The sequence below is a fragment of the Hyperoodon ampullatus genome (genome assembly GCF_949752795.1).
Source record: "Hyperoodon ampullatus genome assembly, chromosome: 11".
Taxonomy (NCBI): Eukaryota; Metazoa; Chordata; class Mammalia; order Artiodactyla; family Ziphiidae; genus Hyperoodon; species Hyperoodon ampullatus.
Genome location: NC_136924.1, coordinates 93,683,667 through 94,260,382, shown reverse-complemented (window position 1 = coordinate 94,260,382; position 576,716 = coordinate 93,683,667). Strand labels below are relative to the sequence as shown.

General features: G+C 43.7%; 2 protein-coding genes across 4 annotated transcripts; both read left to right on the top strand.

Annotated features, from left to right (window-relative positions):
* Positions 1 to 125,155: 125,155 nt before the first annotated feature.
* On the top strand, positions 125,156 to 372,901 carry ETV6 (ETS variant transcription factor 6; the record flags this gene model as incomplete). Of its 2 annotated transcripts, none has more annotated exons than XM_079715626.1 (8): positions 125,156 to 125,262; positions 228,311 to 228,440; positions 322,592 to 322,756; positions 336,147 to 336,281; positions 352,524 to 353,069; positions 365,037 to 365,179; positions 367,337 to 367,437; positions 371,630 to 372,901. In XM_079715626.1, the coding sequence occupies 8 exons, from the start codon at positions 125,230 to 125,232 to the stop codon at positions 371,733 to 371,735; spliced, it is 1,359 nt and encodes a 452-aa protein (XP_079571752.1). In that variant the 3' UTR covers positions 371,736 to 372,901. The 2 variants fall into 2 exon arrangements, with proteins under 2 accessions (XP_079571752.1, XP_079571753.1); XM_079715627.1 differs by having other exon boundaries at positions 125,230 to 125,262; positions 228,314 to 228,440.
* A 172,615-nt stretch (positions 372,902 to 545,516) lies between these two features.
* BCL2L14 (BCL2 like 14) lies at positions 545,517 to 560,317 on the top strand (the record flags this gene model as incomplete). Of its 2 annotated transcripts, none has more annotated exons than XM_079715717.1 (5): positions 545,517 to 545,925; positions 550,244 to 550,405; positions 552,395 to 552,465; positions 555,393 to 555,659; positions 559,946 to 560,317. In XM_079715717.1, the coding sequence occupies 5 exons, from the start codon at positions 545,517 to 545,519 to the stop codon at positions 559,982 to 559,984; spliced, it is 948 nt and encodes a 315-aa protein (XP_079571843.1). In that variant the 3' UTR covers positions 559,985 to 560,317. The 2 variants fall into 2 exon arrangements, with proteins under 2 accessions (XP_079571843.1, XP_079571842.1); XM_079715716.1 differs by having other exon boundaries at positions 550,244 to 550,417.
* Positions 560,318 to 576,716: the final 16,399 nt, after the last annotated feature.

Sequence of the window (576,716 nt, the reverse complement as noted above, 5' to 3'; positions counted from 1 at the left end):
TTTTTGAAAAAAACTGTTATATCAACAGCTGACTAAATGTTACTGAGTGCACACTGTGCCTGTGGATTAAGCACTGTAGTTAGGAAATACAAACCCATGGCTCCATTTTTTTAATATATTAGTTTCAAGTGTACAACATAGTGATTCAGTACTTTATACACTGTGATATGATCATCACTATGAGTCTAGTTACCATCTGTCACCGTGCAAAGTCATTACAATATTATTGACTATTCCTTATGCTGTACATTACATCCCTGTGACTGACTTATTATATAACTGGAAGTTTGTTCCTCTTAAGCCCCTTCACCTATTTCACTCATCCCCCTCATTGCCCTCCCCTCTGGCAACTATCACTTTGTTCTCTGTATCTATGAGTCTTTTTTCTGTTTTGTTACATTTGTTAATTTGTTTTTTTAGATTCCACATGTAAGTGAAATCATATTTCTCTGTCTGACTTATTTCACTTAGCATAATATCCCCTAGGTCCATCCACATTTTCACAAAGGCAAGATTTTTTTCATGGCGGAGTAATAATATATATATCACATCTTCTTTATCCACTAATCTAGCAGTGGAAACCTAGGCTTCTTCCATATCTTGGCTACTGTGAATAATGCTGCAGTGAACCCTGGGGTCCATATACCTTTCTGAACTAGTGTTTTTGTTCTTTCCTGATAAATACCCAAAAGTAGAATTGCTGGATCATATGGCAATTCTATTTTTAATTTTTTGAGGAACCTCCATACTGTTTTCCATAGTGGCTGCACTGTTTACATTCCCACTAACAAGGGTTCCCTTTTCTCTACATCCTCACCAACACTTGTTATTTCTTGTCTTTTTGATGTTAGCCATTCTGACAGATGTGAAGTGACATTGGGGTTTGATTTGCATTTCCCTGAGGATTAGTGATGTTGAGCATTTTTTCATGTGCCTGTTGACTGTGGCTCCTGATATACCATGCATCCATTGTTTCATAGATCTCTCCTAGGAAACACTGGCAGGGTTTTTAAATATATATATTTAAATGAATTCAACAGGTATGTTTCCTCAAATACTCAAAGACCCCACCCATCCTCTGAAGGTAGTTCTGTCTTAAAAAAAACCTGAAGAATTTCCTAATGAAGCAGAGGCTTGAATCCAAATCTTCTATTCTGTTGGTTTTCATACTAATTAGGTAAACTTCAACTAAAAATCAAAGAAAAAAGAAACTGTTCTTTAAAGTGTAAACTTTGAGTCTGCATGCATTCTTTAGAAGAAAATGAGGTAATGCCCTGACAACAACACACATCCAACTTCATTGTCTGAAGGAAGCACAGAATCACCAGGACATCGTGTCAAAGTGCAGATGCTGATTCTGTGGGATTAGGATGGAGCCTGAGGTGCTGCATTTTAACAAACTCTACATTTTGAGTAGCAAAACCCTAGACAACACATGAATGCTCAGGTTTATGTATATTGACAAATGCTGGCTCCCCTCAATCACCAATAAAACAAATTGTTAATGAGGCAAAGTTGAGTTGCTTGCTCACCACCATAAAGGTGCAGCAGCTCAAAGCCAGGGGGCAGGGTTGAGATATTTATGACATTCTGGGGTTTGGTTTAAGATGAGTCTCTCAATGCGAAGACTAGATTAGGATTTGGTAAAGATTATGATACAATAACAAAGATTGGTGGACAGCAAGGGTTTGGAAGAGTCTCGGGGAGTAAACAGCTGTTTGATGTCACCTACTGGAAAGTTGAAGAGTCTGATTTTGCAACTTTTATCTTCCTGGGCCAGAGTTTCCTAGCATAGCAAAGACTTGGTGAAGACAATAATAGATAGTACACAGTACATAGTACATAGTAAATAATACAAATAGTGAAGCCTTACTGGTAGTAAGCTGTGCGGGTGTAGATGGTTTCGGTTTCTAACAGGTGCACTTGGTGTATGATGATAGCACTGTATCCGGGGTTTCCTGCAGGGAGCCAGGCTGGGAGTAAAGGAAGCCAGGAGGGGCTCAATGAGCGAGAAGGGCTTTTACGGCAGAGAGCGCCACCTGCTGGCTCATGTGAGTTTTTGAAAACAATCTAGGAGTGCAGTGGTTGGTTTTAATAGAATGACTAGGCTGCCACCTACTGATTTATTTTTAAACTTTTCAAATGTTTTACAGAAAGTTTACTTTCAGGTAAGACATGTATATCAAGCACCAACTATATAAAAGATGCTAGAAATAGAAAAATAGGTAACACAATATGGGGAAGGCAGTCATGAAGACAGGTGAGCACACAGAAGAGATCCTGGTGAGGTTAAGAAGAGTGCAGTGTGCAGCCCAAAGGACAGTTGGCAGTCAAATAGGGGTGACCAGTGTAGGGGGCAGTTAAGAAAGCTTTATGGAGGCAAGGAACGCCAAGGCATCTCTTGAATGAAAATCGATGAGCAAGTATGAGGAGGGGCTAGGAGTCCTAAGCAGAAGGAGGTGCAGACACTGCCTGCCATGTGATTAGTATGGCTGAACTGGGAAGTGTAGAGACAGGACCAAGAGAGAAAGCCGGGGAAGGAGCCTGGGCCAGATCCTGGAAGGCTTCACATGCCACACTTTGGAGGTTGTCCTGCCGGAAATGACTGAAGAACCCCGACGGGTATTAAGCAGGGAAAATGCAGGATAAGACCACTGTTTACAAATACAACACAGGCAGCGGTGCCTTTTCTTTAGAAGAAAATGAAATTGGAATTCAGTGCATCAATTTGGAATTTTGATTTTTGTTTCAAGTCACATAAACTTGTTCTGTTCACTTAAATGAAAAGGGAGAATTTATTGGAAGGCTATCACGAGTTCACCAAATTATCAAGAGGCTGGAAGAGCCGGCTTGGAAACCACAGGAGCAAAGGCAGTTTGGAGGAGGCACAGTCGTCGTCTCGGAGTTGGACCAGTTTGACCAAGAAGATTCGGTGGCAGTAGGACATCGCTGTCACTGCCGACCTGAATTAGCCCCCTTCACCCCAGTGGAAACACAGGATGGTCAGCCCTCCACCATCTGCCCACGTCTTGGTTGCTAGGTCGCAGCGAGGGTTAACTGGCCTCTTAGACTGCAACAACAGAGTATTAATCAGGGGATCTGTTTGGCTGAAATAACAAAGACCAAATCTAACGATGACTTAAAGAAGGCTGACGTTTCTTTCTCCTTCATGTAAAGGTCCATGTTGGTTTCTCTGTGAAGCCAGCACTGGCCCAACCTCCCTCTGTGTTTTTACTTTGTAGTCCTTCGCACATAGCTTCCGTTTCGTGGTCCGAGATAGCTGCTCCAGTTCCCCCCCCATCACCTTTCCATTCCCACTGCAGGAGGAAGGGGGAAAATGAGATGACATGCTCTTTCTTTTCAGAGCACAACACAGAAGTTGTGTATCTCACTTCTACTTATAAGCCATTGCCAGAACTTGGTGACATAGCCACATCTAGTTGCAGGAAAAGCTGACAAATGTCATCAGGATTCTGTGTGGCCACATGGTCAGTAATTCCCAAAACAGGAAGAAAGGAGCTAGATTGTGGAAAGGTCAAAATGTAAAAGTCAGATGTCCGGTACAGACAGGTAGATGAGGTGGAAGGGCATATATTAATCACCTGTGTAAGATACAGTTAGAACCAGGAACCAGGAGATGTAACTGAAGGTGAGGGCAAATGTTTTAACATATGAAGGATTAGATTCTTTAGGATTTGGAAACTGACTGAATGTAGGGGAAAAAGAACAGGAGGAGCAACAGATGCATCTCAGTTTTCTAACTAACTCTGAGGACGGTGTTGATCTTTGAACCATCACTCAAATAATGGCTATAACAGGAAGTATACATACTACATTAGGGTCTGTGTGACATCCCAGCAGAGATGCCAATAGTTGATCAGCCTTATGGTTCTTGACCCAAGAGAGATGAATGTGATAATTATCAGTATATTGGTAGTAGTTGAAGCTGTGGAAGAGAATTACATCACCAGGGGAAATCATGAAGCTTGAGACTAAAAGATGGCTAGGGACTTCCCTAGTGGTCTAGTGGTTAAGAATCCACCTTTCAATGCAGGGGACACGGGTTCAATCCCTGGTTGGGGAACTAAGATCCCACGTGCCACAGGGCAACTAAACCCATGCGCCACAACTAGAGAGGCTATGTGCTGCAACTACAGAGCCCGCACGCTCTGGAGCCCATGCACCACAACTAGAGAGAAGCCCACGTGCCACAACTAAGAGCCCGCACGCTGCAGTGAAAGATCCCGCATGCCACAATTAAAACCCAACGCAGCCAAAAATAAATAATTAATTTAAAAATATTTTTTAATAAAAAAATAAAAGATGGCTAAAGATAAAGCCTTAAATTAACCTATGAGCACAGATCCAAAATTAACCAAACTTATTAACCAACCCCAGAGCTACAAGGAAAGCTATCAAATCACAGTGCCCATGACAACAGCTAGATGAGGCACCTTCCAGTACACCCCTGCCTCCTAACCCATCTTTTGTAAGCTAAAACATTTAACAATCACTCACTGGATAGAAATCCAAAACGTTCTCTAAATGATGCCTGGCATGAGTGCATGAGCAGAGTAGATTATCATGGACATAAAGCAATTCAAGGGGACACTGGGGAGCCTGCTTCAGGCCATTTTTTTTCCACTGACGTGACAAACCGTTCTTAACTAGAAACTTCTTTGTATTAATAAGTATTTCCTTCTTTGGGGGGCCCAACTCTTTTTACTGAAGTATAGCTGATTTCCAATGTGTTAGTTTCAGGTGTACAGCAAAGTCATTCAGTTATATATACATATATATTCTTTTTCAGATTCTTTTCCAGTATAGGTTCTTATACGATACTGCATATAGTAGGATTATAAGATACGCAATGTAGTTGTTTATCTATTTTGTATACAGTCGTGTGTATCTATTGATCCCAATCTCCTAATTTATCCCTCCCCCTATTTCCCTTTGGGAACCGTAACTTTGTTTTCAATGTCTGTGAATATCTGTTTTGTAAATAAGTTCATTTGTATCATTTTGTTTAGATTCTACATATAAGTGATATGACATTTTTCTTTCTCTGTCTCACTTCACTTAGTATGATAATCTCCAGGTCCACCCATGTTGCTGCAAATGGCATCATTTCATTCTTTTTTATGGCTGAGTAATATTCCATTGTATATATATATATACCACATCTTCTTTATCCAGTCCTCTGTCAATGGCCACTTAGGTTTCTTTCATGTCATGGCTACTGTAAACAGCACTGCTATGAAGTGGGGAGCCCACCTTCTTAGAGGAATATCCCATGAAGCTCCAGTATTTCAGTGGGTGTGTTCTCCAAATCCTTTTCCTATCTGAGAGGAAAGGAAGAGAGAGCCCTGAAGAAGAGATGAGTGTTATAGATAAAGGCTGTCCTTTAAGAATTCACTGCCTTACAATTTGCAGTTTATTCAGCTACTTCTCTCTAATATTCTCTGTGGAATCTGAAAAACTTGTATACAGTGGTCACCACAGCAAACTGGATCAATTTTGCTTCATAAATATATAGTCAGCAACATGTGGGGTCCTCATAAATTTCACCATCATGAAGGTTGTTCAACAGGTCAGAGTCCTTTGTGTGAGTAAAATAAACTGTTCTCATTTTTTAATCCCAGATATCCAGCCCGGGAGTATTACTCATCTTTTCTCCCTGCTTCCTTTTCCTCACCATGTAAAATTATAGCTGTGGTCTCAGTGAAACACTGTAGGCAGACATGAATAGGTTTTAGCCTATTCATAAAGAATAATTAGCACATAAATTAACTGTCCCAGTAATGTTTTTGGGAGAATACAGAACTTCTGTGCTCTGATCCACTTTATTCATTATTATTATTTTTTTATTTGTTTGTGCTGGGTCTTAGTTGCAGCTCATGGGCTCCTTACTTGCAGCTTGTGGGCTCCTTAGTTGCAGCTTGTGGGCTCCTTAGTTGCGGCATGCAAACTCTTAGTTGCGGCATGCATGTGAGATCTACTTCCCTGACCAGGGATTGAACCTGGGCCCCCTGCATTGGGAGCACGGAGTCTTAACCACTGCGCCACCAGGGAAGTCCCTATTCATTAATTTTTAAAGTCAGGTTTATTGAATTATAATTTCTATATAGTAACATTTACCTTTTTAAAATGTACAGATTGATGAGCTCTGACACGTGAATACAGTTGTTTAATCACCATCACAATTAAGATATAGAAAAATTTTATCACCCCAAAGAGTTCCCTTGTCTTCAAAGTCAGTCCCCACCACCCATTCCCAGCTGCTGTCTCCCATTAATCTGATTTCTGTTTTTATGGTTTTGCCTTTTCCAGAATGTCATAAGAATGGAATCACATCATACTTAGTTTCTGTGTCTGACTGTTTTCACTTAACGAAATGTGCTTGAGATTTATTCACGTTGTTGCAGGGATCTGTAGATGTTCTTTTTTATTACTGAGTAGTGTGCCACTGTATGGATGTACAAGTTGTTTATTCTTTGATCAGTTGATGGACATTTAGATTGTTCTGGGTTTGAGGCTATTATGAATGAATCTGCTATAAACATTTTCGTGGGAGCCTTGAGATACATCTATGTTTTATCTCCCCTGGGAGTAGGATTGATATGAACAGCTTTATGCTTAACTTAAAGTGACGACAAAACTGTTTTCCAAAGTAGCTCTACCATTTTGTATTCTCCCCAGAAATTCATAAGAGCTCCAGTTTCTCCACTTCCTCAACAGCACTTGGTATTGTCCTCTTAATTTCAGATACTGTAGTGAGTGACTCATTAAGTGAGTATGTAGTGGTATCCCCTTGTGGCTTTAACTTTTATTTCCTTGGTGACTAATAATGTTGAGTATCTTTTCATGTACTTGTTTATCACCTTTAAGTGTCTGTTCAAATTTTTTCCCCATTTTTTAATTGATTGTCTTATTAAGTTGTAAGAGTTCTTCATATATTCTGGATAGTAGCCCTTTTTTTTCAGATATGGGTTTTACAAATATTTTCTCTTGATCTCTAACTTACCTTTTCATTGTCTCAAAGTTTTTTTATTTTGATAAAGTCTAACTTATCTTATCTTTTTTTCTTTTGTAGTTCATGTTTTTTGTATCCTATTTAAGAATTTAAAGAAAGACTTAAATTCCTTGTGTTTGTTGTTAAATAAAATAAAGCTATAGTAATGAATAGAGTATAATATTGACATGAATGTAAAAATATAGATCAGTGGAACAAAATAAAGTCCATTTGATTTTTGCTGTTATCACACCTAGAATATTAATACTTGCTTAGTCTCATTAAGTAGTCAGTGTTCACATTTCTCCGATTTCTTAAAATAGCTTTTCCACTTGTTTGTTTGAATTGTGATCAAAATAAGACCCAAACTTTATGATGAATTGACCTATCTCCTAAGTCTCTCTTTATCTATAGCCCCCCTTTCATCTGTTTTTTCTTGCTTTTTTATTTTAATTGAAGAAACTGATTGTTTGTTCTGTAGAATTCCCCCACAGTCCAGATTTTGCTGAGCTGTATACCGGAAAGACCATTTAATGCATTCTTCTGTTCCATTTCCTGTGAACTGGTAGTTATATCCAGGGGCTTGATTAGATTCCTGGCCAATTTCTTTTTTTTTTTTTTTTTTAATTTATTTATTTATTTTGCTTTATAACAAATTTAATCAGTTATACATATACATATGTTCCCATATCCCCTCCCTTTTGCGTCTCTCTCCCACCCTCCCTATCCCACCCCTCCAGGCGGTAACAAAGCACCGAGCTGATCTCCCTGTGCTATGCGGCTGCTTCCCTCTAGCTATCTACCTTACGTTTGTTAGTGTATATATGTCCATGCCACTCTTTCACTTTGTCACAGCTTACCCTTCCCCCTCCCCATATCCTCAAGTCCATTCTCTAGTAGGTCTGTGTCTTTATTCCTGTCTTACCCCTATGTTCTTCATGACATTTTTTTTTCTTAAATTCCATATATATGTGTCAGCATACAGTATTTGTCTTTCTCTTTCTGACTTACTTCACTCTGTATGACAGACTCTAGGTCCATCCACCTCATTACAAATAGCTCAATTTCATTTCTTTTTATAGCTGAGTAATATTCCATTGTATATATGTGCCACATCTTCTTTACCCATTCATCCGATGATGGACACTTAGGTTGTTTCCATCTCCGGGCTATTGTAAATAGGGCTGCTATAAACATTTTGGTACATGTCTCTTTCTGAATTATGGTTTTCTCAGGGTATATGCCCAGTAGTGGGATTGCTGGGTCATATGGTAGTTCTATTTGTAGTTTTTTAAGGAACCTCCATACCGTTCTCCATAGTGGCTGTACCAATTCACATTCCCACCAGCAGTGCAAGAGTGTTCCCTTTTTTCCACACCCTCTCCAGCATTTATTGTTTCTAGATTTTTTGATGATGGCCATTCTGACTGGTGTGAGATGATATCTCATTGTAGTTTTGATTTGCATTTCTCTAATGAGTAAAGACGTTGAGCATCCTTTCATGTGTTTGTTGGCAGCCTGTATATCTTCTGTGGAGAAATGTCTATTTAGGTCTTCTGCCCATTTTTGGATTGGGCTGTTTGTTTTTTTGTTATTGAGCTGCATGAGCTGCTTATAAATTTTGGGATTAATCCTTTGTCAGTTGCTTCATTTGCAAATATTTTCTCCCATTCTGAGGGTTGTCTTTTGGTCTTGTTTATGGTTTCCTTTGCTGTGCAAAAGCTTTGAAGTTTCATTAGGTCCCATGTGTTTATTTTTGTCTTTATTTCCGTTTCTCTAGGAGGTGGGTCAAAAAGGATCTTGCTGTGATTTATGTCATAGAGTGTTCTGCCTATGTTTTCCTCTAAGAGTTTGATAGTGTCTGGCCTTACATTTAGGTCTTTAATCCATTTTGAGCTTATTTTTGTGTATGGTGTTAGGGAGTGATCTAATCTCATACTTTTACATGTCCCTATCCAGTTGTCCCAGCACCACTTATTGAAGAGACTGTCCTTTCTCCACTGTACATTCCTGCCTCCTTTATCAAAGATAAGCTGACCATATGTCCGTGGGTTTACCTCTGGGCTTTCTATCCTGTTCCATTGATCTATCTTTCTGTTTTTGTGCCAGTACCATACTGTCTTGATTACTGTAGCTTTGTAGTATAGTCTGAAGTCAGGGAGCCTGATTCCTCCAGCTCCATTTTTCGTTCTCAAGATTGCCTTGGCTATTCGGGGTCTTTTGTGTTTCCATACAAATTGTGAAATTTTTTGCTCTAGTTCTGTGAAAAATGCCAGTGGTAGTTTGATAGGGATTGCATTGAATCTGTAGATTGCTTTGGGTAGTAGAATCATTTTCACAATGTTGATTCTTCCAATCCAAGAACATGGTACATCTCTCCATCTATTTGTATCATCTTTAATTTCTTTCATCAGTGTCTTATAATTTTCTGCATACAGGTCTTTTGTCTCCTTAGGTAGGTTTATTCCTAGATATTTTATTCTTTTTGTTGCAATGGTAAATGGGAGTGTTTCCTTGATTTCACTTTCAAATTTTTCATCATTAGTATATAGGAATGCCAGAGATTTCTGTGGGTTAATTTTGTATCCTGCAACTTTACCAAATTCATTGATTAGCTCTAGTAGTTTTCTGGTAGCATCTTTAGGATTCTCTATGTATAGTATCATGTCATCTGCAAACAGGGACAGCTTTACTTCTTCTTTTCCGATTTGGATTCCTTTTATTTCCTTTTCTTCTCTGATTGCTGTGGCTAAAACTTCCAAAACTATGTTGAATAAGAGTGGTGAGAGTGGGCAACCTTGTCTTGTTCCTGATCTTAGTGGAAATGGTTTCAGTTTTTCACCATTGAGGACGATGCTGGCTGTGGGTTTGTCATATATGGCCTTTATTATGTTGAGGAAAGTTCCCTCTATGCCTACTTTCTGCAGGGTTTTTATCATAAATGGGTGTTGAATTTTGTCGAAAGCATTCTCTGCATCTATTGAGATGATCATATGGTTTTTCTCCTTCAATTTGTTAATATGGTGTATCACGTTGATTGATTTGCGTATATTGAAGAATCCTTGCATTCCTGGAATAAACCCCACTTGATCATGGTGTATGATCCTTTTAATGTGCTGTTGCATTCTGTTTGCTAGTATTTTGTTGAGGATTTTTGCATCTATGTTCATCAGTGATATTGGCCTGTAGTTTTCTTTCTTTGTGACATCCTTGTCTGGTTTTGGTATCAGGGTGATGGTGGCCTCGTAGAATGAGTTTGGGAGTGTTCCTCCCTCTGCTATATTTTGGAAGACTTTGAGAAGGATAGGTGTTAGCTCTTCTCTAAATGCTTGATAGAATTTGCCTGTGAAGCCATCTGGTCCTGGGCTTTTGTTTGTTGGAAGATTTTTTATCACAGTTTCAATTTCAGTGCTTGTGATTGGTCTGTTCATATTTTCTATTTCTTCCTGATTCAGTCTTGGCAGGTTGTGCATTTCTAAGAATTTGTCCATTTCTTCCAGGTTGTCCATTTTATTGGCATAGAGTTGCTTAAGGTAATCTCTCATGATCTTTTGTATTTCTGCAGTGTCAGTTGTTACTTCTCCTTTTTCATTTCTAATTCTATTGATTTGAGTCTTCTCCCTTTTTTTCTTGATGAGTCTGGCTAATGGTTTATCAATTTTGTTTATCTTCTCAAAGAACCAGCTTTTAGTTTTATTGATCTTTGCTATCGTTTCCTTCATTTCTTTTTCATTTATTTCTGATCTGATTTTTATGATTTCTTTCCTTCTGCTAACTTTGGGATGTTTTTGTTCTTCTTTCTCTAATTGCTTTAGGTGCAAGGTTAGGTTGTTTATTCGAGATGTTTCCTGTTTCTTAAGGTGGGATTGTATTGCTATAAACTTCCCTCTTAGAACTGCTTTTGCTGCATCCCATAGGTTTTGGGTCGTCGTGTCTCCATTGTCATTTGTTTCTAGGTATTTTTTAATTTCCTCTTTGATTTCTTCAGTGATCACTTCGTTATTAAGTAGTGTATTGTTTAGCCTCCATGTGTTTGTATTTTTTACAGCTCTTTTCCTGTAATTGATATCTAGTCTCATAGCATTGTGGTCGGAAAAGATACTTGATACAATTTCAATTTTCTTAAATTTACCAAGGCTTGATTTGTGACCCAAGATATGATCTATCCTGGAGAATGTTCCATGAGCACTTGAGAAAAATGTGTATTCTGTTGTTTTTGGATGGAATGTCCTATAAATGTCAATTAAGTCCATCTTGTTTAATGTATCATTTAAAGCTTGTGTTTCCTTATTTATTTTCATTTTGGATGATCTGTCCATTGGTGAAAGTGGGGTGTTAAAGTCCCCTACTATGATTGTGTTACTGTCGATTTCTCCTTTTATGGCTGTTAGTATTTGCCTTATGTATTGAGGTGCTCCTATGTTTGGTGCATAAATATTTACAATTGTTATATCTTCTTCTTGGATCGACCCCTTGATCATTATGTAGTGTCCTTCTTTGTCTCTTCTAGTAGTCTTTATTTTAAAGTCTATTTTGTCTGATATGAGAATTGCTACTCCAGCTTTGTTTTGGTTTCCATTTGCATGGAATATCTTTTTCCATCCCCTCACTTTCAGTCTGTATGTGTCCCTAGGTCTGAAGTGGGTCTCTTGTAGACAGCATATATATGGGTCTTGTTTTTGTATCCATTCAGCCAATCTGTGTCTTTTGGTGGGAGCATTTAGTCCATTTACATTTAAGGTAATTATCGATATGTATGTTCCTATTCCCATTTTCTTAATTGTTTTCGGTTCGTTATTGTATGTCTTTTCCTTCTCTTGTGTTTCTTGCCTAGAGAAGTTCCTTTAGCATTTGTTGTAAAGCTGGTTTGGTGGTGCTGAACTCTCTCAGCTTTTGCTTGTCTGTAAACGTTTTAATTTCTCCATCAAATCTGAATGAGATCCTTGCTGGGTAGTGTAGTCTTGGTTGCAGGTTTTTCTCCTTCATCACTTTAATTATGTCCTGCCACTCCCTTCTGGCTTGTAGAGTTTCTGCTGAGAGATCAGCTGTTATCCTGATGGGGATTCCCTTGTGTGTTACTTGTTGTTTTTGCCTTGCTGCTTTTAATATGATTTCTTTGTGTTTAACTTTTGACAGTTTGATTAATATGTGTCTTGGCGTATTTCTCCTTGGATTTATTCTGTATGGGACTCTCTGTGCCTCCTGGACTTGATTAACTATTTCCTTTCCCATATTAGGGAAGTTTTCAACTATAATCTCTTCAAATATTTTCTCAGTCCCTTTCTTTTTCTCTTCTTCTTCTGGAACCCCTATAATTCGAATGTTGGTGCGTTTAATGTTGTCCCAGAGGTCTCTGAGACTGTCCTCTGTTCTTTTCATTCTTTTTTCTTTATTTTGCTCTGCAGCAGTTATTTCCACTATTTTATCTTCCACCTCACTTGTCCGTTCTTCTGCCTCAGTTATTCTGCTATTGATCCCATCTAGAGTATTTTTTATTTCATTTATTGTGTTTTTAATCGATGCTTGATTCATCTTTAGTTCTTCTAGGTCCTTTTTAACTCTTTCTTGCATTTTGTCTATTCTATTTCCAAGATTTTGGATCTGGGAAATAGAATCTTGGATCATCTTTACCATCATTATTCTGAATTCTTTTTCAGGTAGACTGCCTATTACCTCTTCATTTGTTAGGTCTGGTGGGTTTTTATCTTGCTCCTTCTCCTGCTGTGTGTTTTTCTGTCTTCTCATTTTGCTTATGTTACTGTGTTTGGGGTCTCCTTTTTGCAGGCTGCAGGTTCGTAGTTCCCGTTGTTTTTGGTGTCTGTCCCCAGTGGCTAAGGTTGGTTTAGTGGGTTGTGTAGGCTTCCTGGTGGAGGGGACTAGTGCCTGTGTTCTGGTGGATGAGGCTGGATCTTGTCTTTCTGGTGGGCAGGTCCACGTCTGGTGGTGTGTTTTGGGGTGTCTGCGGACTTTTTATGATTTTAGGCCGCCTCTCTGCTAATGAGTGGCGTTGTGTTCCTGTCTTGCTAGTTGTTTGGCATAGGGTGTCCAGCACTGTAGCTTGCTGGTCGTTGAGTGAAGCTGGGTGCTGGTGTTGAGATGGAGATCTCTGGAAGATTTTCGCCGTTTGATATTATGTGGAGCTGGGAGGTCTCTTGTGGACCAGTGTCCTGAGGTTGGCTCTCCCACCTCAGAGGCACAGCACTGACTCCTGGCTCCTCAATTTGGGATGATTTGTTGTCTATTCATGTATTCCACAGATGCAGGGTACATCAAGTCGATTGTGGAGCTTTAATCCGCTGCTTCTGAGGCTGCTGGGAGAGGTTTCCCTTTCTCTTCTTTGTTCTCACAGCTCCTGGGTCTCAGCTTTGGATTTGGCCCCGCCTCTGCGTGTAGGTCGCCGGAGGGTGTCTGTTCTTCGCTCAGACAGGACAGGGTTAAAGGAGCAGCCTCTTCGGGGACTCTGGCTCACTCAGGCCGGGCGGGAGGGAGGGGCACGGAGTGCGGGGCGAGCCTGCAGCGGCAGAGGTCGGCGTGACGTTGCACCAGCCCGAGGCGCGCCGTGCGTTCCCCCAGGGAAGCCGCCCCTGGATCCCGGGACCCCGGCAGTGGCGGGCTGCACAGGCTCCCGGAAGGGCGGTGTGGACAGTGACCTGCGTTCGCACACAGGCTTCTTGGCGGCGGCAGCAGCAGCCCCAGCGTCCTACGCCCGTCACTGGGCTCCGCGCTTTCAGTCGTGACTCGCGCCCGTCTGTGGAGCCCCTTTAAGCAGCGCTCTTAATCCCCTCTCCTCGTGCACCAGGAAACCAAGAGGGAAGAAAAAGTCTCTTGCCTCTTCGGCAGCTCCAGAGTTTTCCCGGACTCCCTTCCGGCTAGCTGTGGCACATTAGCCCCCTTCAGGCTGAGTTCTCGCCGCCAGCCCCAGTCCTCTCCCTGCGCTCTGACCGAAGCCCGAGCCTCAGCTTCCAGCGCCGCCCGCCCCAGCGGGCGAGCAGACAAGGCTCTCGGGCTGGTGAGTGCCGCTCGGCACCGATCCTCTGTGTGGGAATTTCTCCGCTTTGCCCTACCCAGGTATGTGGGGAGTTTCTTGCCTTTTGGGAGGTCTGGGGTCTTCTGCCAGCGTTCAGTAGGTGTTCTGTAGGAGTTGTTGCACGTGTAGCTGTATTTCTGGTGTATCCGTGGGGAGGAAGGTGATCTCCGCGTCTTACTCTTCCGCCATCTTACCCGGAAGTCCTCTCTTTTGTTTTTTAAGACTACACCGTAGGTAGTGGTGTGTTCTGCTTCAGGAGGCACTTCATGTCTGATTTGCTCTCTGTTTTGGTGTTACCAGTCATTGAGAACCATGACCTGGGTACACTTTCATGCCAGTTCCTTCATTGTGCTTGCTCACTAGACTGTCACGCAGTTATGAGCACCTACCATATAGGTGGGAGTTGGAGATGTGGAAATAGGTAATGCAGGGATTGGCCCAGAAGTAGTTTGCAATCAGCTGGCGAGCAACCTAGGGTGGGAGACACAGGAAAGCTAAGGGTTGAAATTGAAGAATCTCAATGTAATTTGAAACCACGGATGGAGGGGATCACTAGCAGTCTTCACCTGGCCACTCATTAGCACAAGAAAGCCTTTGACATTATTTCATGTTCATGATGTTTTACAATAAGTCAACAGAGCAAACAAACACCAAATGAGCCACTAAAACATCTCAGCTCCATATAGTTTGGTTGCAATATGGCTTAGCAGAAGGATGTGAAGAAAAGATAGGAACATTTTAGCAGGCAGCAAACTCGATATTGTCAATAATCAACAACATTTTACCTCCCATACCCTTCTCCTGCCCCAACAGCTAATGTAATCCTAGGCTATCTTAGCAGAATTACCATGTCTAGACTCTAAAAGATAATGGTTCTGCTCTATTCTGCACTGGTCAAGCTATTCCATGAGAACTACAAGAGGAAGGTGTACAAAGAATCATACAATCTGAGGAGAGAAAGAGGAATAGAGGCTGGACATGAAATAATTGAGGAATCGTCAGAAAGGCTAGGGACGCCGACCTTGGAGAAGAGTTGGTGGCAGTAGCTCGGCATCATCCAGCATTTCAAGGGCTCCCATGTTGAAGGTGGACACAGCCTCCCCCAGAGCACAAACAGACAAAGGGGGGAATTGCAGAAAAGAACAATCTGAGCTGGCCAAAGTGTGAAGGGATGGTACAGGGATAACAATTTCCCGTCAATTGACAGGCACGTCGCAGAGGGGATCAAAGCATCAAATTTCGTGTTTGATCTGTCTCCTCTAGTTCTCCAGTTTTAAGACTGTGAGTTTGAAGCAGCCAGAGCCTCAATCATTTTTTTTGTTTGCCCCTGACTGATTTACTACTGAAATTCCCACCCCAGTTGTTACAATTTTACTTCAATCTCCTCAATCAGCCAGTCTGATCCCTCCCTGATACTCAACAGATGACAGTGCTGTCTTTTTCTTTTAATTGAGATATAATTGACTTATAACATTATATTAGTTCTAGGTGTACAAACAGTGATCCGATATACGTGTGTATCATGAAATGATCACCACAATAAGTCTAGTTAACATCCAGCACCACACACAGTTACACGTTTTTTTTCTTGTGATGAGAACTTTTAAGATTTACTCTCTCAGAAACTTTCAAATATACAATACACTATTATTAGCTATAGACACCATGCTGTACATTATATACCCAGGACTTGTTTATTTTACAACTGGAAGTTTGTACCTTTTGACCCCCTCCACCCGTTTTACCCGCCCCCTACCACCCTCGCCTGGCAAGCACCTATCTGTTCTCTGTTTCTATGAGTTGTTTTCTTAGATTCCACATGTAAGTGAGACCGTACAGTATTTGTTCCTGTCTGATATATCTCACTTAGCATAATGCCCTCAAGGTCCAGCCATTTTGTTGCAAGCGGCAGGACATCCACCACTACCTTCTTTTTTGACCACATGCACCTTCCAGCTCCAAGTCCCTGGAAGTCCCTCCCTTCCACCTCAAACCTTCCCCATGTGTTTCCCCATATTTTCCTTCCTTTTTAAGAACAAAATCTTCCTCTTTCCTCTCTTCAGCCCCCTGTAATCTGCTTTTCACATATTCCTACTCTATTAAAAATGCTCTGCAAAAAGTTCACTCTTGACTTTCCTAATCATCTGGAAGTTATTCAGCTAAAGTAGAACCTTTGTAGCCCTTGAAGCACAGGGAAAGTAAGTGATGAGCACTGAGACAAGAGAAAGAAGAGACAGACAGAGGCCCGGTCCATGGCTTCAAAGTGAAGTCCATTGGCCACTTGAATCAAACATCTGGGGGCTTGAGAAAAATATACAGCCTTAGGCCCCATTCCAGACCAATGTATCTAAAACTTGGGGACTGGGGCTTATAAATCAGTATTTTAATTATATATTTTTGTTGATAATTACACAGAAAATCTGAGAAGCACTGGGCTACATCATAAAGATTTAGCCAGTGGGTGCCCATTCAAGCTGGCTTCATGTTCTTTTGCCATTTTATCATTGTTTGTTGTTTTTATTGTCTTTTGTTTGAATACTTCCTTGTTTGGGGGCACAACAAGGTGTTCTCCGCTCATCTTGTACTTTCTCTACCCAGCCTGACTTGGAGTAGGCTTCAAGGAGTCCTGGTGTCTTTTACTGGAAAATGGCCTTTAGAAGTGAAGATCTGGACATCAGATGGACTCATTGCTACTGGGCTGTTACTGCTCTCAGGCCTTTTCAGTGGACAGAGCTAAGGAACACACACACACACAATACACATATGCACAAAATCATACACACAATCACATTTACATCTATGTCTATACCTATCTATCTATCTACCTATCTATCTGTTTGTCTACCTGTGTATCTACATATTAAAAAACATGAATTGACTGATCCCAACCTAACACCATGGATCACTGGAATCATTCTAGTTTCCTCTTTTTGTGTGTAATTTCCATCTCAGGCAGTGAAAAACCTGGCTTCTAGTATATTTACCTATTTGACCAGTGTATGTAACTTTTCTCCCATCTTTGCTGCCAATTCCTCCCCCCTCCAGCCCTGAGCCTGCATTCTAGGCCATCCTCCCTTAGGGTGTCTTCCTTAACCTGCCTTGTGGGCTTGGACACCCCACATCAGGCCACACTCCTGCACCACATGACCAGGCTTCACCTGGTTCAGGCTCAGAAACCCAACTGGGCCACTGAAGTACGCACCTCCTCCCACACTGCAGGTGGTTTAGGACCGAATTTTTTAGGAAGGGATGAGAAAGGAAGGTGAGGAGAAGTGAGAAGAAGGATAAAAAGAGAGGAAATGGGAAAAGAAATAGGAAGGAGACATAAAACATTGAATAGGGAAGCAAAATAGATGAGAGTGGGTTAGAAACACCAGTTAGGAATCTTACATTACAAGTCGGGGATGATGACAGTTTTATAGGAGTGTGACAGTGAGATGGAGAGAAGTGGGTCAATATGAGAGATATTTAGGAGGTAAGAGGGATAGAATTTGATGATAGATTAAATACAAGAGGAGAGGGCAGACAGCAGAAGCAAGAAGAACTACAATTCTGCAGGCTGTGGAACAAAAACCACATTCACAGAAAGACAAAATGAAAAGGCAGAGGACTATGTACCAGATGAAGGAACAAGATAATAACCCAAGAAAAACAACTAAATGAAGTGGAGATAGGCAGCATTCCAGAAAAGGAATTCAGAATAATGATAGTGAAGATGACCCAGGACCTTGGAAAACGAATGGAGGCAGAGATAGAGAAGATGCAACAAATGTTTAACAAAGACCTAGAAAAATTAAAGAACAAACACCTAGAAAAATTAAAGAGCAAACAAACAGAGATGAACAATACAATAACTGAAATGAAAACCACACTAGAAGGAATCAGTAGCAGAATAACTGAGGCAGAAGAACAGATAAGTGACCTAGAAGACAGAATGGTGGAATTTACTGCCACGGAACAGAATAAAGAAAGAAAAATGAAAAGAAATGAAGACTGCCTAAGAGACCTCTGGGACAACATTAAAAGCAACAACATTCTCATTATAGGTATCCCAGAAGGAGAAGAGAGAGAGAAAGGACCCGAGGAAATACTTGAAGAGATTATAGTTGAAAACTTCCCTATCATGGGAAAAGAAATAGCCACCCAATTTCAGGAAGCACAGAGAGTCCCAGGCAGGATAAACCCAAGGAGAAACACGCTGAGACACATAGTAATCAAACTGACAAAAATCAAAGAAAAATTATTAAAAGCAACAAAGGAAAAATGACAAATAACATACAAGGGAACTCCCATAAGGTTAACATCTGATTTCTCAGCAGACACTCTACAGGCCAGAAGTGGGTGGCATGATATATTTAAACTGATGAAAGGGAAGAACCTACAACCAAGATTACTCTACTCAGCAAGGATTGCTTTCAGATTCGACGGAGAAATCAAAAGCTTTACAGACAAGCAAAAGCTAAGAGAATTCAGCACTACCAAACCAGCTCTACAACAAATGCTAAAGGAACTTCTCTAAATGGGAAACACAAGGGGGGGGAAGGACCTGCAAAAACAAACCCAAAACATTAAGAAAATGGTAACAGGAACATACATATTGATAATTACCTTAAATGTGAATGGATTAAATGCTCCAACCAAAAGACACAGTCTCACTGAATGGATACAAAAACAAGGCCCATATATATGCTGTCTACAAGAGACCCACTTCAGACCTAGGGACTGAAATGAGGGGATGGAAAAAGATATTCCATGCAAATGGAAATCAGATGACAGCTGGAGTAGCAATACTCATGTCAGATAAAATAGGCTTTAAAATAAAGAATGTTACAAGAGAAAAGGAAAGACACTACATAATGATCAAGGGATGAGTCCAAGAAGAAGATATAACAATTATAAATATATATGCACCCAACATAGGAGCACCTGAATATATAAGGCAAATGCTAACAGCTATAAAAGAGGAAATCGACAGTAATACAATAATAGTGGGGGACTTTAACACCTCACTTACACCAATGGACAGATCATCCAAACAAAAAATTAATAAGGAAACACAAGCTTTAAATGACACAATAGACCAGACAGATTTAATTGATATTTATAGGACATTCCATCTGAAAACAGCAGATTACAGTTTCTTCTCAAGTGCGCATGGAACATTCTCCAGGATAGATCACATCTTGGGTCACAAATCAAGCCTCAGTAAATTTAAGAAAATTGAAATCATATCAAGCATCTTTTCCGACCACAATGCTATGAGATTAGAAATCAATTACAGGGAAAAAAATGTAAAAAACAAAATACATGGAGGCTAAACAGTACGTTACTAAATAACCAAGAGATCACTGAAGAAATCAAAGGGGAAATCAAAAAATACCTAGAGACAAATGACAACGAAAACACAATGATCCAAAACCAATGGAATGCTGCAAAAGCAGTCCTAAGAGGAAAGTTTATAGCAATACAATCCTACCTCAAGAAACAAGAAAAATCTCAAATAAACAATCTAACCTTACACCTAAAGGAACTAGAGAAAGAAGAACAAACAAAACCCAAAGTTAGTAGAAGGAAAGAAATCATAAATATCAGAGCAGAAATAATTAAAATAAATACAAAGAAAACAATAACAAGGATCAATAAAACTAAAAGCTGGTTCTTTGAGAAGATAAACAAAATTGATAAACATTTAGCCAGACTCATCATGAAAAAGAGGGAGAGGACTCAAATCAATCAAATTAGAAATGGAAAAGGAGAAGTTAACAACGGACACTGCAGAAATACAAAGCATCATAAGAGACTACTACAAGCAATTCTATGCCAATAAAATGGACAACCTGGAAGAAATGGACAAATTCTTAGAAAGGTATAACCTTCCAAGGCTGAACCGGAAAGAAACAGAAAATATGAACAGACCAATCACAAATAATGAAATTGAAACTGTGATTAAAAATCTTCCAGATTTCCCAAACAAAAGTCCAGGACCAGATGGCATCACAGGTGAATTCTATCAAACATTTAGAGAAGAGCTAACACCCATCCTTCTCAAACTCTTCCAAAAAATTGCAGAGGAAGGAACACTCCCAAACTCATTCTATGAGGCCACCATCATCCTGATACCAAAACCAGACAGAGATACTACAAAAAAAGAAAATTACAGACCAATATCACTAATGAATATAGATGCAAAAATCCTCAACAAAATACTAGCAAACAGAATCCAACAAATTAAAAGGATCATACACCATGATCAAGTGGGATTTATCCCAGTGATACAAGGATTGTTCAATATATGCAAATAAATCAGTATGATACACCATATTAACAAATTGAAGAATAAAAACCATATGATTATCTCAATAGATGCAGAGAAAGCTTTTGACAAAATTCAACACCCATTTATTATAAAAACTCTCCAGAAAGTGGGCATAGAGGGAAACTACCTCAACATAATAAAAGTCATATATGACAAACCCATGGCAAACATCATTCTCAATGGTGAAAAACTGAAAGCATTTCCTCTAAGATCAGGAACAAGACAAGGATGTCCACTCTCGCCACTATTTTTTTTTATATGAGAACAGTTTATTCATTGAAGGAATAGTGAATGATAAGGAAGCATGATGACAGTTTGATAGTTCCAAGAATGCCTTTCAATTCTCCAAACGTTAAGATCTATGAAGTATCACTTTGCTGTACACTGGAAACTAACACAACATTGCAAATCAACTATATTTCAATAAAAAAAATATGGAGTAAGATTGATATAACCAAACGGAAACAAAACCAGCAAACAAACGTTTGTGTGTTTTGTTTTAGAAGATCCTAAATTTTCAATTTCCAATCTTATGACAGATGATTGTGAAACACAGTAAATAACAAAGAAATTCAGATGAAGGAGCGATTGGGTGACTGGCTTACGGGAGAGGTAACTAGAAGTGGACTCAAGCTGGTAGGTTTGGGATAAATGGAATCAAGGTGTGTTTCAGGATGTGCACTAAACTAGTTTAGTTGAAGTTGGAGTCACCAGACACTCTCACCACTGTTACTTAACATAATTTTGGAAGTCCTAGCCATGGCAATCAGAGAAGAAAAAGAAATAAAAGGAATACAAATTGGAAAAGAAGAAGTAAAACTGTCACTGTTTGAAGATGACATGATACCATTCATAGAGAATCCTAAAGATGCCACCAGAAAACTTCTGGAGCTAATCAATGAATTTGGTAAAGTTGCAGGATACAAAATTAATGCACAGAAATCTCTTGCATTCCTATACACTAACAATGAAAGATCAGAAAGAGAAATTTAGGAAACAATCCCATTCACCATTGCAGCAAAAAGAATAAAATACCTAGGAATAAACATACCTAAGGAGGTAAAAGACTTGTACTCAGAAAACTATAAGACACTGATGAAAGTAATCAAAGATGACACAAACGGATGGAGAGACATAGCATGTTCTTGGGTTGGAAGAATCAATATTGTGAAAGTGACTCTACTACCCAAAGCAATCTACAGATTCAGTGCAATCCCTATCAAATTACCAATGGCATTTTTTACAGAACTAGAACAAAAAATGTTAAAATTTGTATGGAGACACAAAAGACCCCGAATAGCCAAAGCAATCTTGAGGGGAAAAAAACGGAGCTGGAGGCTCCCTGACTTCAGACTATACTACAAAGCTACAGTAATCAAGACAGTATGGTACTGGCACAAAAACAGAAATATAGATCGGTGGAACAGGATAGAAGGCCCAGAGATAAACCCATGCACATATGGTCACCTTACCTTTGATAAAGGAGGCAAGAATATACAATGGAGAAAAGATAGCCTCTTCAATAAGTGGTGTTGGGAAAACTGGACAGCTATAGGTAAAAGAGTGAAATTAGAACACTCCCTAACACCGTACACAAAAATAAACTGAAAATGGATTAAAGACCTAAATGTAAGACCAGACACTATAAAACTCTTAGAGGAAAACATAGGCAGAACACTCTTTAACATAAATCACAGCAAAATCTTTTTTGATCCACCTCCTAGAGTAATGGAAATAAAAATAAACAAATGGGACCTAATGAAACTTAAACACTTTTGCATGGCAAAGGAAACTATAAACAAGATGAAAAGACAACCCTCAGAATGGGAGAAAATATTTTCAAATGAATCAATGGACGAAGGATTAATCTCCAAAATATATAAACAGCTCATGCAGCTCAATATTAAAAAAACAAACAACCCAATCCAAAAATGGGCAGAAGACCTAAATAGACATTTCTCCAAAGAAGACGTACAGATGGCCAAGAGGCACATGAAAAGCTGCTCAACATCACTAATTATTAGAGAAATGTAAATTAAAACTAAGTGAGGTATCACCTCACACCAGTTAGAATGGGCATCATCAGAAAATCTACAAACAACAAATGCTGGGGAGGGTGTGGAGAAAAGGGAACCCTCTTTCACTGTTGGTGGGAATGTAACTTGATACAGCCACTATGGAGAACAGTATGGAGGTTCCTTAAAAAACTAAAAATAGAACTACCATACCACCCAGCAATCCCACTACTGGGCATATATCTGGATAAAACCATAATTCGAAAAGATACATGCACCCCGATGTTCATTGCAGGACTATTTACAACAGCCAGGACATGGAAGTAACCGAAACGTCCATCAACAGAGGAATGGATAAAGAAGATGTGGCACATATATACAATGGAATATTACTCAGCCATGAAAAGGAATGAAATTGGATCATTTGTAGAGACATGGATGGACCTAGAGACTGTCATACAGAGTGAAATAAATCAGAAAGAGAAAAATATCATATATTAACGCATATATGTGGAATCTAGAAAAATGGTACAGATGAACCAGTTTGCAAGGCAGAAATAGAGACACAGATGTAGAGAACAAATGTATTGACACCAAGGGGGGAAAGTGGGACAGGGTGGTGGTGGTGGGATGAATTGGGAGATTGGGATTGACATATATACACTAATATGGATAGCTAATAAAAACCTGCTGTATAAAAAATAAATAAAATAAAATTCAAAAAATAAATAAATGAATACAAGGGGCAAGGGAAAGGGAGAGATTTGTGTTAAGGATGAGTCCAAGGTCTCTGACTTCATAATTGTGTAGATAATGATGCCATTGCTGGGAAGAACCCTGGAAGAGGATCAAATGCTGCATATCTACACATTTGTACTTATATAGCCTTACATATCTGCCTTTTCTTATAGTTATTTATGTGCATGTAAGATTTTGAAATCAAAGCTTTTCAGAGATTGGCAAACTAAGGACCACAGGACAAATGAAGCATTTTTGTACGGCCTACAGGGTTTTTACATTTTTAAGCATTGTTAAGGGAAAAAAAGACATAAACGAAGATGGATATGCAACAAAGACTGTATGGGGCCTGCAAAATCTAAAATATTTACTCTCTGGCCCTTTATTGGAAAAGTGTGTGGACCTCTGCTTTACACAGTTCATCTTGCTTTATGAGATAATGAATACATGTTTATAAAATTAAATTTTATACTTAAAGCATTCTCCAAGGAATTTAAACTTATAAAGTAAAAATAATAAAGCATTTATGAAGCTTATGAAGCATAAGTTTCATACATAGAAAAATAGAGAAATAAAAGTGCATATTTTGAAACTTCAGATAAAATGGAGAATTTCCTGTTGACTTAGTCAATGAAAATTCATGGGGAAGAAAAATTTGTAAGAACTTGAAAGTTCACCTTGGGTGATCTAACTGAAAGAATCTAAGCAATCTTGAATTCTTGTGGCAAAATGAACATTTTGGGGGAAAGAACATTTGGGGGAAAGAAAACTTTCCCAGTTTTCTTGAAAAATTGTATGCTGTGAATGATAAATGATATTCTCCTAAACATCAAGTGTTATTGCTCATAAATTTCTCAGGTTCACCATTACTTCCATTTATGATAACTAGAGAAAAATACTCTTTGAACTGAATGTTAGTAGTTGAGCAGATAATGGCTCAACAGTTTAGTAAATGTGAAGCCATATTCCATTATCTTGCTAACGATTATAGTTGCATTTGTACAGAACCCAGTAATTTCTCCATGTAAAAACAATTGCTTCACCTCTTCAACAGACCCCCACCAGAGTTTACATTGTGCCATGTTCTGTCATCTTTACCTAGAATTAGGGCTTGGATATTTTTGCCGTTGATTTCCTTTGGTAATTAACTTCATTTTTCTAGTTTTCTTAAGAGGCAGGGTTACAGGAATTGCCACGTAAATGAATATGCAATTTGGTAATTTGAGCTTAGCCAGGGACACTGTGTTTTTAGGAGGACAGCAGCCAAGTTGATCTGTTTACATACGGGTGGTTATAAGCAAAACATGTTAGTCATGGAGAAGAAAGGGAAGAAAAGGGAGAAAAAAGGCAGAGACCCTGCCCTGTCCCTTCCATCCAAGGACTTTGACTTTAAACACTCAGTTTAACGGAGGCTTCCTTTATGAGGCATTTCCTTACCCCTCTGCCGTCTGTCTGTGAAGTTAGAATTATTACTTCTTTTCTTATACCCCATCCCATCATACCCAGTTCATGTGTCTATTCTATAACGATTCCAGGCAATTGGTTTACATGTCCGCTTCTATCTGCCAGACTGTAAACTCCTTGGGGAAAGGACTGTACCTCATCTGCCTTTCTGGTCCCCTTGCCAAATACGGTGCTGACTACAGAGCATTTTCCACAAACCTTTGTAGATGAGTAAATAACATGAATGATTTGGAGTTCTTGGTAAATGGCAGTGTCTTGTGAGAGTGGAGTCTTCTAGGACAAGAGAGAATAAAGAGAAATAAGGGTGCTGGGTATTGGAGGTCCTAGGACTCAACCCTCTTCCCTGATGGTTTCTCACTATAGAGAGAACATATCCAAGGCTCACTAGCCAAATGGAGATAGTAGCAGAGATGGCTTTCTATTCCCAATATCCATTCTCACCTCCTTCCAAGGTAATGGAATCCTCAGTTTTTTGCCTGGATCCATGGCCACCCAGAAGGGAGTCTACAATGCCCAGCCTCCCTTGCAGTTGGGTGTGGTCATGTGACCAATGTCTGGCCAATGGGGTGCAGCACAGTGTGGCAGTTCCCAAGCCTCTTCCTGGTTTTCCCTCCTCATTATATGGCTTGGATCAACAGGGTGAGAGCTACAGCCTGGGGATGGTGGGGCAAGTAGGCCAAGGAGCTTGAGGTGCTGAGGACTTCCTGGCTCAGAGCTGCCACAAGAGCCTTAGACCCTAGCAATACAGGGCTCAGTATTGATAGTCTAAAGAGCTTAATCTCCTGCAGGGATTCCAATAAACTGACTTAAAAACAAACAAGGCAGAGCCGTAAGGACTTCCGCCTCTTCTCCAACCCAGACCTAGGCTTCAGGATTCACTGAGTAAAGCTGGGTCTGCAATGTTCATTATGAGGAAACTTTCCCAGCTTTCTAGAAGAACAATAGGAGAGAAAGTTGGGGGGTGGGGGGAGTAGAGAGAGAGGAAAGAGAGAAGACGAAACAGAGAGACTGAAAATAATAATGATTAACATTAGGCCTCTCCCCCCTCCCCCAACATGAGAGCCGAATGCAAAGAAGAGAAAGCTGAGACTCTCACCCCAACTGAGGAAAACTGCAAAATGTTAGAGCTCGAAGGGACAATAAAGAATAGGGAGGCCAATTCTGTCATTTTACAGATGAAGTGAGGTCTGGGGAGAATAAACTACTTTATTCAGATCACACAGTTATAAGAATCAAAGTCAATAGTGGATCCTAAGACACTAATTACTGTTCTATAGTGTGTTTTCTTGTTAATCACGGATTGTTAAAGGTGGAAGAATGCTTAGTCCAACCTTCTCATTTTAAAAGTGAGGAAAGATGTATGGAGAGAGGACAAATAATTTGCCCATGGTCACTTAGCTAGCTTTTTACTAACTCAAGCTTTTCTTCCCGAGTCTTTGCATACATGTACAACAAGTGTTGGATAATCTCAATGATCAATCCAGAGTAAATGTGCATATGCAGGGGAGCAGTGGAGTAAGAAACAGAAAATATCAAAACACCCTCAATTGATGTGGGTCCATGAACAGTTAACAGTTTTGAACATCTAGCACTTTTCTTCATTCTCTAACTAGCAGCCAAAGTTATTTTGCAAAACTATGTCTCCAAGTCCCCAAGAGGGATATATGTGTAATTATGTTTTAAATTTGCAAATGTTTTGTCTTTGAACTCCTAAATGGTAGCAGCATTAATCTTTGTCTTTAAACTGCTCTGTTAAGTTAGTTATGGTATGTTTTCTACATACCTCCCTCTCTTTCTGTGACTACACAGAACTTCTGTGAACAGGTCACATGGCCCCTACAACTGAATCCTTCAAGGAACTATCAGTTTCCCTTTGAAAATAACATTGGCTTTCAACCTTGATGGAAACGGGGGAGAAGGAACCGAGATCAAGGAGAAATTAATTTGGAAAGGATGAAGCTATCCTAACTCTGTGAATAAAATACACATGAAAGTTTCAGTCACGGTGTAGGGGCACAAGGGGGAGTCACAGAGTCCCCAGAAGGGCGCTCGTAGGAGAGGTGGCCGAAGGGGCACGCGGGAGTGAGACGGGGTGTGGGTGGCACCAGGATGCTAAAGGGTATTGTGGGAAGTGCTGGGGACAAGGCCACGTTGTGACTCGGGGTCTGCCCTTACTGGGAAGAAGCCTGGGGTGTGTTTACCTGGTGGCTGTCCTCTGTCCGAGCAGTACCCGTTGATGCCCTTGCAAACATTCCCATTTGCCCACTTCATTCTTAATGAGGCCAAATTGGTCATGCAGCTCACAGAAAAGGAGCATGTCTGTAGCTCTAGACACAGTCACAAACTCATTGTATTTTGCACAGGAAGCTCAGCACTGACACTCAAATGTCATGCTCTGAAGGTCAACTCCGAGCACACAGAAGCAGGCTAGGAACACAGACAGCTGAGCTGAGCACTCGCACCTAAAACAGGAAAGCCATACAGTGGTTTCCCTGTACCCGGAGCAGGGACAGAGGCAGGCTGGACACACCAGCCTCGGCCCTGGGCAGACTGCCCTTTGGAAAGAAAAGCAGTCCCTCCAGACTTTCCTGTTGGAAGTAAGGCCTGGGATTGAGGAGAGTAAAGGAGGTCGAAGGAAGCCTTCCTGCTGCAGCCAAACTAAACCAGGCTGAGCCCTGAGATCGTTTACCCCGCCATGTGCCTTTTTCTCCAGGCACCAGGGAGCGCTCATAATCCCCCAGCATGCCTCTCTGATCCCAAAGTAGTCCCTTTGCCTGGAGCATCCTTGTCCATCCCACCCACACCCACACAAATCAGCAGTAAAGAATTTGAATGGATTTAGAGATCATGTGCTCCAACCCCTTCTATCTACCCATGGAAGTCCACTTCAAACACCACCTCCTCCATAAAGACTTTGTGGTCCCTCTGTCTCTGAATACATTGGCACTTTGGCGCTCCCTTATGGTATCCATCACATGCTGTCTTGTGTTAGAGTTATTCCTGCGCATATTTTTCATACTCACTACAGAGACATGTTGAAAACTACAAATCTTTTTTTTTTATGGTAGATTTATGTTTTTATGCAGATTCACTTTTTTTTAATTTATTTTTGTCTGCGTTGGGTCTTCGTTGCTGCATGCGGGCTTTCTCTAGTTGCGGTGAGCGGGGGCTACTCTTTTGTTATGGTGTGCGGGCTTCTCATTGTGGTGGCTTCTCTTGTTGCGGAGCACGGGCTCTAGGCACGCGGGCTTCAGTAGTCGTGGCACGCAGGCTCAGTAGTTGTGGCTCATGGGCTCTAGAGCGCAGGCTCGGTAGTTGTGGCGCACGGGCTTAGTTGCTCTGCAGCATGTGGGATCGTTCCGGACCAGGGCTCAAACCCGTGTCCCCTGCATTGGCAGGCGGATTCTTAAGCACTGCATCACCAGGGAAGCCTGAAAACTACAAATCTTAAAATTATTTTGCTTTCTGAAAAATTAAATAATAACATGCATAGTTTCTACAATTAGAGCTTTTAGGCTTTGGGAGGAAAACATATTCTTTTAAGCAAAACAAAACTTTGTTTCTCTGCTTTTCTAGTTTCCCAAGTGTCTGCTTCGTATGTTTAATGGGTATTTACTCAGCCCACCTTGATCCCAAGCACACGGCAGCCTGTGAGCATTTTCAGGACAGAGGCATCCCTACTCCTCTCTGTGGGCTCCCAAAGATTAAGCAGGAAGCCCAGAACACAGTAAGAACACAGTAAATGTATGATGAGATGACTAGAACTAGCATTAACTCAATGATGATCAAGAAGTTTAAAAAGTCTTATTCATGCTCCACGGAGACCACACAGCTCCCTTAACACAGGAAACATCACGACTCTTGATAAGCCTGCAGTACAAAATGCATAGCTTCCTACCCTTCCCCTCCCCCCCAGCTAGTGCCCTTGGTGGGGAGCCACCTGACTCCAGCCTTCTTTGCAAAAGTATTCACAGGACAATGGCATTAACATTGCACAGACTGGGCTTCCCTGGTGGCACAGTGGTTAAGAATCCACCTGCCAATGCAGGGGACACAGGTTCGAGCCCTGGTCCGGCAAGATCCCACATGCTGCGGAGCAACTAAGCCCGTGCTCCACAACTACTGAGCCTGCACTCTAGAGCCTGCAAGCCACAACTACTGAGCCCGTGCGCCATAACTACTGAAGCCCGCATGCCTAGAGCCCGTGCTCCACAACAAGAGAAGCCACCGCAATGAGAAGCCCGCACACCGTAACGACAAGTAGCCCCCACTCACCGCAACTAGAGAAAGCCCGCACACAGCAACAAAGACCCAACGCAGACAAAAAGAAATAAATAAAATAAATTTATTTTAAAAAATTGCACAGACTAACACGTCTTTGGATTTTTCTGGGGGCCACTGCTGCTGCTACTGCTGCAGTTTCTGCTGGAGTCCACTTAGCAAATGTCTTGGGAATGCAGTTTCGCAACTGTCTTAGAAGCTTCTCTGCTTTTGATCCCTGCAGCATCACTTTCCACATCCTCAATCAGCAATCAGAAGGTACCCAGGCTGTTGCCTGTGTTCACGGTAGCAGTAAGTGCAGAGAGCAGTAGACTCCTGGGTGGCTGCCGGGTTGGGGGCGGGGGGCGGGCAGAGAGGACACAGAGCGGCGGCAGCACTGATTCTACTTAGTTTTTTAAATCAGTATTAGGAGGGCCAGATCAGAGTACAGACCTGCATCTTCTAGGGCATCTTCTAGTCAGTCTAGTCAACAGTTTTCAAAATATGATCCGTGGCTGCCCTGAATTCCTCGAAGGTATCTGAAGCATGGAGGTCTCTGGGGGATGCCAGCAGAAGGGGTAGCGGCGGACAGTCGTGAGAGAGGATGGAGTGGGCAAAGCTTCAAACATTGACTTGCAGCAACCTTTCTCTGTGGGTCTTACTTTATAAAATGGATTTTTAATTGTATTTTATTTATTTTTTTTTATTAAAATTGCCAAAAATACATGAAAATAGGGAGAACCCAAAACACCCCAACTTTAAATGAAATAACCCTGAGTGTTTTGCCTTACCTGTTTCTGTTTTATTTTTCTTTTAAGCATCTATTCGAGATAATACTTCTGTCACTAATTTGTAAAAAAATACTGGGTTAGATAACTCACTTCCAATATAGACTACAGTTTGCTGGCTCCAATTGCTGCATCATGAATTTAATCTATTGAAAGGAAAGTGTCAGGTCTGGGTGCCCGATTTCATATTTGCAGAGATTCCATTGTTTTTGACCCAAGGTAATTCTCTCTTCAAGATACTGTATTGAGTTCCCATTGCATTGTTTTCTCACATTTAAAATCCTCCTCCTCGTGGGAATTCCCTGGCGGTCCAGTGGTTAGGACTTGGCGCTTTCACTGCCGGGGGGCCCGGTTTCGATCCCTGGTCAGGAAACTAACATCCCACAAGCTGTGTGGCGTAGCCAAAAAAAACCTTCCTCCTCAGAAATTCAATGCCTTTTATTATGATACTCAAAAGGATCTAACATCTCCCCATAGTAGACTGTTACTTTGATTCCCCCAATGAGCCACTCTCTGTGTGATGCCCTTGTGTGGTCCCCTCTCAAGTTGACATCGCTTGCCAAATGCAATGGATTCTTGATAAGCTTTTGTATGGGACTTGTCTCCTTGGAATGCTCCTTGTTGAAACCAAGGCCTCATGCTGGGAGCAAGCCCAAGCAGCCACATGAAGAGGCCCTTGTTGAAGAAGATTGAGATGCCTGACTGACAGCATCAGCTGAGCAGAGCGACAAGCCAGCAACAAGCACTGACACCCAGCCAGAGAAGCGAGGCCATTAAAACCTTCCAGCCACCCCAGTGCCCCAGCCGGTACCACACGAAGCAGAACTGCCCAGGCAACCCCCAGAATCATGTGAAGTAATAAACTTCATGTGATGTGAAATTGTGTTAAGCCACTACATTTTAAGGTATTTTGTTATGCAGGTGTTTAGTTATGATAACTAAAGCACATCATTTTCTCCACTCTTCCTAGACCAAAAAAACAAAACTTCTCTTTCAGTTCAATAAGCATATAGTAAGTGTATAGCACACGACAGAAACTATGCTAGATACTGGAACCACAATGGCAAATGAGTCTATTCCTGTCCTCTGGATTGGTCACCTGGTAGGACAAACAGACACGTAAACAAATAAAAATAGTGGAGAGTCACACATGCAATAATAAACGTGTGTACAAGAAATAGGACTAGTAGAAAGGAGTAATTAACTATTGAAAAAGGGTGGCAAGAAAAGTTTCTTAGAGGCAAAAGCACCTGAGCAGGGTTTATAAGGGTGAATTGGGGAAAGCAGCTGGGGCATGCTGCAGAAATGATAGTAATGGAACATGGTGTGTGCAAACAACTGCAAAAATTCATCTCTTCTGAAAGGACGAGGGAGGGAGAGGCAAACATGAGAGTGGAGGTGCGGACAGGGACCAGGTCACGATAACGTAGGAGAGCTTCACTTAACTCTGTGGGCAATGAGGAGAGTTTAAAGGAGAGGAATACCAGACATAGTCATGTTTTGAAAGATCATGTGGACTGCTATTTGCAGGTTAGATCTTCAGGAGCAAAACCAGAAATAATAGCACTTGTTACAGCCTTGAACTTGGGCAGTGGAAGTAGAACTGAGGGGAGAGAATGGATCTGCGTAATATTGAAAAGAGAAAAATGGGCAAAGAGTGAAAATTTGGTGTTTCACCATCCCCTCTTCAGAGCTGGTGAACTAGGGCTCGGGACAAGACTGGCGCAGCTGGGAGAATGGCTTCATGCAAGAGGATTAAGCAAGTAAGTAAATATATGGGGGATAGCAGGGCAATTTCTCACTGTTGGGGAAAGGCGTTACGAATGTGGAAAGGAGAAACTGTGGTATTGGATTGGAATTGAAGATATCAGTTAGAAGTCATGGTTTAAGATAGATTACATGATAGATGGTAGGTAGGTAGGTAGGTAGATAGATAGATATGGAAATAGGTATGAACAGATAGGTGTGTTATATTTCATAGCTGTGGGCACCAAAAGGGCTTAGAAGCAATGACACCCCAGTTGTGCTGAAATCCAGCATCCAAATCTCAGTTTCTGGCTTCTTGGAGAAATGTCTGATTCCAGGGCTAAGGAAGGAAGAGAACAAGATGATGAGTCTGGAAATGTTGTTCCAGAAAGTAAAGAAGCACTCAGAGAACTATGAGGACATGCCCAAAGGACACAGGAGCCAGCCTAACGGGATTCCCACTGGCCAGAGCTGGGATGATTTGAACCCCAAAATAAATAATGATACTGATTATAATCCATCAGGGAGAAAAGTCAAAATTCATGAGTTCATACTGATATAAATACACAAATAAATAAATATGAGGGAGAAGAGAAACCTCCACCTTATAGCAGAATGCCAACCAATAAGTATAGAAGAAATGATGGAATTAGAAAATCATTACTTGGCAACTATCACAGTAATAATTAGTTTAGGTAGAATCATCACTGGATGCTAAAACTCCCAGGGAGCATTTGATGAGGATATGGACATAGTCTCAAAACAGATCCCACAAATATTTACCTGATTATTTAAAAGTACAAAATACTTACTAATTAACTTTAAAGTGGACAAACTTAGCCAGCACCATCTTAAGTGATAAAAAAAGGTTATCAGTGACAGGATAAATTGACATTAAGTTACTCCCGATAAACTGAGAAAACACAGCATTACTTCCATGAAATTCCTGCCAAAACTGCATGACTCGAATCTAGTCATGAGAAAACATCAGATCAACCCGAGATGAGGGACATTCTACAAAGTAATTAGCCTGCTCTCTTTAAAAAATGTCAAAGTTGTAAAAAACAAGGGAAGCATGAGGAAATATTCCAGATTGAAGGAGACTAAAAAAGACTTAATGACTAAGTATGACACATGATCCTAGGTTGGATTCTGAAATTATAAAGCACATTATTGAGATGACTGTGGAAATTTGAATGGGGCCTATAGATCAGATGGCAGTATTACAGCAATATTTATTTCCTGGTCTCGATGGTTTCACTCTGGTTAAATAGGTGTCCTTGTTTTAAGGAAATACATACTGAACTAATAAAGGGTGATGGGATATCATGTCTGCAGCTGCTCTCAACTGGTTCAGAAAAAAGTAACAATACTATGTATAAGTATACAGATGGAACAGTAAGACAAATGAGGTAAAATGTTAACAACTGGGGAGTTTGAATGAAGGATATATGGAAGTTCTCATGCTATTCTTGCAATTTTTCTATAAATTTGCAATTATTTTAAAACAAAAAATTTTAATGAATTCATATTCTAGAAAGTGCAAACTCATCTATAGTGACAGAAAGCAGATCACTGGTTGTCTGAGTGGGGAGGGGCCAGAGGAAAGAATTAGAATTACACAGAGACACAAGGAAACTTTGGGGGGTAACAGATATGTTCATTGTCCTGATTGTGGTAATGACTTCCTTGGTGTAAGCATATGTCAAAACTTACACTGCGCCCATTAAAACTCTATTAATAAATAAAATAGAAAAAATTATTTTAAAAATTCCTGATTCCTGCCTTGGGAATCCAACCAACTTTTTTTGGTCATGCTCTTCCAATATTCCTGGAATGTCCTATCCCAGGAATTTCCTCCATCTTATCCACTCCTCCATAATCAAGATGCTAATGGAATTCCATTTCCTCCATTGACTCTTCCTTCACTGAAATCTGTCTTTCATTGATTCAACAAATCTTATCGTCGAATTTTAAAGCATAGTAATCTTTACAATTCATACAGTGGAAGTATACAGTCTTTTCTATTGCTATACTTCTAATCATTTCAAATATTCATTTTTATGTTTCCGGCTTATTTTTACATCAGAACTGAACGTCAGATGTTTAAGTTCCTGGAGAATACGCACTGTTAAGCAGTACTGTGCGACGCCTACCTCGGTGCCGTCAGGGGGCGGGGGGCGGGCAGGAGGGCAGCACAGGGAATGTGGCTGGGGTCAGGCGTGGGGCTCCAGCCCCAGTGCCACCGCTAACCAGCTGTCCGCTGTGTGCCAAGAATGCCTCGCCTCCACCTGAAACTAACACAGCATTGTACATCAACTATACTTCAATTTAAAAAAAATGCAGCATTTAGCAAGGTTCATCTTACAGTTGATGACAGTTTACAGTTATAAATGGTAGCACCTTTTTTTCCTCAGTGATGTTTAAAATAAAGGTGTAAAGTGTTGACTATTTCCTGTGTTTAATTCACTACTGCACGGGTACAGAATGGCTGTAAATGTATGGATCGTTTACCTTCATGATCATGTGGCCGACCGGGAGCTGTGGCTGGCTGCCTGGCTGCTGCTGCCCAGCATTATGAGAGATTATTGTACCATGTATTGCTAGCCCAGGAAAAAACTGAAAATTCAAAATTCGAAACAAATAAAGGTAGGTGTATCTTAAATGATTAAAAAAGGCAGGGGGAACTAGTCTGGATTAAAGGAGATTAAAGAGAAATGACAACCAAAAAAATAAAAATAAAAGAGAATGTTTTGCCTCACCTCTTTAGGTCTAGATTTCCCATATGTCAAAACAAGGGGTGGATTAAATGTCATTCATCCACCGACAAAATGTTTTCAACTTTTAGATGATTTGAGGTGTGACCACTAGATGGAGCCCATGAACCCATGTCCGTGCTTAGGCTTTACAAGGAGAGGTGGTGAGAGGGCAGAAAGCTCAAAAAGCATGGGTACAGATGTCCCTGTGCCTGATGCAACCGGGCTGGCACCGGGAAAGAACGAGAAGTTGTCCCCCTCAGGCAATGGTGCTCCTGTGTCTTTAACATCTGGGTTAGGAAATTAGAGATCAGAGGAAGGCAGGCTAAAGTGAAAGTCACAAATATTTTTTATTCTCTTTACTAAATTCCAAGGCCCTTTGACATGAAGTATGCAAATCCTGTGTGATTTTCTGTGTTATCTGAAGTGAAACTTATTTAGAGTTTCACATGTTTTTAGCCAAATGTGTTCAAATGAATATTGTTTTGAGAGAAAGGGGATGTTAATCACTTATGTCAAAGGCATTCAAGGATGTTAAAGAGAAATGGTTTTTGAGAATTTGAAAATAAAGTTTCTATGAGATTGATCAAAATGGATGAGAATTAAAAAAACACATCAAGCTATAAGCAGATAGAAAAACTTTTGTGTCATTTTTGTATGCTAATACAAAATGTTCTATGTTCTGTTAACACTTGAACGTAGAAGTATCAAATGCTGTAGTATAACTGATTCCTTATTGAGTGTTTATAAGTCACACGTATAAGAAGCGACATACTATGTGCTCCCTGAATAATCCCTTTCTTTTATCACTGACCTTTCCTAATGAATATTTCAAAACTCTTTGTAAACTGACTTCAGCATCTCTGTTGGGGGGTATTCCCTTCCACTGTGCACCTTTAGTGGTCAGATACTCTGTCTTTGGGAAGAACAGATCCAGATACTTAAGAATGATAATTGACGATGGTGGGATTCAGGCAGTATCCTTCAGATTCAACAAGCACTTAATGAGAAAATGGTATTTCGCAGGAATTTTAATTCCTTTATTTCTCACAATATCTTTGTTGATAGCCTTTTTTTTTTTTTTTTTTTTTTGTGGTATGCGGGCCTCTCACTGTTGTGGCCTCTCCCGTTGCGGAGCACAGTCTCCGGACGCACAGGCTCAGCGGCCATGGCTCACGGGCCCAGCCGCTCCGCGGCATGTGGGATCCTCCCGGACCGGGGCACGAACCCGTGTCCCCTGCATCGGCAGACGGACTCTCAACCACTGTGCCACCAGGGAAGCCCTGATAGCCATTTTTAATGACATTTTATAGAGAGTGAAACAGAATCTTAGAGATGTTAAGTAATTTGTGCTAATAACACAAGTGGCAAAGCCAGGATGCACACCAAGGTCTCTTGATGTCAAGCCCAGTTCTTTCCAATACCCCGAGGTGGAGAGGATGACTGATCACCTAAGTCTTAACACAGAAGGCAGAGCCCCCACAGGTGAGTAAGCATGAAGCTATGGAAGAGTTTCCTCCATGCTTGTTAGAGCTGCTCTCCCATTTACAATTACTATTCTTTTCTCACCAGCAAAGAGGAAGCTGTAAGGACAGAGCACACATGGTTGCTGATCATCAACAGCACAATGCTGCATAACCTCAAGAGTCAGCAGCAAAGGAGGGGAAATCGTGTAAAAGCGCTGACGGACAAATAGCAATTAAAGGAACACCCTAGTGCTTCTGAATGGTCACCTCCATTGTCCCCAGCCCAAGCCAGAGAAGGAAAAAGTGCCCGTGGGACTCGGGCTGAAGCTCACCACAGTACCAGAGACCTGGTTTTCTTGTTGTTGTTGTTGTTGATGATGATGTTTTAAAGGGATGGTGCAAACAGTGAATTCTCTGAGCTACGTGGGGGAGGATTTTCTCTAAGTGTTTTTCTTCTTGCCCACAAGCTAGTGCAGGATGTCCAGTCCAGCCAATCCTTCTCAAGGCAGCTAGATCTGACACTAAATTAGGAAGCTCTCCCTTCACTTAAGAGAGCCAAGAGGGGGACATGAATGCAGAGAATATCTAAATTTTCCCCTAAGGCCTCATAAAGACATCTTTCTTCCTTACTTCCTGCAGTTCAGGAAACAAGACCGAAGTAAAGGAATTATGAACTGTACTCGTCAGCCCTGTAACTTTCATGTCAAACTGAGGGCGTTGGCCTCTAAGCAGAAGTCTCTCATGAGGAGAGCATCAGTCTAAGCAGCAGGAAAAGTTGGTTCACGCTCCATGTTTGCTGACCCGGACGCAGAAGAGAGAGGTGGGCTGTTACGCTCCATTTCCCTAATGACTTTCCAACCCCGTTCAGTTCCGTGGGCAGCTGCTAAGACGGTCTGTTAGCCCAGCCTGCTGACCAAGTCTTGGCTGGTCTTCTTATTGTGGCAAGTCTGAACCAGAAGAGAAGTTTTGTTGCACTATTTCCTCTCTTTTATGGATGCAGCCTACTGCTGCAAAAGGCAGACCACCCCCTCCTGCAGTGTTTCTGGTCTGCTGGCTTTTGCACGGGCCCAGTGCAAGGAAATTCCTCCTTGACCTCAGCATTCCTTCCTGACAATTACCATATGCCTCTAGAGACCTGGGAAGCTTCACCCAGGTTTGCAGTGTCACTGTGGAGGCCATCTTATCCAGAGCAGGGCTGAAAGCTTGCTTTCTTTCTTTCTTTCTTTTTTTTCATTATAATAAGCTACCTTGTTTCTATGAGATTCTGTAACAGTAAATTGCACAGGTTAATTATTCCCTCCATTAAAAGAAGATTTCCTCTAAATCGTTTCAAGCATGTTGCCTTGTTGCTGGCCTGTGATGACTGGCACAGGTGGCCAGGCTGAGTTTAATTAAAGGATTTTCCTGTGTCAACAGCTGAGAATAACATTCTCACTTCTCTAACTCAGGAGGAGACATTGATTAAAGTGAGAAACAGCCATCACCCCAGGGAGCACGCCCTCCTCCTGTCTCTGCCCCCCGATTGTCAGCACACCACCCTTCCCCTACACTCCCCTGGGAAGAAGCGGGTACAGGAAGGAAATGTTGTGTTGCCCAAGACCACCAGCCCATCTGCAGAAGAGCAGAGAAGACCTGCTCGGGGGAAGAGAAAGATGGACTTACAAAACAGTTATAAAAGAGCTTAAGTGGTTTCTCTAAGAAGCAGTGAAATTTTTAAAAGTTAGTAAGGCAGTCTTTTTTTTTTTCCAATTTTATTTATTTACTAAGTTACTAACAAGGTTTTGCTGGTTATGTTTTTGTAGAATTGTTTATTTTGTGAATAGGAAACACGTGCATAATTAAAAGGCTACTCTCCTCCCACCAGTCTGCCCACCACCAGCTTCAGTTTCCTTGTACATCCTTCAAAAGATATTTTCCTCAGTTATAGGTTGTATGTATGTGGACTTATTGTTTATCTGAAATTCAGATTTAACTGAGTATCCTGTATTTTATCTGGCAATCTCACACTGGGTGTCACTGCTTCTAGGCCTTCTCTGGAACAGAGCTAGAATATACATAATAAAAAAATTACAGGATAGAAATATAGCATGCATATAGTATGTAAAAAGCATAATATATAAAATGTAAATAATACATACAAAATATATTAACCCATGTTTATACATATACACATATCTATTATCATTTATCTATTATATAATAGAGACACATCTATTATTTCTATATTATAATATATATCATATAAATAATATATATAAACTATATTAACCCATGTTTATATACATATGCATTATTGTTTCTATGTGAATATATATATCATACATGTATACACTATATACAACCTATATATGTATTTATAACTTAAATATGAATATACATATCAAATATATAAGTTAAATACAAGTTCATACCCCTAACTCTAGTGTCACAGGGGTCCTTCTGGTGTCCCCCCTTTGCTCATCTATAACTTCCCTCTCAGACGGTGAAAAACCTGGCCCCATTATCCACCGTCCATTTACTCCTGTGTCCATTATTATTACTTACTTTACATGTAAAGCAGTTTCAGAATTGTGAACTCACACCTCCATGAGAAACAGATTTACCATCTGGAGTACAGTGGTTACATACAGCTCCTTTTGCCATCAGCCTTACAAGTCCGAGCAGCAGTTTCCGAAGTCACTTAGGTGAGCTCCTTCTCCCCCATTCCCTTCATAGGGAATCCACTTGTAATCCAGTGGGATTCATTCATCCAAGTCTGCTTTCCATCCTGGGATCCCCAACATCCTGGTGGATGCTTTATAATTGTATACATAAAGGTCACTCTTTGTGATGTACAGTTCTGTGGATTTTGATAAATGCAGTCATTTATCTACCAACTCAGAATCATACTGAACAGTTCCATCACCCTAAAAATTCCTCCATGAATTCTCTTTGTAGTCAACCCCTGGCATCTGTTTTCTATCCTCGTGGTGTTCCCTTTTTTAGAGTGTCATGTAAATGGAATCATATAACATGTAGCCTTTGTAGTCTGGCTTCCTTCACTTAGCAAAATACATTTAAAATCCATCCATGTTGGGCTTCCCTGGTGGCGCAGTGGTTGAGAGTGCACCTGCCGATGCAGGGGACGTGGGTTCGTGCCCCAGTCCCGGAGGGTCCTGCGTGCCGTGGAGCGGCTGTGCCCGTGAGCCATGGCCGCTGAGCCTGTGTGTCCAGAGCCTGTGCTCCGCGACAGGAGAGGCCACAAGGGTGAGAGGCCCACGTACCGCAAAAAAAAAAAAAAAAAAAAAAAAAAATCCATCCATGTTGTGTGAATCAATAAATAGCTCATTCTTTTCATAGCTGAATAGTATTCCATTATATGGAGGTACCACAACTTGATTATCCATTAACCTGTTGAAGGTCATTTTGGTTGCTCCCTGGTTTGGGAGATTATGAATAAAGCTGAAATAAACATTTGCATATAGGTTTTTGTGTGAACATACGTTTTGAATTTGGGTAAATCTCTAAGAATGCGACTGCTGGGAAGTTGTGTGTTTTTGTCCTTGTTATAGTGACAAAGGTGCCAGGACAGCCTGCACATGTAATATTGAGAGTATAAATCACCACTGAGATACAGGAGGAGAGAGCAGGTCAGGAATGTTTGGAAAGTCGGGGCTTCAGCAAGCTCCGTTAAACAGAGGGGGGCAATGGGCAAGCTTTTTTTGTTTAAGGATCAAAAAGGGAATCTCCCAGGTGTGTCAGCCTGTTGAAGACAATCCATAAGCAAAGTCACATATCCTGTATCACAGTACCACTTGAGAGGAAATATAATAATTTAATTTGGTTTTATCTATTCTGGTTCCCTTCACAAACCCCTGCCTCCTGATTAATAGGGATAGGGGAGTCAGGTTCTGGTTTAAAGCTTAGTTTGTTCTAGTAACTTACACAATCCCTGTAGAAAACTCTCAGTTATAAATAGCTCTGGGGAGAGGCATGAGGGGCCCCTGGTCTCGCGACGGTCCTTGGCATGTGCTGGCTGACATCAGCTTCTCCCCAGGGCATTGATCCTTCTCCCTCTGGCCACTGGGCTCCCTGCAGGGACCTGATGCTGAGATCTGTGGCTGGCGAACTTGTGCCCTGTGTTCTTTTGGCTTGGCTGATACTATCCACACTACATGGGGGTTTAGGGCAGTGCAGGGAAGTGAAACCTCAGGAGCCCCCTCTGTCTGATCGTGCTGGATCAACAAGTCTGCTTTGCATGGCTGTCCCTCAGTTCAGCACAAGGCAGCCTGGAAGGCAGTGTCCTCACACAGGGGGAAGTGAGGATGGGTGAGGTGAAAACTGGCAAGTGGCTGATGATGGGAGGCTGGAGCCTACCCTGCCCTTAGTGACATCATTCTAAGCTATTGCATCTCACTTCTGTGGACCAAAGCTAGGAGACAGGAAATCACACCGCAACGTCTGCTCTCAGGCACCTCCCTCCTGTCCCTCTATTGGTCTTACCATAATTCCAACAGGGTGGGAAAAGACCTGGCTTTCCCCCTTCCCATTCTTGCCAGACCACCTATAGGTAAAACTCAGTGGTCTATTCCAGGGTGGACAATCATGGCTTCAAATGTCACACTCTGAAGGCACAGTGAAGTGAGGATTATTTTGTTGTGTTTTTGATGATATTACAGCTGTGCTAAAAGAATGTACTGTACACAGACATTATCAGATTAAGCTCTCATCGAAGTATCTCCAACTCACAGGAGAGCAATGGTCAGGGAACAAATTTAAATTTTAAAGGGAATTTCTCATCTAGCAGGATTCTATCACACACACACACAAAAAAAAGTCCCTGAAGATAGGACTGCAATCAAAGTAAGATTCTGAGTGACACATTTGTTAACCAAGCAAGGAAAGCCATTCACGAACAGCAAATTAATTAACTCGTGTTTGTTTGTAGCAGCCAAAGGAATGTGTCCAGAGAAAATAAACTTCCTCAAGACTATTAGCCTTTTGGTGACAACAGTTGCTGGCAGAGTTGAAGGTGTTGGGAGCGACAGCAATAATCAATTAAAAAACAAGACAAACAACTGGAGTGGTTTTTCTTGGCTCTGGATGAGTCAACAGATGTTACAAATACTGCTCAGTTGTTTATCTGAGGAGTTGATGCAGAGATGAAGTGACTGAGAATCGGTCTCTGTGAATAGTCTGCATGGAAGAGGGCACACAAAGCGTTCCATGATTCTGTGTGTCTTCACTTTAACATACACACAACTCAACCAGGGGGACTTGTGAAAATGCAGATTTTGACCCTGTAGACCTGAGATTCTGCTTTTCTAACAAGCTCTCCAAGATGTCAGTAGTGCTTCTCTCCTAGACCACATTTCAGTGAGCAAAGCTGGAGTGTACTTAAAATGGGACTAGCTTTGAGGCTTAAAGCTGTCACCTGCGGGTCAGGCTGAGAAACACATAGGGTAGTGAAAAATAAGCCTGCCACCTAATGCCTAAAGGCATTTTGTGTCAGGTTCTAACTTTATTTTTTAATTGAAATGTAGTTGACCACAGTGTTATGTTAGTTTCAGGTATACAACATATTGATTTGACATATAAATACATTATGAAATGATCACCACAATAAGTCTAGTAACCATTTGTCACCATACAAAGTTATTACAATATTATTGACTTTATTCCTTATCATGTACATTACCTCCCTGTGAGTTATTTATTTTATAACTGGAAGATTGTACCTCTTAACCCCTTCACCTATTTCACCCGTCTCCCCCCACCCTCTGGAGACCACCAGCTTGTTCTCTTTATCTCTTAAGTGTTTCTCTTTTGTCTTATTCGTTTGTTTTGTTGTTTTTTAGATTCCACATATAAGTGAAATCATACAATATTTTTCTTTCTCTGTGTGACTTATTTCACTTAGTCTACTACCCTCTAGATCTATCCATGTTGTCACAAATGGCAACATTTCATTTTTTTATGGCTGAGTAATATTCCATATATATATATTCTATATATACATACTGCATCTGCTTTATCCATTCATCTATCCATGACACTTAGGTTGTTTCCATATCTTGGCCCTTGTAAACAATGCTGGGCTCTAACTTTAAATAATTGGAGATGGTACAATGTGTTGAGGTTTTAGTGGGGTCATACACAACACCTATCTGAATTCAAAACTACTTAAGATATAAGAGTAAGGCATATAGACATCAAAAATCACATTTAATACTGATAAAGTTATTTAGAGAAGTTGCCTTAAATATGAGCCAGGTGGGCTTGCTAATGGTCCTCTGAATTGAATGAAATGAATTAACTTTCTAAAATAGCAAGCCAGACCCAAAGAGACAGAGACTGGGCCACAGGTTCATTGCATGGCCAAGAGCTAGTGAGAACACACACACTCTGCGAACAGCACATCCCCAAAAAAGAGGGAAAGGGGCTGAGCCCACACACTCAGCCCCTGGGGGAGGAGCCAGGGAGGTGTCAGAGAGAGACTGGAAGTGTTATTTCAGAAAATCCCTCCATGGAGCGCGGAAAGCCTGTGACTCGCTCAATCCTTAGATGACTTAAGGAGAACTTGGCAGTAGGTGAAGAATTATAGCACATTTGCAAGCACAAGATAACTCCCTCATCTATTTATACTCTCAACCCAAGGTTTTGCTAACATATCTTTTACAAAGAGATTTACTTTAAAAACAATACAAATAGAGCAGGGCCATGCATCCACATCCTGACAGCCACAGGACTGGGAAAAAAGTAATAAGACTTTTCAGCTTCTGGAGACCAAGATTCATATGATTAGAAACACCCAAATGGAAGAAGAGTTTCCAAATACCGCGAGTCCAAAAAATAAAATTAAATTAAAACTGACCAATGTCATTTAGTCATGGCCCCACGTGGTAATTGATTCTCCATCTGTACGCTCATTGTTCATTGCCTATTTGCCAGTTGTTCCTCCATGCTCTTGACTTTAGCAGTACAGCTGGAGACCCCTTGCCCAGTCCATCTTTATGGCCAGACTCTGGAGCTCCTCCCTCTTTGTCACTTCTTCCAGTGCTTCATTTGAGAGTGTTTTCCACGGTCTCTTTACCTGGAGAGAGTTACGTACATCCTCATCAAATCACCGTGTGCTATGTTCCTCTCACCCACCATCCCAGGGATAATTTGATTTGCATCATTCTAGAGGGTTTCCCAACTCTCCTTCAGCAGATTCACTTCTTTGACTGAAAGGGTAGTTCAGTGCATTTGAGTAAGTCACTAAACCAATCTGGAGTTGAGTTCTCTTTTCTGTGTCACAAGGAAATAGCAGTAAATGGTCCTTACATGTGCCCTTCAGCTCTGAAATTCTGTGATTCAGTGAGTGTGGTTTTGAATACTTAAGAAAAAGCAGAGCTGTTGTTTAATGATCTTAGCAACCTTTCTAAATTTGTTTAATCATTTAAATGATTGACAGATTTATTAATCTAAATCAAAATATCATACAAGGTCTATACACAAAAATCAGTGGAATAATAATTCAGCTATTTAAAACTGATAATTTGATGGGTGGTTATATTGTTTTGAGCTACAAATGGCTTTACTAAGTGAGACAACATTTAAATCTACTTAATTTAGAGCTCCAGTGTGGTAGCTTACTAAAAAGAACATAAAGCAAGTCAACCATATCATTTCTTTGTTAATTTGTGTGCTGAATAGCCAGTTCTAATAGCATGCAGCTGGGGTTTCTTAGGACAAAAATGCTTAATCACAACCATTAATATGTGCTTACTGACATAGTTTATCTGCAGTCATTCCTCAATTACTGTATTTTATTTAAATTTCAGTAGTGTCTCCAAGGGTGTGATCTTCTTAAGACATTGGGGGACACAGTCTTAGAATTTAGCTGGAGTCCTAAGGTCGCACCTTGTGTTTGCTGCTTTTTTGCAATCCTACAAGGATTTGTTGGATTGTATGACAATTGTATGCCTTTCCATTCCAGTTTTATTTGTCTATTTATTTTGGTGGAACCCAGCTAGAGGTTTAACTCCAGAGATTAAGTTGATGTAGCTAAATATATGAGCTCAGAAACCGAAAGTTAAAGCCTTATCACCAGATAACATCTCTCTTCTTGGGGAAGTAGGAACAAAGGTTACTTGCTGAGATTGTCAGAGCTGTGAGAAACCTGGAGATCCTCTAGCATTCCAGTATTTTTACAGATGAAGATACTGCAGGCCAGAGAGTTTGAGGGATTTGCTTAACATGTCTCTGAGAAAGTTTCACAGGTAATAGAACCAGAGAACTCAGGGGTATTTCTCAAGAAAAATAGTACTTGAGTATGGGAGGAGGCAAGAATAACATGTTTCCATAAGATAAGTAAGAAGAGCAAAGATGAATTGAAGAAGGTAGATAATGATCGGCTCACATAGAATGACCTAGAAGGAATGGTAAATGTCAACTAATTCAAATACTTTAACAGATTAAGAAACAAGGCCAGGGCTTCCTTGGTGGTGCAGTGGTTAAGAATCCGCCTGCCAATACAGGGGACATGGGTTTGAGCCCTGGTCCGGGAAGATCCCACATGCCACGGAGCAACTAAGCCCGTGAGCCACAACTACTGAGCCTGTGTGCTGCAACTACTGAAGCCCGTGCACCTAGAGCCTGTGCTCCGCAACAAGAGAACCACTGCAATGAGAAGCCGGTGGACCACAAAGAAGAGTCGCCCCCGCTCGCCACAGCTAGAGAAAGCTCGCTCGTGCGCAGCAAGGAAGACCCAACACAGCCAAAAATAAACAAATAAATTAAAAAAAAAAAAAAGGAAACAAGGCCAGAAGTGTTAAGTGCTTTATCCAGGGTCACACAGAGAGTCAATGTCAAAAGAGTTCTTAGAATCCAGGGTATCTCACTCATAGCACCTCATTTTATTCATTTCTCACTATGAAATTATCTCAAATCTGCTCTTTATCTAAAAAGAAAGGAAGTGAGCATCTGTAGAATCTCAGAAAGTATTAGAACCTGAAGCAGGTAGAGGATCAATTTCTTCTCTGACATAGTGATTTCCTGTAAAGAATTAAGATAATTTTGGTTCAGTTAAAATTACCATGCTCCTTTATGAGAAATGTATGAAGAGATAAAGGTGGTACCATACGAGTAAGAAAATGGTTCTGGCCCCTCAAGTGTTCATTCTTCTGTGGGGAAACATACACATTCACCCTTTACTGAGTGATAAATGTGAAAAGTGACAAATAAGAAGTTTAAATGTATTGAGAATTTAGGAAAAGAATTTTGAAAAACATTTATCAGATGTTAGATCTTGAGGTTAAAATGATATTGTTAAAAATTTATACTCTTTTTTTTTTTGGCTGGGCTGGGTCTTAGTTGTGGCATGCAGTATCTTTTTTTTTTTTTTTTTTTTTTTTTCAGTTGCAGCATGTGAACTCTTAGTTGCGGCATGCATGTGGGATCTAGTTCCCTGACCAGGGATCAAACCCAGGCCCCCTGCATTGGGAGCTCGGAGTCTTAACCACCAGGGAAGTCTCTAAAAATTTATATTCTTAATAAAGACTTTATCACTTGGAAAGAATTAAAGAGATTGAAAAGTTTTCTAATTAAAAATAAGTCTGTCCTACAGAATCTTTTAAGATAGATAGCTTAATTGTGGCCAAATGAATTTTTTCTACCCAATAACGTTGATACAATGTGGTTTTGTTCTGTGCCTATACACAGTCCCTAAACTGTAGAGCCTACCCACACACAAACAGATTCACCTCTATGGTTTTTCTTGCAAACTACTTTAGCTTCCTGATAAGACACTTTTCATGCCTTGCTTCACCCAATATAGTGAATTTAGATAATCATTATTAGTCAAATCATCACCTCACCGAAGCAGATCAGCAGGCCCTAAAAAATTTGAGAATGAAAGACTGTGATCTCAAAGTTTAGAAATCTAAAAATTTTACTGCATCCACTAAACTGTGTGTTGTGCATTCATTCAACCAACCAACATTCGCTGAGAAAATATAAGGGGCTAAATATTACGCTAGAAATTGAAAACACACTAATAATAAAGCTTAGCATCTATTAAGGAAGACTTACAGAGAAACCAAAATAATAGGCTGTGATGTGTGATGAGAAATACAGTCAAGGAATATAAGTCTTTGTTGGAAGTCAGAGAATGCTTTTCAAAGGAACCAACAAAAGAGTTAAACCTTCAGTTACATTCTCCATCTTGTGTGGCTTCCAAGATCCAGTGGTTTCTTTTCACTAAACAAATATTTACTTAGTAACTGTAGACACTATTTTGGCCATTAAGGAAAGTGAAGAAACTAGGTAGCATGTTTTGGTTTCGGATTAAGAAGCATGTCTCAGAACATAAACCTCTTTTCCTCATTCACTATCTGTTGCTCTACTTGATGAACTTTAATGAGCAGATAAGAATCATTGAACACTAGTAGCTAGTGAGTATGTAAACACTTGCAAGTGCTGTTAAAGTGTTTACAAATCCTTAAGAGCCCTTACACAGGTCAGACATGTCCCAAGTCATCTTATTTACATTATGACTTCGCCTGGCAAACTTTGTTTTCATATGCAATGCAGAGGTGAGGTTCACATCAGCCTATGTGAAAACAAATGGATGGCACTGAATGCCTGAGGTTGTACTTTAAATGGAAAGACGCTAACAGCATTTGGCCTCCCATTTTTGGCCATATTTGGTTTCACATGCTGCACATTATAGAAAATGTGTAATTTAATTCGTCCATTTTTTTTTTTGTTTGGCCATAAATACTCTGATCTTTTTTTTTTTTTTTTTTTTCGGTACGCAGGCCTCTCACTGTTGTGGCCTCTTCCGTTGCAGAGCACAGGCTCTGCAGGCTCAACGGCCATGGCTCACGGGCCCAGCCACTCCGCGGCCCACAACCCCACAATCCAAAGAAAACTATCTTTGATAATGTGGTGTTTTCCTTAGGGTCCTTTTACCTGGAATAATTTTTTTCCTTTTCTCCCATAATCTGAGGGGGAACAATTCTGTTTTTTGAATAATCAAAGATCAGAGTATTCAAAAAGCAGAATTGTTCCCCCTCAGATTATGGGAGAAAAGGAAAAAAATTATTCCAGGTAAAAGGACCCTAAGGAAAACACCACATTATCAAAGATAGTTTTCTTTGGATTGTGGGGTTGTGGGTTATTTATTGTTATATTTTTTTGTATGTCCAACTGCTCTATAATTAGCATGCTGTGTGTAGAACTAAACTAAAATGGAGTCACTTATATCAAGGGCAAAATGCAGATGGTCATTGCAGGCACATAAAGGAAATTTAACCTAACCTTACAGGAATTTACAGCTCTTCTCAGAAATCAGCAGAGGACACCAGCCAATTCCCAAATGCCAAATCTGTGCATGCCATCTCTGGTCTTTTCTGTTCCCCTGACTCAGCTACCCTGACCCAAATAAAAAAGGAGACCACTAGGTAACCAACAAGCTGAAAAAGCCAAATAACTTACGTATTTATCCCATAAAAATCCCTTAGTCTGTGAGCAACTCAGAACTGCTCCCATAGCCTTGAGTTTCTCGGCTTGCAGGTCGAAAACCTTACAATAAACTCATCTTCTGCTTTGGTTTATTCGTTATACAGAGTTTGGTTTTTGACACTTGCTTCTTCAAAAACTTGAAATAAAATTATTTAAAGACCTTAAGACAGTAGCCTAGAATCTGAGCAGTACTTTCAAGAACATTAATACATACCGAACAAACACTTTTGTAAGCAGTTTGATGTGGTCCATGTTTAATTTCAATCTCTTTATTATGCTGGCTGCATTTAGCCCTGAATCAGAGTGCCTAATGACCAGAAACCTATCAGGAGACCAAACAGTAAGAGTGAGCGGAGACCAGTGAGGCAGACAGGGCTGTAGAGAACTAATAGTGGGTCTAGAAACTCTGAGTTTAGACGACAGTGGGAAGAGAAGTGGAAGCAGAGAGAAGATGAATCATCATAATGTCAGGGCATTGCAGAGCCACAGACAAGATAACAGGATTGAAAGAGCTGCTTCTTATTAGAATAGCTTTCTAGTGCTCACTGAGGCCTCTGAGGCCTGTTCCTCAGCTCTGTGGCTTATGAGATTATTTTGATCTGTCTCTGTTTTTTGTATCTTCTTACCATACAAACCATCAGCTGAGACAACCTAAAGATGTATCTGCTCCTTGCAACCTGGAAGAAGCTAACTGGCATAGACAAATATTTAGGTTGTATCCAATAAAAACAAACAAACAAACAACTCTGTGATAAACAGCCTAGAAGATAAATTTTTGTGTTTAAAGTTATTTCCTTAGGGTTGAGCCCTAGAATAAAAACTGACAGGTCAAAGGGTAAGGAACTTTCTGAATACTACCAAACAACTTTTCATAAATTGCTTTAATGAGGTTTATTACTTTTATATGATTTTTATATCTTTTCATTTCTCATGTATGCATTTTCTGTTTCTACTCTATGTCTGTATGGCAGACACTCTATTTTGGCAGATCCAAACTTCATTTGCATCCTGCCTTACTTGACTCTACTATGGGTGGGGCAAAAGCTAAATTTTTACTTCCACTCTCCCTTGTTGATGTGAGAAATAAGTCTTCTAGTGCATTCTCCAAGTTCTGCCTTCTTCCTTCTCGAACTACTGGGAGATACAGTAGTCATTTTGAAAACAAAAATATAAAAGCTACATGCTAAGAATATCTGAGCCAAAGGCTTATGCCTTGGACGTTGGTGATGTTTGGAGCCAATGTATCAGCCCTGGACCGATTCCCATGGGACATCTTTTTTTACCTGGATAAAACAGTTCTTTTACTTGTTAAGCTATTTTGGTAGGTTTTTCTGTTTCTTGTAGCTAAACACAATTTTGACTATTATACCCATTTTTTATGACTTCTTCATATTGCAGATATATATCATGTTTGCTGCAAATATTTTCCCAGTTAGTTGTTTGTCCTTTAGTTTGTTCATGATGTTTTTCAGTGTACATATGGTTTTATGTTTATGATTAAATGTACCATTTTTCTGTGATTTATTTAGTCAAAAAATTGAGAAATGAAGTTAACAATTTTGAAAGTTATTGAAGAAGATATAAACAAAACAAAACATAGTAAAACAGAAAACAATGAAGAATAAAAATAAAACATATATATTTAGCATAGTATCACATGTATATTAATAATATTGAAAATGGGTTCAACTTCTTAAACTTCCCTATTAAAAGACAGTTGTTCTCAAACTGGTTAAACACACATGCACCCATGCACACACACCCATATACACATAATCATGCTGTTTATAAAACGTACTCAAACCAAAATGGCTAAAAAACTTGAAAGCAAAATGATAGGCAAAGAACTACCAAGAAATAAAAAGAAAAAGAAAACAAGGGTTAATCCTGGGCAAAATATAACCTAAAGCAAAAAACAGTAAGTAGGTTCAAAACCACTATTTTATTGATAAAGGTGCACCTTTATCATATGATAAAGTATGTTTATGAGTAAAATCACATGATATGAGTCATGTGATTTTACTCATAAACACTATATAGTCATATATAGAGCAAAACACAATAGAAACACAAGAGGAAAATTATAGAAACACAATGTACTGGGACATTTAACATATGTCACTCTCTGACAGGTCAAATAAGCAATACATGAATATTAAGAGAGCTGAGTAGTATAATTAGCATGTTTGATTTAATCAACACTTACAAAATTATGTATGCTCCAAAACAATATGCCTTTTTTTTTAGTGTGCCTGAAGTATTTATAATCATTTAATATTTTGCCAGAAGATAAGTTGAAGAAATTATACATTGAACAGATCATAACATGATCTCTCAGCATAAAGCAAGAGAAACTAATTTTAAACTTTAAGTTTAAAAGTTCTGTAAAATATCTTTTGAGTGAAAGAAGAAATTCACTGCATGTATAGATCACATTTTGTTTATCCATTTATCAGTTGATGGACATTTGGGTTATTTCCAATCTTTGGCTTGAAAAAATCATGTGTAATGCTGCTATGAGCATTTGTGCTCAAGTTTTTTTTTTTTTTTTTTTTTTTTTTTTTTTGTGGTACGCGGGCCTCTCACTGTTGTGGCCTCTCCCGTTGCGGAGCACAGGCTCCGGATGCGCAGGCTCAGCAGCCATGGCTCACGGGCCCAGCCGCTCCGCGGCATATGGGATCCTCCCAGACCGGGGCACGAACCCGTATCCCCTGCATCGGCAGGCGGACTCTCAACCACTGCGCCACCAGGGAGGCCCTGTGCTCAAGTTTTTGTGTGAACATGTATTTTCAGTTCTCTTGGGTACATATCGAGGATTGAAATTGCTGGGTCATATGGTAACTGTATATTTAATTTTTCAAGGAACAGCCAAACAGTTTTCCAAAGCAACTGCGCCATTTTTCATTCCAACAAGCAATGTATGAGGGTTCCAACTTCTCTACATCCTCCCCAGCACTTGTTACTAGCCATCTTTTTGATTATACAGCTATCCTGGAGGTATGAAGTGATATCTCATTGTGTTTTTGATTTTCATTTCCTTAATGACTAATCATGTCGAGCTCTTTTCATGTACTTATTGGTGATATGTACATCTTTGGAGAAATGTCTATTCAAATTCTTTGCCCATTTTTACAGGGATTTTTTGCCATTTTATTATTGAGTTTTGAGGTTTTTATATATTCTGGATACAAGTCTCTTATCATGTTTGCAAATATTTTCCCCCATAATGTGGGGGGGGGGGGGGTTTCACTTTCTTGATAGTGTCCTCTGAAATAGAAAATGGTTTTTTTAATTTATTTTATTGAAGTATAGTTGATTTACAATGTTGTGTTATTTTCTACTATACAGAAAAATGATTCAGTTATACATACATATGCACTCTTTTTCATATTCTTTTCCATTATGGTTTATCACAGGATATTGAATATAGTTCCCTGTGCTATACAGTAGGATCTTGTTGTTTAGCCATTCTTTTTATATGTATATATTTATTTATTTATTTGGTTGCATCGTGTCTTAGTTGCGGCACATGGGCTCCTTAGTTGGGGCATGCAAACTCTTAGCTGCAGTATGCATGTGGGATCTAGTTCCTGGACCAGGGATTGAACCTGGGCCCCCTGCATTGGGAACACAGAGTCTTAACCTCTGCGCCACCAGGGAAGTCCCAATATCCATTCTATACATAATAGTTTACATCTACTAATCCCAAACTCCCAATCCATCCCTCCCCCAGCCCACTCTCTCTTGGCAACCACGAGTCTGTTCTCTATGTTTGTGAGTCTGTTTCTGTTTCGTAGATAAGTTCATTTGTGTCATATTTTAGATTCCACATATAAGTGATATCATATGGTATTTGTCTTTCTCTTTCTGACTTACTTCACTTAGTATGATAATCTCTAGGTCCATCCATGTTGCTGCAAATTGCATTATTTCATTCTTTTTTAATGGCTGAGTAGTATTCCATTGCATATATGTACCACATCTTTATCCATTCATCTGTTGATGGACATTTAGGTTGTTTCCATGTCTTGGCTATTGTAAATAGTGCTGCTATGAACATTGGGGTGCATGTATCTTTTCAAATTATGATTTTCTTCAGATATATGCCCAGGAGTAGGATTGCAGGATCATATGGCAACTGTATTTTTAGTTTTTTTAAGGAACTTCCATACTTTTCTCCATAGTGGCTGCACCAATTTACATTCCCACCAACAGTGTAGGAGGGTTCCCTTTTCTCCACACCCTCTCCAGCATGTATTACTTGTAGACTTTTAAATGATGGCCATTCTGACTGGTGTGAGATGGTACCTCACTGTAGTTTTGATTTGCATTTCTCTAATAATTAGTGATGTTGAACATGTTTTCATGTGCTTGTTGGCCATCAGTATGTCCAGAAAAGTTTTTATTTTTAATTAAGTTCAATTTTTTTGTTATTGTTGTCACTGGTGCTTTTGGTGTCATATCTAAGAAGGCTTTGAATAACGAAGGCCACATATATTTACCACTATGTTTTCTCCTGAGGGTTTTATAGTTTTAGTTCTTAAACTTGTGCTTATGATCCATTTTGAGTTAATTTTGATATATGGTGTGAGGAGAGTCCAACTTCATTCTTTTGCAGGTATATATCCCAACACTGTTTGTTGAAAAAAAAACTATTCTTTTCCTATTGGATGATTTGGACCCCTTTGTCAAAAATCAATTGACCAAAAAATGTAAGAGTTTATTTCTAGACTCTCAATTCTGGTGTATGTGTATATCCTTGAGCCAGTAACATACTGTCTTGATTACTGTTGCTCTTTATTAATTTTTTTTTTTTTTTGGAAATTGATATGTGTGAATCCTCTGAATTTGTTCCTCTTTCAAGAAGGTTTTCATTATTCTGGGTCCCTCGAATTTCCATATGAATTTTAAGAGCAGCTTACACATATTACCAATCTGCCATCTTACCAATATTATGTCTTCCAATCCATGAGCCTAAGAATTTTTTTCATTTACTGAAGTCTTTTTAAATTTCTTTCATTCATGTTTTGTGGTTTTCAGCATATAAATCTTGTACTTCTTTTGTTAAGTTGATTCCTAAGTATGTTATTCTACTTGACACTATTGTAAATGGAATTGTTTCTCTTTCTTATGGCTGAGTAATATTCTATGAGACAGACAGATATATATATTTACCACAACTTCTTTATACATACATCAGTCAGTGGACACTTAGGTTGTTTCCATATCTTGGCTATTGTGAATAATGATGCAGTGAACATGGGAATGCAGATATCTCTGAGATCTTGTTTTCATTTCCTTTGAATATAAACACAGAAGTGGAATTGCTGGATCACATGGTAGTTCTATTTTTAATTTTTTGAGGAATCTCCATACTGTTTCCACATGAGGTGATATCCCATTGTAGTTTTGATTTGCATTTGGTGGGGTCTTTATATGTCCCATAAAGTGGAAAGTGACCAAGAATGTCGCAGAAGAATTGTACAAAATAGGCATTAGGACAAACATTGTCCTATTCTTGCTCTCTTTCTTGGAAATCTCTGCTTTTATTTAAAATAATAAGTATGGCCTTTCATCTCATCAAAGTAGTAAGATTTTGGGTTCAATCTTTGGGATAGAATTAGATAGAAAAGTCCTCTTGACTTGCTTTGGTTTTAGGTTAGGAAATGTCAGATATCGCTACCATAATCCATTCTCAAGCCCATGACATTGTTAACATAGCATGACACACTGTCCCACTGAATTCTCCTTCAGTTTTAGAATCTTCGATGGGATAGAACTTCAAGAAGCCACTACCAATTGATAAGAGTTGGAGAATAAAGGGAAACCTATCTGCCACCTTTGTTGTGAGAGCTATTCAAGTCAACCTAGTTTAGGTGAAAGATATTCTTCTCAAGACTCAGACTAGCTCACCACAGTTCTGAACTAGTGTGGGAAGCTGAAGTCACAGCCTTTGTTACTTGCTTTACTTTGCCCTCAAGGCATGTTTTCTTAGGCTGGGAAGTGATTTGTGCAAGGAAGCATTTCAGTTTTGTGGGAGATTTGAAAATTTACAATCTTAATTCTCGACATCCTCCAATAGAGAGAAAAAATGAACAAAAGGAAAGAAGGCAAAAAGCAGAGTAAAAGACCAAAGGAACAATCAATAAATTAAGAAAGAATAAAAGAGCTAATGTATGACTCTTTGAAACCTGTGGCTAGTTCTTTTAAGACTAAGAATTTAGATGAATTTCTGGCAAACTTAATCATAAAATTGAGAAAACACCAATATAAAATATTAGGAATGAGAAAAAGGTACAACCGAGATACGGACATTTTAGCATTATAAATCAATTCCATAAATTTAATATTTTGAAAGTATGATTAAAGTAGATGATTATCAAGGACAATATCAATGACTAAAATCAACTTAGGAATAAACTGAAAGATCAAAATAAATCAGTAACATTTAAAAAATGAATGGTCATCAATATTCTGCACCCAAACAAATCCAATACCAAACAGTTTTATGAGCAAGTACTATCAAACATTAGGAATGTATGGATAATTCAGCACTTGAAAATGTTCAAATATAATTGATCACTTCTACAAATCAAAGGAGAAATGTTATGTAATCATTGTTATAGGTGATGAAAATTCATTTGATAACATTTAACATATATTGCTGATAAGCAATTTTCCCGAGTTTTTATCTTGAAGGTTTTCAAATCTTGAGAACTTTAAAAAACAGTACAATGCATATCCACATATCTTTCACCTAAATTCATATATTGTAATATTTTGCTACATTTGTACATGATCTACATATATATAAATCTAAAAATGAAATAAAGATAAATCAAGATAGTTATAGATATATACATTTTTATTTGCTGAATCATTTGAAATTACCTCAGACATTGTGACACTTTGCCTCTAAATACTTTAGCCTATATTTCCTGAGAATAAGGACTTCTCCAGAAAAACCAATAATATCACCACACCTAAGAAAAATTAATAATTTCATAAAATTGTTATATTCAAATTTCCCCAAACTCCATTTATAGGTATTATTACTTTTTTTTTCTGCCTGATTATGAGTAAATCAATAGTCAAGTATCCTATTTGATTATTTTTTAAGGGTCTCCTGATAAAGTCTTTCAACAAAAACTAAAGCCTGTTTTCTTAATTTGATTCAACAATTGCTATCTCAAACCAATAGCCAACATCATACAGACGGGTTAAGATTTTAAGAATAAACAATCCATCCATAAATACTAGAGGAACTATGAAGAATACTTACAGAAAACCACAAAACCCTGGGGTGGGGAAGGATTTTCTAATTATGGCAACAATAATTCAAAAAGAAAAACACTGAAATATTTGACTAAATACAAGCAAAAATACTTATGTGGCTAAAAAGGTCATAAACAATGATATCATTGGATATAATTCTTAATATTAGTACTAGTATAAGTTTTTATATTTTCTCCCATTTTTAGTTTTTTAGTGGGAAATTGGTTGAATAGCAATGGTTTTGGCATCTGGTTATAGCCCATTGTTAAAAACTAAAAGACAGGGCTTCCCTGGTGGCGCAGTGTTTGAGAGTCCGCCTGCCGATGCAGGGGACACGGGTTCGTACCCCGGTCCGGGAAGATCCCACATGCCGCGGAGCGGCTGGGCCCGTGAGCCATGGCCGCTGAGCCTGCGCGTCTGGAGCCTGTGCTCCGCAGCGGGAGAGGCCACGGCAGTGAGAGGCCCGCGCACCGCAAAAACAAACAAACAAAAAAACCTAAAAGACATAATTATTTTATAATTTTATTTTTATCAAAGTTATACATGCCCAGAGGTACCCAGTGACACCAATTCTCACACCATACTCTCTCCTTGGCATCATGTAATTTGTTCCTGAATTTAGGGATTTCTCTACCTTTCACAAGCGTAATGTCAGATGCTCTGACTTTGAAGAATCTCTAGGATGTCCTTTCCAAGAACGGTGTAGGAATTTGTTCTCACCAGAGCTAGGAAAACAATGATACTAAATATCAACAACAGAGCTGAATACAGAATGCCAAGGAATTTAGAGAATCCAGCTGAAATAATTTTACATACTACTAAGATGTGGTGGTGCCCCAGGTCTTCCATACTCTTTTCATGGATTCTATTGAAATCCTGCATTCTACTGTCACCTACCTACATGAAATTATAAATCATGAGAGAAAGAATCATTGAAAAAGGGTCATGCACATTTCTGGTTTTGATTTATTTTAGAATATATTAATATTTAGACTTGCTAGAATTTGAAGTAATCTTAAATTGCTCTAATGTACAAACTTCTAAGCCTTCACCACCATTTTGTCTTGAAGGAAAAGGTCACAGAGCACTTTAAAAAACACACTGTGCTCTCTATGACCTCAGCCAGATGTGGACTGTGGCCAGTAATTCTGCCAGCATCTTTCCACCTATACATCTCCGGTCTTCTTCCCAGGCTGACTTCCTCCCTTGGCGAATTTACCTCGTCTGGAGTCACAGCTTCCGGGAGCAGCTCTGCTTTTGGTCGGCTATGCCTGTCTCAGACTTTTACAGCCTCACTTTTCTTCCACTGTACAAATCCTAGGTCAACTAACATCTGCTCCAGCCATAAAGATTAACTCCTCTTCATTTCTGTTATCTTATAATCTGCAAAGTACTGAAATATTTAGTGATGGCTTTCCTGCTACCATAATAGTTGGGTGTATCTATCTTTCTCCCCGACCTCCAGTTGATTCCCATGCATTCTTTATCAGCTTCAAGTTTTCCTGGAACATTCTGAGGAAACTATGACGCCTAGTTTCTCAACACCAGCACTACTGACATTTAGAGCTGAGTCATTCTTTGTGGTGGAGGACTGTCCTGTTCACTGTAGTATCACTGGCCTCTACCCACCAGATGCCAGGAGCATTCACCCTACTACACCCCCTACCACCAGTTGTGACAACCAAAAATGTCTCCAAGTATTGCCAAACGTCCCTGGAGGGTGGGGGACAGAACTATCCCCAAGTGAAAACCACTGTTGTAAAGGAAACCTGACTGTTGTAATATATATATAAAGGTGCCTTATAAGCCGTGCAGTTGAGGAATTATTCTATTTTTTAATGCTGTGTTTTTGCCAGTGTGTTGTAGAAGAATATGAGGGTAGAGTGCTTGCAAAGCATAAGAAGGTGGTATTTAAAGGGCATTGTAATAGTTCATTGTCTGCATGGAAGCTGCTGTATGAGAAGAACAGAGAGCCTGTAAGGATGTAAAGATGTCTCAAAAGACGTTGTGACCCACAATACAGATCATCCCTGATATAAAAAAGGATCCTATGAACTCCCCTGGTGGTCCAGCAGTTAAGACTCAATGCTTCCACTGCAGGGGGCGAGGGTTCGATCCCTGGTCAGGGAACTAAGATCCCGCATGCCACATGCTGTGGCCAATAAAAAACAAATTTTTTTTTTAAAAAGGATCCCATACTTAATTTTGATAGAAACTGACTCAGTGTCTCCACCTACCTTAAAATTGACCAACGGTTTTTAAGGACGTAGAAAGCATAATATAGGAAAATATTTACCATCAAGTCTGGTCAGAAAATGTATGATCAATCAACGAGTCCAGTTATTTGAGTTTCCATGAAGAGCAATATGGTTTAGCCATTATTTTTTATAGGGTTCTTAAAAAGTAAAATGTGCAGGTGGATAAAATTTCAAACCGTCTTCTGTTTCACCTTAGATTTGATGAAACAGAGTATTACACTGACATCCATGGTTAGATAGCCCTGGAGGGTACATCAATCTTTTATCCAGAGGTTGGTATGTCTTCTAAAGGGGTGAGGGAAAGGAGCCAGGCCCTGGGTCTGATGAAACTGCCAACCTCCAGGTCCAGTCCGATGGAGGTGGTTCAGGCACACACTGTAGGGGGGCCGATGTGTCTGATTAGCTTTCGTGTGACTGGCTTCACCCTTTAGTTATGTTTCTACATAGTTTCCTTCCTGCCCAAGTGAAACAGGCAGTGTAGTTGAGTGAAAAGAATCTGGATTTTAGAGTTAGAAAGGCTGGGTTAAAGTTCTGGGTTTGACAATTTCTACGTGGTGTTGGGCAAGTTACCTCTGCACTTTAGTGCCTTCCTCGGTAAAACAGAGATTACAGAGATAATGGTTGCTGCCTCCTTGTGGTCACCGTTAAAGCTTCCAGCACTGTGAACACTACAGAATGAGATCCTTGCCTCCCTCCATCCCTCCCTTCCTTTCTTCTTTCTGTTCCTCTATTTATTATCTGTCTATCATATGTCTATTGATTTATTTATCTAGCCCTCCACCAGGTGTCAGCCCATGGATGTACCCAAGTCCTCCAGTTTTGTAAGATCATCTTGCCCTTTAAGATCTAGTAAAAACTGTGGATGGACCTAGAGACTGTCATACAGAGTGAAGTAAGTCAGAAAGAGAAAAACAAATATTGTATATTAACACATATATGTGGAATCTAGAAAAATGGTATAGATGATCTTATTTGTAAAGCAGAAATAGAGACACAAACAGAGAGAACAAACGTATGGATACCAAGGGGGAAGGGAGGGATGAATTGGAAGATTGGGATTCACATATACACACTGTTGATACTATGTATAAAACAGATAACTAGTGAGAACCTACTGAATAGCACAGGGAACTCTACTCAGTGCTCTGTGGTGACCTAAATGGGAAGGAAATACAAAAAAGAGGGGATATATGTATACATATAGCTGATTCACTTTGCTGTACAGTAGAAACTAATACAACACTGTAAAGCAACTATAGTCCAGTAATAATTAATTTAAAAAACAGATTTAATAAGAATTGAGTCACAGCCCAGTCACACTGCGTGTGGGATGCCCCACAGCCTTCCTGGCAGCTGGGAAGCCTTTGTTGGACCTGGTTGCTTCTCCCTCTGAGTTCTTACTCTCCAGTCTGCATTTCACCTTCTGGGCTTTGTGTTGTTCCCTGGAGGCAATTTGTCACTCTGATACACAGCACCCCAAACCCCTCTCCTCCAAAACACTGCTGATTAAAGCCATGTGTGAATGCTCCACAAAGTCCTGTGGCAGCAAAAGAGGAGCTCACATGGCAGGGCACAGCACGACAACCAGGACGATGAGCTCGGTGCCGGGCCTCTGCGCAGTGTGACTACGGGAAGTGGCGGGTGTGGACTCTGAGCCAGACGGTCCAGGTTCAGACTCTCGTTCCCTCACTCACCAGCTCTGACCTTGGTGTTGGGAGAGGCAGTTGGCCGTGTCCTTGCTGGGTGCGCCAAGCCACAGCATCTCACCATCCTGACCTTGAGCCGTTCTGCAGCCAGTCACATAGCGGTCAAGTTGGCCAAGGCGCCCATGGTGTAGCTACTTTATCACTCACTCCTCAGGGAGAGGGGCTGGTCTGTTTGCTGCTTGCTATAAAATATGCTGAGACTCTGACCCTCAGTTCCTCACAGGCTGCACAACCCACAGTGTGTGTAGCTGACGCCCCTGCGGGACTTAGGGGAGGGGAACCCGAGTGGCTGTGCCCTTGTGCCTGCTGTGCTGTGTGTAGTGGACCATCTTGCTTGCCCCCTTCAGTCTCACTGTCTACTTGCCCACCAGTCAAGTGACGGTGAGTCCACCGGGCTGTGGCTTAGGCTTATCCTTTGCAGCCTTGCTACTCTTTGCCATTCTCTGTGACGTTGGGGCTTTTCGCTGATACCTGGTTAAGTTGGCTTAACTTCCCTGTGCCTCAGTTTTTACATTCAAAAATGGGGAAAATAATAATAATAGTACTTGAGTCTTGAATAAACAGCAAGGTCCTACTGTACAGCACAGGGAACCATATATATAAGAAAAAAAAACAGTACTTAACTCTTAGTGTTGTAAGGAATGAGTCAGCTAATACAAGTTAAACATTTATTTATTTTTTTATAAATTTATTTATTTTATTTTTGGCTGTGTTGGGTCTTCATTGCTGCGTGTGGGCTTTCTCTAGCCGCGGCGAGCAGGGGCTACTCTTCATTGCGGTGCACGGGCTTCTCATTGCGGTGGCTTCTCTTGTTGCAGAGCACGGGCTCTAGGCATGGAGGCTTCAGCAGCTGTGGCATGCGGGCTTCAGTAGTTGTGGCACGCGGGCTTAGTTGCTCCGTGGCATGTGGGATCTTCCCAGATCAGGGCTTGAACCCGTGTCGCCTGCGTTGGCAGGCGGATTCTTAACCACTGTGCCACCAGAGAAGTCCCAAGTTAAACATTTAGAACAGGACCTAGCACATAATTATGCCCAGACTAATGCCATGATGCTGAGTTTGATTTTCTCCTCTCTGTTCCCAATTTCTTGGATTGCCTTCTAAAACTCAAAATTCTGCCTTTCTTTTGCAATGGAATTTGCTAGTCTTTGTCCCACTGCTAGTTAATTGGGGCCATGCCTTGTGGGCTTACTTTTTTTTTTTAATATTTTAAGTTTATTGGAGTATAGTTGATTTACAATGTTGTGTTAGTTTCAGGTGTACAGCAAATCTGTGGGCTCACTTTTCCCAACCAAAATGCTTAATAAAGACAGTTCTCTTCCCTAATCAGAATTTTTTTCCAAAGCTCTTAAATTAAAGATTGTTTTTTCTGTCTCTGTTACAACAGAGGTGGTATTCAAATCATGTAACAGCCACTCATGCAAGGGCACTGACTCATCAGAGCTCTCTAGAAGATAAGTAATACAGCAGAAGATCAAGCTTAGCTATAGAGATCTATGTATTTTTTTAATATAAAAATTTAAAATATTTTTCCCTTTCCTGCCTCTAAGAGGCTGATTGGCTACTAGCTAGGGAAACTTGTTGACCTAATTTGAGAGGAGGGGTATAGACAGAGAATTAAAGAAGCTTTGAGAAGGAGTGAGTCTATCTACATAGAATAGGAGCTATGTGCAGTGCTGGGGGGTGGTGCGGAAGATCCTGGAAGCAAGAGGAGGCAGATGAGAAGGAGAAGGAGGTCTGCAGAGGAAAGCAGGGAGGAGACTAGAGTTCCTAGAGGGAAGGGCCCGAGATATTCCAGCTGCTCACAAGATGAATGAAACTTGGGGAACAGGTGGTGCCTAAAGAGGATTTTTTAAAGCTTTGACATGCGTTATGTATGCATTTCTCCGGTTCCTGTCTCTGAGAAACATTTAAATAGAAACACTATTTTTTAATATAAATTTATTTTTGTTTTGTATTTATTTTTGGCTGTGTTGGGTCTTCGTTGCTGCACGCGGGCTTTCTCTAGTTGCAGCAAGCAGGGGCTGTAGGCGCGTGGGCTTCAGTAGTTGTGGTTCACGGGCTCTAGAGCACAGGCTCAGTAGTTGCGGCACACAGGCTTAGTTGCTCCGCGGTATGTGGGATCTTCCAGGGCCAGGGCTCGAACCCGTGTCCCCTGCATTGGCAGGTGGGTTCTTAACCACTGCGCCACCAGGGAAGTCCCAGAAGCACTACTTTTGAAAGGCATTTCGGAGTGAAATTTGTATTTCTTTTGAATGTGACCCCAGGCTGAGGATGGCCTTAATGAGAGAGCCAATTAATGTCCATGTGTCTATTTATACATAATATTTATAAGTATAAACATAAATATAATTACTTGAAAGATGTTTATACATATAATATATAATACTTAAAACTCACACATATACATACACACATAATATACAATATCTGGAGATGCATTGGTCATATATCATTTGAGACATGACATGTATTATGCATCATATTACGTTTATTAAATACACACACGTGTGCATGTGTCTGTATGAAAGCATCACACGTAAGTTAGGTCAAACACATGTACAACCTCTCCTTGCTTGCTGAGGCTAGCAGTGAAAGAGAAAAAAATGACTCTTGGAGGTATATTAAGAAGGTTGTTTGTTTGTTCTGTTAACCGCTCCTGGAATCAGGTTTGTGGATGTGTGTGGCTCTCTGAGGCTCATCTGATGCCAAAGAGGAAAGGCAGATCTCTTCCATAAAGGTATGAAAACATAGCACCTCTACAGGCAAAGAAGGTGACGGGGTGACGGAAGATACTAAATAATGGGGAAGAGCCAGTAACTCTGGCTGGCAAAAGTAAACAGGCTTTACTTTTGCCAGTAACTGGACACTATCTGTTTGTATTGGTTTTGTTAGCCCTGCACCAGCCTGGGTGCAAAGTTCGTCTGCTCACTGGTATCCACTTAGACTGAATATTTTTCCTATAGCTTCGTGGAATTAGCCTGCAGATTTAGTCAGAGGCAGAGGATATGCCACACTGTGCAGAGCACATCATCTCGCCATCTTTCCTACCTTCTGTCTCCTTCCATCTCCTCCTCAACCTCCCCGCTCCTTCACTGGTACAGAGTCCTCCCTTTGTCTTATGTGTACCAGTTTGGACAACGATTTGTGTTATTGCATGGCCCTACCCCAGGGCAATTCAAGCATTTTCTTCCAATCAAATCCCTCCCCCGAAATGGAATTCTTGTGAATTAAAGCTGTCTCATCACCTCACATAATTAACTGGGCAATGAGTATATTTGATCTTGTAGTGGAATAATATTTGATACTTAACTACGTGGGTTTTTTTTTTAAATCAATGTATTTATTTAATTTTGGCTGCGTTGGGTCTTTATTGCTGAGCGTGGGCTTTCTCTAGTTGCAGTGAGTGGGGGCTCTAGGCACATGGGCTGCAGTAGTTGTGGCGTGCAGGCTTCAGTAGTTGTGGCACGCAGGCTTAGTTGCTCCGTGGCATGTGGGATCTTCCCGGACCAGGGCTCAAACCCGTGTCCCCTGCACTGGCAGGCAGATTCTTTTTTTTTTTGCGGTACACGGGCCTCTCACTGTTGTGGCCTCTCCCTTTGCGGAGCACAGGCTCCAGATGCGCAGGCTCAGTGGCCATGGCTCACGGGCCCAGCCACTCCACAGCATGTGGGATCTTCCTGGACCGGGGCACGAACTCGTGTCGCCTGCATCGGTAGGCAGACTCTCAACCACTGCGCCACCAGGGAAGCCCTAGCAGGCAGATTCTTAACCACTGTGCCACCAGGGGAGTCCCACTATGTGGGTTTTTTAAAAATTCCTTTTACTTGTCTTTTTCCCCACCATTCAAGGAGTATTAGGATTTTTAAAGATGCAGATACAGAGACAATACAGAGAGAACAATTAAATCCTAAACAGTTAAGCTCTTGAAAATAATTTTGTAAAGTCTGTAGCAGACAAGAAGTTCTTAAAAGCCATGTTTTCAATTACAAGAGCTGTAATTGAGAGGGAAATATAGTTTTTTAAATTCCCAAAGTCTGGCTTTAAATATCCAGAGCCAATTCCTGGAGGACCAAGAACATAATATTTACACCATAACCACAGAGAGGAGTATGTGATGTCAGAAGAGCCTAGAGGATATAAGAGCTTGACCAGCAGGCAAGAAAGTGAGGACTGTAGGCGGTGTGCTGAGGGCTCATTTGTGGGGCTTAGGGCTGCTACGCCCTCCTCCAAGGTCAAGTCTTTGCAGAAAAACACAATAAGCTTAGGTAGGTTTGAGGCATTCCAGAGCAAATAGAACCATTGCCTGGCTTCACAGACAACCTAAGTGACTGTAAACCTCAGATAGCAGCCTGAGTTTTCCTGAGGAGAAAGATCAGCAGCGATCAGGGCTGGGGCATCAGGGCCCGAGGGGTTCTCCCAGAGTCTCCTATGCCCGCTGGGCACGGTGCAGGTGCAGGAGCTGGAATCGCCAGGCTCCTTGAGAGGGCGTGGGACAAGCTGTGTGCACCAGGTGCGTCTTTGTGATTAGGACGAGGAAGACACAGAATTTAGATGAGATAACAGGGGGCCATGGCAGGACTCAGCAGGAAGAGAAAGCAATGCTCAAAGCCCGAAGGATGAGTTACAGATGTCAGCATGGACAGAGATACCCATGGTTCAAACTCACGTGCCCACCCCTGATGCCACAATTTCACAAGCATCTCCCAAACTCAGAGGCCAGCCAGGAACAAAAGAACTAGAACAGTAGGGTTGGAGGGGTAATTTGAGTTACTCATAAGAAACTGAGTTTTAAACTGAGAGTAAATTAAGTTATCAGGATACAAATGAAAGTAGAAGCTAAGCTGGGTTCAATTATAGAGAAATCATTAAATTTTTAATATAAGCCATCTTGTGATAATGCACAGTTTGCATTCCCAAATTATTTGGGAAAGTTACCTGGCAGTAGCCACTAAAACTAAAAATGCACAGACACTTTTACCCAACAATCCCAGTTTTAAGAATCTATCCTTTAAAAGCAAAAGAGCCAGGATACAAAGATATGTGTATAAAGATTTTTATTTTGACAATATTTGTAGTGCCAAAACACTGGAAATAACTTGAATATCTATCAGTAGAGGATGGGGTGAATAAAGAACCGTATATCCATTGTCTGAAATATTATACTGAAATACTGAAATATATGCTGAAATATTAATATGTTGATATATGTTATTAAATGAAAAAAGTTACAGTGTGAGTGTATATATTATCTCATCTTTTGTTAAAAAAAGAGAGAAAGGTCCTTATATATGTTATTATAAGAATGTAAAAATACATCAAACTGTTACCATTAGCTCTTTTTTTTTTTTTTTTTTTTTTTTTTTTTTTGCGGTACGCAGGCCTCTCACTGTTGTGGCCTCTCCCGTTGCGGAGCACAGGCTCCGAACACGCAGGCTCAGTGACCATGGCTCACGGGCCCAGCCGCTCCGCGGCATGTGGGATCCTCCCACACCGGGGCACGAACCCGTGTCCCCTGCATCGGCAGGCGGACTCTCAACCACTGCGCCGCCAGGGAAGCCCACCATTAGCTCTTTAATGGGTGGTATTGGAGGGAGGAAAGAGCATTCATCTTTTATATACTTCAGTATTGTTTGACTTGAGACAAAAAGCATGTTCTAATTTTATAATATATTTCAAGCAATAAAATTAAAATGTGAAAAAGACGGATATGAGGAGGGGAAAAAAATCCCTCAGTTTAGCAATGTTTCAAATGATCCTCTCGAAAACTTCTATTAAAAAATGGATATGATTTTGAAAGATTAGATTTTCACTTCTCTCTTGCCTGGAGCCAGAGAGAAGTCTTCCTGTCTTCTCTTAACTCTGCAGTAAACTAAGTGAAATGACGGGGGCCGGGAGGGTGTCTGAAAAGAAATCATTCACATTGTGGAATATACTGAAAATTAAGGTTTGATCTTGACCGCTTCTGAGTCCTAATTTTTTTTTTTTTTTTTTTTTTTTTTGCGGTACGCGGGCCTCTCACCGCTGTGGCCTCTCCCGTTGCGGAGCACAGGCTCCGGGCGCGCCGGCTCAGCGGCCATGGCTCACGGGCCCAGCCGCTCCACAGCATGTGGGATCTTCCCGGACCGGGGCACGAACCCGTGTCCCCTGCATCGGCAGGCGGACTCTCAACCACTGCGCCACCAGGGAAGCCCCTGAGTCCTAATTTTTAAGGACTGTTTTTTGGGGGGAGTTGGTTCTCCCTTTGCCTGCTAGCACCCCCCACCTGTGAGATCCTCTCCTCGTCCACTCTATCTGGGCCCTGTGCTCCATGTCTTCCTGGTTCCCATGATACCCACCTTCCAGCCCCAGCCCTCCTTGCCTCTGACCAAACTTCTTTTTTTTTTTTTTTTTTTTATTGGAGTCTAGTTGATTTACAATGTTGTGTTAGTTTCAGGTATACAGAAAAACGAATCAGTTATACATATACATATATCCACTCTTATTTAGATTCTTTTCCCATATAGGCCATTACAGAGTACTGAGTAGAGTTCCCTGTGCTATACAGCAGGTCCTTATTAGCCATCTATTTTATATATTATAGTGTGTATATGTCAGTCCCAGTCTCCCAGTTTATCCCTCCCCCACCATCCCCTGGTAACCATAAGATTGTTTTCTACATCTGTAACTCTACTTCTGTTTTGTAAATAAGTTCATTTGTACCCTTTTTTTAGATTCCACATATAAGCAATATCATATGATATTTGTCTTTCTCTGTCTAACTTACTTCACTCAGTATGACAATCTCTAGGTCCATCCATGTTGCTGCAAATATCATTATTTTGTTCTTTCTTATGGCTGAGTAATATTCCATTGTATATATGTGCCACATCTTCTTTATCCATTCCTCTGTTGATGGACATTTCGGTTCCTTCCATGTCCTGGCTATTGTAAATAGTCCTGCAATGAACATCAGAGTGCATGTATCTTTTCGAATTATGGTATTACCTAGATATATGCCCAGTAGTGGGATTGCTGGGTGGTATGGTAGTTCTATTTTTAGTTTTTTAAGGAACCTCCATACTGTTCTCCATAGTGGCTGTATCCATTTACATTCCCACCAACAGTGCAAGAGGGTTCCCTTTTCTCCACACCCTCTCCAGCATGTATTGTTTGTAGATTTTTTGATGATGGCCATTCTAACCGGTATGAGGTGATACCTCACTGTAGTTTTGATTTGCATTTCTCTATTAATTAGCAACGTTTTCTTACCTTCTTATTGCCACCCCCCTCCAGGCTTCCTCATCCCCCTCACTTGTGGGACACCTTGGACATCGTAACTTGGTCGTGAGAAGCACTAGTCTATTGAATGAGCACCAGTGGGGACACCTGGAATCCATGCCGAGCACCACACAAACATTTTTCATGAAAATCACTTCATCCTCAGAAATGGGATGAAGTAAGGGTGAGGGTTGGCTGGGCGGCATCCAACAACAATTCAGGTAGGAGGGTTCCAGGCTGTGTTGAAGGCAGTCCGTAAATGCCAGTAATTTTAGCAAAGGAGGGAAAGGAAAGGCGAACGTGAATTATAGCCTGAGAAAGGATCAGAATTGGGAGAAGAACTGACAGAATGGTCTGTCAAGCTAAAAGAAGGAAGAAAAAGAACCAAGAAGCAGAGTATCAGAAAAGAGATTTGGTGATTAATTTGTTCAACACTGTGTCCGCCTCTGGCCCTCTTTCTCGTGGTGCAGGTCACTGAGCTCAGGAAATGTTCTTCAGTTTCAGAGTCATGCAGAATAAACTCGGGTTCCTAAATTGCAGCTTTTGAGGGCTGGGGGTCCACCAGATAGAAAAACGTTTTTCACTTCATGATTTAATTTAGGATTAAAGACATAAAGTAAGCAGTGCATTTCTCAGGAAAGCATATTTTATATTCCAACAGTCATTTTGACCTACTAAACCCAGAATAATTTTTGATGTGATGACAAGTAACGGAAGAAGGGGGTCTCCGTGTTTCTGTGCCTAACCAAGGAGTCTAATAACCAGGTAGGTAAATATTTTCTGGGTGAAATATTAGCAATTCGTGGGAAGCCCTTGACTTGAAGCAGGACCAAATGAGGCAGGAGGTCTTGCAATCAGTGGTGGACTCAGTATTACTACTGGGTTCCTTTTTTCCTTTTTCCTTGTTCGAATTTCGTTTTTTAATTTAAAAAACTTTTTTTATTTTTTAACATCTTTATTGGAGTATAATTGCTTTACAGTGGTGTGTTAGTCTCTGCTTTATAACAAAGTGCATCAGCTATACATATACATATATCCCCATATCTCCTCCCTCTTGTGTCTCCCTCCCACCCTCCCTATCCCACCCCTCTAGGTGGTCACAAAGCACCAAGCTGATCTCCCTGTGCTATGCGGCTGCTTCCCACTAACTATCTATTTTACATTTGGTAGTGTATATATGCCCATGCCACTCTCTCACTTTGTCCCAGCTTACCCTTTCCCCTCCCCATATCCTCAAGTCCATTCTCTAGTAGGTCTGTGTCTTTATTCCCGTCTTGCCCCTATACTGGGCTCCTTTTTCATGATGAAGCCATCCCTGAAAGTGTTCAACTCCCTTCAAGGACTGATGTTGCGAAGCCAATGACCTATTTAACCTCCTTGCACCCTGACTTCTGCTCAGCAGTCTGAAGCAGCCCAGAGGACCTCAACCAGACGACTCGTTGAGGAAGTAAGTAAACTATCCCTACCCACGACACGGCCCCCCTATACAGAAGTGAGAGTAACATCAAAATTGGGTGGAAGGGTTTGCTGCAAAGGCCTTTGGCCTCTTCCTGCCCATGTTAAGCAACTCAGGCACACACTACTAGTGTCCTGGCAAGAAACTCTCTCACAAGAGCTGGAAGAAGACCAAAGAAGGCCAAAGCCTCCAAACAGAAGCTCAGTAGCAAAAGTGTTGGAGGGAGAGAAATGAGGCAATTACCCTGGGCTTACGGGCAGGTGACTCAGCACGCCTGCCAGAGAGGAGCTGGTGATTCTGGAGGAGCTGGGGTTCGTGCTACCATGGGGCTGGTGGAGAGGAAGAGGAAGGTTTACTCCTCAAGAAAAAGGTCATGGTCCGGAGTGCAAAAAAGGAAATGGCCTTCTCCACCAGGGGATTTCTGGTTTCTCCATCCATGCCTAGGGTTAAACCCTGTGAAAAAGAAAATGCCCAGCAGGTGGCAGCACCAGATAACTGCAGTAAAACAAGGCTGTGAGGCAAAGCCTTCCTCCGGCGTACGCCGCGCTGTGCCTTTCTCGGTGGGATTTCATTTAGCCATCAGTGAGTGAATAGCCCCCTACAAAGAAGTGAGCAGTGAGTTCATTTCTGTGTTTCCAGAACCTAACACCGTGCCTGGCACATTCTGCGTGTATCTGTTGATTGAGTGGATCAAGTAATCAATTATTTCTTTTTCAATAAACAAAATTTTAAAATTCCCCTAAACTAGAAAAAAGTCGTCATTTGAAGTGGCCTTACTCCTTTCTTCTTATCCCATCACTACTATTGTCATGTTAATTACAAATTTAATTAGTTTTAGCAATAATAATAATAAAGCCCCATACTAGATTAATTCTCTACTCATCCTTATTCCCTACTTAATTAAATTTTCCCTGTCTCCAAGAGGGAGGAGAGATGGGGATATATGTGTGTGTATAGCTGACTCACTTTATTATAAAGCAGAAAGTAACACACCATTGTAAAGCAATTATACTCCAATAAAGATGTTAAAAAATTTTTTTTCCTGTCTCTTTCAGAGACTTTAAAAAAAATCATGGGGTTTTAAATAAAAAACCTGAGATTTATAAGGAAGGCAATAAACAATCATTCGTTGATTAGTTGTAGTTTTTATAAGCTATTTTTGTCGTTTTGTTTTGTTTTTGTATTTAATTTTGGCTGTGTTGGGTCTTTGTTGCTGCGCATGGGCTTTCTCTAGTTGCAACAAGCGGGGCTACTCTTCACTGTGGTGCGCGGGCTTCTCATTGCCGTGGCTTCTATTGTTGCGGAGCACAGGCTCTAGGCACGCAGTCTTCAGTAGTTGTGGCACACGGGCTCAGTAGTTGTGGCTTGCAGGCTCTAGAGCACAGGCTCAGTAGTTGTGGCGCACGGGCTTAGTTGCTCCATGGCTTGTGGGATCTTCCCGGACCAGGGCTTGAACCCGTGTCCCCTGCATTGGCAGGCGGGTTCTTAACCACTATGCCACCAGGGAAGTCCAGTTGAATTTTTTTTTTAACCAGTGACTTGTTTGCCAACTATACTTACTTTAAGTTTTACTCTTAAAAAAACTTCTGGGGGCTTCCCTGGTGGTCCAGGGACAAACCACACTGAACAATGATACTTGACTCAGAGCCATGTTCTCAGCTGAAGAAAAAAATACTAGAGCAGATCATGGGAGCCATCATTCAGCTGACTCATAAGAATGGGCCCAGAACCAAAACATTTAGATAGCATCATCTGGGAACAATGGCACCCTTGATTATCTCTCCCATCTTAGGAACTCCTATCCTCACCCTGTTCAACTTTGTTATACCTAATCGTTTTGCTACTGCTTTTACACCTTTGTTATATATTAAATGCAACTTTCTTGAACTCACAGAGCCCATCTGAGTCCTTGCTGTCCATAAGGTGAAGTTCTAAGTTATCATTACTCTCCCTAACTCTAGAGGAATATTGTATCCTAAAAACAATTATCTTAAATAGTGATGGTCCCCAGTGTCAAGCTAATTCCTGTTCTCTTCCCATGCTGCATGCTTTCCCTAGGCAATCTCATCCCCACCCATCATTTCTGTACCGGTAACTCCTGATCTTTACCTGTAATTTAGGTTTGTCTCCTGAATTCCAAGTTCATACATACAGCTGATGGCCTACTATAAATCTCTACCTAGGCATACCATAGCTACCTCAAACACATCATATCAAAGATCAAATTCAGGAGATTCTGGTTTAAGATGGTAGATTGAGCATATCCATTTATCTTTTTTTCCCCCAAAACTACATTAAAATCATAGTAAAGAAATAGAAAAGATGTGGACATCCCCGACCCCATCCAACAAAGAGAAAGGGAGAGAAGCAGAGGGGTAGAGATTCCCACAAAGTTCTGGAAGTCAGGAGATGGATGAAGAGGGGTAAGTGACGCTCAGAGCAGAGTGAGCTGCAGCCTAGGACCCCTGAGAACGAGACCACAGCCAAGGAAGTAGTCAATCTGCCTGGAATAAACCCAGAAACACTCTCAACTTGCAGACTCCAAACTCTACAGAAGGCAAGAAAATGAGAAACGAGCAGAAAACAAACAAAAGTACGTCGGTAAATTCAGAAATATTAGGAATGATATTGCATCCATAAAACAAAGGCAGGATAAAAGATATGAGTGTCAAGGGCTTCCCTGATGGCGCAGTGGTTGGGAGTCCGCCTGCCGATGCAGGGGACATGGGTTCGTGCCCCGGTCCGGGAAGATCCCACATGCCACAGAGCGGCTGGGCCCGTGAGCCATGGCCGCTGAGCCTGCGCATCCGGAGCCTGTGCTCCGCAACGGGAGAGGCCACAACAGTGAGAGGCCCGTGTACCGCAATTAAAAAAACAAAAAAAAAAAAAACAAAGGCAGGATAAAAGATATGAGTGTCAAAACTTGACGTTTCTCCACCAACCTCCCACCTCAGTGAACGCCATCATTATGCACCCAACTTCCCAAAGCCAGAAAGTTGAAAGTGATCCTTTATTCTTCTCTTCTCCTTATACCTCATTCCATAAACTGAGGGTTGATCCTAATGCCTAAATATCTCTCTTTCCCCACAACCATCGTCTTTAATAGACTTTTATTATGCCTTCCCTGGATTCTCTTAGTAGCTTTATTACTGGTCTTTCTAACTCTGGTTTGAAGCCTTCTCAAGTAAGTCCTTAGACTCTTGCAATTCCTAATCAGCCAGCATCTAGCATACACTGCCCTTCCACCACTGAGTGCTTGATAATTATCTTGAGTAATATCTGACCACCTCTCCAGCCCCAGATTTTCACTACTTCATGCCCTGTTCGCTATATCCCATTCATATCAACTTTTAGTTCTTCCTCAAGACATGTCTCCTTTTCTTTTTTTAATTGACTTTTTATTGGAGTATAGTTGCTTTACAATGTTGCATTAGTTTCTGCTGTACAGCAAAGTGAATCAGCTCTATGTATACATACATCCCCTCTCTTTTGGATTTCCTTCCCCTTTAGGTCACCACAGAGCACTGAGTAGAGTTCCCCGTGCTGTACAGTAGGTTCTCATTAGTTATCTATTTTATACATCGTAGTGTACATATGTCAATCCCAGTCTCCCAATTCATCCCACCCTTCCTCCCCGCCACCCCAACACCGGTATCCGTAAGGACATGTCTCCTTTTTAAAACATGTTCAGTTCTCCCCGCCTGGAACCCCTGTTCTCTTTGCTGGCATGGGAACTCCCTTCAGGCTCAGCTCAAGTGTTACTTCCCCTAAGGAAGTTCCCTAACTTGCCTGGACTGATGTGGGGTTCCTGGTCCTTCTGTGTCCTCTGTGTGTATCATCTGCCTCCACTACAGCATTTTTATGTTAAATTGTAATTGTATGTTTCCTGTTTCCCCAGACCAGACAGTAGGCACTTTGGAGGCAGCAACCTATCCTTTCAGCTTTGTATTCCTTGCACATGTGTCCCATGAATGAATGATCATAATCACAGCAGATGGAAACTCAAGAAATCTTCCATATAGTCTGTGCCCTTGGGGTCAATGAGGTATTATCATTTTCATTTTATTAGAGATTAAGTGACTGATTTAAGGTTGCAAACCTGGAGCATAGGGGTTTGTATGTGTGATGGAGTAGAAGTGGGGAGAGGAGAGAGTGGTAGTCATAACTAAAATCCTGGTTTCCTACTTTTTTTTTTAATTCTATTGAAGTATAGTTGATTTACAATGTTGTGTTTAATTTCTGCTGTACATCAAAGTGCCTCAGTTATACATATATATATATTCTTTTTCATATTGTTTTCCATTATGGTTTATCACAGGGTATTAAATATAGTTCCCTGTGCTCTATAGTAGGACCTTGTTGTTTATCCATCCTATATATAATAGTTTGCATCTGCTAATCCCAAACTCCCAATCATTCCCTCCCCCCACACCTTGGTAACCACAAGTCTGTTCTATATGTCTGTGAGTCTGTTTTTGTTTCATAGATATGTTCATTTGTGTCGTATTTTAGATTCCACATACGTGATATCATATGGTATTTGTCTTTCTCTTTCTGACTTACTTCGCTTAATATGACAATCTCTGGGTCCATCCATGTTGCTGCAAATGGCATTATTTCATTCCTTTTAAGGGCTGAGTAATATTCCATTGTATATAGGTACCACATCTTCTTTATTCTTCATCTGTTGATGAGCATTTAGGTTGTCTTACCTTCTTATACAGTGATTCTTCCACCATGTTATGACACCTCTTACTAATCTGTTATCATTTACTAAAGAAACTCAACTGGAAAAAAGAAAATATAAACAAAAAAAATATTGCCCAAACTAAAGAGGTTATTTTCTTTAAAATAATGACAATTATTATATGATTTTTTTTTTCTTTTTTGCTCTACGCAGGCCTCTCACTGTTGCGACCTCTCCCGTTGCGGAGCACAGGCTCCGGATGCGCAGGCTCAGTGGCCAGGGCTCACGGGCCCAGCCACTCCGCGGTATGTGGGATCCTCCCAGACTGGGGCACGACCCCGTGTCCCCTGCATCGGCAGGTGGACTCTCAACCACTGCACCACCAGGGAAGCCCTATCATATGATATTTTTAAGCCTAGCCTTGTTTGATCCAGGAAGGTAATCACCCTTTGAAATCACACATTTATTCATTAGGCACTATGTCCCATATACAGTTTTCCATTACAGCCAACTAACAAGCAATGCTCCCACAGGTTCTCACATTCAGTCCTTCCCCTCATTCTCTTCTCGCAATGTCTGGCACATATGCCCAAGGTGGCAGGTGGGCCAGATATTATCGGCATGCTGGCCAGCCAAAGCCATTCTGGTCCCTACCTGAGCACACGCTCAAAAGCCCGCCACTACCTTACCCCATTCTTGAGAGTTTGCAAGTTTTCTTCGCTTCAGGGAAAGATCTGTCTTCTACTCTTTTCTGTCTCCCTTGGTGCCCTATCAAAGTGCAACGATCCTAATACCTACTCCAGAGAGAATTGTTGATTTGATGAAGAAGATAAAAAGGAATCTGCAGCACTCTCAGTGAGTTTTGGACACTTTCTTATGCATTTCCCTCTCTTGGATATAGTTGTTTGGTAGCTCCTTCTCAGTCTACATTGTTTTATCCTTGTAGGCCTCCATTCAAATGATGGAAATTTCCTAGATTCTGCCCTCCATCCTCCCCTCTGAGTACTTCCTCCCTGAGCAATCTTCTCCATTAATTTCATCATGATGTATATGCTAATGACTCCCAAATCTATAGTTTTTAAACCTACTTCTCCTAAGAACTGAAGACCCCAATTACTTAGGGCCTCCCATGCAATGCCGCCCACACAGGCCTCCCACACAGATGGCCTGATACGCCTTCAAAAGTAAGATGTCTAGGGGCTTCCCTGGTGGTGCAGTGGTTGAGAGTCCGCCTGCCGATGCAGGGGACACGGGTTCGTGCCCCGGTCCGGGAAGATCCCACGTGCCGCGGAGCAGCTGGGCCCGTGAGCCATAGCCACTGGGCCTGTGCATCTGGAGCCTGTGCTCCGCAGCGGGAGAGGCCACAACAGTGAGAGGACCGCGTACCACAAAAAAAAAAAAAAAAGTAAGATGTCTAAAATAAAATTCATCACTTTACCCAAACCCATTCCTCCATCTCTTAAAGGCGTCACCATCCTCCCAAACATAGTGGCCCAGGACCCCAGTCACAACTGATATTCTTCTGTCCTCTTTACTGTGCCCCCATTGGGAAGGCCAAGATGGCACCACAGCTCACAAAGTGTTCCCCCATGGCCATGCCTGTGATACCTTCCCTTACCCCCAACCATGATTTTCTAGTGGGATGTGCCAAAAACAGGACCTCATATGTCAGGTCCAGTGACTGGCCCAAGAGATGGATGTGTGACCCAAGTTCATCCATCACTGTCCATCTCCAGAAAAGTTCAAAGTGGCCCAGAGAGAGATCCCGTTCTTCTTCAGTCCCTTAGCTAGAAGAACCAGGTATGGTGATGATCCTCAAGCATGGAAGTGCTTCTCATAGTAGAAGACAATAAAGGCTATCTTCAAAGAGACGATATGGATGAAGAATGACAGCCGAGACCTTGACTCAGTTGTCCCTACCTGGCTCTATGGCTGTCCTCCCTAAAGTTAGGTTAGTAATCAAATACTGAATTTTACAAATAAATTTCCCTTTTCTACTTTTTAGGTGAATCAAGTTGGGCTTTTGTCATTTACAAAATCCCAACTTAAATCTTTGCTTTTCACCCCATGCTTCTCCTTCTCCTGAACACATAGGAAAGCATTTAACCAGTTGCCAAATCATGTGGGTTCCACCTCTTTTTTTTTTTAATTTAATTAATTTACTTATTTATTTTGGCTGTGTTGGGTCTTCGTTTCTGTGCAAGGTCTTTCTCTAGTTGCGGCGAGCGGGGGCCACTCTTCATCGCGGTGCACGGGTCTCTCACTGTCGCGGCATCTCTTGTTGCGGAGCACAGGCTCCAGATGCACAGGCTCAGTAGTTGTGGCTCACGGGTCCAGTTGCTCCGCGGCATGTGGGATCTTCCCAGACCAGGGCTTGAACCCGTGTCCCCTGCATCGGCAGGCAGATTCTCAACCACTGCGCCACCAGGGAAGCTCCGGGTTCCACCTCTTAACCATCCTTGATATGTATCCCATTTCCTTCACCTAACTCAGGTCCTAGGTTACATAATGGTTTCCTTACTATACTCCCAGACTCCAGTCTAAACATCCTCCAATTGCTGTCAAAGAACTGTCTAGAAAAAAGTTCTTCTCTTCCATAACCTTCAGTGGCTCCCTAGGACTCACAGAATAAAAACGAAACTGCTCAAACAGCCTCAAACACCCTATAATTTGTCACTTGCTTTCTTTCTTGCTTCATCTCTCCTAACATATCCTTCAACCAAACATGACCACTCACCTACCGCTAAATGTTTTCTGAACTTTCCTGCCTTTTTTCTTGTCATTTTCTCTCCACTTATCACAGATACAAATCCTACCCATTCTTCAAATGTCACCTTCTTCATAAAACCTAAAACCTCTCACACAGCAGAAAACTACCTTTTCTTGGCTTCCATGGCGCTTTATACTTCTACCAAAGCACGTTTGCTTTGTGCTATAGTATTTTCATACATACTCTTTTCCTTTTTAGGCTATAAAGTTCTTTGAGGACAGGAATTCTTCTGTGTTAACCATTAGTACTAAAGGGTTCCAAAAGGTGCCATTCTCAAATGTGCCTCTTTGGCATATGGATTATTTTGAGCTAAAGGCAATGGAAAATCAGCAGATGCATGAAAAGCCCTTTACTTCCTCCAACTGCCCATAAATAGAGTACAATTTTCCCCTTTTGTAACAGAAATTTACCTTTATAAAGGAAATTTCCACTTGTAAAATTGTCTCATACCAGGAAGAGAGTTACTCCCAGAGACAACTCATCACCTGAGAGACTCTGATCTGCTCAACATGATAACCTGTGTTTACCAGGCATTTCCTCCCCTCCCCTTTCTACAACTTGCCTCCTCCATCCAGAAGCTCAAAACCCCTTTTCCTTTGTTTAGCCTAAGATGGTATATAAGCCTCAATCATCCGGCCACTTCCTTGAGCTTTCATTTCTTTGGAAACTCCTATGCATACATATGTAATGAAATCTGATTTTTGTGGTTCTCTTGTTAATCTATTTCTTATCAATTTGATTGGAGGAGTGGGCAGCCAGCAAACCTAGGAGGGTAGAGAAAAAAAGGTTTTCCTCCCTTGCATTACTCAACATAGTATTTTGTATTATGTACAAACACCTGTGATGCTCTAGATATGACGTAGATGTGGCCAGAGGGATTGTTTCTCCTCTAATTATTTAAAATTTTAATTCAGTGTTGTAATTAATGCTTCCTATGGCATCTGTGAGACAATTATTATGAAAGTCTAGATAATTACACCATTTTCTATTCTACCATTCTCATGGATGTTCTCTGCAAAAGAAGACCCAATTTAAAATAAATTTCAGGACTTCCCTGGTGGCACAGTGGATAAGAATCCACTTGCCAATGCAGGGGACATGGGTTCAATCCCTGGTCCGGGAAGATCCCACATGCCATGGAGCAACTAAGCCCGTGTGCCACAACTACTGAGCCCTCATGCTGCAACTACTGAAGCCCACATGCCTAGAGCCCATGCTCTGCAACAAGAGAAGCCACCGCAATGAGAAGCCCGTGCACCACAACAAAGAGTAGCCCCCACTCACCGCAACTAGAGAAAGCCTGCGTGCAGCAACAAAGACCCAACGCAGCCAAAAATAAAAATTAAATAAAATGTTTAAATAAATAAATAAATAAAAATAAAATAAATTCCATAAGGAAACTGAATGTCTGAGTCTATCCTATTATGAAAAAACAAAATTCATCTTCCTGTCTCCTTCCGCCCTCCCTCCTTCCTTCCTTCCTTTCTGTCTTTCTTTCTTTTCCTCTTCTTTCTTTCTAAGAGACAACCAAAATGCAAGCTATGGCTTGGGTGTAATTATAGGTGCCAAACCAAAGTCAGCTTTTATTTACAACTCCTTCACCAAGTCAGCACTCCATCTCCCCCTCTGATGTACGCAGACGGCACCCGAACCAGTCTGAGTCATGTTATCTGTATGCCATTAAAATGGGGCATCTGATAGCAGCTGCTTCCTTTCTCTGGTTCAAATCATGAATGGGGCTCCTCTCCCTTTCCTAAGTCACCAGGTTTTGAATATTTACAATCTGTGATAGTACAAAGAAATGGATTTTGAACTCTAAACAGTCCACAGTTGAAGTAGTGAAGCCACAAGAGAAGAAAAACCAGAGTGGACCCATAATAATAATGAAGTTTCTGTGAGTGGGAATGAGCCATGAAAGGTGTCAGGGAAGAAGAATGGCGATGAACGACTAAAGGCAAAGAAGGTTTACAGAGAAAGCGAAACGGGCTTATGGATGAACAGGAAGGGGAGAGCACCGTGCCGTTCACTTATTAGGTGCTCAGCAGCCATTTATAGCAGGATCTGCACGGGGCTTAAAAAGAGGGCTTGCTTTCTTCAAGTTGGGAAGAAATAAGAAAATTATTCTTTTGAAAAGGCCATGGTAATTTTAAAGCTATGGAGTGACATTTTTAAATGGTTTGACCGGAACTTGGCTAAGCCCCTACCTGCATGCAATTCTATATAAACTAAGTTTTACAGAGTCTTTGTTTCTGGGTGCTTAGAGCCTGAAGTTTTTGCAGATGAGCTGTATTGAGAACATTGGTTTTCAGAACCCCTAATCCTGGTTTTTCAACCAGGCAGAGCCAATCAGCCATCCCTAGTTTTGCTGGGTTAGCACAGTTAGTAAAAACCGAAGCAAACCTGATTAGCTCGACTGGGAGTCCTGAGCCTGGTTTGCTGAGGAGAGTCGGCAGATGTTGCTGATACAGAGTCGAACAATATGTAGGCAGCTGATCCAACACAGAATCAAAGAACTGAGATACTGGAGTGAAAATTGCATCTGATTTGCGGTCAAGACAACAGGAGTCCGAATCTCCATTCTCTAGTGTGGACTTGGAGCAAATCACTCAGTCTCTCTATGATTCAGTTTCCTGTGACCTTGAACAAAACACTCTTTCTCAGGGTTGGCTTCCTGTGAAAAATCAGAATATAAAGTTGTTGTGAGGATTAAATGAGATCAAGTATGTGAAAGTATTTTATGGTCTGCGTAAAAAATATATATTTAATATATATTTAAATATATATTAAATATATATTTTATATATTTAATATATAAATGTAAAGTATCATGAATTTTAGGTTATGGTCTTGAAAACATTATGATTAAGCAATGGTTTCTCTTAGTTTCTGAAAGCAGGTGAGTCGTGTACAGCATATGTGTGGATAGGATGAGCCATTCACTAACTCAACACTAATTCAAATGTTTATTAATGGCATACTAGGTGCCAAGAGTGTTTTAAGTGCTGGAGATACACTGTGAAAAGAACAGGTAAAAAGTCCTGTCCTCACAAGCAGGAGAGATGATAAGCAAACTAGTGAAAACAAAAGAGGGCTGCAAAAATTCCCTTGTGTAAAATTTGGGGTCCCATTATTGTGACATTAATGTAGAATAATACTTTTCAGTTGATAATATAAAGATAATGAAACAAACTGTATACACAATCGATAGACAATGAACTGAGAAAAACCCCAATTACAAGGAGGAGGTCCCTTCCAAGCTCCTCCCACCTCCACTCTGCCCCCTGCACACAAGAACTTTAGCTGGTTAGGAACTGAGAACAGAGTCTGCGAGCCAAGTGCTTTACAGCTGGGGTTAATATACATAGTATGATAGGGTGTGTCTTAGAGAAAAGTAACACAGGGAAGGGAAATAGTGAGGGCCATGGTTGGTGGGGAGGGAGGATGGTCGGGAAGACTCACTGAGAAGGTAGCATCTGAGCAAAGGCCTGCAGGAGGGGAGGGAACCATCCATGTGGAGATCTGGGGGAACCACATGCTCGTCAGATGGGACAATGAGTGGAAGAGCCTGAGTTGGGGGCAGGCCTGCTATGCTTGAGAGATGGCAAGGTGGTCCGTGAGGTTGTAGTGGAGTGAATGGGGGGAGGGGAAGGGTGAGTGAAAGGGCGGGTCAGAGGGAAGTGGGCCACATACTGGGGGCTGTGAAAGGCACTGGATTTTACTTTGTGTGGAACGATAAGCCACTGAAAGATGCTGAGCAGAAGAGTAACATGATCTGAATGTCCTAACAGGATCACCCAGGCCACTGTGTTGAGCATAGATTACAGGGAAACAAAGACAGGAGCAGAGGGACCAGCGGAAAACGACTGAAATAATCAAGAGGAGAGATACAGGGACTTGGATCAGGGTGGAACCAGTGCTGGTCCGAAGTGGTTGAACTTGGAATACGTTTTGAAGGTAAGGCCAACAGGATTTGCTGACAAATTGGGTGTGGTGTAAGAGGAAGACATGCGTACAGAAAGGCTCTAAAGGTTTCAGCCTGGACAGCTGGAAGGGCCAACTGACTTTTACTGCGGCGAGGGTGAGTAGGGGTGAGTGGTGTTGGTTGGAGAAGTCAAGGATCATTTTTCTGCTTCTCTTCTGATTCTGTTAAGTGAGGGAGTTAGGATTTAATGAGTAAAGATGGAGAAAGAAAACAGCCAGTTAAAATGAAAATGGCATTCCAAGAGTAAATTGAAGCTATAGGTGCAACAATAGGAGGGTAGGTGATGGGCCCACCTAGCAAGCTTGCTAGAAGGGGACAAAGGGGATGAATGATGAGGAGTTGGGAGGAGTCAAGGAGCTGCAGTAGCACAAGACGCAGACTTGCATTGTGCTGTTGTAGGTTTCCATCACTGGGGCCACAGGAGGGAGTGGCAGGTGAAAACTGGGTGGTGGGCAATAACATTTTGTTAAGTCATAGGATGTGCGACTGAAGAGCAAGCAAGAACTTCAGCAAAGACAGTCCAGGTAAAAAGAGAGCATTAAAGCCGCGGTCTAGGGATGGGGGAGGAATTGACTTCATATCTTGAGAAAAAGGGCTGGATTTATCATGCACATGCCATGACAAGCAGTATAGTTTTTAGTTGTTCTTTTTTGCTCACTGCCCCAGCCAGTCTATTTTTTGAGTTCTGTAGGTTCTGTTTCCAAAGCGTTTCCTGGTTCTGTCCACTTCTACTGGTTTCCACTGCTAATACTCTATTCTCTTGAATAGATTACTAAAATCTCTCCGCATTACCGTTTCAACAGCCTCCTCAATGTTTCTCCACTTGTATCTCTGTCTCTCTCTAATCTATTTCCCACCTAGGTACAAGAGGGAACTTAACACTAAAATGTCAATCAGACCATGATAGTCTCCTTACAATTCCTCAGTGACACCCCGTTGCACTTAGAATAAATTATCATAATAAAGCTAGCACATCTGTGACGCATACTGGCCCTCCACTTAGAGCACTGCATATAGTAATTTGCTTTATATTCAACCCTATGAGGCAGGTACTATTATTATAATTTATATGTATCAAATGAGGAAACTGAGGCACGGAGAGGTAATTTTTTCAAAAGGCCTTTGTTTTCCCAGAAAGCAGAGGCTGCAGTAAACGCATATGTACCATGACTTAATTAGGGAGGGCAATCTCAGGAAGTAGGAGGGAGCCTGGTCAGGAGGGATAGTCAGTACAAAGTGACGGGGCCACTGCGTGCTCTCACGTCCACCGGATGGCTCGATCTTGCCTAACCAACTCTGAGAAGCTGTATGAATACGTGTGTGTCTGGACTCCAACCCGGTGGAGGCGGGGAAGACCATGTTCACGGGCGCCTCTGTCTCTTTGGTCAGAGGTTTACAATATGGAGCGTTAATTAGCTCAGCTGCACTCATGCGCACAGGCTAGTCTTAGCAGCAGCAGGAAAGCACCTGGTCCCAAGATGACTGGGGCCTGATGAGGGCAGAGGAAAGATGCTCTCAGATTGGTCTACCTGGAGTCTATCATGGCCCAGGCAGAGCTGCCTGCCACATGGGTGGCTAGAGCAAAACAAGTACTTGATGGGTCCCAGAATATTGCACCCCAAAATACACCTCTTTGGCAAAGGAAATTTCCACGTGTAAAGGACATTTTCATTTGTAAAGGTGTCTCTTATCAGGGAGAGTTACTTCCAGGGAAAACTCATCTACGTAACAAGACAACCCTTATTTACCAGACAATTCTTCCCCTCCTCTTCTCAGCACTTGTTTCCCCTGCCCAGAAGCCTCACACCCCTTTTCCTTTGCTTAGCCGAAGATGGTATAAAAGCCTCAGTCAGGGCTTCCCTGGTGGCGCAGTGGTTGAGAGTCCGCCTGCCGATGCAGGGGATACGGGTTCGTGCCCCGGTCCGGGAGGATCCCACATACCGCGGAGCGGCTGGGCCCGTGAGCCATGGCCGCTGAGCCTGCGCGTCCGGAGCCTGTGCTCCGCAACGGGAGAGGCCACAGCAGTGAGAGGCCCCGCGTACTGCAAAAAAAAAAAAAAAAAAAAAAAAAAAGCCTCAGTCATAGGGCCCTCTCCTTGAGTTTTCATTTCTTTTTGAACTCTCCTGCATACGTATGTATGTATTTAAATCTGTTTTTTTTCCCTTGCTAATCTATTTCTTATCAGTTTGATTCAGAGGTCCACCCGTGAACCTAGGAGAATAGAAGGAAGAACGCTTTTCCTCCTCTACAGTTTTCCTCCCTCTACCACAGAGGGATGCCTGGGAAACCCCACTTGCACAGAGGCTGAAGCTGAGGTCTGGGCCCTCTGATAAAGCTGGCAAAAGGTAAAATTTCTTACCAAAGTTACCCTCCCTGATTTCTGTCTGCATGGTCTAATTGAATGAGGGTGGTAAAGTGTCTTTGTTTTCTCTTTCCAAATCTAGAAGAAAAGCAGTTGTAGGAATTAGTTCTTTGGATTATGACTCTTATAAATTTGGTTTGGAGTACTCATTGTTTATTGATCCTTAGCCTCCCAGGAAAAGTCATTGTTTTCCTCTGTTTCTGTCTTTTGCATTGTTTGTCACGAGGAGGAAAATCATATAAGATTGTCTTTCCATTTCATTTTGGGTCTTGAGAGCTTGGCTTGCAACCAGTGAGAGGATACTCTTCTTGGTCTCAACAGCTTGTGGGGAGGGGGTGTGCAGGTTGTCAGATCTACATCTGGTGGCACCTGTCAGGCTAGGAAACCCAACACACAAAAGCACATAAGTAACCTTGTCCATCTGACTATACCAGCTCTCATGGAAGTTTGTATCAATGAGAGGTCTCAGTCCATAATTTCATTTCCTTTTTCATTCAGGCAAAAGTCTCATCCCAGTATAGCCTATTCAGTGGGACAGGTTAGCAGGTCTATGACTGAAGGTGTCACACTTTTGTGGAGGACCAGAGTTTCCTTACTGCTTGTGACAGTGAAGGTCTTTGCATTTCTTAAGCTGTCTTTGGGAGTAACTCTTGATCCTGGGGCAGCGGGAAGGAGGGTTGTCTCTGCATCTTTTTCAGCCTCTTTGGGGATGCTTCTTGTGTTCATGTTTAAGTCATAAAAAGGATTACTAGTTTTGAGTCACATTGGAATAGGGATACCTTTGGAAATTTGGACTTTATATCTAAAAGGATTTTCTTAATTGAAATACAATTGACATATAACACTATTATTTTTTGTTGTAAAACATAGTAATTTGATATATATATATAAGGCAAAGTGATTACAACAAGAAGTTTAGTTAAAATCCATTACCACACATAGAATTTTTTTTTCTTGTGATGAGAACTTTTAAGATCTATTCTTTTAGCAAGTTTCAAATATGCAATAAAGTATTGTTAACTATGGTCCCTATGCTGTGCCTTACATCCCAGGACTTATGTATCTTATAACTGGAAGTCTGTACCTTTTAACCACCTACACCCATTGTACCCACCCCTCCCACCTCCCACCTCTGGCAACCACCAATCTGTTCTGTGTATCTGCGAGGTCTTTTAAATATTTATAATGTTTTTAAGATTCCCCATTTCAGTAAAATTATACAATATTTTAGTTGGCTAAAAGTCAAAAAGTCTTAGTACAGTAGGTAACCTTAACTTGTTATACCTGGCAGAAACACAATTTTGGATCCAAATATTTTATATAAACTAGTAAGTTTTATATTATTTGTATCTAATTCACAGATAACATTTTTAAATGAATGCTATGTGATTTCTATTTGTGACTGTCTGAATGTTTATGTCTACGTATGTATGTTTTGTATATGTGATGTTTTTCTACCTCTGGAAGGTATTGCCAAAATTCATAAAAGAGCTCTGCTTTAATTGGTTTAGAAAGAAATAAACACTTATATAAGTTATGTATTCCTAAAACTGTCAGAAAAGTAGAAACTGACCCAAATTAGTTTTTTTTTTAAGTCCATGTGATTTCAGATAATGTTTGGTAAATAAAACTAGTTTAATATTTTTGGTTTAAAAAAATAGGTATCTCCTGAAAGTTGTTGGCATTAAATATAATGTAGACATACAATTTTATTCTACCTGGGTTTACTGTTCAAATGAGATTATGTTATCTCTACTTGTTGTTATCTTATCTCTAGTTGTTTAAAATTATAAAATTACAAATTTATTATAAGGCACATGGTGACATGTTGGTTTCTTTACTTCTGTGACTTTTAATATTTTCCTAGCATGCATGTTACAAAATTTGTTAACAAGAAAACAGCTTTAGATGATGGCTAGTTTTGTTTAATGTCTCATGAAATTTTCATGAACAATTAAAGCATAACTGTTAAGAATATGTGGGTTAAATGGAAGTGGGTAACAGTTTATACATGAGCCTTTCTGCTTAAGAATAGTTTCCAAAATCTTTTGGGTATCTTAAAACTTTAAAGCTATACTAAGTTAAGTTAAATGATGGACATTCTTTGAATATCTAGATCATCTCCAAATAAGATAAAATACCAAAACATTAATTGCTAAACATAAGTTTAATTATATCTACTTTGGCCTCTTATTACAGACAGGCTAAAGATATTCAGTTCTGTTAATAAACATATTATTTTATCATATTGAAAAATTTTACTATGAAGAAAAGATGCCTCTAAAAATTATAAAATTGGTATATTCATAAATTTTCTAATTTACTACAGAATGCTGATATATATAACACACAGTTCACAATTGCTTACTTCCTTGTTTTCACTGGAAATTAAGGTTACCAAGGGTTAAGAATTCTAATCAATGTATGTAAATTAGCTATTAGGGATAATAAAAATGAAGGAAAAAATTGTCTGCAAAGTATGCAAGAAAAGTAAGGCAGGATGTGAGAGATGAAGGATGCTTTTTTGTTAAGAAAAAGGAGAGTAATTTTGTCCTAAAGTAGTTTAAGGTTATTTAAAAGTTGTTTCAGATGAGGAAGAGGAAAATAAAGGACAAAAACCTAGATAGATATAGGGAGTTGTAAAAGGAAAGAGAGAGAAAATCTTTTCTCCTGTGGTCAAGCTGGCTAAATGAAACGTATTCATCATTAGGTTTTAAAATGAATTTTGATATAAATAGTGTACTGATACAGAACTGGAGTTTGGATGAATGGTCTGCTCTTTTTTTTTGTTGTTAAGTGAATCACGCTGTATGGACACAGCAGGGTTTTTTGTTTGTTTAAGAAGATGTTGTGGGTAGGAGTTTATTAATTAATTAATTTATTTTTGCTGTGTTGAGTCTTCGTTTCTGTGCGAGGGCTTTCTCTAGTTGCGGCAAGCGGGGGCCACTCTTCATCGCGGCACGTGGGCCTCTCACTATCGCGGCCTCTCTTGTTGCGGAGCACAGGCTCCAGACGCGCAGGCTCAGTAGTTGTGGCTCACGGGCCTAGTTGCTCCGCGGCATGTGGGATCCTCCCAGACCAGGGCTCGAACCCGTGTCCCCTGCATTAGCAGGCAGACTCTCAACCACTGCGCCACCAGGGACGCCCCTAATGGTCTGTTCTTAATGTGATATTGTAAAAAGTTTTTTTTTTACCTGTTGAGTAATCTGCCTAGAAAACAAAGATTCCGTGTCTTAGAATAACTTTCTGTGCTTTGTGTTGTCTTTATTATGTTTTTGATTACTTAAGAAAACAAACTTCTTAATATTGAAAGTGCTAAGTTTATTTTTTTTATGGTCATGTGATCTTCTGTATTTGCCTTTGAAATCTTTTATTGTCACTTTGGTTAAATAGATAACCAAGTATTGTTTCATAGTGACCTGTGATCCTATTTAATCAGGTGTTCAAACCTTTTGATATTTTCGACAAATTTCCCCAAATAAAATTGTAAATGGAGTCTTCTCTTACCTCAAGATAACTTTGAGTTTCCCAGAGGGCACCTGAAAAATCTCACAGAATTTGTTCTTTCACTTGGTAAAATAGAGATGTTACACTAATTAGGTTTATTGGAAATGTTAAATTACATGGGAAACATTGTCAGATGAGAAGGGATTCTGAACCTTCTTTAGGTTATATTTGTATGGATACATGTTTTTCATATAAATGTTTCAGAAATTGTATAAAGTTCCTAGAAATTTGTCAGTATCTTTGCTGTCCATCATTTGTCCTTGTTTAATGTTATCAGTCATAATTCCAGTCATTACAAAATGTTGTATGTCATAGAAATAACCAAATTTGTCAAGTGTGCCATAATGAACTTTCAGCAGATTTTTAACCATTTTGAAGTCTGTCATTCACACACAGTTAATATTTTACACTATTCTTCCTGAAATGTTGTAGCAATCAACTACAGGGGAAAATGCTTCACATCAGGGAGATTCACAGAAAAGACTCTGACAAGTACTCTGGAGTACAGGTTTCTGATAACATAAAAATCATGCCACTGGGCTGGGTAAAAATTCCAAAAACTCAAATGGAGAATGTATGGTCAGGCCACTCAAGATGGCTGTTCTCTTGATCTCTTGTACATCCCCTGCCCGACCAGTGCCTGCTTCACCTACACCCTACACACATAACTGACCTTCCTACAGACTTCTCCCAGGCCCCAGCTAGGACTGTCCTTATCAAAGGGGCAGTGAGGGGTGTGCCCCTCGGCTGGTAACTAATGAGCCAACCTGAAGTCAGTTCCTCCTATAAGGGGCAATCTCTCCTTACCCGCCAGGAGCGAAGATTGCTGCCGTGTCCTGCCCGCCTTCCACCGCACACAGTAGGGTGTTGCCCCAGGACCTTGCTTCAGACGTGTTAGCTCCCCCATCCATTCAACCACTGATGTCTCTGTCACTGATGCTGGGCTCTTTCTTTGGTCTTTTATTTATTTATTTATTTTATTCATTTATTTTTGGCTGCGTTGGGTCTTCGTTATGTGCCTAGGCTTTCTCTAGGCGAGCAGGGGCTACTCTTCGTTGCGGTGCCTGGACTTCTCATTGCGGTGGCTTCTCTTGTTGTGGAGCACAGGCTCTAGGAACGCGGGCTTCAGTAGCTGTGGCACTTGGGCTCAGTTCTTGTGGCGCACGGGATCTAGAGAGCAGGCTCAGTAGTTGTGGCGCACGGGCTTAGTGGCTCCATGACATGTGGGATCTTCCCGGACCAGGGCTCAAACCCATGTCCCCTGAATTGGCAGGCGGATTCTTAACCACTGTGCCACCAGGGAAGTCCTCTTTCTTTGGTCTTAAAGCTGGGCAAGTGCAGTTCTTGTAGGCCTGTGGGGTGCAGTCCAACAAAGAACCTGATCAATTTATAAAATTGCTAACCCTAAATCAAGCAAAACAAGAATTAATCTCCTGGGACTGAATGAACTGATAATGATGATTATAATTTTTCTGGCCTTTTTGTTTGAAACATCACTGGTTCTTTAATGTTTCGTTTTTCAGATTTAAGAAATCCTTTTTCTCTTTTCTTTTAAGCTATCTATAACTTACAGAAATATGTTAAAGTATACTTTTGTGAATAAAGATGAAATATTTACTTTTTCTCCCTACCTGATCCCTCTAGAATTTGGAAGCTTTTATTGAATATTCTTGTTTTCATAGTAATATAATTATTTGCATATGTTCAATAAGAATCTGTTGTCCTGGGAATTCCCTGGCTGTCCAGTGGTTAGGACTCTGTGCTTCCACTGCAGGGGGCACAGATTTGATCCCTGGTTGGGGAACTAAGATCCCACATGCCAAGGGGCAAAAAAAAAAAAAAAAAAAAAAAAGAATCTGTTGTCCTTGTTAACAGGACACAATTTGAAATATTGGTTATATTACCAAGGATTTGACTGGAATGGCGTATTTGAGAACTAAGGTTCACTGTATAGAGCCAATGCTTATAAAGCCCTCTTGGAATACCCATCTGATACCTGCCTTACAGGTTTCCTGGTCTTACAGATAAGAAAAATTGCTTCCTGGAAGGCCCAGGAGCCTTAAAATATATTGGGAACCTTGAGAAAGGAGGAATTCACCCAAATCTACAGGTACTTCAGATGAAGACTGATGGTAAGTTCTTGGCTTGGCTTCCTACCCTCAAGAGGCTTTTAAAAATCTAATCTGAGTTCCCTTATTTAAAATTCCAGCAAAGCAGACTTAAAAGAGCCTCAATGGTCAGTGACTTATTCTTGCTGCACTTATGTAAATAATCAGGCCAAGTTCAATGAGACTCGATTTTTTTTTGCAAATTAGTCTTACTTTGATTACCTTTGATAGAAATTGGAGTGATTATAGACAGAGAAGTTCTGTTTAAGTGAAAAAATACAGCACATCCTTGTGGGTTGTTTTGTACATTTTGTCAGTAATTAACATTTCTAGTTTTTCTCTCACCTTTCTGACTTGGCACCACTGTGAACTAAAACCTGACTGCCCTATCCTCATTAGGACTATCTAAAAGGGCTCTACAGACTACTGCCAGATGCTTCCATGCTTTGCTCTGAAGAATAACCATGACTGTGACACTGATATACATGCCATCACCAAAGACATTCAAACTGAAAATCAGGAAATTGGAAGTTAGATTGTCACAGCCATCCTCTCTCCACCATCTAAAGATGCTTTGAGTTCAACATCTAGAAACCTTTTTGACTGACTTTTCCTCTGGTCCTCAAAACTGGGTTTATAATTTGCTCCACCCATGAACCTTTGGGTTTTTGTTTGTTTTGTTTTGTTTTAACAGTAATGCCTTTTCCCGGGGTGGGGGAAGAATTTTCAAAGGGCAGAATGAAGGGTGCCAAAATATGCCTCTTTGGAATATGAATTATTTTGAGCTAAAGGCGATTGAGAACCAGCAGTTGCAGGAAAAGCTCTTTACCTCCCCCTAACTGCCTAAAAATAGAGTAAAATTTCCCCTTTTGTGCAGGAAATTTACATTTAAAAAGGCACTTTCTACTTATGTCTCTTACCAGAGAAAGAGCTACACCAGAGACAACTCTTATCACCCAAGAGACTTATCTGCATAGCAGGACAACCCTTATTTACCTATGGTTCCTCCCTCCCCTTTCCTTAACCCGCCTCCTCCACCCAGAAGCCCAGACTCTTGTCTTTTGTTTAGCTGAAGATGGTATATAAGCCTCAATCTGGCTGTCTCCTTGAGTTTCCTTTCCTTGTAAAACTCTATGTCTATGTATATAACCATATTCTGTTTGTTTGGTTTTTTTTTTTTTCTTCTCTTTTTCTAAACTGTTTCTTATTACTTTAATTGGAGAGCCCAGCCAGTGAACCTAGGAAGGTAGAGGAGGAAAAAAGGGTTTTCCCCTCATAGCCAAAGACCCTGGAGATGAGTGAGGCCAGAGTATCTGAAGTAGTTCACAGGAAGTGGCTGATATATACAGAGAGTAAGTAATAAACATGGGATTCAAGCTCTGGCAGCCTGGCCTCAAAATCCACCCATTTCATTGAGCTTGAAGTAATCTTATTAAACTCTTTGTTGACTTCTTTTTTGTCAGTCTCTCCAGTAAGCCTCTTGAGGAAAGGGCAGTGTCTATCTTACCCACCATTATATCCTCAACATGGAACACAGTGCCTGACCCAAGGAGATGCTCAGTAAATATTGTAGAATGAATGAATAAAGGGTTCCTACATGAGAAATGGATTTTAAGGGGCTATTGTCCATGTCATTATTCAAAGTAAAAACACTATTTGAGTTACTAAATGGACAAATGAGAAGTACTGATAAGTGAAGGTAATAGACAAGAAGGAAATGAGATGGATGATCTAGCTTGCTCAAATTATTTTCCAGCTCTAGGAGTCTTTGAACTATAGAGAACATCATTAAGGAAGCAGAATCAGGTATTCCTTAGGAAGTTCAAGAAAGGAAATGTAGAGAATCTGGTACATTGTATGACATCGAAGAAGTTATGTAAAGAAGGTTTTTGAAACTGTGAACCTATAAATGGGTTACAAAAATCCAGGAATCCTACACAATTTTACACAAAAACGCGTGTCTCTATATTCAAGTGCAAATTTGTAGGCAATGGTTTCTCTCATATTTGGAAATGAATCCGTAACCTCCACGTGGTTAGGAAACACTAATTGATTACAGCAACTATAGATAATCTAGACACACTTCCTATTTTTTTTTGTGCATTATAATATTTTATTTTATTTTTTATTTTTTTTATTTTTTTGCTTTATAACAAATTTAATCAGTTATACATATACATATGTTCCCATATCCCCTCCCTTTTGCGTCTCCCTCCCACCCTCCCTATCCCACCCCTCCAGGCGGTCACAAAGCACCGAGCTGATCTCCCTGTGCTATGCGGCTGCTTCCCGCTAGCTATCTACCTTACGTTTGGTAGTGTATATATGTCCATGCCGCTCTTCCACTTTGTCACAGCTTACCCTTCCCCCTCCCCATATCCTCAAGTCCATTCTCTAGTAGGTCTGTGTCTTTATTCCTGTCTTACCCCTAGGTTCTTCATGACATTTTTTTTTTCTTAAATTCCATATATATGTGTCAGCATACAGTATTTGTCTTTCTCTTTCTGACTTACTTCACTCTGTATGACAGGCTCTAGGTCCATCCACCTCATTACAAATAGCTCAATTTCATTTCTTTTTATGGCTGAGTAATATTCCATTGTATATATGTGCCACATCTTCTTTACCCATTCATCCGATGATGGACACTTAGGTTGCTTCCATCTCCGGGTTATTGTAAATAGGGCTGCTATGAACATTTTGGTACATGTCTCTTTTTGAATTATGGTTTTCTCAGGGTATATGCCCAGTAGTGGGATTGCTGGGTCATATGGTAGTTCTATTTGTAGTTTTTTAAGGAACCTCCATACCGTTCTCCATAGTGGCTGTACCAATTCACATTCCCACCAGCAGTGCAAGAGTGTTCCCTTTTTTCCACATCCTCTCCAGCATTTATTGTTTCTAGATTTTTTGATGATGGCCATTCTGACTGGTGTGAGATGATATCTCATTGTAGTTTTGATTTGCATTTCTCTAATGAGTAAAGATGTTGAGCATCCTTTCATTGGTTTGTTGGCAGTCTGTATATCTTCTGTGGAGAAATGTCTATTTAGGTCTTCTGCCCATTTTTGGATTGGGCTGTTTGTTTTTTTGTTATTGAGCTGCATGAGCTGCTTATAAATTTTGGAGATTAATCCTCTGTCAGTTGCTTCATTTGCAAATATTTTCTCCCATTCTGAGGGTTGTCTTTTGGTCTTGTTTATGGTTTCCTTTGCTGTGCAAAAGCTTTGAAGTTTCATTAGGTCCCATGTGTTTATTTTTGTCTTTATTTCCATTTCTCTAGGAGGTGGGTCCAAAAGGATCTTGCTGTGATTTATGTCATAGAGTGTTCTGCCTATGTTTTCCTCTAAGAGTTTGATAGTGTCTGGCCTTACATTTAGGTCTTTAATCCATTTTGAGCTTATTTTTGTGTATGGTGTTAGGGAGTGATCTAATCTCATACTTTTACATGTCCCTATCCAGTTGTCCCAGCACCACTTATTGAAGAGACTGTCCTTTCTCCACTGTACATTCCTGCCTCCTTTATCAAAGATAAGGTGACCATATGTCCGTGGGTTTACCTCTGGGCTTTCTATCCTGTTCCATTGATCTATCTTTCTGTTTTTGTGCCAGTACCATACTGTCTTGATTACTGTAGCTTTGTAGTATAGTCTGAAGTCAGGGAGCCTGATTCCTCCAGCTCCATTTTTCGTTCTCAAGATTGCTTTGGCTATTCGGGGTCTTTTGTGTTTCCATACAAATTGTGAAATTTTTTGTTCTAGTTCTGTGAAAAATGCCAGTGGTAGTTTGATAGGGATTGCATTGAATCTGTAGATTGCTTTGGGTAGTAGAATCATTTTCACAATGTTGATTCTTCCAATACAAGAACATGGTACATCTCTCCATCTATTTGTATCATCTTTAATTTCTTTCATCAGTGTCTTATAATTTTCTGCATACAAGTCTTTTGTCTCCTTAGGTAGGTTTATTCCTAGATATTTTATTCTTTTTGTTGCAATGGTAAATGGGAGTGTTTCCTTGATTTCACTTTCAGATTTTTCATCATTAGTATATAGGAATGCCAGAGATTTCTGTGCATTAATTTTGTATCCTGCAACTTTACCAAATTCATTGATTAGCTCTAGTAGTTTTCTGGTAGCATCTTTAGGATGTATAGTATCATGTCATCTGCAAACAGTGACAGCTTTACTTCTTCTTTTCCAATTTGGATTCCTTTTATTTCCTTTTCTTCTCTGATTGCTGTGGCTAAAACTTCCAAAACTATGTTGAATAAGAGTGGTGAGAGTGGGCAACCTTGTCTTGTTCCTGATCTTAGTGGAAATGGTTTCAGTTTTTCACCATTGAGGACAATGCTGGCTGTGCGTTTGTCATATATGGCCTTTATTATGTTGAGGAAAGTTCCCTCTATGCCTACTTTCTGCAGGGTTTTTATCATAAATGGGTGTTGAATTTTGTCGAAAGCTTTCTCTGCATCTATTGAGATGGTCATATGGTTTTTCTCCTTCAATTTGTTAATATGGTGTATCACCTTGATTGATTTGCATATATTGAAGAATCCTTGCATTCCTGGAATAAACCCCACTTGATCATGGTGTATGATCCTTTTAATGTGCTGTTGCATTCTGTTTGCTAGTATTTTGTTGAGGATTTTTGCATCTATGTTCATCAGTGATATTGGCCTGTAGTTTTCTTTCTTTGTGACATCCTTGTCTGGTTTTGGTATCAGGGTGATGGTGGCCTCGTAGAATGAGTTTGGGAGTGTTCCTCCCTCTGCTATATTTTGGAAGAGTTTGAGAAGGATAGGTGTTAGCTCTTCTCTAAATGCTTGATAGAATTTGCCTGTGAAGCCATCTGGTCCTGGGCTTTTGTTTGTTGGAAGATTTTTTATCACAGTTTCAATTTCAGTGCTTGTGATTGGTCTGTTCATATTTTCTATTTCTTCCTGATTCAGTCTTGGCAGGTTGTGCATTTCTAAGAATTTGTCTATTTCTTCCAGGTTGTCCATTTTATTGGCATAGAGTTGCTTGTAGTAATCTCTCATGATCTTTTGTATTTCTGCAGTGTCAGTTGTTACTTCTCCTTTTTCATTTCTAATTCTATTGATTTGAGTCTTCTCACTTTTTTTCTTGATGAGTCTGGCTAATGGTTTATCAATTTTGTTTATCTTCTCAAAGAACCAGCTTTTAGTTTTATTGATCTTTGCTATCGTTTCCTTCATTTCTTTTTCATTTATTTCTGATCTGATTTTTATGATTTCTTTCCTTCTGCTAACTTTGGGATGTTTTTGTTCTTCTTTCTCTGAATTGCTTTAGGTGCAAGGTTAGGTTGTTTATTCGAGATGTTTCCTGTTTCTTAAGGTGGGATTGTATTGCTATAAACTTCCCTCTTAGAACTGCTTTTGCTGCATCCCATAGGTTTTGGGTCGTCGTGTCTCCATTGTCATTTGTTTCTAGGTATTTCTTAATTTCCTCTTTGATTTCTTCAGTGACCACTTCGTTATTAAGTAGTGTATTGTTTAGCCTCCATGTGTTTGTATTTTTTACAGCTCTTTTCCTGTAATTGATATCTAGTCTCATAGCATTGTGGTCGGAAAAGATACTTGATACAATTTCAATTTTCTTAAATTTACCAAGGCTTGATTTGTGACCCAAGATATGATCTATCCTGGAGAATGTTCCATGAGCACTTGAGAAAAATGTGTATTCTGTTGTTTTTGGATGGAATGTCCTATAAATATCAATTAAGTCCATCTTGTTTAACGTATCATTTAAAGCTTGTGTTTCCTTATTTATTTTCATTTTGGATGATCTGTCCATTGGTGAAAGTGGGGTGTTAAAGTCCCCTACTATGATTGTGTTACTGTCGATTTCTCCTTTTATGGCTGTTAGTATTTGCCTTATGTATTGAGGTGCTCCTATGTTGGGTGCATAAATATTTACAATTGTTATATCTTCTTCTTGGATTGATCCCTTGATCATTATGTAGTGTCCTTCTTTGTCTCTTCTAGTAGTCTTTATTTTAAAGTCTATTTTGTCTGATATGAGAATTGCTACTCCAGCTTTCTTTTGGTTTCCATTTGCATGGAATATCTTTTTCCATCCCCTTACTTTCAGTCTGTATGTGTCTCTCGATCTGAAGTGGGTCTCTTGTAGACAGCATATATATGGGTCTTGTTTTTGTATCCATTCAGCCAATCTGTGTCTTTTGGTGGGAGCATTTAGTCCATTTACATTTAAGGTAATTATTGATATGTATGTTCCTATTCCCATTTTCTTAATTGTTTTGGGTTCGTTATTGTAGGTCTTTTCCTTCTGTTGTGTTTCTTGCCTAGAGAAGTTCCTTTAGCATTTGTTGTAAAGCTGCTTTGGTGGTACTGAACTCTCTCAGCTTTTGCTTGTCTGTAAATGTTTTAATTTCTCCATCAAATCTGAATGAGATCCTTGCTGGGTAGAGTAATCTTGGTTGCAGGTTTTTCTCCTTCATCACTTTAATTATGTCCTGCCACTCCCTTCTGGCTTGTAGAGTTTCTGCTGAGAGATCAGCTGTTATCCTGATGGGGATTCCCTTGTGTGTTACTTGTTGTTTTTGCCTTGCTGCTTTTAATATGATTTCTTTGTGTTTAATTTTTGACAGTTTGATTAATATGTGTCTTGGCATATTTCTCCTTGGATTTATTCTGTATGGGACTCTCTGTGCCTCCTGGACTTGATTAACTATTTCCTTTCCCATATTAGGGAAGTTTTCAACTATAATCTCTTCAAATATTTTCTCAGTCCCTTTCTTTTTCTCTTCTTCTTCTGGAACCCCTATAATTCGAATGTTGGTGCGTTTAATGTTGTCCCAGAGGTCTCTGAGACTGTCCTCTGTTCTTTTCATTCTTTTTTCTTTATTTTGCTCTGCAGCAGTTATTTCCACTATTTTATCTTCCACCTCACTTATCCGTTCTTCTGCCTCAGTTATTCTGCTATTGATCCCATCTAGAGTATTTTTTATTTCATTTATTGTCTGTTTAATCGATGCTTGATTCATCTTTAGTTCTTCTAGGTCCTTGTTAACTGTTTCTTGCATTTTGTCTATTCTATTTCCAAGATTTTGGATCTGGGAAATAGAATCTTGGATCATCTTTACCATCATTATTCTGAATTCTTTTTCAGGTAGACTGCCTATTACCTCTTCATTTGTTAGGTCTGGTGGGTTTTTATCTTGCTCCTTCTCCTGCTGTGTGTTTTTCTGTCTTCTCATTTTGCTTATGTTACTGTGTTTGGGGTCTCCTTTTTGCAGGCTGCAGGTTCGTAGTTCCCGTTGTTTTTGGTGTCTGTCCCCAGTGGCTAAGGTTGGTTTAGTGGGTTGTGTAGGCTTCTTGGTGGAGGGGACCAGTGCCTGTGTTCTGGTGGATGAGGCTGGATCTTGTCTTTCTGGTGGGCAGGTCCATGTCTGGTGGTGTGTTTTGGGGTGTCTGCGGACTTTTTATGATTTTAGGCAGCCTCTCTGCTAATGGGTGGCATTGTGTTCCTGTCTTGCTAGTTGTTTGGCATAGGGTGTCCAGCACTGTAGCTTGCTGGTCGTTGAGTGAAGCTGGGTGCTGGTGTTGAGATGGAGATCTCTGGAAGATTTTCGCCGTTTGATATTATGTGGAGCTGGGAGGTCTCTTGTGGACCAGTGTCCTGAGGTTGGCTCTCCCACCTCAGAGGCACAGCACTGACTCCTGGCTCCTCAATTTGGGATGATTTGTTGTCTATTCATGTATTCCACAGATGCAGGGTACATCAAGTTGATTGTGGAGCTTTAATCCACTGCTTCTGAGGCTGCTGGGAGAGGTTTCCCTTTCTCTTCTTTGTTCTCACAGCTCCTGGGTCTCAGCTTTGGATTTGACCCCGCCTCTGCGTGTAGGTCGCCGGAGGGCGTCTGTTCTTTGCTCAGACAGGACAGGGTTAAAGGAGCAGCCTCTTCAGGGACTCTGGCTCACTCAGGCCGGGCGGGAGGGAGGGGCACGGGGTGCGGGGCGAGCCTGCAGCGGCAGAGGCCAGCGTGACGTTGCACCAGCCCGAGGCGCGCCGTGCGTTCTCCCAGGGAAGCCGCCCCTGGATCCCGGGACCCCGGCAGTGGCGGGCTGCACAGGCTCCCGGAAGGGTGGTGTGGACAGTGACCTGCGCTCGCACACAGGCTTCTTGGCGGCGGCGGCAGCAGCAGCCCCAGCGTCCCACGCCCGTCACTGGGCTCCGCGCTTTCAGCCGCGACTTGCGCCCGTCTGTGGAGCCCCTTTAAGCAGCGCTCTTAATCCCCTCTCCTCGCGCACTAGGAAACCAAGAGGGAAGAAAAAGTCTCTTGCCTCTTCGGCAGCTCCAGAGTTTTCCCGGACTCCCTCCCGGCTAGCTGTGGCACATTAGCCCCCTTCAGGCTGAGTTCTCGCCGCCAGCCTCAGTCCTCTCCCTGCGCTCTGACCGAAGCCCGAGCCTCAGCTTCCAGCGCCGCCCGCGCCGGCGGGCGAGCAGACAAGCCTCTCGGGCTGGTGAGTGCCGCTCGGCACCGATCCTCTGTGCGGGAATCTCTCTGCTTTGCCCTACCCAGGTATGTGGGGAGTTTCTTGCCTTTTGGGAGGTCTGGGGTCTTCTGCCAGCGTTCAGTAGGTGTTCTGTAGGTGTAGCTGTACGTGTAGCTGTATTTCTGGTGTATCCGTGGGGAGGAAGGTGATCTCCGAGTCTTACTCTTCCGCCATCTTACCCGGAAGTCTCACACTTCCTATTTTTCAAATGAAGAAATCAAGGCCCCCAAATGTTATGGGACCTGATGAAGTTCAAACAATCAGGTGACAAAAAGGAGTGGGACTCGGTCCTCTCAATTCCCTACCCTGTATTTTTTGCTGTGCCTCAATGCCTCCCTGAAATTAAGTCAAATACTGTGCAAAGGAAAAAGAAAAGTTTAATTTACTGGAAAAAGGAAGAGGAAATCCATAAAGACTGATCACAAAGGTAAAAGCAATAGAACTATAAGGATGGAGGAGTCCCGAGGTGCACGTAATATTTCCCTGATTTCAGGAGAAACACCTCTAAATATTCTGGAATGTTTGTTTTTCAAGATGGTTAAGGACTATGAAAGAAAGTACCAAAATAATCATTCGGCCATTCAGCTGAAAAACACAAATAACTAGATTATCTTTATTCAAAACATAAGTATGAATATGTGTCAAAGTCGTCCACAAAAAAATTTTTTTAAGAATAATAAAGGCACAAACTGACAATCTGTCAAAGTCGAGTGCTCCATCTATGATGCAAAGTAAAAGACCAACATGATGTGTTTTCTCATAAATACTAAGATAACGAAGCATTATGACATTTGATCATTTCACAATGTGGTCTCAAGGATAAATCAAGTAAATGAAATCCATGCTCTCCTTATGTTAGGCAATTAATCAGCTTTTGGTCAAAGAACATCTGACTGTTAGGAGACCTGAGTTCAGATTTTGCATTTGCAGCTGATTCTTGGACTTGGACCAGTCACCTTCTGTGGGTCTCAATTTTTTTGAACTTCAGAGTGGAAAAAAAAAGTTGATGTTGGGTAGTGTTTTTCAAACTTTTTTGACAGTTTTTTATTTTTAAAATTTAATCTTTTTTGATGACCACCCATAGTAAGACATATTTTATACTATCTATATGAATAAACATGTATGCCTATAAGTGAAACAAAAGTTTCATAAAACAGTATTGCCCCTTAGTATATTCAAGGCACTCTGATATTTTCTATTCTGTTAGATTAGGTCCTGTTTCTTTTTTTTAAATGCAGGTTATGACCCATTAAATTGATTTCATGACCTACACATGGGTCACAACCTACAGTTTAAAAAACATTATGAAAAACATTAAAGTGACCAGAAGCTTTCATATTCTACTAATAAACTCTCTACAAGAACCACAAGTCAATAGTAAAATCAATTTCCTTGAATTTCTGTTTCCCCTCCCCTCCACCACATTGAAGGTGATGATGGATAGTGATAAAGAATTATAGGTAGCAAAGGGAAAGCAGGAGATCTGATCATCCATGAAAGGAAATTAGGCCAGTAGGTAATTTAGCATTGACCACAGAGAAAAAGAAGACATTTACAACTAAATTGGAAAGTTTTCACTGATATTTTTTAAAGACGTCCCATGTCCCATGAACTGTTTAAGTTTTAAGAGCTTCTTAACAGAATGTTTGAGAGAAGGAGGAGGCTGAAGAGGTAGGAAGAAGGAGAAAAAAGAGGAAGAAAAAGAAGGAAAGGAGAAAAAGGGGTAAATGTTCTGGTGTTGGTTGATAGTCCCAACCCCTCTGACTTTCACAGACGCTAGGCTCAGCTCTTGAGAGAAACACTCTCTATACATGTGAAAGAGGATCTTCTGAGCCCTGTCAGTGGCCCCCACTGCTAGAGCACTCCATTCATTCATTCATTCATTCATTCATTCATTCATTTATTTATGTATTACATCTTTATTGGAGTATAATCGCTTTACAGTGTTGTGTTAGTTTCTGCTTTGTAACAAAGTGAATCAGCTGTATGTATACAATATCCCCATATCTCCTCCCTCTTGCGTCTCCCTCCCACCCTCCCTATTCCACCCCTCTAGGTGGTCACAAAGCACCGAGCTGATCTCCCTGTGCTATTCAGTAGAGCACACCTTTTAAATTACAATTCTGATCATTGTATGTCTGTCTAAAATTCTTCAGGGACTCTGCTTCCCCAGGCTAACATGTACCCTTCAGCATGGCACACAAGCCATTCATCATCTGATCACATCTTCCCCCCCTTTCCCAATACCATCCACACCGCCAAGGCACACACACCATCACCAGTTACATCAAGTTCTTGGGAGTTCCCCAGTGTCCCTTCTCATGCCTCTAAATTTTTTTTCAGCTCTTTTCTCTTTCTAAAATAGTCTTCCCTCTTCTCACCTCTTCTCGTCCTTCAAGTCTCAGCTCACGTATCCTCTCTCTGTCATTGCCCACCTGGTCTGTTCTCTAACACTGTGCTTACCCCAATCACAGGTGCTAACACCATGTATTGCAATACGTGTTTATCTTCCCTCCTAGACCATGATGTCCTTGAGAGCAGGGGTCATGTCCATCCTATTCATGGGTGAACAGTGCCCAGCACATAGTACAAATTCCATAAATATTTGTTAACTTAATGAATATGAATATTGATGGACTTTTGTATATTCCACCTTTTCCACATGCTGAGAATAACTGAAAGTTCTGAAATTCAGTGATGATACTTGCCGTTCAAGGGTAATCAGATTAAGTAGATAACCCTCCAGTCCCCCCAAAAAAACTTCAGCTAAATCTTCACATAACAAGTAAAGTATGAGTGTTCTCTGGTTTAAAAAGATGATAATGATTAAGCAGAATGGGAACACAAGCCCTTGGTGGCAAATCAAGAGAATGGTATCCTCCTAAAATGGCCCCTCCAAAAATGTTTGGAATTTAAAAAGTGGAAAGAACTCAAAATAGTGGAGAGTTACCAGATTTTAGAAAACTTAGCATTTCAATAATATCTCCTTTATTAGTGGAAAATAGAGGTAAATTTGGCTACTGGCAAAAATCATATGTGTGAAAGAAAGCAAAACACCTCTAAAACTCTTAGCTATATTCCTACTCTGACTGTTAAAAGACTAGGGTTTTACTAAGACGATAAATCCTTGGTGTGAGAAATAAGTAACATGGTATCAGGATAATTCATTTTTAAATATGGTAAATAAAATGAGAGGGTCAATTAAATCTAACAAGGGAAAACAAGAGGAGCAAAGATAATGAATATTAGCCCAAGGAGGGAATAAAATAAAATATCTGATATTAGAAAATAAACAGAGGTGAGCCCAATGAAACCCCAAAATAAGGAGAAAAAGACAGATCATGATTGATTCTAGAGCTGCCAGGCAGACCCTTCTGGGATTGAAGTCATTTTAGATTTGGTGTTTTTACAGGAAACACAAGTGGACAGCTAGGAAGTAAAAAACATGCTTCCATTAAATTGTTGATAAAAAGCAGGTGACGGAATATAAAGGCCTAGGGACATGGTTTAAATCTCCTTGCCTCTATGACACACAGGATATCTCAATTAGATGATTTCTTTTCATTTCCTAAAGAACAAAGGAACTGAATAAAGTAAATGCATTTATTGTTCATCAGAAAAAAATAAAGAAGTCTGATGCCAAAAGTACTTCTCAGTGATTCAAATTCTGATCCTTGGGGAACTCTTTGGAAAAAAAGTCTATGGACACATGAAAAAATATAACCAGTAAAATTACATGAATTCTTGAGGATAATTCAAGATACTGGTATGATTACATTTTCATTTTTGTTGGGATTTCATCCTAAAAATTACTGATGGTTGTCTATTAATGGTAAAACTGTAATTTTTAGATTTTTTTGACCTATTTACAGTATCAAAATCTTCTACAATGAAAATGTACTATTATTGTTAAGAAGAAAAATCCCCTGCCTTCCAAAAATTCTGAGTAGATTAACATCTAAAAATTTGGTTTATTTGATCTATTGTGGTAGAAATATGAAAATTTTGATCCCATCAACTCAAATCATTACTAAGATGATCTCTAGGAGACTATTCAGAAGAGCATCAAATCTAGACCCTTAGAAGTAGAATTTGGAGGACACAGTTGTTGTAGTAGCAGTGGCTTTTATAACCCTTCCTTCTTGGCAGAGGTGAACTTTTATTGTTGTTACTTGACAATAAGTAATGAAGTATGGTTAGGAGATTTTTAATTGATTTAGTTATTGACTATGTTATTACCAATTTCCTTGACTGAAAGAACAGAAACCAACTCAGCTCAGATTTTTTTTAAGTGGGTTTATTTTTAAGGACAGAGAGAATTCATGTAAACACCACTCATTCCAGCTCATGGGAGCTGAGGATGAGAACTGGTAAACTGTCAGCCTGGGAGTCATGCTCTGTAAATCCTGGAGCCCCACGGCTGTTCTTTGCTTTTTTTCTGAATATCTCCCCCCATTCTTATCTTTGCAGACCAGATCCCTTCACTTATTCAATATTTCTGCTTTTCTGTGATATTTGCCTGCACATGGCTTTTTGTAGGTCATAAAACTCACCCCAAGCATGATGCTACATAACAGATAGGCTCCCCTCAGCTAACACAGACTCTCAGAGAGCCAATTCCACATTGGTTCCAGAGAAGCTGCTGATTGTCTCAGCTTGGGTGAGGTGTACATACAGCCCTGTTCCAATCTGCCATGGAAGAAGAGGAACCAGGACACATTGCATCAACATGGCCACCTAGGCGCCACCTCTTCCACAGAGGCTTTTCTGGGGGGTCATTTCCAAAGAAAGGGACTTTGTGCTAAAATGTATCCAAAATATATTTATTATGTTTTACTAAGCAACTTTGGATGAACCATTATGTTTAGTAATGAGATGAAAAATGTTACTGTTTAGATCTTCCTTGACTCTTCCAACCTGGTCACCAAGTAGCCCATTATTACTTGCTGTGGCTGCCAAAAGCCTCAATCCCAGGCTTTTCCTCACAAGTAATAACCCAACTCCAAAAGCATCTGCACTCTTACTCCCCATCCACCGTCTCATTCCAATTTCAGCCTGCTCTTTCTTGGCTGAAACACAACTAATTCACACAAAAGTACTTATGACTAATAAAATAACTTAAGAGCAAGCCATTCATCTTCTCAGTGACTTCATTTACTTATCTCTAAAGTGACAGAGCTTGGATTAATTGACTCAAGTAGTTTTCTAGTACAACTTTCTAACTTCCAAAGATAAAAGTTGATCACCCCTCCAAGGCTACTTGCATTTTTAAAGAGCATTCTAAATAATAATAATAGTTGACATCCACTTAGCGCTTTTTATATGCCTGACACTCTTCTAAGAGCTTTACATATAATAATTTATTTAATCCTTACAACAACCCAGGTAAAAGAGTGTGTTAATTAGGAGTGTATTAATGGCAGTAACAAACAAAAGCAGACAATACATACCTTAAACAAAATTGAAGCTTATTTCTCTCTCACAGCCCAAGCCGGTATGGGTGTTCCTGATCGGTGGTGGCTTTCTCCCATTTGATTCAGGAAACCAGTCTCCCCCACCCCTGCCACCCACCTTTTGACTTTGCCTTCTCCTAGATCCCACTGTCATCTGCTTTCAGCTATGGAAGGGAAAAGGGTACAGACGAGGTACCCAGTCTGGCCCAGAGTGACTTATCTCACTCCCACTCATACTTTATTGGTGAGAACTAGTCTCAAGGCAACAGCAGGATGCAAAGAAGATTAGGAAATATTGTCTCAAATAGGACAGTCAGTTCTCAAAAATATTATTTTTCATCACTCCTAATCTACACATTTTTTTTCACACTTGAACATCTCTTTGATAGGAGTGCAGTGTTCAATCAAGAACAAGTATTCAGTGTAAATTCATATTTAGTTGGAAGCGTTTTTTATATCTTAGCAGTACATAAAATTGGGTATTTGATGACCAGTGAAATCTTAGGTTAGATGAGATTTGATGTAGAATATGGAAGAGGAAGTGGATATTTTGGTCCTTCCTTGGTCTGCCATTCTTTCCACCAAGTATTCATGCACACCCATCTTTTCTTACTCCAAGAACAAGTACAGTCCAATCCAGTCCCAGTAAACCACTCAAAGTCCAGCATCTTTGGGTGGCATGATATCTTCCCATCTAAAGCTCTTCTCACATGGTAATAAACCTATAGAGAAGTTATCTGTACTTCTCATTATATGATGGTAAAACAGAGACAAGATAATCATAATAAAAACTCCTATTAAGAAAGAGAAGTTAACTGATTCACTTTGTTATAAAGCAGAAACTAACACACCATTGTAAAGCAATTATACTCCAATAAAGATGTTAAAAAAACAAAAAAGAGAAGAATCAGGAATGTATAGCAGTCATGGGTGCCTGGCAGTAATGGATTCTGCTTTGGAAGTTATCGTAGACATAGTTTTAAAAATGCTTGGCCAATGCATAACATGGGTCTCCATCTTTCCAGTACTGAACATCTGTTTCTTTGCTGTATGCTGCCCACATGTTCAGCCAAATATACTTACTTTAGGTTTTTGTTATAGCACCTCCTTTAAAGTGCAAATTCCTGTGTTAATTAGGGTAATGTTAGGGGCAATAAATAATAGACCCCAGAATATGTGGCATAAACATAATAGAGGTTTATTTCTCATTCATTTGACCACCTACAGTAAGTGTTCCCAGTTGGTGGGTCCCTTTCCTCCATGCTGTAATTCAAGGATCCAGTCTCCTTCAATCTTGTGGTTCAGTCTTCTCCTAAGGCCTCATCTTCAAATGAATTCATCTGGTGGAAGGAGAAAGATGATAAAGTGCACCTACTTCTTAAATCATGACCTGAAAATGCCACACATCACTTCTGCTCACATTCCACCAGTTAACATGAGAAGGAAGGCCATGCCAGGTGCAGGAGGAAAGGGGAAATATGGTCTTTGTCTGGGTAGCTGCTTCCAGTGACAACTCAAATTCTCTGAAGGGCAAGCACAAATTTTGACAAACAGCTAGTTTTTTTCTGATACAAGAAGATGAAGATTCAATCTTGAATAATAGAAGTTTGTTAGCAGGGAAGAGATTTAAATACTAATATTAAGGAGTTCCTCACAGGGTGCCTCAGATCATAACATATCACTAACCACCAACTCTGTCTTCTAAGTCTGTGCCTGTGTGTTATTTTGAAATATTAGATAAATTATCTATGGGCACACAGAGACTGAAAATGAAGAGATGGAAAAAGATATTCCATGCAAAAGGAAACCAAAAGAAAGCTGGAGTAGTGATACTTATATCAGACAAAATAGACTTTAAAACAAAGACTGTAATAAGAGACAAGTGTATTACATAATGATAAAAGGATTAATCCAACAAGAAGATATAACATTTGTAAATATTTATGCTCCCAGCATGGGAGCACCTAAATATATAAAGCAAATATTAACAGATAGTGACACAATAATAGTAGGGGATGTTAATACCCTACTTGACATCAATGGACAGATCATCCAGGAAGAAAATCAACAAGGAAATATTGGCCTTAAAGAACACATTAGACCAGATGGACTTAACAGATATTTACAGAACATTCCACCCAAAAGCAACATAATACACATTCTTCTCAAGTGTACATGAAACATTTTCCAAGATAGACCATATGTTAGGCCATGTAACAAGTCTTAATAAATTTAAGAGGATCAAGACCACATCAAGCATCTTTTCCAAACAACAGTTGTATGAAACTAGAAATCAGTTACACAATAAAAACTGGAAAATTCACAAATATGTGAAGATTAAACAACATGCTGTTGAGCAACCAATGAGTCAGAGAAAAAATCAAAAGAAAAATCAAAATATACCTTGAGACATATGAAAATTGAAATGTAACATACCAAAATGTATGGGCTGCAGCAAAGGCAGTTCTAAGAGGAAAGTATAGAGAAAAAATGCCTACCTCAAGAAACAAAAAAGTCTCAAATAGCTGTACATCTCAAGGAACTAGAAAAAGAACAAATGAAACCTGAAGTTAATAAAGGAAGGAAATAACAAAGATTAGAGCTGAAATAAAGAAAATAGAGACTAAAAAGACAACAGAAAAGATCAGTGAAACTAAGAACTGGTTCTTTGTAAAGATAAACAAAATTAACAAAACTTTATCTAGACCCACCAAGAAGAAAAGAGAGAGAGGATTCAAATACAATCAGAAATGAAAGAGGTGACTGCAACTAATACCACAGAAATACAAAGGATGATAAGAGACTGCTATCAACAGTTATATGCCAACAAATTGGACAACCTAGAAGAAATGGATAAATTCCTGGTAGCATACAACCTACCAAGACTGAATCATGATGAAACAGAAAATCTGAACAGACTATTAGTAAGGAGATTGAATCAGTAACCAAAAACCTTCCAAGAAACAAAAGTCCAGGACCAGACGGCTTCACTGTAAACTCTACCAAACATTTGAAGAAGAATTAATATCATAATTCTTTCCTGAAATAAAAGAGGATGGAACTCTTCAAAACTCATTTGATGAGGCCAGCATTACCCTGACACCAAAATCAGACAAGGATGCCACCAAAAAAAAAAAAAAAAAAAAAAAAAAATTACAGTCCAAAATCCCCAATGAACATAAATGCAAAAATCCTCAACAAAATATTAGCACACTAAATTCTGAATTCAAAAATACATTAAAAGGATCATACACCATAATCAAGTGGGATTTATTCCAGGGATGAAAGGATGGTTCAACATCCAAAAATCAGTCAATGTGATACACCACATTAACAAAAAGAAGAATAAAAATCATATGATCATCTCAATACATGCAGAAAAATTTTCAGAATTTGACTAAATTCAACAACCACTTATAAAACCTCTCAGCAAAGTAGGTATAGAGGGAACATACCTCAGCATAATAAGGCCACATATAACAGACCCACAGCTAACATCATACTCAATGGTGAAAAGCTGAAAAGCTTTTCCTCTGAGATCAGGAACAAGAAAAGGATGCCCATTCACCCCTTTTATTCAGCATAGTATTGGAATTCCTAGCCACAGCAATTAGGCGAGAAAAAGAAATAAAAGGCATCTAACTGGAAAGGGAGAAATAAAACTGTCATTATTTGCAGATGACATATTGTATATAGAAAACCCTAAAGACTCCATTAAAAGACTGTTAGCAATAATAAATTCAGTAAAGTTGCAGGATACAAAAATCAATACACAAAAATCTGTTGCATTTCTATACACTAATTATCTATGGGCACACACAGTCTGAAAATGAAGAGATGGAAAAATCCACCGATGGATAAAGAAGATGTGGTATACGTACAATGGAATATTTTTCAGCCATAAAAAATGGAATTTTGCTATTTGCAGCAATATGGATGAACCTCAAGGGCATTATGCTAAGTGAAATAAGTCAGAGAAAGACAAATACCATTTGATATCTCTTACACGTGGAATATAAAAACAGAAGCAGGGACTTCCGTGGCATTCCAGTGGTTAAGACTCTGTGCTTCCATTGCAAGGGGCATGAGTTCAGTCCCTGGTCGGGGAACTAAGATCCCTGCATGCCATGTGGCGTGGCCAAAAAATAAAAAAAAACAAACAAAGAAACCACACTAAACACATAGATCCAGATCAGTGGTTGCCAGAGGCTTGGGAGAAATTAATGAACTGTTTGGTTTGTTTGTTTCTTTAGTGTAGCTTAAATAATTGAATTTAAAAATTTAAAATTTTAAAAAGCTAGGCTTTGTGAAAGGAGAGAATTGATGGAAAAATTTTTTTCACCCAGAATAAGATAGGTAGGTAGATAGATAGAAGATAATATAATTAAGGAGTTCATCAGAGGGTTCCTCAGATCATAACATATCACTATCCACAACCCTGTTTTCTAAGTCTGTGCCATGGAGGAGGCTGCCAAAAGCAGTTTGTTTATGAAAATAAAATCAAGAGCAAGAATAGATGGTAAAATTTTTTTTAAGTAGCTAGCAATGGTAATAATAACCATATAGTAGTAGTCTGCTTTTTTTTTTTTAATTGGTTCTATAGGCCAGGCACTGTGTTGAGTACTTTTCAAGCATATTTTAACTCAGCAGGTGTTTAACCTCCCTAAGCTTCCACGCACAACATGGTAAACACCTGCTGAGTTACATAACACCTAGACATGCCTCTTCTTGCCCATACACCAATTATTTTTCCATCTTATAATTTACAAAGCCTTAAGATTTCTTGAAGAAATGCCTGAGAAATACTGAATTAGAAGTTACTGATGATAGTTGGTAACAATATAATCATAAACATAAATATAAATGAATTACCTGAATTTACGTGCCAGTCCTTGGTTAAAAGGTTATCAAATGATTCAAAACATACTTTTTAAACCATATTACATATGGTTTATATAATCAAAAATTTTTAAATTAAAGATACTTATAGAGAACTTGTGGTTTGAGAAATATTTCCCTATTGTATAATGCGTGGATTCCTAACTTAGGCTGTAATACTTTCTGCTACTGTTTCACAGAAACTCTTAACTTGCTAAGAAGGGTTTTCCTCCTTGTTAATGTCATTGGCCCTTGAGCCTTATTTTCTTTCTAATCTTGTGGGTCATTTAAAGCATCATACGTAGTTCCGCTGAAACACCAAAAAGTGAAGATTCTCAAGGGCCAGCTACAGGGAAGATATAATGGGTCCTACTCTTGAATGACCAAGGGTGACAAGAGAAGTAACGCCAGCCAGCCAGGATTTTACTAGAAAAAACGTGCCAGTTTTTGTATGTAAGACAGAGAGGAGCTCTGACAGACGAGTCCCAGTCCAGGGAAGGCTGGCCTGCAGGGACCCACCAAAGGCTCTCCTTGCAGGAAATCTCTAAAGGAGATGTGAAATAGGATAAGGCAGGATCTCGTGAATATTCTTCAGCTTTGCCATCTTGAGGCAATGTCTCCATTTTTTACTGTTAGCTTCCATTCATTTCCTGGGCTTCTGAACCTCAAGTCTTTGATTGTTCAGCTTCCTCCTAGTTAGACTGATCTGTAGTAGTACATTACATAGGATGTACAGAAGGACTAAAATCTTGCCTCCAGACAAAGTGACAGAGGCACAAGCTCTGCTTCACAGAGGCTGCCTACCCCAGGACCAACGTGCGCACCATAGTCAGGCATTGTAGGAGAGCATGTGCGCTCAGCTGATTCTGATGCTAAGCATCTGGGAGCAAAACATGTGGTTACTTTACGCTAGAGGCAGGGGAAGAATTGTATCTTCCTCTTACAGCAAACTCCAGAGTGTTCACTTTGGAGACTAATAGTCTTATAACCAAACACAAACGGCAAGGAAACAGTTTAGGGATCTCCCAGGGAGATCTAGTTTGTTTTAAAATGTATTGCTGAAGAGTCATGAAATTTTAGACTTGCAAGGAACTTAAAGATCCCATCTCATCTGAAGGTCACAAACTGACAGCCTAGGGCACACAAATGGAATGTGTTTTATTTGGCTCAGAATTAGTTGTCAACATTTAAAATAAGGAGAGTTCACATTATTTCTTTAAAAATCTAGATTTGAAAAATCGGAAGATCTGGCAACCCTGACTAGCCAGCATTTCTCCACGGCTGTGACTAGAGCTTGTGGCCATTATGCCCTTGGGACACTGGACATACTCCCCAGCTTCCGGCAGCCTTACTTCAATCCATCTACACATCCTGCCTGGACTCTGCTGGCAGTTTTGCATTTGCAGCCCTTGTTAGACCAACCTGTTCGTTTTTTACAGCTGAGGAAGTGAGACCAGAGAAGCCAAGTGACTCATCCATCCACACCACTTTTTCTAATATAACACATATGTTGGTGATGTTTCCGTGCACTCCTTTCTCCATCCCCATGGTTTTTCCCAAAGAGATTTGGCAAGGAAGCACACAGTCTGAGGAAGGGACAAAGGTGATGTCAGCCAGAGGATAAGTTAGAAGCTCACTAACTGAAACTCAAGAGATATCAAAAGGAAATGATGGGAGAGAGTGCAGGAACAGAGACGTTCTATGTGGAATAAGAGCAAACGAGAGAAGGTTACCTGAAGAGGTAAGGTAACGTGGGGCGAAAGACTAAAGAAGGCAACGAAATGATCTGCTCTTCTAGAGATGTTCACATTTCCGGAAAGCAGCAGCTGACAGAATGGACGAGGCTGCCAAAAGCAGGCTCCAAAATCCTAATGATCAGAAAAAATAATTAGAATTTATAAGAGATTTCTTCTTCAGATTTATGTATCTGAAAAAAAAAATGTGTGAAGAAAAACAGAGGTGGCTTCTCAGGGTTTCCTGAGAAATTATTAACAGAAGGAGATCAAAACAATTATCTGAAAGCATAAAGCTTTGCAAGAAAAAAAAAAGAAGTTGATGTTTAAGGGTTCAGCAAAAGTTTTTCTTGAAAGAAAAATGAACCAAGATTTAAAAAGAAACAATAGAATACGTGTGTAATTAGCATGCGAATTTGGTGCTGGTCCTGGCTCTGCCACTAATGGGCTGGGTCACTTTGGGCCAAACACTGCAGTTGTCTAAGGCTCCACTTCCCCTGCTGTGAAGTGAGGGCCTTGGGCTGATTCTCAAAGTGCTCTCCCTGGATCAGCAGCAGCAGCAGTCGGGGAGAACTTGTTAGAAATACACATTCTTGGGCTTCCCTGGTGGCGCAGTGGGTGAGAGTCCGCCTGCCGATGCAGGGGACACGGGTTCGTGCCCCGGTCCGGGAGGATCCCACATGCCGTGGAGCGACTGGTCCTGTGAGGCATGGCCGCTGAGCCTGCGCGTCCAGAGCCTATGCTCCGCAACGGGAGAGGCCACAACAGTGAGAGGCCCGCGTACCGCAAAAAACAAAAAAAGAAATACAAGTTCTTAGGGCTCATCCCAGACTTCCTGAGGCTCTGCTGTCTGTGTTGTAACAAGCCCTCTGGCTGAGAAACCTGTAGAGTTTGAGAACCACTGAGAAAGCCACCAGCCAGATCATCTCTACGTTCCTTATAGCTATAAACACTCTAATTCTAAGCAAAAGAGGAGAAAGAGCTGGGTTACCCTAGTAGCTGGCATGAACGGTCTTTTAAAAGATATTCAGTAGGACAGGACATGATTATTTGTTTCGAATGATGCAAGTATTTGGTTAACCATTCAGTTTTATGAGATGTGAGAACATCATGCACAGGCAAGGAGCTTTCCAACCATGAAATGAAGTGAGTTGAAGCGAAGTTAGAGACCACCGGTGGCAAGACAAGGAGAGACACATGCATCAGCAGTATTCTCCCTACGAGGGTACATACATACGCACACACAGGCTTAGTGTTCAGACAAGGGAAGAAGCGTTCCTCCCTTTCAGTGTTGAAGTTCTACATTAAAAAAAAAAAAAATTAATGAACTACCTTATAATGAGCTTCTTTATATTAATGGTGCTTGTGTTTACAAAAATAAAATCTTCAAGGCTCATTGGAAGTTTTAGTCGTGTCATAGGGCTCAAAGGTTTTGAGTTATAATACCAAAAAGCAAAGCAAAACAAAAGAAAACACACAAGCAAAGAAGCAAAATAAACAAGAAAAACCAACCCCATAATCAACTTCCCTTTGTCCAGCATAGTTGAAGATGAACAAGGCTGCAGAACGGAGCGAGTTCAGCTCGCTTTCCGTAGCATCCTCTTTGGGTCTTCCCTCTTTGCCTTCAGGGATCCGCTCTTTAATTTCTTTTCCTTGTCAGTCATTTATGCTGGTTCATTCACTGACGCTTAACACTGAAGTATGAGTAAACTTCATGATGTGCTGTGTCAACCAGGCATTTTCATTGTGTTTTTCATAATGAATTCTAAAATAAAAGGTTCTGTCATCTGTGAAAGAAGCTACAGGTGTCACCTAATAGGTAGGGAAATTTTTGAATGGAGCAGAAAAGCCTCCAAGGTCAGTAGGGAGATCTCTGAAAGTTGATCTGATTTAGTGATCATCTTAGTGTAATTGGGAGCAGTGTTAGCAGGGAAGGTGGAGTAGCAAGGGAGGCGGAGTAGCAGGGGAGGTGGAGTAGCAGGGGAGGTGGAGTAGCAGGGGAAGTGGGGTATCGGGGGAGGTGGAGTAGCGGGGGAAGTGGAGTAGCGGGGGAGGTGGAGTAGCTGGGGAAGTGGAGTAGCAGGGGAGGTGGAGTAGCAGGGGAAGTGGGGTATCAGGGGAGGTGGAGTAGCAGGGGAGGTGGAGTAGCAGGGGAAGTGGGGTATCGGGGAGGTGGAGTAGCGGGGGAGGTGGAGTAGCAGGGGAGGTGGAGTAGCAGGGGAGGTGGGGTATCAGGGGAGGTGGAGTAGCAGGGGAGGTGGAGTAGCTGGGGAAGTGGAGTAGCGGGGGAGGTGGAGTAGCGGGGGAGGTGGAGTAGCAGGGGAGGTGGAGTAGCAGGGGAGGTGGAGTAGCTGGGGAAGTGGAGTAGCGGGGGAGGTGGAGTAGCTGGGGAAGTGGAGTAGCAGGGGAGGTGGAGTAGCAGGGGAGGTGGAGTGGGGGAGCAGTCCAGAGCCTGTGGTAAAATGAATAGAGACTATACTGGCCTCTTTGCTAAAGAATGTTCTCCCACAGGAAGGAAGATCTGCTGGTTGGCTAGGCAAGACCGTCTGTATCAGTAATTACAAAATCTGTATGGAGTCTCTTCCAGGACTGAAGACTTCCTTCCCCACAGGTGAGACCTTGTCCATCCTACCTGCTTCTCTGCCCCATCTTTTTGTGCATGAGTAGAGATTAGCTCCTTTCCCATCCCCCTAATCATAATCCATTTTCTGTCCCAGGAGCCAGGGCCACTGTGTTGATTGTGTAGGTTGTACCCTACACAGAAGGGCTCACTTATGTGGCACCATGCAGAGGGAGTGGATGGAGGCTGAAGTCTAGCCCATGCTTCCCTCACCAAACCCTGTGTGACAGGAGGCGGTGCCTTTTTGTAACTCACACAAAGGTACCCTATGAGCTAGCCACAACCATGCCAGTAACCCCTGCATCACCATCACCACCATGCATCTCTAGAACTCCTTTCATCTTATAAAATTGAAACTCTATACCTGTTTAACAGTAAGTCCCCATTCCCCCTCCCCAGGCCCCTGGCAACCACCATTCTACTTTCTGTCTCTCTGATTTTTACTGCTCTAAGTACCTCACATAAGTGGAATCCTTTTGTGATGGGCTTATTTCACTAAGCATGATGTCCTCAGGTTCATCCATGTTGTAGACTGTGTCATAATTTCCTCCTCCTTTAAGGCTGAATAATATTCCACTGTATGTATAGACCACATTTTGTTTGTTTGTTTGATTTGCCCATGCTGCACGGCATGTAGGATCTTAGTTCCCCCACCAGGAGTGGAACCCGTGCCCTCTGCAGTGGAAGCGAGGAGCCTTACCCACTGGACCACCAGGGAAGTCCCTAAACCACATTTTTTTGTGTGTGGGGGTGCTGTGTTGGGTCTTTGGTGCGTGGGCTTTCTGTAGTTGCAGTGAGCGGGGACTACTCTTCATTGCGGTGTGTGGGTTTCTCATTGCGGTAGCTACTCCTGTTGCAGAGTCTAGGCGCATAGGCTTCAGTAGTTGCAGCACACAGGCTCAGTAGTTGTGGCTCACGGGCTCTAGAGCGCAGGCTCAGTAGCTGTGGCGCATGGGCTTAGTTGCTCCACGGCATGTGGGATCTTCCCATACCAGGGATTGAACCCGTGTCCCCTGCACTGGCAGGCGGATTCTTAACCACTGTGCCACCAGGGAAGCCCCCCTTCCATGAAACTTTAAGTATACTGTACTATATCTGTTTTTGCTAACAGAATTTTAAATCTTTTTTAAAAAATTTAAATTTGCTAAGTGTTTTTTGCTTCTCTCTAGTTGTGGCATGCAAGCTCCAGAGTGTGCAAGCTCAGCAGTCACCGCACACAGGCTCTCTAGTTGTGGTGCGTGGGCTCTAGAGTGTGCAGGCTTAGTTGCCCTGTGGCATGTGGGATCTTAGTTCCCTGACCAGGGATTGAACCCGTGTCCCCTGCATTGGAAGGCGGATTCTTAACCACTGGACCACCAGGGTAGTCCCATAAATTTGCTAAGTGTTGCTGACAACACAGCAATAATGTATCACAGGAGAAAAGAGTCATCCTTGGGACTTCCCTGGCGGTCCAGTGGTTAAGACTCAGCATTCCCATTGCAGGGGACGTGGGTTCGACCCCTGGTTGAGGAACTAAGACCCCACATGCTGCGTGGCACAGCCAAAAAGCAAACAAACAAACAAAACAAACAAAAATACGAAATGCATTGTTGCCAAAGAGCCTTGGAAAACAGTAATTGTACCTAAAATGGCCAGAATTTATCCTTAGAACTATTTAGAATGCCACTAACAAAACGATAAGTTAATTACTTTGTAACCTATTTAGAGAAATATGAATCAAGAATCTCTTATTTGTAATTCCAGAAAACCATGAAATACAAATTTTTTAATAACTAATTTGGTGGAAGAATCTGATGTGAACTACTGGAGGCTACTTGATTATCTGGATTTATCCTATTTATTCTGAATATTCACATGTTTGGCAGCTGAATTCTTTAAATGTTTGATTCAGAGGTATACTACATTACCTTTCTAAATCCAAAAGATCTGAATTCAGAAACACATCTGGCCAAAGAATTTTGGCTTAGGGGCTATGAGCCTGTCATATGTGACAGGAGATTGGTGGTGAGCGTCTGTGTATTTGCAAGAAGGATGTGATTCCACTTGCAGGGGTGTGGTGTCCCAGACATTCTGAAGGATCCATCAGTACAAATAAAAACAATTATATCCTGAATAAAACCTACTTTTAATGCCAAGCTGGGCTACCAAGCAGTAATGGAAATCTCCAGCACTGCCCCCCCGTATACACACACAAATACAAAATAAATAGAAAGAGACCAAATACATTCCAAACCAAGGGGAAAAAAATTGAAAAAGGAAAAAATAAACACAATCGTTGCAAAGATTTTACAATGACATATTAGCCACAATAGGCTACCTTATGCTATGACGATAAATCAACTTCACTATCTCACTGACAATGAAACAACTGACTTTTCTCTCCTACTTCCCAGCAACGCAGGTTGGTAGGAGACCCTGCTCTGCAGCTACTGAAGGGCTTGATGGATGAAGACTTTGCCATCTGGCATGTTGTAAGTTGTTGCAACAGCGTAAAAGAACACATGGAAAACTCTGACCGTTTCCAGCTTTGACAAAGGGTGATACGTCACTTTCATTCCTGTTGCTCAGGATTACTCTCACGTTGCCTCCCCTAAACTTATAGGGCATATAGGGCAGTGTTCATATAGGGCAGTGCAAGGAATGTTTGCCAATCATGACCATAAAAGGAGAAAAAAGAAACAGAGAAATAAATGGGACAAATAGGAATGTAAAATAACATGGTATAAACAAGTCCAGAGAAATCTATAATACAATACACAAATGGAATATACTCACAAGTAAGAAAGCAGGTACTGTCAGAAGGGATTTTTTAAATCTACTTATATGATGTTCAGAAGAGAGCCATCAAAAATGTTAGAACAAATAAAGCTTAAAAATAAAAAGGCAAAAAAGGATAAAGAGGCAAATATCAAACAAAAGAAAGCTGATATGGCTATATTTGTATTAGAAATAATAGACGTTAAGATTAAAAAAATAAGTATAAAGGAGGACACTCATAATAGTTTTTTAAAAGCCCAATTCACCAGGAAGACATAAAAATTCTAAACTTATGTGCACCTAATAAAATAGCATCAAATTACAGTAAAAATTGATAAGGTGAAGAGAGAATATGGCTCACAAAGCTTAAAGTATTTACTATCTGGCTTTTTATAGAAAAAGTTTGTGCCACTGTACATGGACATAAAGCATCTCAACAAATTTCAAAATATCAGTATCAAGTGACAACCATCTTTGAACTGAAATGCAATTAAGTTATCAATAAAAGTAAATTAAGACAAGTTTAAAAATTCCATGCTTTTGAAAATTTGAAAGGAAATGACACTTTTAAATAATGCATGTATGAAAGAAATAATAATGGAAATTTTAGAATACTATGTAATAAATGATAATGAAACTGTTATATATTAGAACTTGATAGATGATCAAGGATGAACAATTAGGACCTCACTAAAGGCACTAATTGCAGGGCATTAAAACAGGCCAAATATGTTTAAATCTATGAGTTTAGACACTTGGGGAAAAAGCTAGTAGGTCACCTTGGGAAGATGATAGAGAACTATTCATTATTTTGAGAACAGGTAAATAAAGAGAAAAAAATTAAATTAAGCACTTATCACGTCTCTCCTACGTGGACTATCCCTGTGAGCAGTCAATAATCAATCAGCTGGAAACACTGGCACAGGTGGACAAGTTGACGCTTGCAGGGAAACCCAAGAGGCCAATCATATCCAGATGCCCAAATGAGCCTCTAAAAGGGAGCTTGTGGAGAAATCTGTGGGAAGCTTTTGCCTCTGTGGGCAAATCATGGAATTTAAGAGCAAGGACAAACTGGAATCCAGTGGTGACCTCTGTATCCAACCATCGCCATATCTGACTGCAACAAACTTTAGAAAGCAGTGGCCACTTCTTCAGTTCAGCCTTCCAGATTTCACGCAGGCTTTTCTATGGCTGACTGTAACTCAGAACCATAAGGAAAAGGGAATTCTGAAAAAGAGCAGAACAGTTTAATGTAGTCTGCTGTTTCCCAATTTGGCAGCTATACATCTTCTTTTAACCACTTCTAAATACAGATAATAGCAAAATCATGTTTCCACTTAAGATGTAACTACCCCTCATACAGCTGAAAAGGCCCTGATCGTCTACCCAAAACAATCCACACGTGAGATATGTTTTTCAGTGACGTCCATTTGTCCTACAGCTGGATCTCACTCATCTTTTAATATCCTGTAACTTAAATACTAATGTATACAATTAATGTTTTATGTTAGATGGTAGAGAAATGGGAGAGGAAAAAAAGAAAAAATGGTGTGTGTGTGTGTGTGTGTGTGTGTTGCAGACAGAGGCAACAGCTGCCCACCTCACCCCACACACACATTCATACCAAGGAGAAAATACACTCAAAACTACGACCACCCTCATTTCTGCAATTGGTCAGCTGATCATGGTTGGTGTTTATTAACCTCCTTTTCCCATTATCCAGTTAGTATTCTCTGCTCTCAGGAAGCACCTCAGCTTTCCTGGTGGGTTACCCAAACCTTCACTCCCAAAGGATCTGTAGCATTTGCAGTGCTGCTATATTGGGGTGTTGTAGTTTTCTGTCAACTTTTTTTCATAGTACATAGGAATATGAAGAGGTGTCCCCAGAGGATCTGTTGAATTCGAGTTACTCCACCCTGCTCCCATTGTGTAGTAGCCACCCAAGTTCCCCTTGAGGATTGGGATCAGTCACACTAGTTAATATATTAAGCTGCCTTTTTTTTTTTTTTTTGGCTGGTTGGTTCAGTGGCATGAGAAGCTCAAAATGTCCACGTTACAGTTTCAGCTTCCACTTTGGTAGAAACACTGCTGTGTCCCCAGTGAAAACACTCTTCCTTTGGGAATTAAGATCTCTAAACCAGCAGAGCACACAGTTCAGAGGACAGGAAGTATCATTTTTACTAGTGGACCATTGGAGTTCAGAATAAGAGGGGCCAATCCCATTTCCACCCCCTGATTCTTGGAAATGAGAGAAGAAGCCATATGGCAGTTGCTTACTCAGTGCATTTATTGCATCCTGGAAGAAGTTACTCCAGCCTTGCAAAGTGTTGTCACCCATCTGGTACCACAACTGAGTCTTCAAAGGGCTATCCCACTTCCCTATCAAGCCAACTGCTTCAAAATGATGGGGAACATGATAAGCTCAGTGAATTCCATAAGCACGAGCCCATCGCTGTCTTTTACTTGGTATAAAATCAATTTCCTGTTCACAAGTGACACTGTGTGGAATACTCTGAGGACAAATAGGGCATTTTGTAAGTCCACAAATGGTGGTTTTTCCAGAAGCATTGCAGACACAAAAGGCAAATCCATAACCAGTTCTGACTGCTGGAGGGATTTTTCGTAACCACCGTCTTTTAGAGCCACGCCTAAGTGGGGCAGTATTGCCACAGTTGTCCACTTTCAGATGGTGCCAGCATGGTGCCTGAGAAACCATCTGCAATCAAGCCTGAACTTTTTCGTCCTTAGCATAACTTTTTCGACATAGAGAACTTCCCATGAGGCCGTACGTGTGGGTTGACAGAGAGGAGGCGATTTAACAGGAGTAAGAGCCATAGGGATCTGAGCCAGTGGCTCAGGCAACTTCCTCGTGCCTTCAGGACCTGCGTGAGCCCAAACTCGTGTATGTTACTTCCACTCAAGTCGGAGCGCTGCTGTGTGTGCCCAGCATAGTGGCTTCCCGGGTCAAACGACACCGCATTCAGAATGGGCAGATCAGGTTCCATGACAACGTGGCAGTCCAAAGTCAAGCATTCAGTCTCTTCTAGGGTTCGGTAGCAAACCAGAAGCTGTTTCTTAAAAGGAGAATGTTTATCTTTAGAAGATGGCGTAGCTTTGCTCCAGAATCCTAAAGGTCTGCGGTGTAATTCACATAATCCTGTCAAGGGCCCCTACAACATCCCCATCTGTCATGGGCATTTCAAATCTCAGTGGGTCTTCTGGATCAAAGGGCTCAACGGGCAGAGGAGCGGTCACACAGCTTGGGCCTGTTGCAGAGTCTTCTCCTACGTGAGGTCCCATTGAAAACTGGAGGCGCTGTAGAAGTCGTGCTGCTTTCTCTGGAGTGGGAAGGCCTAGATCGAGCAACTTGTTCACCTTCCTAGAGATACCTTGACCATGCCCCAGATCAGAGGAGGCAGTAACTAAGGTGGAAAGCCCCTAAGCTTTTGTGAAATTTATTCTCACCCTCTGGACAGTTGCAACTTCCTGCTCATCAGGTCCAGTCAACATGCTATCATTACTGTAATGGACCAAAACAATATTTTGTGGAATGGAGAGGCAATCAAGGTCTTTTCAGACTAGATGATGATAGAAGGCTGTAGAGTTGATGTAGGCTTGAGATAGGGCAGTGAAGGGTATTGCCAGCCCTACCAGTTGAAAGCTAACTGCTTTTTGTAGTCTTTACTATGGGAATTAAGAGGAAAAGTATTCGCCAGATCAAGCGCTGCATACTAGGTACCAAGGATTGCATTGATGTGCTCCAATAAGGAAATCTCATTTGGAGTAACAGATGCATTTGGAGTTATGGCCTAATTAAGTTCACCGTAACCCACCATCATTCTTCAAGACCTATCTCTTTTTCTTTTTTCTTAATTAATTTATTTATTTTTGGCTCCACTGGGTCTCCGTTGCTGCTCGCAGGCTTTACCTAGTTGCGGCAAGCAGGCTTCTTATTGTGGTGGCGTCTCTTGTTTCAAAGCACAGGCTCTAGGCACGCAAGCTTCAGTAGTTGTGGCACACAGGTTTACTAGCTGTGGCTCATGGGCTCTAGAGTGCAGGCTCAGTAGTTGTGGCATACAGGCTTAGTTGCTCCACGGCATGTGGGATCTTCCTGGACCAGGACTTGAACCCGTGTCCCCTGCATTGGCAGGTGGATTCTTAACCACTGTGCCACCAGGGAAGTCCAAGACCTATCTCTCATTCACAGGCCAATAGGTGAAATGAATGGGAATGTAGTAGAAATCACCACTTCTCCATCCTTTAAGAACTTTATGGTGGCACTAATCTCTGTAATTCCTCCAAGAATTCTATATCCTTTGGTTTACTATTTTAGCAAGTAAAAGCCATTCTAGGAACTTCTTTCTGGCCTTCTATCATAAACCCCTCACTTCATAATTTGGGGAACATTGCGGGGATTCTGCCATTTGATGAATATGTAAATTCCAACTCTGCATTTCAGAACTGGGAAAATAATCATGGGGTGGGTTTGGGTATCCACCAAGCCCACCATGAATTGGGCTCAAGTCAAAACTCCACCTATTTGGTTTCTAGGAATCAGTGTTAATTCAGAGCCAGTGTGCAGTAACTACCCCCAATTCTCATTGTTTCCCCTTCCCTGATGCAAGACCATACTGGTAGATGGCCACATGTGCCTTTGGGGGAGGGTAGGTAGAAGATTTACAGCATACATTTTTGGCAGTGTAGCCGGTTTCTTCCTCAAGGAGACCTGCCTCGCCTTAATTTAAGGGGCTCTGCATCTACATCTGGACTGAATCAAGTCTGGGATTCAGTTGAGGATCCAGCACTGTCTGTTATTGGGACTCAAGTCAGAATTTTTGACTCTAGACCTAGAGCTTTTCTGTGTATACGAGTCAAGTAAGACTTTAATAGGATGTCTATTTATTTCAGTCCTAGGGAGATCCCAATAAATTAGCCAATACCAAAGATCAAACCACGGCGATTAATTATCACTTTAGCTTTGCTATCCATTATGATAACCATGTTTTCTTATTTCTGGTAGTTAAAAGAGTTAAGCAGTGTCACTTGACACCTGTCACTCCAGTATCCCACCATCCCCAATGAATTCAGGGAGCCCAGTCTAATGGCAGCATTAATGGCTTAGAGAATGGCTGCTACAGAACTCTGCAAGGGTGCTGGTGTTTGCTTCATCAATGCACCACTTAAAGCCTTGTTGAAGGGAGTGTCTTCTGAACCCTCCCAGGTCATAATTAGGGGAGAGCGGTAGTTCTTACGTAATAAATCCACTCCAGCATTCCAACTCCTTATCTTTTGGATACCTTCCATTTATATAGTGTGAGATGGATTTATGAAAGAGGTGATTTTCAGGTACTACCTGACAGAAAACAAATAGTTTCAGTTTGTGTGTGTGGGTGGAGTTTTGAGTAATACGGGACAAGGCCTGAGGATAGCAATGGGAGTAATGAAGTAAGAGATTTGAGCAGAGATAAAAGATTCACTAGTGATTATAGATAAACTATACAAGTTCTGTGGAAAAAGGAAGTGGCAATAATCCAAACTAGAGTTGCCACTTCTGGAAAGATAAAGGAGAATCTGTGAATGAAACAGAAAGATTTGGGAAGAGATGATATTTATGGCATAAGAAAGAGCAGCATGTCAAAAATTATTTTGAGGTTCATTAACTTGGGGGTTGATAATATGATGGCATTATTAAGAGATGGGGAGGCCATAGGGAGAAGCATATGGACTACAATAGTTTGAAGGTTAGGTGGGGGATGATGTGGCAGAGAACTGAAAAATTCTAAAAATATAACAGCAGGAGAGGGCTATGGGAAGCTGATCATTTTGCGTAGTGACTCTGTAACGTGACAACTTAGCTAGATTGAAATACATTCTCAGAATTCCCTTCTCTGTATGTTTCCAGTTAGCGTGGGACACAGGAGAGAGTCTGGAGTGATTTGGAAGTAGAAATGAAGCAGCAGACATTTTGTAGCTCACACATGTTGTCACTCATCTGTTGCCTCCCTCATCGGTGTGTGGCAGTGGCTGAGCCACTGACTGCTCTGCCTTCACCATGATCCTCCTTCAGCTTCTGCAACTCCTGAGCCAGGCGGGCCCCAGCTTGTGCAGGACACCCAGGGCATCAAGGTCAGAGGCAATGAGATTGACATGGGTTTCAGTCCATTCTCATGGGCTCCAGCTCATGCTTTTGAGTTCTAGCTTTTTCTTGATTTCACCCATAGTTGAGCATAGATTTCACCCATTTCTTGGTTTCACCCAGTTGGAAGATCTGCTCTTCCCAACTGCCTGCTGTATATATGTATATTTCCTTTACTATATCAGTCAGCATGGCATCAGAAATACACAATCAGGGGCTTCCCTGGTGGCGCAGTGGTTGAGAGTCCATCTGCCGCTGCAGGGGACACGGGTTCGTGCCCCGGTCCGGGAGGATCCCACATGCCGTGGAGCGGCTGGGCCTGTGGGCCATGGCCGCTGGGCCTGCGCGTCCGGAGCCTGTGCTCCGCAGCGGGAGAGGCTGCGGCGGTGAGAGGCCCGCGTACCGCAAAAAAACAAAACAAAACAAAACAAAACAATCTCTCTCTCTCTCTATATATATATATACAATACACTCCCACAACACACACACGGAGTAATTCTGCCTGAATGCACCCTGACTGATATAGTAAATAAAATATATAGTTTAAGGCAGTGACTCTTACGATTTAAAAACCTATGTCTTCTTTGGATAAGCAGAAACATTTCTCCTCTTCTTTCCCACCCCACCAGTTACGACAGATCCTTCTTACAGAAGCATGCCCATTAGGTTAAGGAATTCTGATTTGGCAGAGATATGTGGATGGGTTTTTTTTGCAGTTTATATTTTTTAAATGTTATTATCTTCATTGTAAAAACATAACATTATACTACAATAATGGCTGTGTTTTTAAATTAAGCACATCCACTTCCACATGGTTCTTAACTTCATTCTTCCCCACTTCTCGCCACTCCTCATCACTCTTTTGGAGGATAAAGACTAGACATTCAGGTTCCTCTTCCAGTTTGTATGTAGAAAGTCACAAGAGACCATAATTCATTCCCTAACACCTAAAACAAACCAGATAATCTACATAATTATAATTTAAAAAACCATCAGAGAGATGAGAGCACAAAGAAACCTAAGTGAATTAAGTTTCAGAAAACGACAATCCTTCAAATGTAAGAAAAGATCCACAGTGGTTCTCACCCCTGACTGAAGTATAGGACTTCACCATAGATGATGGCAAGGAGAAATCAGCCTAACTTTTAACAAATTTTAATGGCTGTGGGTGGGCTTATATGACAGATTAGAATCCAGAGGAATCACAGGCACAGAGTGAAACTCTGCTACCTCACTATTCTTTCCCATTGATATTCACTAACTACTGGGATAGGGCCATAAACAGAAGGGCAGTGAAGAAGAGCTGAGAGACACTCTCAGAGACACATTGGGCTTTTAGTTAAGAAAGACTTGTAGAGGGTGGGAGAGCTGAGAGAAAACTCATGGCACTCCAGGCCTTCAGCTAAGAAAAATTGAGGCTCAGGGCAGGAGAGAAGGGAGAGCCTACCTGAAGGCTTGATAGCTAATGAAGACATCAAGCAAGGCAGAACAGCTGAGATAACAGCTCTAAGACAGTATTTGCTTATAGGAAAAGTTCTGATCTTGCCTTCAAAATATTTGAAACCCGTGGTGAATTGAATCAAACTGAAAAATTACAACAAAGCCCACATCTAGCTCAACTATAGATTATATCTACTCAGCTCCAATTCTAGTGGTCTTATAGGAGAATGTGTGTGGCCCTTTTTGGAGGAAAATATTTAATTCATTGTCTACTGTATTTTTACAGAAAATGTATGTAGTTTTACATAAAATGTCCAGCATGGAGTAAAAAATATCAAGACACACATACAAAAGAGCAAGAAAATGTAACTTATGGTCAAGTAAGGAAACCAACTGAAGTTAACCAAGAAAACCTCACATTTGAGAATTATCACATTATAACAAAAATGCTAAAGGACTTTAAAAAGGTAGAACCCATAAATAAAGATATGAGCAACTTCAGAAAAGTGATGGAGAATATTAAAAAATGGAAATGCTAAAAATAAATACAGTATCAGAAGTAAAGAACTTGATAGGCTTAACAGTAAGTTGGACAATAATGGAGGAAAAAAACTTGGAAAAGAGATAAATAGAAAGCATCCAAATTGAAAGTCAAAGAGAAAAAATGATAAATACAGTAGATAATTTGGGTCTATTGAACAATGTCAGTTGGTCTAACACTTGTATCATTGGAGAAAAAAAAAAAGTAGAGTAGAAAGAATGGGCAGAAACAATATTCAAAGAGATAACAGATCAGAATTTTCCAAAACTGATGCAAGATACCAACTTATAGGTCCAAGAACTGTAGCCAACATCAAGAAGAATAAATACAAACAAACCAAAAGAAAAACCCCACATGTAGGCACATCCTAGTCACAATTCTGAAAACCAAATTTAGAGACCAGATCTTAATGACAGCCAGAGAAAAAAAGACATTACACACAGGGAGCTAAAATATGAACTACAAATGACTCTTAAAAATAATGGAGACAGAGATGGAATGAAATGTTTAAAGTGCCAAAAGGAAAAAAAAAATCTGTCAACCTAAAATTTTATACACAGTTGAAAATTATCCTTCAAAAATGAATGTGAAATTAAGACATTCTGACACAAAGAAAGCTGAGAGACTTTATCTCCAACAAGAAATGCCAAAGAAGTTCCTGAGGCCAAATAGAAATGATACTAGATCTGCAAGAAGGAATAAGAAAGTACCAGAAAGGATAAATAGCTGGACAGATTAAAAAGAGACATATTTTAGGGCTTCCCTGGTGGCGCAGTGGTTGAGAGTCCGCCTGCCGATGATGCAGGGGACGCGGGTTCGTGCCCCGGTCTGGGAAGATCCCACATGCCGCGGAGCGGCTGGGCCCGTGAGCCATGGCCGCTGAGCCTGCGCGTCTGGAGCCTGTGCTCCGCAACGGGAGACGCCACAACAGTGAGAGGCCCGCGTACCGGAAAAAAAAAAAAAAAAAAAGACATATTTTAGTACCTTCATTATACACACATATTTACAATATTAAAAAAAACCCAAAACCCCCTACAATGTATGGTGGGTTTCGTAACACAGGTAGAAATAAAATATAGGACAATATCATAAAGGATGGGAGAGGGATAAATGAAATTATGCTGTTGTAAGTTTCTTATATATTTATGAGATAGAATAATATTATTTGAAGATAGATTGTGGTAATTAAAGATGCAGATTGTAATTTCTAGAGCAACCACTATATTTAATGCAAAAAAGAAACACTAGAAAGACCATCTAGGAATTTAAATGGAATATGAAAAAAATACCTAATTACACCAAAAAAGTCAGGAAACAAGGACTAGAGAAACACCTGACAAATGGGAATGAGTGCATGAAAACAACTTCCCTTAACTACTATTACTGAGTGGTTTTGGAAATTAGTTTTGCTACAGACTTTATCAAGTCTGTTTTTCATGAATTAAACCTAAAACTACAAGGCAAAATATAGCTATATGTGAAGCTTATACTGCAGTTAAATCATTTTGACACAATTAACATTGTTTGCATCACAAATAATATAAAGCTGCTTTATACATTTCCTATGCTGTCAAAAGTTAAAACAAGAAGCAAGATGTCCATTCTAACACAAATTTGCAGCAGTTCTATTTTTCTGAACTCAAACTACAGTTCCAACAGTGGTTTTTGGATTTTGATGCAAGTGAAAAGGATATTTTCATATTTAAAATCCACTTCACTGTGCAGTTCAGGCACTTCTACCTTTCAATTGGAAGTGATTAATCTGCAATGTAATAACACGCTAAAGGGGAAATATCAAGAGAATTTATAGAATTCCAATAAAATTGTATAAATGCCTTATAAGCAATAAATATGCTCAAGTAAAACCATATGCTCATGGACGTACATTTGGCAGTATCCTATCTGGATGAAAAGATATTTCCAAATGAAATATGTAAAATCTCATGACAGATCACCATTAGCAGATAAACATTTGCAGTCAATTTTGATGATAGAGAACATTTAGTTTAAACTGGGGTTTAACTAAGTGAAATGTTATCCTCAAAAAAAAAAGAGTTCCATTCCTCTCATTACAACTCTTATTATTACACCTTATATTTTGTCAATAAAAAAAACTGTGGATATCTGTTTTCACTATTGCTATATAAGTATCTACATAGTCTCAATTTTGTCTCTTGGGGCACAAAGCCTAAAATATTTACTGTTGGGCCCTTTACGGAAAGAAATCACCAACCCCTGGCTAAATGCAGTGTTTTCCACAGCTGCTACTGCGTATTTTGCTTTGGAACCACACACAGTCTCCTTTACACGCCACTTTTGTTGAGTCACCTGGAGAAGGTAATGAGGAGATAGAACGAAGTTGAGAGTTAATTCAGTCCTGAGGTTAAATAATGGTAGCTAACGTTCACTGAGCAGATAAAGTATGTGATAAGAACTCAGATAATTCATCACTTTGTATATATTTGCTCATTTAATAAATACTCACAGGAATCTTAGGAGGTAGGTAATATTCCCCACCCCGTTTTACCCAAGCTGAGAGAGTGAGTTGCCAAAGATCATGCTGATAAATAAGGGATGTAGAGGTTTACAAGACTTAACCCAGCAATGGGACATCAGAACCAACGCCTGCAACACCAGCCGAGGGATCAAAGGCAGACACGTGTGTGTGGGTTGAGGTGGGGAGCAGCAGGTGGTCCAGGGCAGAAGAGTTGGTGTGGACATGAGCGCTCTCCGGAAGGACAAGTCCTGTGACAGGTGACATGGACTGCTGAGGTCCTCGGAGACTCACAAAATCCCATTATTCCCACCATCCCAGCAACAGGACTCTTTTCCCATTCCAACCCCTTTAATAAATTCTGGTTCAGAGTGTTCTTCGAATGAGCGTGTGAAGAAGTCTGAACACAATTTATTATGTGGAGAGTTGAAGGCAAGTGGGTAGGAAAAATCCGTAGGATGGGGAGGATCTGGGAAATCTGTCCTGGTTTATCTGTATATACTATAGACACACATTATACGTATGTATTTATATATTTGTAATTTATTACACATCCATACATTAAAGTCGTACGTATTAGCAGGGTTTAGAATTTAAACATAAGTATAATGTTCTCAACCTTCTGCAGTGGACACTTCAGAGCATTTTCAGAGACTATAAATAACAATAAAAATAATAGAGTGATCAGACTGCACGTACTCAAGGCTAGAACCTTCAGCCCGACAGGCTTTAACCTCCTCTCAATTTTTCCAACCAAATATTCCTCCCCCGGCAGGCTCCCGGGGTCGTCCCATCACCAATGACGGTTTCAGAGAAGCGGTCCTGGGGAGGGGTATTATCTCCAGGAACACTTCCTGTCAACTTTGCAGTCGAGTCACCTATTTCGGTTGGTAGCGGCCGCTATTGCTTTAAAAAGAGGATTTCGAAACAGGGAGGAAGGGGGGGGTCAGGAAAAGGAACTCAACTGCCTTTGATAACCGCCCAACAGCCTTTCCTTCTCCAGGACGCGTGCTCGGCTGGGGCAGCGCCCGCATCCCCGGCCTGGCGGGCGCGCGCGCCTCCTCTTTTCCGGGCGCCCACCTTCGCGGGGAATCCCCCACGGCCAGGCTGGGCTTCTAACGGCGGCCGCCCCGCTTTGTCTCCGACGTCGCGCTCCGCGGCTCGCTCGCTCGCTCGCTAGCTCGCCCCTTTACCCCGGTGCGGGCTGTAACCCGATCTCCCATTTCCTGGTGGATTCTCTTAAAGAGGCCGCGGTCGAGAAGCAGAACAAAGGCTATTGTTTTACTTCCTCCTTCGGATTCCGCGTCCTTACCGGAATGTCCCTTCCTATATAATTATTTTCATTGCGTCTGCGCTCGGCGGGGGGTGGGGAACCCCTGTGCCTTTCAATGTATCCAAGAGACGGAGCTAGGGGAGGGGGAGGCGTTTAATAAAACCTGTTCTGAGGTTTCTGGGGCCCCGATGGAACGTTTCTCGGCGTGTCTTCCGCGAGCCAGGCGGCGGCCCAGCGGAGCCTAGGACGCCCCGCGCCAGGCCGGCGGGGGCCGCGCCGCCCGCCTAGTTAGCAGCCGCGGCCTCGCGCGGCCCCGCTCCCCGGGATCCTCCGCCCGCGCCCCCGCCGCCGCCCCTCCCCCACCCCGGCCCGGCTTTTATTTCTCCGATGCGGGGCTGTAACCCGATCTTTTATTTCCTGGTGGCTCCTTTAAGAGGCAGAGCTCAGTGCTGGGAATTCACGTCAGTTTCTGCACTGAAACTCTCAAGATCAATGAGCAAAGAGCTTTCTCAGTTCTGCCTTTCAGTTTCTCTCTTCCAGGAAGGAAAACATTCGAGAGAGAGAGCGAGGGAGAGCGGCGGGAGGGCGGGGGGCGGGGGGCGGGGGCGCCGGCCCGGGTGGGAGGAGAGAGCGGGAGGCCGGCCGGGCTGCGTCCCGGGTCGCCGCGCCGCACCGCGACCTGCAGACCCCGCCGCCGCGCCGCCCGGCTCCCACGCCCCCGCCGCCCCGCGCGGCGACTCCGCCGGCGCCCGCCCCGCCCCGCGCGCTCGCGGCCCCCCGGGGCGGCCGCCGGGAGAGATGCTGCAAGAAACTTCTTAAATGACCGCGTCCGGCCGGCCGTGGAGCGTTTCTGGGTTGGGGAGAGGAAAGGAAAGTGGAAAAAAACTGAGAACTTCCTGATCTCTCTCGCTGTGAGACATGTCTGAGACTCCTGCTCAGTGTAGCATTAAGGTAAAGATCTTCTCCCCCTCCCTCTCCGGGGTGGAAAACCTTGAGCTGCACCGGCCCGGCCAGTCGTACCGGGCTCTTCAGTTGCGAGGGGACTGTTGCAGTCGCTCTGTTCGCAGGAAATTATTTGGGGCGCCGGGGAAGGAGACGCGGCTCGCGGCGGCAGCGTACCCTTTAGTGTAACCTTGCTGCTCCCCCCCTCCCGCCGAGCGCCCTGTCGGCTCCTGCGCCCTCACCTCACCCCTTTGCTTTTTGACAATGAAATGCCAGTTACCGTCGGTCTGGAGGAGCCCGAGTGGTCTCCAGGACTGTAAAACACCCCCGTAATTAGTGCGCCTTTAAAAAAAAAAGCCTGGTTCCTACTCCTACTCCCAACATGTGACCGAAATGGAACTTTTGTTCCCGAGGGGTGGTCTCCTTAGAAAAAAAAGTTCTCCGGCTCCATTGGGATTGGAATCATTTCTTTTTTTTAAGGGCTCACAGAGTCGGATCAGACAGATTCCCCCCACCCCCGCATTGTAATTGCAAGCGCTTGTCGGAGAGACAGTCGTCGTGTCAGCTTTTCCTGGGCATTGCACAATGAATTTCTTTTCTTTCTCTTTTTTTCCTTTAAACCAAGGTGAATAAAGTCGCTGAATGGTTATTTTACTCTGATGCATATGAACGCTGAGCAATCCCAAAGTAGAAAACTCCCGTGTTGCAGAGAGGGAGAATTACCTAAGTGACCAGACAAAATGACCTTCCCAGTTTGACAGTGCAGAGAGGAGAGCTAAGAGTAGAAATCTCCCAGCTTTCTGGCCATGGTTTTCAGTATTGTAAATGCAGGATGGTGAAGGATGTTTGCAAACACAGCATTTACCTTTCAAGTAGTTGTGTGTGTACATTTATATATGTGTGTGTGTCTATAAAGGCTAGTGGTGCTGCGGTTTGTTGCCTCTAGAAAGTTGTCGTAAAGTTTGCCACCGTGAGGAGGCAGACTGATTTGTCCATCTCCCCCAATTATTTTGCCCGTCCTTGCATTTGGTGTGCACTTCCATTTCACTGTTCCATCAGTACCCAGATGGAAAAGCCTTTTGCTTCTGTGAGAGGCTGAAGCTCCTGAAGTTTGTTTGTGGCTTGGCCCATTAAATGTTCATTGAGGGGACCCTGCAGAGACAATGAACAAGTAACCAGTTTTCTTCATCTATGGTGAATTCGAGAAACCTTTCCTGCTTTAACTCCGCTTTTCCATAGGATCTGTTAGGAGGAAACAGTATTTTATCATGTTTGCTTATTAGGGTTTCACAATTATACTCAGGTGTTAGTGTTTCTTATCAGGAAAGATTCTCATGGGGTTTGAATTAGGGCTAATGTGAACTGAAAAGGTGGGTTGGGTTTCTTTGTTTTTGCCTCGCAAAAAAATGCCCAGTGGAATTTTCGGGTTTCTGTGTTTGTACATATCTGGGGATGATAGCAGTATGTCTGCGGTGGCAGGGAGGTGTCAGAGTAAAGATGTTAGGTAGGTTTATACTTCAAAACCAATTTCTTTTTCTGTATAAATTTGATTCTACGAGTTCAGGAAAATCCTAGGGTATGCCTGACCTAATTTATCTGATACTTCATAACACAAACAGAGGTAACTAAATACTAGGGTATGAAATCAGTAAATTGTATTTAGCTCGATGGCAATCAATCTGACCTGGGGAGAACCTGGACCAACTATGAGATAGTGATTTTAGGGTGAAAACAACAAAAAACAAGCCTTTCTGCGACTTTTCTTGATGTCTCTTCTAAAGAGACTGCATATGCCCACTGTTCTGAGGGGCTTATGTTTGGGTACTGCAGGTGCTCATCTTATCGTACCCCAGTGGGAGGCTACAGCAGCCCTTTCCTTACACACAGACGGATGGAATCATTCCCAAACCCAGACAGCACACTGTCTTACATGTGGCATAAAAATTGCAGCCGTAGTCTGTATATCATTTTTTTCCTTATCGTTTACCCCTCAGTTCTTTTCGGGAGCCTCTTTTCTCACTCTGTATTTCTCTGTAATTAGAATAGATTTAATGGTCTTTACTAGTAATGAAAGTATCACTTTTATTTTGGATTGTTCTTTATGGAACCAGAATATGACTGTTTGCTTGGACTGTGCATATGTTTAAATGCACATATGTGAAGTGCATTTTTCCACGGAGTTTGTTTAGTTTGCAACGTTCCAGTAAGAAGCGCCGGAGATCAAGGACTGGGATGATTCTAGCTTGTCTGAAAATGCTCTGGTGATGTGTGCGGTGTTTCCCTTAGTCCTTGGGATGTGGTACAGTGACTGCATAATAAAAAATGTGTGCTGGGAACCCACAAGAACTGGGATTTTTTTCTACAGTCCAGTAAACAATGAAGTTTTCTGTGGAGCAGAGAATGAGTGTCAGGAGCTTTCAAGGATGACCTGATGGCTCTGATATCCTGAGGACATGTGACACGGAAGGCTCTCTGTGTGGAGAGATTTCCTTCACTCCTCCTGTCTACTCCTGAAACCTTCCTCCCTGGCTCTCATTCCTTACAAGCAGCTGGTCAGCAGGCAGTAAATTCCTCAGCAGCTGGTGTGATGGAGCACAGAGGAGCCTGACCAGAGGCAGCCACAGAGGGAAGTACTCTGTTTACTTCTGTGCTAGAAAAGAGTAGTGTATGATTTCGGTGGAATTTCCAGGGTGAAAGTTTCTGAATCAGTCAGTGACATCTTTGTATGTATCACTTTCATGGTGGTGGTTGCTGATGAATACCTGATATTGGCTTTTATATTTCTTTTGCACTTTATAAACATGTTCCGGGCACCGCAGGGAAGTTAATATCAGACACATGTTTATAGCAGAAGACAGGTTGACCAGCCCAAGGTCACACAAACTGTGGCTGCGCCCCACTGTTTGTCTGCACTGGACGTTCTCATCGTGAGAGATTAAATGCTTCCATTCCTGACCATTTGGGGTTGTTTAAATGTAAGGACAGGGTCACCTAACTCTGTAAAAAGTCAAATTATTTTCTTCGGAGGATCGTGTGGCTGACTGCTGGGTACGGGAGAAAGCAAGAGGCTATCTTTTCCATCATCAGCCTTCACCTTCAAGTCACCTGTTCAGTGTTAACTTCAGCCAAGTTGCAGCTGAAAGTAACTATGGCCCAGCAGACACAGCCCTTCGTAAGGCTCGGCTGGGCGGCCGGCGAGAACTATCCAGGATAGTGCAGAAAAATAGTTGCCTAACATCCCTGGCCCCTCCTTTCTCTGCCCTCCGTACTGGTTGGCTTTTTTAGCGGAATGAAATCTCTCTTTTGCTGCTTTCTGGGAGTCTCTGGGTTTCCCCTCCTGGACTCTGAGCTCCTTGGGTTTAATGGCGATTATCTTTGCGTCCTGGTGCCCACCTTGGCACCTGGCTCAGAAATGTGTCAGTAATGTTTGCTGATTTGCAGTGAAGCATGGAAGGAGGTCAGTGCCCTTTCCGCTCTCTGTCCTGTGTGCTCGGAGTGACTTAACACTTCACCCACAGGCTTGCATAAAGTGCTTACTAGGGCCACTCTGCTGTCACAGGGAGGCCTAGAGGACTCCCTTGGGTGTCTGCCTAAAAATTATTACTGGTAGAATTTTGGCCTAATAATAATGTTTTCTTATTTTGATAAAATTTTCAAAAACTGCTTTTGCGTCTCAACAAACAACAACATGGAACTGGGTAAAAGATACAAGACAGGGGCTTGAGGAATCACTGGAGAAGGTTCAGATTAGCAGGCTTCTAAGTTTTCCCCAGGGTCTTTAGCAAGTGAGTCAGGGAACTTTGAGAATCTAAGAGCTGAGAGACTATAAAGATCACCTGGGCCAACGTCTGATTTGATTTGATTTTTTTGATGTGTTGGGTCTTCATTGCTGCGCACGGGCTTTTTCTAGTTGCGCTGAGTGGGGGCTACTCTCCATTGCGGGGCGCGGGCTTCTTACTTCAGTGGCTTCTCTTGTTGCGGAGCGCGGGCTCTAGGGGCACGGGCTTAGTTGCTCCGTGGCATGTGGGATCTTCCTGGACCAGGGCTTGAACCCATGTCCCCTGTATTGGCAGGCGGATTCTTATTTATTTATTTATTTTGGGCTGTGTTGGGTCTTCGTTGCCGTGTGCGGGCTTTCTCTAGCTGCGGTGAGCGGGGTCTACTCTTTGTTACACTGTGCGGGCTTCTCGTTGCAGTGGCTTCTCTTGTGGCAGAGCACAGGCTCTAGGCACGCGGGCTTCAGTTGTTGTGGCATGTGGGCTCCAGTAGTTGTGGCTCGCAGGCTCTAGAGCACAGGCTCAGTAGTTGTGGCACACGGGCTTAGTTGCTCCATGGCATGTGGGATCTTCCCAGACCAGGGATCGAACCCCTGTCCCCTGCATTGGCAGGCGAATTCTTAACCACTGCACCATCAGGGAAGCCCGGCAGGAGGATTCTTAACCACTGTGCCACTAGGGAAGTCCCTACAACGTCTGATTTTTATGGGGAGGAGGTCCACACAGCTAAATTGTTTGCTTCAGCTGATCGGTGACTGAGCCAGGCTTAGGGCAACGCAGACCCCCTGGTTCTCAGACCCCTGTCCCTCACTGGCTGCGTTCACGGTGCATCCCTATAAGAGGCCAAGGAAATTCGATACAATAGGCTGCATACTCTCTGGCACGTCCCAGCTTGGTCCATTTTAATCGCAAGCCAGCTGGTATGAGGGCACAGAGGTACGTGCCAAGGAAGGTGGTGTGTGTGGGAGCCCTGGGTCCAGAGGGTATATTGTTAGACGTGAGAAGAGGAAGGAGTAGGAGTGGGGGTGAGGGAAGAAGGGCTTCATGGACTTGTATTTGCACCACCATCTACAGCAATCAAGTTTTTGTATTCTGGTAAAAAGCATGTAACATTAAATTTACCATCTTAACCATTTTTAAGGGTACAGTTCAGTCGCGTTAAGTCTGTTCACGTTGTTGTGCAACTGATCTCTAGGACTTTTTCATCTTGCAACACTGAAACTCGATACTCACTCAACACCCATGTCCCCTCTCCCCTTCTCCCAGCCCTCTGTAACCACCTTCCTATTTTCTTTCTATGATTTTGACTACTTTAAATAGTTCATATGAGTGGAATCATACTTTATTTCACTTAGCATAATGGCCTGGAGGCTCATCCATGTTGCAGCATGTGACAGGATTTCCTTTTTTCAAGGCTGCGTAATATTCCATTTTATGTATATGCCATATTTTCTTTGTCCATTCATCTGTTGATGGACATCTGGGTTACTCTCATCTCACAGGTGTTGTGAATAATGCTGTGGTGAACATGGGTGTACAAATGCCTCTTTGAGATCCTGCTTTGAGTTCTTTGGATTTATACCCAAAGATGGGATGGTGGGGTGCAGTGGTACTTTTTTATACCATGTGAGGGACTGGTACTTCTGTTTTGGGCTGGGGGTACTGGACCTGTTAGCAGGGCCTTTTCTGAGGAATCCTTGAGGGGGCCCTAGGCTCAAATATGCACCTTAATTTATACACAGTAGACTCTGGGGCTTTCCTGGTGGTGCAGTGGTTGAGAGTCTGCCTGCCGATGCAGGGGACACGGGTTCGTGCCCCGGTCCGGGAAGATCCAACATGCCACGGGGCGGCTGGGCCCGTGAGCCATGGCTGCTGAGCCTGCGTGTCTGGAGCCTGTGCTCCGCAGCGGGAGAGGCCGCAACAGTGAGAGGCCCGCGTACCACAAAAATGAAAAAATAATATACACAGTAGGCTCTGCATCAGCTAAAAACATGGCAGCTGGTCCTAGGGAAGTAGCTTACCTCTTTAGCATAGGTAAGTGAAGGGGAAAAACACCCCAAATATGGGCACCAGAGGAAGGCAGAACTAAACTGTGCATCTGAGTTGAGCCACTGAGGCAGGTTGGGGGCAGGTGGGGAGGGGGTGTGGGGACCAACTTGAAGAGCAGGTGCATTCTGTTACGGATGTTGAAAAGTTGCCCTGTGGTGTGGATCTCCCGGCTGAGTGAATCAGTGCCAAACGAAGCCCCCTAGGGTGTGGGGTATACAAACGAAGTATTTGTCTCTGTGAATGCTACTTTAGGAGAAGCACTGGCTTTGGTTTTCTGGCAGAGTCCTTCACTGCCGTATTTGTTGTAGAAACCAATCTCTGTGTGGATTTGTTGAATAGCATGAGTGTAAGTTGACGCAGGGTTCCCACGCCAGAAGGGGCCCAGCTTAAAGACCATTCGCTGCCAAGCCTAGTATTTGGAGAGAGAAAGAGAAAAGTTAGTGAGAAGTTAGAATGATAGCCTATTAAAAAACAAACACATTTTCATTGATTTTTGAACATACAGGAACCAGCCTAATAGAGTGTGGCTTTCCAGGGCGTCTCAGGCTGAGCCTCCGTGTGAACAGGCAGAAATGACTTGTGTCCACACCATCAGCTGGTGAGAAATGAGGGCTGCTGGGTGCTGGAGACTGTACCTCCTGCATCAAAACAGTACCGTCAGTATATTACTTGCTCTGTTAATTTGCTTGATCACCCTTTGTTTTTAGATAGTGAAAGTATACAGTTCAGCCTGGTCTTTGGCTAAATGACCTTGAATTTGGGGAGTATGTGGGGTGGTGACAAGGAAGGTATTAGCCTGTGTTTGTTAGGTGTGGAGCCCCAGATGAGCTAACTGCTCACTCAGGTCTGTGGACTAAGCGTACGGAAAACTGTGGAACACCTGCGTTTTGGGAGCTTTGTGCAGTCTGGGTAATTACAGGGGTTTGTGAGCGGCCTTGGTGGTGGTCCTCCTCCATCATCACCACCGTCGTTTATTGGATGCTGCTGTGCGCTGGTCCTGGGCCTAAGCGTTCTACCTACATTATCTCATTTGCTCTTTACTACTCACTCCGGGATGCAGGTTTTCTCCCTATTTTGCAAAGGAGGAGCCTGAAGCCCATAGCCGTGAAGCGATGTATTGGTCTAAGATCTTCCAGGCTGTGCTCTGGCCCGAGCTTCACCGAGTCTACATCTCGGGACTACAGTTCCGAAGCACTTTCTCTCCTGACCCAAGACTCAAGGACAGCCACCTTTATGAAGAAAGTTAGGAAACCAAGAGTAATGGGGCTGTGGGGGAGCTTCCCACAGGCCACGATGAGAGGTGGGAAGAGAGCCGGCAGAGATGCTCCTTCCCTCTCTGGGTGGGTGCCCCCTGACCGGCCCTCTCGTGGCAGGGTAGCCAGATGGTCACGTCGCACCACCCACCTTGGAATGGACGTCCAGATCTCCCATTTGTACACCAATCCCTGATGTCCTCTCGGGATACTTTGTCTGTGGGTGGGTTCATTTGTGCCCTTTTCATGTTTTTCTCAGAAATCTTTTCCCTCTCTGCCTCGCTCTGCTTTCCCCCAGTGTCTCCTTACCCCGTCATCAGGTGATCAGGTGGGTGACAGGCCAGGGCCGTGTCCTCTCATCCTGCCCACCCTCGGAGCTAGACACCTTGGTCACACCCTGGTCAGTCTCTCTCCTTCCACTGCTTTTTTTTTTTTTCAATTTCAAACTTTTAACACAATCCATGAATGCAATGCTTTTTAAAAACCATCCCTCATGTCCACCTGAAGATACTGTGTGAATTCTAGGAATCTATTTGATGTCTCTTCAGGTGTTCCCTGATTTCCCCCACCACCAAAGGAATCATCTTTTTTCTTTTTTTTTAAATACATTTATTTATTTATTTTTGGCTGCCTTGGGTCTTTGTTGCTACACGTGGGCTTTCTCTAGTTGCAGCGAGCGGGGGCTACTCTTCGTTGCGATGCGTGGGCTTCTCATTCTGGTGGCTTCTCTTTGTTTCGGAGCACCGTCTCTAGGTGCGTGGGCTTCAGTAGTTGTGGCCTGTGTTCTCAGTAGTTGGGGCTCGCGGGCTTAGTTGCTCCACGGCATGTGGGATCTTCCTGAACCAGGGCTCAAACCTGTGTCCCCCTCATTGGCAGGCGGATTCTTAAGCACTGCGCTACCAGGGAAGCCCTATCTTTTTTCTTGATAGCTTGATATCTGACCCTCCTGGCCTTGTTCTAATTTCCCAGAATGAAGGGAGAATTGGGGCCCTCTGACTTTATACATTTCTGGATTTGAACAGCTTTCATGAAGCCTGTCTTCAGAGCAGACATAGAGAAGGAAGCACACAGAGACATGGCATGGAGGGGGTTAAGAAGGGACTAAGAAAGCCCAAGCCCTAATTCTCATGAAACAGATGAGGAAACTGACTCGTGCAGCATTTAAATAGCCTGCCTGAGATCACAGTGCTCTTCATAGCTGAGCTGGAGTCAGGATCCAGGTGTTCTGTCCCAGGACCATGTTCCACTAACACCAGGAAAATTGGCAAAAAGCAGACAAGACCTCAGAAAGCATAGCTTCATCGTGAGGACTCATATCTAGAGAGTGAAACCCCTTTGCCTGGCACCACACTATGACCGACAGTATTAATGATCATCATTATGACCTTGTCCAAGTTGAAGACAAACTGTAAATTATGAGATTTAGGAAGTTAGGAAATAGTGTCATGCATTTTGGAAAGCTATCCAACGAAAATGGTTGGCATAGAAATAATGTTACGTTTTTAGAAGGCCACGCTTCAGCTATCTGGACGAATGACTTATGAAAATAATACCTTACTCCCCAAAGAAGACAGGAAAGAGCTGCCCAGTAAATCTGCTCGCTCACCAGAGCTCGTGTGTTCCTCGGGGGTATTTTCCCTTTGTATGTGGGAGTCAGACACACGGAAAACGATCTCATTTCCTGAATGACCTGAAAAGGGCGTGCGGCCCCACTGGTGTGAGCACCGTGGGTGCGTACACTCAGTGCTGTGAGTGTTGCTCCCATGTAGTTCCAGTCAGCGGTGCTTCAGAGTTTGATTTGCACTTTATTCTGCCTGATGCTATTCATTGGTTCTTCTCTGTAACACTGATTTCCCTTAAGGGGATGGTAAGTTCCCGAGAAGAGGGGACCAGTCATTGCCATACCGTGAAGAGCTTCTAGGGGAAGGAAGGACCCTGTAGTAGACAGACCTGAGTGTGAATCCTGCTTCTTGAACTTGTTCATCTTAAGCTTGAACCTGTTATCTGAAGTGGTAATAAAAATACCTATCTGGGCTTCCCTGGTGGCGCAGTGGTTGAGAGTCCGCCTGCCGATGCAGGGGACACGGGTTCGTGCCCCGGTCCGGGGGGATCCCACGTGCTGCGGAGCGGCTGGGCCCGTGAGCCATGGCCGCTGAGGCTGCGCGTCCGGAGCCTGTGCTCCGCAACGGGAGAGGCCACAACAGTGAGAGGCCCGCGTACCGCAAAAAAAAACAAAAAAAAAACCCCTATCTTTGGGGGCTGTTGGCACTGCCTTACGTTGTTTTAAAAACACCCAAACTTAGTTCTTCTCCCTCTTTATATATCCTCCCATCACAGGGATCTAGAAGGGGCGAGAGATTTTCTAGTCCTGTGCCTGCATTATACCGTTGAGAAAATGGAGCTCAAAGATGTTACGGTCTTGCTCGAGCTCCCGTGGCTGGTTTGTGGCACCGCCTGAACTAAACTCCAGGCCTTGCAGGTGGGCCAACTCCCAGGCTGGGCTCTTATCACTGTCGCCATGAGTTTCTCCCGGGGTTGGGGTCGCTCAGTCAGCGCTCAGCAAAGCCTCGCTTTTGACTTTCATTGAATACAGACCCCACTAACAGGGGCAAGGAGCCAGCTGCAATTACGTGGTAGAAACAGATGCCTCTTGCATCTTAAAATGGTGAGGGCGGAGCTAGTAGGGTTCTGAATAAGTTTCCAGAGATGAAAGGAAAGGAAAAAACCCGAAGCCTGGAAGTACCGTACAGTGCCTCTGATGGGCATTATTACTCAGCCCTCAAGTATTCAAGCCTATTCAGGGATCTGCTTGTTCATACAGTCGCTTATTCTTTGCGACCGGGCCGAGGCTCGAGAGGGAGCATCCATTCTTCAGTCCGCTTTTGTGTGGCGCGCAGCCCCGTGTCTGTCTGACCACAGAGCAGACACTGTGTGCTGTGGGTGGTGAATTTCCAGATCCAAGCGTCAGGAGTGGATGGCTCTTCGTGGAGGTTTAGACGGAAGAGTTTGAAGAAGCCAAATTTGTAACTTTGGGGCATGAGGGAACCTTTGTTTTTAGTAAATGTTAAGAGGGGGGCTGAAGTATTTGTTAGCAGTGTTTTGCTGTGGACTTACAGTGCGTTCCTGCGTTTTCCATTGATATCCATGTTAAATGAGAAGATGAAATGGGGGCTGGAAAACAGCCCTTTTTGAGGAATAGTGGAGACAATGTTCGCGGCCTCCGCCGCCGTCCCCAGAAGCAGGTGTGGGCACTTTTAGGCCGTTGAGGAAAGAGCTTAGGTCTGGAGAGCCGTTCCTCTCCCTTCGCCCTGGAAAACACAAGAGAACTTTGGTGATTTTTCTGCTCAGCTGTCTTGCAGCCCTCTCCGGTGGGTTATGATGAGGCCAGGTGACTTCATCTTTCTGAAGATTTCTCTGTATCATGAGGTCCCTAATGCCTGATTCTGTCACATCCCCTATGCACGAGGAAGCAGCAACCAAAGATGAGATACTCTCAAGTATTTCCTGGAAGAAATGAGCTACAGATAGAAATCAGCATTGTAATTAAAAAAAAAATCAACCCCCAAAGAACAGCCTTTCTGTCTCTGAAGTCACCTGCGTCCCTAACACTTCCCTGGGTCTCTGCGGAAAGTGTGGGTCTAGGTGTGCAGCGGTGGCCTCGCGTGTGCCAGCCTGGCTATGGTGTGACCAGAACAGTGCTGGCATCCCTGACGAAGACTCCAGGTCAAGAGACAGTTTGGGACCAGTATTGTCTGAAGCCTCATAATTAGTACTCGGATAAATAGATCTGCCACTGGTGTAGCCAAGAGAAACCATACCTGAGACTTTATAAAAGGGGAGCAGGCGTTTGCTGAGTACTTTTCTGGACTGCTTTGCGGAAGCTCAGACAAGGGAAGGCCACTTTTTTTCCATGTTACTTCCTTCCTTCATTGTTCTAGACCATATATCTTTCCCAGACACTATCTTTGACCGTCACGTCGGCCTCCTGCCAGAGCAGACCACATGGTAGTGTCTCCTGACTCAGCCATCTGGTCCAGCACTGTCTTTTCGCATGTAGGTTTGTGATCACAGGCCGGGCACCCAAAGGGACAGAAGTGAGTTCTCATTTCTTTGGGCCTCTGTGTGTGCTCTCCTGTCCAAATTCCTGCCCTGGGGTTAGCACATCTGGTTTGGGGAACTGGGCAATCTGAAAGATTGGCCCCCTGGTGCATTTGGTAGCTGCCGTGTCCTCCTTTTGACTTGAGACCTGGGAGATCTGAAACATCCGGGTCATGAGTTCACTTGACTAGTGCCTTGCTCTGTCGAGACTGTGGCTCCCCTAATGGTCTTGACAGTCGTGGCCAGTGATGGGTGGGGACAGCAGGTCAGGGTCACTCTCACTCTACACCTCTTGATCTGGCCTGTCTCCGAAGTGAGGTGAACTGGGTGGGAGAACTGTCACTTAAGGGTGAATTCTGAGTGGCCTAGGTCCCCAGTCTGGGTAAGTCTCCTCGTCTCCCGGATGTGGAGACATGAATGACCCAGTTTGGCTGACGACATCTCAAGTCCGTCCCCTGGAAGGCTGCCAGCTCCGTGTTTGACTCTGTGCCCCCGAGTCCTGCCCCGGGTCTGCTGACTTGAGCACTTTAGGGTGAGGTGGAACGGGAGACTGTACCCGTCGGGAAGGCAAGCGTCTTTGCCCTCAGACCCAGAGAGACAAAGGCTCGCTCTCTGAAGCTGGCATTCTGCTCTTCTGCGTCTCTGAGGCTCTGTGCTCCTGGCGGGGCCGTGCATGAGTGGTGAGGGCACGCTTCTCGGAAGCAGAAGTCAGCTGCAGGTCAGAAGCAGTTTTTGGATACGATGGAATCCTGGGGGAATGCTGCAGAGCACAGGAAGGCTGCAGTGATGATCCTCTAATCTCTTTCAGCATGCTGTAAGGGGATCTTTAACTTTCACCCAGACGGGAGGGAGATGGGCACAGGGACCTAGGTGTTGGGTTACATCTCAAGTAGGGCACCTATTAGTATACCCGTCTTACATGCTCCCACCCTCGCTGGCACCTTGGCTTTTCTAAGCTCCCTACCCTAGAAAATGAATAAAGAACCACTGACATCAACGGCAGATTTATTTCTCATTTTCTGGGTGCAAGGTCGTGGGCTCTGCTTGGAGATGTGTGGGACGAGGCCTCGGAGGGAAAAGAACCTTAAAAATGCAAGAAAAGGCAGAAAGCCACGCGCACCCCGCCGAAAGGCCCTGTTATTCCAGCAGAGGGACGAGCCGGGCCCTGGGGTGCAAGTCACTGTTAACCTTAGCCTGCTTTTCTGAGAATTTGTCTGTCTCGAAAAATTTGGTGAAATGGCCAAATGGAGCTTCTGTAAGGTAGGGGGAATGCCTGCGCCTGCTTTTGTGCTTAGCCATGGTGTTGAACAGTCCCGTTTAAGGGGACGATGGTTCTGGGTACATTTCCATTTTAGCTGTGGTGTTTAAAGGTTTGCTGTGGCGAGGGTGTGGGTGGACGGGAGTATCGTCCTCTTACCTCTTGGTTAATTTTATCTAGGTTATAGGTGAAAATGAGTTCACAACACCTCCTGTTTCTTACTTGGGTCCATTTTAGGATGACCTGCAGAGCCTAGTTTGGGCAAATCTCATTATCCTACCCGATGCACATGTTTGTGGACTGCCAGGCTACATGCCAAATGGATTATTAGGAAAAATCCACTTCACAGCTCTGGCCCCCATATTGGTGCCTGTGATTCTTCTTGGGGTCCTGTATATACTTAGGGTGCTTTTCTCTCTTAATCCTTCTGGGACTCCGCCTGGGGCTGTGTTGACAGGGTTGCGCCACTTTGGGGAAGTTTTGGCCTCACGCTTCCCCAGGCGGGGTGAGGCAAGCGTTGGTCCAGCTGGCTGCACTTTGGGCAGTTGACGGTACTTAGAGCTTCAGGGGTTTCCATTTGCCAGAAAGGTAATCTCTCAGCCGGCCCTAGTGTACCCGGGGCACACATGTTAGGCTTTGGGGGAAATTCACAATTTCAGCTTCGCTCTTTGTTTGCATCTTGTGTACGTTAATGGCCTCATAATTGAAGTGCATTGAACTATTGCTCCACAATCCAAAGCCTGGAAAGTAGTTTCTTTGGGTCAGGGAAAGGTTTCTAAGTAAAGTTATTGAAGGCTCAAGCTTAAAAACCAACACTGGAGGTTAGAAGTAGCGTGTTCTAGAGGGAACAGTGCGAGGGTAGCTGACACCAGGCCTTTTTGCACTATTTTTAGTTCTAGTCGGGACTGTATGGGGTGGCTTGTGCTTCCTTGGACATCATTCTGCTTTTATTCCAAAGGTTTGTTCTTGTGACTCTGTATATATGCAGATGTATTGCATGCTCATAGGATCATATGTCCCAGCAATTATGGCATAATCTGTTTTCCAGTGTATAGAGTGAAAGATTTCATGAAACCCAGCCTTGTGGCAAAGAAACCCTACATGTAGATGTAAAATATATCTCCTTGGAGGGCTGACTTCCTGATGGGCTATAAACGGATTGTTAAACAGCAATGCGAGGGGCTTGTTAACAAGCTGTTTCTAAGAGCATCTCCCTGGTCTGGTCTGAAAAGGTAATGTGTACATATTGCAGCTATGAAACAGTTTGCCTGTGGTGCTTATATGTTGGAAGATTGTGTGTGTGTGTGTGTGTGTGTGTGTGTGTGTGTGTATTTTCACTGGTGAATGAACTGAAAAGATAATTTTTTAAATTGAAGTATAGTTGATTTACAATATTGTGTTAGTTTCAGGTATATAGCAGAGTGCTTTGGTTATCCATATATGTGTATATTATCTATATTCTTTTCCATTACAGTTTATTACAAGGTATTGAATATAGTTCCCTGTGCTATACAGTAGAACCTTATTGTTTATCTATTTATATCTAGTAGTGTGTATCTGTTAAATCTGTACTCCTAATTTATTCCTCACCCCCCTTCCCCTCTGGTGACCGTAAGTTTGTTTTATATGTCTGCGTCTGTTTCTGTTCTGTAAATTTTTTAAGAATTTGTATTATTTTTTTGATTCCACATATAAGTAATATCATATAATATTTGTCTTTTTCTTTCTGACAGACTTCACTTAGTTAGATAACCTAGGTCTGTCTGTGTTGCTGCAAATGGTATTATTTCATTCTTTTTTATGGCTGAGTAATATTTCATTGTATATATGTACCACATCTTCTTTATCCATTCATCTGCCGACGGACACTTAGGTTGCTTCCATGTCTCGGCTATTGTAAATAGTGCTGCTGTGAACGCTGGGGTGCATGTATCTTGAAAAGATAATTTTAAATATTGTCTATTTGCTCCTATGTCAGTGTCCACTTTCTCCATTGGGCTGTGTTCTGGTTTAAATGAAGAGGTGTTTGGTCAGCACGGGGTATGGATCAACCAGACTTCAAAAAGCTTTAGTATGTTTATGATAACACCCTAAGTGCATAATAGCTGCTTTAAGGATTTAGAATACTTGGATGAATAGGTGAATCACCTCCCCATAAGCAAACTAACATTCAGATTCCAGGTTCAGTGAAGCACAGCTCCTTTTATGTGTCTAGTCTTATTTGAACTTCTTTTCACATTCAGGTGACATAGCTGAAAACTGGTCCATGGCAGTTTCTGCTACTCTTGGATTTTAATGAGAACTCTTTCTTGTTTCCAGGACGCCACGCTTCTACTGTGTTCGCAGCTGCTGTGTTGAAAAACAGGTGTCTCTTATAATCCCCTGCCTGGATCAGTTTGCTAGCCTGGCAGAGCCTTACTATTATTGTTTACTTATTTATTTATTTTTGTCCCATGTGGGTTAGATAACTGCCAAGAGGTGCTGATGAGGAGGATTAATGGGAGAGAAGATGGCAGCTTTCCTTGGTGGAGGTTTCTATTAAAAGAATCTCAGAGTCTCAGGGCGTAAAGATAGAGCTACAGAAAACTGTTCAGGATACGAATCACGGGGGAGAAGGGCCAAAAGGGGGGTAGTAATAATAGTTCTGCCAAGTCACCTCTCTCTCCTCCAAAGGCCAGTGTGGCCACAAAAGCCATCCAAGACGAGGGTGGTGAGTGAGGACCGTTCTCTGGTCCACGGGGCACTCACGGACTCATCCACGGTTGCGTCTCCGGGCTCCTGGATCCTGTGCGGCCCACACCCCATGTCTCTCACGCTGTTCTTTCTTCTCCGTGCTGACTAACACTGTCTCCCCCTGGCCCCGGACTCTTCAGCTGTCTCCCCCATGATCTTCCACCCTGCACTCCCCGCCCCTCCCCAACCAGCCCAGAATGATTCTTGGCAAACAAGAAATTGATCACACCAGGCCCTTGCTGACACTGCAGTTCAGGATGGAACCCAGCTCTCTATCAGGGCATCCAGGCCCTGGACAGGCTGCCTTTCTATCGCTAGGATCATCTCCACCCTCCTGCCCCACGTTGTAGTCCAACCAGTACCTGTCGTTCTCCCAAACCACATTATGAACTTTTATGCCTGGAACCTTGCCCCGGTCCTCCTCCTGCCTGCTAGCCAGCTTGTCATCTGAATCCCGTTTCTTAAGCCTTCCCCGGTGCTGTCAGGCACGGCATCCTACAGCCTCACTGAACTTGTCTCCATTACTGGCAGTGATCCTGTTATGGTTTGCTTGTGCCTCGTCCTCTATCTGGAGTCAGATGGATTCGTTTTATATTTCCAGTGTCCAGCTCAGTGCCCGGCACAGAGAAGGTCCAGTGTCCTTTAGTTGAATGGAATTTTTTTAAATCAGCAAGTATTTATGAATCTTCTGTTCACGGGCTCGGTGGGTGCTGCGCTCTGTGCTACATGAGAGAAGTGTAAGTTGAAAACCTTGCACAGTTGAAGTCCTGAGTAAATACCCCTTGAAGGTAGAGGGAGAAAGGAAGGGAGAGACCTCATTTCTGTTGCAGTGTCAGGACTAATCCCAATACCTAAGTCTCCCCTTGAGACTCAGTCCCTGAACCGACACGTACACACACAGCACCTGCTGGATCTTTCCATCTTGATCGCCCATATTCCAGAGAGGAGCATCGGCAGCTGGAGACGAGGCTTGAGAACCTTGAGGCCGGTTGTGTGGGATGAAGCACGGACAGCCCCAAAGGAGTGAACCTATCAAATCCGTCCTCTTTGCTTGGCTGAGGATGCCTCTCGGGTCTGGGAGAGAGAGCTGGGGGCTGTTAGTTGTAGCACGTGCAGTCCTGACCCTGCTGGCTGCGATCCTCCGGGAACGAGGGGCCGCCGCCTGCTCTCTGCCTCACCCATCTGCTCACTGGGTGGCGGAGGTGACCCGAGAGTAGGGCGGCTTGTGAGCTTCCTGCGAAGTCCGGGGTTGCCCTTCCAGGCAAAGGGAGGGATCTGACCCTTCCGTCCGTCAATTCCTCAGCCTCCTTCTCCAGATCCCTGTTCTCTTCCACACTTAGCTGGGGGATGATCGCTCTGGAGCTCTAGGTCCCTCCCAGTGGGCTGCCCTGGGGGCTAAAGCAGCGAGGACTAGAAGACCAGCCCCAGGTCCTGTCATATGGATGGTATGACAGCCTCAAGATTTCCATTTACAGTGGAGAACTCAGTGCTGTGTCCTTAAAGACAGGACTGTCAGGGGAGTGTGTCAGAGTTAGGAACAATCTGACGCATGTGAGATGGACCCGTCTGGAGAAGCCAGGTATTTTCAGGTACGAGCGGACACTCCTGGGCCTTCCGTAGGGGCCCAGGTGACTCCTTTTCGCCCTGCGCTTGTTGCCATTGAGAGACAGGTGGGATTTGGGGCATCAGGGTAGGTGAAAACTTGCAACTTCCCGAACCCAGCCAGACCCCAGCCAGGGCTCTTTTACGGTTCCCCGCAAACTGTCATCTGCCAGCGGCTCTCTTTCCCAGAGCTGCCTTAAAGCTGCCCGCCAGCCCTGCCGGCCTTGGGCTCTTCCTGGCTGTAGTGGGGGGGGGGCGTCTCCACAGTGCCTGACCCCCAGGCCCTTCTGTCCTCGCAGGGTGTCCTAGGTTCCCCTTGCCTTCCAGACAGGCTCCACGAGGGGTTGTGTGGCAGGCAGGCTGGGCGCTGTTGCAGGGATGCTCCTCTGAGCCGCGTTGGGCAGCAGCAAAGCCTAGGGCCGTGTGTGCCCAGTGAAAAGACACATTCATGAGGCTGCTGGGGTGCCGGTAGCCGCGGAGCGCGTGCCTTCCTCAGAACCCTCAACTCATACACCTCACACCCGGACGACGTGGTGCCGCCAGCGTCCCTCCCGCTGTCACTCCCCTGGCCCAGCCTCTCCACTGCCAAGGCTGTTGATGGAGGGGCCATTTCCTCCTCTCTCTCCCTTCCGGCCTTAGCAGACCCGAGGGTAAGCTTACCCTTCCGGGAGCAGGGGAACCTGGGCCTAGCCCTGGTGGGCGCTGGGTTCCTGAGCATCAGGACAGTCTAATCTTGGGACTCCCTCCCTTTCGGTCCTGCGAGGATTACAGTCCCAGTTGTAGCAGCCTCCTAGGGACACATTTTCCAACCTCTGTGACTACATTAGGGCCGTCTGTCATTGGTTTCACTTGCGTTGCTTAAAAGTTGACCTGCCTACGAGGAAAGGTTCAGGACGCATTCCTTAAGGAGCTGTTGAAATAGAAATATGGATGAAGTAACAAGTGCCCATGAAATTGTGTGTAGGGGGGCATCCCCCATCCCCCAGCAGGAGCTACCGTGTTTTCCGAACCCTAAATTGTGACACGTCATCTGATAAAGGACTTCTCAGTGTTTTTTGTTTATGTGGCAAGGCTTACAAAAGGGTGCGCTGTTATATTTTAACAACTTAGCTCTTGTCAAAAATAAAATTGCGTGAGATCAGGCCTGTTGCAGCATAGCTTTCCTGCCAGCCAGCCTTCCAGCGTGGCCAAGGTGACACTCCGTGACCGAAGACACCACACTGTGGGTCTCCTCTGTACTTCCTTCATTTTTTATGACCCTTGGCTGGTATTGAGAAGGAGGAGTGAGTCTGTTTGCCTTTCTTCTGGATAAAAGTTGCAAGGACACTTAAGCCTTCTGCTTCAGGGCAGAATCCGATCACGCGCTGAGATCAGGAAGAAGTTTCCCCCCTGTGGTATCAGATTGCACAGTTGCCCAGCCAGGTGTGCTCGCTCTGTTATACACGCCCAGGAGCACACGCCTCCTTACTGGCCATCCTCAGAGCAGGACGTTGGACTCCTCGGCCAGCAGCCTGATTCCTTTGGCACGTCCTGCGCTCTAAGATGGCAGGCAGCTGCCCCGGGTGCTCTTGGACTTGGCTTTCCTCCAGCTGTACTGGACTGACCTCAGGGCCGTGTCTTCAGACCCCCAAAACTCTTTGCAACTCTCACTTTGCAATTGGGTCTAAGTATATACACACCCACTCACGTGTGCACGTGGACGCATGTGCACGCGCACACACACACATATTCATCTTTAAAGAGTTTTGCAAAAAAAAAAAAATGAGTTTTGCATAAATTCACTTCCCCTCTCCTGAGCTTTACTTCGGTTCCGACACCACATCAAACCCACACACATTCCCAGAACATCAAAATGCTGTTCACAGTTAATAGTTGAATTCTTTAAGGCTTGCAGGGGCCAATCTCAAGCTTGTGCTGTAAGTGACTTCGAAGTCTGATCTAAAAGAAGTTGGAGGGTGGGGAGAGATGGACGTTTTCTTTTTTTTTGGTCAGGCTCCGGCCGTACAGCCTCTTGTGCAATAGGGTAATTACCCGCGATTCCCAGGCTGGCCGGCCTGCGTTTTCTTCCTTTGCGTCTCTATCTCCTGGGGCGCAGTACTTCCTTCTGTCTCTATTATTAGCCGACTTAACTTTCCCGTTCAGTTCCCGGGTTCCTCCTCATCCTCCCCCAGTCTTTCTTTTCCCTGTAAAGTTATTTTGGGGAGCACTTCCCATGTTCGGTTCAGATGCGAGCCTTCTTTTTCTTTATTAAGATAACATTTTCTCCTTCATTTCGTCATGCATTCATTCATATTCCCAGAGTAGAAACCCTCACCCTCCAGCACATAATGTGTGGTCTGTGAACCTTTAAAACTGTGTGTGCTGACGTTGAGTTCTCCAAAAACAGGTTTGCTCCGTCTCAGGACTGGGCACTCTGGCACCCCTGGTGGCCTCTGGCTTATCTTCACCCTCTCTTGCCCTTCTCTTTGTTCTTTGATGATTCTGCCCGAATCATGTTCCTTCCCCAAATTACTGTTTTATTTATTTTATTGTTTTTTAAAGCTGAGATATAGTTGCTATACTATATATATATATATATATTTTTTTTCTTTTTTGCGGTACGTGGGCCTCTCACTGTTGTGGCCTCTCCCACTGAGGAGCACAGGCTCCGGACGCACAGGCTCAGCGGCCATGGCTCACGGGCCCAGCCGCTCCGCAGCACGTGGGATCCCCCCGGACCGGGGCACGAACCCGTGTCCCCTGCATCGGCAGGTGGACTCTCAACCACTGCGCCACCAGGGAAGCCCCCTGCTATACAATATTGTTACACGTGTACAATATAGTGATTCACAATTTTTAGAGGCTTATATTTCATTTATAGTTATTGTAAACTATTTGCTATATTTCCCGTGCTGTACGATATATCCTTGTAACTTACTTTACACCTACTAGGTTGTACCTCTGAGTCCCCTCTACCCCTATTGTGCCCCTCCCCCTTCCCTCTCCCCACTGGTCACTACTAGTTTGTTCTCTATATATTTGTGAGTCTATTGCTTTTTTGTTATATTCACTAGTTTGTTGTATTTTTTTAGATTCCACATATAAGAGATATCGTACAGTATTTATCTTTCTCTGTCTGACTTATTTCACTTTGCACAATGCCGTCTAAGTCCATCCATGTTGCTGCAAATGGCAAAATTTTACTCTTTGACTGAGTAGTATTCCATTGTGTGTATATGTGTGTGTGCGTGTGTGTGTGTGTGTGTGTGTGTACACACCACATCTTCTTTATCCATGCATCTGTTGATGGACACTTAGGCTGCTTCCATGTCTTGTCTTGGCAATTGTAAATAATGCTGCTGGGAACGTTGGGGTGCACGTATCTTTTCAAGTTAGTATTTCCATTTTTTTCGCATGTATATCCAGGAGCGGAATTGCTGGGTCGTATGGTAGTTCTATTTTTAGTTTTTTGAGAAACCTCCATACTGTTTTCCATAGTGGCTGCATCAATTTACATTCCCACCAGCAGTGTACAAGGGTTCCCTTTTCTCCACATCCTGCCAACATTTGTTATTTGTGTTCTTTTTGATGATAGGCACTTTGACAGCTGTGAGGTGATAGTCCATTGTCCCAAATTACTGTTTTAGTACTCGTTCATCTTGGTTTGTTCATTTTGTAGTTTATTGTTTCCTTTTTCCCTTTAAGTTTGTCTGATTCTTTGGGGTACGCTGGTATTCCTTCCTATTAGTTAGGGATTATTATACCAGTTTTCATTACCTACATTTGCTAAAGGGACATAATAGTGAGTATTTGGAACTTATATCAAGCAAGCCCTTTGGAAACAGGGGAAGGAAAGTAGGTTTTTGGCAGCTTTGGGTATAGTGATAATTCCAAATTTATAATAATTGAGAAATAGTTCATGTAATTCTTACAGAGGAGAAGCTTAAAAGTTACTCTTTTTGTAATTTATGTGGATCTCATTCAGTTTGGGTAAGAAACCCAGTTTAAATGTATGAGTTTTTCAGTTAATGGCCTTAGATATTATTATAATTATTGCTTTAATTTCAGCAGCTAATAATTAATTTTTGTATGTTAGGAGTTTTAATGTTGGTGATATATCACTGTAGGGTATTAGCCTATTGGGAATTATAATTTTCTCATAGTAGAGTTTAAGTGCACAGTGTACTGCATATAAGTAGTAAAACTGCATTTCCTTAAATGGGCTTTCCTCGTCAGACTTTTACTGAAGTAGCCATATTCTTTGACGTTTTATGACTGCCCATTTGTAAGATTTTTCGGTATAAGTGTAGTTTCAACATACCCTGTTCTGGGAAAAGAGGGAAAGAGTTGAGGGAATTCTGTTTGAGTCATACCCCACCGAAGAGCAACCTCATTTTAGTAATGAAAGCAGAGAAGTTCTCACTCTTCTAAAACTAGTGGGGAGAAGATTTAGGGAGGTGGCTTATAGGCTCAGTTTTAAGACCAGGCCAGCTATACATACTAATTCCCTCTTTGTAAATGAGAAGTAAAGCTTGAATATGGTTTGGTGGTAGGTGAAATTTCCTTCCACTTAAAGCATGACACTGCCATAAGTATTAACGCCTTGAAACTTGCCTTGTAGGGTTTAAAAATGTTCTGACTGGGGCTTCCCTGGGGGCGCAGTGGTTGAGAGTCCGCCTGCCGATGCAGGGGACACGGGTTCGTGCCCCGGTCCGGGAAGATCCCACATGCCGCGGAGCTGCTGGGCCCGTGAGCCATGGCCGCTGAGCCTGTGCGTCCGGAGCCTGTGCTCCGCAACGGGAGAGGCCACGGCAGTGAGAGGCCCGCGTACCACAAAAAAAAAAAAAAAAAAAAAAAAAAGTTCTGACTGCTGAGCACTTGTCATTCAGAAGATGGTCATTAGAATTAGGATTTAGACACTTAGAGCTACAGCTTTGAAGAGTTTCAGACAAGACTCAAACTAGAACCCAGGTCTTCTGACTCCCTGGCAGCTTCCTGATTTCTAACTCAGTAGGTGGTTTTATTTTAGGAGTATTTTCTAAATCACAGATCAGTTCACATCAAATCACTCTACTTAGTGGGAAAACTTTTTTAAATCAACCAGGTGAACAGAGTGAACATGTCTCCTTTTCAGTTGGGTGTTTTTGGTCATGTAAAGAAAACCACAAACTCAGAAGGTCTTCATGTTTGGATTAAAAAACAAGAAAACTCAAAGCGATTAAGGACGGTGGAGTGGGAAATAGACCTTATACATAACACACCATCTGCTCCCCTGTCCGGCTGCCTGCACTCCCGCTGGGTGTTTCAGGGCTCATTTTAAGGTGAGAGGTTGGTTCCAGCCCCCTGACCACTCTGTTTCCTTCTGCTAAAAAAAACTGTGATCATGAGTTTTTAATTTTATAATGTACTTCGACTGTGAAAAGAAACCAACTCCCGGCCCAAACTGAATGGCCTCCGAGATCCTATTAAGCAACCGATACTCTGAACGCCACTCTATGAAAATGCTTTTGTAGGATGAGCTCAAAGCATTGCATCCTCCAAATAAAACCTATCTGCTCGCACTTAGATTGTTCAAAGGCAGATGGTAGGCAATTGAAACAGAGAGGCAAGCTGGCAGAAGGAAAAATAAAACCACAAATATCTGTACGTGAAGGTGATCTACGTGTTTGCCAACCCCCCCCCTCCTAACTTCGTTAACACAGCAGCGTAGCAATTAAATAACACGGGAACTCAGACTCGTATGGCTAATACAGTTGTCCTCCGTTCATGGCGTGAAACAAAGCTTGCATATGATAGACAGTGCTACTCACCGAAAGGCAGAGCTAAAGGAGAATTTAAGAGGGCATCAGCAGAAGAGCCCACACACCATGCCACCCGTGGCGGACGGCCACCTTACTGAAACCTCGGTGACCCTCACCCCGTGTAATTGGGGTCCTCGCTATGAAATGTTTGCTCTTCCGAGTTGCCACGTCTTCCGGAAAGGGACCACCCAGCGGTACTGAGCCCCGGATTGGAGTGAGGGAAGGAAGGTGCTGAGCTGAGTGTCCTGGAACATCGGAAGCCCCCACCTGCTTTGTGGGAAACCCCAGGTCCTCCCGGGATGAATGCTGTTGCCGTCTCGCTGCCTGGGAAGACCGCGTGATGATGAGAAAGCCCTTTGCGAGTCCCTCAGCCTTTTCCCTGTTTGGGGGATGCTCCAGGCTCTAAAACCCGGCCTTGCTCACTAACCTGGAACTTGAACGTTCAGTGACAGAAGGGAAGGGAGAGCATCTCAGCTGCTGGAGCTGGTACTTGTGAGCGGCTCTCCCGCGGCCCATTCGTGGCCCTGGTGGCGCCAGGCCCGGGTGTTCTGAGGGCGTGGACCAGGCTGCCAGGGGGCAGCGCTCTGAGGCGGTGGGAGGGCTGAGCGAGGAGGGGGTGTGTGTGGCTTTCTTCTGCGAGAAACAGTGTGGGGACGTCTGTGAGAACTGGATGGCTCCGGGGAGGGCTGGGGCGGGAGGGGAGAGGTCATAGTGCAAGCGGAATGAAAGAAAGGCTCTCGTAGCATCTGGAGGAATGCAATCAAGGCATTAAACCTTTTGCTGCCTGAGTAACTGAGGGACAGCTCAGAAGAGTTCTACGTGTGAAAAGGCAGCAAAGCCAGGTCTAAACCTTGAACTTGTTAGTCATACAGAGTTCACATAGGAGGTGTCTGAGGAGCAGTGATGTTGGATAAAAGATCGCATTCCTTCACAAATCAGCGTTTTCTCCTCCCAAGCCCTCCCCATTTTATAGTTGTTCCAAATACATCGGTTTTAGCTCTTACATAAGAGGGCTGGTCTCATGTTTATTGCCGGATTCCATTTTCAGTTGTTTTCGTGCCTAATGGTCCCGCGTTTGATCCTGGCCCGAAATTGCCAGTGACTGTTGTCGCAGTGATCTTTGCTCTCCCCCGACCAGCCCGGTCAGACTGGCCCGTGGTCTCCAAACCGGGCTTTGGCAGTGATTCACGACTGTTGTGAGTGCAGTTCAGTAATAAAGCTCAGGAATGGAGCGGCTGGCTCATGGAATTTGGTTGGAGCAGGTGTCATTTTTATTCCTCTGCCAATGCAAATGTATCCCAGAGACTTTTCCTTTACTCAGAAAGAATGACCTCCGTACCCGTACCCGCTTCCTCTGAAAGGTACAAGGTAACGGTAACGCACATGTGACGCGTTGGCTGGCGTTGACCTTGGGGACAGCAGACGTCCCCACCGCCCCCCAGGCAGGACAATGTGAGGAATCCAGCAAACAATAAAGGGCTTGAGCTCGCGTGGCCGGATCGTTAGCTTCCTTCCTTTTTTTGCCTAGATTTTTGGGAAGTCCTTGTGCTTGCGAGTTGCACAGGCCCTGGGACACAGCGATGTAAAATGCCAGAGGATGTGCAAATGGGCGTGTGGAGGAAGAGGGAAAGCAGGAATTCTGGGCCAGAGAGCAGATGGCCGGCCGGTGACCCAAGAAGGGAAGCTCAGGCTTTTAAAGTGGAAAAAGAAAAAGTAATACTTTGTTTCACGAGTGATTTTCATTAAGTAGTACCATAGCTCCATGTTGGAAAATTCTAAAAGCTGTGGGTCGTAGCGTGCCTGTCCTCAAGGGTTTACGATTCCAAGAGGTGACAGTCTCTTTCGTGTCATGAAGATGTGCAGAAAACAGAAAATGGAAACACCCTTGGCTCGGCACCATCTGGGGCCCTGCTAAAATGTGTCCTGTGGCTCAGGACTTAGGGGATTTTGGGGGTTTTGTTTCTGGTGTTTTCCCCACGGTGACCGGGTTGTGCAACCCTGCCCTTGGGAGGCAGCTGCTTCCTGCTCTTTTCCAGGAGAGCGTCAGTGTCCATCTCCCGGCCTGATGATGGAGGCGAGGGGTCAGGAGGGAGACAGCTCGGCCTCTGCTCTCTCACTGCTCCCTTGTCCTTCAGCAGCTGGGAACGGGGTGCTGGGGCTCAGGAGGCCGGGGGCTGCATCCTCGCCTTGCCGAGGGCCATACAGAGCCTGGCGGTCGTGTGATGGAGGCCACGGCCCGACGAATGTTGGAGGGAAGCTGCAGCCCCTCGGTCAACACTTATCGAAGGAATCGAATGCATCCTGGGCTGTGTAGGTCCCCCCAGTGCCCCCTCCAGCTCCTGGGGCAGGACTTGCCTCTCTGTGGGCGCATATTTATTTAACAGTTACAGACCTAGCAGTAGCCACAGAGGTGAGCCTAGTTCTCCACCCCACGCAAGTTTATTACTATAAGGAACAAGAACACAGGAATGTTTTCTTAAGGTATCCTGTTGCCCCAAAGCACCTGTAGCTCCTGGGTCTTTTTGGCTTGATCTCAGAATTACCCAGAAAGCATTCAGCAAGGACCTCGTAGAGATTGCCATTTGTACTTCTGCTACAAAGGGCAAAAATGAAGCAAGTGATCCAACAACAAAAAAAGCCCTTGGAAGTCCTTTAGTGATGCTAATATGTATTTGAAAACTATTATATGTCACCGAGCAGGGGCATCTGTACAGTCAGTCCTTTGGAAAATGCACTCTCTCAAACTTCATGATACGGCCCTTAAAGTCGGTGCATAGTGTACATTCAGAGGAAATGTCAATTTGAAGCTCAGACACGGGCTTTCCCCTCCCCCTCCCAGAAAAACATATTTAAGGAGGAGTTAAGTGTACCTAGAAATTGGTAAATGAAACAGTACTGTAAAGAAAAAGCCACTGAAGGCGAGTTGAATGTTCCTATCTTGTTCCTTGCGCTGTGTTTCTGGCCACAGTCTATGGCCACTACTCGCTTGTTCATGTCACTCACTTTCCTCGTTAGTTTGGAAGGGACCCAGGCTGGGCGATGGCTCTGGAGATGATGGCAAACAGTCGCTGGGGCTGGGAGCTGCCAAGCGAGGCAGTGATGGGGCAGGCAAGCTTTATGCCTTTTTCTTGGTCTGCGACGCCCACCCGTGTGGCGTGTCCCCGCCCCTCCCCTCTTTTCTGAGACTTGCTTTACCCACACCAGCTCCTGAGGATTCTACACAGATACCATCCTCTCCTCTCCTGGCCTTTGCACATGCCATTCATCTTCCGGAAACACTCCTCCCATCTTTCTTCTCCCAACTGACTACTCATCCTCAGGTCTCACCTCCAGGAGACTCCTCCTGGCCCCTGGAGTCTGGGTGAGATGTCCTGCTCAGTGCACCCATTTTGAAATTTCTATTACCTGGTCTTGGAATTGCCTGTTTATATCCATCACTTGACAATAAGCCCATTAAGTCAGGGCCCACCCTGGTTTTGTGTCTGTGACCACAGTGCTGGATATTGAGTTGGCCCCCATACATACTTGTTGACTGAAGGGACGTGTGGAAAACAGAATATGATCTTTGATTAATTCTGTATGTAGCTCAGTGTCTGATGCTCTTCAGGTCCCGATACTTCCTCTCAGGCTCTGCAGGACTGTTCGCTGAGCGGATCTGCAGTATTGTCAGATGTAGTCAGGCCGTTACAAGTTTGTTGATGCAGAGGACAACATGGAGTCCTTTATTTTTAGTTGTGAATTCAGAATCTTGAGTTATACATGAGCTGTGGTGGGTTTTTTTAAAATGGACTCTCTGCTTACCGTTAAATCCAAACCAAATCATCTAAAGGAAGGTCTCCCTTATCATTTGCTCCTTCCTGCAAAGACACTGCGGTTCTCTGGATGTTCCTGTGAGACAGGAAAAGCCTTCACAGATCAATTCTAGTTGCTGCCTCTGGAAAAGGTGAGGAAGGTAGATGGGTCTGGCTTTTGAGGAACCTTTCCCCCCTCCCTCCCTCCCTCCCTCCCTCTCTCTCTCTCTCTCTCTGCCACTAATTACAAAGCTGAACTGAACTCCTGCTGAGAATCCAAGTTCTTTCCTGACTCTGAATAAGACCATATAGATAGCACGTGCATATCAGGACTCTTTGGAAATATACTTACATACATACACGCATACACGCACACACACACATACATACATACATACACACACACAGCCTTTGGCCTGACATGATAGCCCTACGTGAAGACCTGACCTTGTTTCCTAAGCAGTTGGCCTGCTATGTGATGTTTATGTGAATCTTTCTTGGTTTATTGGGCTATAGCTAAAATAACATGAGAGATAGGGTCCAATGACATGGACTAACTGGACAAATACGAACTGAGCACCTGTGATAGCCAGGATACTATTGGAGTTGCCATGGTGAAGAAGACAGGCCTCCGATTCAACAGGCTGGGTGTGTAATGGGGTCAAGCTAGTGCCACTTTGTAACTTTAGGGGACAAATCATTTATCCTCTTTAAACTTCCCGTTCCTTCACTGTAAAATGAGGGTGGTAGCACCTACCTAGGGGTGCTGTGAGGAGAGTAGCACCTGCTTTATAGGGCTGCCAAGAGCATCTGCTGCGTTAACGTTGGTCACATCCCACCTGACAAGCCCCTGTTCATCCTCGACGTCTCTCAGGCCCTCCGACCTCCCGTGGCAGAGCTTTGTGCTCCAGCTCTCCCTGCTCCCTCGAGCAGGCAGCTGTGGCACTTAACCCCTCGCTGTGGCATCCTTTGCTTTGGTGCCTGCACCTGGGCCAGACTCTTCTGGATGAAGGGCTGCATTGTACCCATCTCTATAATCCAGGGGCCTCGGGGTGTCTAGCACATGGCACTTAAAAAATTTTTTTTATTTTATTGAAATATAGTTGATTTACAATGTTGTGTTAGTTTCTGGTGTACAGCAAAGTGACTCAGTTATACATGTACATATATTCATTCTTTTTTAGATTCTTTTCTCATATAGGTTATCCCAGAATATTGGGTTGAGTTCCCCGTGCTATACAGAAGGTCCTTGTTGGTTATCTATCTTATATATAGTGTGTGTGTATGTTTTACATATATATATATATTCTTTTTCATATTCTTTTCCATTATGGTTTATCACAGGGTATTGAATATAGTTCCCTGTGCTATACAGTAGGTCCTTGTTGGTTATCTATCTTATATATATAGTGTGTGTATGTTTTATATATATAAATATATATATATATATTTTCATATTCTTTTCCATTATGGTTTATCACAGGATATTGAATATAGTTCCCTGTGCTCTACAGTAGGGCCTTGTTGTTTATCTGTTCTATGTATACTAGTTTGCATCTGCTAACCCCAAACTCCCAACCATCCCTCCCTCCCCCTTGGCAACCACTGGTCTGTTTTCTATGTCTGTGCGTCTGTTTCTGTTTCGTAGGTAAGTTCATTTGTGTCATGTTTTAGATTCCACATATAAGTGATATCATATGGTATTTGTCTTTCTCTTTCTGACTTAGTATGATAATCTCTAGGTCCATCCATGTTGCTGCAAATGGCAGTATTTCGTTCTTTTTTTATGGCTGAGTAATATTCCATTGTATATATATCCCACATCTTTATCTATTCACCTGTTGATGGACATTTAGGTTGTTTCCATGTCTTGGCTATTGTAAATAGTAGCACATGGTACTTGATGTGTGTTTGCTGCTGAATAAATTAAAGAACAAAGCTTATGAATGACCAAGTACCACACATATCATATTATGATTAAAAGAACTTTGGGCAAGAAAATAGAACAAAAAGGGAGAGTGCTTTGAGGCCCTGGAGAATTGAAAGGAGAGCCTGGCCTACCCACTGTTATTACAAGGTTGTAAATGTGTGATGCTTGATGCTGATGTTTGATCAGACATCAAGGTAAAGAAACCCCCTGAGGTTACAGCGGAAGTGTACTGAGTGCTTAACCTGCAGGTTAGCCACATGGCTTCACTAGCTAACGAGACTCACAGATCTAGGTGGTTGACGAGGAGAGGCTTGTTTTGGTCTTTTTTTGTTTGTTTGTTTGTTTGTTTGCTTTTTGCAGTACGCGGGCCTCTCACTGCAGTGGCCTCTCCCATTGCGGAGCACAGGCTCCAGACGCGCGGGCCCAGCGGCCGCGGCTCACGGGCCCAGCCGCTCCGTGGCATGTGGGATCCTCCCGGACCGGGGCACGAACCCGCGTCCCCTGCATCGGCAGGCGGACTCTCAACCACTGCGCCACCAGGGAAGCCCTGTTTTGGTCTTTTTATGCCATGTTCTCCACAGCTCACATGCCGGCACCTTCTTCCTCCAGTTTCCTCTCATCTCGCAGAAAGAAGTGTGTTTCTCTTCTCCAAGTCGCCTTTTTTCCGCTCTGACCATACCTCTTTTTTTGTTGTTGTTGTCCATATAAGCTAGAGCATTAATATGATTATTAATAACATTTGAGTTGAAAAGAAAATGTTCTTCTCCACTGTGGGATATGTGTGTAAAATCTTCAACATAGTCTGAACGTGCGGGAAATTAAGGGGTAAGAACGTTTGGGAAAAGATCGTGTCTTGAAGGATTATTTTTTCTCTCTACCCATCTCTTCGGCTCTCAGCATTGAAATCATGGTAAGGTCCGATGGTTGTGTGAAAAGAAGAGCCAATCAGCAGTGTGTACAGTGTTCTAGGTAGAATCCATTCTTAGCGATTGATGGACGGATGGACGGACGGACAGACGGACATGTTTTTAAGAACATTCCTTCCTTCTTGAGGAAAGCTTGGTTATTCTCCCCAGTCTCCTTCCATCCCTTCCCTGGTTTCTGCAAACTGGGGCCATAGAGTGATCTTTCACTCTTTGCAGGGCTGCTGCAAAATTCACTTAGGGGATGTTAAATGATCTTGATGTCTCTCCAGTCTATAAATAAACCTTTTTTTAAATGGGGCCATCACGGGATTTGACTGTATTTATTTTTGTCGCTCTCTCATTCTTCTCTCCACTCACAGGGAACTGGCACATTTAGGAAGAATTTCCCTCATTGGTAACATTCAGTGATTTGTGTCTTTCATAGACCATTGTCTCTCTCCGGATAGCAGAGCCAGAGGAACAGGCAGTTCCATACTTTCAAGCATGCTAGTTCTAGGGTCTGTGAGCGGTCTAGGGGAGGAATCACGCTCGAACTGACATCCATCATTGTGACATCCTCTGGGTCTCACACAGCGCTTCTCATCATATTACTCTTCTTGAGTTTACAAATCTCTTGATTTCATTTTCATTTGCCATCATGATGTAGTGGGACTAGCACTTGGCTGGGAATTAGGACGAGCTGTGTCTTTGGATCAGACACTCAACGTTTCTGGTTGGTAGTTTTTTCCTCTGTAGAAGTTGAGACATCCAGCTTGATAGCTTCTGAACGCTGAAAGGATGCAGGCGGGATTTCAATCTTTCATATCTTATGCTTTCTGGGAGCATTTTGCTCAGCCATGTGAGTGATTCAAAAAATCTGTGTTCCCATGAGAAACAAAGGGAACTCTTCTGGCCCCTTCAGGTGGTAGCTGCTAAAAATAAAAACCCTACAGCTGTTGGGGGCAATCAGTGTATTCCAGCTCTATTGATAAAAGTCTAGAAACCAAATTGCAAAGTTGACCCATGCCTATTATTTAACATCCTCAGTGTTGACATTTTCCTTATTTCTAAATGACTTCTGATAGTGGAGTATTTTGCGTCCTTTGTTTTTGATTGCAGACCCCTGTCCCCCTTAGTGCTGATGCTAAAGCTAAAGCTGACCTCATCCCAAAAGTCGAAGTTCATGTCCAGCTGAGCCAGGGACTGCATCAGGGCAATCACCTCGCATATAATTTGACTCAGCTGAACACATTGATTTTCTTGCAGCCAGGGATTAACTCCCTACATGGAAGACTCACATGAGGGGAAGGACAGATAGCAAAGTATTTGTTAAAATGATGGACTGTCCCTATTTCGCCTTCCAGCAGCAAAGCAATCTACCTGGAAACTAATTAGAGCATTTCCCCAACGGTGTTGATGATCCACTTCTTCTCCTGGCTGTAATTTGAACACTCCCGGGGTCTCCTAGACAGTCCTGCCTGTGTCAGGACCCATCTGTCGACCGGGCGCCAATCTCTCCATCTTTCAGCCCATCTCCCTCGAGGAGGAGAAGGTGGAGAGAGGCCCATTCCTTCAAGTGACTCTGAGACCTTTTATTTTAGGCTTGTTGTTTAAGAAGATTTTTCACTCCTCTGTGATGCGCCTTTCCGCATCTTTCCTTTTGGATCCCAGGGCGGACAAGGAAAATGGGCATCGTCATTAATATTATATAGAGAGAGTTAGGAGATTTCAAGGTCCCCTGGTTCTGGTCCACACTTCCTGGAGGCACAGGAGCGAGCTGACCTTTTCTCTGGAAGCCCACTGGGCAAGCCTCTCTTCTCTGCATCCCACTGAGTCTAGACTTCCTTGCTTTGTAATGTGGCTGGTGTGCTTTCCACATGGAAAGAGGATAAGGGTGATCTCTGTCGTGCTGAGGCAGCTCTAAGTCACGTGCATCTGGGTTCATAGCAGCTGAAGCACCACCAAGTCCATTGGGTTTCTTTGTTTTTCAGGATAACTTTCGTTTGGCTCGTGTATTGAGGAGCAGACACGGTCCCCCCTTTTCTTTCTGTTACAGTGTGCTAAAGATTTGGCTTCTGGGCCTTAGATAGCTATTTACATTGTTCAAGTTAGCTGTTAACACTTTTTAGCCAACTTTATGCCCCTTTCTGGTGGGTTTCTGGTATTTTTTTGTTTTCACACATCATAAACCCGAAAGTCCAGTGACTTGCATGGGATGATGCTGAAAATCAAGAGGTAAGACTGAAGTTAGAAATGAAGTTCCTGACTGTAAGTGTGGTGTTCATTCTCACCACTGGGTAAAGGCTTCAGGCCATAGTTCAGTGAGCAAATCTATACAGCATATATACTTTTTTTTTTTGTGTGTGGTATGCGGGCCTCTCACTGTTGTGGCCTCTCCTGTTGCGGAGCACAGGCTCCAGACGCGCAGGCTCAACGGCCATGGCTCACGGGCCCAGCTGCTCCACGGCATGTGGGATCTTCGCGGACCGGGACATGAACCCACGCCCCCTGCATCGGCAGGCGGGCTCTCAACCACTGCGCCACCAGGGAAGCCCTATATGTACATTTTTTGCGTTGATCGTCAAGGCTAGCACTTTTAATTTAAAGATTCTGCCTTGATTAGGCTCCATTTACTAGACATAAACTCATGAAATTTGTTTCACTTTCTACCAGACCGTTTTCACTTCACATTTCACAGATAACACACAGACTTAGCCACACTTTTTGTACTAATGCCTACATGATGAATAAGATATTTAAATTACAATGCAACTAAAGTAAAATAAAAATGTAAAAGGAGCACTAATAAATGAATTTACTCATCCTTTCCCGAGAAATTCACTTATTCATTTATTAATTCATTTATTGATCTGTTTTTAGCCATGATGCATATACCAGTAGACTACCACTGGCTCATTTATATATAGGTTCAGAATACTAGAAGTGGAAAGAGGAAAGCGGGATCAGCTCTCCCTTCAGACTTCTTTTTAAGCCTGGCTGTTCCTCTCTGTAACTCTCATGTGTCAAAGAACTGAGGGCAAACCATGAACCTGAGTTTGTTATCCTAGAAATGCCATCAGAATGTAAACTCAGAAACAGACTGCCCACAGAGAAATTCCCTCAGGAACTATTGTTACTTTTTCCCCGATGTTACCGGTTTTCTTGTAGGATTCCATATAATAGTATGTACTTCATAAAGTTGCCTCCCAAACTTCTGTGTTCAGTTCCTCTCTTGGAAGAGGCGTTTGATTCATTACTGTGCAAACATGGGCATAAAGAAAGCCTGACCTTCCTAAACACTGTGTTGCAAAATTAATTGATAATTAATTCCTCAGATGCATATTGCTACATGGACAGAGAGTTAGGATGGTCATTTGTCACGGACATTGACAGTGGAGTCACAGTGATTCAAGGGAGTTGGCCCTGCATGTACGACGTTTTAGGGACAGCATGACCAGTTAATTTCACTTATTTTCCTATTAGTATTTTGCCCAAGATGAATGTAAACCTCGTGTATATCTAAGAGTTCTTTCAATAAGTACAAAGTAATTGTGATACATTCTTTTTTTCTTAGTGGTAGATAAATCAGTGCGTCATAGATGGATTCTCATCTGTGGTTTGATTTGACTCGTTGCTAATTTGATAAACTAAATGAGCATCTGATTTTATTTAGCTTTAAAAAAATTCTTTGCGTTTTTTTTTTCCTTTGATATTTTACTTAGGCTTTCTCTACCCTAAGATCAAATAAATATTCGGTTAAATATACAGAAGATGACCTGTTTCATTTTTCCATTAAACTTTAAGATTTTATTAACGAAATTTTCACACATATTCCAAGGTTAAGAGAACAGGCCAATGAACTGTATATGCGCATCGCTCAGTTTCAACACTGATCAATGCATGACTAATCTTGTTCTTTCTGTATCCTATGGCCACCCTTCTCACCTCTTTCCCACCCTATTAGTTTGAAGTATAAATTCTCCCGTAACGTCACCTATAAATACTTAAGTGTGCGTCTTTAACAGGCTTTTTTTTTTTTAATAAACAAAATGTCATCATCACACCTAACGAAGCTAACGGTAATTCTTTCAAGTTATCAAATATCTGGAGTTCAAATGTGATACCTCGTGTTTTAGGCACTGAGCATACAGCCTATAAAGGGAAGGGCTAGGAGGTTTTAATATCCGTGAGGCAATATTCTAGTGTGAGGAAACAGACACAAAATGAGTAAAATAAAAAGATCATTTCTGTGAATGCTGAGTGCTGGGTAATAGGACAGAAAGTGGCCCAGGTGGAGGGCGGGGGGGCTTCAGGCACGGTGGTCAGGGGAGCCCTGGGGAGGCGTCCTGGGAGCCGAGACAGGTGGGTAGCAGGAGCTGGGAACAGCCTTCAGGGCGGAGGGTGTGCAGTCAGCACGCTAAGAGTGGTGGGACCTGTGCAAGCTCAGCCAACCAAGCAGACTTTTTTCACCATTAATGCTGGCTTTAGTTGTCATCATCTGTAATATGTAACTTTTCAGTGTTTCCCTTCTTGGTAAGATAAATAGAAAGAACCACCCAGACTGCACTGATATTGAACTTCGTGATAATTTTTGGCTGATTTGTTTGTCAGTTATGCTTAGTTGCCTCTTGACCTTCCAGAAAAAAGAAGAAACTGAAAAGTCAGGCTACTTAAAGACCCTTTGAAATACATAAGGTCCTAAGGGCTCAAATTCTTATCTCTATAATAGTAGAGCTCTAATTTCTGCAGGGCAGGTTCCCTCTTGAGATTTGGGGGCACTTCCTGATTCTGGGTAAAGTAAAAGTGACGACTTTTTTTTTTCTTGTGACTTTTTAATACTTCTTCTTATCTGGATAAAAACCAGGAAGTGGGAAATGAATGTATAGAAACCAACAATACACATACACACATGTGTGTATCTTCATGTGCATGTGAATATATACGTGGGTAATATGGAGGAGGGAAAGGATGCAGAGGGAAGATGGTCTTTGTCAAACTTGATTTAAATGTAATAGCAAATTAGGGTACATTCTTGTCTTATTCTTTTCTGTAACAAAGATAAAATGGGGTATTATGTTCATATGATTGAACAAAAGTGGATGATTCTAGCATTTTTCTTCTCAGCCATTAAAAGAAGAGTTTGAAAGAAACATTCTTTACATATACACACAAAGAGTTTGTCAGCCTTTTCTTCAAACACAGCTAGCCGCAGTCAGACTAAACATTGGTAGACATTTCATTTAGTCCACAGAGGAGATATTTGTTGATTCACATATTTTCTTTGTATAAGAAAAGCTTCAAGGTTAGTATTCATCACTGAATGTAACCCAAAGTAAAATTCCATTGTGTTGTAAAACAGCTTAAAACGTTATTTTCGATTTAATCTAGAAAATTCTGTCGCCTTCACTCCTGAAAAAGTTTCTGGTATCTTAGGTTGAACCATCAGCTACATTCACGTCTGTGGATAGTTTTGCAATATATGAACTTGTTACTCATCCTAATTTATCTTCTGCCAAACACCAGTGCCCTTGTGTTCCCTGGGGACTAACTATTGGATTTTTCTGCCCAGGACGTGGGGTACCCGTAGTGAGTTAGAGAGTTTATGGTAGATTCAGTTTGTCTTTATGTACTCAACCACTCTTCCAGGGCCTGGAGCTGTCAAAGGCAAACCAGGAAATTATTGTTTACATCTGTCAGGCATTCCTCATTCTCTCTTGTATGAGCTTTCATGCCCTTCAGAAACCATTCTGCACACCTTGATCGTCAAGAGGGGTCCGGGATGTATTGATATTTGGAGTGGTACCTAGATTGTATATCAACAACTTCATCTGCTGTGATTCTCAATGCTCTGTAGTATCTGTTTTCTCAAAATTTAAGTTTGCTTGGCAATTTTTTTTTTAAATAAGAAATTGGGTAGACACGTCTCTGGGAGTTCAACACTCAGTCAAGTTCACGGAGTATGAGAAAGCAGCAAATTAAGTGAGCTAATGCATGTGAAGAACTTAGTACAGTTATAGCCAAAGTAGCGCTTAATCGGTATGAGTGTGTTGTTAAATAGGCAGCATTTATTGTGTTCCTGAATTTAAGACACTTTCAAACATTGTAGGGAAAGAAAAGCACATGAGCTGCAGTCTTTACCTTCAAGGAACTTGTAGCCTAATGGAGATAAGATATATGTATAAGAAGATAAGTAGCCTCAAAAAGCAGTAGTATGTCATCAATGCCAACTGCAGATGTGTGCTAAAGGGGTTTAAAAGAGGGAGAGAGTTCATTGCAGTAGAACTAGAAAAATGATAATAATGACAGCAGGCAACATTTATTGAGTGCTTACCGTGTACTCAGTACTGTTTGAGGATTTTACAGGCATTCACTCACTTAGTCTTCATGTCAGCCGTGTGAGATGGGCATTTCTATTCTCACTCCTGTTCTACAGGTCAGGAAACTGAGGCACGTTTGCCAACTGGCCTGGCTCACAGGCCAAGGGGATGGTGGGACCCCCATTAAGATTCTGGGCTGCTTCACTCCACAGCCACAGTCTTATCCATACCGGGGTGGTCTAGGGATGCCTGATGAAGGGGGCACCTTTTAGGCAAAGGAAGCTGACTACCTCACGGAAGCAGCCGCTGTAGGCAGGGAAAGAGTGCGAGATGAGGTTTCAGAGGCATATTTAAAAGGCCTTCAGTGCAAGTGAAAAGCATTTGGACTTGATGGGAAAAGCAGTTAGAGAACCAGTGAATGAACTTACCAAGGAAATAACATGATCAGCCAGCACCCTGGGAGGATGGCTCTCACAGTGAACCCTGGGTGTGTCACAGGGCAACTATTATGGTTTGAGTCTGGCTTTCTGATCATTTCTGATTCAGTCTTGTGAATGTCCAGTGGTTTATTTGATTTTCCATGAGGCCTTTCTCCCTTGGCCTTGAGGGATCAATAACTACCAGATCTCGGTCATCAGGCGCTGGAAGCTCCGTGTCCCACTCGTCTTCCCGGCAGCTCTCACAAGGGCTAAGTGCTGGAGGGTGACCTGCCTACTTACCTGGAAGAAGGGAAAGCCCCAGGTGGTGTCACTCCCCCTCTGGGATCCCTTGACTCTTTTCTGGATTTTAGGCCAAAGGATGCAAAACCACATTTCAGAGCAGCCTTAGAAACTCAGGAGGACATTGCGGGCACACGGAGGATCTTCTGGAATAACTGCAGCCCCAGCTGCCCCTCCAAGCCTGGCTCTGGGTCCCCAAGGGCTAATTAGAGGAATCCTCTGTGATCACCTGCTCAGGACTGTGGACATTTACAGAGCAAGGTTACAGGGAGTAGCCACAATTTCCTCTGCCATGCTGATGAATCTAGGATTTAAACACAGGCTCCAAGCAAACCAAGTTCCTGTTAGATGCCTTGGGGCCCCTGGAAATGTGGGAAGGACGGGGAACAAAGGTTACTTACTCCATCTGTCATTCTTTTTAGACAGAGAAAATATGTGATTAAGAAATGTTTTGGTGGGACTTCCCTGGTGGCGCAGTGGTTAAGAATCCGCCTGCCAATGCAGGGGACATGGGTTCGAGCCCTGGTCCGGGAAGATCCCACATGCCGCGGAGTAACTAAGCCTGTGCACCACAACTACTGAGCCTGCACTCTAGAGCCCATGAGCCACAACTACTGAGCCTGTGCTCTAGAGCCCATGAGCCACAACTACTGAGCCTGCGCTCTACAGCCTGCGCTCTACAGCCCGCGAGCCACAACTACTGAGCCCACGTGCCACAACTACTGAAGCCCGCACGCCTAGAGCCCGTGCTCTGCAAGAAAGAGAAGCCAACCGCCATGAGAAGCCCGTGCACCGCAACGAAGAGTAGCCCCTGCTCGCCGCAACTAGAGAAAAGCCCGTGCGCAGCAGCAAAGACCCAACGTAGCCAAAAATAAATGAATAAATAAATTAATTAATTAAAAAAAATGTTTTGGCAAGATATCACTGAGATTATTTACTGGGAAGGAGGCCCAAGACTCAGGGAAATGTGGGGTGTTTGCTGGGGGTGTGGAAGAACATTCTAAAGTGTGGAAGTAGCGTGAACATCTGTGTCTGGAGGGTGAGGGGTACCCTAGTACGTTTTCGTTCTATTAAAGGATCCCCCCCAAAAGCCAAAATAAATAGAGGAAGGGACCTGCTTGAAATTTAGGGAATGGACTGCAGTGGTGGGGAGCAGGGGATGGCTAGCCGTGCTTTGAGTGTTTAGAGGCACAGCACAGTACATTTACTTTCCTGTTTTATTTTTTTTTAAACCATGGCTACCTCTCCTCCAGTCACCTCCAGGAAGAAAACTTTGATTGTTTGCCGTCATCCTGGCATAGAAATGTCCACAGTTATGCTAATGGGCAGGCTTAGGTGAGCAGAGAACATTTGCCTTTCTGGTTTCAATGTTTCACAGCCTAGCTTTTTATAAAAGAACAAAATAAACTGCCAGCAACTGAAATTTCAGGTTAGGGGCGTGGTTGGAGGGAGTTCAGAGCAGCAGGCGTTCTTTGCCATGTTTTTTGTGGACATTGGATGCGTATCAGTGTCCTGGCTGACCACGTTTTCCCCCCCGGGGCGCGTCCTCCCCAGAATCATTTGTCTCCCACTGGGAGACTCTTCCCTTCCTCCTCGGTTTGTTTCTCAGACTCTGCTGCACCCTTTCTCCAGGGCATGTGGGCCAAACCATCCGAGAGCTTTGTCTGCTTAGTATAAACTTCTGGAAGAAGACAGAACTGATTGATTTTCATGCACAAATACGGTGATGTTCTTGCCAGAAGTTCCATGTACTCAGTGTCACAAACATGAATTTATGATGCAATTGGGAAGGGGTCAGAATATTCAAAGATGAGATTAATGCCGGTCCATAAGTGCTGTGTGGTGCCGAGGTAACCCAAGTGTATCTGGCGTTCTCCAGGGCTTGAGTTCCTCCTGCAAATGCCCAGAGGAAACAGAGGGCTCCGAGGACTGACAGTGGGACGTGTAGATGCAGATTTCTTGCCTCTTTTCAATTGATGACCTAGGCTGGGAACACAGCCTGGCTGCGGGAAGTCAGCTCGTGCAGTGTGGGGCGTGAGCTGGTCTCTCTCTGCCCTCCTCACCCCCTTGACAGGACACCTGTGCATTTTGCATAGATTCAGGCACCGTGCTACGATATTCCTGTAACTTCATTTTTTGTTCTGTTCATGGGCTTTATATGCAAAGAATTGGATTAATCATAATCCTTACTTCATGACACATTATCTTTATATTTTAACTTATTTAAATTAAAATAATAAGTAACCATAAACCCATCTCCTGAAACAAAAGCTAAGCTCTTGAAAATAACCTACATGTGACTGGATGATGGTCCTCCCCACATCTTAGTCCCGCTCCTTTCCCTCCCCCAGGTAACCCATCACCTGAATTCTGTGTGCATCATTTCCTTTCTGTACAGTCTCTTTCAACTATATGAGTCCTGAAAAGGACTACATGAAACATATAAAAAGTATGTATCGATACAGAAGTGTATCTCATTTTAGTTGTCTGTTAACTTGATAAAAAGGGTATCAGATTATATATAATCTTTGGGGACTTTGTTTGTTTGTTTTGTTTTTTTGCGGTACGTGGGCCTCTCACTGTTGTGGCCTCTCCCCTTGCGGAGCACAGGCTCCGGACGCGCAGGCTCAGCGGCCATGGCTCACGGGCCCAGCCGCTCCACGGCACGTGGGACTTTTCCGGACCGGGGCACGAACCCGTGTCCCCTGCATCGGCAGGCGGACTCTCAACCACTGCGCCACCAGGGAAGCCCTTTGGGGACTTTTTAACTTAATGTTTTTACTGCTGTTGTTTATCTGCATTGCTCCATGTCAGTGTAGGTCATTGCTTTGTCTGCTCTAGAATGTTCCATCGTGTGATGATACACCATTTAGTCATTCAGTCTCCCGTTGATGGACACACAGGTTGGTGCTGGGATTTTGGCTACCTCGAACATGTTTGCTATAAATATTCTTGTACATGTAATCAGTTGTCCCTGTGCAAGGGATTACTTTGTGTATCTGACTTCATTGTTTTGAAACCAGCAGTACTGTGAGCTGGAGGAACATTTGTGGGAAGAGAAGTCCCCTGTGCTTTTTATTTCAGTTTGGTGTGAAGAAGTAGCATATGAACTTAGAGACAAGACACCGTCTTATTTCTACATTGTTCCTCCGACCATCTTCCCGGTCCCACCCCGAGGCTTGGAACGACTCTGGGCGCCCGGCAGGCGCTTTCTTTATACGTGGCTTCGATGCAGTCAGTGCTTGCTGACTTTGTCTTATTTTAAACTCTTTGGAGGTAAAACCATATCCCTCTGAGACCAGTCTTTTTTGGTGCTTCCGTGTGTCTACTCAAGTCAGTTCTTTGCATTGTTTTATTTAGCACCTGCCACCAACCAGGCAGGCTCCATCTTAATAAATAAGGCATGGTTCTTGCCCTTAAAGAACTTCTTATCTAGTGGGGAGAGGATGTTTCTAAACTGAGCATTTTAATGCATTATGGCATGTGCTGTAACACGTAGGTCATAGAGGAAGGGAGCTCACCTCTCCCTAGGAGAGAAGGCTTCCAGGGGCGGGAGGGAGAGAGAGTGTTGGATCTGATATTTGGGAAATGAGCAAGAGTTCACAGGGTAGACTGGGAAGGAGGGAGGGGTGGACTATTTCAGGGAAGTTAGAGGCCTGGAGGATGTGGCACACTCGGGCCCTGGCAAGCGGTTGGCTTTGACTAGAACATGCCCCGCTCAGTTAAGCAGAGGCAGGTGAGAAATCAAACGTGCTTGTGTTTGGGGAGTGTCTTCAGCTTCGAGAATTGGAGATAGAGCCAGGTCATTTCCACTCACGCCCACGCTCCACCCCACCCCCATGCCGGTCAGCTGGGTCTTTGGTACTTAGTGATGTCCGTCACCCTTCCCCTCATGGCGTATCCGGTTGGCTAAGAGGGCAGGCCTGGGCATGTGCCCAGGGGAGGGGGAAGACCCCACTGACCTCTGGTCCCACTCAGCCTGTTTGCTTGGACAGCAGGTTTCACCTACGGTAGCATTCAGTACCAGTCTGGGGTTATGGAGTAGTGTTTTTCTCTCCAGGGATTAGCCCAAGATAACTCCGTTGTAGGGGTAACAAAAGCACATGCTGGGGAGTCAGTCAACTACTTCCGGTAGCTTTTAGCCCCAGGACTCTCTCTCTGCCCTCTCTCTGCCCCCGGCTGCTTTCACATACTTGCTTTCTAGTGATGAAGCACTGGGCTTACTCGCGGCCATCACTGACCCCCTGTCCTCGAAGACTGACAAGCAGAGGGAACGGTGATTTGGGGGGAAGGAGGAGCACCAGAGGGGACTGACGGACAGCAGGGGGTCTCTTCTCGGAGAAAACAGCTAGTCCTCTATGACCAGTTCTCCCTCTAACTAGAGAGATTATCTAGCCCCAGTGCGCACGCATGTGCGCGCGCACACACACACACACACACCACACACACCACACACACACACTTGGGGAGGGTGGATGGAGTTGTACCAAATAAAATTTTTATTTGACTGCATGGTGGTAGAGAAACACCTTTTATTATGCTACGGCACAATGTAGTGTCATAGTTTGGATGCTTTGGGGGAAGTCTTTATTTTAGTTTCGCCTTGTTAGAGCTATAATTTCTTTGTGTTTGTGTACTCACCTAGCACACTGGTTAAGAACACAGCTTTTAAAGTTTGATGGACCAGCCTGTGTTTGAACTCCATCTCTGCCACTTTTTAGCTCTGTGACCTTGGGCATGTTATTTAACCTCCGAGGCTCAGTTTCCTCAGCTGAAAAATGGGCCACTAATACTTGGCTCCTACACTGGGTTATTGTGAGGGTTATATGAGAGGTAATGCACACAAAATATATTACAGTGGTTTTTTTATGGAATGATTTGAATTTTGGACCCATATGTTGCTTTGGAAGCCAGCTACGCTAACCACTGTTCCACCAATGCCTCGGCCCATATGTTGCTTTCATAAGAAGATTCAGTCCGTCCTTTTAAGCTGTGCCAGTCAGATGCCCATTTTTGAAACCACATGGACTGTTTTCTGTAATGTTTAATACATTTTTAATATTATTCAGTGCCGAGGTTAAAAAGGAGATTGATTATAAACAGACAGAGTGGGCACATCTACCTAAACGTGGCTGTCCGTCAATTTCAAAACAGTGCTTGAAAAATCTCCTCCCCTAAGGAACTTTTCCCAGTGAAAACTCTTTTTCCACCTGGTTATTGTCTCTGTGTTTGTTACAACCTTCTCTCTGCTCTCATATGTTTAGGTCTTCAAAGTCGTAACAATTTATCCACATGTACTTTGGTGTGTGTTTGTCCCATCTCTCTCTTTAGAAGATCTATTCCTGCTGGTCCATGGAATAAAATATTCTTTTCCTTCCCCACGGAAATGTTATTTTCCCTCTCCTCAAGGAGCTGGGAGACAGTTCTGCTCGACATTCATTTTGTGTCCGTGTATCACTGTGTTTTTCTTCCCTTAGATCACCATGTGATTAAAAAAATAAAATGGGGGAACAGTCGGGTAAGGATGGTGTACCGCCCCTAGCGTACGGCATGTGTAACTTCTGTATACTGGATATTACTGAAATCTGCCAAAAGATATGGAAGACAGGCCCATTTGAGACATTTTGTTTTCTGGCATTTTCCTACTTGTCAAACTGATCTGTCGTGAACTGAAGGTACATTGTCCTTTCTTTTCAGGACGTTACCAAATCTAACCCCAATTCAAAGGAAATCATTGTGATTCGAACAGATTCTAATAAATGGAAGTACGGATTTCTCGACCGTATGAGAGTTAAATATTGAAGTGGGGGATATGGACCAACGGGTAGAACAGGATGGAGAAAGGAGGCTGAGGAATAGTGATGAGGGGAGGGAGGGACCAGCAGCCACAGGGGCCATGCTTTCAAGTGATTGGGTCTCTTTCACGGGGTGTCTTTCGTGGGATGTTAGAATTCTTCCGGCTGGACGCCGGAGTTGCCCTGGGTTCTCTCTGGTTTCAGAAGCACGTTTTGGTTAGAGGCAGAGCTAGGACCAGATCTGGGCTTTTGGAATCCTGGTCCAGGGCTGCTTCCATTAAATGATGCCCTCTCTCCCTTGCCCTTTGCATGGCAGATGTGGAGAACCCCTCTAAGGATTTCAGCCAAGCCTCCATGGGATAGAAGTTTCTGTGAAAAGCCACTTCTTAAAAAATTGATTACAATGTTGATTGACAATGTTGATTTACAAGTTGTTTTACAATGTTGTGTTAGTTTCCGGTGTAGAGCAAAGTGATTCAGTCATATATATAATATGTATAATGTATATATGCATATATATGTACATATATATTCTTTTTCAGGTTCTTTTCCTTTATAGGTTATTACAAAATATAGAGTTCCCTGTGCTATATGGTAGGTTCTTGTTGGTTATCTGTTTTATATATAGTAGTGTGTATATGTTAGTCCCAACCTCCTGATTTATCCTTGCCTGCTTCCCCTTTGGTAACCATGTTTGTTTTCCATGTCTGTGGGTCTATTTCTGTTTTGTATAGAAGTTCATTTGTATCAATTTTTTTTAGATTCTACATGAAAACCCACTTTTAAATCAATTTTTTTGTCAAGAAGGGCACATTACTTTTATAATCAGAAGAGAAAAAAGAGCTCTTTTAAGGAGATGAATAGAGGGAAAGTCAGAGCTTCTCTCCCTAGCCCTTTTGACCCTGTATATGGTGGCAGGGCTGTAAGTGTCAGGATGCAGCACAGCCGCCTGCACGAGTCCTCACTCTGCTGCTTCGGGACCCCCTCAGGTCTCTGCTGGAAACCCTTCTAGGCCACCTTTCTAAAATAGCACCTGCCCGACCCCCTCCACACACCCTTTAGTTCCCCTTCCCCGCTTTGTTTTCTCTTTAGCACCTGTCACTCTCTGACATTGATTCTACTTATTTTTTACTTAATATTTTTCTCCTTCCACTAATACAGAAACTCCACGGGAACAGGATTTTCATCTCTCTTGTTTGCTGCTGTCGCCCCTGCACCCAGAGCAGTGTGTATAACACAGCAGGCAAATATTTGTTAAAACACTGAGTGTGTGAACTTTGGGCAGGTAACTCAACCTTCCATGCCTTTTTGTGTGTGTGTGTATGTGAGTCAATTAGGGATTAAAAATAAAGGCTACCTCGTCGAGCTGCAATGAACATTGAGGGAGTTCATCCACCTAAAACACTTAGAACCACCCTGGTGTATAGTAAATGCTCAGTAAAGGGTCTCTGTTGTTATAATAACGGCTAAATATTTGACTTCTTTGCAAGACTGCGAACTCCTTGAAGGCAAAGACTGTTTCTTACGTCATCTTTTCATTTCTGGTAGTGATGTGGTGAAACACATGATTGATATTCAGTGTTTGTTAGATAGATAAATTATAGAGAAATTGTAGGCAGTGGCTCTGTAAATGTTTGTTACATTTGAATGAATAGGTTTTTTTTTTGTTTTTGTGTTTTTTTTTTTTTTGCTGTCTTTTCCCCCAAGCTGCCGTTGGTGAATCTGTGTGGAAGGAGTATGATTATGATCTACCTTAGCTCATCACTTAAGCAGTGGAGCCAGTAATTTATTTTTGTTGTTGTGACTTGGCTGGAATTTCTCAGGGATTGACAGCAATGGCAGAACCTTGGTGGGTGATGGATATCACCCCAGCCTGTTTGATCCCCAGCAGTTACTTGAGATCTCCTTGCATTCATAGTTGGTACTTCACAGAAATGCTTCCCTGGCAAGGGGGGGTGGGGCTGCCTAGCAGAGGCTGCAGGCATCTGAACAGACAGATGCAGGAAAGACAAAAGGCAACGTTAAGAGAGAAACAAGCTCCTCCTCTCTGTTTTCAAGAAAGAGTTTAAAGTCTGTACTGATACAAAGATTCTGCTTTTAAACTTGAGCCAGTCATTTGAATTCCATGGGCCTCACAGTTTGTCCAGTAAAATTAGAGAATAGGACTAGGTGATCTCCAGTGAACCATCTTACCTGTTGAATTTCTGATTCTGTGCAGAATATTTCAGAAGGCTTCAGACTGGTTAAGAATTTAAGGTCAGAGGCTTTAATTAATAATAATGTATCATTATTGGCTCATTAATCCTAACGAATGTACTATAACAAGGTAATATGTTAACAGAAGGGGAAACTGTGCAAGAGGGTATGTGGAAACTCTGTACTATCGTCTCAATTTTTCTGTAAATCTAAAACTGTTCCAAAAATAAAGTTAATTAACAAATTAAACAAAGGTCAGAGGTTTAAATGGAGATACTGATAAGATGGAAGGGGTTGTTACCGTAGGAGCATTGGGCAAGTAGCAAGCGGCGGATCGTGTCTTTTTGCAAGAGGAACTGGGAAATTTTAGTACTTAACTAGAAAATGAATCAGAACCCACATCTTAACAGAAGGCTTTTCTGATTTCCTGGTTTGGGCCCATTTATTCAACGTGAACTAAGTTGTTGCATGTTGGCTCTCGGATCCGGGCATCTGACTTGTGGGCCTTTCCCATAACTAAGTCCCCAGAGATTCCAATCATGCCTATAAGGTAATGTAATTTGGCAAGAGGATTTGGACCTTGACAAAATCTCTTGCCCAATTTGGTTTCCAGAAAGGCTGACTTACCTAATTTGAAAGTAAATTGAAAACAAAACCTTTTGGTTGTTACTCGTTTGGTGAAATGCCACAGAAAGCTGTAATTTTTTTTTCCATACCCCGTCTCTGTGGAGAAGATTGTTCCCATTTGCTCCTAAATACCTTGGTTTACTGTCCTTTCCTACCATAGTGTTCCAATAAGCTAAATCACCGCAGCAGTGACATTAAATCATAGGAATCCTTGTGTGTGTGTGTGTGTGTGTGTGTGTGTGTGTGTGTGTATTGTTTTGTACTGTGTGTATCTGCTGGCATTCCCAATCCCCATATTAATATTAGTTTTCTATTGTTGCATAATACATCACCACAAACTTAGTGGTTTAAAACAACACACATTTACTATCTCACAGTTTCTGTGGGGCAGGAATCTGGACACAGCTTATCTGGATTGTCTGCTTAGGGTCTCACAAGGCCACAATTCATGTGTCAGCCAGGGCTGTGGTCTCATCTGAGGCTTGACTAGGGAAGAATCTGCCTCTGTTTGCAGGTTAGTACCTTGCGGTTATAGGACAGAGGGTGTCAGTTTCTTGTTGGCTGTTGGCTGGAGGTTGCCCTCAGCTCCTTATCTTGTGGGCCTCCCAACACAGGCACCCCACACATGGCAACTTGTCCCTTCAAAACTAGCAAGGGAGTTGATGTTTTCCTACAGTTCAAATTTCATTATGGATGTAACCTCAGTTTCCCCCCTGTTACCCTTGTAAGGGAAGGTAGGAGCAGGGAGAACTAAGAAGCTCCAGAAATTTGCAGAGCAGCCAGTGGTTGCATTAGAGTAAGAATACAATGTGATTAATAACCAAAACTAACATTTTCTATACAATTACTGCCCACCAGATATGTGCTCAGAGCTTACCCCCCCCACAGGCTCGTTCAGTTCTCAGCATAACCTTCTGAGTTAGGTTAACTAACTATTACTAAACTATTTAACAGGTAGGGGAATTGAGGATTAGGGGTTGTATAACCTGCCTAAGGTTTGCAGACAGAAAATACCTAGGTGGGAACATAGGCAGGAGGATTCCTGCCATAGTACTACTACTTTGAAGATCTTTGCATTAGAACATAATGCTACTCATGTTCAGAATTCTCCCTCTCCTTTATCAGATACTTAAATCACTGCAGTATTGCAAAGGGATACTTGGAATAGGGTGTTTCTTTAAGAATGCATTAATAAAACGGAGGGACAATGTTCTTTCTTTTCTACTTGAACCAGGCTTTCTCATTTTCCTGAAGACATATGGGACAAATTGAAGGAAACCAGAATTTAGTGGGATTTGCTGCATACACATCCAAAAAACCAAACTTACAAACTCCTCAAAGCTGATAGACTACAGCATGTTCATATTAAGTCATTTAAAACATTCGAGTTCAGCATTTTGCATTTTATTATTCCATAAAACACCAATAATCTAGAAAAGGCAGAATAGGTCTGTTTCTTCACCCTGTAAAACTATTTATGTAGATGGATCTTGTTGGGAGATGGGCAAGGTTTGACTGGAGTATTAGAAACTGGAATGTAGGGTAAAAATATCCAGTTCCGTGTGTATTTCTTCTGTATTTCTGGAAACTAGAGAGTTATCCTGCAAGATACTGTAAAATCTATAAATACCGAGGGGAAATAAAATACAGAGAAGGTTTGTTGATTATTGAGCTTTTTTCATGAGTTGCAGAATGGAGCAGCTGCAGATAGAGGTCAAGAGGAGGGGAAAATGTCACACTGGGTCAGATCTAGCCAAACATCCAAAGTGTTGTGGCCACCCTCATGTCATATAGCATGCATTACATATTGTTTTATATATATATATAACATACATATGCTATAGAATATATATTCTATATTCTATGCTATAGAGTATATATATATATATATATATATTCCATAGCATGGAGGATGGCAGAGTCCTTCAGCTGGAAGGACTTGGACCATACCAAGTGCCCCCTCCTCACTTCCTGGTGGGGATGCAAAGGTGTAAATGGACCAGGGTCAGCATCCAACTTCCTTCATTAAATGCTTATGAAGTTGCCTTCCCTGAACCCTTGTTGGAAACCTTCCGTGAACTGACTTTCTCCTAGACTACATTTGTATTTGTTTTTATAAACCTTGGCTATCTTTCCGCACCTACTAGCATGAGGCCTGGAACACTGGAGGTGCTCAAAATATATTGATTGAATTGAGTGAAAGGTATAAAGTACATTCCATATACTCTTACTGTGGAACTCAGGGCTTCCAACCATTATTTCTAAAACTTACATTTTAAGGCTCTGAGGGGGATGCCCTCATTCCTGGAATCTCAGAGTTTGTGAACAGATTCAAATCTACTGTATCTACTATCCTTCATGTGTCTATGTTTTTTACATTTTAATTATCTTGACTCTCAGCTATTGTCTCTGCCCCACCCCACTTAGAAGTGTGGTAAAATATACATAACATAAAATTTACCATTTTAACCATTTTTATGTGTACAATTTAGTGTCACTAGCTACATTCACATTGTTATGCAACAGTCTCCACTATCCGTCTCCAGAATTTTTTCATCTTCTCCAACCGAAACTCAGTACCAGTTAAACAAGAATGCCCCTTCCTTATACACATACAATGGAATACTACACAGCCATAAAAAAGAATGAAATAATGCCATTTGCAGCAACATGGATGGACCTGGAGATTAGCATACTAAGTGAAGTAAGTCAGACAAAGACAAAAACCATATGATATCACTTATATGTGGAATCTAAAATATGACACAAATGAACTTATCTATGAAACAGAAACAGACTCAGACACAGAAAACAAACTTACGGTAACCAAAGAGGAAAGGGGGTTGGGAAGGGATAAATCAAGGGTTGGGGATTAGCAGATAAAAGCTACTATGTATAAAATAGATAAACAACAAGGTCCGACTCTATAGCATAGGGAACTGTATTCAATATCCTGAAATAAACCATAATGGAAAAGGATATGATAAAGGATATATATAAATATATACATATGTATATATATCACTGACTCACTTTGCTGTACAGCAGAAACTAACACAGCATTATAAATCAAATGTACTCCAATAAAAAATTTTAAAAATTAAAATAAAAAGAATGTCCCCTTCTTCCCTCTCTCGCGTCCCTGGTAACCAGCATTCTACCTTCCGTCTCTATGGATTTGAGTATTCTAGGTGCCTCGTATAAGTAGAATCGTACTGTGACTGACTTATTTCACTTAGCATCGTTTTAAGGTTCATCATGTTGTAGTGTGTCAGAATTTCATTCCGTTAAGTCAGCCGTTGTCTTTTTAAGACTTGAGAGTTTCAGTGTTTTTAGTTTTTGCAGCCAGAAGCGGATTTTTCTCCCAGATCTATCCTTGGCGTTTTCCTAGAATGACATTCCTAAGAGCATGCCCTGTTCTGCCTGAATGATATTCTTCTGGGGAGCTGAGTAGCAAAACTGAGGCAATTAATGTCAGAGCAACAAATGAGCACCTACGAGGTGTCAGAGGCTCTACTTCTTCTTTTTTTTTTTTTTTTTTTGGCGGTACGCGGGCCTCTCACTGTTGTGGCCTCTCCCGTTGCGGAGCACAGGCTCCGGATGCGCAGGCTCAGCGGCCATGGCTCACCGGCCCAGCCGCTCCGCTCCGCGGCATGTGGGATCTTCCCGGACCGGGGCACGAACCCGCGTCCCCTGCATCGGCAGGCGGACTCTGAACCACTGCGCCACCAGGGAAGCCCAGAGGCTCTACTTCTGACCAGAGTTTTGGTTTTTTTTAATATATATATATTTTTGATGTGGACCATTTTTAAAGTCTTCTATTGAATTTGTTACAATCTTGCTTCTGTTTTGGTTTTTTGGCTGCGCGTGGCATGTGGGATCCTAGCTCCCTGACCAGGGATCGAACCCGTACCCCCTGCATTGGAAGGTGAAATCTTAACCACTGGACCACCAGGGAAGTCCCCTGACCAGAGATGGATTGCACAGTCTTCTGGAGGAGACAACTCTATATGCTGCTAACTACAGTATCATGTGCTAAGTGCTAGAAAAGGTACCACAGGGGATCCGCTCATCTGCTGAGGGCTGTGAGTGAAATTTAAGAAAAGTTCAAAGAAGGGTGATATTTCAAATGGGCCTTGAAGGAGGAATAGGTGTTCAAGACAGAGAAATAAGGGATGGCATTCCATGAATAGCCTGAACCAAGGCAAGTGAAAACGTGTGGTTTGTTGGAAGAATAGCCAAGGGCTGTGGATGTAGAAAGCAGAGGGGGTGGGAGGATGGTGGGGGACTTAGAGGAGCTTGAACACCATGCTGAGGAGTTTGGTTCGGGGGAACAGTTGGCCGCTTCATGTAGTTAGACTGACCCGATTGGATCCGTGGGTTGACAGAGTGGTAGATGGATCTGAGTAGGAGAGGTGGGGATTGGAGAGCAGTGTGTGTGTTGTGGGCATGGGGAGTGGGGTAGCAAGGTGGTTGCAATGTTTCAGGCAAGGGATGCTGAGGGCCTGGACCAAGGCAGCCACAGACAAGAGTTTGCTCATGGTCAGTAGCGTCGGGTTTGTTGACATCAGAGTTCGTAGGACCAGCCCCACCTAGCTAGCCATTTTTAATATTCTGAAATCCTTATCATTTCAACGCCAATTGAGAGTTTTGTTTTTGTCAAATTTCCTTTAGAGCTCTTATTGTAACCAGAGTGGCAAGAAGAGATTGATTTATAAAGGACAACTGGACAGGTTCCGACCTCCAGGCTTGCTACTCAGTAATGCACTTTTGGGTGTAGGTTTTTTTTTTGGGGGGGCGTAGTTTTAATAGTCTTCCACATGGGCTCTAACACCTAGAAAGATACAATTGTTAAGATTGTATGTAATACACACAGAATAGTTGGAATATAACCTTAATTAGAACAGATGGGCCAAGCTGCATGGGGAATGCTCTCTGCTCACCCTGTGATGTCTTGGTAACTGAAGAACTCAAGCTTTCTTATGAGTGAATAAACTGCAACTTTGAAGAACAAAGCTCAAAAATCAGTGGCACGGCCATCAGAGCTTCTCTAATGGTCCGCAAAAAACTCAGCTCTTCAAGAAGTGCTTTGAAAGCCAGCGTAACAGGAAAAGACATAGTCCCTGCCCATATGCAGTGTATATTCTAAGTCATAAAATGGTAGCAATTACTCTGGAAAATTAAAGAAAATGGAATTCAGCAGTCAGTACTCTTAAAAGAGTGATATGTCAGGAGGGCCCCAAACATTCACATACAGAAAGGGAAAATACCTCTTGGTACAAGTACTGAAAGAAAATACCCAGAGTCATTAGTTGACTAAAAGCTGATTGAGGAAAAAGTGCTGAAATATACTAAAAATAAAATGAGTTTCAAGGAAAATAACCCTTTTGCTAACCTTTGCATTAGTCAGTTCCTTATTAGAATATTTTTTCCTGTTTTAGTCACTGCTTTAAAAGTGTGTATAAATATAGAGAATCAAGAGGAGTGAGATTAAAACAACTTAAGATGTAGGACAGGGGCTTCCCTGGTGGCACAGTGGTTGGGAATCCGCCCGCCAAGGCAGGGGACACAGGTTCGAGCCCTGGTCCGGGAAGATCCCACATGCTGCAGAGCAACTAAGCCCATGTGCCACAACTACTGAGCCTGCGCTCTAGAGCCCACGAGCCACAACGATTGAAGCCCACGTGCCTAGAGCCCGTGTTCCACACAAGAGAATCCACCGCAGTGAGAAGCCCGCGCACCACAATGAAGAGTAGCCCCAGCTCGCCACAACTAGAGAAAGCCCGCGTGCAGCAACGAAGACCCAATGCAGCCAAAAATAAAGAAAGAAATTTATAAAAATTAAAAAAAAAAGATGTAGGAGATGGATTTTAAGAGATAAGTTTAGAGAAATTTGGGGGATCAAAACGGGCTGACTTAGTTGTCTTCAATATAAAAAAAAATGGAAGACTATTTACAGGCAAACCTGTGTGAATGATACCAAGACGTTTAAACCACACACTCTGCCCTCTGGAGGGTTTAATCCAGTGGCCAGATTTTCACTGTGCAGTTGACTAATCAAAGAAAAATTTTTTAAGTTCCGAAGAAGCACTAAATGGAAGGAAATGCATGTTAAGTTGTGGGAGTTATGTTGAATGATCCACAGAGCCTAGCAGGATGCCTTGTAACCACCCACTGGGAGGTGATGAGTTTCCTTCCTGGAGGCTAGGAGGGCTGAGCTGGAGAGCTTCCTGATGGATTTGGACTGAAGGATCTCAATTATGTAATTCCTTTCCATTTTAAGATTAGAAGGAGAGTTTAGGATTAGATGGGTCATTGACTGCCCTGTGAGTATAAGTGTCAACACCCAAAATAAATGTGTATTTCTAAGGTTTTGAACATTAAAAAAAGAAAAGCTGTCTTGGTCATCCCAAAGGATATTCAGGTTCTCCTTCTGTAGTATTTTCATTTTTTAAATTTATTTTTATTTTATATTGGAAGGTTTACAATGTTGTGTTAGTTTCAGGTATACAGCAAAGTGATTCAATTATGCATATACATGTATCTGTTCTTTTTCAGAGTCTTTTCCCATTTAGGTTATTACAGAATACTGAGTAGAGTTCCCTGTGCTATACAATAGGTCCTTGTTGATTATTTTATATATAGTAGTGTGTGTGTGTTAATCCCAAACTCCTAATTTATCCTTTCCCCCCACCTTGCCCCTTTGGTAAACCATAAATTTGTTTGCGAAGCCTAAATCTGTTTCTGTTTTGTAAGTAAGTTCATTTGTATCCTTCTGTAGTTTTTAATCTCACTCTTGTTTGTGTCCTTCTTAACAATGATTACAACTTGCAAATATTCCTTCTTTTTCCCCCTCATTCCTTTGTCTGTCTCACCCTTACAAGGTAAACACCAGGAGGACAGGGACCATGTCTGTTTTGTTTTTTACTGTTTTTCTAGCATCAAGCACAATGTTGACACGTGGTAGGTACTCAAGAATAGTGGTTGACTAAATGGGAACAGAGTTTGAAAAAGAATAGATACATGTATATGTATAACTGAATCACTTTGCTGTACACCTGAAACTAGCACAACATGGTTAATCAACTGTACTCCAATATAAAATAAAAATTAAAAAAAGAAAGAATAGTGGTTGAATGAATGAACGAGTTGAGGGTGTGCCCCGGTGGGGGAGAAGAGGGGTGACAAGGGGAGAAAAGTGCTACAAAGACCAGTCAGTGGGTAATGGTCTCCTGGACGGGATGCTCGCCTGGGGTTAAAGAGAAGGGGGAGGGGGATGAGAGTGGAAGGAACGGGCAAGGAGAGTGAGTTCACGAGGCCTTTTCTCCTGTTGTTGCGTCTGCATCAGGTAAGAATGTGCTAAAACGAGGAGACATATAGTGACGTACAAAACAGGAGACAACATGGGCTAGTGCCCAGACACTAACTCTGGGAAGCAATTCGCAGTGACATGCCACTGATAAAGTCTGTAAATTTTTTCGAAAACAGCCAAAGCCTCTCTAAAAACCTAGTTTTCCTGGTTTGTAAGTCATCTGGGAGTGTGTGTGTGTGTGTGTGTGTGTTTCAGGCATCTGACTCCTGTATTTATATTCTCTGCCCCTGGCCTTCAGATGGTTTCTGAGCCACTCTAGATTAGATTATCTGCACTGAGCTAATGGAGTGATTTTGTGGCGAACTGCCTCTATGCTTTGGACTGTTCGACACTTCTTGTCCTGAGTAGCCAAAAAAAAATCTTGATTTAGTCTGGTCTGTTGTGGTCTAACTTAAGGACACGAAGTCCCAGATCTTGGGATGCTTCACTTAAACCATTCACATATTAACAAAAGGGCAAAACAAAATAAAATTAAAACAAGGGAAAAAAAATCACCTCTTCTCAAACAAACAAATAGTCCCACCCACATCCAAATAATTCACCTTACCAACTGTCCCGTGCTGATGGAGCTTTCCAGGGAAATTATTTTGAACCACGGGCATTCCCTCCTAGCCAGAAGAATATTCCAAGGGGAAGAGTAGAAGGCCACAAGAGACAATTCTAACCCCCGTCAGCCTACCACACTGTTGCTACCTCTGTGCTTTCTTCACCATGAGAAGGCAGGCTGGGAGTCTGTTCAGCTGCCTGCATTTCAGTGCTTTAAAAAAAATTTTTTTTTTAATTTAACTATAGTTGATTTACAATATTGCATTAGTTTCAGGTATACAGCTTCAAATTTCGTTATAGGTTATTAGAAGATATTGAATATAGTTTCCTGTGCTCTACAGTAAATTCTTGTTGTTTATCTAGTTTATATATAGTGATGTGCATTTGTTAATCCCATACTCCTAATTTATCCCTCCCTCTTCCACTTTGGAAACCATAAGTTTTGTTTTCTATGTCTGTGAGCCTATTTCTGTTTTGTAAGTAAGTTGATCTGTGTTATTTCTTTAGATTCCACATATCAGTGATATCATATAATACGTCTTTCTCTGACTTACTTCACTTAGTATGATAATCTCTAGGTCTATCCATGTTGCTGCAAATGGTAATATTTCATTCTTTTTTATGGCTGAATAATATTCCATTGTATGTATGTACCACATCTTCTTTATCCATTCATCATCTGTCGATGGACATTTAGGATGCTTCCGTGTCTTGGCTATTGTGAATAGTGCTGCTATGAACATTGAGGTGCATGTATCTTTTTGAATTATAGTTTTGGCTGGGTATAAGCCCAGGAGTGGGATTGCTGGATCATATGGTAGCTCTATTTTTATTTATTTATTTATTTATTTTTGGCTGCATTGGATCTTCGTTGCTGTGCGCGGGCTTTCTCTAGTTGTGGCGAGTGGGTGCTACTCTTCGTTGTGGTGCGCGGGCTTCTCATTGCAGTGGCTTCTCGTTGCGGAGCACAAGCTCTAGGTGCGCAGGCTTCAGTAGTTGTGGCTCGCAGGCTCTAGAGCGCAGGCTCAGTAGTTGTGGTGCATGGGCTTAGTTGCTCCACAGCATGTGGGATCTTCCCGGACCAGGACTTGAACCCGTGTCCCCTGCATTGGCAGGCAGATTCTTAACCACTGCGCCACCAGGGAAGTCCCTATTTTTAGTTTTTTTAAGGAACCTCCATACTTTTCTCCATAGTGACTGCACCAATTTACATTCCCACCAACAGTGTAGGAGGGTTCCCTTTTCTCCACACCCTCTCCAGCATTTATTATTTGTAGGCGTTTGGATGATGGCCATTCTGACCAGTGTTAAGTGCTTTTAATAACCATAGAAGCACAGAGAAATGCAACGAGAGCCTTGAGCCTGTGGGTTTTTCCAGAATCATTCTGAGAGACTTATTGTAGCAGTGGGGCTCCAATGTTTTGAAGCCATCCCTGATCTCCCATGGTTTCACACATCCTTGGATGGCATTGGGCTGCAGTGGCTCTGAGGTCCCCTGCCAAGACCTCTTTAGAACAGGGACGGCAAGGAGCAAGTGTTCCTTCTGCCGAAGCGCCTGCGTCTGAGCCCTTGGAATGAGAATAACAGCGCCTTTCATTTGTCAAGCTGCTTCTAAAATATTTGCTTTTGTTATCTGGTTCCATCCTGATAGTAACCGTGTGAGAAAAGCAGGGTGGCGTTCTTCTTGTCCTTGTGCACACGCGGGGAAGCTGATGCACAAAGAGGTTAAGTCGCCCGGTTTGGTAAAGGGCAGAGCAGGGACCAGACTCCACGTTTTTTCACCGCAAAGGCAGACGCAGTGCAAGATGGGCTCTTGTGAAGCGGTCCCAAAGACAAATAAAAAAGCGTAGAGAACCTGATGCTGTGAACTTTAGAGGCGAATGAGTATTCATTCTTCCTTATTAGTAACATAGGGAATCCGTGTCCTCTGGGTCTCGGTGGTGGAGAGGCCTCGGTACCTTCTAGGCTGCCCAGGCCTCACCTAGACAGGCACTGTTTTCTATTGACCTAAAGTTTAAGTGCTAGAGAAACAGCAGGGTCTTTTGAGAGCAGGTCAGACGAGGGAGTGAGTCTGACGTGGACTGAGCTCAGAGGAGTTCTTACATTGACAGGGGGTGAAGGTGGCAGAGTTGCCTGTCAGGCTTGCTTCCCGCAGCCCAGCTGCGCTTCCAGGCCCAGACTGCTAGGACCCAGGTGTTTCCAGGTCGACTGCATCCGGGGCTGTATCTCTTTTTTTTTTTTTTTTTTTTTTTTTTTTTATTTATTTGTCTGTGTTGGGTCTTCGTTTCTGTGCGAGGGCTTTCTCCAGTTGCGGAGAGCGGGGGCCACTCTTCATCGCACTGCGCGGGCCTCTCACTGTTGCGGCCTCTCCTGTTGCGGAGCACAGGCTCCAGACGCGCAGGCTCAGTAGTTGTGGCTCATGGGCCCAGTTGCTCCGCGGCATGTGGGATCCTCCCAGACCAGGGCTCGAACCCGTGTCCCCTGCATTGTCAGGCAGACTCTCAACCACTGCGCCACCAGGGAAGCCCCGGGGCTGTACCTCTTTGCTTTCTGATGGGGCACATGTTTTACCTTTCGAGTTCTATACATGGAATCGGGGTGACACCTTGACCCCGTTGGACACGGGGTCTGCAAGTTGGTTTCTCTTGTTTGGGGAGCCCTGGGCTCTCCAGTGAACACTTTGCACAGTCTGGGAGGCCCATCCGCCAAGGGACCAACTCCTGTGTGTCTGAAAAGGAAGACAAACCTGTATTTTGTAGAAAGGGCCTGTTGTTCCCAGGGAGCGCTTGCGGCTAACTTCTCGGGCTCCTTTGGCCGACTCTGAAGAGGGAACTGAGGTCAGAATGCTAATCAGCAACTTGCGAGACATCAACAATCAAACCTCAGGGAACTAGTAAGAAAGTAAACAAGAGTGCTCAATTTCAGATTCCAGAAGAAGAGCCCTGGTGTCCAAGAGGCTGGAGGTGAAAAAAAAAATGTGCTGCTGAGGAAAAACAAAAATTCTCGTCCCCTGCTTCTCGAAAGGGTAGTCTTAAGCGAAAGAAAGAAATCCTGCTGTGGGGCCTGGTTCTCCATGAGGGGGGTTGCCAGCGGGCAGCTCACCCTTGAGAAGTGGCTTCCTGAGCCCAGAGCTCTGCGTCCCTGGGAATCACGCCCTCTCTGAGCTGCAGGATTTCCCCACGGGAGCTGGACACAGACGTTTGGTTCCAGTTGTGCCCTGCGTTTCCAACAGTCCCTTTCATGCCCTCGTTTGTTCCCTCTGGTTCCAGGCAGCAGGCTGATGTTGAGAATTCTGTCATCTTGAAGGAGGGTTTTCTTCTAAACGTGAGAAGTTTGGGGATCGTTGGAGCCAATGCGTAGGTCCTAGGGGTGGGTCCACGAAAGGGTCTTAGTTTGGGTTGGCCCTGACGAGGTTCCTTCTCTGAGTGTCAGGCGAGACTTCTTTTCCCCTCAATTACTGACCTTCAGCCTCCTTCATATAGATTTGTGCGATCTAATCTGGACCTTTTTTTTGATTCAGTGCCGGTTTACACAAACTCCAAGTCCTATTTGTGGCAGGTGGCCAAAATGAGCTATCCTAGAGTCCAGCATGGTGGAAAGAGAATTGGTCATGGAGGGGAGGGACCTGGATCTGGTTCTTACCCTGCCGGTGAGCTGATGTGGCACAAAGCTGCTTGTGTCACCTCCCAGGGCCATATTCGCCTGTTCATTGTGATGACACTGGACTTAGACCACGGCTACGGGAATTTTAATCTCAGCCTTCTCTCCATCTAAATTATAGTATATTCAGTGACCTTTGAACAGGATCCATTTATAAGCTACTTGAAGTCTATCCAATCCTCTCTCAGCAGCTGTATTTATGATTCTCCCAACCTGATCCCCTAGAGTTCGGTGAGTAGAGAAAGCATCCCCATCCAGCTCTGCGGTGAGCACACACGGAAAGCTATACTTCTTCTCCAGGCTAACATTTGGTTCCCACATGGGGGGGCGCTCACCACCACACACAGCCTTGATCTCCTTTAACCAAAATCGGAGTAAGCCAGAGCTAGGGTTCATGGGACAAGTGGGGGCAGCTGGAGTTCAGGGTTGCGGAGTCCTGACGAGAAAAATTAAGTGTGTGGACTAGGGATTGAAGAAAGCACACTCCTACTGCTGGCTCTTCGGGGAGTCCTGTTGCCTCCCAGCTACTGACTGGACTAGGCAGGAAGCTTGCTGAAGGATCGGAAATTTGCTTGGGCACTTGGCTATGGTGCCATGGTATGTTTCTTAAGGACACTTGGGGCTGCGGTTCCACATCCCTGGGAGGTGTTTCCCACTGGTTGCTCGCGATCTGGACATCTCAGAGGCCCCACCTGTCTTGTGTGTATCCCCATCTACAGGCCTTGCTGTGTTATCCTGATTAACACAGGTACCATTTGTGGAACACCACGTGGGGTGGGCATGTTACATACCTTCTAGGCATGTAAAAATCATGCATGTGACCCTCCAGCCAACTTTTGGAGCTGTTAACACCTTCTATACAGCTGAAACCGGGCACCCCTCAAGCAGCTCCGCTCTTCCGCTGGTTTATTTTTGTTACGCTTGCCCCGCCCGCCTTGTTTTGCAGCCCTCAGTGAGTTTTTATTGAGTTACTCAGACATTCGGCTAGACTCCCTGGGAGAATAACAAGATGTTGTGAGAAACTGCCCCAGAACTTCAGGGACTTAAAATCCATTTGAGAAGGAAAGGGCTAAGCACATGAAGAGTCATCTAGAATATCAGCCCATGGATGGAGGAGACAGAATGATCAGAGAAGGCGAGAGTGCTGTTCAGGAGGGGTCAGGAGGCTGGATTGAGGTGCGGGCCTCACTACATGGCCGGAAGGCTTGGTTCTTCTCCCTTTCTCTTCTATGTACTATTTGCTATATACACAAGAAGATATGTGAGTTCCAAAGCAGAGCGATAAAATGAACCCTCCTGCCTTCCCACCTGAGTTACTAACCATCTTTAATTTGGTCGGTTTTATTCCTGCCCTTCTTTTGAAAAAAACTTCTTGTGAAAGTCTTTGTAGAACTCATATGTTTTCATCGGACATCTCATAATTTTCTGTGAGACGGAATCTCTGAAGGCAACAAGGGCATACGTGATGGTTCATATTATGTTTCAACTTGGCTGGGCCACACTGCTCAGATATGTGGTCAAACATTATTCTGGATGTTTCTGTGAAGGTGTTAATGGATGAGCTTAACATTTAAACCGGTAGACTCAGTAAAGTAGGTTGCCTTTCATAATGTGGGTGGGCCTCATCCAATCAGTTGAAGGCCTGAACAGAACAAAAGACTAACCTCCCCCAAGGAGGAGGGGATTCAGCAGACAGCCTGTGAACTTGAACTCTAGCATAGGCTCCTGCCTGGGTCTCCAGCACCCCCCTGCAGATTTTGGACTTGCCAGCCTCTGAACACATGAGCCAGTTCCTTAAAATAAATCTCTTCCTATGTGTATACACACATGCCACTGGTTTTGTTTCTCTGGAAAGCCCTGACTAATACAGCACATCACACTTCTCCACATGCCACGTCGGTAGCCTTACAGAATTGATGAGCAGGGTATTCTTTTTTTTTTTTTTTTTTTTGCGGTACGCGGGCCTCTCACTGCTGTGGTCTCTCCCGTTGCGGAGCGCAGGCTCCGGACGCGCAGGCTCAGCGGCCATGGCTCACGGGCCCAGCCGCTCCACGACCTGTGGGATCTTCCCGGACCGGGGCATGAACCCGTGTCCCCTGCATCGGCAGGCGGACTCTCAACCACTGCGCCACCAGGGAAGCCCGAGCAGAGTATTCTTACATCAGGAAAGCCGCAGTATATTAGTCACACGCTGGGAAAGCATTTGTCTGATTCCGACCTAGGCCATGGAAGAGAAACCTTGATTTTGGAGTACTCTTTTCTCCTCTTTAGCTTTTTTTTTTTTTTTTGGCCATGCTGTGTGGCATGTGGGATCTTAGTTCCCTGACCAGGGATCGAACCCATGGCCCCTGCAGTGGAAGCGTGGAGTCCTAACCACTGGACCGCCAGGGAAGTCCCTTGTCTCCTCTTTAGTGCTGTGTCCCCTTCTGAAGTCCGCTGGCTTTCTCTGGTCACTCAGATACTCTCTTCTACCTCCCTCCCCCAACCCCAAGTACATCCATCCCTTCCCGGCACACGTGCAAACCATACCTGCATGTTTCCGTAGCTTCTACGTGAAATCTTGTTCTGTTTGTCACCAGAAAAGACACTTAAGTTCTCTGAGCCCACCTCTTCACCTCTCCGAGGGTTGGGGGCAGTGGGCAGTCTGTATTTATGATGTGTCGCCCTGTGCCAGCTACTGATCGAGGTGCCTGTTGACCTGTTTAGCCCATGTTATCCTCCCAGCAACAATCCCAGGTGGTAGGTGCTGTCGTCGTGCTCACTCTGCAGTGGGAAAATAGCAGGAAGGTCGTAGAAGTGAGACTTAGATCCAGGCAGTCTGAGCTCAGAGGTCCCGCTCCTACCGCCTTTTAAACACATTATAATTGGTAAGTACTCTGAAAATATAAAATAGAGCTATTGTCAAAATACGCCCACTGCCTTGGGGCCCTGTACTCTGCGTGTTGATAGCCTGGGCATTTGAGGAGCTGATCCACGCTAATGAGCTCATTGGTAGGAATTTATTGCCCTTCCTGGAAAGCTCTGGTCCTTTGACAGCAGCCTTCTTGTGGCCACAATTCCTGAGCCCCTAGGAGAAGTTCTGTAGGGGCCTTTAGGATGATGAGGGGCGGGTGGGGTCTTGAGCCTCCCCTGAGGTCACACCAAGAAAGCCACCCCTACTTTGTGTTTAAACAGGTCCCAAGACTGTAGTGCAGCCCCTTGAAAGCAGGCGACCCCTCACTTGACTCAGGTGAGGACCCCTTAGGTTGGAGGGTCCGAGGCCGCAGCCAGGCCTAGCAGGTACTTGGCACTTCCTCTCCCTCCCAGCACCATGGCAAATGTGGCTAATGACCACGGTGCCCTTCCAGATAACCGCTGCTAACTGATCGAGCTGGGCAAGTTGTATGAAAGCTTTGCCCACCCTGCCGGGGATCTGCTAACTGATCGAGCTGGGCAAGTCGTATGAAAGGTCTGCCCACCCTGCCGGGGATCTGGGTGACCCCGGAGAGCGGAGCCTGGCCTCGGTCTTCCCCCTCCTTTCTCTTTTTTGTTCCCAACTGTGTCCCCCAGCTTTCCCACACTGGCTCCACCTATTATTCTTGTTTCTTCAGTGTTTTTAACTCTCTTTCCCGTCTGGTAAGAAGTGAAATGGTCCAACACAACTCAGTTTCCAAAACGGGTTCTCAAGGAGTCCGCTCCACCCTTTCGTGGAGACTCATTCAGTTTTTCAGTGATAGCAGTGCCTCGAGAGAAGGACATCATCCACCAGGAGTCCTAGGAGTCTCTCTACCTGCGAGGTTCGTTTCTCCATCCTAATTGCAGAAGCAGCAGAAGTTACTCCATTTAAGTGTAGAAATATTCTTTTTCTTTTAACTGTATAAAATATTATTTGGGAACTTTATTTTTTTTGCTATATATTTGCACAACTTTATTTATTTATTTATTTATTTATCTATCTATCTATCTATTTATTTATTTATCTATCTATCTATCTATTTATCTATCTATCTATCTATCTATTTATCTATCTATCTATCTATCTATCTATCTATCTATCTATCTATCTATCCATCCGTGGGCCTCTCACTGTTGTGGCCTCTCCCGTTGCAGAGCACAGGCTCCGGAAGCGCAGACTCAGCGGCCATGGCTTACGGGCCCTGCCGCTCCGCAGCATGTGGGATCTTCCCAGACCGGGGCACGAACCCATGTCCCCTGCATCGGCAGGCGGACTCTCAACCACTGCGCCACCAGGGAAGCCCCAACTTAATTTTTTTAATTAATTTTTATTGGAGTATAGTTGATTTACAATGTTGTGTTAGTTTCTGCTGTACAGCAAAGTGAATCAGTTATACATATACATATATCCACTCTTTTTTAGATTCCTTTCCCATATAGGTCATTACAGAGTACTGAGTAGACTTCCCTGTGCTATATAGTAGATCCTTATTCGTCATCTATTTTATATCTAATAGTGTGTGTATGTCAGAAATACTGTTTTTAAAATACTTCCCTTCTTTTTCCTTCATATATCCTGGTTCCCTCTGTCCTGGACTCTCCGGGAGAGAAGGGATACTGTTTCTGATCCCAAATTCCTTTTTCAAGGGAGAGAGAATGTTTGTGGATGCCATTGTTTTCTGTGGGACATCCTTGCTGCATTCTTGACTTCCCAAACATTTCTCCCTAAAGTATTTTCAAAACACCGGTCATACAAGGTTCACAATGGTTTCTGGGTTCTTTTAGGGACATGCTCATAAGTACTCAAAAACGAGTAAAAAATAGAGGAATACTCATCTGAAGTCATGATTTATATGTCATTTCCTTGTTTTCTTCAACATCATTATTTTTGAACAAGTATTTTGATCAACATTTTTTGAGGAAGAATTGTGCGGTATTTCCCAACCTTACCCGCCGTGGGTGGAATTGCATCACTGAATCACTTTTCTCTGTTTTTTTCCACTTTCTGTCTCCTGTTTTGTCAAGGCTCCAGCAAACCCCAACCCCTTTTGGGTGTTTTTCAGTCCTGAAATTTTAGTGTGGCATCTGTGATTGTGTTAATTTCCCATCATTATTTTCCAGCCCATCAAGGAAGCCTCCTAAAAAAGCACTTTGGTTAATCCTCGGGTGAAGGTTTAAACTGTGGTAAACAGGGACCCTCCTGTCTCACTTTTTTAGCAATCCTAGGAGTCCGAAGGACAGTGATCGTACCAGCTGTAGGCAAAGTGCAGTGCTTTCCTTTTATTTGCCTTATTCCCTGTTTCATCCACCCAATCTGTTTTAAGGGATAAAAATGCTATTAAAAACATTCCGTGTATGGTCAGAGTTGTAGCATTTTAATCTGGTCTGAGACTTAAGGTGAAATGCCAGCTATACAAGTGGTCTGTGAGGGGTGTAAAGGACCTGGACCCCAGTCTCAGTCCTTCATTTCCTAGAAGTGTGACCTCGGGAAGCCTCTCAGAGATGCATCCTCTCATCCGAAATGGGAATGATGTTACTGGCCGTGCCATCTGTATCAATCAGGGTTCTCCAGAGAAACAGAACCAATAGGGTGTGTGTGTGTAAGTATAGAGAGACAGACAGACAGACTTGAGTTATTTTAAGGAATGAGACCATGCACTTGTGGAGGCTGCCAAGTCCAAAATCTCTATGGCCAGACCCAGGGAGGAGTTGATGTTGCAGCTCCGAAGACAATAGGAGGCTGAATTCCCTCCTCCTGGAGGACCTCAGTCTGTTTTTTTTTTTTTTTTTTACAACTTTATTGGAGTATAATTGCTTCACAATGGTGTGTTAGTTTCTGCCAGTCTGTTTTTAATTAAGTGCTTCAACTGATTGGATGAGACCCACCCATATGAAAGAGGATAATCTGCCTTACTCATAGTCCACTGATTTACATTTCATCTCATCTAAAATATTGTCTTCACAGCAGCATGTAGACTGCTATTCGCCCACGTAGCTGGGTGCAGTGGCCCGGCCATATCAACCTGTAAAATTCACCCTCACGAGCTCCCAGGGCTTTTACGAGCATCAGCCGTGAATAGTCAGGAGCTGAAGGCGTGTGGGGGGAGGCCGCTGTCCTTCCAGCTTCTCTCTCTGGGCCTCCTTTACCTCCTGAACTTTTCTCCCCTTCCCTCCTGCTTCCCCCGCCACCCAACTCCCAGTCTGCCCAAGGTGGGAGCACGTGTGAAGTGAGAGTAAAGGTGAGCAACCCAGTGTGGGATGAATTTATCATGGAAAGAGAGCAGACCTTGAGGTCATTCAGACTGGAGTTAATCTCGCCCTTTTACGGTCATGGGCACGTGAGTATGCCCTTCTGAGCCTCTGGTCACTTATCTCTAAAATGGGGATAATAATATTTATTGGATACATTTCTTGGGGATGAGTAAGTGACCTAACAGATCCACGTGCATTTCCCTTGCTTTCAGATATTTGCCCATCTCAGAGTGTTTTTTAGATTTAAAGCATTACTCATGTTGAACTCCTTCAGGTCTCGTGTGCCTAGACTTCCCATTAGGATTGACTATTTTACAATGATTGTAAATTATTGTTTCAGTGAAGCCTCCTAGGGCCTGTATTTGTATGTTAGTCTCCTTTGCTGTTTCTCAAACACGCCAACCACACGGCGACCTCAGGGCCTTTACACGTGCTGTCTCCTCTACCTGTAGCCCTTCCCTTAGACAACGGCATGGCTTGTTCTTGCACATTTTTCAGGTATCTGCTCAAATGTCACCTCCTCAGAAAGGTGTTTCCTGATCACCTCATATACTAATATAATCTCTCACTTTCAGTTGTGTTTACCTTAGTTTTTTTTCCATCACAGTACTGTCTGAAATAAATATTTATTTTCTATCTATACCTCTCACTAGTGGTTCTCAATCTTGGACGTTCATTATAATCACCATGGGAGTTTTTTTTTTACAATCCTAATGCACTCCAGAACAATTAAATCAGAACTCTGGGGAAGAAGCCCAGGCGTCGGTATTTTATAAAACTTTCCAGGTGATTTCCAGGTGTGCAGCCAAGGTTGAGAACCACTGCTCTAGTCTAGAACCTTTCTACAGAGAATATGGACTGGTGGCATCAGCATCACCCAGAAGCTTATTAGAAATGCAGGTGCTTGGGCCCACCCCAGACCCCCTGAGTCCAGTTCTGCTGTTTGGCAAGATCCCCGGATGATTCAGATGACACAAGTTGGAAATGCATTGCTCTGGAATGTAAGCTAGTGGCCTCATTTGGTGGCATTCCTAGTGCCAGAACAATGCCTTGCACATAGTAAGCACTCACTAAATACTTATTGAGTGAACAATGGATCAGAGGTCAGAAGGAGATGGAGGTGATAAGGGAGAGAGGACAGAGGAAGAGAAGGAAGGGAAGGCAGAGAAGAGAGCTCTGGGCACAGGTATCAGCAGGGCTGCTCTTCCCTGCTCCCTGCTCCCAGTGAAAACTTAACCAGCCTCCTGCTTACTGTCTCATGGACTTCCCTCCAGCTTTCTGTGCTTTCCAAGGTGATGGAAAAGATGTTGTGATAATGAATTGCCTAACTACCCAGCCCTGCTGCTTCTCTTCAAGCATAGATTTGATTAGGAGCCTGCTGAAACCAATTAACCAATTAAGTAATAATTCTGTAAGACTTTATGGACTACCTATTACATGCGTGGCTGGCTTGACATGGCTCAGGAGGCTAAGAACCAAAGATGGAAAAAACACGACTTCGGGTCCAGCAGTAGAGATAGGCACTGAGGTGAGTAATTATAACTTGAGGCAAAAAATGGTCAGTGGTGTAAGACACATGTAGACATGTAGACAGAATATTGTGGAAGGTCAGGAGGAAGTGATTATTTCAGATTAGGGGATCGGAGCAGACTTCCTGGTAGAGGGAACAGGGGACCTTTGCGTTGGGAAAGTGAGTGGTTGGAACACAGGGTAAGGGAGGCGTGCTCCTGAGGTTGGGCTACAGCGAAGGCATCTGGAAAGCAGTGAAGGTGTTGGAACACTGATGGCTGTGGATTTGACTGGAGGAAGGGGACCATGGCAGCATCAGAACCAATGCAGAGATGATTACAGATATGCTCCAGGTTACGTGCCAAGGCCCTGATCTTGGGCAGTGGCAGGCGGACGTAAAATGTAGAGATAGTTTTGAGAGGCTTTTCAGAGGTGGAAGATGATGTCTGTCTTTGTTATTTAATGCAAGCCAGTAGGAATTCTTGGGGTGACAACATTTGGTAATTTTCTGAGCATGTGCTTTAAAAACTGTACAATGTTAGATAATTATTGTAAGTCATTTCTTTCATTGGCCAAGATAGACTGGATCACATAGAGTTGAGCATCCTCCTTGTCTTAGAGCTTCCAGTCAAGATAGATCCTAATGATTATTTATTTTGAAGATAAAGAGGAAGAGACCGAGCTATCAGGTGACCATCAGAGCCAGGACTGGAGCTCAGCTCCCTGTTCTTGGACATACCTTGAGTACCAGGGGGTCTGTAGACACACTGTCTGCATTCCTCCTTCCATCCTCACAACAGTCCTATGAAGTACGTGGTGCTATTTTCATTCTATTTACGTTTTTATTTCTTAATTGAGATGAAATTGACATATCACGTTGTATTCGTTCTAGGTGTACAACATAATGATTTGGTATATGTAGATACTGCAAAACGATCACCACCATACGTTAACAGCCCTCGCCACACACAATTACAAACTTTTCTTTTTTTCTTGGGATGAGAACTTTTAAGATCTGTTCTCTTAGCAATTTTCAGTACAATACGGTACTGTGAACTATAGTTACCGTGCTGTGCGTTATAGCCCCAGGACTTACTTATCTCATGACAGGACATTTGTTTTTCTTACCACCTTCACACATTCCTCCCCCATCCTCACCCTCCCTCCCCTGCCTCTAGCAGCCATCAGTTTGTTCTCCGTACCTACGAGTTACAGTTTTTTTTAGAGTCCACATATACGTGAGACTGTACAGTATTTGTCTTTCTCTGACTTATTTCACTTAGGTATTTTCTTTTTTATTTTTTGCGGTACGCGGGCCTCTCACTGTTGCGGCCTCTCCCGTTGCGGAGCACAGGCTCCGGATGCGCAGGCTCAGTGGCCATGGCTCACGGGCCCAGCCTCTCCGCAGCATGTGGGATCTTCCCGGACCGGGGCACGAACCCATGTCCCCTGCATCAGCAGGCGGACTCTCAACCACTGTGCCACCAGGGAAGCCTTGGTATTTTCATTTTAAAGATGAGAAAGTGGGGCTTCCCTCATGGCGCAGTGGTTAAGAATCTGCCTGCCAACGCAGGGAACGTGGGTTCGAGCCCTGGTCCGGGAAGATCCCACATGCCGCGGAGCAACTAAGCCCGTGCGCCACAGCTACTGAGTCTGCGCTCTAGAGCCGGCGAGCCACAGCTATTGAGCCCGTGTGCCTAGAGCCCGTGCTCTGCAACAAGAGAAGCCACCGCAATGAGAAGCCCGCGCACCGCAACGAAGAGTAGCCCCTGCTCGCTGCAACTAGAGAAAGCCTGAGCAGCCACAAAGACCCAACGCAGCCAAAAATAAATAAATTAATTTAAAAAATATATTAAAGATGAGAAAGCCAAGACTCAGAGATTATGTAACTCACCCCAGCGAGTTAAGTGACCCTGTGGTTAACTCACAGCTCATAAGAGGCACACCTGGGATTTGGAGGTCTGTCTGTCCCATCTAAGCTGTGTTCTTCACTGCTGTGCCCCGCCGGCTCCTGAGTCAGCGCTCTCTCCCACTCCCGACCATGAGCTGATCTTTTAAAGGAAGGTCAGCCATTGCTCTTATTTTTGGACAAGGGTTTGTTCTCTCTGATGATCATGAATTGGGGATTTGTGACAGCTGATTCTCTAACTTTGGTCAGAGTCACAAAACATGACTTTTGGAAGTACTAAAGGCTTTGAGTTCCTTAAAAAATCTGACGTGTAAGAGGGGAAAACTAACCTAGATCAGAGAATTTTTATCGGGTTTCTTTATTAGCTTTCTTCTAATAATAAATATTCAGCAGTTCTTTCTTCACATAAATAGGGGAGCCCAGGGAAGAACAGTGACCCTTGACCTAGCTGTCTTAAGCCTGCAATCTTGGTCAAAGAGAATTTGCTGAACACTCTGGGTCTGATACTGAAAAGTTGAAGAAAGCAACAGTTTGCTTATTACCCTTGTGTTTAAGACCATTTGGACCCAATTAGGTGGAGGTCTGGGAGCTCAGGGCCGTGATCTGGTGACTGGTACTGATTTATGCCACCCAGATGAGTTGCCCTGAACAAGTAGTCTCCATTCCAGATAGACTGCCTCAGTTTCTGCACTGGCATTTATGTTAGTGTTGGGTGGAAGTTGGTCCATCTGGGGCTGAAATTGGTAGACTTGGGCAGAGCAGAACTGGTTTCTCTCTTCTGTGCCCTGTCTGGGCCTGCTCTGAGGATGCTCAGGAAGACTCATCGTGCCAGCTTACCTACCTTCCACATCCCCTTTCTCCACCTGTGAAACAGTGGACCCAGTCAGGAGGATCCCTCTTCCCTTCCAGCTCTGAGATTCTTGGATTTTCCTTTTACGCAGTTGAGTGGAAGAGCCATCAGAGCAGAAAAGCCATCAGAGCGGCTGTTAGGTTTTGCTTATTTCTTCCTGTATTGAGTAATTCAACACCTGTCCGTGCCGTCCAGTTCTGAGAACACCTTGGTGGCTTTCAGGCAGTGGCACAAAGTCCATAGAGGGCTCAGCCCCTGAGCCCCGTCTTATGTGTAGGTGCAGATTCCTTATCTCTTATATCTAGAATAATTCTGTGGATTTTGATGAAAGTGCCGGCGTGGCTTGCAGCAGGCTCTCATCTGAGCAGGTGTTTCAGAAGGTGGCGCGGGCGCTTCCGGCCTTCAGGGTGCACAGGTGAGGGCTTCCCCGGGGCCTCAGGGAAAAACTTTTCTTTTGCCTGTCCCTGCTGTCCCCGTCTGCTGCACGTTAACATTCTCCTGGTCCAAATACGGCAGCATCTGCCCAACGTCATTTTCTTCCTTTTGCCAAGAAGCAGGCACCCAGCTCCGCTTTCCCGAAAAAGGACAGACCTGGAACCCAGGGTACCCCATTTCCAGCCTTGATGGCGATTGCTTGGGGTCCCTTATCTCATCACTGGTTAGGACGAGTCGGCAGCGCTGAGTGACACACAGCCCGTAAAACATCTCTGCTTCCTGCTGATCTCATGGTTCAGGAGGAGAGGCCGTGTGTGAGGATTAAGACAGACTGGAGTGATAGGCAGGGGTGCTCTGGAATGTTTCCTTCTACTAAAGAGAGCGACTGCCCTTTTGAAAAGGACATAGCTGCTTTCCCCTGTAGTGTAATACTGTGATGCTATGGGGGTGGCAGGGCGGGTGTGGAGTAAGGAGCATCCATCCGTCTCTTGCTGTCGTGTCTGAGGACATTAATAAAAGGCTTAACCTCATGGCTGCAGGTGATCACAAGACAGCTGTGGAAGCATTCAAAGAAGCAGTGTCTTTGTCTTTTGGCTCCTTTTGGAAAAACTTGGGAAAGCTCGCCCAAGGCCACTTTGTAGAGGACACCCTTGGGGACGGCTCTCCTCCTGTAGTTTGATGTTGTTGATGATCATTGGGGAGTTGGCGCCCAGCCAGACCCTAGACTGTGAGGGGCCCTGATATTCCCCCCTGTTGTCCTGGTCCACGTCCCGGTACGTGGTGGTGTTCGACCCCGTACAGCTTACGGCCGCTGCCAGCTCTGTAGCTGACAGAGTCTGGACGTGCAGCCGAGGATTAACAGCCTGGCAGTGGTGTCCTCTCCATCCCAACAGCCCTCACCTCCTGCACATTTCTCTCCAGGTGAGGAGAAAAGAACAAACCAATGGAAGGCCAGCTTTTAAAATGAGCTACTTCTTTAAAACACCAGGGAAAAGTCAGACTTTGTAGAAATCAGAGGGTGAGAAAGTGAGGCCCATAATCAAAGATTTGAGGTGGATTGGGAGAGTTTCCAAAAAATAGTGCTCCCAAGGGAGCAGTACTTAGTATGTGTATTTGAGAAGCTCTTCCTGGCGCCACCGCGGCAGGTGGCGTTGTCTCCTCCCGGGCACCCCGTGCTCCCTCCTCTCTACAGGGCGGTCATCCTTCCTAGCTCATCCCTGCCAGCCCGAAGCCTCACTCACACCCTGCTTGGTCACACCCTACTTCTCCTGGCACGGCTTCTCAGACTTACTAGGTGTTTTGCAGTGCATCTTTGACTGAAGTTGAAGCGCTTGGCGGGACTGGCTACTTATCCCGTGAGGCCCAGGGCGAAAGGAATACGCAGGGTCCCTTGCTTGAAAGTTATGAAGGATTTCAGGATGGCGCGGGCAGGCCCAGACAAGCACAGGTCCTCTGGAACTGCACATGGGAAGCCAGCCTGGTGCTCAGGATTGTACTTTGGAATTAGCAGGCATTTCTCTGGGGGCTACCTGACTCTCCAGCCCCGTCATGTGAGGGCCCTCGGCTGATCCCTGCCCTGTGATTCAGAAAGAGTCATTCAGACGGGAACTGCCGAGGGTCTGCACTTCCCTCTCTTTCCTGCAGCGGTTGATGCCAGGCAGGGTGCATTTGTTTAGTGTTTCATCCAGTCTGGTAGGGCAGTCAGTGTGATTTCTCTGGCAACTCCAGACCTGGCAGCAGACCAGATGAACTCAAGGATGTTGAAGCTTCCCAAGGGCTGGCCACGCTGCTGCCCTGTTGGTGAGCCCACGGGGAGAGGAAGCTGAGCTGGGGCCACGGGGACCTACTTCCCTGGAGTCTGGGATCCATTTGCTCCAGGCAGGAGGCCTGCATCTCAAATTAGGAGGCCCTGCCTGGCCGTCCAGCATCCTATGGATGTTCTTTGGTGAAGAAAAGAGGGTCCTTGCCCCAAATTATTTTACAACCTCTTTGGGCAATGTAATGCATATAAAAATCCCAACAAACTTGAGACCCATGAAAGATACTGATCTTCTCGGACTAGAATGTGCTGGAGACAATGAGTGCTGTGGACAGGGGAGGGAAGAGATTTTCTTTCCTGAAGGACCAGCTTTTGTCGTATTTCCTGCACTGAGAGTAAGTCACTCACCAGGGAAGGCCAGAAAGGACCAGATGCCCAGTGATGAAGCAAGCCCATTTGCGAGTTTACAGGATGCTGAATAAAGGTGAATTTATCTCTGGCCAACACGCAGAGGCCTCGGAGCTTCTCCCAGTGAGAGACTTGAGGTGCCGTGGCTCTTTGGGGGCGCTGGGGCAGAGTTGCAGAGGGCAGCCTGGCCGGCGAGGCTTGGGGAGGAGAAAGGCAAGTTCAGGCGCTAAAACCTGGGCACTGGGTTAGGAGCAGACACTGGGGAGGGAAGATAGGGATGGAGACTGTGAACGGAGCCTCTTTCCCCTTTCGCCCGTCTGCCTTCACGCTGGACGGTTCAGGTCCTTCCCTCCCTGAAAGGGGAAGCGGCCAGGTAGTGACACCGAGGGCATGGCTTTGGCTGCATGGGCATCCTGGCACACTTGCTGGCGCTGAGTCATCCAGGAAGTGAAGGCGTCTTTTCCGACCTCCTCTCCCACCGTGGCCTCAGGCCTCTGCTGTGCAGGAAATGCCTGATCTGCCACCAACCTGAAGCTGTGAACGAGATCAGTGCCTGTCTGGACAGATAGGGTAAAGGGGTGGAAGCGGATTTATTAGAGCTGATGGAAGGGGAAAGGTAGATATCTGAAGACATCATGAGGGGCTTCTGAGGATGCTATTAGGGCATTCAGGTACGGGCTTCATCTTTTTAGTCACAAGGGGCGCTTAGCACAAGCATCCCTCAAATAAGCCTTGAGAGCACTGTCCCAGACAGTTCTGTGTGGATGTAAAAAATCTTATCCGTGAGCCTGACTTGGTTTTTTTTTTAAATTGAGGTAGACTTGATTTACAATGTTGTGTTAATTTCAGGTGTACAGCAAGGTGATTCAGCTACATTTTATATATATATATTTAATTTTTCAGATTCTTTTCCATTATAGGTTATTACAAGATATTGCATAGAGTTCCCTGTGCTGTACAGTAGGTGTTTGTGATTAACAGAGGCTGACTTACATAGTGGAAAGAGCATAGGTTCTGGGGGCGGGGAAGACAGCTCTGTGTTCAGATTTTCGCTCTGGCCCTTACTGGAGCTTCAATTCTCTGGTTTTCCCTATAAAGTCAGGATAAAAATTTCTTGCCAAGTCATTTTAGAATTAAGCGATGATGTTTCTAAGGTAGCCAGCAGAAGGTCTGGCACCCTAGAATATAGTAGGTGCCTAATTCATGTTCGGTTTCTTTTTCTTATGAGCATGAAGATGCATGTACTCAGTTAGGTCAGGGAAAGTTAGAAAGGTGGGAAAAGTCAACTGTTGAAAATGGCATCTATGGAGATGTGACCACTTCTCTGAGCTTTTCCAGCTGTCATCAAAATTGTCCATGACCTTGGCATTTTTAAGAGCTATAATTTTTTTTCAACATTCAGCTTATTTATTTATTTATTTTTTAAGATGTCGGGGGTAGGAGTTTATTAATTAATTTATTTATTTCTGCTGTGTTGGGTTTTCATTTCTGTGCAAGGGCTTTCTCTAGTTGTAGCAAGCGGGGGCCACTCTTCATCGCGGTGCGCAGGCCTCTCACTATCGCGGTCTCTCGTGTTGCGGAGCACAGGCTCCAGACGCGCAGGCTCAGTAGTTGTGGCTCACGGGCCTAGTTGCTCCGCGGCATGTGGGCTCCTCCCAGACCAGGGCTCGAATCCGTGTCCCCTGCATTAGCAGGCAGATTCTCAACCACTGCGCCACCAGGGAAGCCCAAAAGCTATAATTTAAAGCAAGAAGATATCACAGGCTACCTTTGTACAAATTCTAGAATTTGAGTGTTATGCTTCTATTTAGTTGTCGATGGGGCTACACTATAAAGTTAGGCTAGCCTGACCGTGTCGGGGGGTGGGCATGGAAATTCAGAGCCTGTAGATCATCCCTGTGTCTCATTTTAGCCAATAACAATTCTCCTCCCACCAAGTCTTCACCAGAACTGCTAACAAGGAGAAAAATTGACCAGCTTGAGTTTCCTCACCTTTCATTCTTCCTTGCCTATCCTCAGCAGAGGTGCTAATGAACAGTGAAATGGCCAAAAGCTGGGCCGCTCCCGGGGACGAGAAGCACAAGGCTTCGCTAATCCACCCACTGGATGGTCGGTGTGAGTCACTGAATTAACTCTCAGAGAAAAGAACAGACAACTCAATGCACCTGCAGTGCATTGTCAGAAGCTAAATTAACACGTTAGAGGCAAAGCTTTCAAGTTCCCTTTTTAATCCAGTGGTAGATATTTCGGGACCCCACGCTGTGAAGGAGTTAAACCATCCTAAGAATATCCAGGGATTCTCACCCACTCCTCGCCTCTCCTCTTTACATCACAGGATGGAATCAGAGAAACCAAATCGACTTCTCTGAAAATAAGGACCACTGAGATTGTTCTCCCAAGCCCCGACCCCAGGGTACTCCCTAATCGGAGAGAATTGCACGACCCAAGTATTTTGACCTTTGCCCATTGCCAGGCGAGCCCAGTCCCAGTGAGGGAGAGGTGTGTTATTATCCGCCTTAAATTAGCCACTGTACAGAGAAGCACTATACCGTAATGAATGGCGTGGTGCTCCAACTTTGGTGTTCATCACAGTCACCTAGAGCCCTCTTAAAAACAGTCTGCTGGGCCCTTCCCCTAGAGTTTCTGGCTTACTGGGTCTGCTTGGGACCAAGAATTTGCAAATCTCAAAAGTTCCCAGGTTCCACCTTGAGAACCATGGGTGTCGTGGATGAGAAGATGAACTCGGGAATCAGACACCTGGGTCTGACCCCCCACCACCAACTCTCACCCGACGGTTGTGTGACTGGGTAGTTGGAGCTGACATAATCGCTTTATCTACGTTTCCTCATGTATAAAATGGGAATACTGTTATCTCATAGGCTGGAACATTAAATGAATTAACACAAGGTAAGCCCTTACTTAGATGATTGCCCGCCGTATCGTATATGTTCAATGTAGCCTAGCACGACGCAGTTGTAGGTCCCTATGACGGTGAATACAGTGGCCAGCATTTATTGAGCACTTACTGTATGCCAGAGCCTGACTAAGCCCTGTACAAGGATTATCCCATTTAATGTGCACAACAAGCCTCTCCTTTTCTCACTTCCTGCTTCCCGCTTCCCTTCTTTCTATTATCTTCCCCTCCTACCTGCCTCCCATTCTCTCGTGATCTCCATAATCAGTGTTGTAACAACATTAATAATATTCTCAAGAGAAAATAATACACATTTGTTGTCATCAAGTGTGATCTCCCAGAGTCTGAATCTCTGAGGACCACCCCCTTCTTTGTCTCAGTGTCCCAGGGTGGTACCAGGCACACAGTAGGAGTTTGGTGAGCGTTTATTACACGAATCCTGTCATCCTTACAGATCCATCAGGGTTCCCTTCTGGTCCTTCTATCCTCTCCTGCTTCTCCTTGACCAACACAGTGGTGAGTTTAGCCTCTGCCCTTTCTTCCCCCAAATGCAGGCCCCCGTACGCCCAGGCGAGGTGGTGGTATCACCAACCGTCTACAAAGCTCCCCTTTTACTTGGCTGCTACCTGGAGTGAAATGAAAGTTTTTCAGCAGGTCCTCCCTGGGATAAGGCAAGATGTCCTTGAGAGCCTCCAGGAAGCCTGTGGGACCCCTGGTTGGGGAAGGGGGAGCCCACACTCCCGAGGGTCCCTGGAGTGAGAGCTGGCCATCTGAAGCTACCCTGTGCTCCCTGACCCCATGGGGCTGGTGCTTCCCAACAGCAGCTCCCCGCGCCCCGCTGCTGGTCAGCCACCGGTCAGCCTGACTCTTGGTCTTGTAGGGAAGTGGGTTGCCAGGTGTCGCCCGGTTACAGCTGGTTTAAACTTGCCATTACACTGGGACCGCTTCCAGATCGCAAGCAGGTCAGCCGCCCAGGTCTCTGGTTACTCATGCAGCTTGGGTTTCCTTCCCTCAGATGGTTCCTGATGGGGGCTAGTTTTGCACAGTCGATGTGGCCAGGGCTTACGGCAGGGTTTAAGGTTTCCGCATACAGCCTTCCACGCATGTTCGCGGATCTTCGGTATTTGGAGCCGATCACGTGGGTGGATCTGTGCCAGTCAGCGCTGGGGGAAGTTAGCGCTGGGGGAAGTTACCCCCGGGGGAGAGTCGTAAACTATGTGATGTTTCAGGGGTCCGTCTTCTCATTGTTTCCCTTTGCTTGACCCATGACCGGGTGTTCCAGAAACATTGATCGAGAAGCTACTGTGTGCCGGGCCCTCTGCTACATCCTAGTGGGGGGGGTGGGTACAGAGACGGGCAAGACCTGCCCTTCAGGACGCCTTTACTTCTGCTCTGTGTATCAGCAGAGGGTCAAGTTGGTACAAGAACAAAGAGTTGGCGGGGGGGGACCTGAGAAATAATGATAAGCCTTAGGGAAGTAGGAAGAAAGTCTTAACTGCTTAGCCAGTTCATTAAGGCATTTGTAGTAGTTGCGTAGCTAGACGTGGAACCTGTCTGGCTCTGTGGTCCATGCACGCGACCTTCACAGCCTTCCCACACTGCTTTTCACCAGGCACTTTGCGTTAGCATGAATCTGGGTAGGGGAGACCCTCCTTATTGTATGACACCAAGGTTTCAGGTGGGGCTACTCCAGTGTCCACACAGGTGGGCCTTGTCCTCCTGCCCTCGGGTTCTCCAACTTTCCATCTGGGAAGACTGGAGTCTTATGGCCATGCATTTCTTCCATCGTAAACTGGCTGCTGCCTGCTTCCTGCCCATTTTCCCCATCAGGTTCACCTACTGTCAGGGCACATCTTTTCTCCAGGATCCGTTTGCTGCCTGGAATCGGCAGACAGTTTTTAAGACTTATATTTCTTTTCTTTTCTTTACTCAATACCTAGTCTGGTGCTAAATACTTAACATCCCACGCTGTGAATATGGGTGGAATGGATTGGACAGAATTCCACATTTGAGTTGCAGGAAAATTCTTTTGTTTTGCATTGCACATTGCCTAACATGAGAGAAGGTACTGACAAGGACCTGGCAATCCTGAGAGCTTCTCTGGAGTGACATTTGTCTTAAGTGTTGATCTGTTTTGTAGTAGACCACGATGGGGTTTCCTTTTGACCTCCTATTTCAACAAGGTTACGTGTGTGAAAGGTCCATCTCAAAGGCAGTATATATTTAAAAAATTTCAGACTAGTGTTTGCAGGCTGAATTACAACTTCCTCTTCTTTGTCCCACAGGACTCACATATACACGCTTCTCTTAGTGTCTGGTTTTCTGTGTTATTTTGAGTGTGTATTATCTATCCGTATGAGTCGCTTCGGTGGCCTCAAGCGTAGGGGGGCATCATGTCTTACCATTTCCGAGTACCAGTGTGGATCCACAGTGCCTCTCGTTGGCACATGGTATGTACCCAGGAAATGGTTATGGGCTCACCAAGTGTCCTCGAGAGAAATGCACTCAAGAAGTGATCAAATGGGGCCTCCCTGGTGGCGCAGTGGTTGAGAGTCCGCCTGCCGATGCAGGGGATACGGGTTCGTGCCCCGGTCTGGGAGGATCCCATATGCCGCGGAGCGGCTGGGCCCGTGAGCCATGGCTGCTGAGCCTGCGCATCCGGAGCCTGTGCTCCGCAACGGGAGAGGCCACAACAGTGAGAGGCCCGCGTACCACAAAAAAAAAAAAAAAAAAAAAGAAGTGATCAAATGAATGGATAACTTGGCTTCTGAGAGTTCTTAAGGGCATTCCAGGTGGCAAAGGGGTGTGTTAGAAGAAGAGGCATGAGGTCCTGGTGGGTCACAGGGGAGATCAGCTGTATCCAGCACTTACAGTAGTTTCCTCAGGAAACATTACCAGCTGTGACGAGAAGTGGGGGAAGTGATCCATGTGTTCAGTACCCTGGGCCGCAGTTGTCAGGTTGGGCACCCACTGTGCACACGGCTCGGGTGGTGGGTAGGAAAGATGAAAACGGCATGATTCTTCACAATCTAAGTGGGGAGATAATGTAGGAACACAAAGTAATTGGAAAGTAAGGATCAGTTCAGGCTAGAGAGAGGAAGGCCAATGCCTCCTGTGTGCCAGACGTTGTGTAATTCTGAGGTGGAAGCCTTTGACACACACACACACACACACACACACACACACACACACACACGACTTCATTTAATCTGCACAGCCTTCCAAGATTGGCATCTTTATCTCCAGTTTACAGACGAGGAAACTGAGATTCAGGGGCCGGGTCCCTTGTGCCGGGTCACACAGCTCATAAATGTCAGTGCCAAGATTTGAACTTGTTGTCGGGCAAGAGACAGACTCTGATGTGTGGAGGGTAAGCAGACCGTGCACAGGCAGCGGGGGAAGGACACCAGGCAGAGCTCTGAGGAGGTAGCCTGCCCTGGAGAATAAATGAACACCACCGGCATGACAAGCTGTTGAACGTGGCGTTTGTCTGACTCTTCCAACAGGGAGCCTGGTACGAAAGGAACCTCGTATGACACAAACGTGCCCGCAGCCCGTACACCCATCCTTTAGGGCCCTCTCCCCTTAGGGGCAGTGTAGCTGGGGGCTTCCTGTTCTATCTGTGGTGTCCAAGTTCCCTTCGATCATTTTACGTCTCTGTGTTCCTCATCGCCCTCATCCATGTCACGCATGAAGTCACTTGAAAGGAATAATCATTCTAAAGCCTCAGAATAAATAAGGAATCAGAAGAGCTGAGAAGATATATAGCCTCCAGCGTATAGTGGAGCTGGCTTTCCAGTTACGAGGCGTGATTAAAAGTGTGGGGAATACACCTGATTTACATCGTGATAAAAAGTGAAGGAATCAGTGTCTTGAATGTTCTGTAGAGGCTGCATCACACATGTGGGGGAGAAGCCCACGGGCCTGGTGGTCCACAGCTGTGTGCAGGCTGCTCTGACCAGGTGGTCCTCAGATACTCCACGGGAGCTGACCTTGGCAGGAGAAAACGGCTCTATTTCCAGTTACGAGATCCGGTGAGCTGTAGTTCAGTAACTGGGGCTCGTGTAAAGGCTTCTGTTGCCTGTTGATTCCTACTTACTGCTGGATGTTCATTCAGGATGGATTGTACGCTAGCAAGAACGGGTACATCTCACAAGAGAACAGTCTACACCTTACAAAATCGGATTCCTATCCTTTGTGGTGATAAAGGAGATGGGGCTAGTGTTGAGGCCACCTGGAGGTGCCCCCAAGTTATGATTATGGCACTGATTTTACTGTTGAATTGGACCATAGACATTTATAATGGAAGGAAATCATTTAAACTTATCTATCGTTTATTAAACGTTTGGACCACTTTAAAAGGTTTTTGAAATGGAGCCTTTTTACATAGCAACCAACACCTGTACCTGCCTCTTCAAGTCCTCAGCCCTGCGCTCACCATTTGTTCCGTAGCTGTTATCGATGTTTATTTACAATTTAATATTCTACTTTTAGCACTGTTTAATATCAACAGAATTATATGGACTATTGTTAGGTAGGGCCTTATAGTTTACAGAACACTTGGTGTACGTTATCTCTGTTAATTTTTTGGCTCTGACCTTCCGTGGATCTGATGGACAGCAGTTTAAGGTTCTGTTTCTAGACTGAGCTCTGCTCAAGTGTGAGAAACCACAGCAATGAACATAAACTACCTTTAGCCTTATCACTGCTTCCTGCTCAGGCAGGTTAAGGTCCGCTAAAGGAACAGTTGCCAGATGGCCAGGTGTGCCAGTTCGTGGCCTAGAAGGGGCAGCTGTTGGTTGAACTTTGCCCGTGTTTTCCGGATTTTATCTGATCTCTGGGTGTGCTCCTGTGGGTGGGAGCGTTAGGATCAAAGACCTGTTCAAAGGCTTTGTGCCTTTAACCGCAGACTCCTTCTGCCATCTTGGAACAGATGGGGGTGGGATTGCAGAGTGGTAGGTTTGGGTTCATGCCTCATAAAGGGACTCACCCAGCATCTAAGCTGGTTGCTCCATGGCAACCTTTACTATGAATGAAAAGGAGGTCGACAGGAATAGCTAGTTTCCAATTCCTATTTGGGGAGATTGCTTGCAGTCTGAGGATTCTCTCCTTGACCTTGAGGCAGTCTCAATAGGACTGACTCATACCAGGGGTTAGCTAGTGGCCTCTGACCTCTGGTTCCTACAGTCTTGACCTTGGTTAGATACCATCTTGACCTCTGGAAAGAACTGTGCCCTGGGCTACTGTTTATTGATTCTCCTCTCCACAAAATAACTGGTGTCTTTCAAGATTTTTTTTGTACCTTACATGCCTGAAGTTGAAGGTCATCTCTTTTGTAGTGAAAAAATAACCATTTTCCCTGTGGTGTGCCAGATGTGAGGGTCCAGGCTGGAAGACTAGCTGTCCTAGGTTCTATCCCTAGGTGTTTGTTTGTTTGTTTTGCTGATTCACAAAGGCATTTAATTTCTCTCTCCCACCTTTTCTAGATCTGCAAAATAAAGAGGGGATTTCATGAACCTATTATGTGCTATGGGGCGGGGGATTTTTCCATGCAAGTGAAAATGAGTATTGATGCAAGCACAGGACTTGCTGCCAGCTTCAAGGGGTGCATTTTACTCTCTCTGGAAAGAGACCAGCAGTAACGACAGAAACCGTACATTTGACTTTGACCTTACCTGACAACCCTTCCCTTACCATCCTGAAAAACATACTCCACCACTGAAGGGCTCGGCAGCAGGTTTTTGGCAAAGCCTGTGGCTTCCACATGCTTTTGTAGGCCTTTGGGATTGTGGTGAGAAAACCCTACCCCTCTCTTGCTTCCTGATACCTTGGCATTTGGGAGGTGTCTGGAAGGAAAAGTGGCAGAAAAGCAGCATAACCTGCTTGATGAGTCTTATATAAACAGAGGAAGTCCAATAAGGCTCCTGGTCTGGAATTGCTAAACTCAAAGAGGCCAACGTACTGTGTACAGAAGTACAAGTCACTAAGGCTCCCAGGAGGCCCCCATGCAGGAAGGACCCAGGGTTCTAGGGCCTGAAGGTCCATCGCAGCACAGGGGGAGAGCTGAGTTCAGTGACCATGGACTCTTTGGTGAGGTGGCATTATTACCTGGACGGGCCGTGTTGCTGGGTGGACGTCTGACAGTGTTCGGGCTCTGCTTCCCATGACCCTTCATGTCAAGTCCTCTAGACTTCATCCTAGGGTGCAGATACTGGTGTCGGCAGTTCTCTCTACTCAAGAACGTGGCGGGACTTGTGTGCTTGGTTCCATTTCCCCCTTTTGCTTTGGAGGGTATGGCAGTCAACGCATTAGAGTGGAAGTGGACAGAGAGAAAGCCTCCCCCAAGGGTCCTCTGTGGGCTACCATTTGGCCTTGCCTAGAAAATTACTTTATATTCAAATCGTGCTTCTAGGAGATTAGAAGAGGTGGAAGAGCTCCTTTCTCAAATGTGAGTAGAGGACAGCTTTAAGCTGACCTTGTGAGCAGGGGAAACCATTGACATGCTCCCTGGTGTAACCCCTTCCTTGACTTACACCCTTTCATTCTAGGCTGAGTGCGTCCTGTGTATTTGGTGGCCCAGAAAAGGAGAAAGTGGGGCTGCCTTTGGGGCACTGCTGCACTTTGTGATTGGGAAGGACTGCCCTGGAGAAATGATTGAAATGTGAGGTTTTATGTTAGGGTGGCTTGCTTTCTCCATTGCAATAAGAAGAATCAGGATTAAGTCCCAAAACCCAGCTTTTGATCTTCGGGTGATTGTGAAAACTAAAATGAAAATGTATTCTCCTTATTCAGCATTGTATTCTCAGCACCTGTCAGAGTGTTTAACGACAACAGAAACTTTTTTATTGAAAATACAACTAGATGGCTGAATGCATGGGTGCTACTTAAGTGTAAGTATTTGTCTTTTCTAATCAGATGGTTTTCTACTTGCCCAAAATTATACGTACAAAGAATTTAGGATGCCTATGGAGAAAAAATGAGGGCTGTTTGTTTCTCCACAATATTTCTATCTGACAGCAAGAGCGAGCTAAACTTTAGAAGTCTTTGGAGGTTTTGAAATTCCCCACTGTTATTCTTATGAGAAGAAAGAATGGTTTTGTTTTTTTCTTTCTATCTTCTTGGCCAATAAGGAAAAGCAAATTTCAGAAAAACATGGGACGGAACAGGAAGTGTTTAGAGATTTAGTCATACTTGTTAGGTATGAAAAAGCCCCACTGCATTCTCATATTGTTTCTTTTATGGACTTAACACTTCCTACTTTGAGAATACCTTCCTCCCCCAGGGCTCAAGGCTTTTTACAGTCATTAATCTTCATTTCGCCTCTTTTTGTAAAAACTTGAAATGTGAACTACCGCTTAGCTGGTGTCATACCAGCTAAAACGTCCAGCTAAACGCATTTTATCTACATGGGTCCATGAGCTCGGTTGAGAATGTGGCCCTCCTTAAGGCAATAGGGAGACCAGTTCGTCCTGGTTTCTCTGGGACTTTCCTGGTTTTAGCCTTGAAATCCCACATCCCAGGGATCACCTCCACCCCAGGTCAGCCAGGATGGTGCATCATCCAAGAAAGCAACCATGAGGGTCACCCTGCGTAAAGAGACATCCTTCGGCCTTGCCGTCCTAACCTTCAGCTTGGCCTGGTGCCTTAGAAATGACCTAGAAGGTACTGTGTGAGCAGTGCAGTGCACACCTTTAATGCCACTTGGTAGAAGGTTCAAAGCACACGGCCATGGAATCAGGGAAGGTCGCGATAAGTAGGGATATCTTTGTGTCTACAAGTTAAAAATTCTGGTTTCTTGGTTGTGGTTTGTTTTTGTTTTGTTTTTTTCCTCCTGTCTGCCCTTTTTCTCTTTACAACAGAATATGGTGAAAAACAAAAACAAGAACTGATCACTACCTGATTTCTGAAACAAGAAGTGTGATTGCAGATACTTCTGTTGGTCTCAGATTTTCCATCTGAAAAGTGAGGATGCTGGTCTCGATTGCTAGGGTCCCTTTCTGCTCAAACTGGCTGTGAGGAAAGAAGCAGGAAGTAGGAAGCTGGAGAGGCCAGAAAGAAAATGGACTCCGTGTCCTTCACTAAGCTCTGCTCACAAGCAGGACAGTTTCCTTTCAGTATCAATCTCTCCACCCCTTCGTCTTCTTCATCCGTCCTTCGAATGTGCTGCTTTCTCAGGCGTGGGCCGCTGCCCTGTTTCTCTGGCTGTACCCGACGCACAGACATCCCTTCCCCTTCCCTGCCTCTGGGCAATCTAAAGCGACTCTTGTTCTCCCAATACCCCGACCCTGGGCCTAAATGCATTATCCCAGATGTCAGAATATGCTCTTTTCTATTTAAATTGCTCAACTCCAGGTTTGCAATCGCCTTGCGAACCCCTAGAACTTTCAAAAACTTTCTAATCTATTTTTTACCATCTTCTCTTCCCTGAGTCCATGGTACCACTTTTCATTTTGCCAAAGATCCTTACGCCTCATTTTGGGGGAGAAAATGTAGAATCGTGGCTTTGGAATTTGACCTCCCTTGATTCCGATTCTAGCCCCACTTTGTTGTGTGACATTGGAAAAACCAGGTTCTTTTAGCTCACTGAGACTTGCCGTCTTCATTTATGAAACAGAAAGGTATCATATCTTATGCATCTGGCGCATAGAAGGTGCTGAATGTATTTGCTTGGCCTCTTCATTTTCCCTTAGCCCCTCCTCCTGCACCATATGCTCCCTGACACCTCACCTCGTTCCCATTCCCTTCTGTTTAATTTCAGAGATTACAGAAAAGGTGTGTGTTACAGGTAGAGTGAGTGCACGCTGGTTGAGTAAGTACCTCAGGCCCTCCTCCTGACGACTCACACTGGGCTACACCACCCCTGAGTGTTTATGCAACCAACTGGGAAAGAGGTGTCATTAGCAAGAACCAGTTACCTCCACGCAAGGAACGAAATGTGCTCATTATTAGAGCAACACAGGCGCCTCCCACACCACCCGCCCTGTGCTCCGGGATACTGAAGAGTTGATCCGCAAATCCAGGTGCAGCTGATGCTGAGAGGCGGCCGCCTGCCCTGATCCTCACGGCAGACGGCTGGGAAACCTCTGCTCAGCAGACCGCTCGGCCTGATGCTCCAGCTGTAGCCACTCACATGCTCCTCCAAAGAAGCAAAGGCACGTTTTCTCTTTGGGCAGAGCGTGGGTAACAGTGTCACAGAAAGTACACTGAGTTCTCTCTCCTCGAGTATCTACCCAATCCAGAGACAGGGATTGTCTGATCGTCCTAGGACACGCAGACCTAGCAGTGGCCACTTCCGCTTATTGCAGCATCTTTATTGGAATCGAGTCTTTTGATTTCCTTTTTCCCTATTTTTTCCTGCTTGAAAACAGATGGTTTGCAAAGGCACTTGATAGTGACTTAAGCTCTCTCATGGACAGTAGTTTTACATGACCGTTTGTGTCTTTCATCACACAGTCCTCTGTGTAATTATGTGATATCTTGAGCCTACCACAGATGGAGACCCTAAGCCACCTCAAAAATGACCGTCTTTGTATGTGTGCGTATCTGTATGTCCTAAAGATTTACCACCATGCTGGCACGTGTTCTTGTCATGGATGCTTGTTAAGCTTTTTATGTGCTAGGCCCTGTGCTGAGTTCTAATGTATTTTCTCCTTTACAACCTTTTGAGATAGATAGAACCAGTGTTATCATTATCCCATTTTATAGATGAAGAAACTGAGGTTTGGGGAGCTTAAGTCACTTGTCCAGAGTCATGCAGTAAGTGCAGGAGCCAAGATTCAAAACAAGCCTGAGTATCTCCAAGCTATAGCTCTTCACCACCACTGTGTAGGCTCAAAAATAGTTTTAGAACTGAATGGAGAAATCTAAGGGAAGGGAAAACACGGTCCCTAGATTTTAATGTCTTTTGTGATAACCATATGACATCTTTCGTCTCTTTCAAATGTCGTTGAGATGAAACTTGACAGACTCCATTTTTCATCTTCTACTTAGTAAGAATGAGCAGATGTCTTGGTCATTTGTGATGTTTGTCCCAAAGTTGGCCCCTTGTAGTGACACTGGTTTCTGCTTCCAAGCCTCCTCCTTCCTTCCAGCTCCTTGTGTACCAATGTTTATCTGCTGCCTAGTCTACCTGCCCCTCCGTGGGTGTTCGTAGGCCCACCTATATTCACATGGCAACTTCTACTAAAAGAACCTTCACCCCAACATTGGCACAGATCGGGGGTCATGGACCTCTGAGTGAATAAGCCTCAGGCTTCTTGATGCCCGTGTGAGCTAGAGCTAAGGGAGATGGTCTTCGGAGTATTTTTTTTTTTAATATTTATTTATTTATTTGGTTGCACCAGGTCTTAGTTGTAGTAGGTGGGCTCTTTAATTGTGGCAGGTGGGCTCCTTTGTTTCAGCTATCGGGATCCTTAGTTGTGGCTCCTGGGCTCCTTAGTTGTGGCTCTACAGCTCCTTAGTTGCAGCATGCAGACTCTTAGTTGTGGCATGCGTGTGGGATCTAGTTCCCTGACCAGGGATCAAACCCGGGATCCCCTGCACTGGGAGTGTGGAGTCTTATGCAGTGCGCCACCAGGGAAGTCCCTGGAGTACTTCTTAGGGAGATCAGAGTTGGTTGGTCACCTAATGTGATTTCTAGAATAGTATGGATGGGGTAAGGCTAAAAATAGTATGGATGGGGTAAGACTTAAATCACCTATAGTATGGATGGGATAAGGCTAAAGTCACCTAACATGATTTCCAGAATAGTATGGATGGGGTAAGGCTAAAAAAGGGTAGACCCATACCAGCACCCAGATATCCATGTAAATGTATCTCCTTCAGAGTTTCAAAAGTAGTCACTTAAAAGACAAAACATTTCCTTGAATTGTACACCCCTTGCTTGTGCCAAGGAAGAAAGGATCTAGGTTTTGCTGTCCGTAGGCTCTGGGTTCAAAGACTGGCTTGTAACTTATTACCATTATGTAAGTTATGCAGCGTTGCTGAATCCCAATTTTTTTAAGTCTTTTTAAAATAGGGATTTAAATGTCATGCTTATTTGATTGCAGGGAAATTTCAGTGAAATGTGATACGTGTCTGTTACATAAGGGTTGACAGTAAATAATACTTTCTTTTCCTTTCCCCTTAAGTCATCTTTTCCCCTTTGGACATTAAGTTCCTAAAGAAGACAGAGGTGTTTTTTTTTTTTTCTTACTCATCTCCATATTCTCAGCATCTATCAGTACCAGACATGTATTTGTTGAATCAAAGAAGAATCTTTTAGAAAGGCCTTCAGATCATTTGTTCATTGACTCACCAGTCGTTAGTCGTGTATGTACAGTGTATCAGGCGCCATGCACGGAGGAATTCACTTAACAGCACAGACACGGTCTGTGTCCCCGCTCTCTTCTAGTCGAGCTGGGAAAGAAACATTTCACAGATACTTAGAGCAATGAACAACTTCGGTCCTTGAGGTGGGAGTTAAATTGTGGACATAGCTGTAAGCATTTGTCATCAAGTCCAATGAGTAAGGCTTCCAAGCTATACTTGAAACTGTTCTTGGTCAGATCCAAGAAATAGCAATAAAATGGTACCTGTAGTTGCTTCTGAACGTCCCGAAAGAGGTGTCTTTAAAGTATTTTTGAGGAATGATGGCCGCATTGGGATGAGTATAAGTTCATTATTAAGTCTCTCGAGAGGCAGCAGAGTTGATGAGATGGGATCCTTGGAGGGAAGGTGTTCCAGGAACATGGACCGACCCGGAATAAGGCCTAAGAACAAGTCACATTAACTGGGTAATAGGGCAGGGAACGTGTCTCCTGGAGAGGAGAAGAAAAGGAGAAGGGCAGTGCTGGCAGCTTGTAGCAAGATTTTTATGTAGACAGTTGGACTTAAAACTGTGTCCAAAAGTCACTAGATGGCCCTCGGGGAAAACACGGGACCAGAGGTGAGTTTGTGTTGGCATCGAGAAATGCACTGAGTGAGATTGTCTAATAAGGCTTATTCATTCATTCAGTAAATATGTAACGAGGGCTGCTATGAGCCAACAGGCACTGCCCTGGGTGTGAGGGACATGGTGGTGAGCAGGACAGGCAAGGCCCCCTGCTCAGGCCAAGTGTTCTGCCAATGACAACCTTCCCGTCTGGGTGAGAGGGAGGGCCTCGGGCTCCAGTGTGGTTTGGGGGTCTGAGAAGCACGTGAAGGTGAGGTAGACCCCCAGCCGTGGACATAGACACAGGAGAATGAAAGTCCAGGCTGTAGCAAATCATCGACCTGAAAACAAGGAACTGTGAAGGAGGAGACCCAGATCCAAAGTCAAGGGCAAGGTCTGCTGAGGACGTCAGGCAAACATGGGCTGGAGAGACTTGACCTGGCACAAGGCAGGATGGGAAGTCCCAAAGGGGGACCTACAGCTGAGTCTCTGGATGGGGAGGAAATGCTAAAAGCTCTGGGTCGGGACGGTAGAGTAAAAAACCTACAGTCAGCTATAAAAAGTTTTCTAAACACTCTTATTGAACTAGAAAGCGCATATTGACAGTGGTTTGAACTGAGTGGGATTTTTGTTTAGGTCGTAGGATACTCAGGGCCATTCAGAGATTCCCAGTTTACCAGTGTTTGTCCTGTAATCTGGATGTAACACACTCGAGGCCAGCCTCTAGAAATTAGACTGATGTAGTTTTCTAGTCTGAACTGAGGAAAATTGTACCCGTTCTTCTCTTCCCAATGATCTAATGTCTAATGTTCGTACATAAAAGGGTATAATGTAGTGAGACAGTGCATATTAATTTTTTTCTTTTTTTTTTGCTCTGGGTGAAAGGAATGGGCAAGTGAATCAGCACGAGTCTTTGGACCTTGGTCTGAAAGCTCTGGAAACCATGGCATAAGAATAATAGCATCATAGTTGGCATGGCCTTTTTTTTTTTTTTTTTTTTGCTGTACGTGGACTTCTCACTGTTGTGGCCTCTCCCGTTGCGGAGCACGGGCTCCGGACATGCAGGCTCAGTGGCCATGGCTCACGGGCCCAGCCGCTCCGCGGCATGTGGGATCCTCCCGGACCGGGGCACGAACCCGCATCCCCTGCATCGGCAGGCGGACTCTCAACCACTGCACCACCAGGGAAGCCCATGGCATGGCCTTTTTACCTATTTTAACTGAATCACTTTACTCAGAACCTTATCAATCAGTGAGCACAATTGTCTCCATTTTTGTAGCTGAGAAAACTGAGGTTCAGGTCTGCACCTCCCCACTTTTTGTAGTTTTTGTAGTTTTAGAGGGAAGAATCAGTGCGGAGGATATGGAGGACTGTTTGTTCAGGCTTCTACTTATGTTGTTTTCTAGTCTTGCCAGTAGGGGAAAGCAGATAAGGACGGTTAGCATTGGTAAAAGGATACGTACAAGTTTCGTTAAAACTGTAAGGTTAGTTTTAGTAAGAGGTTGAGTATTTGGGGGAGGGGGATGTGCCTTATCAAAGGTCCTTATGGAACATTCTTGCTTTCAAGAAGGTCCTTCAGGTGGAACGTCAGTCACAGCCTAGGGAGCCTGTGTTCCTTTTCAACATCTGCTGTACCTGTTGCGTGGAGTCAGGTCAGGCAGGTGAGGGCGGGTCTGAACCAGACTTGCTCTCAAGGGATGTTGAATCATGTCTTTTACTCCTTAGGGAGCTTTCTTTCTGCTTTAATTCTGTTTTCGTCTAATTAGATACACATTTCCTCTGATGAGGGCACACTATCTTTTGAGAAGTCTGAACCTCGATTTTGTGGTTCAGAGTTCTAGATGGGAGAACTAATCAGTATTCAACCACGTGCCCCAGAGCTTTAGGAGTTACAGCTGGCTTATATTTCTGGGCATCTCCTAAGGATTGTGGCCAAGTTCAGGAATGACCCAGATGAGGAAAGGTTGCAATGCACAGTGACTGTTCGTGTCGGGGAGGAGAGCTGAAACTCTGCAGGGTGACGTCCTGCACGAACTTGTTTTTCAGCTCCCAGGGAAATTGGTCGAGTAGTTAAAGGGAGAAGGAGAGAGAGAGAAAGACAGAATGACACAGAAGAAGACAGTAAAAGACTTGACCTGATGGAGCCTAAACTCCTGTGTATTTTTGCTGAGTGCTGAGAGCTCACTGTCTCTGAGTACAGGGGCAGGAAGGACCTCTAGCCCCTTCGTCCTGCTCTGTAAATGGCTGGCAGTCTGGGTGACTCTAATGACTGACTACTGCAGTTGGAGAAATGAAGGACAAGGAACATGGGTCATCTGTAGCCCTCGTCCGTCCAGACTTGAGGATGTTTCTGAAGGGATGTGCGATCGCGTCCCACCTCGTCCTGCATTCCCCCCCGTGCGGTGCTCGCTGCCCCAGGATCTAACCTGCCGTGTACAATAGGGTCACTAGCAGCTCCGTGAGGCTATGAGCACTAGAAGTGGCTAGTGCAGTAGAGAAACTGAATTCTTGGCCTATTTAGTTTTAATCAATTTGAATTTTAAAATGTACTTGAGTCAGTTATTAAAAATCTTTAAAAATTTATTTGGAACAGCGTTGGGTGTGCGAATTTACCTTTTCGGCTGTAAATTCCGTGAACTGTAAAGACAGATCAGGTATTTGCAGTGAAAATTTAGTGTCTGATTTGAACTGTCATGTAAACTAGACAGTAAATTTCAAGGACTTAGTATAAAAAAAGTAATATATCTCAATAGCTTTATATATTGGTTATACGTTGAAAGAATACTTTGGATATGTTGGGTTAAATGTAATATATTATTTAAACTAATTTCGTCTGTCTCTTCTGCGTCAACTAGAAAATGTTAAATTACACATATGGCTTGCATTATATTTCTGTCAAACGTGCTTGTCTAGATAATGCCTTAGGGCATCCATTGGAAGTGTGATTAGGACTTCCTATGGGAAGTTGCTAGACTTCAAAAGTTAGAGACACATTTTCCCCGTTGTGTTACGGTGGTCTTTTATATGGATGGATTTATGACAGTTGACAGTTGGAAAATGGTTTTTTTGTTGTTGTTGTTGTTTTTTGTTTTGCGGTATGTGGGCCTCTCACTGTTGTGGCCTCTCCCGTTTTGGAGCAGAGTCTCCGGACACGCAGGCTCAGCAGCCATGGCTCACGGGCCCAGCCGCTCTGCAGCATGTGGGATCCTCCCGGACCGGGGCACGAACCCGTGTCCCCTGCATCAGCAGGCGGACTCTCAACCACTGTGCCACCAGGGAAGCCCGGAAAATGGGTTTTAATAAGAGTAAGTTCATTGAGAAGATAGTTTTCTTCTGTTCATCAGAATGATTTTCAAATGCTTTTCACCCACTCAGAAACCACGGATTCTCATGAGAACAAAGAACTGTATACTACATCAGTGCTTTGTCATTTGTGTCTGCCTGGTTCATTCACCTTTTCTTCAGGCAGAAATCTTGGGGATTGTCAGCATAGATTTTTTTTTTTTTTTTTTTTTGCGGTACGCGGGCCTCTCACTGTTGTGGCCTCTCCCGTTGCAGAGCACAGGCTCCGGACGCGCAGGCCCAGTGGCCATGGCTCATGGGCCCAGCCGCTCCGCAGCACGCGGGACCCTCCCGGACTGGGGCACGAACCCATATCCCCTGCATCAGCAGGTGGACTGTCAACCACTGCACCACCAGGGAAGCCCCGTCAGCATAGATTTGATTGGCTTGTGGCAAGGAATATAAAGTAATACAACTAGAGAGGAATTCCATAGCAATAAAGGAAATATTAGCCTTTTTCTTTTTTTTTTTTTTTTTTTTGCGGTACGCGGGCCTCTCACTGCTGTGGCCTCTCCCGTTGCGGAGCACAGGCTCCGGACGCGCAGGCTCAGCAGCCATGGCTCACGGGCCCAGCCGCTCCGCGGCATGTGGGATCCTCCCAGACCGGGGCACGAACCCATCTCCCCTGCATCGGCAGGCGGACTCGCAACCACTGCGCCACCAGGGAAGCCCTAGCCTTTTTCTAAGCTCCTGTTTCAACCCTACAAGCTCCAAGTGATTTGTAGAGTCCGTATTTCAACTTTTGGTTAAACTTTCCAGATCTTCCTGTTGATAGGTTTCAGTTGTTGGCATCTCCATGTCAGAACTGTTGACACTGCTGGTGAGGCTTGGCTAGCGATGCTGTAGCCGGCTTTCACAGGGTAGCTTGCAAGTTGCTTCTGAAAGACGCAAAGAGAATTACTGCCCACTCTAGGGCTTTCAGCACCTGAGTGAATTTCAGATGATAAAGCCATCTTCATGCCACAGTTCTATCACTGTTTTAGGATTGTATTTTGCTTAAAGGAAGAAGAGATAAAATACTAATAACATCAAGATGCTTGGAAACTGTTGAAAATTTTGTTTTATTGGAAGGACTTTGGTTTCCAGTGGCTTCTTTGGAGAATGATTTTTATCAAGGAATGAATGAATAAATCAGCTAGGTTCTTAAGTGAGCTACGCTTCCCCTTAAGGGCCACTTTATACACAGAACTTTATCATGATGACCAAGAGTTTAAACAACACTAGAGACAGAAGGTAACTCCAGAGAAAGATGACATCTTTGGGTTTAGGACTCTGCTACCTCCAGAGCAGTTACGGGATTCATTCAAGAATCTTGTCAATCCTTCCACCTCAGTTCCTACATCTGTCAAGTAGGTTTTGTGCTGGTTTTGGTGATATGACTCCTAGGGGTGTTAGGAGGACATAACAGCATGTCATGGAAGGACTTTCAACCATCTTGGTGAAGACCTTAGCGGGCTGGAGATTTCTACTCGTTTAGGGTTCCAAGATTTTGTTTGTTTGTTTGTTTGTTTTGCGGTACGCGGGCCTCTCACTGTTGTGGCCTCTCCCATTGCGGAGCACAGGCTCCGGACGCGCAGGCTCAGTGGCCATGGCTCACAGGCCCAGCCGCTCCGCGGCATGTGGGATCCTCCCGGACCGGGGCACGAACCCACGTCCCCTGCATCGGCAGGCGGACTCCCAACCACTGTACCACCAGGGAAGCCCCAAGATTTTTTTAAGAAGTCAGCTGCTTGGAGGTCAAGACCTTCCCCCAGGTTAGAGTTGACAGTTCATGTGCAAAAATAAAGACCTAATCACAAGTATCAAGGTTACTTTGGGGAAATGATGTATCCCACTCGCCATTTTCGAGTGGCACACAGGCAGCCCTGGCAGCCATCATGGGGATCATGCATCTCACCTGGGGAAAAGAGGCCCCCTGGACTCCAAGCTGCTGGATTCTTGAGCCAGAAAGAGGGGGTCTGGGGCCTGAACACATGAAGACAGACAGACCCTTCTGGGTGTGGGTAGGGAGAGGGAGGGCAATCCGGAAGTGGAATGGGTTTTCGTTTCCTCTAGCTTCTCCATCGTTACCCTTGTCTTGGTCCTGCTACCCACGTCAAGTGCAGCCGGTGCTGAGAACATGGGCTCCAGGTGGAGCTCCAGAAAGCGAAGCTGAGCAGCACCCCTGGGGGTGGGGCTGGGGGAACTCCAGAGGCAGTTGGGAGGGAAGAGGAACCACTGCAGACACACCTTTCTGGGGCACTTGTTCCTTTGTGGGCCAGGTAGTCATCAGGCGGGAACTTCCTGTATTACACCGATAATGTCTATTTTATGGTTAAAGGCAGAACAGTAGCAATTTACTCAGGAGGGAAGGACAATTAGCAAATGGGTTAATAAGGTTTCTAAAAAACTACTGTGAAAGATAATCATTTAGCATGTGTCTGGATTTACTCTATTTACGTCTTGATTGAAGATACTGATTCTCAGCCTTACCTCTCTGCATATTGGAATCCCACGAAGAGCTTTAAAAATATTGATACCTGGGGATTCCCTGGTGGCGCAGTGGTTGAGAGTCTGCCTGCCAATGCAGGGGACATGGGTTCGTGCCCCGGTCCGGGAAGATCCCACATGCCGCGGAGCAGCTGGGCCCGTGAGCCATGGCCACTGAGCCTGCGCGTCCGGAGCCTGTGCTCCGCAATGGGAGAGGCCACAACAGTGAGAGGCCCGCGTACCGCAAAAAATATATATATATATCTATATTGATACCTGGCTGGTTGACTTGGGTACTGGGATTTTTTGGGGGGGGCAATTAAAGACAATCTTTTAATTTTTTGTATTCTTTTTCATATTCTTTTCCATTATGGTTTGTTACAGGATATTGAATATAGTTCCCTGTGCTATACAATAGGACCTTGTTGTGTATCCATCCTATGTATAATATCGATAGTTTGCCTCTGCTAATTGATAACTGGGATTTTTTTTTAAAGCTTCTCCAGATGATTCTGATGTGCAGCCAAGATTCAGAATACCTGATTTAAAAAATGTATATTTCCCAAATGATTAGATGATCCTGAGTCCCTGAAGTATGTGGAAACTCAAGCATATTTTTCATGTACTGTCAAGCACAGTAGTTGTAACGAAGGCACAGGATCTTATGTAAAATAAATGATTAGTCTTAACAACAGGGCTACAAGAGTGCAGCGCATGAGTTTCTTTATTATTTCAAGCCGCTTCATATTCTGTTAATGACTGTTGTCATCACATACACACACAGGCTTCTATATTTCATTCTCATTCCTGTCATTAAGTTTTTAGAATGCTACTAATGCTGGTAGCATTTCTCATAATAATATTCACCTTGGCAGCAGAACTTGTTTTCAGTCATCAGTTGTCAAAAAAAATCCAAACTCCCAGGTCTTTCTAACCACGACCACAGTGGAGGGAAGGATGCCTTTTCTGAGTCCCTGTAAGGAGTCATGTGTCTAAAGATCAGGGAACGTCTATGGTTTCTGACAAAGTTTATAAGAAATTACTTGCCAGGATGGTTATTACTTCTGGAAAAGTTTTTCTGAAAGAGGAGATGCAGGTGCGTGACCCTCTTAATCAATGTTCAAGATGGTGTATAGGTTACTTCTGAGTTACAGAGGCTGCAGTTTGGGCAGGCAGATAAATTCTTCCCTGATTCTTCAGTCAGTCATATATGAGGTCACGGTCCGTCTTCAGTTGTGGCTTCAGTTAATTTCCCACTCTGCACCATGAAGGCAGGTTTAATTCTTATGGCATGCATAAAAAGTAGTGCTTTATTTGGGACTTTACACATTTCTCATTGTAATACAAATTTCTCATTGTAATGATGCGTTGTATTTATAGAGAGCCTTTGTTTCAAGAAACGTGTAATATTTCACAAGCTTCATGTGACTTACCTTTAAAATAACATTATGTGATGGTAAAGGTTGGGTATTTTAATGCCCGTTCCTCAGACGGCATACGCTGAGGAGTTGTTGACATGTCTTTTATGGTGCTTTTCAAGTATAGTGTTCTTAATAGGGTTTTGTTGAAAATTATATTGGTAGGAAACATTTTCCCAGAGACATGAATCTGTACCAGACCTCGTTTGCACTTGTTACTCTAGGTATAGTTTACAAGGCTTTTTCTATTTCTATTTCTTTGTCAGCCTGATGCAACCCAGGCATTTTCTGATATATGTAGAGCAAGGGAATTTGTTCATCTTGACCCTGGCAGTGGTTGTAACCCAGCCTTCTCCTTTCCTGATTGAGGTGTGTCGGAGGGGCCGGGTTGTCTCCTATTTCACTGGAAATGGGCAGCATCTAGTTAGGGCCTTGCGGGACTTCACGCAGACTTCAGTGGGGCTGTTCTTTTAGAGACTTTCTTCAGCATTTCTCTGGATTACCCTCGTTTGAACTAGAAGGCCAATCTTGCTCTGGTAGCCTGTTTTTAAAGCCTCACATTTCTCATTCCGTGTGTGGTCCATTTCAGCTGTCGACATTTTGTAAAGATACATCACAGGACAAAAAGTCTTTTCAATTGTAAAGGGGGTCTGAGCTGCCTCCCCTCCAGTCACCTCCAGCAATCAGCTGAGGGTGTGAGTTTAAAAGCTTCTCTTTCTCTCTCTTCCTTTTGTAAGACTTTCAGGTGCAGTCGTTCACGAAAGAAATGAAGATGGACTAAGCCCAGAGTGATGCTGTAACAGAGAGAGGAAAGCTGCTTGGGGCTGGGGGGAATGTTTATGAGGCAGGAGAAGGCAGGTGAAGAGGGAGGGAGGAATCAGTGGTTAATGTGCAGGTTCAAAGCACCTCTTTGGGGCTCTTCTGTTGCTTCCACCTCTGGTCTCCACAGGAGCCTGACCCTCATCCTTTCCTCTGTCCCAATCTTAAGGTCCCATGAGTCCCCCGGGAGCTCGTACCCAGGGGCACTGTGAGTGCAGTGGGAAAGCAGCCCCACGGGCAGGTAGAACATGCCTGGAAGGTATCTCTCCTTTGCGGGGAGAAATTGAGAAGCTCTCTCTAATGGCGCCCTTGATACAACTAAACAGTAACACTCGCAGTTCATTACTTGTTAGCCCCAGGCAGGGACACTGCAGATTGGCTAATTGCAATAGCCAGATCATTAGAGGGAACAGCATTAATGGAGGAGAAAGCAGCTAATCAAGAGCCGAACTTAGCCTCACTTGGTTGTGGCCAGGATATAAGCTGCTGTTCATTTGAGTACCTGTTTCTTCTGCTGTTAGAATTAGTTAGGACGAAAGGATTCTGTGACCCTTTCTCAAAAGGTGGATCAAAAGCTTAGGGGCATTTGTGAATAAATCCCACAGCAAGACGGTATTTTTCCCAGAGGTGACACCAGCTGGTTCTGTATGAAGTCACACCACCTTTCTTATACTGAAGTGACCCCACTGTCAGTAGGACGTGCGCTTCTGGGGTTTCCAGTAGGGGTGATGTTTGTTGCCGAGCTCACCTAATCTCCACCTTAAAAGAAGTCACCTGTATCCTGGCAGGGATTAGGGGTGTAATCTGGGCCATGGGGTGGCGTGCATTTCATTTTCCTATCCAGGTCTAAAGCCTGTGACCTTGCCTCCGTCAGCACTGGTTTCCAGCCAAATGAGCTAGGCATCCTTTACACACAGACCTCCCTGGAAACCACAACCTGGCATGAAAAGGAATCACAGCTTGAGATTCTGCTTATTACTACTCATGTCAGAAATATTTAAGAAGTTCAGAAGAGAAAAAAAAAAAAGATTTATAGCATCTCAGGGTTGGAAAGGATCTTAATTAAAATGTTTTAAAATTAGGACAATAGAGAAATCTATTTGAGTTTTTGTCTTTGGTGCTTGTCTTCGAAAGGGTTGCTCCAAGTTGTAGATACTAGTCATTTTTCTAATTATATTGGGTAGGCCCCTCGGATGGTGTGAGGGGCCTCTGGGGACTGGTTGATGGAGAAGGGGGACCGTGGTCTTCCTGTTTTGTTTGGCTCTGTTCTGCCCACAATGTAATTAATAAGCATTGACTCGCCAGGAGATAGAAGATCACGCAGAAGCAGCATTTTGGACTTAGTTACAAGGCCCCTTCAAGTTCTCCTTGAGTTAATTCCCAGCGCAGGAACACCTTTCAGAGTCACCTTTCAGCCTCATCTTAAATTGGCTTTAAGGAGAGCAGTAATCAGACACACATTCCTAGGGCACAGGTGTGTGTGGCCGGCCCTGCTCTCTGGGGGGCTAAGGGGAAGCCTTCGCTCTGCCTTATACTAGCCCTTCCGAATTTGAAGACATCTATTTGGATCCTTTCAGTCTTTCCCCCCCACAAGCCCCCTTAGTGCCTCCATCACCCCTTCCTCATTTGCGAGAAGGAGAGGGTGCATCTTCAGTCCCCTGGACCAGCGTCGTTAGATGGCAGCCACTGTGATTCCCAGAGGCAGACTCGCTCCTCCTGTGTTCAGAGCTCTGCCCACGAACAGGCCCCGGATAAATGTTGACGGGGCCTTTCCTCCTCACGGCTCCTGTTCGTCTCACCTGTACGTTCAGATCTGCTGCTCTTGGATAAATGGAAAGGTGTTGAGTAAGGGAAATGGCTTTTGTGGTTGTCGAAGAAACGGTTAGAGAGAAAAGGAACATGGTTTTATTTAAAAATCCCCTAGGATGAGCTTTCAGTACGAGGTGGAGTCCTCAGAGGCGCCAGCCATCTGTAAATGCCCTGACGGCTCTGCTGATGGAGTCCCACAGGTAACACGCATCCCTGGATGATTCTAGTGTCTCTCCTGTCATGCCAGGAGAACTCCCCTCTCACGTTGCATTTAGTCCCCTTCCTTCAGGTAAAGGCACTTACGCCTGCCATCTTTGTTCCCAGTAGCAGAAACAACAGGCTTAAGACAGTCAGCACCCTGGCTCGGGGCCCCTGTGGAGCGACCCTCAGGGACCCCCCTGGAATTCTCTGAGGAGTGAGGGCACAAAAGCAATGAAATATTCCAAAGCTGCAGCTGTTCTTACAAGCTTGAACTTACCTCGTGGGAGTCACCATTAGTTGTGAAGCCACTGTGGACGGGCTGGCCCTACTTCAGTGTAATTTCTTATGTCTCCTCTTTTTACCAGCTGTACCATCTCCCGAGCTGGTGACTTGAACAGATTGCTTCTCCCCTGCCATCTTCAGATCAGGCACATCATGTGGAATGGGGGTCCTGGTGCCTTCCTTACAGGGTTATTGTGAGTCTGAAATAAAATGAAGGCTTCGTGGGAAGTATATTCCAAGCGCTCCGTTAATGCTAGCTTCCTTCCCTGGTTGTCGCAATGACTATATTTTTCAACCAAGATTGGGACATATGTTCTGAGGAGTATAAGTGTTTATGTATGAGTACCCATATGTATTTAAGGGTAAAGCGATGCAGAATTTTTAAAATTAATTTTTATTGGAGTATAGTTGACTTACAATGTTGTGTTAGTTTCTGCTCTACAGCAAAGTGAGTCAGTTATACATATACATATATCCACTCTTTTTTTTAGATTCTGTTCCCATATAGGTCCTTACAGAGTATTGAGTAGAGTTCCCTGTGCTATACAGTAGGTTCTTATTAGTTATCTATTTTATATATAGTGTGTGTATATGTCAATCCCAGTCTCCCACTTTATCCGTCCCCCGCCCTTTCCCCCTTGGTAACCATAAGTTTGTTTTCTACATCTGTGACACTATTTCTGTTTTGTTTTCAAATAGGTTCATTGTTACCATTTTTTTAAGATTCCACATGTAAGTGATATCATATGATATTTGTCCTTCTCCATCTCACCTAGTATGATAAGCTCCAGGTCCATCCATGTTGCTGCAAATGGCATTATTCCATTCTTTTTTATGGCTGAGTAATATTCCATTATGTATATGTACCACATCTTCTTTATCTATTCTCTGTCAATGGACATTTAGGTTGCTTCCATGCCCTGGCCGGAATTTTTAATATTGGGGCCATCGTAGAAATTCTAGGACTTAATGGTGGTAGAATTCGTAATGCCTGGTACAGGCCTTGGCTGCTAGTGGATGCTTGATGAACGCTGAAAGATTTCATCACAATCACAGGGAGAACAAAACCTTAATGGCCTTTTACAGCAGTGCTTGATTGCATGGCCTATTGCTAATGCTTCTTTTTTTTTCTTTTTTCTTTTTTTTTTTTGCGTTACGCGGGCCTCTCACTGCTGTGGCCTCTCCCGTTGCGGAGCATAGGCTCCGGACGCTCAGGCTCAGCGGCCATGGCTCACGGGCCCAGCCGCTCCGTGGCATGTGGAATCTTCCCGGACCGGGGCACGAACCCGTGTCCCCTGCATCGGCAGGCGGACTCTCAACTACTGCGCCACCAGAGAAGCCCGCTAATGCTTCTTTTCTTTCATCCAATTGTGCATCGATAACTTAGTTCTGGGCAAAAGAAAGACTTAAGGTGCTTTGACTTATATCTGTTTGATAGACACAATATGCTGTCTTCTCATTTAGGGTAGAGTAGCCTTAAGAAGGGGAGGAAAAGGACTGTCTATTTCAGTTCTAAGCATGTAGGAATTTACATAGTCCGGGTCCCGAACCATCTTCTTCAGTGCCCAAAGCAAGAGCACTCCTTGGACGGGTGAAGCCGGGCTCCTCAGAAGATCCCCACGTCAGTGTGAATGTAGATTGTGGGGCGTACCCTCCCCACCAAGGGCTGAATGGGTGTCTGGGTGACCAAGGGAGATAGCTCCAGAGACCAGGAGTGTAGCTCCTGCCCATTCTGTTTTCATGGGGTACTCCCATTTTTCTTGCTGGAAATGACTGCAAGCATGTTGAAAGCCAAAGACCAATTGGGGTGTAAAAATCTGATGACTCAGCACCAAGAGGGCTGTTTCCCTCAGGAGAGGAGCCAGGCACTAAGGGGGGAACCGGCTCGGGTCACTTGTTTAGGCGTCTCCTGGAGCCTCTGTGGGAGGTAAAGACAGCATCGCAACTTCACTGCTGTGATTTGATGGACCTGGTTTTCTACTTCGCACTTCTTATTTGAACTCCTCGCATCCTAAGGTATACCATTCTCACCCCAGATCCTAAAGTACACTGCTTCTTTCTCGAAAGCTGCGAAAGATATCGTGGACTGTGGCTGTGTGTAAATTTAGCAAAGAAGAGTGATGTTTGCATCTTTCCACAAGTCCTTTAAGTTGATCTTGCTAAATTTGGGGGTGAACAAAATATTCAGTGTAGTTTTTCAAGTGAAAGAACTTGGCAATCAAGAGTGTGTTAGTTTAGGTTGTTGTGTATTCTGTTTGCACCCCTGGCACCAAAAACCTAGAAAACTGTGCAGCTCAGAATTCAGTCTTATTCAGTTTTTTGATGATGTGTTGCTTTTGCTTATTAATGAAAGCTTATTTCATGGAAGCCAAAGCCACCACTTTGAATTATTCTGCAGCCAGAAGGGTGTAGTTAAATAATTGTGTATTCAGACTTCAGTTGAGTAAATCTCAATAAATAGTTTCCCATAGGAGAGATTTCTTCTTTTAGTCTATAGAAGATGACTGTAGTAGAAGCATCAGCTTTCCCAGGCAGCTTTCCTAAGAATCTGCAGGGTGGAAAAGAGAAGGAAATCCTTCCCTCAAAATATTGAATATTACTAGCACGACCACTGTACCTGTGGTACCTACTGTTTCCCCTCTTGTCTGTGTTGCTGGTTTTCAGTGCAGTGAAGGGACACCTAAGTGTAGCAGGATGAAAAGTGCACCTGCAGCATTTTTACTGTATTTCCTTGGGAAATGGTCCATGGGCACCACTGTTTCCATGACACTCTTTGTCCTCAAGACTTTACACAGGCTTTAGAAATCATCTTTGGTGTAATCCTGGCAGTCATAATGGGGATGGGGGCTATTTCTGGAAAAAGTTCCTAAATCAAGGGCATCTTAGCTCTACAGTTAAGAAATCTTTGAAATTACCTCTAAACCGTCTCTTTGCAAGTACTGTTGTCCCTCGGTATCTGCAGGGGGGTTTGATTCCATGACCCCTGAGGATACCAAAATCCACAGATGCCTAAGTCCCTTATATAAAATAAAATGGTGTAGTATTTGCATATAATCTGTACACATCCTCCCACATACTTTAAATCATCTCTTTATTACTTATACAATGTAAATGCTATGTAAATAGTTGCCAGCACATGGCAAATTCAAGTTTTGCATTCTGGAACTTTCTGAAATTTGTTTTCCCCTGCATGTTTTCAATCCATAGTTAGTGAATCCCCAGATTTGGGACGGTGGACTGTACAACCAGACTTTATTTCTGTTTTTCTCTGTTACAGAAATGCCTTATCTTTATTTCCAGAAGGTTAGTATTTAATGGTCAGTAAGCTCTAAATTTCTCAGCCTTTCAGCTTTTTCAAAGAGTTAGTGATGTAAAAACAAATGTGTAAATGCGCTGGGGGATCCCCATGATTTATAGAAGCTCTATATTAAATAATTTTGAAAAGGAAAGCCTTTTTTGGTGATAATAATATTCAGATTTTATCTCTTGTCCGTAAAAGGCAGCCATGGGGTGGGCGTGGAGGAAGGATAAACACCACTCTCCTACTGAACACAAGACATATAAGCTTGGTTTATGCAGTAGTCACAGGTTCTAAGCAATTGGTTTAAAAATGAGCAGAATTATTAATTATTACTAGAGAAATGCAAATCAAAACTACAATGAGATACCACCTCACACAGGTCAGAACGGCCATCATTAAAAAATCTACAAATAACAAATGCTAGAGAGGGCGTGGAGAAAAGGGAACCCTGCTGCACTGTTGGTGGGAATGTAAATTGGTGCAGCCACTATGGAGAACAGTATGGAGGTTCCTCAGAAAACTAAAAATACAGTTGCCATATGATCCAACAGTGCCACTTCTGGGCATATACTCCTGGACAAAACTATAATTCAAAAAGATACATGCACCCCTACGTTCATAGCAGCACTATTCACAATAGCCAAGACATGGAAGCAACCTAAGTGTCCACTGACAGATGAATGGATAAAGAAGATGTGGTACATATATACAATGGAATATTACTCAGTCATAAAAAAGAATGAAATAATGTCATTTGCAGCAACATGGATGGACCTAGTGATTATCGTACTAAGTGAAGTAAGTCAGAAAGAGAAAGACAAATACCGTATGATACCACTCATATGTGGAATCTAAAATATGACACAAATGAACTTATCTACGAAACAGAAACAGAGTCACAGACACAGAGAACAGACTTCTGGTTGCGGAGGGGGGTGGGGGAAGGATGGATTGGGAGTTTGGGATTAGCAGTTGCAAAAACTATTATATATAGAATGGATAAACAACAAGGTCCTACTGTATAGCACACAGAACTATATTCAGTATCCTGTGATAAACCATCATGGAAAAGAATATGAAAAAGAATGTATATATATATGTATAACTGAATCACTTTGCTGTACAGCAGAAATTAACAACAGTGTAAATCAACTATACTTTAATAAAAAAGTTTTTTTTTAATGAGCAGCATTAGATGGGTCACCTTGAAACAAACACTGCTATCTCCGATGGAGACATCCAGGCAGAGGGGCTTAAAGAGACTAACATCTGATTCCCCCCAGTAATGGAAACCTCTTTATTCTCAGAACTGCCTCTTGAAGGGTCACCTTGTGACCCTTCATGGTCGGGGATAGAGCTCACTTTCAATAGTGTGCTTGTAGCAACCCTAACTCCGCATTCCATTTAATGTTTTGAAAGCTTTCTATGATGGTTAGTAACATTTACATTTCATCCTTTGCCTAAAACTATTTTTAGCCTTATTTTCTCCTTCCAGAGCTTTGTGCTGCTCTTCCAACCCCCCTACTCAGAGGTATTACAATTGGCCTTAGAAATGGCAGTGCTCCCTTTTGTTCGGCCCGTTGGTTTGATAGGTTGTGTCTGCACATTTGAGAGCAGCATGTTTCCTTTTTCAGTATCTAAACAATAATGTAACCACATCACGGCATTTTTAGTCACATCATTGACCTCTGCTGGCAGTGTATCCCCCTCCAACGCTTGAATGCATTAATGTCACTGTCGGCAGCATTTTAATTTAATTAGAGCAGTGGTTATAATCCTCTTGGGGAAATCGTTATTCCCCTCTGTAATGTTAAAATAAAACACTTCTGGTTTTCATCCGACTGACAATTTGCTCTCGAGGTGAAAGCGCTGCAAGCGGGTTCCCCCTCCCTTCCTTGGGGTTGGACCATAGAGGCAGTTCTGAGAATAAAGAGGTCTCCGTTATCGGGGGGAATCGGATGTTAGTCTCTTTAAGCCCCTCTGCCTGGATGTCTCCCTCAGAGATAGCAGTGTTTGTTTCATATTTCTAACTGCTGATAGTCTACTGATTGTGCCCGGGTAGATGTTAAGTGCATGGTTAGAATAACAGATTTTAAAATGAGGACCATATGAGTCACCCTAGAGATTGACAGAGAGACAAGGGACATAAGTCTGGTGGGGGATGCCCAGGTGTGTGCTTGCTTCTCCTCAGAAGGAGCCCACACACTGGGCGGCATCCTTTCCGGGGTCCCCTGAGTGCTGTGCTGGCTGCTAAACCCAGGGTCACGGTAGTGTAACAGCCGCTAGCAAATTGCTCAAGACCCTAGAAGCACATTTTGCTTTTCCCCCTCTTGGTCAAGATACCCACCCTTTCTTTTGTTACTGACAAATCTCTTCATTGAAACCTTTGAAAAGAGCTTCCCATCCCAGGCTTAGGGTGTCGCAATGTTGCTGGGTGGAATCCATCATCGGGAGTGAGAGGCATTCAAGTTCCACAATCACTCGGTGTCCGCCCTTCTCCTTATCGGTTTCATCATGAAATAGCAAGGTTGTCTTCATCTGGAATTGTTTGGACGTGTGGGGGTGTGGCATAAAAATCCGAGGGCAATGGGGCTTCCCTGGTGGCGCAGTGGTTGAGAGTCCGCCTGCCGATGCAGGGGACACGGGCTCGTGCCCCGGTTCGGGAAGATCCCACATGCCGCGGAGCGGCTGGGCCCGTGAGCCATGGCCGCTGAGCCTGTGCGTCTGGAGCCTGTGCTCCGCAATGGGAGAGGCCACAACAGTGACAGGCCCGCGTACCGAAAAAAAAAAAAAAAAAAAAAAAAAAAAAAAAATCCAAGGGCAAGCCCTGAAGTGTGGCGTTCAGTGTACCAGGAAGGACCGGGAACCACACACAAATGTAAACACACAGGGGGCTGCCTCCAAAGAAAGTACAGTGAAAAGAAGGTACAACACAACGATAATTTAGCAAGTCAGAATATATACATTTTAAAGGTGATACCTAGCTTGACTCTTTTATCAGCAGGCTGGAGGTATATTTCCCCAAGAAAGTAAAATCTGCCTTGAGGGCTCCATCCTTGATGGAGTTGGTGAGGGTGAGGGAGCATGAAGAGGTGGCCTCTCACGCATGTGGACTAGTTATAGGATCTTGTAAGTTTCTCCTTGCTTTAAGAGAAAGTCACCGTCTTAGGAAATGCCATCTTCTTTTTTTCTCACACTCATGCCATGCCATTTGAAAGCTGTCTGGCTGCACCGTGTTTTCTTCATCAACAGTTTCAGTTCTGCAAAAACCCTAACAAAACAGAAAGCTATTTCTGGGAATAAAGTAATGGTAGATAAGATAGCGAGACATATATTGGGACTGGGGTGGCAGTGGGGTGTTATTCAAGGGGTGAAGTGTATGGAGAATTTGTTAAACTAGAAAAACAGACTATGTTTAAAATGTTTAAAAAAGCCTATCTCACCTTGAAAAACCCCTCAGCAGATTTCGTATGTTTCCCATATGTGTGTTTATGTCTTTGACTTTTTCACCTCAAAAACCCCAAGCCAAACACCACAAATATAACTCCTCCTTAAGTTAGAGTTGCTCAGAATATGTGTGATGTTTGGTAAAGTTCAAGAAAAGTGAAGTTGAAGGTTTTGCCTCTGGGTGACCTTTCGCAAGAGGTCTCCACTGATCCAGAAATGAAATCTAGGGTGTATGTGTCTGCCCTTAATTAAGAAATTCACCAGGAAACTTGAGGACGTATGTTTAGACAGAAATACTCCAAAGGCCCTAGTTGCAGGTTGAAGATGCCTCAGGGAAGGTATTGTGATTCCATTCGGAAATTACAAAAATATGTATATATTCATTTAAAGTCGAAACTTCCTGCCACAGCTGCCAAACTTTCCAGGTTATGAGCAGAAGAGAAGCTTCAGTTTGGTTACAGGGCTGGGGACTCCCCTGCTTCCCTTTACGTATTTGATGGAGTTTAAAATGTTAGAGAACTGTTTCCAATACGTAAACACCCCTTTCGTTTTATTTGAATCTGTGATTTTTCTTTTCCTCGATTTTTGTTTTCCCAACGGCATCTTACCGATCTCCTCCCGCCCCATCTTATTTTTGGACCATGTGTGTCCCACTTTACTTTGCCCTGTTAAACACAACTTCTGTTAGTTTCTGTGGTTTATGTATGGACTGCAAGTCAGACTAGTTGGTATTTGTCGATCTAAGATGCAAATTGCACTGCTCTCCCCGCTTTACACCATCGTTGGTTTCTGGCCATTAGTTGGCACGTTTTTAACTTAAAACTAATCCTTCCCATCCCATCCAGTTGTTTTAATTGATCTAACAAACGCCGCCTGTTTGAATTTAAACAGTGGATGTGCTGGGTCTCCCCTCCCCCTTTCCTTGTCAGTTGAGTGAGAATCTTCGATTAAACCATACTTCCTTAAATGCAGGTTATTCTTTGCATGAGCCCTGAAATGCTTCAGAAGGAAAGGAATTATTGATTCTAAGATGGAGCATAAGGGGACAAGGAGATCACTGTTGATGTAGCAGATAATTCCCTGCGATGAAGGGAAAAATGAAACACTGGAGATTTTTGGTGGTGCTAGCTGTGTCATGAGATAGGTAGGTGATAGACAAATCTTGCTCGCAGATTTATTAACTAAAATCTCGAACTTATAAGCCATTCTTTTGGGCTCACCTCTCATTGGATCTGAGTGTGGAATCCTACTTGGATTAGAAGATGGGGATATTGCCAGAGAAGAGGGAAGGTGGTTTTAATGTATTGGTGACATTAATTATGGGACCGGAAGAGTAATTTTTGAGAGAGGAGTCTTTAACGCCATTCTCTTAGACATATTGTTTCATTCCCTTGGTCTTGCCTCCCCTCTTTTTACTGGAACAAACAACTAGTACAGAGAGAAAAAAAAAAAAGGACACCTGTTTAGCCGAGTGCAAAGGAAAAGCCCGATTTTAAACTTTTCCCGCGTTTTGTTACAAATCCCTGATGCTGGCGATCTGAAAGACAGCTGCACAGAGTGCCTAGAGAGGGGAGCAGTGTCTAGAGATGCCCCGAACCCGCCCCCTCGCGGAGGTCAGCCCTCAGTTCCAGGCTTTCACTGTCTTTTTCCCCCCTCCCCTCTTGCTGCTTCTTTTTAACAGCAGGAACGGATTTCATATACACCCCCCGAGAGCCCGGTGCCCAGTTACACTTCCTCGACGCCACTTCATGTGCCAGTGCCCCGAGCGCTCAGGATGGAGGAAGACTCGATCCGCCTGCCTGCGCACCTGCGTGAGTGTTCGCGCGCCTCGGGATGGACGGGGCGGTGGTGGGGGGATTGGACGGGACGGACAGACCGACAGCCGGACAGAAGGATCGACCGCTGTGGGCGGGGGTGGCGGGGTGGCGGGGCTGCAAGCCGGGCAGGGGCGCGCTCTGAGATGGTTTTCCCACGACCTCCCGAAGCTGCTTTGGCATCGTTCGCGCCCTCCCACCTGCAAATGGCTTTGAAAAGCTTGCGCTTCCTGGCTGTCGTTTCTCTGCGTGTTCATTTCGTCTCTGACTATGACATACTACCCGCGCTGCAGCTCAGCAGGGCGTCGGGGCCTCCACACTTGTGCCGCTGGGGCCAGGCTCCAAAGCACCCAGCACCTGTCCTTTCCTTTTTGTCTTTGTTTCTTGAGCTGCCACCCAGCCCCGATGATCCAGCATGCCGAGCGCAGCCGGGGAGAATGCATCACCTGATTGCCACCCTGGTCGCGGTGTCCAAGAAAATGCCAGGTTCTCTGGCTAGACTGTTAGCCTCAGGGCACGAGTCCAGGTTATGGAGGACACGACACGGCGGGGGTGGGGGGTGGCGGTCACCCTGGCCCTTCCCTAGTTGATTCCTCATGACTTGAATGGTAGCCCAGTGGTACTCGCCGTCTTTTTCGGGCGTGCTTGTGCTTCCCAGGTTATTCTGCTCCGCCTGGCCCATCCCTCCTCAGAAAGCAGAAGGTTGCCGCTGAGAGTGGGGAACAGCAAGAGAGGATGCAGGCTTCTCTTTCCTCTCTCTGTGCTCATCCAGCAGATCACATGACTGTGATGCTGGGAGGTACTCGCGTGCATTGCTGGCGTACCCCTTCTCCCCGACCGTGAGGGTGGTGGCTGGGATCCTTGAAGGGAGTTGGGGGTCATGAGAACCCTTCCTCTCCTCCAGCTTGCTGCATCCATCAGTGTTTACAAAGTTGGTATATACTAGGGTCAGCACACTCCAGCTTCAGTCTGCTCTCTTCTCCACACTGAACTTTTAAAGAAGAGATTGGGGCTGTGAAGGTGCCATGGTCATGATCGAGGGCACGGCTGTACTCAGCAAAATGGAGTTTTGTGGCACCAGGGAGTGGTGTGAGCAGACAGCCTGGGAAAGAGACCACTGATAGCCTTTTTTTCCTCCCCAAGCTGTTCTATGACCAAGCTATTCACTTCAGGACCGTTCACTTTGGGGTGGAACATACTCAGGCCATGCAGAGAAAGCACGCCTACTACCTAATCTCCTTCATTTATTCGTTCGACAAATAGTTACTGATTACCTGCACTGTGCCAGGCACTCTTCTGGATGCCAGGATACAGAAATGAACAAAGCAGACTCAACTCCTTGCCCTTACGGAGCCTGAAGTCTCCATAAAGAGAGAAACAGAAATAATGAACTCCTGTCCCAAATAGGCTGAGGTTTCATGACTTTTTCTTCCTGTACTTTGACACAACCCATCCCCCAGCCCCCAAAAAGACCCTAACTCTTGGTTTGTCTCTGGATGACTTCACATATGTAAGCTCTTTTACGGTAGAACTGCCTCTCCGTAAAAAGTTACTATGGTAAAACGAACTAACAAACACAACGAACTGACCATCAGGAGATTGTAATTCTTAACTAGTTCTGCTGTTAGACTAGCTGTTTGACTGTGAGTCAGTCCTCCTAACACTCAGTTTTCCTACCATACAAAATTGTGATTGGACAGGAGAATGTTCAACAGCCCTCTTAACTTGAAAATATTATGATCTCACCTAAGACATCATTTTCGCTACTTGGAACTGTTTCTTCCATACCAACACTTTAATTTTTTTCTTGGGTAGACAGTTTCCTCATTGAGTCACAGCAGTGCTGCTTTACCACTGTTTTGTCAGGCCCTGCCGTGTGCCTAGCACACAGTCATAGTAGCTAATAGCTATTGTGGGATGCCTCTGTACCAGACACTATGGGAAGTCCTTTATGGAAATTATTTTATTTAATTCTCACAGCGATCCTTGTAGGTATTTTTGTTATATCCATGTCACACATAAGGAATTTAGGGCTTAGAGAATGTAAGTAACCTGCCAAGGTCACACAGTCAGTAGGAGATAGAATCAGAGTTCAAACTCAGTTCTGTGTGACTCCAGAGCCTGGGCTTTTATCTGTCAGGCCATGATGTGTGTTTAATAGGTACTTCTTGGATGGATGGATGAATTCAGGGTTGACAGTTAGCCACTATTCACTAATGTGGCCAGAGGGTTGGTTTCTGGCTGGAATCTGTTCTAACTGGTGGATCAGTTGTTAAATAGTTTGCATATCTCCCTTGGATGGATGGATGGATGGGTGGATGGATGCCCACCTAGAGAATTATCAGATATAGAACTATATAGCACATTACTGCTGGCCTTAGAACATAATCAGTTGTTAGGTTAGGGATTCAGGTCATGGTGATGATTTTGCCTGAATGCTCCTGTCTGGCAGCCTGACTTTAGAGCCCTCCTTGGAATCTGCATCAGCCCTATGGTAGCACCATTTGTTCCCACATCTGGAATGAATCCTCTGAAAGTGGAGGTTCCCAGGCTCTTGCTGTTTGTCCTCAGCTGGGACTTTCCACAGGAGACTGAGCTGCCGGCCTCCCTGTCCTGTTCCAGCACTCTGCTGCCCATTGTGCTGTTTGAGAAACATCTCCTGGAGTGCCTAGGATGGTTGAGGCCATGTCGTATACTTGAGGATGCATCCCAGCTGGGTTTCCAAACCAAAAAGAAAATAAATATTCTAACAAGGGAATTGGGTTATTGCTGTTTGAATCTGGGATTCCAGACAATTCCCAGCGGAATGCTCATGGAAAGTACGGGGAAGAATCCGAAAGCCAAGACGGCAGCAGGACATTTATGGTATTGCTGGGTTGAAAGCATTTTTAGCCGCTTGTTTTAAAGAGATACTCACCAGACTGGTATGCCTCCGAGTGGCTTCTTTTCACCCCCTGTCCTCATGGATCTCCAGATAAACCCTTTCTCTCTTAACCCTTTTTCTTCTTCTCCTTTCCTTCTTAAATCAATAGATAGCCTTTCCTGGTTAGGGCGGAAGGCAGGGATCATAATATTTAAGGTTCTCGTACTGCAGGTTTCTCACCATTTTGTCCTGCCAACACAGGGCAAGCTGAAGACACAGTGTGATAACTTAGGAAGCTGTTGAGAAGTAGAAAGTCATGGCTTTTCCTCTTACTTGCCTCTGATTTAAAAAACAAAAAAACAAAAAAACAAAGTGATAACTGGGGCAAGCCCAAAGTGGTGATTCTAGAGGACTTGAAAGGCACAGGCAGGGGCAGTCGGGGCCAAGGAGAGGAGGGGTACCAGCCCCGTACCATCCTGGTCAGGCCTCCTCCCTGCCCTCCCCACCCCCCGGAGTCCTGCGGCAGCTTCCTGGAACTTGCTTGTTGCACCAGGAGAGCAGACACAAGTTTGTTTATTGAGAAGATAGAAAGGGTTTTTTTTTCCTCCTTCCTTCCATGTAGGGTACTAAATTTTTGTTTAAAGCTTGAGGCTAGAAGAGCTGAAGTGTGACAATTACAGCAGGTAGGTGAAAATGAAAAGTTCCATTCTTTGAATTTATTAATTAATTTATTTTTTTGGCTGCACGTGGCATGTGGGATCTTATTTCCCCCACCGGTGATCAAACCTGCGCTGCCTGCTTTGGAAGCATGGAGTCCTAGCTACTGGACCGCCAGGGAAGTCCAGAAAAGTTCCATTCTTTAAAGGGAACGTAAACCTTTCATGGTACCTTGAGAACAGTTGCAGGACCGTGGAGCCCCGAGAGTGCCTGGAGAAGTTCACTCTTGATTCTCTGAGCGGTGAACGGCCTCACTGGGCCCTCCTAGTGTGAAGGAGAGACTCTCTCTAGTTTGTCTGCCCAGGACCACTTTTTCTAAACTCATGGCCGGTGGGTGCCAAGGGGGCAGCAAAAGGTGCCTTATGAGCTGATGCCAGCCCTGTGAAATACTCAGCCTCAAATCGCGATGCCCCGGGCCGCCCACGTGACCACAGTGCGTGTATTTCAGATGCACGGGGCAGAATTTAAATCACTGAACGCGCCTTTTCCTTATTAAATTCCTTTTAACAGAATCATCTCGCATTTAGTCGACAGAATTGCTTCTAATCACAGGCTGACGTGATGCCGCCTGCCTGAAGCCTTTGCCGTTTGTGGTGCCAGTTTGCTCTTCTGCAATTCCTGTGAATTGATATTTAAAAATCGGAACCCAGGACTCATTCATCACATTTAATAGGGTTACGGTTTATGACGTTGCGGGTTCATAAATAGCGGTAATAGCTGCGCAGAGTTTTCTAGAGTTGGAACACCTTGGCTCTCCTTCCTTTCCTTGTGAATCTTTCAGAATTCTTACATTACTGCTCCTGCTCGTGTGTTTAATAATTTAATTTAATGCCTTCCTTTGGAAACGTTACCTCGTGGCTCACCCCCTTGGGCGATTTTGCAGTCTCAGCAGAGTGACCGAGTGTAAGACAGTCACGAGACAAGCAGAGCTCGGTTAGAGCCAGGAGATTGAAAAGAGATGCAGTGCTTCTCTCTGCTGTTGAGTGGAGCAGCCAACAATTTTATATACGTTCGAGTTCTTTCCGTTCCCAAAGAAGAGGCAAAAAATGGGAATTAAGTATAATCTTAGTTAGTATTCTATATTATTATAAGTAACAAAATGTGTTCATATATGTGGTTTCATTTAGTCATGCAGCAGTGCTAGGTGTTCCTAATCCTATTTTATTGATGCAATGACCATGGCTCAGATAGTTACACTGCATTGTTCACATTCACGTGGCACATGAAGAATCTCACGTGATTTCTATTTCAGAAGTCACCATTTAGCCTTCTTAGGAGAAAACATAATGGCAGAGTCTCTCAGACTTGAAAGCAGAGGCAGTGCTGACTGTTGGCGTCTGGGTAGCCCTGGATGCGGGGACTGGGAACAGCTAGGGCTCCAGTAATGCGCTTGGCCGTTCATTTGTGCTGAGCCTCCCAACGGGCTGGCCTGTCTCAATGGATCATTATTTCAGTTTTGCTCACCCATTCCTCCTGCGCCTCCCTCTTTAGTGAGCTGAGCTTGAAATCCAGTATCTCTCTGCCACCAGCAGGACAGCGCTGGCCACAAAGGGCCCACCCAAGTCCCCACATTCCCTGGCATTTCATCAGGAATGACCTCTTGGGAACAGGGCCCACTGCTGTTTCGGAGTTTCTGGTTGAAAAAGCACAGCAATATGAAGGACTTGAGTTCGGACAGACCTGAACGGGCTGGCATCCCAGGGCTGCCTCTCTCTATTAGAGAGATGAGTTCACCTCTCCAAGGCTCTAATTTCATAAAACACCTACTGATGGTGGTTTCTTTTCTTTTTTTACCTTTACCTGTAAATATTTCTGTGTATTTTTCTAAGAACAAGGATATTCTCTTACATAATCACAATGATTATCAAAATACGGAAAATTTTTTTGAAATATAACACAGTAATTTCAGATGTACAACATAACAGTTCAATATATGTATGTATTGTGAAATGATCATTGTCCCTACCTGGTGCTGTGGGATATTTACATGAGCCTGGAGATAATCATAGTTAAGATCTGTCATCACACATAGTTACAGTTCTTGCTCTTGTGATAAGAACTTTTAAGATCTACTCTTTTAGCAACTTTTTTTGGGTCTGTTTTGTTTTTTCTGTGGGTTTTTTTTAAAAAATTCATTGAAATGTAGTTGATGAGGGTTTCTTATAAGTATCAGAGCTAATTTGTATGTGGCATCTTGCACAGTGCATGGTGAACAGTGGCCAGGAACTCATGAGGGCTCTATTTCAGTTTCCACAACTGGTAAATTCTGTGTTGAGGAGGTGCATCTTCCCTTTCAAGGGCCAAGAGAAGTATGGATGTGCTTGCTTGTTTCATTAAAGAAAGGGCTGGAGCTCTGTCTGCACATATTGAGACTGATTTCCCTAGGTCACAATGGAAGTAAGCTTTATTTTCTGACTGTGATTTCCGTGAGCTTGGTTCTGCTCTGGGGCACTCCTTCCCGGGGCCTTTACCTCCCTCACCGTACCTGTACCTCTGTCTAGAACAACTTTCTTCCCTGGCCTTGCCCAAATCTGCCATCTTCTTCTTCAACCTTCCCTGCCCACCTCCTCAGACCTGACAGACGCTCCCCCATCCTCAGCCATTATCAGGCCTCCCCAAATGGCCCCTCCTCACACAGCTGCCTGTGACATACGGTGACATCACCAGCAGAGTTGAGGCAAGGACATGGGGAAGGAGACTTCCTTCTCAGTATCTTGACAAAGCAGTCGTGACTTCTAACAACGATGGCCAGCCACCAGCATTTTCTCTTTTGTGCCCCTCATGCCTTCCTTAGGGGTCCTTCACTTTTTACTTTCAAGTGCTCAAAGGCTTTCTGCTTTTCCAGCCGCACAGGGCCGTGGGTAGCTGCTTCAAAGAGCTCAAAGAGAAAAAACAGGCCACAACAGAACAGCCAGGATGCTTTGGAGGGGAAATTTCCTTTTTGGGTTTGCTGTCTGCAAGAATTTCCGATGCAGGCAGACGTTAATTCCTAGCTGCATGCTTCCTGATAAGGAAGCAGCTTCAATAAATGCAGCTATTTATAGATGTCTTTTTTTTTTTTTTTAAGAAAAAAAATATATAACCAGAGGTCAATCGACCTTTTCTTTCACTTCACATTTCGTGCCGTGCACTCCGTGTACATTTAAGGCAGTTCCTCTGACAAATGCTCTAACAAAGTGGCTGCGGTCCTGCAGGGAGTTGGGGGGAAGGCTCTCGCTTTCCTTGGAATTCCGAAGTAGACATTTGGAAGTCACTGGCTATGGGTTGTCCCTACCTGGTGCTGTGGGATAGTTACATGAGCCTGGAGATACCCGGCTCCATTCTACACCCAGTGTTGAAGTTTTATGACAGATGAAGCGAAAGATCCATTTAAGAAGAAAGGTCGATGGGAACCAGCTCATTCTATGAATAGACTTGAACAACAGGAAATAAGAAATGATATTTCCGTTTCTTCCTTGTCCTCTCTCCTGTCTCCCCTTGGATTTTCCCCACCATCAGTACCGCTGTGGTCTTTCTCTTGGCATATTAGGGTTCTGCAGACTGGGGACTCCCCGTCCATCAGTTAAGTGGCCAGCCTCACACGTATCTCTGTAACACTCGCTGGCTGGTGTGATAAAGATTCAACACGACGTTGACTCGAACTGTGCTTCCCTAGCTTCCTCCCCACGACCTCCCCATTATCACAAAGCATATTGATTGGGCTGAGTCTCTACAAAGGTGAGCAAGTTTCCATCTTCAAATAACAGATAGTTTCTCCCATTTTGCTGCATGCCTGAGTTCAAAGGAGCTCAGACTCTTGGAGTTTCTGACAGGCATGACTTTACCCGCTTCATCTTTATGTATTTCCAGAGGTCAGTGTTACCTCGGACCTTCGCGTGTTGCTGATTTCACTGTTGCCATCAGAAGATTCTGATTCAGTCGCCTGAACCATCTATGTGTGTTTTGGGGTAGGGTAGCTCTTTTTTCTGCTCTCTTCAGAAGCGAAGTGGGGCAGGATTTGAGAGACTTAAATGGTCCCTGTCTCTGACCACATGCTGACTGTAAATTCCTAAGAATAATTAGTCACCCCGCCCTGATATTTACTGCCTCCATCTTTGGTAGGTGGACCAAACCCCATTCTTCTGAAATTATTCTCTATTTCTGTTTCCTCTAGATCTTGGATAGAAATAGCCTCAAATGGGGTGCTAAGATTTCAGTAATAGAAATGCAGACTGCAGATGTAGACCCTAGATAAAGAGCTCTGTGTGTGTTGGGGGGGGGTGGGTGTAGATGGGATGCCTGGGAGGAAAATTCTCATCCGTGCAGGGCTGTGCAGGGAACATGTTGTTTCACCAGTTCGGCTAGGGCTGAATTCTCTTTTCTGGTCTGGGGACTTTCACTAAAGTGGTCCGCTTTAAAGAGGAGGGGGAAGGTTTGCAAGGAGAGAGGTAACAATCACTTTTTTAAAAAAAGGTACCTAGGTGAGTGTTGAGAGGTCTATCTTAAGAAATATTACAGGAAGATAAATTTTCAAATTCAATCATCTTTGGAGACTGATGTCTGCAACTTATTTTCAGGTATCTATAAATGCTGGTGTGTTAGAAACAAAATCAAATGAAGTGAAAAGAGGTGCCTGTTGTCCACGATTTTCCATCTTTTTAAAGAGATAATCTACCTCCCAGATTATTACTAAACAGTAGGAAAGGTGATGTGTTCGAATGATGGTTGTATTATTGGGTTCACAGGTTAAACCATTTCACTGCGTAATGCTTTTTGTTAATCTGACACGCTTCTTCGGAAAAATTGTCGCATATGTTGCTGCCTTGGTTTACCCATCTGACCTGTGTTCTGGGAAACTCTACTGCAGGGTCACAGAGCAGCGGACGCTCTTGTCTGGGGTCGTTCCTCGGAGAGTTGGCCCAGCGTGGTCCGTGGTGGGTGGGGTAGTCTCAGACACCTTGTTCTTCCTCCCAGGGTTGTGGTTTCCTCGCCTATGAAGCGAAGTGGCCTGAGTGTGTAAAATCACTGGCTCTTCCCCGCTCAGACATTTTCTTGTTCTCTAATTCCAGTAGAGAAATACAAGGCACAGCAGCAGTGGAGCATTATCTGTAAATGCTAAGGATGGTGATCATTCACTTGATTTCGAGCACTCAGCATCACATTTTAGTGCAGATTGTGGTATTTTAATGACGCAGGCAATCGTCCCCGACTTTAGCTGTGATTGTTTTGTGAGGATGCCCTCCTGCAAGGAAATACGGCAGTTCAACGCCCCGCCGCCGCCGTTGGGTGCTTCCCTATGCTGCCCGTGATTGAGATCGGTTAATGCTTTTGTGGGCTGGGAACCCGAGCCAGCTGCTCCGCCTGGCAGGTCTCCTGAAGGCTGCCTCAGCCGCTCGCATCTTCCCCTGGGTCCCAGGACCTCACAGCAGAACCGCAGGCCTGCTCCCCCGTTTTCCAAGCCCCCCTTCTGGCCTGAGAATCGTCTGTAAGTTTGGCTCTTTGCCTAGTGCATGATGCACAGGTGTGACTTCTGGTAACTACCTCCTTGACCCCAACTGCATGATGTGTGGGAATCCCCTCAGCAGCTGGGGGCTTGTCTACCTTTCCCGTAACCTGTAAAAAATGACAGTCTGCATTTTGCTCCGTCTGTAGGTGGTGTGCACTGGGTTTCGGGCTTTACAGAGCCAGCTGATCTGCATGGATGGGCCACACTCCCCTCATTCCGCCGGCCCCATCACACATGCACAATTAATACTGCATTAATTAATGATGGGGGGAAAAAAGCCCAGTGGGCAAGGGAATGAAGCCTTTCAGCTTCTAAAGTGAAAGCTTTGATGCTGCGCTTTAAAGTACATTTCCATCCGCGCAGCCAGCAGAGAGAATCCGTGACACTTATACCATCCCCTGGGCATGAAAGCTCACACCCAAGGAACGATTTCTAAGTAGAGGCCCTGAGCTAGTTACTCGAATCATCCACTTATTGCCAAAAGCTGCGAAAGGGGGGTGTAGGATTAGGGAGAAAAGAATCGCCCAAAGCAGCAGTGATTTGTGAACAAAGCTGATGAGGGGTTTTATTTTACCTCCTTAAGTAGCTCTTGGGTCGCCAATATCAGGAGCTCTTTGTAGGGAAACAAATATGAGCCAGTGATTTGGCGCCAACCCTCTTGGGGAAATGAAATGACTCTTTCTCCTCGGGAGCCTGAATCCAGGAAGCAGCCCTACGGCCAGGCAGGTTCACAAACCTGTTATTCTGATGTGTTGGAGGGTTTCTCTGTCTTGGGCATATTTCTTCTTCCCTTTCTTTTTCACTCTGATTCCTTCCACACCGCTGTTCTCACAGCACTGTACCCTCACACTTACTCTTTTCACTTCTCCTGCAATGTGGCAGTGAAGCCGCTTCACAAAATCCCCACCCTGGACAGACGGTTCGTGTTCCCCTCTTTGCAGTTCCGTCAAGCGTGGTGTGGGCTTCTTGCTGGTCTTACAGTCTGGCCGTGATTCAACTCTTCATCCAGATATTTGGGGTTTTACTTAGAGGGCTTTTAGGAACACAAAAGTAGAAATTCCCTGAGAGAGATAGTCTCCACTTGAGAGTCATGGGTTATAAACGCCCTTTTAAACTCTCCTGTAGTTCTCTGGTCATGCTGAGAGGTACTTCAGAGACCCACAGAACTCTATACAGAGGTAAAATGTGTTTGGGCCTTATAAAAGAAGAAGTTTTTTCTTTTGATTCCTGGGCAAAGAAAAATTCTACTTCAGATAAATCCAAATGAGTGTGCATGTATGTTTGGGTGTGTGCAGGGTGGGGAATTTGGTTGGGACTGTCTCAGAGCTATTACTCCAGACATCTGCTCCATGGAGCTTCTGTGATGACTCCTCCCACCCAAACTGATCCAGGGAACGAAGCTGAAGAAGAACAACTGGGTATCGTAGGGTTGGCATTGTACATTCAGCCATGTAGCCATCTCTCGTCTGGTGCTTCTTTGTTTGCTGAAGGAGTATTGAGATTCAGAAAGTGGCTAGCTTCTACACTTGTATTGTCCAGACAGTGCCACTCTGGGTCCAGGACAGAGGGTTTATCGTTGTCCGTGAACAGGGCCCATGTTATGCTTCAGCAGAGTGTGTGGTCACTCAGCTGCCGTGATACAAGAGTGCCCCGCACTTGAATATTTCCCACGGTGAACTACCATGGTACCTGAAATTCTCCTCAGATACATTCCATTTGGATCAGGCATTGTTTCCACCTGGCTCCACTTTTAAAAGTAAATAGTCATGATAGCAGAGGATACCTTGGATAGAGATAATGAATACCTTATGTCCCTGAATGTCTTAATGTCTTTTTTTTTAAAGGAATTTTGCCTTTTTAAAAAAATTATTTACTTATTTATTTATGGCTGTGTTGGCTCTTCGTTTCTGTGCGAGGGCTTTCTCTACTTGCGGCAAGTGGGGGCCACTCCTCATCGCAGTGCGCAGGCCTCTGACTATCACGGCCTTTCTTGTTGCGGAGCACAGGCTCCAGACGCGCAGGCTCAGTAATTGTGGCTCACGGGGCTAGTTGCTCCGCGGCATGTGGGATCTTCCCAGACCAGGGCTCGAACCCGTGTCCCCTGCATTGGCAGGCAGATTCTCAACCACTGTGCCACCAGGGAAGCCCCTTAATGTCTTCATGAAAATTAGTTTATCAAATCGAATCTTTTGAAATAGAAGATCTGTGGTCAGCATGGAAGGTCAAGGGAGGGGGCTGAGTTGGAAATAAACTCCATGATTTTGCTGGGGGCTGGCTTCCCCTTGGAGGAGACAGACATAAGATTAGATGGAAAATCCAGACCCCTCGATGTAGACAAAACATTGTGAACCTGGACCTGTGAGACCAGGATGAATAATCTGATACTTACTATGCCTGGCTGTTGGTCTCAAGACGTTGCCAGAATCCGTATTGGCCAAACAATGTTGGACCTCTCTAGCTCACTGTCAACATGAGAATGTGTAAGTCATCTGCATTTTCTTGAGAGGAGTGGTGAACTTGGGGGTGTAAATCTGAATCCTTAAGCTTTTCAACCATTCCTACCAAAATGTCCCTACCTTGGGGATGACTAATTGTTTGATTGCACAGGTATAAAGGGAGCTGTTAATCCAGGTCTCAAGCTGAAGTGGCCAGGAACATCTTGGCTTGTGTGGAAATTGAAGGGGCTGGCTGGGGGTGGGTGGCTTGTATGAGGGGCGGGTATGTGGTCTCGGGAGGAAGATTCCTCAGAGCTCTCCGTATGGAGCAATAACTTCCATGTATTCGGTGCTTACAGTAGGGGCTTTTCACATGGATTATATCATTGAATCCTCACAGCAGAGCTATGAACTGAGTTTTATTATCCTCACTTTACTGATGAAAGGTCAGGTTTAAAGAGGTTAAGGAACTTGGCCAAAGTCACAGAGCTAGTAGTTGGCCGAGCAGGTCAGCCCCTCCACTCTACACCTTTCTTCCCAGGCTGAGCCAAAGAGCTAGTCCCTGGACCATTCTCTTTAAGAACCTGAAAAATAGTGTTGCATCCCCCTCTGCGATCCAACTGTGGTTAAAACCTCATAAATTTTAGAAAAACATAATAATTCGCTAAACTCAAATCATAAATCCACTGCACGAAAAAGCATCCACCACAACCCCAAACCTCAGTGTTACTATATTCAGATTTCAGTGGGCTATAGGAGTCTTGCTAGGCCCTTATATATCTCTCTGCTCCCTGGTAAATAATATCCCTACTGAGTCCTGGCACACGAATAGCGTAATGAGATCGGACCCTATCGCTCTGCCGTTCAAGTTCAGTCTTAAGTACAGGGTGAAAATCCAGGGCTGCCTTAGTTCCTCATCTGTCTGTGTCTCTCTTTGTCTCATCGCTTGTGATACAGCGTGTGAAGTTCAGTATCACTCCTTCGTTTTGTGCTTTAGGTTTCTGCGTCGTTTCCTTTTCACAACTTTTTTTTTTTAATGAAGTGATTTGAAATGGAAAATTAAAAACTTAACTGTGAGTCTGGCAGTTTTCTGCTAATGCCTCTGTACTAAGAAGCTTCATAAAATATTATATATTATTCTTCACTTCAGCACAGCTGCTCTGGGCTCTCACCCACTTAGTCATTCACAGTATGTCTGAGAGATTAATTTTTATAAGGCTGTGGTTTGGGATATTTTCTCCCTGTCCATGTTTTACTTCAGATCCTCACCGGGAAAGTTTGTGTAGAAAAAACCCACCACCCTTGATAAAAGGTCATTTGGCCATGTAAGTGCTTTGGGAACTATAACTGGCTGTTTTATTTTTGTGCACCCTCTTCGTTTGAAATTCTGCAGTCTTTCTACCAGAAATCTTAAGTGTGTGTGGGCTTGAGGACAAGAATGGGTGCTTTGTGTTGAAGTGCCCGTGTATGATGTAGGTATGTCTTCGGAGATGCCTGTTTCTTTTTCTTCTTTTTCTTCTTTTTTTTTTTTTGGAGTCTGTGCCTTTTGGAAGAAGCAGATTAATACACACAATTACCTCAAATTCTGCTTTAAATAATCCTGTGCAAACAGTGCAAGCTCTGTTCCCTCTTCAGATGAGCCCCCTAACACTAATTTAAAATTTTTAAATCAAAGTTATGCATGTATAGAGTTTAAAAAGTTAAATGATGCTGCAAAACTTACAGTTAAAAATAATCAGGGATGCCTATTTCTTGATGAAAGTGACAGGTACGGATTACCTCTTGGAGAGTTAAAGCTCTGGGTGTGACTTGGAGAATTAAAGCTCAGGATGGTGGGAGCTGGCCGGCACAAGGGCTCAGGAGAATGAAGGAGAGGGAGGACGAGGGGGGCCAGGGACCATTTCAATGGGGTCCCCATCCCCCGGGGGGAGGGAGCCACACTGTTTATCCCAGCATCCCAGTCGGAGCCAGCAAGCCAGGGGTGTTTTCAGGACTCAGCTGCCAAAGTTTCTTGAAACAGCTCTGCTCAAAGGCATATGCTGGGCTCACTTCTGAGGGAAATTTCCTTTTTGGGGAAGTTGAAGCAAAGGAATTTCCTGTGTGGGCAGACAGAGCTTCCTGACTTGAAGGCTTCTTGGAAGGGAAACAGTTTCATAATGAAATGACAAATTAAAGACATACCAGCCGGGTTCACTTCAAAACAGCTATTGAGAGTGCAGGCAAAGCCCTATTATACTCCCTCACAGAACAAAAATAAATCCCATCCTGACAGGTTTCTGAATGCTGGATTCTATCCATCCCCCCACACCTTCCCTCGCAGCCCCCTGCATCCCCCTCCCTCCCACCCCTGCCATTAGAAGCCACCATCTCTATCTTTAACCGCTCTCGGAGCAGCCGGCAGGGAGGCTGGGAGCATCTCTCTCGCTGCCTTTCTTTGTGGCTTCACCCAATCCTGACCTACACGGAGGCCTTATAGGTTCTGTGAGAGCCCCATGCTGCCAAGACCCACAGAAATGACCTCTTTCTTTCGCCCTTTGACACAAAGCAATGATTGAAGATGTTTTCAGCAATGGGGTAAAAAAAAAAAAAAAAAAAAAAGCAGCCATTTCCTCAGGCTGGCCTTTAAAAATCTTGTAGACAGTAAATGTAAGTGCCCTTCTGGTCTTGGGAGCTGGGTCTGAAGTCTGGTTTGTCGAAGAAAATGAGGGTCTGCGCTGGGCGGATGATGTCCTTATACCTGAACTTATAATTTTATGTAGTTTAGTCAGCCTGATTTTTTTTAACTTGACCTGAAGATGCCTTAAGAATTAAATTCCTTTTTTCTGGAGCAGACCGGGAGAAGGAACGGTGGAAGTGTTATTTGGGGTCAGTGTTAATTAGGCTTAAGCTAATGAAGTAGAAGAGGCACAGGTTTTGGAATCAGATGTCTCAGTTCAAGTGCCAGCTCTAACAGTATAAAACTAGCAGTGTCACCTTGGGCGAGTCACTTAACTTCTTGGTCTCGGTTTCCTTATCTCTAAAATGGGTGCAGCAACACCTGTTTCACATTGTCGTGAGGAAATTAGATTATGATTTCAAAAACACTTCATACACTCCTTTAAAGCCTTGGCCAAATAGCACTGTTTCTGTAGTCACTATTGGGATCTTTGGGGATTGAAATACCATATTAGGTTGAAACAGCAGAATTGTAGAATTTGTAGGTCAGTTTGGCAGATGTTTATTAGAGATTTTATATGTGTGCGGTATGCTTGGGCTCTGAAGGGGAAAATAACAGTGTGAAGTTTAGAGGGGTCACATGGTGTGGCAGAAAGAATCTTGGACTTAGGGTCAGGAGGCCAGGGTTCAATCCTGGCTGTCATTCAGTAGCTCTGTAGATGAGGGTGAGCTATTTAACCTTTTTGAGCCTCAGTTGCTCATCTGTAAAATTGGGGAAAGTCCAACTCTTTGACTTTAATAAGTTCTGTTCAACTCTGACATTGTATAATCAATTTTAAGAGGTCCCTGCCTTTTGCTTACAGGATTTATTCTGAAGAGTAAGGAAGAAATATCCCCTGTATAACAGCTTGTCTGATGAAGAAACTTGCATCAGAAAGCTAGATACTTTTAATTAGTATATCTGATGTAAACAGGAAAAAATTGAGGCTTGCCAGATATGTCAGCAACAGCAGTTTGTTTTGGGGTGTTTCTGAGTGAATGCTGACTTGAAAATTATTAGGGTCATGGGTTGAACGTGGCAGTTTCCTTAAGAGAACTTGTCCCAGTATTTTGGTTTACCTTCTTCCAGCTGCTCCAGGGGATACTCAGTATGTTTCCAAGTGGTTGTTTATTTAAGCTGTTCCCATCGTGGGTATCCTTGTCCAAATAGGCTTCCAAGATAGAGGGCATGATGCTGACTGGTCCTGCCAGTTAGGTTTTATTGTGTGCTGATATGTAATTTTAGGACTGCCACATTATTCTTTGCCTCATCTTCCGTTTGTGTAAGTGAAGGACTATTACTAATTTTGCCTCAAAACAGTCTTGTCAGCACCCATTTTTGATTTGATGAAACCAAAGAGCTAGAAAAATTAGATACCGTTTAGAAGGTCACAGATACAAAATGGTGACAAGTCTAGCCTTGAGTCAAAACAGCTGCTGCTTTGTTTTCTTTTGTTTTGTGTGTGTGTGTGTGTGTGTGGTACGCAGGCCTCTCACTGTTGTGGCCTCTCCCGTTGCGGAGCACAGGCTCCGGACGCACAGGCTCAGCGGCCATGGCTCATGGGCCCAGCCGCTCCGCGGCACGTGGGATCCTCCCGGACCGGGGCACGAACCCGTGTCCCCTGCATCGGCAGGCGGACTCTCATCCACTGCGCCACCAGGGAAGCCCCTTCTTTTGTTTTTGATGTGGACCATTTTCAAAGTCTTTATTGAATTTGTTACCGTATTGCTTCTGTTTTATGTTTTGTTTTTTTGGCTGCGAGGCATGTGGGATGTTAGCTCCCCAACCAGGGATTGAACCCGTACCCCCTGCATTGGAAGGCGAAGTCTTAACCACTGGACCGCCAGGGAAGTCCCCAAACAAAACAGCTTATGTTTTTGGGGTGTGTACTGTGTGTTACTGGTGCTTTAATAAATTGTCTCATTAATGTTTTTCTCCCGACGAGTCTGAGAGGTAGGTGATACTATCTTCACTTCACACAGACAGAAACTAGGGCTTTGAAACGTTAAGTAATTGGCTCCAGGACACAGAACTGGTCAGTGGTAGAGTCAGAATTTGAGTGCAGGTCTGTCTGCTCCCAAACCTGTGTTCTTCCGTGCATCTCATCTGTGTTGTCCATTGTTACGAAATTGACCTCAGTGCGTAGAAGTGGAGTTAAACCTATACCGGGTCCCTGAAAAGAAACAAAACTAACCTCATAGTCATCAGGCTCTTGTAATGGCAGAAAAGCCTGCAGCTTTCCAGTGTGGAAAATCATATACCTGGGCATAAACTGAGCAAATATAGCCCTGCCCTTTGCCTCTGGAAGAGAACCTGTTTGGGTTCATCCTGGGGCCAAATTGGCCTAGAACCTCACTGGCCAGCTCTGGCCACACCTTGCAAAATAGGACAGAAGTCTGCTGGCCATGTTTCAGGTGGGTAAGAACAGTGCCCGGTGCCAGATTGCATCCTTTTCCTTGTGAAATTCCTTGGAAATATTGTTTGTGGCTATCTGGGCTTGTTCGGAAGAAAATTCAAATCTGGTTCTATTCGAGAAGCATTGATTTGAAGAAACACTATGCTCAGTGCTAGGAATACAAAGATGAGCAAGGTAGGAAATCAGTCTAAGAAAGAAAAAACTTGGATAATCATTCAACAAAACCAGTAATTACTGAGCTCCTACTGTGCCAGTAAATGGTAATTATAAGAGATAAATAAATATCTAAAAAACTTCCATCCAAGGACATGTTTTAAGTCTCTACAGAAAGAACATGTTTTGTCTTGATTCTGCTTGATTTTATTAAATTTCCTCTGTACAAGTAACCTTTCAGTGTGTGCCCTATTGTTTATAGCCCAACGTTGTTTTATTATTTTTTACTTGTTTGACTATCATGAAAATAGCTCTGGAATTTCTCCTCCTCATTCCCATTCTTTTTTTGTGTGTGTGGTGCGCGGGCCTCTCACTGTTGTGGCCTCTCCCGTTGCGGAGCACAGGCTCCGGACGCACAGGCTCAGCGGCCATGGCTCACGGGCCCAGCTGCTCCGTGGCATGTGGGATCCTCCCAGACCGGGGCACGAACCCATGTCCCCTGCATTGGCAGGCGGACTCTCAACCACTGCACCACCAGTGAAGCCCCTCATTCCCATTCTTAATCTCACTTTTCTTCCCCAAAGAATATAGACTTTCAAAATTATTTTTCAATAAAGGCCACAATATTTTAAAAAATTCATTTATATATATATGTGTATATATATATATATTTTTTAACATCTTTATTGGTAAAAATTCATTTATAATTAAAACACAGATAATATCCTGGAGAAAATCTGAGAGAAACATACGATTTTGATGGTGTCTAATTATAAAAGACTCAGAGTACATTGGCAAATGTAGCAAAACACTTAAGTAGGTGTCGTATGGAGTTCACAGTAAGGGAAGAAACGGTGTCACTTCTCCTGCAGAGAAATGCAGTCTCTCATATTAATCTTTCGTTGGCCTCTAGCTGCCAGTGGGCTCTTTCAAAAAAAATTCCTTTTTTTCATTACACTATATTCCTCATTTGGGCTTAAGGTGGAAGAAAAGAAAGTACTGTTGAAATGCTGTGACTGGATCTACACTATGCTCCTTTGCTCCTCTGGTGAGGAAGTTGGGGGGTGTGGAAGAGACTGATTGCTTGATTATTTATTTTGTTGATTTTTTATTTTGTTTGGACATGAGAAGCAGGGAGGTGGGGCAGGTTTAGCTTAAGAGCTGGTGTGCACTCTCCTGCATCCCAGTCACTTGGATAGGATGATTCCTTGGATGTTTTTCTTACCTGGCAGCATCTCAAGGGGTGAATCCACTAGGAGGAAGATCTTTTTTTTTTTTTTTTTAAAGAAGATGTTGGGGGTAGGAGTTTATTAATTAATTAATTTATTTTTGCTGTGTTGGGTCTTCGTTTCTGTGCGAGGTCTTTCTCTAGTTGTGGCAAGCGGGGGCCACTCTTCTTCGCAGTGCGCGGGCCTCTCACTATCGCGGCCTCTCTTGGGCTCCAGACGCGCAGGCTCAGTAGTTGTGGCTCACGGGCCTAGTTGCTCCGCGGCATGTGGGATCCTCCCAGACAAGGGCTCGAACCCGTGTCCCCTGCATTAGCAGGCAGATTCGCAACCACTGTGCCACCAGGGAAGCCCCGAGGAAGATCATATTAACACAGGAGTTGCAGGAGCTGAAGAGGTGCTGCAGGGAGCGAGATGACTGACAGGTGGATGAAATTCAATATCCTTTCCGTTCAAATGAAAACGGAAAGAAAGTTGCTAATTAATAAGTTCCAGTTCTAGCCTCTGTTTAATATTCCCTGCCCTTCAGATCAGAAAAATGTCAGTGAGCAGCTGTGGGGAGAAAGAACCGAAGCCACTGGGCTTGAGCTCCCCAAGTGGCCCGCCAGGCCTTGGATGTTGGGAGTTGACAGTGTCTAACCACGTGCTTAACAGTTGCACTGACCATCAGGCCCCCAAGGGACCGAGGCAGTGGCCCGGGTTCAGCTCTAGTTGTGCAGAGCAAGGAAGCTTCACCTCCTTTGTTCACCTCACGCTGTCGGGAGCTGGAGTTGCCTCTGCCCATCATAAATGCAGTCAGAGAACTTCATGTCTGCATGTGGTCCAGGCCCAGCTTGAAGCCTGAGCTTCTGAACACGAGCCTGGCAGTCCCAGCCTCCCTCTCCCTTCTGTAACTCCCGGGAATCCTAACAGGGAGGTCCTACCTGTCCACGGTCAGCCTGATGCACCACAGCCCCTGCTCCCTCTGCCTGCCCGCCAGTAACCTTAAGATTTAGGGGAAATTAAAATAGACCTTCTTCTGGAAGGGTACCGAGGTCTCAGGCACAAATGTAGCTTTTTTTTTTTTTTTTTCGCTTTTTTCTACACTAGAGAAAGAAAGCCTTTTTGACTTCTGTGAATAAAGAATAAGCAGTGGCTCTGTTCCACCCTCCTGGTTGGTCCAGGGCACTTGCACAAGGCTTAGAGTGATTCTGACAAGGCTTTAATTGATGAGAGACATCAGGTCTCTTTGTCTTTGCGTTAGAGACCGACGGTGACAGCATTGCCATCGACCTGCACCGTCTAGGAGAGAACTCCAGTTTCTGAAAAGGTAGGGATTAACTCTTAGTAGTGCTTTAACAGTTCACAGCTCACAGGAATGAGTAGATACTGTGGAAACAGTGCATTGCTGATGATCAGTAAGTGTTAGGTGGGAATTCCAATGGTGTCCTCCCCCACCACCACATTTTACCTTTGGTTCCTTGTCAAGTAATGTAATAACTGAGTCCATAACTCCAACCTAGGGAGCAGTTGCTGTGTGTGAACTTTGTTGTGTTCAAGTCTTGAGACACCCTTGCCTTACTTCTTGTCTCTGAGTATTTATACTTTTAATGACATTTGAAAGTCAATCTCCACAACTTTAGAGCTAAATCCTAGCAGAGATGAACTTTAAACTGGGGGAAGTTGGGGGTAGAATAATCCTTCTGGGAGTCAGAATGAGACACTTGTGTGTCTGGACTGTGGCAGGTTTGTTTGTTACCAGAGTGATCTCCATGGTAACAGATCAACATGGCGTCAGTGACAGCTCTACACTCAGAACTTAAAGTTCCCATGAGAAAGTGGATCCTCACAGCAAATAGAAGGGAAGAAATCAAGAAGTATGGATGTACAATTCCCTTCCTTACAGAGTTCTGATCATGCAGTTTCAATTGAAATAACCAATGACATGTCCTATTTAACCACTTGGGTTCCTCTAAGTAAACCAAGACTCTTCATAGAACGCATGGTGTTCTCCTGAATTGCAACTGAACTTACACAAGGTTTAAACAGGCTTTCACAGCAAAGAACTATGTTGCAGTGGAATGAGAGTATGACCTAGAGTCAGGAAGCCTGGCCTCTGGACCCAGCTCTGACTTTACCTGCAGGTTCTTACTTTCTAGATTCTTGAGTTCCCACCAGTTCTTTTTTTTGTGTGTGTGGTATGCGGGCCTCTCACTGTTGTGGCCTCTCCCGCTGCAGAGCGCAGGCTCAGCGGCCATGGCTCACAGGCCCAGCCACTCCGCTGCACGTGGGATCTTCCCGGACCAGGGCACGAACCCGTGTCCCCTGCATCGGCAGGCGGACTCTCAACCACTGCGCCACCAGGGAAGCCCCCCACCAGTTCTAATAGTCAATCATCCAACTATACTGAAAGCCCCTAGTATGATACATTGGCAGTCAAAAAAGATAGCTGATTAATGTAATACAGTGTGCCATCCCCATCACCATCAAAACTGTGATGATGTTGGGATGATACGCATGGAAACTTTCAAACACCTGGAAGGTGTAAGGTGGGATTCATCTCTATTAAACATTCATCTCTGAAACGAACAACCAAAATCTGGAGTCTGGGTAGCCAACAGAAGAGTTTGTTTTTCTGGAGCCTTGGTTACTAAAGGTAATTAGTTTGAAGAAAGAATTGGCAATCAGTCACTTCTCTTAAGCCACAAGAGAGAACGCTTGCGAGTTTGGAAGAACAATTATGTAATTCAATAATTTCTTCCCTGGGGAATCTTATGACTCAGTGATCAAAGGTGTCAGAGCAGTGAAGATAGTTCTCTGTGATCAGGTCTGTGCCCATCACTGGGCTTGGGCCTGCTCTGAAGTGAGATCCTTTGTGGCCAAGACCACAGAGCAGTTGGGTGATGGGTGATTTGGGGGGATGGTTTCTGTCATACACATTTAAAGGGGACCAATTTTTCCCCCAAAGGGAAATTTCTAAGAAATTTATTCCTAGGGCTATGGGGGAATTAACCCCACTGTGAGTCAAGGAAGCAAGTGCATATTTCCTTTATAAGGCAACTAATGAACTTGATGTTAACCAAAGCAAGGCGGCAGCTCCCTTCCACCACCAAGTCAGAATAGTTCTTTACCACACTCTGCAAGGTTAAAAAGAACAACTAATAATGGTAGTGCTCGGTTTAAACTTGTCTTGTGATTCTCTCTGGTCTATCTTTAACCAACAAAAGTCTAAAATTTTTATTTTAGATTCATAATATTGGAAGAGCTGTAGATTGTCCACATTGTAATGCTACTTCCAAGACTGGTTTTAGGAAGTGCCATGATCAGGATTTAAGTATAAAAAATCTTGATCTTACCATTTTCCTTGTCACTTCTTTGTCTTAAGTTTACTTCGTTGACATAAAAACAATTTTTATTTGGTTCAGCAAGAGCTAAAACAGCCATATATATATATATATATATATATATATGAGTGTGTGTATATATATATGCATGCATGTATATATGTCTATATATATGTATATGCATGCATGTATATATGTCTGTATATATGTATATGCATGCATGTATATATGTCTGTATATATGTATATTAGTAAAGATCTTTTTGCCTGAGAATCAACTGTGCTGAGTCTGATCTGTTGAAAATGGAAAAAAAAATTTTTTTACACATATATACATTCTTTTTTTAATATTCTTTTCCATTATGGTTTCTCCCAGGAGATTGGATATCATTCCTTGCGCCATACAGTAGGACCTTGTTTATCCATTCTAAACATAATAGTTTGCATCTACCAACCCCAAATTCCCAGTCCATCCCTCTCCATCCCCCCCCCACCTTGGCAACCACAAGTCTGTTCTCTATGTCCATGAGTCTGTTTCTGTTTCATAGGTAGGTTCATTTGTGTCGTATTTTAGATCCACATAAGAGTGATACCATATGGTATTTGTCTTTCTCTTTCTGACTTAACTTCACTTAGTATGATAATCTCTAGTTGCATCCATGTTGCTGCAAATGGCATTATTTTGTTCTTTTTTATGGCTGAGTAGTATTTGAAAATGGAAACATTCTTGAAGTGACATCAGAATGAACAGGATGGAGAGTTAGAATTTTAGAGAGTGGTTTCTTTATTATACAATTCCTATTCTAGAACATTAGCTGTCCCTGTTCAAATGTAAATCTGCATTATTTTATTGATATGTTAGTTCATATTTTTGATTCTGCTTAGAGATAATTGAGGGTCATGATCCCTTTTGAAGGAGACTTTCTGCATGGATCCATCCCGCTAAGCCTATACTCAAAGCGCCTTTTCATAAACTCTGCCTACTAGGGCTTTCAGAAGAAAAGGTTCTAATAGAAAAAGAATGGCAGTTGAGCAAAACAGAGCATGTATTTATAAGGAGAGTATACTTTGTTCCCTCAAAAGAACAAATAAACAAACCCCAGAATCTCAAGCCCAGGTGTGGGAAGGAAATCCTGTCAGGTAAGGTTTCTCTGGAGCACCCTCTCCCGTGGCTACGGTGCAAACACCCCTGTTTCTGGGGGTGCAGTGGGATGTATTTGACCTGAAAGTTGGGAAAGGGAGCGGCCTGCTGCTGTGTTGATGTGTGTCCTCCTCCGTCTTCTGGTGCTGCCACCGAGAACGAGAGAGAAAGTGAAGAAAGCGGGGATGGACGGCTGCCGTCACGGGAAGGAGGGCAGGTCTGGAGCCCTGACAGCAGAGGGGAAGGGCTTTGGGAGCAGGACCCAACTGCATGGCCGATGGAAGAAGAATGGGAAGGAAAAGGAGAGGCGTTTTGGTTGATTGCTTTGGTTGGTTGTTTTGGTTTTGCTCTTAATGAAAGAGGGCGAGTTAAATGAGGAAGGAGGGTAAGTTGGAAAGTTCTGGGCAGGTTCGTGTCCAGGGTTGAGTGATGATCCTCCTAGTCAGTAAACTACCTTGTTTCATCTGGGCCTGAAGCAGAGCCCACCACCTGGGAAACTGCATGGAGAGCTTGTGTTTTAACCACCCCAGAGAGTTTACAATCAGAACCCGGGGGCTTGTGCAGATGGAACTCAGAAAGTCAAGGGCTGGATTTGGGTGCAGAGATTACGGACGCTGTATCATCAGAGTGTCCTGCACACCTGTCCTGGCACTTCGGAGATAGGAAATCACAGGGTCAATCTGCATCTTAGGATGGGCGTCCCAAAACTTTATTGGTACTTGGAGCATGTCCCCTCCCCACCCCACGACAAATAAACGAATGTAAATAAATGGTGTTCAGATGTCCATTTATCTCACAAAAGCCCATTTAACTCTAACCTATCTGGAATATAATACTGGTAAGACCTGTTTCGACCGACCACCTTTTCTAGCATAATTTATCTGGTGAAATACATGCCCAGTACACTGAAGAGCACACCATAACCACCACCCTGCCCCTCGAAGGAACTTGGGGGGAAAATGAACAACTGGTAACGTGTTAAGTAACCTCTGACTGAGGGAAGGCGCTGCTTTAGACAGCCCCTGGGAATTCTGGATTATGCGTTAGAGGACAGAGGCCCCACGGGGCAGGCTAGGGACTTAGTCCTCCCTCTTCCTACGTGTAGGTCTCTGCTGAGTGTCTCTGCTTAGCAGCTCCATGTATAAAGACATGATCTCTGCAGATTTGGGCATGGTTAGGTGCCTTCACTGTGTGCTGTGTCCCTAACTCTCTACCCGTGTATGGTCGTGTCACCTTGCACCTGAGGGTCATTTGTTTCCTCGAGTCAGAACTGTGGTTTTAGAGCTCAGCTGTTACTGATTGACAGTCAAGGAAGATGCTGGGATCTGGAAGGGTAAGGCCGATGTTCCCGTGACTATGAACCTTGGAAGGTGGTGACAGAAACGACGGCAGAGCCCGGGAGACTGACAAGTGTGCGACGGTCTTCCTCGCGCCAGTTCTAATCCCCCCGCAAAGGGGTTGTAGAAGAAAGCTTAGCCATTCACAGCAAACGTTTACCAGACTTTTTTTTGTGGCAGGCCCCATGGTGAGGGCTGAGGTTATCCTGTGAATAAAATATAGACACTCCTCTCTTTATGACTTGTTAAAATGTCTTTCCGAAAGTTTGTGTTCACAAATATTAGCTGAGCACCTCATGTGCCAGGCAGATGATAGGCACTGCGGAAACCATGGTGAACAGGAGCAGATGGATTTCCCCGTTCATTCGTGGCATTTACAACCCAAGAGGGGAGACACCCACCCACCAGATGCGAACAGAAGACACCCTCACCGCCCTAGTTATGAGTCCTCATCAGGTCACTCCCCGTGTTGATTCTGTCTACGTTTATAAACATTCCTGCTGTGGCACCTGATAAAGCACCACACAAGCATCACATCCAAGAAATGGTCAGTGAGCCGCTAGTGTAGCAACAGGAGTTCCCTGCCCCAAGCGTTGTGGTCGTATCGTGTCCATGTCGACGTGCCATCGACTGCTTGATTGTACCGATCTGTTTCTGTTTCTTGTAGTTCTTCAGGTCTGTCCAAGCTACTATGATCTGTTTTCGACCGAGGTTTTCTGGAGTGTGGGGAACTGTTTAATCCACTTTCTGCCTCATCTGCTGCAGCGCAGGGCACCAAGCCTGCTAACTGTGTTTGTTGGTGATGCTGAAGGGGATAATTATCACCAGTACTGGGTGTGCAAACCAGTTTACCAGTGATGGAGTTGTCAGAGCTCAGCCTGGGAGCTCAGAGTGGTGTGAGAGAAGGAGCTTAGGACCGCACCCAGGGAGTTATGGGGTGATGGAAATTGATTTCTTATTTCAAAGTGAATCTCCAGTGAGGTGGAGACGGGCATGCCAGGACTAAGTCCTTGCATCACAGTGGCATTAAAAAGTCCCAGTCAGTGGGGTCCTGACGTCTATGTTCGATTGAGCATTAAAAAAATTTTAACTGATTAAGCCCATTTTTATAAATTTTTTTTATTTAGGTATAGTTGACGTACAGTAAGTTTCAGGTTTACAACATAGTGATTCATGATTTTTAAAGGTTATACTCCATTTATAGTTATTAGAAAATACTGGCTATGTTCCCTGTGCTGTACAGTATATCCTTGTAGCTTATTTATTTTATACACAGTAGTTTGTACCTCTTAATCCCCTGCCCCATATTGCCCCTCCTTCCCTCTCCCCACTGGTAACCATTAATTTGTTCTCTAGATCTGTTCTCTAGATCTATTTCTTTTTTGTTACATTCACTAGTTTTCCTTTTTAGATTCCACAGATAAGTGTTTTCATGCAGTATTTGTCTTTGTCTGACTTATTTCACTTAGCATAATACCATCCAAGTCCATCTATGTCATTGCGAAGAGCAAAATTTCATTCTTTTTTATGGTTGAGTAGTATTCCAGTGTGTGTGTGTGTGTGTGTGTGTGTGTGTGTGTGTGTGTGTGTGTGTATCACATCTTCTTAATCCATTCATGTGTTGATGGACACTTAGGTTACTTCCATACCTTGGCAATTGTAAATAATGCTGCTGGGAACATTGGAGTGCATGTATTTTTTCATATTAGTGTTTTCATTTTTTTTTAAATATATACACAGGAGCAGAATTGCTGGATCATACGGTAGTTCTACTTTTAGATTTTTTTAGAAACCTCCATACTGTTTTCCACAGTGGCTGCACCAATTTACATTCCCACCAAGAGTGCACAAGGGAAAATAAAAACAGTGTACAAGGGTTCCCTTTTTTCCACATCCTCACCAACATTTATTATTTGTGTTCTTTTTGATGATAGCCATTCTGGCAGGTGTGAGGTGATATCTCATTATGGTTTTAATTTGTGTTTCTCTGATGATTAACGATATTGAGCATCTTTTTATGCGATTGAGCACTAAGATTAAATAAGTCACCAAAAAATAAATAAATACACACACACACACACAAAATAATAAAATACCAATTTGTATTTTTTTTAACTGGCAGGGTTTTGTTTTGTTTTGTTTTGCGGTATGTGGGCCTCTCCCTGTTGTGGCCTCTCCCGTTGCGGAGCACAGGCTCCGAACGCACAGGCTCAGCGGCCATGGCTCACGGGCCCACCCGCTCCACGGCATGTGGGATCTTCCCAGACCGGGGCATGAACCCGTGTCCCCTGCATCGGCAGGTGGACTCTCAACCACTGCGCCACCAGGGAAGCCCAGGTTTTTTTTTTTTTTAACGTTAATTCTCAATTTAGATGGAGTTGTGGGGAGACAGAGATGTTTATTTGTACCTGACACAGCTGGTTACCCCAGACTTTCAGCAACTCACACAAGAGGCCTCCATATACAAGTGAAACGAACAAACAAAAAAACAACAGCAGTGGCATGAGAACAAAAATATAATACAGGGAGCATAGCCTTTGACCACTTTGACCACATGGATAAAGAACCTTTAAACAGCTTTATACTCATTAGCTCAGTAATTCTTTTCTAAAAACCCATCACTAGGAAACAAACTCAGATGCCGACAAAGATTCGTACGTGTGGACGAGTAGAGCAGCAGTCGCTAGCAACAAGGAATCGCTTCAGTAAATTAGGGCAGGTCCCCAGGCTAGAATATTATACAGCAGTTAAAAATCAGGTTTTGGGGGCTTCCCTGGTGGCCGCAGTGGTTGAGAGTCCGCCTGCCGATGCAGGGGACACGGGTTCGTGCCCCGGTCCGGGAAGATCCCACATGCCACGGAGCGGCTGGGCCTGTGAGCCATGGCCGCTGAGCCTGCGCTTCCGGAGCCTGTGCTCCGCAACGGGAGAGGCCACAACAGTGAGAGGCCCGCGTACCGCAAAAAAAAAAAAAAATCAGGTTTTTGAAAAGGCAGGATACAGATCTCTCTCCTGAAAATAATCCCCCCTCCCTTTTTTAATATATAAAAATAGACCAGAAGGAAATGCAGGGAAATAGTTAACTCTGGTTACTCTAGGTGAAAGGATTGTGGGAAGAATTTTTCTCTCCTTCTTTACTATAATTTTTTCTAGCATTGTCTAGCATTATTGTCCACAGAGGCCTATGAAAGTGCGGTCACTCCTGTCTCCAGCTGGCCGCTTTGCCCCTAGATTAATTGTATTAAAATGCAAATCTGGGCTTGTGTTCTTTGCATCCCTCTCAGGAGCTTCCTGCTACACGTGGCATGGATGCAGCAGCCTGCAAGGCCCTGAGGGCTCTGGGTCCCACTTGCCTCTTGGCTCTCTCCCCAGCCACACCGGGCCTTCTCCTGTTTCCTGTACAGATCACATTCTCCCTCCTCTTTCTTCTGGTTGCCACTCTCTTCTCTATGTTGAGCCCTTCCCCTGCACCACCACCTACCCCTAACTTAGCAAGATAAATTCAGTATCATTCTAGTAGGTCTTTAGGCCTCAGCTTAGGTCACTTACTCAGGCTGAGCTTCCCTGAGGACTTGCCAACACCCCGACTGTGCTTCTAGCATGCTCTCAGCTTCCCTGCTTAGAACATGGGTGCCCGGTCTATCCTCCCCCCAAACCAGAGGGTCCATGAGGGCTGGGACTGTGCCGCCTGGGTCACCCCTTCTTTCCCCAGAATGCAGCAAGAGCTCAGCCCCCCATAGATGCCTCTTAAGTATCAATGAGTGGCTAGATCTCCTCTGGTCAGACTGGAACTTCTGTTCTCAGGACGAGCCATGCCCAGTAGAGGCATAGGCTTTGGAGCCCTACAGACTGAATGTCACAGGGTCGCGTTTTCCTCATCCCTGGGAGGATGATCTCAGGACCTGTTGGACGCAAGGGTGGTGAGCTTCTGGGAGTCATCGTGTGGTGTGTGGCAGGTGCTCAGTAAATGAAACTGTCATCCTAGGCAGCAGGCCTGGTGCACGCCTGGTTTTGATATGACCTTGTCTATTGTAAGTCATTTGAGGAGAGGTTTCCCCCCGAGAAACCTTTTTTCCCCCCAGAAAATGAGGTCTGGTCAGTGTTCCTCCTGAACCCTAGGACCGTGTTAGATTTCTAGGGTGCCGCACAGTGCCCCGTGTGTATTTGGGCTGAATTGACAGAAGCGGACTGAAGTTCTGAGCGACACCTACATGTCCACCTTTCACCCTCTCATGGAGGCAAATCACTGTGCCCTCAGCCTGCAGCTGCTTGACGCCTGCCTGGAAGGAGAGAAAGAGGGAGCTCCCCTCTGGGGCCCAAGAGCTCTTATTGTTCCCTTTCTGAAAGTCACTCTTCTTTCAAACACCTTTCAACCAGCCGCGTTGTGTCCACTGGGTTTGAATTGCACGGTATAAAAGCCACGTTCTTTCTCTGAGGTTGGAGAGCCCTACATGTGGGTCATTTCAGGTAAAAGGTCTTGGAGGCTCGGACACATGGTTCTTTTATAAAACTGTTTGTTCAAGCCATACAGCCCTAGGGCTGTCGCTTATTGTAGCTTCTTGAACGTCGCCAAACTGTCAGACTGGGGCTGGTAGTTATTTTATCTCCCAAACAACCAGAACCAGATTTACATCGGAAGTAGATATTAGTGTGGTTTTTGTCCTTCCTGTAGCTGGGCCCCAAATACTTCAGAACTAGATCCAGTACTTTGCTGTGTATTTTCACAGATTTAGGCTTCAAGCAAACCTGGAAACAGGCCTGTCGACTCCCCTCTGCGTATCTGCACACACGCGTCACTGCGTTGGTCCGTGCGTGCTTTCCTGAATAGATCCTTCTTCAAAATTCAACTTTTTATCACTTGGGAAATGATTTGCTGTTTCGCAGCCTGTACTTTTTCTGGTTCTTGGAGGATCACTGCAACAGAAAGCTAGCACACAAACCCTTCCCCAGAACTCGGGGCCAAATCTGCTGAGTTCCCATCTTAAAACCTTAAAATTCCTTTGACTTTTCCCGTGATGTGCTCGCTTCTGATCTAAAACTGTACTTGAAAGCTAGTCTTGTTAATCATTCACATTAAGAAAGGAACGAATTTCTCAAAAAAGAAATCAGATGCTAAAAACAGCTCCCACAAGAAAGCCCACTTTCTTTTCTACCTAGGGAACCAAGACAGAAACATTTCCAGGATGGAAATGGCATAGTTCAAGTGATGCAACCATTTGACTCTCTGCTATTTTTCTCTTTTCTGCCAAAAGGAAAATATATACTATCACGTTGAAGAATTTCCCCAGAGTTGGTAAAATAATCATTGAGGTAACCTTGGGTGCTTACTAGCATGATACCCTGAAAACTTGGAGCTTTAGCATCGTTCATATCTCAAATTTTCCAGCGAGCCAGGTTTTTACTCAAAACCTGGTTGCATAGCAGTTCTCACGATTACAGTTCAGTACCTGATGAGAATCCTTCATGGAGGTAAAACGTGTAAGGAGAATTGCAGAGAGTGACCAGTTATCCCCCTCTGTGTTTGCCTAGTGTGCTGGATAATTAAATGAGTGGATAAAGTCTGTACGAAATAGTCTTATGCAGTATCGAACAAATGGCATGACTTTTTTTTGTGTGTGTGTGTGGTACGCGGGCCTTTCACCGTTGTGGACTCTCCCGTTGTGGAGCACAGGCTCCGGACGCGCAGGCTCAACGGCCATGGCTCACGGGCCCAGCCGCTCCGCGGCATGTGGGATCTTCCCGGACCGGGGCACAAACCCGTGTCCCCTGCATCAGCAGGCGGACTCTCAACCACTGCGCCACCAGGGAAGCCCCTGGCATGACTTTTTCAAAGGTTTTTCCCATAGTATTTTTTTCTGTGTCTGTAACATACAAACGTTCTACCTTCAGCCTTCTCTGCCCGTACTTACATAGATGCCCCCAAAACGAAAGGGTTCCTAAGGAATCACTCCTTTTGCCTCTTCCTGGCACAGAGAAGGCTTTCAATAAATACGTGCCAGATGAATGAACCAGTGGGTGAGTCATCATTTATCACACAGTTGATTAATGGAAGTGTAATTGTTATCTCCTATAATTTAATAAATGAACAGATTTTTTTTTTTTAAGTTGGGATTTTCTCTGTCACCAGGTTGCCAGCTTTTGAGAAGAACAAACATCTGGGTTTATGTTAGAGGTAGTTTTTAGATTTAGTAGCCTCTATCCTTTTTTTAACTACACGGGGACAAGAGTAAATATTCATCCAAACTCATTCTGTGATAGAACACTGTTAGAAGTATTCTAACCTGCAAATAACAACAACAACAAAAATTATGTGTAACCTAATCAGAAAAATTTTTATTGGAAAGATATTAGGTAAGTCATTGGCGTGACTGGAAAAAAAAAAAAAAGTGGCAGAAACCAAGGTAGGCTCAGTCGCCAGGAGCTCAGACAAGATCATGCCCCAGGGACAGTCCTCTTAGAATGCCACCGCACATGGCTGCCAGTGGACACGTGAATTTATGAGACTGATGGCCCTGCCATGAATACTCTCTTGCCATCCTGGGGGATTGGTCACTACCTTCAGATTCAAACACCGGGGCAAGTGCCTCTGATTGTCCCAGGCTATGTTCCAGAGAACAGGTAAGAAAGCCCTGCCAATCTTGGGATTCCCCGAAACAGAAGGAGTTTGTGGACACTGAACAGATGAAAGTATAGAAGTCTAGTGTGAGATTGTAAATGAGTGCGCAGCAAAGTGAATCTGTTATACACATAAATATATCTCCACTCTTTTCAGAGTGAATCTGTTATACACATAAATATATCCACTCTTTTTTAGATTCTTTTCCAATATAGGCCATTACAGAGTATTGAGTAGAATTCCCTGTGCTATACAGTAGGTCCTTATTAGTTATCTATTTTATACATAGTGTGTGTATGTCCATCCCAGTCTTCCAATTTATCCCTCCCCCCCCTTTACAGCCTGGTAACCATAAATTTATTCTACATCTGTAACTCTGTTTCTGTTTTGTAGATAAGTTCATTTGTAGCCTCTTTTAGATTCTATATATAAGCGACGTTATACGATATTTGTCTTTCTCTGACTTACTTCACTCTTTGCTGTACACCTGAAACTAACACAAGATTGTAAATCAACTGTACCCCCCCCAAATTTTTTTTAAATAAAAATAAAATCAGCACAGAAAGAAAACACAGTCTCAGAATTTGAACAAATAAAAATAAAAATAGATGAGTGCATAGCAGTGGGCTTCGTCTTGTTTCATGTCCTGCGGGCTCTTTATTCACGGCAAAGTTAAGGGGGTCCACATTGGCATTCCCCAGGTCAGCACACAGACCGTCAGTGGATTGTCTTCTCTGTTGGCTCTCCTCCACTTTCATGTATGAGGAATTAGCAAATTAGGCAAATCCCAAGGAGCTTTTGTTTCCACGTCCCCTGGGTGCTGAGAAGCTGGCCTCTACCAGGAAACAGTGGCAAAGCCCAACTGCAACAAAAAGATGGGCCTGGCTTTTTAACTCGGGCAACTCTGTGGAAGTGTCTATTTACTTTTTAAAAACTGGCTTTTAGCAATTTCTGCTACATACCAATGAACCTGAGCTGTAAAGGGCCTCAGAGATGACATTTTTTTCAACTTGTCACCAAAGTCACAAATGTCTCTCCAGCATCCTGGGTAGAGCAGGACATTCGCCTTCTGCCTGGACACGGTCAGCGAGGTGCACGTCCCTTCCCCTTTCCTGTCCTGTTCTTGGAGGTCTCCAGATGGGATAAGGCTTTTCTGAAATTCCCCTGTCACTTTGCTCTTTTTTTTTTTTTTTTTTTTTCTGGTACGCGGGCCTCTCACCGTTGCGGCCCCTCCCATCGTGGAGCACAGGCTCCGGACACGCAGGCCCAGCGGCCATGGCCCACGGGCCCAGCCGCTCCGCGGCATGTGGGATCTTCCCGGACCAGGGCACGAACCCGCGTCCCCTGCATCGGCAGGCGGACTCCCAACCACTGCGCCACCAGGGAAGCCCTCACTCTGCTCTTTGGTGCTAGTTTTGTCTTGTGAGACCAGGTGGGACATGTTTCATCTATGTTAATTCTAGAAACAGACAAAACTTTAGAATCAGGTATGGATTTGGTTCCCCCCTTTGCCATTTACCAGCTGGATGAATTTTAGGCAGATATGTAATCTTTTTTGAAATGCTGTTTCCTCATTGGTAGAATAAGAAAAGTAATACCTACTTTGCAGGGATTAAAATATAATAGAGAGGACCTTACCCTGTGCCTGGCCCTTAGCAGATCCTCTAGAAATGCTAACCATCCTCCTTATTAGTGGTCATACACTTGAAGGTGATTCTCTTGCCCCTTCAGGCTTCTGTTTTCTGTGTTAAACCTCTTCTCACTTGAGAGGATCCCTCCTGAGTAACCTACCATTCTCGTCTTCCTGCTGAGCTCCCTCAGTCCCTGCACCCCCAATTTTATTAATGTGATGGTGCGGTCTGCATACTCACTGGGCTAAGGGAATGGGACTATTCCTCTATCAGTATTTTTCTTCCAGTATGTGCAAACTAATTGTTGAATGAACAAATAGGCAATTATTTTATCAGTGTGACATAAAGTTATGTTAGCACTTTAGTATCTGTGTTATACTCACGTTGAACATTTTTATTTGGACTCTAGCCAAAGTCAGAGTTCTCCTCCCTTATGCTTTTGTGGGTCTTTTTTTTAAGTTAAATATATGCCTTTACTTTTTTTAAAAAATTAATTAACTAATTTATTTGTTTTTGGCTGTGTTGGGTCGTCATTGCTGTGCATGGGCTTTCTCTAGTTGCGGCGAGCGGGGGCTACTCTTCGTTGCAGAGCACGGGCTTCAGTAGTTGAAGCACATGGGCTCAATAGTTGTGGCTTGCGGGCTCTAGAGCGCAGGCTTCAGCAGTTGTGGTGCAGAGGCTTAGTTGCTCCGCGGCATGTGGGATCTTCCCAGACCAGGACTCGAACCCGTGTCCCCTGCATTGGCAGGCAGATTCTTAACCACTGTGCCACCAGGGAAGCCCTGCCTTTACATTTAATCCTGTTAAATTTTATTTAAATTGGCTGAGGCAATTTTGATCTTATGTCTTCATCCTGCTATAGAATTGCTTCTTTTCTACTTTATGTCATCCAGGTTAGAAGAGTATTCCCTATAGTTCTTTTTTTTTTTTTTTAACATTTATTTATTTATTTAGGTTGCATCAGGTCTTAGTTGTGGCACCCGGGATCTTTTCATTGCGGCATGTGGACTTCTTAGTTGTGGCATGCATGTGGGATCTTGTTCCTGACCAGGGATCGAACCCAGGCCCCCTACATTGGGAGCATGGAGTCTTACCCACTGGACCACCAGAGAAGTCCCTCCCTATAGGTCTTTATATTAATTATTTGGAAGCAAAAAAATTGAATGGGACAGGATCAGTGAAAGAGCCCTGTGGCATTTCACTAGAGACTGCCTTCTACCTAGGCACTGACAATCTTTATAAGTAACAAGTATGTTGTGGTTGTGTAGTATTTTATGGCATATACATCTCTTGTTTTATATGCCACGTACCATATATACTGTAAATGACACATCATCATTTTTGCAAATATGTACAGTGGTACTACATTTCAGTTTAACCCATAAGAAAATGTCAAGACAGACTGTCACATTATTTGCTGAAGTCAAGATGTCCTCCTTGGCTCTCCTGAAAAATCTTTCTCAAGTACCCTCTTTCATTTTGCTAATCCTATTCATGGTGAACCTAAAACCTTATAGTTAGACTTAGGGAAAAGATCTTCTTGGGTCAGTGGTAATAAACAGATGGTTAATCAATTTACATACTGTGTGCTTTCAAGAGAGAAAAAGAAGAATTGTAGTTTTGTGTGAGAGGAGCTTTTAAACTGGTAAAACAGCTAAAATGTATCTGAAATCTATTGAGTGAAAGTGTCTTTTATTCTTTACTCATGACTATGTGTATATTTGTGTTTTCTCCCATTGAACAATTATGAGGTTTTATATTTTATTTTTCATCTTAAAATTGACTCTGTGGAATGTTCACTAATGTTATGGAAAAACAGGGATTTGAGGATCATTGGAAGGATTTGGAAACAATCCATTATGTAGATGTTTATGGTAACAAGTTTAGAAGGAGACAGCTTTTCTCGCTTCTGTGCTATTTCTCTCTAAATACCTTTTCAGAAAATTCTCCAAACATTAACTTACAACTATAATATCAAGAGAATATGCCACCTTGGTTTGTTTAAGTATAAAATGATATATAGTGTAACCTCAGGTGTGTTGATGCAGGAAATTCAATTACATTATTTCCATGTATAAGAAAAATATGGAAAGTATTGGGACTTCCCTGTTGATCCAGTGGTTAAGAATCTGCCTTCCAATGCAGGGGACGCAGGTTCAGTCCCTGGTTGGGGAACTAAGATCCCACATGCCACGGGGCAACTAAGCCCGCACTCTCTAGAGCCCACGTGGCACAACTAGAGAGAAGCCTACAGGCTGCAACAAAGAGCCCACGTGCCGCAACAAAAGATCCCGCATGCCACAGCTAAGACCCAATGCAGCCAAATAAACAGGTAGATAAATAAATACTTTTTAAAAATATGAGAAGTATACATATATGTAAAACAATAACTACAAATCTATTGACTGGCTGAAGAAGGAGGTAGGAGCCAGTTTTTGAGGAGCTAAAGATACAACATGCTAAGGAGTTTAGATTTTACCCTGAAAGTCATAAAGTACCGTTCAAGGGATTTAAAGAGGAGAGAGGAGTGACCAGATTTATGTCTAAAAGCTTTCATAGGCAGTAACACAGAGCATGGGATGAGGTAAGAAGCTGCGGCAGTGATCCAGGTGAGAAAAAATGCGAGTCCAAACTAAAGCAACTACGGGAGGGAGGATGTTGTGAATGGGAAATAGTCAAGTGACATTAAGTGTGTTCAGTGAGCCAGGTTTAGGGACAGATCAGATGAGGAGAGTAAGGGAAGGAAGCAGAAAAGATGACTCTTTGGGGAGCCCATTATCTTGGGTGGCAAGATGTGAAGGAAGATGCTGTCAAACGGGCTCCCCGAGAGGCAGGAGGAAAAGCACGGAGAGACCAAAGAAAGGGAATTTCAAGAGGGAAAGAATGACCCTCCAGAACCATATGCTGCGGAGAAGTCCGGTAAAATGAGGATTGAAGGTGTCCTTGGCTTTTACAAGTAGGGAAGTCATCAGTGACCCAGGCAAGACAGTTTTTGAGGTGGGGAGAGCTGGGAAGAAGCCTTATTGCTGTGGTTAATGTGGGAAAAGGTAATTATAGATGTCTCTTTGATGGACCATGGATTGGAATCGATAAGAGAGAAGCTGGAAGGCAACAGTGGGTAAAGGAGTGTTTCATTTGATATTTTCCTTTTTTTAACTTTGTTATTGGAGTATAGATGATTTACACTCTTGTGTTAGTTTCAGGTGTACAGAAAAGTGCATCAGTTATGCATATACATATATCCACTCTTTTTTAATTCTTTTCCCGTATAGGCTATCACAGAGTATTGAGTAGAGTTCCCTGTGCTATACAGCAGGTTCTTATTCGTTATCTGTTTTATATATAGTGTGTGTATATGTCCATCCCAATCTCCCAATGTATCCCCTCCTTTACCCCCTGTTAACCATAAGTTTGTTTTCTACATCTGTAACTCTATTTCTGTTTTGTAGATAAGTTCATTTATAGCTTTATTTTTAGATGCCATGTAAGCGATATCATATGATAACTTTCTGTCTGACTTCATTCAGTATGACAATCTCTAGGTCCATCCATGTTGCTGCAAATGGCATTATTTCATTCTTTTTTATGGCTGAGTAATATTCCATTGTATATAGGTACCACATCTTCTTTATCCACTCATCTGTTGATGGACATTTAGGTTGCTTCCATGACCTGGCTATTGTAAATAGTGCTGCAGTGAACATTGGGGTGCATGTATCTTTTCGAATTATGGTTTTCTCCAGATATATGCCCAGGAGTGGGATTGCTGGATCATATGCTAGTTCCATTTTTAGTTTTTTAAGGAACCTCCATACTGTTCTCCATAGTGGCTGTACCAGTTTACATTCCCACCAACAGTGTAGGAGGCTTCCCTTGATGTTTTCTTTGTTTGTTTAATGGAAGGTATTTGGCCGTGAAGAATTGTTGGTGAGAGTTGAAAATACAGGAGAAGTAAGGGGTAATTTATGGAACTGGGTCTTGCAGAAGTGGGGAAAAAAAGATACAAAACAAAAATGGAGGTAGGGATTCTTTAGGGTTCAGTAGGTGGATGGCTATTCATTCCAGTGGAACTAGAAGAAAAGTGGGTATAAATATAGGATAATTGTTGGAATGAGAGCAGGCTCAATTGATGGGAATTTCCCACAAAAATTCCATTTTGTTTTCTGAGACGATTTAGATGGAGGGGGTGGTAGTGAAGGAAACGGGAGAGTGGCTGGTGGAGCCAGGGGCAGATGTCTGGGCAGGTCGGGGTCCCGGCATTGCCTCCGACTGGGTGACCGAGGCTCCGTGTTGGTACCAGTCTGTCTGTCTGTCTGTGTGGTCTTCCCTGTGCCGTTCAACACCGTGGTGTTGGAGGGGAGGCAGGACATGGTAAGACTCATTCTCGCAGTAAATGCTGAGTACCTGCCATAGGAGAGGCCGCAGTTAACAATACAGAGAAGTGAGGGAGCGAGCGAGCCCACGTGCTTTCCGGGGTCAGTGCATTCCAGGCACAGAGAGCAGTAAAGGCCTCGAGGGAGGACTGTGTTTGGTGTATTAAAAGGAATGCAGGGGGCTTCCCTGGTGGCGCAGTGATTGAGAGTCCGCCTGCCGATGCAGGGGACACGGGCTCGTGCCCCGGTCCGGGAAGATCCCACATGCCGCGGAGCGGCTGGGCCCGTGAGCCATGGCTGCTGAGCCTGCGCGTCCAGAGCCTGTGCTCCGCAACGGGAGAGGCCACAACAGTGAGAGGCCCGCGTACCGCAAAAAAAAAAAAAAGGAATGCAGGGAAGCAAGTGTGTCTGAAGTGATGTGTGACAGGTGAGGGACGCCTGAGTCAGGAAGGAGGGCTGGGAGCAGGATGATGTGGGAGGGGACCCTCTAGGCCATTATAATGGGTTTGGCTTTTAATTTGCCAATGAGAATTTTAAGCAGAGTACTGACATAGTCTGACTTTGATTTTTAAAGGGTCATTCTAGCTGCTGTAGGGATAAGAGGAGGGAAAGTAGAAGGAGGGAGGGCTGTGAAAGCAGAGAGGCACATTAGGAGCTGGTTAACCATAAGTTTGGCAAGAAAGACATGATGGAAAGTCAGTCCCAGCATGTTCCTACCTCAGGGCCTTTGCACTTCCTGTTCTCTGTGTCTGGGCTGCTCTTCTCCCAGATATTCCCATGGTCCATCCACCATGCCCCCTCCTTCAGATGTCTGCTTAAATGTGAGGCCTTCATAGCAGCCCCCACTCACCCCCTCACCACACCTACCCAATACCACCTCCACCATTATAATCAGTAGGGCTAATGGCAGTGCTAATGTTATTCTTCCCTTACTCTGGCTCCCTTGTTGGAAAGACGTGATACATCAAGCTTCACGTATCTTCCCCTGCAGAGTAGAAGGATGCCACGACGCCACGGGGCTGGCTTCTTGGCTCCTCGTGTAGCAAACAGCCTTGCCTTCGGCTGGTGCCAGTCTTTGCATCCTTTTTTAGTCCCGTCACTCACACTCTTCAGCATCCTCCAGCTCAAACTCTTGAGTAACTCTGGACATTGGAATTAGCTGGGAACTTGAGAACCAGATGAAGGATGCTGCCAATAGCATGCCTTCTGTGCTTGGCATCTAATTCTGGCACTTGTTTTTAGCAGGTTTGATTGCATAATTCAGCCATTGGCTACAAAAAGTGACCACATATCCGGGCGGGAAAAGAGGATTTGGAAGCACAGGATGGAAGCTGTCTTGGGATTCAGAGGATAGGCAAGGGTCTTTGTTTTTAAAAATGTACCTGCATTTCCAGTACTCGTGGGCTTATCGACCATCACTTCCTCTGGGGAGTACGGTACGATGCTGTTTTTCGTGGTCCTTTCTACCAAGTCTTCATGTTTGTTATATCTTTTGTGCCTGAATCCCATGTTTTGCAATAGTTTCCTCTCCTACAAAATCTGTATCAATTAAGTACAACTTAATTTGTTTTCTCACTTTTCCCTAATGAAAGACATGCTCTATAAACTGCTATTCAGAACTTCTGATAAGTATGAAATAATTGAAAATAGCACGTGTAATTGACACCATTCCAAAATAAAGCAAATAATTTGTAGATTGAATCCTTATACTCTCGTTGTGAGTCAATAATAGGATTTCTGATATACATACATACATACATACATGCATACATTTTGGGGGGAGATACTATTTTCACGATTTATTTTACTTCCGTTTAAATTTCACCATTAAATACTGAGCATAACTATATACTGGCCCTATGTTCAGATTTTTGAAGTAAAGGTAAATGGACAGCTTTAAAGGAGCACTGTATTAAACATGGTACAATATATTAAACAGTTAGATAATCTAGGGTGTGGTATAACTCTATACCTTTTATATATATATATAGATAGATTTTTTTTTTTTGCGGTACGCGGGCCTCTCACTGTTGTGGCCTCTCCCACTGTGGAGCACAGGCTCAGCGGCCATGGCTCACGGGCCCAGCCGCTCTGCGGCATGTGGGATCTTCCCGGACCGGGACACGAACCCGTATCCCCTGCATCGGCAGGTGGATTCTCAACCACTGCGCCACCAGGGAAGCCCTGTATACCTTTTATATTAAACAGATAATCTAGGGTGTGGTATAACTCTGTATACCTTTGCACATTTAATGGCACAAGTAGACTATAGGGACAAGACAAGCAATTGGAAAAACCCATTCAGGACTGAACTGAGAGCCCTTGGTTGCTCACAGAATCTCCCCTTGACTTCAGACTTGACACAAACTAAGGAGTTTGTCAGTATAGAAAAACCACCGGATTCCTGATGGCAGGACGAACAGTAGCATTGGGAGAGATGTCAGGGGATGGGCTCATGCCAGTTACGGTTGTGAGGGCCAGTCTGAAGCAAGCAGGGTGGGCAGGAGGCTGGAAATCGAGATGGATATTGCAGCTCCAGTCCAGGAGCTGTAGATCGGAACCATGGGCTGGAAAGTCAGTGTAGAGGCAGAATCGTTGGTGCACTCTTCAGAAATCCTGTTTTCCAAGCAAGTTCCTAGGATGCTTTCCTCAAACGGAGGGATTTCTATATTTCTGAATGCACAAATATGATTCTTCTTGAGAACACTCAGCTCATTTCTAGAGGAGAGGTCTTACGGTTGTGTGTTTTGTTTTCAATGTGTGGAATTTAAGTTGTAAGTGAAAAGAGCATTGTATCAAGAGTCAGGACAGTCGTTCTAGCCCTGAACAAATATGTGATCTTGGGCAAGTCTCCTGGAGAACAGAGATGCACAGAGAGCCCTGAACTCTGTGACTTCTAAAGACTTTTCCATCGTGAAAGTACAGAAATTCTTTGCACGCATCGTGCATGCCTCCTGTTTCCCTTTGCAGCATCTGGGGTTGATGAGAGCCGTCAGGAGCGCTGTGACCTTGGAGAACTGGCTCGTATCACGAGAGCAGATGCCAGCCCCCTCCAGTGCTCTCCCCGGGCAGATGACCCGTTCCCTATTAAAACCCCTGAATACTGACGTCACTGATAAGCACCTGCATAATTGATACTGTTGCCAGTGATCAAACGCTGAAATTACCAAAGGGTCTTGCTGGGGGAGACCCTAAGGTATTATATTATCTAGTCCAGTGATGGCCTCCAGACCCCAAAGAGTCTGAAAAGGGTAATGGGGGTGTGTCCATGAGTCAGTTTTGATATTCCACATGCCCCATGGTAATTCTATATTTGACAACAGTATTGTAAGGTTAGTCAAGCTAGGGAAGCACGAGATTGCTCTGCTTTTGGCCGGAGTTACGAACATGAGAGTAAATCAGTTATTCCTTGTAACTGCTGTTGGGTACGCAAAATCTTTCAAACACAGTGCCTGTAGCTGTGACGTGCAGTCCAGGTAGCCTCTGGCCACACGTGGCCGTCGAGCACCTGAAACACGGCTCATCTTCTTGAGCTTTGCTCTAAGTGTAAATGCACTCCAGACTTCCAAAACTCAGTATAAAAACCTGAAATGTCTCATTACTTTTTATACTGGTTGCATGCTTAAATGATAATATTTTACATATATATAGGGTTAAATGAAATATTTTATTAAAAGTAATGTCAACTATTTCTTCGTACTTCTTTTTACTGTGGGGACTACAACATTGAAAATTACATCATGTGGTTTGGTTCACGTTATATTTCTGTTGGAAGCGTTGGTGAGAGACTTCTGGGTGGTGAAAAGGCCGGGACGCGGTCTTCATTCTGCCCCCGTGCAAAGTGAGATCAGAGAGGTTAGACCACTTGTTCAAGATCACGCAGTGAGTTGGTAGCTAAGCTAGGATTAGGTCAGTATGTTTTCCATTACCAAAAACAGTCTAAGGGATCACAGTGATTTGTTTTACCTGGAGGCTAAAATTGCTGCTTTGAATAAAAACCAAGGCTCTTATATAGATTATTAGCAGTTTTCCAAAGCACGAGCCCTAAGTTGTATCCCTCCAGTATCAAATCCAACCAAAAATGAATGAAAGAGAAAAGAAGAAATAAGAAAAGGAAAAGGAAAAGCTTTCCCTTAAAGGACTCAGTGAGAAATCCCAGTTTTCCTTCTTGAGCAGATTTCTTTCACCCGAACACCCTGGCATGGAACATTAATTGCTGAAGAAAACCGCAGTAAGAAAACATTTATAAGGAGTCCAGGCTTCATTCATCATGCTTTTCCCTTCAACACAGCAAAAATCCCTTCAACAAATACCCATTAAGAGATTAAGGCTGACCAAGAATAAATTGTTTTGGACCCCAGGCGGTTTTTTTGACATCATTTCCTCAGGATCAGGGACCCCAACGATACGTGTTTAGCATGAGGCTATGTTAATACTACCTAGTGATACTCTGAAAAGTTTTAAAATAATTTTTAAAGTACCGAACTAATAAGACTTTAATGTGATTATTTCGCCCATAAATGGAGTCTTCTTTTTTCCCTCCATAGTGTGCAACCAAACCCAGTAATTCTGTCTTTAAAAAAAAAATTGTACAAAGTGGTCCATGAAGTGTAGCAACATCATGGGCACTTGAGGAATTGTCGTTGGATGAAAAGGAAACTTAGCATCTGGTGTGGTTTGTTCTGGGTCCCTTCTCCCGGGAGCCATCATTTCTCTTCTGATAACTTTATTTGGTTTTTCTGGTTACCAATATTGTTATGTATGGAGTTTAAACAGCTAACAATTCTATAAGGTTAGTTACAAAAATCTTCCATGCCACCCACTTCACTGTTGCCACTCTTGATTTCCTGCTCACCAGAGAGAAACACTTTCAAATGTTTTAACTGCTTCTTTTGTCATTTACCTCCAGTTCTTAAATCACTTGCTCATGTTGTTGTTTCTTTTTTTTTAACTTTTATTTTATATTGGAGTATATTTGATTAACAATGTTGTGATAGTTGCAGGTGGACAGCCAAGTGATTCAGTTATACATATACATGTATCTATTGTACTTCTTTATTTTTCACTTCTAGACATTATCTAATGTTATCTCATCGTGGAAAATGACAGTTTATCCTTTTTGTCCCCTACCCCAGCCCCCCCACTATGTAATCATAATTTTGGATAATTTCATCCAAGTAATCATAATTTCAGATAGATCAGTATTTAGTGTTTACATCTTACGATTATATCAATGCTATTTGCATCTGACTCATATAGTCTATAAGGATTACTTTTCCTTTCCTGTAACTTTCAGTTTTCCCTGGGGTTAATAACTATGGTGTCTTTACCACGTACATACTACTTCGTTTTTTATGTGCTTGTTGGTAATTCAAACTCTCTGCCTCACCTCTCTCTCGGCTAATTCGGATGCAGTAGGTGTTACAAATCCTGAAGCAGAGCCTCTCAGAGCCTTCCACCTGCTCTGGTCTTGGCTTAGCTTGGTGCCCAGCTGCCATCTGGACCTTTCTTCACTTTACCTCTTCTTTGAGTTTGATTTCGTTTCCTGAATGCCATGCTTTTTCCCTGTTTTAGTTTATTCCCTGTTTTAATGGAGGACCATTTCCAATAGCTTCTTAAAAGTGGAGGGTGGCCAGTACATTTTTTGAGACCTTGCCTGTCTGAAAATATCTTTATTTTTTTCTCTATCCTTGATCATTTGACTGAGTATATAGTTCCAGGCAGGAAATACTTTTCCCCCAGAACTTTGAAGGCATTGCTCCATTGTATGGCCCTTCAGTGCTATGTTGAGAAGAACACGCCATTCTGATTCTTAGCCCTTTGTGTGGAACTATTTTTGTTTGCCTGTTTGTCGTCTGGGAGCATTTTTTTTTTTTTTTTTTTTTTTTTGCGGTACGCGGGCCTCACTGTTGTGGCCTCTCCCGTCGCAGAGCACAGGCTCCGGACGCGCAGGCTCAGCGGCCATGGCTCACGGGCCCAGCCGCTCCACGGCATGTGGGATCTTCCCGGACCGGGACACGAACCCGTGTGCCCTGCATCGGCAGGCGGACTCTCAACCACTGCGCCACCAGGGAGGCCCCCCTCTGGGAGCATTTTTATCCTCCAAGTTCTGAAATTTCCCTGTCACGTGCCTTGGTGTGGGTCTGTATTAATCCGTTCGTGTCATTTCAATCTGCATGTTCATTTCCTTCTCTTCTGGGAAATTTCCTCTTCTGTTTTCTTAGCCCTCTCCCTGGAACTCCCATTATGAGGATGTTGGCCCTGTACTTTTCTCTCCTTTTCTCTTTTATTTTCCACCTGCTTATATTTTAAGCTCCTCTTTGGGAGATCCATCCACTTTATTTCCCACTACTTCTATTGAACTTTTATCCCTGATGTCACCCCTTTAATACACAACTGGGTTTTTTGTTGTTGTTGTTTTTCTGGACACGTTCCTCGTTATAGCGTGTTGTCCTCGTTTTGGAGTTGCAATATCTTCTCTTATCGAAGCATATAATTATTCTACTTATTTTTTCTCTTCCCCACGTTGTCTCTGTTTTCTCCACGTTGCCCTTTTCTGTTTGTTTGCTGGTTGGTTGTGTTTTGCTCTCTTTTATGCTCAGACATCTGGTCATCTCTGCTTGTCTGCTCATACTGAAGAGTTGATGGCACACTGATTGGAAATTCTACATCCATGGGTGGGCTCGTCCACAAGAAGAACCAGCCTGGGCATTTCCTTGAGATACCTTTGGTGTCAGCATCTCCAGGTTTTTTGCCTTTGGTTGCTCAGATTCCCCAGAGATGGACGATGCTTCGGTAGCCATCCTAGAGAGTATACGTCTAGCTGCCAACATCCCTGGAGTGCAGTGGGAGGAGGGGTGAGGAGAGGTCTCAGTGGTCAACATACGTGCATTCTTTTAATCCTCCATATAGAAACTTTCAGTTAATTCCACTTAGTCATTTTGGTGTCAGCTCTTTTGGATGTCACTGTATATTACTGACTCTAGTGCATGAACTTGTAATCGTCTGCCAGGTTAGAGGAGAAGCAGCAACAGGATGGTCCAGGATTTCAGATGTAACCAGTTCCACCAGTTCCAGGGTTCTGCCCTGTGCATCTGGTTATTTCACAGCTTTCCCTACTATGAGTTTAGAATTCCACTTTCTTGTCTCTTCTAAGTAAATGACGATTGGTTCATCTGCTTTCAAGTTTCTGGCTTGTTTTTCTGTTTTGTACTCCACTCCCACCCCCCTTTCCTTCTTGCTCTTATCTCCTCTTCCTGGTGTCTTTGTCCTTGTGCCTTCTTAAAAATCTCTTTGCTGTTATTTTAGAGGAGTTTGGGGAAAGAGAGCAGAGCTAAAATTAACGTCTTCGAACTCAGATAAATTCGGACAATCTCTCTGCCATAGGGAGATGTCTAAAATATATGTGTTCTTGTATATATCACACTAAACCTTCTCAGAAAGAAACTTCACTGTCAATTGAAATTATTACTACTATTGCTAATTTTTTAAAAACCTTGACAAGTACAACTTGTATCACAGATGTTGCTTGTGTAGAATTTCTCTAAGGTGTTACTTAAGGAACAGGTAGTTGTCTCTTTGTATTCCTATGTCCAGTTAATGGGCACAAATTGTTACATCTCCTTTGTTATAAGAAATCAAACGAATGATCTGGTTAAAACCCAGTTAGATTTTTGTTCTGTTTTTACACCAGCACCCTTTAATTCAATAAAGAAATCAATATACAAATTAATAATAAACTAATTAGCATATGTAAAGCTCTTAGAACCATGACTAGCACATAGCACCATGTAAGTGTTAATTTCTACTGTTATTTTGATATACTTTGATAATACTTTTACATTTTCAAATAGTCATAGCCAGTGGTCCTCACATCTAGCTGCACAGCTGATTCACCTGATGATCTTTTTAAAAAGATTTCATTTCCCACCTCAGACCTACTGAATTAGAATCTTCAGGTGTGGGTTCCAAGTACACAACAAAATAGAACTCCAGTTTTCTGGGGAAGAGAGAAGTGAGACATTTTAAGAACCACTCTGGGGGAAGGGAGGAACCAGCACATCATCAACAGCACTTATCATGTCGAGGGTAGTTTAAGAAGACAGCAAAGGAGCCCGTTCTGAGAACTGAGACTAGAAACAAAGTATTGTATACACAACAAACAAGTAAATTTGTACAACAAATAAATGTATATGTGTGTGTGTGTGTGTTTACACAGTAAATACATACACACATGTACACAAAGCTTGAAAACCAAAGTCTTGGGCCTTTGGTTCTCCTTCTGTACAGAACATTTACATAGTGCGTTGGCCCCTTTCTTTATGCTGTTTCATCCCTTTGTTTAAATCAGATTATACCTGGAAAGAATTAGAAGAGGTTCTTGTGGATAGATATGCATTTATTCCTGCTCTCCCAGTGGCAGACACTTTTGAAGTGTTGGCCAGAGTCAGCTAAGCATTTACTTTAGACAAAATCCACACTCCTGAGGGAACCCACGCAATTCTGATGGATTACATTTAAATTAATCCTTGTTCAGAGTCAGGTCTCATCTGCTAATGGGGTTCAATTTTCATTCATCTACTGTAAAACCAAATAACCCTTATGTGCAGCTGAGGGAGAGAAGGGAGGAAATTAAAAAGCCTTAGGTTTTATTTCCACCTAAGTGACTCAGAAAGCTCTAAAACGGTTATTTTATTTGAGAATTAATAGGGACCCTTTGTTTAACAAAAGCAGTCAGTGTTGCAAGAATAATTTATAGAATAATAAATAGAATTATAGAACTATACTGTATAATTATAGAATAATTAATAGAAACCATAGTTGGGGGCTGGGATGGAGAGTGCAAAATGGCAGAATAACCAAATTCATATCCACTAAATTAAGTTTATAAAATTTTTATTGTTTGACTCTAAGGAATATTCCTTTAAAATCTATCCAAGGGCTTCCCTGGTGGCGCAGTGGTTGAGAGTCCGCCTGCTGATGCAGGGGACACGGGTTCGTGCCCCGGTCTGGGAAAATCCCACATGCTGCAGAGTGGCTGGGCCCGTGAGCCATGGCCGCTGAGCCTGCGCGTCCGGAGCCTGTGCTCCTCAACAGGAGAGGCCACAACAGTAAGAGGCCTGCGTACCGCAAAAAAAAAAAAAAAGAAAAAAAAACTATCCAAAAATGTATCTTGGAATTCTATATTCTCGTGTTGGAACAGTGGAGAATAATAGCAGAGCTTTGGGTGGGTAAAATAAAAACAGGTAGCACTTACTGCATGCTGGCTACATGCCAGGCACGGCCCTGAGCACTGTACATCTACTCACTTGTTGGATCCTCTTTGGATACCACTGTGCCGTACTGCTTTGGGCTGCTCACCCCAGGTGCCTGGCCCAGAGGACACTGTGCTGCAGCCTGGGCTGGGCAGGGCTGTAGAAGGTGTTGTAGAAAACGCCAAAGGAAGCCAGCTGATGCCCGCTCTTCCTTCCACATGCCGTCTCATTCACAACCAGCAGTCACGCTCTTAAGGGACTATTAGGGCAGGTGACCTCAGAGAACTCAAGGACATTACTCAGGGTCACACAGATGGATGGTGGCAGCCAGGATTCCGTCTAAGTTGGATTCCAAAGCCAGTGGCCTACCTCCCTGCCCCGTTAATACCTTTTGCTCCAGTTTGCCTCTCAGGAGGCAGAAAAGAAAGCCAGGGATGAGTGGCTACCTCGACTCACAATTACATTGTGTAGCACTGTATGACTCTTCAGGCGATTTCCCAGGTATCAACCTGGATGCACGGTAAATAAAGCCCAGGAAGGCACCGTCCTTTTGTGTCTAGAAGAAATAACCCACTTTTGCAGTGGCTTCAGAGGACTGTGCCCACCACCTCCGGGTTTTTTCCTTCTCCCCTTTTCTTTTTTTCCTTTATCAAAAAGATATGAATGCTGAGATCATCCCAGAGAAATCTAGAATAAATACCATGAGAAAATGGCCTCTCTGGAAGGCGTCTTGTTCTCCCGCTGTTTGTAATTGTGAAAAGCTCAGCAACTGGGCAGCTGGAAGGCGATAAATATAGCCCGCAGCACTGACGCCCGCTGAATCCTGCTTTCTTAGAAGCACAATGGGAGCCCACGGAAGTCGGGGAAGAAGCAGTAAAGCCCAGTCAATCAGTCAGCCTCCCTCCCTTCCTCTCTCTTTCTCTCTCCATCCTGGACATCGGTGTGGGTGTGCGGATAGAAACGGCTCCAAGGTGCACTTAAAATAGCTCTTGGACCTGCACACTGGCTAAGCTCAAAGACAGGGGAGATGCTACCTCTAAAACCGGCCCCTGTCTGACCCTTAAGCTCAGGACGCTTTCAACCATTCTGGCCCAGGGATCTCCGGAAGCACGTTCTTTTCTCCACTGCTTGGGTACAAGCAAGTTTTATAGGGTGAGCTCCGGGCATTTGGCGTCTCGCTGCTGCCTGGGTACTTAGATATCTTATTCTAACCAAACTCAGCTGTCTACAGCCTGGGGATTAAAAATAGCCTCCCGGTGCTAGCTGTGGAATTGAAGAAGATACTCAGTGAGCAGAGAGGTCGGCATACTCAAGGCACCTGCCTCTCATACCTGTGGGTTTCATTGCACCTACGTGTTTAATCTCTTGAAATTGTTTTAGTTTTATGCGATACCCTTGCCCCTTTGTGGGGCCTGTGCAAGATTAAACAGTCATCTTAGATTGGTGGGCATCAGTATCCTTAGGAGTCTGGATTTTGGCAGGAGAGAGCCATTGTTTTACTTGGTGGTTCCCAGAAACAAATGGTGCCTCGTTATCTTCCCATGCAGACGTCAGTGGTATTTGCTATGGATGCATCCATGTATTTGTTTTCTCTTTCCCATTTGGCGATGAATACTTGAAAGAAAAGAACCACGTTCCCTACGTTCGCTGTAACTGCCCTCAAAACTTAATGAATCATCTTACACATCTTAACGTGTTTTGTGACCGTTGACTTGACCAAAGCAACCTTTCTTGAACGTCCATGGCACTCCTCTGGAAAATGGCATAAATACTATGTTGTTTGCCTAACCTTCCATTGTTTGAGGTTCTGTGTTCACAAGTCCTCTAAGAGTAAATCAGCATGTGTATGTGTGTGTGTATGTGTAAGTGTTTCATTGGCTATGAGCTGCATCAATGCTTTTTTTTTCCTTTAATATCTACAATTGCTTCCTTCAAATTGAACCTCAGAGTGTAATATTTGTAAAAATAAAGCAGGAGTCGTTAAAGCAGGATATATTTAAAAGGTAAATTTAAACATGGATTAAATTGGAGGCGGCCCTGAAGTTGAAGAGCAGGGCCTCTGTCCATCTGCTGGTGGCCGGCGTGCCTCAGGGCAGGACCTGCCTCACAAAACCTCTTGCCTGCAATTCCCCATCCTTGGAACCAGAGCCCTGTTAGCAGAAGAACACCAGCTGTTCCGGCCTTGGTAGTGACTCAAGGAGGAGGGGCACTCTCCAATGAAATCAGGCCACGACATGGGGACTTCTTAGAGCCAAAGTGAACGTCTTGAGTTACAATCGGGAGCCATTGCAGGTTATACAGAGCTGATTTCCTAAAAACCATTCACTTAGTACGGTGCCTGGCATATAGGGAGGACCCAATAAATGTTGGCTAAGATGCAAAGAGGCCCCCCAGCCTTATCTGTTAGCTCAACTTCAGAAAGCCCAGGAAGATCAAGCGATGAACTTGATCTGAGCGGCCACAGCAAGTCCATGATGATCAGGTGACCTCGGCCACATTCTTCAGATATTTTCCCTTGGCCTCTGAATGAAGACTACTCTTTGCACAAATAAAATGCAGACACCTCAGCCTCCAGTTCAGCTGCTGTCCTGTAAAGAAGGAAAGACGTTGTGAGTGAAACTCACGTGAAAAGAACTAGTTATACATTTGAGACAAGAGGGTACATTGAGTTTGAGGCTTTTCTGCACAGAGCACAAAGGAAAGGAGAAAAACACATTGACTAATAGCATCTTCTGCTCCTTGGCCGAGATTCCCATTCACCTGTTACATGCCAGCCCCATGACATTTGTCATTTTCCTTAGCCCTCACGACTGCCCACAAGCTGGGTGGTGTTATCCACAGCCTACAGATGAGGAAACCGAGACTTGGCGAACAAGGTAGATGACTTGTCCAGGGTCATCGAGCTAGTGAAGGACAGCATGAGGATTGGAACCCACACCTTCTGATTCCCAGCCCGATGAGGTAGGAATAGAAGAGTGGAAACAACTGTCCACACCTCCCAGAGTGATCACAGGCATTAAAGGTCCTGATCATCTTAAAGGTGGCACCGATTCTTATCCATCACTTACCTTTTTTTTTCTTATCTATCACTTACCTTTTTTTTTTTTTCTTATCCATCACTTACCATTTTTTTTTCCAGAAAATAAAGTCTGACCCAGTTTATTAATTTGTCTGGCTCAGTAAACGCCATTTTTAGGTACCTCCCCTAATGAAGCCAACAGCAATCCCGTAAATTACTGTTAGATTAAGAACCACTGTGTGACCTCAGATTTGACCCCTAACCTGCTGATAACTGAGAAGCGCTGTGCGAAAGGCATGCTGGAGACGCCCACAGTGAAGGCTGATGGCGCTGGAGGCCTGCAGTTAGACGAGGTCGGCTGACCCACAGCTTTATGGACAAACCATGCAATGCACCTATTGAGAGTGTGCAGTTCAGTGGCTTTTAGTATATTCACAGAGTTGCATCACTTACCATCGAAGCAGAGCTCTTGCTGTGTACTGTCCGTGCATGGAACCCACCAAGGACACCAAGGCTGTGCATTGACAGGCTTTCTCTCTGCAGACTTCCTTTTTCTCTCTCTTTTGTTTTAAGGAATTGAACAGCACTGAGGGATAAATCCTTGAAGTAGGGCTTTATCTCCTTCTTCTTGAGAAACATTTAGACATCCTTTCTTTAGTGAAAGATCCTCTCTCCTGTAAGAACCTAGAAATCGTTGGTTGGTCCTCCACTCTGATGTTTCCAGCAAATCCAGCTCATTCCATACATAAAGCTTAAAACTTTTTGAGAGCCTGTTCATTCTTTCAGACACTAGTATTTTTATTCATACAAATGCCTAGCACTAGTCCACGCACTGGGAATGTAGAAATGAAAGGATATTCTATTTCAGAAATTCAGTTTCCAAACCTCAGCTGTGCCCACAGAGTCAGGGCAAGTGGGGAAGTTTCAGTATCAGTGGGAGGAAGGCAGGCCCGACAGTCGTTGGTGAGTTTGGTAGGCAGGCCGGCTCGTAGCTGGGAACTGGGGTCTAACATTAACTTTGGAAAAGGGGTCCAAGAGCAGATAGTAGAAACTCAGCCATAGAAAGTGGGATTTGGTCCTAGGACACTGTCCTGGAGAAGGAGTAGAATATAAAGCTGGGTGGGAAACCAAGATGAAGGACCCCGTTACAGGAAAGACTTTTTTTCTGAGTGACAGCAAGCACCAATAAAACCAGCAATTGGGGTGCTGATTCCTTGAACCACTGGGCTCAAGCTTCCTCTTGATAAATGGCAGGTTTGGGCCTGGAGTCTGGGTGGAGTTGAACTTACAGAGAGGGGGTTAAGTAAGCCCAGCTGGAAAGGTTATAGGGCCACTGAGGCAGACCGCCAAGCATCTCACTACAGCCAAAACCCAAGTAAAATAAATAGGACTGATGTTATGCACAGGAGAAAATGGACATTCCAAGAGTGCATGACTTGAAGGAAAGGATTTCAGTTCTGTGCCTCTCGTAGACTAAAGTACAAGATGGCTTGAATGCTTGTGACACAAGATAGCTTTGTGTAGTCTGTTTATTTGTTTATTTATTTTTAGTAGAAACAAAAGAACCCTCCCCTAGTGTTTCTTCCCACACGAGGGTAAGATTTTAGATTCTCTTCCCAACAAATACCTATCAACTATTATGTGTCAGGCACATGCCCTTTGTACTGTGATTCCAAAAACAAATAAGATAGTTCGTTCCCTCAAAGAATTTGTCTCTGCAGAAGACAGATAACTAACCAACAAATTAGAATATAGGGTGATTGGGGATGCATTTCCTGTCATTGGCTCACAGAGGAGAAGCAAGTGACTTAGGAAAGGAAAAAGGGGTTAAGATGGGGTCATGAAGGAAAGTAAAGGTAAAGACAGGTTTGGGGAAGGCAAATAGAAGTGAAGAGGCACGACTGGCTCTAGAAACTACCAGAAGCTGGTGACTGGAGGGCAGGGGAGTGGTAGAAAATAAAACTGGGAAGATAGGCCAAAGGGGCCTGCAGTGCTTAGCGGAAGAATTAAGCTTTACTGCCAAAACTGGGGGCCACCATTGAAGGAGTTTAGTTAAGGAAGGGATGTGCTCCTTTGTGTGTGTTTAGAAAAACTACTTTGGGAACTATGCGAAGGATGATGGATTCTAAGACAGGAGTCAGAAGGCCAGTTAGGAGGGAGAATGATGCTGATAATTCTCAAGAACTTGCACGTTCCTCTTACCACCCATTGGAGCTTCCAAACATGTGGACTCAGCTCCAGAGAAGTAAGACAAATGTGAAATCCTGGCTTGTGAGCCACTCAGGAAAGGGTAGACTGGGGCCCTAGACGTGGGGGAGGTCGGAAGGATTCTGAAATGAGGAAATAAGTTATATTAGGGCACATAGGTAAGGAGATTGCAAAAATGTTTAAAATCTAAATCACTTTGTAGCCATGCTCATTATAAGCACCCAGATTTTACCCCAGTAAAATTCTGCAAAGTGCTTTGAAATTGGTCCCCTCTCACCACCCCCAAAAGCCAGCTTACCTTCACTCTGAGTTACAAGTTAAAATTCAAGTGGTACATAGCAGTGGAAGTCGTATTTACATTCTCACACATTTCATATCTCTTGAGTTCATTTTGCTAGTTATTTGTTTTCCTTTGAGATAGGAGTCAATCCTGTCACACTTTCTTCTCCTGACAATAACTGCTTCCCCCTCCCGCCCCGCCCCCCCCGGGGTAGCTTTCCCTCCAACCGTTTCTTGTTGTTCTTACCCAAGACCCAGTATCTGCCAAAACAAATGTATGTGAGTGATAAACGCTGAGAGGAATGTCTGTTGGACCACAGGAAATTTCCTGTTCAGGAAGAGATCTTGGGAACTTCCTGTGGAGAAGTGCATTGTGGGACTTCTGGCTGCAGGCCCTTGACCACAGCTGCAATTAACTAAAGGCGGGGCGGGGCGGGGGGAGAGGAAGAAGAGGAGACAGCTACCCACAGACATTTTTATCCATGGAGCCTGAGGAGAGAATGGGTGAATACAGCTTTGAAACTTTCCAAGAGAACCCCTTCATGGCCACCCATCCCAGACGCTTCCTTAGGGTCCCCCCCAAAAAGCACTGTCCTGTTATCCATGCGTGTCCTCCCGTTCCCCCGCCCCTGGTAAGCCTGCATGCAATGTCTACCTCCTCTTGAGCCCCACGAACTAGTTGGAATCCCCTCATCAGCCTCAGGGCCCCCTCATGGCTCCTGGTGTCCAAGCCTTGGAGCTGGTGATGTTTGTTCATCCCAAGTATTGGAAGAGACAAGACGAGAAACTTGGTTCTTGGGCTGACTTCTATTTGATTAAGAAAACGTTAAAGAAATGTCACGGAATTATAGTGAAAGACTGGATAAATAAATCCAGTTTATAAGCGCAACCAAAACCACCAGGAGAACCCTGCGTTTTGGTTGGTTCATTCAGGTATGAAGTTCTGAAGAAAGCCTCATGGCCAGACTTCTCAGCCCCCTGAGTGGGCTGCGTGGCAGAGCTGGATGCCACCGGTAGGGAAGTTTCTGTGGCACTGCAGAGGTGGCGTAGGCCTTGGAGCTTCAAGGCTGACAGGGCTGTGACTAGCTCCCTAGTCCCTAGCTGTAAAAAAAGGGCAAGACACTTTACCTCTCTGCATTGCAGCTTCTTTGTCTAACCTGGGAAATTAAAAAAAAAAACAAAAAACTTTCCCCTCTCTCAGGATTGGTGTGAGAATTAAATCATGGATAGAAAAGTGCCTAACCCAAAGCGGATGATAGTGAGAGTGATAGACGGATTTTTCCCTCAAGTCTCTCATCGTTACAACCTGGAAATTACTCAGCTTTGGTTCTGGCTCAAGGCAGAGGAAAGGCTTGGAGGGGCCTCTCAGCCTCAGCTCCGGTGATTTGCCTTCAAGGAAGTTTTTCCTAGAGCTTCTCTCTTGCACCCAAGTGCCTGTTACTTCTTTACAGCCTCCATTCACCACCGTTTGGAGCCCACCTCTGAAGGGCAGGGCTATGTTCCAGTTGCAGAGTCAGAGTCACAGCCTGGTGGTGGCTCATGTCCTCGGGGAGCTCCAGCCGGCATGGGGGAGGGGAGTGACTAGCTAAGGACTGAAAAGCAGCCCACGCCGTGTTCTGGGTCACGTAGAAGTATCCTGTCCTCTGTGCATCACCTGTGTGTCTCGCCGTCCATCCCTCTCACCCTGTCCTAACGGGCACAGCCCCTATTACTGTCCAGGGCTGGTCGCTGGACAGGAATTCATTATTCTGCTTAGTTGTGTGTCCACATCCGCTGCTGGAGGGTGACTCCTCGAGGACAGGGGCCACGTCTGCCACAGGGTTTGTGCTTAATAAAGGCTTGTGAAGTGGAATCCATTCGATTTTAGGGGCAGGTTCCAGGGAGGCCTTAACGATGGGGCTTAAGCGAAAGACACTCGTGATAATACGTCATGAAATACCAACCAGGCTGAATGTCCTTTGTTATTATTAAAAATATGTGTCTGTGTGCTCTGCTGACTATCTGTATGTGTTGTCCTCTCTTGTCCTTTGACCTGCAGGCTCCATTGTCACATTTTTAGTTTCTATTTTCATTGCCCCCTTCCTTCTGAAATTATGTGTTCTCTCTCTCTCTCTCTCTCTCTCTCTCTCTCTCTGTCTCTCTCTCTTTTGGGGGGGTTCCCCTCTTTTTACTCCAGAAGCTTGAAATGCAGGCCTGTTTTTGCAACAGGTCTGTAAACAAAAGGCAGTGGTATTGACCCTTGACAGAATGAACCCCCAGAATTATCTTGAAACACGAGGGTCAAATTTTAAAATGTTCTTCGAGAGTCTGTGGCCAGATGTTCACCAGAAAGAATTAAAAAGCCAGAATATTGCATGGCAAACGTCATCTGAGTGTTGAGTCTGCCCTCTGAAGTAACACAAGTATGTCACGGTTTCAAAAATAAAAGCAAAAATACAGATGAAACAAAAAATGAGCTGCATTCATTGAAAAAGTTGTCCGCATCATGTGGGATGAGTGGTTTTTGTTTTACATTATTCTGAGGAGATTCCCCACATCAGAATGGCAAATATGGGAACAGAGAAACATGAATTAACTGGAAGAGAGCAAAAGAGACATCTCGACTGACCTTTCTTTTTAAAACTCTGACCTTGGCCTTTAGAAGAAAAAGGCAAAATTTTTCTACAGAGTTATCTGATTTAGTTCAAGAGGCCACTCTCGGCTTGTGGCCTAGAGCAATTAGACCAATTTCCTACATTTTAAAAATGTTCCTTGCAGTTGGGAAAATAAAAGCTGGTTTAATGACTCTTGATGTCACCCAAACATTCAGGTATGTAATTGAAGGCTCCCTTTCCACAGCTGGTGCTCTGTGTCATTTCGATGGCCTTGACGGAGACTAGGATAAAGAATGGTCATCCCAGGGAGAGACCCCGCTATTCCGCAGATAACATACTCTCATCCAGGCATTTGCTATAGTGAAGATATTGTTATGGTAAAGCTAGTACTATCTTATATTTATATGGTACCTCATCGTTGACTAGTATTAATGTATGGATTAAACTCTCTCGTTTAGTTGTCACAAGCCCCCTTGCTGTACAGATGGGGAAACAGACTCAGAGGTTAAGGATGGAGTTCGACCAGCAGGACCTTCTCTCTGCTTCGGTCTTTTCTCTCCATGTTCAGTCTGGCCAGGGATGAAGCTGCTGACCCGGAGGTGAAAGCCAACACGTGTCAGTTAGTAAGCGGAAGTAAAAGAGCTGCTTTGTTCCCCTCCATTTCTTCCCATGCTGCGTGCTGTCTTCCCGTCACCCCCTGCTGCCTTCTACGCCCGTTACACACCCACCCCCGTCTGCCCACACTGCTTCAGCTGCCTCTGCAGGTTCTGGGGGGCAGGGGGGCTGAAGAACTCTTTGTTTGTGCAGTAAGGGCTTCCTCACAGGAAATTTCCTGCGATGGAAACTCTGGGGAAACTTCCTGTTGGTTAGGACACTGCAGGGGTCTGATAACACAAACCACTTAAGCCTCCAAACCTCAGCTGCCCAGGAGGCTGGGAAGGTCTGTCTCCACTTTCTCTAAGTCTAAGAGGGCAAGAAAGTGCAAGTGTACAGAAGCCTCAAGAGTCTCACTTGGGCGGCATTTTCCAGAAGCTCAAACTTACGATCAGCAAGTTCTCCTAGAAGATCAGCCCTCATAGTTAAAAGGACTGCTTAGATTTCTACATAGACTGGTATCTGCAGGGACCTTCTGTCTGGAAGCATTGAGAGGGCTCTGGAACGTGTCTCAAGGTTCTGGATCTGATTCTTTCAACCCATGTTTAGATACATGCCTACGACTCTTCAATGTTATGGGTTCATGAGTACTACAAGCATTTCTTTTCAGCCATCGCATAGAGACTGGGAATTTTGGCTGATCCTTGTCATTGGCAGACACAGTTGACTAGGCATGTGACATGGCTCTCTTAACACCAAGTGTGAATTGTCTGGGGTATAAACCACACGATAACCAACCTTGAACCATAGCGCAAATGTCTCCGATAGGCTTTATGTTCATTTGACCTGCTCTGGACCTCTGGTGGATTATTTTGTTGTTTGTTATCATTTGGGCAAAGTTAATTATTCCTAACTCATCCCTTGGGATTGAACTGAACTTTGAATATCTCCAGTGTTGAGAATTCTGTAGGTTCCCTTAGCAACTCTCATAGCCCAGCTCATAGTTTAAAAGCTTGGTCTCCTAATTAGCCTGAATTTTCCCTGGTGACCCGTAGCCTCATTACTACTTGCCCTGCCCTTGTCATATAATAAAAATAATTGACCCCCTGTCCTCTTTCTAGCTATTTCCATATGGTTAGACAGTTACTGGAAGGATGTCTCTTAATCACTTGATTTGCCCCAAGCCAAGTTCGCTTCTCTACAAGTTTCTTAATAGGTGTTATTTCCTGGTTCAGGGGGTATTGTGGCCTTCCTTTCTTGAATGTCCTAGATTCAGTGGAAGCTTCTATGAGTCCCACCTCCCCAAACTTCTGCCACAAGCTGGGGTTCTTTCTTGCTTTCTTTATAGGAAATGATCATTCCAGCATCAGAGGAAATCAATGAACTGGACTATTTATAGGTGGCGTTTTGTGGTTATATTCGTGCAAATTAGGGAAGCGTGAAAGAAATTATAATTAACCAGGAAGAAATTTGTTGGCTGATAAGAAGTCTGCTTGTTAGACTCCTCGAAGACAGAGACCGTTGTTTATCTTTCTATACATGATATTTTTCATTTTTTGGCATGTAGTGTCATACATGTTTGTTGAATGAATGAATCATAAAAGTAAAAAGGGAGCAGCGTTTCGGACTTTGTTTCTAGAATGTGTAAAAGTTGTGCATTTTTTCAACTTATTTGTAAGGATAAACTTCCCTCATGAACTGAGTATTGATTTTCAAAATGGTGAATTCTCATTGATGATGCTGCGTGTAATGTACTTACAAAGGCAAGGAAAAATATCTTTGTAAAAATGTCTTGGGATAAGCTTTAAATATGGAAATGCAAAACAGTGATTTAGTTGGGGGCACTTGGAAAAAGAAGAAGAATAGGGCCTGTTTGCAGTGTAACTTACAGCTGGTATTATGTATGATTTCATATTATAGACTGGGATTAACTGGAATATGTTATAAATAGTGACTGTCATTGTAAACACTAATTAGCACAATTTGCCTACATAAGGATAATTGTCATTTTCAACGTATTCTTACTTTAAAATAGATCACAGTGATGTCACAATAGCTGTAGACTGAACCAAGATATTTTTATTATGTGATGGTCTTCACCAAAATCGTATGAAAGTCCCACAGGACTCTCTGCTAGCCTTATCTTTTCTGGAAGTCTTTTCGTGTGTCTTTATCTTTTAGTGTGTTAGAAGGACCACAGGCTTTGGATTCTTAGAACTAATTTTAGTTCTACTTTTGCTGTTCTATTCATTCTTTCAACAGATAATTTACCGGGTGACTGCTGTCTACTGTGATGTGCTAGGTATATATCAGTGACCAAGACAGATAGGGCCCCTGCCTTCATGTTGCTTACAGTGTAGTGGGGGAGATTGATGCTTCCCCAGGAATTAAACCAGCCATTTCCCGCAAAGCAATTAGAGTAATCCGCTGTAAAATGGAAATCAAATTGTGTCATTTCACTGCTGCAAAACCTCCACTGGCTTCCAGTTACATTTAGAAACACTGAGTATAGGGCTTCTCTGGTGGCGCAGTGGTTGAGAGTCCGCCTGCCGATGCAGGGGACACGGGTTCGTGCCCCGGTCCGGGAAGATCCCACATGCCGCGGAGCGGCTGGGTCCGTGAGCCATGGCCGCTGAGCCTGCGCACGAGAGAGGCCACAACAGTGAGAGGCCCGCGTACCGTGAAAAAAAAAAAAAAAAAAGAAACACTGAGTATGGACTGCCGGGCCCTGTGTGATCTGGCCCCGATAAACCCTGTATACCTCGCCAGTCTCAGTCTGTATCACCTGTTGTTGTGCTCATTCCTCTTCAGCCATACTGGTCTTCTTGCTCTTCTTAGAGCACTCTGCCCGTGCTCCCACCTCAGGGCCCTTGCACTTGCTATCTGTCTGCCTAGAAGGCTGTTCCTCCAGTTATTCCCATGGCACAGTCTCTGCTCAAATATCGCCTCCTTAGAGAAGCTTCCCTGACAGCTTTATCCAAAATGGCATCCCGCTCCGCTCCCCATCCCCTTTACCCTGCACTGTTTTCCTTCATAGCACTTTTCACCACTTGATGTGTCATTTGTTTGTTTTTTTAATTTGGATGGTGACTCTTAGGTGTCTGTTCAAAAAGGCGATTGGCAGTTCTGTGTGCACAGGTGGGGCTTGATGCCTGGCGGGTCCAACTGTAATGGTCCAATTGGATGGAAATCTGGCTGTCTTATGGCAGACTCCACAAGTCTTTGGGGCAAGTGAGTTTGCCCCGGAAGAAATCCTGTGGTCTCTTGCTTGGAAGGAGCCAAGCTGGGGAGGGGCTTGAGCTTTTATCACTCATTATGCGGATTCCCACTGAATTCCCCTGTGTTCTCAGCCTTGCTGTCTCCAGGACCTTCTCATCCTCTGACTCAACCTGATTCCAGCCAGCAAACGTTTTGTCATCTACCAGGAGGAGTAGCTGCTGGGCTGGCGTGGCGGGGGAGGAGGGATGGAGTACAGATGCCCACAGCACCTCCCCTGCTCTGTCCTGCCTTCACAGGCACTTGGCACCTCTAGTTTCTGAGGTTTGGGGCGGCTCTGTCAGGGAAACCAGCTTGTGTCTTGCTGGCATGTCCCCTCGCAGGCAGGTAGGGTTCAGCTGTCCCACTCTGCTGAGTCAGATACCAATTGTCCATCTGTTTTCCATCCTCTAAAATGTTGCGTACCCCTCTCAACTACCATTGTTGCTTCTCCCATTCTGTCTCTTCACGGGTTTGTACCTTTTTTATGCTTCTGCTGCAGTTTAGTGGGACCTTGGACAGGGGAAGGGATGGACACAGGTGTGACTCAGATAGTTACACTCGAGGATAAGTGTATCGATGCAGCCCTGCAGGAGGCTTTGAAAGCACAAAGCATGGGAACTTGGCCTAGTCCATGACATACGTTTAGGAGGAGACTTAAAAGCTTAGCAGGAGTTAATCGGGTAGAGGAGGCAGGATTATTTCTGGGTAGGGGAGCAGAAAGCCCTGAGCCCAGAAGAGGATTTGGTCTTCAAGGAATAGTAAGACCAGCCAACTGACATTTGGCGGATTTGCCATGGGAAACCAGAACTGGGAGGGGTGAGGATGGTAAGGGTGAGTGAGGCAACGTCATGTTAAAGATTTTGGTCTTTGTCCTACAAGCAGTGAGTAGCCATGACTGTGTTACCTGAGTAACCTTAGACCTCGCAAAATCTTGGATCTTCTCTTGTAAACCAGACACTTTACCTCACAGAGTTATGAGCATTAAATGATATCATGTATTTACTGTTCTACTGAGGGGCTGTAGTGATCTTTTGGGACAGTGACGAGTCGCTGCAGCCGCTCAGTAGAACAGTATAATCAAGATATCAAGTTGACGAATAATCTTTGAAATCAAGTAAGTGAAAGGTATAAAGTAAGAAACAATTGAGAGGCATCATTCTGGGACCCAAAAGTCTAATAAAAAGGAAGTTTCTGTTGTCCACACCTCAGACGAAGATAGACTTGGAAGATGGTGGAAAGGTTAAAGGATAAGAATTTGACGGTATTCCAATTATACTGCAAAACAAATACTGCAGGAAGATTGATTAAGAAGCTTACCAATTAAAGAGAAAGACAGATACCATATGATGTCACCTGTATGTGGAATCTAAAATAAAATCACAAATGAAGTTATCTACAAAACAGACTCACAGGGACTTCCCTGGTGGCACAGTGGTTAGGAATCTGCCTGCCAATGCAGGGGACACGGGTTCGATCCCTGGTCCGGGAAGATCCCACCTGCCACGGAGCAACTAAGCCCGTGCACCACAACTACTGAGCCTGCGGTCTAGAGCCCACGAGCCACAACTACTGAGCCCACGTGCCACAGCTACTGAAGCCCGTGTGCCTAGAGCCTGTGCTCCGCAGCAAGAGAAGCCACTGCAGTGAGAAACCCATGCACCAAAACGAAGAGTAGCCCCAGCTCGCCACAACTAGAGAAAAGCCTGTGCGCAGCAATGAAGACCCAACACAGCCAAAAATAAATAAATAAATTTATTTATTTTTTTTTTTAAAAAAAAACAGGCTCACAGACATAGAGAATAGACTTGTGTTTGCCAACGGGGAAGAGAGGTGGGGGAGGGAAGGATTGGGAGTTTGGGATTAGCAGATGTAAACTAGTATATAGAGGATGAATAAACAACAAGGTTCTACTGTATAACACAGGGAACTACATTCAATATCCTGTGATAAACCATATGGAAAAGAATATGAAAAAGAATATATACATATGTATAACTGAGTCACTTTGCTGTACAGCAGAGATTAACTCAACACTGTAAATCACTATGCTTCAAAAAATACATTTAAAAAAAAAGAAGTTTATCAATTAGTAGCTGGGAACTATTAAGGAAGCAGACACCAAAGAAAGATGGGTAGCTCTATACCCCTTTGTCCTGGGCAGTCAATGTAAGTTGATAATGAAACAGTCATCCTAGGTTTTCATGTAAAAAAGTTTCCTGACAGTGCGCCTGGCAACATGCTAAATGCTTTAGACAACAGACAGTAAAATATTAAAGCGGAGGCCCTTGTCCTCAGGGAACTTTTAAGCTTTAATATATTTTTATTTGAGTTGTAAGATAATTGCTATTTTAAAGAATTGGCCAAAGAGTTGCACTTTCAGTGCAGGGATAAATTGGCAAGTTTCAGACCTTTGAACTTCAGGGCACACGTACGTGGTGTTCATTCTTCCAGCACCAAAGAAGCTGATGAGCTCAACTCTAGGAGCTCATCCTTTGAGCCCGGGAATTAGCCTTCACTCAAGACCTGACATTTCTGAACAGGCTGAATATTCCTTAAAGGAAAACAGTGACTTTTAATAGTCATTTGGTGGTATCCCTCCCCATTCAAGTCAACAAGCAGAATTGTCACATTGACGAATGGTCTTGGTTTTGTAGAATTCTTTCTGGGTTTTAAAGATGCAGGCAGAGTCTGAGGCCCACCAGTTTCAAATCTCCAGGTAAGCTTAGGCTGTAAAGTTATCTATAAATAGGCAGTCTGGTTCTCATGCAACTGCTGTAATTGTATGGCTTTTTACAGCTCAGTAGAAATGACTTGCAGTTGTAAATTGTAGTAGAAACAGGCATCTACTCAATTTTGATCTTAAAGAATGTCAAAGAAAATAAATGCACATTGGAGACTAGGTAGATTTTGATAGTACATTTCACACATTACTTTTTATGAAGCACATGCAGGAATGTGTTGTAGTAGCAGGGAAGATCGGTAGAGTGAAGAAAAGTACAGATGCATCACAGGGGCTTTCAAGGAACACGTGCGTGGCCAGGCTTCCGCTTAGGAAACAGTGGCTCTGGGCTGGAGTCTCTTAAGTTTGCAGGGCTCGTTAGTCATGAGCAGGTGGGGCCCGAGGCTATCAGGTTGACAGCTGCGCTGTGAAACCTCAGATATGAAAGTTTTTTCATTTCTGAGCCTGTTGAAAGGTGGATGAGAAAGAAAAGAATAGTCTCACAATAAAATAATAGGTAAAGACTAAGCAAATAATCCACTTTATGTTTTACTCACTGCCAGGCAGGAACATATATTTAAAGAGGGGAGGCTTTACCTGCATGTATCTATGTAAACTAGCCACCTTCCCAGTGAAACACGATGCATCTGGCCAGAGGTGCCTTTGTTGCTAGAGCCATGGCTGTTTGATTGGACTCACAGATTTTATTTCCTTTTGGGAAGAGAAGAATGCTAGGTGGGATCCTATCACCTTTACTCTCGCCCCAAGAAGTTTTGCAAAAAATAGGAATTACTTCTTGAACCAGTTATTTGACCAAAGGTACCTTAGCACATTCTTCTTAAGTAATAGGAGCATATATTTTTCTCTTTCCTGCCCTGCAGCCGCCTTCCCCAGTGATCATCAGCAATATACCCACCCGTAAATCAGTGAAAGGGTCATGAAAGAGAAACATAAAATTCACTTGAAAAAGAATACCTACAAGACATTCCTAGAATTTTCAGAATAAACCATTTCTTTTGTCAGCAAAGTTTTCAAACATTTGACAGCAAGGGCGGCATACATAGCTTAGTCCAAAATCTCAACTATGGGCTTGGACCCCACAAACTATTGTTGCCATGCAAGCAACTCTAGCTTTAACGTGAATTTTGTATTTTTCTCCACAATTGTGGCCACACCACTTCCATCCATCCACCACCCATTTTCTCCATAGGATACAATAAGAAGAAAAAAGTACCTGACAAGGTATCCTAGAAAACTACATTGAAGGGGATGGTACCAGGCAACAAAGCGCTAAGAGAAAAATAGTAAAAGACAGTAGGTGTGATATTGTGATTTATAATAAGAAATAAGTATGTGGTCTTCATCCCCATTTCTGGCACAGACCTAAAACCCTTGGAATTTCCTAAGTGCCCGAAGTGGCACCGTTATCTTTTGTTATGTTAAGGAGGTGACTTCTGGAGGCACCTGAGGATGCAGGCAGGTTGCCAGGGGAACCAGTCATGTGATTAGAGGGTTGGAACTTTCAGTCCCACCCCCCCCCCATCCCCGGGAGGGGAGAGAGGCGGAGGTTGAATCAGTCACCGATGACCAATGATAGAGTCAATCATGCCTATGTAATAAAGCCTCCATAAAAATCCAGAAGGACTGGATTCAGAGACGGTGCTGGGATGGTGACCTTGTGGAGGTACTGGGAGAATGGTGAGCTGGGAGAGGGCATGGAAGCTCCCGCCCTTTGCCCACACCTTGCCCTCTGCACCTCTTCCATTTGGCTGTTCCTGAGTTATAATATCCTTTTATAATAAATCAGTGATCTAGTAAGTGAAATGTTTCTTGAGCTCAGTGAGCCGCTATAGCATATTAATCGAACCCAGGAAGGAGGAAGTGGTGGGGACTTGTGATTTATCGTTTGTTGGTTAGAAGCACGGGTGTCAGTGTGGCCTTGCGTCTGGCGTCTGAAGTTGTGGGAGAGGGAGGCAGTCCTGTGAGACTGAGCCCTCAACCTGTGGAATCGGATGCTTTCTCCAGGGAGATAGTGTCAGAATTGCTGAATTGTAGGACACTATGCTGGTGTCTGAGAATTGCTTGGTGTTGTGTGGCAAGTGCCCTGCCCGCCCCCAAACAAACCCCACACATTGGAATTGGGTCATGGAACCCAAAAGGTGTACCTAGGAAAAATAAAGGAGTGCTTGGAAGAGGAAGGCTGAGTAGACAAATGTGACTTCAGGGAATCAGGGATACCTGGGCGACCTATTTATAATGATAGGAAGTGGGAGGAAGGAAAGGACAAGAAAGAGAAAAGAGTACAGTAAAGACACAGCAAAGGAAAGACACAAAATGAATATAGGAAAGAACCTGAAGAGATGTGAAGGAAAAGGAGGAAAGAAGACGTAAGAGGGGAGGAATGAAAATAAACAAGTAAAACAGGAGAAGTGCTTACTCAACTATTGACTTTCTGTTCTAAGAAGAGGAGAATGATATGGATAATCCAAAATAATGGGTCATTTCCAAACCATCATTATGTTTTGACTTAGTGTACATTTTTATAATTTCATTGAACTATATATTTGTCTGTGTGTGTATTTTTAAATTTTTAAATAAAACAGGGAAGGCATGCGATGCATGGTTGATTAAGTAGAACCAGCTCCTTATCTTCAGTTTCCTGCCTTCCTGCATCCTCCTTTGGGAGGGATCGGTGTCTGCAGATGTCCCTTAGGCTATACTGAGGCTCCGTAAAACTCATCTCAGGAATCTGGGGAAGAAATCGAGCGTTTTACTTAAAGACTTCTGTGAGCTGACCCTGAGCATGGGTCATGAACCCCAACCCCCTTTTCTCCTGAGTCCTTCTGGGCTATGATGCTCCAGAGTGAGAATTCACAGAGGGGTTGAGGGGGCCACAATAGCACCAAGTTTCAAACAGGAAACCCCTGAGTATAAACCCACGAGGAAAAACACATCTTTACTCCAGAAAGAGCGCAGACTAATAATTCAAATGCATTTCTGAAGACCTAGAAAGAGCTGGGTGTAGGTATGGGGGGAGGGGTGAAGGGGTGCATGTGTGAGTATCTGTGTCTTTGTCAGAGGCCCTACGGCTCAGAATCCAGCATCTGTGTGCCACAATCCACGGTTTCTTTTAAAATTTAAGTGTGAATTAGTATAAGAGGAGCCATACTAAGACAGAAATACCTGTTGTGTCTTGAGGTTCCAGCTGGCAAGAGCCGATCTAAAACATGGATGCCTATCAACATTAGCAAGAGCCGCATATCCGATTCTACTCTGTTTCTGATTAGGATTAACCTGGAAAGCTGAATTGGGTCCATCTTTAATAATAACCTACACCTTCTGGAAGATTCAAACTTACTGTTTTCTTTTTTCTTTGCCGCTGCTGTTATAGCTTTAGAGTAGGATTCCTGGGCTTAGATGGACATTCCAGGTCATCTGGTCTACCCCTGCCTGGTATGGGTATTCCACCTGTGGCTTCATTGGGTGATGACCATCCACCTTCTGCCTGGACACTTCTGAGAGTGGGACCTCAGTGTCTCACAGGCAGTCTTGCCATTTTGAAGCAATGCCAACAGTCAGAAAGTTCTTTAAACTCTTAGTTGCATGACATTTATTAAAGCAAGGCTCATACCACCACACATAGCAGTGGTACAGCAAATAATTGGTCCTCTATGTTTTTTTCTTCTCTGCTTGTCACCCAGATACTGTTTATAACAGGATCTCAACCTCAACCAATCTTTTACTTCACACTCTGGTGGTATCTAGATTACTGGACTCCTTTAGAATCTAACTAAAAATTGAGAAATCCTCTGTTTCCATAAATGTAATGCTTGGCAGCCGATAGGAAAAGGAAAGACGGTTTAGCAAAGGCCGGTGATAATTCCAAGAAGCAGTGTCTTTTGGAACATTCCATGGTGACCCTGCCACTGTAGTTATCTGCTTATCTGTCTGGCTTCAGAGTTTCCATAAAAGACTTGCTGCCTTCAGAATACTTCCTGGCCCTTCCTTTAGTGCCTGGATTTCTACTCTTAGCCTTTTACCCCTTGAATGTGGATTTTTGTTTAAAAAAGCCCATAGACTAGGGAGATGGCTCATTAAGCACTGGGTGGTCATTTCACTAGAACATTAATCATTTTTAGATCTCTTCCTGGAAGTGTGTTTTAATGGATGGGGGGATGTGTACATCACTAGACACAGGTTTGGGGGACGGGGGGATGGGAGGGGAGGAACGAAGGTGACATTTCTGAGTGCCTGCTGAGGACCCAGCACTTTCACACGTGTAATTTTCACAGCAATCTCTGTGAGTTGAGATCTACTTTTTACAGATGAGGAAATGAAGACAGGAGATGAAGTGTCCTGCCCAGGTCATAGGCTAGTCAGGGACAGGGCTGGAACTTAAACCAGAGCTGCCTGACCCAAAGCCTGTGCTTCTCCTTATTCCATGATACCTTGTGCTGTCATTGAAAGGAAAAGGGCAAAGAAGTGGGGAGCCGAGATGGAATTTGCCTGCTTCAGAATTTTGCATAAGGCTGACCTTGTCTAAAAGCATCACTTTGAAATCAGATGCACGTGGCAGTAAAAATGTCCTAATGCTGACTGATTCCAAGCCTTGGCTTTACCTAAAATTTATATAACACTGTAAAATGTTTTATGTGGAATGAGGTATGTGTTCATCAGGGACCTTTCTCCACTTGATCAGAGTGCTGTTTATCATTTCCTTATTCATTATCATAGCTAGTGTCCCCATTTTGGAGAAATGGACAGTATTCACACTCCTCATGTGAATCTCGCACGAATCTTGCCTGATTACCAGAAGGCTGGTGACAATCAGCTCTGAGGTCCCCTCCACCTCTAATTCCTTGCAGTATTTTGGCTGCGTGCTGTCAGACTCAGTCACAGTAAGCGGACTGCCTGTTTTCTGCACAAGTCCCTTAGGGGAGGATACGGGAATACTTCTCAGGTACCCACCACATTAGTCACCGCCAGCAATGCAGCAAACCTCCTTGAGCTCCCCTGTCACTGACACTCACTCACCTGAGGACATTTAATGCTCGTCTGGGATTATTCGTGCCCCTCACTCCTGCATTTTTGGGAGAGCGCTGGGGAAACACGGTCTCTGGTGAATTTCCCTGTTTCCCTGACACAGGCCACCATCAGGCTTTGAGAGGCAGGTCTATTCCACCCCGCTCGGTATTCTTTCACAGCAACCACAAAACCACGCTTTCTCTATTAAGTACACATTCCTAGGACTATAACAAAAGGCTTCTGTGAGCCCTAGAGCAGCACGGGAGGGCACCACACGAAGGGCTGAAGATTTAAAGGGTTTCATTTCTTCCTTGCTGGAGACCGTATTGTGTTTGAATGCAGTTTGGAATCTGCTTCTCCACCATAAGGGGAAATAGAAATCTGCCCTAAAGCTGCACAGGGACCCCGACTGGTCTTTATCCTTCTCACTTAGTGATTCCCTGCCACGGGGCTCCCTGACATTCATGAGACCCCAGGAAGCCCAGGGTGAATGTCCTCCCTTTGCTGAGTGGCTCCCCAGCCAGGCCAGTTCTGTCCCGCCAGAGCCACAGCTAAGCTGCCCTCCCGGGATGGCAAGATTCATTGTGTTAGAAGAGATACAGGAAATCAGAAATGTCCATCCTCCCCAGGCAGGGAGGACTGAATTCTACAGAGCAAGTGGCGAGTATTGAAAGGAAAGTGTCCTCCCCTCCCCTTCTCTCTGCAGCCCACCACCAGGGCACCCCGTCCCGCTGTCGTGCTTTGAGGGGGGGAAACCTTCCCTGCCTGGTGGTGCCGTGGGCTTGGCCATGCTGCCACGCTCTTGCTTTTTCAGTAGCAGAGTTAATGTGGCCATGACTCAGAATGATGGGACCCCAGACGCTGAGGAAGTGAACTAACTTCATTTCGGCTCACAGAGGACTCGTAGTCAACAGAATAGGTTTCGTGTTCTAATGAAACAGCGCAGAAACTCTGTCCTTGGTGGCTAAGTGGTGTGTGGTGTGACTCTCTCTCTCTCTCCCTCCGTCTCTCCTTCATTCCCGGCTCTCTCTCTCTCTTTCTTCAAGTCAGAGCTGAGAGCTCTAATTCCAGTCCAAGTTCCTTTAAGCAAAGGGTCCTTCTGAACATGACCTTAAAAGATTTCTTCGTGTGATGTGCCCATCCCGAGCTGCATGTTGTTCCTTGGATTTAGGAAAAGACTGGAGAAATCTTCCACTCCATTTAAGGAGAGCCTGTATCGTTAGTGGATAGGGCCTTGGGCACAGAAGGAACAAGTTACAATTATATAGCACCTTTCTTCCAGGGAATACCAAGCACTTCCTTGTAAATCCTGTTCTATTCTCACAGAACATGAGATATTTCCTAGAAGTGATTTAGGCTCTTTTGGAAAATGTATTGATTCTCTTAACCATCGTGAACCCAGTTACAGTAAAACCTCTATTATCTGATCTTCTGTGACTTCGTAAAGCTATTATTAACTGGCACGTTATATATTTCACCAGTACAATGACAGCTGATATTTATAATAGTGACCCTGAACTTCTGTAAGCTCCTGCATTACCCACTCAGGAATCAAAGAAAATGAAATTGTATTCAATAGAGTTTGTTATGTTGTATCTATTTTATTATATTCAGATCTTTTTTAAGGGGATCCAAGTCGACCGTGAATTCCCAGAGTAGTACCAATTTTAAATATATATATATATATTTTTTTTTTTTTTTTTTTTTTTTTTTTTCCTGTACGTGGGCCTCTCACTGTTGTGGGCTCTCCCGTTGCGGAGCACAGGCTCCGGACGCACAGGCCCAGCAGCCATGGCTCACGGGGCCAGCCGCTCCGCGGCATGTGGGATCCTCCCAGACCGGGGCACGAACCTGCGTCCCCTGCATCGGCAGGTGGACTCCCAACCACTGCGCCACCAAGGAAGCCCAATTTTAAATATTTTATCCTTTCCCGGCATTATAAACCAAACCTTGTTTAAACAAAAAAAAATTTCAATGTTTTGGGTTCAAGCTACAGGTGATGACAGCTCAAATCTGACCAGGAAACAAAATTTCTTTTTCAGAGCAGGTATAGCAGATATAAAGTATCATAAATATTGTCACCCAGGTATGGGAGAGATCATCCTAAACTGTCCCCACCATTACTCTCTGATATCTTAGCCCATCTCTGCTAGGTGTTCTGAGTCGTGCCAGGGTTTGACACCATCATGCAGAGACTGACAGTAGTTTTGCCTCCACATCACAGTGGCTCAGATCCATGGCCCTCCTTCCTGAGCTCTGCACCTCTCTCTCAGGCTTTGCTGTGAGATGTGGTTTGTATCATTTTCCTCGAAGGAAACCTTATATAGAAAGACAAGTGCGATAAACAATGAGGAGACTTTAAGAAATTAGAATTCTACAGGCATCTAGGAAAGGGGTTAATAATGACAAAAGGCACCCCAAGGGTCTTCCCTGGTGGCGCAGTGGTTAAGAATCCGCCTGCCAATGCAAGGGACACGGGTTTGAGCCCTGGTCCGGGAAGATCCCACGTGCTGCGGAGCAACTAAGCCCGTGCACCACAACTACTGAGGCTGCGCTCTAGAGCCCGTGAGCCACAACTACTGAGCCCACATTCCACAACTACTGAAGCCCATGCACCTAGAAGCTGTGCTTCACAACAAGAGAAGCCACCGCAGTGAGAAGCCCTTGCACCACAACGAAGAGTAGCCCCTGCTCACAACAACGAAGACCCAGTGCAGCCAAAAATAAATAAATTTATTTTTTTTAAAAAGCCACCCCAGGGGAAGAGATGTGAGCAGAGTGCCACTCCCCCACTACCTCTGCCTTGCATCCAGCGTGATGCCAACTTCCACCAGGGTAGCCCTGGTACAGGGGCAGGGACCTGGCTGCTGTTTCTGCAGGTTCAGCTCAGAAAGCTGGGAGCTGGCACCGAACAAGAGCTAAAGGAGAAGGAAACAGAGGCCCTAAAGCAACAGAAAAGGATATACCCCACTCTCCTGTGGTCCAACAGTTCACACACTTGGCTGGAGAAGTCGAAGCATACCGCAAATAGGGTATCTGCTTATCGTTGAATGCAGCCATGTCGTAATGTCGAAGGACGACCTTCGTGTCCATTGCCTCGTGTGATCTCACAACAGCCCTGCGAGGTAGGCATGATAGAAAGAGTCACCCCGTGTTACAGAGGAGAAAACATTTCCAAAGGCAGTGGTGCCTTAGCTAAGTCCTATCCAAACAAGGAAGGTGACAAAGCCAGAACCAGAGCACAAGTCTTCCGATTCCTTATCCACAATTCCCTGATGCCCATAATCCCCTGATAGAGTAGGGTCACGCTTTAAGGTGACTGGTTCCCCAGGGCCTGGTTGTAAACAGGTGGATGAGTGTGGAGAGTACCTTTGAGGACACTGACCCACAGGGCCACCTCTACTTTCAGAGTTCAGTGTATTAGACGAACCCTGGAACGAGAGCCTGCGTCCTCACTGCTAATCCTGGCCCTAACCTTGAACTAGTTGGGCGACTTAGAGCAAGCCGGTCGGCCTCCTTCCCTTCTGCATGCTCAGCTGGAAATGAGACAATAATGTCTGTACCACTGACCCACCTGGCTGCTGTGAAGGCCAGATGAGGTGTAGCCTTTGAAAGCCCTTTGTTGCCAGATGTAAGCTCACATCTCCATTTCCCATGATTTGACTCAGAGGAAAAGGGCATCCAGGTAAAGGGTGTGATGACTTAGGTTTGAGGGTATTTGTGGACAGGATGCAACAAACAGATTCATTTGACTGGGGGCAAAGAACAGTATTCTGGGTATAGTAGAAATGCCTGGAACCGGCAATCATTGTAGGATTTGAAACTCAAAAATTATGCAAAAGGCAATTCCATCACAGTTTTGTTTGTTTGTTTTTTGCACTATTCACCGCCTCTGAGGATGACATGAGACACGTCAAATCCTTCCTGGGGTGGTAATTTATAAAAGCCTTCACCAAGAAGGTGACCCTTGAGAAATCTTAGCATATTTTGAAGCATGCGTGGTTCACTCGGCCAAAAACAGCAGCGGCCCATCCCAGGCAGACGGGGTGGCCCGTGCAAAGGCCAGAGAATGTGGCGCCTCTGGGAATCGCAAGCAGGTCCATGAGACATGGTGAGTTAGGCAGGGGCTGAGGAGGCCCGGGGAGGCTTCTGAAAATGTTTACGCAAAGGAGCAACACAGCTCTGTGTTTTAAAAAGACTGCTGCCTCAAACCCAGTGCTCAGCTACCTGACCCTTTTAGTTTTATTGGATAGAGGGCAGATCTCAAGGTGTGCAGAGATACTGGACAGGGCGCCTGAAGTCTTCCCGGCTTCCCTGGCCCCCTCTCTCCATGAGCCCACACTCAGCCGTCTTCCTCTGTCTAAGCCAAAGGATGCAGGGGTGCCAGGGAGCCCCGAGCTTGGTAAGGAAGGCTGGAAAGGAGTTGGTCAGCTGGAGGGTCCATACCACAGCGGATAATTTGCTAGCATTAAGTCACTCAGATTAAACCATCTCCTGCTTTTCCTTGATATTTCTCTGGAGCAAATGGAAACTTTAATCAGACACCAGCTTCTTTCCATCCTTCCATTGGACGCACAGCCCACGCAGAATTCAGACGTTCACAGTCCCCAGCCATGGACAGCGTGTGCTATTAGGGTTATACGCTCCAGGCTTTCGAGCCACCTGGTGATGTGCTGTGAACTGGGGGTGTGGGGATCTGAACTCGGGAGTCAAGCGGTCTGGGCTGTGAGTCCTGGTCCCACCGCTCACGGGGCACAGGATCTTTGTAGGTCATTTAACCCACGTTCCGTGTCTGCGTTTTCTCCTCTGAAAAAAATGAGGACAGTAACATCCACCTTCCAGAGCTACTGTACGGATCAAACAGATAGAATCTCCAAAGCACCAGGTATATAGTAAAATCTCAATTTATGCTTTTCCTTTCCATGCCAGAAGTTTTCAGTAATTATTCTCTTAGAAGCAAACGGAAGAGACCCTTAGGAAGGGAGAAGAGCCAATGAATAACTCAACTGACTAGGGCCCCAAATGTCCTATACACTGGCCTAGTATTCTAACCCCTAGACCTAATTTCTAGCTCAATGCCTACCCAGCCAATAGTAGGATTTTCTAGCCAGAAAGACAGCACTCATAGGGTATACTCAATATTAATACACAAATCATTATTACTTGTCAAAAGGCTTCTCGCTCTTTCCGTGGCCACAAAAGGCACACCCCAGCCTGGCACCATGCCAGGTCAAGTGCATGAACACAACCAGGCTGGGTTCCATGGTGGAGAGGGTGGTACCACATCAGAGACAAGTAAGCTTTGCATTCGGAGCTTATTGCCCAGTGGGGAAGAAGCATAAGCATGGATAAACCTAACTTAACACAGCTTCTGGAAGTCCCCTCTCCAGCTTCAGGGTGCTCTGGAAGCAAAAAGACAGGAGAAAAGACATTTTTGGAAGAAGGCATCAGGGAAAGAATGCCTTTAGTGCCAGGCCTTAAAGGAGAGGTGCGTTCCAGCAGGGAAAGCCGGAGGGAAAGCAGGGTCGGGTCGGAAGCAGCAAGCCCATGAGCAGAGGGGCGCAGGGAGTGGCTGGACCAGGGCAGGCAGGAGAGGATGTCAGGTGAAAGGGCTCGGGTGGGAGCCACATTAGGGTGGTGAACGCCTTTGTGAAGAGAGTGATTTTATTCTGTATGTATTTGATGGGGAGCCTTGAAGCTGTTTAATCAAAGAAGCAATGGGGATGGTCCTTGAGGAGGATTTCTCTGGGAATACTGTATAGTCTGACGGCATATTTGTTGTGGTTTTGGCTTTATACCAGTTGCGATCTGGAGCTTGATGTCTCTGAGCCTACAATCTGCATTTCCAGAAAAGACTGGGTCAGTGTGTTTCCTCCACGGGATGCTGCTCTTCGAGCCTTAGACTGTCCCCAGCCAGCGCTCTCCCGTTCCCTGCAGCTGGTGTGCACTCAGGCCCCGCAGTTCCTAACCTACAACCCCTCCCCCTCCCCCTCCCCCTCCCCTCCCTCCCCTCCCCCTCCATTACCCCAGCCTCTCTGCACTCAGGCCCAGCTCACTGCTCACTCCAGTCACAGCACGAGAAATCTCCCCTCGCTGCACGCAGGGCACCTTCCCCCGAGCTCAGCTCCTGTGCCCCAGCCTCCCCAGTTGGGGATCGTCTCCCTTCTCTGCTCTCAGCCTCTTTCTCATTTGCATCTCGGTCCCTTCCATCTTGAAAGAAATCTGCCTGGATTGGACATCACTCTTCGCGACCACCCCATCTCTTTGTTCCGCCTCCCAGCCGAGTTTGTGCAAGGATTGTCTACATCTACTCCTCATTTCCTCACCTCCCATGCGTGCCTCAACCCACTGGGAGCTGGTTTCCACCCCCCTTACACCTCCGCTCTGGCTAGAATCACCTGATGCTAAATCCACTGGACATGCCTTGGTCCTCCTTATCCTGCCTCTCGTCGTGAGTCTGACTACCTCCTGAGACTCGCTCCGTCTTGGCCCGCGAGGTGCCACTCTCCCCTGGCTTGTCTCCTGCTGCCCCTTAAAGGGTACGTACACCTTTTTAAAACACTTTGCTCCTTAAGTGTTTTCCTTAAATCTCATCTACTGCAGTAGCTTCAAGAATCTCCAGTATGATGATGACTCCCAGATATCTTCTATATCTCACCTAGATGTTTCTCTTAAGTACCAGGCGCACGTATACAACTGTGTGGGACTGCACCTCTCCACCTAGCTAGCCCACAGTCACCTCACATGAAACAAAATACACTTTCTCCCCATCAGTCCTCTGCAGCCTGGGATGGATGGACACCACTGTCTGGTGGCAGGGATCAGAAGCCTGGATTTTGTTGTGGACTGCTTCCTCCACACTGAGTTCATCTCCAAGTTCTGACAGTTCTACCTCCGTTGATATCTTGAGCCCATTCTTGCTCCATTCCTTCTGCTTTAGTTCAGGCTAACATGATCTGTCATCTCCATTTCTACAGCAGCCTTCAGACTGATCTTGTACCAGTCTGGCCCTGTTCACATTCATCCTCCACTCTGCAGCTGGAGTGACCATTGGAAAACAAGATCTGATTATGTTACTCCCTTGTTTAAAATCCTTCAATGACTCCAAGCAGCCTTAGGATAAAGTCTAAACTCCTTAGTACAACAGGCCCTTTCTAAAAATGGCTAACATTTATCAAGTGCCTCATCAATGCCAGGCACTGTTCTAAGAGCGTTACACACGTCTCAACATTCTGAGTGCTCACAACTCCCCTATGTGCGTCCTGTTTACTATCCCAGTTTTACAGTTGAGGAAACTGTGTGATCTTGCCCAACATCACACAGTAAGTTAGGGAGCCAAGATTTAAACCCACACTGTGATACACCATCTTTTCTTCACAGGGCATAGCTTCTCGTTCATTCAAAAATATTGATCACCTGCAGTGTGCCAGAAACTGCTTGAAGCATCGGGGATATAGCAGTACTTAGAACAGTTCTTTCACTGCTATCTTAGATTCTTGTAACTAATTACAGTAAAGATCAAAATATGTTTAATCAGGAGTCTACCTTGGAGTCATAACAAAGGAGTTTTGCAAGCATATTCAGAGACTGGATGTCAAGATAAAATAACTTTAATGATAGTAATATTTGCTTCATTTAGTCTTCCGGAGTATAAAGTTGCATTTAAAAGATTTTTAAATGTGCCTATTCTTCAGTCCAGTGAACACCAAAAAGATAAATAGCAAAGCAGGTTGAAAAAAATCCGTTTACGTTCTAGTGAATAAAATGAATAGTAAACAAGATAAATAGTAAAATATATAGATTTGATAGTGATAAGTGCTATGGAGAAAATAAAGCAGGGAAGATGATAAGGAAGAGTGAGAGAACAGAGGTTTGTAGTTTTATGTGGAATGTCTAGGGAGGACTTGAAGGAAGTGGGGATGTCTGGGAGAAGAATACTCCAGCTAAACACACAGCAAGTACAAGGGCCCTGAGGTAGGAATGTGCCTGGTATGTGTGAGGAAAAGCAAAGGGGTCAGGGTGGGTAGAGCAGAATGAGGGAGGGGAAAGTTGGGAGGAAGCGGGTTTAGACAGGGGTTAGATCATGTGGAGCCCAAAGGTCATTTTAAGGATTTTGAGCTTAACTCTGCTTGAGAGGGGGTGGGCCCTGGGGGATTTCGAGCAGAGCAGTGACATGTTTTAAATGGATCCTTCTGGCGGTATATTGAGAATGGACTGTAGGGGAACAAGGGTGGAAGCTGGGGGACGGTTTCGGGACCAGTAACAATAATCCAGGTGAGAGGTGATGGTGGGTGGCACTAAAGTGGCAGCAGCAGAGGTGACGAGAGTGGTCAGATTCTGGATACATTTTTTAAAAAATATATTTATTGATTTATTTGGCTGCGCCAGGTCTTAGTAGTGGCACGCGGGATCTTTGTTGCGGCTTGCGGGATTGTTACTTGCAGCACGTGGAATCTAGCTCCCTAACCAGGGATCGAACCCAGGCCCCCTGCATTGGGAGTGTGGAGTCCTAACCACTGGACCACCAGGGAAGTCCCAGATTCTGGATACATTTTGAAGGCAGAGCCAACAGCACTTGCTGCCGGAATGGATGACTGCAAGGTGTGGGGCGTAGGCAACAGGAAGAATAGACTTGGCATTCTCTGAGATGGGAAAGACTGGGTACAGCAGATTTAGATGGGGGACAGCAAGGGGGCGGTTTGGGACATATTAAGTCTGAGATGCCAGTTAGGCATCAACGTGGAGCTGCTCCATCGCCCCCTCCCCTCCTTTAAACACATATTCACGAACACCTCGTGTTTTGTCCCACTGAACTACTCAGAGCTTCCCAAACTGGCTTTGCTCTCTCGCATGTCCAGGTTCTTGTATCCCCCGTTCCCTCTGCCAGGAAAGCTGTCCCCTGATCCTTCAGTTCAGTAAGTCTTCCCCGGTCTTGCACTCATGCACAGACGTGTCAACGTCTCTTTACATTCCTTTCTTCCTACCAGCATCCGTGTGTCATTCACCTCGGTGTACCCCACACCTGACACAAGATGCAGTGCACGGGGTGGGGGCCTAATTTGTTAGATGGCTGGGTGAGTGGAGGAATAGGGAGACAGATGGACAGAGGAGACCTCAGCACAGTTAGACAAACTGTGTTTTAATGGGACTGATGGGAATTCCCCTGGAACAGTGCCAGGTGACATCGCCCCAGACTGAAATGAAAGAAACAGCAGATGTCAGGAAGTTTCTGTGTTAATCCTGAATTTCTGTGTTCTAGTCTGCGTTAGAACACTCCAGCATGGGTCCCTCGTTCCCGCACCCTCCCCACCCTCCTGCCCTGGTCCTGAGTCCCGATCTCATTAAGCGAAAGCCTCAGTGAATATATATACCCTCTACTTTACACAGCCAGGTCTGTAGGGGAGATTTTGTTATGAAACCGGAAGAGAGTTTAACCTGACGACGGGCCGCGAGCCTGCTTCCCACGGGCCCCCGGCTCTGCCAAAACGATCAGGCGTCATTATTTAGGAAGCTGCCCCGGCCAGGCATCACTAATTTGGACATCACTAACTCAGATGCCTATTCATACAAATGAGCAATGACTGCAAAGTGCTTTTGTCAGTGAATTGCCAGCAGAGACAAGAGAAGGGGGTGAAGTGAAGGGAAGGCGCTAGAACATTTGAGCTTTGTTTCCTTTCCCGAAAGGACAGTCATTGCTTCCTGGAAGCGGCATTTGGCAACAGGCACGGAGAATGGGAAAGATTTATTCCCCTTGGCCAAAGCGTGACAGTTCAGCTTGAATATCTCAAATCGATCCATTTCTTGCAAAGTTTCCAAGGGCTGCAGTAAAAAAGCCATTTTTAAAAATGATCATTTTTGCGGCTGCAGCCTCTGATGAGACCTGCCTGTCAGGGTTGAGTCGGGTCTTCTAAACTGACCAGACTCTAATGAGAAAGAAGGTTTTTAAAAAGCATGAAAGCTAAGTGAGGGCGGACGGCAAACGGACCACACCTGCAGAGCCTCTGGCATCCCGCGGCTCGTTGCTTTGCGGGGCTCCTTCTGAGATGAGCAGATGACTTGCTCCTCCTCGGGCTTCTGTGGGAAATCTGTGACGAACACAGAACTCCATCTTTCTTTGAGCTGCAGTTTGTCACGGAGCCGAGGAAAGACTCATTTGGGGGAGATCTTCACTGTTATCTAGGACTTCTGAGATGTCTAGCCTGCAGGCTGAGTCACTGAGATCTTTGTGAATTTTTAGAGACTCTGCAGTTTTTGACATCTGACAGCCTTGACTTTTTCATGAGAAGAAGTGTGGAAAGACAGTGAAAGGTCAGCTGTCTGTATTGTTGTCATTGTTGCTATTGTTTTAATCCCCACTAGAAATTCCTTCCCTTTGGAAGTTTTATCTTCACTAGAATAGTTTCTTAGTCCTTTCACTTAGGGAAGCCGTGTGTTCCCTGCCTTGACGTCGATGCCCATTGAGGCTCACGGACATTTTACATTGTGTCTTCCCTCTGGTGTTGTGTCTGTGCTTCTTGCACTTAGGGCTATTGCCCCCTTTGGTGTGGTCAGAGGCCCCTCACATTTAAAAAAAAATTTTATTGGAGTCTAGTTGATTTACACTGCTGTGTTAGTTTCAGGTGTACAGCAAAGTGCATCAGCTATACATATACATATATCCACTCTTTTTTAGATTCTATTCCCATATAGGCCATTAAAGAGTACCGAGTAGAGTTCCCTGTGCTATACAATAGGTCCTTGTTAGTTATCTATTTTATATATAGTAGTGTATATATGTCCACCCCAATCTCCCAGTTTATCCCTCCCCCCTTACCTCCTGGTAACCATAAGTTTGTTTTCTACATCTGTAACTCTCTTTCTGTTTTATAGATAAGTTCATTCGTAGCCTTTTTTTAGATTCCACATATAAGCGATATCATATGATATTTATCTTTCTCTGTCTGATTTACTTCACTCAGTATGACGATCTCTAGGTCCATCCATGTTGCTGCAAATGGCATTATTTCATTTTTTATGGCTGAGTAATATTCCATTGTATATATGTACCACGCCTTCTTTATCCATTCCTCTGTTGATGGACATTTAGGTTGCTTCCATGTCCTGGCTATTGTAAATAGTGCTGCAATGAACATTGGGGTGCATGTATCTTTTTGAATTATGGTTTTCTCCAGATATATGCCCAAGAGTGGGATTTCTGGATCACATGGTAGTTCTGTTTTTAGTTTTTTTGTTTTGGTTTTTGTTTTTGTTTTTGCGGTACGCGGGCCTCTCACTGCTGTGGCCTGTCCTGTTGCGGAGCACAGGCTCCAGACGCGCAGGCTCAGTGGCCATGGCTCACGAGCCCAGCCACTCCGCGGCATGTGGGATCCTCCCAGACCAGAGCACGAACCCGTATCCCCTGCATCGGCAGGTGGACTCTCAACCACTGCGCCACCAGGGAAGCCCTGTTTTTAGTTTTTTAAGGAGCCTCCATACTGTTCTCCATAGTGGCTGTACCAATTTACATTCCCACCAACAGTGTAGGAAGATTCTCTTTTCTCCACACCCTCTCCAGCATTTATTGTTTGTAGATTTTTTGATGATGGCCATTCTGACCGGTGTGAGGTGATACCTCATCGTAGTTTTGATTTGCATTTCCCTAATAATTAGTGATGTTGAGCATCTTTTCATGTGCTTTTTAGCCTTCTGTATGAGAGACGCCTCACATTAATTATCACATTTTTGCTTACTGCTACAAAACCCAGCAACAGTTCATCAAGAGACACAAGAAGATCGGTGCTCTTTTTTATGAGACACCAGAGGGATGCTGTCCCTGCCAATAGAAATTATTCTGGGACAGAGTCTGGGATGACAGCACAGGCAGCAGCATAGTTTTTAATCTCTTAGAACCCCCAGGTAAGAGCAGAGTAACTCAATAGCAAAACTTCAAACCCATGAACAGTGACAAAACTAGGTGACAGGTTATTCCCAAGATACAATGGGGCTTTTAGATGTTAGAACAGGAAAAGCCCCCAATAGTACAGGAAAGCATAGAGGGTCAGTCTGAGAGGAATAGCTGAAAGTGGGGGTCCTTTCACTGATTCCAAGAGGGATGAGTACAGGTAGCCTGAAGGGAGGTCTGAAGGATCCAGAGCTTTTCAGCCACTGTGAGCTCTGGAACTAAGCAACCAGGTCCTCCTCCAGAACGACCCTACAGTGAGAAGCTGCCCGGAGTAGAATCAAATTGGACAGGGTGGGAACAACAGAAACTTAGGGGAAAAAGTCCCCATAAGGAAACAGAACCAGGAAATTTCAGCAGTGGTATATTTGAACATGACATGAATGTAATGGAAGAGAGAGCTTTGTATAGTTAGAATGACGCCATGTTCTAAAAGTTCAGGAAAACTAATTTCACAGGGAAACAAGCAATAGAAAAGCAGTGAGTTCAAATCCCATACAAAGTTTTTATAAGATAAAAGAAAATCAGAAGCAGAATAATATTTCTAAAGAAAGCATGCCAAAAAGACATGGCTTTGGAAAAATTCAGAACTGTGACCTATGTCCAAATGAGCTGAAAGACATTAAGAAAATGATATAAAATATGGGGGGGAAAAAACCAACATAAATCAGAATTAGGAAAACTTAGAAATGAGATGACGGAACTCAGGAAAGAATTTTAAATGAAAAAAAATGAAAAGTAAACTAGTAAGAATACAAGATGAACATATACAAAAGGTAATTTTTAAGAGAAATGGAAGGAGAAAAGCAAACATTTTAAAAGTAAAAAAGAGATACAGGGCTTCCCTGGTGGCGCAGTGGTTGAGAGTCCACCTGCCGATGCAGGGGACACGGGTTCGTGCCCCGGTCCAGGAAGATCCCACATGCCACAGAGCGGCTGGGCCCGTGAGCCATGGCCGCTGGGCCTGCGCGTCCGGAGCCTCTGCTCTGCAATGGGAGAGGCCACAGCAGTGAGAGGCCCGCGTACCGCAAAAAAAAAAAAAAGAGAGATACATTTCAAGAGAAAGGGACAGATATTGAAGAGGGGCAGAGGGATTTCAGTATGTGATTAATAGGAGCCTCTGAAGAAGGAAAACTAATAAGCAAGCTTGGGTCTGCACCACTCTGATCTCTGCCTCTGTCTTCACACGGCTGTCTCCTCTTCTGTGTCTCTCCTCCATGTTCTCTCATGAGGACCCTTGTCATTAGACTTAAGGCCCCCAAACAATCCAGGATGATCTCATCTCGAGATCCGTAATTACATCTGCAAAGGTCTTTTTTCAAGCAAGGCCACATTCACAGGTTCTAGGGGTTAGAACACAGACAACGTCTTTTGGGGGCCACCTTTCAACCCTCTATAGTTGCTGAGCTAGCAGGTGCCAAGAAACAGGATTTGAATCTCATTTTATAATCAAGTTGCGAAAGGACAATTTTAATATTTCCAGCAAATTAGCAATTCCTGCGAAGAAACTAAAGTAGGCAGCATGCTTTATAAATAGCAGGACAGCAGGAGGTCAGCCTGTGAGCACCTGGAGACCTTGCCCTGGCCCCGCCTCTGCCCAGCGTCTCAGAAGCACGTGTGCACTTTGTGAGTGAACATTCCTGGTGTCGTGAGGGAGGTGCCTCTCGTTCTGTTCACAGGGGGACCCAGGCCTCTCCGGAGCTCAGGACGCTCATGTCTCTATTGTAGCGCTCACACCTTGTCTAGGGCAGATCTGAAAGCTCCTTGGAGAGTCAGAAGCCGTAACCCCTGCCGGTGAAAGTGTGCAAATCTCGTTCCTTTTGGTGCCTCTAGCATCCTGCCCCTGGGCTGTGGCGACCCCCACGAGCCTTCAAACTCGAGAGCTGCTCACTCATCCCTCTGACTCATTCATCCGACTGTGTAACAAAGCTAAAGTGTGAAGGATGATATTGATTCCATGTGTTCCTTTTACCAGCGTTCCCTCCCACAGAGGTCTCCATGCCTTCATCCAAAGGAGGGAATAATATATAACTTCAGACCGGATGACAGAGCCAAAGAAAAAGCCATTTTGTGGCCAGGGAGGGTCCCTCGGTGCCCCTTTGACCCCTGAGCTGGCCCAGTCACCCCACCTCCCAGCATCTGGGGCCGCGGGTAAAGCGGAAGGTGTGTGTCCCTGCCTCTGCCTGTGTGTCCGCTGCTCCGTTAGGGGGCAAGGCTTGGTTTGGTTTGGTTTTTAGATCTTCCTGACTCCGAGTGATCGTCTTAAGCCTGGAAATCCAGGGATTAGTAACCTTCACAACTCTGATACTGGGGAATATAACTGGTGAGAAAAAAAGACGACAGCTTTTTAGGTGAATCCATCTCTGAAAGTAGATTCACGTTTCCCCGTGAATCCTCTCGGTAAAGAAGGAACTAGGGGATGAGGCGTGGAGAGTGATCTTGACACACACGTACACGCACACTCACACACACAAGTATATTGAAACAGAAGTTGCTTCTCCAAGTTCGATGGGTTTTTTTGTTTTTTTGTTTTTTGCGGTACGCTGGCCTCTCACTGTTGTGGCCTCTCCCGTTGTGGAGCACAGGCTCCGGACGCGCAGGCTCAGCGGCCATGGCTCACGGGCCCAGCCGCTCCGCGGCACGTGGGATCTTCCCGGACCGGGGCACGAACCCATGTCCCCTGCATCGACAGGCGGACTCTCAACCACTGCGCCACCAGGGAAGCCCCAAGTTTGATGTTTTTCGTTTCACGAGGCCTCCACGAGGCCGTTGAAGTGATTTCATCCTGCCTGTGCTCACAGGCCACCTGTCCTTCCTCCCGCGGAATCAGCATCTGCTCGGACAGCCTCAGGGCCTTCGAAAACACTGGAATCCCTCTCCAAAGAGTCAGGGAAGAAAAGAAGGATTCAAAGAAGGCATTTTCCAGAAAAGCATTGCTTTATTGACACAAGTGTGTTAGGTTGCTTGAACCCCTGGTGCAATCTGCCTTTTGGGCCCTGGACATGTTGCTGAGGTCTGTGGAGTTAGCGTGGTGAAAGGTAAATGCTTCTTAGAGTCTCCCCTCCACCTCCAGCCTCCTGGTCTCCTCAGAGGATGCAGTGAGCATAAGGACTCTCCATCCTGAGAAAAGGCAGCCTGCTTTTTAGTTTCCTTGGAAGAAGGAGAATCCGGGAGGGAAGGGACCAAGCGCAGCTGAACCACACACGGGAGAGTCCCTGCCCGTCCAGAACGAGAATGAGTTCTGCTCTTGTTACACTTTGCAGAGGAATGTTCTGCAGGCTGGCAAGCACAGGAGACGATCCTGTGCTGTTTAAAAGAGCAAAAGGGGACAGAAAGGCTGCTCATTCCTGTTTACACGGACATCCGTAGTATATCGTCTGTGTTCTGTGGATCGTGCAAATCCAACAAGATCTTTAGATTCTCTGTACCCCATCCATTTCTATGGAGGATTAAAAAACCTTCTTGCACCAGCTTTCCACAACCAGTTTCCATTTGCTTGCTAAATCTATTTGAGGAACATTTCAACTCTCTTCATATCTATTTTTCCTACATACTTATTTCTTCTTAAAATTGGGCTTTTTTGTGTGCATAAATATCAGTAAAGTTGAAAATAAAAACGTAGCTCTCTGCCCTGCAGTTTGAGAAATTCTGCCCTTAATTGCCTCCTTCCTTTAGAAATTCGTCTTTCAAGAGTCTCTCGCTAGGTCAGCCCAGTTGCCTCACATTCATAAATTAATTTGCAGCGATTGACCTTCACCAGTATGAATGAAAACGTGCAATATGTTAGCCATGAGTCCTAAAGTACCTGAAGAGGGGACATTTTGTACTTAAGGTCAGGTGTGTGCCTTTCACAAGGAAATGACCCCAAGTTGGCTTTCATCATTTCACTGCCCATGCCACCCTTGCCCCCGCCAATTTCAGAGTTAGCAGAGGACAGCCTGCCTGCCTCTCTCCGCTCTTCTCCCCCCGCCAAATATCAGAAGAGATGTGTGTGTGTTTCTGTCCTCAAACCTAATTGGGTGTTTGCATTATATCCCTAGACCATCTCATCAGACCCACTTGCATGCACGAGGCTAAAATCAGTTCTAAACGGATCCTCTGAGCGTCCGTAGATAAACTTCAGCTAGTCCACCCACTTGGAAATGGCAGGCGAATATCGGTGTGCGTGGGTCTATGCATTTCCAAACAGGGTCGGTAGCTCCCACTGAATTCTCAAAGGGGTCCGTTACCTCCTGAACTTAAGAGGTACTGCTCTCAACTGCCCTGTTCTCCTTTATCAGGACACCGTCCCCATCATCTCTCCTTTCAATGTGACTTTAGGTAAAATGTTGATATTTTGTTCATTGTGAATGTTTGCATTTATTTTGATTTTAAAATAATGCATTAGGGCTTCCCTGGTGGCGCAGTGGTTGAGAGTCCGCCTGCCGATGCAGGGGATACGGGTTCGTGCCCCGGTCCGGGGGGATCCCACATGTCGCGGAGCGGCTGGGCCCGTGAGCCATGGCAGCTGAGCCTGCGCGTCCGGAGCCTGTGCTCCGCAACGGGAGAGGCCACAACAGTGAGAGGCCTGCGTACCGCAAAAAAAAAAAAATAAATAAAATAATAATAATAATAAAGTAATGCATTAAACTATCATTATTTTTTGTGATTCCTGAGTTTTCTGGCACTACCTTAAATGTTACATCCGAAGTGAGTGCCTCACTTGCCTTACCCTAATCCCAGACCTGAGTGAGCTCTTAACCCAGCCTTCCTTCCTCCGGCCTCTCACCTGCTTCCCAGCCTGCACAGGGATAACGCCAACCCCCTCCTTAAAGCCCTGTGCTGGGCTCGTAGCTCCTGCTAGACCCTTCACATGGCTCCCAAGAACGCTTGCTCCAGCTTCTGAGGCTCCAGTGAGCTGCAGAAGGTATTTCAGTCTCCTGAAGACGTGACAAAATACAACAAATCTGCCCTGCCCAACCGCCCAAAATGCACTGAGCACTTCCCGTTTACCAGGCAGGGTGCAGAATCTTTATTTGGGTTATCTCACTCCATATTTAAATTTGCCCTAGGAGGTAAGTACTATTCTTGGCCCCATTTGACTGCTGGGGAAGCTGAGGTTCAGAGGTGTAACAGAACCAGTATTTGAACTCAGGACTGTTTGACTCCCAAACCCAGGTTTTTATCTAAAATATTCCATGCCTCTCTCCGCATTGGGCTTGCTGCCCAAAGGCACAAATGAGGAGGAATGGTCTCACTCATGTTTGTAAGCATGAGTAGGAGGCCCTGGGCCAGTTTTGCTGTCAACAGGTTTGCTGATAAAAACCCCTTTGTGGCTAAAACTGAGTGAAAGCCAGAAAAATCCACAAAATGAAGTTTGTAAGGAAAGATTTTTTCCAGGGAACAGAATAGGACTTTGGATCTAAACGTGAATGTGTAGTATTCTTGCTCTTGGGGTTTTAGCTGAAAAGACACCAGAATAACCTTCCAACCTCCACTTGGAAACTGAGTGCTGAGATACAGGGTAACCTGGAGGACAAAAAATAGGAAATGTTTTGGAACGTCCCCTAGTGACAGAATTTGTGTGCTGAGAGCAGTCTTGAGCAAATAACACATCCAGAGTTAGAGGCAGACCCAGAGGAACGGGAATGCCCGAGCTTGTCAGAATCTACCCAGGACTGCAGTGTGGGCTGGGGGCACTCAGCCTGTGGGGAAGGGTTAGGAGTCAGAAAAGACCCCTGCGAAGTGCTCTGGGAAGCAGCAGCTTAACAGCCTCTGATGATAACTTTGTTTTATTTTGGAGTGTTTATTTATCCTAAGAAACCCTTCCCACTGCACCCCCTTTGCAGAGGTCAGAAAGGGCTCGGCATTCTGGATCTGCAGCTAAACCAGACCTGCAACTCAACCTGCCCCAGTTGAGTTATGATTTATTATTCCTAATTCTTTTGCATTTTTAGAGTGCCTTTTATGGTGCATTAAAGTGCAAGGGGCTTTTATATCCTTTATTTCCTTTGACCCAGAGGAAGTTCACTGGACATATACAGAAGACCAGGAGCTGGAGTTCTGGTCTGAGGTCCATTGTGACCTTGGGAAAGTCCCTCAACCTCTCTGAGCTTCAGTTTCTTCTGCAAATACAGTTGTGCCAACCTTAGCTCCCTCACAGAATAGTTGCTGGGATGCCATGAATGTGGAAGTGTCACCACCAGGGTTCTTGGCCTCCTTAATCAATAGAAATTGATAAGAGACCAGACAAGAAATTCAGGCAAGGCTTTACTGGGGCCCCTGCTGCAGCAGTGGGGAGTGAGAAAAAGTAACATTTTCCCTTGCTTGCTCGCTCCCTGACTGGGGGGCTAAGCTAGTTCCTTCTATGGGGTGAGGGTAGGGGTGTGTCCAGGGGTTGGGCCGGAGGGGTGGCTTAGATCGTTTGCCCACCCCTTTGTGGTGCTGAGTGCAGGGGGCGCGCGCAATACCCTGCTTTTGCTCCCGACACCTTGCTTTTGCTCCCGGTTCCTCAGAAGTGGCAGTTGGGCTCTCTGGTCTTTTTGTCTCTTACTGTCCATAATTTACCCCAACTGCACATGCACGCAGTTATTTTTAGTTCCTTATAGTTTCTTTGTATTTTGTTGCTCCATGAGACGCTTCTCCAGGTGCAGGCACTGCAGCAGTGGGTCCCAGGTCCCAACCTGTCTGAGAAGCATCTGGTTATGGCAGTGAACTGCACAGATCAGAAGTGTCCCACCTGGTGAGAATGTTGGTAGGAGAGGGTGGCAGTGACAGGCTGCAGAGCTGGCCCAAGGTGGAGTGCTAGCATTGGGGTTCTTTGGCCAAACAGCATCTGGCATTACCAGGGGACCGTCGTGTGCCAAACATGATGTGAGAATCGCTGAAATCGCCTTCAGCTACACACATGCACGTTTTAACTCTTAACACATGTGCCTACCAGTTAGCAGTTTGATCTCCCAGAAGGTTGAAGCAGCAATGAGGGGCACTGCTAATTTGGACACATGTCTGACAAATGAGGAGGAATTGGCTGGTGAAGTAGAAATGATGGAAATTTTGCTGAGAATGAAAACATCATCTTGGAATTGGGTAGGGAATTGAAAGGCATGAGCAGATGTGTTTTCTTGACTTGAAGAAGGGAAATGACTTAAATTGAGGGGAAAACTACCTATGGGCCCATGATCTGAAAGGGGCTAAAACCAAGTCTAGAGAATCAGGGTGCTCTTGAAAATGAAATTCTGACATATCAATTGCACAGGGCATGAGAAGGGAGGAGGACAACTAAAGAATCGGATGAGGCTGATGAGGGGACCTTCTCTGATGATCTCAATTTTTAAGTAGATCCTTTTAAATATGAAAGTAACACATGCTTAATAGAGAGAATTGGGAAATAAAAAACTGAAAAGGAGATAGTAAACATCACCTGTAACTCAGCTGAGTGACAGTTGCTGTTAATATTTTTATGTTGCATTATAATATTTTTCTATAAGTTGTTTGAGATTATAGTATATATGCACACATGCTATTTTGTGATTTTCCATATGAATAGATACTCTTTATAAATATTGTTCCTGGCTGCATAATTTTCTACCAGACATGTTGTTCACAGCTTACTTAACTATTTCCTTATTGATGTTCCCAGTTTTTCACTATTAAAAATAACACTGCAATGAACATCTTTGTGCATGAACGATTTCTCTGTATCCTCAATTATTTTCTTAAGATAGATTCTCAGAAGTTAACATTTACAGGGCTCTTAAACTATCACCAAGTTAGTTACTAGAAAGATCATGCCAATTTACCTTACCACTGTTTTCTGTGTGCCAGTCTAATGAGCTCAGATTTTTAAAAAGATGTATATAGTGGATGAAAGAACAAGGTACTGAAAATGAAATTTTTTAAAAAACAAAAAATGAAATTTGGTCATTTACAACAGCATGATGTACCTGGAGGGCCTTATGCTAAGTGAAACAAGTCAGGCAGAGAAAGACAAACACTGTATGATATCACTTATATGTGGAATCTAAAAAATACAACAAACTAGTGAATATAATAAAGAAAGAAGCAGACTCACAGATACAGAGAGCAAACCAGTGGTTGCCAGTGGGGAGAGGGAAGGGGGAGGAGAAATGTAAGGGTGTGGGAAGAAGGGGTACAAACCACTATGTGTAAAATAAAGAAGCTACAAGGATATATTGTACAGCACAGGGAACATAGCCGATATTTTATAACAACTGTAAGTGGAGTATAATCTGAAAAAATTGTGGATTACTATATACCTATAATGTATATAATATTATACATCAACTGTGCCTCAACAACAAAACAATTTAACATATAAAGGAGAGATTTTTAGATCTAGAATGTTAAAACGAAGTGAGCTAAAAACTATGGGAGATGCTTAAGAAAACTGTGTTTGGAGGGGCAGTGAAAGAATAAGCACGGTATCTGCATGCAGATTGGGTTGGGTGGCAAACAGAAAACAAAACTGGGCAACTTCTCTCTTTCTTCCCTCTCTTCCATCAAGGAGGGTGATTGTCAGACTGAAACAGGTAGTACAAACTGACATGAGGGAATTGAAGCCCAAGATGGGTGAATTGATTGTAAAAGTGAATCTAAGTTGTTCTAAATAAGTTCAAGGCTCTTGGCCCAGACAAATGACATCCCAGAATAAAGAACTTACAAGGGTGAAAGGCCACTGACACTGAAAGGCCACTGAGCATTGCGGGAAATGGAAGAGGCACTAAAAGAAAGAATATGAGCCATTGTTTACCTGACACTCAGAGCAGAAGAAGGAAAAAAGGCAGTATGTACAGACTAAAAACAGCTAACCTGTTATAACTTTCAGATGAAACTCAGGAGAGAGTTTCAAACATACATGTTATAAGCACTTAGGAAAAAGTCATCCCTTAGGAACCAACCACCTGCTTCTCTTCATCTTCTTCAGTAAGGTTGCTGTAACTTTTGTAGTTATTGTATTTCTGGACATCAAGAGAGCATTTTATTTGAATTTCAGATGGTTCCATTTATGGCTGAACTGGAAAGATGTAGTCCAAATATCAGAGTATTTACATGCGTTGATAATTGAACACCTGTACCCAAACGGAGCCAATAACTGGCTCAGTCTCCATCTGAAAGAAGGTGGCTAGTGTGTCACCAGAGTGTTCTCCTGTCAGCCCTCACCTAATCAGCACTTTGTCAGTAACCTGTTGAGGTGACAGATGCTAATCAAAGCCACAGTTGACAGGAAGCTACAAAGTATTGATGATACTAGAGATAGGTCCGAATCTGGAGGGACTGCTGCAGGCTGGAATGATGATGGACAATAGCAAGATGAAATCTAATACTGATTAATACACCTTCTTACAGTTGGGTTCCAAACAGCAGCCATAGATGTGCAGGGTAGGGAGATTATAAAAATGATAACGGTAAATAACTGTTAAGTGCTTTTGCTCTATGCCAAATACTGTCCTTTGTATTTTATATCATCATTTGTATCATCTTACTCTATCCTAGCTTTATGTCATCTGCCAATTTGACAAGCATGTCATCTATGATTCAGTGGCACTTGCTTCACAAGTTGAAAGTTGTCCCCATTCTCCAGTTGAGGCAAGTGAGACACAGAGAGGTTAAGAAACTTGTCCGAGATCACACAGCTGGGAAGTAGAGTTTCCGTGCTGGTGCTCTGGGCCTACATGTTTAACCACGTGAAAGTTCACACAGTCACTGAAACTTTTCTCTCTCTCTCTCTCTCTCTCTTTTTAAAAATCCTGAATTTAACTTGATGTCCTGCCAAAACACCAAATAACCTTAGACAGAGAGGCAAGGAGTCAATAAATATGGACTTCGGGCTAGACCAACTGGGTTCAAATGTTGGCTCTTCCACTGGGTATGTGACTTTGGCTGCATCACTTAACTTCTCAGTGCTCCAGTTTTCTCCTGTGTAAATGAGGATAGTGAATGTTTCTATTGTACAGGATTGCTGTGGAGATTAAATGAGTTGCATAGAGAAGGCATTTAGAACAGTGCCTTTCACACAGTAAATGCTGGTAAGTGTTTGCTGTTACAGACATCCCTGGGTATCTGCATGGGGGGATTGGTTCCAGGACCCCCTCAGATACCAAAATCCACAGATGCTCAAGTCCCTTAGAGAAACTCGTGTAGTATTTGCATATCCCCTACCTATGGACATCCTCCCATCTACTTTCAATCATCTCTAGATTACTTACAATACCTAACACACTGCAAATGCTATGTCATTTATTGTGACTACAATGTAAACACTATGAAAATAGTTGCCAGCACACAGCAAATTCAAGTTTTGCTTTTGGGAACTTTCTGGAATTTTTTTTCTGAGTATTTTTGATCTGCAGTTGGTTGGATGTGGAACCTCGATACGGAGGGGGCAACTGGAGAATCCATATGGTGGGGTGTTAAGAGTTGGGGCCTGGTTTTCAACCCCAGCACCACCATTTCCATTTACTGTGTGTGGCAGTTTTCTCCTCTACACAATGAGAAGGAGTAATCGTCGTAGTGAAGACTCATGTAAATGCTCAATAATTGTTAGCTATTAGGATGAACAAAAACATTGTCCAGAGATAGAAAGGTTCTAGTCCTGCTTCTGGTACTACTTTTAGGAATGGCAGCCAAATAGCATCTCCAGAGGAGGCAGGCAGGCCTGTAAGGCTCTAGAAAAGGCAGTACACAACTTCTGTTTGGACCAATGAAGGATGTTTAATCTTAAGGCAAGATGACTAAGCAAGGAAGTGATAACCTTCCTCACTGTGTCAAGGGTTACGGAACTGTTCGGTGTCATCGAATCTAGTTATGAGACACTGTGGGAGGTTGGAAAGAGTCAGGGAACCTGGGGCAGCTTGATCCTGATTCCATCTCTTCACTTTTCCCAGCTTCAGTTGCCTAATGAATAGGAGGCAGTGGGAGTTGTCTTCTATGATCCTGTCCTCTAAGCCACAGAATCTGCAGCCAGTTCCTGTGTACACAGAACATTTAGGATAAAGGGTGTTTTTGATGAATGTTTACTATAGCAAAAGAGCTTGAGTTGAGTATTACGCAAACCAGCGACATCCTCTAATGGCTCTGAGCCCCTGTTTCCTCATCTGTTAAACTGAAATGAGACCACAGTGGGTTTCACAGGGCTTTTTGGAGAATTACCTGAGGTCATACACGTGAAAACACCTTCTTAAAATGTTGTTTATTCTTGCCGTAACCGGGTTATAACTTTTCCAAGAATTAGAATATAAAAAAATACTCGTAAGCACCGAACTCTATTTAAAGTAACTTAATCTGTTTTCCTGAATCTGTGATTCAGAAGAGCCTTCAGGAAGTTACAAAATCTCAGGGTCATTGTCGTGAGCACGGAGTAGCTCTGTAGAAAAAGGGTCCCGGCTGCTTGTATTCTTTGGGTTTTAGGATACAAGTTAAATGGGAGCGTCTTGACCGTATTAAACCCAGAAGGGAAGAGAGATCACATACTCTAAGCCCCTCGTTTTACAGATGAAGCCACTGAACCAAAGAGAAACTGAGTGGCCGGCCCAGCATCACATGTTAATTAATGGCAGATCTGGGAATAAAATCCAGGCTCCTATCTCTCAGCATGCTTTCCGTCGTTAGTTTAAACATAACTCAAAAAGTCTGAATCGAGGCTAAGAGTGTACTGATGAATGTGGCTGCTTCTTTGAACATGGAATTGGAGAACTATCACAAGGAAGTTTAAGGGTCTGGGTATGTCATTGGAGGCTACAGCCCCATGAACTTGACTTGACCCACTTGGGAAAAAAAGTGCGGTGGAATTCTTAGTAATTTTCTTAATCATAGCAGTTCATTTCTTCTGTGCAAAGTCCTTCTCAACTATGCTCTGAAATTAATTGGCGTTAAAAATGCGGGTCTTAGGGTGGCTTTCACAGGCTTGTTATGTGCACAGGGGGTAGCATAATGTAGGTGTGGAATAATGGTCTCCCTCTCTTTTCTTTTTACTAGTGATCATTAACGTGTATATTCTCCAACTTTGTTGAGCTAACGTTGCAAGACGTAACTGTAAAACAAGTTACATGTGATGCGTTCCTCCCTGGTCTTGCCCGTGTTCTGTTACACTAGCAACTGTCTACGCAGGATCGGTGTGTGCACAGCAAGTGCCTGTGAGCAAGTAGCTAGTGACGGTAGAACCTTATTCCTGGATGCATTAAAAGCAGAGTCTCGCCTACATCTCCCTCTTCTTCCCATGTATAAATCTATTTCTCCAGGGATCTACAGGGTTTTTTTTGCTCTATTTTTAGTCTGTCGATAACTTGAGAAACCTCCCAGGATCAAAGTCTCGGAGGGGGAGGATTCAGTTCACTCAGTCTTTTCGGAATCCCCAATAGATGTTGAAACTCAATCTGCGTTATGAATCTGGATGGGAAATACATGGGTCAGCAGAATGTGGTGAGTAAGAGCACAGACTCGGAAACCGGGTGCCCTGGGTTCGAAATCTCAGCTCCTCTTGTTTTTTTTGGTCCCTGGGGTCGTGTGCCTTTGGGCAAATCCCTTAAATGCACTGGGCCTTAGTTGCGTCACCTGAAACCCTCTCTCATAGGTTACTGTGAGCGTGCAGTCAAATGAACTGATATTTATCAAGTGCTCAAAATGGTGCTGGGTGACTGTTAAGTGAATTAAATGGTCCTGATGCAATGGGAGTGTCTTCTCCATCCAAGGCTGTAACACCCAGGCCTTAGGGCCCTGAGGTTTGAGGAAAGGAAGCTTCTTTTTCCTCAGTTAGAATGGCAGAGCGCATCCTACACCAGGACCTTTTTCTTCTGTTGAATTGAAAAGGGTATAGCAGTGGGACTTGACTTTGAACCCCAAAGTTTATCAAACCTCTTTCCGGCTCGGTGAATGTGTCCGCATTCTCTCTTTGGAAGAGCGGTGATTCTGATCAGTTTATTGCCTGGCCTCCAGCAGGTAGCCTAGTCTGTCGGGGTCACTTTTGTCAAACTGCTAGGATTGCCATGGTGCTCCCGGGACGGACTGAGACTTGCCGGGTCCCCTTAGCCCATAAGCATTCAGTGGGTCCCCGGTGAGGGGGTTTCCACGTGATGGCTCCGCTTGCTTCGGGGGCTGGGCTGTGGGAGAGATTAATGGGAAGTGAAAAGAGAAACAGTGGTTCTTAACCGGCAGGGCTGTTTGGAGTGTGCGACTCTTCTTGTATTTAGGGAAAAGATTACTCATGCGTATTTTCTTCCATAGAATATAAAGAACCTCAAATTACTACTTGTGTACCCGCCCCCTTCTCACCCGCCTCCCTTGCTTCAGTGTCTCCTCTGCAGAAACTTCAGCATTTTACTTTCATTTCCCCTCCTGAGCGGGATTCGGTTCTGTATTTGCTTTGGCACTCCCTCTTCCAATAAGCTACCCCGTCCTTTTTCCTGTTTCTGACCAAGCGTCTTCTGCCCTGCGGCCCTCTTGCCTCAAGGCAGTTCCTTAGGCCACGCTTGCCTGGTCCTCACATTCATCCCCTAAAGGCTGGCTGTGCTCTTGCCCCTTGTGTGAAGGCAAAGAAGGGAAAAGTCCTAATAACTAATCACTCTGCTGTTCCCGTCCAGAGGTGACACCATGGAGTGCAGGACGTCAACTCTAAGGGTGTGTGTTGTTTTTTTTTAACCAGTTCAGAAGTCGAGGTCTTGCTGAACCATTTTCACACACACCCCACACACACACCTCACTGTGATCCCAGATGTGCATTTTCAAGGTCATTGGGAAGAGCTGGGTTACCTCCTATCTCCAAGGACCTTTTTTTTTAACTTTTTAAAAATGCAATTTTTTTTAATGTATTATTTATTTGGTTGCACCAGGTCTTAGTTGTAGCAGGTGGGCTTCTTAGTTGCGGCTCATGGGCTCCTTAGTTGTGGCACACGGCCTCCTCAGTTGCAGCATGCATGTGGGATCTAGTTCCCTGACCAGGGGCCGAACCCGGACCCCCTGCATTGGGAGCGTGGAGTCCCATCTACCGTACCATCAGGGAAGTCCCTAAAAATGCAATTCTTAAAGGTTATAGTTATTACCAGATATTGCCTATATTCCCCATGTTGTACAATACATCCTTGAGCCTCTCTTACACCCAGTAGTTTGTACCTCCCACCCCCGACCCCTATATTGCATCCCCCCACCAGTGGTAACCACTAGTTTGTTCTCTGTATCTGTGAGTCTGCTTCTCTTTTGTTATATTCACTAGTTTGTTGTATGTTTTAGATGCCACATTTAAGTGATATCATTCAGTATTTGTCCTTCTCTACCTTATTTCACTTAGCATAAGGCCCTCCAAGTCCATCTATGTCCCAAGGACCTTTTTTTTTTTTTTTTTAATGTTATTTTATTTTTGGCTACGTTGGGTCTTCGTTGCTGCGGGCAGGCTTTCTCTAGTTGAGGCGACCGGGGGCTACTCTTCGTTGCAGTGCATGGGCTTCTCATTGCAGTGGCTTCTCTTGTTGTGGAGCATGGGCTCTAGGCACGCAGGCTTCAGTAGCTGTGGCATGTGGGCTCAGTAGTTGTGGCTCACGGTCTCAGTAGTTGTGGCTCACGGGTTCAGTAGTTGTGGCTTGCGGGCTCTAGAGCGCAGGCTCAGTAGTTGTGGCGCCTGGGCTTAGTTGCTCCGCGGCACGTGGGATCTTCCTGGACCAGGGCTCGAACCCGTGTCCCCTGCATTGGCAGGTGGATTCTTAACCACTGCACCACCAGGGAAGCCGAGGACCATTTTTAATAGGCATTGCTTCTTGGCCCAGTCAAGAGTCCAAAGCAAAACCTTGAATGCTTTAGTGGCTGTGTTTATTCTAAAGATCATAGAGCAGTAACATACTACACGTTATTATTTTACAATGCCCCTTTTTTCACATGAAAAAAAATCAAAAAACTTAAAAACCAAGGAAAAACTCTCAATGCCCATCTCTAATTATTTCAGTGCCCATAGTGCTTTATTGGTGGACCAGTTTCAAAGAGACTTCCCCAGAGTCCAAGGAAGCCAGCTGCCATTCTTTAAAACTAGACTTTGCAAAGAAGCCACCTGGAAGACAGAGCCGGTTGTCATGCCCAGAGGCCCTGGATCTTCTCAAGGGCATCTGAGCCATTCCATTCCCCAGTCCACCTGGGAGGAAAAGCAGCCCATCCAGATAGACCAGACAGTTCTTTGTCATGCCTGACATAAGGATGAAAGGTGCTTCTTTCCAGGATCAAACTGAAGGACACTGTCAGAGCACACACTTGGAGTCTCCTTAGCAAGCCGAAGTAACTAAATAGAGAGACTGACGCTCCTCTTAGCAAACACTGATTCTGTTGTATTTGAACTATTAATTCATACGATATTTTAGAGAATAAAGCACTCTTGAGCATCTAGCTTCTTCTAACCCCTCAGTTCTCAAACAGCTTGGTTTCAAGATTTCTTTTGATTCTTTAAAATTATTGAAGACCCCAAAGAGCTTTGCTCATGTGGCTTATATCTATCTATATTTACCATATTGGAAATTAAAACTGAAAATTGTAAATATTGGTTATAATATATATAAAAATATTGGTTAACTCACTGAAAAATAAGCCAAGTATATGTTAACATAAATATATATTTATGAATATATTTTCCAAAACCAAAAAAAATTAGAGTGGCATTCATTGTTTTACATTTTTGCAAGTCTCTTTAATGTCTAGCTTCATAGAAAATGGATAGATTCTCATGTCTGTTGTCATATCACATGCTGTGTAGCCTCTAGAAAATTCCACCATATGCTCATGAAGGAATGAGAGTGAAAAAGGCAGATAACCTCTTAATATTGTTATGAAAAGAGTTTTGACTTCATAGATACCCTGAAAAGGTCTTGGGAACCCTGAAGGGTCCCTGGATCACACTTTGGTAACGACTGTTCTAAACCGCTTGAATGATGTGTCTAAGCTTTCCCACAACTGCAAAATCAAATAAAAACATAGATTCACAGTCAGGCTTCCAGACAGAGACCCAGCCCGAGCCATCCTCTCAGCCTCAGTGGCTGCCCTCCCTTTCACCCGCTCCTGGTCCTACTCAGACTTCAAGTACCACCCCTACCAGGAAGTTCTGACATCAGCAAGTACAGTAAACAGGCGAAAGACCTTTTATCCTTACCTTGCCCTCTCATTCCCAGAGGCTAGCCTGATAGCTTCCCAGAGGCGAGTGAGTTGCTCTTCCTGGAAGAAGTTTCAGGGAACACTTCATTATTTGGCATCTCTGGAAGGTCAAGCCCCGCTCTGGAACATTCTCACTTTGAAAGGTCGCTGGGCTACAATCAGATCAGCTCTGATTCTTTTTTTTTTTTTTTTAACATCTTTATTGCAGTATAATTGCTTTACAGTGGTGTGTTAGTCTCTGCTTTATAACAAAGTGCATCAGTTATACATATACATATATCCCCATATCTCCTCCCTCTTGCGTCTCCCTCCCTCCCTCTCACCCCAGCTCTGATTGCCCATTGACATTTGTCATGACTCTGAGCCCCCTCAGGTGCTTCAGGCCCACTCCACAGCTGCACCTTCAGGGCAGACCAGGAATCCAGACACCCCTGGAGCTGGAGCCGGCCAAGGAAGGACAGGGCTGTGAGACCTACGGTTCCTTAAAGACATAAAAAGGGATTTTTCCCCCCATTTGGCCTCTCAATAAAAAGTTCATTTGATATCACACTTTGCCACTCATGAAGGTTGAGTTTTACCTGGGATTCAGAGTGGAACCTAAGGGCTCTTCAGATACGGAGACTCAATTTCATTAACCATTTGGAAATCTTTGCCCTTTATTTCAGCTGTCTAACTGACAAGACCTTTTTTTTCTCTCTCTCTCTTTTCTTTCTGCCTTGCTGTCTCTCCAACAGGCTTGCAGCCAATGTACTGGAGCAGAGATGACGTAGCCCAGTGGCTCAAGTGGGCTGAAAATGAGTTTTCTCTAAGGCCGATTGACAGCAACACGTTTGAGATGAATGGCAAAGCCCTCCTGATCCTGACCAAAGAGGACTTTCGCTACCGGTCTCCTCATTCAGGTGAGGGTCTGGACTCCGGACGCGGGCTCAGCCTGGAACGTCTGGTAGCCAGAGTTGGCCATTGTCACCACTTAGCCTCCCAAGACATCTCCACATCAAGTCACCGTGAACGCAAGGACAGTGACCCAGCTTAGGAGAGGACAGATCCTGCTGACGTAGGCCAGTATGAGGGAGAAGAGGAAGAATTTCCAGGTCCAGGGGAGACTTTTAAGGTTAGGAGAAGTAACCCAGTTCGGACCTATAGACCCTGGAACTTAAGGGATCTCATTGCACCACCAAATAAGGAAGAAAATGCGTTCTGGCCCTCTCTCTCTGCCTGGCTTCTGATTCTGAAGACTTTTACAAGAGATGCTTGAGCGTGAGTGTAGATTGCAAACTGCTCAGTTATAAACAAAGACAGGAAGACTTCCCTGGCGGTCCAGTGGTTAAGAGTCTGCACTCCCAATGCAGGGGATGCGGGTTTGATCCCCGGTCAGGGAACTAAGATCCCACATGCTGCATGGTGCAGCCAAAGAAAACAAAAACAAAAACAAAATAACAAAAGACAGCAGAGGAAGGGGAATGAGCACTGCTGAGGTAGGAGGAGTAGAAAGGAAGGAAGAATCAAGGGAACAAGAGAGAAGGGCTGGGAAAGGTGGAGATCCTAGTAGCCCAGGCAAGTTTAGAAACAAATGCCCAGGGCTTCAAGTGATTTCCTTTAGAAGTACTGAATTCTTTGAAGTAATGCATCTTGCAGCTTGTAGAACCCCTGAAAAATACAAGCAACACATCTAACTAGAAAGATTGGTCAAAATAAGGGCTCCTGAACCCACATGGGAAGGTTTCATTCAGTAAGGAGCTTTTGTACCTGCAAAGTGTATTCCTGACGTGGGTTAAACTTTCAAATATACTTTCCAACTTCATTTCTCACACTTGATGGATATTTTGAAGCAGAGATTTGGGAACTCCATATGTCCAAGGGGAACTTTGGTCTCAGGTTTCTGCCTCTTGAGGGCAGTTATTCAAGGACTGACGGGCCCTCCCTCTGTCAAGTCTCACTGCCAGCCCCACTTTGATGCAACTTGTCTGGCAGAGACCGTGTCTTCTTGACTGAGGGCAGGGGTCCCGCAGGAGGTCTTGCCATAGTGCCCAGCTACGTTCACCCTGATTTACTCCTGGAGGCTGGCCGGGAGTTAATACACTAGCTAACCGCCACGAGGAAACAGCCCCATCACAAAGGGTAAGATAAGGGTGTGTATGGAACAGTATCGCCCCAGCTTTTCCCAGTTGCAGCAGAACCGTTTATATGAGGAAATGATAAAAGGAAAGGTTCCCCCAGAAGTATAGATGCTAATGGAAACTTGAAAACTTAAATTAAGGCTGAAAAACAGATCATTGCTATGGTTTTATAAGGGACACAAACCTACCTGAAACATTTGGTCTTCAATCATTGATTCTTTCTGTAGCCTCAGAATAAGAAAACCGTAAAACAATGATATAAATAAATAAATAAAACTAACCTAAAAGGAACCTCAATAGTTCCTTTTAATTTAATGCAAAAACACTTCCCTTTTCTGTTCCAGTGGAAACTCACAGATTATACTCAAAGGGGCAAAGTTACCTATCTGGAGGAAAACAGCTCTAACACTTTAGGGTTCCGGAGAAATTACTCATGTCAGGCAAACAGAGGAAAACCCAGTGATGTATTTTAACTTGATTTGACTTAGACCTTGGGCACGCTTTCCTCCCAGAGTCTTTGTAAATCTGCCTTTCCCCCACCACCTCTCAGGTGTTCCTTTTTGTTGCTGATTTATTTTTCTCTCCGGTGACCTCTCAACTTTCCTTGTGAAACTAGGTTCTCTCTGCTCAAAGCTGGGAGCGAAGATACACAAAACCTGTCAGTACGCCCTTGCCATTTTGCCAGGTCTTTACCAGGTGGGCCACGTGGAAAGCTGGACAGGAGCCAGGATTGCCCTGAACCTGAAGGCACAGGGAGCTGGGGAAAGAGAGAGCAGAGTCGGGTGGGTCTCAGGAAAGCAGGAGTGAAGTTGCTCTGGGACGTGAAGGATGGAACTGAGTGGGTGGGTCACTGGAGCAGCATTAATTTTTGGTGTGTTTGGGTGGCGGTGAGGAAGCCCCCCTACGGGTGGAAGAGGCAGCATAAGGCTGGTGCGATAGTCGGGACGTGGTGCCGTAGCCACGGTTAGGACCGGGCAGTAGAAATTCATTCCGTGAATGTTCCCTGGGCAGCTCCACATCAGAGGATGGAAGTTTGGGCTGAAGGACTTGAGGGATAGAGAGATGATTTCCAGTTGGGTTGTCCAGTGAGGCTCAGTGGTGTGGTAGTGGAGCCGGACTTTGAAGGGTGAGCAAGAGGTAGGTAAGGAAAGGTGTTGAGGCCAGTTTGTGTGGAGGAGGAACCCAGAGAGGAGGCCACATGAGCTAGACACTGTTCATCGTCACTCGTCACCGCCCCCCTCACGTGTCTGCTTGCCTCTTCATGTCTCAAGTTCTGCTACTTTCTCCAGGAATGTTTTCCCTGGCTCCTATCCCTGCATCCCTGATTCCACCCCACCTTCCTTTCCTCCACCTCTCCCCGCCTCAGTCTGGGTGACGTGCTGGTCCTCTTTTATCTCAGAGCATTTCGTAATTCTGTCATGGTCCCTGACACACACACACGCACACACACGCGTGCACACACACACGCACACACACACCCCGAGTAACACACTGTGTTACATGTCATTGTTTTCTATTCCGTATCCTCTCCCAGAGTAGAGAGTTCAGTTTGGACAGGGCTGTGTCCTGTTAAGCTGCCATGTCTCCAGCATCTAGCGCAGCATTCAGTCAGCACTCAATAAATACTGGTTGAATTATGACCCAACCTGAGAGTACCTTATAGCCCAGGTTAAGGAGATTGGGTGTTATTTTGCAGGTAATGGGAAACCACTGAAAGGTTTTGATCAGGAGAATGATATGATTGGAGCTCTCCCTTTGGTATAGACATTTGCCATCAGTGCATAGGGTGGATTTATTGGGTCGCTAAAAGCAGGGAAGCAAGATACAGTGCTATTGCTATGGTCCTCATGCAAGATGCTGACATCCAGAATAGGTTCAGTGACACCAAAATAATAATACTTCCGGCATTTTGGCCAAGCGATGCCAGGACATCCAGGAAGATGCATCCTGTTCTGCAGAATCTGAGACAGGAACCAGGCCAAGCTGAGAATAATCATTTTGAGTATCATCCCCATTACATCAAGCTGAGCATAAAGATAAATTTACACCGTAGGTAATTTAATTAAGGCATCAACCAGAAAGCCATGGACAGAATATCAAGGTGATACCTGCCAGTAGGGGCCATAAGAAAACTTATCACAAACAGGGGAGGATTGTCAGAGGGTTTGGAAGACAGAACTAAGCAGGAGTTGAGAAGACCCTTCCCATGAAGTAGCCAGCCAGCAGGGTGACGAGGGCGTGATACACCTGCTCACATTCTCCTTAGGTAGAGACAAGGTATAAATAGAAAACCTGTTTCTCTCTTCGGTGTAACGTTTGGTACTGCTTCTTCTGACACGGGCTTTGCTTTTGCCTTTGGTGTAGATGTCGTGAGGCCCAGGTTCTACACGTGGCTCTTCCGCAGATCACATCACCTCGTTTGCCCTTATTTTCCTCATCCATAAAATGGGATTTTCAGCAAGGGGATCCTAAACTCCCTTCAACTCTGAACAAGTCAACCCAACTTCGACCACTGAAAGTGTTAATCTTCCAATAAACCTTACAACTTCCCACCTACAGGCAGTAAATAAATATTCAAGAACTTGGTCTCCTTCGACCTGTATACCTTGTAAAACCTAGACTTCACCCGGTTTTTTCCTGTCTTCCCTTGGATCTTTTTTGCTGCCTACGACAAAGCAGCAGCTTCTCACTAGTCATGGGGCTGCTAGAATGAAGCAAAAGTACCTGGTGGCCGGCCCATCACCATGAATGGATGTTTATAGATTCTTCCCAGCCACGTTTCCTGCCTGGCCTCACCCAGACTTCTGCTTTCTTTGGAAATAACATTCCTTGACACTACTCATTCCAAATGTAGAGAGGAGAGAATGGGAGCTCAATGAATTATAATTACTTGAACTATTGAGATACCTTAAGTCAAATATGGTAGCCTCTCTGAACTCCGCATTCTTTGACCAATTTAACAAACTACATTTACCCTGTCCACCTCCAGGACAAAGGTCCTCCCTTTTCAACCACTAGAATAAAATAGGGAATGTACTAGAATGTACTTTAAAATATCATCTCCAAACAGAAGATGTCAAGGTTGAAAATAAATGGGATCTATTTTTTGAAATAATCTCTCAATCAGAGGATACAACAGGATGACATATTTATGACATTCTCAAAGTTAAGGAAAAAACGTAAAGGAATCTCAGCTTTATAAAATGTCACCTGGACAGGGTAATTGTACCTAGTCCTTGAACGACTAGGTAGTTACCATATTAAATGGTCTGGGATGATTTAAATTCAAAGGAATTTCATTGAATTTTATGAATTCAATGAATGTCTTACAATGAATAACTCTAATATGTTTCTTGACCACTTTGAGACTGTGAAAACATTAATAAGACGGAACAGGCAAGTTAGCCCTGATACTAACTTTTAGTTAGAGGTATTCAGGTGGAACGTATTTATGTATCCATTATTTAAATGAACAAAAAGTTATTAATCTAATTCATGTTAGACTTTCTATCAATGCTAAAAAAAAAAAAAAAGCAAAAAGCAAAACAAACATATTTTCAAAGTTCCTTCAAGTCAATTCAGCAAAAAGTGCATTGGGGTTTTACTAAGTAAATCAGTTTTTACCGTACTGCGGTGTGATGTTACAAACCTCTCCCAGCCACCAGAACCTTTGACTTTGGAAATATGCTTTGCTTGTGATCTTCAAATATAGTAAAATTTCTTTGAAATTTCTTTAAACTGAAAATACCAGTCTTTATCTACATATAGTTCCTTGGAAACCAACTTGCCTATTAATCTCTATTAAGCAATGGTGGGTGGTTTGCTGAATTGAGTAGCTGAATCAACTGGCTGTTTTAGACTCAAGTCACAGGGTCTGAGGGCGTGGGTCACAGAGGGGAATGTTAGCCCTGAAGTGTGGGAGTTCCAGCAGACATGACCCTTGACTGAAGACACCCAGAGTGGCTTCTTTCTTCCCTTGCTGTGTCTTTGAGCAAAACAAGCCAAAAATATGTGTATTACCCATCAGAGAAATGCTTAGATAAGTCAATTACAGGAAAGTCACTGAATTTCTTAGCACTTAGATTATCCCGTCAGTGAAATGGTGGTGATAACTGATCTTTCTGCTGTACAGAGTCATATTTTAACATGTAAAACATACAACACGTCCTTTAATTAACAGTGCATACTTATGTCACGGTATTTGTATTTTCTCACAAGCTTATTCTTTGCTTTATCTTACCTTATATTCTGTATCCACGTAAAGGCAGTTGTCTTACTAGATGTCTTTTCTAAATGATTTATTCTCCTCTTAAATATAATATTCAAATTTTCGCACAACTTGCTCCCTTTTTTTCCCCAGGATCTCTGTGTCCAAGACATAGATATCAACTGAATTTCACATATTTGTTCCTAAGTAAAAGAGTAGGTTTATTTTTACGGTCACAGAAGGCACTCCGCATTAAATTAAAATGTTTGTAATTCAGGCAGCCTACAAAAATGGATTGAATGGAATGCTTGGAAACTAAGATAGAGCAGAGTTGGAAAGCCAAGCCATCCCATGATGGGAATGTTTGTTAGGCCACCAGTGGGATCCCCCAGGCCTGTGTCTGCGTTGGTGTTTTCACTGTGGAATTTATGATGAAACTGAAGGAGCCGAGGCCTCGGACTTCATTTTGAACCTATCACAGGCAGAGAGGACCAGCAGAGAGTTTTCTGACAAATCTGAAAAGTATCCCTCCCACACTGTGCATGCTTTCATTTATATATTTATTTATTTTTTAAAGAATTGGTCAGAAGGAAACTAAAATCTCTGAGTAAAAACGGAAGAGAGAGAAAGAGAAAAGAGAACAGTTTGCAAATGTAAGAATGCATTACTTTAGATAATCTTCGTAGGAGGAGGTGTACATAGTAAATCATCACCAGAAAAATGCAAATTTTCAATAATGTGACGCTTCTGCTTTATGTTTTTGTTTTTTTTTTTAATTTTATTTATTTATTTACTTTTTTGGCTGTGTTGGGTCTTCATTTCTGTGCGAGGGCTTTCTCTAGTTGCGGCGAGCAGGGGCCACTCTTCATCGCGGTGCACGGGCCTCTCACTGTCACGGCCTCTCTTGTTGTGGAGCACAAGCTCCAGATGCGCAGGCTCAGTAGTTGTGGCTCACAGGCCTAGTTGCTCCACGGCATGTGGGATCTTCCCAGACCAGGGCTTGAACCCGTGTCCCCTGCATTGGCAGGCGGATTCTCAGCCACTGCGCCACCAGGGAAGCCCCGCTTCTGCTTTAAACCTACTGAACCCAAGAAGTTAAACGATGTGAAACGCCTGGGGGAGAGGCTCTGGGTAGTCTTGAAGATGACACTCTGCACTGGTCCCAGCCTTCTGGAGAGCAAGCAGTGTATAATAAGAACTTGAAAACTAATCATACGCTTTCACTGATAACACCGTTTTAGGAAAATATTTGAAGGAAACAATCCAATAGAGAGATAAAAAAGATGCCCTTAGCAATTCTATTTATAATGGTAAAAACTGGAAATGCCCAAGCCACCCCCAATAGGAGACTTGCTAAAAAAAAATGCGGAGAATATAAATACAGAGGAATACACTGTAGCTTTACGGCCATTCATTGAGTCACTTATTATTTCTTCAGTAGATCGTACAGGGCCTTGCAGATCATGTTCATCACTTTACATGTTATTTTATTTTATTTTTTTTTGCGGTACGCGGGCCTCTCACTGTTGTGGCCTCTCCCGTTGCGGAGCACAGGCTCCGGAACGTGCAGGCTCAGCGGCCATGGCTCACGGGCCCAGCCGCTCCGCGGCATGTGGGATCTTCCCGGACCGGGGCACGAACCCGTGTCCCCTGCATCGGCAGGCGGACTCTCAACCACTGCGCCACCAGGGAAGCCCTACATGTTATTTTAAAGACAGGTAGAAGCCATTCAGGGTCTGAAGCAGAGACCGGCATAATGAAGTGCGGAGGTGAGATGTAGGGCCGTCGGCTTGGCCGGCAGGTAGGCGCAATGGCGGTGACTTAAACTAAGATGGACCAGCAGAGAAAAGGGGGTGATTGAAGCAGTATTTAGAAGGCAGAGTATAAGTCTTGGTGACCGATTAGGTGTCGTATAAGAGGGAGAGAGGTGTTAAGGACGAGTGCCGAGTTTCTGGCCCAATCAGCTGGGCGTTTACTGCACTAGGAAACACCACGTGGGTTGTAAAGGCGTTTGTGTCGAACACGTAAGATGCGCGGTGCCCGGGTGACATGCGAGAGGACGTATGTAGGAAGGAGGTAAGTGAAGGTTCTGGAGTTGAGGAGGTAGGTCTGGCTGGAGTAGATTTAGCATAGACAAGCTGATTGCAGCCACGGGAGGGGATGAGATGACCCAGGGAGAAAGACGATGGGAGATCTGGGAGCCTTAAAGGCTGGGTAAGGAGGGAGAGCAGAAAACCAGGAGACGGAGGAATGTCTGAAGCCGAGGGGTGTTCTAAGGGTTGGGGGGTGGGCAGTGACTAGTGGTGAGGATGTTGCTGAGAGGCAGCGAGTCCCCAAGTACCATTGCCCTTTGGGTTTGATGACAGGGAGGTGACCTCAGCAAGAGTGCTTTGGAGAGAGGGTTGGAGTGGAGACCAAGGGCCCCGAGGAGTGGACGGAGAGGGGTGTGGTGATAAGAGTTGGACAGCTCCTCAGGGAGTTTGGCTGCGATGGGAGGAGAGAAACAGGAGCAGCACCTGGAGGGGAAGATGAGGACTGTGTGTGTGTGTGTGTGTGTGTGTGTGTGTGTGTGTGTAGAAGACAGGAAACGAAGCTGCTTAAATGCTAAAGGAAAGAACCCTATAGAAAGAAGTTGAAGGTACATTGTGAACTAGAAGGAAAGAGAAAGAAACCATGAACTAGAAATATCTGTATGAAATGATGTCAACTGGAAAAAAATTCCATTCTTATGAATGTGACTTTATGAAACTTATGCATGTCCTTTAAAGACAAAAATATCGAAGCAGAACAAATAGTTTCCAGACTTTTTGGAGACACATCTGTTAATAATTATCATAATCACAAGGGGTACCATCTCCTGAGCGCACAGGAGGGCAGACGTGCGGCTGGCACTTGTTCACATTATCTCATTTAATCCTCTTAACAGCCCTGCCGAGTCTGGGCATTTTTCTCATTTGAGACAAAAGAATATTTAACTAAGCCTTGAACTAAGGCTCAAAGAGAAAAGTAGTTTGCCTCAGGGCATGCAGCTGTTGAATAGAGGAACCAGGATTCAAACCTGGGACTTCCTTGCTCCAGAGCCCAAGCTCTTTCTTCTGAAAGTAAAGAAACTTTGTTATAAAGCAGAAACTAACACACCATTGTAAAGCAATTATACCCCAATAAAGATGTTAAAAAAAAAAAAAAGTAAAGAAACTTAGATATGTTTAACCCCCTAAACAGCATCTTTATGTTCTTGGTCTTCAGACACTAGTCTTTGCTAAGGCAACTTGCAGCAGTTTTATTCACTCTCGCTCCTGTTCGTTTTAAATAAATTGCAAATAAAATAATAGAATTTAGGATTCTGGAAGTAGTTGCCTGGCTTTTAACATCAAGATCACTGATACAAAATTGTATGTGTGTTTAGTTTGTGGGTTTCTCTTGTGTGTGTGCGCGCACCTAGGAGTATATCTAGGGTTTTGGGACCTGAAATTTATAATTTGAGAGCACATAGTTCTAGGTTTCCTTTCATGGGACTATACAAATAAAGGTCCCTGAAATTCAGTAGCTTCGAGGCAAATCCACTTGTGCACGTACCTGTGGGTACATGAACCATGTGTGTATGCCTGAAGATATATGGAGAAACTAACAAAAGCTGTTATCCCTTAAGCAATAGCCTTGACTTCATTGCTTAGTACAATAGGAGCATCTTTTATGGTTAGCACTAGTTATTTCTTTTCGGGGAAGTCAGAGAAGATTTATCAAGAGTCGAACAGGCCAAGAGTTTTTTGAACAGTGCCTTTGAATTCAGGCCAGTGGTCATTAGCTTAGTTAGATATATAGTGCTATGGCTCATGCTTTTTATACAGCAGGCAAACAAATATAACTTTTCTCTTTTTAAAATTATTTATTTATTTATTTATTTTTGGCTGTGTTGGGTCTTCGTTTCTGTGCGAGGGCTTTCTGTAGTTGCGGCGAGCGGGGACCACTCTTCATCGCAGTGCGCGGGCCTCTCACTATCGCGGCCTCTCTTGTTGCGGAGCACAGGCCACTCTTCCGGGCCTCTCACTATCGCGGCCTCTCTTGTTGCGGAGCACAGGCTCAGTAGTTGTGGCTCACGGGCTTAGTTGCTCCATGGCATGTGGGATCCTCCCAGACCAGGGCTCGAACCCGTGTCCCCTGCATTGGCAGGTGGGTTCTCAACCACTGCGCCACCAGGGAAGCCCCATAACTTCTCTTTAAATCTGTTCTTTATTCCAGAGATCTTTTTGTTGAGATCACTTTTGAGATGTGATCTCCTGTGTATAAGGAGATTTTAAGAATGTAGCAAGAAAACTGACTGGGTATCGGAGGAATCGGGGGCCACTGGAGATGGAAGAGGATGGTGGGGGGAGCGTCTTTATTTATTTAGGAAACTGTTGTAGATGGGACGCATGTTCTGTGCTGCTCCAGAGACGATAACTAAGAACCGAGGTACATGAGATTGCAGAGGAGGCCAGATTCCAACTCAACAGAAGAACTTTCTGTCGACTAGAGCTGTCCAGAAATGGTTTGCTTACGTTGTGGCCGGCTACCCATCACAGAAGTACTCAGCCAAAGCTACTTCTTGGCAGGGGAAGAGGAGGCAGGGGACTTTTACTGATCACAAGTTTGAGTCCATCTAGGAAACCTATAGCATCCTCTCTAAGTCTAAGATTCCAAGCCATTACCAGGCACACACTGTTCCTGCCAATCATACACACATGGCACGCACGGCGGGTTGGTTTTTCCCCCAGAGTAGTGATGCGTTTGTGCTAAGCCAGCCACATTCCCCAACTGAGTTCCTGGTTGCTGCGGAAACACGTCTGTGGATGGACTGGTCCAATTGTGGCCATACTCTGCAGTCTTAGAATTAAGTTTTTTCTTGGCCCGGGACCTTGGGCCCAGGCTTCCACCCTCGAGCCAGCTATCACAGGTGCCACTTACGAGTGTTACCTTACTAGTTCTTGTGGTTGAGTTAAAGAACTGGCAGGGCTCTGCCTGGCCGGCCCCTCTCCAGCTCTCTCCTCCTCACTCAGAGACGGGCCTTCTCTGCTGGGCTCCCTTCGCCAGCTTTGGGATGAGAGGCTGGGAAGAGGCCGTACAGAAGGCCTGGGAGAGTACAGGGCAGAGCACGTATCAGCCCCGCTGCAGGCTTAGCCCAGTGGGGGAATGGCCTCACTTCACCTTGCCCTTTCTGAAGGGGGAACATAACACTGACCATGACCCAGACAGTCTTCCTCTGTTCTCCTGAGACCTCCTTCGGGGGTCTACCGGTCTGTCCTAAACCACTTGAATGATATCCATAATAATAGCAGGAACAGCAGTGGTCACGCAACAGCTGGTGTTTGCTGAGTTCTCACTGTCCGGTGCTGTGATGCGCTTATTACACACTTACCTCATCCGGTCCTCACAGGCATCCCGGGAGGTAGAGACTGCCAAGATCGCCATTTTCCAGATGAGGAACTGAGGCCTGGAGAAGGTCAAAGGCATCCACTTTGTTGCCTCGCTTTCTCTGTGCACGTAGAGAAATGGAGACGGGAGAGAAAGTGACCTGCCCACTCTGCAGCCACCATACCCAGAGCTCCTCCAGCACCCCGCGTGACCTCCAAGGAGGGACCACGTGTGACGTGCACCAGGCCCTGCTTCACGACATCCTCTTCTGAGGGAGGTGTTTGCATTTCGCAGAGAAGTTCAGGGACCTGCTCAAGGTCGCCTGATGCACAACAGGAGCCGGGGCTCCAGCCCTGGCTGCCGGGCCCTCCCCTCACACCAGCCCGCATCCAAACCAGCAGAGTCCAGCACCCACCCACACACTGCGTCTGTATTTCCGGGCCTCCCCTTCCAACGTGGGTACACTAATAACTGACCATTTTTGTTAGTATCATCAGGAACGCATTTGTTTTCAGTGGTTTCGTTTTTCTCTTCAGCTACTACCGGTATAAAGCATTGCTCAAACCCACAGGATAGAACCCAGCGTTGTGAGGCCGTGTAAATTCGGAAAAGTTCAGGAAGACATTTACACTAAACCAAGACACAAAATGTTGATTAGGGACTTATTTTTGTAAGCGATTAAAATATGAATCATTAAAATAGGACTGTATTTCAGGCTCTGTATCCTTGTCTCATCAGAGACAGCATCACCATGACTACTGGATTTGAATTAGATGAGCTCCAAAGCCTTCCCAGCTCCAAAGGCAGTCATGTGTCACGGGTCTACCTTACACAGAACGTTTTTAAGTTGGGTTCAGAACACCTCTGCGGTTCCTCGCCTGTTTTAAGTGACATGGGGTCTTCAGTTCTTAGAAGTCTTTTGCTCTATTTGATCACAGTAGTAAACAGTGGCAGTAAGTTATATTAATAATGACCAAAATGCAAAGGTAGAGGAAGGAACAAAATCAAAGGAAAGACACCAGGGCATCTCAGGAATCACTTAGGACGGGGTATCGTGGAACTTATATTTGGTACCAAAAGAAAAGGTGCAGAAGTTTGCAGAAACAAAGGAATTCATTTGGAGTGTTTCTCGGATTCAGGCTGAGTTGAAGAGGAAAAAAAAATAATTTAGCAATAGCCCAAAATATGCAGTTAAATTAAGTTGTTAATTAAAGTATCTGTTAAAAGTGTCTAAAATTAGAGACAAAAGCCCACTGTTTGGTACAATTGTTGACTGCGTATCTGTATGTGGAAGGGCCTGGGGGACAGTTAGAAAAGCCTGTGGTATTTTAATGATTAATCACCCACCCCTAAGGGGTTTTGAGGCACCCACCTGCATTTTTTAACTTGGATCTAAGTCAAAGGGGAGGGACAAGACCATGACAGCTTTTTTGGCTAATTAACAACTCAGTGGACACTTCCAATACCAAAGAGAACAGAAGGCCCCCAGCCAGCCCCTACCATCCTCTGCGAGGTGCTGACATCTAAAGATGATTTTCTAGAGATTGTGGAACCTTGGAGCAGTGCCTGTGTGTATTTTTAGAGGGAAGCATCCCAGAACATGCCAGTTCCTTATAGGGTATCTTTAATAGTTAGCACCTCTGACCGGACTTGTGAATTTCTTTTTCACGTTTATTCTTTTCCTGCCTGGGATTGGGGTGGATCAGAAAGGCACGTTTTTCTCTATTGGGAAGATTTCTATGAAGAATCCATGAGTTGTCATTGAAACATTAAAACTTTTCATCCTTAATGACTTTGTAATTCTTCTTTGAATAATCTGAAATGCAAATACAGATGTGAAAAGGATGTTTTTTATAAAAATAGTAGCAAATAAATTGGGACAATTTAAGTTTCTAATAAAGTCTGGTACATCCCTGTGACAGGCTGTTATAATGCAGCTACTAAAGCAGTTAAATAATGTGGAGGGGAAAAGAGAGATACTAAACTATGATAAGCCTGATTCTAATTCTATAACCAGATAATACTGTAGATAGTATTAACAGGCTTGTGTCTCTTAGGGATAGGATTATAGGTGATTTTTGTTTCTTTCTATCTTCTTGCTTTTTTTTTTTTTTTTTTTTGGTGGTATGTGGGCCTCTCACTGTTGTGGCCTCTCCCGTTGCGGAGCAAAGGCTCCGGACGCACAGGCCCAGCGGCCATGGCTCACGGGCCCAGCCGCTCCGCGGCATGTGGGATCTTCCCAGACCGGGGCACGAACCCGTTTCCCTTGCATCGGCAGGCGGACTCTCAACCACTGCGCCACCAGGGAAGCCCCTCTTCTTGCATTTTTATACTAATTTTTGTATATGACTTTCATAATCAAAAAAGTTCAAAAAAAAATAAAACCTGCATGGCTCTGACCTGAGTTTCAGTGCCACATCCTGTCCCCTATAAGCTCCACGTGGATAGGTGGCAGACCTGTCTTCCTCACCATTGTGTCTTTAGGACAGTGCCAGGCGCAAAGTCAAAGCTCAGCAAATAGTTGTTGAACAAAACACTGCCATTTCCCTATTTTTATTTCCTTTTTCTATCCAGGTGATGTGCTCTATGAACTCCTTCAGCATATTCTGAAGCAGAGGAAACCTCGGATTCTTTTCTCACCGTTCTTCCACCCCGGAAACTCGATACACACGCAGCCGGAAGTCATCCTGCATCAGAACCACGAAGAAGGTACCCAGGAGGCTTCTCTCTCTTTGCTTGAGACATAGCCAAATCCCAGAGGTTCCACTGTTCCTTTGATAAGTCGTTCTTATTCATGTGATTCATTTTTCATTCAACGAGCATTTGTGGGGTACTGATTTTGTTTGAGACCCTGGGGGAAATGCTGAGATGAATAAGATCTGGTTCTCTGCAACTCACAATCTAGGAGAGGAAATGGGATAGATACACATGTAAGTATCAAAGAATAATTATAACAGGTGCTATAAAGAGACAGTGGAAGGGGAGATTACAGCCAGTACAGGCAGCAGGCTCAGCTTCATGAAGGAGGTGACTCTGTAGGATTCTGTGAAGGTCTGATAAGCAGGAATGAAGTGGAGAACGTCCCAGGAGGACCCAGGATGGAGGGAGTCCTTGGAATAGAGAGCAACCCATGACTTGGGTTATAGAGCTTACGTTTCTTTTCCCCCTACCTTTGATGATGAAAAATTTCAGACAGACCCCAAATAGAATAAACTAACTAAAGCCCTGTGATCCATCCCCTCCCCCTACTTCAACAGTGATCAACAGGGACTTCCCCGGCGGTCCAGTGGTTAAGACTCCACCTTCCAATGCAGGGGGCACGGGTTCGAGCCCTGGTCGGGGAACTAAGGTCCCACATGCCATGGGGCGCAACCAAAAATTCAAAAACAAACAAAAAACCAAACAAACAATGATCACCATTTTGCTGTTGCAGAGCTAGTCCAAGGAGGTAAGATTAGAATCAGGACGTGGAGGACTTTGATTTCCGGGCTATGGAAGGAAACAGTGGGGAGTGAAGATTTTTGAGCAGAGGGTAACCTAAGCTGGAGGAAGAAAAGAGACCCAAACGCTGTGAACTCTGCGGGGGCCCAAGGAGGTCTAGTACTCGTGCACCGGAGGCAGTGTCTTGCAGTGTGCTCACTGTGAGTGCTTAGTTCAGGTGTGCCACGCACTGCTCTGCTCTGGTGAGATACACTGGTCCTAATCAAAGCGTTGGTAGAAAACACAACAAAAGACCAGAATCGAATTGTGGCCCCGGGCAGAGTTCCACAGCAGGTGCTTGGGTACAGAAATAGGGTATAAGAAGCTTACTTTGCTCCTGTTCTCTTGAACAGCGATGCACCGTGCCTCTGGGGAGCATTTCGTCCACATCCTTCTGCCCAGATTGGGGACACAACGTAATTCTTTTTTTTTTTTCTTGTTTTTTTGCGGTACGCGGGCCTCTCACCGCTGTGGCCTCTCCCGTTGCGGAGCACAGGCTCCGGACGCACAGGCTCAGCGGCCATGGCTCACGGGCCCAGCCGCTCCACGGCATGTGGGATCCTCCCGGACCGGGTCACGAACCTCTGTCCCCTGCAAGGGCAGGCAGACTCCCAACCACTGCGCCACCAGGGAAGCCCCACAACGTAATTCTTTTAAACTTGTCCTTCAGACCAGATTATGAGGGGCCTACAGCCCTGGGGTTTTTTCAGGGGCATTTCCTTCAACTGATCGAACATGCCCCATAGCAGGACTATTTTTGTTTTGTTGTTGGCAGATTTAAGAATGAGACGTTACGTGTTTCCCTCATTAACACGTCACAGAGCAGAGCCTGGCTTCAGGCACCCGACCGGCATCTCCCCCCTGTGCCCAGCTCACAGCAGGTCCCCTTGCCTCCGTGATGGAGAGGAAGCAAGTGCTTCTTGCAGTCTCCCCACCTGTGCGTCTCATCCCGTCTTCCTCTAGCTTTACCTCTGCTGAATTTAGCAGCTGCCCCCCACCGCAGTTGGGTTTCTCCGTTCTTTTACCCTTCCTGCCCTGTGCGTTTCCTGTTTGCGTAATAGCCAACAGCTACTCCAGAGAGGAGGAGGTGGGTTTACTGAAGCTTTAGGATGAGGGCAGGAATTAGATTGCCTACCCTGCCTCTTCACACACAAAAGGCGTGTGATGGGCTGTTTTGTTTTGTTTTGTTTTTCACTCTCTCTCTTTTACTCATTATTAAAAAAAAAAAAAAAATCCCATTTGGAACTTCTATTTCCCCGTTTATCCTCAGCTGTGATGGGAGGCTGCTGGTCTCATCTTATGACAGCTCCTTCCTTCTCTCCCCTTGGCCTGATCTGACTCCCAAGTAGGTGTGTTTGTTGTCGTCCTCATGGGCAGGAGCGACTCAGCAGAAAACGCTGGCCACCCTCAGAGCCCCCTCCCACCGAGCAGATACACATGCGCCACCACCAACACCCTAACGAGCTGCGCTCTCAAGTGCTATGTTGTTGGCTGTGGTGAGCTCAGTAGGTAAAAGGATGGAGCTAATGAGGCCAAGGTCAAGGGCTGCGTCACCCTGTAGATCAGGTAGCTCTGCTTCAGACCTGCTCTTAAAAGTAGCGCGTTCTCAGAGACGGTTCCTTCAAGCTGTCAGCCAGGAAACACCGTCCTGGTATGTGTCCTTGATCCTCTGCCTGTTCTCACGTGAGCAGGTGGACACACAGAAGGGAGCATGGGTCTTTGTCAGGTGGGATCATGTGAGAAGAGCTGTGCTGGGCACAGAGGTGATGTGAAGAGTCTGCTGGCCCCCAGACCTCCAGATATATGGGCGCCTTTGGTGACAAAGGGACCAACTAGAGAGGTGGATGGATCAGTATGAGGTCCCCACCTCCAACCACCTTTCCCTTCTCCTCCATCAAAAAGAATATATTTACAGCTTAACATGAATTATCTCTAGGATCAATACGGTTATATCGTGAATGGTAACACATTAATATGGGCATTTGTTAATATACAGAGAGATCTGGTCCTGGGGGGGGAGGGGAAAGGTTTGTTAAGTGAAATTATAAACATCCAGTATTACATCCCCAGTGATTTACACTACCTAATTGGGGATACAGTACAATGTAAGAGTATGTTGCTCTTGACTTGGCCCAGAGCTCAGAATGGAAGGAGAATGGGCCATTCCAGAGAGGGCCCACTCAGCCCCTCAGCAGGCTGGCACAGGGAGGCGTGCAGAGTGACGTACAAACACAAAGCTTCATTCAACGCCCCGTGACTTCACCTCATCACTGCCACCGACTTGACCAATTCAGACATTCATAATTTCACAATGGGAATTTATATCACCGGACAAACATATCTTGTGTAATCCAGCAACAGTTGCCTGCAAATATCCCCTATGAGTACATTACATTGAAACCTCACCTTCCGTACTGGCAGCCACGTGGCAGTGCCAGAAGCTTGGAGGTCATTGTTAGCTCAGAGGCTCCCTTCCAGGCTCTGATGGGAGAGGAGGGTGATCACACTAATTCAAACCCTTTATTTTGTAAGCATTCATTATCTCTAAAAGTGTGTCATGCCTTGGGTGAAGCAGTACTCAGATTACCACCTAGGTCTAGGAGAACCAGCATTTCTACTCTTCCCTTACTTAGTTTTGGGAGGGGAAGGCAATATTATATAATTACGATAACCTTATAACTTTTCCTCCATACCCAGACACTTATGCTAGTGAAATGGGACTCTAGTAAGTGAGCTAGGACAATAGGCATCAACCAGGACCATCCCTGACAAACTGGGGCATATGGTCAGCTTAGATTAAATGTCTTAAAAGAGTGGGATCTGGACATCAGGAAACCAGGTTCTAATCCTCTCTTCTGCCAGAACAGTCATAAGGACTCAGTGTCTCATTTCTCTGGCCCTTAGTCACCCCAGTTATAAGACAGGAAATACCACCAAATGGTATCAGATCTTAGAGCTCTTAAATCCTAAGGACTGAGTCTCCCTGGGTGTTATGAAGATGAATAAGACACATTCTCTACTTTCAGGCAACTAAAATCCACAAAAGTACAGCAGTGTCCTGTCTGGTGATGCTCAGAAAAGTTGAACATCTATTCTCGTTTATCTCACCTTATACATTACCCCTCTTAGTAGTCAAACCAAGAGTAGCATCATTCACTTGTTTCACAGTGAAAATCTCATTTTAAATAGAGTCCTTTTCTTTGGTTATTGATTACCCATTTTATCTGCATGTTATGAATTAGTTAGGTATAACGTAGATAGCTATGTAGGAAGGAGACTACTTCTTTCACCGAAACCAGGAGGCAAAACATCTTTAGAAATTTCAGACCAGTAGATGGTTATAAAATAAATTTATTTTGTCACACGCAGTTGTGATATCAACTTCTTTTGATACTTTGGGTTCCGAAGTGAGTGACTTTTGGCTCCCATGGAATATTTAAGAAGAAAAGCTTGGTGCCAAAGTATATATTCGATTGCCACTGGTCCTTTGGTGTTAGAACAACTTGAATGAGTGATTCCCTAAAAGTTCATTGAGCAATTAAAATATGCTTCTAGTCTAGGCTGGCCTCCAAATGGGGTCAGCGTTGCAGAGTCACCCCTGTTGGACTGGACATGCACAAGTCTCCAGGGAGGAGGAACAGGATCTGTGTTTCTCAAATGTCCTCATCCCATGATCTCTTTGGGGGACCCGCCTATAATTTCGACCCTTCAGTCCACCCTCTCTTTTTTTTTTCCCCAATTAATTAATTAATTAATTAATTTATGGCTGTGTTGGGTCTTCGTTTCTGTGTGAGGGCTTTCTCCAGCTGTGGCAAGCGTGGGCCACTCCTCATCGTGGTGCGCGGGCCTCTCACTATCGCGGCCTCTCTTGTTGCGGAGCACAGGCTCCAGATGCGCAGGCTCAGTAATTGTGGCTCACGGGCACAGTCGCTCCGCAGCATGTGGGATCCTCCCAGACCAGGGCTCGAACCCGTGTCCCCTGCTTTGGCAGGCGGACTCTCAACCACTGCGCCACCAGGGAAGCCCCAGTCCACCCTCTCTTATGCCCCCATCTAAGAGACTGGGGGGTGATTTTTTTTTTTTTTTTTTTTTTTTTGGCCATGCCACCTGACTTGCGGGATCTTAGTTCCCTGACCAGGGATCGAACCCGGGCCCCAGCAGTGAAAGCGCCGAGTCCTAACCACTGGACCGCCAGGGAATTGGGAGGTGATTTTTAATCACTTGAATTTGAAACTATTCGCACATGCTGTGCTGTGATTGTTTCTGCAGCAGTAGACACAGTTCTAAGGTGACAGTTCTGCTCTGGGGCAGCTCTCTGTCACCAGGTGGATATGGAGATTGGAAGTGAGGACGAGAAATTTCAGGTGTGGAAATGCTGTCGTTCTCAGCTCTCCTTACAGCTGGCCCATGGTCGTGGCCCAGGCAGTAGAGGGAAGTCATTTCTTCATGGGGGGTGGGGAGGGTGGCCTGTATTCTGGGATGGCCCACAGACATCCTATTTATATGGTTGCTTTACTGGGGGAAGTATTTCCCCTGCTTCCTCCCCCTGCCCACCAAATCCAAGTGCCAGAGACTACTTTGGAGGAAGGAAATCGTATACAGTTTTTTTTTTTTTTTTTTGCGGTACGCGGACCTCTCACTGTTGTGGCCTCTCCCGTCGCGGAGCACAGGCTCCGGACGCACAGGCTCAGCGGCCATGGCTCACGGGCCCAGCCGCTCCGCGGCATGTGGGATCCTCCCGGACTGGGGCACGAACCCGCGTCCCCTGCATCGGCAGGCGGACTCTCAACCACTGTGCCACCAGGGAAGCCCAATCTTATACAATTTTAGTGAGATAATTCAACGAGATGAGGTACATGAATCTACCTCATAATAACAAAATAAGAGCTAACATTTATGGTGTCCTCATTGTGTTCCAGGCCCTGTTCTAAGCTTTTACATGTTTAAATCATTGAATCTTCACAACCACCCCATAAAGAAGGTAATATTATTTCCACTTTATAGATGAGGAAATTGAGGCTAAGAGCAGTAAAGTACCCTGCCTCCAAATCACATAACTATGTAGTGGCAAAGATAAGACCTAACCCCAGGTCCACTTGGTTCGGTGTTCATTCCACTGCAGCATGAATGAGCTGACCAAAATAACATTTTTATTAATTTTGTGTGTTTGCAACCCTGAAAATAGGGCAGATGATTAAACGATGAGTAGAAGAACCATGGAGATTAGGATGCCGAGACAGGTCCAATATACTGGCAGGTCCCCGCACTCCTGCTTATGATGTTTCTGCTTCATAGTACAGATCTTCCCAGACTTAGGATGGGGATACAGCCAGATAAACCTGTCTTAAGTTGAAAATATCCTTAAAAGTTGAAAATGCATTTAATACCCCTAACCTACCAAATAGCACGGCTTAGCCTACCTACCCTAAACATGCTCAGAACACTTACATTAGCCTGCAGTTGGGCAAAATCATCCAAGGCAAAGCCGATTTTATAATGAAGTGTTGAATATGTCATGTAACTTATTGAACACTGTGCAGCAGGTGAAAGACAGAATGGTTGTCTGGGTACAGGATGGTATCAGTTGCTCACCCTCGTGATCGCGTGGCTGACCGGGAGCTGTACTCACTGCCACTGCCCAGCATCACAAGGAGTATTGTCCTGCATATCACTGGCCCCAGAAAAAGATCAAAATTCAAAATTTGAAGTACCTAATGCGTATCTACCTAATGCGTATCACTTTGCCACCACTGTAAAGTCGAAAAATCGCTAAGTCGAACCACTGTAAGTCAGGGACCATCTGTACTTGAAACTGTCAAATGAAAACCAAAAAATGTCAGAGATAACTTTTGAGACCCCAGTGTATGTCTTCAGTAAATGATATTAAAAACTCATACTAAATTGGACTGAATTAACCTGGCTGGATCATTGACCGCCCCAGGATGAATGGACTTATTAGCGGGACAAAAATCTCCCGGCCTGGGAGAAATGTGGGTTCTGAGTCAGGCAGTGGCCTCTGAGAACAGAAGCCCTGGCTCTCGTACCCCTGGACCAGCCCCTCGTGTGGTGGCTCCTTGAGAGCCGGCCCCCCAGGACAGCTGCTGAGCAGGCACCAGGGTAGAAGAGGCTTCCAGCTGCTCAGGCCACATCCTATTACCCGTTGTTGTAAAAACCACCCTGGTTTTCTAGTCTTTCTGGAATCGTGTTCATGACTGAAGTGTCAAGGAGGCCATTGGCCCGGGTTTGACATCTTTGTTATACTCGTTAACCGTGTAGCACATGGTAGAGCCAGAGAGGGTGATGGTGCGTGTGTGGATCCAGACCACCTGGGTTCAGATCCCAGCTTAGCTTCCTTGTATCTCTGTTTTCATCTGTAAAAGTAGAATAGCAGTACCTTTTGAAGACGATTGATGTAAGAAAGGGTCAAGTTCATATGGGAAGTGCCCTCAGAGCAGCATCTGTCACATAACAAGCACTCGATAAATGCTATTCATTATTACTATTTGCTGTTTCTTAGCACTATTTGGTTCAGGTTTTTTCTTCTTTCCTTTAAACTTAAAAAAAGCTGAATTGTGATAAAATACACATAACATTTATCATCTTAACCATTTGTAGGTGTACAATTCAGTAGTGTTAGGTATATTCACATTGTTGTGCAATGGTTTTTCTTACCTCCAATTTTCTGGTTTTTAATTATTTTTTATTGAAGTATAGTTGATATACAATATTGTGTTAGCTTCAGGTGTACAGCAAAGTGATTCAGTTATATATCAATACACACATATATATATTCTTTTTCAGATTCTCTTCCCATATAGGTTATTACAAAATATTGAATATAGTTCCCTGTGCTATTCCAATTCCAATTTTCTTAAGCAGTCCCGTTACTGCAATGGCATGTGCTTTGTGCAAACACCAGGTTTCTGCATCCGGATGTAGGAAAAGCCTGTTGTCCACCCGTGCCATTATCCTAGGGCTTCTTCATGGGTTAACCGGGCACCATCTGTTGCATGATTTCTATGGGAAAATACATTTAAAGGGCAAACCTTAATTCAGGATACAGCCTGTTTGAAAAATAAGCAGTGCCTACACTTTGTGTTACCTGCAGTACCTGGCACATGATGGGTCCTCCACAACCCTTTGGAACCTTTCTATTAATCTGGCCGACTCCTCTCACCCTTAAGAACTCTAAGATTAACCTTCTTGTGCCCCTTTCATCCCCGTGACTCTTGAATCTGGCAGGAGGTAACGAGGTCCCACCAGAACCTCCTGTTGTCCGCAGTGTCAGAGCCCCCGAGCACCAGCTGGCACTTTCCCCCGCACTCAGCCTCATTCCCCTCTTCTTTCCCCTCCTCTCCTCTCCAGGGCCTCTTCTTCCTGCTTTGCCTCCTATATGTCGTGGTCTAGGGCAGCATGACCTTTCACCCTCTGACCTGGTTCAGAGCGTTTGGTTGTGATGGGAGCACATGGAGGCCTGGGGTGGTGCATGGAGCCACTTTTCATCGGGGTCATCAGCCTCCTTCTGGGGGGACCCATGCACCTTCCTTGCCTCCTCTGGCTTCCTCCAGGGGTGTGGAGGCTGCCCTTAGGCCAGGGGCTAGCTTGCTCCATTGAGCTAAAAGTCTTAGGGGCAAGAGGTCCGTAATAGACATGAATAATTCTCCCAAGGCTCCCAAGGTAACCAGGAAGTCTTCAAGAAATTTCCTCTTAGCCCTCAGGAAATGCCACCTGATTCCTCTGAGATAAGAGGGCTGGGGGTTGGCGGGGGCGGTGTTCAACTCCAGAGAAGGACGCCCTCCACTCTTCCCCTCCCCTGCCTTCCTCTGCCTTCCCGTTGTGCCGCCCTGGCCCCCTGCCTATAAATGATGCACAGCGTTTACCTCCAAAGGGCAAACTGGCTCATCTGTAACCTCATCCCTTGATTTCTTCATTCGCTTCTCTTGTGGGCCTTTCCTGAGACTGAGGGAGACTCCTTTCCACCACCTGGGAAGAGCAGAGCCAGCGTCCGGCCGGGAGCACGAAGCCTCGTGTCTACGGCTGCTGTAGACTTGCCCTCACCGTCTGCACTAAACCACCGGCAGAGGTGGCCTCTTGGAGGCTGTCCCACCCCCAGTGATGAAGATTAAGCCTCCGAGTCCTGAAAGTCACCTGTTCTGTTTCTTTCAGCCCCTTTCACCCAAATGCTTATAAAATTCTAGATGCTTCCTTCGGATTTATTGTGTATGACCTCAGACATCTGTGAATCCTACACTCCAAGCTAGGGCAGTTTTCTTCAGGCCCTGCAAGGGAATTCAGTGACTACTGAATGTGACAAGGGAGTTGAGTGAGATGGAAACATTGAAACGGGCAGGCAAAGGGTCAGCGGAAAGTCTTGGCTGAACGTCTTGGCTGAACCTCTTGGAAAGGCGGTAGTAGGGATAGTTTTCTAGGGCTGCCACACACTGGGTGGCGTAAACAACAGAAATGTATTGTCCCACAGTTCTGGAGGCTGGAAGTCCAAGATCAAGGTCTGGGCAGGATGGGTTCCTTCTGAGGCCATGAGGGAAAATCTCTGCTAGGTTTCTCTCCCAGCTTCTGGTGGTTTGCTGGCAATCTTTGGAGAGCCTCGGCTTGTAGATCTGGCGTGGCCTGCCCCTGCGTGCCTTGACTCTTAATTCAGCATCTATAGCCTTTTGTCGTTTTTTGATATGTCTGCCTTCTCCATTAGACCATGGTACCCTTGAGAGCAGGGACCGCATTTCCTTACTCAGCATATTCTGCGTCTGAGACACTACTTCACATATGGTTGGCATCGCTGAAAGTTCTTTGCTTCAATTCATATTGTAATGACCGTGTGACAAAACAGTCCTCTCCGGTTGTGCAGCGTGTGCATGTCTGTGTGTCCAAATTCCCCTGTTCACAAGGGCACCAGTCATATTGGAATAGAGGCCCATGCTACTCCAATATGACCTTACCTAATTACATCGGCAATGACCCTTTTCCCAAATGAGATCATATTCTGAGGTCCTGGGGATTGGGACTTCAACATATGAATTTGGGGGTGGGGGGCACACAAGTCAACTCATAACAGGGAGTGACAGAACGGGAGTATGGATATGAAATCTATTTTGAATTCTGTCTCAAGGTCTAGAGCCTTTAATTTTTGTATAGGTCTTTATATCATTCATGGCTCCTACTAATCTTTTACAAAATTGTGCTGGGAAATGGGGTTTTCATGGGGAAAAATGTGGATCACAGTGTGCTGAGGATGATGAGTGAGAGTTATCTGCTGGGCCTGTTGAATTGCATCTCCATCTCTTATTAGCATCCGTGGCCTTAGCGGAAGCACGATGGGGAAGTGTGATCCTGGTGTGTGAGATGTAAACTTGATCTTAGCCTTTGCTCTCCCCTGGAAATTTCCTAGTCAGAAACCAAGACTTTAACCAAAGGCAGAGTTTTGCTGTGTTTTTTAGTTTTTTTCCTACTAGTTATTCATTATATAACGTGATTAAATTGGGTTGAATTCTAATGAATTCGAAATAGAGAAGCTTTCATAATAAGTAAAAGGAAAGAGGATGAGAAAAGAAATCAGACCTTTTTTTGTGATCCTCACATTTAAAGTCCTAATTTATTGGGGGCTGTTTGGTAGTGAGAAGAAGGGATTATTTGTGTCTAAAGGAGATCTACAAAAGAAAGGTTTGGGATCAGAAAGTACTTTCAACCAGAACGGGGTCCCTACCACCCCTGGGTACCTTCCCCACCCCCACTCCTTCTAAGCCCACACTGGCTTTTCCTCTCTCTTCCTTGTGCGTTTCCCTCCCATAGCAAGACCTTCAGACCAAGGGCAATGTGGATAATTTCCCAGTTTTCCAGCTGGGCAGTTCACCAAGAACAAACCCAGACATCAAGGCCAGACCAAAAAAACATCTTCTTGTTTTAGACAGAAGACTCCTACATCTGGGGGATTTAATGCACCCACTGTCCGCTTAGTGCATTTCCTGTGTCCGGAGCTTCTCTGCCTGTCGGCTCTGGTCTCATAAGTTTCCATACCCTGCTGCCAACTTATAATAACAGAGGCAGCAGGCAGCAGGGTAGCAACGTCAGAGCCCACTCCATACGTGAGCACATGCTTCGCAAACTGAAACAAAGCTTGGAAGGGCGCGTTGCAGACCTTTCAGCCTTGACAGTGGTGTGCCCAGACCACCAGGAGCCTGGAATTAAATACCCTCAGTTCCAGTTCTCCACCATTAACGTTATCAACTTCATCAAGTACTTCCTCCTTCAGTGGTGTCTGCAGAGAAATAAATAAATCAAGCCCATCTAAGTCCTGTTCCTGCCCAGATCCGGAGTCAAAAGTAAAATCTGAGTTGGATCATCCAGAGCACTGTCTCCCTCCTTCATTGTTCCCCAAATCTGGGCAGGAACAGAGAGTGAAATCTCTCCAGGACATTACATCAGTTCCTCTTTTACCCTTGGCACAAAAGTTCTTCCTCTCATAGTTCTCCCAGACTTCCTAAGGCTTGCCCTGAGTGCACACCCATCCACTGAGCCTTGACGCCCAGGACATCAAAGAAAACCTGCAGGTAACCAGGCTACTGGCCAACGCCTGTGTCTGTTTTAAAGTTTGTAAGAAGGGAAATGGATTCAGGAAATAGGATTTCTCAGTACATGGTCTTCATCATCCTGAAGTATTTTTAATCCTTAATAAGCTTTTAAGGAAAGGGATTCTGTAAATGGCATTTAGAAGAAAATACGTGAAACTTCAGAATGCCACTGTCTTAAATATCGCTTATAATGATCATGTTCTGTGACATAAAAAGTGAACCGTGGACAAAAGATAAATTCATTTTTGTGGATGGCAGAATTGAGATCTGTATTAGCTATGAAAAGAAAACTTGCTTCATCCCCGAAAGATTGTAGATCATTTCTATCATACTAATAATTCCGGCCATTAAAGTTAACCCCATGGGCCTAATCAGTATCCTGTAAGCATTATTTACATTGAGGTTAAACTGAGGAAGTTGACTTGTCATCCCAACCCGTATCTCTGCAAGGTTGATTAAGCACTTTAATTCCGTTATAAAATCATAATCACATAGCCATCACATCACCTGAAAACTAATAGTTCCTCAATATTATCAGATATTTTATTACTGTTTACATTTTTCCAGCTATCTCATAAATGTTTTTTTAAATTTATTTATTTATTTATTTATGGCTGGTTGGGTCTTTGTTGCAGCACGTGGACTTTCTCTAGTTGGGGTGAGCAGGGACTACTCTTTGCTGCGGTGCACGGGCTTCTCATTGCGGTGGCTTCTCTTGTTGTGGAGCACAGGCTCTAGGCGTGCGGGCTTCAGTAGTTGTGGCTCGCGGGCTCTAGAGCTCAGGCTCAGTAGTTGTGGCGCACGGGCTTAGTTGCTGCGTGGCATGTGGGATCTTCCTGGACGAGGGCTCGAACCCGTGTCCCCTGCATTGGCAGGTGGATTCTTAACCACTGTGCCACCAGGGAAGCCCTCGTAAATGTGTTTGCAGTTTGTTCGAATCATAATCCAAGCAAGGGTCTGTCTCTACTTCACAAATGGTTGATGTGTCTCTCAAGTCCCTTTCAGTCTCTACAGATCTCCATTCATATCTTTTTTGTGTACATGCTTGCACACTCTCTAGGTGTTTGAAAAAGAAGTTAGCCATAATTAGTATAACTTTTCCCCTGTATGTGGTGTAACTTTTCTTTCCCCTTTGGCTGCTTTCAAAATTTTGTTTATTCTTGGTTTTCAGCAGTTCGACTCTGTGCCTGAATGTAGCTTTCATTGTATTTATCCTGCTTGGAATTTGCCGAGCTTCTTGGATCTTTAAGTTTGTATATTGTTGTTGCTGTTGTTGTTAACAAATTTGAGGACAATTTGGCCATTATTTCTTCAATTTTGTTTTGTTTTGGCCCCATTCTTTCTGTTTTCTCCTCTTTTACAATGTTATAGTGACTGTGCAGGAAAATCATCTTATTTTCTTAGATGACCACACAAGTACTTAGGATAGGGTATCACAATCTCTAATTTGCTTTTAAATAATTCAGTTTTTAAAAATGTGTGTTGAGAGTGTGGGGGGGATACCAACCTACCTGTATAAAAAAAAAAAGTTTTCACCTTCTCAAACTCCAATTACATTTCTTTTAGACAATTTAATATTGTTCCACAGGTCACTGAAGATCTGTTTCTTTGTTTTTAATTTTTATTATCTGTTTTCAAATTTACTAACCCTTTCTTCTATTATCTCCCATCTGCTATTAAGTCTCTCCAGTCCAATATTTCAAGTACTGTATTTTTCAGTTCAAAACCCTTTTTGATCGTTTCCATTTCTTTTCTGATAGTCTCCATCTGTTATCACTCATTATGACCATCATTTTCTTTAAGTGCTTGAACTTATTTATAATAGCTACTTTTAAGTTCTTTTTTGCTCATTCTAACATCTAGATTATCTCAAGAGTCTACTTCTATTGACTGCCATCCCTCTTGAATATGGGTCACATTTTTCTGTTCCTTCACATGTCTAGAATGTCTTTATTGGACACTGAATATTACATATAACATATTGTAGAGACTCTGGATTATGTTATATTCCTCTGAAGAGTGTTGATTTTTCTGCTAGCAAGCAGTTAAATAACTAGTCAGTCACTCTGAATTTGTGGAGGCTTGGTCTTGTATTTGGTCAGGGAAGGTTTATTTCAGTTTTGCCTTTAGCCCTCAGGCAAATCCCTTTGTCCTAGAGCATAGTCCTTACTCCTGAGGTGTGGCCATTCTGGGGTAATAAGCAGCCTGAGGTGTTTTCAGAGCCTTCCTTGATAGAGCCCCAACTCTGAACTCTGTCTCCAATACCATGGCCAGCAGCTGAGATTTCGTGTCTTTGAACTGTACAGCTGTTACCTTTCACTGAGCTCCTTGGAGTTCCCCCTGCACATTGCAGTTCAGGAGCATGTGTTAAGGATTTGAGGGGATTTTATTGCCAGTTAGTGGCTCCTCCCTCTGAGGGTCCCTCCTTTATGGAATTTGTTTTCTCAATTTTTTTTGCCCTTCTGGCAGCTTCATACTCCACTCCCTGGCATCTCAAGCAACTTTCTGTTCTTTTTCTAGCTGCCTCACACTACATGGACTGGGAAGGACCCTCAGAGTGACAGCTGTATAAATTTGCATCTTACTCTGGGCAGTTCCTTTCTTGCAATAGTAAAATCCCCTTCAGTTTCCAGTACCCTCAATAACTTTTATAAGTATATTTTATCCAGATTCTATCATTGCTATATGTAGGAAAGTTAGTCTGATACAAGCCACTCTGCCATTACTGAAACTGGAATTCCCTTCTCCTTTGAGAAAAATGGTAGCATACCATAAATACTTCACCTTGCTTTTGCTCATCTAGCCATAGAGCCTAGAGATCAGTCCTTAGCAAAATATTTAGTTATTCCTCATTCCATTTTATAGCTGCGTAGTCCTCCATCATTTAGAGATATACCGTCATTTATTAAACCAGTCTCCTATTGATAGCTATTCCAATGTTTAAGCACTTTTAAATTCATGGCAGCATGTTATATAGTGGTTACAAAATAAGCCCTTTGCCTTCAGGCAGATGATCTTTTAATTATCATGAACAGTATTTCTTTTGTTCACTGTCTCATATGATTTGTGAGATCTAGTGGAGTCCCCATTTTCCTGTTAACCCTATATAAAACTTTAAGAAACCACCACCTTTGTCTCTGTGTACTAACCCTATCAGATTCCCAGATCCCCTTTATATGTTCTTCATATAGATGTTGTCGTAATGGATAAAGGAGATATCTTTGACTTGCTTTACTTAGAACCATGGACAAGTCTTTGACCAGAACAGGGACCTGCAAGTATGCACATCCTTTTGGTGAGACAGCTCTGGGAACAGATGTGGCTAGAGAAACCTCATTAAGATGTGTATGAGGCCCTGGAGAAAACTCCATTTTTGTAGGCAGATTTTTGTTCTTCCAACCCTTAGCAGGAAGGGCCTAAGGCCACATACGTGCTGGTCCCTCCCTCAACCCAGCCCATGGAGCTACTTCTGCTGCTGAGCTGTGTACACTTTTTTTATATATATAAATTTATTTATTTTATTTATTTTTGGCTCACACAAGCTTTCTCTAGTTGCAGAGAGCAGGGGCTACTCTTCATTGCGGTGCACGTGCTTCTCATTGCGGTGGCTTCTCTTGTTGCGGAGCATGGGCTCTAGGTGTGCAGGCTTCAGTAGTTGTGGCACACAGGCTCAGTAGTTGTGGCTCGCGGGCTTAGTTGCTCCGCGGCATGTGGGATCTTCCAGGATCAGGGATCGAACCCGTGTCCCCTGCATTGGCAGGCGGGTTCTTAACCACTGTGCCACCAGGGAAGTCCCTGAGCTGTGTACACTTCTGATGTCGTCCTTCCTCAGATGTCTCCAGCTTGAAAGTTCAGGTGGGATGGGGTGGAGGTATTGTCAGGGGTCCATCCCTCCTTCTTCTTACTTAACTCTACCTGTCTGACTGTGCACTCAGAAACAAAATGATCCTCAATGTTCTCTCAAGTACAAGATTGTTGTTATGTAAATTAGGCCCACTGTGCATGCTTAGAGCAGGTTTTTTTTTTTTTTTTTTGCGGTACGCGGGCCTCTCACTGTTGTGGCCTCTCCCGTTGCAGAGCACAGGCTCCGGACGCGCAGGCTCAGTGGCCACGGCTCATGGGCCCAGCCGCTCCGCGGCATGTGGGATCTTCCCGGACTGGGGCACGAACCCGTGTCCCTGCATCGGCAGGCGGGCACTCAACCACTGCACCACCAGGGAAGCCCTAGAGCAGGTTTTGATGTGACTTTCCCCCCTAGTTTCTACATAGCAGAGAAGTAGATATTCTAATGGGTACATAAGGTTCTAGAATCTTACTGGAGTCTAACTGGCTGGGTGACCTTGGGTGAGTTGCTTAACTTCTTTATGCCTCCATTTTCTCTCCTGTTAAATAGGAGTAATAGTAGTTAGTATCTTCTGCTTAGGTGTGTTATAAATTTTAAACAATGTAATCCAGTACGTAGGATATATAGTAATCGCTTTATTATTATCATCATCATTATCATTAATACCAGCAACTCCTGGAGGCAGAGAATATGAAAGTTGGGTTATGAAAAGTCAGTGAAAGCATTTAGACCCCAAAAGCCACGTCAAAGAGTCGAGTAACAAAATGATAAAGAATGAACGTGTGGCTTCCTTGTGTTTATAAGCCACTAGTAGGTGATTAATGGAATGTTTGTAGACATTTTCTGCTTGTCCATTGGCAGGAGAAGAATTTCGAGTATGTGCACTTTAATTTTTTTAAAGCAGTGAAAAAGACCCCGCATCCCAGGAAGAAAGGTGCTCCTGCAAGCTCATGTGTGCCACGGTTGCCGCCTTTAGGACCGTGGTGAGGTCCGTCCCCTGACCATCCATCAGGGTCTCTGATTGTCCTTCCCTCTGCTCCACAGATAACTGTGTCCAGAGGACCCCGAGGCCGTCGGTGGAGAATGTACACCACAACCCTCCCACTATTGAACTGTTGCACCGTTCCAGGTCACCCATCACGACAAACCACCGGCCTTCTCCCGACCCCGAGCAGCGGCCCCTCCGGTCCCCCCTGGACAACATGATCCGCCGCCTCTCCCCGGCCGAGAGGGCCCAGGGACCGAGGCTCCACCAGGAGAACAACCACCAGGAGTCCTACCCCCTGTCAGTGTCTCCCATGGAGAATAATCACTGCCCGCCGTCCTCCGAGCCCCACCAGAAGCCCTCCAGCCCCCGGCAGGAGAGCACGCGGGTGATCCAGCTGATGCCCAGTCCCATCATGCACCCTCTGATTCTGAACCCCCGGCACTCCGTGGATTTCAAGCAGTCCCGGCTCTCCGAGGACGGGCTGCACCGGGAAGGGAAACCCATCAACCTCTCCCATCGGGAAGACCTGGCGTACATGAACCACATCATGGTCTCCGTCTCCCCGCCTGAGGAGCACGCCATGCCCATCGGGAGGATAGCAGGTAAGTGAGCGTTGCCCTTGCCACACTCCAGCCTCGGGCTTCCTTGGAGCCTCACACTGTCCCAATTAGGTGCCCTCCGAGGCTCTGGGAGGCCACGTGGAGGCTTCTGCCTGCAGGAGGCGAAATCCTTAATGGGCGAGTTAATGAGCCACGGGGCTGGAGGAGTTATGAGCCTCCGAAGTGTTAAGAAACAAATGTCCTCCATCCAGCTTACAAGGAGAGTCACAACAGAATCGTGGCTGAGCAAAAAAACATTTGAAATCAAAGGTTTATGAGCATGTCAATGGCCCTGTCCCGAAGTTTCCAGCAGCTAATTAACGAGCAGGCGCAGCATAAAGAACCTTTGTCTCAGATTCAGGCTTGTAATTCCATCCTCTGCACAGCAACTCCACGTAGCCTTCACCTTGGGAGGGGGTAGGAGAGAAAAGCAGGATTAGGGTGTTGGAGTCTGGTGCTGCTGTGTCATTTGGACAGAGGAAACCACTCCCGAATTCTTTCCCTTCTATGCTGACAAGCCCAAATTTACTCCCTTAAAATGAGAAACCAGTGGAAACCAGTGAAAAAAATCACCACATTGTATTTTTGCTAGCCCGCCCATAATTTACATGAAGTCATTCTCCAGAAGCTTATAATCCTCTAACCTCTTGGCAAAGTTAACTCTTTTCCTAGAGCTTCTCTCCATTCACGAGACATTTTTGGAGCACCTGCTGTGCACAGATAAATGCACTGGGAAGTAGGGGACACGGAGCTGATAGAACACTTATTATTCCCTCAAGGGATTTAGATTTTACAAGGAGAGACAGACGTGAAAACCACTAAGCTCCAAAGCAGAAGGACATAAGCCCTCTGCCCCGCCCAGTCAATGCACGAGCATTTATTGAGTACTTACTGTATGCGAGGATAATTCAGTGCCGTGGAAGCAGCACAGAGAGAAAAGGGGTGTTTTGACTGGAGGAACTGAGGAAGGGTGGTAGCTCGATGCTGAGGGTGATTATGGGTCCAGTAACGGGAGGGAGACACGGAGACAGGAGAGAGGTTGGAACTGTTCAGGGAAAGGTGAGAGGTGCCTCTTCCTCCTTGGGCCCATGCCACAGGCGGGAGGTCCAGCTGAAGCTCGGGACGGAGCAGTGCTCACGACACCATGACGACACGGGCCCTAAGGCTGCTTTACTTCCGCTTTGACTCGTCCCTTTTTTAGTTAAGTCATTTGTCTCTAAATTCTTCTCTGGTCCCAAGGGCACCTCCAATGTCACCTCAATTTTATCGTTATAAATAATTTACATAAGGGATGCTGAATCAAGAAAATCAAATGGCCAAGAACTATGACGTGGTTCAAAAACACTATGAAAAATGAAATGATGTACGCTTGGAATGGGATCCAAAAGCATCCCACAGGGTTGGGAGTGAGGAACGGGTGGGGTGTACATAAAATAAGGTTAGTCACAAGCTGATGGCTGTGTGGCTGGGCGTTGGGTGCACCGGGGTTTACATTATTGTTCCGTCTGCTTTTACATAAAGGTTTTTTTAATAATGGAAAAAAGAGAAACTATGAAAAGAAAGGACGGGGATAAGGTAGCAACGAGCTTATTTGGCAAAGCATGTGACTTTCCCCTGATAACTGGAGAAAGAGGGAGGGGTCAGTATATTCCTGGGAATGATGTAAATGACCTGTCTTGGACTTGCTAGGCTTTCCTTCTTGTCTGTGTATGCCCTGCTTGTCTTGTTTCTCGCATGGTCTGTGCCACAGTTCTGGACATTTTGTGGATACTTTCTACTTGTTTATAATCCTCAGGATAGCTCTTCGAGGTAGCCTATCATTGTCATTGCTCTGTTCATTTTATATGGAAGGGTCGTTTACAGGGGAAACCACAGAGGAAACTGCACGGCAGAGCAGCAGAGGTCACATAGGGGCTGGCGGATGAGGCTGCAGCACAGCCCTTGCCGCGCCGTTGGCTACTGCCTCTTGGGCTGCCCTTGCTACCCCTGCATTCCTAATCACCGTCTGTCTTGTCCACCTCCTCTGTGACGCCGTCTTTGCCACAGACTTCTTAGGAATCCAAGATAAGCCCCATGTATCAAGTTAAATTGTTTAGGCTTAGAGCTGTTTTTCCCTTGTTTAGTAGGTCTGGAAACTTTTTAATATGGCTCTCTTAAAAACTGTGCTACTCTGTTGGTATATTCAAAAGTTCCATAATCTCCATATGTCTGTATTCACTAATTTAACCAGATCCAGGATTAGCTAATGTAACCAAAAGGCACTGTTTTTCTCAAGGGTGAAACGAGAGAGAAGTCTACGATCTAACATTTAGTCTTGAGCCTGTGACCCTCTGAACAGTGCTCATCACAGTCCCAGGCTTCTTTGTTTCTCATTTGGGGTGTCCCTGTCTCTCCACGCCAACCCTTTGGGTGTCTTTTTGGACTACTCAGATCCTCGTAGAATTGGTTCTTCATTTACTGGAAGTCAAATTCATTGGGTGAGTCATATGTACAATGTAAAGTTCTGTCATTACTGGACAGCCATAAAAGTCCTTCAGATCTCTATAAAGCAGCTTTTATATGGGAAGACGTCACTTTTCAAATGAGCCCAGAGGGCACTGAAGGTGCTGCTGTGGGTCACACTGACAAATACCATAGTTGGAGGATATGGATAAGAGCATGACTTATGTGTGTGGATCAAAAAGTAAATCACGTATCATTTGCTCAGGCACTCCTGGGTGTATGCCTTTGGACCCCTTGTGTGTTTACAGCACTGTTCTGCATTCATGGGGGTGGAGTGTTCCAGGAGGTGTAAGACACGTTCTTTGTCATGAGAGACCTGAAGACAGTGAGCTACAAGTGCAGCTTGTGGTGTCTTCCAAGGACTCCCATTAAGTGGCTGTAGGAGGTTGGAGGAGAGGTGTCAGGAAGGCTTCCTGGAGGGGCTGGCTTTTAGCTGGGCTTAGATGAGTGCTTAGAATATGGACAAGTGGAGATTAAAGAAAAAGAGGTCATTCCAGATGGAGAAAACCCCAAAACAACGTAAGGCCTAGTATATTTGTTCTATTTCAGATAGAAATGTAAACTCAAGAATCCAGGTTCATTAAAAAAATCCACCATAGTTTAGCAATTCTTTCTTTTTTTCACACTTTAATATCTATGAAATTGGGAGGCATCACACAATTAAGAGGTCCCATGCAAAGTTATGATAGTTCACTTAGGTATTTACCTGGTGGAAAAACTAAAATCTTCAATAAAAGAAATCCAGGAGGTAGTGGACAGTTTAAATACAAACCACAACTTAGATCAATTGAAATAGACACATATAGCTTACTTTGAAAGGTGTTGCTTATTTTTCAAAGAATAGGAAGGACTGTGGTTGAGTTTAACAAGTTGGAAGGGCTGGCATTTGTGGGAGAGAGTTTAACATAGGAGAGAGTGAGAGAAGATGCCTGGGTTCTGTTTTTTTATTGAACAGCCAGTGGTATGTGCAACACGGAGCAAGTTGCTTCTTTCTGTGCTGTTTGCTATTTATTGTCCTCAGGAAAGGACTGCTTGGTGGCAGGGGGACGGGGGAGCCTCTGTCACCTCCTAACATTTTCTCAGCCCACAAACGTTTTACTGGCCTGTGTCTCGCCAACCTGTTTCATAGCCAAAGAGTGGTACTGGCAGTGAGCGCCGTAAATTGAAGAAGCGTAGCCCAGGGGATGCTGTGTTTTCAGTATATATTGAAAATAACTCTTAGACCTCGGTGACTTCAAAGCTAGAAGGGTCTGTTACAGACCCATCTTTTACAGATGAAGACACGTCCAGTGTTCAGCCTCCAGCTTCAACCACTGTTCTCTCCAGCACACTTGTTTCCTTGGGACCGGGGACTGGAAATGCAGGCCTGTGGGCCAAATCAGCCACCGCCTGTTTTTGTAAATCCAATTTCACTGGCCCACGGCCACACCCACTCACTCAGTATTGTCTGTGGCTGCCTTGGCAGGGTTGAGGAGTTGCAGCAGAGATTGGACTAAAATATTGACTGATTGGCCTTTTGCAGAAAAAGTCCACCGCTCCCTGTTCTACGCGACTGTCCACTTGTATGTTCGGGATGCTTTGGAGTCACGGGTGTAGAAAATGCCGTCCCTGCGCTCAAGGAATGCCTCACACCTCAGGGAATGAGGCGCGCCTAAGACATGGAGGGGACGAGGGCAAGTGATCTAGGGAAGGAGCTAAGCTGTAGACGGCAGGCTGATGGCCGAGTAGCCCAGAGTAGTTACAGTAACGTCATTAACATAAGTAAAATACAGCCGAGGAAAATAGTGTAGCTCTGCACACTTGAACTATGTAAAGATTATTCATTCAAAAAGTCACACATATCTCTGTGTGCCGGGCATTTTTCTAGGTGTTAGGGTGCAGCGTCTCTAAATGCCAAAGGTTGTGTCTTTGCTGGCATAAGGCAATAATCCCTCTTTATGCCATCAGACAAACTAAGCTCCCTGCTTTGGTTTTAACTATAGACAGCTCAGTTTTGTTTTGTTTTTTTAAAGATGATGTTGGGGGTAGGAGTTTATTAATTTATTTATTTTGGCTGTGTTGGGTCTTCATTTCTGTGTGAGGGCTTTCTCTAGTTGCGGCGAGCAGGGACCACTCTTCATCGCGGTGCATGGGCCTCTCACTGTCGCGGCCTCTCTTGTTGTGGAGCACAGGTTCCAGATGCACAGGCTCAGTAGTTGTGGCTCACGGGCCTAGCTGCTCTGTGGCATGTGGGATCCTCCCAGACCAGGGCTCGAACCCGTGTCCCCTGTATCGGCAGGCAGACTCTCAACCACTGCGCCACCAGGGAAGCCCAACAGCTCAGTTTTAAAAGAAAAAAATTGAAGTCATTTTGGCTTTCTCTTAAACTTCAATTCCATGAAAACCTGAGTTAGCAGACTTCCTATCTGCGTGTCCCTTTCCTTGGACTTAATCCAAAAATCTGCTAAAGGGAGGAAGATTCATTGGCAACCTGGTTTGTAATCCATTCGTAGCCATCCCTCTGCTCCACAGAAGTGTGGACTTTAAGAGGTCTGTACAGATTTGGTTGTTCAGAGTCCATGGACCATCCAAAAAGAGAGTCATTCTTTTCTTGTGCTCATCTCACTACTTTTGCCTAAGTCTCTTGATTTTCTTTGCAAACGTGAACTTCTTCTCGGTCTGTGAGGATCTCATTGGTGAGTTGATCTTAAAGCAGATAAAACAGAGAACCCCAACCCCAGACCCTGGACCCTTCACTTGCAACCCTCTGATCACGCTTGGCCTGGCAATCTTTCAGATCCTCAGAGAGACTTAAAAAAAAATATGTGTATTATCTCTCAGGGTTACATTTTTAATAGAAACAAAAGGATTCTCCTCAAAGAGACACTGAATCTCCCGTATCACTTATTTGTCACCTGCCTAGAGCACTGTACTCTCTTGATTTGGTTTTATTGACTGGATGAGTTCTGTGTGCACAGAAATTCAATCCTGGGAGCCTCTGATCTGACATCAGATGAAGGCACCTAAGCCTGAGACTCCGGGGCCAGCAGCTTAGGGGCTCATCCTCAGGGCTCCCAGGCTGGGGGAGGTCACACTGCACCCTGCCCTCTTGTTTCCATCTCTGCTTCTTCCCCAGTGGTATCTGCTGGTGACATTGTTTCCAGTAAGTCACGTGGACTTTTATTTTCCTGTATAAATGAGCCTCAGGAGCAGCCCTGAAGGGAAGACGACATCATAAAAGAGAAGCCTAAATGGACTGTGTGAAAGTGCTGGAGGGCTGTGTCATCCCCAGGCCTTTGCAGTAAGGTGTGGTGGTGTGCATGCGTGTGTGCGCCTCTGCACACACACACGCACGCGTGCATGTAAATATTGTGTTTGGAAAAAAGGACAGGATCGTGGGATGTCTCCATAAGCCAAGGGGGCTCGGGGTTTTAGTACCAGCTGGCAGAGCTGTGCCCTCCCATGCTACCTTGGGCAGAGAACCCTCTATGGCTCCCGGCCCAGGGCCTTCATCCACAGCCGGTGGGAGGGTTGCTGGGGTAGCACTGTGGGCCTGTGGGAAAGCATGGACTCCGGAGTCAACAGGATTAGAATCTAGCTCTTGTCTCCCAAGCAGAGGTATTTAAGGTCCCTGAAGCCTGGTTTCTTTATCCATAATAAGGATTATACTACTACTCATTTCTGGGCACTTTTGAGCACTAAAGAGACAATATGCCAACATTAGCCCAAGCAGGGTAATTTCTAAGGGTCAGTTAGTGTCCCTCCTCTGTGCCATTTCTCTTTGCTCGCTCCAGGGCTGCAGAGGCGAGAGCAGTGGTTATGGCCAGCACCGCTGCCCACCGGAGCGGGTGCAGGGCCTTAACCCAGAAGGCCTGTGTCTGGGCATTTGTTCTAAGTGATGTTGGCCTGAAAAGTGCACCCCTTCAGGGAACCCTAGTTTCCTTGGAGATGAACTTCTTCACTCCCTCTTACCTCCTCTGAGGCTTTGCCCGCTGTCTGTATTTGGAGGAGATGGAGGAGACCCTTGGAGAGAACAGAGTCCTTCACCCCGGCAGGAATATCCCGAGGTGCCAGACTTCTCACACTCTGGCTGAGTCACTGCACTTTATTTTTCATTGTGAGCCACTGAGAAATCAAGAAGAGAAGGAGAGTTTCAGGACAGCTTTTTTAAAAGATAAAACAGTACCAGCACAGTGACTGGGTAGAAAATAATAGAAGGGGATTGAGGAGACTGGAAATTCCAGTTTGTTTAAGGGCGTGCATTTCTGTAACAGCGTCCCTATGTCCCAGCAGTCCCTGGCTGCAAACTCCCAGGCTGCCTCCACGCCTGAGGGAGGAGGGGTACGTCTTACTGGGTTTTAGCTGGGGGCTTGATCTCTGCATTTCCCAGCCTCACTCCACACCCGCTGCAACCAAAGGTGGAAAGGTTCAGCGGTGTTTGTTTGCAGCTGCGGGTCCCTCTGCCCCGATGAAGCCAGGAAGCATAGATCTGTATTCCCTGCCTCAGCTTCTCCCTCTCCCAGCTTGCTGCTGTGCACATACGGCTTCTGTTTTCCTAAGCCACAGCAAAGCACCAGCAAGCACCCATTGTAAACACACCTCTGCGTATCAACACAGGGTTGGCTGCACTGGATTTATCAGCTTTCTGCTTCTAGGTAATGGCTGATCTAGAATTGAGGAGGAAAACAAAAAAACCCTGCAGATAGCCCCCCTGCATGTTGTAAAACCTGTGCTTCCATAAGCAGGGTTTCTCAAGCTGGGCGCTCTTGATATTTGGGCCAAATAATTCTTCATCGCCGGGGAGGAGTTCTTTTGTGCATTATAAGATTTTTAGCAGCATCCCTGGCCTCTACTCACTGGATGCTAATAGCATCCTCCACCCCAGTTGTGACAACCAAAATTGTCACAGACATTGTAGAATACCACCTAGGAGGCAAGATGGCCCCACGTTTAGAACCATTGCTATAAAGCAGAGAAGCAACTTTTTATTTTGGGTGTTACTGACCCATTTTGTTGCTGAGCCTGAAATAAATTTATTAGTTTTTCATAATAAATTTAAAGCAATGAAACAGGAACGCTAGGCCTCTCCTTGTTGGTGATTATATCCACAGAACTCCAGTTTACAGACCTTCATTTAAAATTCCATTTGGGCAGTTAAAACAACATAAAATTACTTTCTTAGATGCTTTCCTGAAATTTGAATTTCGGGAAATTCAAATAACTTGTCAATAACTCGACTTGCCCACTCAGATCTTTTAAACATCAGTTTTGTCTAGCATGGGTTTCTAGGTTTTTTTTTTCCTTTAGAAACCATGTTGGTTATGTGTGAATTGCCCATCTTTTTACAGTCTCTGCTCAATAAGCTTGTACAATGAGTCTCTGGTAAGAGACTGGGGGGGGAGGGAAAATATTTCTCCCTAACCACAGGAAGGGATATATATTTTTTTATTTAACAATGCCTTTTAACTGTGGATGCCCAGGGTACCTCACCCAGCAGGAAAGAGAGAGAACTCTCTTTCTGCAATTGGAAAATAACACTTCACTTGAGCTAAACCCTTTCATGAGCTTCCTCTCATGGAAGAGACAATCCAAATCATGAACATTTGTTTAAAATTCCCACATGCCTTGACAGAGAAGGCCCTTTAGTTTAAGACACATGCAGCTAAAATTAGTGAAGACCTTGTGATATATTTTTCACATGCATGCTCAAGTGTTTTGTAATGAGATGAACTTTTGGTGCATTGTATCATATAGTATGAAGCATTTTTATCAATGATCAGAAAATACTGTATCTGTGCAGACACATGGATTTTGACAAAGCTGAAAAACTGCTGGTGGGTCATGGCAACAGCCTCCAGAGGACCTAGGAACTAAAAAGCATCTGCCTTTTATTTAACTAAAATCTTAAAAAACAAAAATAACTCAGATGGCTTGAACTTCGATTGGTAAAAAAAAAGAAAAAAGTTGCGTGGTCAGGCAATTTTTTTTTTTATCGTCTGGCATAATTTTTAACTAAAGAAACAAAAGACTCAATAGTGTTATAAAAAGCCACTTATATTCTGAGCTTGAAACAACTACTTTATGCCACAAAATTCCTGTTGCTGCCTCTGTTAGTGACTGAGTAATTCAGTATGTCTTGAATGTCAATATATTTTTATTACTCAGCTAAAGTTGGCTTCGCTGGATTAAGTGTCATTTAAAATGATCAATTGGCCCCTTGTTTGGGGTTATTTTCACACTGATGAAAGGGAAAAGTTTGCAAGATACACGTGTTCCTGCAACTCATAGGTAAGGTCTGTTCTGCGGTAAGCCCTGCCCTTCATTTACCAGCCAGACAAACACAGATCACATTCTAGATTTTTTTCAGTAAATGATTTACGACATAAAGGTCTCAGTTCGATGCCTCTGAAGAACCAGCATGGTAGGTACCCAGCGCTAGTTAAGCCCTTCCTTTGAGAAACGGTAAAATGGTTTTAAATGGAAACCATTTTTTAAGTGCGAACCAACGGAAAATGGTTCGCACTTCACCATTTTATGAGACACAGAATGTCCAAAGCAGTAAAAGAGAAGCTACAGAAACAATGAAAGTGAAAACCCCTCAGCAGATGGTGTTAAGACAACACTCACTTTACATTTTAGCTCCAGGAAGTCTTAGAGGTGAGGGACTGCCAATATATTGCTCACCTTCCGGTGGGCAGAAGTTCCTTCCGTCAAACTGCAAAAGACAACCAGATCAGTTTTTTTAACTATTAAATTGTGTTCAAATGATTCACTCTAGAGAATCACATTGCCAATTCAGATACATCCAAAAGGTGTCATGAAGCCTCTCGGTGGTAAAAATGATTGTGACCCTGTCAGGAAACATGGAGAAGCTGTTACACCTTTGTTCCTCCTAGTAGGCTGGCATTTTGTGTGATAATATTTGGTCTTGCCAGATGGTTTCTACTTGGAAGAGCTTGTAGGAAATTAAAATGCATCTGCCATTTGATAGTAAGACAAAAACTGGACAATTAAACCGCATCTCAGTTCTCTATTTTTCCACCTGTGCTAAAAACGGTGTAAGACGAGGTGGCAGAGAGGGAGAAAGACACTGCCTACGTCACTGCTTTGCCTACAGTCGCCCTCTTACAAGTGCCTTAAAAATGAGCTCGATTATTCTCAGTGTGCGATGGCGTGTGGCACTCACCTCTCAAGGTGCTTCCTGATGCCGGGACTGGGCCCCTTGCTGTCTCCCTGCTCCTCAGCGCCCCCTGCTGGCGACCAGGAGGGCAGCGGCAGGCAGGGGTGGTAACAGAATCTCTGGTCAGCTTCTCTTAGCATAGGGTTCAAACTCCAGGAGTCATCCTTCTGAGAAGGACACCACGGGTCCTTTTCTGAAACAGAAGAAACCACACGTCACATTAATTTTTGGACACAGATCCATCGGGGGAAAAAAAGATACAGTAAGGGGTACTGAAGATGTATGGTCATTTTAAGTTTCATGGTAGTTCCTTAAAAGATTAAGCCTCCTGGAAAATGCCACATTTTAGGCCAGTTCCTTCTGCTGTTCAGTGAGAAAGCTGGACTGCATGAAGGACACACTCAGAGTTAAAGCTTGCTTGGAAAAGTCCTTGACTAACAGTTACCTGTTAACCCTCTCCTCTGAGAATAGACGTCTCAGCAGGACGTGTGGCACAGCACGGGCTCCAGACTCCAACCTGTGTCACTCACGAGCTGTGTCTTTGAGCCAATGACCAAACCCGCTAAGCCCCAGCTTCCTTGGCCGTAAACTAGGAATAGCAACAGCACTGGCCTCCTCAGGTGCCCTAAGGGTCAGAGGCAAGCCGGCTGGTAGAACACACAGCCCAGTGCCTGCAAATAGCACCCAGTAACCGCTGTTGTTATTGTTTTCCTTACTTTCTCTTCACTCAGTAATCCTGGAGAGAGTTGACGTTATTATTCCCCTTTCATGAAGGAGGAAACGGAACCTCAGGGAGATTTAAGCAACTTGCCCAAGGCGACCTGACTCGTTTCCTCTTGTAAATATGTGCCAGAGGAGGGTGTGTTGCATTCTCCGGGAGGTGAATGTTTGGCTCGCTCTGAAATAGCCCAGGTTGGGACTGGACATTCCCCACGCAGGTGTGCCAGGCCTCACCCAACATAAGGAAGTAAGGAAATCTGCACCTTGCGGTGCAGGAGCCCCAGAGTTCAAATCCCAGTGACCTCGGGCACGAGAGGATTAGATAGGATGCAGTGTGTAAAGTGAGGATTAGAAATAATGCTTGCAAAGTGCAGGACACATACACGGCGTCCAACAAAATTAATTGTTTACGACCAGCCATGTTGGCTAGTGCTCATCAAAGCTCCCAGAAGCAACAGTGCACACTGGGGGGGTCTCTTATTCTCATCTGGAGGCCAGTCCTGCATCAGCTAGACTTAGAAAGTCCACATCTGCTCCCATCCACCTATCAAGGCTGTGCTAGGGGCCAAGCCACCCCCGGTTCTGGCACCAATCCAGAAAGCACTAGAACAGGGCAAAGGTGCACAGCCTGCATCTTCTCTTTCAATTTGCCAATCCACAGCCAAAAGTCAAGTCCCAGCCCAGCACCTGGCCTGTACAAAGAAAGATCTGTTGCCTGACCAAGTGATCCAACATCGGTTTTGCACGTGGAGAAAGGGATTTTCTGCACTGGGTTCCTTTCTACACTGATTCCATTATAATAAAACGATTTTTAAAACCTCCAAAGTAGCTATAAGGAGACTATCCATATTCTTTCTAAAGACCATGCTGGCCGTGGTTCCCACAGTCGTAGCCCCCAAACCACAGGGGTTTTCTTCTCCCACAGCTTTTCACGCATCGTGCTGCTTTTTCTGCCACTTTTCAGCCGACCCCAATCGTCACGTCTTTATCCGCTGAGTCTCACCCTCCAAAGTAACCTTTAGCGCCACCATTGACACCACATTGCTCCTCTGAACACGAGCACACGCTTTGCCCTTTTACCTGCCAGCCTGTCTTCAGCCCCTTTCCAGAACCAATTCATTTGCAGTTAGAGCTTGTTCCGTCCCTTCTGTGGGCTCTGCTCAAGTTCAGGTCATTGGTCATGACCGTGGACCAGTCCCTTCCTCTCTCCGGTCTCTGTGTCCTCATCTGAGGGGGTAAGTTCTGGGCCCGGACAGTCCTGAAGGCCTCCACAGGCCACAGGCTGCCACCTCACAGGTCTCTCTGTGCCTTGCTCCCCTCACTATAAAACGAGGATGTGTTTTTGTTTTGGTTTTGGCCGAGTGGCTTGCGGGATCTTACTTCCCCAACCAGGGATCAAACCCAAGCCCCTCAGCAGTGAAAGCGCGGCATCCTAACCCCTGGACCGCCAGGGAATTCCCAAAACGAGGAAGTTAGACCATCCATCCAAAGGAGGCAAAAGTGGTTACTCGATTATTTTCTGATTCTTGCCCTTAGTACTTCAACAAGCAACCTTGTCAACAGTGTTTTCTTGCCCTTTTCCTCTGTAGACTGTAGACTGCTTTGGGATTACGTCTATCAGTTGCTTTCTGACAGCCGGTACGAAAACTTCATCCGATGGGAGGACAAAGAATCCAAAATATTCCGGATAGTGGATCCCAATGGACTGGCTCGACTGTGGGGAAACCATAAGGTAAAAGGGCACCAGATATTCGTTCTATAAAGTAGGGCCAAAATCTAGTCTTCATCCCTGGGTTGGAGGATAATTGTCTGTCTTCTGCTTCCTGTCTGCCCATGATTATTTAGTTTATTCCTCACTGGACAAACAATTAGTTGCAAAGGGGAGGAAATAATTAAAGATGCCCCTTTCCATTTGTGCCTTGTGCCAGGTGCCAGTTAAGTCTCCCGGTCTGATAGGCCTCATTACGAGTAACCGTCACTCCCCTGCCTCGGCCCGGTCCTGCCACCCACGCCTTCGTTAGGAACTGGGTGCCAGGGATGCACTGTGGCACTTTGTGACTCACAAGGGGGCTTTGGGAAGCGTCGCTTCTGTTCCGCTGGGTTAGAAACTTCCATGGTCGCAAAAGCCCAGTTCTACATGGAAAATGCTTTATCCTCTGACTTTAAAGCATCTCCTTGAAAAGCAAACAGTGCAAGAAGTCTGATTGCCCCTACAGTTTTCCACCTTGGGAAGAGGGAATCGAATTTAAAAGATAAAATCTTTTATAGTTAGGAAAACCATTCAAGTGCATAGATGTAAAAAGTGGGTAAAACAACCTTGACATCCACTGATGGATGAATGGATAAGGAAACCACGCTATATACACACAATGGAATATCCTTCAGCCTGAAAAAAAAAAAAAAGAAAGGAGATTCTGCAGCGTGTGGCAACATGGATGAACCTTGAAGACATGATGCTGAGTGAAAGAAGCCAGTCACAGAAAGACAAATACTGCCTGATTCCACTTACTCAAAGTTAGATCTAAAATAAGCAAATTCGGGCTTCCCTGGTGGCGCAGTGGTTGAGAGTCCGCCTGCCGATGCAGGGGACATGGGTTCGTGCCCCGGCCCAGGAAGATCCCACATGCCGCGGAGCGGCTGGGCCCGTGAGCCATGGCCGCTGAGCTTGCGCGTCCGGAGCCTGTGCTCCGCAACGGGAGAGGCCACAACAGTGAGAGGCCCACGTACCGCAAAAAAATAAATAAATAAAAATAAAATAAAATAAAATAAAATAAAATAAGCAAATTCATTGAGTCCAGGAGTGGACTGGTGTTGCCAGGGATTGGGGAAACGGGGGAGATGGGGAGTTACTGATCAAGGGGCATAAAGTTTCCATTAAACAAGAGGAGTAAGTTCTAGAGATCTGCTGTAGGACACTGTACCTGTAGTTAACCCTGTATTAGGTGCTGTATTATGCATTTAAAAGTTTAAGAGGGTAAATCTCATGGTCAGTGTTCTTATCACAGTAAAATAAAGTAAAATACGCAGAGAGTTCCCCTGCCAAAAAAAAAAGAAAAGAAAATTAAGATAAATCTGTATTCCTACTTGAAAAAAAAAATGAGTCAGCAAGATCCAGGCCTGACCACAGACAGGTAGCCGTGGGGCAGAGGTGGCAAGGCACCAGGAAGGCCCAACTCCAGATCCGCCGAAGGAGAGGAAGGCCACAGGGGAGACACCGCTGAGCTCTGCCCTGGCTGCAGCCTTGGAGGATGGCAGCCCGTGCTCTGGCCCCGCTGAGGAGGACCTACCAGAGGCTGTCGTGACCAAATATGGCCAGACCCCACTGACACCATCCACCCTGTGAGTCACTGAGAAAAATCGCTCTGCAGCTCACACAGGGTGCCCTCACCCCAGGGCTCGGAACCACTGTATTCTTGCTTCCATGACAGGAATTTAAACAAAAAAATCTCTTCCTTAAAAATGACAAACCAGAAACACAAGCTTGAGAAAGGTCACTGTAAAAATTTTAAAAAATTTTTTTAAAAAGGAAAAAAGGAAGAGAAATTCTCTGTGGGTCAGAAGGTGAAGGATGACCCCCCAGACAGGGGGAACTGCAGGAAATTCCTCGGGCACAGCAGAGCGCAGGCCTGGGAGAGGAAGTCGGGGAGGCCACTGCGGGATGTGCTTTGTTAGCTAGACTCACCTTAGGAGAAACCTCAGCGAGGACGTCTGTGAAAAAAGCCCAGGGGTGGGCGTGGCAGGGAGCAGATTAGCAGGTGGCTTTCCCAACTGGCGGGGCCACAGAAGTAGCTGAAGAGCTGGATTTGAATAGCTCCTGCAGCGTCTTTTCTGAGGTTCATTTCATTGTGTCTTTGTGCTTTTTTTCCCTCTTCCGCCTTTGAACAAACAGAACAGAACAAACATGACCTATGAGAAAATGTCCAGAGCCCTGCGCCACTACTACAAACTAAACATCATCAGGAAGGAGCCAGGACAAAGGCTTTTGTTCAGGTAGCACTTCCGTTTTCTCCTTTCCTTCTTCTGGGAGGATATTGTTTTCTTCAAATAAGAGGGAGGAGGGAGACTGTTACGATCTCTACCTGCCTATCTGATCCTCAAAGCCATCACTGCTACACATTCGATACCAGGTGGTGGTTTGTTAGAATTTAAGAAAAAAAAATTGTTTTCTTTTCCACTTATGTCTAACCTAGAGTAAAGCCAAAACTAAATAAACACAATCTGACTCACCTTTCAAATAATGCGATGATCAAACAGTATTATCTGGCATTTATATCTATGGTAGTTAAAGGGAGCAATCAGAGGAGCCGATGGCAAAGCCGGGAACCAAACAAACCTAGGCCTCCAGGTTGCCAACCCTGCCCGTTAGTGAATCATGAAATAGATTTAATGAGTCTAATTTTTTTTAATGAAATAGAACAATTGAATAGGAAAGGATAGAGTTGAAAATATCAGACTGTATCACATGAATTAAGAGTGACTGTTGATTCATGAAAACTGTGATTCAGGGGTGTGTGTGTGTGTGTGTTTGTGTCACGATGTAAAATATATTTACGACAGTGCCTTGTAAAAGTCTGAAAGCTGCTGCAGTAGACATTCCTCTTTCCAGAATTCCTCCCAGCTAATGAGTTCCAACCATTTAACCTACCACATAGATTGTGATTCCTAGGCAAGAGAGGAGAAACAATTAGAAGAGGAAAAAGAAGGGATCTAAAGGACCAATCAGGAGAGGGAGACATAGCCCTCTGACACTGGTGGTAATTGACGTGGTGAGACCAAGTGAAGCTTGGGAGAAGGTGGGATTGACAAACACGACCTCGGGTTCTGCGTTTCGGCAGGTGGGACAGAGGAGAGTTACAGATGGGGCTAGAGATGTGGATTTGGGTCGAAAATGACAAAATGACGCTGTGTATGAGCAGACGAGCTCACTGGGATAAGTACTTATTGGAAAGAGCAGAGAACCTGGGCCTGAGCATTGGAAACGTGTGGTAACGTAGGAGCAGTTAAAAAAAACAGCTGCGATCTTCAAAAGAAACAGAGAAGGCTTTTCAAGAGCTGGAAACAGAGTAGAATAAAGTGGACGAAGAAGCCTCCTTTCTCGGGCTCTGCTGATGCCTTCTTTTCATCCTCCACCCTAAACTTAGTCCTGGGCTTCTGTTCTTCCCATGCTATACTTTTTCCCTGGACGGATGGATCCCGTGACACAGCTTCAGTTATCACCTCCGTGAATGGGCTCTCAGATCCCTACATGCAACTCTAAAATCTCCCTGAAATTCCAAATCTTCATTTCCAAGAGCTTCTTATAGGACATGTCCTCTTAAATATCACATTAATATCTCAGACATGAAATGTTCAAGACAGGCCTTCTTCCCATACTGGAATACTGGAAATCTCCCCACCCCCAGAATAAATGTTACGTCAACAGTGGCGTCACCATTGTTGAAGTAACCAACCTTGACACTAGAGTTATCTTTGACTCTTCTTACATCTGAGTCATCATTGTGCTGGACAGTCCATTGGCTCTTCAGCACCATTCCCGCTCCAGTCTATGTTTCAGGGGCTAGAAGCCTGGGAACCACATTTCCCAAGATTTCTTACCAGCAGGCTCCAGGTTGGAATCTACCAATAGCAAGTACGCTCACGAGACCTGGAAGATGAAAGCAAAGCAGAAGCATTATTATTGCTTCCCTGGCAGTGGAGGCTGATGTCTAGACTTCATGACTGATACCTAGATTAATTCAGCAATCTCTGCCTCTGGTCCATTCTCCTGCCTCCCAAATTGATAATACACACTGCCAGCTGCCCTCCAACACTAATAGGGTTCCCTGTGCCAGAAATGTGCATCACTTTAACCTTTGCTTTTTTAACATATATACCCCCAGGTCTGCCTCAAGTCTACTACCCTTTATGAGACCTCCTTCAACTGCTGAGACACTTCTTCCATCATGTTGGGTTTCCTTGGCCCTAAACCACATCGTGATTTACATTTTTAATAGTTGTATATATGAAGTCCTTCTCCCCAACAAGTAGGTCATAAGCTCCTAGAAGGTAGAGGGTTATATTTTATATATATAGTTCTGTTTTATACCTTATGGAGGCTTTTGATAAATGTTTCTGGGCAAGCCTGGTGTGGAATATCAGAAACTTAATATGGAAAAGCCGTCAAAAGAGGATAGGGGTGGGCTTCCCTGGTGGCGCAGTGGTTGCGAGTCCGCCTGCCGATGCAGGGGATGTGGGTTCGTGCCCCGGTCTGGGAGGGTCCCGCGTGCCGCGGAGCGGCTGGGCCCGTGAGCCATGGCCGCTGAGCCTGCGCGTCCGGAGCCTGTGCTCCGCAACGGGAGAGGCCACAGCAGTGAGAAGCCCGCGTACCGCAAAAAAAAAAAAAAAAAAAAGAGGATAGGGGTAGTTCAGAGGGCCAAATATAGCACATCTGTGGACTCGGCCTGGAGGGGATTATTAATGACTCCAGATGTTGAGGGAGAAGTGTTAGCTCCAGGATAAAAGTGGAAGACAGGCTGCAGATGCTACGGAACAGACTGCTTGAAAAAAATCAGCAATAGGGGCTTCCCTGGTGGCACAGTGGTTGAGAGTCCGCCTGCCGATGCAGGGGACACGGGTTCGTGCCCCGGTCCGGGAGGATCCCACATGCCGCGGAACGGCTGGGCCCGTGAGCCATGGCCGCTGAGCCTGCGTGTCCGGAGCCTGTGCTCTGCAACGGGAGAGGCCACAGCAGTGAGAGGCCCGCGTACCGCAAAAAAAAAAAAAAAAAAAAATCGTCAATAATGGGCAGAAAAGTAGTCGTAGGTGGAAGGTTCACAGGCTTCCAACAGTGATTGCAACAAGATAAAAGGAAAGAAGAGTGCCATTTGTGAGGAGAGATCAGTCATTTTTGAGGAAATGAATGTCGGAAGCCAGACTCGCCCCAAAATGAAGGCTTCTCGGTATAAAACCCAGTGTGTAATCAAGTGAAGTGTTAAACTGGAGGGGCTCTTGGAGATTTCAGTGTGGATGATGAGACAAGAGCCCAGACAGTGAGTAGGGCTCAGAGAGTGGAAGGAGTCAAGAGGGTTCCAAATAAGGGCAAAGCTAAAAGTTTGGAGGGTGGCATGAGCTGTGATTTATAGAAAAAGAACTGGCGAGACTGGAGTAAAGGGTTAATGCTAGTAAACAGTAAAAAACAAGAGTTTCCGGGTTGAGATGACAGAGGGGCCCAAAGAGTGGATCCTTGACTTGATAAGTGGTCGTCACAGGATTTTTTTTTTTTTTTTGGGCCATGCCACAAGGCATGTGGGATCTTAGTTCCCCAACCAGGGATCAAACCCATGCACCCTGCATTGGAAGTACAGTCTTAACCACTGGACCACCAGGGAAGGCCCTCATCATAGGCTTTTGAACATGAAGTGATGAGAGAAAATGTCTGTTTTAAGACAGGTCATGTGGTACTGAGCAGAGGAAGGGAACGGTGTGTAGGCTGTGGAAAGGGCCCTCCCACCGTAAGGACGGAATGTTTGCAGCCAGGCACCCTTCCTGAACCATGTAAATCATGGTCAAAACACGGCACTGATGTAATTTCCAAATGACCCCAGTGACCAAGAAGATGAGGCTTGCTGTATGCACCTAGCTGCAAAGGAAGACAGAATAAAGGGGATGAATGGCTAGCATTTGGGGTGGAGCGGTGATAACATTGAAAAAGATTCTTTCTTTTGGCCTTTCTAATTTCCAGAAGCTCCACCATCTTGCCCTATTCCCCAGCTTTTCCACCTAGCATTTAATTGTATCCTTTGCATTAGATTCACGTTTTGAATACCATTCCTTGGGCTCACAGTCTGGGATGGAAATGGACATACAGCGCTCACAGGTCTATTGTAAAATCTAACCCTCTGAAAATCAGAGATGCAGACACGTGTGCTGCCCCAGGGCCCCCTCACCTGGTCACGCAGGAATGCATCACACGGCTCCGTCTTCTTTACAGTCATCCTAGACTTTTGTTTATCATTGTTTTGCCAACTTTCAGGCAGTCAGAGGAAGGGGTAACTTTTTCTAATTTGTGCTAAGTTAGCATTATGACCAGGTTCAGTAGCTCTCCAGCTGTGTGAAGGCGATGGGAACTCTCTTTTTAGAGTTCAAGGTAAAGACAGCTTTAGGAAATTGTAACCTCTTCATGCCACCATTTCCTCTTCCAAAGGTTTATGAAAACCCCGGATGAAATCATGAGTGGCCGAACAGACCGTCTGGAGCATCTTGAGTCCCAGGAGCTGGATGAACAAATATACCAAGAAGATGAGTGTTGAAGGAACCAGCCCCCCGCTCAGCGGGCCGGTAGCCAAGGGCGCCCTGCCCGCCAGGATGGCTGGGGCGTGACGGAGCGGAAGGGGAGAGACCCGGACATGGCAGTGACACTTCTCTCGCCCAGCGTGAGGGACCCCGGAGCACCTTAGACAAACCACTCGGCAAAGGCGGCGCTGGAATTCTGGCCAAGGGCACCAGCCTGGGACTCATCTTCATGGTTCCTTCTCGTTTGGAATCTCTGTAACTCCTCCCCCACCCCGTTCCACCTGTTGTTAAGTTTCATGGTGTTTTTGGTTTTGTTCTTTTTTAAGACCATGCAGTTTGACTTTTCATCATTCATATAGGGGAAGACATCGAGGTTGTTTTCCTATGGAAATATATATCTATTATATATATATATATTTTTTGCAAATCTCACAAAGTGCAGAAGCCCAACTGGTCAGGAGAGAGAACACTTGCAAAAGGGTTCAGGTTCTCTTGATCCTGCCACGTGGATCAGGTTTGTTCCTGTTGCTGTTGGGTCTTGGCTGGAAAAAAAAAGAAAAAAGAAAAAAAAAAAGATGCTTTTAAAAAAGATAAAGTGAAAAGGAGAGCTCTCTTCTTCTCTCTCTGGCTCTCTTTCCTTCCCTGCCCCGTCCCGTCCTCCCTCCTCGCCTGTTGTGGAACTTCAGATGCCTTTCAGCAGAGTTCAGCCTCTTTGGAGAGTCTTGGGAATTGCTGGCACCTAAACGCAATCAGTGGTCTGGGTGCTTTATAGCCGGCACCACAAAAATCAAACCCACATCCCAGCATTTGGCTACCTATCGGAGGGCGGCCAGAAACATCACGGAGGCTGCTGCCTTCCGGAAAGATGAACGCTAGTCCGGCAGGCTGCCCCTGACCCAGCTGGGAGAACCTCGGGGCTTGGTGGTTCCACAGAGCGTAAGATAAGCCTGGAAGGCTGTCCAGGTTATTTGGAAGCCCCAGCATCTTGGGATTAGTTTGTAAGTGCTGCGAAGTGGGAAAAAAATGAAAAAAAAAAAAAAATCACACAGGCCTGACGGTCCAGGTGACAGATCTTCTGCAGTGGGGTATGAATTATTCCAAAGTGGGTTATGGAGGGTCATCTCTGCTGCATCCCAGAGGCCATCGTGCAGTCAGTTTCATACCCTCACCTACATTTTTTTCAATTCCCAGCCTTTTTTTTTTTTTTTTTTTTTTTAAGTTTCCTGGTCCCCACAGGACACAGGGCATTTGAGAGGGAGGACCCTGGAGTGTGTAGTCTCAGTTGTTACTGGTGTTTGCCACGCCTGGGCAGACGGGAAATTCCTCACATACCTTACTTTTCCCCTCTTCTTTCCTAGCTGTGTTTCAGAATGGACCCATGTGTGGCTCTTTTTCACCTCAAAATAAGGTCAACAGTATCTTATAAAACGAGGAAGGGGCCACCCCTTAGTACTGTCGATGATAACATATTTTTAGAAAGCTGTTGCAGTTTTGGGGGTTTTTTTTTTCCTTTTCAATAGCCATCTAAATCAACTCTTCCAATACAGGCTCGGAATCCAACATTAGGAGTGCAGTCTTTTTTTACTCACGAAGATTAGACCTCCCGTACAAAGCACCCCGTCCTCGTTTCTCTCCGCTTCCTCTGCTCAGTTGGGTGAGCATCTCATGGCCCCCCGGGTACGTGTCTGCACTGTCAGCAGCCGTTCCGGATGAAGCCACCAGATGCCCAGGCACGTCCTCAGGCCATTTCTGAGTGAGTCAGGCAGGCAGGGGTTGTGGTCACACGGGCAGGAGGAATTCTCCACCCCTCCCCCAGCCCCAGCCTCACTGACGAGGACACCAGCCTGCGGGGAGGGAGGGACAAATAGGCTGACTATCGCTCAAGGACACTGGAAATGCTCCCGCCTCTCATCCGACCACAGATAGATGCGCAGGAGTGGCCGGCCTCCTCCCACCCTCACACACTCCCTCCACTCTTACCTTCCAGAAGGTCGGGTTTGCGGTGAGGTCAGGGACCTTCTACCTGTCCCCTGATGAAGGGTTTGGGTTCAGTCTGCTCGAACGGGGATGAAATCCAGCTGGATCCCAGCATACTACAGATGTCTTTCAAGAGCGTTCCATAGCACACAGTGATCATCTTCCAGCCTCTAAGATGACTGATGTTGGCTCTCCAATGGAGAGATTAAGCCAAATACCTGGTGTGTTGTGAAGCCGTTGAGTTGCAGGGCTGGAGAGAAAGGGTGGATCTTTACTGAGGCTCTCTTTGTGTGACATAAAACCAGAGACCCGGGCATGATGTCACTCTTCCCTAAGATTAGAGCATCTCATTCCGTTCACCCAGGTTTAAGGACTCGGGCTCTTATTGTCCAAAGAGTCTTACAGTTGAGTTATGGAGGGGAAATTCCCCTTTGCCCCCAGGATTTCTGTATTTAAAGCAATATCCTGTAAGAGTCTGTAAGACTTAGGCTGACACCTTCGGCCACTTGAAGAAATAGAAGGTGGCAATTCCAATGTAGTCTTCACTGTCCATCCAGGTATTACCGTTATTGGTTTTCTGTTCACTCCCTTAATGGCAAAGGTTCTCCTCATTGGTTCTTTGAGAGGATACCTGAGTGATACTGATGCCAGGGATACAGCATTTACACACTGCAGACCTGAAAGATTTCAGGTTCAATTTAGGCAACTTTGATGGAGCACCTGCTAGACACCCCGAGAGATTCCCAAGCATCGGGCACAATCCTTGCCCTCCGAGAGCGTATCTCCTACCTACAGAATCTATCTAGCATGAAATTTCTCACTTCAACATTAAGCATTAGGGGTGACGAAAATTTCACCTGGGACCAAACTAAAAGTACGTCCATGATCTGAGTAGTTGGCCTTTCCCTGTTGCCATCGTGGGAGGTCTTGGCTTGCAAAATGAGAAACTGAGAAAGGAGAACTCAGAAGAATGCTGCACGGGAGCAAACTTGCCTCCAGCTGGGTCCGAGGCAGACAGTCTCGCTTGTACCTTGAAATTCTCTAGCGTCTACTCTTCTCTGCACCTTGAGGTAACCAGGGTGCTTCCTCTCCATCAGAAGAAAGCAGTGGCAATTGGCTGGACGGGCTACGTGGAAGTAATGCTATCTCTAAGATCTTTCTGTTCCGAGGCAACTTTGTCTTGCCTAAGGTAGCGTCACCGATGTTCCACACCCTTTGGGGGGGCGGGGGTATCCCCACAGGAAAAGAGGAGTAACAACCGATGGATTTTTTTCTCTTTTCAGCAGTATGTTTGGAACCCCCTGCTCCATCACCTTCTTACACTGACACCTTGTCCAAGTGAGAATGTAGATTTAGCAGAAACTTAAATGGCTTTGACGGGATGGACCTAAATGCCTAAGGAACCACACCTCCTCCGCCATTCACTGCCTAGGATCCAACTCTGAATACATGTCTGAAACGTTAGCTCCCCTTTTGAGGAAGGGGAATCTGAGTGTCAGAGAGGTCCTGTGACTTGTCCTAGGAGCAGACGGCATGCCAGGGACAGCATGAGGATTGGGACCCAGCCTGGCCGTACCCCGATCTGACCCTTTCCCACCCAGGAAGCTGAAGATAAAAATGGGGGGAAATACACACAGAACAAAAGGCAGTTTCTCTGCCCAAGCATTCGGTGCTAGTTAGTTTTCACCCACTCAGCCTGTTCCTCTTCTGAGCAGTAAGGAAGGGACTAATCCAAGGAGCCAGGAGGGGTGGGTGGGAAGGGGGGGTGACAATGGTCCCTGCCTGCCTAAACACCACAGAAGACTAACCTGATACCCTTTGGGCCCCATCTGCATCAACACTAAACAACGACAAACTCCCCGAATCTTTCATACATGCCAAGGGAACATTCTTGAAGATTTCTCTTTGTGACTGCAACCACCTGCAAACCAGGACGAATCTAGAATTTTTTTTTTTAATTTCTAATCTCTTGTTGTTTATGAGGTGTGGGGTTTATAAGGGACTGAATCAAATGAATGTAACAAAAAAGAAAAACAGACAAAAAAAAAGCCTTTTCTCAGGGCCAGTGAATTGCAAATAATTTTTAAAGAAAAGCCTATAATTGCATCATCTCAATAAATTTTTTATAAAAAAAAATCCAAGTCTCTGTTTTTAATATGAAATGGAGTCAGACAGGCAGGGTGGTCCAATGAAGTAAATCCTGTCTCCACTCAATTACGGTGTAAAGTGCAGTCATGGTTTTTCACTGACAGGAAGCCTCTGTCACAGAGCAGTCTGCAGGCAATCTTTAGACAAGTGGCACCAGAAAGGTCAGAGCAAACAGTTCAAACCTGAGCAGCTGCCGCAAGTGGAGAAATTTTCCAGCAGGAACCTCAGTCAGAGACGGCTTGGGTCCTGTGCTGTGCCGAAGATGATCAGTTTGCTGCAGACTCACCTGACTCGAAGAGTTAAAGGACCCTAGGTCTTCCCACAATAGAACTGCCCCTCAACTGTGCTGAAATCATGGGTGTGCACGTATAGGTGATGAGGGCATGAATGTGACTACACCCAGGCCTATAATGACCTGGAAGGTCATCCATCACACAGCTCAGAGCCAGCCCCGCACTCAAAATGTCTCAGCCACACTAGCCAGTGGAGTCACCTGCCCACCAGTAGGCACTTACGATCCCAACATCAAGCGTCCTGCAGTCAACCAGAACTATCTACCTGCCATCAGTGGTGGGTAGAAACTAAGAGGAGAATGGAAAAGGAAGCAATTTATTTTGCTTGTAAGCAACTCCGATATAGGTTTGGGAAGCAGAAGTTTGGAATCAGTGGTCTCCGAAAGTGTTGTGAGATTATTTCTATATTTAAGTTGTCCCAGGTATTCTGTCGCCCATGACCTTGACTTACTGAAACTTGGCCCTCTATTCTGTATCGTCAGAGCACAGTGTCGAGTAATAGGGGTTTAGGTATTTCCTAAGGTGCTAATAATGCATCTGAAGCTACTATTTCTATAACCATGATCAGTATCCCCTGGGAACTGCTAGAAATGCAAATAAAAGTTCCCACCCCATCAACTGAATCAAAAACTTTGGGAGTGGGGCTTAGTAATCTCGTCTACCAAGCTCTCCGGGTGATTCTGATGCATGCTGAAGTCTGGGAGCCACTGCTAGCATCCATTTGTCCATCATAGTATGAAAAAAAGTGTGTGGTGATTTAAAGTAAATACACAAAGTAATCGATGACAACTAATTTGCATTAATGTTACTCATAATATGCTGCATTTTCCCTAATACTAGACATACTGTGGAAGGAGGCTAAATGGACAGAATCCCATAACAAAGTCCTCTTCTTGCTTCCTCCAAACCTTTTAAGCAGTCTGTTTGCTATAAAGATGAGCTATTTTCAAGGTAACTAACAGCTGGCCTGCCCTTGTAAATCAGAGCACGGGCAATTCATTCCCTTCTATCCACTTATCTGCCTAACTAGCCTAATCGAAAAAGAAAAGGATCATTCTCACCGCCCTTGGCTTCTGTTCCTGGAATTATTAAGCAGAGCCCAGGTGACCACTTAGCCGGGGTTTTTGCAAGAGACTTCAGAACCACTGGACCAGACCGGCGCTTCTCAAACCTGAAAGTGCTTTGAATCACCTGGGGGTCTGGGTACAAAGCAGATTTTGCCAGTACGGTCACCATCTTAGGAAACAGGGGCAGATCTACCCTTCTACTCTCCTCTCCAGGCAAGGCTTGAGATTCGGCACGTTTACCAAAAGCTCCCCAGTGATGCTGATGCTTCTGGTCCTCAGACCACACTTTGAGAGTCACAAGAGACCAATGATCCGTCAGCCCTGAGATTCTGAACCTAAGGCGACACTGAGCTAGCCTCTCTCTTCGGTGTGCTCCTCTGCCAACTCCTCCCCTAGAATCGTCCCCAGGGCCAGTCCTGCTCTGCAAGAAAGTCTGCTTGTTCTCCTTTTACGGCAGCAACAACAGTAAACACCATGAGCAAAAGTCTCTGCTGAGTGAAGGAATAACTATTCACATACTGGACCTTAACACAGGGGCACGTAACCAGATGCTTCATGGTCACCATCATGATGGGAGGGAAGAATTCCTGGCACCACTGCCTCTTTGAGCCTCTGGAAAGACCAATCTTGAGAAGTATGAGCAGACAGAAAGCGGATGATGCCATTCTTGGTCCAAAAGACCCTCTACTCAAACTGCCCAAGACATTGACATTAAAAGCAGACAATCTTGGGGCAGTGTCCTCACGGTCAGTACTTACAGATTCACCTTTTTTTTTAAGGACCTCATTCCTGCTAGACTGACGAGGTAGATCTCTGCCAGTAAAAGCCAACACATAAATTCTGCCAAATCTCTTTGAAGGCAGTAGAAGACTACTCTCTCTCTCTCTCTCCCCAAACCCTCTTAGCAACACTCTTCTGGAGTCTTCTGAGGGTCGCTGTGCCTGTCCCCTCAACCAGTTTTGGTTATGACATCCCACATCAGACCACCTGAGTTGGCCTTGCCTCCTTCCATGGCCTGGGAGCACGACACACTCCCTCCTTGGTGTCCCAACGGCAAGCACTCTGTAAATCCAACTAGATGCCTGTCTGCCATGGATTGCTCATTGCCCCTGTCCCTACTAGAGCTCTCAGAGGGGAAGAGAGTGTTTTATGTGCTTTTATATGACCAGCCCCTCGCGTGGTGCCTGGTACATGTGTATCTGAATAGGTGTTTTGAATGCGGGAGTAAAGTCAAAGAGTTCACTTGAGTTAGACACAAATTCCTTAGATATGACCCCAAAAACACAATGCAAGAAAGAAAAAAATTGTTGACAAGTTGGACTTTATCAAAATTAAAACTTGCTCTTCAAAAGTCACCGTTAAGGGACTTCCCTGGTGGCACAGTAGTTAAGAGTCTGCCTGCCAATGCAGGGAACACGGGTTCAAGCCCTGGACCGGGAAGATCCCACATGCCGCGAAGCAACTAAGCCCGTGCGCCACAACTACTGAGCCTGCGCTCTAGAGCAGGCGCGCCACAACTACTGAAGCCCATGTGCCTAGAGCCTGTGCTCCACAAGAGAAGCCACCGCAATGAGAAGCCCGCGCACCACAACGAAGAGTAGCCCCCGCTCGCTGCAACTAGAGAAAGCCCGTGCGCCACAACTACTGAGCCTGCACTCTAGAGCCCACGAGCCACAACTACTGAGCCCACACGCCTAGAGCCCGTGCTCCACAACAAGAGAAGCCATCACAATGAGAAGCCCGCGCACCGCAACGAAGAGTAGCCCCCGCTCGCTGCAACTAGAGAAAGCCCGCGCGCAGCAGCGAAGACCCAGCACAGCCAAAAATAAGTTAATTAATTAAAAAAAGAAAGTCACCGTTAAGTGAAAAGAAAATGAAAAGACAAGCTACAGACTGGGAGAAAACACGACTCTTGCATACAAAATAAATTCACTGCATGCATTGAACATATCGACATTTTTACTTTATCTAAAGCTACCTTAAAAGACAGTTACCTTTCCATTCATAACCAGGTAGTGTTAGTCACTCACACATAAAAGACAGAGATATATTACATGTCTACTGAAATGAAACCATCTTCCAAATGTGTTTTAAAATTATTTCTTCTGTCTGTCATGTTGGCAAAACACTTTTCACTGTTCTGTAACTCATATTCCCTCTTCGCTTTCCTTTTGCAAATCTCTGAAATAGGCAGCCTCTTGGGAGGCGTATTAAAGGGCTTTAAAATGAGTTAATAAAATAAATTCCTCATTCCTGGTAAACAGCATTACGCACTGAATCTTTGGTCTCAGAACTTGAGCCTACTGCAATTATAGGCAAAGAGATATTTCTAGACAGTGGGCCTCAGGGCTGCAGGAACAGCCTGCGAAATCATCAAGGAGTGACCAGCTGTGCCAGGAGCAAAACAGCATCAGAGATAGGGCATTACCAGCAAAGATGTTGGTTTTGTCCACCTGAGGCTCCTGTCTACTTGGGCGTCAGTGCCCAACCTTCATCTTGCCAGTCACATCAGGAATTCTAGATAGACACCTGAGTTCATTGGTACCAAGTTTCTGATTGAGTCCGTTCTTATTTTGTATCCCTTACGTAGACTGGTCCCCAGCACAGCTGGCTGGAGAGAGCCACAGAGCAGAGTGTTGAAACAAGTGCAGTCGGAATGCCTGCCTTTAATCCCACGCTTCCTCTCACTTGCTATCTGACCTCGGGCAATTGGCTTAACGTCGCTGTGCCTCTGTGTCCTCACATGTGAAATGGGGGTGATGATCATAGCAGCACCCACTTCAAAAGGATGGCTGTGCGGAGTACATGAGTTATCACGGAAAGGGCTCAGAAAAGTACCATACGTGGCACATTAAATATTACCTGTTATTATTTTTGTACTTCACTCTGGATCTACTGAGCTATCAACAGCAGCTCACCCCGAGCGCCTCTGCTTTTATCAGTTCTACACATCGGGATTCCCCAAAAGGACACCTCCTGAAAAAGTTTCCACCGCTCGTTTCGTTTGAGTTTGGAGACCGTGGAACAAGTACAACCCCATCACTTACACAGACGAGGGGTCCGAGCCCAGCCAGGTGACGGGCTGCCGGAGCCCCTCATGCCCCAGGGGTGTCTGAACCAGGGTCTGCAGCCCAGCATCCTCTGTGGACCATGTTCTCAGCCTCACAGAGCCCCTGAGCACTCGGTGAAACTCATTTGTGCCGTTGGACTCGACTCAAGGGAAATACTGCCTCAGTTCGGGATTACTGAGGGCATTTTGATCTGGTTTTGTTCCAGTTCAATAGCTGTAGGATACGTGTAGGTTTTGTTCTAGCTTAGATTACTTTGTGAGGTTCCTTGATTTTGTTTTCTCCTTCTTGTTAAGGAAGTCTCTACTCAGCCCACATGTGCACAAAACATGCTGTTTGGGTTCAGTCTGGGGACTGGGAAATTAGAACAGTACTTTTGAGGAGAGCCCCGAACACAGGGAAAGCCACGTCACAAAGCCCTAGAAGTCTGGGTGTTCCGGAGATCCAGCTGTGAAACACCCGGACTATCTTGCTCACAGCTGGACTCCTGCTTTTCTGTTAGAAAGGGGAAACATGCACGTGACCAGGTGAGAATCTCTTCTTTCCAGAGATGTGTGGAAAAATAGGAGGAACAGCAGCTGTACTGGATTCTAAACCCATCTAACCACTATCTCCAGCAATTCACTGAATGTTTGAGCCTTTGTTTGCTGGAGAGTTATTTTCCTCAATGCACCACTGCAGTGACTCAATGAAGAAAATGTGTAACGATCCTGGCGCGTCCGTGTTAGTTCCCTTCTCTCTTTCCTGCCAAACCCTCCCCTCGACCCACGTACACACTGCCCTGCAAACATTAAATGTCTGTAATTCTGATTCTATAGAATTGCATGTGGGAAAATCACCCAATGACCACCGCTGAGGGATGTTAGACCTTTAGTTTCTAGTCAACTGAATTACCATGTCCCCCTTTCGAGACACACAGGGCCCTAAGTCAAGACCTTCACCAAAATGAGGTAGATTACCTTGCAACACAACCTGGGAAGTCAGACATCCTTCCTCTGCCAGCCTCCTGAAGGAGAAGCCTCCCCCAGGACTAGAAATCTGCAAGATCCTCCGCTCCCCCAGCCTCTTCCTCTTCCTCTTCTAGTAAAATCCTGCAGAGACCATTTGCATCTGCTTGGAGCAGCTTAGTCAAATCAGCAGATGAATACAAACTCTCCAAGGACTTTGAAATCTGCTTTGGGCAATTCAGTTTGGAGCTCTTTCCTTTCCTTTCTCTAATAGCCCCCAATCCAGTTCCCTGCCTGAGAAAAACCCAGGAGAAGATGGAAAACTCCAGTGATGGCTTTCCCCAAGTCCATCCCCCGAGACAGAAAGATTTTCTATTGAAAGGGAAATTTGGGTTTTGGTTTAGCCTACTTAGGTGTAATCAGGGTTTTAGACACTCAAATATAGCTCCCTTGTTGGGGGATGCTTCATTCTCTCCTTCTGCTGCCAGCGTTCAACACCATGGTCATCTTCAAATATTGTCCCAGCGCCCATGATGACATGGCACCTGGCCACTTGCAAGGGAAAGCCACCCTTGAGGACCACTGAGTCCCTTCCCTTGAAGGGTGTGGACTGACTCATTCAACATGAATATAGGAAGAGGTGCAACTTTAGGGACTCCTGCACCTTGTCCTGCCACTTGGCTGAGAAGTTGGCCATGAAGAATACCCGGTTCAATGAAACAACCTAAATGTCCATCGATAGATGAATGGATAAAGAAGATGTGGGGTGTGTGTGTGTGTGCGTGTATATACACACATATACATACAATGGACTACTACTCAGCCATAAAAAAGAATGAAATAATGCCACCTGCAGCAACATGGATGGACCTAGAGATTATCATACTAAACAAAGTAAGTCAGAAAAAGACAGATACCATATGATATCACTTATATGTGGAATCTAAAATATGACACAAATGAACTTATCTACAAAACAGAAACAGACTCAGACACAGAGAACAACTTGTGGTTGCCAAGGTCAGGGGAGGGTTGGATTGGGAGTTTGGGATTAGCAGATGCAAACTATTATATAGAGAATGGATAAACAACAAGGTCTTACTGTATAGCACAGGGAAGTATATTCAATATCCTGTAATAAACCATAATGGAACAGAAAAAAAATAAAAAAATTTTTTTAAAAAGGGAAAATAAAAGAACACCCAGTTCAGTTCTATGCTTACCTACAAAGGCTTCTTCCATTTCAGACACATAAAGTGGCTTAACCAGCAGTCAAGCAGGAATTACACCAATGTAAAATAATGATACGGTATCATGATGTCGCAGCTCCTTGAGTGTCCCTCCCTTTATAATTTTGGGTGCCAACCTTTGGATGGGCTCGGACTTGCCAAAGCACACCCCCTATTGGGTGCTCCACAGAGGAACCCTGTTCTTGGGAGACTGCTCAGGCATAGTTCTAACAGTTCCAGCCCAACAGCCTCAGGCCAGTCAACTTCAAATTATTTTGAAAAATGCCTGCTCTTTGTTTTGGAACGTTTTTGAAGGAGCTCCAGGTTCCTCGGGTGGTATGTAGCTTCTGAGATGGATCAGTAAGCTTCTTCAAAAAAGTAAGATCAGGGTGGTCTCCTGAAAAGAGCACAGGCTTTGGTATCAGACAGAGCCGAGTTTGGAACCTGGCTCTACCCTCTGCAGCAATGTGACCCTGTAAAAATTACTCATTTTCTTTGAGTAGCCATTTCCTTTTCTACAGTTCTGAAGGGTTTCTTTGAAATGTAGAGAAAATGTATGTAAAAAGTGCCTGGTACATTGTAGGTGTTCAATAAATGATACAATTATTCAACTGGGTGGGTCCTCTCTACAGAAAGTGGATGGAGAGGTAGGTAGATATGCAGTCTTCTGTCCAAAAGTCTTATCTTCCACTCATCAAATCATACCTACCTTTTCTCTTCACATTTTATTCTTTTTTCCACTCATTCTTCAAGGGAACAAAATTTATAAGAAACAACTTCAGTATGGAGGCTGTTCTAGATCCATCTTTTTCCAAATGAACTGACCTCTTTCCCAATTAACAATGTAGATGGTGAGGCTGAGAAGCGTTTTTGATTCCCAAGTAAAAATCTTTATACTTACCCTAGAACTTACAAGGACTGTTTGCATGTGCTGTATCTATAAATCCTTATTACAAACCCATGAAAAAGATATTCTCTCTCACTTTAAGGAAAGGGAAACAAACTCAAGAGATGGTGGGTTACTTGGTGAAGTTCACATAGATTGATGCAGGAGAGCTTGGTTTCAAACCAAGATCTTCTGATTTGTTTTTTCATGTTCTATGTTATCCAGGAAAGGAAACTCTTCAAACTACTGTCAGCCTTTGACACAGATCCCTCTTGATTTGGCTATTAGAGAACTCTTAAGGAGTGAACACAGGACAAGTAAGTCTAGCTGGAGGGAAGAGTTGGACATGACCGTGACGTAGAATTTGGAGTCCTGAGAACTCAGTGAAGGTGCCTCTGGTGTCTGTTGAGGCAGCAAGGAATAGTATGAGAACACTGGATGTGGGGCACCAAAGAAAGGAAATGGATCTGAAGGACTTATGGAAGAATACTGAAAATAAACTTCCTTTAAGTAGTCATTTCACCTTGGGCCAGCCTCAGCTCTCTTTTTCACTATCCTGACTTCACAAACTTCACCAACTTTTTCCATGGCCTTTTCTCAGGAAGGAGAGGGTGTGGTGAAGGGATTAAGGAGGAAAACCCTGGTGAACTCAGCAGGCAGAGGTGGAGTACAAGGCCAGGATCAGAGCTGTGTGCATCACCCGGGTAGCTGAAAGGGGTAAAAGCCCAATTCAAGAATATAAGCACTGAGGGTATTTGAATAGCAAGGAGCAGGTAGCTTGATATGGGGTGAGAATCAGGAGATATACAGAAGCAGCTTCTAAAGGTAAGGATGCTCAAAACCATAAGTGTCAGAGGATAATAAGAGAGGAGAGTTCTATGTGTGTGTTTATATGTACTTGCATGTGCTTATGTGTGTGTGAACAACTGATAATATTGCTATAGCAGTTCCAAAGCCCCCTCCCACTAGTGTTTATATGTCACTAAAAGTACAGTTTGAGTCATAGGAACATATCAATAGAATATTAGAACTAGAAGGAATCTTACATAATTTTATGTAAACTGGAGCTCAAAGGAATTAATGACTGACCTGAAGTCACATAGCTACCCAGTGGCATAGCTAGCATGCTTCTGTATGGTTCACTGGCTTTGGCACAAAGAGTCAGGAAAACACCTAGGCAAGGAATTAAAAAAAAAAAAACAGTCCTCAAAAGCTACCAACCAACAGCATAAACATGAAGGCAAAAGAAGAGAGGAAAATTTTCCGGAAAGCACACATCAGATATGAAAAGTCCCATACTTGAGAAGACAATTTAGTCTTAGGAAAAACAGATTCTGAAAGCAGAAAAAACATAAGATATTGTTTCAGAAGGAAATGCAAAAAAAAAAACCATAAAAAATATTAATTTTATGGACAGCTTGGTGCCAAAGTGTTATAATAAAGTGCATGGCAGAAGTATTTGATTTTGCATGAAGAAATACAAGGAACTGGTTTGTGTGGGAGGAAAGAGGCTTGGATGCTCACTGCAATTTAAGTTTAAAAAGAGGATGAATAAACCTAGTTTATTAGCTGAAAGTTTGCAATTGGGTGTTCCAATAAAGTGGCTTCCTGTAGGCTTCTCAGCAATTTATAAATACACCTGGACAGTTTCAGAAACAAGGAGTCCACTGAGGCTATAAACTAGGCCTTGATTTTCATTCTTGTTCCAGAAACTGTTAGGTAGACTAGTGGCCAAAATGGCAAAACTTTGAATGAATTGAGGTTAGAGCAAAAGTTTTAGCGTCATGGTGTGGGATAACATACAGAAATGTAATACACATAACAACTAAAGGAAGAATGATAACAGGGAAGGTGATAAATGTACCTATATGGTTACCAGGTTCTTACATTTTACATGAAGCAATACAATAGTAACTCTAGGACTCTAAAAAAGTTAGGGATAAATATTGTAATGTCTAAGCAATCACTTTAAAATGCTAATAGGTTAACAGATGAATTAAAATGGAATTGTTAAAAATATTCATTTAACCCAAAAGAAACCAGTAATAGAACGGATGTGACAAATAGAAAACAAAGAATAGACTGTAGACAATCAAACTGATAATTACACTAAATGGAAAGGACTAAACACTCCAAATAAAAGACAGAGATTGTCAGAATGGCTAAAAAGGCAAGACTCAAGTATATGCTGTCTATAAGAAACACACTTGAAATATAAAGGAGTAGGCAGGTTAAAAATAAATGGATAGAAAAATATGCCATGCAAACAGCAAGCATAAGAAGGCTGAAGTGGCTATGTTAATATTAGACAAAGTAGACTTTAAGGCAAATATCAATAGTATTACTGGAGATAAACAAAATGGGAACTTCTGAAAATAGGCATTTGTTTGCTGACTATAGAACTAAAGAGTCAAAACGGTCAAAGTACAAGATGTACTCAAAAGACTAACATAACCCTGATACCAAAACCATATAAGGATGATACAAAAATGGAAATTATGGAACAATCTCACTCATCAGATAGATATAAAAATCCCAAATCCAGCAAATAATAACACTTATATAGGCTCTGGAAGGTATTATGAAAGAGCCCAAACCATCACACTTTGAAAAAGAGCAAAACAATGCACTGTTGCTCTTCATAATACTAAAATGTTTACACCGGACTGAGATGCAAACAAATTTATGATGGGCGGCACTTATGGTCCTGGAGATACCCAGCTCTCAGGTTTTGTACTGCAGGAGAGAACTGGCCCTGTGAAACTTTGTAAATAGGTAAATTGTGCCTTTGGAACCTACTCTGCTCTTTTCCCCACCCTTAGCAGATGGTCTCACCTTGAATGGTCCTACTACCTTTCCCTCTGGGGAAAGGCTTTGGGGTTGGGGTAAGCTGTTCACTAGCTGTAGAAACTCTCTATAAAATAATGGTAATACCCAGTTCCTTTAGTTGCTGTGATATGACTAAATGAAATAATGAGTGGTAGATGTCTACTATAGCACTTGGAAAATAGTAGGGATTCAATTTTTTTTTTTTTTTTTTTTTTTGTAGAATGAAGGTTTTGCCCTGTGTTCTAGGATGGCTGATTTTTTCAGGAGCACAGAGAGGGATGATGGGAAATGTTGCCCCTGATATAAAATCTCAACAAGTTACACAAAGAGCAATAAATCAACCAGATTATGAATCATACTTTGAGGGTAAAGTATTAATTAAGGGCTTAATTTTATTTATTCCCAAACGGTATGAATTGCCTTTGGTCAGTCCTTTTTCTCACCTATAAACAACCTCTTTTACAAATCGTAGCTGCTTATATCCAACAAATGATCTCATTAAATCCCTTCTCTTAATAACTCAATAAAATTTATTAGATTAAATGAATCAAATGTAAACATATTGCTTTTAAAGGATATCTCTGCCATTCCTTGGTCCATCTAAATGAGTATCAATAAGTCCACACCAAAGCCATCTAACATTTGACATCTTAGGAGTTCAAAGTTCAGAGTCAGACAGGTAGTATCCAAAAGCAGAACCAGATTTCTCTACTCAAAAGGAGGAGCTCTGTCCTATTTCATAACTAAAGTACACTGACACTTTGTGAACCCTCCATGTCTAGCTCTCTATGTTCAATTCTGTAGTGAGGGGGAAATAGAGTGACTTGGAAGCATCTGGAATAGCTAAGGCATTCATCATGAGAGTCCATTACAGGAATAAGGTGTGTATCACCTCACAGAAAGCTATCGCCCCATCTCTTCTTTTAGCTGTTTCCACTATATTGGGCACTCCATAAAAGTGCATCAGCCAGAAAGAAGACTATCTTTAAAAAAAAAAAAAAAATCCAGAAACTAGATTCCAAACCACAACTAGCCCAAAATTAGCTCTGATAAATAGTGATTGGTTGACTCACTACATGAATATACTGGTTTCCAATGATGATTTTTTGGATTCTGACTTGATGTGTGATTATTTATGCACATCTTTGCTGCTGCCCATCCCACCCCAAATTTCTTAAGCTCCAGGAAGGCAGAAACATAACTGACTCATGTTATCTATGCTTTATTACTCTTGTAGCTGGGAAATATTCTCAGGGAAGAAGGATCAAGACCAAGTGGTCCCTGTGGGAGCTCTGGAGAGTGAACTGGGGCAGAAAGGCTGATCTGGTCCTCCAAAGCCAAGAACTGGGATGGAGGGAGTTGAGTAGAGGGGAAGCGCCTCAAGATGGGAAAGCTGAGTGGGGCTCTCAAAAGATTCAGGCTCTTCCAACCACCACAGGATTCCTGCTGTAGTCCTATTTTTAAGGCAGTCCTGCCTGGTTGGAAGAAGGGAACAGCCAGCAGTTTGAGGAAATGGGAAAACAAAATCAGCCCCAACAAAGTAAAGAGATCCCATTAGACCCAAGAGCATCTCTTAATGAAACAATAAATATTCAAAGGATTGAAGAGATCAAATGTAAACACATCGCTTTTAAAGATACTTTTGTCATTCCTTGATCCATCTAAGAGTTCCTTGGGCTTTCCATTGGCAAGATTCACCTGTGTGGTACCTAAAAATAGGCAAAGAGTTGACAATGCATTCTAAACAATTTTGACCTTTTCCTGGTTGTACCCCATCCAGTCAAGTTGCCCAGACACTTGTTAGACTAACTGGCTTAGTAATGACTACAGTCAGTCCTACTAGCTTGGTAGAACCTGTAACCCCACAGCCATCTTTGTTTCTTCCTGTCATAAACTATATCCTTTTATCTCCCTTTAAAAACAGAGATAGAGTAACAGGTATAAATGCTATGATGGAATCCAGCTCAAGTGGCAATCATCTATCCAGTTTTGAGGAAACATCTGTGCATGGTTTGGCCAGTCTCTGCCTCTGAAACTAACCTAGGACTTTTACTATGAGTCACCTACTGGAATCTCCTTTCAGACTCCACCTTGCTTCTCTACTTGCTCCTGGGGTCTGACTCCTTGCAACCAGTCTTCCTTTGGGGTAACCCCCAGCCTCTGCCAAGCTTTACCCTTGCCAATGGGGCAAAATTCCTAGCCCCAACTACACAGACTCAGCCCAGATTCCACCCAAGCCCTCAGCTGAGACACTCCCCAGGCAATAAAAATAAAAAATAAAAAAGAGGGACTTCCCTGGAGGCACAGTGGTTAAGAATCCGCCAGCTAATGCAGGGAACACGGGTTCGATTCCTAGTCCGGGAAGATCCCACATGCCACGGAGCAGCTAAGCCCGTGTGCCACAACTACTGAGCCTGTGCTCTAGAGCCTGCGAGCTACAACTACTGAAGTCTGCGCGCCTAGAGCTTGTGCTCCACAACAAGAGAACCCAGTGCAATGAGAAGCCCGCGCACTGCGACAAAGAGTAGCTCCCGCTCGCTGCAACTAGAGAAAGCCCACGCACGGCAACAAAGACCCAACACAGCCAAAAATAAATGAATTAAATAAAATTTTAAAAATAAATAAAAATTAAAAAGATATAATGAGCTGTATCTAAATGCAGCCCCTCTGAAGTTCTTTGTGGTAATTTCATCTTCCAATAGGCAGGCAAGGGCTTTGCTCCTTCACGCAAATCACCAGTTAAAGTTTAGCTGTCAGGGTAGCCAGCCCATTCTCACCTTTGCCAAAATATAAATCTGTGACAGAGGGATTTCTAGGAAGTAGAAGATCAGAGAATGTGCTTCTTTCTTCTAGACATATATTCCCTATATTTAACAAAATCCCCAACCTTATCCAATTTTCAATATTTTTAGAATTCAAAATTTTGTTTAATCAAGAAATAATTCATTTGTCAGGCATATTGGTGATATGAAATGTAAATACAAGTTTCAGAAAATGAAATTACTATTTTAAGACCTGAATAACCTATTTTTGTCTTTGTTTTAATAAACTTTATTTTTTAAGAGCCATTTTTAGGTTCACAGCAAAACTGAGCAGAAGATACAGAGATTTCCCACACACCCCCTGCCTCTACACATCCACAGCCTCCCAATAATCCACATGCCCCACAAGAGTGGTACATTTGCCACAACTGATGAATTGATACTGACACTTCATTATCACCCGAAGTCCCTAGTTTACATTATGATTCACTCTTGGTGTTGCACATTCTATGATATTTTGGACAAATATATCAGGACATGTAGCCACCATTACAGCATCACACAGAATAGTTTCACTGCCCTAAAAAATCTCTGTGCTCGGTCTATTCATCCCTTCCTCCCTATAACCCCTGGCAACCACTGACCTTTTTACTGTCTCCATAGTTTTGTCTTTCCCAGAATGTTATGTAGTTGGAATCATACAGTACATAGCCTTTTCACTTGGTAATATGCATTTAAGGTTTCACCATGTCTTTTCATGGCTTGATAAATCATTTTCAGTGCTGAATAATATTCCATTGTCTGGACGGAACAGTTTATCCATTCACTTACTGGAGAACATCTTGGTTGCTTCCAAGTTTGGGCAATTATGAATAAAGCTGCTATAAACATCTGTATGCAAGTTTTTGTGTGGACATAAGTTTTCCATTCATTTGGGTAAATATTGTGAAGCATGACTGCTGGATCGTATGGTAAGACTACGTTTGGTTTTGTAAGACACTGCCAATCTGTCGTGCAAAGTAGCTGTACCATTTTGTATGCCCACGTTCCTCAGCAATGAATGAGAGTTCCTACTGCTCCATATCCTTGTCAGCATTCTGTTGTTAGTGGTCTGGATTCTGGCCATTATAATGGGTGTGTAGTGATACTTCATTATTGTTTTAATTGCACTTCCCTAATGACATATGCTGTGGAGCATCTTTTCATGTGCTTGTCATCTGCATATCCTTTTTTTTTTTTTTTTTTGGCTGCACCATACAGCTTGTGGAATCTTAGTTCCCTGACCAGAGATTGAACCCAAGCCCTCGGCAGTGAATGTGTGGTGTCCTAACCACTGGATGTGACTTTTTTTTTTTCTTTTTTGGTACGCGGGCTTCTCACTGTTGTGGTCTCTCCCGTTGCGGAGCACAGGCTCCAGACGCGCAGGCTCAGCAGCCGTGGCCCACGGGCCTAGTCGCTCCACGGCATGTGGGATCATCCCGGACCGGGGCACGAACCTGCGTCCCCTGCATCAGCAGGCGGACTCTCAACCACTGCACCACCAGGGAAGCCCTTGACTCATTGTTTTAATTGAGCTGTTTTCTCATTGTTGAGTTTTAAGAGTTATTTGCATATTTTGGAGAACAGTCCTTTATCAGATATAACTTTTGCAACTGTTTTCTCCTACTCTGTGGATTGTCTTTTTGTTCTGTTGAGTGTCTTTCATAAGATGGAATTTAATTTTAAGCAGTCCAACTTATCAATTCCTCCTTTCATGGATTGTGCTTTTGGTATTGTATCTAAAAAGTCATCACCAAACCCAAGGTCAACCTGTGTTAGATTTTCTCCTGTGTCATCTTCTAGAAGTTTTATAGTTTTGCATCTTACGTTTAGGTATATGATCCATTTTGAGTTAATTTTTGTGAAGCATGTAAGGTCTGTTTAGATGCATTTTTTTCTTTTTGCATGTGGATGTCCAGTTGTTTCAGCACCATTTGTTCAAAAGCTTATCTTTGCTCCATTACATTGCCTTTGCTCCTCTGTAAAGATCAGTTGACTATATTATGTGGGTCTATTTCTGGGCTCTCTATTCTGTTCCACTGACCTATTTGTTCTTTTGCCAATAACACACTACCTTTTTTTTTTTTAATAAATTTATTTATTTATTTTTGGCTGCAGTGGGTCTTCGTTACTGCCTGCGGGCTTTCTCTAGTTGCGGTGAGCAGGGGCTACTCTTCGTTGCAGTGCATGGGCCTCTCATTGCAGTGGCTTCTCTTGTTGTGGAGCACGGGTTCTAGAGCGCAGGCTCAGTAGTTGTGGCGCACGGGCTTAGTTGCTCCGCGGCATGTGGGATCTTCCCAGACAGGGCTCGAACACGTGTTCCCTCCATTGGCAGGCAGATTCTTAACCACTGTGCCACCAGGGAAGTCCTAACACACTATCATGATTATTGTACCTTTATAGTATGTCTTGAAGTCAGGTAGTATCAGTCCTCCAACTTTCTTCTTCAATATTGCATTGGCTGAATGACTTTAATAAACTTTAAGTCTTTATTTTTTTGGATAGAAGTTTTATCACTGTTATAGCTCCTTGGTTTATTAAATGTTTAGACAGTTTAATTTTTTGCTGACTCAAGAACATGTGTGTTATTGTTTGCCCACATACAAAATGACACCAGATTACATTATTCTTTGGTCATTCTGCTATTTCCATAACCTCTACTCTGTTTCTCATCCCTTCAGTTCCCATCCATACTTTCTCCTTCATATTCAATACCACCTATTATGTGGGCATAAATTGAGGTTTCCACAGGAACTATGTTTTACACTCAATTTTATGACGAATGGTCTGAGAGGTACTGAGAGGAACTTTGTGTTCCTTCTGTGGAGTGAATTTCTCTCCCGCAGAAGCTCTAGATTCAGAAGCCTGATCTGGGCTGCCACAGTACCCTGAATCCTTATCTCAAGATGTGAGTCACTATTCTGATACAACTATAATAATGACAAGTATAATTTGCAGGTAAATACTAAGTTCATCTTTCTTTTTCAAAAACTCAATTCTGGGAATTTTTTCTTATCCCTTCCCCTTTTCCTCACTTCACTTTTTCAAAAATAAGCAACATGAGCTCTCTCAGAAACTTTAAAATTATATAATAGATGCCACTATGAACAGTCACCAAAACCTGCATCTGTCAGTGATACATTCCTCCCCAAATCCCCCATCCAGACACCTGCAGGTTACTTTTCAAAGTTTCTTTGCATCTAGAGATATGGGAAGGACTGTAGCTTGGGAAGAATTACACAGTTCAGGGATTAGAATTGATCTAATGAAAGTTGATAAGACTTGTTTGCCTGGGGTCATTGAGTTGTAGCCAAACCAGCTCAATGAATCCAGTTTCTAGCTTATCACTTTTCACCCTTCATCAAGAGTAGGCACTGGAGAGACAGCTGAATCCACAAAGCCAGTATTGTCAATTGTGATTAAAAGAAGTGTGGGATTCACTTTCTCTAACACAAGGGGGAAACCAAAGCTGACTCAACTAAGAGGAGGGCAAGAGGAGTCCTGGCCAGTGTCACCTCACCTGGAGAGGGAATCCAGAGAAGACTGGGGTTTCCATTGTACAGTGTTTGGGGAATGCTAGAGGAACAGGGCTCTCATTGTTCCAATTCCAGCATTTAACTACCAAAGATGAGAGCTTCCTTTCTACTTATTACCTATGGTCCAGAGTTGCTGGGAGAGGTAATCAGACCATACTGTAACATCCTTTGAACTCCCTGGAGAGCTTAAGCAACAGTAAAGCATGTGGGATCCTTATCAGCATTAACTCTCTTGGGTCCTCCTCTCCCATCTTTGTTACCTGGGCACAGTCACTCAACTTGGTTCAGTCATTCATTCTTTGCTGCTGCTGTCTGTATCAAGTCCATTAAAAAGCTCATTCCAGGAAGTAGAAAATAATGTAAAAACCTGTGTCAGCCTCCAAAGTGTCAAAGCACAACTTGGGAGGTTTAACATGAGCTCGATCTCTTTCCAAATACCAGATCAAAGACAGTACACATTGATTCTGCAAACTTAAAACCATCAAAAGAGGCCTTGGTCTTCAGGTAGCATTACTGCATCTACTTTAACCTGCCCCAGAAAGAAAAACACTAATATTTTCTCTAGATTCTCCACATTCTTTTCCTTCACTAATTTCAAATCAGGAGTTTTATTATTTTTCACATCAAAAAGGAGGCTTTACAAAAGTGTCTACACTTAAGGATGTTAACCAAAAAAGCAAACATGAATGGAAACGTTACTTTTTTTTTTTTTTTAAACAAAATGTATTCCTTTCCAGGAAGATCTGAACAGTGCAGGTATGCGGAAGAATATGGAGTTATTTCAAAATGTCCCATGTTGGATTTAACCTTTAATTATAAGCAGCAATTCAGTGTGACGATTAAGTACCAGAGCAATACAACAATACATCCCATTTGCCAGTAAATAAAACATGTTTTACTGCAACATGCTCCATTCTGAAAACATTCCCCTGACCCTCTTATAAACTTAAGAGTCACACTACTGTCTGGATAAGATTTTTTGTCTCACTAATCTATCCCCCATACTGCTTGGAATATCTCCCATCTGGTCAATAAATCTAAAATTCAGGGATTTATCTTAATTTTCTAAAATAAGATTTCTAAAAAGGCATCCATCAAAAACTCTTATAATAGGAATAGATGGATACTTCCTTGACATTACATATGAATATATACACACACACATTACATATATATAGAACAAGTGTAAACACATTACATACATACATATATGTTTATATATGGTCTCTGATAAATTCATAAATGAGACAAGGCTGTCTATCACTATTTCTATTTCTGTTTAACATAACTCTAAGTATTATTCAAATGAATTAGACAAGAAGAAAAAATGACAAGTGTAACCTTTGGTGATACTACGATGTTTTCTTGGAGAACACACAAAAATTCACTGAAAATTATTATAAACAATAAGAAATTGGTCAAGATGGCGGTGTGGGAAGATGTACAGTTAGCGTCTCCCAACAACTAGGGCACCTGCCGGCCACTGGTGCAGGACCATGACCCCCAAGGAGACAGGAGGAACCCCAAAGTGAAACGGCAGCTTGCAGGATCCTGGTTCACAAGCCCAGGGTCAGGCCAAAGCTCCTGCAGTGGGAGCTCCGAGTCCAAATCACTGGACTAACAGAGAACCTCAGATCCCAGGGAATATTCATCAGAGTGAGGTCTCACGGAGTTCCTCATCTCAGCACCAAGACCCAGCTCTACCCAATAGCCTACAAACTCCAGTGTTAGAAGCCTCAGGCCAAACAACCAGTAAGACAGGAAAACAATCCCACTCAAAAAAAAAAAAAAAAATGAGACAGCAAAAAAATGTTACAGATGAAGGAGCAAGGTAAAAACCTACAAGACCAAATAAATGAAGAGGAAATAGGCAATCTACCCGAAAAAGAATTCAGAGTAATGATAGTAAAGATGATCCAGAATCTCAGAAATACAATGGAGGCACAGGTTGAGTAAATACAAGAAATGTTTAACAAAGATCTAGAAGAACTAAAGAACAAACAAACAGAGATGAACAACACAATAACTGAAATCAAAAATACACTAGAAGGAATCAATAACAGAGTAACTGAGGCAGAAGAATGAATAAGTGAGCTGGAAGACAAAATGGTGGAAATAACTGCCAAGGAGCAGAATAAAGAAAAAAGAATGAAAAGAATTGAAGACATCTCAGAGACATCTGGAACAACACTAAACGCACCAACATTCAAATTATAGGGGTCCCAGAAGAAGGAGAGAAAAAGAAAGGGTCTGAGAAAATACTTGAAGAGATTATAGTTGAACACTTCCCTAACATGGGAAAGGAAATAGTCACCCAAGTCCAGGAAGCACAGAGAGTCCCATACAGGATAAACCCTAGGAAAAACACACCAAGACACATTTTTTTTTTTTTTTTTTTTTTTTTTTGTGGTACGCGGGCCTCTCACTGTTGTGGCCTCTCCCGTTGCGGAGCACAGGCTCCGGATGCGCAGGCTCAGCAGCCATGGCTCACGGGCCCAGCCGCTCCGCGGCATATGGGATCCTCCCAGACCGGGGCACGAACCCGTATCCCCTGCATCGGCAGGCGGACTCTCAACCACTGCGCCACCAGGGAGGCCCCCAAGACACATATTAATCCAACAAACAAAAATTAAATTCAAAGAAAAAATATTAAAAGCAGCAAGGGAAAAACAAAAAATAACATACAAAGTAATCCCCATAAGGTTATCAGCTGATTTTTCAGTGGAAACTCTTCAGGCCAGAGGGAGTGGCAGGATATACTTAAAGTGATGAAGGAGAAAACCTACAACCAAGATTACTCTACCCAGCAACAATCTCATTCAGATTCAATGGAGAAGTCAAAACTTTTCAGACAAGCAAAAGCTAAGAGAATTCAGCACCACCATACGAGCTTTACAACAAATGCTAAAGAAACTTCTCTAAGCAGGAAACACAAGAGAAGAGAAGACCCACAAAAACAAACCCAAAACAATTTAGAAAATGGTAATAGGAACATACACATCGAATAATAACCTTGAATGTAAATGGATTAAATGCCGCAACCAAAAGACACAGACTGGCTGAATGGATACAAAAACAAGACCCATATATATGCTGTCTACAAGAGACCCACTTCAGACCTAGGGACACATACAGACTGAAAGTGAAGGCATGGAAAAAGATATTCCATGCACACGGAAATCAAAAGAAAGCTGGAGTAGCAATCCTCGTATCAGATAAGATAGAGTTTAAAATAAAGACTGTTACAAGAGATAAGGAGGGACACTACATAATGATCAAGGGATCAATCCAAGAAGAAGATATAACAATTATAAATGTTATGCACCCAAAAAAGGAGCACCTCAATACATGAGGCAAATGCTAACAACCATGAAGAGGAAATCGACAGTAACACAAAAATAGTAGGGGACTTTAACAGCCCACTTACACCAATGGACAGATCATCCAAACAGAAAATAAATAAGGAAACACAAGCTTTATTTTATTTTATTTTATTTTGCGGTACGCAGGCCTCTCACTGTCGTGGCCTCTCCCGTTGCGGAGCACAGGCTCCGGACGCGCAGGCTCAGCGGCCATGGCTCACGGGCCCAGCCGCTCAGTGGCACGAAAACACAAGCTTTAAATGATACAATAGACCAGATAGATTTAACTGATATTTATTGAACCTCCCACCCAAAAGTGGCAGAATACACTTTCTTCTCAAGTGCACATGGAACATTTTCCAGAATAGATCACATCTTGGGTCACAAATCAAGCTTCGGAAAATTTAAGAAAATTGAAATCGTATCAAGCAACTTTTCTGACCACAACACTATGAGACTGGAAATCAATTACAGGAAAAAAAAAACTGTAAAAAACACAAATACATGGAGGCTAAACAGTGCACTACTAAAACCAAGAGATCACTGAAAAAATCAAAGAAGAAATAAAAAAATACATAGAAACAAATTACAATGAAAACACAATAACCCAAAACCTATGGGCTGCACCAAAAGCAATTCTAAGAGGGAAGTTTATAGCAATACAATCTCACCTCAAGAAACAAGAAAAATCTCAAATAAACAATCTAACCCTACACTTAAAACAACTAGAGAAAGAAGAACAAATAAAACCCAACGTCAGTAGAAGGAAAGAAATCATAACAACCAGAGCAGAAATAAATGAAATAGAAATGAAGAAAACAATAGCAAAGATCAATAAAGCTAAAACCTGGTTCTTTGAGAAGATAAACAAAATTGATAAACCCTTGGCCAGACTCATCAAGAAAAAAGGGGAGAGGATGCAAATCAATAAAATTAGAAATGAAAAAGAAGAAATCACAACTGACACTGCAGAAATACAAAGGATTATAAGAGACTACTACAAACAACTATATGCCAATAAAATGGATAACCACGAAGAAATGGACAAATTCTTGGAAAGATACAATTTTCCAAGACTGAACCAGGAAGAATTAGAAAATATATACAGACCTATTACAAATAATGAAATTGAAACCATAACTAAAAATCTTCCAACAAATGAAAGTCCAGGACCAGATGGCTTCACAGGCGAATTCTATCAAACATTCAGAGAAGAGCTAACACCTATCCTTCTCCAACTCTTCCAAAACATTGCAGAGGTAGAAACACTCCCAAATTCATTCTACAAAGCCACCATCACCCTGATACCAAAACCAGAAAAAGATATCACAAGAAAAGAAAATTATAGACCAATATCACTGATGAACATACATGCAAAAATCCTGAACAAAATAATTGCAAACAGAATCCAACAGGACATTAAAAGGATCATACACCATGATCAAGTGGGATTCATCCTAGGGATGCAAAGATTCTTCAATATATGCAAATCAATCAATGTGATACACCACATTAACAAATCAAGGAATAAAAACCATATGGTCATCTCAATAGATGCAGAAAAAGCTTCTGACAAAATTCAACATCCATTTATGATAAAAAGTCTCCAGAAAATGGGCATAAAGGGAACCTACCTCAACATAATAAAGGTCATATATGACAAACCCACAGCAAGCATCAGACTCAATGGTGAAAAACTGAAAACATTTCCACTAAGATCAGGAACAAGACAAGGATGTCCACTCTTGCCACTCTTTTTTTTTTTTTTTTTAATTCTGTTTGGAGGTAGAGAAACTGGGTGGGTAGTGGTGGGCTGCTGGTACCCACCAGTTCCCATGTTCTAACCCAGTATTGGGGTTTTTTTTTAATTTTTTTAAGATGTTGGGGGTAGGAGTTTATTAATTTATTTTTGCTGTGTTGGGTCTTCATTTCTGTGCGAGGGCTTTCTCTAGTTGTGGCAAGCGGGGGCCACTCTTCATCGCAGTGCGCGGACCTCTCACTCTCGCGGCCTCTCTTGTTGCAGAGCACAGGCTCCAGACGCGCAGGCTCAGTAGTTGTGGCTCATGGGCCTAGTTGCTCCGTGGCATGTGGGATCCTCCCAGACCAGGGCTCGAACCCGTGTCCCCTGCATTAGCAGGCAGATTCTCAACCACTGCGCCACCAGGGAAGCCCTTGCCACTCTTATTCAACATAGTTTTGGAAGTCCTAGCCACAGCAATCAGAGAAGAAAAAGAAATAAAAGAAAAACAAAAGAAAATTGGAAAAGAAGAAGTAAAACTGTCACTGTTTGCAGATGACATGATACTTTACATAGAAAATCCTAAAGATGCCACCAGAAAACTACTAGAACTCATCAATTAATTTGGTAACGTTGCAGGATACAAAATTAATGCACAGAAATCTCTGGCATTCCTATACACCAACAACAAAAAATCAGAGAAATTAAGGAAACACTCCCATTTACCACTGCAACAAAAAGAATAAAATACCTGGGAATAAACCTGCCTAAGGAAGCAAAAGACTTGTACTCAGAAAACTATAAAACACTGATGAAAGAAATCAAAGATGACATAAACAGATGGAGAAATATACCATGTTCTTGGATTGGAAGAATCAATATTGTGAAAATGACTAAACTACCCAAAGCAATCTACAGATTCAATGCAATCTCTATCAAACTACCAATGGCACTCTTCACAGAATTAGAACAAAAAATTTGACAATTTGTATGGAAACACAAAAGACCCCAAATAGTCAAAGCAATCTTGAGAAAGAAAAATGGAGTGGGAAGAATCAGGCTCCCTAACTTCAAACTATACCACAAAGCTACAGTAATCAAGACAGTATGGTACTGGCACAAAAACAGAAATATAGATAAATGGTACAGGATAGAATACCAGAGATAAACCAACACACATATGGGCACCTAATTTATGAGAAAGGAGGCAAGAACATACAATGGAGAAAACATAGCCTCTTCAATAAGTGATGCTGGGAAAACTGTACAGTTACACATAAAAGAATGAAATTAGAACACTACCTAACACCATACACACACAAAAAAAAACTCCAAATGAATTAAAGACTTAAATGTAAGATCAGATACTATAAAACTCTTAGAGGAAAACATAGGGAAAACACTCTTTGACATAAACCACAGCAAGATCTTTTTTGACCCACCTCCTAGAGTAACAGAAATAAAACCAAAAATGAACAAATGGGACTTAATTAAACTTAAAAGCTTTTGCATAGCAAAGGAAACCATAAACAAGACAAAAAGACAACCCTCAGAATGGGAGAAAATATTTGCAAATGAAACAAAAGACAAAGGATTAATCTCCAAAATATACAAACAGCTCATGGAGCTCAATATAAAAAAAAACCCAAACAATCCAGTTAAAAAATGGGCAGAAGACCTAAATAGACATTTCACCAAGGAAGACATACAGATGGCCAAGAGGCACATGAAAAGATGCTCAACATCACTAATTATTAGAGAATGCAAATCAAAACTACAATGAGGTATCACCTCACGCTGGTCGGAATGGCCATTATCAAAAAATCTAGAAACAATAAATGCTGGAAAGGGTGTAGTGAAAGGGAACCCTCCTGCACTGTTGGTGGGAATGTAAATTGATACAACCACTATGGAAAACAGTATGGAGGTTCCTTAAAAAACTAAAAATAGAACTACCATATGACCCAGCAATCCCACTACTGGGCATATACCCAGAGAAAACCATAATTCAAAAAGAGACATGTACCACAATGTTCACTGCAGCACTATTTACAATAGCCAGGACATGGAACCAACCTAAATGTCCATCGACAGATGAATGGATAAAGAAGATGTGGCACATATAGACAATGGAATATTACTCAGCCATAAAAAAGAAAGGAAATTGAGTTAGTTGTAGTGAGATGGATGGACTGAGAGTCTGTCATACAGAGTGAAGTAAGTCAGAAAAACAAATACCATATGCTAACGCATGTATATGGAATCTAAAAAAAAAATGGTACTGAAGAAACTAGTTGCAGGGCAGGAATAAAGAGGTAGACATAGAAAATGGACTTGAGGACATGGAGTGGGAGGGTGAAGCTAGGGTTAAGTGAGAGTAGCATTGACATATATATACTACCGAATGTAAAATAGTTGGCTGGTGGGAAGCAGCAGCATAGCACAGGGAGATCGGCTTGGCGCTTTGTGATGACCTAGAGGGGTGGGATAGGGAGGGTGGGAGGGAGGCTCGAGAGGGAGGGGATATGGGGACATGTGTATGCGTATGGCTGATTCGCTTTGCTGTGCAACAGAAACTAACTCAGTATTGTGCAGCAATTATACTCCAATAAAGATCTATTTAAAAAATAAGAAATTAAAGCTGTCTACATACAAAATTAAAATTTTAAAAGCAAAGTCTGTATATAAACAATATCTGCTTAGAATTTATAATGGAAGAAATGATTTCACTCACAATGGAAGCAAAAGATAACACACCTAGGAATAACTCTTAAAAAATTAGCAAGAAAATTTTAAAATGCTACTGAGGGAATCCCCCAAATCTTACATAAATAAAAAGTGATGTGTTCTTAGACAGGAAGACTCAACATCATAAAGATGTCAATTCTTCCTAAATTAATCTAAACTGTATGTCATCCTCGTAAAATCAACAGAAATTTTTTTGAACTATACAAAGTGATTCTAATGTTCATTTGGAGAATAAACACACAAGAGCTGCTAGGATAACTCTGGAGGGAAAAATAGTGAAAGAAATCTATTCTCCCAAATTTTAGCTAATTAAAATATTATGGTACTAGTACATAAATACATCAATAAAACAGACTAGAAAATCAAGAACCTGACTCAAATTCATATAGGAATTTTGTATAAGATAAAGGTAGAACTTTAAACCAGTGAAAGCAAAATGATATTTCAGTAAATAGTGTTAAGACAACCGAGTTGTAATCTCACGAAAAAAATTATACATGTATTCCAAAATTAGTAAAATAAAAACCAAATGAATCAAAGATTGAAAGGCTGTTAAGCCCTAAAAGCATTAGAAGAAAACATGGGGAAATAGTTTTTTATAATCTTGAAGTGAGGAAAGCCTTTTCTAATGTGCCAAATGGTGTGAATCATTTGTCCATCATATCCATTATCCATTCCCCCACTTCTTCCCAGGTAAATAAAACCCCAGTTTTTTTCAGGGTGGCAGTAGTCTCAACTCCCAAAGATGGGTCATGATGGCAGTCTTGTTCTCCACTCTCCCAGACTCCCTTACAGCTGTAGGGGTTGTGTGACTTGGTTTTGGGAGACTTAAAATGAAGAGACTTAAATTGAGACTTAAATGAAAATCTGCTGGGAAATGTTCTTGTTTTCCCAATAAAAATAAAACATTCTGGCACCCTAAAGAGATCATCTTGGGACCGGAAGGGAAAGACCAAGAAAGTAAAATAAGAGACATTGGCCCTGAAAAGGTTGAACAGCTGAACCAATGCTAACAACCATCTATATCTCTAGACTTCTCACCATGAGACACACACACACACCCTATTTACTTGAGCCACTGTATTTAGATTTTGGTTTCCTGCAGTTGTGCGATACTTGCAATCCTAACTGACATGCTAAGAATGCCATGAAACTCAGAAACCGTAAGGTAAAGCCTGAGCAATTTGACAACATGCAAATATTAAAATTCTTTGAAAAAAAATACTGTGATGAGATTTTAACTTTACAGTCCAAGGGTTAATATCTTTACTATATAAAGGGGTCAACAAATAAAAACACCATTGTCCAGTAGGAAAATGGGCAAGAGATAGAAAGTGTTCATCAAAAAAGGAATACACATGGTCTTAATCATATGAAAAGATCTTCAACTTTACTCATAATAATAGAAATTTAATAATAGGAAAAAGAATTCTACCTCAAGACTATAACACAGAAGCCCTGCATGAGTTTCCAGACTGTTCACCTGCCTTGTGGACTTAGAACTTGCCACAGCTGTGGCTCTACAGTTGTGAGGACGTGGCCAAGATGGTGGAGCAGGAAGATGCTGAGCTCACCTCCTCCCGTGGGCACACCATAATTACAACTATTTACAGAGCAACTATTGATGAGAAAGACCACAACACTGGCAGAAGAGATCTTCTACAACAAAAGATATAGGAAGGAACCACAACGAGACTGGTAGGAGGAGCGGAGACACAGTAAAGTCAAATCCCATACCCCTGGGTGGTTGACCGACAAACAGTAGGATAATTACAATTGCAGAGATTCTCTCCAAGGAGAGAGAGGTCCCAGCCCCACACTGGGCTCCTGCAGCAGGAAGACAAGCCCCGGAATGCTCAGTTTTAAGGACAATGAGGCTTACTTTCAGGAGAGTCAGAGGGAAATAGAGACTCTACTCTTAAAGGACACACACACAAAACTTCACACACTCTGGGACCCAGGGAAGAAGGAGTAATATGAAAGGAGCCTGGGTCAGATGTACCTGCTGACCTTGGAAAACCTCCCAGAGAGGCAGGAGGCAACTGGAACTCACCTTGGGTACACAGACTCTGGCAGCAGCCATTTCTGGGAGCTCATGCTACCACATGGACACCAGTGCTGTCAAGTGTCATTTTGGAATCCTCCTAGGACCCAGCCCTGAACAACAGCCTGTCAGCACTAGTATTGAGATACCTCAGGCCAATCAACTAGCCAAGCAGAGACACAGCCCTATCCACCAGCAGGCCTGCTACCTTGAGGCCCCCTGAGCCCACAGCTGCTCCGGGACCCAGCCCTGTCCATGAGAGGGTCCAAGACCCGGCCCCTCACACCAGTGCATTGGCACTAACCCCAGGACCTCCTGGGCTTCAGCCCCACCCACCAGCAGACAGACACCAGCTCTGGGACTCCCAGGCCCTTTAGCCAGCGACCCCAGGACCTGATTACTTCCATCAGTAGACTGGCACTAGCCCCAGAACTTGGCTTCATCTACCAGCAGGCAGGCACCAGCCTCAAGCCAGCACAGCCCTGCAGCCTGCCTTGTCAGGATACAGCCAACCCACCAGCAGGCTGGCACCAGCCCCAGGATCCCCTAGGCCCCAGCCCTACCAACCAGCAGGCCAACACCCAGCTCAGTGAAACCTTGGGCCCCTCAGCCAGCAGCCCTGGGATCCAAACCCACCACCCACCAGTGGACCAATATGAGCTTTGGGATACCCTAAACCCTGCAGCAAGCCGTCAGGAACCAGCCTGTACACAAGAGGGCCGACATCATTCCTGGGAACTGCAGTGCCTTGTAGCCAGGACACAGCTCTGCCCACCAGTAGGTAAACACTAACCCCAGGAACACCTGTGCCCTGACCTAGCCCACCAGCAGGTTGCCAGCAGCCATGGGACCCCCTAGGCCCTGGCCCCACCAACAAGGAGGTCAACACCAGTCCCACTCACCAATGGGCCAGCATCAGCTTTGGGATACCTCAAACCCCACAGCCAGTCATGTCAGGAACCAGTCCCACAACCACCAGCAGGGCAGCATTAGCCCCAGGTCTTCCCTGGGCTCCACAGCTAGCCACCTCATGACCCAGCCCCACCATCCAGTGGCTGACAGCTTCTGTACAAGGCAGGGCCTGGCAACCAGCTAGACTGGGGACCACCCATGCCTACCAGACCACCCACAGTAGTCAGCCCATCACAACAGAAAGACCCATGCAGCTCTCATAGAAGGCACCAATAGAGCATATAGCTCTAGTGACCAGAGGGGAGTGTGCTGCTGGAATGCACAGGACATCTGATACAAAAGGCCACTTCTCCAAGGTCAGGAAATGTAACCAACCAACCGAATACATAGAAATAAAAACAGAAAATTAGGCAAAATGAGGCAAAAGAGGAATATGTTCCAAATGAAAGAACAAGATAAAATCCCAGAAGAACTAGCTCAAGTGGAAATAAGTAATCTACCCAATAAAGAATTCAAGGCAATGATCATAACAATGCTCAAAGAACCTGGGAGAAGAATGGATGAACACAGAGAAGTTTACCAAAGAGTTAAGAAAAATCGAACAGAGCTAAAGAATACAATAACTGAAATAAACATATGCTAGAAGGAATCAACAGTAAATTCGATGATACAGAGGAATGAATCCGTGAGCTAGAAGACAGAGTAGTGGAAATCATTGAAGCTGAACGGAGAGAAAAAATAAAAAGAAATGAGGATAGTTTAAGAGACCTCGGGGACAACATCAAGCATACTAAGATTCTCATGATACGGGTACCAGAAGGAGAAGAGAGAGCGAAAGGGGCAGAGAAGACATAATAGCTGAAAACTTCTCTAACCTGGGACAGGAAACAACATCCAGGTACAGGAAGCACAGAGAGTCCCAAACAGAATCAACCCAGAGAGGATCACACCAAGACACTGTAATTAAAATGGCGAAAATTAAAGATAGAGAGTATTAAAAGCAGCAATGGAAAAGCAACAAGTGACATACACGGGAACTCCCATGAGGCTATTAGCTGACTTTTCAGCAGAAATTCTACAGGCCAAAAGGGAGTGGTACAATATATTAAAGTGATGAATGGGAAAAGCTTACTATCAAGAATGCTCTACCCAGTGAGGCTTCAGATTTGATGGAGAAATCAAAAGCTTTACAGACAAGCAAAAGCTAAGAGAATACAGCACTTACCAGACCAGCTTTGCAACAAATGCTAAAAGAGCTCCTCTTGGCAGGAAAGAGACCAGCAACTTAAAACAACCTTATACATATATAAATTGCTCTATCAAAACCTCTTGGGAACATCAAATCCCAAAATGACAATAGATACACAAAAAGGAAAAAGCAAAGCGACCCAAACACAACACTAAAGATGGTCATCAAACAAGACAAGAGAACAAAAGAGGAAGGAAAGAAAAAAGACCTACAAAAACAAACCCAAAACAATTAAGAAAATGGCAACAGAAACATACATATGGATAATTACCTTAAATGTAAATGGTTTAAATGCCCCAACCAAAAGACAAAGACTGGCTGAATGGATACAAAAACAAGACCCATATATATGCAGTCTACAAGAGACCCACTTCAGATCTAGGAACACATACAGACTGAAAGTGAGGGGATGGAAGAAGGTATTCCATGCAAATGGAAATCAAAAGAAAGCTGGAGTAGCAATACTCCTATCAGACAAAATAGACTTTAAAATAAAGACTGTTTAAGAGACAAAGAAGGACACTGCATAATGGTCAAGGGATCAATCCAAGAAGAAGATATAACAGTTGTAAATATATATACACCCAACATAAGAGCACCTCAATATATAAGGCAAATACTAACAGCCATAAAGGGAGAAACAAACAGTAACACAATAATAGTGGGGGACTTTAACACCCCACTTTCATCAATGGAAAGATCATCCAGACAGAAAATCAATAAGGAAACAGGCCTTAAATGACACATTAAACCAGATGGACTTAATTGACATTTATAGAGCATTCCATCCCAAAAGAGCAGAGTACACATTCTTCTCAAGTGCACATGGAACATTCTCCAGGATTGACCACTTGCTGGGATACAAAGCAAGCCTTGGTAAATTTAAGAAATCTGAAATCATATCAGGCATCTTTTCCAACCACAACACTGTAAGATTAGAAATAAACTACAAGAAAAAAACTGTAAAAAAAACACAAACACGTGGAGGCTAAATAATATGCTACTAAACAACCGATGGATCACTGAAGAAATCAAAGAGGAAATCAAAAAATGCCAAGAGACAAATGAAAATGATAGCACGATGATCCAAAACCTATGGGATGCAGCAAAAGCAGTTCTAAGAGGGAAGTTTATAGCAATAAAATCTTACCTCAGGAAACAAGAAAAATCTCAAACAACCTAACCTTACACCTAAAGCAACAAGAGAAAGAAGAACAAATAAAACCTACAGTTAGTAGAAAGAAAGAAATCATAAAGATCAGAGCAGAAATAAATGAAATAGAGACAAAGAAGACAATAGCAAAGATCAATGAAAGTAAAAGCTGGTTCTTTGAAAAGATAAACAAAATTGATAAACCTTTAGCAAGACTCATGAAGAAAAAAAGGGAGAAGACTCAAATCAATAAAATTAGAAATGCAAACGGAGAACTTACAACTGACACCACAGAAATACAAAGGATTATAAGAGACTACTACAAGCAACTGTATGCCAATAAAATGGACAACCTGGAAGAAATGGACAAATTCTTAGAAATGCACAACCTTCCGAGACTGAACCAGGAAGAAATAGAAAATATGAATAAACCAACCATAAGTGCTGAAATTGAAACTGTGATTAAAAAACTCCCAACAAACAAAGTCTAGGACCTGTTGGCTTCACAGGTGAATTCTATCAAACATTTAGAGAAGGGCAAACACCTATCCTTCTAAAACTGTTCCAAAAAAGTTTCAGAGGGAGGAAAACTCCCAAACTTATTCTATGAGGCCACCATCACCCTGATACCAAAACCAGACAAAGATGTCACAAAAAAAGAAAATTACAGGCCAATATCACTGATGAGCACAAAGGCAAAAATCCTCTGCAAAATACTATCAATCGAATCCAACAATACATTAAAAGGATCATACACCATGATCAAGTGGGATTTATCCCAGAGATGCAGGGATATTTCAATATCCACAAATCAAACAGTGTGATACACATCAACAAACTGAAGAATAAAAATCATATGATTATCTCAATAGATGCAGAAAAAGCTTTTGACAAAATTCAACACCTATTTATGATAAAAACTCTACAGAAAGTGGGCATAGAGGGAAACTACCTCAACATAATAAAGGCCATATATGACAAACCCACAGCTTACATCATACTTAACAGTGAAAAGCTAAAAGCATTTCCTCTAAGATCAGGAATGAGACAAGGATGTCCACTCTCGCCACTTTTATTCAACATAGTTTTGGAAGTCCTAGCTACAGCAATCAGAGAAGAAAAAGAAATAAAAGGAATCCAAGTTGGAAAAGAAGTTAAACTGTCACTCTTTGCAGATGACATGATACTATACATAGAAAATCCTAAAGATGCTACTAGGAAACTAGAGCTCATCCATGAATTTGGTAAAGCTGAGGCTTACAAAATTAATACATAGAAATCTGTTGCATTTCTATACACTAACAACAAAAGATCAGAAAGAAAAATTCAAGAAACAATCCCATTTACCATCACATCAAAAAGAATAAAATACCTAGGAATAAACCTACCTAAGGAGACAAAAGACCTGTACTCCAAAAACTATAAGATGCTGATGAAAGAAATCGAAGATGACACAAAGAGATGGGATGATATACCATGTTCTTGGATTGGAAGAATCAATGACTATACTACCCAAGGCAATCTACAGATTCAATGCAATCCCTATCAAATTACCAATGGCATTTTTCACAGAACTAGAACAAAAAAAACTTAAAATTTGTATGGAGACACAAAAGACCCTGAATAGCCAAAGCAATCTTGAGAAAGAAAAATGGAGCTGGAGGAATCAGGCTCCCTGACTTCAGACTATACTACAAAGCTATAGTCATCAAAACAGTATGATACTGGCACAAAAACAGACATATAGATCAATGGAACAGGATAGAAAGCCCAGAAATAAACCCACACACCTATGGTATATTAATCTATGACAAAGGAGGCAAGACTATACAATGGAAGAAAGACAGTCTCTTCAATGAATGGTGCTGGGAAAACTGGACAGCGACATGTTAAAAAATGAAATTAGAACATCCTTTAACACCATACACAAAAACAAACTCAAGATGGATTAAAGACCTAAATGTGAGACTGGACACCTTATAACTCTTAGAGGAGAACATAAGCAGAACACTCTCTGACATAAATCACGGCAATATCTTTTTCGATCCATCTCCCATAGTAATGAAAATAAAAACAAAAAATAAACAAAGAGGACCTAATTAAACTCAAAAGCTTTTGCACCACAAAGGAAACCATAAACAAAACAAAAAGACAACCCACAGATTGGGAGAAAATATTTGCAAGTGTGACCGACATGAGATTAATCTCCAAAATTTACAAACAGCTCATGTGGCTTAATATCATTAAAACAAACAACCCGGGCTTCCCTGGTGGCACAGTGGTTGAGAGTCCGCCTGCCGATGCAGGGGACATGGGTTCGTGCCCCATTCTGGGAAGATCCCACATGCCGCAGAGCAGCTGGGCCCGTGAGCCATGGCCACTGAGCCTGTGCTCCACAGTGGGAGAGGCAACAACAGTGAGAGGCCTGCGTACCGCAAAAAAAAAAAAAAAAAAAAAAAAAAAAAAATCAAAAAATGGGCAGAAGACCTAAATAGACATTTCTCTAAAGAAGACACACAGATAGCCAAGAAGCACATGAAAAGATGTTCGACACTGCTAATTATTAGACAAATGCAAATCAAAACTACAATGAGATATCACCTCACACCAGTCAGAATGGCTATCATCAAAAAATCTACAAACAACAAATGCTGGAGAGGGTGTGGAGAGAAGGGAACCCTCCTACACTGTTGGTGGGAATGTAAATGAGTACAGGCACTATGGAGAACAGTATGGAGGTTCCTTTAAAAACTAAAAATAGAGATACTATATTATCCAGCAATCCCAATCCTGGGCATATATTTGGAGAAAAACATGGTTCAAAAGGATAAATGCACCCCAGTGTTCACTGCAGCACTGTTTACAACAGCCAAGACATGGAAGCAACCTAAACGTCCAGCAACAGACAAATGGATAAAGAAGATTTGGTATATATATACAATGGAATATTACTCAGTCATTGAAAGGAATGAAATAATGCCATTTGCAGCAACATGGACGGATCTGGAGATTATCAGGCTAAGTGAAGTAAGTCAGACAAAGACAAATATCATATGATATTGTGTATATGTGGAATCTACAAATAAAAATTATACAAATGAACTTATTTACAAAACAGAAACAGACTCACAGACTTAGAGATTGAATTTATGGTTATGGGGGGGGAGAGATAGATTTGGAGTTTGGGACTGACATGTACACACTGCTATATTTAAAACAGATAACCAACAAGGATCTACTGTATAACACAGGGAACTCTGCTCAATATTATGTAACAACCTAAATGGGAAAGGAATTTGAAAAAGAATAGATACATGTATAACTGAATCACTTTGCTGTACACCTGAAACTATCACAACATTGTTAATCAACTATACTCCAATATAAAATAAAATGTTTTTTAAAAAAGCAGAAGAATACACATTCAAGTTCACATGGAACATTCTCCAAGATAGAGAACATGCTAGACCACAAAAGAAGTCTCAGTAAATTTAAGAAAACTGGAATCATATCAAGCATCTTCTCCAACCACAACACTATGAGACTAGAAATGAATTAAATGGAGAAAACTGCAAAAAAAAATACAAACACATGGAGGCTAAATATGCTACTAAACAACCAATGAATTACTGAAAAAATCAAAGAAGGAATTTAAAAACAGCTAGAAACAAATGAAAATGTAAACAGAATGATCCCCAAATCAATAGGATGTAGCAAAAGCAGTTCTAAGAGGGAAGTTTATAGCAATACAAGCCTACCTCAGGGAACAAGAAAGGTCTCAAATAAACAAACTAACTTTAAACCTAAAGGTACTAGGAAGAAGAAGAACAAGCAATACCCAGTTAGTAGAAGAAAAGAAATCAAAGATTAGAGCAGAAATAAATGAAATAGAGAGTACAACAAATAATAGAAAAGATCAACAAAATTAAGAGTTGGTTCTTTGAAAAGATAAACAAAATTGATAAACCTTTAGCCAGACTCATGTTTTTTTAAAAAAGAGGACCCAAATAAATATAATAAGAAATTTAAAAAAGTTACAACCAACACTACAGAAATACAAAGGATAGTAAGTGACTACTACAAACAGTTATATGCCAATAAAATGGACAACCTAGAAGAAACGGATAAATTCCTAGAAATGTACAATCTCCAAAGACTGAACCAGGAAGAAGAATATGAACAGGGAAATATCAGGAATGTAATCAAATCAGCAATTTTTAAAAACTCCCAACAAACCAACCCCAGGACAAGATGGCTTTGCAGGTGAATTCTACCAAACATTTAGAAGACAGTTAACACCTATCCTTCTGAAACTATTCCCAAAAATGGCAGAGGAAGGAACACTTCTGATCTCATTCTATGAGACCAGCATCACCCTTATACCAAAACCAGACAAAGATATCACAAAATATTAAAGGCCAATATCACTGATGGACATAGATACAGTAATCCTCTATAAAATATTAGCAAACTGAATCCAACAGTACATTAAAAGGATCACACACCATGAGCAAGTCTCCCAGGGAGACGGGATGGTTCAATATCCACAACTCAATGTGAGACACCCTATTAACAAACTGAAGAATAAAAACCATATGATCATCTCAATATATACAGAAAAAGCTTGACAAAATTCAACATCCATTTATGATAAAAAGAAAAACCTCTCCACAAAGTGGGTATAGAGGGACCATACCTCAACATAATAAAGGTCATACATGGTAAGACCACACTTAACAGCATACTTGCCACTTTTATTCATCATAGTATTGGAAATCCTAGCCACAGCAATCAAGAAATAAAAGGAATCCAATTTGGAAGAGAGGAAGTAAAACTGTCACTGTTTACAGGTGACATGATACTGCACATAGAAAATCCTCAAGATGCCACCAAACAACTACTAGAGCTCATCAATGAATTTGAAAAAGTTGCAGGACACAAAATTAATATACATAAATCTGCAATTCTATACACTAACAATAAGCTATCAGAGAAATTAAGAAAACAATCCCCTTTACAATTGCATCGAAAAGAATAAAATACCTAGGAATAAATCTAACTGAGGAGGTAAAAGACCTGTTCTCAGAAAACTATAAGACACTGATGAAAGAAACTGAAAATGACACAAATAGATGGAAATATTTACCATGCTCATGGATTGCAAGGATTGATATTGTTAAAATTACCATACTACCCAAGGCAATCTACAGATTCAGTGCAATCCCTATCAAAATTCCAATGGCAGGGCTTCCCTGGCCATTGAGACCTTGCACTTCCACTGCAGGGGGTGCAAGTTCGATCCCTGGTCAGGGAACTAAGATCCTGCATGTCACATGGTGTGACCAAAAAAAACACCAATGGCATTTTTCACAGAACTAGAACAAAATATTCCAAAATTTTTATGGAAATATAAAAGATCCCAAATAGCCAAAACAATCTTGAGAAAGAAGAATAAAGCTGGAGGTATCATGCTCCCTAACTTCAGACTATACTGCAAAGCTACAATCATCAAAAATAGCATGGTCCTGACACAAAAGCAGACACATATATCAGTGGAACAGAACAGAGAGCCCAGAAATGAACCATGCTTATATGGACACAATCTATGACAAAGGAGGCAAGAATATATAATGGGGAAAAAAATAACCTCTTCTATGAATGCTGTTGGGGAAATCAGAGAACTGCATGCAAAAGAATCAAACTGGACTACTCTATCAAATCATGCACAAAAATAAATTCAAAATGGGTTAAAGACATAAGTGTAAGACCAGAAACCATACAATTTCTCGAAAAAAACATAGGCAGTACACTCTTTGATATTGTTCTTAATTTTGGGACATGTCTCCTCAGGCAAGGGAAATAAAAGCAAAGACAAATGGGACCACGTCAAACTAAGAAGCTTCTGCACTATGAAGGAAACTACCAACAAAACGAAAAGGCCACCTACTGAATGAGAGAAGATATTTGCAAATGGATCTATCTGATAAACGGTTAATATTCAAAATACACAAATAACTCATACAACTCAACATCGAAAAAGTAAGAAGAAAAACTCAGTGAAAACATGGGCAGAGGATGTGAAGAGACAGTTTTCCAAAGAACACACAAAGATAGCCAATGGGCACATAAAAAGATGTTCAACATCACTAATCATCAGGGAAATGCAAACCAAAACTACAATGAGATATCACCTTACACCTGTCAGAATAGCTATTAACAAAAAGACAATAAACAACAAGTGTTGGCGAGGATGTGGAGAAAAAGGAACCCTCACGCACTCTCAGTGAGAATGTAAATTGGTACAGTCACTGTGAAAAACAGTATGGAGGTTCTTCAAAAAATTTAAAATAGAACTATCATATGATCCAGCAATTCTACTCCTGGGTTTTATCTAAAGAAAACAAAACACTAATTAGAAAAGTTATATGCACCCCTATGTTCATTGTAGCATTATTTACAATAGCCACATTATGAAAGCAACCCAAGTGACCATCAAGAGATGAATGGATAAAGAAGATGTATGTATGTGTACACACACACACACACACAACAATGGAATATTACTCAGCCATAAAAATGAAATCTTGCCATTTATAACAACATGTATGGACTTAGAGTGTATTATGCTAGGTGAAATAAATCAGACAGAGAAAGACAAATATTCTAAGAGTTCACTTACATGTGGAATCTAAAAACAGAACAATTGAAGAAGCATAACAAACAGAGTTGTAGTTACAGAGAACAAACAGGTGGTTGCCAGAGGGGAGGTAGGGGGTGGGGAAACAGGTGAGAGAGGTTGAGACACAAACTTCCAGCAGCAAAATAAATGAGTCATGGGTATGAAATGTACAGTGTGGGAAATACAGTCAATAATTATGTAATATCTTTGCATGGTGACATATTGTAGCTAGACCTATCCCAAGACTTATTGTGGTGATCATTTTGACAAGTATAGAAATACCACATCACTATGCTGTGTAACAGGAACTAATATAGTGTTATAGATCAATTATACTTCAAAAACAATAAAACAAACCAACTCATAGAAACAGAGATCAGATTTGTGGTTACCAGAGGCGTAGGGTGGAATAGGGGTAATTGGATGAAGGCAGTCAAAAGGTACAAATTTCCAGTTACAAGAGAAATAAATACTAGGGATGTAATGAACAACATGATAAATATACTTAACACCACCATATGTCATATGTGAAAGTTGTTGGAGTAAATTCTAAAAGTTCTCTCATCACAAGAAAACAAATGTTCAATTTCTTTCATTTTTCATCTATGTAAGATGATGGATGTTCCCTAAATTACATCATTTCATGATGTAAGTCAAATCATTATGCTGTACAGCATAAACTTATCACAGTGCTGTATGTCAATTCTCTCTCAAAACTGGAAAAATAAAAATAAATAATAAAATAATTTAAACTGCAGTAACATGTCATTCTTATCAATTTATTTGGCAGAGATTTAAAACAAAGTTTGACGAAACAAGGTATTTTTGAGGAAACTAAATTTCTATTAGGAGAGGAAAACAGAATAACCCCCATGGAGAGCAATTAGTCAATGTCACAAAAATTACAAATGTCACTCCAGCAATTGCTACCTGTTTATAAAACTAAAGGACTGAAAACAATTTAAATGTCCATCAATAGAGAACTCATTAAATTATGAAATATTTATATAATAAAACAGTATGCATCCTCATAAAGGAATGAAGAAACTCTATATGTATAGTTGAAGGATCTTCAAGATATGCCGTTAAATGACAAAAATCAAAGTGCAGAACAAGTGTGTGGTGTACAACCATTTATACTAAAAGTATATTTTAAATATGTGATTTTATATTCATAAAATACCTTTGATAGAACACACAAGAAACTGGTAATGGTGGTTGTCTCTGAGAAGGAGAACAGAATAGCTGGGTGTTCCAGTTATCTATAACCTAAAGCTTAGCAGCACAAAACCACATCTATTTTATCACACTCACAGATTCTGTGGGTCAAGAATTTGGCTAGGGCACAGTGCAGGGGATGGGGGCGACTTATCTCTGGTCACTAATGTCTGGAGCTCCAGCTGTGAAGAACTGATTGGCAGCATGTGACTCAAACGGCCGGAGCCTGACACACCTGAAGACTCTTCACTCCCCTGTCTGGCACTCAGGCTGCCATGACTCAGCTGGCATTGTGAACCAGGGTGCCTACAAGCAATCTCTCCAAGTGACTGTAGCTTCCTCACAGCATGGCGGCCTCAGAGTAATTAGACCTCCTATGTGGCAACTCAGGGCTCCATGAGCAAGTGTTCCAACAAGCAAGGCACACGCTGAATGGCCTTTATGACTAGCCTCCAAAATCATATCCACTGTCCTCTACTGGTTGAAGCAGTTACAAACCTGCTCAGATTCAAGAAGCAGGGATACAGAAATTGAAGAACATCACCTGATAATAGTAGTTATCTCTAGGGAGCAGAATTTAGGGGAGTTTTAAATTTTCTTCTTGTTGTCTACATTTATTTCCTAATTTCTTTAAATAAGCAAGTACTACCTGTGTTCTAAGTGTTTTAGAAAAATCATGGATCTATTTTAAGACTCTCTTGTGTGTGGTACAGCAAAACCATATTTCCCATGCATTTTCCTTGTGAGTTTGAAGTAGTGACAAAGTACAGGGATACCTCCATACATATTTTCCATAAACTCTCTCTACACCAGGATGCATCACCTAAGAAGCGTTATAGTTACATACGACCACATGAGCGAATACATGTTATTCATTGGTAGCATGTTCACTTTGCAGAATCAAGTTACGCAGGCACAGAAAGACAGTTTCAATGGACTTTATCTGGACCTTATCCAGCTGTGGGGCATGGCTCTGCGGGACCGACATCCCAAGTCCTGGTCACATGGGTGTGAAGCAAGCCAGGACAACAAGGGGCTGGCCTGCCTTTGTCCTCTTGCCTGGCTGTCACACCTTTAGAGGCAGCTTTTCTCCCCCTGCCTCTCCTTCTATATTTTTTCTTCCTTCCCTCCCCACACATGCACCTTCCCTAGATGTTATTTTTTCTTTCATCTACTCCCTCTCCAGCCCTCTCTTCCCTCTCCTTTTCTCCCCACACCACACCCACCTTCATAAGGACTAGACAAAGACCCCATGTACGGGCAGGCAAGGCAGTGGAGGGGAAAGGGGAAAACAGCCTCAATCAACGAAACAGGTTTACAGGGCTCTGGCACCTTATCTCAGCTGCCTGTTTTGGGTGGGTCGTTTGGGGTTTTTTTCCCGTATCACTCTGTTTTATTTCATCCGAGGTCTTACCTGATACTTTCTAATTTCCCCTGTTTTTTTTATTGTGGTGAAATATATATACCATGAAAGGTACCACGTTAACCATTTTGAAGTGTACAGTTCAGTGGCATTTTAGTGCATTCACATGGTTGTGCAACCATCACCAACATCCATATCTGGAACTTTTTCATCATCCGAAACAAACTCTGTGCCCATTAAACACGAACTCCCCGTACCTCACTCCCTGCCCCTGGCAACTACCCTTTCCTACTTTCGGTATCTACGAATTTGACTGTGCTAGGTATTTCATGTAAGTGGAATTATATGGCAACTGTCCTATTTGTGTCTGGCTTGCTTCATTTAGCATAATGTCTTCAAAGTGGATCCGTGTCGTCGCACGTATCAGGATCTCTTTCCTTCTCAAGGCCACATAATATTCCATTGTTGGTACATACTGTGTTTGGTTTATCCATTCATCTCTCGGTGGACACTTGGGTTCTCAGCAATCAGTTTTTTTCCAGACAAAGTGAGGATACCCTCCCCTCCGCAGATCCTTCATTCCTGGTCCTCAGGCTCCCTGCACCCCTGCTGGGGCGCCACAGAATGGGGTCCTGTGCCCTCCTCTCACCTCTTTCTATACTCTCCCAAATGACAGCATCTAGTTCCACGGTCTGAAATACCCTCTAGTGCTGATGACTTCAGGCATATCTGTCCCAATGAAACTTCTCTCAGAGCCCCCAAACCTTCCACCCACCTCCCTACCTCACAGCTCTATTTATGCATAGCTCATCATTTATGCATAGCTCATCATTTATGCATATCTCATCATGTGTTCCAAACTGGATTTCTTGATTTTTCCTCACCCCTCCATCCTCAGGACAAAAGTGACCAGAACCCTTCTGTAGATCAGCCAGGAGACTAGAGGTTTAGCCTTCAGAGAAACTAAAGCTTGCCACCTCAGGACACCAGCCACAGAGGAGGGCGAGAGTAAGATTCAGATCTCAAAATAAGGTAATTACGAGAAAGTCTGTATGTGCTATGGTAGGAAGCAGACCCAGCCCCCTTCCCCCTGCCATGCTCCCAGAACAATAAGAGTCAAAGGGACTGGCATCTTCTTCCCTAGAGAAACTGAAAGGCCCCACAGAAACAATCCTCAGACACCGATACTGGGCCAGTTCACTGTCTGTTTCCTCTCCTGAGAGGGCCTCCTAGTCACCAAGAACAAAGCAGCCATGCACACGAAGCTTTAATCCATGCACTGGGGTCCCTCTCTTGAACGTCAATAAACAGCCAAGGATCAACAGGCATTTAAAGAAAATAGCAATGCACCAATATTATCTAGAAATTTAGAGATAACACCAAGAAAATAGCTAAGAGAGTTAAAGATGGTTTCCTCTGGGGAGCAAAACTGAAACAGGAGGAGACTGGCACTTTCAGTTGTACTTTTTTTTCTTTTTTTAGTATTGTTTGATTTTTAAATGTGTATATTTTAATAAAAATAATTTTAAAAAAGAAAACAGGAGTACCACCACCTACCTAGCTGCTCAAGACTGGAGAAGTCTAGAAATTATCTCTGATTCCTGTCTTTATCTCCTCCCATAATATTTATTCTATCACTAAGACCCGTCTACTTCACATCCTAAGTAGTTCTTGATCCCATTTGTTTCTTTCCATCTTTGTCACCACCATCCTCAAACAAGCCACCACTACCTGTCCCCAGTTACACACAGTTCTTTACTGGTCTCTTTTCCAACCCTGCCCCCCTCTAATTTATTCTCCTCAGGGAACTAAAAGTGATCTTCTTAAAAGGTCACAGGTCACATAAAACCCAACAATGTCTTCCCATTACCCTCAGAATGGAATACAAATTCCCACAGTAACCCCAAAGGCTGCTTGATCTGACCCCTGCCTTCCTCTTCATCTACAGCTTGCTTTGTTCCACTCTCTTCCTTGTTCATTAAGCTCCAGCCTCACTATTTTCCTTTCCTTCAATTTCTTTTATTTTTTAAGATTTTTTTTTGATGTGGACCAATTGATTCAGGGGTGGGGAGAGTACTATTTTTTTTAATGGCTCAATAAATCTTTCTTAGATAATAGGGAGGAGCCCCTATCTTGAAGGGCTTTGGGGAGTGGGAGTCAAATGCTGATTTTCATTCAAGTCGCATTAGTATGGGTGACATGACAGCCTAGTATTTAATCGTTATGATGACTATTAAAATTGTAATAATGTGATTTTATTATTTATTAGGAGACCAGGAACCCAGATGATGAAAAGGGATAGACAGGTGAATTACCCTCAACTGTGCTCTTCAGACATTTTTAGTTATATCTAAACCATATCTTCATCAAAAAGATCTGCAGTTAGGATAGTACTGGTGACAAGATGTTTGTACTCTAACTTGGAAAGAAATATCTACTTTTTTACCTTAAAATAAAAACCATGTCACCCCTGTAACCCATCCTGTGCAAAATCATGGTGACTTATTTCAGGCACTATTGGAAACACACTTGAAAAGAGAGATGTATACTCTGCTGATGTTGAAATCTGAAATCACACAATCTTCTGTCCTACTTACCACGGGGCAGCAGCTCATGTGCTACCGTGAGGGGAAAAGAAGGATCAAATGATTCCTCAACATCCCTTCCAGCTCTAAGATTCAATAATTGTATGATTCATGATTTGCTGAAGGAAATTAGCTTAGGAGACTGGATGGTGGTAAGCAGTGAAACTCTCATAAGCTTGGTCATAACTACTGAGCTGCTAAATTTATACATTAGCATCCTAGAAAAAGAAAAAGCCAGAGGAAAAAATATCAAATTTTCTATCAGCAGAAACCAGAAGGAATGAAATTCTACTTATCAGTTATTTGCTCATTAAGCAAAACTTCTTTTAGCACTCACTATATAACGGGCACAGTGTGTGAGATGAGGGGCAGATACATTTTTTTTTAAGTCCATATGCTCTAAGAGTAGTGGAGATAGACTCAAAAGTAAACAATTGTAGCACAATCTGGTGAATGCTAATTGTTGGCATCCAAGCTGCAAAATGCTATAGGAACCCAGAGGGATGAGTAGCTCTATTGAGAAAGAGAAGAAAGACTTTATTAAGGAGATGATATTTGAACTGGGCTTTGAAGGACGAGTAGAAGTTTTCTCATGAAGATGGAAAAGGGGATTCCAAAAAGAAGGAATTGAAAACAAAAATGTAGACATGAAAGAGCATGATAGAAAAGGAAAAAGGAAATACTTGGAGTGAGTAGAGCAGGGGTGCATAGGGATAGGAGACTAAAATCAATGCAAACAGGGAACGGATCATTAAGGATTTTGTATGACATGCTAAAATCTTACATTTTTCCTATAGTGTATATGATTGAATGACTTTTACCAGGAGTACTTCATGATCAGATTGCCCTTGTTAAAAGAAATTCCCTAGTGGGACTGTAGAAAATTAAAAGAGAACAAAGTCAAGGAAAGCAGTCAGGAGGCCACTGTAATAGTCTAGTCAAGAAATAAGGGCCAGGGCTTCCCTGGTGGCGCAGTGGTTGGGAGTCTGCCTGCCGATGCAGGGGACACAGGTTCGTGTCCCAGTCTGGGAAGATCTCACATGCCGCGGAGCCGCTGGGCTCGTGAGCCATGGCCACTGAGCCTGTGTGTCCGGAGACTGTGCTCTGCAACAGGAGAGGCCACAACAGTGAGAGGCCCGCGTATCACAAAAGAAAAAAAAAAAAAGAAAGAAGGGCCTACCAGGCCAGAGGGAGTGGCATGATATATTTAAAGTGCTGAAAGGGAAAAACCTCTTAACTCAATATTCTACCCAGCAACATTATCATTTAGAATTGAAGGAGAGATAAAGAACTTCTCAGACAAGCAAACACTAAAAGAATTCATCAATGCTAAACTGACCCTAAAAAAAGTGTTAAAGAGTCTTCTGCAAGTGGAAGAGAAAGGCTGTAACAAGAAGTAAAAATTTACAGAAAAGGAAAAATTCCCAGTAGTAAAGGCAAATATATGGTAAAGGCTAGGGATCAACCACTTAATAAGCTAGATCAAAAATTAAAGGACAAAAATTGTAAAATTAACTATACTAGACAGTTGAGGGACAAACATGATGTAAAATATGTCATAAAAACACAAAACATGGGGGAGGGGAGTAAAAATGGAGCTCATTTAGAATGTGTGTGGACTTAAATGACTCTCAGTTTAAAACAAGTGGATATAGAAGTCAACATATATGAACCCCATGGTAAGCACAAATCAAAAAGCTATAATAGATACACAAAAAATAGAAAGGAACACAAGCATATCACTAAAGAAAATCATCAAACCACCAGGGAGGAAGCTAGAAAGAAGAATAGAGAAGAACTACAAAAACAACCAGAAAACAAGTAACAAAATGGCAATGAATACATACCCATCAATAATCACTTTAAATGTCAATGGACTAAATGCTCCAATCAAGAGACACAGGGTAACTGATTGGATTAAAAAAAACAAAGCCAATCTATATGCTGTGTATAAGAAACGTACTTCAGAGCTAAAGATACACAGGCTGAAATTGAATGAGGGGATGGAAAAAGATAGTTCATGCAAATGGAAATAAGGAAACAGGGGTAGCAATATTCAGATAAGGTAGACTTTAAAACAAAGCCTATAACAAAAGACAAATAAGGGCATTATATAATAAAGGGGTCAGTACAAGAGAATATAACATTTGTTAACATATATGCACCTACTATAGGAGGTCCTAAATATATAAAGCAAAGGGAGAAATTGACAACAATATGATAATAGTAGGGGACTTTAACACCCCACTTGCATCAATGGACAGATCATCCAGGCAGAAAATCAATAAGGAAACAGTGGTCTTAAGCAAGTTGGACTTAATAGATGTCTATAGAACATTCCATCCAAAAACAGCAGAATACACATTTCTTTTCAAGTTCACATGGAACATTCTTCAGGATAGATTATATGCTAGGCCACAAGTCTCAACAAATAAGAGAAGAGAAATTATATCAAGCATTTTTTCCAGCCACAACAGAATGAAACTAGAAATCAACTACAGAAAAAAACAGGAAAAGAACACACACCTGCAGACTAAACAACATGATACTTAAAAAACAAAAAAACCCACAATGGGTCAATGAAGAAATCAAAGAGGAAATCAGAAAACATCTTGAGACAACTGAAAATAAAAACACAGCTTTCCAAAAACTGTGGGATGCCACAAAAGCAGTTCTAAGAGGGAAGTACATAGCAATACAGGCTTTCCTCAAGAAAAAAGAAAAATGTCAAGTAAGCAACCTAACCTACCATCTAAAGGAATTAGAAAAAGAACAAATAAACCCAACAACAGCAGAAGGAAGGAAATAATAATGATCAGAGAAGAAAATAAAATAGAGACCAAGAAAACAATAGAAAAGATCAATGAAACCAAGAGCCAGTTTTTGAAAAAATAAATGAAATTGATATGTCTTTAGCCAGGCTCATTAAGAAAAAGACAAGAGAGGACCCGAACAAAGTAAGAATTGAAAGAGGAGAAATTACAACCGTTACAAAAAAATCATAATATTATGAACAGTTATATTTAAACAAATAGGAAAATCCAGAAGAAATGGATAAATTTCTAAAAACATACTATCTTCCAAGACTAAGTCAGGAAGAAATAGACAGTTTGAACAGACAAATTACTAGTAGTGAAATTGAATTAGTAATCAAAAAACTCCCAGCAAACAAAAGTCCAGGACTGGATGCCTTCATGGAGGAATTCTACCAAACATAAAAAGAAGAGCTATTATGTATCCTTCTCAAACTATTCTGAAGAATTGAAGAGGAGGGAACACTCCCGTATTCATTCTACAAGGCCACCATTACCCTTTGTCTGGATACTAAAACCAAATAAAGACACACACACACACACACACACACACAAGGAAATATACAGGCCAATATCACCGATGAATATAGATACAAAAATTCTCAACAAAATATTAGTAAGCCAAATTCAAGAATATATAAAAAGGATCATATACCATGATCAAGTGGGATTTATCCCAGGGATGCAAGGATGGTTCAATACCCTCAAAATCAATGTGATATACATTAACAGAAGGATAAAAGTCACATGATCATCAAGAGACACAGAAAAAGCATTTGACAAAATTCAAGATTAATATAGGGCTACTGGTGCCCAAGGTAGAGGCATTGGCACTGGAGTTGGTTGGGGGCAGCAGCAGATTTGGGTCTTAAACAACTTCCAGAGAAGAAGGCCAGTGCAGCTGCTGTGGCAACCCAAGATTTTGATCCACATCCATAGGTCAGAATATTGGTGAGCCAGCCATGGAAAGACACCTCACTGAGTACAGATAAGGAAACTGAGGCTTGGTGAAATTACAAAACTTGTCCAAAGTCACAAAGCTTGTAAAGGGCACAGTCAAGATTCAGAGCCAGGCTCCTGGTGCCTCAGCCAGGCATCAGGGCTGTGCTTCTGAGGTGGGACAGACAGGTTCAGGACGCTGGTCCACAAGAGACCTCCCAGCTCCACGTAATATCAAATGGTGAAAGCCTCCCAGAGATCTCCATCTCAACGCCAAAACCCAGCTCCACTCAACGACCAGCAAGGTACAGTACTGGACACCCTATGCCAAACAACGAGGAAGACAGGAACACAACCCCATCCATTAGCACAGAGGCTGCCTAAAATCATAAGGCCACAGACACCCCAAAACACACCACCAGACATGGACCTGTCCATGAGAAAGACAAGATCCAGGCTCATCCACCAGAACACAAGCACTAGTCCCCTCCACCAGGAACCTTACACAACCCACTGAACCAACCTTAGCCACTGGGGACAGGTACCAAAAACAACGGGAACTACAAACCTACAGCCTGCAAAAAGGAGACCCCAAACACAGTAAGTTAAGCAAAATGATAAGACAGAGAAGCGCACAGCGGATGAAGGAGCAAGGCAAAAACCCACCAGACCTAACAGATGAAGAGGAAATAGGCAGTCTACCTGAAAAAGAATTCAGAATAATGATAGTAAAGATGATCCAAAATCTTGGAAACAGAATGGAGAAAATACAAGATATGTTTAACAAGGACCTAGAAGAACTAAAGAGCAAACAAACAGTGATGAACAATACAATAAATGAAATTAAAAATTCTCTAGAAGGGATCAATAGCAGAATAACTGAGGCAGAAGAACAGACAAATAACCTGGAAGATAAAATAGTGGAAATAACCACTGCAGAACAGAATAAAGAATAAACAATGAAAAGAATTGAGGACAGTCTCAGAGACCTCTGGGACAACCTTAAACGCACCAACATTTGAATCATAGGGGTCCCAGAGAAGAAGAGAAGAAGAAAGGGACTGAGAAAATATTTGAAGAGATTATAGTTGAAAACTTCCCTAATATGGGAAAGGAAATAGTTAATCAAGTCCAGGAAGCACAGAGAGTCCCATACAGGATAAATCCAAGGAGAAACACGCCAAGACACATATTAATCAAACTATCAAAAATTAAATAGAAAAATATTAAAATCAGCAAGGGAAAAACAACAAATAACACACAAGGTTATCCCATAAGGTTAAGAGCTGATCTTTCAGCAGAAACTCTACAGGCCAGAAGGGAGTGGCAGGACATATTTAAAGTGATGAAGGAGAAAACCCTACAATCAAGATTACTCTACCCAGCAAGGATCTCAATTCAGATTTGATGGAGAAATTAAAACCTTTACAGACAAGCAAAAGCTAAGAGAATTCAGCACCACCATACGAGCTTTACAACAAATGCTAAAGGAACTTCTCTAGGCAGGAAACACAAGAGAAGGAAAAGACCCACAATAACAAATCCAAAACAATTAAGAAAATGGTAATAGGAACATACATATTGATAATTACCTTAACTGTAAATGGATTAAATGCTCCATCCAAAAGACACAGACTGGCTGAATGGATACAAAAACAAGACCCATATATATGCTGTCTACAAGAGACCCACCTCAGACCTAGGGACACATACAGACTGAAAGTGAGGGGATGGAAAAAGATATTCCATGCAAATGGAAATCAAAAGAAAGCTGGAGTAGCAATTCTCCTATCAGACAAAACAGACTTTAAAACAAAGACTATTACAAGAGACAAAGAAGGACACTATATAATCAAGGGATCAATCCAAGAAGAAGATATAACAATTGTAAATATTTATGCACCCAACATAGGAGCACCTCAATACATAAGGCAAACACTAACAGCCATAAAAGGGGAAATCAACAGTAACTCAATAAGAGTAGGGGACTTTAATACCCCACTTTCACCAATGGACAGATCATCCAAAATGAAAATAAATAAGGAAACACAAGCTTTAAATGATACATTAAACAAGGTGGACTTAATTGATATTTATAGGACATTCCATCCAAAAACAACAGAATATACATTCTTCTCAAGCACTCATGGAACATTCTCCAGGATAGATCATATCTTGGGTCACAAATCTAGCTTTGGTAAATTTAAGAAAATTGAAATTGTATCAAGTATCTTTTCCGATCACAGCGCTATGAGACTAGATATCAATTACAGGAAAAGATCTGTAAAAAATACAAACACATGGAGGCTAAACAATACATTACTTAATAACCAAAAGATCACTGAAGAAATCAAACAGGAAATAAAAAAAATACCTAGAAACAAATGACAATGAAAACACAATGACCCAAAGCCTATGGGATGCAGCAAAAGCAGTTCTAAGAGGGAAGTTTATAGCAATACAATCCTACTTTAAGAAACAAGAAATATCTCAAATAGACAACCTAACCTTACACCTAAAGCAATTAGAGAAAGAAGAACAAAAACATCCCAAAGTTAGCAGAAGGAAAGAAATCATAAAGATCAGATCAGAAATAAATGAAAAAGAAATGAAGGAAATGAAAGCAAAGATCAATAAAACTAGAAGCTGGTTCTTTCAGAAGATAAACAAAATTGATAAACGATTAGCCAGACTCATCAAGAAAAAAAGGGAGAAGACTCAAATAGAATTAGAAATGAAAAAGGAGAAGTAACAACTGACACTGCAGAAATACAAAGGATCATGAGAGATTACTACAAACAACTCTATGCCAATAAAATGGACAAACTGGAAGAAATGGACAAATTCTTAGAAATGCACAACCTTCCGAGACTGAACCAGGAAGAAATAGAAAATATGAACAGGCCAATCACAAGCACTGAAATTGAAACTGTGATTAAAAATCTTCCAACAAACAAAAGCCCAGGACCAGATGGCTTCACAGGCAAATTCTATCAAACATTTAGAGAAGAGCTAACACCTATCCTTCTCAAACTCTCCCAAAATATAACACAGGGAGGAACCCTCCCAAACTCATTCTATGAGGCCATCATCACCCTGATACCACAACCAGACAAAGATGTCCCAAAGAAAGAAAACTACAGGCCAATATCACTGAAGAACATAGATGCAAAAATCCTCAACAAAATACTAGCAAACAGAATCCAACAGCACATTAAAAGGATCATACACCATGATCAAGTGGGGTTTATCCCAGGAATGGAAGGATTCTTCAGTATACGCAAATCAATCAACGTGATACACCATATTAACAAATCAAGGAATAAAAACCATATGATCATCTCAATAGATGCAGAAAAAGCTTTTGACAAAATTCAACATCCATTTATGATAAAAACCCTCCAGAAAGTAGGCATAGAAGGAACTTTCCTCAACATAATAAAGGCCATATATGACAAACCCACAGGCAACATCGTTCTCAGTGGTGAAAAACTGAAACCATTTCCACTAAGATCAGGAACAAGACAAGGTTGCCCAGTCTCACCACTATTATTCAACATAGTTTTGGAAGTTTTAGCCACAGCAGTCAGAGAAGAAAAAGAAATAAAAGGACTCCAAACTGGAAAAGAAGAAGTAAAGCTGTCACTGTTTGCAGATGACATGATACTATACATAGAGAATCCTAAAGATGCTACCAGAAAACTACTAGAGCTAATCAATGAATTTGGTAAAGCAGCAGGATACAAAATTAATGCACAGAAATCTCTTGCATTCCTATACCCTAATGATGAAAAATCTGAAAGTGAAATTAAGAAAACACTCCCATTTACCACTGCAACAAAAAGAATAAAATATCTAAACTTACCAAAGGAGACAAAAGACCTGTATGCAGAAAATTATAAGACACTGATAAAAGAAATTAAAGATGATACAAATAGATGGAGAGATATACCATGTTCTTGGATTGGAAGAATCAACATTGTGAAAATGACTCTACTACCCAAAGCAATCTACAGATTCAACACAATCCCTATCAAATTACCAATGGCATTTTTTGCAGAACTAGAACAAATCATCTTGAAATTTGTATGGAGACACAAAAGACCCCAAATAGCCAAAGCAGTCTTGAGGGAAAAAAACGGAGCTGGAGGAATCAGACTCCCTGACTTCAGACTATACTACAAAGCTACAGTAATCAAGACAATATGGTGGGCTTCCCTGGTGGTGCAGTGGTTGAGAGTCCACCTGCCGATGCAGGGGACACGGGTTCGTGCCCCGGTCTGGGAAGATCCCACATGCCGCAGAGCGGCTAGGCCCATGAGCCATGGCCATTGAGCCTGTGCTCCGGAGCCTGTGCTCCGCAAGGAGAGAGGCCACAACAGTGAGAGGCCCGCCTACCGCAAAAAAAAAAAAAAAAAAAAAAAAAAAGACAATATGGTACTGGCACAAAAACAGAAACATAGATCAATGGAACAAGATAGAAAGCCCAGAGATAAACCCACGTACCTATGGTCAACTAATCTATGACAAAGGAGGCAAAGATATACAATGGAGAAAAGGCAGTCTCTTTAATAAGTGGTGCTGGGAAAACTGGACAGCTACATGTAAAAGAATGAAATAAGAACACTCCCTAACACCATACACAAAAATAAACTTAAAATGGATTCGAGACCTAAATGTAAGACCAGACACTATAAAACTCTTAGAGGAAAACATAGGAAGAACACTCTTTGACATAAATCACAGCAAGAAATTTTTTTTTTTTTTGAGGTACGCGGGCCTCTCACTGCTGTGGTCTCTCCCATTGTGGAGCACAGGCTCCGGACGCGCAGGCTCAGTGGCCATGGCTCACGGGCCCAGCTGCTCCGCGGCATGTGGGATCCTCGCGGACTGGGGCATGAACCCGTGTCCCCTGCATCAGCAGGCGGACTCTCAACCACTGCGCCACCAGGGAAGCCCGCAGCAAGATCTTTTTTGATCCACCTCCTAGAGTAATGGAAATAAAAACAAAAATAAACAAATGGGACCTAATGGAAGTTCAAAGCTTTTGCACAGCAAAGGAAACCATAAACAAGACGAAAAGACAACCCTCAGAATGCGAGAAAATATTTGCAAACGAATCAATGGACAAAGGATTAATCTCCAAAATATATAAACAGCTCATGCAGCTCAATATTAAAAAAACAAACAACCCAATCCAAAAATGGGCAGAAGACCTAAAGAGACATTTCTCCAAAGAAGACATACAGATGGCCAAGAAGCACATGAAAAGCTACTCAACATCATTAATTATTAGAGAAATGCAAATCAAAACTACAATGAGGTATCACCTCACACCAGTTAGAATGGGCATCATCAGAAAATCTACAAACAACGAATGCTGGAGAGGGTGCAGAGAAAAGGGAACACTCTTGCACTGTTGGTGGGAATGTAAATTGATACAGCCACTATGGAGAACAGTATGGAGGTTCCTTAAAAAACTAAAAATAGAATTACCATATGATCCCGCAATCCCACTACTGGGCATATACCCAGAGAAAACCATAATTCAAAAGGACACATGCACCCCAATGTTCATTGCAGCACTATTTACAATAGCCAGGTCATGGAAGCAACCTAAATGCCCATCGACAGACAAATGGATAAAGAAGTTGTGGTACATATATACAATGGAATATTATTCAGCCATAAAAAGGAACGAAATTCGGTCATTTGTTGAGATGTGGATGGATCTAGAGACCGTCATACAGAGTGAAGTAAGTCAGAAAGAGAAAAACAAGTATCGTATATTAACGCATGTATGTGGAACCTAGAAAAATGGTACAGATGAACCGGTTTGCAGGGCAGAAGTTGAGACACAGATGTAGAGAACAAACGTATGGACACCAAGGGGGGAAAACCACGGTGGGGTGGGGATGGTGGTGTGCTGAATTGGGCGATTGGGATTGATATGTATACACTGATGTGTATAAAGTTGATGACTAATAAGAACATGCAGTATAAACAAACAAAAAAAAACAACTAATACTAAACTTTCTTTGGGTTATTTGTATGGAAATATGTTAATATAAATGTTTCAGACATTACATGAAATTTCTAAAAATCTTATATGTTCTGGTATAATGTTATAAGTCATAATTCTAGTTATTACTTTAAAATGTATATCTCAGAAATAACTAAATTTCCTTGTGAATTGCATTATTATGAACTTTCATCAAATCTTTAACCGTGGTAATTTTTAAGTCTTTTGTCATTTACTGACAGTTCTGGGTGTACTCTGATGCTTTTGCAAATATGTTCCTATAAATGGGTTTCATCTTCAAGGAATTCATGGAAAAGACTGACAAGTACAGGTTTCTGGTAACTGACTATACTGCTGAACTGAATGAATAAGCATTTTCAGAACTCTAATGGAAAACTGATGAACTCATAAAAGTGCTAACAAAAGATCGAGATAAAAAAAATTAATTACATGGGACTGAGTGAACTGATGAGGATGATTTAATTTTTGTGACTTTCTGTCTGAATAAAAAAAAAACCCACAAGGACTCAGAGGCAAAAAAAAATACAAATCAATTTTCACTGCAAAGTAAAGGAGCTGTTACAGTGGAGGATTACTGGACTGAATGTCAATATAATGACATAGTATGAGTATGTTTCGTGTTTGGTAATTGCAATCATTGTTGCTTTTGTTGTGGTCATCCATTTACAATGCTTGGTGTCAGTCTATCTCTTGTAAAAATAAAATACAGTGTGTGTGTGTGTGTGTGTGTGTGTGTGAAACAAACAAAAATCTACAAACAATAAATGCTGGAGAGGGTGTGGAGAAAAGGGAACCCACTTGCACTGTTGGTGGGAATGTAAATTGATATAGCCACTATGGAGGTTCCTTAAAAAACTAAAAATAGAACTACCATACGACCCAGCAATCCCACTACTGGGCATATACCCCGAGAAAACCATAATTCAAAAAGAGTCATGTACCACAAGGTTCACTGCAGCTCTATTTACAATAGCCAGGACATGGAAGCAACCTAAGTGTCCATCGACAGACGAATGGATAAAGAAGATGTGGCACATATATACAATGGAATATTACTCAGCCATAAAAAGAAATGAAATTGAGTTATCTGTAGTGAGGTGGATGGATAAAGACACAGACCTACTAGAGAATGGACTTGAGGATATGGGGAGGGGGAAGGGTAAGCTGGGACAAAGTGAGAGAGTGGCATGGACATATATACACTACCAAACATAAAATAGATAGCTAGTGGGAAGCAGCCACATAGCACAGGGACATCAGCTCGGTGCTTTGTGACCACTTAGAGGGGTGGGATAGGGAGGGTGGGAGGGAGGGAGACGCAAGAGGGAAGAGATATGGGGACATATGTATAACTGCTTCACATTGTTATAAAGCAGAAACTAACACACCATTGTAAAGCAATTATACTCCAATAAAGATGTTTAAAAAAAAGATTAATATAAAGAAATATGTTGCTTTTCTATATACTAATAATGAACTATCAGAAAGAGAAAGCAAGAAAACAATCTCATTTAAAATCATATCAAAAAGAATAAAATACCTAGGAATAAACTTTACTAAGGAGGTGAGAGACCTATACTCTGAAAACTATAAGACACTGATGAAAGAAACTGATTACAGTATAAAGAAATGGAAAGATACCCCATGTTCTTGGACTTAAAAATACTGTAAAAATGGCCATACTTCCTAAAGTAACCTACAGATTTAATGCAATCCCTATCAAAATACCCATGACATATTTTTCTAGAAGTAGAAAAAATAATCCTAAAATTCATATGGAACCACAAAAGACCCTGAATTGCTAAAGCAATCTTGAGAAAAAAGAACAAAGCTGGAGGTATCACCCTCCCAAGTCTTCCCACTATACTACAAAGCTACAGTAATAAAAACAGTATGGTACTGGCACAAAAACAGACGCATATTAATGGAACAGAATAGATAGTCCACAAATAAACCCACACACCTATGGTCAATTAATCTACAACAAAAGAGGCAGAAATACACAATGGAAAAAACAGTCTCTTCAATAAGTAGTGCTGGGAAAACTCAAGAGCCACCTGTAAAAGAATGAATTAGAACATTTTCTCACACCATCTAAAAATAAACTCAAAATGGATTAAAGACCTAAATGTAAGACCAGAAACCATAAAAATCCCAGAAGAAAACATAAGCTGTATGCTCTTTGACATAAATAATAGCAATATTTCTTTAGATCAGTCTCCTCAGGCAAAGGAAACAAAATAAACAAATGGGACCTAATTTAAAGCTTTTGCACAGCAAAGGAAAGCATCAACAAAACAAAAAGACACCTATTATACAGGAGAAAATATTTGCAAATGATATGACCGAGAAGGGGTTAATATCCAAAATATATGAACATCTCATACAATTCAATATCAAAGAAAAAAACAACCCAATTTAAAAATGGGAAGAAGGCTTGAATAGACATTTTTCTAAAGAAGACGACAGCCAGCAGTCACAAGAAAAGATGCTCAACATCACTAATCAGAGAAATGAAAACCAAAACCACAATTTGATATCACCTCATACCTTTCAGAATGGCTATCATCAAAAAGAACAGAAATAACAAATGTTGGCAAGGTTGTGAAGAAAAGGGAACCTTAGTACACTGCTGGTTCAAATGCAAGTTGGTGTAGCCACTATGGAAAACAGTATGGAGGTTTCTCAAAAAACTAAAAATAGAACTAGTATACAATCCAGCAATTCCACTCCAGGGTATATATATCCAAAGAAAATGAAAACACTAATTTGAAAAGCTACCTGCACCCCAATATTCATAGCAGCATTATTTACAATAGCCAAGATATGGAAGCAAACTAAGTGTCCATCAACAGATGAGAGAAGAAGATGCAAGATACACACACACACACCAGAATATTACTCAGTCATTAAAAAGAATGAAATTTTTCCATTTGTAACAACATGGATGGACCCAGAGGGTATTATGCTCAGTGAAATAAGTCAAACACAGAAAGACAAATGCTGTATGTTATCACTTACGTGTGGAATCTAAAAAATAAAACAAATGAATGAACATAACAAAATAGAAACAGACTCACAGATACAGAGAAAAACTAGTGGTTACCAGTGGGGAGAGGGAAGGCAGAGAGGCAAGAAAGGGGAGGGGATTAAGAGATACAAACTATTATGTGTAAAATAAAGAAGCTACAAGAATATATTGTATAGCACAGGGAATAGAGCCAATATTTTATAATAACTTTAAATGGAGTATAATCTATAAAAATACTGAATCACTTGTTTACACCTGAAATTAATATACACTGTAAGTCAACTATACTTCAATTTTTTTAAAAAAGAAAGAAGGGCCTGCCTTAGCACATGAAAAGAAGCTCAACTTCACTATAATGAGAGAAATTCAAACTTCTATAACTTCAAACTAAACTCATAATGAGTACCATTTCTCATGGCACAAATTCAAATTCCTGAGAACACACTCAGTTGGTGAAGCCATGGGAAAGCAGACCTACTATGCCACATATTGTTTAAGAATGAAGGGAAAATAAAAATGAGTACACATATTTGCTTATTTTTACAAAAAAGAAACACAAAAATATAAATCAGCAATAAATGCAAATGGTTACCAAGAAAGAGTGGAATAGAATGAAGTATAAGGTATAAGAATAAGAGTGATAGGCATAGAGGTTTTTTTTAAGTAAAGCCTAAAATTGAATGCAAATATCACAAAGTAACCTTAGGAATAAGGAAAGGATGTCCCTCCCACCATTGTTTTTCAACATAATTCTGGAAGTTTAGCTAATGCAATAAGACAAGGAAGAAAAGATAGACATATTTGAAAGGAAGAAATTAAACTGTCTTTGCTCACAGATAACAAGATCATCTATGTAGAAAATCCAGAAGAATCAACAAAAAACTTCTGGAACTAACAAGTGATTACAGCAAGGTTGCAGGATACAAGGTTAACATTAAAAAGTCAATCCATTTTCTATGCAATGAACATAGTAGAATTTGATATTAAAAGTGCATTACCATTTACATTAGCACATTCCAAAAAAGAAATCTTAGTTAGATCAATGGAATAGAGAGCCCAGAAACTGACCCACATAATTAGACAATTGATCTTCTTTTGTGTGTGGTACACGGGCCTCTCACCGCTGCAGCCTCTCCCGTTGCGAAGCACAGGCTCTGGACGTGCAGGCTCAGCGGCCATGGCTCACGGGTCCAGCCGCTCCGCGGCATGTGGGATCTTCCCGGACCGGGGCACGGACCCGTGTCCCCTGCATTGGCAGGTGGACTCTCAAGACCACTGCGCCACCAGGAAAGCCCTAGGCAATTGATCTTTAAAAGAAGCAAAGGCAACACAATGGAGCAATGATAGTTTTTTCAACAAACAGTGCTGGAACAACTAAACATCCTCATGGGAGAAAAAAAAAAAGAAAAAAGAATCTAGACATAAACCTTACACCCTTCATGAAAACTAACTCAATATAGATCACAGATATAAATGTAAAACGCAAAACTATAAAACTCTTAGAAGATAACATAAGAGAAAACCTGGATGACCTTAGGTACGATGATGACTTTTTAGACACAGCACCAAAGGCATGACCCATGAAAGAATAAGTTGGACTTCATTAATATTAAAAAATTCTTCTCTGCAAAAAAATGTCAAGAGAGTGAGAAGACAAGTCACAGACTGGGAGAAAATGTTTGCAAAAGACACCTCTAAAAAAAGACTGTTATCCAAAATATACAAAGAACTTTAAAAATTCAACAATAGGAAAACAACTTGATTTTAAAATGGGAAAAAGACTTGAACAGACACCTCACTGAAGAAGATATATAGATGGCAAATAAGCATATGAAAACAGAAATAAAGATCAATGGAACAGGACAGAAAGCCCAGAAATAAACCCATGTACCTATGGTCAATCACGCTATGACAAAGGAGGAGAAGACTTAAATAGACATTTCTCAAAGAAGATATACAGATGGCGAAGAGGCACGTGAAAAGATTTTCAACATCCCTAATTATTAGAGAAATACAAATCAAAACTACAATGAGGTATCACCTCACACCAGTCAGAATGACTATCATCAAAAAATCTACAAACAGGGCTTCCCTGGTGGTGCAGTGGTTGAGAATCTGCCTGCCAATGCAGGGGACACAGGTTCGAGCACTGGTCTGGGAAGATCCCACATGCCGCAGAGCAACTAGCCCCGTGAGTCACAATTACTGGGCCTGCGCGTCTGCAGCTTGTGCTCCGCAGCAAGAGAGGCCCGTGCACCGCGATGAGGAGTGGCCCCCACTTGCCACAACTAGAGAAAGCCCTCACACAGAAACGAAGAGCCAACACAGCCATAAATAAATAAATAAATAAATAAATAAATAAATTTTTTTAAAGGCAAAATTCCTTTTAAAAAAATCTACAAACAATAAATGCTGGAGAGGGTGTGGAGAAAAGGGAACCCTCCTACATTGTTGGTGGGAATGTAAGTTGGTACAGCCACCACTATGGAGAACAGTATGGAGGTTCCTTTAAAAAGTAAAAATAGAGCTACCATATGATTCAGCAATCCCACTCCTGGGCATATATATGGAGAAAAACATGGTTCAAAAGGATAAATGCACCCCAGTGTTCATTGCAGAACTGTTTACAATAGCCAAGACATGGAAGCAACCTAAATGTCCATCGACAGACGAATGGATAAAGAAGATGTGATACATATATACAATGGAATATTACTCAACCATAAAAAATGAAATAATGTCATTTGCAGCAGCATGAATGGACCTGGAAACTACCATACAAAATGACATAAGTCAGACAGAGAAAGACAAATATATGATACCACTTATATGCGGAATCTAAAAAAAAAAAAAAAAAGGAACGATACAAATGAACTTATTTACAAAACAGACTCACACACTTAGAGAAGGAACTTATGGTTACCTGGTGGGGGGACAGGTGGTAGGGAGGGATAGATTGGGAGGTGGGGACTGACATGTACACACTGCTATATTTAAAGTAACAGATAACCAACAAGGACCTACTATATAGCACAGGGAACTCTGCTCAATATTCTGTCATAACCTAAATGGGAAAGCAATTTGAAAAAGAATAGATATATGTATAACTGAATCACTTATACTGTATACCTGAAACTAACACTACGTTGTTAATCAACTATACTCCAATATAAAATAAAAAAATTTTAAAAAGATGTTCAACATATCATGAGAGAATTGCATATTAAAACAACGAGATACCCGTACACACTTACTAGAAGAGACAAAATCCAAAACCCTGATAACGCCAAACAGTGGCAAGGATGCAGAGCAGTGGGAGCTCTCATTCACTGGCGGTGGGAATGCAAAATGGTATGAGCGCTTTGGAAGATAATGGGGCAGCTTCTTACAAAGCTAAACATAGTCTTGCCATAAGGACAGGGATTATCAGTAGATGCTGAAACCACCAGGATATCCACATCATCTCAAAGTACTACCCACAGATTGCTTAATAATTACAAAGAGGGGGTACTTTTGCAATTGAAAGATATGATTGATAGTTTCTTTTCTCTCCTCTAGGGTTTTCTTTTTCTAGGATGCTAACCAAACTTACTATCTGTGCTGGCTTTGTACCGTGTCCATTTAGCTAAGCCAGAGCCACATTCCCCAGAATTCCCTTTCTATATGTCCTAGAGTAGGACTGGTCACAAGAGAAATTTGTGAGTGATTTAGAAGGTGGACATCCAGCAGCACAGTCAATGAAATGTTGGGGTTTTTTTAGGGTTGAAATACTACTGGGTTAAGGGCCATTCAACCCATGTGCTCCTCCATCTAATCCTCACCATTTCCGTTTCTAGGATGTGAGGCCAATGATCTGTCTCAGGGAGCATAAGTAGAGGATTCGTTTGTTTTTTTTTAAGTTTCCTCCTTAACTTCTCTCATCATACTATACACGGTCCTGGAAACCATAAAAAGAAAAAAAGCCACCACTATTGGATACCCCAACCTCACCCACATGTGGAATCTGGGGATTACATAAAGCCCCTGTGTGTTTTGGCATGAAGAAAGAAGCTCATTTGAATACCTCTGACATCAATGGAACAGACAGTAATTAGACAGATGGACGGTGGCATTTTTAGTATAACATGCCCTATAAGCCTGCAGAAAAATCACTCGGCCCACCATGATGTTAGTGACTCATGGGTGTTAATAGTGACAGTTCATAACTCTACTGAGAATACAGCCAATTTCTGCTTATCCACAAATAGATTATTACTTTGCCAAGTATGTGCACAGCAATCTGTTCCAGCCTAGGCTACCAGAGTCGGCCCCAGTTTGGGTGGAGCGAGGGCCGTATAAGGGAACGTGGAGAGCACGGGCAGGAGAAGAACATAGAGTGAAGGGTAAGGGAGTATTTTTTTTACCCCAACATGTGTCTGACTATAGTCTAAGGTGAAATGTTAGTCATCTGTGTCACCAGATATTTACTGAGTATTTAATATGGTTGGAACACTGTGGAAGCCAGTAGGGATTCAAAGCTATAAAATAAGATCGTTACTTCAGGAATCTTACACTAGGGCTTATGACACAAATCATAAACAGAAAAAACGTATGCATCAGTGTTCATCAAGATGCCCAAGTGTGTGATGCAACCAGCAGAGAGCGGAGGAGACATGCACTATGCAGATCTGACAGATGAGTCACAGGGCTGAGGGAATTCTCCAGGGAGAAAGAAGAAAGAAAGAGAAGCAGGAAATATTTATTAAGTGTCTATCTACTAATGATGCTACTAATAGCTACCATTTGGGGGCATTTAATAAATGCCAACTGCTTCATCTGTGCTCCCTCATTTAACTTTGCCACCATTGTGTGATCAAGTGAATTGCTATTCCTCTATGATAGTTAACCAAGTGCGGTCTCAGATAAATAATCACCCGCAAGGTCACACAATCTGTAAACAACCAAGCAGAGCTCACATACAGGTTGGTCTGACTCAGAGTTCATGCTTTTCCTGTTTCGTGGTCTGGACTCACTTTTCCGTGCCTTTTCACAGTAGCAGTGTGTCATATATGTCATGTATAACCCCCATGGCCTCTGCCTTCAAGGAGAAGGTCATGGGCACAAGATGGTGGGGGACAAGAAAATGCCAAACCAAGGGGTGATTAATGCCCAAATGTATGGGAGAGATCATCTGTGCTGGGAGAAGAGAGTTTGAGGGGGGTGATGGTGCCATGAGGAGCGGATGCCCTTCTTAAAGCATCAGGTCCCTCTAGCTGTCTCCATGGAGCCCTGCCAGTGCTCCCAGACAAATTCTGGTGTAAAAAAAAATCATAAACTGCAACAACAGCCACTCAAGAGTCTCTTTATCTGATGCTGCACAATGGGGCACCCTGATTATGCTTCAGCAGACACATGGCCCATGGGTGGCCTGACTGGGCCAGTAGATTATGGACATAAGACACAGCTGCCATTCCCAAGGCATAGCCTCCCATCTGAGTGCTGGCAGCTCTCCAGGGACACAGGACATTCCCCATGACTATAATGGGTCTCACGAGTGTCAATATTTGCAGAGTAACTCAAGGGACAACACATGGATGGGTAGAACCAAAAAGTGGCCACTTTAGACTTCCCTAGTGGCACAGTGGTTAAGAATCTGCCTGCCAATGCAGGGGACACTGGTTCAAGCCCTGGTCCAGGAAGATCCCACATGTCGCAGAGCAACTAAGCCTGTGTGCCACATCTACTGAGCCTGCGCTCTAGAGCCCACAAGCCACAACTACTGGGCCCACGTGCTGCAACTACTGAAGCCCACACGCCTAGAGCCCGTGCTCTGCAATGAGAAGCCACCGCAATGAGAAGCCTGCGCACCACAATGAAGAGTAGTCCCCGCTCGCTGCAACTAGAGAAAAGCCCGCGCGCAGCAACGAAGACCCAACGCAGCCAAAAATAAATGAATTAAATAAATAAATTTATTAAAAAAAAAAAAAAAACTGGCCACTTCCCAGCCCTCACTTGGAAGTCTCTGCCCCAGGAAAGGAGGAGCCATTCAGGGAAAGTGGTGTAACTCCCCAGTGAAAGGTGAGTAATAAACAGCAGGAGTTCAGTAAAGTTTAGCATTTCTGTCTCAGGATAAAACAAATCCACTCCCTTACCCTTAGACTGTAATTTTCTTCTGTATAATTTTCCAGCAGTACTCGGCAGGTTTGTGAGTCACCAGCACATAGTCATTAGCTGTGAAAACGACAGTGGGTGCTACTTAGAATCCAGAGGGAAGAGAACTGGCCTAGAAAAACCCTGGGGATACCGACACGTAAGGGTGGGATGCAAAGAGGAGCCCATGAACTCGACTTGATCAGGGGCCTACATAAAGAACCAGAACTTCAGTATCCAGGTATCCTGGGAGTCCCAAAGGGTCAGAGGTAGCAGGAAAATCCAGGAAGAAGACAAAAAAAAAAAAAGACCCTTAAGGAATCCTTCCACACTGCAGATGGGAATATAAATTGGTGAAGCCACTATGGAAAACAGTATGGAGGATCCTTAAACTAAAAATAGAGCTACCACGTGATCCAGCAAACTACCATATGATCCAGCAGTCCCACTCCTAGGCATATATCTGGAGAAAAACATGGTTCAAAAGGATAAATGCACCCCAGTGTTCATTGCAGCACTGTTTACAATAGCCAAGGCATGGAAGTAACCTAAATGTCCATCGACAGACGGATGGAGAAGTCTGGTGTATATCAGGGGTCCCCAACCTCTGGGCCACAGACAGGTACCGGTCCACGGCCTGTTAGGAACTGGGCCACACAGCGGGAGGTGAGCGGCGGGCAAGCGCGCTAAGCTTCATCTGCCGCTCCCCATCGCTCACATTACCACCTGAACCATTCCCCCCTCCCCGTCCATGAAGAATTGTCTTCCACGAAACTGGTCCCTGGTGCCAAAAAGGTTGGAGACCGCTGGTGTGTGTGTATATATATATATATATATATGTATACACATACATACACACACACACACACACATACATACACATACACATGATGGACTATTATTCAGCCATAAAAAAACGAAATATTGCCTTTGCAGCAACATGGATAGACCTAGAAATTTTACTAAGTCAGACAAAGACAGACAAATATCATATGATATCACTTATATGTGGAATCTAAAAAAATAATACAGATGAATTTATTTACAAAAACAGACAGAAAACAAAATTATGGATAAATCAGTGGGGGGATAAATTAGGAGTACGGGATTAACAGATACACGCCACTACATATAAAACCAACAGCAAGGAGTCACTGTATAACCCAGGGAACTATATTCAATATCTTGTAAAAACCTCTAATGAAAAAGAATCTGAAAAAAGTATATAAATATATATAACTAAATCACTTTGCTGTACACTTGATACTAACATATTGTACATCAACTATCCTTCGATAAAAAAATATTGGTCCTTATGTTTGATACGTAGGTCATGATTGATCTTAGCACAAGAGTTTTGGTAGCTCGATGGGGTTTGGAAGACAGACTGAGGTGGAATAAAGGGCAAAAGGAGGTGAGGAAGCAGAGACCGAGAGGGGAGTTTTCAGAGGAGTCTGAATGTGCTAGCAGGGGAGGGTGAAGGGAAGGTACATTCTTCCAAGATGGAAACACTAGAGTATTAGGAGTGGGTTCAGGGGAAGGATCCAGCGGGGAGTGAGGAGTGGTAACGGGGTGGAGGAGCTGATGGACGGACACGAGGAGCCGTTAGAGAGAGAGAGTCTGGAACTGTGCTCTTCATCCAGACTCAAGGTTTTCTCAAGAATCCATAATCAACTGAAATTGTTTTCTTTGATTTCCCTTTTTGACCTGTTCAAGGACAAGAGGCCCGGACTGGCCATCTTTGCTGGCTGCCAGCTAATGCGTTTACCCCCAACAAAAGTGCAGGCAAGGGGCTTCCCTGGTGGTGCAGTGGTTGAGAATCTGCCTGCCAATGCCGGGGACACGGGCTCGAGCCCTGGTCTGGGAGGATCCCACATGTCGCGGAGCAACTAAGTCCGTGAGCCACAACTACTGAGCCTGTGCTCCGCAACAAGAGAGGCCGTGACAGTGAGAGGCCCGCACACTGTGATGAAGAGTGGCCCCCACTTGCCGCAACTAGAGGAAGCCCTCGCACAGAAACCAAGACCCAACGCAGCCATAAATCAATCAATGAATCAATCAATCAGAGAGAACATTTCCCGGCTGTGGTCAGAGGAAGTCCTGACTACTGAATAAAGGCACAGAGAGATGCAACACTGGTGCCTTTGAAGATGGGAGAATGAGGCTAAGAGCCAGGGAAGGCAGGGCTTATGAAAAAGGCAATGAAACATATTCTTCCCCAGAGCTACCAGAAAGGGATATAGCCCTGCTGACACCAAAAAAAAAATAAATAAATAAAATAAAGTGCAGGCAAGGTTTACTGTGTACAGACAGTCCATAGTGTTTCCTCACCCCCTTACTCACATCTAAATCCTTACATCAGCTTGAGAACATATGAGCAACCAAGTCACACATGAAATAATCAACATGCAAACTAACTAAATGTTTTGGGGTTATTTTTTAAGAAGGGAAAGAAAGACAGAAGATGCAGGAGCAAATGGTGATGATGATGAAGCAAGGTAGAGAGAAGGCAGGAGGAGACTGGGTCAGAGGTACCGCGTGGGGTTGCCTGTAAGTAAAAGGGGTGCCCTACATTCTGACCCTTACGGAAATGTAGGGAGGGTGCATAAGGTTGGCCGGGGGTGTGGAGGGGGTGAGGGGTGAATAGAACAGAAAGCTAAAGGGCTGTCTGCTAAGAGTGAAGAGGCCACATATGTAGGGGATGGTAAAAGTTTTCAATTGCTATTGAAGAGAACGGGAGATGGACAGGACAGGAGAAAGAAAAGGACTGCTGGATATCCACAGTGACCCAGCTGAGGTTGAGACACAAATGACAGTTTGCACAGCTCTGTGATTTCCTCCCACAAAGTGCTGAGCTACCCAGGTGTAGGGAGAAAGGAGAGTGGGGCAGGTATTTTGTTGGGTGGGTGCAGAGGAAAGATGGTGGGGGGAGGCAAGGTCATCAAGAGGAGAGAAGCTCAGATAATGACAGGACTTGGGAAGGGAAGGGCGAGAGACAAAGAGGATACCTAGGGTGGGCGGTGCTCTAGTTAGAAGGGAATCCGCTTCAGCTGGCTTAAACAGAGAGCCATGTAGACAGCTCAGGAAATCACCTGAGTGGTGCCCAGAAACAGCCTCTGGCTGGGCGTCCAGGAATGAGCCTCTCCAACACACCCCAGGACTGGTCCATCAGAGGGGCCGAGCCTCTGCCGTAATCACAAGGCTTTAGCTCCGCCACCACAGCTGCCAGCTCTACAACTAAACGCCCTCAGCTGTCCTGCTCCCAGGAAGACAGAGGCTCCTGCCTGACCATCTCTGTATAACTCAGTTTGGAGTCAAAGTCTCTTGTAGATGCATTAAGTTGGTGGAACTAAACCATGTATCTGCCCCTGGAAACAAGAGAGGCTGAGAACTTAACTCTGTGTTTTTTCTCCCTCCACATCCCCCCGTTGCAAAGTTGGTATTTGCAACGTGGAGAAAGCGTGCAAGAAATATAGGAAGGGGCTTCCCTGGTGGCGCAGTGGTTGAGAGTCCGCCTGCCGATGCAGGGGACACGGGTTCGTGCCCCGGTCCGGGAAGATCCCACATGCCGCGGAGCGGCTGGGCCCGTGAGCCATGGCCGCTGAGCCTGCGCGTCCGGAGCCTGTGCTCCTCAACGGGAGACGCCACAACAGGGAGAGGCCCGCCTACGGCAAAAAAAAACAAACAAACAAAAAAAACGGGTTGGAGGAAGAAGAGGGAAATCAGATTCCACAGTCTCTGTGAGAGAGTTACAGGGAGACAGTGGCTGACAGCAACCAGCAGTGGCCTCAACAGGAAGGCCTTCACGCAAGGGCAGAAGCTGCAGCAGGGAGCAAACAAACCAACACAAAATTCCCAGCTTTCCTCTCCTCACCCCCTACGCATTCATTTAAGCAAACACTTAGTGAATTTCCATGTCTTAGTCAGCTCCGGCCGCCATAACAAAATACCCCAGACTGGGTGGCTTAAACAACAGAAACTTACTACTTACAGTTCTGGAGGTCCGGCTGCAAGTCCACGATCAAGGAGCCAGCGTGGTCAGGTTCCGGAGAGAGCCCCACTCCTGGCTTGCAGACGCCTGCCTTCTCCCTGCTTCCTTTTATGGTGGAGGGAGACGGGAGAGGCTCTCAGGTGTCTCTTATGAGGATGCTAATCCCCTCACGAGGGCCTCACCTCATGACCTCATCTAACCCTGATCACCTGTGAAAGATCCCGCCTCCTAATCCATTATACTGGGGTTAGGGCTTCAGTATATCCATTTGGGGGGGACACAACTCAGTCCACAGCACTCCCCTATTTGTGAACAAAGTCCCTATCCTCATAGAGTTTACATAGTCATGGAGGAAGGCAGACAATAAACAAAAAAATATATATATATTATGTTAGGGTAGTAGTGCTATAAAAACGTTAGTTCAGGGCTTCCCTGGTGGCACAGTGGTTGAGAGTCCGCCTGCCGATGCAGGGGACACGGGTTCGTGCCCCGGTCTGGGAGGATCCCACATGCCGCGGAGCGGCTGGGCCCGTGAGCCATGATCGCTGAGCCTGCGCGTCTGGAGCCTGTGCTCCGCAACGGGAGAGGCCACAACAGTGAGAGGCCCGCGTACCGCCCGGGCACAGCTTCCAGGGCAAGTAGAGGCTGGGCTTCAGCCCTCCTCCCCCACCCCCGTCCATTGCCACCCCGGCCTCCTCAGGTGGCAGATTCTGTGCAGAATGCAAAGGACACAACTGTTTGTGACAACCCTGGGGCTTACTGACTCAGGAGAAATCTTACAGGAGCCAAGGAGTCTCCACGTCAAAGCGCATGTGTAGTGGGAAGGAGGTTACAGGGGGCCGGAGGGATGGGCGTTATGGTCACAGCATGAAACACAGGAGTCGGGGAGTTCTCAGTGTAGGAATAACGAGTTCCTGAGGGAGGTGAAGTGCAGGGGAGCTACGGAGACCTTGACACCGAGGAAGCTGTTTGACAGAGCATCTGTGTGGACGTTAAAAAACGGCGGGGCCCGTGAGCCATGGCCGCTGAGCCTGCGCGTCCGGAGCCTGTGCTCCGCAGCGGGAGACGCCACAACAGGGAGAGGCCCATGTACCACAAAAAAAAAAAAAAAAAAAAAAAAACGGGTTGGAGGAAGAAGAGGGAAATCAGATTCCACAGTCTCTGTGAAAGAGTTACAGGGAGACAGTGGCTGACAGCAACCAGCAGTGGCCTCAACAGGAAGGCCTTCACGCAAGGGCAGAAGCTGCAGCAGGGAGCAAACAAACCAACACAAAATTCCCAGCTTTCCTCTCCTCACCCCCTACGCATTCATTTAAGCAAACACTTAGTGAATTTCCATGTCTTAGTCAGCTCCGGCCGCCATAACAAAATACCCCAGACTGGGTGGCTTAAACAACAGAAACTTACTACTTACAGTTCTGGAGGTCCGGCTGCAAGTCCACGATCAAGGAGCCAGCGTGGTCAGGTTCCGGAGAGAGCCCCACTCCTGGCTTGCAGACGCCTGCCTTCTCCCTGCTTCCTTTTATGGTGGAGGGAGACGGGAGAGGTTCTCAGGTGTCTCTTATAAGGACACTAATCCCCTCACGAGGGCCTCACCTCATGACCTCATCTAACCCTGATCACCTGTGAAAGATCCCACCTCCTAATCCATTATACTGGGGTTAGGGCTTCAGTCTATCCATTTTGGGGGGACACAACTCAGTCCATAGCACTCCACTATTTGTGAACAAAGTCCCTATCCTCATGGAATTTACATACTCATGGAGGAAGGCAGACAATAAACAAACAAATATATATATATATTATGTTAGGGTACTAGTGCTATAAAAAAGTTAGTTCAGTGGGGAGAGGGAGAGCCAGGGTGTTACAGTGTATAGAGCAAATATGGAAGAAGAAGGGAGTGAGATGTTGATTTTTGGCAGAAGAGCATTATAACCTGTGGGAGCAGCAAGTGCAAAGGTCCTGAGGCAGGACCAGGTTTGACTCAAGAAAATGGAGAGGAGAGAGGGAAAAAGAGGACAATGATAGGGTTTATTGTCGTTGGAGTATAATGGGGGCAAATCACATAGGGACACTGTGAGGACTTCAGCTTTTACTCTGAGTGAGCTGGAAAGCCACCATAGGTTAATGAGGAGAAAAGTGATATGATCCAGAAATGGGAGAATGGAAAACCTACAGTGGAGAAAGTTACATGTGTAGTGTTCCTTAGAGGAAAGGCAGGTTGCAAGGAAGAGAGGGGGTGGAGGAAGAGTGGTTTGAGAGGGCTGAGCACCCAGGGGTGAGGGTTCACAGGGTCCAGTGGACTCAGAGGTGGGGAGGGGCGGGTGAGGAAGCACAGGGCAGCAGAGACATGAGAGAGAGGGCAGAGGTGGAAAGATGCCTGGGATATCCAGGATCAAAGGAGTGAGAGGCAGCAGCAGGCTGAGATGCTTTGAGGCAGGATGGGGCCAGGAGTAGGAGCCCCAGGGAGATACCCGGGGTCTGCAGAGGGCAGAAAGGACTGCCCTATGGAGATGGGCTGTGGTAGAACATGGAAGCCACCAGGAGCAGTTCTCACAAGGCTTCAGGACGTCTGGGGGGACATGGGGAGGGGGGAGGCCTCCCAAATGGGCAGGATGGTGCCCTCGGTCGCAGGAGGAGTGCAAGAGACTGTCTGGCCGAGATCTATCTCGTGGTCAATTTGGGGAGGTGGGAAGTAGGAAAAAAGGAAACCTGGAAAGCTGTTCAGCCCAGGAAAATCCCCCCCACCCCGTGATGACTGGTGAGCAGGGAGGAAGAGCTCGGGGGAGAGAGATGCTGAGCCAGGAAGGGAAAGGGGGAAGTGAAAGGCTGCAACCTGGGACACTTCCTCCCCGCCGGCTTCGCCCTCCCAGTGACCTGGGCCAGCCGGGGACACGCAGGGAGGAGGCCACAGATTGTGGAGGAGAAAAGCCAGAGTCATCTAATCAAGGACCACTCTCCAGCGCTGCATTTGCAATTCAGTTGTTCCTTTGGCAAAAGGCCTCGTGCAGCTGTTCCGCCCAGAGAGCCTCTGCCAGGTGAACTGGGGGTGCGGGATGCCTCCCAGCTGCCGGCCTGATGGCTGCAGAACGAAGCTCCCCACAACAGCTTTCCTAACTCCAGGTTCTCGGGCCAAGTGGCACTGGGCAGCAGGTGGGGGAGGAGGCCCAGGCTCAAGCAGGGAGCTCTGGCTCACCTTTCCTTTCCTGGTTGAAACAAGACACAGAGCGCTCTCTGATCTGAACCCTCTGCCAGCTCTGGAAGGGCTGGGTCTGTCACAGCTCCAAAATAGAGCAGGAGGTTACTTAGCTATGGATGAGTAACAATTGGGCATTTGTCTAACAGCAACTGTACTGATGAATAATTGAATTTTTTATTACAGTTGAGTGAGAAGCACTCTGCCCACATGGGCTGTCAGCTGCCAGGGGAAACGCAGGTAACGAAAGAGCACCTTCCGGGTCCTGAAATCATAGTCATTGTTGTTTAATATGGCCGGGATCTTAGGAAAAGTCATAAGTGAAGCAGACCCAAACACTCTCTTCCTTTATACTCCTTTTCAGGATCTAATAAGATAAATCAGCTGGAGCAGGACTTGGGCATGCAAATGGCTGGAATAGCTGGAGAGGAAACCAGGAGGCAACAGAGATAAAGAGAAATAGGTAATAACTCAGCTATACAAATACTGTTATATCATAGCCAAGGATGAAGACTTTGATGATGGTGGAGAGGGCACAGCTGGAGTATAATGGGAGACATACTGAACTCTGGAGTCAGCACACCCCAGTTCTGACTTGGCTACTTCTTGCCTGTGACCTTGGGCAAACTCACTTAACCACCACAAACTTCCCTTTCTGTATCTATAAAATGGGGATAATACTACTTACTCCTTGTGTTATCCTGAGGGTTTAACAAGGTAGTGTTAATGGGAGTATTTGGTGATTATAAAGACAGCAAATGCAAGTAATTAGCTTAAAAACCAGCATTAAAGGCAGCTGAGTCCAATCAGCCTAAGAGCTGGGATAGGTTGACTGAATCAGGATTCAGAAATCATGGAAAAGAAAATCTGTAGTATTTGGATTGGATATAAAATTATCAGTGGAATTCTATAGGGTTCAACTTAAATGCATTAAAAAAGGTAAATAAATCCCTCTAGTTGTTAAATGGCATTTTATCTTTCTCTAGTTTGTCAACAGGACAGAACACTTAAAGGGGGACCACTAAATGTTCATTATATTTATGAGAGAGTGCCTGTAGAATCCACACATCCACCAATATATTCACACAGTGGGAAGTGACCATGGGCAGAAGGGACTATTTTTGTTAAACGTATAAAAGCTGAACACTGACTATACGTGATCTCCTTTAATCCTCACAACACAGAATGAAACTAAGGCTCAGAGGGGCTTAGGTAACAAGACCAAGGTCCCAAGGCTAAAAATGCATAGAGCCACGATAAGAAGTTTATTTATCTCTTAAAAGCCATCAAAACATTCACTACACTATTCTCCTTCTTCGTAGCTCATGTGCAGATGCACCACCTACATTTAACATGGTCCCTTTCCCTTATAATCTACTAGGAGAGTTGAGAGTGCAACAGAGTAATTCAGCAAGTATGTGTTGGGTTCCTTTGTTCAAAGCGCTGGGGATCCGTAAAGGAGAGAGATGAAGCCCTGTCCTTGGGAGCAACCATGAGGTGAGGGCCACGTGTGTGGCACAGACCCAGTGCTGGAGACCTTGCCGTCCCCTCACTAGCTCTTGGTGGTGAACCCTTATTGCTAGTAGGTGTCCATGGATGCAGCTACCACCCAAACAGCCCCCACCAGACATGAGCATCCAGAAACTGGCAGACAGCAGGCAGGCCAGCATGGAAATGGACAGAACAGGGATTTGAAGTCCAGTTCTTTTTTTTTTTTTTTTTTTTTTCAGTACGCGGGCCTCTCACTGTTGTGGCCTCTCCCGTTGCGGAGCACAGGCTCCGGACGCGCAGGCTCAGCGGCCATGGCTCACGGGCCCAGCCGCTCTGCGGCATGTGGGATCTTCCCGGACCAGGGCGCGAACCCGTGTCCCCTGCAGTGGCAGGCGGACTCTCAACCACTGCGCCACCAGGGAAGCCCTGAATTCCAGTGCTGGCTTCACCATTACTAGGCCTGTGACCTCCTGTCTGCCCCTCACCTGCTAAAATCAGTTGCCGTGTTTGTAAATGGGGATATTGTTGAGTAGCGAGGGGCTGGTGAGACATAGTCCAAAAGGGCCTGGGAAATAATACTAAATAAAAGTTCACATTTATTATCACTTTATGTTTCTGCTCATCAAACCCAGGGCAGTTTGTGTTCTCAGCTATCTGTGGGGCTTCATCAAATACCACCTTCAAATACTCCAAACTGCTCCCCTGTAGCAGGAGGGAGTGTCGACTCCACGGGGAGCAGTTGCAGAAGGGCCAGAAATATGAGGCATCTTTCCAGGCCAGCTCCTTCCTTGCACCTCTTCTTGGGCACAGATCCACGTAACACATGCTGGAAGTGTGGGTGGTTGTAATTAACAAAGAGTCAGGTGGGGAGAGGAGGAATTTCTAAAACTTTTGTTAGCAATGCTGAAGTATATACAATGGAATACTACTCGGCCATAAAAAAGAATGAAATAGGGCTTCCCTGGTGGCACAGTGGTTGAGAGTCTGCCTGCCGATGTGGGGGACACGGGTTTGTGCCCCGGTCTGGGAAGATCCCACATGCCGCGGAGCGGCTGGGCCTGTGAGCCATGGCCACTGAGCCTGCGCGTCCGGAGCCTGTGCTCCACAACGGGAGAGGCTGCAACAGTGAGAGGCCCGCGTACAGCAAAAAAAAAAAAAAAAAAAAAAAAAAGAATGAAATAATGCCATTTACAGCAACATGGATGCAACTAGAGCTTATCATACTAAGTGAAGGAAGTCAGAAAGGGAAAGACAAATACCATATGATAACACTTGTATGCGGAATCTAAAATATGACACAAATGATCCGATCTACAAAACAGAAACAGACTCATGGACATAGAGAACAGACTAGTGGTTGCCAAGGGGGAGGGAGTTGGGGGAGGGATGGAGTAGAAGGTTGGGATTAGCAGATGTAAGTGATTATATAGAGAATGGATAAACAATAAGGTCCTACTGTATAGCACAGGGAACTGTATTCAGTATTCTACAATAAACCATAGTGGGAAAGAAAGAGAATATAAAGAATAAGATACACTACCAAATGTAAAATAGATAGCTAGTGGGAAGCAGCTGCATAGCACAGGGAGATCAGCTTGGTGCTTTGCAACCACCTAGAGGGGTGGGATAGGGAGGGTGGGAGGGAGGGAGACACAAGAGGGAGGGGATATGGGGATATATGTATATGTATAGCTGATACACTTTGTTATACAGCAGCAACTAACACAACATTGTAAAGCAATTATACTCCAATAAAGATGTTTAAAAATATATATATATTAATGTAAAGAATATAAAAAACGAATGTATATATGTATAACTGAGTCACTTTGCCATACAGCAGAAATTAACACAACATTATAAATCAACTAGACTTCAATTTAAAAAAAGAAAGAAATGCTGAAGTATTTAGCTACACTCCTCTGACGCCCAGGAGCTGCCATCCTCCTGTGACTCTGCCCTGACGCTGTGTCTGAACGACTGTGTTTGACCACTGAGCTCCACAGCTCGGGAACGATGCCTCATCTCACAGAACAACAAAGCAGCTGCCGTCCCACCATCTGAATGGGCCTGGACATCTGGATGGTATCGTTCCAAAGGGCTCCATCCTGAGCAATCCTCAAGCAAAATACTCCAACCTTCCACGTGGACTCAGGCCAGCTTCTCTACAACTTCCACTGGTCCAGTAGAGATACCACATTTATATCAGACCTTCAGAAAATACAAGCGGCCCAAAGAGAGGGACAGGTACCTCTACTATCCCTTGCAGATCCTCCTCCTCATCTACCCCACGGAGATGTTCTAGTCTGTTTCCTGACTTGTTTTGAAAAGTCAGGTCCTCTGACTCACATCTTGATCGATTATAAACGACTTTCCCCAGGGCACTGCTTTTCCGGGGCCCTCTCATCTGATTCCCTGGGAGTCACATAATCCTCCCATCAGTGCAGTATCCAGCCCATGGACACTACAGAAAACTCGAGGCAGAGGCCAACGTAAGTGACTGTGAACATCGAAGAAAGACAGCTGTGGCTGCTTCTCAATGCTTATTAGGGCCAAAATAAAACCCACATTGATAAACCTTCCATTTCCCAGTGGTGGGTTCATGTGGCTCAATCCAGGCAACAGCTTACAGCTTTAGCTTCTCTCCAAAATTATTTGTGCCAACGTGTCAACGTTGCTCTAAAGGTAGAGGTCTACTCTATGGACGTGAACTGTCATCAGAAAATCACCCCCTCTTCTCATGATCACCTCCATCTGCCAGAACACTCCCCCACGGTGGGAAGGGAGATGGCAGAGAGCCGAACAGTAACTAGTTCATAATCCTTTCACTCCACACATTTGCATGGAATGAACTTTTTGTTTTGATTAAGGGACTGGGGGGAAAAAAGACCTTAAGAAATCATAACCTATCCCCCATATATTCTGGTAGTTCTATATTTGATACCTTCCAAGTGGGAGAGAATTCTTTTATTGTTGTTGATGATGATGATATTTTTGTGTTGGCTCATTTTACATTATCTGGTACTTCAATGTAAAGAGTGAAGTGCAGACTATAATAAATCAAATATCTGTGTATCCACCACCTAGCTTTCACATTTTTAACAATTTACCATATTTTGTTCAGTTTTTTTTATAAAGGAAGAAAGCATTTAGGGACTTCCCTGGTGGTCCAGTGGTAAAGAATCCACCTTCCAATGCAGGGGACACAGGTTTGATCCCTGGTCAGGGAATTAGGATCCCACATGCTGCAGAGCAACTAAGTCTGCGCACCGCAACTACGGAGCTTGCACGCCTCAACGAGAGAGCCCACATGCCACAAACTACAGAGTCCACGCACTCTGGAGCCTGCGTGCCACAACTAGAGAGAGACAAAAACCCTGCACACCACAACTAGAGAGAAACCCATGTGCCGCAATGAAGAACCCATGCGGCACGACTAAGACCCAACGCAGCCAAAAAAATAAGGAAAATAAATAAATAAAAAATTAAAAATCGTTTAAAAACAGGAAGCATTTAGATACACATAATGCTCTGTGAATGTTCTTCCCTGATCCCACGTACCTCCTTCCACTCTAGCAGGTGACCCTTGGCCTGAGGTGAATGGTATCAGTCCCATGAAGACTTTAAAAAAATATTTACTGCATTTATACTCATAAAGCAATGATAGGATTTGGGGGGATATTTTACATTTTTAATAAAATTATATCCCTGTGGCGCAGTGGTTAAGAATCTGCCTGCCAATGCAGGGGACACGGGTTCAAGCCCTGGTCTGGGAAGATCCCACATGCCGTGGAGCAACTAAGCCCCAGAGCCACAACTACTGAGCCCGCGCGCCTAGAGCCCGTGCTCCGCAACAAGAGAAGCCACCGCAATGAGAAGCCTGCGCACCACAACGAAGAGTAGCCCCTGCTCGCCGCAACTAGAGAAAGCCCGTGTGCAGCAATGAAGACCCAATGCAGCCAAAAATAAACAAATTTATTTTAAAAAAGACGTATTTCTTAAAAAAATAAAATTATATCATACTGTATGTTCTATTCTGTACTTACTTTTTTCACTGCTCATTATGCTTTTGATATACATGGATAACAGTCCCTGAAACTCTGAATCATACATCCCAACTGCTACTATTTCTATCTTTAAAAAAGAAAACTTTCATTGACTTTGCCAGCCACTTGGCTTCCCTGTGTTTTGCTCTCTTCACCCTTTTGGCAATAAAATTCCCTGAAAGTGTTGTCTATACTCGCTGACTCTAAGTTTTCTCTCAAACTCTCTCAACCCACTGCAGTCAGGGCCCCCTCGACTCCACTAGCAAAAGACCTGGGTGTGACAGCTAAAAATCCTTCCTCTCTAGAGTGGCTGCATTGCTTCATGAACGGCCAACAAGAAAGAAGCCTCATGTCTCAGCTCCTGGTGGTGGCTTCTGTAGTGGCCCCACGGCTTTAGAGAACCTTCTTCAGCTTCTCCGTCTGGAACTTTAGGACCTGGGGCCAAGCACCCTCACAGACTGGCTCACCTCAAGAGGTGATGGCAATTCTGCTGCCTCTGCCGCTGTGTGATAGTCTTCAGAACACTGCACACGTGAAGATGCTGAATCTAGAAGTCCATTCTGACAGCTTCTAAGGACGTGCAGAAACATTGAGTTTTTTCTTCCCTTGTGGACACTGTCACGTGACAGATGGACAAAGAGCCTCTCTCCAGGACCCCCTACCTTCCATGGCTCTTGACTTCTACTCAGGCAACCAGCGAAGGCCCCTAGTGGCTGGTAAGATAGAGGCCCACAGGTGGGCCAAGAAGCATTTTCAGCCCACCTCTTCCATTCCTGAAAACATACTTTGTTGCAGTTTGCAGTAAGGGTCCATGAATGCAGGCTTAGATCCCCCTCAGGAAGAGGACTATAGGAGCTCACGAAGGAGCAAGGAGGCACTGTTCTCAGAGCATCTCACCTGTGAAAGGACACCTTTATCATCCATGCATATGCTACCATGACCTCCTCTGCCCACCCCACTTGTGGAGAAAGGTGGACTCATACACCAAGAAGCCTAACTATACTTATAAATTGCCTAGATGCACTAGTCAGACTCACGGTGCTGACAAGGCAATTTCATTCTCTTTTTCTTTTTTTTTTTTGTCCCGTTCAATTACTTTGCATCTCAATTTATACTGAGATAGGGGTGGATATGCATGAGTTCCCAAAGTCCCAGTGTCCTGATCAGGAAATGCTATAGAAAAACAAAACGGACATTATAAATATTCTCACCAAACCCCAGCTCTAAGAAACAAATTACCTGTGCAGAGAAAACTGCAAATAGATGCTGCTTATCCTGCCAATATATTTCATAGACTAATTTTTGCTTTGCATTATGCTTTTCATACAACGCACCCTAAAAAGATTTTTACCATGAACGGTGTAAATGTGGTAAGGATTGCGGAGAGAGGAAAATAACAAGAGGTACATAGACAAAGAACAATTGAAACCAAAGATTTCGGAAAGAAGGGTTACTGGGAACAAATAAAACACTTTAAACGTGGGGATTGCATAATTAAATAATCAGAGAAATAACTCAAGACCAGTAAATTGGCTTTCTTCTCCTTTCTTGACATTTCTTGTCTTGAGTTATTTCTCCCTTGGGTAAGACGGCCAGGGTTTGACTCTTGGCTCTCTCACTATCTGTGACCTTGGGCAATTTATTTTACCTCCATAAGACTCAGCCTTGTTATCTGTAAAATAAAAGATAATTACAGGGCTTCCCTGGTGGTGCAGTGGTTGAGAGTCCGCCTGCCGATGCAGGGGACACGGGTTCGTGCCCCGGTCTGGGAAGATCCCACATGCTGCAGAGCAGCTGGGCCCGTGAGCCATGGCCGCTGAGCCTGCGCGTCCGGAGCCTGTGCTCCACGACGGGAGAGCCCACAACGGTGAGAGGCCCGCATACTGCAAAAAATAAATTAAATAAAATAAAAAAATAAAGATAATGACAGCACCCATCTTTGTGGGTAGCTATGAGCATTAGATTGAATGAGGCACATTGCCTGGCGCATAGAACATATTCAATACATGTCAGCTGGTAATATTATTAATACTCCCTTCATAAATTTCTCAGCATTCATTTCCTCCCATTTTAACCCCCCCGACCCCTCACCCACTCCATCTGCCTTCAGCCTCCCACCTCGTCCCTGCTTTCATTCCCACTTCTTTGAACCAGGCCAACAAGTCCCTCCACAATCTTTCTCAATCTATCTTTCCAGCCCCAGATACTTCCCTCGCTCTATAAACATCCTCCGTGCTGACCACACAGAACTCTTCCCAGATCCCAGTGATGGCAGCTCTTTTGCGTTTCCCTGTCCTTACTTCCTTTGTGCTCTTTTCCTGGAATGCCCTTCTCCTCTCGTTGTCTGACTCAAGACAATCAGTCCTCTCTCCATGGCTCTTTGAACCCACCTCTGATACTGCACTTGTCTCTTTGTATTGCCAAGTTTGTTTATGAAATACACTTCTTACCCATATTGTGAGCAGTTATATCTATATATAGATCAAGACAGATAGATCTCAATAGATAGATAGACAGACAGACAGACACAGACTGACAGAGAGGGAGAGAGAGAGAGATAGGTAGGTAGGTAGATAACTACATATATTAATGTATGTATCTCCACCTAGTAGGTACTTAGACACGCTTACGGGATGATTGAGTGAGCAGGCTACTTCTTCTGAGCTGTTCTGGTCTTGCTAGGTCACTTGGAAGAAACTCCAGGGACACCAGATCAATGCTGTTTTCGCTTGCCACCTACAAAACCCAAAGTATGTAAGACCCTCAGGTCACTGAGGCAAATTTTCCAGATCGAAAACACCAAGCCTGCATTTGACCCTCATGTGAAGGCGAGTCTCTTCTGAAGATAAAATGGAGATGAGGGGTGAGATTCTTCCAAGGACCCAATTTCCCTGTGAGATCCTCCGGTGACTTAAAAAGCATTCTAGAAAGAATTACGTGGCACTTGCCTCACCCATCCCAGGCTATGATAAGATCAAGCTCTTGGTGGTCCATGCTGTGAGTCTCTTTTGTCCCCACTGTTTTGGGAGGGGGAACATTAGAGCAGAGATTCCCTGGGAGACCTAGAAGATTCCTCATCATCTCACTATAGCTGATGGGAACCCAGAAATGATTCACAGCTGAAGCCACTGTCCCAGATCAATACATTTCATGGCCATTTAAACTGGAAACCAGACAGCCATCTGGATACAACCCATCCACATTTTTGTGAAGTTGTAAATACACTGTAAGAGGAGTCCAGTAAAATCCTACTATAATGTTGGTGCTGGGAGCCATGCAGAGTACCCCCCTTGATAGACATTCCCTGATCTAGAGAAAGACACTCTGTCTACAGAGTTCAGCATCCTAGGGGAAAGGATGCCGCCGGCTAGAAAAGTAAACCCAAGGGAGAGAGAGAGGCGCTTCCCAGTAGATTTTTTGCCTTTTTTTTTTTTTTTCGTTGTTTGCTTTGTTCTATTTTGTTTTACTATAATTCAGTTCTACTGGTAGCTGAGTAGGACTTTTACATGATGGGGCACAATTTCCCTGAGTTTTAGTAAAAGACGTGTTAAAAACGATGGCCTCCATGGCAGGCTCAGAAATAATGGGTCAGTATGTGAAAAAAACAGAAAAGGTAAGTGACCCTCCCAAGGTCTGGTTAGTGGTGGAGTGTGGACCAGAGTCCAGGTGTCCTGACCACTCACCACCAGTCCTCCTTCCCCTGGACAAAATCCCTTCTAGGTCAGACCAGGGAACCCAGGAATGGCATCGCAGGTTGGGGGACAGGCAGAAAGGGCAGGGAGGGCACCAAGATAGCCAGTTCCAGCCCAAACTCCAACAGTCTGGGTTCAAAAATCCAGCTCCGCTTCTTAGAGGCTGTGAGACGTTGGGTCCATTTACTTAATTTCCCTGTGCCTCTATTTCCTTATCTGGAAAGTGGGCTGATGATAATAGGGGTCACTCTAAGGACAGAATGACACATTAAAGCTTTGAGAAGAGGGCCTGGCACACAGTGAGGAGGATATTAGTTGTTATTACTCTGGTAGTGGCTTCTCTCCAAGCCTTCTTCGACTGGGGGAGAGCCTGGCTCTGACCTATTCCTTTGATCGTGGCCGTAAATTTGCTCTGGCACCAGCACTCCCAAAGTAGAATCCTCTATTAACTTTCCCAGGCCTGTGACCCACCTCTGCTTGGAAACTTTTCAGGGGCTGCTTACTTACTACTTCTTTATAGGGTCCCGTCCACTGCTGGATAACTGCACTACTTAGAAAGATCCCTCTGGCACTGGGATAACATCCGATCTGCCTCTCCGTAGCCTCTCCTTGTTGGTCCTTTTTTTTTTTTAGCCAGGAATTGAACCTGGGCCCTCAGCAGTGAAAGCGCCGAGTCCTAACTACTGGACCGCCAGGAAGTTCCCCTCCTGTTGGTCTTAACGCTACTACCTTGCTTCTCATATTAAGATAAATGTTCCCCCATGAGACTTGGTGATGGGTTGGGGATGTGTAAACCCATAGAGTAAATATGGCATGTTTTCCTGATGAACCAAATTGAAATGAAGACATGCGGGGGGTGGGGGGGTGGATTTTAAACTTTACCTTAAATGTCTTTGCATTTTAAAAGATTTTCTAACTAAAATACTTTTCATTCAAACCAACAAGCATATTTTTGTGGATAAATATAAAGTTCAAATAATTTCTTTTTCAGATCTGACACAACATTTTGCTTCTGGCAGCCCTGCCCCAGACCCCTCAGGAGTATCTATTCACTTGTCTTTTACATTGGAAATTTCTAGATGGAAGAGCCTGAGACATGCTGCTCTATTGAGCAGAGCTACAAAGAACCAGTCTAATTGCTCTCCCACAGGACCGCCCGGTGAAGTTTTCATAAGATCTTACAGTTGGAAAGAGACTCAGAAGTAGTCTAAATGCATCTCCCTTCTGCAGCAGGCCTAACAGATGGTCACCCAGCCTCTCCTGGATCAGGCTCAGAGCAGAGACCACATGGTAATCGTTGCCATCCCATCGCTGGCCAGCTCAAATTGTTAGAATGTTCTTTTCTTAAGCTACGTGACATGCACAAAGGCCCTGGGATGAGCCAGGCCTCAGCTGGACTTCAGGATGAGTCACTTAACCTCATTGGTCCTCAGCTTCCTTGACTATAAAATGGGATAAATGGTGTTAGCTACACCACAGGGATACTTAGAAGTGAAGACGCACATTAAGCACTTAGCATTCTATCTGACACATTAAAGGATTCAATAAATGTACACCGGGACTTCCCTGGTGGTGCAGTGGTTAAGAATCTGCCTGCCAATGCAGGGGACACGTGTTCGAGCCCGGGTCCGGGAAGATCCCACATGCCGCGGAGCAACTAAGCCCGCGAGCCACAGCTACTGAGCCCGCGTGCCACGACTGCTGAAGCCTGCTTGACCTAGAGCCCGTGCTCCGCAACAAGAGAAGCCACCACAAACAGAAGCCTGCGCACCGCAACAAAGAGTAGCCACCACTCGCCACAATTAGAGAAAGCCCATGCACAGCAACAAAGCCCCAACACGGCCAAAGAAAGAAAAACTAATTATATATATATATAAATGTGCACCATCATCCCCATCCCCATTTCCCCAAGAGCTTCCACCAGCTGAAGTTCCAGAGCCTGCTTGCGATGCCTCTGCTCCAGAACCGTGCTTTAGATATTTGATAACAGTTCATGTACTCTCCCCCAGCTGTGCCTAAAAAAGCATTTTCCCTCAGTTAAATATAACGCCACCTTCCTCAACAGAATAACATTCAGATGCTTCAGTTAATGTCTCTTTTTTCAGAAAGCCACTTGAAAGTGTATTAAAAGATTCTTATGGATAGACTGGAGAAATGGTAGAAGACAAAAAGTGCCGTGGAGCAAAAAATAAAAGAGCGGAGTAAAGGAGGTGGAAGAAGCTAGGATGGGGGGCTAGGGGAGGTGCAATTTAAAACATGTGCTCAGGGAGCTCAAAAGCTCAAAGGACTGGGCTTTCTCATAAAGTCTGATTGGAGAACAGCGCTTGGATCAAAGTTCAGGGGGGCATCTCACTCCTTCTCTCAGTTGCAAACAGACATCTGGGCACAGCGCTGGCCCTATGTACCCACCGCGCAGCAGCTGAAAACAGGAAGGGACCGAGCAGGGGTCCAGCTGGGGCAGCCTAAGGCCCCTTGCCGTCCTGCTCACTGCGAGTGGCTGCACAATGCCAGCCTCTGAGCCTTGGAGGAGAGGGCCAGCGAAGCGGGAGGTGGGGCACAAGGCCCTCATCTTCACATCATGCCTTGGCCCCTACACATCAGCTCAACGGGTGTGTCAGGCTCGCGGCCATTCAGTTAACTCATCCTCTGGAAGAGAAGTGCAACCAAGGTGTTATGGACTGAATTGTGTCCCCCTAATAGTCATGTTGAAGCCCCTACCGCCAGTGTGACTGTATTTGGAGATGGGGGTGGTTAAGTGAGGTCATGGGGGGAGGGAGGTTATCCGATAGAAATGATGCCCTTATAAGAAGAGGAAAAGACACAAGAGTTCTCTTCCCCCTCCCATACACCGCAGAGAAAAGGCCTCAACAAGAGGGCAGCCGTCTACAATCCAGGAAGAGAGTTCTCCCCAGGAACCGAATCAGCCAACAGCTGGATCAAGGACTTCCAGCCTCCAGAACTGGGAGAACATGAATTTCTGTTGTTTAAGCTGCACAGTCTAGTATTTTGTTATGGTAGCCCGAGCTGACAGATACACAAGGCAGAGCAGATCCCCAGCAGATCCCCAGATATTGTTAGTGGGAGCTTTTTCCTTTATGGGTAGAGAAAGAACATGGGGAGAGAAGAGATCCCCACCAGAGGCAGAGTCTTAAAATAATTCAATGGTGTAATTATAAAATATAAGAATGGGAAATAAGGCAAAATTTCAATAGAAAGTTATTATGCCCTAGCTATGTGTTCGATATGTTCATTTATTCTTGGAAAAGGAGAAAGTGAAAGAAAGCCTTGAACAGGTGAAAGAATGAAGAAAACATTCACAGAGGGCAAGGAGAAAACTCAAAGAAGTTAGAAGTACTCTTTAAACCCACACTCGGTGCAAATCCTAACTGAAAGTGTTTGAAAAGTATTTACTGAATGTCTGATGTATTCAGGTGCTGAGCTAAGTTTGGAAGATGCCCTTAAAGAGTAGGATACCCATCCTGCCTCCTAGAAACTTAAGTTTTACATGCAAATCCCTTCCTTCCTTCCTTTCTTCCTTTCTTCCTTCATAATTTACCAAACATTGAGCCGGACCTTTGCTAGAGAGCGCAAAAGGTATATAAAGATAAGTTATAGGTCGTACTTTTGAGGTATCCAAAGTCTCAAAACAAAAACAAGTTAAAAATAGAATGAGCCTGTGGAAGGGCCACAGGCTTCACAGAGATGAGATAACTTCCACTTCCTGAGATGAGGCCAGAGAAGAAGAATATTCTGAAGAGAGGAGATGGCCTGAGCCCCATCCCACAGAGGCCTGGACACTCAGTGATCTTCTGAGAAGCCAAGTCCAGTCCTGGGACTGGGTGGAAGGGGATGACACCTCAGTGCAAGTTTCCTCTCTGCCTTCAAAACGCTTCTGAGATACGATTTTTGCCTTGAATTACTAACCTGATAAAACATCCAAAAATAGCTATTTTGCTAAAAATAGCCAAGGTCCCCTCCCTCCGCCTCCACCAGCTTCTCCAGAGCTGCCTGTGGTGCCTCTGCCCTACACGATCTCCCATCCCTTCCCAGGTTCATGACGGATGGCGTGGCAGAGAGGAGCCAGAGGAACATCAGCTCAGTTTCTCTGCTCTGCTTTTTAGTACCTTTTTTTTTTTTTTAACTTTACTCTTCTTTGTCCTTTTATTCTCTTTCTCCTTTTCTTATACAAATGTTTATTGAACACGTACTCTGTGTTGGGCATTGCACTAGCCTATGAATACTCCATTTCTTTCTTTCTTTCTTTCTTTCTTTTTTTACGTCTTTATTGGAGTATAATTGCTTTACAATGGTGTGTTAGTTTCTGCTTTATAACAAAGTGAATCAGCTATACACATACATATGTTCCCATATCTCTTCCCTCTTGCGTCTCCCTCCCACCCTCCCATTCCACCCCTCTAGCTGGTCACAAAGCACCGAGCTGATCTCCCTGTGCTACGCGGCTGCTTCCCACTAGCCATCTATTTTACATTTGGTAGTGTATATATGTCCATGCCTCTCTCTCGCTTTGTCCCAGCTTACCCTTCCCCCTCCCCATATCCTCAAGTCCATTCTCTAGTAGGTCTGTGTCTTTATTCCTGTCTTACCCCTAGGTTCTTCATGACATTTTTTTTTCCTTAAATTCCATATATATATGTTAGCATACGGTATTTGTCTTTTTCTTTCTGACTTACTTCACTCTGTATGACAGACTCTAGGTCCATCTTTTTTAATTACAGTTTTTCCAGAGCGCTAAGCCTCCTATTCCTGCTACATCCCTAACGTCTACTCCTTAAGTTACTCCTTTTAAGTGCTGAGCACTTGTCATATATTTTTTAAACCAACATTCAAAACAAGTCCAAGAAGTGTCATTATTCTATTTACAGACGAGAAAACTGAAGCTCACAGAGGTCGTATCACTTGCCTAAGGTTATAAAAGTAGCTAATGGTGGACATTTAAAACCAAGTCCATCTGACTGTATAGCTGTGGTTCTCAAAGTGTCGGCCCTGGACCAGCAGCAGCACCTCCCGGGAACTCATCACAGACCCACTGAGTCGGAAATGGTGTACGGGTGAGGGGTCAGGCCCAGCAATCTGTGTTCTCGCAAAGCCCATGAGGTGACGCTAATAACACTAACGGCCGAGAACCTTCACTTAAAGCGTGTAACCTTAACCTATGCTCATCCCCACGTTCCTGCTACCCATGTGCAAAAAAAATCACCTTGGGGGAATCATCCAGAAAAATAGATTGTTTTCACTTCTCCACCTAGCTGTTTCCAAGGAATGAAAGGTTACACTTCACTCTAGACTCTAAACTTGACCGCCTTCTCAGTTGGCTACCCCAGATTCGTTATCAGACCAATCGGTTAATTGTTTAGTGTGGAAATGTGTATGCCCATCCTGCAAGGAATTCCAGGACACTAGCTACTCAGGAAGAGGGAAATCGCAGCTTAGCTATTGAATCCAACTTGGTATCAAGTTTCCTTTGTCAGCACAACCCAACCCTCAGGAGACTAACAGCTCATTCTAGGCACTACCCCAGAGACGCAGCTCCGACTACTGCCACCTGTCAGTGTTTACGGATTGAGTACTCCTCCATGTCAGGTCCCCCGCTAAGCACGTGAAATGCTTTATCTCGATTCATTCGTTTTGTTTTTTTTTTAATTTTGATTGGAGTATAGTTGATTTCCAATGTTGTGTTAGTTGCAGGGATACAGCAAAGTGAATCAGTTACACACATACATATAGCCACTCTTTTTTAGATTCCTTTCCCATATAGGCCATTACAGAGTACTGAGTAGAGTTCCCTGTGCCGTACAGCAGGTCCTTATTAGCTATCTATTTTATATATAGTAGTGGGTAACTGTCAGTCCCAATCTACTAACCTATCCCTCCCCCGCCTTACCCCCTGGTAACCGTCAGCTTGTTTTCTACATCCGTGACTCTGCTTGTGTTTTGTAAATCAGTTCACTTGCCACAGCCTAAGATACAGGAACTACTATCAGCCCCATTTCAAAATCGAAGAAACCAAGACACAGAAAGACTAAGTAATTTGACTAAGGCCACCAGCTAATAAATTGTTGGGCTGAGACTCCAACTCAATTTCTGTCCCCCATGCTCTACTGCCTTTTTTGAACAAGTCCTCGTACTTGGTATGCTTCAGGCATAACCTCTGCATTTCCACTTGAGAGTCCTCTGTGCAGCCAGGGGATCCAGTTTCCTGCTCTACCAGATTCTTCTCTGGCACCACTTTCCCAGCTGTCTTCCATTCCCCTCCCCACCTGGGTGGCACTCCATCTGGACCTGCTTCCTGCTTGCTAGCCTTTCACCCCTGGTCAGTTCACCTTCCTTCAGACCAGTTTAATCGCCTCTATGTGCTGCTCAGCAGGGCATACATTCTAGCTTCTGAGAGTTCCCAGTTTCTAAGGCAATTTTTTCTTATCTTACCATCTCTGCTTTGACCAGACACTTGGTACAACTTCAAACATTGTCGCCTGTTGTCTGGCTGCCTAACGAGAACTCTTGGCCCACTTTGAAGCCAGCTTTCTTGAAGCCACTGTCATATTTAGCACCCTTAATATAGACTTTGTCTACCACAGAGTGGGGTGTACTGAGAAGATAGATAAGCCTCTGTGAGGAGGTTATTTCTCTGCTTGTGATTTCTAGCCTGGTGGTGGAACCAATACTGAGTCTGGTGATATAAGCTGAAATGCAAAAAAAAAAAAAAAGGGGGGGCCTGCAGCTCCTCAGACTTGGCCACTGAGAGTTCACCAGGAGCATTGCTAACAAAGTTGGGGGGAGGCCCCCTGGAGGGTCCTTTCCTCCCAGAATGATTGGGGGATAGGCCAGCTCAACCTTATAGGCAAACAGGAAACTCTACCCACAAACAAAAGGAAAAAGGAAGCTTCCAGACTCCTGTTCCAAGTAGCCTCCTGAGAAGGACTTTATCTTTGGGGAAAATTTTGCTGAAGGAAATTTGAACTGAAGTTGCAAGTTTCCTTTGTTAAGAAAAGTAAATAACATGAAAAGGGAGAGAAGCAATGAGACAAAAGATTGGTCACCACAGATACAGATCTAATCTCTGGGATAAAATATGCTGGAAAGAACCTAGTCTTAAATACACAGAGAGGGGAGGCGGGGGTGAAAGGCGGTGGGTAGGCATGAGCCAAGGCTCAATATGGGATGAGCCTGACCTCCGAGAGGAGTAGTGAGGACACATGACCAACCAGAGAGAACAGTATAGAATCAGGCCTGCAGGGGCTGATCACCACCCCGTAGTGCCAGGATGGAGCCAGAACTCTCTATGCCTCCCATGGGCCATAGAGAGCTCTGGCTCCAAGCATCTAGGAAATGAGATCATCACAGCATATTAATAATAACAGTCAACGTTTTAAAACATGTACTAGAATCTTCTTGAGCCTTTTGTATGTATTAACTCATTTAAACCTCCCAATAATGGTATGAAATAGATACATTATCACTCCCCTTTATAGAACACAGAAAGTTTGGCTATCTTTCTCAAGGTCACAGTGTGCAAGGCTCAGGGCAGGATTTGAACGCAGGCCATCTGCTTCAAGGTCCCTACTCTTGACCACCATACTTGACTCCTAAGCAGTCCACAAAATTAGTAAAGTATATTTTCTTCCCTCTGTTAAGAAGAATATAGGTAACTCCTGGAATGGCAGCAAGCTATAGCAGAAAGAAACCTAGGATGGAATCCAAACTTTACAACTAGACCTTAGATCTTGAACCTTATAGGGTTGTTTTAAGTATAAATGAGATCATGCATGACTCTGACACATAGTAGATGCTAAGTAAATCATTACACTAGCTGGTATTCCTTGATGATTCTCGGGTGCCAGGAATGTTTTTTCAGGGGCTTAATAAAATATGTATTTATTGTTCATAACAAAACCCAATGTGGATGTTTCTGGATGGGTAGCTTTCTCGATCACTCTCTTCCAATTAGTGACACAGGGATCCATATTCTTTCCATTTTGCAATGGAATGGTCTTCTGCAAAAAGTCTCCATGGTTTCACATTCTAGAAGGGAGTTGACTCAATTCTCATTTCCGTTTAAGGAAGGAATTGAAATCTCTTCTTCCTGATGAATCCAGGAGCCACAGAGCCTGTTAGTCTCTTGCATGTTGGTGGGTCAGGAATATGGGAAGGGCTTGGCTGCCTTCCTCTCTGGTGGAACCCTAGATACACGACTTCTGAATTGAATTCAATGGAAGCAGATGAGTTTTATACCTGTTACACTTCAGGGCATGAAAAATGGTTCTGTTCAGCATCTTGGGGAACTTCTCAAAACCCCACACTAGTCATACTTGCTTGAGCCCCATATAGATGAAATCCTCAAGTCCTCTTTTAGTCATATCTTAATGAATGAAATAGGTTCAAAAGGTTACAGTCATAAAGCAACTTTCTTCTTTCTCCCACTGTCCTTCTGTAAGTGGGTTCTTTCTCTGGCACTAGTTGAGATTTCAGACAGATCTAGGAGCTCTTCTGGTCCTTCCTAGGCATATGGGTCATTTCCAGTCACAAAAACAGCCTCACTTCAGTATTAAAATATCCAGGCCATGGTAATAATCAAAATACTGAACTTTTATCTATATTAGAGTCTCTCCCCTTCCAGCAGGGCAGTACTTCAGGGCACTGAGTGTTTGCCTACAGGCAGGGAGGGCTGCATGGACATCTTCCTCCCTGTCTCCACCCTGGACCCGCTGCTGCTTTGACCAGCTGCTGCTTTGACCCCTTCTGGTCAGATTCAGGGAAGGCAGGGATTGGAGGAAAAGAGCATCTGTCTTATATGGCTGGGACTAGCATGACCTGGGGTCAGGGCCACGGGACCTGGCACACATGCAAAGCTGACCCCTGTGTGGGCGGCCATTGCAGGTGGCTAAGGGAACCTCCCACTCAGTTACCTTAACACCACGGTGGCCATATGTCCTGTTTGCAGGGACAGTTCCAGTTCAAGCCTGTTGCCCCAGCATCTTGGGTAATAGCACCCCCTTTCTTTCTCAAAAAGTGGCCCCGTTTTGATAAAAAGTTAAATAATCATCCTACTTAACACAAATGGGCACGTTTCAACTTCCCCCTGACCTGTAGGCTCCCAGCAGTCCACTCTACTGGTCACTGCATCCCTCCAGGGAGAACTGTGGACAAAGTCCTTTCAAGAAATCTCCGGGCTGGCTCGCCACCCACATGGCTCACATCTGGTGTCCATGGAAATGGATCCCCTTTCTCACGTGGTCTAAGAAATGCAGCTCACAACTACTGCAGCTCCCTTTCTCTGTTGTCATTTCTCTCCCACCTCAGGACTGACTATCCCTTCCCCCACATGTCCTCACACTCCTCCCACTCCAGAGGCTATACAGAAGCTGCCCTGAGGCCCCTCTCACTTGCCTAAAGTGAAAAAGGAAGGCCACTGTGGTGGGAGGGGGCATAGCACGCTAACAGCTGCCTCCAGAGGAATCCTCACTCCAAGCTCTCCATTTCTACTCGTTTTAAAGGTTGCAGGTGGGTGACTATTTATGCTAGTGGATCTGGCTTTACCATTTCTCAGCATGTCTTGAAAAGGGATACAACTTCATATTCTTTTACAACATGGAGTTACTTAGCACCTATTGTAATATTCTCAGACTTTAGGGACTCTGCCCATCTCCTAAGCAACAAGAGAGTTGAATTTAACATCTAGTTATGTCTGAGTTAATAAAGAAGTAAGGGGAAAAAACATCACCCAGCTCTACTGAACTCTACCAAAAAAGGTGATTCTTGTAGCAGGCTGTGGCCCGAAGCCACAGCAGCTGCCAGAAATGCAATGTGGACAGCGCAGGGAAGGAGCAAGTGCAGGATCCCCACCACCAAGAAGAGGAGGCAGAACTTACCAGGGTGGCCTCGGTCACTTTCCTTCCTTACTTTTTTTTTTAGTTTAACATCTTTATTGGAGTATAATTGCTTTACAATGGTGTGTTAGTTTCTGCTTTATAACATAGTGAATCAGCTACACATTTACATATATCCCCATATCTCCTCCCTCTTGTATCTCCCTCCCACCCTCCCTATCCCACCCCTCTAGGTGGTCACAAAGCACCGAGCTGATTTCCCTGTGCTTCCCACTAGCCATCTATTTTACATTTTCCTTACTTACTTCTTGAAGATGCTAGTGCATGTAACAGAATCCGAAAACCTGAAACATGCCCATGGCATTCCATACCTGGAAAAAAGGGTCTGTGCAAACTTTATCTCAGCTTTGAACATGTGAACAGAAAATCCACCCTAGACCTACCCCTCTAACTGGGGACAGCTGGCCGCATTGCTAACTGATGCATGCACAGAGGTGTCGGCGTCGCTGGTTTGGTTTTCAGTCCTCTGTCCAATCCAAAGAGTAGAGAAGGGAGTAGAGGGAAGATTCCTCCTCTTTGTGTCTACAGGCTGGTCACAGTGGTCCCCTTGAAAGCTGAAGATGGAAATCTAAGAGCATGGCCTTACGGAGTAACCACTGTGCTGTCTCCATTTTTCCTATGAGGAACCTGAGAGGCCTTGTGGGTATGCCCAAGCCATGGGCTGTATCAATGGCTTAGCCAGGAATGATCTCCATGTCCTGATCGCTATACAACTCAAGCTCTGTAGAATAGAGTGTCTTCAGAAACAAAGAAAAGCTTTTTAGGGTAATCCCACCTTTTCCCACAAGCCATGTTTTTATAGGAGGTTTTTGTTTTGTCCCAGCAGCAAGGTAAAGCAAGCAATGGAACTAACTTGTTCTCAGATCAATGAGTCTGCTGTGTGCTTCAGAGAGCAAAAGGGTTTTTGTTGTTGCTTTTTTTTTCTCTTTCGATGCTGGTTTGGAGCAGGAATTAAACTTGGCCATGGGCTATGAGGAAAAAGAAATGGAGAGACAAAGCTTCTCTTTCTTTGGTTGAGATTTAGATTTCCATAAAAGTCTATAGGTTTATAACTAAAATGGTTACTAAGTATGTATTCACTTATACACATGTACTCTTTCAATCCTCCTTCCTGCTTCCCTCCCCTAACTCCTCACAGTAACACCAGCCAAGCTCCAGGACACTAGAACAGCCTTTATTAATAAGGTGCTAAAGTATTACGTGCCTAACCTAGCTTGATTATCTTGCCAATAGAAACAGAGGCAAGGTTATTGAGGTTCTATCAAATGCTGGCAAAGAAAGGGAGATTCAAAAGTTCACATATAACATGAACAAAGCTTCACATCAAAATTCTAGAATGCCCTGATCTACTTAAGAATTGAGGAAGGAAGCGGAGTTGTTTATTTCACTATTTCTTCTCTGCTCACAGACAATTTGGGTAGATTCTACTCTCAGCCCTGAGCTAGTTGAAGAGCAAATGGAGCTGAGACAATTCAATGTGAAAGAATAGTCCTTTCACCAAATGACACTGGGACAACTGGATATCCTCATGCAAAAGAATGAAGTTGGACCCCTATATTAGTCAACTCAGGCCACCATGACAAAATACCAAGACTGGGTGGCTCGAACCACAGAAATATATTTTTCATTTTGGAGGCTAGAAGTCCAAGACCAGGATGCCATCGTGGTTGAATTCTGGTGAGAGCTCTTTTCCTGGCTTGCAGAAGGCTGCCTTCTCACTGTGTCTTCACATAGTGAGTAAAGAGGAGAGAGAGAGAGAGATGTCTCTTCCTCTTCTTATAAGGCCACAGTCCTACTGGACTAGGGCCCCACCCTTATAACTTCATTTAACCTTAATTACCTCCTAAAGACCCTATCTCCAGATTAGGGGTTAGGGCTTCAACATATGAATTGGGGGTGGGGGGGACACAATTCAGTCCATTAAAACCCCTTCCTCACACTGTACACAAAAATGAATTCAAAATAGATCAGAGACCTAAATGTAAGAGCAAAACTACAAAACTTTCAGAAGAAAATATAGGAATAAATCTTTATGACCTCAAGTTAGGAAAAAAACTTCTTAGAAATGACACCAAAAGGACAAGTGACAAAAGAAAAAAATAGATACATGGGACTACATCAAAATTTAAAACTTTTGTGCAATGGACACCATCAAAACAGTGAAAAGACAGCCCACAAAATGAGAGAGACATTTGCAAATCATATACCTGATAAGAGACTTGTATCTAGAACATATAAAGAACTCTCATAACTCAATAATAAAAAGGCAAATAACCCAATTAAAACATAGGCAAAGAATCTAAATAGACATTTCTCCAAAGAAGATACATGTATAAAGAACTCTCACAACTCAATAATAAAAAGGCAAATAACCCAATTAAAATATAGACAAAGGATCTAAACAGACATTTCTCCAAAGAAGACACAAAAATGGCCAAGAAGCAGGTGAAAAAAATGTTCCTTATCACTAAACAGGAAAATGCAAATGAAAACCACTATGAGATACCATCTCATATCCACTAGGATGGCTACAGTGAGAAAGATGGATAATAACAAGTGTTGGCTACAATGTGGAGAAATCAGAACCTTCATACATGACTGACAGGGATATAGAATGGTGCAGTTACTTTCAAAAACAGTCCAGCAGTTCCTCAAAAAGTTAAACACAGAGTTATCATATGAACCAGCAATTTCACTCCTAGGTACCTACCCAAGAGAAATGAAAACATACATTCACACAAAAACTTGTACACAATGTTCACAGCAGCATTATTTATAATAGCCAAAAAGTGGAAACAATCCAAATGTCCATCAACTGATGAATAGATAAATAAAATGTGGTAAATCTATACAATAGAATATTATATGGCAATGAAAAGACTGAAGTAATGGTACCTGCTACCACATGGATGAAACTTGAAAACACACTGACTCAGGACTTCCCTGGTGGTGCAGTGGTTAAGAATCCACCTGCCAATGCAGGGGACACAGCTTCGAGCCCTGATCCAGGAAGATTCCATATGCCACAGAGCAAATAAGCCTGTGCACCACAACTACGATCCTGTGCTCTAGAGCCTGCAAGTCACAACTAATGAGCCCATGTGCCACAACTACCGAGGCCCGCGCGCCTTGAGCCCATCCTCTGCAACAAGAAAAGCCAGCACAATGAGAAGCCCACGCACCACAACGAAGAGCAGCCCCGCTCACCGCAACTAGAGAAAGCCGGCACACAGCAACGAAGACCCAATGCAGCCAAAAATTAGTTAATTAATTAATTTAAAAAAATACACTGACTTAAAGAAGCCAGTCACAAAAGCTACACATTGAATGAGTTAATTTATATGAAATATCCAGAGTAGGCAAATCTACAGAGACAGAAAGTAGATTAATGGGTTACCTAGGGCAGGGTGACGTGTACATATACATACACACCCAACTTGAAGAACTATTTTACCTAAGATTTGAAACAAAAAAATTTAAGAGAAAAATAGAGGGGTGTGACCCAACATATAGGATTTTATTCATTCTTGAAAAAGCATCAAAATGTCTGAAAGCTAGAAAATTGAATTAGGGAAAAATATGCTCAGGAAAATGAAACCAGAGTTCAGATTATGTTAAGCCGAGCAAAGGAAGGCACTGATCTTGTTTAAAGGGGTGAGAGCACAGGGATATGGCTTTGACCGTTCTCTGAATAACTCTCGTTAGGAAGGAAATGGAACCCACACAGACAGTCATGCCTTCCTTCCCTGGAAGTGACCTCACCTCTACTATGTGACTATACAGAACAACAACACACTCTTTTTCCTGATGGTAAAAGTAATATATTTAAGATAGTAGAAAAAGTACAGAGAGAGAAAAAGATCACTCGATCTTGTACTGATATTTGGTAGATTCTCTCCTATGCATGTTGCTTCACAGAGTCAAAGTGATACAATACCTAGAATTTTGTATCCTTATTTTACATTTACAATCAACATTTCCATTATTTAAAGCTCCCGTATCACTTTCAATCAGGAGAATGAACTGTCATTTATGTAACTAATTTCCTAATACGAGAAATTTATCTTTTCAATCTTATATTATTATTAAAAACAAAATGAAGCAAAGGAAATTTGGAGCATAGATTTTTGGCCATATTTCAAATTATTTCCCTGGAATATATACAATTTTATAGTCAAAAGGTGTGAAACTGTTTAATGACTCTCACAGTACTTATCAAAAGTGTAACATAAACTAATCTATAAACAGCAGTGTGTTAACAAGCCCATCTCACTACACAGTATGAGGACTTTAAAAAGTAACTCACATTCCCTTTCTAGGAAAGAATTCTCATCACAGCATTATTGATGATAGCGAAAATTGGAGGAAAAACAAATATCCAACAACAGTGGAAAAGTTAAATAGATCATGGTGGATCATTTTTCAGTAATTAAAATCCAGTGTTTTCAAAGAATATGAAATGGCAAAGAAAAGTGATTTCTACAAAAATTTTTAAACGAAATGACATGTATGCCAAATATCAAATTGTTGGTGAGGTCAGGTAATACAAAAGCACACCAGCAGTGACTATGTCTGGTTTGTGGGATCACAGGTGATTTTGTTTGTTTGTACATTTCTACATTTTCCAAACTACCTAAAACTGACAATGTATTGTTTTTATAATTTTTTAAAGTTCATTGATTTAAAACATTAGCCCCATAAGTAAATTCACGTTCAGTGTGTATCCTGCAGAGAAAAGGCAGAAAGGGCAAAAAAACCTATGTGTACCATTGAAAGCCAGTGGGGAGAGGTCTCGCTGCTCTGGTTTCTAGCTAAAGCCCTACTGTTTCCTGGGTGTGCTTTGTGCTGAGACCTCATTTCCTCGTTATTACAGGGAGCAGACTGATGACTTCCGTGTGCTCTTTCCGAGTCTGCATCCTCGAGAGCACCCCCTGGGACCGTGTTCCAGCCATCTAACGGGCATTAACAACTGATTGCACACGAGGCAAGCATCCAAGCAAGTTCTGCGTTTCTTGCCAAGCACAGAAGGAGAAGGTGAATCTGGATAACGCTTGCACTTTGGAATCTAAACACAATCCTGTCTTCAATGAAATCCCCCAGATTGCAAAACTCTCCGAAAGAAAGCAAAGTACATCCAATATCCCTGCCACCATGTCTGTGAGTTTTCCAATACCATTTCCTCCCACGACCTCTGACTTGTCCAGCAGCCTGCTGGATGTTAGAGCAAAGTTAAAATGAAAGGAACAAAGTCCTCCAAAAAACAGTAGGGTTGACAATAAGTCCAGAGTCAATGGTGTAGTCTGGGCTTCCTGGCCTGTAAGCTGTTCATAATGACTCACTCACCAGTCAGGCATTGACAGCAAACTGAATTTCTCTGGACCTTGGGCTAGAATGTTAGTAACGTATTCCTTAATTTAAGGAGCTCAAATGATGCTGGAATGCATTTATAATCAGGTAGGGAAAGCTATATTTGCCCTGGATGGGAAGTCGGATTACCCATATTCTCTTCTTTCCAGGTTATCACCACGACATCTGTGGATGGTTTGGGCATACTTACCATGTGCAAGCAGCCAGAAATCCCTTTTCAGCCAGCAGGGACTCAGGTGGGTCTGCTTAGCAGACTTAGACGAGTGTAACAACCAAAAATAGTCCCAGTAAAGTTACATAATAAACCACCCCCAAACTCAGTGGCTTCAAACAACTAGGGTTTAGTCTCCTACTCACGAGCCTGCAAGATTGATTGTGCTTTGGCTAGTCCAAGCTGGGGAGCTCCGCTTCGGGTGGCAGTTCAGCTGCACTTGGCTCCAGACTGCAGACAGGGCTATAGGCATGTATGTTTATTCTGGGGCCCTGGCTGATGGGGCAACAGCTGCCTGGAGGAAGCTCTTCTCATGGTGGGTCACGGATGTACCAAAATTGCAGCCCAAATGCGCGGGCTCTTTTCAAGCCTCTGTCATCCCCCATCCACTCATATTCTCTTTGGCCAAACCCAAAGTTGAGGGGCAGGATGTATATTCCACCCACCATGAGGCCATAACAAGGGCGTTGATGAATAACTCTCTTTGAGTGCTGTGAAGAATTGAGAACAGTAATTTGATGTTCCACAGTGGTGATTAGATCTCTACATATCAATCAGCTCTTCCTCCTCTGGCTACTGCTGGTTTTCTCCTCTAGTTTCCCAGGCAATGTCTGCACCCCTACAGGTGAGCTAAATTTCCAAAAGGTCAGGATTATCCACCCAAATGGCGAAGTGCCAACTTGCCTTTTGGAAGGTTCTGCCCAACCTGCCACGTGTCAAGATAGCTTCGTGGTTGGAAAGGGACACGAATATGCAAAATAACAGAGTAGAAAGAACTTAGAGCCAAAAAAGAGTAAGGGGAAGAAGCAGATTCAGCAATTTGAACTAGAAATGAACTTCAAATTAACTTCAACCGAAACATCCCAAGAAAAGGAGGTTCTCCTGAATCCCTTTTTCCTATTTTTGCTATTTTATCACAGAGGCAATAAATGTTCATTGTGGGAAAAAATCTGTTTGCCGAGCAGAAAACACAATCATCCATATTTCCATCACCCATGGTTGGCCACTGTTCAAATTTTTTATACATGGACAAGTACAGAGCATTGGAAACCAAGGTGACAATACAGAAAAAATGTGGTGAAAATATTAAGTCCCTGGGTCCAGGCCACATGGACACCAGAAATTCTTCTTATTCCCCCAACTGCACATGCCTAGGTGAATCCTCTCTTAATTTTTTCTTTGCAAAAACGGGGTCATCTAACATATAGTTTTAACCTGTTTCACATATCAGAATAGTTTTTCATATCAACAAAGATGTATCTACATCATCATTTTATGTTTTTTTATTGAAGTATAGTTGATTTACAATGTTGTGTTAGTTTCTGCTGTACAGCAAAGTGATTCAGTTATACATATGTGTACATTCTTTTTTGTATTCTTTTCCATTATGGTTTTAAATGCTGCCTTATATTTCACTTGTGAATTACTATAAATTTGATAATTTATAGTAATCTCCATTGATGGAGATTTAGGTTATTTCCAATTTTTCAGAATTACTTTCTGCATGCATAATAACCCACATCACTTCATATACAAATTAAGGCATTTATTTTCATTTTCAGATCTAAGCAATCTAAGAAGTGCCTTTATTGACAATAAATAGAAACCACCCTTGGGGGTGTTAGAATGTGGGCAGTAAGGAAGGAAATAGCGTGGTTGAGTGCAGATTAGTCATTTTTGAAAGAGCACATATGTATATGTCACATATTGATGGCAATCCACTCAAAAGTTTAGAGGGCAGCTTAAGTTTTGAATCAGCGTTGAGCACTCCTAAATTCAGATGTTCATCTCAGCCTCTTGGGTCTGCCCACCAGTCTGGAGACAAAACAAGGCCAAGCTTTCTGGCTGCCTTCTGGCAATCCTGCCCTTGGAGTCATTTCTGGAAGGGCAAAGGAGCCCCATGGACTCTTGGGCCATGAGGACAGCAACGTCACCCAGCTCCTCAGCCATCTTCATCACACTAGCAGGACAGAGTAGCCTGGTCATTAGTACATTGGTCAGGAATAACTCAAAGCCAGGATACAGCTGGCTGATTACAAGCAAAGTCGGGCATTCAAGGGAAGATTTTGGAAGGAAATAAGCCAACAAAACAGCATCAGAAAGTGAGGGAACATTTCTTCTCCAATTCTACTCCCCAAGAGCTCTCAAGGTGACACAGTCTGAAGCAGGCGTTGAAATTATTACCGCCATGGCAAAGAGTGTGGGGGCACCAGGAGGATTTATTCTTTTCCCTCAACCCTGCTTTCCCCCAGAGTTATTGTCACCCTTCCCAGGGTAAACCAAGATTGTCCAGCAGGTTTACGTGAATACACACGTTTATTCAAAAGACTGCAGTGCCATTCAGAGACAAGAAAGCCCAACTCTCCCATGAGTGTATTTTATAACCTTAGATCAATGCTGTGACTTTCGTATTTTGAAATGTGGGCTCAAACTAATAGATTTATAGAAGGTTAGAGCTTATGAGGACCACAGAGGTTTTGTCCAATACCCTCATCCTTTGGTGAAGGCCTCAGAGAGGGGGAGGGACCTTCCTATGACCCCACAGAGTTGGTGGCAGCGCCCAAGAGTCTTGGCCCCCAACCACTCTGTCCAGACGCCAAGATGATTCTCTCGCCAATGCCTCACAGTGGTAACAGCCTTTTTTGCCCGAATGCCTCCTGGGTGTGTCATGAAGACGAATTACTCTCTGGCTGTATGGTTCTTGAGTCCTTTGGATAAACTTGCTGCATGTCAGTGTGCCTGGCAGGCCCCCATGGAAAGTAAAGCTGGGAAGAAATGAAGCAGCCCACCTTGGCAAAAACCACTGACAGAACACACATCCCCAATCCTTAGCTCTCTAGACACCCTAGCAGGTAAACTACAGAGAGTTAAATCTCATTTATCAGTTAGGATAAAAGAACAATTTAATTTCAACCCATCAACTTTACAGGAATAGAACACAAGCTACAAGGCAGCAAGAACAAAAGGAACAGGCCAGATACATAGATTTTTCAGAAATGTTAAGCCACGGAAGAACAAAAAAATTTTTTTCTTCAAAGAAAATTTGGGGGCAGGGGATTGAAATACATGCAAAGCTTATTTTTAGGGCCCTTTACAGATATAAAGTCATGCTGTTCGTTTAGGAACATAAAAATGCATTATGTATAACTTGTTTCACTCATAAAATTACCATGTTTTGTATATTGATATATTTAGACATCGAGAGAACTGAAAAAAGAGTTTTTATCATTTCTTTCCTGGTTGTTTTCTTGGGCAAAAGGGAGTTATGGGTTTTTTTAAGTCCTCAGTGGGAAAACTTTTCAGAATTTTCAGAAACTTTTCAGAAAATTTACAGATTTTAGAGGGTCTTTACTTCTCCTAAATCGACTAGTTCAAGTCTTTTAAGTTCTCAAGTTGTTGAAATCACATGTGTGCAACCAACTTCCTCTATCCAGGCAAGAGATTAGCACAACCTGGTTTAATGATGGTGAACTATCGTGGAACTTCAGGAAGTCCATTTCAGAAGTCCCACAAATTTGGAATTCACTTTGCCCTCCAAGGCAAATCTCTTCTCTTCTTTCTACTGCAGCACTACCCAGAGCACATTTCTAGAAGTGATCAGGAGAGACCATAAGTCATTTAGTTTAGACCTGTCATGAGCACACATCCTCTCTATACGAGGTCTACAAATGGCTGACTGTCCCTTGCTTCTCCCATTGTCAACGGTCCAAGACCTAGTTGTTATACTTTATGATCTGCATTTACATGTGTGTGATTATCTGATCAACTTCTGTCTTCCTCACTAGAAGGAGGTGTTATCCTGGCAGGAGCCAAGAGTTCTTGCTGACTCTTCTGTCCTCAACACCTATCAGAGATAGGAAGAGATAGGAAGATAGCAGTAAATGTGTGCTATCTCCTGAGACAGCTCTTACTATTAGAGTTTCCCTCTTTATACTGAACTTGTATTACTCTCCCTAGATCTTTAACTCACTGGCTGGATTCTGCCCTTCTGGTCCATCCAGACTTCACAAGATAGAACTTCAAATGTGTGAAAACATTGTGTCATCACCAACTCTTCTTTCCCCTAATCTAAAGATCCTCAAGTTTCTTCAGCTGTTCCATATGACTTTTTTAGTTCCTTTGTTATCTTGGATGTTATCATATCACTGCTCTGGTTCTAAAAACCCACACAGCTAACAGGGACGCAAGGGGAGCAGTTATTGGAATGGAAGCGACTGACCTATTAAATGCTCCCCCTTCAAAAACAGTTTCAAGGTCCAGGACTAGACTGGAACCCTAATATTCTTCCCCAGAAAGCTGATTGGTGACCAAGACTGCTGGTTGACCCTCAATATACATTCTTGTCTTCCTCCATGGCAACAGAACCCCTGATTTTCAGCTGGACAAACAGCTGCCTACAATAAAGGCTATGTTCCTCAGCCTCTCAGGCAGCTAAGTGTTGCCATGTGAAGAAGTTCTTGTCAACGGAACGAGTAGGAATGTATTGGACAGGCTTTAAGAACCTTCCCTAAGAGGTAGCATACCTGCACCCTTTGTCCAGCTTCTTTCTATTTCTTTTATTCCTTTTTCTAGAATCTGAATGCAACCATCTTAGACTATGAGCCCAAGGACACACATGGCTGAGAAACAAGGTGGAGAGAATCTGGATCCCTGACATCCAGCAATGTCCTGGACTGAGATTTTTATGTCTAAAAGAGAAATCAACAGCTATTGTGTTTAAACCACTGTTACTCTGGGTTTTCTGTCACACACAGCCGAAGCTAATCCTAACAGATAGTCTGTTGCTCTGTCTTCAACCTTATTCAAGTAGTTTTGTTACTGAAGCAGAACAGAGTGTAATTAGACATGACCTTGCAAGCTGAGAAGTCCCCCAGCACTTGCTACTTCCACGGGCGATGGTGGGGAGGGACACATAGGGTATGACATGCTCTCTCAGAGGGTGTCTGTGGCTTGACTGGAAAGAGCTTCCAAGAGCTGACTCTCTGCCCAGTAAAAAAAAAAAAAAAAAAAAAAATTACAAAGACAAAGAAAGGAAGAGGAGCCAGCGTACACGAGGAAGTGTAGACGATAATTCGCAACAGAGGATATACCATTTTTCTTCTTCTCCTTCCATCAAAGTTTTCAGATCTAATGGTTGATTTCAAAGTTACTTAATGAGTCAACAACACAGCCTACAGACAGAGATGCTCACATGGAAGCCACTGAGAAGATGAGGGGCAGGAGTGCCACACTGCTAGGTGCACCACTGAGGCCAGGGCCAATGCCAGCTTAGAAGATGCCCCACCTTTGTGGGTAGAGGTGATGGGCCTCCCAAAGACTGGAATTTCAGCTTCCATGTGCCATTTCCTGACTTAATGGCAGTTATTTGGTATTTCTTGTTAAAATTATGCTTCTATTACAAAACCATAAAAATGGTAAAAGTATGAGCAAGACACAGGGTCTGGCAGCTCCATATTTTAAAATATTCCCAGGTATTATGTTTCCATTCAGAATGTAGAAGTTCATGAGATCATTGTTCCCCACTAATGCTGAGAACAAGCTAGAGAAGCTACTAATCATCATTTTAAAACTCATCTGAATGCTGAGGACACGAAGAAATCTAAACAAAGTAAATTCCAGAAAGTGATAAACACTTCATAGGAGAGAAGAGACTATGGCTGCTTGCATCCCTGGCAGAGTGAAAAGGAGGAATAGACAGATAGGGAGAAACCAGCCAAACTTTTCATAAACTCCTAGTTCTGTGTGGACGAGCATGACAGATTAGAATACCAATGAGCTCCAGCCACAGGGCAAGTTGACACCCTGTTCTCCACAGGTCTTTGCTGAGTGCCTGGCGATAGGCAAAAAGCTGGAGGCAATGGGACTTCCCTGGAGGTCCAGTGGTTAAGACTTGGTGCTTTTACTGCTGGGGGCCGGGGTTCAATGCCTGGCCAGGGAACTAAGATCCCACGTGCCGGGTGGTGCAGCAAAAAAAAAAAAAAAAAAATTGCTGGAGGCAAGGCACCAGACCTGAGCAAGATCCACACACCAGCCCGACCTCCTTCCCCAGCAAGACGCACAGAGCTTTCTCCTAGCGCAAGGCAGCACCAGCTAAAGGCTGAGAGCAGAGCTGGAGAGCTGAGGGAAGGCACCCAAGCCACTTCACCAAGAGCTCTGAGGGCAGCAACTCTCTCAAGGCTGAAGGTGAGGCTAGAGAGTGGGAAGAGACCCCTCCTGAGTTCTCCAGGCCTTCGCTGATTGTAAGGCAGAGTCTCTCAAAGGCTGGGACAGGAGGACAGCAGAAAGGAATACCTCAGAGGCACCTGAGTCTTACCAACTATACCTCAGTAGCCTTCCAGAGGCCGGGGAAGCACAGGAGAGCTGAGAGGAACCCTTGCAAAATACTCTGAGTCTTCACTGCTTGCACTGCCATGGGGAAGGGAGTCGGGTAGAGACAGAACTCCTGAGAAAGCCAGAGGAATAGAGAGCAAAGAAAACTCCCAGACATGCAAAAAGTTGGTAGCTGGCTATAAAATACGAGAAGAACAGTAATCTACCAGTGTTTACAGCCCAAGCATCTCTGAAAGGAAAGTTCTGTTCCTGCTCTGATCCTGAAGGTAATGGTGAATTGAGTCTAACTAAGACTACAACAAAGTAACTACAACTACAACAAAGCCTAGCCCCAGTTCAGCCACAGAGCAGATCCACTCAGCCCCTCTAGTGGTGTGACCAAAAAAAAAAAGTGTGTGCCTTTTTCTGGAGGTAAATATCATTTATTTTCACCTACTGCTCTTTGGCACACAAAGTCCAGTGTACAATTAAAATTTATAAGACTTGTGAAGAGACAAGAAAATGTGACCCTTGGTCAAGAGAGGAAATAGTCGAAAGAAACAGACCCAGAGATGGATTCCCAGATGTTGGAATGGTCAGACATGGACATCAAAAGAATTATGACAATATATTAAGGGATGTTGCAGGAAAGTTGGGCAACAAGAGTGAACAGTTGGGGAATTTCAGCAGAGAGATGAATTTTTTTTTTAAAAGAACCAAGTGGAAAGGCTGGAAATGAGTAAATAAATATTAATATCTGAAATTAAGAATTCATTCAGTGGGCTTAAAAATAATCTCAGGGTTGCTCAAATGAAAAGAATATGCTGCTAGGGCAACAATGCATGAAACTAACTTGTGTCTACCAGAAAGGAGATGTATCTAAATGCTTTGCCTCCATTCTTTTTTGTGGCAAGTTGAAGCCGTGAAAAGTGCTAAGGTGTATCCCTAACTGAATCAACCACTTTAGAAAAATTTGTTCTAGCAAGTTCCTGATAAAGCCAGAAAAAGAACAAGAGTCAATATAAACTATAGACAGAGATGAAAATTATTTGAATTATTTTTATATTAGGATATTCATGCTTATGTCCTGTTTTGTTTGTTTGTTTGTTTTTGCGGTACGCGGGCCTCTCACTGCTGTGGCCTCTCCCGTTGCAGAGCACAGGCTCCGGACGCGCAGGCTCAGCAGCCATGGCTCACAGGCCTAGCCGCTCCGCGGCATGTGGGATCTTCCTGGAGTGGGGCACGAACCCGTGTCCCCTGCATCGGCAGGCGGACTCTCAACCACTGTGCCACCAGGGAAGCCCTGTCCTGTTTTTCTTAAGGAAAGTTTCAAATCCCATTAGATGGACAGGCACCATATTGTTAGATGCTAGGGTAGGTTATGAAGGAGGGTTGTGTACAGTAACTCCTTACTTCTCTTCCCACTACCTAACCACCCACATCCAATCTGGGCGGGTTTGCTCCTCTTTGGTTGAATTAAGGGGCAGGAAGAGCAAGCAAAGCAACAGGCTTCCACACGCAAAAGCTAGTGACTGAGCAAAACCACCAGGAAAGTGACTACTACCATCTCCTAGACCAGGATTGCTTCCAAGCTGCCATGCTGACAGGCAGGACAGATGGAGTGACATGGCTTTCTGGATTATCTGTGCTGCTTCACTCACACTAACAGGAGAAATAACCACATACACCACATCCAAGAAGCTGCTGAGTCTGCAAGATCAGTGCAACACCTCCTTTCAGCCATGACTTGAACACTGTCCCATGCAATCTACATCACTGGCTCCAACACAAAACTCCCCCCAAAGTCCATCCAGTGCCCACATTTCTCTAGGGTCACAAGCAATCTTTACGCAACTTTGCAATCTTTACCTTTTTTATCACTCTGTTTCTCCAAGTATCTTGAATGTTATTATTGATCAGGTCATATTTCCCTAATTTCACTCATTTTATCTTATTTGTACCAAAAGCATAATATGTGAAATAGTCCCAAATGGGCATAGCCATGTTATAGGACCTCTTGAAAAACACATTTTCCATATATATTACTTAACCAAACAATTTAATACCACATACATCAAATTTAAGACACCGTCAATCATAAGATGCACCATTATTTTAGTACCGTAACATATACATAATGTATTAAGAACAGTCATGTTCACACAGCCTCTTGTTATCTCAAAATCTGGGATTTGCCTACTCCTCCTGCCTTAGGCTGCATTGTTTAGTGTGCAATACTGTAGTCACAGTGTAAATCTTTCTGAAGACATTTTAAATAGCAATTAAATTCAACATCTGTACTCCGAAGAGTGAGCATAACCCAAGTGAAGTGGGGACATTGTGAAAAGTTATGAACAAGCTCACACGTGTAGACAACAACATTCTGGCTGCTGCCTGGCAGGCGGTGTTTGTGAGACACCATTGCTTACGAAACCCTTGCTGATGTCAGGGAGGTTAAGTTGAGCCCCAAAATGTGCATCTTACTTATTTTTTTAACATCTTTATTGGAGTATAATTGCTTTACAGTGGAAATGTGCATTTTAGAATCACCACAATATGAACATTAAATTTCCCTCCTGAGGAGTACTACCCATCACTCCTTCATCTGTTATATGCATCTTTCTATATGCCTTTCATAGCTCTGAAGAGGATCCCACATTTGAATTTCCCTTTCTCTTCTGATCAGTATACCCATTTAGAGTTCTCTCCTTTAGTGGTGATATTTTAAAACAAGGAGTAAAATATGAGTAGAAGACAGTCGGGAAGCATATCCCCCAAAATATAAATAGTTATCTGGGGGTGGGTGTCTATGAGTGGTGTGAAATGGGTGATTTGTATAGTCTTCTTTTGGTTTACTGTATTTAATAATGGTCTATAAAAAACTAATATTATCTGGGTAATTTTTAAATTATCTGGAACATAATTTTTTTAAACTATCTTTTGACAAAAGATAAAGGTAAACAAAATCAAAATCAAATGATAGCTGGGAATGAATATCTGCAACACATAACAACTAATATCCAACTCAATACAACAGAATGGACAATTCACACAAGAGGAAATCCAAATGGCCAATGAACATATGAAAAGATGCTCATCCTCATTGGTAGGTAAGGAAATGCAAATTAAAGCAGTAAGGAGATGCCATTTTTTCCTACTCTTCAGATTGACAAAAGAAATTTTAACATTTTTAAATTCAAAACCTATAGCATTCTGTGCTATCAAGCACTCTCACACATTGCTATTAGAACAGGAATTGCTACACTTTCTTGGAAAGCAGGCTGGCCATAGCTACTAAAAATTCAAATACACATAACCTTTGACCCAGTAACCCCATTTCAAGGAATAGGTCCTATGGGGGAAAAAGCACTAGTTCATAATGATACACTTAAAGAGTATTTATTGCAGCATTATTCCTAAAGGTGAAAACCTGGAAACTTTCTGAATATCCATCAAATGGACATTAAATAGATTTTGGTACATCTATACCATGGGATACTGTGAAGCTATTAAAAAGAATGACTTAGCTATTTTGATCTGGAGAGATATCCATAGAAAATTGTTATGTGAGAAAAACAGTTTGCATAAAACTGTATACAGTGTGAGTCCAATTTTTAAAAGTCAAAATAATATCTATTTGCATTAACTTGGGAAAGATGTGAAAAGATACACAATAGGTCATTATCCTTGGATACCCTAGAGGAAAAAGACATAGGAATGCAGAAATCATGAGAAAGATGTCTACTTCTTTTTCCTTCTTTCTTCATATTATTTTACTTGTTACAGAGAACATATGTGAATTCTCTATTTTTAGAAATGGAATTTAATGAGAGATTTTAAAAATTGAAGAATATGCACCATGCATTCTTATCTCTCTGGAACGACAGACTCAGGATTAGGTCTCCCTCCAAGTGACAGAATGAATTCATCCTCTGCTGGAATGATTATAGCCCATATGTCTCCTCAGGTAGCCTGATTCTCTGGTTGATCTTTTGATGTATGAATAGTTTTACACTTCTATTTATTGAAAAAAGTGATAGTGTAGTCACTCCATCATGAGGCTAACTGGACATAGCATATCTGCCTAAATCATACTATGGCATCATATGCATCCCAATAATTCCAGGAATGGTGTTTTATGGTTCCGTGAGAAGGGATCCATGGCAAGAAGTAGGGGATGTTCCTGAAAGTGAACATGGGACGAAGATCTGAGACCCATTCAAATAGGATCTCTTTGGTTCCCCTCATTCCAGCCCCACTCTCCTTGTTTACATTAGCCACCGCTGTAGTTCAGTTGAATCAGACAGCTGTACAATTGATAAGGATTTAAAGTGTTACCCATGTTTGTCGGCTGTGCTTCCGCACAGCTCTTCTGAAGATGCCAACCGCCACCATGTGCCCGTTAGTGGGAAAGGCCCTGACAGCTGTCATAACCATCCAGTGGAACTTGACATCAAGAAACTAATTAAGACATAATCAATCAATCCAGCAATCCCACTCCTGGGCATATATCCAGACAAAACTATAATTCAAAAAGACACGTGCACCCCTATGTTCATAGCAGCACTATTCACAATAGCCAAGACATGGAAACAACCTAAATGTCCATCAACAGATGAATGGATAAAGAAGATGTGGTGCGTGTATATATATATATATATATATATATATATATATATATATACACACAATGGAATACTACTCAGCCATAAAAAAGAACAAAATAATGCCATTTGCAGTAACACGGATGCAACTAGAGATTATCATACTAAGTGAAGTAAGTCAGAAAGAGAAAGACAAATACCATATGATATAACTTATACATGGACTCTAATATATTACACAAATGAACTTATCTACAAAACAGACTCATGGACATAGAAAACAGACTGGTGGTTGCCAAGGGGTAGGGGGTTGGTGGAGGGATGGAGTGTGAGGTTGGGGTTAGCAGATGTAAGCTTTTATATATAGAATGGATAAGCAATGAGGTCCTACTGTATAGCACAGGAAACTAGTCAATATCCGGTGATAAGCCGTAATGGAAAATAATATAAAAAAAGAATGTATATATGGGTATAACTGAATCACTTTGCTGTACAGCAGATATTAACACAACATTGTTAATCAACTATACTTCAATTAAAAAAAAAAAAAGATTCGGGACTTCCCTGGTGGCACAGTGGTTAACAATCCGCCTGCTAATGCAGGGGACACGGGTTCGAGCCCTGGTCCGGGAAGATCCCACGTGCCTCGGAGCAACTAAGCCCATGTGCCAGAACTACTGAGCTCGTGATCTAAAGCCCACGATCTAAAGCCCACGAGCCACAACTACCAGCTCGCACGCCTAGAGTCGGTGCTCCACAACAAGAGAAGCCACTGCAATGAGAAGCCCGCGCACCTCAACAAAGAGTAGCCCTGCTCGTCGCAACTAGAGAAAGTCCGTGCGCACCAACGAAAACCCAATGCAGCCAAAGTAAATAAATTTATTTAAAAAAAATTTTTTTTAATTAAAAAAAAAAGATAATCAATGAAGAGAAACTCTAATTGCAGCCTGCCCAGTCTTTATGTGAAAAAAACATGTGGGTCAAACCTCTCTCAAAACTATGGTATCTGGGCTTCCCTGGTGGTGCAGTTGTTGAGGGTGTGCCTGCCGATGCAGGGGACACGGGTTCGTGCCCCAGTCTGGGAAGATCCCACATGCCGCGGAGTGGCTGGGCCCGTGAGCCATGGCCGCTGAGCCTGTGCATCCGGAGACTGTGCTCCGCAACGGGAGAGGCCGCAACGGTGAGAGGCCCGCGTACCGCAAAACAAAACAAAACAAAACAAAACTGTGGTATCTTGGGGAAAAACAGTGACTTTCTTCTACTTGTTCCTTTCTTGGGAGTAAGCACCAAAAATTACTTTCCTCTGCTTTTCAATAACAACCAAATCAAATGGCCTGAGGCATTCTGATAGCTGAAGACGGGGACCATTGCCAGATTTCTAGTTGATAGTCAACTGTGATGTGGCTCCCATGCCTTTCCTCTGGGGACAGAGACAGAGAGAAGAAAAGGCACAGACCTCTACTGGTCTGGGAACGGTCAGATGCTAAACTAGGGGCCTCTGATGGGCCACCAAGCCCCTGCTGGGAGGCGAAGATCATTTGAACACTAATTTTTCTTACATGCCTGATAGTTTGAGAAGATCCTGGGGCCCATACTTTCCCCAAGCTTTGGCAGTGCATATAAAATTGCTGTTTATACCAACTCTCTCCTCTGGGCAGTGTCTCCTGAAGAGAGGAGAGGGAGGGTGGAGTCAGCCCGGGTGCCAACCAGCCTTCAGGAGGCACCCCATACACCCCCTTCTACCCCAGGTACTCTGAACTTAGACAAGAAACTCAGAGGGCCCAGAGGACAGCAGGGGCCTAGAATGTGTTCACATGCAAAGTGGACAGCTGTGGTTTGCACCCCTAACATTCATTTCCCTTCTGCAACAGCCCCGAGTTTTTGTTGGGGGACCCACCTCTCCTTCACTCTTAGTCAATCAAAGCATTGCATTCTCTGGCCACAATGAACATAAAATCCAACAGCACCCATGAGATGAAATGGGACTTTTGCTGGGACTCTAGAAAAGGGGCCTGATGTCTTTTCCCGAGATTTGAAGGTGAGAAGAGGTGAGGTCTGGAGCTGCACAGCCATCATGTCCCCGAAGGGAGAGCCTCTGAGCGTGAGGTCTGATCAAGGTGGGCAGATTCAGAGTGTACACAGGGAGAAAGGGGGTGTGATGACAGCAGTGTGACAGCAAGACGCCCCTTAAGCCTGGGACTATCACATCGGTAATAAATTCCCTTTTTGCTTAAGCCATTTGGGCTATGACTGTCTTTGTCACTTGCAACAGAAGCATCCTGGCTCACAAGACATGAGGTGGCAAAGAGCCCGGGTCAATATGAGGACAGCCACGTGATCCCTTTGTTGTATTTTAAACTCCCACTCATTGTGCTTACTCTTCACACACCTGCGGAAGGTGTGACATTCTCACCTGGCGAAGAGGTTCCTTCCACTTTGGTTAAACCTGCTGTAGGAGACATTTATTTTCCTGAACAAGAAATGCTGGTGGGAAGTCAAAAGCGTTGCTTACTGTCACTTTAATTTTATCCTTATTAACAGTAATTACAATGTATCTCTCAATATACAGCTCTCATTCCGCTGATCCAACACTGGCAGGAAGTAGAGCATTTTGCTGAGTCATCCACATTCTCCTATGGCCCCACGGTGACAATGACACACTCTTGCACAATAGTTTATCCAAATCCTCCCCAGTCCTCCTATGTGGTTTAATTAAATTGGCCACTGTACACTAGCCACATTTGAAAGGTAGGATATGGAGTATTATAAACAAAAGGGGGAAATAGAGAAAAAGTATCACTCTATTCTCTCATTCCAGGTCCCAAGGCAGGATATTCTTCCAAACTAGTGTTCCTCGCTCAGGATAAATGAGGCAAGAAGTTGTTAATGACGCCTCTCAAATTATGACTTGGCTATTGACAGGCCTCTATTTTTATTTCTTTATTTTTTTGCTTGCCTGCCTTTTTTTATGGAGGAAGTTATAAACATCAAGTTGGGTCTTAAAGTATCATCCAACCAAAACACGATGTGCACCTAAGCACTCACCTGACCAGGGCTCACAGGGAGCTCCTACCCCATCCTAGCAGCTAAGAGATGGCCAGCTTCTGGAGGGTCCCTCTCTCCACGACCATCATATCAGAATGGGGGCTGGCCTTTCATTGGCTGGTTTCTTCTTCTTCTTTTTTTTTTTTTTTGGCTGGTTTCTTCTTAACATTCAATCAGAGGAATTGAGAACTAACTGTGATTGGCTGCACTGTACCAAGGTTCCTATATCTTCCGGAAGAAGATTTTTGGAGGAGTGGGGTCTCAGTAAGTAGGACAAATTAACTGCTAAATGAGCCACCATTAATGTCAAAACCAGATCTTACTTCCTATCAGCATCAAACATGATCAAGGTGGCTTTCCCCTCACCCTTCTCCAAGGGCAGAAGTCTAATAACAATATTTTGTGGGAAATTCCAGGTCTAACATATCTAAACCCCCCCAAACTGATACTTGTGTTCCTTCCCCCTTACTTCTCAAGGTGAGACAATCACAAACAGAGCTTAAAGAGATCTCACAGGCACTGGCAGGATGGAAGGTGAGGATGCACAACAGGACGATGGAAAGAGATACCAGGTTCTTTCCCACCTGGTCCCAGTGCATCCTACCAGCTTTAACTGCAGAAGAGTGTGCTCTGATGGGTCCAACTCACCTCTTCCTGTGAGAGGATGGCTTGCAGTTGAACTTGTGATCACCCTCCAGGACAGCACATCAAAAGAATGAATCCCAAAAAATGACATAAAGGAAAATAATCAAAGAAATACTAACAAAACAATCCAAGAAATTAGAGCCAGTGAGCATCAATACACAGAGAACTAAAACAGACTCCTTTCCAAAATCAGGACCCATTGTATCAGTAAAATATATCTTCTTGTTAAAAAAAACTTTGAGGGGATCAGAACTAAGATATTCTCTTTAAACTCTAAAATCAGTTCAAGGACTCTGGCTCTATTTCTTGGTGATGTCCATTAATATGTGTGTGTGTGTGTGTGTGTGAGACACATACAGCATTGGCAATACAAGCAAACAGGCCAAGGTAGAAATTGAGAATTCTGAGATCAGTCTGAGATAACTGAATCTTACATCATTTTTTTTCATTTGGAAAATAATGATTAAATTAACAAAACACAGCAAAAGTATGAAAATATATCTGACGTTTTTTAAAACCAAAACATTTTTAACAACCACAAATATTCTGGATTACACAAATATGGAATTTATTATGCTCTTCATATTATTTTATAAGATTTATGTAATATCTATCCAAAAAACAATGTACTACTATCCCCATTTTTGTTGAGAGGGAAATTAGTGATAAGAAGTTCCATGGCCAATTCAAACCCAGGCCTTTCTGACTCCAAAATTCATGGTCAGCAATACAATGCTGCCTCTTTTCAAAATGTTTCAATCTGCTTGAGAATAACCCAGCCCCATTACCGATGGTCCCTTGAAGAAGGAAGGAGTCTTCTCTCAGCTGGGGCTCCCCACCAACCATCAACAAGACTGCACTAGGGGCTTCCCTTGTGGCGCAGTGGTTAAGAATCCACTTGCCAATGCAGGGGACACGGGTTCGATCCCTGGTCCAGGAAGATCCCACATGCCGCAGAGCATCTAAGCCCGTGCGCCACATCTACTGAGCCTGTGCTCTAGAGCCCGTGAGCCACAACTACTGAGCTTGCGCTCTAGAGTCCGAGAGCCACAACTACTGAGCCCGCATGCCTAGAGCCCATGGTCTGCAACAAGAGGAGCCACCACAGTGAGAAGCCCTCATGCCGCATCAAAGAGTAGCCCCCGCTCGCCGCAACTAGAGAAAGCCCGCACGCAGTAAGGAAGACCCAATGTGGCCAATCAATCAATCAGTCAAGACCACACTGACTGCAATGCTGTCAGCCCCACGTGCAGCTGCAGGAGGAATCCTGGTCCTGCCCCCACCTTGAATATACTCCAGCCTAACCAGCCTCTTGTGGTTCCTGCATTCCCCCATGACTTCCTGACCAGCTGGTCTTTTCCATGGTATCTGCCTCTTCTCCAAAGCATCTTTATTACTCTCTGAGGAGAATCCACCTTGTTCCTGTTGTGGCTCTGTCTTCCTCATGTTGGGTTTCCCATCCTGATACTCCCTGTCCTTGGGCAGGTTTGACAAGGTAGTAGCAATTGCAACCCAAATTAGCTGCCCCCACCTCCATTAAATCTTCACATTTATCAGCAATACCCACCAAATCCCACCTGCCCTCGACTGACCTTCCCAAGGTACATGCTGGCTCAATCTGGGAGCTTGGTTAAAGTCATAATTCAACCAGTTTCCTCCCTCCCTCCAACAGTCAAAGATGTTTTGGAATGTTTTAATAAAACAAATGAGAAATTACAGCCTTCTGATGAAAGTTTAATAAATTTTTAGAGAACTATGAGAACATTCAGACTAAAACAATAATGAAATGTAAAATAAAAACAGTAAAGATGAGTAATAAAATCAATAGGTATCATCCTACCATCAAGAAGCAAATTGTAATGAAAAAATAAAATAAAATTAGATCACACCAAAGGCAGTAATTAATTCACTTTCCAAGAGGAAGAGAAGGGATACATTTCAAGTAGAAGTAATAAGTAATAAGCTTTTAGATCATTTGATAATCCAATTAATGAGGAGAAGTGAATCATAGGAATACATTGAGAAAAGATGTAAATTTCTTGCTGATCTGACAGAAAATACTGTGATGGATGAAGGTAACATAAAATTCGTAACATGCCAGGAAAATGAGGACATGGGTGTCATCAATTCAAAGAGTATTTAAGATAGAAATTCACAAGAAAATCTCAAACATCCTGAAATCTTAGAGCTCCTCTATGAAACAAACATGATAGTGGTTTGATTAGATTTGACAATTCTAAACATTTTCTTGGCATTATCAATTATGAAGCTGGAAAAAATTTTCCTAAATTCTCTGTAATAAAAATAAATATTTTATCAACTATGCTAGGTAAATAACTGAATAATCTACTCTTTCTACAGAAAATATCACAAAACTGCTGTCAGATAAAACCACAATCAAACAGTATGTTGCTAAAATAACTTTTAAAATAATGTCGGGACTTCCCTGGTGGTCCAGTGCTTAAGAATCCCCGCTTCCACTGCAGGGGACACGGGTTCAATCCCTGGTCGGGGAACTAAGATCCCACATGCTGCACGTGGCCAGAAAAAAATAAAAATAAAACTTTGCCTTAAAAAAAATAAAATAATGTTATAAAGGTGTGCTCAGTAGTTAGCTAATAAAAATAATATATCATGATTTCTGTTCTCATTATAAATAAATATTCACTTTTCATACCTAATTTTGCATTCTTTTACTTAAAGAGGGCTCCAAAAATTGTCAAAGTCTCAGCCCTACAAACCCTGGATCCATCCTCACAATGAGATCTTAGATGTGCCCCTCCCTCCTCACTGTAACTCAGGGCTGACCCTCTTCCAGACAGCCAGTGGCCAGGAGAGAACCAGAGCAGGATGAATAGAAATTCCACCAGCTGTGTTCTTCTCCTTAAAAGTCAGACAGATTCATTCACTAATAAGCAGAAAGCCCCATGAAAATGCAGAGCACTGTACTCAAGATTCCAGGGACTGCTGTTTTCACCAAATCACCTATGAATGCCACACAGATATAACAGCTAGATAGGGAAAAAAGCTATTTTTAAAATTATTCAGTTTTTTCAAAAGCAAATATTTCGCTGGCATAAGTAAGCAGAGTAGACACATTCCCTGCCTGATGAAAACACAGGTGACACAATGGATTTACATACTTGAGGAAGGCCTGGCAATCTTCTCACTCTAATTTGAAAGATGTTATTTATTTGGACTGTGGTCTCCTTTCTAAGAAAAAGCTCTTTGCGTCTTGAACAAGCATTTGTTAATACATTAGACAAACCAAAACAAACTAAAACTAAGACTGTTTAACTACAATAGAGTTATCCTTTAATTTCATTATTTCCTTGATTCTTGTTTGCCTATGGTTACATCTTAGGAATTGTCTATTTCATTAAAATAAAAATACGAAGCTTTACCCCCAAGATGTAATTTTATAATTATTTCATTGACGTGTTTTTTCACATCAATTCAGTTCAAGTCAGCAAACACTGCTTGCGAGCCTTCCAGTGGGTCAGGTACCACCTGGGCCCTGGGACATACAGAGATGAAGGTTAAGGATGCTTTCTGCAAACATGCCTCAAGGTGATAAATGCTGCTCCGGTGATAAGATCAAAACGTTGAGAGAACAGACAGGAAGGAACAATTAATGCTGCCTGGGCCAGCTGGGAAAAGAGAAGTGGGTTCAAAGTGAGCTTTGTGGCTTCCAAGAGCTCTGTGTGTCTACTGGGACAGTGAGGGGCTGAGGGCCAGGGCTCCCACTGTTGCTTCAACCCAAGTATGTCTCCTTCCATCTGATTTCTCCATTGGAAGTCTGCATTAGACTTCTTTGACAAAAGGCTTCTCTTCCGAAAAATAATTTTTTAAAATTATGAAAACAAGATGCCCTTTGATCTGAGCTTTGAAGGTTATAGAATCTAACTAGAGATCAAATGCAGTGGTTTCAGCTCTGTTCAGATGTTAAAATTCCCAAACCTACATATTTAACCCTAACCTTCCTCCTAGCTCTATTTTTCTCCTTCTCCAATCTGTCCTCTATCCTCTATAGCACACCTTATAACTATCGATGGCTCCCCACTGCCTACTAGATAAAGTCCAGTCTCCCTGACATGGCCTACAAAATCCTCCCTAATTGGGCTCCAAATGCCATCCATCACCCATTTTCTCCACTTACCCAAAGATATTGCTGGAGACAGCTCTCCATGGGTCTTTGACATTTCTGTACTTCTTGAAAACAGAGGCACTCACAAATTTTGTCCCAGGGTATCTTTCCAAGAATGTTTGTATAGTGAGCAGCTTTGGAAAATAGAGAGAGTGACTCTCTCCAGAATGGAGGGAAAGTCTGTTTGCTTTCCAGTAGAGTAAAGATATTATCTACCTCCAGGACACATTTTGGGCAGGTAGGCTTACAGTCCACTATAAAAGACTGGGGTTTCCTAAGCTTGAGGTTACTCAGCTGTGACACACACCCACCGGGTGCAGCATCCATCTGGGCCTGGTGGAAGTGCAAAGCTACCACATGCCCAGAAGGAACGAGAGTTGGGCTACTGCTAAGTATACCTGGTGACTACCAGAGAACATTGGTCTCCATCCACATGAAGTGACGGGTCTTCATGCAAACCTGCTAAGCTCTCTCATGCCTGTGTGTTTGGATTTGCAATTTCTTCTTCTCAGAATGAGCTGCTTCTCCTTATTTCTTCACCGCTTCTCACACTTCTGATTACCTGGAAAATTCCTACTATTTTTCAACACCCAACCTAAATATTTCCTCTTTTTTGATGCTTTTCCTGACCACCCCTCACCCAGAAAAATCTCTCTCTTCCTTACGCTTCCCTAGCAGTCTGTATATAGTACTATCGGGGTAATGAACTCACTGCTTCATACTGGCTCATGAATTTGATGTTTTCCATAAACCAAGATCTCCTGAGGAGAGAGGATGGAGATGGGTCCATGATTTTTTTTACATTTATTCAAATCTAATACTATTTTTTCTTTTTTTTTCGGTACGCGGGCCTCTCACTGTTGTGGCCTCTCCCGTTGCGGAGCACAGGCTCCGGACGCGCAGGCTCAGCGGCCATGGCTCACAGGCCCAGCCGCTCCGCGGCATGTGGGATCTTCCCAGACCGGGGCACGAACCCGCGTCCCCTGCATCGGCAGGCAGACTCTCAACCACCGCGCCACCAGGGAAGCCCTAATACTATTTTGATTAAAATATTTCCAAGGACTTCTACTCCTTAAGATTAAAAACAAAAACAAAATCCTTAACACACCTACAAAGCCCACAAAATCTGGCCACCTCCAGCCTTCAAACCCCACACCTTTGCCTCTGCCTGAAATCCCCTCATTCCCCACCCCCTGCCTCATCTAATTAACCCCGCCTCATCCTTCAGATCTGAGCAGAAGCATCGCTTCCTTGGGGAAGTCTTCCTGCCACCCACCCCCAGCCTAGGTCGAATCCGCCCATTATAAGGCCCCATGGTGCTGTGGACTTCCCCATCACAGCACTCAGCGTAGCTGGTATTTTACAGTTATTTGTCTGACCATTTTACTGTGTTTCACCCACACTTGACCTGAAGATGTAAATTCACGAGGGCATGAATCTTATCTATTTTTGCCCACCATTTGATCTCTAGAACTTTTGGTATATTGACTATCACATCGTAGGACTCAATAAATGTAAGGTGAATGCATAAGTGAACGAATGAATATAATGACCCAACGTATGTGTGTTGGATTGAAAAATTCTAAGTAGGGGGGACAAGAGTAAAGAAAAAAAAGAGGCACATGGCCTGCAGGACAAACTTTTCTGAACAACAAGAAGAGCAAGGGAGGCAAACCAAACTTTCTATAAACCTTCCAGTGTTTCATCTCAGTTTAGAATCTGAATTCTGAACAATCAGCTCAGCAGACGCTGGATTTCCAAGAGAGTTTAAGGATGTAATCTCATCATTTTGCAACCTCTGTCTCTAGGTGTAATTTACACCTAATTCTTTAAACAAAAAGAGACCTTTGAAGCCTGTTACTAACATTATCTAACATTTATTTGATGATTTACCGCTTACAAAGCATTTTCCCTTACACTGTTATATTTTACACTAAACAACCCTAATAATCAAGACTAAAGTCGTAGATGACTTTGACATCTTTACAGAATAATTTCTGGATATATTTGCGGAATAACTATATGACAGGTAAGGCAGAAAAGAGACCCCCAAAAGGCAAGAAAAGTAGATGGCAGAGGTACAGGGAGGGAGATCAGAAGACAAAGAATTGAAAGGAGTGGTAACAGGAGAAAGGATATAACCTATGAGTCATGCAGGAATGGCCCATGCAGTGGACTGAATGTTTGTGTCCCCTTGAAATTCTTAGGTTGAAATCCTAACCCCCAATGTGACAGTATTAGTAAGTGGAGTCTTTGGGAGATAGTTAGGTCATGAGGGTGGACCCTCATGAATGAGGTTAGTGCACTTATAAAAGGGACCTCAGAGAGCTCTCTCTCCCTCTTTCTGCCCTTTGAGAACACAGAGGGACGGCTACAGTCTGGAATCCAGAATCAGGCTCTCACCAGAACCCGATCAAGCTGGCACCCTGATCTTGGACTTCCAGCCTCCAGAACTGTGAGAAATAAATGTTCATTGTTTAAGCCACCTAGTCTATGGTATAATTTGTTATAGCAGCCTGAACTAAGACAGCCCACAAAGCAGGGAAGAGAGGGCGGTGATATTTGAAGTTGGCATCAATGAGTTGTAGCGGGTGGAGACACCTGTGTGGGATAAGAAATGAGTAGGCGTCTTCAGAGGGGGCAAGTCCCTGGGGCAGGAAAGATAAAGAGCCTGTAGGGCGCCTACGGGGACACGAACTTGTCAAGAGGAACGTAAAAGATATTTTTAGGTGTGCATGCCATTAAAAGATTTCTTATATGGGTAGATGTGGGCTGGAAGGTTTTACTTAGAGTTATAAAATGGAGATTAGGTAATAGGTCACAGAAAATGGGAATTACTTATTATTGTTTGTCTTAGGGATTCCACCAGCATCTGGGGTTGGGCTAGTTGGGGAAATGAGCACCCTGAGTGTGTGGGGGCAGGGAGGGAGGTGGGGGGCAGAGGATACAACAGAATCTGAACAGGCTTGGCAAGCTGCAAAGTAGACAATAAATGCCCGACTCATTTCACTGAGATACACGCCCTCCCCTGATGCTCCCAGGAGCTCTGAGCCACTTGTGGAAGACTTGAGTAGAATCCGGAGCCCAGGCTGCCAGCAGAGGCCCACCCAGTCCTGCCTGGCATGGAGGCAGCCCTACTCACTTGGTGGAGAGCCTCCTGCACGGCTGGCCCAGAGAACAGCACGCCTTTACAGCCCATGGCCCATGGCAAACACCCGGACGTCACCCTTGACTTTTCTCTCATTTTCCCCCCACGTCAAATTGATTCTATGCTCTTACATCCCTCAAATCCACCCACCTCTCACTATGCCCCCGACCTCTAACATAGTTCAGGAAACTGGCACTGAAGCACGTTCAAATGTCCTCCCGCCATCCATCTAGTTCCCTTCCCATCTGTTTCTCATATCGCAAAACTGATCACAGCCCCTCCTCTGGCTCTTCGGGAGCTCCTCTGGCCCTCAGGATAAAGTCCAAACGTCCCAATATTGCCTTCCATACCCTTGGTGAGCTGCCCTCTGGTCCCACCTCCAGCTCCAGGACTGGGCCTCGCACCCGGCTTTTGCAGCCATACTGAACTACTTGAATCCCACCTGAGCGCCTTGCTCTTTTTCTCTCCCAGACTCGAAAACTGCTTCTTGCTTTCCTCTTAACCACACTGCCACTCAGTCCTGATCTCACCTGGTTAATTCCTACTCTTGACATCTCAGCTGTGATGTTTCCCACTTCACAAAATCTCCCCAACTCTTTCTGGGCTGCTTAAGTTGCCCTATCTGTGTGCTCCCATAGTTACTTGTATTTGCCAAAATCAGAGCATATAATGCTCTGTGTTGTCGAGGTTTTTTTAGCTTATGTGTATCTCCATCTAGATCAGTGGCTCTCTGCTCGGACTGCATGTTAAAATCACCTAGGGACCTTATAAAAACAAAAATCACGAATGCCAATTAAACAAGAAGCTCTTAAGGTGGGTCTGGACATAGGTGTTTCGTTAAGTTTCCCCCAAATAATTCTAGCGGGTAGCACCCACCAGAGCAGACATTAGTAGGTAAGCATCACTGAGAAGACTGCAGTCCCCTGAGCTCAGAGAACATGACAGATCCATCTCTGCTCGCCAGCATCCAGCAGAGGAGACAGCTCTCAGTATTTGTCACCTAAACGAATCTCTGATCACTCCACTTTGGTCTTCAGGGTGAGAGCTCTGCTGAGAGGGCATGGAGAAGAAGAGATGGGTCTTGGAGGAGAACCTTCCCCTGGGGAAGATCGGAGGGAGTCTCACCCTCAAGTGAGCCTGGGTGGAAAGCAGTCTCTTCGGCTCGTTCTGGTACAAAATTACACAGCTGGGGCTTCCCTGGTGGCGCAGTGGTTGAGAATCTGCCTGCTAATGCAGGGGACACGGGTTCGAGCCCTGGTCTGGGAGGATCCCCCATGCCGCGGAGCAACTAGGCCTGTGAGCCACAGCTACTGAGCCTGCGCATCGGGGGCCTGTGCTCCGCAACAAGAGAGGCCGCGATAGTGACAGGCCCGCGCACCGCGATGAAGAGTGGCCCCCACTTGCCGCAACTAGAGAAAGCCCTTGCACAGAAACAAAGACCCAACACAGCAAAAATTAATTAATTAATTAATAAAACTCCTACCCCCAACATCTTCTAAAAAAAAAAAAAATCACACAGCTGGAGTTGCGGCTATGGCTCCTGGGGGTGTAACACTCATAGGGAAGTCTGTCCCCTGAGGAAGGCTTTGAGGTCAAAAGGCAACTTATTTCCCTGCATGGAGGGAAGTGCGCATTTGGAGGGACAGATTTACTTTTCAGAGCTCTTTAGATTTCATTACCTCTTCAGAGCAAGTACACAGAGGGGTCAACTGAAGCTCCGAGGCTGAGTGGCCCTCACCGCCATCCGCTCTAGAACAATGCAGAGCAGAAATTAACAGGTCACTTGCCAAGAGCCCTCAGTTCCATGGCGGGGGCACAGAGCCCGACCTTCCTGTCTCCCAAAGCAGGGCCATCCAGTGTGCTGTCCGGCCTCCTGGTGGTGATGGAGACACATCTGCAGGGCAGGAATCTACGCGGAAGGCGGCAGAGAGCTGGAGGAGGGAGAGGACTTTGCACCTGAGTGACTCTTCATAAAAACACGATGCTGTTGCTTCCTCCTAAGAGAAGGGAGGCACCTGGAGGTTTTATCGGAGACCCTGGGGCCCTAATTAATACGGGAAGACAGGCGTCCTGGCCAACAACACACTGACTGGTCTCCTCCACCCGACCCGACGGGGGGTGGGGGGCCACAGTTAGGATCCTGGGGCATCTGATTCCCTGCTCAACGGGTACGGCAGAGGCTGGGCAAGCAGGTGGCACCAGGGCCGTGCTTACGACTAGATGACTAGCCATCCTAGGGCAGGATGGCTTTGGCAACGACACACCTGGGTCCAAATCCTGCCTGGCTATGGCCCTGACCAGCTCTAGACCTTGACAAGTAAAGATCATGAATCTGGACTATTTACCACTCAACAATGTCAGCGTTTATTACTGTTGTTGTTGCTGTTATTTCTGTTTTCACAAGGAATCCACTTTGCAGCTGCACTGAAAACCCCTCGTATCAAAAGGGCAACACCACCGATAAAAATGGAGAAGAACCCAGTGACTTAGGGAAACTGCAAGTGAAACCAAACGCAATGTCTCCCTGTGGTCTGTGGTGTGGAACGCTCTTGCTTCGCTGATTGCCTGTGCGGAGGTCAATGACCCTCTGAGGACCATCCTCCCCTTAGCAACAGGCGGGGCTCCATTTCAAGTCTCACCCCGCCCAGGTGGCCCCAGGCTCAGCCGCCCCCGGCTGATGCTGTGGCTCAGAGCGCCTGGGACCGTGGGCATCCACACTCATTTCCTGCCTGCCTGTCCCCACACGCAATGGCTCCTGAAAAAGGGGAACCAAGGGCTGTCCAGAATCCTTTCCACACTTGACAACAGTTGGGTTCCCATTCTGAGCAGCAAGACCCTGAACGTTCTCCTGCCATTCCTGTTCACGGTCGGCCGGCAGGGAAGCAAGCAGACCGAGGGGGGACGTGAGCCTCCGACAACTGAGGCAATCAGGAAAAGAGAGCGTGCGCCTTTAAGATGAAGGCGGTAGGCAGCCATCCATCTTCCCTAAATACAGACTTGCCTTGTTCTTCCATTTCTGGCTGAGTGATAAAAACGTTAAATGTCATTTCCTGGATCAGTGGTTAACCACTAGATGCTGGATCAGAGATTTACCAGAAGTGCTGAAGCTAAGGAAAAAAAAAAACCTGCTGTTTTCAATAACCCTTTCTTGTGCCCTGTGGGAACTGTTTAACCTTTGCGGGGGGTGGAGGAGGAGCGGAGGGTGGTGATACACGAGGGGGACAGGAGGGGGTTGCTGGATTTGGCCTGAGCAATAAATTTCAGATTAGATTTGCCAAAGACTTCCTTGTGCTACATACAGGAAGTGAAGCAAGGCATGAGTTCACCAGCCTACATCCCTCCCCAGGGAGTGAGCGAGGGCTCGGGGAAAGCGGGAGAAGCCGGAAGTAAAAATCTTCCACGGGCCTTCCGTGCCCACCTCTCTCTCAGGAGATGCGCGGTTGTTTGGTCTTTTCCACCCGATGTTTTTGTGGAGGACTGTGGCTCTGGCTATTTGCTTCCCCAGCTTCCTGCAGCAGCATCTGGTGACAAGGAAGCATCCCAGCATCCCAGGGAAGAGCAGTGCTCCCAGGATACTTCTGCATATGAGCAGCAGTGGTCTTAGGGATGGAGAGCCCAGCTTGATCCTTTGTTGTACCTTCTTGGATTTCTCCATCAGCTTCTCCATTCAGTGAGTTAAGTGCAGGGAAAGTAAAGCGGGGGAGGCCCGGCTCAGCCCCACAAAGACGTGGCTGGACAACCCACAGCTTTGCTCGAAGCCACTCTACTCTGCTGGGCATTTTTTCTGCCCTGGGGTGACCTCCATGGGGACAACACACAAAGCTGTCCTGGGCTCCTCCCTGCTGCCCTCCAGGCCACAGGCACCCCCCTCGGTCTGGGCAGAAAAGACTGAAGAGTTACACTTTGTTCCAGCAAATGCATTTCCTACCCAATGCCACCTAGAATGTTCTGTGCGCACACCAAGCACTCCCAGCACTTCACGTCCATCCTGGGACTAAAGGGATTCAGAGGAGGAGGACTTCCGTTATTAAAACTAGGAAAGTCCCTGGCGAACCGGAATGAGTTGGCCACCCCAAGAGACAAGTGTGTGACAGGCAAATAGACCTTCTGCTTCCAAGCTGAAGCTAAACATTTAGAAAGGGATCCAGCCAGGTCAAATGGAAGAGGGGCGTCACAGTGTAGGAGTTCCTTGGGGAAAATGACATGGGCACTGCTCCCCCGCTACTGCCGCCCAGCACATCCTAGAAGACACCCTCTCCTAATTCAGCAGTTATCAGTGGAAATCTGAAATCAAAGTCAGAACTGGAAGGGAAAAGATGGTGAGGCAAAATATATTCCACCAAAGTTCTTGCAAGTCTGGGAAACTCAAACCTATCTTCCTTCTCGTCATCTTGGGTAACAGCACCCTCACTCCCAGGTGCTCAAGATACAGAACAGAGTGCTGACTGTCTCCTCGCTCCGTCTCAGTCCCACTCTCCGTGTTTTCAACAAGCCCTGATTTCCTCCCACCTACTTTCTCGCCTCTCTACTCCCGCCGCTGCTGCCCAAGCTCAGCTTCCCACGTCCCTCAGCTACCCACTCCGTCCCCCCAACCTCAATTTCATCTGCTCCCTGACCTGTTCGATGCTGCCTCCCCTTTTATTATTTTTTTTCTTCTGTGGTATGCGGGCCTCTCACTGCTGTGGCCTCTCCCGTTGCGGAGCACAGGCTCCGGATGCGCAGGCTCAGCGGCCATGGCTCACGGGCCCAGTCGCTCCGCAGCATGTGGGATCTTCCCAGACCGGGGCACGAACCCGTGTCCCCTGCATCGGCAGGTGGACCCTCAACCACTGTGCCACCAGGGAAGCCCTCCCTTTTTTTTTTAAATTAAATTCAAGGAATATTTCTTGAGTACCTAGATCAGAAGGATGCCATTGATGTCACTTATATGGATTTCATATGACTCTGGACAACATTTCTCACGGGCACTTTTTAAAGTGAGATCACCTGCAATGTCGTCTCGACAGAAAATCTCCCTGATGTTTCCAAGCAAAGTTGAACCCTTCCTCCCAGCATCCTGGTTCCTTCATATCGCCCTTGAGCCCTCATCATGTTGCTGCAATTACCGGTTTATATTTCCATCTTGTCTACTAGCTATGAACCCCTGGTGTCTTCTTTATCTTGTTTCCCCAGGGTCGATCCCAGACCTCGATAGATAGTAGCCATTAAATAAGTATAGAAGGGGGCTTCCCTGGTAGCGCAGTGGTTAAGAATCCACCTGCCAATGCAGGAGACATGGGTTCGAGCCCTGGTCCGGGAAGATGCCACATGCCACAGAGCAACTAAGCCCGTGTGCCACAACTACTGAGCCCACATGCCACAACTACTGAAGCCCACGCGCCTAGAGCCCATGCTCCCAACAAGAGAAGCCACTACGATAAGAAGCCTGCGCACCACAGCGAAGAGTAGCCCCTGCTCACCGCAACCAGAGAAAAGCCCACGTGCAACAACGAAGACCCAATGCAGCCAAAAATAAAATAAATAAAATTTTAAAATAATAATAAGTATAGAAGATGAGATGGTCGGAGGTAAGAAGGGAAAATATTGTCTGGGTGCTCTTATTATACTTAGGTGGATGTATAACCATTTGAACATATAAAATTCGAAGGCTCCTGATCATGGTGAGATCAACCTGGTAGTCTCTATTAGAGACCCAAAGATGTCACTCTACCCTGAGCCCCATCCTAACCAACGTTTTTATAAACATCCTGGGTGAAGATATAAAAGGATTTGAAACAGATTAGCAGAGAAACCAACGCTGGGAGGTACCACTAATATGCAGGATGTTAGAATTAATGTTGCAAAATTATCTCGGCTTACTAGGTCAATAGACCAAAACTAAGAAGATGAAAATTCCCACGAATAAGTGTAAATGCTACCTTGGTAGTGACCCTATGCACCAGTCGATGATGGGGATCTGCTTTAGCAGCGGCTCAGATGAAAAACTTCCAGCGATTCTCACAGGCTTTGAGCTAGAAGAGAACCCAGCGACGATCCAATATGGAGGCTCTCAAGGTTTTTTTTTAAAATAATAGGATGTTGTCGTCAGTTAGAATGTCACACAGAGGCCAAGGAAAGAAATGTTTCAAAGGTGCCTCTCTGAGGAGGAGTAGACAAGTAGGCAGTCACCTCTCGCCCTCACCTTATCAAGGCCCCTGAGGCACCTTCCCAAGATTCTGAGCTCTGCTGAGCACTGTTTGGGACAACTGATCCGAATCGGTCTCTTTGCTCAAAAGTAGAGACTTGGTAAATTGTACACAGCTAGTTAGTGTCTGAACTCCTTCAATCCCTCAGCCGGCTTTATTTTCGTTTTATTTTTTATCTGTTTGTGTCCCTCCCTGGCACTGTGTTATCCATTTGCCTGTTTGTTCATCCCCTGCCTCCTTGCCGGAGGGCCGTTGTCTGCTTTGCTCACCGTGACCCCCGTGCATGGTACACGGTGGGAGTGGACACTTGCTGGGAAAACGAAGGAAAGAGCTGGAGAAGAGCCCGGATGTCTTGACTCCCAACCTAGTATTGCTCTCCCGGTAGTGTGACTGTCCCAAACAGCAACAACACAAGGCAAGGTCACATTAGGCTGCAGTAGAAGATGGTTGTCCTAAATAAGGATGAAAGGGCCCCACTGCACTCTTCATTGTTCAAGCCATATCTGCAATCCGGTTATACGTTCTGGAAGTGCCATCAAAGAAAAGCAGAAAGGAAAGCCCATGTGGCGGGGTGACATATAAATAATATTTGGGGAGTTAACTTGGTGCCAGGCATAGGACACATTCATGTCATTTAACCATCACAATTATGCTATAAAGTAATTATTACATTCCCTTGACATCCAAGGAAACAGAGACTCAGCAAGCTTAAGTAATTTCTCCCCAGTCACACAGCTAAAGGCCCAGGATTCAAACCACTGGCAGAGCTTGTGTTCCTTCTATTTCACCAAGATGCCTCTTGGAGGAGGTCCCCAAAAGGGCAAGCTGAGTGTGGAGGGTCTAGAAATCTTAAAAATTGGATGTTCAGCCTGGAGAAACCCAGGCATGCGTGCCGGGGCAAGTGGGGCATGAGGGAAAGATGGCAGCAGTCACCAAAGACAGGAGGGAAGTACTGAGACTCAATGTCACCTGTCAGGGGAGGTGGAGAGGAGATTCCTGGATGGGTAGAAAGCTGGTCCAAATAGTTCTAAAATCTGTGTGTTTTGGACTGGCTGCTCCTTGGCGGGTAGAGACAGTGCCCTGTGCCCATTACACACACTCGCACCATCCCTCCATCCCCGTATCTTATATGCTGTCGGTCCTCAAAAGCTATCTGGGGGGTTTATCTTCCTTCGAGAGTGAATACTGAGCGGCAGCCATGTGCCCACAAGTTATAGTTGGAATCATTTTCACAGCTGCTTGGCTTCTGTGGTTAAAGAAACAGCCCAAGGTAGAGAGGCTTGTCCTGGAGTAAACAGGCACCAGGCACAGATCATAGTCACAGGACAGTGGGAACCAAGGGGCAAGGCTGGGGTCCAAGTCAGAGACCTGAGCACCGGGGCTGGGAGGAGTTCGGTGACAGGACCCCTCTCCCCACGGGGCCAGCACCTAATCCAGCGCTCTGTTCCAGGCTGCAGGCCAAAACTCCTGAATCTGGTCTAACACATGAAGGCCAAGAGCAGAGGAGGGGACTCGGGAGAACATGGCCTTTCCCCTGCTAAAAGTCTACTAAGACCCTTCCCAGAGGTTGGTCCTTGTCCCAAACCCACAAGAAAATCTGCCGCGAGCCTGAGCTTTTACAGACTCAAAGGTGACTACAAAAATGTGCTGGCTCAACTCTTGGTTGATCAAAATGTAATCATGACGACTAAGAAAAGGTTTTCTGCTCTAATTCAAAAAGATACACGCACCCCAATGTTCATAGCAGCAGTATTTACAACAGCCAAGACATGGAAGCAACCTGAGTGTCCACTGACAGAGGAATGGATAAAGAAGATGTGGTACATATATACAATGGAATACTACTCAGCCATAAAAAAGAATGAAATACTGCCATTTGCAGCAACATGGATAGACCTAGAGATATCATACTAAGTGAAGTAAGTCATAAAGAGAAAGACAAAATATTACATGATATCACTTATATGTGGAATCTAAAATATGATCCAAGGGACTTCTCTGGTGGTCCAGTGGTTAAGACTCTGAGCTCCAATGCAGGGGGCCAGGGTGCAATCCTTGGTTGGGGAACTAGGTCCCACACACCACTACTAAGAGCCTGCATGCCACAACTAAAGATCCTGCACGCGACAACGAAGATCCCTTGTGCCACAACTAAGACCTGGCTCAGCCAAATAAATAAATAAATAAAATATGAAAATATGATACAAATGAACTTATTTACAAAACAGAAACTGACTCACAGACATAGAAAACAAACTTATGGTTACCAAAAGGGAAAGTGGGTAGGAGAGGGCTGAATTCGGAGCTTGGGATTAGCAGACACAAACTACCCTGTACAAAACAGATAAACAATGAGGACCTCCTGTATAACACAGGGAACTATATTCAATATCCTGTCATAAGCCATAATGGAAAAGAATATGAAAAAGAATGTATATATGTGTAACTGAATCACTTTTCCATATACTGGAAACTAACACATCATTGTAAATCAACTATACTTAATTTTTTTAAAAAGATAGCTAACAGAAATGGTTTTCTGTTCCATGTCCTGTGCCACCTTCCTCCCACTTTCCCTGCCCTCTGCTGAGGCACCTTTCCTGAGAGCCCAGGGTTTCGAGCCACACCCTCCTTGAATACACTTCCCTGTGGCTGAATCCACCCAGACAGCAAGGGGAAGGACCAGACGAAGAATTCGCGTGGAGAACTGATGCTGAGGGGGAGGTGGGAAGACCCCGTAGGCAAAGGCATTGCCGTGTCTAAAATGTGAGAGCCACAAGGACCTTCCAGAGTCATCTGGTCGAGGGACTAGCAAACTCTTCTATAAAAGTCCAGAGAGTAGACACTCTGGACCTTGCGGGCCACGTGTGGCTCTGCCACAACTGCTCACTCCGCCATGAACACCAAAGCATAGACAATATGTAAAGGAATGGACACGGCTGTGTTCTGTGTTTATTTAGGGACACCGAATTTTTAATTTCAGATAATTTTCACATGTCATGAAACTGTTTGTCGTTAAAAAATTTTTTTCAATTATTTAAAAACGTAAAAGCCATTCTTAGTTCATAAAAACAAGCAGTGAGCTGGATTTAGCCTTTGAGCCACAGTTTGACAATCCCTGCCCTAGGCCAAGCCCCTCCTGAGACATGACTGCAGGGCAGCGTAAGATGAGAATCCACATATGTGACTCCCCTGTTGTGCCCTGTCCCTGCAGAACGATGTTCCATCTGCCTCCCTTCCCTCGAACACCAAGTGCCTCTATTGCAAGGGTGGCAGCCTGGCCCCACCCTGCTTGCTGTCACATCTGGTGAGAACTTCTGGACATGACAGGCTCTGCCTCTGTCCCGTTTCTATACTCCTTCACGGGCTAACTTGGGGCAGGTCAACCCCCCTCCCTGGACCCTAACGGAAAGTGCAAACATGGGAACTCAGTGCGGTCATCTCTGAGAGTGTGTTCCCTGCCAGCCGTCCTCCGTCCCACATCCCAGCCCAGCTCTCAGCCTCTCCCTGTCCTGGGACGTTTCAGTGCCGGGATACCTGGCACCCTACCAGTTGGCGCTGCCTGCCGCCCTCACCAGCAACCGTTGGAGCCACGGGTTCTATGTCACCAAAGAATAATGACTGCTGGGCAGGAAAACTCGAAATGGAAGCAGATGAAGTGTCTATTTTCGTGCAGATGAAGCCATGGGAGGCTACGTGATTCATGCGTGGAATGCTTTCTGAAGAGTATGTTTCTTTCACTTTCTGGAAGACAGAAAGTTGGCTTCCCTGGGGGTGGCTGGTGAGAATGACATTTGGGGTTTCCTCTTTTAAAGGGGGATTTGGTTTGGTTTTTGTTGACATTGTTTGGTTGGTTTCTTAGTTTTTGTTGTGTTGTGATTTGTTTTCCTGAGGAGTTGGAGATGGAGGATCAAGAGAGAATGTTTTCTTGGGGGAGAAAAAGCAGAGCCCTCGTACAGTACCTCCAGGGTCATACAGAGAAGGTCAAGGTGGCTCACAGTCATAGAGTCAGATGCCTCGGGGCCTGCCAAACACCAGATGCCTCAGATAGGAAATTAGCAACAGTTGGCCATCTGGGTCTTGTGCAATTGCCATCTAAAGATTCGGAAGGGAAATGCGGGAGTCCTGGTATGCAGCCCTGGGCCTGCCCCTGCTATCACATTAAAGAACGTGGCCATTCTGCTGAAGCAGTTCCCTCTGTTCATGCCAGGTAACAATGGCCCAGGGCCTGGGCACTATCCAGCCCAGAGAAGCACTCAGCATTGGCTCCCTCTGCTACTCCCTCCCAGGGCATCCAACGCTGAAAGTGGGTGGAAACCCTGAATTAGGTATTAGGTCACTAGATCTTCTCAAGAAGCTCTAGGGGCCTCTACGAACTTGAATAGAAGCCCCTCCAAAGAACTCCACTGACGCCTGCATTCCCCTTAGCTAGCAGTGTGATGGTAAAAGCTTAACAATCAGCTATCCAGGGGAAAAAAGGCCCTGATTTACAACAGTTGCCAATTCGCATGGTGTAAATACTCCCATCTTGGCCAATCTCAAAATTGCCAGTGTGATGTGCAGTGGCTCACAAAACTTCTGAAGATGAACGTTCAGCCCCTGCACGCTGGAATGAACCAGCTCCAGTCCACCACTGCCCCTAGCCCGTCGGAGTCCAAGGAAAGAGCAAGAATCAGAACAGTCTGCCCAGGTATCACAATGAACTGGGAATCTGTGGTGAAGCCCAGGCTTTCTGAGCCTGAAGCACATCACAGTGGAGGGACTCTGGTGGGGGCAGGAGGGGCTGGCTAAGTAGAGGCCCCCAAACGCCCACAGGGAGGAGGGAGTGAGGGAGCTGGGAAAAGCGTTAGGAGCTGCAGAGGCACCAACCTCTGTGTGGTCCACACGTACAAATATAGAAAACGGGGAGGGATGTAGCCACCTCCTCTTCCTGTTTCCTGAGTATGTCTCCGTCTCAGTCCATCACTTTCCAGGGAAAGTCTTCCTAAAGGATGTGAGGAAGCAGCCACCCCAGATCCCTTCAGGGAAGACAGGCTCCCTGCCTTCAGAAGGTACTAAGAAGAGATGGTGGCTGACATCGCAGCCTCTGTCCCCTGAACACTGGGGCCGCTCTGTCTCCCTGGCCAGGCCCAGGTTCCACGACAGATGGAATCATGCTGCCCGCCCCGGTGCCCCGACGGCTGCAACCCCCCCAGCCCGCCCCCCGCCTCCCTGCCTACAAGTCTCACCCAGTACACTTCTTCTGGGTTGACGGAGGAAAACCTGACCTCCTCCAGCTCCTTAGACTTCCCTACAATCCACACAAACTCAGTTGTTAAGAGTAGCCAAGGATTTGTGGATAAATGGAGGCCCCTTCCCTTGGGCAGTTTCAGTTTAATGGGAATTCTGGGATTAGGACCAAACAGGAACTCACTTATGAAAGATTCTATTCTGTTCTCCCCTCTCCTCACCCAGCGTCTGACACCCACAAAGAAGCCCTCCCGGCCAGTTCCCTGCCCCTCGCTTTCAGCACCTAATCATCAGTCCAGAGACGCTCACACAATCCTCCGAGCGCCCCCCGCTCCCTGCCTGGGAGACAGGAGCCCCGGGTTCCCTTCCTTCCTGCTGCTAAATCGCCTTCAAGCCCCATTTAACCTCTCTCGACTAGCTTCCTTTTCTGTTACATACCTATGGTTGGACTTTAAAACAGTACAGTTCCATACAAATTTTAGAGAAAAATAAGGTTTATGTGGAACTTTAAAAATGACCAAATACCTTTCACTTAATCATCACACACAAAAAAACATACGTAGTAAAGTTAGACATAATGTTGTAATAAGTGACAGAGTAGTAATATTAGGTAATATTGGAAAACTGAGGTGCAGAGAGAGGTTGGGAAACATACGCAAGGTTATGTGGGTAGGAGGTACCCCAACCAGAGTCAAGCTCATTCCTCCGAGCAGACCCCTGAGAGCGAGGGGCTACAACTAGGGCCTCACATCAGAGCCCCACAGCTTACCCTCTGGGTATGACACAGCCCATGGTTAACATTCATGTCCCTTTGGCTCACGCCCATCAAACTGCATTCAGACTGATTCCATCCCCAGGCTGGGTGACTAATGTGAATACGCTCAACATCAACTCGGGAAAACGAGGTCCGTCCTAAGCAAAGCTGGTGTGTGGGTGTAGCCACCTTCAGTGAGTCCTCCTACCTCTTGTCCACAATTTCACGTCTATTCCTAACACTCTTCATTGTCTTAATGCTGGCCTTGCCCTTCCAAAAGAAAACACTTCCATCAAAAAGCTTTAAATTAGATCCCCTCCCTACCTCCTGCCACAAACCAAGGGCTGACATGCATCGCTCCACAAAAGGGTCAAGAAACAGGTACCCCTCCCACTTGACATATGTATTTCCTTTACTTCTTTAGACATAGTTCTCACCCTTCTGTCCTGTGCTGCCCTGTCTACCACAGGGTAGAACTTTTCCACCTGCCCTGAGTCCTTTATTGCTATAATCATTCTTCTTTTTTTTTTAATCAGTGTTGTTTTTATTTATTTATTTATGGCTGTGTTGGCTCTTCGTTTCTGTGCGAGGGCTTTCTCTAGTTGCGGCAAGTGGGGGCCACTCCTCATCGCGGTGTGCAGGCCTCTGACTATCGCGGCCTCTCCCGTTGCGGAGCACAGGCTCCAGACGCACAGGCTCAGCAATTGTGGCTCACGGGGCCAGTCACTCCGCGGCATGTGGGATCTTCCCAGACCAGGGCTCGAACCCATGTCCTCTGCATCGGCAGGTGGACTCTCAACCACTGCGCCACAAGGGAAGTCCCTATAATCATTCTTTATCACTGTCTATGGAATGTCCTGGATGCCATTCATCCCCGCCCCCCACCCACCAAGTCAGTTAAGGCAAGAGGAAGAAACAAAAAGGAGCTTCAATTACTACCATTTACATAGCACTCTGTCATAACAATAGCCTCCCAAAGCCCTCAATGAGTTATGAGAACAATCCAATGCAGTAGGTATTGTTATACTCATTTTTTACAGATGAGGACACAGAGGTTCAAAGACTTTATGGATCATTCAGCTACTAAGCAGAAGAGCCAGAATGAGAATCCGTGTTCATCGGACTCCAAAGGCAGTGACATAACCGGGGTGCTCCCTAAGAAATGATCTAATAAGCAGTTTCAGGAATATTTGCCTTTTAACAGCAGTGTCTTAAAACCAGAGCCTAACAACCCAGCCAACAATGCTCTGAGGGGCGGGCCATAGCCAGCAATGGCTGACGCAATCATACAGAGAACCCAGTGGGTTTGAAACATGGGAGCCTCTCACAACACCAATTAGACAGTCACCAGTTCTGCTGACCGTAAAACCAACCATAAATGTAAACAATAAGTCCCAATCCCATGGGTCTGGAGACTGAAAAGATGAGGCCCTCAAACTTAAAGAAATTCTGAATCAGAAATGGGGGCACATACCCATGTGCCAAAGTCTCAGCTTTCATCCACATAACATAGGGAACTGGACATAATCAGAGGTTCACCAAGGCTGCCCAGACTCTGGCAACAGCAGTCAGGTTGTGCTTTCTAAAGTCTCCTGTGGTCTGAGACCTGAGGCAGAGAAACTGATTTTCAATTCGTTTTGGATGAACCCAAAGTACAGACTTGCAGACCTTCCTAGAAATGAATGGTAAGAAGTGTGAAGTAAGTTCAGATCACCAGAGAACTCTAATTTATTTTAGAGACTTTTTCAGTAAAAAGGGGTCAGGGTACTATAGGAACTTTCTGGTGCTTCCACTGGGCAGGTCCCATCTCAAGGCCTTGTTCACAAATACATTATGACTCAGTTAATGAGACTTGGTGAGTTATTAACCATCTTGTAGAGCTAATAATAGTTGACCATTATAGGGCTTAGACTGGGGAAGTATGAAATTGAGCTGCTATCAGAAAAGTGTGAGATATTTTCCTAGGCTTTTTGTATAGGATAAAGACCCGCAAAAGAAGAAGCTCAAGAAATCATTTGAGTGTCATGGGAAGGTGTATTCTCCAGGTGTTGAGAATACAACTGTCACTACCTAATGTGTGGCCTTTGTTGAAGAATGGCTAGGCAGACTGTCCAGGAGCAGGTCATAAAAACATGGAGGCTGGACCATCTGGGCTGGGTTCAAAGGTGCAAAATGAAAGGTGAGCTGGGAACACCTGCTCAAACAGATTCAAGAAAGCTACCTGGGACTGGGAGGGAAGGGAAGGAGGTTAGTAGAGCTTCCAGAAGAAAGGGGGGAAATGAAGAGGACTGATTTCAGCTGGTGATGGAGAAAAAGGGGGAAAGGAGAACCAAGAAGGAAGCCAGGGTGTGGTGATCGGCGCCCTGAGAAGACATCTAGGAAAAGACAGCTTCTTATGAGAAGAGGTGCCTAAGTGGATAAGCCTAACTCCAGGGGAAAAGTTCTGTGAAGTGTATGAAAGAGGAAATAGAGGAGGAGAAAGAGCTATTGAAAGAGACAGAGAAGCCTGGCCAGCTCACTGGGGATGGACTCCAAGTCCTGGAGGAATGGGCAGAGAAACAGGAGACAAAGGAAAAGAAATTTAGAAGGAGGCTGTGAAGGCTAATTAAATTTTCACCAAAAGAGTACAGTAAATAATTCAATGTAAACGCATAAAATTACCACTAAAAAGAAGGCAAGAGTTACCACTTAACAGGCTCTAGGGAAAGATAAACTGGGCATAAACTTGTGCAGGAAGTAGTCCAGATATTACCTGTTTGGAGCAGATTATTCTCCAGGAACATGGAGAAGAACCGGATCTGTGAGTTTCCTTACCAGACAGTTGAAGAGAGTGAGATTTTTATTTATAGTTTATAATGGGAACTTTCCAAAGATTTGTAGGATCTGGATCTGATGATACATAATGATGCTTTTTAATTAAAGAAGCATTCAGTTGGCTTCATGGATATGCATATCTCCCCCAAAAGAAATCCATAACCCCCCCCCAAAGAAATTTGAAAAAGAAAAGCCATACATAAAACATCACTCATTTCTAAACACCACAAGAAGAGTATGGTGCCGGAGGGGAGGAAAGGAAGATTTCTACCGATTCTTGAGAAAAGAATGAAATGAGAGAGCTAAGAAAAGTGCCCCAACAAACCAAATAACCCAGGTTGTTAAGTGCATAGAATTGAAAGATGTTTGTTTAAACACACTCTTCCACAGTTGGCCACATGATTACCAAAACAGAAACTGAGCCAGGTGGGTTGACATTATTTATGCACAAGAAAGAACAGAGGTGGTGACATGTAACGTGACTAATGCTCCCATTTTTATTTTGTGAAGGTAATAGCCAAACTCTGCTTCTCAAAAACCAGAAGTTTGGCAGAGGCATAAAGAAGGCGGTAAATTCCTGATGGAACAAGAAGAGATTAAAAACAAACAAGGAGCGATCAAGGAGAGGGCAGGCCTCTGATCTTCCCAGGCTGGCAGTGGTGGGTGTGTTAAGAAATGATAGGATACGAGGAAATGCTCAAGGACAATGGCCATGAAACCAAGGGTTTTAAAGAGAAAACCAACTCCCTCAAGTAGAAGCAGTAAACAGAGAGGCCAGGATGAAGCAACTGAAATCGAAATGATGACATTTAAAGTACCACAGAGAGGTTTCTAGAGGAGTTTGTACCAAGCAGGAAATGAAGAAAAACAGAGAAAGATACAGCAAAAAGTAAAGAAACTGCATGCAAAATTCTAGAGTGTGCTGGAAAGGGAAGGGAAAAAAGAGTAATGGTAAAACGAAGAGAGTGAATTGAATAGATTTTAGTGGCATGATTGAAATGGATAAAAAGGGGATCTTTATGAAATTGTTTCCAGGAGAAGAAAGGTACAGAAAGAAAAGGCAGTGGGCTTATTCCAGTATGCCAAGAATAATAAAGAAATGCATGAATCATCAGCCAACAACGCATATCCAACAAGAACCGTGTTCAAGCACTGCCTGGAGACACAGCCAGGCTCTGCGGCCTCCCTCAGACTCGGGCTCCTCCCTCTGACTCGGGCTCCTCCCTCAGACTTGGGCTCCTCCCTCTGACTCGGACTCCTCCCTCAGACTCGGGCTCCTCCCTCTGACTCGGGCTCCTCCCTCACACTCGGGCTCCTCCCTCACACTTGGGCTCCTCCCTCTGACTCCTAAGGACTTGGGCTACTCACCTGGACCTCCTTGAGCACCTGTTTTCAATGGCATGTGGGGAGAGGGTGAAAAGATGAATGAAAAGAAACTCATTTCTCCTTTGGTTCAGTCAAAATTTATAAAGAGATGTCTATATACTGCTTGATACAGAGAAACTACAAGAATAAATAAGAACCATGACTAGATATTCTGACATCAATAGAAGCAGAAAGGGGAGAATGGATATTTAAGATATAGAATTTGCTAGATAAGGTGGAGCAAAGTTGAAAGCCATGAAAATGAAAGACAGTGTGAAATGATAGAACTGAAGATGTAAAGGTAGACAAGAGACTGCTGTATAGTCTCTTTAAAGAGGAGAAAAATGGAAAAGAAAAAGTGATACAAAAAGGGGAAGTGATGTGGAGAGCCCTGCTCTAGAACCAGGCAAGCATGGGCTCTGATCTGAGTCCCAGCCCTTACCCAGCTAGCTCTGGTGTGACCTTAAGCAAGGTCACCTATGGACTCTAAGCCTCTGGTTGCTTGACTCTAAAAGAGACTAATTATGTCTAACTACAGAGTAACTTCCGGTGTTACCATGACAGAGTAAGGATATCGGGCTTACCCTCCCACCATAAACAACAATAAAACTGGACAAAATATATGAAACAATTGTTTTCAGGTGCAAAACTACAGATGGTGGAGGGATGGGAACCTTGAGAGAAGAAAAACAGAAGAGGTGAAATCCACATTTACTCTGGCCTTCTGCCTGGGGGCTTTCCAAACCACAGCACAGGGAAGTAGAACCCAAACCAAGGCAGGAGGAAAAGGAGACCAAGTGTTAGGGCTACAAAGGGGCTGAAATTAGCAAGGATGGTACTAGAGGAGGGAGCTGCACAGAGAAGAAATCCTGAGTCTTTCGCCGCAAACAAAGCTGCACATGTGCAGGGTGAAATTCCAGGGCCTAGGAGAGAATAGGTCCTGAACAGAGACTCCAGAGACCACGTGGTGGGGGAGACGCTGATGTTCTCAGTGGCCATAAGGGAGAGAGTTTGATGAACAGAACACTTTGGACATTCAACTGAGATCCAGGAAAGGCCACTAGGAGTTGGGCCACCTGGCCCCGGAGAGGGGCTGCACTGGACCCATCATAACAAAGCCAAAGGCTGACACTCAGCAGTATCAAGCTGACCCACCAATGAATCAGCTGCCACCAAAATAAATCAATACTCTTGAAAGGATGATAATAAAATCCAATCGAAAATTATGACATGTCACAAAGAGGAAAGAAAGCAGTCAATAGAAGGAGTCCTGGAGGTGATACAGATGTAATTAGTAGACAAGGACTTTAAAATGAATAGGATAAATATGTTCAAGAATTTCAAGGGAAAAAATAGACATAAGGAATGAATAGATGGATAATCTTATCAGAGAATAGAAACTATGAAAAAGAACCAAGTGGGAACTATAAAATTCAAAAATATACAATAACTGCAACAACTCACAGGATAGGCTTAACAGCAGATTGGACACTACAAAAGAAAAGATCAGTAAACTTGAAGACAGAATAATAGGAAGTAGCCAGTTTGAAGCACACAGAGAAAAAAGAAGTGAAAAAAGAACAGAGCTTCAGTTATATGTGGGACAATATTAATCAGTTTATATATACATGTGTGTATATATATATACACACACACGTACACACACATGCACACATGAAGTCTCAGAAGGAAAGCAAAGAAGAAATGAGGAATTGGGGCAGAATAAATATTTCACAAAAGGAATGACTTCCAAATGTGATGAAAAACGCCAATCCACAGATCCAAGAATCTCAGTGTATCTTCAGTGAGACAAACTAAGAAAACCACATCTAAGCATGTCATAGTCAAACTGCTGGAAAACAAAGATAAAGAGAAAATCTTAAAAGCATCCTGGGGACAGAAAAAAAACCCCACCTTACTACAGGGGAACAATAATAAGAATTATTACCGACTTCTCATCAGCATCAGTGCAAGCCAGAAGACAGTGGGAGGATATTTTAAAGCTCTGAGAAGGTAAAATCTGTTAATCTGGAATTCTATATCCAGTGGAAATACCTTCCAAAAATGAAGGCAAAATAAAGACATGTTCAGATAAACAAAAACTAAAAGAATTTACCACCAGCAGAACTGCACAATAAAAAATGTTAGGGCTTCCCTGGTGGTGCAGTGGTTGAGAGTCCGCCTGCCGATGCAGGGGACACGGGTTCTTGCCCTGGTCCGGGAAGATCCCATATGCCGCGGAGCGGCTAGGCCCGTGAGCCATGGCCGCTGAGCCTGCGCGTCCGGAGCCTGTGCTCCGCAACGGGAGAGGCCACAACAGTGAGAGGCCCGTGTACCGCAAAAAAAAAAAAAAAAAAAAAAAAAAACAAAGAAAAAATGTTAAAGGGAGAGAATTCTCTGGTGGTCCAGTGGTTAGGACTTGGTGCTTTCACTGCTGTGGTCTGTCTCAATCCCTGGTCGGGGAACTAAGATCCCACAAGCCATGCCGCGAGGCCAAAACAAAAAAAGAACAAAAAACCAAACATTTAAAAAAAAATGTTACAGGGAGTCCTCCGGGCCAAAGAGAAATGATACCAGGTTGAAATGCACATCTATAATACACAATCTACAAAAAAAAGAGTGCTGAAAATAGCAAATACACAGGGTAGATACAAAATGCTTTTTTTCTCCTTTTATGATTTATTTAAAATACATTGACTGTTTAAAGCAAAAATAATGACAATGTGCTTCTGGGTTTATAATATATGTGGAAGTAAAAGGTATAATAACAATAACACAGAGGACAGGAGAGGGACAAATGAAAGCACACTGTTGCAAGGTTCTTATATTTCACGTGAAGTCTCATTAATCCAAGTCAGACGACGACAAACTAACGATGCATATTTTCAGCAATCACTTAAGTCAACAAAACAGTCATAACTAAAAAGCCAATAGAGGCGATAAAGAATACTAACAAATACTTCATTAATCCAAAAGGAGACAGGAGAGAGGGGGAAAGGAACAAAAAATAGATGGATACAATCAACAACACATGGCAACATGGTAGAATTAGACTGAACCTAATTTGCAGATCTGTTGTGAAAATAAAATGGAAGCATGAAAGTGGAACTCGGCATCAAGCTGCCCTCATAACAAATATGAGGTTTCAACAGCGGGCTCTGGGATGGAGGGGAGGAGGGTAACAATAAAGGAAGTAGAAAAGTAGGCCTGGGGATGTGAAAACTCTAAAAGAAGAAGCAGCAGGCTCTAAGTGGCCGTGCTACTTCTCACACTGATTGTTCTGGACACACACAGCCATGAACCACTCGCACGGATGGGGCACAGAGCTGGTTGATTGGGTGCCATTTTCATGGCTTTACGGGACAGTGGCATGAACTTGGCTTGGGATCTACCCCCGTGGGAGGGGAAGCTGAGCTGGTCTGCAGGGCCCTTGCTGGAGGGGTACAGAAAGCAGGAGACAAGGGTCTAAATCTACCTGCTCGAACGAACAGCTAGTGGGATGAGAGCGCCCTGCTGGAGAGAAAAGGAAAAGGCTCTGTCCACTGAAAACATTGCGTAAAAAGATGGCAGAAGAGAACAAAGGCAGCAGATCTAGGGAGAAAAATGATAAGCAAACACGTGACATGGGAAGCGTGTAGCTGTAAAATTAGAATTTGACAAGGTGTATGATAGGCAAAAGAGCAATTAAAACGGGGCTCATGTGTGGACAGACGGTGGGTTATTTCACTCATGAAGGCTCTAGAAATGGAGACACAACCACATCTCAACTAAATGTGTCATTTCAGTGCTTGTAGGTAATCAGCAAAGAGATGTGGCCAAGTGTGATTCAGCATAGTTCACACATTTACTGAGGACTTTCCGACACCAGGCTGTTGTGTGCCAGGAGCTGGTGGACAAAGATTACTAAGGCCATGTCCCTGCCTTCAAGAAATACCCAGCTCTCAGGGGGGAAAGACACATAGAAACCAATCGAACGGTAGTGCGGCCTTGGTCCTTGTAACCCTCTGCCACTTAACAGCTGTGTGGCTGTGGCCAAATCACTTAACCTCAGTTTTCTCATCCATAAAATGGGGATAATAATAACTACCAGGCCAGACTGTTGTGAAGATCATTGTGTCCATGAGTTAGAAAGCGCCTAGCGCACTGCCTGGCCTATAGTAATTCAACGACTCAACTTGAAAGCAGGACACATGTTAGAATGTGGTGGCAAGGAAAGGCCTCATCCTCCTCAGTATCCTGATTCCCCCCAGGAGAAGATGTCCACCTATTCCTGAGAAGGAATGAGAAGGGTCCATGGGTAAAATAAACTTTGAGAATCACTGTGTAAGCATCTAATTCAATTCAATACTTACAAAGATCCTACTGTGTGCCAGGTTCATAAAAAAACTAGTTAGCATTATTTCAACACAGTGATAGAGGGATGCATAAAATGCTAAGAGAGTACAAAGAGATGGCCCCCAGCCTGGGGTCGGGTAAGACCCACAGACCTTGGCTGTTAGCCAGGCAAACAAGGGTGAGAACTGAAACGCGGAAGCATGATTGTGTTGCAGGGAACTACAATCCAAGCTTTAAATGGTCAGCAAATTGCATGTCTGGAGAGGTAGACAAGGGCAAGTTCATGAAAGACATGCTGAGAAACTCACCTTATCCTGGGGAAGGTGAGTGCCACGGACGGTGTGAAAGGGAGACCCAGGGTTCGAGCTGTGCTCCAGGAAAGCAGGTACCAAGCTGAATGTAATGAGAGACAGCTAGCCTCAGAGAGCCCGGCTTCAAGAGAAATTCCTCAAGGGCAGGGTCATACCTCACTCAGCTGTGCTTCCCAGGCACCCACCAGAGTCTGACTCACAGAAGGCACTCAGCTGAACAGAATCAAAATTAATAAACTTCCTTATCCAGATCTTTTGCATTCTAAACCTTACCTCCAACTATGGGATTCACTCCATCACAGTTTTATTAAGCCCCCTGAGGGGTACACCCACAAGTGGGGAGGGAAGATATGAAAGCAAATAATTACAATACAGTGAAATAAAGGTTAAAATTCAAGTGCGTGCAAAGTACTTTCGGAGACAGAGAAAGGATCAATTCACTGTCAGGGGAAGCCAGGAAGTTTCCACTATGGAAGGAATATTTGAACTGGGCTTTGAGGGAAACACAGGAGTTTAGTAGTCAGTGACATGCAAGAGTGTTGTTCCAGCCTGAAGATGGGCAGAGGGAGGGAGATGTGAGAGAGAGCTAGAAGTGTTCTAGGATGGGTGATCAGTACTTCCACTCACTGGGGATTAGGTATAAGAACACAATGAGAGGAGAGCCTAGAACAATGGGTTTCCAACCTGGGCTGCTCATCAGAAACACCTGGGGAGCGAATAACCCTCCAGTGCCCTAACCACCTTCCAAACCAATTAAATCAAGATCTCGGGCTGGGAGCCAGTCATGGGGATTTTTTCAAAGCTCCCAACGTGATTCAACATGCCGCCAAGTTTCAGAATCACTAGTTTAGAAAGAAGACAGAAAGATTTGCAGCATCCCTGGAGGTCAGGCCCTCCTGGTGCCCCCCACCGTCCAGCCCTGGCACATACCCTCCCCCCGGCCCCCGCGAAGGAAGACCAGCCAAACCACAGCCACGGGCTTCCTCCTGCTACTCCCTTCCCCCCACCAGCTCTTGGCTCTGAAAAAGAGGTTCTCGAAGTGTGGTCCCCAGACCAGCATCAGCCTCCCAGGGGAGGCCGGTAAAAATGCCACGTTTCTGACTGCCCCTGAGACTGACTAAACCAGAAAGGGGGGCCCAGCAATCTGGCTTCATAAGCCCCCCAGGTGGTTCTGATGCGTGCTAAGTGTGAGAACCACTGCTCTGGAACACTGATTCTTCCAAAGCTGCAGCCAGGCAGCATCTAGGTGTGGTTCTGCAGGTGTCGGGGCTATGCCCCCAGAACCTGGTGGGGTCTCTGCTTAATCAGCAGGGATGCTGGGAGCTGACCTGGGCGCCATCACAGAGGCCTGGAGTCGAAGGGGCCAGAGGGTGGATAGCCAGTTGTTTTCTGCGGTACCAGGAAAAGGCTTTAGGGTAGGGAGGCATGGGGGTTTGCTTATTTTCTTCTTTTAATACAAAGTGGCCCCGTGTAAGGAAACTTTCAAGATATGTTAAATCAGGACTGGCAGGAAAACCCATGATGTCGATGGGCATGGGTTTACCATATGCATTTTTCCTTTGGAGAAAAGCGGTAGGTTAAGGTGTTGGAAGGTCTTATGAGGCGGAGGGGTGGGAAGGAAGAAAGGACACGGCTGCTTCTCTGCTTCGTCTTTGCCCGCCTCCCAACCCCTAACCCGGCTGAGAATTCACAATTCCTGGGAGGAAAATAAAATAAAGGAAGCAACAAAGGAAATGAGTTTTCCGTACAGAAATGGAAATTGCCTTTCCCCTTAAGGTCAGACAGTCAGACTTAAAGGAGTACACCTTGCAAAACAACCCCAGGCTTTCTTGCTGCTGGAGCCTTGAGAAGTCAGCCAGCTTCTCGTTTACTCAGTGAATTCAAAGAACACTAGTGGATTCTCTGCCACACAATTAAAGAGGGCAAGTGCTTTGGGGTTTTTTACCGTCTCCTTTCAGCTCTTCTGTCCCAAGCTGAAATACTGGAACTACCTGTACTTTTTTTTTTCCTGCTTGGGTAAATCAAATTCCCCAGACTGGGGAAAAAAAAAAAAAATTGTTAGGTTTGACGGCGAGTGTGTAGCGCCACCTGGTGACCACTACTTATCAAAACAGTTTTCTTCCTGGTTCTGTTGTTTCTATCAAAGGCTACAGCTTCCAGACAGGTATACATTCAGATCTCATGCCTGGCCTACTTTCCCGTGGGAATTTCAACCTTGGCTGAAAATCTCCTGTCTTTTCACAGACACAAAACAACATAAACAAGCAACAGAGTTTTCTCTCTCGAGTATTTTAAGTCTTCTAAGGTACAAATTAACTGATTGACAAATGAAAGCAAGAACGAAATTTCTGGCTGTACCTATAAATCATGACAGGTTTTCAGGGATACTTTCTCCCTCATCATGATTCCTGGGGTCCCAGCAAAAAGGAAAGCTGAAGTACCCTTGACACTACACTATCCGGATTTCAAGTTTCTGAAGCAATATATGTTTTTTTTTAATTGAGGTATAATTTACATATAACATTATACTAGTTTCAGGTGTACAACATAATGCTTCAATATTTGTATACACAGCAAAATGATCACAATAAGTCTAGTTAACATACGGCACCACATATAGTATGGTGTTTGGTGACTGAAGCACTATTTGGGGCAGGGAGGGAAAGATGGTCTGTAGAGCTATTGTAGGTAGTGGAACTTGCAGACAAATAGGCATCAGGAGAAATCAGTCCTAGTCTTGGCACTGCTGCTAATCCACTGTGTGACTTTGCACAGGATACTTAAGCTATCTGGAAGCTTAGTGTCCCAGACTTGTTACCCTCCTCACTATTTCCCCATGATTTTAAAAGATGTTGCCTTCCAAAATGCATCTCTAAAAAAGTAATTAGTAACTCTTCTATCTTTAATAATCAGATGTATAAATGTTGACAGGAGCTTCTGATCATCATAAAGCAACCAGAGTTACCGTAATAACTTTACATCTCAGACAGAAGTGAAGACACTAGATGCCTCCTTATCCTGATCCCTGGTACATGTATGATTTCTTTTAGGCTTTTAGAATATTGAAACTAACTCACAGACCTTAGTTATAACTTTCCCAGGCCCTAAAGGCTGAGGAATCCCAATTTAGGAACCAACACTGGATAATCTTGAAGGTAACTTGAGTTCTTATGAACTAACACAAGGGAAGAATGGAAGACTGTGGTGTGTGTGTACAGGTAGCATCCTGATTTAAGAAACATCATTACAAGGAGTTGACATTTAAGCAATACCAGCTCTGTGCCATTTTTCAATACAGAATGCTCATTGGTCCCCAAAATAACCTCTAAAGTAGCCATGCAGATGAGGAAATAAGCACAGAGAAGTCAAATTGCCTGCACCATGCAACTGGGATCAGAACCAGGTATGTATGATTTCAGAGCACACAACCTTTTGAAATACCCAACTTTTAAAATAAAACATGGCAATTCTGAAGTACGAACCAACAGCCCCAACTTAAACCACTTTGTTGAATGGATACCCTATAGGTATTACTATGTTTCCACAAGTTCCCGTCTTCTTAAAATGGAACATTTCTGGTTTAGCATTTATTGACAAACCTCTTGAATATCTACACAATGTTAATTCTTTCTACTATACAATTGTTTATTGTAGTAAAGCCAGTTTCCTGACCTCCAGTCCATTTATCTGAAAACAAACTGTGAAGTACTTCCATTCTACATCCTGCTGATTTTTAGTTACTGGGGTTCATGTGTTATTTCAAGATATGAAAGCTCAGTTCTGGAATATTTTCTTCTATTATTCCTTTGATAATTTTTTGCACCGTTACCTCTGTTTTCTCTTTCTGAAATTCCGAACAGTTGAATATTGGACCACTTGAATAGATACTCTAGTTTTTTAACTTTTCTCTTTGTATTAGGGAATATGGTTCAGCTAGAAATAGAATATCCAATTAAAAGGTAACAAACAAATTGCATTTGTTTGGTTTTTCCCCACACAAGAAGTCAAGAGGTAGCTGGATTGGTATTATTTCAGAGGCTCAAGAATGTCAGAGCAGCAAAGACCTCTGGAACTCTCTTGGCCTCTCACCCATGGCCACAAGATAACTGCTGCAGCTCCAGCCATCACATCCATATTTATAAGGAATAAGGAGGAAGCGGAAAGAAGCAGAAAGTGTTGCATCTGTAGCAAGGAACTAACGGCTTTCCAGAAATCCATCCCCCGCAGACTTCAACTTTTGACTCATTGAGCAGAAATGCGTCAAAAGCCAAATCTAATTATAGGGTAGTCTAGAAAGGGAAGTTTAGTATCCCACCCCCAACAGTGAGGGTAGAAAAAAGAAAGGGGGGTTGTAAAGGAGAAATGTACCAACCTAGTATCCCATTTTCCAGTCTTTTCTTTTTTACTACTTTATACAAGAATTCCTCAATTTCATCTTCCATACTGTTAAATTTTTTATTTCTTCTCTAATCATTATAGTTTCCAGAAGCTCTTTCTTGTTTTCTGACATTCCTTTATTTTGTTGTTTTAATGGCATCCATTCTCATTTCATGGCTGCAGTATCTTCTCATCTCTCTAAAGATACTTACACTTTTTCTTTAAATGCTTTTCCTCTTCCTTACGATATTTTCTTTCTCTTTAAACTGATAGTTTCCACACACACACACTTTGATCTCTGTCTTTTATTTTGGTGGTATCTCCCAAGAGTCTGATGATCCTTGGCTATTGATTTATGCTCAAAAATCAGACACAAAGAAGTTGTTTGGAGAACCTGTGTAATTAGTCAAAATTGTCACCTGGCAGGCTGCAGAGCGATCAGGCGTTGAGCCACCCTGTCATTTGGGGGACACCCCCCCTCCCAATTGTCATTATGTATGAGTATTTCCCCTGAGGCAATAGAATTTTTCCATAGACTTCACTCTGGTCTTCTCCAGTTTGATGGAGTTGGGGAACTGGGTCTGAGTAATAAGCCTGGCGCCATAGTCAGAGCAGGGAGGCTTATGGGAGCACACCAGCTAGCATGTCCCAGAGCCAGAGACTCTGGTCAGTTTCTCCTGAAAAGGAACTCTGTGTTCTACACCGATTAGGGAGAGGTTATCCCATACTGGTGTGGGTCAGAGGTATAAGAGGTCCTTAGAGAAACTTTAAAACCATCTCCCTCTCCTCAGCCCCATGACTAACCGTTGTCCCCTCCACTGTCATAGTGTCTCCAATTCCTGAAGTTTTCAGGTGTTCTGGTGAACAAATTTGCTGTTCATCAGTCTTCCTTTCCACAGGCACTTGGGTTTTAGCCACCTCTGCTCTAAGTCAGTTACCATCCTTCAAAACACTTTTCATCTCTCAGATGTGATCACATCTCTTCCCTACTCTTATCTCCCCTCCAATTCTCTTTGTCCTTATGCATTTATGCCTTTTATTCCTTCACTATAATTTTGGATGGGGTAAGGGGAGGGAAGGTAGAGCTCAGATATATGCACGTGTTTAATCTGCCATGCTTAACTGGAAGTCTGAATATATATATATATTTTAATTTCTCCAATTTCATAGCACATTTTTAAAAAACCATATAACTATTTATTATGAATGTGGCACCTGCCTCCAGTCTACTATGCCTTAGCATGTTTATAGGTTTATACGAGACTGAAAAAGTTTGACCAACAATATTCTGAAAACTACATTTGGTTAGTAATCTCTCTGGATTCTCCAAAGTAAATAATTTGTTAAAGAGGAAGAAGAGGAGGGACTTCCCTGGTGGCGCATTGGTTAAGAATCCGCCTGCCAATTCACGGGTTCAATCCCTGGTCCAGGAAGAACCCACATGCCATGGACCAACTAAGCCCGTGCACCGCAACTACTGAGACTGTGCTCTAGAGCCCACAAGCCACAACTACTGAGCCCATGTGCCGCAACTACTGAAGCCCGCATGCTCTAGGGCCCGTGTGCTGCGATAACTGAGCCCACGTGCTGCAACTACTGAAGCACGTGCGCCTAGAGCCCGTGCTCTGCAACAAGAGAAGCCACCACAATGAGAAGCCCACGTACTGCAATGAAGAGTAGCCCCCACTCGCCGCAACTAGAGAAAGCCCGTGCTCAGCAATGAAGACCCAACGCAGCCAAAAATAAAATATAATAAAATAAATTTTTTAAAAATAAAAAAATTTAATTTAATTTTTAAAAAAGGAAGAAGAGCAAACAAATCCAGATTGTGTTTCTGTTTTATAAGTCAAAGGTAGAGTGGGTTTTGAGACGCAAACTCAGATCTTCCAATATTACAGGATAAAGTGAGCTAGGCTTGTACATCACAGAAATAGCCGAACACCTATTAAAAATGTGATTTCCAAACTGTGAAAACAAACTGTGAAATTTTATGAACAACTTCAAGATAATTAAACAAAAGAAAATGCATTTTCAGAAGCTAAGATACACAGAGGAAAAAAGAGCTAGGTGAACTATATGGAGAATATTAATGCACCTAGGGCTTACCTCCTAAGAACGGCTTGTGAAGCATACCTTTTGATCCAACAAATCTAATTCTGGGGATTTGTTTTACAGAGATGGTTGACCAAGTGTTCAATTATAGTCATTCAAGGATGTTTATTTTGGAGTATTTTAAATAATAACACAAAATGGAAACATCCTATAGATCCTTCAATAAGGCCCATAAGACCCAGAGGTCCGGTGGCCCCAGGAATGATACCTGAATCATGAGTATAAACCAAAGGACAATAAACCTGGGCGGCCAAGGGAGGGCCAGAGTTCAGCACCAGCAGGGTTTATGGTACAGCAATGAGTGAGGTCTCACTGGGCTGTGCAAGACCCATTGAACAGCAGTGCCTCAGGGCTGTGGGTGCTCCGTCTCTCCAACTCTCTGCCTGGTGTTTGGAAACCACACTGACCTCTTTAGACTGAATAAATCCCTGGTACAGACCATGTGAGGAGCTGGGGCTTCCTCCTGCCCCTGGCAAAAAGAGGAGCCTCTCCCTTCCCTGCTCATATCAGAGGAGGCCTAGTGAAGAGTCAGGAATTTTACCACTGCCCAAAGGTTATGAGACCACGTCCACCATGGTGTCTGTGGAGGCTACACAGAATGTCAAGGACCCATGGGACGATAATAAAAGACCTAATATTCACATCATTGGAGTCCCAGAAGGAGAGAAGAAAGAAGGCAGAGCTAAAACAGTATTATCACAGAAATAATGGCTGAAAACTTTCCAAATTTCCCAAAAGACATAAAGCTAGCTTTCAAAAAACTGAGTGAAACTCAAACAGAATAAACCCAAAGAAATCCACACCAAGATATAGCACAGTTAAGTTTCCAAAAACTGAAGACAAAGAAACTCTTGAAATCGGTCAGAGAAAAACAGGGACGAAACAATTAGAATGGAGTAGATTTCTCATCAGAAACCATGGATGCTGAAAGGAAGTGGCAAAATATCTTTCAAGTGATGGAAGAAAAGTACTGTCAACCCAGAATCTTATACCCGGAAAAAAATACTTCCAAAAATAAGGGGAAATCAAGATATTCTCAGATGAAGAAAAACTAAAAGAATCTGTTACCAGAAAACTAAGAGAATTTGTTAGCCTAAAAGAATGGCTAAAGGAAGTTCTCCAAATGGTAAGGAAATGATAAGAGAAAGAAACTTGGAATATAATGAAGCAAGGAAGAGCGTACACAGTAAGCAAAAATATGGGCAAATACAATAGATTTTCCTTCTCTTTTTGAGTTTTCAAAATTATGTTTGATGATTGAAGCAAAATTTATTTATAACACTCAACACTATCTGATGTAGTTCTCAATGTGCTTGAGGAAACATTTAAAACAATTATACTATAAACAGGGAAGATAAAGAGATATAAAGGAGGGAAAGATTTCTATGCTTCACAAAAACTGATAAAATAATGATACCAGTTGACTATGATATGTTACATATATATAATGTAATACCTAGAGCAACCACTAAAAAAGCTATACAAAGAGATACATTTAAAAACACTACAGGGGGGCTTCCCTGGTGGCGCAGTGGTTGAGAGTCCGCCTGCCGATGCAGGGGACACGGGTTCGTGCCCCGGTCCGGGAAGATCCCACATGCCGCGGAGCAGCTGGGCCCGTGAGCCATGGCCACTGAGCCTGCGCGTCCGGAGCCTGTGCTCCGCAACGGGAGAGGCCACAACAGTGAGAGGCCTGCATACCGCAAAAAACAAAACAAAACAAAACAAAAAAAAACACTATAGGTAAATCAAATTGTAAAATGTTTAACCCAAAGGAAGGCAGGAAAAAGTAAACAGAGAAACAAAAAGCAGAAAACAAAATGAAAATGTCAAACCAAAATTGACAAACCTCTAGCAAAGCTAACAAAGAAAAAGAGGGAGAAGACACAAATTACCAATTAATGAGACAGGGGATATCACCACAGATCCTGCAGACATCAAGAATAATGAAGGAATTCTACAAGCAACTCTACACCCATAAATTTGAAAACACGGATGAAATGGAACAAATCCTGTAAACAAACAAATAAACAGACAAACAACTGCAATTCACCCAATATGAAATAGGTCATTTGAATAGCTTTATGACTATTAAGAAAATTAAATTCATAATTTTAAAACTCCCAAAGAAGAAATCTCCAGGCCCAAATGTTTTCACTAGACAATCTACCAAATGTTTAAAGAATTAATAATATCAATTCTACATAATCTCTTCTAGAACAAAGAGGAGGGAACACTTCCCAATTCATTTGATTTATACCAAACCAGACAAAGGCAGAAAACTACAGAGCAATATCCCCCTTGAGTACAGATACAAAAATCCTTAACAAAATATCAGCAAATTGAATTCAGCAATACACAAAAAGAATTATACACCGTGACCAAGTAGGGCTTATTCCAGGGATGCAAGGCTGTTTTAATATTCAAAATCAATCAATTTAATCAATCATATTAACAGGCTACAGAGGAAAAATCACATGATCGTATTAATTGATTGTATCAATGTTAATATCCTGGTAATGATACTGTACTACAGTTTTACATGATGTTACCATAGAGGAAAACTGGATAAAGGGTGTACAAGATCTCTTTTTATTATTTCTTACAAGTGTATGTGAATCTACAATTATCTCAAAATAAAAAGTTTAATTTTTAAAAACTCATGACCTACCAAAAAAACCACAACACCTTATTTTTCACAAATATGCAACGTTCAGCTGACACAGGCCAGGTGGCTCTGTTGATCTTGGCTGGCCTCACTCATGTGCATGGGGTTCAAATGACCTAGGCTGGGTCCCTCTGAGTCAACTGGGGAACTTGGCTCTGATCCATGTAGCTCTCATCCTTAGAAGGCAGGCCTGGACAAGTTCCCCTCGCTACTGCAGAGATGCACAAGAAAGCAAGCTCTAATGGATACACCTCTCTGAAGCCTGGGCTTCAGTCATGGCTTTTGCATCATGACTGAAGCAAGTCCCATGACTGAGTCCAGACTCCAGGGACAGAGCAGATCGTTCTACTACTCATGGGAGGGTGCTGCCGAGTTATAGGCATGGGCACAGGGAGCAGCGAAAGGCTGGGGCTGTGATGGACTCGACCTCACCATCCTCCATCACCTCGAGGATTAAAAACACCTACTGCTACTCTTCCTTCTCAGAGGCAGGCTGTGGTTATTCTCCACTGTTTCAAGGATCATACCACAGGATCTAAGTGTTCCTTTGCCGAAGACGAGTCACAAGGGAAGAAATATATGATGTCTAACAATTTCCTACACTGAGCCAAGCTGCCTCTAGGCTGCCCTAGTGCTCCTTGTCACCACCTGCCCCAGACCTGACCCAGTCTTTATTCCACTGTTGCCCCATCTCTGATTCTCTTCTCACCCCTTCAGTCTTCTAGATTGAAGTTTCTTTCCTGGCACTCACCAGACTTTATTTTATTAGATCTCTGTCCAAAGTCACTGAGATCAGTTCTTTTGGTCTCCATGTTCTCATCTGTAAAGGTTAGATAATAGCAGTACCTACACTGCTCCATCACAGTGTCCACGTGAGGATGAAACAATTGAACTCACGTAATGAGTTTACACTGCCTGGTGCATAGTAATCCCTCGATAAAGTGTACTGTGTTTTTTGTTTTTTTGTTTTAATATGGAGGTGGGGAGGCACGCTCAGTCTAACTGCAGACAGTTACAGGAAACCAAGCATTCCAAGTTGGACCCCTGAGAATATTTTCCCATAGAAACACTGTTCTATGCTGTGATGGTATTCTACACCACAATTATCACTCTTAAGGATTCCATGGTGCCAGTGCTTCAGCTTAATCCTGTAAGTTAAATGGGCTCTCCTGGACTGGCCTGGCAAAACTAACCACCATGAAGAACATTACTGTAAGAGAAAAAGGTGAGTTCTAAATAAGTCCCTTACAAATGAACTCTTGAAATAGAAACCACTCTTAAGTTTGGTGTTGTCTAGAACTGAATGTTGTGAAGGAAGGTGCTTTAGAGACTGTCAATTTGTCAGGCTGATGAAGGGTAGAGAGTCTGCTGACCTGATCTCTCTGAGCAAGATCCTTAGGAATGGGGCCAGACGGCAGAGATGCTCAGGGCCAAGGGTGAGAAGCAAAACCGTGTTGTGAAGAAAACTAGGTGGACCCTGGGGCTGGGATCGGATAATGGGAGGTCACAATCTATACCTGGACATACAGAGGCTGTGGAGATGTCTTGGAAAGGAGCCTCGAAAACAGAAAACAGGGTCTTGAGAGCAATGCCAGAGGGGTCGGTATAAACTTGTTGGTGGGGAGACTGTGAAAAAAGAAAGGTTTTAACCAGAAACTTATAGGAATATATTTAGGATCCAAACAGAAAAAGAATAGCGAAACCTATCATTTGAAAATGAAATGCAGGGAATTCCCTGGCAGTCCAGTTGTTAGGACTCTGTGCTTCCACTGCCAGGGGCCCAGGTTCGATCACTGGTTGGGGAACTAAGATCCTGCAAGCCGCATGCAGCCACAAGGGAAAAAAATGAAAGGTAAAAAAAAAGAAAATGAAGTGGAACGGCCAGAACAAATATAAGAACTAGAGCTCCAAGGCTATACATTACACAACCTTAATAACCAAGTCAAAGATCATTTCAGGATGGCCTAATGTATGCAAAGCACCACGGGTGCTAAGTGGGATCCTAAAGTGAATAAACATCTCCTTGTTCTTCAGGCAAACAGGGTGAAGACAGAGGCATGGACAATGGACTCTAATACAAGAAGACGGGTAAATACTATAATCAATGCTCAGAACTTGCTATGGTGTAGCTAAGGAGAGAGAGGAGACTAATTCAATTTGGGGGCATCTGGAAAGGCTTCTAAGGAGAGGTGGGGTTTGAGTTAGAGTGTGAAAGACTTCGACAGCACAGGTGGGGAAGGAGGCAGGTGGTGAGCGTACAGAGCACAGGATATGCACTTGAGGGGCTTGGTCCTTAACTTCCTGTTTGACCTTGAGCATATTTAAAATGAGGGCACTGAATGCACTGATCTCTAAAGTCTAGCAGTAGAGACCCAAAAGGGTATGAGTTTGAGCATTCCAGTTTAGGCAAGAGTCCAGAAGTGTCCTGAAGCCCCTCCTGTATCAAGGGAGTGGAACTTGTGTTTGGGGGAGCGGGGAGAGGAGGAGGATAATTCACTCAATATTCTGCCCAGTGCACGGATGCAGCACCCAGCACCATTCTGCTCACGTCATTTTGGGAAACTGACAATGCCCTTCTTAGAATGGTGATGATGCCACCACCACTGCCATCGCCACCACCACCATCACCACCACCACCAACAACAACACTTCTTTGGCGATTACCATGAGCCAGACTTCTTTAGAATCACTTTACGTATTTACATTGACATCCCACTGAATCCTCATAACAGCCCTAAGAGATAGGTACAAATTTTATTATTCCCGTTTTACAGGTGAGAAAGCAGAGGCACAGAGAGGTTAGACAACTTACCCAAGTTCATAGAGCTAGTCTTACGGCAGAGCTGGGATTTGAACTCTTGCACTCTGGCTTCCCGCTTTACTTCTTCAATAAAAACACAAGGGCAGAACTGACCCTGACCCCAGCTCTGCAGGTGTGTTCTGACTCCCTGGAATCCTTTGCTCTTGCAGCTGTCCTTAGAGGTCTGCTCTCAATGTTCCTATAAACCTCCAACAAGACAAATGTTATTCTCTGTTCTGCAACTTTTTATCTCTATATGAATGGAAAAGTGTATATCTTTAAAGGTCAGAGCCTTGAGAACAGGGCTATTATGTATATTTCAGGCTCTAGGCAACATTCTTTTTACAAGGGTGCAGAGTCAGCATGACTAAGCACAGGCAACAGAGCACAAGGGTTAGAACTAAAGGAATGGATCCAATATGGAGTCAGATCTGTTCTTCTCTGTTACAATGGTGGTTCTGGGTCTCCCTACCCAGAACCTGAGATTTACTTAAAGCTGCTCAACTCATGTCTGCTGTCTCTTTATCTAAAGCTCCAGCTTCCCACTGTCACTTCCAGCTGAGACTGTTTTCCTTGGTACAGAAGAGAGGACTCAAATTGAATCAGAGTGGTTCTGTTTTCTTTCTGCCTTCTGTTGTTGTAACTGAATCTGAAAAATCCCTTCTTTTGTCATTTACATTTTCAAGAACCTCAGCTCAGTCTGACATTTACTCCAGACCTATTCTATTTCTGTGTATTTGCTTTTTGTCACAGTCTTTGACAAAGACTCTCCTTGACCAAACTTTAGTCAGGCCCCTCTGAGCCCAGCCAGGTTCCCATCCTTGGGCATATTATCCAAGAGCCCAGTTTTAGCAAGAATCCTGCCAAATTCATTTAGACAGACTCTCCCACCCTGATGTCTGATCAAATTCTTCATCCCCAATAATTCCTCAGGTAATATCTGGTCACCTGGCTTGCCTTCAGCAAGAATCCTATCAGGCCAGTTTTGCAGAATCCCCGCTTACCCCTAAAGCTCCCTTAGTAATTTTCCATCCCCTCCCTTCCCCTGCTCCTTGGCTATGAATTCCCACTTTTCCTTATTGTACTCACAGCTAAGCCAAGTCTCTCTCTTCTACTGAGAAGCCCCACTGAAGGAGTCCCCATACCTATCAGAACAGTCCTGATCACAGTAGTGCCTTAGCGTTTTAACAAGTGACAAAATAAGTTTTTCTTTTACACCTCCTCGGGACATCTTTTGCACATGTACTTTTAAGCCCAAGAACTTCCTTTTAGCCTCAAAATCAAGTGCTTTTTTTGTTTCCTTCTTCAGATCACTCTCTCCTACCCTTCATTTAGTATGAGGCAGAATCAGTATTCAACTCCAAACTGCCTTTGGAGCCTAAGCCTTTAACTACTGTGCTATATTATACCTATATTATCTGCAAATGTGTTAATAACTAAGTCATTGATTAAAACACAACCACTGGGACTTCCCTGGTGGTGCAGTGGTTAAGAATCTGCCTGCCAATGCAGGGGACATGGATTCAGGCCCTGGTCCGGGAAGATCCCACATGCCATGGAGCAACTAAGCCCGTGCGCCACAACTACTGAGCCTGCGCTCTAGAGCCCACGAGCCACAACTACTGAAGCCTGCACGCCTAGAGCCCGTGCTCTGCAACAAGTGAAGCCACCACAGTGAGAAGCCCGCACAACTAGAGAAAGCCCGCACAGAGCAACGAAGACCTAACACAGCCAAAAATAAATAAATTAAATTAAATTAAATTAAAAAAACAAACACAACCACTAACAGAACCTTGAGATCTCTACCCACCTGCCCCTCAATTAAGCAGACAATCAAAGAAGAGCCTGAAGGGAACATGAAGTCCAGAGATGTTAGGTAATTTAATCAGTGTTAGGAGATAATTTCTTTAAAGGTAAAGTCATGACTCTGTCAAAGATAAGCAAAGCTAGTTAAAGTAGTAAGGACAGATTTTAATCAGTAATATACTACTGCAATAAAGAAAAGTGTCCGGCATGAACTGACTTTGGATTTGTGCACTTTGCAGGGAGAATGAGGGAATAAGGAAGGAGTGACTGGGGACTCAGTAGAGTCAGGGGAGGGATAAATTACAAAAAGCAGGAAGGGGAGGTTGGTCTGCCTGAAACCATCTGGGTTTGTTGGGCTTCTCTCCTCCTACAGAGACTGGGAACAGGGACCCTATATTCAGGTGTTGGCTGGAACAAACAGTAAATTATGTTGGCAGTCTTGAGTTTTCTCAGGCAGGCACTTTAAGGTGTATGTGTGGGGGCCGGGCGTTGGGTTGGGTCAGCCTAGGGAGGTAGCTGTGGGCTGTTAGTGTTTTGCTCAAGTCTTTAAAGGACAAGGTTGAGCCTAGTCATGAAAGGGCTCAGAGGGGCACAGCTAGAGTTTGATCAAGGAGAGAATCTTTGCCAACTGTCAGATAATAAAAAGGAACATGTGTCAAACATTTTATCTAACTCATTAATTAATAGTAGAACCAGTATAATATTACAACTGCTCAAAGGAGAACTGAAACTACTGCACACTTATAGGCAGGTAAGAAATGCTGAAATCATTTTATGAATACAGGCAAAACTGGAAAAACTAGTCCATACCCATAGGACAATAAACAGTTGCATTCACAAGAGACAATTTGCATTTTTATGAAAGGAATTATTTGCATTACTATCCGTTTCTTATAATCCAGTTTCTGCCTGTATAGACTTGTAAAAGAGCCCAATCAAAAGCTGACAAAGGTGCACATTTCTATAAAATCAAGTAATCCCCAAGGATTCCAGGATTTCATTGAAAGGATATCCAGTAATCCCTTTTGCCCATTTCCAAACATTCTGGTTTTTCCCCACATCAAGGTCAAAAGGCAGTAAAAGTAGGCTCAGAAAATCAAAAGTTGTTACCAGATTAATAGACTGTTATAACTATAAGATGTTTTATAAAACCTCATGGTAACCACAAATCAAAAACCTATAGTAGATACAAAAAAAAATAAAGAGAAAGGAATCAAAGCATACCACTACAGGAAACCATCAAATTACAATGGAAGAGACAAAGCGAGAAATAAATGAATAAAGAACTAAAAAACAGAAAACAATGAACAAAATGGTAATAATAAGTCCATACCTATCAATAATTCTTTAAATTCTTGAATCAAAAGACACAGAGTGCCTGAAAGGATTAAATAAACAAGACCTAACTATATTCTGCCTACAAGACTCACTTTAGCTTTAAGGGCACACACAGATTTAAAGTAAAGGAATAGGAAAAGATATTCCAAGCAAATAGAAACCAAAAGAAAGCAGAGGTAACTATACCTATATAAGACAAAATGGACTTTAAGCCAAAAACTGTAGCTAGAGATAAAAAGGTCATTATATAATGATAAAGGGGTCGATTCATCAAGAGGATATAGCAATTGTGAATATTTATGAACCCAATATCGGAGGGCCTAATACATAAAGTAAATATTAACAGATCTGAAGGAAGAAATAGACAGCAATACAGTAATGGTAGAGGACTTCAATACCCCACTTTCAACAATGACTAGATTATCCTGAAAGAAAATCAGTATGAAAACTTTGGACTTTGCATTAGATCAGGTGAACTTAACAGACATATATATAAAACATTCCATCCAAAAGCAGCAAAATGTACACTCTTCTTAAGAGCGCATGGAACATTCTCCAGGATAGATCATATATTAGGTCACAAAACAAGTCTTAATAAATTTAAGAAGACTGAAATCATATCCAGCATCTTTTTCCAACCACAATTACATGAAACTAGAAATCAATTACAAGAAGAAAACTGGAAAATTCACAAATATGTGGAGATTAAACAACATGCTCCTGAACAACCAATGAGTCAAAGAAGAAATCAAAAGGGAAATCAGAAAATGTCTTGTGTGGCGGGCTTCCCTGGTGGTGCAGTGGTTGAGAGTCCGCCTGCCGATGCAGGGGACACGGGTTCGTGTCCCGGTCCGGGAGGATCCCACATGCCGCGGAGCGGCTGGGCCCGTGAGCCATGGCCGCTGGGCCTGCGCGTCCGGAGCCTGTGCTCCGCAACAGGAGAGGCCACGGCAGTGAGAGGCCCGTGTACCGCACAAAAAAAAAAAAAAAAAAAAAAAGAAAATGTCTTGTGTGGTTATAGGTGGCCAACAGGCACATGAAAAGATGCTCAACATTGCTAATCATTAGAGAAATGCAAATCAAAACTACAATGAGGTACCACCTCACACCAGTCAGAATGGCCATTATTAAAAAGTCTACAAATAACACATGCTGGAGAGGGTGTGCAGAAAAGGGAACCCTCCTACACTGTTCGTGGGAATGTAAGTCGGTGCAGCCACTGTGCAAAACAGTACAAAGTTTCCTCAGAAAACTAAAAGTAGAATTACCATATGACCCAGAAATCCCACTCACTCCTGGGCATATACCCAGGCAAAACTATAATTCAAAAAGATATATGCACCCCTATGTTCATAGCAGCACTATTCACAATAGCCAAGACATGGAAATAACCTAAATGTCCACTGACAGATGAATTGATAAAGGAGATGAGGTACATATATACAATGGAATACTACTCAGCCGTTAAAAGAATGAAATAATACCATTTGCAGCAACATGGATGCAACTAAAGATTATCATGCTAAGTAATGTAAGTCAGAGAGAGAAAGACAAATGCCATATGATATCACTTATATGTGGAATCTAAAATATGACACAAATGAACCTATCTACGAAACAGAAATAGAATCACGGACGTAGAGAACAGACTAGTGGTTGCCAAGGGGGAGGGGGTTGGGGGAGGGATGGAGTGGGAGGTTGGGGTTAGCAGATGTAAGCTTTTATATATAGAATGGATAAACAACAAGGTCCTACTGTATAGCACACAGGGAACTATATTCAGTATCCCATGATAAACCATAATGGAAAAGAATATAAAAAAAGAATGTATAAATATGTATAACTGAATCATTTTGCTGTATAGCAGAAATTAACACATTGTAAATAAACTATACCTCAATTAAAAAAAAAAAAAAACTTGTGTGGAAACACAACATACCAAAACTTAAGAAATGTAGCAAAAGCAGTGCTTGGAAGGAATATTATAGTGATAAGTGCCTATATTAAGAAATAAGAAAGACTTCAAATAAACAACCTAACTTTACACCTCAAGGAACTAGAAAAGGAACAAACTAAGCCCAAAGTTAGTAGAAGGAAGGAATAACAAAGTTCGAGCAGAAAGAAATGAAACAGAGTCCAGAAAGACAATAGAAAGGATCATAAGAACTAAGAGCTGGTTTTTTGAAAAGGTAAAAACAAAATTGACAAACCTTTAGTGAGACTAACTAAGAAAAAAAATAGAGAAGACTCAAATAAATGAAAACAGAAATGAAAGAGGAGGCATTACAACTGAAAATGAAGAAATACTAAGAATCATAAGAAAATACTATGAACAATTATACACCAACAGATTGGATAAGCTAGAAGAAACAGATATATTCCTAGAAACATACAACCTACCAATGCAGAATCATGAAGAAATAGAAAATCTGAATAGCATAATTACTAGTACAGAGATTGAATCAGTACTAGAAAACCTCCCAACAAACAAAAGTCCAGGACTGGATGACTTTACTGGTAAATTCTTCCAAACATTTAAAGAAAAATTAATACCAACACTTCTCAAATTCTCCCCAAAAAATGAAGAGGAAAGAACATTTCCAAAATCATTTTACAAGGCTGCACTACCCTGATATCAAAGCCAGATAAAGAACCTACAAGAAAAGATAATTATAGGCCAATATTCCTGATGAACATAGATGTAAAGTACTCAAGAAAGAAAACTGAATTAAACAGTACATTAAAAGGATCATACCATGATCACATGAGATTTAGCCCTGGAATACAAGATGGTTCAACATACACAAGTCAATCAATGTGATATACCATATTAACAAAATGAAGAGTAGAAATTGTATGATCATCTCAATAAATGCGTCTGAAGCATTCAACAAATTCAACATCCTTTTATGATAAAAACTCTCAACAAACTGGGTATTAAAAAACATGTATTATCTAAAGCCATATATGACAAGCCCACAGTTAACATACTCAACAGTAAAAAGCTAAATGATCAAGAGCAAGACAAGGATGCCCACTCTTACCACTTTGATCCAACATAATACTCAAAGTCCTCGTCAGAGTGATTAGGCCAGAAAAAGAATTAACGTCATCCAAAAAAGAAAACCTTTAGTAGATAGATACATAGATAGATAGGAATAGATATAGATATATATATATAGAGAGAGAGAGAAAGGGAGAAAATAGAATATTTTCAGACTCAAAAATGAAAAAAAAAGAGAAAATCTTGCCATTTGCAACAACATGGATGAAACTAAAGGGCATTATATTAACTGAAATAAGCCAGACAAAGACAAATACTGCATAGTATCACTTTTTATACTGCATGGTATCACTCTTTTTAAAAATAAATTTATCTTATTTTATTTATTTTTGGCTTCATTGGGTCTTCATTGCTGCACGCAGGCTTTTCTCTAGTTGCGTGCATGGGCTTCTCATTGCAGTGGCCTCTCTTGTTGGGAGCACGGGCTCTAGGCGTGCAGGCTTCAGTAGTTGTGGCACGCGGGCTCAGTAATCGTGGTTCGCGGGCTCTAGAGCGCAGGCTCAGTAGTTGTGGCGCACGGGCTTAGCTGCTCCGCGGCATGTGGGATCTTCCCGGACCAGGGCTCGAACCCGTGTGCCCCGCATTGGCAGGCGGATTCTTAACCACTGCACCAGCAAGGAAGCCCTGCATGGTATCACTTATATATGGAATCTAAAAAAAATTTTTTTTAAGTCAAACTAGGTCTAGAAATCCACAAAGCTCTTTCTTAGTTGTAGGCCTAGGAAATTCTTCAATTAACTTAATTCTTTCTGGAGATACCTGGATGTCTTCAGCGCTTAGGTTCTGACCTATGTCATGAACAGTGTCCAAAAATAATTGGAATTCTGTTTAGAGACTTTATGTCCTTTTTCAGCTAAGTGTTACAGCAAATAAATGGACTCTTATGGGTGCCTCTTTGGTAAATGAGCGCGTCAAGAGGTCACCCACATATCGTAAAAGGGTCAATTTCCCGGGGGAACTGGAGGGTGCTTAGACCTTGACGGAGTACTTGGGAGAAATGAGAAGGGGCCTCAGTGAACCTTTGGGGCATGACTGTCCAGGTATATTGTTGATTATTCCAAGTAAAGGTGAATAAATATTGACTGCAGGGTCTCCAAGGATGCTGACAAAGGCTGAACAGAAGTCTATAGCACTGAACCATCTTAAATCTGGCAGAGCTTGTGTCAAAGGGTTTGGAACAACTGGGAAACAGGGAATGACTGCCTTGTTACTAGCTCTTAAGTCTTTGATAAATCACCATGCCCTCCCATCAGGTTTCCAGACTGGCGAGATCAGTGCGTTACAGGGTACAGGGAAAGACTAATTCCTGGGCAATTAGGTCTTTTATTATTGATGTGAGGCCTTGTATGGCTTCAGGCTTTAATGGATATTGAGGCCATTTACGAAGAGGTTTAGTCACATTTATCTGAATTTTTATAGGCTCTGCATTTTTTATTTTCCCGGTGTCAGTATTAGAAGTAGCCTACTGATTTTCAGGCACCTCGGTTACATTAGGGGATCTTTGTTGGAATTCTTCTTCTATATCAAAGACAGATTGTAAAAAACATCAGAGACCAAGTTCGGGTTGATCAGGAAATTCTAAGGTGAGCAAAGCATATTAGCTCTTTTAATTTAGAAAGGAGATCTCTGCCTAATATATTCACTGGGGCTGGGTCACATAGCAAAAAAGAATGCTTTTCAGTAAAAGGTCCCAGAGCCATTTGTACTGGTTGAGATAGAAATTCTTCCTGAACTTTATTAGATACCCCCTCTATGGAAACCTTTTTTTCATTCTAAGAGATTTCTGAGAGTGGGATTTAAAGTAGAAAATATAGCCCTGGTATCTACCAGAATTTGGTAAGATTTTCCATTAATTTTCATTTTAATTTCCTCTTGGCTATTTAAGGGTAGCAGTTTACCTGAGGGTCCCTCAGAGCTGCATCAATCCTGGGAGTGGCCATATGGGGGCCCTCCCTTGGGGGCATTTGAGTGGACATTTAGGAATTTGCATAGGATCTTTGAGGACCATTTTTTTTCCAGTGCCCCAGTTGATTACAAAGGAAACGTCAATCCTTGGGCCATGTTTTGATGGTGGACCCCTAGGAAGGTGCAGTGTGGGGAAACCAGGTATTATTTTAGGTCTCTGGCCTTGGAGCTATTGTAGCTGTAAGGCCATAGATTGAAGGACCTTTATGATGTTGGTCCAAAGTCCTTTCAAAGTGTTCAGCAGGAAAAGATGAGTTTTCACATAACAAAGAACAGAGGGGAGAAGTGGGAAGCATGCATCAGTCTTACAGTCTATTGTTTGGTGTACCTCGTACCTCTTGTGTCGTTTATTTTTCCTAAGCCTTCCGTAACAAGTTTTCTAATGAAGCTATTTTGGAATCTTGAAGCCTTTGGGGAGCTCTGCAGACCAATTAAAGCAAGTATCCTCTTCTGTTTAATTCAGAAAACCATAGTTTCAAGCACACTTCTTAAATGAAGGACCATGACTAATTGGAACATTCCCCAGACTGGCCATTGTAATCCTGGGTTGTTTTTAGTAAGATTTTGCCATTTTTGAAGATAGCTTCGGGGACCATAGTTTTTAAACATAAAATAAGCAGATGTGCCAGAAGGTGGCGTGCTTGACTCTTTAGAATTTAAGAATCCCCTAAACTAAGCCTTTGGGTTTTTGAAACCTAAAGGGATGCACCGCTGGGCTGGGGATTGTGCGTGTTTTGCAGTGCACCTTGTTGCACGGAAGTTTTCTTGAGGTTGGAGGGTTACCTACTGTCGATCTAACCTGTTCCGTGGTCAACTTGTCTCAACACTGGAGTCTTTGATTTAGTTGTTGATCACTCTAACAGCCTTTATATGCTTAACCTGCAGCCACCAATTTTTGCAGCTTTTTGGCTTCTGAGATCCCCGCTAGCAATAGCCTTTATTTACATAAAACGAGACAAAGGTGCACTTTGACACACCAGCAGTGAGCAAGAGATGCTACTGTGACCTGGCCAAGAGAAGCCCTGTGCATCCCAACAATTTCTGTGGAAGCTTGGCCTGGGGAAAGGAGCGAACAGTGGGGACTCAACGAGTGCAGGCTGTGGCCTGGGGGCTCTATATGAACAGAATCAAGGGCTGGGGTTTTGGTTTTTGTTTTTTGTGGGTTTTTTTGAGGTACGCGGGCCTCTCACTGTTGTGGCCTCTCCCGTTGGACGCGCAGGCTCAGCGGCCATGGCTCATGAGCCCAGCCGCTCCGCGGCATGTGGGATCTTCCCAGACCGGGGCACGAACCCGTGTCCCCTGCATTGGCAGGCAGACTCTCAACCACTGCGCCACCAGGGAAGCCCTAGGGCTGGGGTTTTTCTATTTAAAACCTGGGAATTGTCTGAAAGGCTAAGGGCTTAGCTCAGTTGGCTCTGAGCAGAACCATCTACCAGCATTAGCTGACCCGCCCTGTAAGCCAAATAGATCGGGAGCTCGATGCAAAGAAAGTTCAGAACCAAGAGGGAACTTATTACCCACAGCTCTTGGAAGAAAGGGCAAGAAAGACAGTGAATTCAAAAAGGGGCTCATGGGTACATCACCTGTGTTTTTCATTGTCCCCGAAGCCATCAGAAGTCTCCTTCAGTCCCTCTGCTGCCACCAAACCTGTTAAATAACAAAAACTCAACTGAGTAAATCTTAAAGATCTAATTGGCTTTATTGAATGATTCATGAATCGGACAGCATCCCATCTAGCAAGTGAAGAGGAACTTTGCTGAGCTGAAGAAAAGGAAAGGTTTTTAAAGGCAGAGAGGGAGCAGAAAAAAAAGGAAATTATTTGCAAAGATGCATTGTTCTAGGCAAGGCCACCCTCCTGAAGGGAACGGAAGGGTCTGTCCACAGATTTCCCAGGACTGACCAGGAAATCCCAGGTTAGCTGGAATCACATTCCTGGGGAAGGTTGAAACTGTAATTAGCTTGGGCATCAAGTCTTGGTCTGCTGCCATGGGACCACAAGTGACTCCATCCGGGGCCTGTTGTTTCCTTTTTAACAAGGGGCAGAGGTCGTTTGGTCCACCTGACTGCAGGGGTGCATCCTGGTAGATGCATGATTGGGGACAGCGTGAAGCAAAAGGGCAGTGGGCCGGGCAGACACCTGAAGGGTAGCAAGGTATTACTGTCATGGAAGGAAGGAAATACACCAAATTTTTAACAACATTTATCACTGGATGACTGGATCATCATGGTCTTTATTTTATGTATGCTATTTTATGTTTTACAAATTTTCTAAAACACAATGTGTATTTTAATTTTTTAAATTTTTATTTAGTTTTTGGCTGCACCACGTGGCTTGTGGGATCTTAGTTCCCCGACCAGGGATTGAACTCACCATGCCTTTGACAGTGAAAACACGCAGTCCCAACCACTGGACCGCCAGGGAATTCCCACAATGTGTATTTTTAGGATCAGGAGAAAAGTGGGTTTTGTTTTGTCTTTTAATATATAACATGTATTGAGTCCTGTCTCTGTTATGTGCCAGCTTGTTGGGTGTGGGAGATGCAAAGCTGAATGATTAATGTACATTCTCTGTCTTCAGTGAGCCTGACTACTTGTGCAGACTGCCCCTTTCTTGTGTTTATACTTACCTGCCAAGACCTCGCGAGATTCTAAATGGTTTCTGCCCCCAGTGTCATTAAGTTATGTAGCTCTGAACTCCAGTAACAACTGTAGTCCAAACTATGTGATTTAGCTGTGATTATATGTATTTGTTGGTTCTTAAATTGTTTCAAATGAATGTATCTCTTCTTCCGAAAAAAGACTGTAAGTTTTTTTTGAAGACAAAACAGTCTTATTATTTCTTTAATATCCCTCAAGTTGACTAGACTGGTATTCGTTATGAGCAATAAATATGAGTTTGCTGGTTAAAATTCACTTCGAGTCACCAAAGAACTAACTTTCCCATAATTGCCATTAATTGTCTCTCATGGATCTGTTTACCTAATATTTAAATGGCCAGTTCTTCCCCCACTTTTATGAAATTAGCCTTAATTCCCCTTTCACCATGCACACTTCCTTCATCTTCACATTTTGACTAGCCAGCGCTCATGGTTTTATGAGCGTAAGTATCTATCTCAGTTAAGAATCTGGATAGACCGCAAAATCATGTTTCTTCTTTCCTATACATAGGGAATTCTATCCCTAAAATTGTGACATATGGTCTTTAAATGAGTTTTTGTGGCTTTTACTATGGCTGGGGTTACATTCCGTTTTGAAAGCTTTTCCCGTGGTTCCATCTGAATACAATCTTTGAATCTCATGGGAGAGGTAACATTGATATAGTGTGAAGCCAGAAAGACTAAGATTTGGATCTCGGCTCAACTGATGGGGGGACCACTTCCGCACCGATACCTTACCTCTCTGAGCCTCAGTTTCCTTGTATGGAAAATGGGAATCATAACACCTGCCTCTTGATGTGAAGATTAAACATGTGTGCCATACCTGTCACAGAGGTGATCAGTAAACATTCGCTAAACTGATGAAAGGGAAAGAAAGTAAAGTACTATCAGGAAAACACCCTCATAATTGTCCCTGTCCCAAAGGGCAGTGAGAGTCCTTGGTAAAGGATGCAGAACTCCTTTTACAGGCAAATTACTTGGGCAAAGGTCAGCCCCTCCTTCAGTTAAAAAGCTGGGGGCGGGGCTTAACAAGGAAGTGACTCCCTTCCCTAAGCCTCCTTCCAGCCTTAGTCCCAACCTGAAGAGGCTACACCCGTGTGGAGTCTTACAAGAGCCTTCCAAAATGAGAAGCCAAGAAGACTTGGCCAAAGTTTCCTCTTAAGTTTCGTGGAGAGAGACTCAGGTATAGAGATATCCTTACTGCCACCTGACCCGAAGCTGGAGAAACTGACAGCTTGGAGACCAGGTAATACTAGGAGACACCAGTCTTCATGTTCAGCCTTTCCAGCAGGACACAGGGGACTTCAGTCCTGGTTTTGCTAATGAGGCAATCTAACTGGGGGTTAGTAAACCTAACATTTACTGCATTTATTTAAAAGTTCTCATCATGTACGTCTCAGGAAGCAAAACTAATCTAAAACTGAAAGCTAGCATCTACTTTATTAGGGGTTTCCAGAAAAGGGAGAAGTATTTAGGTTTCCCTTTCATTTCTCCTTTGCTCCTGAAGGTTTGGGAGAGTTAAGAACACGTAACTGGCCGAATCATTGTTAACATCATGCAGGTCTGTCTCATTGAGTATGTAGCAAGGTATGTGATAGTGTGACAGAAGCCCATGGAAATGCCAGCTTCCTCCCTCAGAGCAGAAATGGGCTGAGGACAAGATCCCTGGCTTTGAGCCCTGAGTACCTGTGGGCACTTGGGCACAAGATCGAGTCCCGGCAGACCCCCTGGAGACTTCCTTGAGTACAGGGCGCTGGTGAAATGGGGAATACCCCCTCCTAGGAGGCTCCCTCCTGAGTTCCCTGCCTGCTCTGTTCTATAATCATCAGAGCCTGAGTCTTTGTGTTTAATAATAAAACCTGAGGCTCTCTCTGTTTAGCTTCTATTGTAGGAATTTAAGACATTTTACCTCATTCCTCATTTCACCCTTAGGATTAAAAACCGCAGGGGAGGACAGATGAAGACACCATAAGGTGAAGTTCAGGGAAGGAAGGGGAAGGGTGGACTGCCTCTGCAGGGCGTAAGGAGGCAGAGGGTGCAGAAGGAGAGGCCCAAGGCAACCAGACGAAACTCAGCTCATCATCTGGCCTGGGAACAGCCCTCCGGGATGAGTGTCCTCACCCATGTCTTACACTCGGGCCTTGTCTGTGTGTCCAGAGTGATGGAAGTCAGCTCTCTGGCAGAGCCTGTGGCTAAGGGGGTCCTCCACGCCCCTCACCCCCGGGACAGGCCGGAGCAGAGTTCCGTCCAGCTTCCTGGGGCCCTGGTGGCCACAGGCTCTGTGCATGCATGAGGGCTGTTTGCTCCGTGACCTGCCACAGGAAGGGAAGGAAAATCTAACCTCGACCAATGAATCCAGAACTAGAAAAATCCCTAAAGTGTGTCCTGTGATCTTGGAGGTCAGATGCTGCTCTGCAGGCCAAGCAGCGCTGCTCTGCGGTGCTCCCAGGAGACTAGCCACCGGGGACTCGGAGGACTTTGGCCATTTAGGGGGCTGGGGGGAAGGAACCCCTTCGAGAGGGAAGAGAGGCCAACAAAAGACACTGTGAAACCTTGCTTTCGGGGAGTAGGTCTGTGAGAGTTTGCTGTAGATACGCAAGAGGGTATGTAAATACTGGATCCAAAGGGCAGGGCTGTGTGCACTGAGTCACTGAATTACGACGAGCCTCACAGGGCTTATTCTGGAGCTAATTTTCCACTCCAGGCTCTGAACCTACATTCTGGGGCCTCACCCAGGGCTTCCTTTCCATCAACATAAACATAAAACTTACCTGTACGTTTCCATTAACCCAGAAGTTGGGCTGCTTCTACTTTGAACCGGAACAGCTGAGAGCAGAAGGGCTGCAGCGGTAATAAAGTAACTCACGGCTGCTTTAAAATGAGACTGCCTTATCAGCTTAACAGCTCTCCCGTCATTCCCAGTGAGGATGAGTACGAAAAAGACCCTCCGCTTGTCAAGTGCCTTGAAAGTGTCTGAACTCATCCTTTGACACAGCTACAAGCGCTCGCCGGGGCTGGTCAAGGTCCCCTCGGTCCCGGGGGCTGCCTGAGCACTGCCCTGCCCTCTGCATCTCTCTCGCCCTTGGCCTTGCCTCCTGGTTGGGCCCTCAGCTCCTTTCTAGCCTGGGAGACGGCAAAAACCTCTTCTTTCACGAAGTGGAAGCTGTGTGCTCCATCTTGACCTCTGCTTTCCCCCCTTTTCGGATGTTGCTCCTGAATCAGCAATTAGCAAACTCGTTTCTTAAAGAAGTCGGACCCTTCCTCTCTCTCCAAGAGCAGCGCCCCCCCCACACACACACCCATACAGACACACACACCCATACACACACAATTTTCAAGTCTTCACACTGCATTAGAAAGGTTTGGTTGGTTTGGTTGGCTTTGACACGGTTTCTTCAGAGCATAGTCCTGTGGCTGGGAGAGGGCTCCCCCGCTACCAATGCAACGGCTCCTGGAGGAGCCGCGGGTACCTCCTGCCTACGGGGCGCCCTGAGCTGCCCAACTCAAAAGGATGCTCGGAATTAAAACCCACCTAAACGCCCTCCCGGCGCCTTCCAGCGCTGCTCTCGACCTGGGCTCGGCCACTTCCGCCCCGCCTCGGCGGCGCCCGAGTCCCGACCGCGTGTCCCGTTCTTTCTCTCGCGTGACTCAGGTCGCTCAGGCTCCACCCTCGGGCCACTTTCCTCGCTTCCAAGAACCTGAGGTCTCAGTTTTTCTAAGCAGCACCTTTTATTCACCGAGTTGCCAGATATGCATAAAAATACAAGAGGCCCTAGCCCTGTTCGGTATGAATTTCAGATAAACAACAGATACTGTGTTTTAGTGTTAGCATGTCCCATACAATACTTGGGACACACTTATACTAAAAAGTTGTTATTTACCTGACATTCAAATTGACTAGCTGTCCCATATTTTATCTGGCAGCTCTATATCATGTTTCTTTCATTCATCAAATATTTCCCGAGAGCTTATCAGGTGTCAGGCATTATACGAGGTGCTGGGAAAGCCAGCCAAGTCCCAGGCTTCATATCTTACAAGTATGTATACTTTATGCACACACACCCATTCACACATACTCTCTCTCTCTCTATATATATATATATATAAATATATATATAGTTTCCTATAGTCATATATATATTTGACATATATATGTTTACTATAGTCGTATATATATGACTATAGGATACTACAGGAAACAAGTGTGAATTTTGTGCTAAACCAAATATTTGCATGTCATTAGTTTTCTTAATTGCTGCTTTTGATGAATTTTCTTTTATAAACATATTAAACCTTACAAAAAAGGCAACCTATTAAAATAGTTGTGGTTTTTTTGTTTTTGGCTGTGCTGCAGGATGGCATGTGGGATCTTAGTTCCCCAACAGGGATCAACCCGCGCCCCCTGCAGTGGAGGCGCAGAGTATTCACCACTGGAATACCAGATAAGTCCCCTATTTTTTTTTTTTTTTTTTTTGCAGTACGCGGGCTTTTCACTGTTGTGGCCTCTCCCGTTGCGGAGCACAGGCTCCGGACGCACAGGCTCAGTGGCCATGGCTCACGGGCCCAGCCGCTCCGCGGCATGTGGGATCTTCCCGGACCGGGGCACGAACCCGTGTCTCCTGCATCGGCAGGCGGACTCTCAACCAACTGCGCCACCAGGGAAGCCCAGAAGTCCCCTATTTTAATGAATAAAGACGCTAATGTTTATTGAGCATTTAACATCTACCATGCACTACTTTAAGTGATTTACACATGCTAATTTTTTTTTTGCCCACATACCTATGTGATGGGGGGAGGGGTTGTTTTATGGGTTTTTAAAAAATTTTTATTGAGGTATAGTTGATGTATAATATTACATAAGCTTCAGATGTATAACATAGTTATTCACAATTTTTAAAGGTTGTACTCCAGTTATAGTTATTATAAAATACTGGCTATATTCCTTGTGTTGTACAATATATCCTTGTAGCTTATTTATTTTATACCTAATAGTTTGTACCTCTTAATCCCCTACCCCAATCTTGCCCCTTCCCCTTTTCCCCTCCCCACTGGTAGCCACCAGTTTCTTCTCTATATTTGTGAGTCTGTTCCTTTTTTGTTATATTCATTAGTTTGTTGCATTTTTAAGATTCCACATATAAGTGGTATCATACACTATCTGTCTTTCTCTGTCTGACTTATTTCACTTAGCATAATATCCTCCCTGCTGTTGCAAATGGCCAGATTTCATCCTTTTTTATGACTGAGTAGTATTCCATTGTGTGTGTGTGTGTGGGTGTGTGTGTGGGTGTGTGTGTGGTATGTGTGTGTGTGGTATGTGTAGTACACATACATTTATGTAGTACACATACATTTATCCATTCATCTGTTGATGGACACTTAGTTTGCTTCCATATCTCGGCAATTGTAAATAATGCTGCTATGAACATTGTGGTGCGTGTATCTTTTTGAATTAGTGTTTTTGGTTTTTTTCAGATATATACCCAGCAAGGCAGTTGCTGGGTCATATGGTAGATCTATTTTTAGTTTTTTGAGAAACCTCCATACTGTTTTCCACAGTGGCTGCACCAATTTACATTCACACCAATAGTGTATGAGAGTTCCCTTTTCTTGACATCCTCGCTAACTTGTGTTATTTGTAGACTTTTTGAAGATAGCCACTCTGACAGGTAAGAGGTCATATCTCATTGTGGTTTTGATTTGCATTTCTCTGATGATAACGATGCTGAGCATCTTTTCCTGTGCCTGTTGGCCATCTGTATTTCTTCTTTGGAAAAATGTCTATTCAGGTCTTCTGTCCACTTTTTAATTGGGTTGTTTGTTTTTTTGATATTGAGTTGAAATGAGCTGTTAATCCTGTATGGGACTCTCTGCACTTCCTGGACTAGGATGTCTGTTACCTTTCCCAGAGTAGGGAAGTTTTCAACTATTATGCCTTCAAATACTTTCTCAGCCCCTTTCTCTCTCTCTTCTCCATCTGGGACCCCTATAATGAAAATACTTGTGTGCTTGATGCTATCCCAGAGGTCTCTTAAACTGTCCTCATTTCTTTTCATTCTTTTTTCTTTTCTTCTGTTCAGCATCAGTGATTTCCACTACTCCATCTTCCAGCTTGCTGATCCATTCCTCTGTGTCATCTAGTCTACTGTTGGTTCCTTCTAGTGTATTTTTCATTTCAATTATTGTATTCTTCATCTCTGTTTGGCTCTTTATATTTTCTCTTTGTTAAAAACTTCTAACTTCTCACTCTCCATTCATTCTTCTCCCGAGTTCTTTAATCATCTTTATGATCACTACCATGAACTCTTTCTTGGGTAGATTGCCTATCTCCACGTCACTTGGTTCTTCTGGGACTTTATCATTCCTTTGTTTGGAAAATGTTCCTCTGTTGCCTCAGTTTGCCTAACTTGCTGTTTTTATTTCTCTGTATCTGGTAGGTTGGTTACATTTCCTGATATTGGAGAAGTGGACTTGTGAAGGAGACGTCCTCCACATCCCATCAGTGCACTCCCTTTTTATCACTAGAGCTATATGCTCCAGGGGTGCCCCCTGTGTGGGTTGCATGGGCCCTTCTGTTGTGTGGGCTGACTACTGTGGGTGGTCTTGTAGGCTTGGCTAGCCCCTGGTCCAGTTGGATGCCAGGCCCTGCCTTGTGCGGAGGCTGCCAGCTGCTGGTTGGCAGGGCCAGGTCACAAGGTGGCTGACTGCAGAACCCCAGGGTGGGGAGGGGGCAGGGCTAAGGCTGAATTACTGGAGGATGGAATCAGGGTCCAGGAGACCCTGGGGCTATTGCTTTCCCATTGGTGGGTGAAACAATGTCCTGGGGCTAGTGCCGGCCTACTTGTAGGCAGAGTCAAGTCCTGGGGTCTGGTTGTAGGGCCCAGGGGTCCTAGACCTGGTGGATGGGCCCAGTTCCTGACACAGTTGGCTGCAGGGTCCGGGGTGTCCCAAAGCTTGCATTGGCCTGTTAGTGGGTAGGGCCAGGGCCCAGCTAGTTCCAGGGCTGGTGCTGGCCTGCTAGTGTGTGGGCTGTGTCCACAGGCTGCAAGGCTGCGGTTGTGTTGTGGCTGTTGTCTGCCCACTGGCGGGTGAGGCTGGTCCTGAGGTTAGAGCAGGCTTGCTGGAGGGTAGGGTCAGGGCCCAGTGGGTTGTGGGGTCTCTGGCTGGAAAGCCCTGGGGGTCCTGGGTCTAGTGCCTGCACACTGGTGTATGGGGCGGGGTCCTGAGCCCTCTGGTGGGCAGGGCTGTGTCCAGGGGCAGCTGTGGACTCAGGGGGTCTTAAGGCAGCCTGTCTGCTGATGGATGGCGCTGTATGCCCACTTAGTTGCTCTGCCTGAGGTGTCCCAGCCCTGGTGCCTACAGGGTGCTGGGCCGCTGGGAGGCTAATCCCCAAGGCTAATAAGCTAGAGGGAGGATTCCAGAATGGGGCGGGCCAGCACCAGCATGCAGATAGTAGAAGGAACTCCCAAGCATGGCTGCCACCAGTGCCCACATCCCCAGGGTGAGCAGCAGACGCCTCCTGCCTCTCCAGGAGACTCTCCAAAGTCAGTAGGTACGTCTGACCCAGGCTCCTTTCAAATGACAGCTTCTGCTCTGGGTCCCAGAGCGTGTGAGATTTTGTGCGTGCCCTTTAAGAGCAAAGTCTCTGTTTGCCGCAGCGGGCTGGCTCTCCCGGAAGTAAGCCCCTCGGCCTTCAAAGCCAAATGCTCTGGGGACTCCTCTTCTCAGCACAGGGCCCCCAGGCGGGAAGGCCCGAGACCTCTCACTCCTTTGGAGAACCTCTGCAGCTGTAATTATTCTCCCATTTGTGGGCCACCCACCCAGGGGTATGGGACTTGACTTTATGGCAACTTTGCCCCTCCGGCTCGTTTTGCTGTGGTTCCTTCTTTCTATCTTTAGTTGTTGAAGATCTTTTCTGGTAGGTTCTGGTCTTTTTTATCGATGGTTGTTTGGCACATCGTTGTGATTTTGGTGTGCCCATGAGAGGAGGTGACCTCAGGGTCTTTGTACTCCACCATCTTGGCTGATCTCCTGCCAGGGTGGTTGTTTTGTTTTACCCCATTTTACAGATGAAAAAAATGAAGGCAGAAGTAAATTAAGGTATGTAGCCAGTCACACAGCTAGTAAGCCGATGACCCAGGATTTGAACTAGGTTATCCGTCTCAAGGTAGACGATATGAATCGCATCTTGTGAATGGAAAAACTACACCTCGTTGGAGGCTACATGACTTGCCTCAGCCCCCTTGCCAATAAGTATGAAAAGCAGCTCTTCAACTGCCTTTTCACTCCACATGCTACAGTCTCCCCGCTACGCCACCCGAAAACCCCCTGCAGCTTCTCTAGAACAGTGTGTCCGGCCGTAAGTGGGTTTCATAAATATTTTTTTTAATCAAATACTTGTTCAAACACTTAACTGCTATTCTAAATGCTTTACAAATATTAACTCATTTCATCTTTGTAACAGAAGGAAACAGGTACTATTCTCATCCCCATTTTATTATTTTTTTTTTAAGTTTTTTTTGATGTGGACCATTTTCAAAGTCTACTGAATTTGCTACAATATTGCTTCTGTTGTTTCTATGTTTTGGTTTTTTTGGCCACGAGGCATGTGGGGTCTTAGCTCCCTGACCAGGGATCGAACCTGTACCCCCCTGCCTTGGAAGGCGAAATCTTAACCACTGGACTGCCAGGGAAGTCCCTTCGTCCCCATTTTAAACATGAGGAAACTGAAGCCTGGGGAGTATGTCACATAACTGCTAACGGCAGAGCCAGGGTTGGAACCCAGACAGTCTGTCTCAGAATAGGAAAAAGTCCACAGTTCATTGCCAAGTGCCTTTCTGCCCCAGGCATTACTGTAGGAGCTGGGCACCCAGCAGAGAGAAAATAGCACATGAACATGCCTGTCCTCCGGCACTTACATTCCATTGTGGAAAAGAGAATGAAGTCTAGATAAATTGGAAGACCTGGGAAGGATCCTCACGGGTGTGACTGAAACTGGGCCCCAAGAGGGGAAGAATGGTTGACCTGTGAGAATGGGGCGAGGAGGGGAGTGCATGCAGAGCGAGGTGAGGGCGGAGATGCGGAAGTGATTCCACACAGCAGAAAGTTCCCTGCAGTGCATAACGGGCGTGTGAAATCGGGGGTAGGTGAGGGAAGGAAGAGAGTCCAAGCCCCGGAATAGGACAGGCGTGTGACGAAAGGGAGGGAGGAGGACCCAGTGGTGGTGACCCCCAGTCTACACCACGCCCCTCAAGCACTGCTCACGCTCAGTTACCCGAGGCAGGCCTGCGGGGCTTTGGAGTCGTGCAGATGTATCTGTGTGTGCAGTAGGTGTCTCAGGTTTTGCAGCCCTGCCCTTGGCCACCCTGGCAGCTCACTTCTGCCCCCTCCATCTGCACCTGATGCTCTGGCACAGCCCCTGCATCTCCCTCCTGACATCACTTCCATCAGAACTGCTTTCTCGAGGCCTGGCCACAGAGCACTTCCTGGATGAACAGCGTCCTATCATCCAGTGTGAGGCCCTTCCAAAAAAAGATAGGAAACGACGATAGAAACAGGAAGCATCGGCAGGCCTGCAGGGGAGATGTCTCAGCCCTCACACCTCCTTCAAATAGTAATAGAATCAGAGGGGAAAGTTAGAGAACATTTGCTGTGAAATCAGAGGACCAAAAGAATTGAGAGACTTGCCCAAGCACTTTGCAAGTTATAAACTGAGCCAACCCTGGACCATCGGCCTCCAGACACACAGTCAAATTGATCTGAACCACGTCACACTGCCTCAAACCCCATCTGCGGTCACTGTCCCAATTCTTTATCAGTTGGTCCTGGTGTGAAGGGGACAGTGGAAAGAAAAGGAGAGACATGCCAGCCGATCCCATTAATATCACTACAGCTATTTATTATCACACCAGCTCACAGGCCAAAAGACACTCTTAAAGTTGGACCATTAAGGGAGGGGTCCATGATTAAGAGCCACATCAAGGACAGCGTCAGAGGGCCTGGGGTGACAGTTGTACTAAAAAAAAAAAATAGCTACCATTTTTGAGCCAGGTTCTGTGTTGGGGCTTCTCATGCATTATATTGTACCCTCACAATACCCCTGCAAGATGACTATTATTATTTTCAATTTACCTGAAGGAAGCTCAGGTTCAGAGAGGTGAAGTAACTTGCCCCAGGTCACACAGCTAGTCGGTGGTATGGCCAGGATTTGAACTCAGGACTGTTAGACTGAGAAGCCCAAGCTGGTTTCCAGCACACGCACTGTCTGTGAAATTTTAATCCAATGACGGCTGGTAGATCTGGGCTCTCTGGCATCTGGGACAAAAAGGAAACCATAGTCCTAAAGATACAACCAAAGAAAGCAAAGTAGATCAGAAAGAAATGATTTCCTAGCAGACAACCATTTAAGGAATTATTTCATGAAAGCTTAAATTGAACACAATCAGTTAATGACATCTATCTGGTTATTCATATGGAAATAAAGATGAAACTTCCATCCCATCATTTTAGTGCTTGTATTGATCTTTCTAAAACATGTCTGTGGTTACATCTCTCTCCCGCTCCAGACTTTGAAAAGCTCTCCATTGCCTCCATCAGTGTACTTCAAACTTATCAAAAAAAAAAATTTTTTTTAAAGGATATTTTTCTTCAGATAAAATCTTACATGGAATGCTAAATACGGCAAGGAATAGAAGCAAACCTTTCCAAGCTAAAGCAGTGAGTAAAGGAAGAATGGAGAGAGGCCAGGGAGGGCCAGGGACCCCAGACAGTTCCCTCCCCTGACCTGGCCTCTCCCCTTGCCCAGCTACCCTCTCCCAAGAAGACTTTTAACTGCCCTCCACAGTCTAGGGCCCCTTCTGAAATGTACTGATCTACCGACATGAGAAAAAGCTTTCAGCCTGAACTTCCAAGGCCCTGATCGCTTGGCCCTGACTGCCACTTCCCCGTGGTCCCTCCACATCCCTATAGCCCCAGCTCTCCACAAAGCACAAGGCTTATGCGCCACCAGATCTCTTTCCACTCTTCAAACACATCCTAAATTCAGCCAGAGCCTGCCCTCTGCCCAGCCTGTTCTAAGGCCCAGTAGCTAGCCACCCATCCAAACACTTTCTTTCCTTCAAGGAGCCTGCACTCGCCCCCTATTCGCAGCTGTCTTTCCTCCCCACCTCCCATGCTGGCTCCTGCATCTCTGTTCGAGCTCCTAGCTCACCCTCTTTGTCTGGAGTTATCTATGTACAAGTCTCATCTCTGTAAGACTGAACTTTCAGAACAAACCTTGGCTTTTCCATCTCTGATGACCCCCTGCCCCCCAGCACAAAGAGAATAGGTACTGAATAAATGCTTATTGAGTTTCACCCCATCTCTCTCGACCTACAAAGAGTAGGTGGCTCCCAGGTAGATGGATGCGTGTGGACTTTGTCGTTGCAGCCCTGCCATGTGCACCACTAGCGCCTGCGACCTGGAGGAGGTCCCCCTGGATGATGATGACCCAGACAGCATGGAATTCAAAATCCTGGAGTTCTATGTCAAACACCACGTCTTCAAGAACACCTCTGCTGTCCTCTCACGAAAGCTCCCGAGAACAAGAAGTTTGTCCCAGGCAGGACCAGCAAGGAAAGCATGGACACAGGGACCGTGGACTTGCAGAGATTCCCAATCCACGGAGAAGGCCATAAATCTTGCCAAGAAAAAGTCATCTTGGAGAACACTCTTTGGAGTAGCAGAGAAGGAGGACTCTCAGAGCTCGCCTCCGGAGTTCCGTTCGGAGGGACCTCAGAGTGGTCCTCACGGTCCGCAATGGCCGAGGTCCCTCTCCAATGCGGAACAGCGCTTAGAGCGTGAAGGTAGGCTTTTGGGGATTCTTTCTCTCCCGCGGTCATGTCTTTCCCTTCTTTGTGCACCTGGGGGTTCACCTCCTCCCAGCTGGTAATGGGGCCTTAGGTAGGGCACTCTTTGAACCTCAGCTTCCCAACCTAGTAATACTCAATTCTAATTTCCCTGCTTTTCTCAAGACTGAGAAGAAAGGAAGAGGGTGGCCGGGAAGGGTGACGGGACTGGTTTTCTGGCTCCACCGTCTATAATTAAACTTGCTGCCCAAATTCCTAATTCTCAGTGCCAGAGACCAATAGAAGAGAAATAGCCCCAGCTGGGCTCAGGCTGCTCTTCTTCCTGAGGGAAGTCAACTCCTCTCTCTGGGCCTCTGCGTTTCCATCTGTACATTGGCCTCTGGAGGTGCATGGGAAGATCAGATAGCTGTACACAAAAATACTTTTCAAAGTACAAGCCACTCAAAAAACCACCAAGAAGAATTTTGACAAAATCTTCCTTCATTGGTACGAAACACATTGTACTGAACAAAACATTTTCATGAAAGGCTTTATCAAAATTGCCCTTGATCCACAAACCCTGGCATAACCATCTTCTTCCCCTCCAACAATACCTTGTGCCCAATGCCCAGATTTTAAAAGAAACCCCCCTCCTGCTGGGCTGACTGGCCTGTGTAACTTGTCAGTAATTAGTCAACAGGTGGCAGTAATGTCTCAATTTTTAAACACTGTGATGGCTGGCTTCCTTGGAGAATCAGCCCGCACAATGACAGCTTTAGATCATTCACTGTGATCAAGGAACCTTCCATTTCCTATCAGATTTATAGAATTTCAGGAGAGGGGAAGTTAGGGTCGGGATTACCTGGGGAACTCCTCCTTCCCACAGGGGTACAGCAGGCTTCTTCTACCTGGGGTGGTATCTGAGCTCTGGAGCAAACACAACAGTTTGGAGGCACCTCAATAGGCTTTTCTGCTTGTCCTGTTCTTTGGAGTTTGCCAGGAAACAGAAGATTTTACAGACTTTAACCTTCTGGCTTTCCTGAGAAAAATGACGTTCTGTATTTCAATATTACTGAAGTGTCATTTGACCTTTTTTATTTTCTAAAATTTCCAGATCTCTGTGTAGATATATAGATATCCCTACAAAAGTAGAAACGGTTACCTCCTAAGGAGGCTTAGCTTTAAGGATTTAAGTAGAGTTGTTCCTCCCTTCTCACCTTCCTCTCTCCTTGCTTTCTTGTTTAGTTAATTACATGGGTAGTTAGTTGGTTTTATGTTGGGTGTGACCCAAGAGGGACTCACGTTCTATTTCTATTCTGCCACATGTAAATCAGAGCTCAGCAGTTGGCTTCCCCTGGGTTCTTTTAACTAAAGCTCTCAATTTAGCCTGCGCTGCCATTTCCAGGGCTCAGACACCAGGCTGGAGTGAGAACTTATGAGGTTATGTCCCAAGACCAAAGTCTCATAGTAAGAGGCCTTGGAATGTAGAAAAATGAATGTCAATACCAATTTTAGTAACACCAACCCGGGTTTTTTTGTGAATCTTTTTTTCTCCACAGCTATGATTCACTACAACTTCAATAACATAGAGATTATTTTTCTCTCCCATAAAAGAAAACCACAGTTTGGCAGCCCAGGCTTGATCTACCAGTTCCACAGTCTTTAAGGATTCCTATTCTGCCATCCCTCAGCTAGTTGCTTCCAACCTCTAAGTCACCTTAAAACCCAAGGTGGCTGTTGGGATTCCAGCCATCATGTCTACATTCCAAGCAGGAAGAAAGAGGAAGCAAGGGAAGGACAAAAGGGTATCTCCTTCCTAGATAATTCAGCTCCATTTCAGAGAGCTTTCTTAAAACTGTACCCAACTTCTTACATCTCAGTGGCTACTCCTTACTGCAGACGAGGCTGGGAAATGTAGTGCTGTCAGCTTCCCCTGGCATTTCAGGGATCTGTTACTAAGGAAGAAAAAGAAAATGGATACTGGGTAGGAAACAGCGGTCTCGACCATATGGAATTCTCTCCCAAACGCCCTGCCTCTTCTCTTTAAGACACATGCCTCAAGCCAAATGCCTTCCCAACCCCACTCTCCTGCTCTCCTTAATCCCACAATGAGCCCCCAGAATAAACTCAAAAGGACGGGCAGCCTTGCTGTTCTCTCTCCACGCCCATCCAATGTTCCCTTGCCTATCAGATGGGACCAACTCTCATGAGAAGGGAATTTTTTTTTCCAGTTTTTAAAATTAAGGTATGAGAATGGGAATCCTAACTAGAGCTAATTCATCTGAGTCAAAATGAGGTTGCTTATAGTTTTTCCTGCACATTATTTCACCTGCATCCCTCCAATCCGCAGAAACAGATACACATACACAGGTTAGTCAGCTTGGGCACCTCCACGTCTGCTGGGGGTCCTGTGATTGCCCTGCCACATGGCGGGGGCTGGGGGATGGGGAGGGACAACCTTGGGGGCCCTCATCTGCCTCCTTTGAGGGCAAGGTGGGTGCAGGGTGACTTCCATGGAAGAGAGCATGTTAATCACCCTGCAGGCTGCACAAGGTTGCAGAGAGGGAAGCACGTGGGAGCTCTCCTCTCCCAGCTCCTGTGGACACAAGGGAAGAGGCTCCCACTGGTGTTGGGATCCAGCCTCTTGCCACCTCCTTCGGTGGGTGGCCAGCATTCACGAGCAAGCCGGTTGGGCTGCAGTAAGGTGATTTAAAAGTGGAAAGGGGGCTTCCCTGGTGGCGCAGTGGTTGAGAGTCCGCCTGCCGATGCAGGGGACACGGGTTCGTGCCCCGGTCCGAGAAGATCCCACATGCCGCGGAGCAGCTAGGCCCGTGAGCCATGGCCGCTGGGCCTGCGCGTCCGGAGCCTGTGCTCCACAACGGGAGAGGCCACAGCAGTGAGAGGTCCGCGTACCACAAAAACAAAAACAAAAAAAAGTGGAAAGTACTTTTGGTTGGGTTATTAAAATGGGAAGGAAAAGCATTGATCCTTCTCTCCTTGACCTCTCCAATTATCCTCTCTCTAATCCACTCCTGATCTGGTTTTGAACCCTATGGATGGAGCATCACGAAAAATGTGGCTTTTTAAGGAAGCCATTAGGCCTTTTTTTAAAGGAAGGCATTGTGGACAGAGTGTCAGTTCCCATGGCCTTTCAGTGGATGCCCTGGGGGGTGAAGGGAAAGCCCCAGAGCTCCATGTGATGGGCGAATCCAGGGAGAGAGGATCAGGAACCACCTTGGCAGCTCCTTAGGAGGTCAAACCCTGCTTTTCATGTGACACAATCCCTCCCCGGACCCAGGCCTTGCCTCTCTTATCTGTCCTGATTGACAAGGTCCGGGTATTCCCCTGGGCACACCAACCTTCTGGCCAAAACCCCACTCTGTTACTTTCGTCAAGTCTTATGAATTAAATACTGTTGTTCTTAAACATTGCATGATACGACAGCTCTGTAACAAAGGCAGAACTTGTACAAGCTTCTAAAAGTTAAGAACTTAGGGATGGATCAACAATGTAAATTTTACTCCCAAATAACTCAGCAGTACTGCCTGCCCTCCCAACCCGACCCCATCCCCTACCAGGGGCAAAGTCTACTTGTCCTTCACAGGCTATGACATTCAGGGGGCCAGTGCCATTTAAACCTTCATGTCCCCAAATGCTTTACCCTCTAGTTACGTGTGCAAATTCATGACATAAGGCTTCTCCTGGATTCTAAACTCTTGAAGGTCGTGGGTTCGACTTTATGCATCCTTGTTTACCTATCAGCATTTTTCGCATGTTTCCCACTAGACGGGGAGGAGAGAGAAGACAGGTGACCACACAAGCAAGGGGAGTTCAGTGTTCACTTGATCATGAGTCATGGATATGGCCTGAGAGCAGGGATATTTCTCTTTCCTCCGTGACAACCCCCAAAGGCTTGTCACACCGCTGAATGCCCTCCTATGTACATAGGGGCCAGCTCTCCGAGATATAAAGGATGTCCAAAAAAAAAAAGAATAAAAATAAAAGCATAATGAGCATTCCCTCAAGCAAAGAACTAAGCACTCCCTTTTGTGTTTCCTCCCTTGCAAAGGTGCAAGGGGACCCTAATTTTGCAAGACTTCAAAAAGAGGGTGCAGTTGTTTCGAGGTGGCAATCATTCCCCTGTGCACTCCTCCTCCGTCCCAGCCTCTGCCAGGCAACTGCCGGCGCTTTCTGAAGAACGGACTCCCCTCCACGCACACTCCCGGCCGCTTCCTTTCGCTCCAGGCTGGTGTTTTCATTTCGGGCAACTGTGCATACCAATGAGCTAGACGAAGTTCTGGGAAGGGCCTGTCAGCACCGTTTTGTCTTGTTTCAGCCGTGGACCCCAAAGTTGTTTCCATTGCCAACCGAGTTGCTGAAATCGTTTATTCCTGGCCGCCGCCAGAAGAGATCCACAGCCAGGGAGGAAGCTTCAAGTCCAGAACGACTGTGGCACGCCAGGGTCCCCAGTACCAGGGCTTCCAGCCTGAAGCTGCAGGTGGGAAGAGAGGTAAACTTCCCTTCTGAGTGTTTGCACTGGGCTGCCTGTCTGCCAGGCAGAGGTTCTACAGCATTTATGTACTTATTCAGCTCAGGGCTCTGCAACTTAGGAATCTCTGCTAAGCTGGCCTCAGGGCACGACAGCAACATGCTGGAGGCACTGACCTTTAGCTTGAGAGACCAGCCCAAGCCAAGGGCAGCTGGAAGCAACAGGCCAAACTCACTGCTAAGTCCAAAGAGAAGTCTCCTACTGAGGGGCAGGAGGAAGTACAAAGCGTGCACTCAACCTGGTCCACAGGGGGAAATGCATGTTAGATTTCATCATGTTAGCCATGGCCAAGGACAAGTGTACTCGAGCAAGTGCACAGGGTATAGGTGCAGCATCGCCCGGGGATTTATGATATTGCCTTGGGCTCCTGTGAAAAAGCAGGGGGTTGTCAGGTACCAGGCCTGGGGCAAAACGTGAAGCAGAACTGAGAAGTAGTGATCAGACTGGGTCAGTTGTCACCAAACTATAGCAAGAGGTAGGACTGTGGATCGCATCCGACTTGCAGGAATTCTAGAGTTGAGGGAAGCAGGACGAAGTGCCACAGGAAGAGAAGTTCAGTCCGGCCATTCCCTCAGTAATGACTATCCTGCCCATGGTTCTCTTTCCCAAACTCCAGTGGATGACGAGGGTCCAAGCTGGCCCCTGAGTTTGCAGTACGCCAAAACACAAGGCAAAAGAGTTATCGTCAGACGTGGTGGTGGTGTCTCCCAAGCTCAGAAGCAAAGTGGTGAGTTTGTCCACCCCGTGCTGTGCTGCTGGGACCACAAACTACCAAAGGGGCTTAGAGAATGAGGTGCTGGGAAAGAACCCTTCTGATAGCAAAAAACAGTGTTCCCACTTTATTGCTATCTCGTGTGTGTCTGGGCCTCGTAAAGCAATACCCCTACACCAAGCAAAAGCTCAGGCTCTCATCCTTTGCGCGCATGAGAAATTCAGGCTGCCGTTCTAGCAACTTTCCTGGAGAGAGGCGGCAGCGTCAGATAAAAACTACACGTGGGCAGTGGAAGCATGCAGTCCTTCTTTTCCCAGGTGACTGGGGTCTCAGACTTCCTACCACCTTTGCCAGATGTATTTCCTGGCCTCTCCTCCCTTCTCCCTCTGGGACAAACACGAGGACTCCATGACTTCAGAGACTGTGCCATAAGGAAAAAGGGCCGTCTCTGTTTGGATTCCGCTCTATAGCAATGACCGTTTTCCTAATGATGCATGTTAGCACATTTTGAGACAAGAAAGATCAGACTCCACCTTCCCTGTTCCCACACACACACCAACTGGAGCCACCTCTCTCTCTGTCTGCCATGTTAGCCTTTGGGGTGGGAGACCTTATTCATTTTATTTACTTATACTCCACCTTGTTGTAAAGACACAGCACACAAAGTACACATTTTAGTAAGGTCAATCAAATTTGAAAGATACTGTAAAAAGAAAACAGTAGGAGAATAGGTGGGTTTAGGAATGAGTTAAATTCCCCAAATGCAGGAAGACTATACCCCCCTCTTAGGAGGCCACAGTGTGGCTCTACACTTCCTAGCAGCTAACACAAAGGGGTAAGATGATCAAGTAGGGATTTATGGTGTCTATATGGAAAAAGCACCATCTGCTCAGGACAAACCCAAAGGCCGAGAGAAACTGCTCCTAGATATCTTTAGAGATAAGCTCATGTATCTTCAGCAACATTTGTACAGTAAATAAAGTGATGAGTTTCACGGTGAGAACTGTGGGAGTGATGGGGGAAGAGAGAGAGGAAAGAGGGGGACTGTGGGAAAGGGTGTCTGGAATGGTTTGGGCCTGATCAGAAGAGGCAAGGTAAGATTTACTTTGCTGAGAATTATGAAGGGCATGTCTTCCTCAATCCCTAACCAGGCTACAAGCATCGTCCCTGGAAACATTTAAGATTGTTTTTTCTTAAAAGAAATAACTGGAATTTTCCCCTGGCAGACGGAGAAGACCAAATAATAGCCAGAATCGTTGAGCTGCTGAAATATTCGGGGGATCAGTTGGAAAGAGAGGTAGGGAGCTTCTTGAACTAACGAGTTTTCTTTCTGTGTCCGCGCGCGCTGGTACCCAAGAATGGAACTGTACTGCTGCTTGTACTCCTTTTCAAAGTTCTGGTTTCCACTTAGTCCTAAATTTTATTTCCCTTGGACTCAAAACTCTTCATGCTGGCAGCATCTCAAAAATGAATCACTTTGGAAAACATTAAGTAAACCTTCTGGAGCCTCCTTGGAATTTTTGGAAATGAAAAAAGTAACTTTGTTTTTGCAGGAAAAAGACACCAATAAATTAAAATTTGCTGAATAGAATTATGAATCTAGTTCCCCATGTAACTGATCCTCAGGGAAGTTTAGACTCTTGCATTTGCCCTGCAGCCTGGATATCTGTGTCCCACAGCTGCTCCAAGTCTGGAGTCTTGTCTGAAATCTCCCCCTAGAAAGGCAGGACTGTTCTCTCTCAGCAATTCGGCCAGGGGGCAGGTTAGTGTTAACTCGGAGAACTTTGAGTTTCCTGCCATTTAGAAGTTGAGACCAGTCATTCCCATCAGGAACGTGTAGGAGTTGCCTTCAGGTAAAGAGGTAGTGAGCAGGCCCCCCTGTAGTCAGGGCTTCTCAGGGGATCTTGTCCGTGTCTGCCACCCACTGACGGCTGCATAGTGTCCAGCATCTGTGCTTCAGGGGCTGGCCTGTGGACCCATTCCTTTGTTTGGCCAGGATCCATGGGGAAGAAGTCAGGTCTGTGGGGAACTCTGCAGGAGGGGGAAACAGCACTCACTGGCCAGCCAGCCAGCCCAGTCTCAGCATGCTCTGTGGCTCAACACCTTTGTCACAGGTGTGCCCAGAGGATGGTGACCAGGATGGGGGAGGGCAGATGAGGTGGTGCAGAATGAGAAACACTGAGGAAACCAGGGGTGTCAGACCAAAGAAAAGAGAAGGGGGTATGGGAGTTTCAGGGCCACACTACGGGGTGGACAGGGGTGCAGAAAACAGAAGAGGGCACATGGTTTAAGGACACCCCTGTGTTTCTCCAGAACTAACATCAACAGATAGGAGTTACAGGGCAATTGATTTCTCCCCACTTTAAGAATGAACTTTCCAGCACTCAGTGCTGTCCATCGAAGCCAAGGGCTGCCTTGTGAAGAAATGATCTTCCTGTCTCTAGAAGAATTCCAAGTAGATGCCACTAACCAGCCCACAGTTCAGTACTTGAACTAGGAAGGATCTGACAGGCGTGCTCAAGGATTCCTTACAGCCCAAAGTTGCTGTGGCTCTCACGGCCGTCTCCTTCCAAGCCTCCCCCCGCCGGGGCAGGGACTTGCAGTAGGTCAGGGAGGCCAGGGACGAGGGCGTGGTATGAAGGTTGACCCTTCTGGTTATGAAGAGAGATGCTTTCCTTTTCACCCCACAAATTACCACTTTAAAAACCTCACTTTGCCTGATGCACTCTCTTGATGATTTGGGGGCAATCATTTACGTTATTTATGTAGAAAACATGGTGGTGGTTCTCTTTATGTGGTTCCCCAGTAGAGGACTCTGGTGGGAACACACAGAAGCTCTGTTTGTGCTCTGTGGGTGTAAGTTCCCCACAGAATGGGACAGTGACAAGGAGGAGGGGACCTGCCATGTCTGCAGAGGGTTTGCAAAGCCACTGATCCCCGAGGGCACTTGCGGGCCCCTCCCGCACCTCCGAGATGCCAGAAAGCCAGGTGCAACCCCAAGGGGCAGGGGGGCAGAGTGGGTACCCTGTGGAAGGGGTTTCTTTCTGGCGTTTCATTCTTTTACTGTGCTGGCATGGTCCTGGATTCCAGCTGCCCACTGGAGGTTTCGAGTCTACCTTCTTCCACTGGGTCATGACTAAGAGGAATCCATTCTTGGTGTCGAGGATGTTTCTGCTTCTTATAATTCAAATAGGCCCCTGTGTCTCCTGGAAGTTGGGAGGAGGTGGGCTGGGCTCAGATAAAGGACACGGCTCCACTACAAATCTTTCTGTCGCATCTGACTCATGCCCAGATACCCCTTTTAGAAACCATCTTGGTTGAAAACCTGCTCAGCTTATCATTCCTCAAGGACAGAACTAGTTGATTTTCAAATAAACATATAGTCCCTGATCACTGAGAAATTTGTTTTCACATGACAACCATCACTTTACAGACATTGCAAGGAGGGCCTTAGATGAGGATGATGTATGCTTTATGACACAAGCCTTGATTTTTCACAAGCAGAGGCAGGGACTTCCCTGGTGGTCCAGTGGTTAGGACTCTGCATTTCCACTGCAGGGGGCACCAGTTCGATCCCTGGTCGGGGAACCAGGATCCCGCATGCCTTGCGGCATGGCCAAAAAGAAAAGCATCTCGCATCTTGAAGCATCCTGGACAAATGCTAACACTTTGAGAGTACTTTCCGCCATGTTGAGCACAACACAAAGTGTTTTACTCAATTACCCTGTAGTACAGGTACTGTCATCCCAGTATAGAGATGACAAAACTGAAACCGAGAGGTTAAGTTCTCCAAGATTGCACAACTAGTAAGAGGTGTAGCAGGAGGGTTTGAGCCCCAAGACAGTGATTTCCAGGCTTCAGATTCTGCCCATTACACAACCACTAACAAAGCACTTTGCACTGGGTTACAACCATCAGTAGACTGCGAGCCCTTTGAGTGAGGGGCTGAGTCTTAATCGTCCGCAGTACCACCTCTTGGGTACTCAGCATTCAGGAAACATCTGTTGAATGTCGAATGAATGGGCTGTTCAGTTTGTATTTGTCCCCATGAAAGGAATTCACAGAGAAGGTCCATGTCCAATCCGGTCCTGCAGGACATGGCACCATGACTGAGACCAGAATTGAGGGTTTTCCATTGGGTGTTTCAGTTGCCCAGTGTTGAGTGGGAGAGTTTGCCTGCCCGGGCCAGGCTGCTATACTGAGTGCTTCTCCTCTTGCACACAGTTGAAGAGAGACAAGGCTTTGATGAACAGCTTCCAGGACGGGCTGTCCTACCCTGTTTTCAAGACCATCACAGACCAGTTCCTAAGGGGTGTGGACACCAGGGGAGAATCAGAGGTCAAAGCTCAGGGCTTTAAGGCTGCTCTTGCAATAGACGCCACGGCCAAGCTTACAGGCATCGACAGCCATCCCATGAACAGGGTGCTGGGCTTTGGAACCAAGTACCTGAAGGAGAACTTTTCGCCCTGGATCCAGCAGCACGGTGGCTGGGTAAGTGCATCCTATTAAAAAATAAATCTTCCCAGAACTCAGAGCAAATGGGATGGAAAGGGGTTTTTTTGGTTTGTTTTTTGTTTTTTTTAAGTGAAGGGAACACATCTTTGAAGCGGTTCTCATGGGTTTCGGACACTTGAGTGGCAAGAGATTTATCCCATTGATGGGAACATATTTTTTAGTGATTATCTTCATTATCAATAAATATTTACTGAGCTTCCAAAGGGTATGTGGGGTAAGTGTGTGGGGGGAGAGGGACTGGTCAGATATAACAGGAAATGAAAAGATGTTGATATAAAATGTTTAGATAGACATAATTTCTGTTTTCACAAATTTTGCAGGCAACGGAAGTCTAGCAGTGAGACAAGGAGAGGCAGATAGTTCCTTATTCTCTCAGATGCTGATGGGGTGTGGGTGTAATTCTCACGCAGAGGTTCAGGGCTTATGACATTTTGCCATTGCTGCTTGGACCCAGCCATTTTGACAGGGACATTTTGATAACTGAAGAGCAGTTAAATTTTCATGTTTTTAATTACCTGCTATCAGGCAAAACAGACCTCTCTACCCCGATCCCTCACCTCAACCCCTCTCCCATCCTTTTCCCGAGATTTCCTTAAAACTGCCATGTTCAAATGGCCTCATAAGAGTAACCTTTTCAAAAAGCTTTACCCCATCCAGAACTCTAAATCTCAACACAGTTAAGTGCCCTATGTATGAACGAGTTCTGAGAGTGTGTTCATAAGTCCAACAAAGTTACCCTAGGTACCCAGCTAACACAATCAGCTATATAGTACTGTACTGTAATAGGTTTATAATACTTTTCACACAAATAATACATGACATAAAAAATCAAGAAAGCATTTTGAATCTTACAGTACAGTACCTTGAAAAGTACAGTAATACAGTATAACAGGTGGCATATAGGGGCTGGCATCGAGTGAACAGGCAAGAAGAGTTACTGACTGGAGGAGGGAGAGGAGGGAGAGCTGAAGGATCGTCAGCAGTAGGAGACGGAGGGCAAGCTGCACTTTCACTCATGCCCGACATCGATGGCACAGGTTCTGGTTCCTTGCTGGAACCAGATGCACGTTTGCATCTTTGAAAGTTCGCAACTTGAAGGTTCGTGTGTAGGGGACTTACTGTAGGCCTAGGGCATTTTTGTCTGTTCAAGCCCTTCTTAGGAGGACATACACTATCATTAGTCCTCTTTCCACTAGAGTGGTCCAGGGGCCAGGAGAAAGTTTGAGTCTGCTCTGGACATGGCCCTGGGGCCTCCAAACAGGCTTAGTGTCTTGGCTACCAGACGGAAAGTACAGCTGATCATGCCTAAGGAGTGAAGTGCCCGCCATGGTCTCCAGTGGCTACCCATCAAGCAACCCAGACTTCTGTTCTTTCCTATTTTCCACTTTTGCACCAGACATGATAGCCCTTAAGCAGCTAATCTGAACAAGGTTCTTAGGTGTTCTAAATTCAAGCTGCCTTAACTCACGCTAAGAGGAAGACAGAATCCTCGATCACTTCAGCTTTAACTGCTCTTCCTTCCAGGACCCCCTCAAGTCCCTCTTCTGCCCCAGAGCCCTTCCTGACTACTCCGGCTCAAGACTCTTACCAGCCTCTGACCTTTTACAACACTTCACGTTTGCATTATGATTATATAGAGGAAATTACCATCATTGTTGGTCTTAATATATTTTTCCAGCGAGATTATAAGGATCAATTGGGCTTACAGGCCCATTCTCAAAAGTCTATTAGTTAATTAATGTAGCTGAAATGCCAAAAGTGTTCTATGAAAAACTGTTTCTACACCAAAAGCAGAAGCAACAAAAGAAAAAATAAACTGGACTACATCAAAATTAAAAATATTTCTGCTTCAAAGGATACCATCAAGAAGGTAAAGGTAAAGGGAGGGCTTCTCTGGTGGCGCAGTGGTTGGGAGTCCGCCCGCCGATGCAGGGGACGCGGGTTCGTGCCCCGGTCCGGGAGGATCCCACATGCCACGGAGCGGCTGGGCCCATGAGCCATGGCCGCTGAGCTTGTGCATCCGGAGCCTGTGCTCCGCAACGGGAGAGGCCACAACGGTGGGAGGCCCGTGTACCGCAAAAAAAAAAAAAGAAGGTAAAGAGAAAACCCAGAGAATGGGAAAAAATATTTGCAAATTATATATCTGATAAGGGACTTGTATTCAGAATATGTAATAAATTCTTACAACTCAACAATAAAAGACAAAGAACGCCACAATTTTTAAAATGGGCAATCGATTTGAATAGACATTTCTTCAAAGAAGATATACAAATGGCCAGTGAGCACATGAAAAGATCCTTGCTTGCCATCTTCATTTCAACATTAGGGAAATGCAAATCAAAACCACAATGAGATACCCACTAGCATGGCTAAAATAAAAAAGACAAGTGTCAGTGAGGATGTGGAGAAATTTGAATCCTTATACATTGCTGGTTGCACTCTAAAATGGTCTGGCCCCTTTGGAAAACAATTTGGCAGTTCCCCAAAAGGTCTATACCCAAGAAAACTGTAAACAAGTGTTCACATAAAAACTTGTACATGAATGTTCACAGCAGCATCATTAGTCATAATAGCCCAAAAGTGGAAACAAAGAAGTTTATCCATGATGAATAATGAATGGAAAAACCAAATGTGGAATATCCATACAGAAGAATAATATTTAGCCATAAAAAGGAATGAAGTATGGACAGGTGGATGAACCTTGAAAACATTATGCACAGTGAAAGAAGTCAGACAGAAGGGCCATATATTGTATGACTCCATTTATACGAAATGTCCAGAATAGACAAATTCATAGAGACAGTGGTTTCCTAGGGCTTTGGGGAGAGAGAATGGGGTGTGACTGCTGACAGACACAGAGGTTCTTTCTGTGGTGATGAAAATGTTCTAAAATCAGGTAGAAGTGATGGCTGCACAACTTCATGAATATACTAAAAGCCACTGAATTATATACTTTAAGAGGTGAGTTTTATGGTAATTTCAAAAAAATCTGTTATGAAAAACAGTGGTTCTAATTCTAGTAAGCAAATAAAAAGAGGAAAGAAAAAAGAATACAAAAAGTTTTATTAGTTTTTAATTTGGCTGCTAGTGCTAGAGAGAAAAACAGTTCCAATCAGAGAAAACAGATGGATTTTTTTGGGGTAGAAATAATAAAGGGAATTTTCAAAGCCTTTAGAATTTTGTGGCACTAGTTCTTTAGCACTTGTATTTTCAACTCAAAATTTATTAGTTTACTTTTCCAGGTCATCATAAATCTTAATCTTAAGTCTTGGCCACAGTTAGGTTTAATTTGGAGCACGTAGCTAGAAATTAGGAGAGGGAAGAAAAAGAATAAGAGGGGAAAGGACTAATTTTTTCCGAAGTTGCAGAGACAGAGTTGCAAAAAATAAAGGATGCTGCTGAAAGAATATTTATGAGTTGATACAAACTATGAAAGTGTGGAGGAGATGTGCATTGAGACGGGTGCTCCGTCTCCCTGAAGAGGAAAGAGATGAATCTGGGTGGCAAGCCTTCCATTGCCCCAGGGATTTTAGTGGGTCTCTGGAGTGTCCTCGTAGTGTGGTGCGGAAGGAGAAAAACTATTCCTAGGCACACATTTTCCAGGAGCTCAGGGTTCCTAATTATCTTAGTCATCCACATTTCATAGGAGTGCATCTTATCTTCCCAACGAAACTGCAAATCTGTGAGGGCAGAATTATGTATTTCATGCCCCTTTTTCTCTCTCATAGTTTCCATTACTTTTACATATGTCATAGATGTTCAGCCAAGACTTGTAGGATAATGAGTCGATCAAATGAATGAATAGCGACTCTATCCACAAAGCATGCCAAACAAGCCACCATTTGATTTTAATTTATTCCTTGGCCTTTTTGCTTTACTTGAAGCACCATTCACATCATTACCCTGTGGTCCTGCAACCTCACCCCTTCTACAGCACTTTGAAAGAAGAGGTTTGCAACCTCCATAGTCATCAACCTTTCAGTATCTACTCTTTTGAATTTAACCACAGAATCAAAGACTTTTCCCATCTATTCGGTTAGCCCTGGGTGTGTAACGGAAGTCCTTATCTGATAAAGTTTTCCTTTCAGGCATACCAAGGATGCCAATCACCTTTCCAAACCCTCCCCCAACCTTAACATGGTCTCCAAGCCTTGGGTCATGCCTGGGATAAGAAAGCAGAGTTAAGAGGCATATGTTTCCACTTCAACAGTGAATCCAACTTGGAATTTTAAGAATCTATTTCTCTTTTTCCCCCCCTCTAGGAAAAAGTACTTGGGATATCACATGAAGAAGTAGACTGAAACATCAGAGGATCTGTAATCTGGAATACTCATGGTCCAACTCTGATCTTGTGTACATCAGTCTTAGCACAGACTATGGGAGAAAACAAAAATGGACAAGGCAGATGGACCATCAAAATCTGCAAAACCATTATTCCTGCAAATCAAGAGGCATCAGGAGAGGCCTTGAAATCTCCGGCTCATAGAATCTAGTAGCATGGCCCTCGGCATCCATGTTTTCAGGTCTCCACTGAGTGTGTAAGGAAGTCTAGAAAGACAAGTGGTAATTTTCCATTCAAATGCTTAGAACAGAAGCCATCACCCTGCCTCTGCTGGCCACTTTAGTGAAAGTGTGTGACAGATGTTTGTTGACCTCATGAGGGTGAAATGATAAACGGTGCATTTGCTTACTCTTTGGATTCCAGTACTACTTATTTTTCAAACTTCACTTGAGATGGCCTGATAATGACATTGTTTCAAGCCTACCTTTAGGCCGATGTGGCTGTTCGTGTTGGTAGACAGAGCTGAGACTCCTGAGTTTACTGCTGTATCCACTAGCCTGGGGAGAGACTGCTGTATCTGCTTTTTCTTTTTTTTTTGCAGTACGCGGGCCTCTCACTGTTGTGGCCTCTTCCATTGTGGAGCACAGGCTCCGGACGCGCAGGCTCAGCCGCCATGGCTCACGGGCCCAGCCGCTCCGCGGCATGTGGGATCTTCCTGGACCGGGGCTCGAACCCATGTCCCCTGCATCGGCAGGCGGACTCTCAACCACTGTGCCACCAGGGAAGCCCCGTATCTGCTTTTTGACTCACTTCTCTTGGAGAATTCTTTGGCAGTTTGAAAAACTTCCATTTGGCAGAAAACGACTATTCCTGTCACCCTTAACTATCTCAGTGACCCCACCTCTACTTCTCGAGGTTTCTAGGCCTTTGTTATTTTTTGTGGTAATGATTAGTGGTTGGTAAAATAAATATACAGAAAGATAGCGGTCAAAAGAGTATGTTTATGGTTAAAATAAACAGTAAGTAAGAGTATAAGATTTCTGTGAGGATCATATAAGTTAATTTATATCAAGCGCTTAGAACAGTGCTTGGTATTTAGTGCTGTATTCACTTATGTCCACTATTATGTGCTGCCCTCAGCTAAGCTGAAAACTTCCTCTGCTTTCAAAGCAGTCACTGATAGTTTTTCTGAAACTGATACTGTTCAGAATGAGGCTTTTTAGTAAGTGAAGTATATTCCACAGTACGTGTTTAAGACACAAAACAATTTTTAAAAATACTATCAGGGCTTCCCTGGTGGCACAGGCCACCAGGCCACGGAGCAGCTGGGCCCATGAGCCATGGCTGCTGAGCCTGCGCGTCCAGAGCCTGTGCTCCGCAATGGGAGAGACCACAGCAGTGAGAGGCCCGCGTACTGCAAAAAAAAAAAAAAAAAAAACCTATCAAATTAGTCTTACAAATTTCTGGCTCCCTAGCACCCAGCACGTAGCCTGATGTAAAGTAGGAGTTTAATAGACCTTTGATGAACAAATAAATGAATGAGTTCATCAGACATATTTTCAGCTTCAAGGGAAAGTTGGAGCTATCTGTTATCACATGCTTCACTACTCTGCTCTGGATTAAAATGAGTTATTCTCTTTTACCTTCTTCCCCCTTCATTGAAACTCACAAATTTTAGGGCTAAAGGAGTTTCCTTTTACAGATGGAGACACTAGAGACCACCTCCTCTCCATTCCAAACTATTTGCAGTTCCCCAAATGTATTATGTAACCTTGTACCTCTGAGCCTGATAACATTTTCCCCACTTGGACTATTCTTATCTGTCGGTCCTCTTTCCCCCATTTTCCCTAATCCAACTAATTCTAGCCTGTTTTTGCAAATCCATTCCTTCATTTTCTCCAGAAAGCATTTGCTAACCCTCCCTGGGCCACCATGAGACTATATTTGGATGCCTTTCCTCATAAGGATGTTCCATATCACCCTGTATAGAGACATTATACCTAATACATTGTATCATAAAAATAAGTCTTTTGCACTGGATTATAAATTATTTTGTAAACAACTACTATGTCTAATTTAACTTTGTATACCTAATGCCTGGCATAATTTTAGTGCACATTTGCAGAATCACACCCTAGCCTCACTGCTATAACCTGTAAATCAGTAAGGTTGGAGCATGGCCCAAGGTATGTGTAGTTTTAACAAGCTCTCCAAGTGTTCCAATATCATCTGCAGCTTCTAGCCAAGATGAAGTACTAGTAACTGAATTTAATCTCCTGCTAAAAACAACTGAAAAAGATGAAATATATATATAAAAAAACCAGTTATCAACACATTGTGCATCAGGTAATGAAGGACTGGTCCCTGAGAGATGAGAAAAAAAGTGAGCCTAATGACTGCCGTAGATTACTGCAGGTAGAGTTCCCAGGCCACACTGCAAGGAAGAGAGCCCACACAGGGCTCAGCACTCTCCCTGAAGAGAGGAGATACAGCCTGGGAGTCCAGGAAGGCCAAGGCAGCTAAAGTTTGTAGGGCAAATGGAGAGAAGAAAATGGCACATCAAGCTCCAGAGATTTGCAGACAGTTCCCCCCAAGTTTTCAGATGAATACTCATCAACCTGTGCATATCGAGAAGTTACCCAAGGCTTGGGAAAGAAACGCTTGAAAATATTAAGTGGCATACTCTTCCAGGCTCACACAGGGCTGGGAGCAGTGCCTATTTCCACTAGCCAGAATGGAAAAACCTCAAAATCCACATGGCAATAGGCAGAATACACAAAAGAATTTTGCCTCAGTAGTGGGAAAAAATTAGCCCTAGACTAAACATACTTCTGGTTCTCTCCAACAAAAGCAAAAAGCAAGTACCAAAAGGACTAAGCTGTTATCAAGTAATTTAAGCTGTGTTCCAGAACAAAGCTCAAGAATCTTTAAAGGATCACAAGACTATCCAACACCCAACAGGTAACATTCACAGCATCCAATAAAAAGAATTACAAGGCGTGTAAAGAAGCAGGAAAATTAGACCCATAATGAGAACATTAAAAAAAAAAAAACAGAGATGATACAGCTGATATACTTATTCTACAAGGACATTGAAACCATCTTTATTGTATTCCGTATATTCAATGAGCCAGAGGAAAGACTGAACGTGTGAAGTACACAGAACCTCACATAGAAATTATAAATATGACTCAAATCAAACTCCTAGAAAAGAAATCTATAACTCTGAGATGAAAAATATACTAGATCGGATTAACAGCAGACAAGACATTGTAGAAGAATAGATAAGTAAACCTGAAGACATACCAATAGATTCAAAATAAAACACAGAGAAATAAGACTGGGGGAGAAAACAACAGAGCAACAGTGACTCGGGAAATGACTTCTACCAGCCTAATATATGTGTAATTGGAGTGAAAATTTTCCAAATTTGATGAAAACTATAAATCTACAGAACCAAGAAACTCAATGAATGCCGAACACAAAAACATGTAGAAAACTAAGGCACATCATAAATTGCTCAAAAGCAGTGATGATGAAAAAAATCTTAAAAGTAGCTAGAGAAAAAGCACATTACATACAGAGAAACAAAAATTAAAATGGCAGCAAACTTTTCTTGGGAAACAATATAAGGCAGAAGAAGAGTATTAACTTTAAAGTATGAAAAGAAAAAATAACCTGTCAGCACAGAATTCTATACTGAACAAAAAGATGATTTTAAAAAGGAAGGTGAAATAAAAAATTTTTTGAGAAGTACAAAAAAAAAAAGAATTCCTCACCAGCAGAACTGAACTATAAAAAATGTTAAAGGAAGTCCTTCAGGCAGAAGGAAAATTATATCAAATACACATTTATATCTACAGAAAAGAGTGAGCACTGGAAATGATAAATACAATAAAATACTCTTCTTATTTGAATCTCTTTAAAAGATAATGGACCACTTAAAGGAAAAATAATTGTAGGGTTTATAATATGTAGAATAAAATGTGTGACAATAAGTACAGGGCTGGGAAGAGAGAGATGGAAGTATAATTTTAAGATTCCATACTATATGTGTATAATTTCACTTGAAAGTAGACTGTGGTAATTTTAAAATACATACTATACAACTAAAAAAAATCACTAAAACATATACACACATATACACTTACACAAGACTCACCGCTAATAAGCTGACAAAGGTGATGATATGTAATCATAAAAAATAATCCAAAAATAAAGCAAAAAGGAGGAAAAAGGGAATGAAGGACAAATAAGACAAAAAGAAAACAAATAGCAGGTGTCGGAATATTAAACCAAACCATATCAATAATCACAATAAATGAAAATGGTCTAAACATCCCAATTAAAAGGCAGAGATTACTAGATTAGATAAAAAATCCAGACCTAGCTATATGCAGCCTACATAAAACAGCTTTAAATACAAAGACATGATTATGTTAAAAGAAGGTAAAAAGAAATACTGTGATAACCCTAATCAAAAGAAAGATGGAATGACTATATTAATATCAGTCAAAGTAGATTTCAGAGCAAAGAATGTTAATATTAGTGTTAATTAGTATTAATGCAATTTAATAATAATAAAGGGGTCAATTCATCAAGAGGACCTAACAACTGTAATGTTTATGTATCTTCTAGTGTGTGTGTTTTTTCCGTACACCACCAAGAATTCTCAGACACCAGCTGGGTATCCTACAATTCAACTCAATTCTGACACTATCTACCTGCGTCAGATCCCACAGGTTAAGGGTTCAGCTCCAGGAGACTGGCTCCCCAACAACACACACTTCAGATGCCAATCTCAAGTCCAGACTGTCACCTGGGCTTCTGACCAACAAGCTATAATCAGAAGTTTCTATGACTCCCTCCTTGGGTTCAATTAATTTGCTAGAACAGCCCACAGAGCTCTGAGAAACATTCTACTTACTAGATTACTAGTTTATTATAAAAGGATATAACTCAGGATATAAGCCAGATGAAAAGATGCATAGGGCTAGGAATGGCTGCAGAGCTTCCATGCCCTCTCCAGGAGCACCACTCTCCCAGTACTTTCATATGTTCATCAACCAGAAGCTCTCTCAACCCTGTCCTTTTGGGTTTTTATGGAGGCTTCATTACAGAGTCACGATTGATTGAATCACTGGTCATTAGCAACTGATTCAACTTCCAGCCCCCCTCCTCTTCCTGGAGGTCAAGGGTTGGAACTTTCAGTCCCACCCCTCTAACCAGATAGATGGTTCCCCTGAAAACCAGCCCCCATCCAAGGTTACCTAGGGGCTTTCCAAAGTTAACCATATTAACAAAAAGATACCTTTATAGCTCTCACCACTAAGAATATTCCAAAGATTTTAGAAGCTCTGTACCAGGGAACAGGGACAAAGATCAAATATATATTTATTATTATAAATCACAATATCACAGCTTCAAATACACAAAGCAAATCACAGTATTAAACAACTTCAAAATACACAAAGCAAAAACTGATAGAATTCCAAGGAGCTATAGACAAATTCACAATTATAGTTGGGGATTTCAATCTCTCTCAATAGTTAATAGAACAAGTAAACAGAAAATCAGTAAGGATATGGTAGACTTCAACACTACCAACCCACTTGATCTAACTGACATCACAGGGCTTCCCTGGTGACACAGTGGTTAAGAATCCGCCTGCCAATGAAAGGGACACAGGTTGGAGCCCTGGTCCGGGAAGATGCCACATGCCATGGAGCAACTAAGCCCATGGGCCACAACTACTGAGCCTGAGCTCTAGAGCCTGTGAGCCACAACTACTGAAGCCCATGAGCCTAGAGCCCGTGCTCCTCAACAAAAGAAGCCATCGCAGTGAGAAGCCCTCACACCACAACTAAGAGTAGCCCCTGCTAGCTGCAACTAGAGAAAGACTGAGCGCAGCAACAAAGACCCAATACAGCCATAAATAAATAGATAAATAGATAGATAGATAGATAAATAAATAAATAAATAAAATCTAACTGACATCACAGCCATCACACCCAGCAATAGTAGAAAGCACATTCTTTTCAGCTGCAAATGGAACATTTACAAAGTAAAACTATATTCCGGGTCATAAAACAAATCTTAATACATTTAAAAGGATTCAGATCATACAAAATATGTTTGCTGATCACAATGAAATTAAATTATAAATCTATAACAGAAAAATATCTAGAAAACCCCTCAAATGTTTGGAAACTAAATAAGCGATGTCTAAATCACCCATGGCTCAAAGAAGAAATCTAAACTTAAAGAAAATAAAAGCACAACATACCAGAATTTATGAGAGCCACTAATGTACTACTTAGGGGGAAATTTATAGCACTAAACACCTACATTCAAAGGAATGGTCATTAACTGATGACTTCAGCCTGTACCTTAAGTTACAAAAAGCAAATTCAGAATAGGTGTAAGTGGGGAGGGGAATCAAATAGAAAACAGAAAAACAGTGGAAAATCTATGAAACCAAAAAGTGGTTTGTTGAGCAGTACAATAAAACCTCTAATCTGACTGATCAGGAGAAGAGGCACAAATTACCAATATCAGGAACAAGAGAGGTGACATCATTATAGGTTCTACAGATATTAAAAGGAAAATAAGAATATGATACAAAACTTTATGCCAAGAATCTGACAACTTACATGAAATGGACAACTTTCTTGAAAGACAGAAACTACCAAAGTTCACTCAAGAAAAACAGAATGTAAAACTTTACATTTCCAAAATGGAAAACATTTTGGCAGTTTCTTAAAAAGCTAAACAAACATCTATGAGATGACCCAACCATTTCAGTCTTAGGAATTTACTCAAAGCAAATGAATTTGGTCCAAAACTTGTACCAAATGAAGTAACTAACTATTTGTGAAAGCTCTAAAGAGAAAACAACCCAAATGTTCATCAACAGATGAATGGATAAACAAATTGTGGTGTATCCATAAAATGGAATACTATTCATTTAAAAACATAATGAACTATTGGTATATCCTGTAACATGGATGAATCTCTAAGTGAAAGATGTTAGACCAAAGCCGGGGGTTGTGGAGCCCACCACATAGTGTATAGGCTTATTCATAAAAAATTCTACAAAATGCAAACTAATCTATTGTGACAGAAAGCAGATCACTGGTTGCTTGGAAACAGGGAGGGAGGGAAAAAAGGAATTACAAAGAGACCTGAGTGTTTGGGGGTGATGGAACTATTCATTACCTTGTCACTGTATACTTTAAATACATGCAGTTTATTGTATGCCAATTATACCTCAATAAAGCTGTTATAATTTTTTTAAATGAAGGCAAAATGAAAACATTTTCAATCAAAAGTAGGATTGTTATGAGCAGACAAACAGTATAAGATATACCAAAGGAAATTCTTCAGCTTGCAGGAAAATTATACCAAACAGAAACTCAAGACATATACAAAGGCATAAAGAGCACCAAAAAACAATAAATATGTGGGTAAGTTAAAATATTTTTTCTCATCTTTAAATTTTTTAAAAAGGTAACTGTTTAAAGCAAAGAAACAAGACAAAAAAAACCCTCGATGTATCATGATGTAACATTCAGAAGCAAAATACGTGATAATAAAAACACAAAGGACTGGAAGGGGAGAAGGAAATAGACTGTTGTAAGGTTCTTATATGCAAAATGGTGTAAAATTTCAAGCTAGACTTAAGGTAAAGAGGCATACTGTAAATCATACAGCAATGACCATATAGGAGCAAAGCTAACAAGTCAATAGTGGAAATAAAATGGAATACTAAAAGATACTCAAGAGAAGAGAATAAAGAACAGTTGCAACAAAAAGAAAATAGTAAGATGGCAGATGAACCCAATCACAGCAATGATTACATTTATGGAAATAGCTAAACACTCCAAATCAAAGGGAAAAATAGAATCAATAAAAATGAAGACCCGGGCTTCCCTGGTGGCACAGTGGTTGAGAGCCCGCCTGCCAATGCAGGGGACACGGGTTTGTGCCCCGGTCCGGGAAGATCCCACATGCCACAGAGCGGCTGGGCCCGTGAGCCATGGCCGCTGAGCCTGCACGTCCAAAGCCTGTGCTCCACAACAGGAGAGGCCACAACAGTGAGAGGCCCGCGTACTGCAAAAAAACTACAACAACAAAAAAATGAAGACCCAACTGTACTGTTTTATGTCTAAACATGAAAGAGAAGTTAAAAGTAAAAGAACAGAAAAATATATGCAAAACTAATACGAAAGCTGGAATGTGTATATTAATATCAGTCAATGTAGACTTCAGATCAAGGAATATAGGGACAGAGAGGGACATTATGTAATAATAAAATTATTTTAAAATTTTTTATTAAGATTAAGAAGATATAATAATCCTAAATTATACAGAACTCATAATAAAGTAAAAACTGACCAAACAATTATAATTGTAGATTTCAACACTCTTCTCTTGGTAACTGAAATAGATAGAAAATCAGTAAAGACATAAAAGACTTGAACAACAATATAAACCAAACTGACCTAATTGACCTTTATAGAAAACTGCATCCAACAACTGACGACTACTACTTAAGCATCCATAAAACATTCAGTATTATAGATAATCTGGCCTACTGACTATGTCTCAATAAATTTAGAAGGATTAAAATCATACAGAGTATCTATGACCACTATGGAATTAAATCTAAAAAAAAAATCTGGAAAATTCCCAAATATTTATAAATTAAACACACTTTTATGTAATCCGTGGTTCAAAGAAGAAATCACAAGCAAAACTGGAAAATGTTTTGAAATGAATGATAATGAATGTATCAAAATTTGTGGGGTGCAGTTAATGCATACTTAGAGGGAAATATATAGCTTTAAATACTTGTATCAGAAAAGAAAGGTCTAAAATCAGTGATTTAGGTTTCCATCTTAAGCAGCTAGCAAGCTTCACCCAAGTAAGTAAAAGGAAGGAAATTATGAGTAAAAAACAGTAAAATAGAAAATGGACATAGAGAAAAATAAATTAGAACAAGAGCTGATTTTTTGAAATCTTCACTTTGACCAAGATAGGATACAAATATCAATGTCAGAAGTGAAAACAGACATTAAAAGGATAAGGGATGCACTTTATGCCAATAAACTGAAAACAATTAAAAAAGACAAATTCCTTTGAAAGACATAATTTTATCACTGAACTATTGTTTATGCTATCATTACTTTCTTGTTTGACTGCTTTTCCTTTGTTTCTGCATTCCTTCACTTCCTTAATTAGTTAACTAGTTGAGTCTGCTCTTTGGAACTCAGGGAAGCCCTAGGTGACCACAGCCTTTTTCTACAAACAAGAAACAGGGGACACAGAGGGGCTTTTGTAAATACCTGGGAAGGCCCCGCAGGGTCCTGCTTGGTTTCAACCCCCCCTTTTCTTTGATACTCCTTAATCCTGAGGAGAACAGGGGCAGGACAAGAATGCGGATAAAGTTTTGGATAGAGAGGTTAATCATAAACTCAGCAGGGGAACTCGGTTTTAGGGGAACTTGGTTTTAATCCCCACTCTTGTTCTAACTTTCCCCAAAACTTTGAGGGAATGGTGTGACGACTCCTCTGGCTACTTCCTGATGAAACAGGGTTTGGTCCTGCCTCAATTTGGGGAATGGACAGCAAATTGGAAATATTCCCAAGTCCCAGGTTTGGGATTTAAATCTTGCATGATTAACGTCTTAGTCCCTTGGTCCACCATTTTGGTGCAACAGACACAATTAGAAGTAGGAGGAGGAGTAACAATTCAAATTTTAATAAACCTTGGAAAATAGATTGCATTCCCTCAAGAATTCAGGAGAATAACTCCAAAAACCAGTCTGGACCTGGCACTTCTGGGGAGACTTACAGCCAGGTAGCCAGTTGCCTAGTTTTATCTAAGTAAGTTTTAACTTCTGATTGGCATTTATACATTTCCCTTTTCTGCTAAGATCAAATCTAAAGCAATTTTATTGTCCAGTACTATTCTGGCTAAAGAATCTAGTGCTTTCTGCTGGGAGGCTACAGCTTGAGCTGTCTCATTTGTTACTATTCCCAAAGTAAGAAAAATTTTATTATAAGAGGAGAACTTTTGAGACTGTAAGGTTGCAAGTGGAAGCTCCCAGCAGACACTGTTTTGAGAATGGTTAGTGGCATCCCCAAGTCCAACACAGTTCAGAAAATTCAAGTTCTCATCAATACAGGAACCTGTCTGCAATCACACCCAAAAGGGCCACCCAGCTCTACCTTGGATGCCTGAACCACAACCACACCATTTTGACTTTCAAATGAATTCCCCTTCTCAATGGCCAAAGCAGATGTACAATGCATGCTTGACAGGCCATAAAACAGGCCACTCTGGTCAGCATAAAGTTCAAGTTGAATCATGTATAAGCCAGAATGACTCCCATACCTCAATATGTGAAGATTTCTTCCATCGTTTCCCCTTTTGTTTGCAAATCTTTTGATAGATCAAAACATTTGTCCCTAGGGCTTCCCTGGTGGCGCAGTGGTTGAGAGTCCGCCTGACGATGCAGGGGACACGGGTTCGTGCCCCGGTCCGGGAAGATCCCACATGCCGCGGAGCGGCTGGGCCCGTGAGCCATGGCCGCTGAGCCTGCGCGTCTGGAGCCTGTGCTCCGCAATGGGAGAGGCCACAACAGTGAGAGGCCCGCGTACTGCAAAAAAAAAAAAAAAAAAACAAAAAAAAACAAAAAAAAAAAAAACATTTGTCCCTCAGTGCCAGGGTAGTTGCTGCCTGCCCTGGGTTCATAATGTCCCTCAGGGCTAGGTCTCCTCTATAAATATATATACATACACACACACACACACACACACACACACACACACACACACACACCTAGTTATCCACATTGGGGGAAAATTAATCACACATAGTGAAACAGCAAAACATGGAAAAACATTTTATAGGCTATACTTTTTTTCAATTATAATGAATTATAACACAAACATTGTACATGTGCTTTTAGCAGACTTGCAGTGAAACAAGTCTTGAGTAGTTATACTCTGTGACAACTTCACTAGATAATTTTCTTACCATTCTAAACACTGAGGGCAACAGTATGGTTAGAAGTAAAACAGTAACTTTCAATGTTGATAAAGAGACACACACCTGGTCAAGAGTTCAATTAGTGGAATTGGTCTTACAGGCCTGGTCCAGATTGTTGGGTCAGCTGCCTACCATTGCCATTGTCTTCTTCTCATCCTGGTGTGGGTTTGGGTTTTGGGGTCAGCAGTCCTTTCTATAGACGAGTCCAATGCAGAGGCCCTTCGTAAATGGGAAAAACATGAATTCAAGAGACATTCTCTTTAGTTTTGCTGTGCATTAGCTAGTTAAGAGTACCTGGTAATGAATGGTACCAGGTACTTTTATCTAGGAGACAGTCCTTTAAATGATGCCTTTTTCAGTATTTATAATCTCCTTGTTGCAGGTCATGGGGCATCTGATCTTCAACCAAAGATAGAATGTTGTGATAAGCTTCAGAAACAAAGTGGCCTTTAAATAATTCAGTTAAACTTCACAATTATGTAACATAACAACAAGAAACTATCTGGGAGGTGAGTCTTAGACAGTGAATACAGACCTCAATGAACAAAACCAGAATTTAATATCTACAGAAACATAATCTTTTTCTCACTAAAAAAAAATGTGTCTGCAAAATAAGTCTGGTTTCTATAAACTTGGTCTGATTATTTACATAGCTATAATTGATCACATTGGTTTTTTTTTAATTGACTGTGCTGGAACTTTAAAAGGTCTCTCAAGGCCAGAAAACCTGTGCCAAGGGCTTGTCAGATTCCACCTATGATATCTATAGATTTGGGTGAATCCCTCTCTTCTTGAAGTTCCCCAAATATCTTGAGATTCCTGCATCAGTCAGGAGGTGGCCTTCCTTATTCATCTGATAAGGCTGCTTGGAAACTACAAGTTTCCAATTTCTGAAGAATTCAGGTAGAGAGAAAAGATAAAATCAGGTAGAAAAGAAAAGAAAAAAGATAAACGTTTCAATCCTACTTACAAAGGTATAATTTACCAAGTTATTACAAGCCATAATTAGTTTGAGGGGAAAGGTTTCCTTATATCTGGGAAACACAGATTAAAAGCCAGTAATATTTCATACAAAACCCATAAAAATTATAACCATGTTCACCAGATCATTCAGTCCTATGTAACTAATCCTTGTGTTAACAGTTTTATGAAGCCATCACATTTTCCATTAGAATTCTTTAATTTCTTACCCAGTTCAGCAGTATGACCTGAACATTATCAAAAACCTGTACTTGTCAAAAAGTCCTCTCTATGAATCTTCTTGAAGATGAAGCATTTTATTTTTGGTAAAAGCATCAGAGTACGATAACTGTCTATAAATGACAAAAGACTTGAAAAGGCACAGTTAAACACATGATTACATTGCAATGGACAAAGAAATTCGGTTACTGCTATGACAGACAACATTTTAAGATAACTAGAATTATGACTGATAACATTATACCAGAACATACCAGATTTTAAAAAATTTCGTATAACTTCTAAAACCTTTATATTAAGGGCATTTATCCATACACTATAAACTAAGAAAATTTATTACCAATCACTTGACAATGTTTCCCAAGTAATTTAACATACCAAATAATCCTAATTATTTTAATATTGCTCTCTGAGATGCCTTAGGGCTTCTCTGAAGCATTCCCAAATTAGCTGGAGATCAAAAGTACTTTAATTAGAATTTGATATTAGAAAAGTTTGTCAAAAATATAAAAAAGTTTCAAAACACCTGGTCAAATAGGATCATAGGTCACTGTGAAACAATACTTACTTACTTAACCAAAGTGACAATAAGAGATTTTAAGAGCAAATACAGAAAGTATAAATTACTCAAAAAGTTAAGAAACTTTACAATCTATTATCAAAAGCAGATCAATATTCCAATAAAACTTTGTTCTCTTAACAGAAAGAGAAAACCCAATTCAAGTTTTATACCGCTTTACCTTCAATCTTAAACTTTACTCAGTTAAATTCATTCTAATCTTAGTCCTGACCACACATAGAATTCCTTTTAAAGATTTTTTTTTTCATAAATCTACAACTTTCTGTATCAATATTAGTTTATCCCTTATTTTCTTTCCCATTGGGAAATAATCAGCTTTAGGACAAAATTACTTTCTTTTCCCTTAAAAAATGCATTTCAATTTCTCATACATTCTTTTACTGAAAACACACCTCTTACTTTCCTTGCATACTGAAATGTTTCCCTTATTATTTTAGTACCTTTATATACATATATATTACAAATTTTAACCATCAAAAACCTTAATCTCTAGTGAAAAACAAGAAGTAAGCAATTGTGAACATACCAGAATTTCCTGACTGGCCAACTTATGAATATATTCTATAACCTCTAGAAATATACATCTCCTCATAATTTCTTTCCTCATTGTGGTACAAGACATGTGTCTAATAAACCCAAACATCTTTAGTTTCTCTCTCACAAGAAGACAAAAGTAGGTAAACTTAGACTTAACAATTAACGTTCCAGTATTTTATCTTATTTGAAATGACCTAGATATTCAAGAAATTTCCATCATTTAACTTAATTTAGCAAAACTCTATAAAGAGTTTTAAGTTACCAATACCTGGAGAGATGATTTTTAAGTAGACAATCGCAAAACATAATTATTCCCAAAGAGTTGATCCAAAAAAACTACTACCTCATTTACATTTACTTAAAAGTTTCATATCAAGTTTTCTTTCCTGACAAATTTTGTAACAGGAATAACAAAATCTTATTGACTCTCAGTAAACCTAGGTGTAATAAAAGTATTCTACTTAATGTTGATGACTCAAAAGACATGCCTATATTAAACCAATAAACTTTAACTTTAATACCAAAAATTAATTTAATACTAAATATTTCCCAGATCATGTGAACCTAAAATTCATCAGGTTAGTTTCTAAGTCTGAAAATTTATGTAAGTGCTTACTTTCCTTTAAGCCAATTAAACAGAGATAATTTACAAATTAATTTTGGTAATATCATCCAGAGGTAAAAACATATCATCTCTATAATATACATAGCCATACATACATCCATATAAACACAGATCTCATTGTTTCCTGCTTGAGTTAAAAATCCTTCTTTTTCTTTTTTTTTTTTTTTCCTTTAGTCTCAGGAATTGGAGATGGTCAGATAAAAGTTTCTGAGAGCCCAATTAGAACATTTATATCTCAAAGGCACAGGGAGAGAAATGCAAGTTCCTCTTAGAAAGATTGCTTCCTCTCACAGGATATGAAAAAAAAAAAAAAAAAAAACTTAGAATGTCAAAAGAGCTCCATCCTCATCATTTTTCTCTGGAGTCTAAAGAACACCATGGCCACCAGAACTGAGGGTGGTCTAATTTTGTAGGATGCATCCTAAAGGGCTATTTTTAGGAAATGAACTTTTGTTTCTCATGTCCACCAATCGAAACACTGCACCTTCTTTAACACCAATATACACTCACACACACACCCTCAAAATATAAGCCAAACCAGTTCCAAAAGACTCAAAGCCAAACCCATTCCAAAAGGCTTATTTTGATACAACAGTATAAAAAGGCTTTGCAGAAGGAATTTCATACCATTTTTCTTTCCTTTTACAAAACAGTTCTACTTGAAAGATTATGTTATAAATTAGAGAGCCATTAGGGCCCATTGTTCTCCAGATCCTAAGGAGCAATGAGGCCAAGCAGTATTAAAATGAAACACTTTTTTCTTTGGATGCATAACTGAAGATATCCCAGTTTTGCAAAACAGACCCTAAGGGTCTACAAGATATAATAGAGTTCTGGTTACCCATCATAAACTATCCATGGCTGGTACTGTCAGACATTCCCCAGGCTGTGTGCCGAAAGAAACAAACCAATGCAATGGGGTCCCTTAGGGTCACACTTCCCTAACTTGAGAGTGAGAAGCCTCCTCTTACTGTCCCAGATGGTGGTGTATGAGTCCTGGTCCAAACAGGAGATTCCCAGGTACAGCCCCAGGTGGTGCTAAATGGCCAGAGAGACTCCTCAGTCCAAAAGGGAAAATCCAATTAAAGCGGTGCTCTGCTCAGACACTGGAGTCAAATGGCCAAGTCCCAAACCCAAATGGAAACTTCCAGTCAAGGTAACACAATAGGGAAAAATACCCTGGTATCATCACGCATAAGACTCCTCTACTTACCAGGTACCTCAACCTTCAAATGCCTCGTTTCCTTTACCACAAATATTAAAAGCGCTGTGTGTCAACGACACCCAGTCAGTGGCAAGCCTCAGGGCTGTCCTTGAGACAAATGTGCTCAGGCAGCTGCTGGACAGAATGAGAGCCACCACAAGCCAGGGTTTGATGTGCCACAGGTGAGACACCCACGTGGGACGATGAGTCCCTTTGTGGTCACCAAATCCAACTAGGGTCTGCTGGTAAAGCCAATCTACTGACACGGGGTTGTGGTGAAGGAAAGTACAGCATTTATTTGAAGGGTATCGAGCAAGGAGAACAGGCAGTTCATGCTCAAAAGATCCAAACTCCCTGATGGCTTTCAGGGAAGGGTTACTAAAGGCAACATTTGGGATGAAAGATGCAAGGTGCATGATTTGTTCTAATTAGTTGATGGTGAGGTAAGAGTCGTGTCTCAGAAATCTTAATCATCAACCTTCTGATTCCAACCTTCTGAGGTACATACTTGTGGTCTGCATGTTGTCACCATCCTCCAGGCAGGGAAGGGTATCTTAGTTTTGCTGAACAACTCAAAGGTATGTATCAGATTGTTATGTATATCCTTTGAGGAGGAGCTAGGACTTTTATCACTGAACTACTGTTTAAACTATCATTACTTTTCTTGTTTGCTTTACCTTTGTTTCTGTATGCCCTCACTTCCCTAGTTAACTACTTGTGCCCACTTTTTGGAACTCAGGGAAGGCCTAGGTGACTAAAGCCTTTTGCTACAAACAAGAAACAGAGAACACGGAAGGGGCTTTGGTACCTGGGAAGGCCCTGCAGGGTTCTGCTCAGTTTCAATCCCGCCTTTTCTTTGACATTCGTCAATCCTGAGGAGAACGGGGCAAGACAAGAAAGGGAATAACGTTTTAGATAGAGAGGTTAATCGAACTCGGCAGGGGAACTTGGTTTTATAATTACTGGACAAAACGCAAGCATCTTGAGGACCATACAACTAGGTAATCGTATCGCAGAAGCTTTTGGTAGAATAATCAAGTCAAAAAGCTCCCTTTGATTATCAAAAGATAATCACTTTTGTCTGCCATACAGCTTTTACGGTATGATAGGCCTTGTGTTGTCTCTCTTTTGAGAGCTATAAATTCCTTTGGAATGCAGAGCAAGACCAGAGAAGGGGCCAGGAGGAAGGAGGCATTAAACAGGGATCTACACAGAACAGGATGCTACATAGCTGTTTGGCCTCCCTGTAATACTATTTATTGCCTAGAATGCTTTATGTACAAGTAGCTCTCTGGAACAGGTGGTAGAACTGGCTGATTGAAGAGTCAAGGTTCAGAAAACTATTAGAGATGAATACCAACAAATACAGAGAATAAATGACTTCAGACATGTCTTGGCAATTAATTAAAATGGAACAGAGATTACAGTCTAAATCTCAATTCAGTGTCCTTTTCCCTGCATCCACTGCCAACTGTCTCTGATCAAAATTTCACACTAGAATTTTCATACTCCAATTGGGCACTTCCTGTCAAGGTTGGTCATTAATCAGT